This window comes from Coregonus clupeaformis, chromosome 19, assembly GCF_020615455.1.
Source record: "Coregonus clupeaformis isolate EN_2021a chromosome 19, ASM2061545v1, whole genome shotgun sequence".
Lineage (NCBI taxonomy): Eukaryota > Metazoa > Chordata > Actinopteri > Salmoniformes > Salmonidae > Coregonus > Coregonus clupeaformis.
This window is the reverse complement of record NC_059210.1, coordinates 54,570,111-55,017,610: the sequence shown is the minus strand read 5'-3', so window position 1 is coordinate 55,017,610 and position 447,500 is coordinate 54,570,111. Positions and strand designations below refer to the sequence as shown.

Genomic DNA, 447,500 nt, shown 5'->3' with positions numbered 1-447,500 from the left:
CAGTGTTTGTTGTTGGCAGTAACTTCTTTGTTGTTGTAATATCCCAAACCGACGCGGCAGTTTCACCATGAAGGATAAACAAATTCAAATGAAGCTACTTCGTTGCTATTCTGGTTGCACTGTTTGACGCAACTGTGTTAGCCGTAGTTGGCTGACTACGAGTAAGCAAGGGATAAGAACGTTGCCAGCCAGCATAGCAATCAAGTAAAAAAACGAATGACTGGTGCACGTCCATAGATATAGAACAACAATAATGAATATACTTGAAAATACAGAGGATCAACAACATTGCATTCACTCCTTATTACTATCATGTATGAAAAAGTGAAAATAAGGAAGCCTGTGTTAAAGAATCTACTCCAAATCATCCATTCTGTTTCCAACAAGGCTGTTCAAATCCAATACAGCAAAAATACAGAGTGGAACCCTTTGTATTCAAGCAATAAGACTTGAGAACACAGGGATTATCGTGTGAATAACTCCCGACTAAAGGCTGTTCTAAGGCCCGACGCAGAGCAGAGGGCCAGGGAAACAGCCCTTAGGAGGGTGTTATTCATGATAATCCCCAGGTTCGAGTGCCTTCTTGGTTTTATAAAACAGTTGCCAACATACTTTATTTTCATGAGTAAATTTGTTTTATTTCATCCTTCGACCAGACAATATAGTCCGGGCAAAAGCCAGTAGTTAGTTCTGAGATTCTCAAGTTGCTTGCTAACCAAACGGGGTGGTCGTCCCATAGAGATAGTGGGTTTTCCATTCTATTGGCATGGTTGCCAGCCAAACGGACAAGGTTGCTATTGAGGGTGGTTACTAGCTAGGCAACTAAAGCTAAAACACAATCACATCAAGCAGCTGAAATGACAACAAACTATGTGCATTCTAGTTTGTTTAACCTTTGTTTCTATTGCCATTTCTTTGGATATGTCCATGATCCTGATAATTGAATACGCCTGGCTCAGATCAGCTGTCAGTCTCATCCGGACGTTTATTCTCTATGGCACAGTGGAGATCACAACAAAAATGAACAGGTCAGAGAGGCAGACAGCAAGGTTTAGACCAGGGATGGGCAATTTCCGCGTGCTGAATTTCCAAAAACGAGGCCCCCGACACAGATTCTTTAATGGTTTTTAGGAACTCATTCTGGTACTCAACTTACTGTTGAGAGTTAGAATAGTAGAATACACAATTGAATGCAATTTCGAAATTTGGTTGTGCATCATTAGTTTGCACGTCCATAGATATAGGTCTATAGAACCCAGGTCTATAGTGACGCCTCTAGCACTGCGTAGCAGTGCCTTAGACCACTGCACCACTCAAGGAACCCAAAGCAAGGTCCATACAGAAATGGTTTGTCGAGATCGGTGTGGAAGAACTTGACTGGCCTGCACAGAGCCCTGACCTCAAACACCTTTGGGATGAATTGGAATGCCGACTGCGAGCCAAGCCTAATCGCCCAACATCAGTGCTCAACCTCATTAATGCTCTTGTGGCTGAATGGAAGCAAGTCCCTGCGGCAATGTTCGAACAACTAGTGGAAAACCTTCACAGAAGAGTGGAGGCTGTTATAGCAGCAAAGGAGGGACCAACTCCATATTAATGCCCATGATTTTGGAATGAGATGTTCGACGAGCAGCTGTCCACATACTTTTAGTCATGTAGTGTATATGCATCAGGAAATGTAATATTGTGAACTCGTACACATTGTAAATATGTAAATAGAATGCAGTATTTCCAAATCACCTGCCAGCAAGTACTGCTTCCTCCTGATTCGGCTTACACCGAGGCTCGAACCCAGGACCTCTGCTTTGCTAGCACACGTGACCGCCCTCCCGAAGCAGCTTGCCAGTCAGTACCACTAATCATTTTACTATGCGGTGGTGCAAGTGGGGATACTACAGGCTGAGGAGTAAGTTTCACACATCATCATGTGCTACACTTGCATGTAAACATCAGACTGGGAAGAGCTGACATTCGCACTCTCCCCCTATCTGCAAGCATAGCCAATGGCATTACACTTTACTGACATGCCAACTCAACTAACCAATATAAATACGTAAACATTGAAATACATATGGAAACATAAACAACCCTGTTACACATGTTAGTGAGGGCATTTTTATTGGGTACCATATGACAGCGACATAATCTACAGCACTTTCCAAGTATCTTTCCATTGTACCACCACTGAAGCTGAACTAAGCTGTGAGTGATATGATTAGTGACATCCATAAGCTTATCCAGATGATTGATTTTGTTGTCGCTATAATTGGCACTTATAGTAGTAGAGCCAGGTAATACACTTTTTTAGAGAGGGGAAAGGGTCACTGGCATAGCGCAGTTTCTCTGGACCCCTGGCAAAGTTGGAATTTGCCCCCCCCCTCTGAAAACAAATCAACGAATAGACTACCGAAAGCTGTCCACGTTTTTGAAATTGTGACGTTTACGCGGCTGCCTGTCGATAGGCTATCAGATTAGCCTATAGCTTTGCTTTAATGGATACATTTGTATAATTTTTTGGGTCGTCATTTTCTCATGTTAAGCCTAACGTTTATGTTTCACGAAGCTATAGGACTACGGTGTCGCAATAGTGCTATTTAGAATGCTGGCTGGTGGCAATAATTTATTTTCTTGTTCAGTAACTAAAGTGGGAAATTCAAACATTGCAGATCGTAAAATGAATTTTCGATGCAACAGCATACTAATCAGTAACCAATATATATTTTTTGAATATACAACTGTGATGTAGGCCTATAGTCTACCTTAACCATCCTCATGCTCTCTTGCAGCTTGGATAGAAAGTTTGTTCTGCGTAAAACCAGTCTATTAATGCCAAATAATACAATCCACCGTCAAAACAATAGCTTACTAGGGATTGTTTCATTATGCAGACAATGCAGTCTAGCCTACTAGCCTATCTAAGCTATGTATCTGTACACCACGCAGTGTTCACAGAAGGGGGTCGCTCTCATGAGCGCCACTGGGTCTCTGGCAATCATCAGCTTGGTTTTCTGGGAGAGGAGGAGGAGGAGAAGCAGGCCCGGGACTCTCACTAGCGGAACTGTCACTATTCACAAGGGGAGGAAGAAGAGGAGGAGCAAGGCCACTGTCATTGCAGGGCCCGGCAGTGAGGTCTCTGTCGGGACTGGGAGGCTGCTAGTGCTAGCTGCTGCATAAGTAGGCCTACTAGCTTCCACCTGCGATGGTGTTTTGTCAGTCAAGGACGAGGTGATAGCTTTGCTGGTGTGGTTATCTTCGGTAATTTGGCATGAGATTGATCAGATAAAGCTTTTTTGCAGTGTTTTTGTTCACCACTTAGTCTTGACTTTTGATTATCCATCTTGAACAAAACGCTCACTCTCCATCCGGGTCCGACCTGATTCAACTAACTTTTTGGAACTTGATAGCCAATTAGGTGAGGAGACCGAGGCAGGCTGCCGCCGGCGCCGCTGAGAAATTGGCTAATTAGATTCATGATAACCATATTGTCTCTGTCTCACCTACTACCATGTAGACTGGACAATACATACACTTCGCTTGCTACATGTGGAAATTATAAAGGAGGGTTATTGTCAAAATTATTTATAAAAATTTAAATTTAAATTTAGACACAGGTGTGAGATGAAGTGTGCATGGGCCCACAGAGCTCGTGGACCTCCCTGCCTTGCGGGGGCTGCGAGGTTTTCCGCTACAGCTTTGATGCAAATTATTTACTAGATCAACAATATTACAGCAGTAAACTGTCTTCATTAGGGTTTCTTTATTGAGTAGTGAGGCCATCCTCTTCAGCTTCCAACTGACTTTGATATTTCTCTTCATGTCAGGGGCTCAAGCACAACACAAGTTGATTGAGTGATATAACAGTGACAGCTTGAGTTGTAGCACTTTGACTTAGTTCCACTATAAATCGGCCTTGTGTCTTTTTTTTTGTTGGATTGTGAGGGGATAATGTTTTTATGAGGGAACACTCTGCACCCCTAACTTGACCCAGAGTTTAAACCTGCTGGATATACAGTAGGTTACTCAGGGTTTTGAGTTCTCTCCTAAAATAGAGACAGAGATAGAGAGCAAGTTTATCTATTATCTTGATATGTATCCAGCTGGAATCTGCCCTGTTTCCTGAAGCACAAACAATGTTTTTCAGTTGATCTAATTGAACTACCTCATCGTTTGGCAAAGCTATGTATTTCCCTCTTTTCTTTTAGCAGTAATTAGCAGTTAGCTTATGTGAGGAAATGTGTTTGTCGGATGTTTTGTTCTGTAATAGTGTGTTTACCTTTGCTTCAAGCATAGAGAGTTTGGTTAAAATTACAAAATTGTTTTCAGCAAGCAAGTTGCTTTTCAAGTACAAAAATATTTTCAAATATTGTAGTGAAATACATAATTCATATATTATTATTCATTTGAAACAAGGAGGACCTTTTCTGTCAGTTCTGTCAGGTGTTTAAACGTAGGTAAAGCAAGAGGAGGCCATCCTGACCTTGTTCCTATCAATGTAAAGCATGCTTGATGAACCCTAACACATCCACCCAAGATTCTAACACAAGACACTAGTAGTATGTAGCCTACGAGTGATGCTCGTAATGACTGTCTGCTCTGCTGCACACAGTTTCCACAAGACTCACATGACTGGCTGGTATGCTAGAAAGAGGCCTGATAGCTGGAATCAGTGAAGTCGACTGCTTGGGATCTTGGGGGCGAGTCTACTTTATGTCTGCGAATTAAGCTTTTAATGAATGTGTATAAAGAGTTGAAGAGCAATGAATTACCCAACAGCCCCTCCCTGTCCAGAACTATTAATCAACTGCATGTCTTGCCATCGTGTTGAAAGAAAGGTTTTCATTTCAACATGCAAATAAATAAATAATAAATTAGATACGTAGGGTTGCATTTAAAAAATATATACAGTTCTAGTCAAAAGTTTGGACACACCTTCTCATTCAAGGGTTTTTCTTTATTTTTACTATTTTTTACATTGTAGAATAATAGTGAAGACATCAAAACTATGAAATAACACATATGGAATCATGTAGTAACCAAAAAAGTGTTAAACAAATCAAAATATATTCGATATTTTAGATTCTTCAAAGTAGCCCTTTGCCTTGATGACAGCTTTGCACACTCTTGGCATTCTCTCAACCAGCTTCACCTGGAATGCTTTTCCAACAGTCTTGAATGAGTTCCCATATATGCTGAGCACTTGTTGGCTGCTTTTCCTTCACTCTGCCGTCCGACTCATCCCAAACCATCTCAATTTGGTTCCATTTGAAAGCTGTCAACCTAGCCCTGTTTTCTTCTGTTGTGATGCAGAGACAGACATCTACATGTACATCTAAGGGATAAACAGAGGCATCGGGGCTCTCATGCCAGTTGAGGAATTAGAGTGACTGTTAACTCCCTCAGCCAATGTAAACTGCAATAGAGATTGAAAGTAGACTCCTCTGAATTAAAGAAATGGGCTACTTTGTCAGGATAACCATCTCCGCCTGACATCCCTCACTATGTTATTGGCTTTGCTCTTTTTTCTCTGTGACTTTGATTGGAACAACCTCTCACACTGTGTTGCACCTCATGCCAAAGCATACAGTATATATAGTTTCCTCATCAAGGAAAAAACAATGTTGAGACCAATTTTTACTCGTTAATGATGTGTGAGATCAGCCTATCAGGGTGTTGATATTACTGACCAATGTGGGCAGAGCATTGTCAAAAACCACTATGTGTGGCCAGCCAACAACTGCTACAGATTATGACAAGGTTTGTACTGAGCTCTTGTGAACCTCCACATTTCGTTATTACTTTATAGCAAGCATTACGCGCCATGAAACAGAATCACAAGACATACATGTTCAGAAGAACAGAGCATCTATTGATCTATAATTTTTTCCCCCACCAGAAGACTATTGATTTAGAGGTGAAGGGGTACTTTCAAAAGTTCTTTTTTTTTGCCACGACTCATCCAGTAAGTAGTGATTTTTTTGCCACGACTCATCCAGTAAGTAATGATTTTTTTTGCCAATAATATGCCATTTAGCAGACGCTTTTATCCAAAGCGACTTACAGTCAGAGGAGGCCTCATCCAGTAAGTAGTGATTTTTTTGCCACGACTCATCCAGTAAGTAGTGATTTTTTTGCCACACTCATCCAGGAAGTAGTGATTTTTTTGCCACGACTCATCCAGTAAGTAGTGATTTTTTTGCCACGACTCATCCAGTAAGTAGTGATTTGTCACAAAAAAAGAAAATAAAGAAGATGACCACATAGAGAGGGGTTTGACCTGTTTTCTCTATGCTTACTTTTGCATAAAACATTACAGATTGACTTGGATCAACTCTTTATTCTTAATTGACATAATGTCAGGATCGTTCATGAACGAGAAGGACCAAGGTGCAGCGTGATATGCATTCATATTTATTTCACGAATAAACGCACAACCAAAACAACAAACGAAACGTGACGTCCAAGGTAGACAAATAACATACCTCACACGGAACAAGATCCCACAACTAACATGTGCCAAAAGGCTGCCTAAGTATGGTCCCCAATCAGAGACAACGAGCGGCAGCTGCCTCTGATTGGGAACCACACAGGCCAACATAGATCTAGACATACTAGAATCTAACATAGACAAACCCAACACAGAAAATACACACACTGACTCAACAAATACAAGTCCCTTGAGTCAGGGCGTGACACATAATGAGACTAATGACCAAGACTAATGGGTATACACTGTACTAGTTAAGAAAACGAATCCATCGGTCAAGGCACAGTGCTAGCCTTAACCTACTTTCCTGACCTAATCAATGTTCTTGACAGGGTTTAAAACCAAAATCATTGCCTTCCTCATAACCCTCAGTATAGCATCACCTTTTCATTATATTCACAGTTTGAGAAAGTTGCTCTGTTTCAATTGGGAAGACAATTCAGTCACTGGAGTAACTCCACAGAAAGCCAGACTGAGTAATTTTCACCTTTCTCATTCACAGAAAATATATGAGTATCTTTGGCCTTTATTCAGTCCAGACCCTCTTATCGTGTGCCTCCTTTTGTGTGAGGGACTGCGCTGGGTTTTGTTTGAACTCTGCAATTAAGATCATATTTTAACTTTCACAGTATTTCCGCCCTGCTCATTACTTGACAAATCAAAACTGTCAGGTTTGTAATAGATTCAGCTTAATTCAGAATAGAATAAACACTGTGCCAATAGAATATGGAATGTGATGAGATAAGAAATACTCTAATTTAGATTAGAATGAGCACCATGTCAACCAACAGCAAGGCTAGACAGTACACTTCATGGAAGAACACAATTGATTATTGACCAAAGGGAAAGAGGAAACAGATGGAAATCAGTGTTGTTCCTTTGTTACGAGGCCATGTGTGTCGTCCTCCAGCGAAGCCTGGACCGTGAGGCTTGGCAGCGGGACAAACCCAGCCTCAGTAACAGTCTCTCATGGGAAGAAGAAATATACACTGTTTTACGTAAGCCTTGGGTACATCTAGGTAAATGATGTCCTCAGCACAAGGATAAGATATTTGTATATTCCTGCAGAAGATCCTTGGGTGGATAAGTGTGAAAATGTGCTAATAGTTTACTTGTTACATGTTCTGTTATAGTGAGACAGATAAGCAACAATACGGTCAAAGTCTGCCAAAATCCATTCTGTAAATCTTTATAATTGTAGCGGGTGATTAGGATGGAGTCAGGCATAGGAGGTGTGAATCACAGAATATGGTTTATTCGTCCAATACAGCAGTTAGCAGCAATGCGTAAACCAAATACAGTGCGCCTTCAATGCGTACGGCGGGTGAATATCCCAGCGATAAAAGTACATAATGCTCAACCGAGCTAGCAACACCTCCACATGGAAACAATAACACACAAAGACATGGGGGAGCAGAGGGAATACTTATACAGAGATTGATGAGGGGATATGTACCAGGTGTGTGTGAAAATCAAGACAAAACAAATGGAATGATGAAAAGAGGAGCGGCAGTGGCTAGAAGGCCGGTGACGACGAACGCCGAAACCTGCCCGAACAAGGAGAGGAGGCAGCTTCGGAGGAAGTCGTGACAATAATGAAGTGTTATGTCAGTCAAGGGTGTGTGTCATTTCTCAGCAGTTTTCCCCACCAGTGCCCTCCTATAGGAAGGACTTGGACATGGGCTAAACTGATGTTAGCTTTGATGTTGAATTTCAGTTTTCATACTCCTTGCTCACTTTAATCTTGTAATTACACACGAAAACAAACCCTAATGATTTGGTTTATCGGGATGCATGTTTGTAATTTGAATGGGAAAATACCATGCTGGCTAAAGACCTAGTTAGCCAGTAACTAGCTAACACCACAGACACAGATAAAATGGGAAACGCAGATGAATGGGGGAAACCTTATAAGTATCTTTGCTAGCTAGACTAGCTAGATAGCTCTGTAAAAACACCTTCTGCGAACATGTGATGATGGTTACAAGGTGGTGTTTAAATTTGGTAAGAGAATGAGACATTACCATTGGTGACATTGCACCATCCCAATAAGCAAATTGTATTGTCCTGAATAGTATCTTCCTGAATTCACTTTTTTGACACATAGGAAGAAGCCAGTTATTTTCTGATCTAACTATATCGATGTACCAGTAACAGTCATTTTCCATTGGTCAAAACAACATAAAAGGTTAAGCCAATTGAACTGATAGCATCGACCATTTGTCCCAGTGGCATATTTTAGTGGTCATGTGCTAAAGCAAGGGGGAACAGTACTTCGACTTTATCTGTCTTGTTTAAAACATTTTAGTAAATATCTTACTGTGGTGACTAACTGTAAATGGATATAAATCACTCATTAATTGTAATTCAGATTTTTTGAATGGCCTCTATTTTACCTTGTTTTGGTCCCTAAAAGCTATGAAGCGCTTACTGAGAGCTGAGAGCTACTCAGATGCTCCATGACAGTGCCTCCACTGCTGGTGTTGGCATCAGGCTAAACCCCGCCATGCCAGTATCTATGGAGGCCAAGTGGGCCTCTTTTCCATCGTTCCCTGTGAATGGGCTGCCAGGTAGATGATACAGGAGAGACTAAAATGGAACCATGACGGCTTTGCTGCTCGTCCTCTCTAATGAATGATGAATTCTCCTCCCTCCATCCCCTGACTCAATAACGAATGCTTCCATAATTGTTCTTCTATTCCTCTGATGTGCGCTAATGATTCAACCTAATCAAAGTCGTAATTGTATACCCGCTATTTGAATTTGTTATATAAAAATCCCTTTTTGTTATATTATGTTGCCTCGCGGACACCACTGATATATTTCAGCAGTTATAAGGTTATTACGATAGTCTTGTCTGATCGACTCCAAAATGACTTTCTGCCGAGAGATCGTTCAGAGAGGCAGGGCCGGCTAAACCTGCCATGACAACAATGCAGAAACTGGCCCCATAGCCACTGATTGGGCTGTTCCTGTGAGCCAGCCGAAATCTGGGTGTCTGATACTCTGATACTATAAGCTATTGCAGCAGAGCCTTGAACACTGACAGCTCGCTATCTAACGAGGCCATCTGTAACAAAGAGACACACAGTATATTGTCCTTTGGCTGTCTAAGTACACTCATTATTGGCTGCATATACACTACTGTATGCTTACAGTCCATGATTAGTGGGGAACAGCTGCCAAGGTACACCCCTGTCTGTGGTCCAGATGGCTGAGGTTGAGATGCTTCCTCCTTATCAGGCTGTGTCAGACACTCCACCGAGGGAGGGCCCACAGAGAAACAACTGGGTTTGATGATGTCGCTCCTGAGGGACCCTGCAGCAGTGTGGTATCATAAAAATGTACACATTTTGCCATGGTGCGGAAAGAAAAATATGCAGTTTTAAAGATAATTTCCTACAATTGTAAACATTTTGCCATGGCTGCTTGGAATGAACAGATCAATGACAATCCTGACATGATTACTACAAGGTTTAGGTAGCTGGATAGCCTAACTTACCTAGCAATAACTAGAGGAAAACAGCTGATACACAACTACGTTTCGAAATTGCGTGTATTCTACAATTCAAACTCTCAACAGTAAATTGAGAGCCCTACTAAGTTCCTAAAAAAAACGGGGTCCCAAACAGTCGATTGTGTCTCTTGGCTTGCAGGTCGGCTATTCTGCCTGCGACAAAGTGGTGGGGTGATCTTAGAATCATCTTGCTTGCAGTTTCAAGGCTGCCTTTTCAATGTTTGGAGGATCATTGTGTTGACAGGCACTCCTCCTTGGCTTTTGGCAGCGCCTGAACTGTAATTGATCTCTAGATTGTAATTGATCTGTTCATTCCAAGCCATTCTGATCCTACCCAATGTTTAGAGAAGCAGATTCATGAAGTTGGTTAGGGTGTGACCGCTGACCAACTTGGCCAGTCATCTGTGTCAAAAGCTGTTCCAGTAACTACAATACCCATAAAACTGCATTGGTGCGATCCCTCCTTTGTTTCTGCAAATAAAACAACCCGGAAATAGCTGTGGTGTCTTTTTACTATTCCTTTACACACTGTTATGACCATGAATTGTTGGAAAACGTCATTTATACGACTAAAGTAGCACATTACTCTGCCATTGAATTTATTTGCAGATGCTGTTTTAACCTCAGACTCATGTCCCTGAGTTTGTTATGTCCTGAAACTGGCTTTGTGTGTAAATGGGCCGTTTCCATTTCGAGGCATTTGTGATACAAAAGGTAGAGAGGTCATCAGAAGGAAAAAAGGCAGTATGTGAACGGTGAAGTATAAACAGGTACAATCTCTCACTCCTAATGAACCCCACAGTGGGAGACTCAGTTTCATGGCTGCCTGGCCATTGTCTAACGTCTACCTGACCCCCTGTATGTGGGGTAATGGTTATAACACACAAATGCACTTGTCACACACATACCCACCACACTTAACACACACATACATTTACATTCTCTTTCTCTCTCACTTTCTTTACGACCTAATTATGGCAACAGTGGAGTAACCACTGAGTCTCAGTTCCCATAGTAACTATAATGTGCAAGCTTTAACGCTGTAAAAGTCCCCTCAATGACACACCCACCTCATTTAATGGAAAACGCCAGTTTGCACTATGCTGTGTGTGACACAGATCAGATTTTACACATGGTTCCTTGTGTGTCTTGGTCAGATGTAAGTAAATGTTTTTACAGTGAAGGAGTCTTCCAGAGGATCCATGCAGAGCTCAGAACCATGGAGCTTCTCTTTCCCACAGGAAAAACCAACCCACTATCACAGATTATGGTCCTCTGTAGCTCAGCTGGTAGAGCACGGCGCTTGTAACGCCAAGGTAGTGGGTTCGATCCCCGGGACCACCCATACACAAAACATTTTTGCACGCATGACTGTAAGTCGCTTTGGATAAAAGCGTCTGCTAAATGGCATATTATTATTATGTATTATTATTATCGTGAAATAGACACAAAATTATATATTTTTGTGTCCACCACACGATTTTGTATACAGTCCATTCCAATCACAGATGAAGGCAGTAGGTTACTTAAGACAGAAACGATAGGAGGGAGGTTGGTCGGGGAGGATAGGTGGGCGTATAACGCTAAGGTCTAGCAACCCAAACTTTAGGATTTTAGCTCATTAGCAGCTTTGCAACTACTTACTACTTTTTAACTACTTAGCTAACATGTTAGCTAACCATAACCTTAACCCATGTGCCTGTCACGAATTTCGCAAGTAATTTGTGTCTATTTCACAACAATCTGTGATACTGTTTTGAGAAAATACAGCTGACAAAAGCCAATAACAGTCAAACACCCAGTTCTCTGAGTGGGTGTGTTGAAGACTTTCACTCAGACTCTCCAACACTCAATTATTTATCAACATTTTAGGCAATCATTTTTTGTGTTTTGTGTTATGTTTCTTTCCATGATTCATTGAAACTTAACAAAGGGAAATGGGGCAGCATCACATTAATTCGGATACATGTCCTTCCTAGTCGTGGCACAGGACTCCCCAGAGAGGCCTCCCTGATGTACTGAGGGTCCCCATGAACACACACACTGTAATTACATAGTAGTTAAGGGCCACTCAGAGCATCTAAACAAGCTGCTCTCGACAGTGCAACATATCCAGCTAATGACACAAAGATGGAAGAAGTGAAGATTGTTTATTTGAGAGACGGCTCTTGGTAAGACCATCAAATGTGTTTATTTGTTTTTAATCACCCTATGTGTTTACAATACCCCAGTGCCATTCCCTAGAAGTAATGGATAAAATGTGCATCTATCCACTGTTTATTACGGCATGCCTTTGATAGCATTAACTTGTGACGTAAATCGAGCAACATTGTGTTTGTCATTTTTGTTTTACTAACAAAAAAACTTAAAAAGATGTATAAATTATTTTAAATTCTCCATTAACAGGTTTAAATGCGGAGAATAAAACACTAGAACCGATCCGGCTTGCCACAATCACACCAAAGCATTGTAGTGAATAGATTTGAAGCTGCAGGAGATGACACTGACACAGATAGTTATGAGGCATCACCTTTGAAGTGGGACAGTGTATTTGAACATCTTTTTTGGGGCATGTGAGTTTCATTAAGAAGTCATGAATGTCTATGTTTCATGATTGAGGCTATAGTGCGGTAGCCTTGGTTTTGGCTCATCCAGTCCTTAATTCACAGGAAAGTCAGGGGAAAATGGCAGTCTTGAAAGAAATAGCTATTTTCTCTCATTCTCCTCTCTGTGTTATGTGTCAATAACCCAAGAGCTTATAAATATACGAAAAACTACTATGGGCCACTGTAATAATGAGTAGAACAAATGGCTTCTCTGGGTCTCAGACTTAGGCAAGGGAGAGTGCTGTGGTTGCAGGGGAGGTGTCACCTTGGCCGAGAATTGTGCTCCGTGTAATCTGTTGTCACTCGAAGTGACCCAACATAGAATTATTGTTTTAGGCGTGGTGTGTTGAAGCAGCTCAATACCACCTTGGCTTCCTGCTGTTCCTCTGGTGTCTGCTGCTGCTGGAGGTGTTTAATAGTGGCTTACATCTTCCTGGGCTCTCAGAGGACAAGCCCATTGTTCTGAATGACAAAGAGCTATTACACTTCATTCATCTTATGATCTGTTTGGTTTGGCCTGTTCTAATGACTCAAGTACTCAATTTCACCTCTTAAAGGTGTAATAAGTGAGGTTTAAAGGGGTCATTCTCTGATGTGAGTTGTGCTGCCCCTCTTGTTTATTTTCCTCTGTCTCTCTCTCTCTCTCTCTCTCTCTCTCTCTCTCTCTCTCTCTCTCTCTCAATTCAATTCAAAGGGCTTTATTGGCATGGGAAACATGTTTACATATGTTTACATCTCTCTCTCTCACACACACTCTCTCTCTCTCTCTCTCTCTCTCTCTCTCTCTCTCTCTCTCTCTCTCTCTCGCTCTCGCTCTCGCTCTCTCTCAATTCAATTTCAATGTAAGGGGCTTTATTGGCATGGGAAACATATGTTTACGTTGCCAAAGCAAGTGAAATAGATAATGAACAAAAGATAAATAAACAAAATAGTTCCCAAAAATAAAGACATTTCAAATGTCATATTATGTCTATATACAGTGTTGTAACGATGTGCAAATAGTTAAAGTACAAAAGGGAAAATAAATAAACATAAATATCGGTTTTATTTACAATGGTTTTTGTTCTTCACTGGTTGCCCTTTTCTTGTGGCAACATGTCACAAATCTTGCTGCTCTCTCTCTCTCTCTCTCTCTCTCTCTCTCTCTCTCTCTCTCTCTCTCTCTCTCTCTCTCTCTCTCTCTCTATCCCCTACTCTCTCTCCAGATGGGTGGTTGGCAGTGGCACAGCCCACAGATTGGGGGTCAGAGCAGATGCATTGCGTGATGATGCATTCCAGGGCATTCCCACTGGGCACAGACATCAATTCAATGTCTATTCAACGTTGGTTCAACGTAATTTCATTGAAATAACGTGGAATCAACGTTGATTCAACCAGTGTGTGCCCAGTGGTTTGCTTCTGGCAGGGGAGGTAGAGAGGAACCAGAGAAGCAGCCAGCTGCAACAAATCTTTGTTTATTGAATCATCTCAGTAGCTTCTGGGTTCCAGTTGAAGGGTTTATCAGCAGTCTGCTACCTTCAGCTCCTTGAGTCCTTGACCCCCAGCTGCTTGTTAAGCCCCTTCCATCAAGGATATGAAATGGATACAATGTTGTACAGATAGGGTAGGGTGTAGTACAAATAGTATAGGATGTACAGTATCTGGACTTATCTGGTAATGTATTGTAAAATATATGTGACTTTTCTTTCGTCTGCCCAATTCTTATATATTTTATGTTATACAGCAAGACTTTACTGAATATTGACTTTCCATGAAAAATGATTTCTTGCTGAATGGCAACAGCATGTTCAATGAAGCCCAAAGGCCCTAAAAGACCCTCAATTTTCACTTACCTCATAGTTCATACTTTAATGTTTTTTAAAGTGACTTCCCGTAGAGTGAGCATCGACTAGCAGCATAGAGCGCCGTTGTTCACAAACAGCTAAATGTTAAAAACAGGGAAATGGTGCTAGCTAACCATGTAATCTAATATAAGCAAACCCCATTCAAGAAGCTATATGAGCCGACATGGAGAAGCCCCTGCTGAGTTTTTAGGGTAGTAAAAGCAAAGCCCGTTTCACCCTGCAATCAACAGTTAGAGCGAAGTTTTAACTCCTGAGTATACGCTCAGAGCCACTGGACCTCGACCCACTCCCCAAACAAGAAACATGTTGACATATGAACACTCAAAAGAACAATTCTATAACTCAGAAAGACAACCTACACTAAAGGAACAGAACTGTAGATATTGAAGACACACAATTGTAGATGTGTTACTGCTATACCTTACTACTTACTCTTTGTCTGACGTCATACCACATTCACCAATGCCATATTATGCAAATAAAAACATCAACACTTTAAAATAAACAGAATTAGACTAAACAGAATTAGACATAGTGTAAAAACAGAAGGGTACAGACAGTAGTATCTCCACAACTTATTGTAATCAGAGAACTGTTGTGATATCATTGACTTCTCTGACTGGCCAGTCAGATTCATTTGCGGGGATGTAGATGCTTTCCCGTCACCACGTCCCCTGTGCTCTGCTGAAGGGCTCTACTGGTGACCTCAGATTCACATGACAAGACTCCCTGCAGTGACAGTGACAAGTCAAGGTTGAAGTCTCTTTTATGGTTCCGCACTTCCCTGAGCCTCTATATATCTGCTTTTGACATGAGATGACAGCAATATATTCAAAACTGATATGAAATGTCAGAGGCAGAGCATGTCATTGAAAGGACATTAGGTTAAACAGCTATTGTATCATGAAATATAATATAGGCTACAGAACAAGCCTTCTATGTCGTTTTCCTTTGACATTCCTTTGCCAATATAAAATCAAAAGTTCTGGTTTATATACATTATCATATTTTAATATACAGTATAATGTGTTTTCTATATCCAACACGTCTTATGGAGGGATAGAACATTATTAGGCTATCCCACCCTCTGTTCTTTGCAATCACATGCACTTTCCGCAGATCATAAAAAATAGTTATCTCTGTTTCATATAAACAATGCTGGACTTTATGTACTCAAGAAAGATCTGGAACATGTCTTGCAGAATGGCACTTCTATTTTGCCAGACTAAAGTGTGAGTATAAGCAAAGCCATTTTTTTCTGGAGTTGAATAGGCTGATGAAAATAGCCTACCTGTAAAGGGTCACTCGCCTCTCATAAGTGAACACTCATTAAATCGGACAGTTGTTTGAGTGCACAGTGCTGTGGTTTACTTTTATGCATAGTACTGTCGTCCAGTATTTGCCCTTTTGAATAAACACACTACAGGCAGCAGCTGGCACATGTTGTCTAAAAAGAACATTTGACTTTCTGACAACTTTGGTTTACAAAGGTACACAACTTTAGTATGCCCTACATACAGTAAGTGATAGTTGTGTGACATTACACAGTATAATTCACCCCAGTACTTTATTCAAGTCAATCGTTTGTTTTAATGGATTTGATTGCAACCTCTTGCTCCACAAGCAAACCTCTGGATTAATGATGTGGTAGGACTGGTGAATGGATTGGGTTTATTCAAGGTCCCCAGCCATGTCTGTGGGCTGACAGAGCCTTGGAGGACACCTTGCACCTGACTCTCAGCCAGTCAGAGGGGAAGGCTACCGCAGCTACAACAATAAACACTGGGTGATTGGACGACGACTGACTTCAGAGGAATGGGCCACGCCTGATTGGCTCTGATTAAGCCAATTAAAGTGTATTTGATGTGAGGGGTTTAATGCATGGTGAACATGGTGACCTGCTTTAATGAGATACAGTGGTTTACAGGACCAAACTAAGAAGGTAAGGATGGAAGGAACAGCTGATGATGATGACAGTGAGGTCTGATTCTACCTCTTCAGTCACATGTAGGCCTAGTGTAGATTCTAACTATGATGAAAGAATGTATAGTATACACTAGCCTTGTTGAGGACCAGGCTTCCCTAATCGGAAGGAGGTGTGACAACAACGTGATTTGGAGGAATGGCTACGGGAGACTAAGTATACACACTCTTAGAGAAAAGGATTCCAGAAGGGTTCTTCAGCTGTCCCCATAGGAGTACCCCTTTTGGTTGGAACCCATAGGGTTCTACCTGGAACCAAAAAGGGTTCCTCAAAGGGTTCTCCTATGGGGACAGCCGAATAACCCTGTTAGGTTCTAGATAGCACCTTTTTTTCTAAGAGCGCACATATAGCATGTACACCTGTCATCATCAGTCCTACGTCACTCCTGTAAGCTTTTCACAGAGCACATACTGCAGATATATTCTATCATTGAGCAACCAGAATTTCTCCTCTGGTGTCTCATACCAGGCACACACATGCCTGGTGCCTCTGAGGAACAGTCCTCCTGGGCACTACATTTATCACACGGCATCAATCCACAATGAGCAACACCTCACAATGGCAATATCTCCCAGCCGCTGCCCATGCTGTTAAAAGTGATTCCACCATACTGCTCGCACAGCACGCCATTCATCTCCTCTGCTACACTAATATCCAAGATTGCCTGGCTGCACAGAATACCAATTTGGAGGAATGACCTCTAGTGAGACAGAGAGTATGGGGTATAGGAGCACTGGCCTCTGTAGATACCTGAACAGAAACCAAGAAACCAAGGTGCTAGAGTCCAGAAGGCAGGACTGATTGGTTTAAGCTCCAGTGGTCTACAGTATGCAGATAATCAGGGTCTGTCTCTGGTCCATGTGCGGACCACGCCTGTGATTAAGTCATTAACCCAGCATGGCCGACCTGGGCCACTTTCATGCTTGATAAATCACTACTGCTGCGAACAGGGACTAAATTAGCATCTTATTATGATAATGACCTGCCTTCTCTTTGTAATGTAATGGTCAAGATGGTCACAAGAGAAAAGCACAGGGTATGAAATGAACTGTATCAGATGAGATGTAGGAATTATTCTTATCATCATAAGAACATCTAGACTTCGGGACCACTCCCCATTCCCTACAGATGAGCTGTTTGGATCTTTGGCTTGTATTTATCTCACAGTATTGTTATAGGAGAGGCAGTACATTATACTCAACACACCTCCCAGCATTGGGAAATAACTGGAAGGAATTTCATTCTGAAGCACAGAAATCCCTTGCCATACCCTGGTTGGGAATACATTTCAGTCATAGTGATTTCCAACTCATACAGTTGTGGGAGACCTACCAGCAGAAAAGATGTAGTGGGATAATGGAGTGTTGTAAAGCAATATCTTCTGCATTAAAATGGACCCATACAGAGGCAGAACAAAGCCTGGCATGGTGAGCTTGCTTTACAGTAAGTCAGGAGCAGAAAAGCAGGGAGGGAGACTCCCGTTCTGCATGGAGGATTTCCACACAACCCCACTGTATATTGTAATTCACATCTTCTATGCCAGTGGCCATAAGTTATGGTCCTTCCACTTCAATAAGCTTAATTACAGTACTTAATACTATATTTAGTGGGGTTCTACATACATATTCCTTTCTGTCAGCATCTGAATCAACTGTTAGCTCCTGGAGTTAGGGTTGGTGGAGGCTCCATTAAGAGGTTTTTAGTGAGCTGTCATTAGACATTGTTTTTAAAGAAATTATTTCCAGTCAAATGGTTCCATCCATGTGTTGTTTAATGGTTATGCCTTTTAGATTTGTCTCGATAACACACTGTTAGTACGACAGAGGATATCTCTCCACAGGTTGTATGGATCTCACTTTTCCCACTTTGTCAGTCTGCTTTCATGTGGGAATTTCGAAGGAAAACTAACAAGGGATAATTCTATTTTGAAACTCATGGGTAGAGTTGGGCGTGCCAATAGCAACTGCATGGTAAACATATGGAAATTGCTGTTTCACATAGTGGATCTGATTCCCACTTTACCCCTAAGCAACCCCTGTGCTGCTCCCAGCCTGTGATGTGTGTGTTGTGTGTCAGATTGGGTACTGTACAGCTAAGCAGGGTTGGTCCTGGTCAGTCCCTGGATGGGAGACCAGATGCTGCTGGAAGGGGTGTTGGAGGGCCAGTAGGAGTCACTCTTTCCATCCCAATGCCCCAGGGCAGAGATTGGGGACATTGCCCTGTGTAGGGTGCCGTCTTTCGGAATGGACGTTAATCGGGTGTCCTGACTCTCTGTGGTCACTAAAGATCCCATGACACTTAACGTAAGAGTAGGAGTGTTAACCCCGGTGTCCTGGCTAAATTTCCAATCTGGCCCTCATACCATCATGGCTACCAAAGCTTCCAACGGGTAACGGTGCTTCGAGGGTGACTGTTGTCGATGTGTGCAGAGGGTCCCTGGTTCAAGCCCAGGTAGGAGCGAGGAGAAGGACGGAAGCAACACTGTTACATTGACAACAGTCACCCTCGAAGCACCGTTACCCGTCGCTCCACAAAAGCCGCGGCCCTTGCAGAGCAAGCGAAACAACTACTTCAAGGTCTCAGAGCGAGTGACGTCACCGATTGAAATGCCACTAGCGCGCACCGCTAACTAGCTAGCCATTTCACACCGGTTACACAAGTGTTGTATTACTGTAGTGTATCTAATATCTTAATGTCATAGGCCTAAAGGGAAGTCAATTGCATTTATTTTATGTATCAAAAGAAGTAAAGTAAAGTCCCCTGTAGCTCAGTTGGTAGAGCATGGCGCTTGCAACGCCTGGGTTGTGGGTTCGTTTCCCACGGGGGGCCAGTATGAAAATCTATGCACTCACTAACTGTAAGTCGCTCTGGATAAGAGCGTCTGCTAAGTGACGTAAATGTAAATGTAGTTGTAGCACATTAGTAACTTTTAAAACAACATTGGGGTTTAGGCATTTGGTTTATCTATAAGCTAGGCCTACTAATTTTGCTTGTGACAAACACTGCCTAGTCACCTATGTTATTTGACAGGAATAATCCATTGTTAATTAAGAATACTTAAATTCCCTAGGACTGAAGAGTCAGCTTTCATAAAGATACGATCTGTGAGTTATATTACATACATTCTACTCTATGGCAGAAACAAGGATTGTTAAAACAAATGGTTCAGTTTTGGAATATAGCGGTCCCTTCAAACATCAAATTCCTAAATAGACGTTCGTATCACGCCTGTAGGAGTCAGTAAACTAAGCTTCTCCACCTTTTTCCAGCGTGCTCCATTTCCTTATCCCACGGGAGAAATACAAGGTCAGTATCAGCAAGTAAACGGGAATAACGGAGTCAGAAGTAGGCACAGAAAGTCCCGATTTACGTCTTTGCTAAACAACCCGTCAGCCTGGGCACCTTATGGAGGGACAAAAGTCGAACAAATTATGAAATAGTAGGCTAATATCTCTCTGTAGAAGACCGAATGAATACTTTGTTCTTTGCTTGCAAGTTCCAAGGCATTGTTTTTTTCTGGAATTGCTCTGCGTTTATACAAGTCTGACAGTTTACAACGAAGTAATTTGTAAGGAGATTCTCGACAGGTAAGACCGCATATTAAAGTCTACATTGTATTGTAATAATTTACAGTACTGTTTTGAGACAATTAATGGGTATTTCGTTGTTGACTATGACAGTTCAATAACTTTACCAACTTTGCTGGTAGCTTTGTTTAGCAGAGCTGCTGATTTCACGAGACTGTCCTGAAGCTGTTAGGGCTTCATACAGAGCACGTATAATTTGTTACAATGCGACATACACAACGATTATGTTGTGTAGTCTACCATAAAATAACATCACTTTCACATGATGTTAGTTACATGGGATTAATGCGTGAACATGTAATAATAGTCACTATAGGCTACTAAACTATTACAAAATAAAATGTAGCCTCATAAGGTCTGAAGAAGCATAATAAGCACAACATTGTCACTCTAGTCTAAAGAGACATTTACTTTTCGGTAGAACGTTTTCACATGTGATTAGCCAACAAGTGAGCATATAATTTGCATAAAATGATGCCAGCAGAAATTGCTGCGTGCATCATTCCTAAAGGAATGTATAGGGGTTATGCCTCTCTCATGCAGAGACCTAAGCAATGTAAAGTATCAAGACATAAATTCAGAGCACTTTGAGGAGGAACAGCTGAGAGGTGGCTAGTGCTGATCTAGTATGTGGGAAGCATGCCTTGCCGAACAACTGTCTCCTAGCTTGAGTACCATAGTGACTGTCTGTCTGTGTTGCAAATGCGATGTCTGAAGCACAGATGAAGCCTGTTTATTGCTTTAATAATATTATCACATCTGTATCAATGGCTTTTCAGACCAAGACATGACAGAGTCAGAGCATTCCTTGTTTAGCCTATAGCCATTGTCATTCCTTTAAGGGGCAATCTACAGTTAAAACGATAACAAATCGGTTACCCCACCACTTTTTTTAGCTAAACAGTTTAGGGACTGGGCTGGAGAAATGTAACCACTCTCAAATTCATAGATGGAGCTATGGATGCAAGGACTGACCATCCATGAGATCAAAATAAGGTTAGCCATTGTGGCTGGGACCACAGATTGTCCCGGACTTGTGGCTGTCTGGATCCCTGCTGTTTTTTTTATTTAAAATGTTTTGTCTTCCCTGCGACCTGCCCTGTCTGAAACTGTGAGGATTAACAGCGTGACATATGTTGCTACCATGACAAAGACCAAAGCCGGCGGGAATACCGTTGAGGACAGTGGTGTGTTTCTATCACAAGTAAAGGATCTATCAAATGAACAAAAATAGTTCTACAAGCAGTTGTTACAACAACAAGAAAATAGCTTCAAGTGTTTTGTCCAACTACTGGTGGAGTCAACTAATAAAATAATGGACAACCTGACCAGAGAGGTCCAGGACTTGAAGAACAGTTTGCAGTTCTCCCAGGGTCAGCTCGATGAGCTTAAACAGGAGAATGGCAAGATGACAGCAATTTGTAAGTCGTTAAGAGAAGACATCAGATCTGTATGTGAATCCATGATAACAATGGCGGAGAAATCAGATTATCTCGAGGGACAATCAAGGTGGAACAACATGGTTGTGGATTGAATTGCAGAATAACCACATGAGACCTGGACAGAGTCTGAGGACAAAATTAGGAAAATGATCTCGGAGAAACTGAAGATGGACCACAGGAAGATTGAGGTGGAGCACGCCCACAGGACTGGAAAACCCACCACTGGCCCAGGTGACAGACCCAGGCCGATAGTGTTCAAGTTCATGAGGTTCAAGGACAAGGTAGCTGTTCTGGAAAGAGCCAAGAACTTGAGAGGAACATATACAGTGCATTCGGAAAGTATTCAGACCCTTTACCCTTTTTCCACATTTTGTTACGTTACAACCTTATTCTAAAATGGATTTTTTTTTAAATGTTCCTCCTCAATCTACACACAATACCCCCTAATGACAAACTGAAAACAGGTTTTTAGAAATTTTAGCAAATTTATTCAAAATAAAAAACAGAAATACCTTATTTACATAAGTATTCAGACCCTTTGCTATGAGACTTGAAATTGAGCTCAGGTGCATCCTGTTTCCATTGATCATCCTTGAGATGTTTCTACAACTTGATTGGAGTCCACCTGTGGTAAATTCATTGATTGGACATGCTTTGGAAAGGCACACACCTGTCTATATAAGGTCCCACAGTTGACAATGCATGTCAGAGCAAAAACCAACCATGAGGTCGAAGGAATTGTCCGTAGAGCTCCGAGACAGGATTGTGTTGAGGCACAGATCTGGGGAAGGGTAAGAAAAAATGTCTGCAGCATTGAAGGTCCCCAAGAACACAGTGGCCTCCATCATTCTTAAATGGAAGAAGTTTGGAACCACCAAGACTCTTCCTAGAGCTCGCTGCCCGGCCAAACTGAGCAATCGGGGGAGAAGGGCCTTGGTCAGGGAGGCGACCAAGAACCCGATGGTCACTGTGACAGAGCTCCAGAGTTCCTCTGTGGAGATGGGAGAACTTTCCAGAAGGACAACCATCTCTGCAGCACTCCACTAATCAGGCCTTTATGGTAGAGTGGCCAGACGGAAGCCACTCCTCAGTAAATGACACATGACAGCATGCTTGGAGTTTGCCAAAAGGCACCTAAAGGACCCTCAGACCATGAGGTTCAGGATTCTCTGGTCTGATGAAACCAAGATTGAACTCTTTGACCTGAATGCCAAGTGTCATGTCTGGAGGAAACCTGGCACCATCCCTACGGTGAAGCATGGTGGTGGCAGCATCATGCTGTGGGGATGTTTTTCAGTGGCAGGGACTGGAAGACTAGGCAGGATCTAGGGAAGGATGAATGGAGCAAAGTACAGAGAGATCCTTGATGAAAACGTGCTCCGGAGCGCTCAGGACCTCAGACTGGGGTGAAGGTTCACCTTCCAACAGGACAACGACCCTAAGCACACAGCCAAGACAACGCAGGAGTGGCTTCGGGACAAGTCTCTGAATGTCCTTGAGTGGCCCAGCCAGAGCCTGGACTTGAGTTGGTAGAGCATGGCGCTTGCAACGCCAGGGTTGTGGGTTCGATTCCCATGGGGGGCCAGTATGAATTTTTTTTATGCACTCTCTAACTGTAAGTCGCTCTGGATAAGAGCGTCTGCTAAATGACTAAAATGTAAATGTAATGTCTGTAATGTCTTTATCGTTATGTGTCGGACCCCAGTAAGACTCCTGAGTGGCGCAGTGGTCTAAGGCACTGCATCGCAGTGCTAACTGTGCCACTAGAGATCCTGTTTCGAATCCAGGCTCTGTCGCAGCCGGCCGCAACCGGGAGACTCATGGGCGGTGCACAATTGGCCCAGCGTCGTCCAGGGTAGGGGAGGGAATGGCTGGCAGGGATGTAGCTCAGTTGATAGAGCATGGTGTTTGCAACGCCAGGGTTGTGGGTTCGATTCCCATGGGGGGCCAGTATAAAAATATATATGTATTCACTAACTGTAAAAAAAAAATAGCTGTTGGCTTTGGCTAATGGGGATCCTAATAAATCAAATACAAAATCAGATTGCTCCTTTTAAAGGCATTTCTTGCATTATCCATTGTCCTGGATCTGATATGCAGATACTGCAAACTGACATGTTTCCTCGATAGCACTAGGTCTCCATTGTCAACAGCCACATTTCTGGCTTTAACCTTTATTTCCATAGACATTTGGCCCTGTTTTTTTTATTGAGCTCTTAAAGCTGAGCCATGAGTGAAACTGGGCGACTTTTGGGGTGCATCTCATTCCTTCAATGCATTCTCCAGATGTTATGTGCATTGCACTTTACATGCTTTGAAGCATATTCAACGGTTCACTTTTAGGCCCATTGTGGCTGACCACTCAATATACTGTACTCTGTCTGTCAAGCCTGTACAAACATTTTGTTCAGACATTTTCTAATTTATCAGTCTTTGTCAAGTGTTTTCCAAGTCCACCTAAAGAGACCAATGTCCCTTGATACCAAATTTTGCCGTAAATTCTGATTCTTCACCCTCTCCAGCGGGAAGTGTTGAAGTCACTCTTGAGGAAACACAAACCAAATAGAACCTTCTCATTCTCCAATACAGAAGTCAGAGTACGACTTTTCTAAAAGATAATGATTTACGGGGAACTGTTTTTGCTTTTCTCTCTCTTTTCACACGGCTGTCTGGTTCACATCCTTGCTCTGGCAGAGGGAATTCATTTAACTTTGTTAAGTCTTCTGCTTTGAATCCTTTGCAGTTGACCCCACGTTTTCTCAAACACTTCCTGCTCTAATGCTGGCCAAGGGTCAGTGACCTCTTAGACCTGTAACTGAGGAGAAATGTCAATTTCCTGTTTTATGTCCTTCTCAGTGGAGTGATGTGAATATGTAGACAACATGTGAAGATGGATGTGTTCTTTGCGACATACCTCATACATCAAATGGATATCTCCCATATATCCCTTACAAGGAAGGCCCAGGGATAATTTATACCAATGCCACACCCAAAGACAAATGACTGCACTCCAGAACCCTCATCTGCTTTTCATTGTTTTGAGCCGTTCATTGGGCTGGTTTGCTTAATGAAGCCAATATAAAACTGCCATCAAAGGGCACTGTGCACAGCAATCCCTCTCCATGACTATTTGGAATGAACAATCATACTCTGTGCAGCTCATAGAACTCCTTCTCAGATACACTGGTTAATTCGCTGCAACAGTTTTAGACAAACAACAGCAGCAGTCCCAATTATGTTTATTTTGTCTCTGTGTCCCATAGGCTACACTCTTGGTGACCAGCTAGAGCCCTTTTCCGCTGCCCCTTCATGAAAGTTCCCATTCTCTTGGACAGGCTGAACAGCACTGGGCAGATCCCATGCCACTGGGCCACAAAGGCTGAGCCTGTGTTGCTGCTATATCAGCATTTTTTTGTCCCTTTGACCTCTCTGGCTCTGGATCTCAGTGCCAGTCTGTACCCTCTGTGGCTACAGCTGAGGGCCAATCACAAACAGGAACGAGGCTTGGCCTCTGTCTATTTGAGACGTCCCTGGCTGGATCGGTCCAGGGGGTCAGACTCTGACTGTGCATCTACCCCTGGCTGGTTCACAAACAGAGCAGCTCAGATCACACCCATACTTTTCAGACATTTCAGGATTGCAGACAGTGAACTTCTCTCCATGTTTTTCTGTGCTGTAGTGCACATTTATGAAATGCGTCTCGGATGCGGTCTCCAGCTATACATACACTGCGAGCACATTCTATGCCTGTATTTTGACACGGCTATTTGAGCAACCTCACGCTGCTGTTTACTATTTTAGAGCCATGCATTTTGCATGCTTATTTTTAAGCAGTATTTCTGTTGAAATCTCAGCGTGAACCCAGGGAATGGAGGCATCCTGTTGTGTTGCACTTGCTATAAAATGGTAGTGAGCCTTTAGCTCGGTTTCCTTGCGGTTAATGGTATCTTGTTTACAGATTGTGTTGGGTTATAGTGTTTCAGAAGTGTTGTTCTGGTGTGACTGCCAAAACATCCCCTGCCATTAGCTCAGATTATTTCAGCTTCGGCAAGGCTTTTACAGGTGCTATCGAACAATGATAATATTGTGAATGGGAAGGCAAGCTATTTCCTGCTCAGACTGAGCCATGTTCATATCTTACTTATTCGGCTCAGAATTGCTCTGTTATTTAGTATTTTGGTAGATGATGGCAGATACAACATGTCCTATTACCTATAAAGGTTAGAGTTCCTCAGAACTCAGAAAGACTTGACTGGCTGTTACTCTACGATAAGTCATTCTCAGTGCAACCCTACGTCGCAGCAGTGGTAATGTCCGGCTTGTTGACTAATGGGGGAGGATTTCCTGACAGTGAATGTAGCCGGTGACAATTGCCTTTGTCTGGGTTGTTGGCAAGCCTTGTCTGGGCATGGCCTCTGGTTGTTTGAACTGCTATCTGAGATGAGAGCCACTGCTGCTGCATAAAAATGGACTTTTACAAGGCACCTATATAGCACTGGTGAGGTAGTAAATGATTAGACAACACCTTTAAGGTCCCTATCAGCTAAATGTGCTGAAAACTTTATCATGATCGAAATGGTAGCTTCTCTTGGGAGGAAGAAAAAATTACTTGGAAATGAAGGCATCATAAGTGCACTTATTGCCACAATCTGAGGGATAGGTTGGGCCATGTTGTTACAGTAACACTACAGGGATGTCTGGTCCTAGTGTTTTTGTAAAGGGAAATTCATATATATTAATCAATTCCAGCACCACCCTAATAACATCAACATATGTCAAAATGGCACGTTTCTATGATGTGTGGAAGAAAAAATGTGTGCATCATGTGATTTTAACCAATTATGAGTAGGCATTGCCTACTAATTGCCTACTAAGTGTCTACTAATTGGTTGATGATGTAATTGGAAACACTTATCTTCCTCTATCTTTTTTACTACAAAACATAGAAATGCATCATTTTCACATATGTTGATTTAGGGGTGGTGCTGGAGATATAATATATATATAATATGCCATTTAGCAGACGCTTTTATCCAAAGCGACTTACAGTCATGCGTGCATACATTCTTTTTTTTGTGTAACCCACTACCTTGGCGTTACAAGCGCCGTGCTCTACCAGCTGAGCTACAGAGGACCACAGAGATGATTAATATAAAGTTGAAAGATTTCGAAATGTCCTTTTAAACACTAAAACATTATGGATGACGTGGGAGACAGTAAAGTGGAGCCCCAAATAGAGTTTGGAATATGTGCAGGCTTCGGAGTTGTAGTACGTATCTGTGAACCTTTATTTAGCAGAGGCTTGATGGAGTATGCACAGTCAGGCATGATGGAGCAATTTCTTTGTGTAGCTTTAGGTAACTAGTCTATCTTTCAGGAGAGAATATATTATTTAAGAGTTTGATATTATTAATGTCTAACCCTTGCTATATTGGGTTGCAATTCAACTTTAAAGATCATACCCATACTTAACCTATCTCTCACTATCCGAAGAGTGTTATATGGAAATTATTTCTGTTTCAGGAGCTTGCCAGCTAGCTGAAGTCAGTTTTTGATTGGCCTGTGTTTGATGAATTGGCTCAATGTTTTATCTCTTCTAGAGGACTGATAGAGGCAGGTCCAGAGGTGGATGTATCCCTCATACATTTTAACTGGCTATAAAACAGTTTTATAATAATATATGTTTTGAGAAGTACCTCAGCATAATATGATATTTTATGGAGTGTTGATGACATCATGCTTGGGTGAAATTTAGCAATACAAAGTGGAGTCTTAAGGATTCTCATTGGTAGACGGAGCCCATATGTGAGACATTGAGAAGACAGGGTGTGTGTGTGATCATGGGACTGACTACTGGTGTTGACAGCAAGCTACAGAAGTAACATGAATGGACATTAGGCCTACTGCATGAGGTTCTCATCTACTGTATGCTCTGACCTCAAGATGATTTAGTCCCTACCTAATGTTCATAGGCTAGTCTTTAGCATCAATCACTTATCACAGACACTCACTGCTCATTGCCTGACCACTCCTACCATTGACCTCTGTGTCTCTGTGGGCTTCTTGGCTAGGCTACCACACTGTGGCAATTAAACAAGTCGGTAAACATGGACCTCCCTCTCGCTATTTCTCTCGACTTCCCCCGGGCCTCCTCACTGTAGACATATCATTCTGAACTCATCTCTTCTTTTCATCAATGTTTTGCAGAAGGAGGTCAGCTAGGCTATGTCTATCATTTACTGCTGTGTATGAAGTAATAAACTACTGATTAGATGCTCCTATACCTGTAATTACTACATCATGTATCACTTCCCAGCCCTGACAGGGAAATATTTGTCCTTTTCATTCTCTGACTTGGAAGAGTTTTGTGGATGTAGATTTTTATTTGATCCAATTGGCAGACAATCTTATCCAGAGCGAACTTAATGGAGCAATTAGTGTTAAGTGCCTTGCTCATGGGCAAATTGCCAGATTTGTTTCACCTAGTCAACTCAGGGATTTGAACCAGTGACCTTTCGGTTACTGGCCCAACATGCTTAACCTCTAGGCTTAGCCGCAGGGCTAGGCTACCGCAAGGGCTAGGCTACCTGCTGCACTATGTGACCCTATGACCCCTATTATGACTGTGTCACTGTGCATCATAGATCTCTCACCGGAGTGGATAGCTGCATCCCTGTTGTTGACTTGTGTGACTCCTCTGAGCACCTACCACAACACAACTCCACACTGCCACCTTCATTCGCGAAATCCTTATGGTTTTGACTTGAACCACCGTGGTTTTGGACTGGTCTGCTCGCTCTGACGTAAACTATATTTGACACCACTTAAATACAGTCATTAGTGCATCTGGAAGCAACAGCCAAGCCTCTTATTTCCCCTGCTGTCTGCCCCAACATCAGCTGAGTGACTAGTCATGGGTCATTTGCCTTTTAATCCCACTCATTGTATTGATTCCCCTGCATTGTATTACTGCAAGTTGAACACAAACTCAAATCATATTCGCTCCAGCCTTTTTACTGGTTCACTGAAATTCACAATATGAAGCAAATGGAAACACTGATTATGATGCTCTAAAGATGCAGTCATGTCAGTGCTTTTCCTGGTGTATTGAGTGTATGTCCGTCTGATTTGCCCCCTAGCTTCTCCGTAAATAGTTGTCCTTTTATGACCCTAAAATAGATGTTCTTAATGTCCTCCCCAGTGGTTTCACCAGAGAGTATCAATAACACTATCCACTCAAACATCTGATCTGGTATGTGAAGCCTCTCTTGTTCCCTTTTCCTGTTGCATTGTGTGTGTGTGTGTGTGTGTGTGTGTGTGTGTGTGTGTGTGTGTGTGTGTGTGTGTGCCTGCGTGTTTATGTTTGCCCGTGCACGTCTACTCCTTTTAGCATTATTCCCAGCTCTAATATATTTTGTTTGACACTGTGTTTATCTTAGAGAAAACAGAGTGACGATGCTGGCAGTCCGAGTCAGCAGATCCATTCAGGAGGTTATTCCTGACCTAGCACTTCCTCCCTGCTCTGTCATATGAGTGACCTCACACACAGGAAGTAGTGTTCACTGGGCTGCCGAGACACCCAGAACACTGATTGGATGTGTGTTGATTTAGCAGATGAACTCCCATTTAGCCATGTTCTCCTCAGATATTTCGTTTAAACTATTTATGTTTTCCTCATTAAACGGACACTTCATTTGCATGCAAATTAGCTGTTTGGTTTGTTTCATGTTGCTATAAAATTGTAAGAGTTGTTTTGGGAAAGGAATTTTGATTCTTTATCCTCTCCCTCACTAATAACATTATAAATATTAAGAAATGTGCCTTGAAAATAAAGGATTAGCCTAATTCCAGTTAGCCTAATTAAATGACAGGAAGGATATTGTATGACAGTGTGAACTATCTAACTGTGAGCTTGCTCCGTTAGCATCCCTCACAGCAGTTTCCCCATCACTGCACTCCAGCCGTGGGTTCTACTGTTTATCCAGATGGAAGAGTGCCCCCTACTGGCCCTCCAAAATCACACGCAGCAGCAGTCCTCATCTCTCATCCAAATACAAAGCTGGCTGGGCCCTGCTTGCAGTGGCAACCACCAGAGAGGGGCAGGCTGGTACTGTACTAAGGGTGCTGCTGTGCTGACCGACTGAAGCATTTAGCATTTCAGTCGCTCTTTGTAAAGGGAGGATAATAAAATGTTCTTCAAATACATTGCAATGGCCATTTTAATGTGGAACGTAACATTTATTTTGTGCTTACATAATGCAACTAAACAAAGTCAACAATTTCCTGCAAGCTAGCTACATTTAATGGATTTCTAACAGTTCACAGGAAGGAAGCGACCTTCAGCATTTCTCATACAAATCCATACAAATCCATACAAATCCTGGAATCTTATTTTTTTTGCTATTTTGAGAAGGAGGGATTCAGGGATTTGTCTTGATTTAAAACAATGGGCCAGGATGATGGCCTTTGAATGTCTAGATATTTCTGCACATTGTTGGCCGGAATGAGTTTCTCCACTGAATCCTGCAGACCATGATAAGTCCTTGCCACTTCGCAAACCAGAGCCATGTACTATTATCACTCAAACTAGCAGGCAAATTGTCAAGCTTCTTTGAAGTGTGAAAATGGTTGACTAAAATAACAACACTGTGTAAATACGCAGAGAAACATTACATTGATAAAGTCCTCGGACCATTGCAGCAATCCACACATTCTCAAATCAAATGAAATCAAATTTTATTTGCCACATGTGCCGAATACAACAGGTGTAGACATTACAGTGAAATGTTTACTTACAAGCCCTTAACCAACAATGCAGTTTTTAAGATTACAACAAAAAAGTGTAAAAAATAGATAAGTAAAAATTAAAAATAATATAGTACTGGGCCGTACGCACTACCCTTTGAAGTGCCTTTACGGTCGGAGGCCGAGCAGTTGCCATACCAGGCGGTGATGCAACCAGTCAAGATGCTCTCGATGGTGCAGCTGTGGAACCTTTTGAGGATCTGAGGACCCATGCCAAATCTTTTCAGTCTCCTGAGGGGGAATAGGCTTTGTCGTGCCCTCTTCACGACAGTCTTGGTGTGTTTGGACCATGATAGTTTGTTGGTGATGTGGACACCAAGGAACTTGAAGCTCTCAACCTGTTCCACTACAGCCCCGTCGATGAGAATGGGGGCGTGCTCAGTCCTCTTATTTTTCCTGTAGTCCACAATCATCTCCTTTGTCTTGATCACGTTGAGGGAGAGGTTGTTATCCTGGCACCACACGGCCAGGTCTCTGACCTCCTCCCTATAGGCTGTCTCATCGTTGTCGGTGATCAGGCCTACCACTGTTGTGTCGTTGGCAAACTTAATGATGGTGTTGGAGTCGTGCCTGGCCATGCAGTCATGGGTGAACAGGGATTACAAGAGGGGACTGAGCAAGCACTCCTGAGGGGCCCCCGTGTTGAGGATCAGCGTGGCAGATGTGTTGTTACCTACCCTTACCACCTGGGGGCGGCCCGTCAGGAAGTCCAGGATCCAGTTGCAGAGGGAGGTGTTTAGTCCCAGGGTCCTTAGCTTAGTGATGAGCTTTGAGGGCACTATGATGTTGAACGCTGAGCTGTAGTCAATGAATAGCATTCTCACGTAGGTGTTCCTCTTGTCCAGGTGGGAAAGGTCAGTATGGAGTGCAATATCTGTGGATCTGTTGGGACGGTATGCAAATTAGGGTGGGTCTAGGGTTTCTGGGATAATGGTGTTGATGTGAGCCATGACCAGACTTTCAAAGCACTTCATGGCTACAGACGTGAGTGCTACGGGTCGGTAGTCATTTAGGCAGGTTATCTTAGTGTTCTTGGGCACAGGGACTATGGTGGTCTGCTTGAAACATGTTGGTATTACAGACTCAGTCAGGGACATGTTGAAAATGTCAGTGAAGACACTTGCCAGTTGGTCAGCGCATGCTTGGAGTACATGTCCTGGTAATCCATCTGGCCCTGCGGCCTTGTGAATGTTGACCTGCTTAAAAGTCTTACTCACGTCAGCTACGGAGAGCGTGATCACATAGTAATCCAGAACAGCTGATGCTCTCATGCATGCTTCAGTGTTGCTTACCTCGAAGCGAGCATAGAAGTGATTTAGCTCGTCTGGTAGGCTTGTGTCACTGGGCAGCTCGCGGCTGTGCTTCCCTTTGTAGTCTGTAATAGTTTTCAAGCCCTGTCTCATCCGACGAGCGTCAGAGCCAGTGTGGTACGATTCCATCTTAGTCCTGTATTGACTCTTTGCCTGTTTGATGGTTCGTCGGAGGGCATAGAGGGATTTCTTATAAGCGTCTGGGTTAGAGTCCCGCTCCTTGAAAGCGGCAGCTCTACCCTTTAGTTCAGTGCGGATGTTGCCTGTAATCCATGGCTTCTGGTTGGGGTATGTACGTACGGTCACTGTGGGGACGACGTCATCGATTCACTTATTGATGAAGCCAGTGACTGATGTGGTGTACTCCTCAATGCTATCGGAAGAATCCCGGAACATATTCCAGTCTGTGCTAGCAAAACAGTCCTTTAGCTTAGCATCTGCGTCATCTGACCGCTTTCTTATTAACCGAGTCACTGGTGCTTCCTGCTTTAGTTTTTGCTTATAAGCAGGAATCAGGAGGATAGAGTTATGGTCAGATTTTCCAAATGGAGGGCGAGAGAGAGCTTTGTACGCGTCTCTGTGTGTGGAGTAAAGGTGGTCTAGAGTTTTTTTCCTTCTGGTTGCACATTTAACATGCTGGTAGAAATTAGGTCGAACAGATTTAAGTTTCCCTGCATTAACGTCCACGGCCACTAGGAGCGCTGCCTCTGGATGAGCGTTTTCCTGTTTACTTATGGCCGTATACAGCTCATTGAGTGCAATCTTAGTGCCAGCATCGGTTTGTGGTGGTAAATAGACAGCTACGAAAAATATAAATGAAAACTCTCTTGGTAAATAGTGTGGTCTACAGCTTATCAGGAGATACTCTACCTCAGGCGAGCAAAACCTCGAGACCTCCTTAGTATTAGATTTTATGCACCAGCTGTTGTTTCTAGAGTGACATGTTAGTGTTGATGATTGGTGTTTGTTTACGGTCATCAGGTCCTTGTGCTCTGTTCCAGGGACTGGCCTCTCCTCAGCTGAGATGACGCAGACAAGCTGACCCATTAACCCCTTCCCTACCTCTCTCTTTGTCCCCCTCTCAATGCACCACCCGGGGGCAGCAGCGGGGGTTTGTTTGGTGCTGCTAAATCGCATTCACATATTTTGAGGGGTCCCCACTGTAAATGGCGTTGACCCCACGCATGCTGCGTAGCCTGCTGTATGCTTGCTTAGCTCGTACGGAGAGTCGAGCAAGGCTTGAACTCTGGAGCTAAATGGGACACCAGGAAAGTGGCTGAATACACCCATTGTCTGGGCCACTTGGTAAAGTTTGTGTTTGAAGGTTTTGATCCCATTTAAGACCATTAGAAAACATTGGCCAATCCCTGAAATGGAAAGCAATGGAAAACACAGTCCAGAGAGGATGCTAGTGTTTTCTGCCCCAAACTGTGAGGATAATTCAGAATCCATGAGAGCTTTCGCAGAGGCGTTTCCATGAGTATTGTTCTCCTTTTAGAGACTGTGGTTAAGAATGATGGACCATGTGCAGACGTGACCACAGGACAGACATGGACACAGACACAGGGCATACTATATCCTATCCCCATTGCAGCTGTGGGACTGGGTCTGGGTCTAGGAGTGCTGGCTTTCCCAACAGACGTGGGAACTGCCACAGACCGGCTCAGACAACTCATTGGACACTATACAGGCACATGGCATGAGGCAGGACCAAGTCATTTTAGTATGTGGTACACAGTTTACAAACTAAAGTCCACTAAATAAGACATTAAACTTAGGAATGGCCAGTGTCACTGCATTTGAATGGTTAGCTACTGCTAGGCATACAGTAATTGGGCTGCTGGATAGCCAGACTAATTACATATTAGAGGTAGCTTTACTCTCATCATGGCTTTACGTCGGCCTTTTGAAAGATAATTACATAGAAATAGAATGAATGAATTAGTGGGTGCACAGTGTAATTTTTATATTTGTCATGCCTATACTGGCACACTTAAAAGTAAGGTCATTTTAAAGTGTCCTTCAGCGTCACTGAGACATCCATGCCAATTATTGGCAATGGCTCGTTTTCAATAACTCTCAGTTATTTGTAGGTGGATATTAATACCTGAGAAGCAATTCAAGTGGATAAGATGTTTAGCTTCAGAGTGTGAGAAGAATATGGAAGAAGAAAATTAGCAAAAAATAATTTAGCACGTTTCTGAACTGATGTTGACCCAAAATGAATCTTTCAAGTAATATGACTTCGAAGATTATGTATCATCATTTTGTTCTTTATCAGGTAATTTTCAAATGAGGAATGTCAAGTGATTTTGCAGTAAATGCTTGATATCAAATCAATAAGAATTGACTACTTTCTAAAAATGAACTGAAGATATGAATCATCTCATGATTGATTTACTGTTATTGCACTATGGAAGCTAATATAGGATCAAAAGGTAATGATTTTTCTATGAGGTCACATACTGTATGTATCACTATACGTATCTCGTATGTAGAAAGGGACAGTATGGTGTTATATGGGGGCTAAGCACCACACAACGGCCTTCTTGTACCAAGCCAGTTTCCAGTGCTGACTGAGGTTGTTCTTAAGATTGACTTTATGGCTTTGTGGCCCAGTCTGGCTTTTTGGTAGTGTCAGTATCTGGCTCTGAAGTCAAATCTGACTGAGGCCTGTGTTTAATACACTGTCCAAAGTGATAATTAATAATGTGGCTTGTGTCAAGAGGATTATTATATAGTAGCTATTCTGAAAGAGCAATTTAGAAATGAGGAAGTATAACAAGAGTTTCTTGCTTCTAATATTTGTCAATGTAAAGTATTTAATCGACTGTGCCCTAATGGCAACGTCTAACATGCTCACTTCTCCTTAACTTCAGAAATTGTGTGAATTGAATGATGTTTAAATGCACCTTGCCAAGGGGATAGGGCCCATGTGAATCACAGACACAGGTTGGGGACGTCTACTCGAACTTTGCATTTATTTCTCAATCAAATCAATTCAAATAAATCAACCAAAATGTATTTGTTACATGCTTCGTAAACAACAGGTGTTGACTAACAGTGAAATGCTTACTTATGGGCCCTTCCCAACAATGCAGAGAGAAACATTGAAAAATAATATAAAAAAATAATAAAACGAGGAATAAATACACAATGTCACACTACTTTGTCTTTGTTGTTCACATTGTGATTGACCCTGCAGCTAAACTGTCAACTCAAAAACCTTTCATTCATGAATGGAGCCTAACTAACTCCATATAAAGGCTCTCTTCTCCCTTCCTCTTTATATATACCCAGTGTAAAACATTTTGGAAGCTCTCTTATGCATGTCCCCAAAAAATCAGGAATCAATTATTTTTATTAGCCGAGATGGAAAAACCTCAGATTTAAAGGGGTTCTTCCGGATTATGGCAATGAGGCCCTGTATCTACTTCCCCACAGTCAGATGCTAGCAGAAACCCATAGACTTCCAGTCATTGCGCTAACACTAGTTAGCATTGGCTCGCAAAACTACCTCTAACTTCCTTCATACTGGACTCAGAGACATAACGATGGTATCCACTAGTTCATCTGACTCTGGGGAAGTAGATAAAGGGCCTCATTGCCAAAATCCCAAAGTATCCCTTTAAGCTATGCTTCTCAGTTGCCAGTGTGCAGGGAAAGCAGCTGGGACAGGGTACTGCGGCTGAGGGCAGAGATTATGTCAGTGTGTGTGTGCATGCGTGCATGTGTAGCTGGGAAAAGCTGTGTCAGTCAGGAGAGGGTCCCATCATTCACTCTCAGGACTGTGATGGGACTATCAGACTTTTAGCACACTGCTGCTTCTGTTACTGCTGCTGCAGGAGAGGACAGGAGCTCTCAGACCATGCAAGAGGAACACTGATGTGGGCAGTGTGGGCAGTTGACAAGAGTAGCTGGTGCATCATACACAGGCTGCTTCTAGTTGTGTGTAAATCTTAATCCATTTTTTGCTAGCACTTGACTTGACTAGCACTTGCAGATAGTGAACTATATTTTTTTGCATTGTGTTTTTGTGTTTACAGATCATGTTACGTATACAGTATGTGATTTATATTCCTTTATTTACAGTAGTATTGGCAGAAATATACCCCCTCAGGCAAAAGTGTGTTTATGAACCTGGTTAACTATTAAGTAAACGTTACTGCACCAAATGCAACTGTTTATTGACCTGATTCCTTGGAAAGTATCTGTTTAATTCAACCAGTTTATTTTTATGTATCGCTTTTCACTTGCAGGGAAACATATTTTTCCCATTAAGAGTTATTTTGGTAATTTTTGTTTTGTAATGTGATAGATGAGATCATAGACTTGTAAATAGTTCTGGTCAGAGAGGGAAACTTTGTTCCAGATTTACAAGCGTATGTTTGGAATCGGAACTGTAACAAAGCCTATCTGCACTTGTGTCCCATTTTTGTGATATTTGGCTCAACACTTCTAATGCTTAAGGTGTTTATAACTGATCTGAAATATTCTGCACTGTTAATGCACAGATGGCCTAATTACCCAGTGCCTGTTAAATAAGTTCAGACTGACTATGTGTGTCGGGTTAGAGAGCGGTCTATGTGGGCCCAAGCCCTAGTGGCAGTGAAGTGGCAGAATGTGACAGACCAGCCAGTGGAGTGCAGAGTGAGCTTCCACAGTGACAGACAGGTCTGTTTCCTTTTCACAGTGACTAGCCTGACTAGCCATACCCACTCACAGGCACAGGCAGGCCTCTCTGATTTAATGACCTGTAGTTTCTGCCCCTCGTGCGAAGTAACCTGTGCCTCTGATTAATATCAGCAATGCAGGGTCACACGCCAAATAAAAATGCCTCCAGTCAAGACGGGTGCACAGTATATCACTGTTTTAAGTATCAAAACACGTGGCTCTGCTTTTGACATTACTGTATTTCAGCATCTCAGAGTATTTGATGATCTGACATTGGGATGCCTGTGCTGCGTTTATCTTTTCCAAATGCTGTTTTCCTGTTGGAACGTGGAGCCCGTGGAGGCTGCTCCTCAGAGGGGTGAATGGCCGGCCACCCTGCATGACTGGCCCGTCTCCAGCATTCTCGGAGTATAATTACAGTGTTAACAACTTGAGGCATCGCTGGACCACACTGCACCACACACACACAAGCACTCCTACACGGCTGCCCGCCTGTCCGCCCGAACGCATGTGCACACACACAGATACACACACACGCACAGACACACACACACAGACACACACACACTGCAATAACATCTGCAAAATATGTTTACGTGACCAATAAAATTTTATTTTATTTGATTGAGGCCAAGGAGGAGAGGGGATTGAGGGGAAGGAGGGGAGGCGGAGTAGGGGAGGGGAGTACCAGGGTATCTGCCAGGGACACCAGGGCTCTTCTCTCTTTCTCCCAAGCTGCCATCCCAGAGTGAGGAATAAACAACCTAAGGGAGAATACACCACAGACCTGGCAACCAGCTCAGCAGAGTAACTCACTCTTATTACAGGCAGCAGCCATTCTGTCTCTCATTGGATTTACTGTATATAATCATCACTACCCTGTACATCGCTGTACTTCATCAGTCTCCCTTCCTGACTGTTTAATGTTAAACCCCTGATTGTTTAATGTAAAATATGAAGTATTCGTTTCCTTTTAATAGGCCAGCCCTGGTGTTCATTCTCAGTGTGTAGGCTGTTTAATAGGCCAGCCCTGGTGGTCATTCTCAGTGTTCATTCTCAGTGTGTAGGCTGTTTAATAGGCCAGCCCTAGTGGTCATTCTCAGTGTGTAGGCTGTTTAATAGGCCAGCCCTGGTGGTCATTCTCAGTGTGTAGGCTGTTTAATAGGCCAGCCCTGGTGGTCATTCTCAGTGTTCATTCTCAGTGTGTAGGCTGTTTAATAGGCCAGCCCTAGTGGTCATTCTCAGTGTGTAGGCTGTTTAATAGGCCAGCCCTGGTGGTCATTCTCAGTGTGTAGGCTGTTTAATAGGCCAGCCCTGGTGGTCATTCTCAGTGTGTAGGCTGTTTAATAGGCCAGCCCTGGTGGTCATTCTCAGTGTGTAGGCTGTTTAATAGGCCAGCCCTGGTGGTCATTCTCAGTGTGTAGGCTGTTTAATAGGCCAGCCCTGGTGGTCATTCTCAGTGTGTAGGCTGTTTAATAGGCCAGCCCTGGTGGTCATTCTCAGTGTGTAGGCTGTGAGAAAGTACAGCTGGAGTAATTATAACACATTTTGGCAAAGACTTTAGTACAACCTGCTAAGTGAAATCAGATGTATTGTAAAATACTTTGTCTCGTTATTAACACCCCCAAGCATGCAGTTTTTAAGCTCTGTCATCTGTTGAATAATTTCTGAAAAGGTAAAAAGGTCAGAGAATGAAAGAAAATGCCTTTGAGGTGATGTGTTCCTTTTCTTTGTTAGCACACCTGCTATTCTTTGAGTGTCCTTTAAGATCTCTTCTCCTTTGATAATCCTCGAGATCTGACATCAAAGATGGTATTATCGCTCAAAAAAGTGAGATTCTGTCTCTATCCCCTGTGCTCGTACATGGGTGTCTTAAAGGGACAGTTCGCTTTTTTGAAGTTAAGCTTATTTTCCATTTACCAAGGATGATGAAAATACTAGCCAGTAGATTCTGGACGTTGCCAAAGAACCAGCTAACCCATTTAAAAACAACTCTAGGGAGGTTGTGAATAAGCTAAAACTTCCAAAAATTTGAACTATCCCTTTAAGGCTTCACAGGAGAACAGTAATACAAAAGCAGTGGAGTGTGAAGTCTGTTTTCCCAGAATGCAGGAAACACTTGGATCAGGGGGAGATTTGAGGAAGAAAGAAAAATACCAATTGCCAGTTCATTGCCATCTTTAACTTATGTTTCACAAGCTTATTTATGGTTTGAGAGCCACAACAAAAACAAAAACGAATGACATGTTGACTTTACGTTAGTTTTTTTTATTGAAAAAAAAGAGGGAAAAAAGAAAAATGTCTCTATTAAAAATGCCACGTCCTCAGTTATCGTTTCTCTTTATTCCCTCCCTACCTCCCTCCCTCCCTTGCACCCTCCACTCGTCAATGGGAACTGAGTGGGACTGGGACTGGGGCTGGAAGCGGAGCACCCAGGCCCTGACTGTGGTCTGCCTGTAATTGAATGAGTGCAGCGTGAGAGAAAAGCCCCACAAGAAAGAGAGAGAGAGAGGCTGAGCAGCTGGCCTGATGTTAACTAGGAAAATGGAAGAAGATACCGCTCAGACTCAGACCTGCAGGGCCTAATGCAGCATGAGCTCATGGAATGGACTAGACTGGAAGCTCCTGCTCCACTCACTGTCAACCTGCATTCTTTCCACTTAGACACTGACGGACTCATTCTAACCTCTGGTCTAACAGATTTGGCATGCCCATTACCCAAAAAAGGATGACATCTCTGCTCGGTAGCTTATTAATCATGCCTAGAATAGCTTCTTGAGTGTTTAAATGCACCCATAAGACATTTTGTCCATTTGATCATGGGACAGCTATGGTATGTCCAAAGACCCAAAATAGACGGCGGTTCGCTGTACTAAGTACTATGACACAGTAATTCTAGTGTCTGTTCTGACTGTCATTTTCATTGACTCAATTCACTCCAAAAGGAATACTATGTTCATCACAAGTGCATTGCCTCTTGTACTGCTTTCCACTGTATCATTCCCATGTGTTGGTGGTTGAATAACATCGTCACAATTGCCATCTGCTTGTAGAGGTTTTTAAAGGTGAATACAGACACTCACACATCCACACACACAAACACATAAACAGATGTGCAGCAGACACAATCACACGCACAGGCAGAGGAGCAGTTGACCTCGTTTTCCAATTCAGAGTTGTGTGTGTATCAGGCTAAATATTGTTTACTGGGGTCTCCCAGTCCTTTCATGGCCCCTGAATTACATTCCCCACTCGGCTGCACTCTCTCATTCACAAAACACACAGCCTACCTTCACATTATTAGTAGACTCCATTCTAGCTTCTACAAAACATCTACCCACAAAGAACCCTTCACTGCTGTGTGCCTGTTCTTTACAGTAGCTGTGTTTGTATGTGGTTTGTACTGTAAAATGTCCCCATCCATCCTGTATTTCATCAGAAGAGTCAGCTTGAAGTTCAGACCCTGTTTTTTCTCTTTTGTTTGACAGGCTGTTCCATTACAACCAGTGGTCCCACTGCTTCTGTTCTGTTGGCCTCCACCACATCTAAGCCGGTAAGACATGAGATCACCTTTTAAATTACTTAATTTCTTCTGGTCTTGTGATGGACTGTTTCTGTGTACCCCATCAAACTTGATTCATTCTGAATAATTTGTTTGTTATATAATTTCAGTATTTAGGTCATTTTATTAACCAATAATGACGACATTAATAAAATCTACCTTACTTAGTTTCTACACTTGACTTTGTTTTTTAACGCCATCCATGAACTAAATACCACTTGGCTTCCCCAAAGTCAAGAAACCATAAAATCAGATTTATCGCTTATTAATCTGGTCAGGTTTAGGTATTCTCCTGTGTTTCATGATTCATTATGTCATTATGTGGTGGAAAATACCTACCTGATTTGATTCCCTACTGCTTTCGGACAATTTATGCACTCTGTATTAGGAGGGAAAACCCTTTCGGGTATTTTGGGTAGTTTACACATAAAGGCTGATAATGGGCCTACCAGGAAGTACACTCCTGGGGGTAAATTAGAGGCTACCCAGAGAGGGTGGCTCACTGCTAGGGTATGGGGCCTGCTTCCTGTCTGGCTGTCTCCAAGGCCCTGGGTCGGTGGCAACAGGAAAGACCCCCCCCACCACCCTAGTCGGCTCTTGAGTTTTCCCAGTTTCCCCAGCATCACAGGGCCAAGGCCTGACCTCCAGGCAACTGTGTTTACTGAGGAGTGGCTTGCGTCTGGCCACTCTACCATAAAGGCCTGATATGTGGAGTGCTGTTGTCCTTCTGGAAGGTTCTCTCATCTCCACAGAGGAACTCTGGAGCTCTGACAGAGTAACCATCAGGTTCTTGGTCACCTCCCTGACCAAGGCCCTTCTCCCTCGATTGCTCAGTTTGGCAGGGCAGCCAGCTTTAGGAAGAGTCTAGGTGGTTCCAAACTTCTTCCATTTAAGAATGATGGAGGCCACTGTGTTCTTGGGGACCTTCAATGCTGCAGAAATGTTTTGGTACCCTTCCCCAGATCTGTGCCTCGACAAAATCCTGCTCGGAGCTCTACGGACAATTCCTTCGACCTCATGGTTTGGTTTTTGCTCTGACATGCACTGTCAACTGTTGGACCTTATATAGACAGGTGTGTGCTTTTCCAAATCATGTCCAATCAATATAATTTACTACAGGTGGACTCCAATCAAGTTGTAGAAACATCTCAAGGATGATCAATGGAAACAGGATGCACCTGAGCTCAATTTCGAGTCTCATAGCAAAGGGTCTGAATACTTATGTAAATAAGGTATTTAATTATTTTATTTTTTATGAATGTGCAGACATTTCTAACACCTGTTTTCGCTTTGTCATTATGGGGTATTGTGTGTAGATTGATGAGGAAAGTGTTTTATTTAATCCATTTTAGAATAAGGCTGTAACGTAACAAAATGTGGAAAAAGTCAAGGGGTCTGAATACTTTCCGAAGGCACTGTACATCATTGGGTACACCAGGTGCCAGCACAGACTGTGAAACCAGGGTGCAGAGCAGAAAAATAACTAATTCTGGGTCTCGCTGACCAGGAGCGAAGTGCCTCGTCAGCAATAACCAACAATAAGTCCCTCCAGCTCCAGTAAACTTTGACCCAGAGAAGCCCAGTGATTTCGTTAACCGAGCTGTGAGCCTGTGAGCCCCCGCTTGGTATGCTGGTCAGGCTGGCTGGCCTGAGAGAGAGTGGCTGTGTACAGCAGTACTGCTCAGTGCCCAGTACAGCAGTGACCTCTGGCAGGTAGTTTCCATGATGCAGTGTTCCCTATTGGGCACTCAGTACCGTAGCAACATCTGCTACGTTCGTTAGCCCAGTGAAAAGGGGGTCGCCCAGGGAGACGACCGGGCCAGGCCATTTCTGGGGGGAAATTGCGGCGGGAAAAGCATATAAAAGCCCAACGTTATCACCATAAATCCCTATGAAGAGGTATAGCTGCGCTTACCAACTTGTGTGACTAGTGCGGGTGTTTCTGTGGTATGTGTGTGGGTGCATAATATGCATGTGATGTTTTGTGTCTCTTCGTGGTGTGGGAGCTGCTCCTCCCTCAGCACTGTGTGTTTCTATGCTAGCTAGGATTTTCTCTGAACACTACAGACGGACAGCACTGGCCAGGTTTCATGTGGAGTCAGTCAATAGCCATGAAGAAATAAACAAGATAGAACACCAAAGTTTAGGATTCCTTTGAGCTGAGATGGGAGATCTCGCTGGTGGCTAAGTCAGTAGCCTCACAAAGAAGGCATGGATTTCCAATGCTCTTTAAGCAAGCATTCTGGCAGTACTGTAGAAGCAGCTGGTGTCTAATGGATGCACAACACAGGAGGGTTTATGTTGTGGCAAACATAAAGTGGAACTTTAGATCGGAGTATCTAAGGAAATGGTCTTAGTCAAACTTTTTATTTTCTCACTGAGATGTGAAGTTTGCACACAGCCCACCCGGTTGTTGAATTGTTATTGTCATGCTAGATACCTATCTCTCAAGTCTTTATGCCTAATGCCGTCTCTGTCCTCACACAACCCTTTGCACTGCACATGCTACAGCATCTACACATTCTGCAGTACATCCTGTGGGCTGCATATTCTGTGGTAGATGCTGAGTGGGCTGCCAAGATTAATAGCACAGGTGCAGGTGAAGTAAGAGGAGATGAAGACAGAGTGAGTTGGGTGTCCTATTTTACTGCCCCTGTTATGTGTTTTTTGTTAAAACATCAAGGCCTCGCTTCACTGCACTGCTCTGCAGTACAAGGCCTGCCTGTGTGATGGGATGGCTGTGCTGGAACAGGACAGAACACGGTGCGAGGTCAACAGGTTCAGGAATGATGTTGGCTCTTGACCAACATGTAATGCTCAAATGGGTTACTGATGTGACATTATAAGACCGGGAGTTTGTGTGTGTTTTCTACTATGTTAAACTTACTGTGTCTAATCAATGTGCCTACTGTGTATAAAAAACATTATGATTCTGATTAAGGCCATTGTAGGCCGAAATGTTTATATTTTAACCTTGCTTAAATAAAACAAAGAATGTTTAACGGTGAGCGAGTGTTGCGCCTTTTCCTTTGCATACTGTACTGCAGGGTTCTTCAATTCCGGTCCTGGAGGGCCGAAACTCTTCTGTTTTTTATTTCTACCTGGTAGTTAATTGCACTCACCTGGTGTCCCAGGTCTGAATTAGCCCCTGATTAGAAGGAGAGGATGAAAAACAGAGGTGTTTCGACCCTCCAGGACCGGAATTGAAGAACCCTGGTGTAGTGGCTCATACATGTTAAGCCAACATTGTACGAGACTGTCCTCAAAATACCAATGCAATTGGTGGTATGCCCCTGAGTCTTTGTAGTTTTCCTGTTATTGGCTGGTGAACTTGCAGAAGGAGACACAAAGCCTAAATGCTTAAGAGAATGTTACGAAATAACCTTTGAAATATATTATTTGTAGGGTGTTGTGCTTTATTGTTTACATATTATGTTCACGAGGATTCCTGAGGACTTTCGGCGACGTTCCCATTAGGTCCCTTAAGGGTTCTGACATTCTGAGAACATTCTAAGAACGTTGCATCATGGTCCCAAGGGAATGTTGTCTGGAGGACCTCTGTATAGTTCCCTGTAAGTTCCCAGGATGTCACTGTCAGGACCTTTTTAGGACGTTCTCAGGACGTTAATTTTACTAGTCCTTAGGACGTCGTGTGATGATCCCAAGGGAACGTTCTCTCGGGAACCTTTGTTAGTGCCCTGTAAGTTCCTAGGACGTCACTGAGGACCATGTCAGGACCTTTTTAGGACGTTCTCATGACTTTCATTTCACTAGCTCTTAGGACGTTGTGTGATGGTCCCAAGGGAATGTTCTCTGGGGGACCTTTTTCTAGTTCCCAGTTTGTCCCGGGGATGTTTTTAGGACATTCTTGGGATGTTGTGTCATGGTCCCTTGAAGCTCCCTTGATTGTCCCAGGTGACCCAAACCATTTTAAGTAAAGTAATGAAGTGGTATTGGGGTTTTAAGGTAAGTGGTACGCTGTTCAGCTAAAATAGTGTACAAATCTTTAAACAATATTATTACATTTGACATGATCACTTAATATTGACTTTTCAATATGACCCCACCTTGGATTTGAACTCACAACCTCTGGATTTGAGCTAAAAAGTATTTAGAATGTATTAAGTCTCCCACACATTCATTACTTATAATACATCTCTGCACTTAACAAAAGAGTGCCATCTGCACCGATATTTTAATTATCATTTAATCTGACTATTCTCTCATTGATTTTATTTATACTGAACAAAAATATAAACGCAACATGTAAAGTGTTACACAAAGTCTACGGTTGTGACACCGTTTGGACGTACAGCGAAGTTCTCTAAAACTACGTTGGAGGCGGCTTATGGTAGAGAAATGAACATTAAATTCTCTGGCAACAGCTCTGGTGGACATTCCTGCAGTCAGCTTGCCAAATGCACGCTCCCTCAAAACTTGAGACATATGTGGCATTGTGTTGTGTGACAAAACTGCACATTTTAGAGTGGCCTTTTATTGTCCCAAGCACAGGGTGCACCTGTGTAATGATCATGCTGTTTAATCAGCTTCTTGATATGCCACACCTGTCAGGTGGATGGATTATCTTGGCAAAGGAGAAATGCTCACTAACATAGATGTAAACTAATTTCTGCACATAATGTGAGAGAAATAAGCTTTTTGTGCGTATCGAACATTTCTGGGAACTTTTATTTCAGCTCATGATACATGGGACCAACATGTTGCGTTTATATTTTTCTTCACTGTATAATAGTTTTTCTTCAGTGTATTTTTAACAGAGCTGAGATTTACTTTGAAGTGCAAAGTGTAGGAATAGGCCTATAGGTGAAATCAGACATGGTAACATGGCAGGAAAATCGGAATGCTGTGAACCAAGAGGTTATGAGCTCAAATCCCAGGTGACGACATGATAACTAGTAATTACTGTATGAGTAAACATACACAATGTAATGTGTGTTAAATATTTAAGTTGAAAACACTATTTTAAAAGCTCTGTTTGTGTGTGTTTCGGTGTCCCTTGCATTGCCAAAAGACTAAGAGCTGTGAATGGATCAGTGGTTTACCAATCAGGGCCCTGATGGAACAGATATTTGAGACCATCAGGTTACATCCCCGGGACAAACCGGGGACTAGACAAAAACCTCTAGGGGACCATAACACCACGTCCCAAGAACGTCCTAAAAACATCCTCGGGACAAATTGGGAACTAAATAAAACCTCCAGGGGACCATGACACAACATCCCAAGAACGTCCTAAAAACGACCATGACACAACGTCCTGCCGACTTTAGGCGACCATTTCTACTGACTCATTTATTGTTAGCAGGGAATGTGAAGAAGATGAATACACCAGCTTTTGGCGTTCTTTTATTAGACATGTTCATCCCTAGTTTGCAGGTTGACTTGTATTGTCATGAATCTTGCCCTGGAGGCAGAACTGAGTCATAATTGGCTATATCGTTTTTTTTTCTTCTTAATTTAAGGTTAGGGTTAGGCATTAGGGCTAGCAGTGTGGTTAAGGATAGGTTTAAAATCTGATGTTATTACTTTGTGGCTGTGCCAGCTAGTGACCACTCTGCATTGCTGCCTCCAGGGCAAGAGTCATGACAATACATGTCAAACTGCCCCTAGTTTGAGAACACTGCAACTTCAAACTAGGCCAATCACTAACATTTTTTATTCTATCCCTTTTAAATGCCCCATATAATCAGTTTGAAGCTCTTTCACTGGCATACTGCCAAAAGCTCCTGATAGGGAAAATCTAATATGAGTTTTAATTTCATATTATATATAATATAATATATGACATTTAGCAACTTAGTCATGCATGCATACATTTTACGTGTGGGTGGCCCTAGGAATCGAACCCACTACCCTGGCAGTGCAAGCACCAAGCTCTCACAACTGAGCCATACAGGACCATATCTTCATACACGACAGGTCCAATGGGCAAAGAGAACAGACACAGTCATAGTTTAGTTTAGTTGAATAATTCAACCATTAAAAAAAAAACAAGCACACACAAAACTTGAAAAAGCCATACATGGATAGGATAACACACAATAAAGTCTGGGACTTATTTCCATTGTGGTCCTCTTGAAAAAAGATGGCTAGGCATGATCGAACACGGTTGAACACAGTATGACAACTAGATAATAAAACAAAAAACAAAGAAGAAGAACATCTATCTCATCATTGCAGTTACATCGTAGGGTACATTCAAACGGGCACAGAAGACATCAAACAGTTTTAAACTTTATTTTTAAAGCTGCCCAGAGAGGACGTCGTTTTTATCGGCAGAGGCAACACATTCCACTCTGAGGCTCCTGTATACAAGAAAGTACCTTTCCCAGCATTACCCCTGAACCTGTATAAGCACACATTAGCAACACCTGATCTGGTGCTGTGATTGTGTGCATCCCTAACACGGGGAAAGTAATCAGTTAGATATCTGGGCGCAGAACCATAAATACTCCTGTAAACCAGACCCAGTCTAATCTGGGACACCCTAGCCTCAACAGGCAGTCAGTTGAGTTCCTGAAAGCAGCTCTTGCCTATGTGAGTATGTGGACTCACCTTCAATACTACCCTGATCAGCTTATTCTGAGCTACAGTTGAAGTCAGAAGTTTACATACACTTAGGTTGGAGACATTAAAACTCGTTTTTCAACCACTCCACAAATTTCTTGTTAACAAACTATAGTTTTGGCAAGTCGGTTAGGACATCTACTTTGTTCATGACACAAGTAATTTTCCAACAATTGTTTACAGACAGATTATTTCACTTATAATTCACTGTATGGCAATTCCAGTGGGTCAGAAGTTTACATATACTAAGTTGACTGTGCCTTTAAACAGCTTGGAAAATTCCAGAAAATGATGTCATGGCTTTAGAAGCTTCTGATAGGCTAATTGACATCATTTGAGTCAATTGGAGGTGTACCTGTGATGTATTTCAAGGCCTACCTTCAAACCCAGTGCCTCTTTGCTTGACATCATGAGAAAATCAAGAGAAATCAGCCAAGACCTCAGAAAAAAAATTGTAGACCTCCACAAGTCTGGTTCATCCTTGGGAGCAATTTCCAAACGCCTGAAGGTACCACGTTCATGTGTACAAACAATAGTACGCAAGTATCAACACCATGGGACCACGCAGCTGTCATACCGCTCAGGAAGGAGACGCATTCTGTCTCCTAGAGATTAATGTATTTTGGTGCGAAAAGTGCAAATCAATCCCAGAACAACAGAAAAGGACCTTGTGAAGATGCTGGAGGAAACAGGTACAAAGGTATCTATATCCACAATAAAACGAGTCCTATATCGACATAACCTGAAAGGCCGCTTAGCAAGGAAGAAGCCACTGCTCCAAAACCGCCATAAAAAAGCCAGACTACGGTTTGCAACTGCACATGAGGACAAAGATCTTACTTTTTTGAGAAATGTCCTCTGGTCTGATGAAACAAAAATAGAACTGTTTGGCCATAATGACCATCGTTATGTTTGGAGGAAAACGGGGGTTGCTTGCAAGCCGAAGAACACCATCCCAACCGTGAGGCACAGGGGTGGCAGCATCATGCTGTGGGGGTGCTTTGCTGCAGGAGGGACTGGTGCACTTCACAAAATAGATGGCATCACGAGGAAGGAAAATTATGTGGATATATTGGAGCAACATCTCAAGACATCAGCCAGGAAGTTAAAGCTTGGTCGCAAATGGGTCTTTCAAATGGACAATGACCCCAAGCATACTTCCAAAGTTGTGGCAAGATGGCTTAAGGACAACAAAGTCAAGGTATTGGAGTGGCCATCACAAAGCCCTGACCTCAATCCTATAGAACATGTGTGGGCAGAACTGAAAAAGCGTGTGCGAGCAAGGAGGCCTACAGACCTGACTCAGTTACATCAGCTCTGTCAGGAGGAATGGGCCAAAATTCACCCAACTTATTGTGGGAAGCTTGTGGAAGGCTTCCCGAAACGTTTGACCCAAGTTAAACAATTTAAAGGCAATGCTACCAAATACTAATTGAGTGTATGTAAACTTCTGACCCACTGGGAATGTGATGAAATAAATAAAAGCTTAAATAAATAATTCTCTCCACTATTATTCTGACATTTCACATTCTTAAAATAAAGTGGTGATCCTAAGCTCTGTGCTAAGTATGCTCTCCAACATAGTTTTACTTTTGTGAGACACCAGAAGTGTTGAGTCATCCGCATAACGGAAAAGACGGCAAGAACAAGCATCTTTCATGTCATTAATGTACAGTAAAAACAGTAGAGGCCCAAGCACGCTCCCCTGCGGAACGCCACACTCATTGGTTTTGCCTGAGACAGTGAACCATTAACCTCTACTACTTACCTGATAAATAGGACTTTACCCAGCCTGCTTAACCCTAGTGCCTCCAGTTGGGAGATTAGGAGACAGTGGTTAACTGTATCAAAGGCCTTCTGTAGGTCAAGCAGTACCATTCCACAGAGATTTCCCTCATCAGTCTCTTTCCTGATGAAGTCAGTCAAGTAAAGTAGACATGAATCAGTGGAGTATGTCTTTCTAAAACCCGACTGAAAATCATACATTAGACTTTGTTTGTTGACATATTCATAAATTTGCTCATATACAACTCTCTCCAGGATCTTTGATGTTATACTGAGGATAGATACAGGCCTATAATTCCCAGGGATAGACTTTATCCTCTTCTTATACAGAGGTATAACTTTAGTGTGTTTCATGTCCCTGGGAATGATGCCTTGTTCAAGAGAGAGATTAACGATATAAAGTCGAGCAGGTATTAATTTGTGCTACTTTGCTCGCAAATGTTGGTTTTATCAAGACGTATGATTATCTTGCCTCTCTTCTCTGTTCCTGAATGTGTTGCTATAGAGTTTCTGCTCCTGCTGAAAGAGAGAGGGGAATTACGGTTATTTTGCCTACTAGGGGGTTTCATGGAACTAGGGGACCTAGGGAGGAGAGAGAAATAAGAATGCAAGATTGGCCTTGTATAGTTCTGCTTAAGTTAGAAGCAGAGAAAACAGTGGACAATAGTGACCTTACAGTTTTTTCAGTGAGTGAAGATTAGTGGGACTTTTTCTCTCCTTTATTACATTTACAGAGCCCTAATAACAGTCATATGGTCTATGTTATAGTCAGTCACACATGCTCTGTTATGTTTAGTTAAACAGATTTTAATCACACGTGCTATGAATTTTTTTAATGCATATCTGATTTGAAATTATGTGTTATTTTCACACTCTTGCCTCACTGGAGCCTGTGTGAACCACACACCAACAGACTATTTCAATAATTACAACTCCACTCTCTCACTTTCTCCATGTGAATATATCGCCAGTCCCTGGGCCCGTATTATCTCTGCACTGGTTGTTGTGTTTGTTTAACATTTGGGTTGTGTTTGGTCTCCTGTGAGCAGTGGAATAGCAATAGAGGCACAGGAGTCAGTCAGGGATGAGTGAGTGAATCGGGTTAGCAGGCAGTGGGTGAGTTACTGTAGCAATAGAATCTCATAACAATGCCTCTGCCCTAACTTCCACTCCCCTCTCTGTATCCCCTAGCTCCCCTTTCTCCACTCACTCTATCTCTCGTTATCACCTTGGATGTGTACATTCCCTCATTAGTTCTGTAAATATGGGGGGATTTTCTTGTGTGCTGACGGTGCTGGCCCGTCTGAGGGAATATTCACACAGTTTGATTGTGCCAGGCCTGCTGCTGCTGGTAGTGGGGTTGATGTGGGCTACTACTTACTCACAGTTCACTTAAGAGTTCTGTCTCCCATCAGGCCTGCTGAGCCAAAGGACCACAGTCACACAGGCTACACTAGTAACCACACAAATTGTAGAGTAGGGGTGCTGATCTAGGATCAATTTAGCCTTTTAGATCTTAATTATATCAACAGAGGCCACCTGATCCTAGATTAGCACTCTGAGACGCTTTGTAAAGAAAGCAGACAAGTCTCAACATGTTGGACTAACTGAACTATCACTGGAAGATCAATGCAGGTCAATGTATGTCCAAAGAGCAGTGGGCATACATCACACTGAAATAAAGTGCTCTCCAGCTCAGGAAATCTGGATCAAAGGCCATGATGATGACGATGAGTGACTCTCATATTAGACATGGGAGGTAACAGGACCCTATAGGTTGGATGACAGCTAGAGACTATCTAAAGAACATTATTTAACAAGGAGGTATTTGGTTTGATGGACTAAAACAAGGTTTAGGTTGCTGGAACATTACTGGAGTTGTTTATGAATCACTCTTCTGATGATGCAATCACTCTTCTAACAAGGTAACCAACCCCTATTTTTCAAGCTGAACCCCTATTTTTCAAGCTGATAGTTGTGTGACAGTAGTCATGTTTGTACCAGTGAGTATATTTGAATATATTATCAAACATACAATCAACTAGTCTGTGACTCTTGTGGTAGTGAACATTTTGGAAAATCAAAGGAAGCTCAATCTCTGTTTCCTTGCAAGGATCGCCATCTGGTGAAAGTTGCATGAAACTACATATGATTCTATGTTGTATACTCTAGGGAAACTCATTCATCGCTTTTTGTGTTCCCATCAGTGGTGACTGGTGGGAGGAGCTATAGGAGGACGGGCTCATTGCAATGGCTGGAATAGGATAAATGGAACGGTATCAAACACATCAAACATATGGAAACCACATGTTTGACTCCATTCCGATAATTCCATTCCAGCCATTACAATGAGCCTATCTTCCTATAACTCCTCCCACCAGCCTCCACTGGTTCCCATTGTTTCATCCATTACTTCTACAACTCCTAATTGTAGACCAACTGAGTGAAGTCAATTCCATTGAAATGTTTTTATTACAATGTCAACAATACTACAGTGTTTGTTTGGGAGATGAGACTGCTTTAAAGATCCAATGCAGCCTTTTTATCTCAATATCAAATAATTTCTGGGTAGCAAGTAAGGACCTTACTGTGATTTCAATTCAAATAGTCATAAATAAACAAAAATAGCTTCTTACCGAAGAGCAATTTCTCAAGCAATAATTATTCTAGGACTGTCTGGGAGTGGTCTGAGTGGGGAGGGGAAAACTGAAAACAAGCTGTTATTGGCAGAGAGGTTTGGAACTCTTTTTCTTATTGGTTTATTAATTAATTTACAGGCCAAAGCTCCATCCCACCAAAACAGGCAGACATTTTTGGCGGTCTTTTCAAACAGATCTTACACTAAAAGGGCATTATCATAATTTTCACAATTTCACAGAATTTTTCCAACCTCATAGTGTGGAAATATGTATATAAAACACAATAAAATCTCATTTTTGAATGCACTGGGCCTTTAAATTGCTGTTAACCAGTAGTGGTGTTATCGAGGGCCAGTGGATAATTGGAAACCTGGGAGGTGAAGACAGCACATCACAGATGCAGTGTGCTGAAAGAAAGTGCTCCCCTGGGCTATTCATTTATATTATACTGAGAGCCACTGAACCTACCTCCCTGACTCAAAATCAATGTTCTGACAAAATTACATTGAGGACAAATTATCACTCAGTCAGTCGTACTGTACAGTTGTGGTCAAAAGTTTTGAGAATGACACAAATACTAATTTTCACAAAGTCTGCTGCCTCAGTTTTGATGATGGCAATTTCAATATACTCCAGAATGTCATGAAGAGTGATCAGATGAATTGCAATTAATTGCAAAGTCCCTCTTTGCCATGAAAATGAACTTAATCCCCCAAAATGATTTACACTGCATTTCAGCCCTGCCACAACAGGACCAGCTGCCATCATGTCAGTGATTCTCTCGTTAACACAGGTGAGAGTGTTGACAAGGACAAGGCTGGAGATTACTCTGTCATGCGATTGAGTTAGAATAACAGACTGGAAGCTTTAAAAGGAGGGTGGTGCTTGAAATCATTGTTCTTCCTCTGTTAACCATGGTTACCTGCAAGGAAACACGTGCCGTCATCATTGCTTTGCACAAAAAGGGCTTCACAGGCAAGGATATTGCTGCTAGTAAGATTGCACCTAAATCAACCATTTATCGGATCATCAAGAACTTCAAGGAGAGAGGTTCAATTGTTGTGAAGAAGGCGTCAGGGCGCCCAAGAAAGTCCAGCAAGCGCCAGAACCGTCTCCTAAAGTTGATTCAGCTGCAGGATCGGGGCACCACCAGTGCAGTGCTTGCTCAGGAATGGCAGCAGGCAGGTGTGAGTGCATCTGCACGCACAGTGAGGCGAAGACTTTTGGAGGATGGTATCAAGAAGGGCAGCAAAGAAGCCACTTCTCTCCAGGAAAAAAAATCAGGGACAGACTGATATTCTGCAAAAGGTACAGGGATTGGACTGCTGAGGACTGGGGTAAAGTCATTTTCTCTGATGAATCCCCTTTCTGATTGTTTGGGGCATCCGGGAAACACCTTGTCCGGAGAAGACAAGGTGACTACCATCAGTCCTGTGTCATGTCAACAGTAAAGCATCCTGAGACCATTAATGTGTGGGGTTGCTTCTCAGCCAAGGGAGTGGGCTAACTCACAATTTTGCCTAAGAACACAGCCATGAATAAAGAATGGTACCAACACATCCTCCGAGAGCAACTTCTCCCAACCATCCAAGAACAGTTTGGTGACGACCAATGCCTTTTCTAGCACGATGGAGCACCTTGCCATAAGGCAAAAGTGATAACTAAGTGGCTCGGGGAACAAAACATCGACATTTTGGGTGCATGGCCAGGAAACTCCCCAGACCTTAATCCCATTGAGAACTTGTGGTCAATCCTCAAGAGGCGGGTGGACAAACAAAACCCCACAAATTCTGACAAACTCCAAGCATTGATTATGCAAGAATGGGCTGCCATCAGTCAGGATGTGGCCCAGAAGTTAATTGACAGCATGCCAGGGCGGATTGCAGAGGTCTTGAAAAAGAAGGGTCAACACTGCAAATATTGACTCTTTGCATAAACTTAATGTAATTGTCAATAAAAGCCTTTGACACTTATGGAATGCTTGTAATTATACTTCAGTATACCATAGTAACATCTGACAAAAATATCTCATAACACTGAAGCAGCAAACTTTGTGAAGACCAATACTTGTGTCGTTCTCAAAACTTTTGACCACGACTGTACATGTGGTATGGGTGATATTCCCGACAATGCCACTAGATGGAAGTAGTGTAGTCTTGATGTGGCAGATTCACGGTTGTCACTGGTACCACAACCACAAAGTCATAATTATGGCTAAACCCTGCCTATTTCTACAATGTACATTCATAAATCTCATGTTAACCACACTGCTAACCTTATGCCTAACTCTAACCTTAAATTAAGACCAAGCAACAAAACAAATTCATGAATTTTTAAGATATAGCCAATATTGACTTTGTGGCTGTGGTAACTAGTGACAACCCAGATTCAGTGAAGATGTCATATTTGGATTGGGCAGTTTGCAGCGTTTGCAATATGTTCATGTTAAAAATGTGTAGCTGAAGGCTTTGGATGTCGTCAAAGTTTTACCATATCACTTCTGTGATCACATTTTAACAAGAAACCTATTAAAGTTAAATATGCAATTAGCATAAGGAAACTTCAGAACATGCTTCAACCCTGTGTATTTACAGTCAGAAGAAGCTCACTGTTCAAATGGAATAGCTTATGACTCCACAGCACTGACGGACTGTACTGTGCTAACTAAGAGTGACTCAGCCACTCTATTTCAGGGCTCCCAATCATCCATCTCATGTGATGTGTGAGGCTAAAAGATCTACTGGTGATTTCCATCATAGATCAGCAATACTTGCGTCAGTCAGTCAGTCAGGGCCAGGGGCAATCAAACCATGATGAGATCCGATCTGCCAGTGGCATTCCTTGAACCCCTGCTCTGCCCAAATCAGGAGCAGTGAGCCATCCACCATCCCTTAGCTCTCTCTCTCTGCTCCGTATCGATCCCAGTTTGGTCTGAGTTCATTCTGTCTTCCCTGCCCTGTCATTAATCTCCCTGGTTCGCCCCCTGCTGACCCCTTGTTTCAGTCCGGAGGGGCCAGCTGGGTAGGATGGTGTTAGCTGGAGTGAATGCAGGCAGGCGCAGGCAGCCGGCGAGGCTTGTGACCGACCCGACAGGCTTTCACATAACTAACAGTGTATATGCCGGGACGCGAGGGGGGTAACAGAATCCCAGCGTGATGTCCTGGGCTGCTAAGGGAGTAAATATAGCAGTACGGAGAGCAGCAACGTTACTGCAGGTCTGTGGGCAGAAACTGAGGCCCACGCTGCCCCTCTCTGCCTACCCCTCTCTCACTGCCCCTCACCCTTCTGGAAGAGCTCAGAAGGATAGAGAGGGCACTGCTGCAATCACAGTATGAATCACCCAGCTCGCCCCCCTATACATACAGTATATCGCAGTTGGCCAAATGGCAGGATATATCACGTTGCACTGGGCGTGGGAGATAAGACCTCTCTTTATTTCCCAGGCATCATGCGGCATGGTGCATCTGTTGGCTCGACTTTACTCTGCATATAATGCATTTATTAGATTTACTACCATGAATAGAAGTGCTGTGGTAGAATGGATTTTCCATATTTAGTGTGATTACAAAGAAAAAGTCGCTGCATGGTCAGTCTGCTTCTGCATTGGCCGTGCAGCATTTACGGTGATATGGCCTCTGCAGAAGTCAGGGCATTCATACTTCTTGCGCTTCGCAGAGCAACGCAGAGCTGTTGTCAAGGAAGTTGTCAAGGAAGTGAGTTTGTGTTTATGCAGGATGTACCGCCCCCACCTACCGTCAACCAATCATGTAAATGCGGAGCTATACGGAGCCCTTAGCATTGTTAGAACATTTGGGAGGCGCACGCCGATGTGTTACGGAGCTCGATTTTGGCCTCTGCATGCCTCCATATGCTTTGCAATTGCGTCACACCCTCCATACGAAGCCTCCGACCACATTTTCGGATCAAGCATAAATTGGCTTTTATTTGTCATACTTCAATCCCGGTACTTACTATTATTCCGACCGCTACTCCTCCTACAGCTTTTATGCGAAACATGCCATTTCAACTTTATAACGTGCAGAGAGGTCTAGCTTGAGCTGCTTAAATAATTTTTTTGATACTCATCACACTTAGAAATGCTAATTTTAACATGGAGGTCTACGGTGACCAAAATATGACATTTTTGGAACACTGCTGTTCGTACAACTTTTAAGAAACACACTCCAAACCAACTTTAAAATGTGCAGAACACTCCAAATCAGAAACCCTGTAAAAATAATTCTGATAAACTCCCATTAGGTTACAACATTATGGGAACAAAATCAACAGAGGCGCTAGATAAAAAGTGGTGTACGTAGTTTTGCGAAATCTCAACGGAGCTTCTAGAGTAGGCTTACATAACATTTTACATTTCAAAGCCTGCATATTTCAGCTCCTGTCATCCTAATTTTACTTTTTGCTACCCGCGGAAAAAACGTAAGAGAATCACTGCAACATAAAATCTCAAAAGGTTGATACGAGGAAGCGGCACTGCTGTCAACAGTGTCAAGTGCTTTGTTGTAGGATTTATTACGTTACAAAATCTGATTTTGGATATAAGCCTAATGTTGATGATTTGTTAGAGACATACAACACTGAGCAACTCAGAAACTGATGGGTCATATTTTTCTGGGGAAATTTATTTTATACCATAAGGAAGTGAAATTTTTTCACTAAATTGCATTTTCTCGCATTATGAGCCTGTGCCTGGGTGGACACCCTATAAAAAGAAATACCTTGCGGGATCATTGTGGAACGGATACACAAACATTGTTGGTTGAACCTGTTAAGACAGCGATGTTCACATTCCACTGATCCAATGTGACAGTCTAGAAGAAATGAACGGGGCATTAGGAAAAATGTCTGATAGCGGGTTTAGGAAACACTTTTTCTGTAGGCTGTTCTTAGAATGACATGACATCTTTGGAGCGTTGTTCATCACCACTGCCACTGTCTGGTTTCCCACTTTGTGACAGCGCCATTGTAAAAATGGTCCTACTGTATAAAATAATGGTAGCCTGTCAACAGTGAGTTAAAGCAATCAAATCCAATGATTTTTGACCGTCGGTAGGATGAGGTTACGCTAGTTTTTAGGCTAATCTACAGTACAGCCTACAATGTTTAAGATATTATCCTATTTAATTGTATACCCTATCAAAGACCTGCACGGTTGCATGATTTCATTAGTAATTGGCACCGAGAGCGGAGGCAATCGATGTATGCAACATTGGTCATTCTATGTTTTAGGGAATATCTTGCTGTTTACATACTTTTGTAATGATAGAATATACTAGGCCTACTTCCACATACAGTGCATTCGGAAAGTATTCAGACCCCTTGACTTCTTCCACATTTTGTTAGGTTACAGCCTTATTCTAAAATTGATTACATTGTTTTATTTCCTCATCAATCTACACACAATACCCCATAATGACAAAGCAATAAGAATTGTTTTCTAATTTATTACAAATAAAAAACAGAAATATCACATTTACATAAGTATTCAGACCCTTTATTCAGTACTTTGTTGAAGCACTTTTGGCAGCGATTACAGCCTTGAGTCTTCTTGGCTATGACCCTACAAGCTTGGCACACCTGTATTTGGGGAGATTCTCCCATTCTTCTTTGCAGATCCTCTCAAGCTCTGTCAGGTTGGATGGGGAGTGTTGCTGCACAGCTATTTTCAGGTCTCTCCAGAGATGTTAGATCGGGTTCAAGTCCGAGCTCTGGATGGGCCACTCAAGGACCGAAGCCACTCCTGCATTGTCTTGGCTGTGTGCTCAGGGTTGTTGTCCTGTTGGAAGGTGAACCTTCGCCCCAGTCTGAGCGCTCTGGAGCAGGTTTTCTTCAAAGATCTCTCTGTACTTTGCTCCGTTAATCTTTGCCTCGATCCTGACTAGTTGGAGCGCTGTCAGAGTAACCATCGGGTTCTTGGTCACCTCCCTGACCAAGGCCATTCTCCCTCGATTGCTCATTTTGGTGGGCGGCCAGCTCTAGGAAGAGTCTTGGTGGTTCCAAACTTCTTTCATTTAAGAATGATGGAGGCCACTGTGTTCTTGGGGACCTTCAATGCTGCAGAAATGTTTTGGCACCCTTCCCCAGATCTGTGCCTCGACACAATCCTGTCTCGGAGCTCTACGGACAATTCCTTCGACCTCATGGCTTGGTTTTTGAACTGATATGCACTGTCAACTGTGGGACCTTATATAGACAGGTGTATGCCTTTCCAAATCATGTCCAATCAATTGATTTTACCACAGGTGGACTCCAATCAAGTTGTAGATAATGGAAACAGGATGCACCTGATCTCAATTTCGAGTCTCATAGCAAAGGGTCTGAATACTTATGTAAATAAGGTATTTCTGTTTTTTATTTGTAATAAATTAGCAAAAAATTCTAACAACCCATTTTTGCTTTGTCATTATGGGGTATTGTGTGTAGATTGATGAGGAAAAATAATAATTGAATCCATTTTAGAATAAGGCTGTAACATAACAAAATGTGGAAAAAGGTCTGAATACTTTCCGAAGGCACTGTATTTGTAAAGGATATGTAGACTACATGTGGTAGGAGGGATTATCCCCGATCAATGGTGTACCTGTTATGATAAATGAAGTGTCTATTTTCTCCTATTGTTAATTATTGAACGTGGAATGGCTACTTTGCCTTCTCCCCTTGACAAGTGCCCCGAACACCCCCATTTACTGTTCCACTATATTTTACTGCAAAGTTTGTGTTTGTCGGAGCAGACACAACTTGGGGTGACACCAAATTAACAAAACGGTCTTTGGACATGTTTTTAGTGCTGCGCACCACTGTGCTGGAGCCCAATGTCATCTAGCTACATAATTTTCTAAGGTGTGATCTGTACTGTTAACTGTGTGTTACGGAAGAGTCGTCAAGCCTGCATGTGTAGTTATGGTGACCTGCATGGGTAGCTATGGTGACCTGCATGTGTAGTTATGGTGAGCTGCATGTGTAGTTATGGTGACCTGCATGTGTAGAGTGGTGACCTGCATGTGTAGTTATGGTCACCTACAAGTGTAGTTATGGTCACCTGCATGTGTAGTTATGGTCACCTGCATGTGTAGTTATGGTAACCTGCATGTGTAGTGATGGTCACCTGCATGTGTTGTTATGGTGACCTGCATGTGTAGTTATGGTGACCTGCATGTGTAGTTATGGTGACCTGCATGTGTAGTTATGGTCACCTGCATGTGTAGTTATGGTCACCTGCATGTGTAGTTATGGTGACCTGCATGTGTAGTTATGGTGACCTGCATGTGTAGTTATGGTTACCTGCATGTGTAGTTATGGTTACCTGCATGTGTAGTTATTCATACCTGCATGTACTCCTGAGTGGCGCAGTGGTCTAAGGCACTGCATCACAGTGCAAACAGTGCCACTAGAGATCCTGGTTCGAATCCAGGCTCTGTAGCAGCCGACCGTGACCGGGAGACTCATGGGCGGCGCACAATTGGCCCAGCGTCGTCCAGGGTAGGGGAGGGAATGGCCGGCAGGGATGTAGCTCAGTTGATAGAGCATGGTGTTTGCAATGCCAGGGTTGTGGGTTCGATTCCCATGGGGGGCCAGTATAAAAAAATATGTATTCACTAACTGTAAGTCGCTCTGGATAAGAGCGTCTGCTAAATGACTTAAAAAATAATAATAATAATAATAATTGTTATGGTGAACTGCATGTGTAGTTATGGTGACGCCAGGGGTGATAATAAGGCAGGTGCGTTCCTTTGAATTTCAAGACAAGGACGGTTAAACTTGTCTTTTTCATCTTTTAGGGTAGACATCCAAAACACACTTTTTTCTTACTTCAGTTGCTTCAATGCAGCATTTTGATAACTGCTAGGCTATAGTTTTAAACTGTTAGCATTTAAAGTTGCATTAATCAACATTGGAACATTAGTTTCAATGGTCACCAAATATTTACTTTTCATTTACTGGAAGATACAGCTGAAGTCGGAAGTTTACATACAGCCAAATACATTTAAACTCAGGTTTTTACAATTCCTGACATTTAATCCTAGTAAAAATTCCCTGTTTTAGGTCAGTTAGGATCACCATTTTATTTTAAGAATGTGAAATGTCAGAATAATAGTAGAGAGAATGATTTATTTCGGCTTTTATTTATTTAATCACATTCCCAGTGGGTCAGAAGTTTACATACACTCAATTAGTATTTGGTAGCATTGCCTTTAAATTGTTTAACTTGGGTCAAATGTTTCGGGTAGCCTTCCACAAGCTTCCCACAATAAGTTGGGTGAATTTCGGCCCAGTCCTCCTGACAGAGCTGGTGTAACTGAGTCAGGTTTGTAGGCCTCCTTGCTCGCACACGCTTTTTCAGTTCTGCCCACACATTTTCTATAGGATTGAGGTCAGGGCCACATAATTTTCCTTCCTCATGATGCCATCTATTTTGTGAAGTGCACCAGTCCCTCCTGCAGCAAAGCACCCCCACAGCATGATGCTGCCACCCCCGTGCTTCACGGTTGGGATGGTGTTCTTCGGCTTGCAAGCAGCCCCCTTTTTCCTCCAAACATAACGATGGTCATTATGGCCAAACAGTTCTATTTTTGTTTCACCAGACCAGAGGACATTTCTCCAAAAAGTAAGATCTTTGTCCCCATGTGCAGTTACAAACCGTAGTCTGGCTTTTTTATGGCAGTTTTGGAGAAGTGTCTTCTTCCTTGCTGAGCGGCCTTTCAGGTTATGTCGATATAGGACTTGTTTTACTGTGGATATAGATACTTTTGTACCTGTTTACTCCAGCATCTTCACAAGGTCATTTGCTGTTGTTCTGGGATTGATTTGCACTTTTCGCACCAAAGTACGTTCATCTCTAGGAGACAGCACTCCCGAGTGGCGCAACGGTCTAAGGCACTGCATCTCAGTGCTTGAGGTGTCACTACAGACCCCCTGGTTCGATTCCAGGCTGTATCACAACCGGCTGTGTTTGGGAATCTCATAAGGCGGCGCACAATTGGACCAGCGTTGTCCGGGTTTGGCCGGTGTAGACCGTCATTGTAAGTAAGAATTTGTTCTTAACTGACTTGCCTAGTTAAATAAAGGTAAAAAAATAATAATTTAAGAATGCGTCTCCTTCCTGAGCGGTATGACGGCTGCGTGGTCCCATGGTGTTTATACTTGCATACTATTGTTTGTACAGATGAACATGGTACCTTCGGGCGTTTGGAAATTGCTCCCAAGGATGAACCAGACTTGTGGAGGTCTACAAATTTTTTTCTGAGGTCATGGCTGATTTCTTTTGATTTTCCCATGATGTCAAGCAAAGAGGCGCTGAATTTGAAGGTAGGCCTTGAAATACATCCACAGGTACACCTCTAATTGACTCAAATGATGTCAATTAGCCTATCAGAAGCTTCTTCTGGAATTTAAAGGCACAGTCAACTTAGTGTATGTAAACTTCTGACCCACTGGAATTGTGATACAGTGAATTATAAGTGAAATAATCTGTCTGTAAACAATTGTTGGAAAAATTACTTGTGTCATTGTCACGATCGTCATAATGAACGGACCAAGGCGCAGCGTGATATGCGTACATCTTTTTAATAGTGTACTGGCAACACGATACAAAATACAAAACAACAAAACGAAACGTGAAGTCCTCGGTCATGAACACAAACCAACACGGAACAAGATCCCACAAAACACAAGTGCACAACAGGCTGCCTAAGTATGGTTCCCAATCAGAGACAACAAGCAACAGCTGATTCTCGTTGCGTCTGATTGAGAACCACCCTGGCCAACCTAGAAAACACATGAACTAGAAACTGAACATAGAACACAAAACATAGACCCTACACACCCTGGCTCAACATATAAGAGTCCCCAGAGCCAGGGCGTGACAGTCATGCACAAAGTAGATGTCCTAACTGACTTGCCAAAACTATAGTTTGTTAACAAGACATTTGTGGAGTGGTTGAAAAACAAGTTTTAATGACTCCAACCTAAGTGTATATAAACGTCCGACTTCAACTGTATATCAACTAACTATGTAAACTTCTTCCACTACCATTAACAATAATACTTTCAGCCAGCTGAGCAAGCACACAACATTTCTACTGAAACTTCCTTTTCTAGTTCATTTAGTTGTTGTTTTTTCCAGTATGGCTGTAGTAAAGTAATTAGTGTGGCTAAACAGACTGTATAAAACTGTCCTGAGGACCGACTCGACTGACCTGCCCTTGAAAGGGAGAGTACATCTCTCCATTCCTCTGAGTGGTGCTTGAACTGCAGCCACCTTGCATAAAATCTAATAAAATTGTATTTGTCACATGCTTCGTAAACAACAAGTGTAGACTAACAGTGAAATGCTTACTTACGGGCCCTTCCCAACAATGCAGAGAGGAAAAAAAGAGAAATAATAGAAAAATAATAACACAAGAAATAAGTACAAGAAATGAGTAACGATAACTTGGCTATATACACTCGCCCTGCAGTGGGTCAGCAAGCTATACTAGTCCAGCATCAGAACAAAGGCCATGACGGATTGATTGGTGTCTTTAAAGTCCAAACCACCATGATGATGCAAACGTCTATTATAGCCACGCACTGGTATGATTAACATGTGTTGAGAAGTGGTCATCGTACATCAGGACGTCATATAATAGCCCTCATGCTTTCTCGCGCCATTTTGTTGTGGTAGAGAAAGCTAGTTTGCCCTCTAAAGCTCAAAGACAAAAAGACAATGTTGCCTGATGTTGTTTTGGAAATGCAATAATGGATCCAGGAGTGCCCAGGTGTGACATGTCACTATAGTTTCCGCTGTCTCATTGTCAGACGCATTGAAGCGACTTTATGAGCCCTGCGTTCAGACTGGCTTGGTAAAAAGCAGATGTCTACCCTATGGTGTTCATGCTGCAACATTCTCAGCCTTTCAAAGACTCAAAGGATTGCAAATGAATCTTCAAAGTGCAACTCTGTGGGAACGGTAACCTTTGTAATCTGCTTTTCACTGATCAAGTAAACTGAAAATGATAGCTGTTTGCTTTGTAGATCAACGTGAGGGCTTTGTAGTCCCAAGTTTTTTTTTGTATGTACATTTTTGTTAAGATAGGCTTATTATATCATAGCTTGTGTATAAATCATCTGTGAACGCATGTTGTCAAAATATCTAAATATTTATGAATCGTTATTAATCGTAAATATGAGATTATTACCTTTGCATTCAACCTCAGAGACAGTTGCTGACATTTGTATATTAGCCTAACTATTACATAATTGTTGTATTTTGATATAATTACAGTAGCTAAATGTATTAAATCTCCTAATGGGAGACATTTTGCTAAATGTGTATTTGCCAATATGCTAAATGTGTATCGTTACAGCTGGGTGCAGCGGTGTTGAATACCAATGTCTCCCAATCTGTTTAGGCTGTCATGAAACACAAATCACACCCATTCCACATCAATTCCATCATCCCACTAAGAAAACGGTGTGTTATGTGCTCCCTGTGGAATGCAAGTAATTCAACCTTTCATCGGTTCATCAATAGGCTTAGGGTTATCTGCACTATAAAACTCAAGTTGCATTTTATGCCATTTCTTTGAAGTTCTTTGGAAGTTTCAAGGAACCTTTTAACTTGGGATCTTGTCACCAAAATCCAGTGCAGATGTTGGATAATACCTTGCTAATCTCCTTGTAAAAATTCAGTGGACCCGCGCTGGTGTTAAGTTCTACAGAGTGATGGTGTCATTCCAATCAAAATCAGGAATTCCTTGTTGTTTCCTTGGGGTCAGAGGGCATTCCTTTTGTAGATATGGGCTGGAATACTACACCAGCTTCCCAAGTGGTCATTAAATTCCATCAGGACCATTTGTTAACTCAAAATGACAGAATGACTAGGTTCCAGTTTAACAATATTTACTTCACCGTATTACCACAGTACATAGTCGCCATCACACTTAGGCTAGGTCCATCTCCAGTGAGACTACAGCGCAGGCGTACTAATAACAGAGTGATAGCACCGTAATAACAGAAATATAGGGATACGTAAAACATGAACTTAACACCTTTTACTTCAAAAAACGTACCAGGGTCGTTCCACCAATTCGGTGCCTTTTGAGAAGTGTAACGTGGTCAAAGAAAATGTTCGATTTAACCTAATTTTAACATTCTGTCATAAAGAGCACATGTTCAACTTCATTAAAAAAACCAGTTTTCCCATTCCAAGAGGTTAAATAAAAAAATTACTATAGTAAGTGCCTTTTAAGTGCCAAATAAAGTAACAGGGTTGACCGTAACAGGGTTGACGATTTCTTCTTAAATCAGCTATAAAATCCCATGTGACAAGGGGAATGGAGTGGCAATTGAAAGCAAGCTTCAGACCGGCTCAGTTTTCCACCACAAAACGCCAAAAAGAGTAGAACCAGCTCACCAGCTTTTACTCTATGATTTGACTATTAGATTTTCAATGTTTCTTTAGTTTTTAGTTTTTAAGGAATAGTTTCACCATATTAAAATGAGAGTTCAGTTCACGTGACTGGGTTGACCTTAAAATGAGGGACAGACGTGAATGAAACACTAATCACATGAAGTAAATAATAATCTTCAGAAATGACTTTGTCAAAGCAACAAAATAACTAATGCTTTACAATGATGGTGAAACTTGGGAAAATGTTGGGATTAAGTGGGTTAAAATCTTCCTAGAAGTGACACAGGGTTGATGGAGGGAAGTCAAAATGTCGAATTTTTGCACTTTAGCCAGCCTTTATTAATATAAAAAAATCTGATTTATTGAATTCTCCATGTGGTCTATATTAAATGGCACTTAATGTAATATAACAGGCTTTTAAAATTCAATATTGGTGCACAATTTCTACTTAAAATATCAAAAGGTATGCAAAATAAACTATTTTCGTGAACGACCCAACATGCTATGCCAAGCACTGAATTTCATTGCGATTGTTATTGGCAATTGTTAATGTTCGTCCAAAGAAATTGTGTAGGGTTTTTACATAAGAAAAGTCTTCAGAATCTTACCATACAATTGAACATGACTATATTCAACACAAGGTCAACGTAAACAATAGGAATCCAATGCATAATTGGCATTGAAATATAATAAATACACAAGAGCACAGCGTATTTAGCAAAGAATGCACAGTCTTTGGTGGCTGTGATAAAAATAAGAAACACCAACAATATGTACGAATATCAATACGAATAAGTATGTTGAATGTCACTATTTCTAAAACAAGCCATAGAAAGTTGGTTGCAATTTCAATTTAATCCTCCAGAAACGACAGAACAAATAATGCAACAAATATTGTGGTTAAATTCAAATATACTAATTGACAAAAAACCTTAATTTTTTGACAGAATGTTTAAAAAAGGTATAATCTTCGTAAATGATATCATCGGTAGGACTGGTGGAGTTATGTCGCACATGCAGCTAACAAAAACATATGGAAATGTCTGCTCTACCCAGAATTACAACCAAATAATTGCAGCCTTACCGCAAAAGTGGAAGAGGAAAGTTGAAGGGGGGAGAAAGTAAGGAACTTGTCTGTCGGCCTTGCATTAAAGAACATAATTGGTTAAGGAAAACTGTGATAAATAAAAAAGTATATCAGTTTCACTTAAGGACCAAAGGATTGACAGCCGTCCCATATAGATTGCAAAATAGTTGGGAAGAGATCTTTGACGTACCGATCCCATGGCATAGTGTTTATGAACTGACACGCAAAACGACACCGGATTCAAAAATTAGAATCTTTCAATTTAAATTATTATATAAAATTCTTGCTACCAATAGAATGTTATTTATATGGGGGATACAATCTTCCCAGCTCTGCAGATTTTGCTGTGAAGAGATAGAATCATTAGATCATTTGTTTTGGTTCTGTCCATTTGTAGCTTGTTTTTGGACACAGGTCCAGGAATGGCTAAAGGATTGCAATATTTACCTGGAACTAACCTTGCAGATAGCATTACTGGGTGATCTGAAAAGTCATAGTCAATCAATCAATAATATAATAATACTTTTAGCAAAAATGTTTATTTTTAATTCACAATCTGTAGAAGCAATGAGAATAGAAAGGTTCAGAACTTTTGTAAAACATCACAGTACGGTCGAAATATATATGGCAAATAGAAATCCTATATGGATGGTGTTAAGAGATAGATGGGAGGTATTGAATAGAGTTGAAGGATGGGACTAATAACAAATAACAACAAATAATAACAAAGATAGCTAATAATGTAAGCATACTGTGTCCATAATAAGTATATAGGTTGTATGTTGGGAGCTTTTGGGAAAGAGCACAGTTAGAAAGATATGGCATTTAGAAGCAAACCGGATGGACATCATGAAAATGATCGGAGAGGTTGAGAGTAGAAGAAGTTCAGGAGCAAAAAAATAAATAAATATATATATATATATATATATAGATATAGAATTATTGTAAAATTAACTCTGTCCATAAGGTGTAGATAGTAAGTATAGACCGGAAGTAGAGGCCTGGGCGTTGTTGTTCACTAATTTACTCCAAGTAGGGAAAGGATGGTGGGGTTGAAAAGTAATAAAGGGGAATATATATATATATAAAAATAAAAAAAACATGGGGGATTGGAAGTGATGCAGACAATTACATTGATAGAAGATACAATCTATCTGCAATATTAAGCTGATCCATCCCCCCCCAAAAAAATAAAATAAAAATAAATAAATAAAAAGTATGTTGAATGTGCTAAAAACCACTTCAAATGATTTTCGGAGCTGTTGAAGGTAATATAACTATTACATGTACCTGGAATATACCAAAGAAAACCCTCAATGTTCTTTAATATTAACATTTGAATAGGAACCCATTTAGTTTTGCCTTGCTCTACTCTGTCAATCAACTCAGTACTCAATACATCCATTCCCGAACTAATCTATACAGTTGAAGTCGTACATTTACATACACTTAGGTTGGAGTCATTAAAACTTGTTTTTCAACCACTCCACAAATTTCTTGTTAACAAACTATAGTTTTGGCAAGTCGGTTAGGACATCTACTTTGTGCATGACACAAGTAATTTTTCCAACAATTGTTTACAGACAGATTATTTCACTTATAATTCACTGTATCACAATTCCAGTGGGTCAGAAGTTTACATACACTAAATTGACTGTGCCTTTAAACAGCTTGGAAAATTCCAGAAAATGATGTCATGGCTTTAGAAGCTTCTGATAGGCTAATTGACATAATTTAAGTCAATTGGAGGTGTACCTGTGATGTATTTCAAGGCCTACCTTCAACCTCAGTGCCTCTTTGCTTGACATCATGGGAAAATCAAAAGAAATCAGCCAAGACCTCAGAAAAAAAATTGTAGACCTACACAAGTCTGGTTCATCCTTGGGAGCAATTTCCAAACGCTTGAAGGTACCACGTTCATCTGTACAAACAATAGTACGCAAGTACAAACACCATGGGACCACGCAGCCGTCATACCGCTCAGGAAGGAGACGCATTCTGTCTCCTAGAGATGAATGTACTTTGGTGTGAAAAGTACAAATCAATTCCAGAACAACAGCAAAGGACCTTGTGAAGACACTGGAGGAAACAGGTACAAAAGTATCTATATCCACAGTAAAACAAGTCCTATATCGACATAACCTGAAAGGCCGCTCAGCAAGGAAGAAGCCACTGCTCCAAAACCGCCATAAAAAAGACAGACTACGGTTTGCAACTGCACATGGGGACAAAGATTGTACTTTTTGAAATGTCCTCTGGTCTAATGAAACAAAAATAGAACTGTTCGGCCATAATGACCATTGTTATGTTTGGAGGAAAAAGGGGGCAGCTTGCAAGCCGAAGAACACCATCCCAACCGTGAAGCACGGGGGTGGCAGCATCATGCTGTGGGGGTGCTTTGCTGCAGGAGGGACTGGTGCACTTCACAAAATAGATGGCATCATGAGGAAGGAAAATTATGTAGATATTTTGAAGCAACATCTCAAGACATCAGTCAGGAAGTTAAAGCTTGGTCGCAAATGGGTCTTCCAAATGGACAATGACCCCAAGCATACTTCCAAAGTTGTGGCAAAATGGCTTAAGGACAACAAAGTCAAGGTATTGGAGTGGGCATCACAAAGCCCTGACCTCAATCCTATAGAAAATTTGTGGGCAGAACTGAAAAAGCGTGTGCAAGCAAGGAGGCCTACAAACCTGACTCAGTTACACCAGCTATGTCAGGAGGAATGGGCCAAAATTCACACGACGTATTGTGGGAAGCTTGTGGAAGGCTACCCGAAACGTTTGACCCAAGTTAAACAATTTAAAGGCAATGCTACCAAATACTAATTGAGTGTATGTAAACTTCTGACCCACTGGGAATGTGATGAAATAAATAAAAGCTGAAATACAGTGGGGAAGAAAAGTATTTAGTCAGCCACCAATTGTGCAAGTTCTCCCACTTAAAAAGATGAGAGAGGCCTGTAATTTCCATCATAGGTACACGTCAACTATGACAGACAAAATGAGAAAAAATTTCCGGAAAATCACATTGTAGGACTTTTAATGAATTTATTTGCAAATTATGGTGGAAAATAAGTATTTGGTCAATAACAAAAGTTTCTCAATACTTTGTTATATACCCTTTGTTGGCAATGACACAGGTCAAACGTTTTCTGTAAGTCTTCACAAGGTTTTCACACACTGTTGCTGGTATTTTGGCCCATTCCTCCATGCAGATCTCCTCTAGAGCAACGATGTTTTGGGGCTGTCGCTGGGCAACACAGACTTTCAACTCCCTCCAAAGATTTTCTATGGGGTTGAGATCTGGAGACTGGCTAGGCCACTCCAGGACCTTGAAATGCTTCTTACGAAGCCACTCCTTCGTTGCCCGGGCGGTGTGTTTGGGATCATTGTCATGCTGAAAGACCCAGCCACGTTTCATCTTCAATGCCCTTGCTGATGGAAGGAGGTTTTCACTCAAAATCTCACGATACATGGCCCCATTCATTCTTTCCTTTACACGGATCAGTCATCCTGGTCCCTTTGCAGAAAAACATCCCCAAAGCATGATGTTTCCACCCCCATGCTTCACAGTAGGTATGGTGTTCTTTGGATGCAACTCAGCATTCTTTGTCCTCCAAACACGACGAGTTGAGTTTTTACCAAAAAGTTATATTTTGGTTTCATCTGACCATATGACATTCTCCCAATCCTCTTCTGGATCATCCAAATGCACTCTAGCAAACTTCAGACGGGCCTGGACATGTACTGGCTTAAGCAGGGGGACACGTCTGTCACTGCAGGATTTGAGTCCCTGGCGGCGTAGTGTGTTACTGATGGTAGGCTTTGTTACTTTGGTCCCAGCTCTCTGCAGGTCATTCACTAGGTCCCCCCCATGTGGTTCTGGGATTTTTGCTCACCGTTCTTGTGATCATTTTGACCCCACGGGGTGAGATCTTGCATGGAGGCCCAGATCGAGGGAGATTATCAGTGGTCTTGTATGTCTTCCATTTCCTAATAATTGCTCCCACAGTTGATTTGTTCAAACCAAGCTGCTTACCTATTGCAGATTCAGTCTTCCCAGCCTGGTGCAGGTCTACAATTTTGTTTCTGGTGTCCTTTGACAGCTCTTTGGTCTTGGCCATAGTGGAGTTTGGAGTGTGACTGTTTGAGGTTGTGGACAGGTGTCTTTTATACTGATAACAAGTTCAAACAGGTGCCATTAATACAGGTAACGAGTGGAGGACAGAGGAGCCTCTTAAAGAAGAAGTTACAGGTCTGTGAGAGCCAGAAATCTTGCTTGTTTGTAGGTGACCAAATACTTATTTTCCACCATAATTTGCAAATCAATTCATAAAAAATCCTATAATGTGATTTTCTGGATTTTTTTTCCTCAATTTGTCTGTCATAGTTGACGTGTACCTATGATGAAAATTACAGGCCTCTCTCATCTTTTTAAGTGGGAGAACTTGCACAATTGGTGGCTGACTAAATAATGTTTTCCCCCACTGTAAATAATTCTCTCTACTATTATTCTGACATTTCACATTCTTAAAATAAAGTGGTGATCCTAACTGACCTAAGACAGGGAATTTTTACTAGGATTAAATGTCAGGAATTGTGAAAAACTGAGTTTAAATGTATTTGGCTAAGGTGTATGTAAACTTCCGACTTCAGCTGTACATCTCCAAAGTCCAGTCTTTCAGTCCCTCATCTCTTTCCTCTATCAATCAAGCTTCTAGATGGTCACTCACTCTATCAGTGGCTAACACAGTCTGTCCATTTTCAATTAGGCCTGTTCAACACATTGAGAACAGCCATTAGCCTATGGATCTTTGTGCTTACAGTTGCTCAGTGACCTTTAGTGACCTTGGGAAGGGCAGTTCTAGAATCAGGTCGGGCCCCACTCAGAGAGAGCTCATCAGGGTGTGTGTTCATTCAGCTGCTCTCCTGTTGTCTATCCCTGTTGAGAAGACTGACTAATAATAAACACGGGCTGTCTAGACAGGTACACATGGCTCACTGTGGGATCCATCATGGCTGCCACTGCTGTGCCACACGGGTGGCAGCGTCACTCTTTAGTTTTTCTTCAAACGTTTTTTTCTTTGGCATTTTTTATGATTATACAGATAACAGACAGAACAGGTAGAGGGCAGAACACACACGGATCCCCTACCAAATCAAATCAAATCCACCCCAACCCCCCCATGCTCTAGCAGAGCCCCACCCCAAAACCAGACTTAAAGCAGGCATGATATACAGTACAATGATTAAAATAAACAAAAAGTTAAAAAGAGTTAAAATAATGATACAAATTCTAATTTGGGTTCATGGAGTTGTGAAATTAGCTGGGTCCATGTCTTCTACAAAGAATAGGAAAGGTTGCCAGATATGATAAAATGTAATTGCAGATCCCCTAACGGAGTAGCGTATTTTCTCTATCTTGAGATGTTGCATAACTTCCTTTATCCAATGGTTAAAAGTAGGAGGAAACCGATCCTTCCACTTAAATAGTATAAGACGTCTAGCTAGAAGAGTAGTAAATGCCAGCATGTTGCCCATAGAGCTGTTTAGAGGGGCCTCCTGTGGTGCCACTCCCAATAATGCAATAAAGGCAGAAGGTTCTATAGGTCTCTCCAGTATCTTAGAAAAAGTTTCAAAAATGGATATCCAGAAATCTGTCCATTTTGGGCATGTCCAACACAAGTGTAATAAAGTTGTAGAAGCCTGCTTACATCAGTCACAAGTGGCATCTATTTCTGGTCTAATCTTGGATAATTATGCCTTTGACCAATGCAGCCGATGAACTATTTTAAGTTGAATTACAGCATTTCTTAGACATATAGATGAAGAATGTATTCTCTGAAGCATACTCTGCCAAGTTTCGTCTGAAAGTTGTTCACCTAAATCCTCTTCCCATTGGTTCTTAAGAGAGTTCAGTTCCAGATTGTGCGAGTTTAATAACGTATAGATTAAGCTTATGCCCCCTTTTGAGATAAGGGTTCACTTTAAAAATAGAATCTAGAAGGGAGGTAGGTGGGCGTGATGGGAAATGACTAGAGTTTGAAGATACAAAACTACGCAATTGCAGGTATCTAAAGAAATGGGATATAGGAATATTGAACTTTTGTACTAACTGTTAAAAAGATGCAAAATCCATATCAATGTACAAGTTATTCAGTGAGGAGATCCCTTTTCCAGACCGGATATGAAAAGCCCGGTCTAATAATGATGGAGAGAATGTATGGTTCTTTAATAATGGGGCAGAAGTTGAAAATTCACTGAGACCAAACAATCGCCTGAACTGTTTCCAGATTTTTTTTGAATGTTTCACAATAGGGTTTTTAGTGTATTTGGAAACTGTCATCCAATATAGAATGATTCTTATATTAGCTGCCCAGTAATAATATTGAAAGTTTGGAAGTGCTAGACCACCCTTGGGACGAGTTCTCTGCAATACGCTCTTATGTATCCGAGATAAAAGCAGATATCAGTTTATCTATGGAGATAAAAAATGATTTTGTCAGAAAGATAGGAATACATTGAAATAAGTATTAAAAAGTTGGTAATAGATTCATAAAATAAGTTTGCATGGCAGAAGGATTAATAGGCATCAATTCACATTTTTGTATATTAACCTTATACCCGGATATTTTACCAAATGTCTTTAGTAGAACCAGGATCTCTGGAAGACCAGTTAAAGGGTCAGGCATATATAATAGCATGTCATCCACATAGAGTGAAACGTTATGCTCTACCCCCCTCTTTGAATACCTTTGATAGTGGTATTATTACGTATTGCTATGGCTAAAGGCTCAATTGCAATGGCAAACAGCTGAGGGGATAGAGGACAACCCTGTCTTGTCCCACATATTTGTGCGCACTGCAGCCATAGGGGAGGAGTAAAGGACTTTGATCCAGGACATAAAATTGGGACCGAATCCAAATTGTTTGAGTATAAAATAGATAATCCCACTCCACCCGATCAAACGCCTTCTCAGCATCAAGTGATAACAATATCTCTGGAGTGTCAGATGAAGAGGGTTTATAAAGTATATTATAAAGACGTCTGATGTTTGGGAAAAAATTAAACTAGCTTGATATGTAGAGATAATGGAGGTAAGGACTGACTCAAAACGGCAGGCAATCATCTTAGAAAGTATCTTTACATCGCAATTCAGTAAAGAAATTGGCATATATGAACCACACTCAATAGTATTTTTTTCCTTTTTCAGAATAAGTGAAATACATGCTTGTCTCATTGTTGAGGGTAAAGAGTTTGAGGTGAATGATTCCTCAAATACGGAAAGCAAGAGAGGAGAGAGTTGATCGGATAATTTTTTAAAGAATTAGCTCGGAAATCCGTCGGGTACAGGGGATTTACCACACTGCATAGATTTAATTGCCAACACAATCTCTTCTACAGAGAACTGTTCTTCTAATTCAGCAGCTATCTCAGGTTCAACTGTAGGAATATCTAAATTCTCAAAGAAGGTGTTGAGTAAGTTAGCATTACCAGCAGATTCTGAAGTGTATAATTGTGAGTAAAAGTTATAAAAGCATGAAATGACCTTTAAATGATCAATTTGTTATCCAGGTATGTCTTTACTAATTAAAATGGCTGCTCCTCTAGTTGTAGAATGACACTGGAATGTTATGATTGACCGATGCACCCTAATTTTAAACGAGAGTGGTCGAAAGTGCAGAGATGTGTCTCCTGAAGGAAGGCGATATCTACTGGAAAGCGATATCTACTTTAAGGTGATTTAAATTAGAAAAATAATTTTACGTTTCACTGAGTGATTTAAAGATTTAACATTCCAGCTAGCAAAAGTGACCGAGCAACCAGCGGTCACTCTCGTGATATTAGGCCTAGCCATGTAAAGTCAGGTGGGAAAAGGATAGATGCCAGATTACAATAACAACTGATCCATTAATTTCCCCCAAAAAAATAGCAAATAAAAAACCCAAAAGTTGAAGAAGAATAAAAAACATAAACGAACAATACTCTGAAGTCTGGTATGAAAAAGAAAACCCACCCTGGTCACCTAATAGAACAAGGTAACCGCTAATCCCCACGCAGCGATATCCACACATAATGTGCTTGTTGTGGGGAACACTAAACCTAACGAGTAGAGAGCCCTGCTGAAATAGTGAAGGATTTAAAACAAGTGCATAATAAATAATTAATAAATACTTATTTAAAACCTAAAACTAGGCTGTTTTAAAAGAAACTATAAAACATTTTATAAATCACATCTTACAGCAATACCACTAATTAGCCCCGTGTAGCTCAGTTGGTAGAGCATGGCGCTTGCAACGCCAGGGTTGTGGGTTCGTTTCCCACGGGGGGCCAGTATGAAAAATGTATGCACTCACTAACTGTAAGTCGCTCTGGATAAGAGCGTCTGCTAAATGACTAAAATGTAAATGTTAGCAGCAATGTCTTTAAAGAAATAACGTAACCTAATAATAGAACTGTGCTTCATCTACCCTGGATACGGGTACCATCGATAAATAGAAATGAGCAGCTTCATGGTAATAAAAAAAAAGGAAAAAAAAAAAAGGAGAATTGACTCACCAGAACTAAGGCACTAACGTTACCTAATAATAACAATATCATCTGATACCACTGGCAACGCTATAAAGTATCTACAAAAGAGAGACTGAATCTGCAGTGGTAGACACATTCGTCCATTACCCTAATCACCAAATAGGTCCGATCTCGGTAGAATGTTGGTCCGTCCACGGAGCAGACTCTTGACATCGTTAAAAGCGGCACGGTCATGAGCAACGCTGGTGGCATAGTCTGGGAAAATAGTGATGGGTGCTTCGTTGCATCGAAGTGGGCCAAATTCTCTGGCACACCGAAGAACATCAATGCAATCCTGATAGTAGTGTAGTTTAGCCACAATGACGCAAGGTTTTCCGCCAGGCTTTCTTGCTTGAGAGCCCCGATGTGAGCAGTCTACAAGGACGTCTTTATCCAATTTGAGGGCTTCCTTCAATAACTTTGAGACCGATGAGATTAAGTAGAACTTGAGCCTGGGTCCTCAGCTACCCCCATTATCCTGATATTGGATATTCACATGGCTTGCGAAAGTATTCACCCCCCTTGGCATTTTTCCTATTTTGTTGCCTTACAACCTGGAATTAAAATGCATTTTTGGGGGGTTTGTATCATTTGATTTACACAACATACCTACCACTTTGAAGATGCAACATATTTTTTATTGTAAAACAAACAAGAAATAAAACAAAAAAACTGAAAACTTGAGCGTGCATAACTATTCACCCCACCAAAGTCAATACTTTGTAGAGCCACCTTTTTCAGCAATTACAGCTGCAAGTCTCTTGGGGGTATGTTTCTATAAGCTTGGCACATCTAGCCACTGGGATTTTTGCCCATTCTTCAAGGCAAAACTGCTCCAGCTCCTTCAAGTTGGATGGGTTCCGCTGGTGTACAGCAATCTTTAAGTCATACCACAGATTCTCAATTGGATTGAGGTCTGGGCTTTGTCTAGGACATTCCAAGACATTTAAATGTTTCCCCTTAAACCACTCAAGTGTTGCTTTAGCAGTATGCTTAGGGTCATTGTCCTGCTGGAAGGTGAACCTCCGTCCCAGTCACAAATCTCTGGAAGACTGAAACAGGTTTCCCTCAAGAATTTCCCTGTATTTAGCGCCATCCATCATTCCTTCAATTCTGACCAGTTTCCCAGTCCCTGCCGATGAAAAACCTCCCCACAGCATGATGCTGCCACCACCATGCTTCACTGTGGGGATTGTGTTCTCGGGGTGATGAGGTGTTGGGTTTGCGCCAGACATTTTCCTTGATGGCCAAAAAGCTCAATTTTAGTCTCGTCTGACCAGAGTACCTTCTTCCATATGTTTGGGGAGTCTCCCACATGCCTTTTGGCCAACAACAAACGTGTTTGTTTATTTTTTTCTTTAAGCAATGGCTTTTTTCTGGCCACTCTTCTGCAAAGCCCAGCTCTGTTGAGTGTACGGCTTAAAGTGGTCCTATGGACAGATACTCCAATCTCCGCTGTGGAGCTTTACAGCTCCTTCAGGGTTATCTTTGATCTCTTTGTTGCCTCTCTGATTAATGTCCTTCTTGCCTGGTCCGTGAGTTTTGGTGGGCGGCCCTCTCTTGGCAGATTTGTTGTGGTGCCATATTCGTTTCAATTTTTTTATAATGGATTTGATATTTTTTTATAACCCAACCCACAACTTTGTCCCTGACCTGTTTGGAGCACTCCTTGGTCTTCATGGTGCCGCTTGCTTGGTGGTGCCCCTTGCTTAGTGGTGTTGCAGACTCTGGGGCCTTTCAGAACAGGTGTATATATACGGAGATCATGTGACACTTAGATTGCACACAGGTGGACTTTATTTAACTAATTATGTGACTTCTGAAGGTAATTGGTTGCACCAGATCTTATTTAGGGGCTTCATAGCAAAGGGGGTGAATACATATGCACGCACCACTTTTCCATTATTAATGTTTTCGAAATTTTTGAAACAAGTACTTTTTTTCATTTCACTTCACCAATTTGGACAATTTTGTGTATGTCCATTACATGAAATCCAAATAAAAATCAATTTAAATTACAGGTTGTAATGCAACAAAATAGGAAAAACGCCAAGGGGGATGAATACTTTTGCAAGGCACTTTAAGCTTCTTAACAGTGGTTTGTAGCGTAGTCGTGTCGTCTGAGCATGTTGACAAGCCTTGTTCCATGTCGGAGACAGTTTTCTTAACTGTATCCAGTTCAGTACGAACCATTAATACAAATAAAGTCCTCACTGAGCGCCTCCTTGAGTTCCGACTTGAGTATAGATGAAATGTCCGCTCTGAGGGCAGAAAGAATTTCGGCCTTCAAATCCTCGAGGGGAGGATCCACTGCTCCCACTTGTTTAAGAACTCAAGCTCCTCGTCTTGGGCCTAGTGTTTTCTCTTTTGTCAGTGACTCCGCTAAACGTAAACTTGCAGGTTATGTGCCATTTAATCAAATCAAATCAAATCAAATTTTATTGGTCACATGCGCCGAATACAACAGGTGCAGACATTACAGTGAAATGCTTACTTACAGCCCTTAACCAACAGTGCATTTATTTTAAACAAAAAAGTAAGAATAAAACAACAACAAAAAAGTGTTGAGAAAAAAAGAGCAGAAGTAAAAATAAAGTGACAGTAGGGAGGCTATATATACAATAGAATAAAGTGACAGTAGGGAGGCTATATATACAGGGGGGTACCGTTGCATAGTCAATGTGCGGGGCACCGGCTAGTTGAGGTAGTTGAGGTAATATGTACATGTGGGTAGAGTTAAAGTGACTATGCATAAATACTTAACAGAGTAGCAGCAGCGTAAAAAGTATGGGGTGGGGGCAGTGCAAATAGTCCGGGTAGCCATGATTAGCTGTTCAGGAGTCTTATGGCTTGGGGGTAGAAGCTGTTGAGAAGTCTTTTGGACCTAGACTTGGCACTCCGGTACCGCTTGCCGTGCGGTAGCAGAGAGAACAGTCTATGACTAGGGTGACTGGAGTCTTTGACAATTTTGAGGGCCTTCCTCTGACACCGCCTGGTATAGAGGTCCTGGATGGCAGGGAGCTTTGCCCCTGTGATGTACTGGGCCGTACGCACTACCCTCTGTAGTGCCTTGCGGTCAGAGGCCAAGCAGTTGCCATACCAGGCGGTGATGCAACCAGTCAGGATGCTCTCGATGGTGCAGCTGTAGAATTTTTTGAGGATCTGAGGACCCATGCCAAATCTTTTTAGTCTCCTGAGGGGGAATAGGCTTTGTCGTGCCCTCTTCACGACTGTCTTGGTGTGTTTGGACCATGATAGTTCGTTGGTGATGTGGACACCAAGGAACTTGAAGCTCTCAACCTGTTCCACTACAGCCCCGTCGATGAGAATGGGGGCGTGCTCAGTCCTCTTTTTTTTTCCTGTAGTCCACAATCATCTCCTTTGTCTTGGTCACGTTGAGGGAGAGGTTGTTGTCCTGGCACCACACGGCCAGATCTCTGACCTCCTCCCTATAGGCTGTCTCATCGTTGTCGGTGATCAGGCCTACCACTGTTGTGTCGTCGGCAAACTTAATGATGGTGTTGGAGTCGTGCCTGGCCATGCAGTCATGGGTGAACAGAGAGTACAGGAGGGGGACTGAGCACGCACCCTGAGGGGCCCCCGTGTTGAGGATCAGTGTGGCAGATGTGTTGTTACCTACCCTTACCACCTGGGGGCGGCCCGTCAGGAAGTCCAGGATCCAGTTGCAGAGGGAGGTGTTTAGTCCCAGGATCCTTAGCTTAGTGATGAGCTTTGAGGGCACTATGGTGTTGAATGCTGAGCTGTAGTCAATGAATAGCATTCTCACGTAGGTGTTCCTCTTGTCCAGGTGGGAAAGGGCAGTGTGGAGTGCGATAGAGATTGCATCATCTGTGGATCTGTTGGGGCGGTATGCAAATTGGAGTGGGTCTAGGGTTTCTGGGATTATGCTGTTGATGTGAGCCATGACCAGTCTTTCAAAGCACTTCATGGCTACAGACGTCAGTGCCACGGGTCGGTAGTCATTTAGGCAGGTTATCTTAGAGTTCTTGGGCACGGGGACTATGGTGGTCTGCTTGAAACATGTTGGTATTACAGACTCAGTCAGGGACATGTTGAAAATGTCAGTGAAGACACTTGCCAGTTGGTCAGCACATGCTCGGAGTACACGTCCTGGTAATCCGTCTGGCCCTGCGGCCTTGTGAATGTTGACCTGCTTAAAAGTCTTACTCACATCGGCTACGGAGAGCGTGATCACATAGTCGTCCGGAACAGCTGGTGCTCTCATGCATGCTTCAGTGTTGCTTGCCTCGAAGCGAGCATAGAAGTGGTTTAGCTCGTCTGGTATTAGTATTAAAACAAAAATAAAAGTTGAACAAAGTAAAGCATGTCATTCAAAGGCTGTGTTTCCTGGTTCTTTTTGGGTCAAAGGGCAAAGAAAGTATTAAATAAGCTCGGAAAAATGTGACCTACTCCATAGCTTGCTCACTAGCGCCCCGCAGAGTTGCTCTTTTTATAGGTGTCTCTGGAAAAACTTCCTCCAACCAAACACACTCCTACCAGGCCATGCCTAGGTGGTCACTGACTCACTGCAGTCAAGATCTGTATCCCATTCTGTTAGCCATCGCCAACTTCAAAGTTTCAAAAGATTACAAGTTTATTCGCCACGTGCACAGGATACAACAGGTGTAAAACAGTATATTGAAATTCTTACCTTGAGAGCTCTTTCCAATAATGCAGTGATAATAATAATAATATACATAATAATAGAAAATAGAAGAAAAAATATAAGTAAGAGTAAAAAACACACAAGAACTACAGTAGGGCTGTCCATGACCCCCAAAAATATTGGTAGACCGAGAGTAGTCTTTTCTTTCGACCAATCGAAAAATGTTAATGTATATATTTCCATATATAGACACACCATATGAGTTTTAATAAAATCATCTATAAGTACTAAGCATGTCTGATGCTTTAAGTGCACTGTTTGATTAAATAATTAATACCCGCAAATGACTCGAGAGAGCCAGAGATCAAGTGGCTGAATCTCACCGGAGAAATCATCAGAGCGAGGGAAACAGCGCCCCTCTGTCTCAGTATTTGTAGCCCATGTATCTGATGCTGTCTGGACCAAAAGAGTATAACATGTTGCCGCTGTAGCATTTGATTGATTGATGCCAGCAAGCATTTGGCCTCCCTTGATAAAAACAAATATAAAAATTATTAGCCAATTAGCTGAGCTCAACTGTGGGTTGTCCTGGTGCAGCAAAACACACCTCAAGGGAGGTCATTTTGGATTTGGCTTCACACTAATCAAATCCCATCCTAAGCAAAACGTTATAATTCGGTCTGCTTGTGTTGATGTCCTGCAGTAGCTAGCTTGCTAAATCGTCCCTTTCCTAAGCGATGGATGGAGATGTGGATTTGGACTTGTGGTTTTAACTTAATTCTCTGTACAGGCCAATGATTATTACACCAATTCTGATTTAACCATGAATTCATATTCACCTGCCCACCCGACTAGAATCACTACTCTCGACGGGTCTGACCTAGAGTATGTGGACAACTACAAATACCTAGGTGTCTGGTTAGACTGTAAACTCTCCTTCCAGACTCACATTAAGCTCCCTCACGACGCCAGGACAGCGGAGTCACTCACCACCTTCCGGAGACATTTGAAACCCCACCTCTTTAAGGAATACCTGGGATAGGATAAAGTAAAAAAAAAAACATTGTAAAGTGGTTATCCCACTGGCTATAAGGTGAATGCACCTATTTGTAAGTCGCTCTGGATAAGAGCGTCTGCTAAATGACGTAAATGTAAATGTAAATGTAAGAATCTCCAATCCAAAGTTAAATCTAGAATCTGCTTCTTATTTCGCAACAAAGCCTCCTTCACTCATGCTGCCAAACATGCCCTCGTAAAACTGACTATTCTACCGATCCTTGACTTCGGCAATGTAATTTACAAAATAGCCTCCAACACTCTACTCAGCAAATTGGATGTAGTCTATCACAGTGCCATCCGTTTTGTCACCAAAGCCCCATATACTACCCACCACTGTGACCTGTGCACTCTTGTTGGCTGGTCCTCACTACATATTCGTCGCCAAACCCACTGGTTCCAGGCCATCTATAAATCACTGCTAGGCAAATCCCTGCCTTATCTTAGCTCATTGGTCACCATAGCAACACCCACCCGTAGTATGCGCTCCAGCAGGTGTATCTCACTGGTCATCCCCAAAGCCAACACCTCCTTTGGCCGCCATTCCTTCCAGTTCTCTGCTGCCAATGACTGGAACGAATTGCAAAAATCTCTGAAGCTGGAGACTCTTATCTCCCTCACTAACTTTAAGCATCAGTTGTCAGAGCACCTTACCGATCACTGCACCTGTACACAGCCCATCTGAAATTAGCCCACCCAACTACCTCATCCCCATATTGTTATTTATTTTGCTCATTTGCACCCCAGTATCTCCCAGTTGGCGTTCAACTAGTCTACAAGTTGGGTGAGTCAACTTGTTTCCTATATATTTTTTTAAAACTTGCATACGCACACACACACAGACAGACAGAAATCAGTACCATGGACAGCCACATGATATTTAGCAACATTGATTGGACTAAATAGTTTTTAGTATCTTTAAGTTTGCTTTCAGTGTATTAAACTAAGCATATATAGCCTTGTTGATTTGATGATGTTTAAATGTTTAAGTTGAAATGGTGCTGGAATAGCGGAGGCAGTGCTCCTGTTGTCTTTGTGCTGACTTGGGGTAACTCTGTGGTTCTAAATAAGTAGTTGTTTAGTAAACTGTAGAAAACATTAACTTGCTTGACCATGCTGCAGATCATATAACTGTTTGTTAAGTGCAATGTTTGCTTTGTGGACTTCACTGGACAGATGTTGCTCTCTGGTTTTGTGATGAAACAAACGTATGTGTAGTTGAATTTATTCCGCCACTGTGTGACTGTTGTCTTCTTGTTGTCATGGCCTTATTGTATATCACGGTGGCGTATGAACGAATGGGTTATAGGAGTGCCAATTTATCTTACCATTTCATATGCACATTTAATTTATAATAGTCTTTGTATCTCAAAATAATTGTCATATGGTTAATTTAAATTCTATCTAAATGAAAATGTTACAAATCTAAAAGTATCCTAACTTCTATTGCGAACTATGTGAAAATAGCCTACAGAAAGCCAACAAATAAAAACATTGCAGCCTGCAAGTAGAAAATATCCTGATTAAAATAAATATCCTAGAAATGTACATTTTAGTCATTTAGCAGACGCTCTTTTCCAGAGCAACTATTTCATCGTACTGGTCCCCCATGGGAATCGTACCCACATCCCTGGCGTTGCAAGTGCCATGCTCTACCAACTGCGCCACATTGGCTACGCATGGCCTGTCTGCAACGAACTTCCAACATTGTATCAACTATCAACTTGCGCTAGCAAACTTGTAACATTGTATAAAATATTCTGGGCCCTCAGAGTTTCTCGCGCCAGTGAGCTTGGGACAGACATAGCTGTAGGCTATTTGTGCAAGGGATAAGAAGTAATCAGGTATTTTATCATGTTTTCACTGGATCAGAGCATTACATTTTTCCCTTTCATGCCAAGTGGTTATCTAAAGGGAGTGAGCTGGAAATATTTTTCAAAGGACCAATTGTCATTTCAATGGATTCTAAAAAGACTTCATTTACTTGCTGTTTGAGGTGAAGAAAAAAATACTTTGAGAAGTTCCACAGCTCATTACTGGTGGTGAGTTAAGACAATCGGAAATACTATCAGATCCCCAAATGGGCACATTTATAGGCCTACATTTGAGTGCAGGCCAGGTAGACTAGTTCTATATGCATAATCAGGTACGCTTCCTTACTCTACATTGACAGAAGCACTCCAAACAAAAGACAATGAATAAATTGACAAAACTCGTAAATGAGAAACAAGTTGGTTTATTTCAATCCATTTACGAGTTTTGTCAATTTATTCATTGCCTTTTGTTTGGAGCACTTCTGTCAATGTTGAGTTTGTGAGCTCTGCAAACATCGTGTCCACTCCGACAATGAGAATGGTAAACGACTGTAATAATAATATATTGAATGCATTAACAGAAATTACAGTAACCAAACGAAATTATGGGAATTAACGGTAAATGTAGGCTACTACTCGTGATATATGTAATGGGGAATTGATAGACACTAACAATCAAAACAATTCACACAATTAAGTTATGAAACAATGAATGCGAACGAAATGGCAGGAGAGAGTGCATTCTGGAGAGAGACATGCCTTGTGCATCTTAGCCACACCCTTCTTCTTGGACCGTGGCATCCCCGTGGCCTGCTCAATGGATTAGTCCACTGAGAGAGGCGTGAATCAGACAGGTGTCTTGTGTGCCATGAAATAAATACATCTATTTGCCACTGCTCCACTAAAAAAACTTGGTCGACCAACAGCCTATCGACCAAACAATCGACCAGTGGACTAAATGGGGTCAGCCCTAAATGAGAGTTAAACTTACTTATTTGCATGGTCATTGATGTCATTGATGAGGTGTCTGTGGAAAAACTATAGTTTCTTTAAATTTTTGGCTGGCTTCTGGTGTGTCTTAGTCAGTGGAGGCTGCTGAGGGCAAGACTGATCATAATAATGGCTGATACCACTCCATTGACTCCATTCCTCCGTCCTCCCCTCAGCAGCCTCCACTGGTCTTAGTGTCTTAGCCAGTGAATTAATATGCATTAAGACTAAGCACTCAGGTGTGGAGAACAGCTGTCAGAGACTGCGGAGAGTAGCACTCAGAAAGTGGGCTCTGAGTGATGAGGGAAGCTAGCAGACACACATAGACTTCCAGTCATTGCACTGGTTAGCATTCGCTTGCGAAACTACCTCTTAACTTCCTTCATACTGGACACAGAGACATAAATGGCCTCATTGCCAAAATACCGAAGTTTCCCTTTAAGTCAGCCCTTATTCAGTGTGCACCGACTGTCATGATGCACCCGCCACACGTTTCGTCACACAGAGAATGCCACAGCCTTGCGAAGGTGGAGAAGCGACACCCGTCTTATCTACAGTACAATACTGTACTTTGACCCCTAGGTTATGATTGCTTCTCTTGGTGCGTATAGTGATGTATTGTAGTGGATGTCCATAGTCTTGCACACTTTCACTATTTCATTCACGATGATTCCAGGATTTGAAGGTTGTTTCTTTTAACGGTTCTCCATGAAGGCTTTATTCACGATCGCACTGTAGAGCTTAAAGGATTCATGCTTAGATAAGTGAAAGAGTGGATAATGGAAATGACGCCAGGGGAAAGTGTGAATCCTGCAATGAGAAAAGCATATAGCCGACATTACCTGCTGTGTCTTTTCCTGTCACAATACGCACGCACGCATACACACACACACACACACACACACACACACACACACACACACACACACACACACACACACACACACACACACACACACACACATCTGGAGGACGTATTGACACCCCAGCCTCAGGCTCATGCCATGTTTCTGGTCTTAGTGTTCCCCTGCGGAGAGCCATCAGTGAGCGCAGGCAGACATTTTGGTCACTAGGACACCTAAAGGACAAACAGTGGCCAGGTGCCAGTGAGTCTGCGAGGCGCCTGACTCATCTTCTCCCCCTCTGACAGACGCAGAGGGTGGCATGGCGCTCATACACACACACGTACACACACACACACACACACACACCACAGCCTCGCAGCCCCGCTCAGCTATGTGCTGCCCCCAGAGCGCCACCACTAAATATTATGGAGGGTTGCTTGGAAAAGGCCAGCATGTCCTTCCTCTGAATTACTGGGGAGCATTAAAATAGGAACTGTGATACACGGCATTAAAATCCAGACTCCCATAGGCGTGAAAATCGAAACCGCTCCCCCGGTCTGGATTTATCATTGCCCCATCGCTGAGATTCTACTGGCCCCGTAAGGAGATGTACAGCACCCAGAGGGCCCTGGCCTATCAGTCCCCCTGTCAATCCCCTGGGCGCTGCATGATCAAAGGCCCATCCTCTGCCTAATAAAGCCGTCAGGGAAAGAAAATCCAGAGATGTCTGTTCATCAACACTCCTGTCAGCAGATAAATAAATAAGAATCCAAAGGGAAGGAAGAAGGCCTAAAATTCAGTGTACACGGGGCGAGCCTCTATGGAATCTGCCAGGCCTGTTCCACATTATTACAGGGGCCAGTAAAGCTTAGTGAAAGATGGAGGAGAGGGAGGCCACTGGACAGGTTGTGTGTGATGTATGACTGGACATCATAAGAGGCCTGTGCATCCGAGGAGGAGTGGCTGAATCTTCAGCACCGATCTGTCTATCTGTCACACACTCCTCATGAAACGCTTGTTAAACGCCCCATTCCCCATTCCCACACCAGACTTACAATTTCCTATCCTCTGCCAGATTTGCTTTACTGGACCCCTCTCTTCCTCTCCTCCTTCTGGATATCTCAGATGAATCACAGGCTTTTTCTTTACCCGACGTGAGGAGCACCAGCAGACAGTCCCATGTATCTCCTAACAGGACTTCCTGTATGAATGCCTCTGTCTGCTCGCCCTTCCTCCTCCAGCCATATCTCATTTCAGCCCTTAAATAATGGCGGAGGATAGTTTCTCTTGGGAGACGCAAACAAATCGTCCATATCTCCCGTGTTTCATGTGCACGTTTGATTTATCAGCCAGAAGTTTCTCCCTCGGGAACTAATGGATGCTTCTGGGGCTGCATACCAAATGGCACTCTATTCCCTGCATAGTGCACTACTTTCGACCAAGGCACTATACTTTATGAAGCTGCTTAAGGAATCCACGCTAGTATGCTAGTGTTGGGGTTGGAGTCTGTAGGTCATTTACTATATCTCCTGAGACCCGGCAAAAAAATGTTTTAGGATGATAATTTTTTTTGCATCACATAATATTATTATTATTAGATATATTTTTTAATGTTTTATTGTATGTGCACTGAAGTGGCCATTAGGACTCGGTTGATATTAAATATGAAACATTTGACATTACAGTAAATGGGGACAGTAGGTAAAAAACATAGTTAGTGCATCCTGATGTCCACTACAGAGGACATTTATTAACAAGCTCTTATTTAATGTGAAATAATTATTACACTGCTCTGAAAACTCACCAAACTATTCCTGAGATACACTATATATACAAAAGTATGTGGACACCCATTCAAATGAGTGGATTTGTCTATTTCAGCCACACCCGTTGCTGACAGGTGTATAAAATCAAGCACACAGCAATGCAATCTCCATAGAGAAACATTGGCAGTAGAATGGCCTTACTCAAGAGCTCAGTGACTTTGAACATGGCACCGTCATAGGATGCCATCTTTCCAACAAGTGATTTCTGCCCTGCTAGAACTGCCCCGGTCAACTGTAAGTGCTGTTATTGTGAAGTGGAAACGTCTAGGTGCAACAACGGCTCAGCCACGAAGTGGTAGGCCACACAAGCTCACAGAACGGGACCGCCGAGTGCTGAAGCGCTTAGCCTGTAAAAATCGTCTGTCCTCGGTTGCAACACTCACTACCGAGTTCCAAACTGCCTATGGAAGCAACGTCAGCACAATAACTGTTCATTGGGAGCTTAATGAAATGGGTTTCCATGGCCTAAGATCACCATGCGTAATGCCAAGCATCAGCTGGAGTGGTGTAAAGCTCACCGCCATTGGACTCTGGAGCAGTGGAAACGCGTTCTCTGGAGTGATGAATCACGCTTCACCATCTGGCAGTCCGAAGGACAAATCTGGGTTTGGCGGATGCCAAGAGAACGCTACCTGCCCCAATGCATATTGCCAACTGTAAAGTTTGGTGGAGGAGGAATAATGGTCTGGGGCTGTTTTTAATGGTTTGGGCAAGGCCCCTTAGTTCTAGTGAAGGGAAGTCTTAACGCTACAGCATACAATGACATTCTAGACGATTCTGTGCTTCAAACTTTGTGGCAACAGTTTGGGGAAGGCTCTTTCCTGTTTCAGCATGACAATGCTCCGTGCACAAAGCGAGGTCCACACAGAAATGGTTTGTCAAGATCGGTGTGGAAGAATTTGACTGGCCTGAACAGAGCCCTGACCTCAACCCCATCGAACACCTTTGCGATGAATTGGAATGCCGACTACAAGCCAGGCCTAATCGCCCAACATCAGTGCTCAACCTTTCTAATGCTCTTGTGGCTGAATGGATGCAAATCCCTGCAGCAATGTTCCAACATCTAGTGGAAAGCCTTCCCAGAAGAGTGGAGGCTGTAATAGCAGCAAAGGGGGGACAAACTCCATATTAATGCCCATGATTTTGGAAGGAGATGTTCGACGAGCAGGTGTCCACATACTTTTGGTTATGTAGTGTATTTACCTATTAAAAACTATTTGAATATCAAACTCCCAAAAAGTATAAATACACATCAAAATTATCAAAATTGGATTTGTTTTTGAATTTTTTGTGGGTCTGTGTAATCTGAGGGAAATATGTGTTAATCTGAGGGAAATATGTGTCTCTAATATGGTCATACATTTGGCAGGAGGTTAGGAAGTGCAGCTCAGTTTCCACCTCATTTTGTGGGCAGTGTGCACATTGCCTCTCTCTCTCTCTCTCTCTCTCTCTACACACTGTAGCGCCTGGGTCTGATTCAGTTATTCTCTCTCTCTCTCTCTCTCTCTCTCTCTCTCTCTCTCTCTCTCTCTCTCTCTCTCTCTCTCTCTCTCTCTCTCTCTCTCTCTCTCTCTCTCTCTCTCTCTCTCTCTCTCTCTCTCTCTCTCTCTCTCTCTCTTTCTCTCTCTCTCTCTTTCTCTCTTTCTCTCTCTTTCTCTGTCCCTCCGTGTCTCAGTCCACCCTCCCCTCTCCCTCCCTTCACTTTCTCCTATGTCTGCTGACACAGTGCCCAGTGAGCAGATGCCATGCACCAGGAGCTGGCAGCAATCCCTATCCTGCCCAGGCCTAAGAAACAGTAACGCAGCCTGGCAGGCCCTGTGTTCCCTTCATCAGGTGGGAAGAGGGATCTGTGGGAGAGCAGGCTTCCTGCAGAGGGGAGCGTGGGCAGTGGGTTCAGGTCAACACATACACACACTAAAGGACAGATTCATGATAGGAAACACACATGCTGTGTGGCTCTTCCACCTATCAACACCAGCAGTGGAGACCTGAAGGTTGTTCAACACAGGGAGCTACAGTAGAACTAGTGTGTTGCTAGAAGCCATTTATGGAACATTGGCTGCTAGCCTTTTATCTTCACACCATGGTGGAGGAGATGTACTCTGAGGAATAAAACAATGTGTGCGAAATAGTGATCAATGCTAGCTCTCCTCTACCCTCCTCGTTCCTCTTCCCCTGTGGTAGCGCTGGATAAGAATTATTTTGATAGATCTTCATGTTTATACAGTATAATCCCATATGAAGATGTTCTGTATGTATAGCGTGTTGAGAATTAAAGACGGGATGTCGGATTTGTGAGCCTACATTATCTGTAAAGACAGACCATCTTTGCATACACCCACTTTCCCTTTGACGTTGTCTCTGGTGAGGCTGAGTTTGCACTGTGCAGTGCTGCAGTATAAGAGCGAGTGACAATGATTGCAAATTGTGTTTTCCAAGCACATATTTCATCTTCTGCTCCCAGTCCCTCATTATTTCCCTTTCTCTCACTTCATTCTGTAAAATCTCACCAAGCTGGTCTATTAACGTAATTTAAAACCAGGGGAGAGAGATGAAATAATTGATGTTTTAATCTCTCATAAATCCGGTGTGGCATAACTGTCAGCAGACACTGTAAAATTAGCATGAAGGATAGGAGCCCCAGCCAAACGGATGTGTAGCCTAGCACGGCTCAGTCAGCACAATCCGTTTTTCCTCTCCCCTTACTCTCCTTTGTCACCGTGATTTCAGGGTCTAATGGCCTGATGCACCAGAGGTCCACTTTGTCACCTGATCTCATGGTCTAATGGCCTGATGCACCACAGGTCCAAAGAACCGAAGCATTAGCTGCAAGGTTTTGAACTCTGTCCAGCCGATGATGTCATGCCTGGCCGATGATGCGGTAGATTATGCTGGGGTCGTGGGTGATGACAGTTCATCCTGTAGCTATGCCGCACTTGTTGCCCCCCGCTCCTCCACAGTAGACTCCGGTGTTTGTGTGGGATTTGGATGGGTATGGAGAAGCGCACAGCTGCACCCCTCCCCGGCTCATCCCAGGCAGATGCCACAGTATATCCGTAAACGTTTGGGGAGACAAGAATCTTGGCTAAATGGACTTTGCAGATGCCTCCGATTGCTTGAAGGATCAGGAAGGAAATTCGTCATCCAAATGTCCCGTGTAGCTCATTTGGTAGAGCATGGCGCTTGCAACGCCAGGGTTGTGGGTTTGATGCCCACGGGGGGCCAGTATGAAAAATGTATGTACTCATTAACTGTAAGTCGCTCTGGATAAGAGGGTCTGCTAAATGACTAAAATGTAAATGAATGGACAAGAGGCGGCCAGTGAAGTTTTGGGGCTTGTTGGGGCAAAGAAGACTAAGGCCTAAATCACAGACGCTGAGACGCGATAGTCCAGTGTTCCATTCTGACATAGCAATGCAGCTCTGAGACCACCAGCCTCGCCTCGGGAGACGCAAAGCCCGAATGTACAATTCCCAACCAACGCGTCTCCGGTACGTGTCCTATATTTATTTGAATGTGTTGACAGTTGGAGAAATTGCTTGAGCTGCGCTGAGAATTCGAAAAGTATGAAAGCCAAGAACATTGTTGTGCGTACGTGTACACGTTTTGGACTATGGTAGACGCTTAAGGCTGCCCATGTCCTGCCAGCCTGCCAAGCTCCTAAGCCTATGGCACAGCTTCAGCGGAGAATCCAATCCAGACCTCTAGACACGGGTGGACTTGATGAGTGCTGTTTATCTACTGACCGAGGTGCTAATCTCCTCACGAGTCTCCTGGGACACAAAACACGTCTCCTGTCCGTCAGTTTCAGGTCAGGCTGCGGCTTGGGCTGTTCTAAGCCAAAGATGGCTACAGGAGGTAGCTAGATAACATGGATGGATGGCCTAGCTAGCTGTTGTCATCTGCATGCAATCCAACCCATGTGAGATTACGGAGCTGTAATTAAAGTACATTTGTGAAGTCATTGGATTCATTGGACGGTGCTGGACTGTGTAAAACCCTGCATTATTACACTGCATTATTTATGCACCGTATTACTCGTGAGGTACGACCATATGGGATGTTAACTTGTGTTGCATAAATGTGCCGTTCAGAAAACAATAGCCAAGATTGGAAGTTTGAAATTGGACACCATCACCATCACTTTCACAAAGAGTATTTTTGTTTTTTTTACGTCGTCCTGACTCATAACGTTGTATTACACAGTATGGAGATATTCTACTGTAATTGTGTCTCCCCTTGGATTCTAGTTTGTTTATTTGACCTGAACATTGCGTGGGAGAGTAGGACCAGGCGAGGGCTCCAAAACAACAGCCTTAAAACACTGTATTTATTTAATATCGCAGCCCCTGTTGCCCACAGCTTGCATAGAATAACAATGTTGGTGAATGTCAGAGGTGACTTGCTGTATTGTGTCTTAATAATTATGAAAAATAGGTGTTGGCCAGAAAGGATGGGCATTGGCCCACAGTCAACCAGCACTGCTTCCCCGTATTACAGATGTCTTGCTGATGAACCCCTAACAATGTGCCCAGTGGGGGGAATCTGTGGTTTGGAGAATGCTGTTTTCTGTCTCTTCTCAACAAGAAAGTAATTATGGATTATCATACCCCAAGTTCCCTGAGGGTCTTCATATCTCCCCACTAATGAATCTGCTCCAGTTGAGTAGAGTTTCACAACATCAGAAAACCCATCTGTTCCTCACATGCCAGAGGTGCTGTTGTCTTCTACTGTTGTGAAACTTCAGCCCTGAAGATATGAGAACAGGGCTGAATTAAATCAACAGACTTTTGAAGGACAAGTGTCTGTAAAAATATGGTCTTTGTCACAAGGTGCCGAGAAAAGCTTTTAGAAAGTAAAACAATTTGTTGGCTCAGCCAACCATAAAAATCTCAGTTCCAGCAGTTTAATTCCTTGTCCTTGTGTGTTCTTCTGCTAAGCTTTCATTGGAGCCGAGTCACGGAATAGCCAGAAGGTTTTCATTCGTACATTTTTATTTTAATCTGGAGCCTCAACGTCCTGCTCTCCTTGTTTTCCCGACAGTCGCCACATACATTTTACAGCGAAGAACATCGTTACAGCCTTATAGATGGGTTGGTTGTTTACGTACGCAACTATGGGGCAAAACAGACAGGGTTGGCTTAGATTGTTGACAACATGTAAACTATATTTAATCTCCAAATGTTTATTGAAAACATAAATAATTTGCACAATGAGCACTTGTCTCTCAAATACATCGTTACAGTTGTTGTTACAGCTAGCTAGCAAATCTTTGCCATATTACATAGACATGACTAGGGCTGCATTGGGAGTTTACCTGTAAACTACCAGAATATTGGTATCTTTCATGGATTTTATGTAATCTATCACTAGTGTCCCTTTTGGGTACTTCAGATTATCACAGGTGTGTAATTATCTCTGGCCCTCTGTGTTATCATATTAAATGTAAAATATATGAACAAAATAAATAAGATGATTTTATAATAAAAATGGAATGACAAAGCTTGGTGTTTAAAATGAGGATTTCAGCATTAAATATCCTTTAAAAACAATTCTACACACTTTTATTTAAAAAAGTCCAGAACGACTTACAGTTAGTGCATTCATCTTAAGATAGCTAGGTGGGACAACCACATATCTCAGTCATAGTAAGTACGTTTTTTCTCAATAAAGTAGCTATCAGCAAAGTCATTGCTAGTAGGGGGGGAAAAGTCAAGTGCGAGGCCAAACATTTTTTTTTACTATGTCAATATGTATTTGTTGTCAATGTTTTGACGTCACACTCAAATCAAATGTTATTTGTCACATGCTTTGTAAACAGCAGGTGTAGAATAATAGTGAAATGCTTACTTACGGACCCTTCCCAACAATGCAGAGAAAAAAACACACACAAAGAAAACACAATGAGTAACGATAACTTGGCTATGTATACAGGGTACCAGTACCGAGTCGATGTGCAGGGGTATGAGGTCATTGAGGTAGATATGTACATATACAGTGCATTCGGAAAGTATTCAGACCCCTTGACTTTTTCCACATTTTGTTACGTTACAGCCTTATACTAAAATGGATTAAATAAACAAAAATCCTTATCAATCTACACACAATACCCCATAATGACAAAGCGAAAACAGGTTTTTAGAAATGTGTGCAAAAAACTGAAATACCTTATTTACATAAGTATTCAGACCCTTTGCTTTGACACTCGAAATTGAGCTCAGGTGCATCCTGTTCCCATTGATCATCCTTTGTCCATAGCGCTCCGAGACAGGATTGTGTCGAGGCACAGATCTGGGGAAAGGTACCAAAAAATGTGTGCAGCATTGAAGGTCCCCAAGAACACATTGGCCTCCATCATTCTTAAATGGAAGCAGTTTGGAACCACCAAGACTCTTTCTAGAACTGGCCTCCCGGCCAAACTGAGCAATCGGTGGAGAAGGGCCTAGGTCAGGGAGGTGACCAAGAATCCGCTGGTCACTCTGACAGAGCTCTAGAGTTCATCTGTGGAGATGGGAAAACCTTCCAGAAGGACAACCATATCTGCAGCACTCCACCAATCAGGCCTTTATGGTAGAGTGGCCAGACGGAAGCCACTCCTCAGTAAAAGGCACATGACAGCCCACTTGGAGTTTGCCAAAAGGCACCTAAAGGACTCAAGATTCTCTGGTCTGATGAAACCAAGATTTAACTCTTTGGCCTGAATGCCAAGCGTCACATCTGGAGGAAACCTGGCACCATCCGTACGGTGAAGCATGGTGGTTGCAGCCTCATGTTGTGGGGATGTTTTTCAGCGGCAGGGACTGGGAGACTAGTCAGGATCAAGGGAAAGATTAACAGAGCAAAGTACAGAGAGATCCTTGATGAAAACCTGCTCCAGAGCGCTCAGGACCTCAGACTGGGGGGAAAGTTAACCTTCCAACAGGACAATGACCCTAAGCACACAGCCAAGACAACGCAGGAGTGGCTTCCAGACAAGTCTCTGAATATCCTTGAGTGGCCCAGCCAGAGCCCGGACTTGAACCCGATCGAACATCTCTGGAGAGACCTGAAAATAGCTGTGCAGCGACTCTCCCCATCCAACCTGACAGACCTTGAAAGGATCTGCAGAGAAGAATGGAAGAATAAATTCAGGTGTGCCAAGCTTGTAGCATCATACCCAAGAAGACTCAAGGCTGTAATCGCTGCCAAAGGTGCTTCAACAAAGTAGTGAGTAAAGGGTCTGAATACTTATGTAAATGTGATATAAAGTTTATTATTTTTTATAAATTTGCAAACATTTCAAAAAAACTGAATTTGCTTTGTCATTACGGGGTTTTGTGTGTAGATTGATTAGGGGAAAACATTATTTAATACATTTTAGAATAAGGCTGTAATGTAACAAAATGTGGAACAGGTCAAGGGGTCTGAATACTTTCCGAATGCACTGTAGGTAGGGGTAAACTGATTAGGCAACAGGATAAATAATAAACAGTAGCAGCAGCGTATGTGATGAGTCAAAAGAGTCAGTGCAAAAAGGGTCAATTCAGATAGTCCGGGTATCTATTTGGTCTTATGGCTTGGGGGTAGAAGCTTTTCAGGGTCCTGTTTGCTCTAGACTTGGTGCATCAGTACCGTTTGCCGTGATCTAAGAGCCCATGCCAAATCTTTTTAGCCTCCTGAGGGGGAAGAGGCGTTGTCGTGCCTTCTTCACGACTGTGTTGGTGTGGACCATGTTAATTCCTTAGTGAAGTGGACACAGAGGAACTTGAAGCTCTCAACCCGCTCTACTACAGCCCCGTCAATTTGGATACTTGCGTGCTCGGCCCTCCATTTCCTGTAGTACACGATCAGCTCCTTTTTTTGCTAACATAGAGGCAGAGGTTGTTGTCCTGGCACCACACTGCCAGGCCACTGACCTCCTCCCTGTAGGCTGTCTCATTGTCGTCGGTGATCAGGCCTACCATCTTCATGTCGTCAGCAAACTTAATGATGGTGTTGGAGCCCTGAGGGGCCCACATGTTGAGGGTCAGTGTGGCGGATGTGTTGTAGCCTAATATTTTACAAACTGGTGACAGTTGTAAAAAAAAGTAAATAGTTGGAAGAGTTGCAGAGTTAATAGAAAATAATGCCATTGTTGATTTGATGCTTTTTTCATTAATTAGGCTATTTTCTCTTGAACCATATGGTCAATCTACTAGAAACTAATGGACAATTTGGACACAGATAGAATAAAGATTTTCTGTTCATTACCGAAATTAATGAAGATTCCGGTAACTTTAGTAAATTACCGGTAGCTTTGCAACCCTAGACTTGACATGAGCCAAAACACCTCAAAACAAGACATGGTATCAATAACAATAATAATAATAATAATAATAATAATAATAATAATAATAATAATAATAATAATATGCCATTTAGCAGACGCTTTTATCCAAAGCGACTTACAGTCATGTGCGCATACATGTTTACGTATGGGTGGTCCCAGGGATGGAACCCACTACCCTGGCGTTACAAGCGCCATGCTCTACCAATTGAGCTACAGAGGACCAAGATATAACGAGCTGAAATGAGCCACCTATGATTCCCCACATGGCAGCTTCTTGTCACTGTTGCTAGCTATCTGACTGTTTAGAATCATAACACCACACGGCCTTCTGCCTCATCGATGCGCGGGCTTCATTTTCGTGACATTGTCAGCCAACCCGTCTATGAGAAAGGGCTGTAGTTCATGTGGCTCGGTGTGTGCTCAGTTGGCCTATTCAGGAGACATTTGTGACATTTGCTTTACTTTGAGCCCCTGCGCTACAGTAGTAAAATAGCATAGAGGGGTGATTTACAAAGTCCATTCTGTTTACAGTTCATGGCAAGGCTTTGGAGAGATAAATAATGTCCTCTTTATCCTAGTACTTCTCCAGCTGATGCCATGGTGAGATGACAAGGTGGGGGATGAGACAGACCAAGGCTGGAGAGAAGCTCTCTGTACAACACTTGCACTCTGAGTTATAGGCTAGCTCACTGATATACTGCATGGACTGACCAGTGGAGGCTGCTGAGGGGAGAAGGGCTCATAATAATGGCCGGAACAGAGCAGATGAAATGGCATCAAAAACCTGGAAACCATGTGTTTTGATGTATTTTATACCATTCCACTGATTCTGCTCCAGTCATTACCACGAGCCTGTTGTCCCGAATTAGGGTGCCACCAACCTCCTGTGATGTACTGTACAACTCATAGTACAGCACATGAACCTACACATGAATGCACTGACCAGGGGCCTCATTTATAAACGTAGTGTAAATTTCACACTAAATATCTGTGTGCGGCATTTCTGAAAAATGTTGTACAAATATTGAGATTTATAAACTTGTCTCATGCCATACATACACATTTCCCATTATAAAGAAGTGTCATAAAACTGTGTGTGTGAACGAGCAATCTGGAAAATGCCCTCCGTTCCCTCTTTATGGTCTCAATAACACCCTTTATTTGCTGTATAGTTTGGAAATATTTGAATTAGGCAACTGCAGTATCTTAAAGAAAAAGCAATGGTACATTTCTGTGTAGGTGTGGGCAAAATGTTGTGATATTTTGCAGTGACTTTTTCAAACTAAACATGCATGCTGCCTATAGCGACTGTCTGTCAGCGCATTCTGTAAGATTGATTGTACATTTGAAACAATTTAAAAATAGTCTAAATGCTACAGCCCACACTTCTATGCAAAATATGAATTGTTGTTCAAAATTTTGTTCATCAATAGATTGTGTTTCTATGTCCTGCTTTGGTATAGCCTCTGATGATGTCACGCTCCTATCGCACAGCAATAGGCCTACTGTAGCCTGTACATACATTTCAATGTTTTACATAAGCTACAGTTCTATTTACTGTGTTGGCAGAATGTTTTCATCTTTTGCAGTAATTTATACTTATTTGGCAAAGGACTGTGACAGTTTCTGAAACAATGTCAAATTGTTGTGGACCTGTCAGCAGAACGATTGAATTCAACAATGTTTTGCATCGACTTTTCACCCAACCTATATATGCTGGACTGAAACACTGTCTAAGCTACTCAAAACACATTGAAATTACAGTAGGTTTTATACAGTGGTAGCATATATAGGCTACTTCAAAGTAAAATATCAACTGTCTTGATGTTCACCTATAAACCGTGCTGCGTATGGGATTGCATACAGCAAAACTTGAAATACATAACCTATCTATTTACTAGGCTACTATAGGCCCAATTAAATGAGAGATGCACATTGTATTTTTGTTATTCTTTTTAACTTGTATTTATTCAGGGGAGCCCAATTGAGACCAGGGTCTCATTCAAAATGGTTCCCTGAGAAAAAACAAGTCACATGATATTTCAATAAATCAATAAAACAGCAAAATATAAACTACACAGCAGATACAGACACAACTCAACACAAATAAACACAATCAACCCAAAACATTTGCAAACCTCCAGAATACAATTTGTTTTATGGCTACTTCAGGAATTATGAACCCATCACGGCCAGAAAAGGTGAGGAATTTATTCTGCAATGGTAAGGAAAATAAAATAAATAGGAAATATATTCCTAATTATATTTCAAATTATTTTAGACCCCCCCCGCCCCCAAAAAAAAGGCTCTACTCATTAACGGCAAATGGCTGCATCTTGTTATTATGTTTTTATGAATAAGCGTGTCATCATATCCCCCATATTCACAAAACACTTCCTTGCCTGCTTCCAATACAATACTTAAACCACTAGAAAATGTGCGTAGGTGTGGTCTAAAATTTGCGGGGAGGTGAGCACATTCTCATGTCAAGTTACATTTTTATAAATGCCAACTTTTGTGTGGAAACTGGCTCTCACACACATTTTGGGGTATATTTTGTACTTACGCACGGTTTATAAATGAGGCCCCAGATCTCTACACTCCCTTTTGAGCTGATATCTAAAATTGATATTCAAGACAGACAGAGGAAGCCAAATATATCTAGATGTGCCTACAACTATGTGTGAATACATAGGAACTATCCCTAATGACTTAGAAGTTATTTCTGAATATTGATCAGCACATTTATTGGAAATGTGAACAATGTAGTAGTGCACTGTCCTGTCTATGATTGCCATTGCTTCCCATGTAGAATGTAATAGCATGTTTGCGGCTGCTCATTGATTTCTGTTCCAGCTTCTAATGCTCCATTGTGCAGAGACCTCCAGACGTGTTTTACATAAATCAGCACAGCTACAGTGTCTGGCCTTCTGACAGATATGCGGTAGCGCTCTGTGATTTCACCACACATTACACTGTAATCAGAGCAGATCCAAACCCCCCACAGTCTTCGATTATATGTCCATTCTACTCTGATAAGTACCTGGACACAAGTCATGGAGTCTCGTTGGCATGGAGCTCCATTGACAAGGGAGTACGTTGGTACAGTAGAAGTTAAACTGATCATGGCTCATGGATGATGGGATCCATCCTTCCCATTGCCTCTTTCTCCCTCAGCCCTCACGGCATACTGTGATATGGGATCAGCCACGGCTCCTTCCTCATGGCATTCCTGGGCGGTGGTGTCATGCCCTGTGGTGTAACCCTGTCCTCCACTAGGCCTCTGAGTGAGGAGAGGCGGGGATGTGGTTAGAGTGGGAGGGGCTGGGGGGCTGGAGGGGCTCAGCACCAATGCAGCTGTTAGGGATTTGTGGACTGAAGTTACCCTGCTGTTCTCAGAGCAGGATTAAGCAGGGACAACAGCAGAGGAGCCCTGGCCGCAGAAAACTCATAGACCCTGGAGAGAGGACACCACTGGGCCCTGAGGATGAGAACAGCGAAATGTGCAAGGCCGTATTGGAAAGGACAGACGAGGAAGGACAGCTGTTGAACCCTACTTAAGGATGAGAGAAAGAGTCCAGCCCTGCAGGGCATGGACACATTTAGTTCTAACTGGAGGGCTTATTCTGAGCGTGATCAGTAGCGTCTCAGCACATCCCCTCATCTCATCCAGATGTACTTCGTTCCATATCCCTTTTTAATTTCGCTGTCCCTTGGCAGGCCGGGTGTGGGACTGGAATGGAGTTTGGGCCTGTGTGTGTGTGTGTGCGTGTGTGTGTATGTTCGTTCGTGTGTGTGTGTGTTTGTGTTTGACCCAGGCCTTAGTTAGAGGCCCAGCTGACTGCCCTGTGCCCTCCTGTGCCACAGTGACATCCCTCTGCCACCCTCACAGCAGGAGGGGCTCTGTGACAGGGGCAGCTGCCTGCCTCCCCTCTCTCCCCTTGGGCTAATGATACACCAATACAGCCTACAGCATGCCATCGGCCTATCAACACCTCCTTCCAGCTTTCTTATTAGAACAAGGCTACTCTCCCTCCAGTCTCCAGTGAGTCTCCACGGCTCTCCACTGCTAGCAAGATCACAGCCCTTCTACGGCAGACCACTGCTCCAGATCATTTCCCACTCTCGGCTCCGGCCCTATTGTGTGAATACTTGATTTGTCTCACTCTCTCATGAACAGAGGGAGCCACGCAGTGTGTTTTGGTCTGGCTGCTTCTCAAAGGTCACCTCAGACTTTTATCTCACGGCTGGCCTTGAAGCTTGGTGGAATGGGGCTGACACACACTGACACACATCACGCAGGCCTGGATTCAGTTAAGGCAGCAGCAGCTGCAGCTGGAGGAGGAAGTTCTGTTTCCCATAGTTCACCCAGTGTAATGGAGCATGTATCGTACGTCTCTCAAGATGCCCAGTCATCATCGGCTTGCTTGGAGAAACCTCACACACACACACAGACACACACACAGACAGACAGACAGACATAGGCCCACAGACGGTTAAAATAATAATGAGGGTGAGCGATCACAGCCAGGGCCAAATTACAGCGGGCCTGTTTATAGCACTACGGGCCATACTGATTGAGGTGGTTTATATAGTAACATCTCCTCAGCAGATCTCCTCAGAAGGCTGACCGGCTGACCATCCCATCCCCACGTCATCCATCTCCTCTGGTCACACACACAGGGGAGCGCATTATAATACCCCGGCCCAGTGTGGAAATGTTGCGCTAGCAGTTTCTTAAACATGTGCTGATGGCCATCATTTTCCTTGGCTTGTGTTTATAGCTGGAGGTCCAGTGGCTGTCCACACTCTCTGAGGAGGAAATGGGCTGCTCCAAATAATTGCGAGTAATTATATAAGTCTTATTAGGTACTGTCACTGAAGCCAACATTCATTTGGGTCACTAATGGGACAGACATAAATGTTTTGTTATGCAGACTCTCTTGCTCTCTAGGGCTGACCCCAATTAGTCGACTGGTCGATTGTTTGGTCGATAGGCTGTCGGTTGACTGACATTTTTAGTCGAGCAGTAGCAAATATATACAGTAAATATATATATATATACACAGTACCAGTCAAAGGTTTGGACATACCTACTCATTCAAGGGTTTTTCTTTATTTTTACTATTTTTTACATTGTAGAATAATAGTGAAGACATCACAACTATGAAATAACACATATGGAATCATGTAGTAACCAAAAAAGTGTTAAACAAATCAAAATATATTTTATATTTGAGATTCTTCAAATAGCCACCCTTTTCCTTGATGATAGCTTTGCACACTCTTGGCATTCTCTCAACCAGCTTCATTAGGTAGTCACCTGGAATGCATTTCAATTAACAGGTGAGCCTTCTTAAATGTGAATTTGTGGAATTTATTTCCTTCTTAATGCGTTTGAGACAATCAGTTGTGTTGTAACAAGGTAGGGGGGTATACAGAAGATAGCCCTATTTGGTAAAATACCAACTCCATATTATGAACAGCTCAAATAAGCAAAGAGAAACGACATTCCATTATTACTTTAATCAATCAATCAAATGTATTTATATAGCCCTTTTTACCTCAGCAGATGCCACAAAGTGCTATACAGAAACCCAGCCTAAAACCCCAAACAGCAAGCAAGACATGAAGGTCAATCCGGAAAATTTCAAGGACTTTGAAAGTTTCTTCAAGTGCAGTCGCAAAAACCATCAAGCGCTATGATGAAACTGACTCTCATGAGGACCGCCACAGGAAAGGAAGACCCAGAGTTACCTCTGCTGCAGAGGATAAGTTCATTAGAGTTACCAGCCTCAGAAATCGGCAATTAACTGCACCTCAGATTGCAACCAAAATAAATGCTTCACAGAGTACAAGTAACAGACACATCTCAACATCAACTGTTCAGAGGAGACTGCGTGAATCAGGCCTTCATGGTCGAATTGCTGCAAAGAAACCACTACTAGGACACCAATGAGAAGAAGATACTTGCTTGGGCCACAAAACACGAGCAATGGACATTAGACCAGTGGAAATCTGTCCTTTGGTCTGATGAGTCCAAATTTGAGATGTTTGGTTCCAACCGCCGTGTCTTTGTGAGACGCAGAGTAGGTGAACGGATGATCTCCGTATGTGTGGTTCCCACCGTGAAGCACGGAGGAGGAGGTGTGATGGTGTGGAGTTGCTTTGCTGGTGACACTGTCAGTGATTCATTTAGAATTCAAGGCACACTTAACCAGCATGGCTACCACAGCATACTGCAGTAATACGCCATCCCATCTGGTTTGCGCTTAGTGAGACTATCATTTGGTTCTCAACAGGACAATGACCCAAAACACACCTCCAGGCTGTGTAAGGGCTATTTGACCAAAAAGGAGAGCGATGGAGTGCTGCATCAGACCTGCACAATCACCCGTCCTCATCCCAATTGAGATGGTTTGGGATGAGTTGGACCGCAGAGTGAAGGAAAAGCAGCCAACAAGTGCTCAGCATATGTGGGAACTCCTTCAAGACTGTTGGAAAAGCATTCCTCATGAAGCTGGTTGAGAGAATGCCAAGAGTGTGCAAAGCTGTCATCAAGGTAAAGGGTGGCTACTTTGAAGAATCTAAAATATAAAATATATTTTGATTTGTTAAAAATTTTTGGTTACTACATGATTCCATATGTGTTATTTCATAGTGTTGATGTCTTCACTATTATTCTACAATGTAGAAAATAGTAAAAATAACGAAAACCCTTGAATGAGTAGGTGTGTCCAAACTTTTGACTGGTACTGTATATATATACATACACTACCATTCAAAAGTTTGGGGCCACTTAGAAATGTCCTTGTTTTCGAAAGAAAATCAATTTTTTTGTCCATTAAAAGAACATCAAATTGATCAGAAATACAGTGTAGACATTGTTAATGTTGTAAATGGCTATTGTAGCTGGAAACGGCAGATTTTTTATGGAATATCTACATAGGCGTTCAGAGGCCCATTATCAGCAACCATCAGTCCTGTGTTGAATGCACCAATTTGTAAGTCGCTCTGGATAAGAGCGTCTGCTAAATGATGTAAATGTAAATGTAAATATAAGTATCCCATATCCTGAAGATCTAAATTCTAAAGCCAGATGACTCAGGGACTTCCATTCGGATATCAACCCATATTGTCCCTGGAGGAATAGTTTGTTGGCACTGCCAAGGCTGTTTCCCTTCTACTGCTATTGTAGAACAGCCCTCCAAATGATAAAAGGAAACTGGAGATGCCATTGCTCATCATTACATGGAAATGAAAGGTATTGGCTGGGATATCGTAAGTCATCATATAGGGCGAAGCAACCCGGGCCACGTTGTGTATGATTGGGGCTGTAGATCAGCCTATAGACTAGATGCCTGCTGCACACACCTGTTCATGGAGTGCTATCATTAATTCTGCAGAGCAAGTGCTGGCTTTTGATAGTCTGTGTATTTTACCTTTCCTGCCAAGTGGCACTGCGGGAGAGAGAGAGAGAGAGAGAGAGTGAGAGAGAGAGAGAGAGAGAGAGAGAGAGAGAGAGAGAGAGAGAGAGAATAACTGAATCAGACCCAGGCGCTACAGTGTGTATACATCTTGTCATCCACTCCCAGCATATTGTCCTTACTTATTGCCCCCTCTCAGTATTCTGCTGCAGTGCTCAAGGTCACACGCAGAGCCTAGAGTTTTGTTGGAGCTGAGTGAAGCACTGACCACTCTGCTCTGTGGAAAACAGCTTACTACTTACTGTAGTCTCTCAAACTGTGGTGTTGATGCTCTTTACATTTTAACGGTCCCTCCTGGCCTGTGGAATAGCGCTATCCATGTGGCCATTTTTATATTCTGGGTTTTATTGTGTTTTACAGGCCTGGCCCTCTATAAATATGACATTATTATTCATGGACTGTGGTGAGAAAGAGAGAGAGAGAGTAGAGGGCTGACTGAGTTTGTGTTTTTGGCGGACTTCAGGGCTTTCCTTCTCTGAGACTCTGAGACTCTGACCTGTGACTGAGGAACAGAGGAACAGACACCCTCACTCTTCATCTTCACCCCCTGAGCAAAGGTAAGACACACACACACACACACACACACACACACACACACAAACACACACATACACACACATACACACACACACAGGGCTCCCATCTGTTTCAGGATCTGTTTAACACATTATCAATGGGAACAAGACACTGTAATTACACCAACCAGAGATGTAATACCAGTGCCCTAGCCGCGTCTCAGTCACCGTCGATGTGTTTGTTCAATTAACTTAGATTCAGTTGCACTGTAGTCAGCATTAGCTCCTCTAGCTCAACCCACTCTGCTCTGATATCACAGTGCACTGTTGCACCTTTGACAGCTCTACTGCTTTCTCTGCAGTGAGTACGGTTACATGCACACAATAATGCGATTATTGTGGATAGTCAGATTAATATAGTAGTTCGATTAAAACATTTACATGCTTTGCAAGAAGAACGATTTCCCTAATAATCCTGTTTACATGGACACATCTGATATTAGGCTACCCGATGACACTGATAAATGCAGAAAATTGCCAATCAAAATAAACGTTCTACCACAGCGACCATGTACATTTTGGGAAGCATATTTTATTCTGATTTCGCACATATAAGTTTGTATGTGAAAACTACTTCTAAGACGCATACATTCAGTTGTTCTGAAGTCAATTGACTCACGCTAAAGAGGGAGGCTTGGTCGGCTGGTGCTAGAACATGTGCAGATCATATACACCACTGGAATGCCGATTAAGGTTTTTACATGTCCTAATCATTTGAAAGATGGCTCAGAAATCCAGTTTTAATCGGCGTATGCTTACTTTGATTTTGACCTTACGCCATTTAAGATAAACAGAGTAAGGTGTTTACATGACTATTGCATAATCTGCCTACAACTATAAGCAGTTTAATATAGAATTATTACTGTGAATGTAAACATACTCAGTGTGTCTTATATAAGTAGCATGGTATAATCTTCTTCATTTTACAGCCAACACTCTCCAGTCAGTTGTGCTCTTATTCCCTGCGCCGTCCAAGGTGTAAGGTCCTCTCTGATAGCCACTCAGACCCCTTTCCAGTGGCTCCCCACTTCAAAGTCAAGTGTCTCTGAAAAGGAGGACTAAAATGTGCCTCTTGCCGGCGCTCGGCAGATAGGCTAACTTGCGTTTGGCTACAGATGTAGGATCTTAATTTGAGCCAGTTTGCTATAGCAGGAAAAGAATCCTGCAGGAACAGGAAATGTGAATTATTATGTGAATTATAATTAATAGACATTTTTGTAGGGGTTGATAAATTTTTTGTTAGGCCAAATCAAGTCTGACATTTTCTAAGTGGAAATTACAAACTTTAGAAGCCTTTTTAAACTCAAATACACTACAAGTTTGTGTTTCCTGCTATGCAGGAACATTCTCAGCAACAAAAGAGTGAACAAATGAAGATCCTACATCTGTAGATCAAAGCGTAGGGTAGCTGAACTGTCAGGCTTGACGGCGGCAGGGCTGCTGTGCCATTCATGTGAGTGATGCAGTGAGAAGCCTCAGGCCCTGAGGTGTCAGATCCAAAGCAGAGAAATCAGCAGGACGGGGGGTTTGGGGATGAAGGGTCAAGGATCTGGGCATCACTCTCTCTCCCTCACTGTCCCTGGTAATGTATACAAACATCCCCCTCTGGGCTTTGTGGTTTGCAGGAGATGTGTGTGTGTGTGTGTGTGTGTGTGTGTGTGTGTGTGTGTGTGTGTGTGTGTGTGTGTGTGTGTGTGTGTGTGTGTGTGTGTGTGTGTGTGTGTGTGAGGCAGAGAGTGATAGTGTGTGTGAGTGAGTGAGTGAGTGAGTGAGTGAGTGAGTGAGTGAGTGAGTGAGTGAGTGAATGACTGTGACTGTGCAATGCATGTATGTATGTATGTATTTACAGGTATGTGCACATACAAATAATGTGAGCAAATATGTGTGTGAGTGTGAAGAGAGTCCCCCCCACTCAATCAGAGAGCCTTCAGCTGGCGGATCATTTAGGGTATTGACAGATGAGGTCATTGAAACATCAGTAACCACCCCCCCAACCCCCTCCCCAGCCTCCCAGGCCTCGACCACAGGCATGTGGGCCAGCGAGAAGTGGACTGCTGGGAGGTCAGGAGTAACTGAGACCGGTGGAGGAGGAGGGAGGACAGGACGGAGAGGGCCTGCTCAGAGAGGATGTCCAAACCCTCACCCCCCTCAACTCAAATAAATCAAATAATTAAATCAAATTGTATTTGTCACATGCGCCGAATACAACAGCTATAGACTTTACCGAGCCAGACTACTCCCCCCTCCCTCCCTCCATCTTAGTCTACCTGACGCTACTCCTCCAATGGATCTATTTACATATTTATTTCCCAGGCCGAAGCAGCAGCAGTACGCACCGCTGGCCACCAGAGATACGGCACGCCTCTGTTTATTGGCTATTGATTGAGTGTGCTTTGGCAAAAGGGAGACAATTAGTTTTCCGGCCGCTCGCTGTGGTGGTACTGCTGCTAGAGACAAAAATATAAACGCAACATGTAAAGTGTTGGTCCAATGTTTCATGAGCTGAAATAAAAGATCCCAGAAATGTTCCATAAGCACAAAAAACGTATTTCTCTCAAATTTTGTGCACAAATTTGTTTACTTCCCTGTTAGAGAGCATTTTTCCTTTGCCAAGATAATCCATTCACCTGACAGGTGTGGCATATCAAGAAGCTGATTAAACAGCATGATCATTACACAGGTGCACCTTGTGCTGGGGACAATAAAAGGACACTCTAGATTGTGCAGTTTTGACACACAACACAATGCCACAGATGTCTCAAGTTTTGAGGGAGCGTGCAATTGGCATGCTGACTGCAGGAATAACCACCAGAACTGTTGCCAGAGAATTTAATGTCAATTTCTCTACCATAAGCCGCCTCCGAAATACGTCCATCCCGCCTCACAACCGCAGACCACGTGTATGGCGTCATGTGGGCAAGCGGTTTGCTCATGTCAACGTTGTGAATAGAGTGCCCCATGGTGGCGGTGGAGTTATGGTATGGGCAGGCATAAGCTATGGGCAATGAACACAATTGCATTTTATCTGTGAAAATTTGAATGCATAGAGATACCGTGACGAGATCCTGAGGCCTATTATCGTGGCATTCATCCGCCGCTATCACCTCATGTTTCAGCTTGATAATGCACAGCCCCATGTCGCAAGGATCTGTACACAATTCCTGGAAGCTGAAAATGTCCCAGTTCTTCCATGGCCTGCATACTCACCAGACATGTCACCCATTGAGCTTGTTTGGCATGCACTGGATCAACGTGTGAGACAGGGTGTTCCAGTTCCCGCCAATATCCAGCAACTTCGGTCAGCGATTGAAGAGGAGTGGGACAACATTCCACAGGCCACAATCAACAGCCTGATCAACTCTATGCGAAGGGGATGTGTCGCGCTGCATGAGGCAATTTATTTTATTTTTATTTATGATTTCTTTATTGGACCGTTGTTTAACTAGGCAAGTCAGTTAAGAACAAATTCATATTTATTTGCCTACTAAAAGGCAAAAGGCCTCCTGCGGGGACGGGGGCTGGGATTCAAAATAAAAATATAGGACAAAACACACATCACGACAAGAGACACCACAACACTACATAAAGAGAGACCTAAGACAACAACATAGCATGGCAGCAACACGTGACAACAAAACATGGCAGCAGCACTACATGGTAGCAGCACAAAACATGGTACAAACATTATTGGGCACAGACAACAGCACAAAGGCAAGAAGGTAGAGACAACAATACATCACGCGAAGCAGCCACAACTCTCAGTAAGAGTGTCCATGATTGAGTCTTTGAATGAAGAGATGGAGATAAAACTGTCCAGTTTGAGTGTTTTTTGCAGCTCGTTCCAGTTGCTAGCTGTAGCGAACTGAAAAGAGGAGCGACCCAGGGATGTGTGTGCTTTGGGGATCTTTAACAGAATGTGACTGGCAGACCGGGTGTTGTATGTGGAGGATGAGGGCTGCAGAAGGTATCTCAGATAGGGGGGAGTGAGGCCTAAGAGGGTTTTTATAAACAAACATCAACCAATGTGTCTTGCGACGAGTGTACAGAGATGACCAGTTTATAGAGGAGTATAGAGTGCAGTGATGTGTCCTATAAGGAGCATTGGTGGCAAATCTGATGGCCGAATGGTAAAGAACATCTAGCTGCTCGAGAGCACCCTTACCTGCCGATCTATAAATTACATCTCCGTAATCTAGCATGGGTAGGATGGTCATCTGAATCAGGGTTAGTTTGGCAGCTGGGAGAAAGAGGAGCGATTACGATAGAGGAAACTAAGTCTAGATTTAACCTTAGCCTGCAGCTTTGATATGTGCTGAGAGAAGGACAGTGTACCGTCTAGCCATACTTGTATGAGGTCACTACCTCAAGCTCTAAACCCTCAGAAGTAGTAATCAAACCGGTGGGGAGAGTGGCATTCTTCTTACCAAACCACATGACCTTTGTTTTGGAGGTGTTCAGAACAAGGTTAAGGGCAGAGAAAGCTTGTTGGACACTAAGAAAGCTTTGTTGTAGAGCATTTAACACAAACTCTGGGGAAGGGCCAGCAGAGTATAAGACTGTATCATCTGCATATAAATGGATGAGAGCACTTCCTACTGCCTGAGCTATGTTGTTGATGTAAATTGAGAAGACCGTGGGGCCTAGGATCGAGCCTTGGGGTACTCCCTTGGTGACAGGCAGTGGCTGAGACAGCAGATGTTCTGACTTTATACAATGCACTCTTTGAGAGAGGTAGTTAGCAAACCAGGCCAAAGACCCCTCAGAGACACCAATACTCCTTAGCCAGCCCACAAGAATGGAATGGTCTACCGTATCAAAAGCTTTGGCCAAGTCAATAAAAATAGCAGCACAACATTGCTTAGAATCAAGGACAATGGTGACATCATTTAGGACCTTTAAGGTTGCAGTGACACATCCATAACCTGTGCGGAAACCAGATTGCATACCAGAGAGAATACTATAGACATCAAGAAAGCCAGTCAGTTGATTATTGACACGTTTTTCCAACACTTTTGATAAACAGGGAAAAATAGAAATTGGCCTATAACTATAATTAGGATCAGCTTGATCTCCCCCTTTAAATAAAGGATGCACCGTGCCTGCCTTCCAAGCAATGGGAACTTCCCAAGAAAGGAGAGACAGGTAAAAAAAGGTTAGAGATAGGCTTGGCGATGATAGGGGCTGCAACCTTAAAGAAGAAAAAATCTAAACCATCTGACCCCGATGGTTTTTAGGGTCAAGTTTAAGGAGCTCCTTTAGCACCTCAGACTCAGTGACTGCCTGCAGGGAGAAAAATGTTTGCGGGGCGGGGGAAAAAGAGGGAGGAGCATCGGGGCTAGTCGCATTAGAAGGGGTGGGAGATGAGGAAATGTTGGACGGGCAATGAGGCATGGCTGAGTCAAATAGGAATCCTGACTTAATAAAGTGGTGATTAAAGAGCTCAGCCATGTGCTCCTTGTCAGTAACAACACATCATCAACATTAAGGGACATGGGCAGCTGTGAGGAGGAGGGTTTATTCTCCAGGTCTTTAACCGTTTTCCAGAACTTCTTGGGGTTAGACCCACAGAGAGCGAACTGCTCCTTAAAGTAACTAACTTGGGCCTTCCGGATAGCCTGAGTGCACTTATTTCTCCTTTGCCTGAATGAGAGCCAGTCATCCTGAGTATGCGTGTGCCAAGCCTTTCGCCAAATGGAAATCTTGAGGTAGAGTAACTCTGCCAGATCACGGTCGAACCAGGGGCTGAACCTGTTTTTAATTCTCATTTTCTTTATGGGGGCGTGTTTGTTAACAATACCACTGAAAATATCAAAACATAAAGTCCAAGCGTCTTCGACAGAGGGGATCAAGCTGATTCTATGCCAATTTACAGAGGCCAGGTCATGAAGGAAGGCTTACTCATTCAAGTTTTTTAGCAAGCGTCTATGACAAATCAGGACAGGTCATTTCACTGAGCAGCCATTATGAACACAGGCTATAAAACAGTGATCACTAAGGTCATTACAGAAAACACCAGACTGATACCTATCAGGATTATTTGTGAGGATAACATCAAGGAGAGTAGCCTTTTCTGGGTGTTTGGAGTCGTACCTTGTGGGATTGGTAATAATCTGAGAGAGATTTAGGGAGTCCCATTGCTTTAGGACTTGGTCAGGTGGTTTAAGCATGTCCCAGTTTAGGTCACCTAGCAGGACAAATTCAGACTTAGTGTAAGGGGCTAGGAGAGAGCTTAGGGCAGGTAGGGTACAGGCCGGTGCTGATGGTGGACGATAATACCCAGCAACAGTCAACAAAGAGCTATTTGAAAGTGTAATGCTTAAAACCAGCAAATCAAATTGTTTGGTAAAGATTGCCACTCCACCACCGTTGGAAGATCTGTCTTGCCGAAAAACATTATAACCAGAAAGGTTAACATCGGTGTTCAAAACACTCTTTCTTAACCATGTCTCAGTAATGACCAACACATCTGGATTGGAGCTGTGAACCCACACCTTCAATTGATCAATTTTAGGTAATAAGCTTCTAGTGTTAACGTGCAGAAAACCCAGGCTTTTACGAGAGCAGAAATCAGTGAAACAGATATCAGAGCACAAGTCAGAATTGGGGCTAGTAGATGGGCCAGGGTGTACATGCACATTTCCAGATATCATCAACAGTAATACAATCAGGGCACGGCAGAGGACAGGGAGAGCTCTGCAGTGTTGATTTTTTATGACATTTGAATGTGCATCAGCCAGATACTGACTGGTTTTCTGATCCACACCCCTACTTTTTTTTTTTTTAAAGGTATCTGTGACCAACAGATGCATATCCGTATTCCCAGTCATGTGAAATCCATAGATTAGGGCCTAATGAATTTTTTTTAATTAACTGATTTCCTTATATGAACTGTAACACAGTAAAATCTTTGAAATGTTGCGTGTTGCGTTTATATTTTAGTTCAGTGTAGATAGATAGCTAGCTAGCTATACACACTGTAGCGTGAGATGATTAATGATGCAGTACGAGATGGAGGGATGGCAACATGTAATCTTCCGACTTGGTTTATTTATATAGGGTCAAGACATGGACACAGGTTCTATTCTGTGGAGAGGTCGCAAGCATAAGGCGAGCTATGTCAGTGCGAAAGGACGAGAAATTCAATTTGGCCCTCTGATGACATCCATTTGAAATTAAATTGGTTCCTGCACATTGTTTTCATTTTCCAGGAGACAATGGTTCATCATGTATGCTTGGGTGTGAATGTGTCTCAGTCACACCACAATGCGAGGAGGAACCACCCTTCCATGAGAAAGCTAATGAATGACTATAATTAAGTATTTCCCAGCATCTGCATTTGCAACACACATCTCCAATACAATAAATGTATTATGATGTTATAAGAAATAGAATGTTCAAATCTCTTGTTGTAGACAGTCTAATTAACAAGCTTGGCGTTTGAGAGGAGGGTGATATCTTCTTTGAGCCTCTCTGATCTACTGGGAGATTGGTATTCCCTCCACACAGGCTGAACACTGCTTGTACTGGCTGGCAGGTTGACTTTCATTGTGTGGGAAGAGTAGCTACATATTTATCAGCAATGACTGTACAGTACATTCATTTTCTGGAAGAAAACCTATACACTGTATGAGCATCAGGCAGCTTTGTGCTATGAAATAGTTTATTATCAGTTAAATGAGATAAAAATAGTGTGAGATAAAAACGATTTTACCTGTAAAGATTTATTAGCTCTCTTGCAGAATTCAGAAGTAATGAATGCAGTATACCGTACAGTTGAAGTCATTTAAACTCGTTTTTCAACCACTCCACAAATTTCTTGTTAACAAACTATAGTTTTGGCAAGTCGGTTAGGACATCTACTTTGTGCATGACATAAGTAATTTTTCCAACAATTGTTTACAGACAGATTATTTCACTTATAATTCACTGTATCACAATTCCAGTGGGTCAGAAGTTTACATACACTAAGTTGACTGTGCCTTTAAACAGCTTGGAAAATTCAAGAAAATGATATCATGGCTTTAGAAGCTTCTGACAGGCTAATTGACATCATTTGAGTCAATTGGAGGTGTACCTGTGGATGTATTTCAAGGCCTACCTTCAAACTCAGTGCCTCTTTGCTTGACATCATGGGAAAATCAAAAGAAATCAGCCAAGACCTCAGAAAAAAAATTGTAGACCTACACAAGTCTGGTTCATCCTTGGGAGCAATTTCCAAACGCCTGTAGGTACCACGTTCATTTGTACAAACAATAGTATGCAAGTATAAACACCATGGGACCACGCAGCCGTCATACCGCTCAGGAAGAAGACACGTTCTGTCTCCTAGAGATGAAAGTACTTCTCCATCTTGAAAGAGATACCGTATACCGGGGTATTTGGAAATCGCCACGGGATTGTTTTTCAATACCGTCAATACCAACGTTTTTCAATACATTTTAATATTTGTAGCTACTTTTTAAGTAAATACCTGTAGTCAACTTGTGCTTTACGTTAACAGATAAAGCAGATTGCGTTCTTCATTTCACCTGTGACATTATTTTTAATTATGAAGCTTACCGTAGTTTGTAAATAGCACAACAGGAGAAAGCGGGAGCAGGTGAGTCCAGCTGTGTATTGACAGGGGTCGCATTTTATATAGAAAGTCAAGAGTGTTTTAGTGCCTCAATAGAGTGATCAGGGACGTGCAACTATAGTTTTCCCTCACAGAAAAGAAATTAGCGCAACACATTCGGCAGAAACTAGCTTCATTTTCGTCAGATGACAACAGAAGTGCAACGCTATTAGGCTGGTATTTTTTGCAAAAACAATGTATGGCCATCATATTTCTAATGTTTATCATAGAAATAATGTAGCCAGCTACATTTCCTAATGTTTCGCTTAAGTTAACCTGGCATTTTACTGGAGAAAGATAGGCTGGCTACACCGAGAAAAGTAGCCTACTGGAGAAAAGTTGCTATACATCAGTCAGAGCGCTGTCTACTGATAGAATGCCTGTTCGATAAAAGAATTCCTGTTCGTGAATTCTCTTTCAAGATGGAGAAGTGCAACTGAAGCACAAAATTATTCTAATGGGTAGGTAACAACACATCTGCCATGCTGATCCTCAACACGGGGGCCCCTCAGGGGTGCGTGCTCAGTCCCCTCGTGTACTCCCTGTTCACCCATGACTGCATGGCCAGGCACGACTCCAACACCATCATTAAGTTTGCCGACGACACAACAGTGGTAGGCCTGATCACCGACAACGATGAGACAGCCTATAGGGAGGAGGTCAGAGACCTGGCCATGTGGTGCCAGGATAACAACCTCTCCCTCAACGTGATCAAGACAAAGGAGATGATTGTGGACTACAGGGAAAAAAACTGAGCACGCCCCATTCTCATCGACGGGGCTGTAGTGGAACAGGTTGAGAGCTTCAAGTTCCTTGGTGTCCACATCACCAACAAACTATCATGGTCCAAATAAACCAAGACAGTCGTGAAGAGGGCACGACAAAGCCTATTCCCCCTCAGGAGACTGAAAAGATTTGGCATGGGTCCTCAGACCCTCAAAAAGCTGCACCATCGAGAGCATCCTGACTGGTTGCATCACCGCCTGGTATAGCAACTGCTCGGCCTCTGACCGCAAGGCACTACAGAGGGTAGTGCGTACGGCCCAGTACATCACTGGGGCCAAGCTTCCTGCCATCCAGGACCTCTATACCAGGCGGTGTCAGAGGAAGGACCTAAAAATGATCAAAGACTCCAGCCACCCTAGTCTTAAACTGTTCTCTCTGCTACCGCACGGCAAGCGGTACCGGAGCGCCAAGTCTAGGTCCAAAAGGCTTCTTAACAGCTTCTACCCCCAAGCCATAAGACTCCTGAACAGCTAATCATGGCTACCCGGACTATTTGCATTGTCCCCCCACCCCACCCCACCCCAACCCCCTCTTTTACGCTGCTGCTACTCTGTTTATTATTTATGCATAGTCACTTTAACTCTACCCACATGTACATATTACCTCAATTACCTCGACTAACCGGTGCCCCTGCACATTGACTCTGTACCGGTACCCCCTGTATATAACCTCCCTACTGTTATTTTATTTTACTGCTGCTCTTTAATTATTTGCTATTTTAAAAAAAATCTTGAAAAATGCATTGTTGGTTAAGGGCTTATAAGTAAGCATTTCACTGTAATGTCTACACCTGTTGTATTCGGCGCATGTGGCAAATACAATTTGATTTGATTTGATGTAATGCCGAGCAGAAATTACAATAAGAAGCATTTTCGATATGCATTTACAAAACCCAGCAAGATACATTCTTTTTTTATGCGTTTTATCTTTTTTTACTGAGTGAAAAGCACAGAATTCTGCATTAATGCGACCCCTAAGTTTAACTAGCTATTTATCTAAGTAAGTGGCTGAATTAATAAGGTGACGGGCGTCATATTGTGTTAGCTTTCTGCCGCGTTTGAGAAGTCAAAGCGATTGGATGAGTCATCTGTACAGCTGTCTCTGTTATTTATTTATTTTTTATGAAGGGGTTCCCACATATGATTAACACTTGTTGGCTGCTTTTCCTTCACTCTGCCGTCCGACTCATTACAAACCATCTCACTTGGGTTGAGGTCGGGGGATTGTGGAGGCCAGGTCATCTGATGCAGCACTCCATCACTCTCCTTCTTGGTAAAATAGCCCTTACACAGCCTGGAGGTGTGTTGGGTCATTGTCCTTTTGAAAAACAAATTATAGTCCCACTTAGCCCAAACCAGATGGGATGGCGTATCGATGCAGAATGCTGTGGTATCCATGCTGGTTTAGTGTGCCTTGAATTCTAAATAAATCACAGACAGTGGCACCAGCAAAGCACCCCACACCATAACACTTCCTCCTCCATGCTTTACAGTGGGAACTACACATGCAGAGATCATCCGTTCACCCACACCGCGTCTCACAAAGACACGGCGGATGGAACCAAAAATCTCCAATTTGGACTCCAGACCGAAGGACACATTTGCACCAGTCAAATGTCCATTACTCATGTTTCTTGGCCCAAGCAGGTCTCTTCTTCTTATTGGTGTCCTTTAGTAGTGGTTTCTTTGCAGCAATTCGACCATGAAGGCCTGATTCACACAGTCCCCTCTGAACAGTTGATGTTGAGATGTGACTGTGACTTGAACTCTGTGAAGCATTTATTTGGGCTGCAATTTCTGAGGTGCAGTTAACTCTAAAGAACTTATCATCTGCAGCAGAGGTAACTCTGGGTCTTCCTTTCCCGTGGCGGTCCTCATGAAAGCCAGTTTCATCATAGCGCTTGATTGTTTTTGCGACTGCACTTGAAGAAACTTTCAACGTTTTTGAAATGTTCAGTGTTGACTGACCTTCATGTCTTAAAGTAATGATGGACTGCCGTTTCTCTTTGCTTATTTGAGCTGTTCTTGCCATAATTTGGACTTGGTATTTTACCAAATAGGACTATCTTCTGTATACACCCCTACCTTGTCACAACACAACTGATTGACTCAAACACATTAACAAGGAAAGAAAGTCCACACATTCACTTTTAAGAAGGCATACCTGTTAATTGAAATGCATTCCAGGTGACTACCTCATGAAGCTGGTTGAGAGAATGCCAAGAGTGTGCAAAGCTGTCATCAAGGCAAAGGGTGGCTATTTGAAGACTCTCAAATATAAAATATATTTTGATTTGTTTAACACTTTTTTGGTTACTACATGATTCCATATGTGTTATTTCATAGTTTTGATGACTTCACTATTGTTCTACAATGTAAAAAATAGCAAAAATAAAGAAAAATCCTTGAATGAGTAGGTGTGTCCAAACTTTTGACTGGTAGTGTATACGTGTGTTCTACAGCGGGTAAATGATGTATTACAGCGGATTTCTGAGCTGCTCTCTTGTTTCATAAAGTCTTCTTTGGTGTTCCAGGCAGCATACGTTTTCTTCTGTTTGTTTTGCGCCTTCAGAATAGAAGCGGTCATTAGCAATAAGTGTTCTCCACAGGTATCCCTGTATAAGGTTTTGTCTGAGTTGAACCGGTCACCACACACACACACACACACACACACTCCACACCGGCTCTGAGTGATGTGTTGTTCCCTCGACCTGTCTCCTTCTCTGGAAAGCACCGGCCCAACCTGCTATGTTTAACCGGGAGACAGGAGGAATTTCCCCAAAAAAATCCTTGGCTCTCTTATAAGCGGTGCACCACTGTCCCCCTCTGTTCCCCCCTGTTCACTGGGAAGCATCCGGGGAATGTCCCCCCTGCCGTGTCGGACACATCCAGGTCCTTTTTCTGTAAATGCCATGAGGCTCAGATAAGGTTTGATCCTGCCTGCCCCCCAGTAGCACCACTGATGACAGGCACTGTATTGATCTGTGGTCGTCTCCAGCTGTAGCTCAAACAGCATGCTGTATCATCTGTCAAGGGTATTACCTCAGTGCCCTGTACTCTCTCTACTCAGATCACTAATCCCACTCAGTGTGTGTGTTTGTTTGTCAAATCAAATCAAATTTTATAGGTCGCATACACATATTTAGCAGATGTTATTGTGGGTGTTGCGAAATGCTTGTGTTCCTAGCTCCAACAGTGTAGTAATATCTAACAATTCACAACAATACACACAAATATAATAGGAAAATAATATAATTAAGAAATGTATAAATATTAGGACGAGCAATGTCGGAGTCCAGAGTATAAATATATATATACAATACCAGTCACAAATGTGGACACAACTACTTATTCAAGGGTTTTTCTTTATTTTTACTATTTTCTATATTGTAGAATAATAGTGAAGAAATAAAAACTATGAAAAACACATATGGAATCATGTAGTAACCAAAAAAGTGTTAAACAAATCTAAAATATTTTATATTTAAGATTCTTCAAAGTAGCCACCCTATGCCTTGATGACAGCTTTGCACACTCTTGGCATTCTCTCAACCAGCTTCACCTGAAATGTGTAAGGGTTGGTGTGAGGTGTGATCCAGGTGCGGTGCAGGATAGGCAGTAGGCAGAGATGGTGAAACATGGATCTTTACTTGTGGTCCCAAAACCAGGATTCAAAATAACGGACTTGTCACGATAAAATAAAGGAGGAGCAAATTGGTCACCAAAAACAGGCTGACAGCAAACATACGAAATACTAACTATGACTGAAAACAACAATGAAACAGCGAGAACACTTCTCAAGTACCTGTACATACGTCTCGCGATCAGACACTGATTAGTACTGTTTGGCATCGAGAAACTAGGAGAGACAACAGAGCAAGGGAACACAGGGAAGTGAGGGCATAAATACACAGGTGAACAGGTAGACACAGGTGACACCAATAGGATAATGATTAGTCCAGACTGTAAGTGAGGAGGTGCCTAAGGTTTTCGGAGGATGACAAATTTACATTTACATTTAAGTCATTTAGCAGACGCTCTTATCCAGAGCGACTTACAAATTGGTGCATTCAACTTAGAAACCTAGTGGGTCGCTCCGGAACTGCGACCCCCTCCTGTAACAGAAATGCTTTTCCAACAGTCTTGAAGGAGTTCCCACATATGCTGAGCACTTGTTGGCTGCTTTTCCATCACTCTGCAGTCCAACTCATTCCAAACCATCTCAATTGGGTTGAGGTCGTGTGATTAAGAACAGCTCAAATAAGCATAGAGAAATGACGTCCATCATTACTTTAAGACATGAAGGTCAGTCAATACGGAACATTTCAAAAACTTTGAAAGTTTCTTCAAGTGCAGTCGCAAAAACCATCAAGCGCTATGATGAAACTGGCTCTCATGAGGACCACCACAGGAATGGAAGACCCAGAGTTACCTCTGCTGCAGAGGATAAGTTCATTAGAGTTACCAGCCTCAGAAATTGCAGCCCAAATAAATGCTTCACAGAGTTCAAGTCACAGACACATCTCAACATCAACTGTTCAGAGGGGACTGTGTGAATCAGGCCTTCATGGTCGAATTGCTGCAAAGAAACCACTACTAAAGGACACCAATAAGAAGAAGAGACCTGCTTGGGCCAAGAAACACAATTAATGGACATTAGACCGGTGGAAATTTGTCCTTTGGTCTGGAGTCGAAATGTGAGATTTTTGGTTCCAACCGCCGTGTCTTTGTTTGACGCGGTATGGGTGAACGGATGATCTCCGCATGTGTAGTACCCACCGTAAAGCATGGAGGAGGAGGTGTTATGGTGTGGGGGTGCTTTGCTGGTGACACTGTCTGTGATTTATTTAGAATTCAAGGCACATTTAACCAGCATGGCTACCACAGCATTCTGCAGCGATAAGCAATCCCATCTGGTTTGGGCTTAGTGGGACTATCATTTGTATTTCAACAGGACAATAATCCAACACGCCTCCAGGCTGTGTAAGGGCTATTTGACCAAGAAGGAGAGTGATAGAGTGCTGCATCAGATGACCTGGCCTCCACAATCCTCCGACCTCAACCCAATTGAGATGGTTTGGGATGAGTCGGACCGCAGAGTGAAGGAAAAGCAGCCAACAAGTGCTCAGCATATGTGGGAACTCCTTCAAGACTGTTGGAAAATCATTCCAGGTGAAGCTGGTTGAGAGAATGCCAAGAGTGTGCAAAGCTGTCATCAAGGCAAAGGGTGGCTATTTGAAGAATATCAAATATCAAATATATTTTGATTTGTTTAACACTTTTTTGGTTACTACATGATTCCATATGTGTTATTTCATAATTTTGATGTCTTCACTATTATTCTACAATGTAGAAAATAGTAAAAATAAAGAAAAACCCTTGCATGAGTAGGTGTTCTAAAACGTTTGACCGGTAGTGTATATATGAATGTGATGGGATGTATAGACATATAGAATATTTAGTATATCAGTGTTTGTGTGTTTGTGTGTGTGAGACAATACCAAGGCTATAACACTGTCCTCTACTTGGCTGCCTTGATTGAGACAAACAGGCCCTCTTTTAGAGCGGTGGCTGGGTAAAGAATACATTCAAAGCCTGACTGTAGTGTCCTCTTCATCACAAACAAACGGTACTGGGGATAAATATCAGGCCTGTGGAACATAACTACATGAATAATGCAGTGCTTATGTCTAGACTGAGCGCATAATGACTCGAAAAGGACTTCAAAGGTGAACAGATCTCATCTGGAGAAGCGATGTTTGCGACTATAAGAATATTCCCAGTGCTTTAACTTGCAGGAGATTTGCTTTTGAGCGCAATCTTCACTCATTGTAGCCTAAATCTGATTTGATCTGAATGTCAGAAACAACATGTTGTGTAAAGTGAATAGAGATGTTGACTCTGTGTGATGTAGCCAAGGTCATGTACAGTATGTAGTCGTCTATGATACACTGTACTCCTTGTCATTATCGCATTACACTATTTCGGTATCTACTAGACGTCAAACACACCGATAGTCTCATGGAATGAAAGCGTACCCAAAAGCACTTCAGCCCAGCTTGTACAAAAAGGGCAATCAATCGCTCAATTTAGGGACTTGATAATCCGAAAAAGCTTTATTTAGCCCATGACCCTTCAACAGGTGACTCTCCCAGACAAAACTATAGGAGCACTCTGTATATAACTACGTTTGTATGTTGGCCACTATAAGCTGGTACGGCATGTGTTGCTCTACACCATGAAAGAAGATGTAGGATTAGTACTTATTTGTTTTTCTTGTGCTTTGTGATAAATGACACAAAAGACAAAATATTGTCATTCATTCATTCATATAGAGGATTTGTTGTGCAGTTTCCCTCACCTTCATCTCGTGTTCTATCTCGATTACTTTGGCCTTGGCTTTCTCTATGGCTTGCTCCCCTTCTTTTAGAAGAGCCTTTAGAGACAAAAACAGTTCATAATGTGGTTAAAGGACAATGAAACCTATGCATTCATAGGGTATTTAAAGCGTGTTATAACAGGAAGCGGGCTGATTAGCATCTTTTTGTATTAATGTATCTTGTGTAACTAAGTGTGTTTGTTTATGTTGACTAACTCAAGAACTAATAAGCGATGTGCTGCTCTATTCCAATACGTGATGTATAGGCTAAGGCCTAGTACTTATGTAATATTACCATTAATTCGTTTATTCATACAAATAGAAGATTTGTTTTGCAGTTTCCCTTACCTTGACCTCCAGCTCCAGCTTATGTCTCCTGGCCTTGGCCTTTTGCTCCTGGTCTATGGGCTTGCTGGCCCCATCTTCAGCCTTTTTCTTGTCCTCTTCTACCTTCTCGGCCTCCTTTTTGGCCTGTAGTCCTTCTTTATTGCCCTCCTCCACCAGATCCATCATCTGTTCAGCGTTCTGTGTGTGTGTGTGTGTGTGTATTACCTCTGTTGTCTGCTTTCTCTAATGATCCAATACTGTGCCCTAACTGCCTGCCCTACAGTTTTGGAATGTTGCATGCTATTTTAATTTCACAATAATAGTAGAGCAAACATAAAATAAACATTTTTACTCCTCAAAACGTCACACACGCACACACACACACACACACAAACATAGGGGTGTCTTCATTGAGGTGGAAAGTTCAGAATGTTGCAAATAGAAATGTAATGTATAGAGCTGACATGATTCCTTCTGTAACATGACAGTTCTGTTCTACTCCATACATCTCATTTGGAGATTACATGCTCAGCGTCATAGTGGATTGATAGTCTGTCTTGTAGAAATGCATTTTACTGTACAGTGATGGTACATGACTAGCTATGGCTTCACATTAATCTTCCATGACAGTATTCATCACATGGACCACTGCTGCTATCCTGAGCTTTCATGTTGTCATCTGTATAGATTTGATCCATCTGAACTCCCCCCAAAACAAAAATAGATGTGAAAAAAATAGACGTGAAAAATGGATAAACTATTAAAAACGTATTTTATCCATCTACCGCTCTATATTAGTTTATCCATTTTTCACATCTATTTTTTCCTTCTTTTCATAACCCCTTTGTCTTGATCATACCTTAACTTGAATCAGGTACTCTGATTTTATGTCGTACACCTGGAGCTACCCTGTCCTATTCTGAGTCGACATAGACTGGAGGAAATGTTCTGACAACGATCCTTTTTTTTCGTCATCCTGGGACCTCAACCCTGGATATGTAGACTATGTGCTGCCAGAGAGTTCAAAGTTCAGAAGTTGATAGGGTTAAGTGAACACAGACAAGGTCTTACACAGACAAGGTCAACAAATTAACTAATTTGCTGAAAGATGCTAATCAGAGAGGAGCAGTCCAAAGACTTGACATAATAATTTAACGGATTAGAACAAGGATTACAAATGTAATGAGAGAGAGATAGAGCGAGAGAGAGAGAGAGAGAGCGAGAGAGAGAGAGGGAGATAGAGAGAGAGCGCGAGAGAGAGAGAGAGAGCGAGAGAGAGAGAGTGAGAGAGAGAGAGAGCGAGAGAGAGAGAGAGAGAGAGAGAGAGAGAGCGAGAGAGAGAGAGAGCGAGAGAGAGAGAGCGAGAGAGAGAGAGAGCGAGAGAGAGAGAGAGAGAGAGAGAGAAAGCGAGAGAGAGAGAGCGAGAGAGAGAGAGAGAGAGGGAGAGAGAGAGAGAGATAGAGATGGAGAGAGAGAGAGAGAGGAGCTGGGTTTAATGTGCTGGGCCGGAGCGGAGGTGAGAGTGAGCAGCTCTATTAATACTACAATGTTCCTTAGACGTAAATCGTCGGTCAACCTGATCATACTCAGACAGTCTTACCTCTCCTTCTATGCATACAATAATAGGTTACATATTTGATATCTAGCATTTTTTTTTTTTGTCGCAATATCCTATTTACTGTATCTTATATTGTTTCTCTGGTTATCATGTCAATGTCATTCAACAAGTATGGTATGTTGACCTTACTTTAAACTAATATCCCTCAATAATAGGTTATATATTTGGGATCCAACATTATCCAATCTGCTGTCCCTTCCATTGTATCTCTGGTTGCTGTATTAAATGTGTTACATGAATGTCATTCTCCAAAGGAATGGTTGTCACTGATATGATATGGGATGTTGACATTCTTTCAAACAAAGAATTAGGGATATAAACTGAACAAAAATATAAAGTGTTTGTCCCATGTTTCATGAGCTGAAATAAAAGATCCCAGAAATGTTCCATATGCACAAAAAGCTTATTTATCTAAAATTATGTGCACAAATTTGTTTACATCCCTGTTAGTGGGTATTTCTCCTTTGCCAAGATAATCCATCCACCTAACAGGTGTGGCATATCAAGAAGCTGATTAAACAGCATGATCATTACACAGGTGCACCTTGTGCTGGGGACAATAAAAGGCCACTCTAAAATGTGCAGTTTTGTCACACAACACAATGCTACAGATGTCTTAAGTTTTGAGGGAGCGTGCAATTGGCATGCTGACCATAAGCCGCCTCCAACGTCGTTTTAGAGAATTTGGCAGTACGTCCAACCGGCCTCACAACCGCAGACCACATGTAACCACACCAGCCCAGGACCTCCACATCTGGCTTCTTTACATGCGGGATCGTCTGAGACCAGCCATCCGGACAGCAGATTAAACTGATGAGTATTTCTGTCTGTAATAAAGCCCTTTTGTTGAGAAAAACCCATCCTGATTGGCTGGGACTGGCTCCCCAATGGGTGGGCCTGGCTCCCAAGTGGGTGGATCTATGCCCTCCCTGACCTACCCATGGCTGCACCCCTGCCCAGTCATGTGAAATCCAAAGATTAGGGCCTAATGAATTTATTTCAATATACTGATTTCCTTATATGAACTGTAACTCAGTAAAATCGTTGAAATTGTTGCATGTTGCATTTATATTTTTGTTCAGTATATATATATATATAATGAGTGTACAAAACATTAAGAACACATGCTCTTTCCATGACCGGGTGAATCCAGGTGAAAGCTATGATCCCTTATTGATGTCACCAGTTAAATCCACTTCAATCAGTGTAGATGAAGGGGAGGAGATGGGTTAAAGAAGGATTTTCAAGCCTTGAGACAATTGAGACATGGATTGTGTGTGTACATTTCAGAGGGTGAATGGGCAAGACAAACATTTACGTGCCTTTGAACGGGGTATGGTAGTAGGTGCCAGGCGCACCGGTTTGTGTCAAGAACTGCAATGCTGCTGGGTTTTTCGCGCTCAACAGTTTCCCGTGTGTATCAAGAATAGTCCACCACCCAAAGGACATCCAGCCAACTTGACACAACTGTGGGAAGCATTGGCGTCAACATGGGCCACCATTCCTGTGGAACGCTATCGGGGGCTGGGGTCCCAGCAGGTCCCAATTTTCTCCCTACCCCTCCGCCTTGGCCTTTGGTGTTTACAGATCTGTAAGGTATAAGCAATATGATTGTAATGCAGCTCCACCACTAAACTGTTTATACCTATCCAGACATCGAACAGTACCTACTCTGGGGGGTGCTGTTCTGGTCTGTTGGTGTCCTGGGGAGGAAGTGGGGGGCTGTCTGTCTACCCCACCCCCAGTACAGTACCTACTCTGGGGGGTGCTGTTCTGGTCTGTTGGTGTCCTGGGGAGGGAGGGGGGACTGTCTGTCTACCCCACCCCCAGTACAGTACCTACTCTGGGGGGTGCTGTTCTGGTCTGTTGGTGTCCTGGGGGAGGGAGGGGGGGACTGTCTGTCTACCCCACCCCCAGTACAGTACATACTCTGGGGGGTGCTGTTCTGGTCTGTTGGTGTCCTGGGGAGGGAGGGGGGGGACTGTCTGTCTACCCCACCCCCAGTGCAGTACCTACTCTGGGGGGTGCTGTTGTGGTCTGTTGGTGTCCTGGGGAGGGAGGGGGGGCTGGGCTCCCTTTGTCTGCGGATCATCTACCAGCCTAAGAGGATTAAAGCATGTTATGACATTAAACTAGAAGCATGGTTATCAGGGGTGGCTGGCGACCAGGCTTTCCTCACTAAGCGGACTAGAGAAGGCACACTTACTGAATGCAGCTCTCGTGACAACAGTAGGAGGTGTTTACTGTTAGTTAGATGCAGCACTGCAACACTATCCAAGGTTCCTCTCCTGTTTGTTCCCCTGTGTTTACTAACACATTTACTTGTGTTCTTATTCACCTTCATGTTCGAGAGGGAATGAACAATTATTTCCCAGCAGGCAAAGAAGTATGTGTTCTCCATCATGCAATCAGCTGGCTTATGAATTGAAATTGAAAGCACAGCTGTTCAGAAGAAAGGCTTGGAGATGTTGTTAGAGCTTACTCCCCTACCGCTCGTCAGATCACATCATCCTCAATTCATTTCCGGTTTTCAAACAGAACAAAAGTCCTTTCCTGAGTTTCCACTCTTACCTATAAAAAAAGAGACGTGAATGTTTTCTTTGTTTCTTGTCAAGAGCTGATAAAACAAATGTAATGTTTTATAAGTAATGGTTTTACCCGTCTGTCACAACATTAGGCAGTGTGTACCGTGCACAACACCTCCCAGCCCCTACGGTGTCCTTCAGAATTGATCTGGTCCTACAGAAGAGTATTCATCAAAATGTAAAATGGCCACTCCTCCCTAAAACATCACAATGCAGCAATGGGGTTGCTGTAAATCAAAGACACAATGCCCTTGACATCTGCATTATACTCATAAACTGGTGTATTTTTATTTGGTAGGATGAAATCCCTGGCCTAGCGACTATAGTAAACGGCCCAGCCAGGTTTAAGACAGAGCAGAGGGGGGTATTACGATGGCAGGTGGGCCTGTCTGTCTGGTCACATTGAATGCTGATTTATATAGTCTACCTGCAGAATGGCTTTAAACCCGGTTTAGGGTGGTTTGCTGTCTGGAATATGCATGGGGAGTGTCTTTCTGTCTGTCTGTCTTCCTGTCTGTCTGTACAGCACTATAACAGGTCTACCGCATGCACGCGCACACACACCCAAACACACACAGCTCATTTTAGGGGCTACACTTAGAAAAAAGGGAACTCTCTACCTGGAACCAAACGGGTTCTACCTGGAACAAAAAAGGGTTCTTCAAAGGGTTCTCCTATGGGGACAGCCAAATAACCCTTTTAGGTTCTAGATAGCACCTTTTTTTCTAAGAATGTAAGGTAAAAGTTGAAGCTAGACACCAGGCTGTAACTTGTTAGTGTTAAAGAGCATGTAAAAGGCACGGTTGACTTCCAGTTAGAGATCTGTCGCCGTGTGGGTCCAGCTGCTTTTCAGAGGGTTGTCAGAACCACACTTTGTTCTCCCCTTTCAGGGCTATTGAAGTCTGTTGAAGTCTGTTGATTAAAATATATGTTTTATGGAATTCAGTTTGAACACAAGTCCTTGACTTCACATGGATGGAGGACAGGTGCTTTTTTCCTTGTTCAAAAGTCATTATTGGTACGTGCCAGAAATGAAAAGTTCAGACCCACTTGAGTCATTAGTAGGCCTGCATCGTGCCTGCTTTTCAGTCGAAAAACTCCTATCTACATTCCTCATGTAGTCCACAGAAACAACCCACAGATATTCAACAGGCTAAATACTCCAATGGAGAAACAAAAGGCAGTAGCTTTACAAGTAGATTCAATACAAAAAAGGCATTACAAAAATACTCCAAATTGATTACTGTCCCATTTAGCCTAAGACTGCTGCTAATAGGTTTCCATTACCACAGGTCTGTGCCTGCCTGGTTGCTAGTCGTTTGTTACAGTCCCATTAGACAGCATGCACAGAGGTCACATTATACAAATTAATGAGAGGGGAAGATGATTGTTATTTACAAAAATGGTTGGATCATTTGCATTGAATTGCAGTCTCAGGTTTTGACGTAGCAATATCTCATGTCAGTGGTTACCTATTAAAGGAGTCTCATTTCTACTCCTCTTTTTTATTGCGCATTCTCATTTCACATACAGTGCTCTGAGAGAGGGGGCCTGCGAGTACGTGTGTGTGTGTGTGTGCGTGCATGCGTGCAAACAAGAGCAGATGAAATTACGTTTCTCACTGTCAAACACATTACACAAATGTTCCTTGGGCCTTTGAGGCCCTGCTTTAGGCAAGCAAAGTCTGAAAATCTGAAAGTAGTCATGAGATATTGATATCAAACCTCCTTGATGGGAAAGTGTTTTGCATAGCCTAATGTAAGGTGAGATGGCGGGTGTCATGGAGACTGTGTCTCCACGATTCTGGTGTTAGTGCAGCTCTGCTGTCCTGGTCACATCAGGATAGAGTCATTACTTTGCCCTGTCTGACTTGTGTGTTTATTTGTTTTTTTGTTTGTTTGAGTCTTTCCTCCTGGGTCTCTGTGTGAGCCTGCTGTGTGAGCAAGAGAATAGCACCGTGGTGAGTACTGTCAAATCAAATCAAATCAAATTATATTGGTCGCATACACGTTTAGCAGATGTTATTGCGGGTGTAGCGAAATGCTTGTGTTCCTAGCTCGAACAGTGCATCTATATATGTATGTGTATATGTGTGTGTATGTATGTGTGTGTATATATATACATTACCAGTCAAAAGTTTGGACACACCTACTCATTCAAGGGTTTTTCTTTATTTTTACTATTCTTTACATTGTAGAATAATAGTGAAGACATCAAAACTATGAAATAACACATATGGAATCATGTAGTAACCAAAAAAGTGTTAAACAAATCAAAATATATTTTATATTTGAGATTCTTCAAATAGCCACCATTTGACTTGATGACAGTTTTGAACACTCTTGACATTCTCTCAACCAGCTTCATGAGGTAGTCACCTGGAATGCATTTCAATTAACAGGTGTGCCTTGTTAAAAGTACATTTGTGGAATTTCTTTCCTTCTTAATGCGTTTGAGCCAATCAGTTGTGTTGTGACAAGGTAGGGTGCGTATACAGAAGATAGCCCTATTTGGTAAAAGTCCATATTATGGCAAGAACAGCTCAAATAAGCAAAGAGAAACGACAGTCCATCAATACTTTAAGACATGAAGGTCAGTCAATACGGAACATTTCAAGAACTTTGAAAGTTTCTTCAAGTGCAGTCGCAAAAACCAACAAGCGCTATGATGAAACTGGCTCTCATGAGGACCGCCACAGGAATGGAAGACCCAGAGAAACCTCTGCTGCAGTGGTTAAGTTCATTAGAGTTACCAACCTCAGAAATTGCAGCCCAAATAAATGCTTCACAGAGTTCAAGTAACAGACACATCTCAACATCAACTGTTCAGAGGGGACTGTGTGAATCAGGATGATCTCCACATGTGTAATTCCTACTGTAAAGCATGGAGGAGGAGGTGTTATGGTGACACTGTCTCTGATTTATTTTAAAATTCAAGGCACACTTAACCAGCATGGCTACCACAGCATTCTGCAGTGATACGCCATCCCATCTGGTTTGGGCTTAGTGGGACTATCATTTGTTTTTCATCAGGACAATGACCCAACACACCTCCAGGCTGTGTAAGGGCTATTTTACCAAGAAGGAGAGTGATGGAGTGCTGCATCAGATGACCTGTCCTCCACAATCCCCCGACCTCAACCCAATTGAGATGGTTTGGGATGAGTCAGACGGATATGTGTTATTTAATAGTTTTGATGTCTTCACTATTATTCTACATCGTAAAAAATAGTAAAAATTAAGAAAAACCCTTGAATGAGTAGGTGTGTCCAGACTTTTGACTGGTATATATATATATATTCCATTATTAAAGTGACCAGTGTTCCATGTCTGTGTACATAGGGCAGCAGCCTCTAAGGTGCAGGGATGAGTAACCGGGTGGTAGCCAGCTAGTGACAGTACGCTAAGTTCAGGGCAGGGTACTGGGTGGAGGCCGGCTAGTGATGGCTATTTAACTGTCTGATGGCCTTGAGATAGAAGCTGTTTTTCAGTCCCTCGGTCCCAGCTTTAATGCACCTGTACTGACCTCACCTTCTGGATGATAGCGGGGTGTACAGGCCGTGGCTGAGGTCCTTGATGATCTTCTTGGCCTTCCTGTGACACCGGGTGCTGTAGATGTCCTGAAGGGCAGGCAGTGTGCTCCCGGTGATGCATTGGGCTGACCGCACCACCCTCTGGAGAGCCCTGCGGTTGCGGGCGGTGCAGTTGCCGTATCAGGCAGTGATACAGCCTGACAGGATGCTCTTAATGGTGCATCTGTAAAAGTTTGTGAGGGTCTTAGGGGCCAAGACAAATTTCTTCAGCTTCCGGAGGTTGAAGAGGCGCTGTTACACCTTCTTCACCACACTGTCTGTGTGGGTGGACCATTTCATATTGTCAGTGATGTGTACACAGAGGAACTTGAAGCCTTTCAACTTCTCCACTGCTGCCCCATCGATGTGGATGGGGGCGTGCTCCCTCTGCTGTCTCCTGAACACGATCAGCTCCTTCATTTTGTTGACGTTGAGGGAGAGGTTATTTTCCTGGCACCACTCCGCCAGGTCCCTCACCTCCTCCCTGTAGGCGGTCTCGTCATTGTTGGTAATCAGGCCTAACACTGTTGTGTCTTCTGCAAACTTGATGTTTAAGTTGGAGGCGTGCATGGCCACGCAGTCATGGGTGAACAGGGAGTACAGGAGGGGGCTGAGCACGCACCCTTGTGGGGCCCCTGTGTTGAGGATCAGCATATTGGAGGTGTTGTTGCCTACCTTAACCACCCAGTGGCGGCCCGTCAGGAAGTCCAGGACCCAGTTGCGCAGGGCGGGGTTCATGGTGGTGATGGTCCTCCTCCACAGCGCATTGATGTTCAACTCTCACAGACTCAGTATCAGCCAGGAGCTCTGCATGTTGCCCACAGCCAGCCCTCCCAGGCAGCCCTCCCAGCCCTCCCCAGCGATTGTCCTCAGTCTCTACACTAGTCTCACAGATTTGTCAGCCAGCCGCTGACTCAGTATAGCTAATGTTTTGGGTGAGCTGCTCCCATTCATCTCAGTTCATTAGAAAGCATTCAGAGCCGGGGATATTTCATTAGTTTATTGTTTCATCAATTTGGAGGTTTCATTAGTTAAAGTCCTGCTTCGCTCCTAATAAGATCTACTTAAATCGCCCACTCTGTGGGTCGACTCCTGTAATTACTCAGAAGTGAGCCAGAATGGTACATAGTAGCTACATTTACCTTATTTGCTCCCTTCAGTATGAAACTGTGTTCCGGACAGGTAATGGCTGCGTTCAAAATGGCACCATATTCCCTCAATAGTGCACTACTTTTACATTTACATTTACATTTACGTCATTTAGCAGACGCTCTTATCCAGAGCGACTTACAAATTGGTGCATTCACCTTATAGCCAGTGGGATAACCACTTTACAATATTTTATTTTTTGGGGGGGGGGTGGGGTGGGGTAAGGGGGGGGTTAGAAGGATTACTTTATCCTATCCCAGGTGTTCCTTAAAGAGGTGGGGTTTCAAATGTCTCCGGAAGGTGGTGAGTGACTCCGCTGTTCTGGCGTTGCGAGGGAGCTTGTTCCACCATTGGGGTGCCAGAGCAGCGAACAGTTTTGACTGGGCTGAGTGGGAACTGTGTTTTAGCAGAGGTAGGGGAGCCAGCAGGCCAGAGGTGGATGAACGCAATGCCCTCGTTTGGGTGTAGGGACTGATCAGAGCCTGAAGGTACGGAGGTGCCGTTCCCCTCACAGCTCCGTAGGCAAGCACCATGGTCTTGTAGCAGATGCGAGCTTCAACTGGAAGCCAGTGTAGTGTGCGGAGGAGCGGGGTGATGTGAGAGAACTTGGGAAGGTTGAACACCAGACGGGCTGCTGCATTCTGGATGAGTTTTAGGGGTTTAATGGCACAGGCAGGGAGCCCAGCCAACAGCGAGTTGCAGTAATCCAGACGGGAGATGACAAGTGCCTGGATTAGGACCTGTGCCGCTTCCTGTGTAAGGCAGGGTCGTACTCTCCGAATGTTGTAGAGCATGAACCTACAGGATCGGGTCACCACCTTGATGTTAGCAGAGAACGACAGGGTGTTGTCCAGGATCACGCCAAGGCTCTTCGCACTCTGGGAGGAGGACACAACGGAGTTGTCAACCGTGATGGCGAGTGTGTGAGAGCCCTGGTCAAAAGGAGTGCAATGTAGGGTGCCATTTGAGATGCAACCTGGATCTTTATGCAATTTCAACAGTGGAACATGCACTATAATACACTATAACATCATATAAAACAGTATCAGTGCCTGTCCTGGGAGATTGTACACAGGTGTCTCCCACACTGAGAGCTTGCCTCTGTTCTCTAATATCTACATGATATTAAGCCAGGCCTGAGTAATGGGAAAAAGGGCCTTGTTCATGGCTCTGTGCATTCAGCTCATTGTTTTTCATCCACACCCCATGCTGCAAACAGTCATGCCTCAAGATAGGGCTGTGATCAGGATAGCATATACTGTATTTCTCAAAGGAATAACTCCTCCGGAAAGATAAACTCAATCATCCAAAGCACTGCTTTTGAAGATAGATCTGACCTGGGATTAATTCCATTGAGCTTCAATCTTTTTTTCAATCTTTTGACCTTGATTTCAATAGCAGCAATAGCAGCTTGTTTTGTTCATAGAAAATGTTTTATATGACACACAAACACACACACACACACACACACATAAATACATTATCTCTTCTCTGCCTCTTCAAACTGGTTAAAGGGATACTGCGAGATTCTGCCAATTAAGCCGTTTTTCTACTTACAGTCAGATGAATTGATTGCCAGAATTTCGCAGTATCCCTTTAATAGAGTCAGGGCTTCAGAAAGTGAGGACCTCTATCTATATGATTGAAGTCCTATCATGTAAAATGGTGAAATTGACATTGTTGCGTAATTTATCTATGAATGCGTTCCTACTGTATAATCTAGAATGGTGAAATTGACTCATTCTATCTCCCATGTCAAATTTACTGTTTCAGTGCTGCATACTGTAGTTAAAAATTAACACCTTTTTTCGGTTCCTGATCCTCATGTTAATCTCTCCTCTCCTGTATCTCCAGCCTTGGGGTCCTCTTGAACTCTTCTCCTGCCTCCCTCCCTCCATCCCTCCCTCCCTCCCTCCTTCCCTCCCTCTCTCCCTCCCTAGAACTCACTGCGTAACTCCCTCCCGCTGTAAATGGGGAATAGAGTGAGGTGAATTGATGAGAGGCGTCTCTTGATTGATAATTTTGCAGGGTTGCTAGGTCTTCATTTCCCCTGTGCTGAATCAGTTCTTTCATCACACAGCTCTCTCTCTCTCTCTCTGTCACGGCACACAGACAACTGGAGCACTGCTGCAGCTCACATTCTATGGAGGAGTGTCAACTATGCACCTTTTAGCCTGCAGTGTGTGTGCGTGAGTTTGTGTGTGAGTGCGCACATGTGTGTGAACTAGTAATAAAATAATTTGTGTGAAGTGATTGGGATGTTTTTGTTAGGTTTTGCCCAGTTTTTGCCCTGTCCCCTGAACATTAAGCATTTATGATGCTTAGGGATGGCCATTGCCTGTGAATCCAGTCCAGATATTTTAAGGATATATTTTTTTTCTTTCAAGAACTTACAAAAAATTATTTGTGTGAAATAAATGGGATGTTATTGATATGTTTGCTCAGTCTTTGGGAAGGCCTGAACATGAAGCATTTATGATGCTCAGGGATAGCTATTGTCTTTGATTAAAATCAGTGCAGATATGACGAGGATTTGCTTTTTTACCTGGTATCCTGTATTTTTAAGTGTGTTATTACATGTTGAGTGTTATTCAGGGCAATTGATACACTTGAGATAGTGAACTGTACTTTTCCAACTACCCAGAGTTTGGTTACATAAATCCCTAAGTAAAACATTCAAAGAACCTTGCATCCTATTTGCATTCAAATTTTTTCACAGCTCTATGTTGGTAAATGTAACTTGAGCTCATCTCTAAAAGCAGCAATGATAAATAAGTACTATGCCCTTAGCCTGCTTTGTGGCGTTTGGGGAGCACGTGTGCCAGAAAACGGAGGAGGTTTGAACAAAGTAAAACCCTGGACTGACTGTGTACAGCCTACGAATGGCTAAACAACCTTTTCTTCTCTCCTCTCCCCATCCTCTCCTATTCTCACCTCTCCTCACCTCTCCTCTCCCCATCCTCTCCTATTCTCACCTCTCCTCTCTCCCCGCCTCTCCTCTCCCCGTCCTCTGAGTGAAAGTGAGGGCTGTATTCCAGCCAATGGGCTGAAACCAGGTTAAAGGACTGTTGAAGTGAAGGAGATATCAGATAGCTGAAAGCCATACTTTTCAGGATGAGATTTATTGAATCAGAGTGGAGTGAGAAGCACTTCACTTCACTCTCACTCTTTTGTGTTGCACTTTAGATGACTTCAGTCCATTTTGTACCTCACCTTACATGAACCAAGGCTTTTTCTCTGCATGTGCTGGGAGAAATAACGGCAGAGAGTTTCGTATTAAAGTTGCATGCTGATTGGACGCCTTAGGTCTTGTGTAACGTCCCTCTGTGCATTAACCTTGCTGAGTTATGTTCTTTAGAACATCAACAAAATGTCTCGATCTATGGTTGTGTTAGTCACATAAAGTACACGTTGTCAATAGAGTACTCTTGAATGAAGCAGATGGCCATATGAACAGATATGACACTGTGTTTGAGTTTTCAGATGGTAGCCACTAACTCTCCGTGCATGGATTTAAATTATGGCTTCATCTGAAATTGTACTCTATTCCCTATATAGTGCTACTTTTGTAGTGCACTTTATGGGGAATAGGGTGCTATTTTGGACGCACCCTAAATCTGTGTGTCAAGCCAGAGAGAGCAGGGAGACTCCTTATCAGCCAGTTTGAGTCGATACCCGCATCTTATCATCCATTTCAATGGGGACCCGCAGGTTAATTGTCTATTTGTTTTAATCATTGATTGAGTAAACCTTTGCAGAAAGTAAATTTGTTTTTCTTTGAATTTTTCATTTTAATTGATTGAAGGCGCTTTCGCAATTATCCTCCCCGAAAACCCTACCTGCTCCCTGTTGGCTTCATCTGTTCTTCGGTGCAGTCGCAGCAATCTGACTCAGTTAAAGATTTCACTTCCAACTTCCCCTACAGTGCATTAGTGAGATCTGCCGCCCCAGTGCTCTGGTGGTGGGTAGAGTACAGTAGCTGGGATGAAAGGCGGGCCGTCCTCTGTGAAGTAAAGAGGAGTCAACCGTGGTAATCTTTACCCATGGCTTTATACGTTTTTCGATCCCAGCAGCCTGGCACTTTGCTGGCTTAATTGAATCTTAATTGCCTTTAATTGTTTATTTTACATTGTGGCTCAAGTCCATCAGTGTTTCCCCTAGGATTTTTTTCAGCAGCAGTGGCAAAATTGCGTAGAGATTTTAGGTCTGTCCCCGACCCAAAAAAATCTTGGTCGACCGAGATAAGTTATTTCGACTAATTGACTAATTGATTGGTCAAAAATTTTAAATGTGTATTTTAAAATATAAAGACACACCCTATGTGTTTTAATAAAATCAACTATATGCACTGAGCTTGTCTGATGCTTTAAGCGCACTGTTTGATTAAATAATTAAGACACACAAATGACTCGAGGGAGCCAGAGATCAAGATAACCAGAAGAAAACATCCTGTTCCCGACCCTACCCTCCTTTCCGACCCTACCCACTATCCAACGCGGGAAAAAGCGCTCACTGAAGATTCAGTTAAGCACATTTGAGAGTGCCACTGCAGCAGCCGCGTCCCGCACCCACAGAAGCATTTATGGCAGAGGAGTGGGGAACTGTGTGCTACAGAGACAGAAATATTTGGCATAGCAGGAGAAGGCTGCCGGACTAGAGAATGCCATTTGATTTTGATTTGATGATTGTTCCCTTCCCATTCCCCTTTCCCCAAAACCTGATTATACACCACAGGCCTATACTTTTGTTTGACCACACAAACCAGGTAACATCTTTATAATGGCTTTATTGTGGTAGTTAACAATCTGAATTAGACCTACAGTAGCCTAGATTAAAACAGCTAAGACTATCACTGACTCCAAGCACGAATAGCCTATGTCCCTCAAATATGATATATTGCAAAATGGAAAAATCATATAGGCTATAAAATAAAGAGCAGATGGTTTAAAAAAGTTAACATTGTAACATAACAAATTGAACAATAAACAACAAAACTGTGCTTAATTAAAATAAATGACGAACAGCAGGAGTTACAGCCAGTAGGCCTAGTATTTAATCAACATAGTTGAACAGTATTACAGTAAATATATTATTAACATAGTTGAACATTAAACAGTAAATATATTATGTTTAATAACAAGTAAAATAAATGAATAAGAAAATAGCCTAAATAGAGAACAAGTTGTAGCCAATCACAACAGGAGGCTAGACTATTTCCATTGGCTTCAACAGCAGCTTATAAATTCGATGCTGAACATAAAATGCTTATAAACTCGATGCTGAACATAAAATTGCTTGTATAGGCCTTGGATACTTTAATGCACAATTCCCAAAATGTAGCAGCCTGCATAATAGCTTAAAAGTCTCTCTATCTGTCAACTGTATCGGACTGGCCTACCTACTCACATAGACCTGGACTGCCACTTAATAACCTACTTCCCCAATCTTTTCAAGTTATGAGACAGGGCATTAATATGGAGTTGGTCCCTCCTTTGCTGCTGTAACAGCCTCCACTCTTCTGGGAAGGCTTTCCACTAGATGTTGGAACATTGCTCAGGGGACTTGCTTCCATTCATCCAGAAGAGCATTAGTGAGGTCGGGCACAGATGTTGGGCGATTAGGACTGGCTCGCAGTCTGTGTTCCAATTCATCCCAAAGGTGTTCGATGGGGTTGAGGTCAGGGCTCTGTGCAGGCCAGTCAAGTTCTTCCACACCAATCTCGATAAACCATTTCTGTATGGACCTCCCTTTGTGCACGGGGGCATTGTCATGCTGAAACAGGAAAGAGCCTTCCCCAAACTGGAGGCACAGAATCGTCTAGAATGTCATTGTACTGTACTGTAGCATTGAGATTTCCCTTCACTGGAACTAAGGGGCCTAGCCCGAACCATGAAAAACAGCCCCAGACCATTATTCCTCCTCCGCCAAACTTTACAGTTGGCACTATGCATTCGGGCAGGTAGAGTTCTCCTGGCATCCGCCAAACCCAGATTTGTCTGTCGGACTACCAGATGGTGAAGCGTGATTCATCACTCCAGAGAACGCATTTCCACTGCTCCAGAGTCCAATGGCGGCAAGCTTTACACCACTCCAGCCGACGCTTGGCATTGCGCATGGTGAGCCTAAGCTTGTGTGCGGCTGCTCGGCCATGGAAATCCATTTCATGAAGCTCCTACCCACAGTTATTGTGCTGATATTGCTTCCAAAGGCATTTTGGAACGCGGTAGTGAGTGTTGCAACCGAGGACAGATGATTTTTATGCACTATGCGTTCAACACTCGGCGGTCCCGTTCTGTGAGCTTGGGTGGACTACCAGTTCACGGCTGAGCCATTGTTGCTCCTAAACATTTCCACTTCACAATAACAGCACGTACAGTTGACCGGGGCAGCTCTAGCAGGGAAGAAATTTGACTTGTTGGAAAGGTGGCATTTTTTATTTAACCAGGTAAATTGACTGATAATAAATTATCTTCTCATTTACAGCAACGACCTGTGGAATAGTTTACAGGGGAGAGGAAAAATGAGTCAATTGGAAGCTGGGGATGATTAGGTGGCCATGATGGTCAGACTGAGATTTTAGCCAGGATACCAGGGTTAACACTCCTACTCTTACAATAAGTGCCATGGGATCTTTAGTGACCACAAAGAGTCAGGTCACCCATTTAACATCCCATCTGAAAGACAGCACCCTACAATGTCCCCAGATGCAGGGTGGTATGCTGCTGGCATCCTATGACGGTGCCACGTTGAAAGTCACTGAGCTCTTCAGTAAGGCCATTCTACTGCCAATGTCTGTCTATGGAGATTGCATGGTGGTGTGCTCGATTTTATACACCTCATTTTTCTCCCACCAAGCTAGCGGTCCAGTGTAGAATTCTGTTCTATCTTGGAGATAATCCTTCATTTCATTTTTGCTATCCCCTTGATCCTCTTTCTCTCCTTACTCTCCACACATGACCATCTCCATCTCCTTGTCCATTTAAAAAAAAATTGTGCAGGTTTCTCCTCTTCATCCGTGGATGTAGAGCTGTCTCTGTGCCACCCTCAAACGGTCGGCCAGCTGGGACACGTTGATGTAGGCTTTGTCCCGTTTTGCATCATCAAGGAACGAAAGCAGCTTGAAGCGGTGGTCTACGGTTTTAGTAATTTAAGTTTACACTGAAAACGTTTTACCATCCCAATTATTATTATTTGTTCATATTTGTTGGAGTGGTGGCAAGGATTTAGCAGCGGTGGCTCACCGCTGCTAAATAACTATAAGGGAAATACTGAGAGTAATGAGGATGTAGATGAGGGAATGTTTTTGCAGAAGACAGACAAAATGACTGTTGGGACATCCGGGTCTATGATACAACACCTGTCATGACATTTCCTGCTGGGGCCACATATAGGAAAACGTATGCACTCACATTACTGTAAGATGCTTTGTATAAAAGCGTCTGCTAAAATATTATATTAATAACACATCATTGGGAATGGGAGAGGAGAGGTTTTGACTGGAGTAAAATGTAAGTGTTATGTAGTGAGGACAGCTAGGCCCCATTTGCTCAAGCTCCCCTCTGCTCCGTGTCCTCTTCAGAAGAGAAGTCAGAAAGGTCAAAGTAATGACTCTATCCTGATGTGACCAGGACAGGAGCAGAGCTGCACTAACACCAGAATCGTGGAGACACAGTCTCCATGACACCCGCCATCTCACCTTACATAAACTCATTTTGCCATCAAAGGCATTTGATATTAATATTTCCTCTCGTCCTTACTGATTTAACTTGTCTACTCTAATGCAGGGCCGTAGAGGCCCAAAGAACATTTGTGGAACACTTTGTATGAGTGACAAACTTAATTTCACCTGGCCTCGTTTGCCCCCACAATTCATCAGATGCTCTGAGGACACATGCATGCACACACGCACGGCACGTGCATACACATACCCACACACTGTGCTGGTTTTAGTCATTTAAGTTTACACTGAAAACGTTTTACCATCCCATATGGAGTGGCGGCAAGGATTTAGCAGCGGTGGCCTGTTTTGCCATCAAGGGCATTTAATATTAATATTTCCTCTCGTCCTTACTGATTTTACTTGTCTACTCTAATGCAGGGCCATAGAGTCCCAAGGAACATTTGTGGAACACTTTGTACGAGTGACAAACTTAACTTCACAATTCATCAGATGCTCTGAGGACACATGCATGCATGCACATACACACACACTGTGCTGTGTGTACCCATGTCCTCTAGCCTGTGTACTCATATATCATCAGTAAACAGAAACAGGGTTACTTTCCCCCTACTGCCGACTGCAGCCACTCAGACATTCTGAGAAGAGACATTTGAAACCCCACCTCTTTAAGGAATACCTGGGATAGGATAAAGTAATCATTATATCCCCCTTACCCCCCCAATAAAAAATTAAAAAAAACATTGTAAAGTGGTTATCCCACTGGCTATAAGGTGAATGCACCAATTTGTAAGTCGCTCTGGATAAGAGCGTCTGCTAAATGACGTAAATGTAAATGTAAGAGTACATTTTCAAAAGTGTCACATCTCTTCCCCCACACAGCACTGACTGTCTGACAGAAATATGCAGTGCATATGGCATATCCCTGCCTCCTCCCGGTGTAAACCACAACACAGCATGAGAGCCCAGCCAAGTGTTAAACAGGGGAGAGAATTGTAATTCCAAGCAGGTCTCAGAAAAAAGAGAAAAAGTGCACTGTGGGGCTAGGTAGTATTTTAAGCAGCGAGGAGAATGTGCGACTGGAGAGTTTAATTGATGAGTTCCGCTGGCGGAAATATAATTGTATGTTTCCCCCTATTCATACCCTTTGATATTGAATTACAATTATCTGTGCATTTGCAATGGGGCAGGAGCTCGGGCCATAAGCTCCAGAGTCATATTAGCTGGCCTCTGCTTGGTCTCCGAGCTAGCTTAAGTGATTTCACCAGATCCTGCATTTCCGTCTGACACGTGAATTTGATGCAGTTTTCAGGTTACTATGATTTTATGAATTTGTATCGAATGGGGGAATGTCTTTGCGGTTGGGGTAATTGAGCTTGAACAAAACCAATCATCTGTGTGTGTGTGTGTGGTGTGCATGAGACAGAGGGTGTCTGTGCATGCATGTGCGTCAATCGTAACCTCTCAAGCGCAATGAGGCACAATGAGTGTGCGCTTAATCATTCTTCATCAAGGGGACAGAGCATCAGCTAGCAAGCTGTTTACTGAAGTAACAGGTGTTGTGTTGAACGTTAGCAGGTGATTGGAGTCTGGACCGGGACCTGGACTGGGACTCTGTGTCACTGCTTCAACAGATCTCAGGTTGTTTTAACACCTTATATCGGCTCAACTTCGGTTGTTTTTCTACTTCATTGATTTATTCAGTCCTGTCTCTACTTCAGTATATTGAAAATACTGAGGATCTCAGTAACTCGGCAATAACTGTGATATGTGGTTGTTTTTTCCTACTAAACTTAGTTGAATGCACTGACAAGCGTGTCTGCTAAATGACAAAAATGTTTACTCTACTTGAAGTATTCTCTTAAATAAAGCACAGAGCATCAAGCAAGTCACTTCTATCCAGCAATTATTGCATGTCATAATTAACCGAATAAAGAGATATGGAGATGAGCATCATAATTACTACAAGAATGACTGAAAACCTGTTTTTACATTGACTGAGAAATTGAAGTTCTATACCCCCAATTAGACAATTCTGCTTGATATGGTGCCATCCTCTAATCATGAAAAAGGCTTAGCTAATTAACTTTAAAAAAGACATGCTGTCAGCACTCATCGTCATGACATGCATACTAATTAAGTTGGCTTCGAATGGGGACCAACATTCACAGCAACACCTTGGGGCCAAAACAAATAAGACTACAATTCCCATGAGGTTAAAGATGCCTGGTGGACTTCCTCTTCTGTAACTTTCAGGGGTTGATAGTCACCCACTGAGAGGAGAGTTGCAGGGTGTTTGAGCAGACAGATCTGCTGTGGCTGACTCTCCCAGACAGTAGAGAGACTGTGTGCGTGACACGCTGCGCCGCACGGAACAGTGTAGAGTGTACACAGAAAGCTGCAGTGAGCGTTCCAATTGTGACAGCAAGTCTTAAGGCGTCCACATGCTTCCCAGCCGAAACAGTTCGGAACAGTTTGTGCATATATTATGACGACATTTTGTGACGTTTTTGTTAGTTTTGGACTTCGGCAAGGGTTTCTTCGGCTGTTCGAGCACACAACATTTTTTCTCGAGGCAAGCCGAAGTGGTAGCCGAAGTCTACGCCCCCCTCGTCGGCGATTGGACGGATTCTTCAATGAAGTGCCTGTTATCATTCAACGAGAGGTGACTCGCCCTCATGCACATTTTTACACTTGAGAAATACTGCATCAGACATCCTAGTCAGATGCAAAATTGCACGACTAAGATCTCCTCGTCAAAAACGCCAAAATTAATGACAGATTTCTTGCGTTATCTTAGATTAATTCTGACTATTTTGAGGAAGTGTATAATGGCTAAGGCATCTCAAAATGAACAAACAGTACTATTGCTGGTTTTTTCTAGTTTTTCAAGCGAAGGTCTTTTAAGGGAGTATGCGAGCACACTGGTTCGTGCTCGGCTAGGCGCCAGCCGAACTGAAGCATGCTGACACCTTAACGGACACAGATAGAGAGACACAGAAAACACACATGTTAATGCATACGCTCGCACACACACATACAGGCTGGCACATACGGATGCACACACACGCACATACGCACACAAACACACACACACATACCCTCCATGGCACCGCAGCAGTATGGAGAAGGACCGTTAAAGGACAACACAACTCCTCGATTCATTCCCCTCGTCTCTTACAGTTCTGCTGTCACACATAGCACTTAGGTATGAACCAACAAGACAGCACTGGAAGGCTTTCATCTACAAAGACACAGGACACCAATGGAGAGAAAGGGAGGGGAAAGAGTAGAGAGGGAAGAGATTTTGAAAGAGATGTGGATGGATGGCGACAGAGAGAGGAGAGGGAGAGAAGTAGTCGAGTTAGGGGGCGGATAGTTGAGGGGAAGAGAGGGGAGCAGAGATTTTGAGAGAGAGACACAGTGAGAGGTCAGAGGGGATGGAGAGAGGGAGTTGAACGAGGGGGGAGGATAGTTTAGGGTTGAGAGCCAACAATAGGATGCCCGCAGCATACAGCAGCAGCAGTATTTGCCACTCGGAGCATACAGCCACAGCTCAGCGACCTTGATCAGAGCGTGGGACCAGGGCTGTAGCTAGCCGCACAGCCAGTTTATCATTAAATATTCATTAATTAACAGCAATACACTCACTCACTGGCTCACTGACCTGGTCATCACTTCCCATCGGCCAAAGGTGCTGTCATAAGGCTGATGCCTCAAAATGTCAAAATTAGGTCACACTACTATCACTGTTCTATGCTGAGAGTTCATGGCATTTTCCTCCAATGAATGATAATATCATTAAATGAAGAAAAGGGCAAAGGACCAAAATAAACTTGGAAAAAAGAGGTTATGATAAAGTCTCTCAGGCAGACATGCGTACTGTGTGGTGACCTACAAAGAGGCCAAAAAAGGTTGGGTTATAGTGTGTGTTCAAGTTCAATTCACTTAGTCATAGATCATTAACGAAGAGAGAGAGGGAATCTGGGAAGGAGGGAGGGAGAGACGAGCAGCTGTTCATTAAAATGCAGTTGGTGCCGGAACCCAACGTTCTATTGAAGGCAAAGCCTAGCTGCTTGCCCAGCGTTTGGCATTCATCCTTTTACATTGTAATTTACACACAATGGCAAAGTGTCCTATTAGCAGTGTGTTTCCTAAAGACTTCAGCCGGCCTGTGTATGTATTTTATCCTTAACACTAAAACCGCTGGGCCTCGAGGGACCCCCATTCAAGCTAATGAGCAGTCATTTTCACTGCAACATTCTAACGGTGTAATTAATACATTTCATATATGCAATCGCAAAAATAATCATTTGGTTGTGTTTATGAAGGCCTACGGTAACAGTAGTACACTTTTTATTTTATTTCAAATTGCACAATAGCATTTTCATTCGTTTGTTACTGTAGGCTATATGTAAAAAAATGTTTTACAAAAAAACACATTTCAAGTGGAGTGCCTTTGTTACAACTATAAAACAGTAAGTGTACAGTGAGGGAAAAAAGTATTTGATCCCCTGCTGATTTTGTACGTTTGCCCACTGACAAAGAAATGATCAGTCTATAATTTTAATGGTAGGTTTATTTGAACAGTGAGAGACAGAATAACAACAACAAAATCCAGAAAAACGCATTTCAAAAATGTTATAAATTTATTTGCATTTTAATGAGGGAAATAAGTATTTGACCCCCTCTCAAAATTTCTGGCTCCCAGGTATCTTTTATACAGGTAACGAGCTGAGATTAGGAGCACACTCTTAAAGGGAGTACTCCTAATCTCAGCTTGTTACCTGTATAAAAGTCACCTGTCCACAGAAGCAATCAATCAATCAGATTCCAAACTCTCCCTCATGGCCAAGACCAAAGAGCTCTCCAAGGATGTCAGGGACAAGATTGTAGACCTACACAAGGCTGGAATGGGCTACAAGACCATCGCCAAGCAGCTTGGTGAGAAGGTGACAACAGTTGGTGCGATTATTCGCAAATGGAAGAAACACAAAAGAACTGTCAGTCTCCCTCGGCCTGGGGCTCCATGCAAGATCTCACCTCGTGGAGTTGCACTGATAATGAGAACGGTGAGGAATCAGCCCAGATCTACACAGGAGGATCTTGTCAATGATCTCAAGAGAGATGGGACCATAGTCACCAAGAAAACAATTGGTAACACACTACGCCGTGAAGGACTGAAATCCTGCAACGCCCGCAAGGTCCCCCTGTTCAAGAAAGCACATATACAGGGCCGTCTGAAGTTTAACAATGAACATCTGAATGATTCAGAGGAGAACTGGGTGAAAGTGTTGTGGTCAGATGAGACCAAAATGGAGCTCTTTGGCATCAACTCAACTCGCCGTGTTTGGAGGAGGAGGAATGCTGCCTATGACCCCAAGAACACCATCCCCACCGTCAAACATGGAGGTGGGAAACATTATGCTTTGGGGGTGTTTTTCTGCTAAGGGGACAGGACAACTTCACAGCATCAAAGGGACGATGGACGGGGCCATGTACCGTCAAATCTTGGGTGAGAACCTCCTTCCCTCAGCCAGGGCATTGAAAATGGGTCATGGATTTGTATTCCAGCATGACAATGACCCAAAAAACACGGCCAAGGCAACAAAGGAGTGGCTCAAGAAGAAGCACATTAAGGTGCTGGAGTGGCCTAGCCAGTCTCCAGACCTTAATCCCATAGAAAATCTGTGGAGGGAGCTGAAGGTTCGAGTTGCCAAACGTCAGCCTCGAAACCTTAATGACTTGGAGAAGATCTGCAAAGAGGAGTGGAACAAAATCCCTCCTGAGATGTGTGCAAACCTGGTGGCCAACTACAAGAAACGTCTAACCTCTGTGATTGCCAACAGGGGTTTTGCCACCAAGTACTAAGTCATGTTTTGCAGAGGGGTCAAATACTTATTTCTCTCATTAAAATGCAAATCAATTTATAACATTTTTGACATGCGTTTTTCTGGATTTTTTTGTTGTTATTCTGTCTCTCGCTGTTCAAATAAACCTACCATTAAAATTATAGACTGATCATTTCTTTGTCAGTGGGCAAACGTACAAAATCAGCAGGGGATCAAATACTTTTTTCCCTCACTGTATGTGTTGGAACAGGGTAACAGCTTCTTTTTTATAGTGACACATTTCTTTCAAATACCACAACGACCAAGACACACAGTCAGCAAGACGCGCTGTCAAGTGATGAAAACATCAGTAGCCTAAACATCATTATAAGCGCAAAGTGTGCTTGATAAATAGTGAAAATCAACGCAAAAGCAATAATGGCATTATAATGAATATGTGTCGATATGACAGCAGTCAAAAATAGTCAATTATTTATACGTCGGATACCATGGCGAATTCGTCTGTTTCTTTGTCATCAAAATGGAGTTAACCCATGATCTCTCTGAAACGATCCTGTGACATTGTTTCTCCAAAGACCAGAAGCTCTCCATATACACTCATACAGGATTGAAATGAACGCTTCCAGCTCATCTACAGACAGATAACAGGCAGTGTCTCCTTGCTCGTGTGCACCTTAGTCCCTGAATGCTGTAGCATGTCCATGTCACATAAACAATGAAAGCTGGTGAGTGCATTGCTGGTGTTGTTTTTTGCTTGAGTTGTAGGGCCTGCTCTCTCAGTGATTACATTTTGTGCTGATAATCGGCTAGTAGCATTGTCACTGGCTTGTTCTATCTAAACGGTGCCTTCCCTTCCTCTCTCCTGTCTCACTGTTTCATTTGGTAGTGACGCGGGCACCTGCTCAGTGCGCCCCTTTCTGGCTTTTTTTGCGCTTAGGCCTCGGAGGTAAAGGTTATTCAGGCTGAGGCTCAGAATCAGAAGAATAATCATCAGAGATGTCATGATTAATTTCTTCCCCGCCATCGGAGTCGTTTTCATTCAGATCTTGTAGCAGCGCTAACTCAGCATGTGCATCCATTCGTCTTCTTCTACTTGCCATTGTAAATTACACACGCTCTGACTGTGTACTCCAAGTAGGCCAGAGTAGACTGATAAAACTGCTTGGATTCTTTGGGCTGATATAGGGTACATAACATTTTGAGATTATAATGACAATATACCAATATAATAGAATGACTCACTCTGATTTTCATTCGCAATTGGTGATTACATAATTTTGCATAATTCGCTTCCACTCGCTCATCAACTCACCCATTCTCCCCCTTTCTCCTCCATCATACTTTACTTCATTTATTTCATCTGTTGTTATATGTGTGAAATTAGTTCAAATCAAATGAAATGTTATTGGTCACATACACATATTTAGCAGATGTTATTGCGGGTGTAGCGAAATGCTTGTGTTTCTAGCTCCAACGGTTCAGTAATATCTAACAATTCACAACAATACACACAATACACACAAATATAAAAGTAAAAGAATAGAATTAAGAAATATATAAATATTAGGACGAGCAATGTTGGCGTGGCATAGACTAAAATACAGTAGAATAGTATAGAATACAGTATATACATATGAGATGAGTAAAGCAAAAATATGTCAACATTATTAAAGTGACTAGTGTTCCATTATTAAAGTGGCCAGTTATTCCAAGTCTATGTATATAGGGCAGCAGCCTCTAAGGTGCAGGGTTACGTAACCGGGTGGAAGCCACCTAGTGATGGCTATTTAACAGTCTGATGGCCTTGAGATAGAAGCTGTTTTTCAGTCTCTCGGTCCCAGCTTTGATGCACCTGTACTGACCTCGCCTTCTGGATGATAGCGGGGTGAACAGGCAGTGGCTCGGGTGGTTGTTGTCCTTGATAATCTTTTTGGCCTTCCTGTGACATCGGGTGCTGTAGGTGTCCTGGAGGGCTGGTAGTTTGCTCCTGGTGATGCGTTGAGCAGACCGCACCACCCTCTGGAGAGCCATGCGGTTGCGGGCGGAGCAGTTGCCGTATCAGGCGGTGATACAGCCCGACAGGATGCTCTCAATTGTGCATTTGTAAAAGTTTGTGAGGGTTTTAGGTGCCAAATTCCTTCAGCCACCTGAGGTTGAAGAGGCGCTGTTGCGCCTTTCTTAGCACACTGTCTGTGTGGGTGGACCATTTCAGATCGTCAATGATGTGTACGCCGACGAACTTGAAGCTTTCCTCCTTCTCCACTGCGGTCCTGTCGATGTGGATAGGGGTGTGCTCCCTCTGCTGTTTCCTGAAGTCCACGATCAGCTCATTTGTTTTGTTGACGTTGAGTGAGAGGTTATTTTCCTGGCACCACACTCCCAGGGCCCTCACCTCCTCCCTGTAGGCTGTCTCGTCATTGTTGGTAATCAGGCCTACTACTGTTGTGTCGTCTGCAAACTTGATGATTGAGTTGGAGGCATGCATGGCTACGCAGTCATGGGTGAACAGGGAGTACAGGAGGGGGCAGAGCACACACCCTTGTGGGGCCCCTGTGTTGAGGATCAGTGAAGTGGAGATGTTGTTTCCTACCTTCACCACCTGGGGCGGCCCGTCAGAAAGTCCAGGACCCAGTTGCACAGGGCGGGGTTCAGACCCAGGGCCCCGAGCTTAATGATGAGCTTGGAGGGTACTATGGTATTGAATGCTGAGCTATAGTCAATGAACAGCATTCTTACATAGGTATTCCTCTTGTCCACATGGGATAGGGCAGTGTGCAGTACGATGGTGATTGCATCGTCTGTGGATCTATTGGGGCGTAAACAAATTGAAGTGGGTCTAGGTTATCAGGTAAAGTAGAGGTGATATGATCCTTAATTAGCCTCTCAAAGCACTTCATGATGACAGAAGTGAGTGCTACGGGGCGATAGTCATTTAGTTCAGTTACCTTTGCTTTCTTGGGTACAGGAACAATGGTGGACATCTTGAAGCAAGTGGGGACAGCAGACTGGGATAGGGAGAGATTGAATATGTTCGTAAACACTCCAGCCAGCTGGTCTGCGCATGCTCTGAGGATGCGGCTAGGGATGCCGTCTGGGCCAGCAGCCTTGCGAGGGTTAACACGCTTAAATGTCTTACTCACGTCGGCCACGGAGAAGGAGAGCCCACAGTCCTTGGTAGCGGGCCGCGTCGGTGGCATTGTGTTATCCTCAAAGCGGGCGAAGAAGGTGTTTAGCTTGTCCGGAAGCAAGACGTCGGTGTCCGCTACGTGGCTGGTTTTCCCTTTGTAGTCCGTGATTGTCTGTAGACCCTGCCAAATACGTCTTGTGTCTGAGCCGTTGAATTGCGACTCCACTTTGTCTCTGTACTGGCGTTTTACCTGTTTGATTGCCTTACGGAGGGAATAACTACACCGTTTCGATATAGTTTAGGTTCAGTTTCGACGCAATTATCGTGGTGATTATCAACTGGGCACGGCACTGTCGGGAGAAGTAGTGGAGCAGGCCCTACTGTCAGGAGAAGGAGGGGCAAGGGGGGAAAACAATTAAAAAATGACATGCCCTCATAAAACTGGTTAAACTCCAGTTCTGTTAGTGATATTAAGATTCTAACAATGACAGTGTGTTATATAGATGTATTTAGGAAATGTCAAGGATGGAGGGGGGCATGATTTAATTTTTTAAAAATTGTTTTAAATTAATGAGCAGTCAAAAAAATCGGCTTCAGCGGTTCTCGTGTTAACAGTTTGGACATGTCGAATCCCACACCCATAGCCCGTGGATTATCATTTTGTTACTTCTACCGCTCACCTCGCTCCCCTATCTCGCACTGTGAAATTACAGGCTTAGTTAGACATATTGCCACTTTGTTCAGTGCAGTGTTCACCTCTCCCTTCAATCCACGATGAACTCACCCTCTTTCACTTTCCCTCCTTTTCCTCTCTCTCTATTCCATTGTTTTGGCTCAGTGAGCCGAGGACTGGGCTGGCTGTCTTCACTCAGAGCTCCTTGAGTGATAAGGGCATTTCATAACCACTCTCCAGTCCCAGCCGTCTACCATGTACTGCAGCACCCATCATCAATTTATGAAGCCTCTGCAGCGAACATGGTACAACCAACGCCTGTATGGTCTCTTCTCATTGCAGAGGGACCTTACACGGCACCATCCCTTTTGCTACACTTTTCTGACATACAGAAGCAGCATTACTGTCAAGCTCTGTTAAACGGCCACTCTGGACACTTCGGAGACATGTGTGGAGAGTGCTCTGGGAGCTGGGAACTGTCCTGTTCTCTTCTGTGTTTTCCCCATGCTGCCTGGGAGCTGGGGACTGTCCTGTTCTCTTCTCTAAGTGTTTTACCCATCCTGCAGGAAGTGGAGTAGTGGACTGGCTTGGTTCTCGGTGCTGTGTGAAGGGGGAGGCAGGGTGACTGAGTGAATGAGTGACAGACAGTCTTCAGCAGCTGGCTGGGAGGAACGGAGGGAAATCTCTACTCTAAACAGGGCCAGTTATCAGACCCCTCCACTGGCTGGCTGCTAAACTGGCTGCTTTGTGTAATGCTGGACAAGTCATCCTCTGCTATTGGGGACAGTTGGTGTAGGAGATAGTTACTGCTGTAACTCAACACTTTGATTTGAGCTGTACGTTGACTTGGAGAAGGGAATGTTTTTTTTTGTGTACTCAGGTTGGTGCATGGATGAAAGAGTTGATGCAAAACGCACCAGAGAACGGCAGGTTTTGGCCAGCACTACATTATGTCTGCTCAAGACATGCAGTCGTTTTGGATTCTAAGATGCTACTGCACTATTAACATTGTCATAGGCATACAGCCTGAGCAAAATGGGGCTATAATGTTCTGTCAGCTTCTGTTTACCGTACCGAAATGGATCGTGGTTGGGCTGGGCCCTCTCTCGCTCTCTCTCTTTCTCACTCTGAGTGGTTCAGGTTTCTGTGCCACCGACCCTCCTCCCTCCTTCTTACTCCCGAGCTCTGTCCATGTACTGTACTGTTCTGTACTGTAGGGAGAGTAAGGGTGGTGGTGGAGTAGTGGTTCAGCCTAGGCCAGCCTCATTAGCTGCTGAAAGCTCCTTCCTCAGTGCAGGCCGCTGCAGGGCTATTGTCTCCCACAGCAGCTGCTCACGACAAAGCCGATAAATCACTGCATTACTTGCGAATGCAGAGCTCCAGTTACAGTGGTGAAACAAACATTGTGATTTCACTGCATCTCTTCCTCCTTCACTCAGTCCTGTCATCTGTGTGTGTGTGTTTGTGTGTGTGTGTGTGTGTGTGTGTGTGTGTGTGTGTGGCTCTAGTTATTTAGACACTGGGCTTTCATTCTCAAGATGGTCGGCAGGACATCTCGCTCCTCACAACCTAGGCACAGTTGATGTTTGAATCTCTGGCCTTGTTTGTGATATTTATTTGAAATGGTAATGTATTCTTAGAGGGGCAGTGGGGCACTACTAGGCTGCATAGTCAATGTTATATATTTCTCTGTGTGAGGGAGGCCTATTTTAATCAGCTTCGTACACAGTAGTTTCCACATTGCTTCAATAGGCCATCAAGATTTCCCAATATACCCTGCAGGGTCCACAGAAAGGAATCAGATGACATCAATGATCAGAAGAAGAAGAATGACCAATGGTGTGTCATACATCCTATAATCCAGATGACTCAGGCTGGGTGCTCTTTTCATTAGACCGTTCCTTTATTAAAAGCACCACAAAAATAGAACATTAAGTAGAGAAATAAACAAAGTAATTTCCTGCGTTGCTGCTGCCTCGGCTGAATTATTTCTGAAGCACCTTGCTGTTCACTTTTAGTTTTGATGATTCCAGATATGGGAATGTCAAAATCCTTACAAATGACTAAGAGTGTGAAACCTCTTCCTCAGAAATACCTCTTACCACTGCAATGTCAGCACTCAGCACAGTTTAGAGATAATTCAATCAGGGTGTGTTCCATCCATGTGCTCCTCTCAAGGTGGCCTAGAAGATTTAGTCAAATCACAATGAAATATGACTCTGGGAAAAATGCGTCAGTAAGTGAAAATGGGAGGGAGAGAGGCGGGAGGCGAGTCACAATGTGTAACTGCGGTGTGACTGTGAAGGTTGTCAATGTTACCCGCAGACGTCTCCTCTAGGCGTGACCTAAGGGTTGCCTCCCTAGCTGTCAGGTTTGAGGCTGAGTGTACTCACCTTGTCATAATAATGCAGCCATCCAAGCCCTCCTGACCCTCCCCAGGGCCCCCGATAGACAGAGCTGCTCCTGGACACATCTTCAGCTCCATGGCTCATAGGGCTGTGACAATACCAGTATAAATAAATGTGACTCTGGATGACAACATAAAGAAGTTAAATCTGCTTCGTGTTTTGTTTCCTTGCCACGATACTAACGAGTATCGCGATGCTGGTATCGTCCCTTATTGCTCAGCACTGTGAATATTATAGCCGTCGTAAAGGCTGCTGCTCTCTCTCGCTCTGCCAGATAACCTGGTCGTGTTCATTAGGGCACGAAACCAGAGTGCTTTAAAACATTTTGCAACAGAAAATGTATTTGGACAAGTCCAGGTAGTCCCTCCCTGTTTCAGTGAGTTTTCTTCCGTTTGGTGCCTAATGAACACGACCTTGGGGAAGTCATGGTGTCATGGCAGTTCTCTGGTTACTGCAATCAGGCAGCCAGCTTGAGTCACTCACAAAATGATCAAGTATAATTGGATGCAGTTTTAAATCTGACTCGTTATGAATATTAATAAGGATGCAGATTCCAGGCTCATGTCAGAGAGGTGTTGAACTGGAACTGGAGATTTGGATGCAGTGTTCTTGGAGCAGGACTGTGATGAGAAAGATCATGAAGTTCCCTGTTGACTCCTCTCTGCCACCATTATCTATGGAAGTAGTAGTAAGTCAGGACCCAAACATAAAAAGCCCTCAACGCCATCTTGATTCATGAATGCACATATACGTTGGGGTATGTACAGTGCCTTAAGAAAGTATTCACATCCCTTGACTTTTTCCACATTTAGTTGTTTTACAGCCAGAATTGTTTTTCTTTATGGTCACTGGCCTACACACAATACCCCATAATGTCAAATTGGAATGATGTTATTCAAAATGTTTACAAATGAATGAAAAATGAAAAGCTGAAATGTCTCGAGTCAAAAAGTATTGAACCCCTATGTTATGGAAAGCCTAATTAAGTTTAGGAGTTGCATTTACATTTACATAATTTTGCAGACACTCTTATCCAAAGCGACTTTCAAATTGGTGCATTCAACTTATGATAGCCAATATTATCATTATTATTTGTATTTATTTGTAGGGGGTAGAATTATTACTTTTATACTATTCCAGGTATTCCTTAAAGAGGTAGGGTTTCAAGTGTCTCCGGAAGGTGGTCAGTGACTCCGCTGTCCTGGCGTCGTGGGGGAGCTTGTTCCACCATTGGGGTGCCAGAGCAGCGAATAGCTTTGACTGGGCTGAGCGGGAACTGTGCTTCCGTAGAGGTAGGGGCGCTAGCAGGCCAGAGGTGGATGAAAGTAGTGCCCTCGTTTGGGTGTAGGGTCTGATCAGAGCCTGGAGGTAAGGAGGTGCCGTTCCCCTCACAGCTCCGTAGGCAAGCACCATGGTCTTGTAGTAGATGCAAGCCTCAACTGGAAGCCAGTCGAGTGTGCGGAGGAGCGGGGTGACATGAGAGAACTTGGGAAGGTTGAACACCAGACGGGCTGCAGCGTTCTGGATAAATTGTAGGGGTTTAATGGCACAGGCAGGGAGCCCAGCCAACAGCGAGTTGCAGTAATCCAGACGGGAGATGACAAGTGCCTGGATTAGGACCTGTGCCGCTTTCTGTGTGAGATAGGGTCGTACTCTGCGAATGTTGTAGAGCATGAACCTGCAGGATCGGGTCACCGCTTTGATGTTAGTGGAGAACGACAGGGTGTTGTCCAGGGTCACGCCAAGGTTCTTTGCACTCTGGGAGGAGGACACAATGGAGTTGTCAACCGTCATGGCGAGATCATGGAGCGGGCAGTCTTTCCCCGGGAGGAAGAGCAGCTCCGTCTTGCCAAGGTTCAGCTTGAGGTGGTGATCCGACATCCACACTGATATGTCTGCCAGACATGCAGAGATGCGATTCGCCACCTGGTTATCAGAAGAAGAAAATGAATTGTGTGTCGTCTGCGTAGCAATGATAGGAGAGACCATGTGAGGATATGACAGAGCCAAGTGACTTGGTGTATAGAGAGAATAGGAGAGGGCCTAGAACTGAGCCCTGGGGGACACCAGTGGTGAGAGCACGTGGTGCGGAGACAGATTCTCGCCACGCCACCTGGTAGGAGCGACCTGTCAGGTAGGACGCAATCCAAGAGTGAGCAGCGCCGGAGATGCCCAACTCGGAGAGGGTGGAGAGGAGGATCTGATGGTTCACAGTATCAAAGGCAGCAGATAGTTCTAGAAGGATATGAGCAGAGGAGCGAGAGTTAGCTTTAGCAGTGCGGAGAGCCTCCGTAACACAGAGAAGAGTAGTCTCAGTTGCATGGACTCACTGTGTGCTTTAACATGATTTGTGAATGACTGCCTCATCTCTGTACCCCACACATACAATTATCTGTAAGATCCCTCAGTCGTGCAGTGAATTTCAAACACAGATCCAACCACAAAGACCAGGGAGGTTTTCCAATGCATTGCAAAGAAAGGCACCTAGTGGTAGATGGGTACAAAAAAAGCAGACATTGAATATTCCTTTGAACATGGTGAAGTTATTAATTGAAGTTATTACGTATCAATACACCCAGTCATTACAAAGATACAGGCGTCCTTCTTAACTCAGTTGCCGGAGAGGAAGGAAACCACTCAGGTATTTCACCATGAGGCCAATGGTGACTTTAAAAGAGAGTTTAATGGCTGCGATAGGAGATAACTGAGAATGGATCAACAACACGGTTGTTACTCTACAATACTAACCTAATTAACAGAGTGAAAAGAAGGAATAAAAAATATTCCAAAACATATGACCTGTTTGCAACAAGCCACTAAAGTAAAACTGCTAAAAAATTGGCAAAGCAATTTACATTTTTGTCCTGAATACAAAGTGTTATGTTTGGGGCAAATCCAATACAACACATTACTGAGTACCACTCTCCATAATTTCAAGCATAGTGGTGGCTGCATCATGTTATGGGTATGCTTGTAATCGTTAAGGACTGGGGAGTGTTTCAGGATAAAAAAGACACGGAATGGAGCTAAGCACAGGAAAAATCCTAGAGGAAAACCTGGTTCTGTCTGGTTTCCACCAGTCACTGGGAGATTAATTCACCTTTCAGCAGGACAAGAACCTAAAATCTACACTGGAGTTGCTTACGAAGAAGACAGTGCATGTTCGTCAGTGGCCAAGTTACAGTTTTGACTTAAATCTGCTTGAAGATCTATGGTAAGACCTGTAAATGGTTGTTTAGCAATGATCAATAACCAATTTGACAGAGCGTTAAGAATTTTGAAAAGAATAATGGGCAAATGTTGCACAATCCAGGTGTGGAAAGCTCTTAGAGACTTACCCAGAAAGCTGTAATTGCTGCCAAAGGTGATTCTAACATGTATTGAGCCAGGGGGTTGAATACTTATGTAAATATATTAGTGTTTTATTTTTCATTAATTCTTTACAAATGTTATAATTTTTCTTCCACTTTGACAATACAGAGTATTTTGTGTAGATCGTTGACAAAAAATGACAATTAAATCCATTTTAATCTCACTTTGTAGCACAACAAAATGTGGAAAAAGTCAATGTGAGAAGAGGAACTTGAGGCCTGCATTAAACATACAGTATCTCTGTAGGCAGGTTATGTCTTAGAACCTGTATCTGATTTCTAATGGTGTGTGTGGTTAAAGCCTGCGGTGTGAAACAGTATAGTATGTAGTGCTGAATGTTGGGAAGTGATTTAGGCTTTATTAGAGGGCCGTGTGCTGTGACTTGTCATCCAGCACTGCAGCAACAGCTGCAGAATATTTTTACCTGGACGACTCAAGGCATTGAACAGCCAGGCCCTCCAGATCTGCAGGAAAACCACACACTGCATAATGTGCATATCCAAGGTGTCTCCATCCAGAAAGCCATGTCATAAAATGGTAAAAGCGTGTGGGTCTGCTGTTCTCTCTCTCTCTCTCTCTCTCTCTCTCTCTCTCTCTCTCTCTCTCTCTCTCTTTATCTCTCTCACCTAGATTTATAATGGAGGAAGTGTGCCTGTCTGCATTAGAGTCACATTAGACAGCCCAAGTGCGTCTTGGAAATGTTTCAGACAGGGTTAATTTTTCAAGATGCAAGATGATGATTTTTACACATGGGGGGCAGATATTATAATCCTAGGCCATGGGCGCTCTGGGGGAAGCTATTTAATGGCCCTAAATCATTTTGAGCGATAACTTGTGCTCCTGAGAGTGATTTAAAATTGATGACAGAGTGGCAGACTGGGTTTGCATGCCTCTCCCCGCCTGCCACTTTCCTCTGAAGTTTTGGAGAGCTGTCGTACCCAGTCTCACTCAAAGCACTCCGCCAAGAGAATGATATGTTAATTTGTCCCTTATTATTTACCTATAGCTGTGTGTAACATATATATGCATAAATGGATGTATTTAAAACATTAATACGTAATGTACTTTCCCACCCTCCCATATATTGGGAAACGATAAAGATGTTTTATTGAAATCATCTACAAGCAATTGTATTTCAATATATCTCACTGCCAAACTCTTGCTTGCTTGGAGTACAAGAAGAAGAAGTCAATTTAGCATCAACAATGCTCAGAGGGCTGTGTGAAATTGGGAGCCCTCAGCACAGTACGTATTAGTGTAATAACAGAAGTAGCCTGAGCTAATTTAAACTTAAGCCCTCAAGAGAATTTCCTCCTTCTGCAGACTTTAATTAAGAAAATCTGTCAGGGCCAGGCGCAATATGTTCATATACACTGCCTATTAGCAGGACAGAGTTGTTTTTGTGAGGGAAATGAATAAATGTGGGTAATTGATTATTCCATCATCTGGTTAGTTTAATATCAGATGTTAACCGTGGACTCTGTTCAATATTCATATCACTGTCTAACAGGAGTGTAAAACATCAAACTCAGTCTTCTGTATCTGCGGTTTATTTACCTCCTAGAAATCCACAGGGAGGCTGCAGGAGTGAGAGTGCGAGAGAAAGTGTGAGGTGCGGTAAATATGTTGTGTTGACAGATTAGGGCAATGCTCTTTGGTATTCAGCAGGTTTGGATGGTGATGGCGTTCATCCCGAGGTTGTTCCACACCAAAGAGCTACGGCGGTAACGGCACACGGAGACATCTGCTGCTGGGATCTCTGTGGATCCGCAGAGGCAGCGAGGTGAAGAGGCTAGATTTTACCCATGAAGTGCCCCGTTGCATAAAACATGCATCCGTTCAAGATTTATTTTCTTTCACTTTACAATGTAATCAACTATTTTCTTTGGCCTGGTGTTTCACTTTGGTATGGAGTTGGAAACCACCAGGGAATTTCATTGTACAGGTACTTTCTGAATGGGGGTACTTTGTCAGATGAAGCACTTCATTGAGTGACTCTCTGGTTGTGCCTCATACAGTGTTTCCTGTGAGTGGGTTCTCCTCCGTGCACTGTCAGGTTTATTAGCAGCAGTTGTTGATTCATATCAGTAGTGGAGCATGTCCATGTCAGAGAGGGGGGCTGGCCTCTTCCTTGGACCAGCGCCATAATCCCCTATTACAGGGATCATCAACTGGCGGCCCGTGGCCGATTCTATTTGGCCCCCCAAATAAAACACTGTAAAATCACTAGGAATTCACCTCAAAATTATTTTAGTTTAGGAAGTATATTCCCAAATATTTCCACTCGTAAATAGAGAGACATACTGTATGTGATTGTGTACCAATGTAATCAAGGTTTGAAAGTATTATGTTTTTGTCAAATACAATATCTGTTTGTGCTTCTTGCGTCAATTTGCTGAGTACAAATGATCTAGTTGATGACCCCTACCCTACTGGATGGCTTCTCTAATGCTTATCAAAATAGAAGGTATCCGGGGAGCCGTGGTCCGCTGCTTGCTCCGCTCCCCTGTACTACCATTTGCTCTCCACACCATCTGGGGTGTCTAAGGCCTGGATTAGGGCTTGGCCGGTTCTGCTTACTGCTGATCTGGTCTCCTGGCTGCCCTGTGTTTGTCCGTCCATAGGTGCACAGCCAGGACATTGTGGCTGCCCAGGTTGACCCAGGGCCATATTGGGTTGGGCCAGCAGCCAGCAGCCAGTTCACAAACACACAACCACATACACACACATACACACACACAAACACAGTTCAAAGTACACAGGCTGCTGACATCTGGCCATATCGAGTGGAGGTGCTGCCCAGCTGGTGGGTCTGAGAACCTGGGCTCTACTAGGGGAACTTATCTGTGTGTTTTCAGCAGGCAGGCATCAGTGCCAGTGGGCTGGTTGGAGTGGACTGGAGGAAGGCTCTTTACCTTTAGATTCTTCATATAGATAGAGCTGTTTGAGCCTGTTGGGTCCTGCTCTATGATCAGTATGGCACTCATCCCTTGGGGTAGTACTGTATGTGAGCATACATGTGGTATTTTATTATAATTTGATATGCTAATAGTATGGAGGTCCGGTATATACAACATAAAACAGTAAATCAGAGCAGCCAACAACAGGCAGTATTAGAGGATTGAAGAATGGCATTATTTGTGGTACGGAGCAGGAGCACAATGGGAAATCTCCTCAGGCATCTAGCTGCTGTGTCTGTCCTCTCTGAACAGAACAAATAGACGGACGCATGTTCTCTCCATGTTCCCTCATCCCTCTCTCTCTCAACACAGCAGCACGTCGACACCCCTTCCTTTGTTTGCATTGTAGGTGACAGCCCCTGAAATATCGATGTGATTCACCTGACCTTTCGCCGCTGTGTCAGCAGGTTGGAATCCTGTAGCTACTACCCTGTTCTGCCTGGTATTATTGACTAACTCTCATGTATAGGACACTCCACATACTGTGCCACATGTGGTGTACCAGTTGTTTCCCACTGTAGCAGCTCCATATTAAACCCAGGTAACCTTTCTGCAAGCTGACCCCTTAATCATGAACCATGGACAGACAGAGAGCCTAACACTACAGATCTATGGGTCTATGGGATTTGCCATAGACTCCATAGCCCGAGCCTTAGTGGAAAACCACAGAGGGATCTTTAGGGCCCCTCTCGTCTTCTCTTCCACCAGGTTAATAAAGGATCTGACCCAGGCCAGAACCACTGGCTGAGCCTATCTACCTCTCTGTCTCTGTCTCTGTCTCTGTCTCTGTCTCTCTCTCTCTCTCTCTCTCTCTCTCTCTCTCTCTCTCTCTCTCTCTCTCTCTCTCTCTCTCTCTCTCTCTCTCTCTCTCTCTCTCTCTCTCTCTCTCTCTCTCTGCATGCTGGGAGTGTTTGGTGCGTGCTGGGAATTGTTTGAGTGAGTGCTAAGTGCGAAGTGTTGTGTAGAGTTAGATATCCTGGGTTTTCCTTTTCTTGGTGATATCCTTTTTTTCTTCTATGCATGATTAAGGTTATTATTTCTATTTTTTTGTTGCGGTAGAATTAAGTATATTGTTTTTCGTGTCGAAATTACCCTGATTTTGGTGGGGATGGCGGCCCGAATCGGGACGCCGTCCCTGTCACTCGGCACGGCTTTAGGTGTGTTACTGAAGCTACTGTCACGGTGGAAGAGGTTTTGGTCGCCGTAGGAGAGAAGGTAGGATATGAGAATGTTGCTTATGCGTCATGGATGAATAAAGCGGTGGTGGTATTTCTTAAAGAAGAGCGCCTTGTTGATCGTATGGTTGAGCATGGCATACTTCTTAAAGGAATGTTTATTCAAGTTACGTCGCTTTTTCTCCGTCAACAAGGGTAACGATTTCAAATGTACCGCCGTTCATTCCAAATGAGCTATTGGAGCGCGAGTTATTGCGCTTTGGGAAGTTTGCAAGTTCAATTAAGGTTGTCCCATTGGGTTGCAAACACCCGGCGTTGAAACAGGTAATGTCGTTTCGGCGACAGGTGTTTATGTTTTTGGACTCACCGGAACAGACTTTGGAGTTATCGTTTAAAGTCAAGTATGACAATAGATTGTATATGGCTTATGCTAGTACAGGTAGTCAACGGTGTTTTGAGTGTGGGGATGTTGGTCATAAGCGACATGCTTGCCCGAAAAGGGAGAAGGCAGAGGGAGGGGCGCAGGTGGTCCTCGTAACGCCTGGGCCCACTGATGTAGGGAGAGGTGGGCTGACAGTGGTAGAGCAGCCGCACGCATCTGTTGCTGAGGAACAAGTTGTCCGTGTTGAGGGCACAGAAGTGCAACTTGTACCAGAGGGAAATGTTATGCAGGGGGATTTTTTTGTTGTAGAAGGTAAGGATGGATCTGAAGGGCCATTTCCTCAGACTGGTGAGGAGGTGCCCAGTACGAGTGCTGTGGTACAGGAGGGGGGTACATGTGGAGCTAATCTCCCAGGTAGTGGAGGGAGATGCCCACTACAAGTAATGGGTTACAGGAGAGGGTTCATGTGGAGCTCATCTCCCAGGTAGTGGAGGAGATGCCCACTATGAGTGCTGGGGTACAGGGGGGGCTAGTCTCCCAGGTAGTGGAGGAGATGCCCACTATGAGTGCTGGGTTACAGGGGGCTAGTCTCCCAGGTAGTGGAGGAGATGCCCACTACGAGTAATGGGGTTCAGGTGGGGCTAGTCTCCCAGGTAGTGGGGGAGATGCCCACTACGAGTAATGGGGTTCAGGTGGGGCTAGTCTCCCAGGTAGTGGAGGAGATGCCCACTACGAGTAATGGGGTTCAGGTGGGGCTAGTCTCCCAGGTAGTGGAGGAGATGCCTGGTACGAGTGATGGGGTGCAAGTGGGGGAGTGTTGAAAGGGATGTGGTAGAGGGGAGTCAGTGGTCTGTGGCCTCAGTTGAGGAGGATCAGGAGAAGGACATGGATATGGATATCTCTCTTGATACGGTATCAGCTGGTGAGGACTCAATTTACGATCTAGAGGAGGTAAAAGGGTTTCTGGATCAGACTTTTGGGAAATCTGTCAAATTGGCAGATTATTTTGATGTTTATAAGTTTGTGAGGTCAGCTGTGATGTTACAGAAGACGGTGGGGTTAGACCAGTTGAGTGAGAAGAAGCGGTTTCGCTTGAGGAAATTTGTTACTGCTGTTGCAGCAGCAAAGGGTGGTGGGAAACGTGGTCAGGTTAAGAGAAAATTTAAATAATGATGATGATTATGCCTCATAGGGTGTTCTATTCTCTTTGTCTGGTTTCTCTGTGGTATCTTCTGCTTTTCCTTTTTCTTTTCTATATGGAGGTACTAAGGGTAGGTTCTCTCAACATTAATGGAGGAAGGGACAGGAATAAGAGGGCTTGGGTATTAGAAGTAATAAAACAGAAAAGGCTTAATGTAGTTTTCCTACAGGAGACACATAGTGATGAGGAAAATGCGGCTGACTGGGGTATGTGGTGGGAGGGGCAGCATATACTCAGTCATGGTACTAATTTCAGTGCTGGGGTGGCAATCTTGTTTTCTTCAGGCTTAGGGGTGACTGTGGTATCTACAACAGAGATTGTCAAGGGTCGGGTTTTATTGGTCAAGGTGGATGTTATGGGGTTTTTGTTTGTTTTTTTGAATGTTTATGCTCCTAATGAGGGTACAGAGCGTATTGTTGGTTTTGATAAAATAAAGGAAACCTTAAGACAGTGTGACCAAGAGGGGTGTATGGTTTTAGGGGGACTGGAACTGTACAGTGGATTTTACTGTTGATCGCACCGCTGAAGAACCTCACCTGCGGTCAGCAATTTGTCTGTCTGGTCTATTAACTGAGTTTGAGCTTTCTGATGTGTGGAGTAAGGAATGCAAAAGTTAGGCAGTACACATGGCTAAAAGTTAATGAAGGTCATGTCAGTGCAGCAAGGTTAGACAGGTTGTATGTATCTGAGCAATACTGTAGTAGGGTTGGAAGGTGTGACATTACTCCTGTGGGTTTCTCTGATCACCATATTGTCACTGTTGATATTCACTTGTCCTGTCCACGAAGGTCATCATCTTATTGGTATTTTAATGTTAAATTGTTACATGATGTCATGTTTTGTGAAAGGTTTTTGTTGTTTTGGGAAAAATGTAGGGTTACAAAAGGGAATTTTGAGTCCTTGAGACAATGGTGGGAGGTTGGGAAGGCCCAAATACGATTATTTTGTCAACAGTATACTGCTCTGTCTCGAATTGAAGTTAAAGAGACTATCAGGGCCCTTGAGCAGAACATAAAATCTATTGAATTGAAGTTGCTCACTCAGAATGACCCCGGACTAGTCATGAACTTACAGGACAAGAAACATGAATTGAGGTCGTTTCTGCATGAAAGAGTGAAGGGTGCCTTGATTAGGTCTCGTTTCGCTTCCCTCAAGGATATGGATGCTCCTAGTGCTTTTTTTTAAACCTAGGACAGTCGACATTGCAACGTAAACAGATGGTCTGCCTTCGTCTCCCTGATGGGAAGGTGACCACGGATGACAGTGAAATGCGTCAACATGCCGTGGATTTCTATTCTGCCCTCTATAAGGCGGAGGATTGTGACTCTCGGTGTACTGAACAGTTGTTACACGGTCTTCCTCAATTGGGACCTGAGCAAAGAGGCGCATTGGACTCTGACATTACACTGCAAGAGCTGTCCACAGCAGTTATGCAGCTCTCAACAGGCCGAGCCCCTGGCATTGATGGTTTACCATCTGAGTTTTACAAGCACTTTTGGGGGTCTATTGGGGAGGATTTTTATGAAGTGGTGTGTGAATCTTTTCATGAGGGCTCTCTTCCTGTATCTTGTCAACGTGCGGTACTTTCACTGTTGCCAAAAAAGGGGGATTTGGCTCTCATAAAAATTGGAGACCTGTTGCTTTGCTGTGTGCAGAATATAAAATTGTTTCTAAATGTCTCTCAAACAGGTTGAAAGAGTATCTGGGATTGTTGGTCCACAAGGGCCAGTCCTACTGTGTACCTGATCGCTCTATTGTTGACAACTTGTTTCTAATAAGAGATGTTTTGGACATTTGTAAACTGTCTGATGTAAATGTGGGTTTACTTTCTTTGGATCAGGAGAAGGCTTTTGATCGTGTGGACCACCAGTACTTGTTTAAAACAATGAAAGCCTTTGGGTTTGGGGATGTTTTTTTGTCTTGGATGAAGTTACTGTATGCTGGGGCCTCGTGTATGGTGAAGGTGGGGGTGGTTTGAGTTGTCCCATCCCTGTCCAAAGGGGCATCAGGCAGGGATGCCCAATTTCAGGGCAGTTATACAGTCTGGCGATTGAACCAATGCTTTGTTTTTTAAGAGCGAAGCTTACTGGTTTCTCTGTGCCAGGTGTAATGAAGGGTCCCACGATAGCACTGTCTGCGTATGCAGATGACGTGACAGTTTTTATTACAGGGGTGAGGATGTTAAGGTTCTCTCAGACGCTTTAAAGGTGTATGAGGGGGCCTCCTCAGCTAGAGTCAATTGGGGAAAGAGTGAAGCGCTGTGGGCAGGCCAGCTTCAGATGGGGTCCGCCTCCACGGTTACCAGGGGGCTTCAGTGGGGCAGAGATGGGATGAAGACTTTGGGGGGTTTTTCTAGGCTCCGATGTCTTTCAGAAAAAGAACTGGGAGGGTGTAGTGGAGAAAGTGTGTGCCAGACTGTCAAGATGGAAATGGGTGCTGCCCCAGCTGTCTTATAGGGGAAGGGTACTGGTAGCTAATAACCTAGCTGCCTCTACCCTGTGGCACAGACTAATGATTTTACAGCCACCAAAGGGTCTGATACAAGAGCTTCAGAGGACCCTTGTCAATTTCTTCTGGTCTGGACAACATTGGATTAAAGCTTCAGCCCTGTACCTGCCACTGCACGAGGGTGGGCAAGGCCTGGTGGACATTTCTTCCAGGATCATGGCTTTCCGGCTTCAAGCAGCCCAGAGACTGTTGTACAGTGACGGTTCTAGCTGGGTTGACACAGCCTACGCATTGATGAGGAGAGCGGGCTGTTTGGGCTTAGACAAGCACCTTTTCCTCTTAAAGCTGGAGGGGGGTGAGTTGCCTGGCCTGACTCCATTTTATGAGTCTGTTATGCAGGCTTGGAGAGTTCTGGTCAAGTCCCGTAAGGCCTGCACGCCACCAGGGATGTGGCTTTTTGAAGAGCCTCTTTTTCACAACACTGCCATCCAGTCCCGTGTTCTGGGTTCAGCTAGCCTACGTTCATGCCTGTTAGGCGTGGGGTGTACTAAGCTGGGTCATCTGATGTGGAACAGGAATAGGTCGTTGGAGGAGCTGGGAGAAAGAGCGGGGATCCGATCGTCTCGCCTACTGAGGAAGGTCGTCGCTGAGGTCTGTGATTCCTTGCCAGTACTTCATCTGCAGTATGTGACTGACACTTCCAATTCTGATCGGTGGAAGGAGGGTCTGGATTATGTGTTCCCTGCACTGATTGTTAGTGCTGCGGCGGGGGCATTCGAGGAGGACGTGGGGATGCTGCTTTCCTTCGATACCCCGGAGCTGGGGGGAGTTCAAGGAGGTGGGAAAGAAGGCCATGTACAGAATATGTGTAAAGGTGTCCCATGCCTCTTCCCTGGAAGGGGTAAAATCGACGAGGTGGGCGGGTGTGCTTGGTCCAGGTGCCTCCCAAAAGGCTGTTGGCGAACACTATACAAACTGCCTATTGATAAGAGGACAGCTGACCTCCAATGGAGGATAATACATGGAGCCATAGCCACCAACATGTATCTGGTACACCTGGATCCTACTGTTGGGGAGGAGTGTCCATTCTGTGCTGAACCTGAAACTCTGGCACATCTGTTTTTACAGTGTCCCAGGTTGGTCGGGATGATTGACCTGATCACTAATTGGTTCTCAGCTCTGGGAGAGGTTTTCTCTTCCCAACTGTACATATTTGGGCCAAAGTACAGGTTTAGTCAGAAAGCTGTAGTTGTGTTGCTTAATTTTGTGTTAGGGGCAGCAAAATTAGCCATATGGAAGACCCGAAAGAACAGTATTCGGGGACAGGGGTCTGTGGATGTGGTGGGAATGCTGGAGGGAATGTTGGCAGCAAGACTAAGAATTGAGTTTGCCTATTATAAACTGGTCAACAATATTGATCTGTTTATGAGTATATGGGGCATTCAGATGCTGTTGTGTTCAGTTACTGTGGAGGAGGAATTGGAGTTGTGTTTTTAATTGATGTGTAAATACGGTTTTGTATGAGTATTTGTGTGGTGGGCTCCCAGACCCAATAAAGATTATTTAAAACTCAAACTCTCTCTCTCTCTCTCTCTCTCTCTCTCTCTCTCTCTCTCTCTCTCTCTCTCTCTCTCTCTCTCTCCATCTCTCTGTCTCTCTCTCTCTGTCTTGCTCTCTCTCCATCTCTCTCTCTCCATCTCTCTCTCTCTGTCTCTCTCTCTCTGTCTCGCTCTCTCTCTCTGTCTCGCTCTCTCTCTCCATCTCTCTCTGTCTCTCTCTCTGTCTCTCTCTCCATCTTTCTCTCTGTCTCTTTCTCCGTCTTGCTCTCTCTCTCCATCTCTCTCTGTTACGAGAATTTTGTTATCTCAATGGTTGAAGTGAACTACTTTTTAAATCTTTGAATAATTCCCAAAAGGTTGTAAATCTCTTAGTTTAAATAAATTAAACAAAGACCCAATTCTGCTCATGGTCAGCATATTTATTCATGAGAGCGCTCTGCAACAAAATGGTCGTACAATATTTTTATACGCACACGTCAGAGGAAAAATCCCACCCTGCTGTAGGCGGGCTGTATTTTTCCACTGTACACATCATGTAAGTTCACACCTGGGTCTAGCTCATGTGATTTTCCTCTGCTCTCCTGACCATCAGGTCACACACACACACACACACACACACACACACACACACACACACACACACACACACACACACACACACACACACACACGTTCTTATCATAGTCTACTCCTTGCTCGGGCAGGCTGCATTCTTCAGTTATCGCGTCCTCACAATATCCTGAAAGCCTTTTCACTCCCCTCTCCCTGTGTGTTTTGGGAACCAGTCTCCTGTTGTTTGGTTTAAATCGTTTTGCACTTCTGCTTGCCTAATTACAAGACACAAATACTCTGTTGCTGGGATATAAACACATTTGATTAACTCTATAAGCTCTAGTCTACTAATTAGTCATACATTATTAATTTAACTGAGGGTATTAAATTTTAGTCATATCTTACTCACACATTTCTTTATCACTCTCTCTGTCTCTCTCTCTCCATCTTTCTCTCTCTGTCTCTCTCTCCGTCTCTCTCTCTCTCTCCATCTCTCACTCACTCTCTCGCTCCCTTTTCTAACCTCCCTATCTCTTTATTTCCCCCTCCATCTCTCTGTAGTGTCCTAGCCAGTGCCCAGGACGGTGTATGTATTTCTATCCTTGTCCCATGCCGTGTCCTGTAACCTGTTTCCCTGAAACACAGAGGAGATTTAAATATGTGTCAGATTGCCTGCACGGCGCCACAGGAAAACTGCTTCACAGAGGCTCCATCTGCGGGCAAGCCCAGACTGACTGCTGATATAATCACTTACCTCCAGAGCCCTAAATAGGCTTTGGTTGTGGCTGGATAGCCTCCACAGGTTCTTAGGAAACAGGGATGAAAGTATGTGCCCAGAGAGATGATTACGTTACGGATGGTTCCATGCGGTGAGGCCAGGGGGCCGTAAACCACATCCCCCTTTATCTGTCTCTCTTTTCCCTACCGGCCCAAAATAAAAGCCCCCCGGATCACTCGTCTTTTCTCCTAGTAGTCTAGAGCCAGTAACTTAACCCCCTGTCACTAACTATAGAAGTGGACGTTTTCTTTTCCGTTGCTAATTTCCGGTGTGTGTTTTATTAGATTTGTGGAAGCATGCAGACGAAAAGGCATCCATCATGGCAAGTGTAACTGATAATGACCTTTTAAAAAGAGACCCCTGTCTCTTAAAGCTAAAACAAATCCCAGATTGTAGCTTTAAAGCTTTGCATCTCACAGCAATTTTGCAGGTAACCTTCTGCAGTGTACTGGCTGTGTATAGGGACTTGTGTAGGTTTGCTTGGTTGATGGCTTCAATTATCCTTTGTCCCCAGTTTCTCCAAGACAATGGATTCAAGGCATTACAGAGAGGAGGCAGAGGGTAGGAAACCCATGACTTTCAACATTTATCACAGACAGTAGCTCTCAGGGATGCATTTGTCTAACTCAGCAGCCAAGCAGTGTGTGCGTTGTTCACCTGAAAATGTGATTTAATTCAAAGGCTTATTCTGCTTTGCTTTGCCTTGTTCCATTTTTCCTGCACAAAAGAGCTATTTAATATAATCATGTGTGGGCTTGCGAGAGTGTACGTGCATGCGTGTGCGTATGTGCACGTCGGTGCATGTGTGTTTCTCGTGAACCTTTGTGTTATCCACAGTAAGCAAAATAAAATCACAAATCTTCAGAATCTAAGAGTTGAATCTAGCTCATGTTGAGGACGAATGGATGGTTTCCACACACTATTCAAAGCTTACAGTGAACTTTAAATGATCTTACAGCCAATAAATCGATGACCGGGGTCTGACTTCAACACTCTGCTGATTTCCCACTGAACTGAATAAGATTCATATTGCTGACGTTCCATTCTTTCATATACCGTTATGGGCCTTTTAAATATTACATTAACTCGTCCACTGTCCAGAGGACTTAGCTGTTCTGCTCCTTTGATCAACATAATAATCATGAAACCCTGTCACTAACCATATCTCTTTTGTGTATCTTTGGATTCATGTGAGCTACAGTACAACTCCAGGCGTCATATACAGTTCTATAGTATTTAACATCGCAAACATGTTGCCTTATTGAACGCCAATTGTCTTATTTAGCTACAGTCTGATATCTTTTGTAGCATATGTTGTATTTCAGGAGAGAAAAGGGCTGTGTTTCTTCTCTAAATGCTAATGACTAGCCTGTGTTTGTTCTGTTAGTGGGGCCCTGCCTGTCCTGTCCTCTTATCTGCTGCAGCTCTGTCTGATGGACATGCCTGCAGGTCTACTGTTTAGACTGGGGGACTTCTCTAGGGGCTTCTCTAGGTGTGTGTGGACTGTGTGCTCTGTCATCTCTATAGCTTCCTTACTCTCCGGTTGACAAGAGAGCACAAACGTGTATTCTCCTGCAGTTATTGGCTCAGAATATGGGTGATGTCAGGCGGGAGTTTTCCACTGTATTACAATAAACAGACCTACACCAGTGTGTATCACGCTTGAGTGTGTTTGTGAAAACGCATGTGAAATTCACTTTAACACTGCTATCTTTTTTTAAACAACCACAAGCAAACTTCTCGCATGAGTAGCAACTTGTGACATTATTAGAAATGTCTGATGCTTAACAACACAACCATAAATGTACACTGATTTCCTGGGAGCTCACCACTGCTGTCACACCCTCTAGTTGGGTCTGCTGAGAAGAGGAGCATCATGAATCCCTAATTGGTTCCACTCTCCAGACACCTTTATCGACTTTATTGTTTTAAGTCACCGGGGAGGGACTTAAAATGTTCGCTATCGTCTCGTTGCCCAATTACGTGGATGTCAGACTTTGTTATAAAAGGCCAAGACAGAATCTTAAATATCAGATTGGATTGACGTCTGTCAATTCGATTGGGCCAGACAGAATAGAGCTCATTAGCATACTGACAAGGACGGACAGGACAGTAAGTCTTTGACCACATTTCTATGTATAATAACCTTTAGCCAGCCGGAATGATAGGCAGGGAGGTGCCAGACATGGGGGAGACTGACTCATGTCTGACAAATTAGGGATGACCCCCTCTTGTTTGTTCAGTTTGGCCCCCGGTGACATTTGAGTGTGTGGTCCATTTAGGTTGTTTTATCACCTGACATGTCCTCCATGTTATCCTCCAAGTTGTCCTCCATGTTGTCCTCCATGTTGTCTTCCATGTTGTCCTCCATGTACACAGCAACAGCCTTGGTCCCAGTGTGTATAGAGTGTATAGAGTAACTAGGGGGAATGAGAACTGAGATAGTGTTGGCGAACAGGCCCTTCGTAGTCCTATTCCACTCACACGCTCAGTCTTCCATGAGACTTTCACAGTGGTGATTATCTACTATCACGTCACATAGGACACACATACATAGGGCACACAAACAGTATGTGGTAGGCTATAGGGTAAAGACTATTTCTCTTTTGCTGGAACAGAAAAGACAGGTAATAATGATTGTTGAAGAGCTGACCTCTATTTTCATAGATCAGTTGGTATCCCCTTGCTGCCCGCTGTGAATCCTGGGGTTTAGGATATTGCTTTGGATTTTCCCCTTGCATTCAGTTAAACATATGCAGTGGGAAGCAAAGCAGTCATTTTCCAGCAAGGCTTTAGAATTGCCTCCCTGCTCCTGCTTGTAAGTCACTCTATTCCAGGGGTGGGCAAACTTTTTGGCTCGAGGGCCACATCGGGAATTTTGAAATTAAACGGAGTGCCACACAGATTTCTTTGGGACCGATTTGTTTGTCGAAATCAATTGGCATGCCAGAAAAAGGGATGTTTGAAAATATATAGGCCCATTCTAATTCTACATACATTCTATCTAGTTTTAGACATCCAAGAGTTGCCTGGAATGTTTTTTATCCCCCCAATTTCTTTACTCAAACCTCCCGCTTGCCGGATTGAATGGGCATATAGTTTGCCCAACCCTGCTCTAGTCTAAAACTCTAACTGTAAGAAACTCAAATCTGTAAGCAATGTATGACATTTTCTTTACTTTAACTCAAATGTAAAACAGGCTCCTAAAATACTGTAGGCAGTTGAGAGAGTTCATCAAGGGTCACTGAGTCAGTAAAGCTCAATGAGTTTGAGCCTGATATCGTGTTAAATGTCTAAACGGTCTGACCGTAGATGTGACAGACATTAATTTCAATTAGCACCTTCAAAATGGGCTCATGACAGCCTTTAAACTACACTGAACAAAAATATAAACAGAACATGTAAAGTGTTGGTCACATGTTTCATGAGCTGAAATAAGAAATCCCAGAAATGTTCCTTAGCACAAAAAGCACATTTCTCTCAAATTGTGTGCACAAATTTGTTCATGTCCCTGTTAGTGAGCATTTCTCCTTTGCCAAAATACTGTAATCCATCCACCTGACAGGTGTGGCATATCAAGAAGCTGATTAAACAGCATGATCATTACACAGGTGCACCTTGTGCTGGGGACAATAAAAGCCCACTCTAAAATGTGCAGTTTTGTCACACAACACAATGCAAAGGATGTCTCAAGTTTTGAGGGAGTGTGCAATTGGCATGCTGACTGCAGAAATGAGTTTAATGTTAATTTCTCTTCCATAAGCCGCCTCCAATGTTGTTTTAGAGAATCTGTCCAACCGGCCTCACAACTGTAGACCATGTGTAACCACGGCAGCCCAAGACCTCCACATCCGGCTTCTTCACCTGCGGGATCGTCTGAGACCAGCCACCCGGACAGCTGATGAAACTGTGGGTTTGCACAACCGAATAATTTCTACACAAACTGTCAGAAACCGTCTCAGGGAAGCTCATCTGCCTGCTTGTCGTCCTCACCAGGGTCTTGACCTGACTGCAGTTCGACGTCGTAACCGACTTCAGTGGGCAAATGCTCACCTTTGATGGCCACTAGCAAGCTGGAGAAGTGTGCTCTTCATGGAATGAATCAACTGTACCGGGCAGATGGCAGACAGCATGTATGGCATCCTGTGGGCGAGTGGTTTACAGATGTCAACGTTGTGAACAGAGTGCCCCATGGTGGCGGTGGGGTTATGGTATGGGCAGGTATAAGCTACGGACAACCAACACAATTGCATTTTATCGATGTCAATTTGAATGCACAGAGAGACCGTGACGAGATCCTGAGGCCCATTGTTGTGCCATTCATCCGCCGCCATTACCTCATGTTTCTGCATGATAATGCACAGCCCCATGTTGCAAGGATCTGTACACAATTCCTGGAAGCTGAAAACGTCCTAGTTCTTCTACGGCCTGCATACTCACCAGACATGTCACTCATTGAGCATGTTTGGGATGGTCTGGATCGACGTGTACGACAGCGTGTTCCAGTTCCCGCCAATGTCCAGCAACTTCGCACAGCCATTGAAGAGGAGTGGGACAACATTCCACAGGCCACAATCAACAGCCTGATCAGCTCTATGCGAAGGAGATGTGTCACGCTGCATGAGGCAAATGGTGGTCACACCAGATACTGACTGGTTTTCTGATCCACACCCCTACCTTTTTATTAAGGTATCTGTGACCAACAGATGCATGTCTGTATTCCCAGTCATGCGAAAACCATAGATTAGGGCCTCATTTATTTATTTCAATTAACTGATTTCCTTATATGAACTGTAACTCAGTAAATTGTTAAATGTTGCGTTGATATTTTTGCTCATTGTAAAACAAAATAAATATATTGTTTTGGATGTTTTTTTGGCTTATGATCACACATCTAATTTCTTCATGTGAAAATAGTTTTGTTTTGGATTCCGTTAAGAGCAGTTGCCCAAGTCTTAATCCTACAGATTTATCTTTAGGTTTAAGAAGAAACAATCCACCTAAGACAACTTTGCACTATTGGTCTAATTATTGAAGTGCTTCTTAAACATAGGAGGCTGCTGAGCGGCTCATAATAATAGCCGGAATGGAGCATATGGAATGGCATCAAACACATAGAAACCATGTGTTTGATGTATTTGATACCATTCCACCTATTCTGCTCCAGTCATTAACACGAGCCTGTCCTCCCCCAATTAAGGTGCCACCAACCTCCTGTGTAAATAAATAAGAACTAGCCCTCCACCCCCTACTGTTTCTGTTGTGCTGGCGGTGTAGCCATGTTGGATAGACTACATAAACTTTAGTCCAATAGAGCTCCACACAGATATGCCAGAACCAACACTCTCTATTTAATATTTACACTTCTACTTTTATTATCTTGTTATACTCTTTCATACCATGATAGAAAAGCAGCAGTGTCTTGGCTAGAAGAGCCCTGAAATGGAGGATTCTAAGATGAATTCCTACTGAACACGAAGCTTGCCTTCCAGTATGCCTTTTTAGCATGTATTGATGGAGCTGCCAGGTTTATTCAGCATCAGAGGGAAAGTTAGAATAAAGAATCCCTGTCCAACCCTGCTCTGCTGTACCGCATACATACACTGTATCTCGACTGTTCCTATGCTCACTCCTCTGGCTCTATGCTATAGATCTTGTCTCTCCTGAGTTTCTCTGAGTATCTGAGTAACCTCTGGTTGCCTAATAAAGGACTTCAGAGCCCCATGCCTCTCTGTTTTCTTCTGTTGAGTGGATGGCGATGAACTGAGCTGCGCTTGGCTCAGGTGGGAGTGAGAGGAGGAACGTGCCCTTGTGTCTGGTCGAGGCATCAGCAGCACACGCTAGCTAAGGGCCCCAATAGCGCTCTGATGAATGCATGTCCTCCTCTGAGGCGGCGGCTACCGAAATACAACATATTGAATTAATAGTTAAGGGCCTGACGGGCTGTGATCAGACGACCCATGGGAGCTGAGCCAATGCTTCTTCAGCTCTCCATGGCACCACTAGGGACAGGGTATTGTGGGTAAAATCTCCCCTGCTCTATCTGTGTGGGACTGCTTTCATAATTCTCATCCCACACCAGGCTGACGTGAAAAGTGACGCTGACATTAAGTCATTTTTTACAAGAAAGATGTGGTAGTACTGGGAGCAATTGGAAGTTTGCCAGTTCCATACCTTTTAATACCACTTAATTATAATTATAGACCTGTGCCATTTTAAGTATGGTATTGCTAATTGTAAATGGAAATAAGATGTGTATTTTTTTCCCCAGTTTGCTAATTACCGTAATGGTTTGTGATTTGGAGGAGCACTTCCATTGTTCCTGGCTAATTAAGACTTTAGTATAATGTGATTTTGTCTCGTGTTGTCTTCTAACCACTACAATTCCATCAAGCTACAGTATGTCAGACTTGTTTGAGCTGTGTATACTCTGTAGAAACACAAGATAAATTAATTAGTGTATCTCTGTGTATACAGGGCATTACTGGGTTTACTTTAAGACCATTCAGTTGAAATTCTGCTCCATCTGTCTCTGAGCTGCAGCCATCACAAGCACTTAATCTCACCTTGCTGACAGAGAGAGGGACCATTACCACAGCGCAGAGGTACGGATTAAAGATTATGCTGTTTTCACAAACCCAACCCTGTGAAAGGGCTATGTGAGTGGGTGGACAGATAATGGTATTGCTGTTGTTTGTACAGTAGTTCTCTGAAGGAAAAGATGTGGCATAGCAAAGGAAACTCAAACGCTGTATAAAAAGGTTGCACATCTTTCATCCCCATCTCATAAAATCAGCATGTACAATATGAATGAAATGGCCTCTCTATCAGTGGGGGTTTGATGTCTTATCTGGTAAAATGCATTTTCTTTTTGTTCACAGATCATGTACATTTAGGCATCTGAGATTGTATTTCAAACCAGAGGGTTAGATAAATGTAAGGACGGAGCTCTAGAATATTAGAGCTGTAATATGTTGTCAGCTCCATGTGTGAAACAACTGAGATAGTCTGTGTTTGACCCTGGGTTTCCATAGGAAAGTGTTTAGTATCTTTAAGCCACTCTCCCATTTCCATGCTTGAAATGGTGCGATAATTCCAAAGGCTGGGTCTCTGCCAATTTATCAGTGCTCCTTACATGGAAGTGAGCCGGCATTGAGCAACTGACGACTTTGTGACAAGGCTGCACATAGCCTCTGCAAGTCTGCATGCAGTAATCCTCCTAATCATGATAGCGCTCTGATGACAAATAGAAAATAGCCACTGTGAAAGTTAATTGGCCGTAAATATAGTAAGTGTCGCAATGAAATCACAGGATTGAAGGTTGCATCGTCAGCGCCAGAGAAGTCCACTATCTTTATGCAGGTAATCAGAGGAGCTGATATGTTCCACACTGACAGGAGAAGCCCTCAGTCACACGCAAATATTGGTTGCGTTCTCCTGCTCAGACGTTGCATGCATCAACCAATTGTTGCGAACCACGTCATCAACTGTGTCTTTGACTGACAGATTGCTATAACATAATGTGGTTAGCTGAAAAATACCTATCCACACATTGTAAGATCTGGCATGCATCAGCAACGCCTGGGCAGAGGAACGCACCCTGAAACATGCACCCCCCCTCCTTCACCCACACCACCCACACATTTCCCTGGACTCATGATTTTTTGTATTAATGAATGGCCTCCCAGACCCCCTGACGCACAGACAACACTGAGGAAATTGCTGAACTTGTATAGTCAAAGCTGTGTTATGATCAGCTTATTAAAGACATGGTCAGGGCAAGGGGGAGGAGCCCGGGTTGCCTGCAGCCGCCTGCAGCTGCCTCATTGGCTGCTCCCTCAGCAGCGGGGAGGGGCTGATGAGAGGCAGGGAGCGAGAGAGTGAGAGGGAGAGCAGAGAGCGGAGGAGGGGGGGACAAGGGCAGTGCTCTAGTTAAGGGGGATAGGATAGGGAATGCCTGTTAGATGCATCTTGCCGATAATAGCACATATCAGCCAATGCGCTGCGACTGACACTGACAGCACAGGCAGAGAGCGGGGAACTGAGCAGCTGAGCACAAAATTATACAATAGAGAAGACAGGAGGGGAGAGAGAGAGAGAATAACTGAATCAGAGTATCATCAGCACGTTGGAGAGCGCAAAGCACAGAGGACTGAGAGAGCGCAGGAAAGGAGGAGAAGAAGAGGAGAGAGGAATAAAGATACAGGATTGTGTTGAATGGGGGGGGGCAAAAGTTTCCAGCTCCCCAGGCAAAAATCAGTACTGAGGTCAGCAGCAGGGAGAAGGGAACGTGGTGGAAGAAGTGGAGCAGCTGAGAGCTGGAGAGAGAGACTCACAGGGGGTCTGCTCCCACAGGCACACACACGGCACAGCAGAGGAGAGCACAGGAGATCCAGGGGACACTATTGAAACTTACTGACTCAAGGACGTAGCCTGCTGTAACTCATCAGGGTAATAATTCTCCTCACTGGACTAGGACTTCTCTGCATGGCTAACTCAGAAGCATGAGAGTAGACACTGGACACCGGGCAGAAGACACATAGAGCTGGGAATAGTGCCTGTGTCTTTCCTTCCTTTTACTAACCTGAGCCAGTTTAGTTGCGCCATTGTTGGGGGGATAGAAAGATTCAGAGTTTCTGGGCTTGGAGAGAACCAGTACAGAGCAGAAAGGGAGAGCGTAGACTGCTGGAGGCTGAGAGTTGTGTCCTCTCATCTCTGAGACATGGTAGAGTGTGTTACGGTAGCGAGCCCCTCAGCAGCAGTGTTAGCCCAAGAGCATGGAGAAGTCCAGCAGTGAGGAGTCAGCCATTCACCGCAGCCCGTCCGTGGATAGCCGCGATTCCGACTTTGCACGCGCCTCCACGTCTGGCCGCCCGTTCGGCGGCCGCGGCTTCACCGCCGGCGCGTTCTACGGCTCCACGGGGCCGCGCGGTGCCACCGCACAGGGGCAGGCTGGGACAGCGGCCGACACCAGTGTCAACGTCGGAGGAGACAAGAGCAGCAATAACAAGTACACGGCGCCCAAAGGCAGCAAATACGTGGTCTTTTACCTGGATCTATCCTTTGTGTTCCTTTTAGAGTTCAAGAAGTACAACATGGCACGGGGCTGTCTCTGCTGTTTGAAGTACATGATGTTCCTCTTCAACCTCATCTTCTGGGTAAGCAAACATTATTTTATAATTTTATTATTCTCTTTCACATCTCTCCATCATGCTTTCTCTCTTTTTGGGGGTACTAATTATAGATCTGTTAGGATGTAGAAGCAGTGTGACGCTGACACATGGTTCTGGAAGTTACTCAGCAGATACAAATCTAAAAGTAGTAGTCATTAGGTTAACAGTGATATGAGTAAGGCAAGATGATAAAATGCCATATTTCATAATACTTGTAAACTAATATACTGATCATTTAAAGATTTCTGTTCAGGCGTATGTGAGAGAAAGATTTATGCTGGGGCTCATAAGATTTGCATATTACTATTCCTGGTTGTCATTGAGTCGTTGAAATGGTTGCTCCACCATGTCTCCCTGTGGGTGCTCTGCTGGGGTGCAAGGGCTGCCACTCATTCATATGGCTTTACAACATGGGTCCTCATGGGTGCTGCTGATTTACTGCAAACATTAGGAGATTTGAGCGTGTTAAGTTGTCTAGGCAAAGGACAGGGGGCATTGCTTACATATATGAGATGGATGCATGACATATCTGTGGATTGATTATGAATGATTTAGAATGACTGAGAATGTTTCCATTCATTTTGGTGAGGCACTGAAGAAGAGATGGAAAGGATTAATCTGCTTTGTGGTTTTTATTTACTCTGTATTTCACACATTGAATTTTTTTTTGTTTTGATATAAAGATTGGTCCCTGCTACCCAAAAATTTACAATATTTTTTATATATATTTTTACATCTTTACTAGCACTTCCACCCATCATCCAATTAACCAGTGGATTACGGGGGCTTAGTTGATGGGCCGGAGCCTTTTGTGTGGAGCCAATCATGCGTGAAGCATAATAACATGACAACACCACAGGGTCAACATCTCTAATCACGTCAGCACTAGCCTACTACGTGCACCCTGCAATCTGGGGCACATCTGAGGCTCAGGCTGCTGCACATTATATCTGAACCATGGCGAGACCAACTGTCCACAGCACAGAGCAGATTCCAATGTAACTCTAGGCAAGGTGTGTGTACAGTTCGTGTGGAATCTGGAGGGATCAGAGGCTAGGCTGAGGTCATTGTGTCAGTGCTGCCCTCACTTTCCCCGGGGTCTGTGTGGCTAAACCTGTTCTTAACCCCTATTGGTGACGGTAAAACCCCCCACGTTAAAAACCTGCTGCTCTAGCTCCACACTGGGAGGAGGAGTGGGAGGGAAGAGTGTGTAAAGAGGCTTTGCCTTTGGCTCTGAGCTGGTCCCCATAGACCTGCCTTACTACCACTGCATGTACCCTCCTGGGGTTGGGTAGAGTAAAGGTTACTAAAAGCTTCACTCCGTTGATCTACGTGCGTGGGTACAGTGGGATTTTTGGACTAGTGGACACCATTTGGTAACATGAGATCTTTGCCGTCCCCACTCGCATTCACAAGGGTGCGATAGCAATTTTTTTTTTTTTTCATTTTTTCATTTCGTGAAAGCAAGGAAGAGTTGCCTTCCTTTGCTAGTAGTAGCTAGCTGGCAGCCTGGCTAAAAGCATAACAAGCTAGCTAGCCTTTTTCGCTTCCCACATCTCCATGTGAAATAATCAGATTTATAATAAAAAATATGCCCTAGCAAATATTCTTATACTTCCCGGTGTAACCTAAAACATTATCCGAGTTTGATATGCTGCTTGTGTATTCATTCCCATGTCAGCTAAAATAAAAAATTAAACATCATGTTTTGGTCACGGAGAAAAAAGCACATGGCTAGCTAGTTGGCTACAGCAGGTTCTAGCATTTCACAATATCCTGTAATCACTAGTTATTACTTCTAAACAAAATACCTTTTTGGGTGGATTCTTGCTGTTCGGTTTACTGTTTGAACAGTCGCTGATATTATATTTGGTTAGCAATGAAAAATAGGCTACGTTGATAATTAGCCTATATAGCCTATAGATCAGATCAAGGAACCAAGGGACAACACTGCCAAATTGTGAACGACTCTTTTCGGAATGCATTGCTTGACTGCCATGAGGGTGATAAGCACAATATCATTTGCGAACTGCAGCCCCACAAACTAGTTCTCTAGTTCTAATTTGTTGAGCAGAGGCTGCAACACTCTGAATCTTGCGTCTGTGTAGAGCTTGTAGTAAGCTTAAGGAGGGCTGAGGGCACCTTATGATGTGAGGAGATTGTGTCCCTTCTCATTCGTGTGTGTGTGTGTGTGTGTGTTAATCAGTGGGGAATTCCTGGAGCAGCTGGGGGGCTTTCACTAGCGCTGTGGCTCCCGCTGTGCAGTAATTGAGCTCCTCACACTGGTAATGTTCACTTAATGATCACGCACCTTGCTAGGAGATTGATAGTCGTTTTGGCGCCTTGATTCCCTTTAATGACAGTTTAATCACTGCCCCAGGGGAGTCACTGTTTTCCTGGGTGGCCATCTATCTGTCTCTCTGTGCAGGCAGCAAGTGTCTCTTTCTTTCTGTCTGTCTGTCTGTCTGTCTGCTGCAGCCCCAGTATCAGACCCCATAGTGGTCTGGGTGTCTAGAGGCAGGGATGGAACTGATTGAAGCCTGTGGTGGGCCCCAGTTCAGGGACAGACAGAGGGGCATGAGGACTGGGGGAAAGAGTAAAAAGCAGCCCTGTATCCTGACGACACGCCTGGGACAGAGCTGCTCTCTCTGTGGCACTCGCAAGGTTACTCTGCCTGCCCAGGGCCTCAGCTCTGACACCCCAGATTGGAGTGGTGGTGCGGAAGTGGCCTCCCCTGAGCCGCACACCAGCTCCCATATACTCCCCCATCCTCCACTTCCTCCACAGGGCTTACAGTGGTAACTTTAAGCACAAGGTAAACAGCGGCAGGCACTCCAGACATAACATTTACATTTTAGTAATTTAGCAGACGCTCTTATCCAGAGCGACTTACAGTTAGTACATTCATCTGAAGATAGCTAGGTGGGACAACCACATATCTCAGTCATAGTAAGTACATTTTTCCTCAATAAAGTAGCTATCAGCAAAGTCAGTGCTAGTAGGAGGCATGTCCAATGCACTTATCTCCAGGCCTCTTCAGCAGTTGTTCGTGACCATCTGGCTTCTCTTACTTATGGGGATTAGTGTTCGTCTGGGCTGCAGGGAGGTGGGCGGGGCTAGGTCAGATTAGAGTATCAGAGTATCTGGTGGGAAGGGGGTGGGGTGGGGGGTCAGATTAGAGTATCAGAGTATCTGGTGGGAGGGGAGTGGGGGGGGGTCAGATTAGAGTATCAGAGTATCTGGTGGGGTGGGGGTGGGGGTGGGGGGTCAGATTAGAGTATCAGAGTATCAGGTGGGAGGGGAGTGGGGGGGGTCAGATTAGAGTATCAGTGTATCTTGTGGGTTAGTAGTCGGGATTGAAGTCTCCTTCGGGTGACGCACAGCACCACCAATAAAGCCAATGTTCACGCCAATCACATTGAGTCACAGTAGCTATGCCCAAAAGACAGCAACTACATGTTGGTTTGACACACTATGAGTCGGACAGCAAGATTGGGTTGGCTGTGATTTCCTACAGTATGTGTGTCAGCTAGCAGACTGGCACTGGTGTATTTGCAGCCCCCTGCTCTGTGTTCTCTCTCTGTGCTGTCTGACAGAATCTCAGGTCTGCTCTGCCCTCCTTCACTCCCTCCACTATTAATCGGTTACCAATCCCTAAAACCTCCCTGTTTCCTTCCTTTCTCTAACACTTCCTTTGTTAGGGAGAGCAGTGAGCCTGGAGCCCACATCCCACCACTCTGTCATTATTATACTATATCAAAAGCAAAGCCACATTTTGGTATTTATATTTAGAGAATAAATGTCCACTCAGCATCCTTATAAAGTGCCAAAGCAGTGGTGATATCAAAGCTAATCTTTTGTGAGGGGAGTAGAGAAACCAACTGTCTTTAGCATTCATCAATTCCTATGCTTGCTTATTTATATGCCATTTGGATGACATGTTGGTAGTCACACTATCAGTCGGACAGCAAGATTGGGTTGGCTGTGATTTCCTATGTGTGTCAACTAGCAGACTGGCGCTGGTGTATTTAAGTTGACATTTTTGTTTTAAATGTAGCTAGCCGCCACCCAAAGAATAGTTTCAAACCTAATCACAGTTTCAAGTTGTGTGTGTGTGCGTGGGCTTTCCTAGTTGAATGGTAACTCTATAAAGCATTGCCTTGGCAAACACTGTCCCATTCCTCCATGCCATGGGTTTCCATCCAAGGTACCGAAGCAATTTGCCTGCTATTTTCGGCCCTCACAGAGTGCTAAAAAGTTCACTAATCCCCAGCCCTTCGGCCGCAAGGGACTTCACATTGTAACAAACTTTACGACGTCCTCTCTCACCAGAAGTCTATCACAAGTGACCTTAATCCCTTACTGCTAGGGGGTTGTGCTGAAATAGAGGTGCACTGAATTGTTTGGAATTCTGAAACCAGCTTTCAATCATTCATAACACCTTCCTACGCGGAATTCCTATACTGCCATGCATACTGATTAATGAGGCTTGTGCTGTTTACGAATGGCCTAAGTAACACATTAAAGTATTGTGAAGCTAAATCGATCAGCACTTTAGGTTAATAAAGAAAATTAATATCCATCCATAACAGTACAAAAGCACATCATCCTGCCGTGTCCATTTTTACAAATATGGACATGGCATATCTGATTCTCCTGTATTGGACCATGCATTTCATTTCTTTACATTTACATAGAAGAAGTGTTGACGTAGTTGATATGCATTTAATTATTAGAAGTTTTGTAATTAGCATCCCCACAGGAGAAGGTAAAGCCTTGGCTCAATATTCCTACCCTAACCTGCACTTTGAATATCTCCATACTATACCGTCTCTCCCTGCCTGTGTCCAGTAGCTAAGTGTCTGGGGAGATCAGTCTAATTTACACATCTCCACCCACCCCGCTTCTTCGATCATCACCCTGCTGCGTTGTATACCTCTGCAGAGCTCATTAGCTTGTGTAGCAGATCAAATGGGATATGGGCACGTATGTTTCACTCCAGGGGGGCCCAGAGGTAGGGGATTGGGGAGGATTGGGGGCTTGGAGGCGGTAGATAGGGGGGCTGGTGGGGGGTGTAGTTAGTCAAAGAGTTAAGTATTTTCGTTTTTTGTGGTAAACATTTTAAATCTAAACAGGCATTATACTAGGGCAGTGTTTCCGAACTCCAGTCCTCAAGTACCCCCAACAGTACACATTTTTATTATAGCCTTGGACAAGCACACATGATTCAGCTTGTCAACTTATCATCAAGTACTAAATGAGTAGAATGGGGTATGTTTGTCCCGGGCTACAACTAAATTGTGTGCTGTTGAGGTTACCCGAGGACTGGAGAAACACTGTCTTAGGGCAGGAGGAAATGTTATTTGGTTGAATCAGGTTTAATGGAATAGAGGAAATAGGACCTTGGATGTGAGGATGGGGTGCTATTGTATTGACTAGTGTGTGCCAGGTGAGCAGCTAGAGATAGAGACCAGATGAAATAACAACTGCTGTGAGAGAGGTAGCTAAACTATCTCCGTAAAACCTTGGGCACCTGCCATTGTGTGACAGTTGCTTGGCATCCCTCTGACTTCCCCTGTTCTCGGAGGAAGGCCTCTTCCTTTTAAAATATAGCCAAGGAAAGATATAGAGAGTGAGATGACCATCATTAGTTCTGCATAGATAACCAGGACCTCATTAATAAACATGTCATGTCAAACCATGTGCCTCTGGCAATGAGGGATTATTTTCGAAGCAATAGTATCACTTGGTCACAGAAGTGGGTTCAGTACTGAGAATGCGCAGTTCGAAATATATTTTGATCTGTGGGAGACGTCTGTGGTGCTGGCAATATCGCTTTTTTACTTTTGAGAACTATGCGCACACATACAGTGGGGAGAACAAGTATTTGATACACTGCCGATTTTGCAGGTTTTCCTACTTACAAAGCATGTAGAGGTCTGTCATTTTTATCATAGGTACACTTCAACTGTGAGAGACGGAATCTAAAACAAAAATCCAGAAAATCACATTGTATGATTTTTAAGTAATTAATTTGCATTTTATTGCATGACATAAGTATTTGATACATCAGAAAAGCAGAACTTAATATTTTGCAATTACAGAGATCATACGTTTCCTGTAGGTCTTGACCAGGTTTGCACACACTTTTTGTTGTGCCAAAGTAGTCTACTCACAAAACTGAGATATGATGTTCTGGTGCTGTTTATCTATGTAAAAGCAACATTTAAAAGAACATAACAATATCCTTGAAGTAAATTTACCTTGTCAAGGGTTATAGCAGATTATTTGTCTACTGTATGAATAAAATCTCAGTCGGTTTGTTGAGTTACCTTGATACTGCATCAATAAAGTTAACTTTTATTTTCAGAGATAGTCAGGTTCTTCTTTCGTTCAGAGCTACTGCACAGTTTTTACACCGTTACAAAAATCCCCAACCTTTAATACCTAGAATAATGGGACTCTCAGTATGTTTTATGGTGCTACAATATTTACAGTGGCTTGCGAAAGTATTCACCCCCCTTGGCATTTTTCCTATTTTGTTGCCTTACAACCTGGAATTCAAATGGATTTTGGGGGGGGTTTGTATCATTTGATTTACACAACATGCCTACCACTTTGAAGATGCAAAATATTTTTTGTGTGAAACAAACAAGAAATAAAACAAAAAAACTGAAAACTTGAGCGTGCATAACTATTCACCCCCCCAAAGTCAATACTTTGTAGAGCCACCTTTTTCAGCAATTACAGCTGCAAGTCTCTTGGGGTATGTCTCTATAAGCTTGGCACATCTAGCCACTGGGATTTTTGCCCATTCTTCCAGGCAAAACTGCTCCAGCTCCTTCAAGTTGGATGGGTTCCGTGGGTGTACAGCAACCTTTAAGTCATACCACAGATTCTCAATTGGATTGAGGTCTGGGCTTTGACTATGCCATTCCAAGACATTTAAATGTTTCCCCTTAAACCATTCAAGTGTTGCTTTAGCAGTATGCTTAGGGTCATTGTCCTGCTGGAAGGTGAACCTCCGTCCCAGTCTCAAATCTCTGGAAGACTGAAACAGGTTTCCCACAAGAATTTCCCTGTATTTAGCGCCATCCATCATTCCTTCAATTCTGACCAGTTTCCCAGTCCCTGCTGATGAAAAACATCCTCACAGCATGATGCTGCCACCACCATGCTTCACTGTGGGGATGGTGTTCCCGGGGTGATGAGAGGTGTTGGGTTTGTGCCAGACATAGCGTTTTCCTTGATGGCCAAAAAGCTCAATTTTAGTCTTTTTTAGAACCCAACCCTGATCTGTCCTTCTCCACAACTTTGTCCCTGACCTGTTTGGAGAGCTCCTTGGTCTTCATGGTGCCGCTTGCTTGGTGGTGCCCCTTGCTTAGTGGTGGTGCAGACTATTTTTGGTGGTGTTGCAGAATTTTTTGAAACAAGTTATTTTTTCATTTCATTTCACCAATTTGGACTATTTTGTGTATGTCCATTACATGAAATCCAATTAAAAATCCATTTAAATTACAGGTTGTAATGCAACAAAATAAGACAAACGCCAAGGGGGATGAATACTTTTGCAAGGCACTGTTCTAAGGAGCTTCATGCAAATAGGTGTTGAGAATAAAGTGTTCACATGCTCATGCTCATTGTACTGTACACTGAAAAACTTTTCCTTGTAAATTTACAGCATCATACTGGCACCAGAGTTGCCAGCGTAATACTGTAATTTTGCTTTACATCAGAGATGCTGTAAATGTACAGGAATGCTATAATGTTAGCCAGCTAGCTATCTAGCTAGCGAGGTTAGCTAAGAAACAATGCAGTAATTCAACGTTGGCTAGCCATAAAGATAATTATTAGTCAAGGTACCTACGCAGCAGCTGCTGAAAATATTCTTCCACCTAACAGCCACTTCACGAAGATATTTACTAAAATAGTCTGAGTTTCATGTGTCTCACCTAACAGCATGAGGTTGGCATCTGAAACGGATCATTTGACTCTACAGTAGGCATAAGGTACAGTATGTTAGAGTAATTTTACAGGAGGCTTCCGCATAAGGTACAGTATGTTAGAGTAATTTTACAGGAGGCTTCCAATTACAGTTAACATTATTTTACCCATAATGCAGTGCAATCTACAGCATTAATGGTGTAAAACACATTTACAGTATTTTACTGTGCATTCTACAGTATTTTACGGCTGAAATTACAGAAAAGTCTTACAGTGTAGGAGGTGCTTGGAAACTTGTCTTTATCTCATGCCTCCACTAACTCCAGGCACTCCGATCGATGCTAATCTGCAGTGAATTAATGTAGAACGTTAGACTAGCTCGTCCGCCTCGCCCTACTCAGCATTTTTCTCTGTCACCCAAAGGCAAATTAAGGAAAGATCTATGCCCCTAGCCGCACCAGCTCAGCCTCAATTCTAAGGGAGAAGGCTGGGACTATTTCTTTCCACTTGGTCTACTGTGCGATAACTAGGTTTTGACTGGATTACCTCTCTGCTATTAAATTAATCATTTTGGGCGGCTGGCTTTGATGCACCTTGGCTGCAGACCCTAACACACTCAGTTTCCTGTGTTTGATGTAGCCATAGAGTTAGGAATTAGAATACTAGAACAGACAAGAAACTTCTTATGATGGTCCAAAGGTCAGCCATGTTGATCAGGGAGTTGGTCAACCATGGTTTGCCAATGCTGTGATAAGATATTGTGTAAAACAATACATTTGAATAATTATCTGCACTGTATGTGTGTTAGCTAGCTAGCTAGCCAGCCAGTTTTAGAGGAATGATTCCATTAATATTTCAAATTAACTGCCAATATGCCAACATTCTATTCAAACAATGCAGTGAAACTCACAGCTTTCCAAGAAAACAAAATCGGAGATATTTATGGTCTGTTTACATACACTGAGTATACCAAACATTAGGGACACCTTCCTAATATTGAGTTGCACCGCCCCCTCGAAAGCGTTCCACAGGGATTGCTGGCCCATGTTGACTCCAATGCTTCCCACAGTTGTGTCAAGTTGGCTGGATGTCCTTTGGGTGGTGGACCATTCTTGATACACACGGGAAACTGTTGAGCGTGAAAAACCCAGCAGCGTTGCAGTTCTTGACACAAACCGGTGCGCCTGGCACCTACTACCATACCCTGTTCAAAGGCACTTCAATCTGTTGTCTTGCCCATTCACCCTCTGAATGGCACACATACACAATCCATGTCTTAATCGTCTCAAAGCTTAAAAATCCTTTAATCTGTCTCCTCCCCTTCGTCTACACTGATTGAAGTGGATTTAACAGGTGACATCAATAAGGGATCATAGCTTTCACCTGGATTCACCTGGTCTGTCTATGTCATGGAAAGAGCAGGTGTTCTTAATGTTTTGTATACTCAGTGTATATTTTAGAGGCTATTTATACAGAACATTTGTATAAAACCCATATAAACTGTATTTATAATTATATGACAATATTTTAGGTTGACTATAATTCCATTACACAATTTCTGATACATCACATGCCATACTTTTATTGTCCTGTATAAGTAAAAGCAGGAAATACATCACCTATGCCTCTACTGCCATTCATTCCAATTAGACTGGTTTTGGATTTCTCCCTGACCAAGATGGCTGCCATTTTCACCCCATTATGGAACTTTGAGGGTTTATGACACACCCCTCTAGTAATATATTATAATCTTTATAGTTGTAGCTGCTATAGGGGATTTTGTGGCTCTCTTTAATGGTCATCATGTGAGGCTATTGTCAGTTAGATCATGGGAATCCCTGATGTTTTCCAATTGAATTTGTCAGGAAATGATATTAGCTGCCTGGTCCGTCTTACTGACTGGCCAGGTCCTCCAGAGGTTAGACATTCTGGGCTGATGATCCATAATTGACTGGATCTAAGGATTGTTCCAAGATGGCATAGCAGTGCGGTCGTGTTTTCTGTAGTGTCCTCATGTAAATAGCCTGTTTTTTTCATATATATTCCTCAATCTCACTTTCCATCCTTTAACTAAATATACTTTCCTGCAACCCGCCTCACCCAATGTGTAACGGATTCTATTATTTCTTCATACATTTTTATCCAGAACCTCTGGCTGAAACTAGCCAGCTCGCCAGCTAACTAGCTACTTGCTATTAGCCACCGTTAACGGTCTTCACCATTGTCCGTGGCCGTGGCCTGTACTACCTACCAGCCAGATCTAGCCTGGACAATTATCGGCCAGTCTGCACAGTCATTATCATCAGTCTGCCAGTGCATATCGGATTTTCTGCCAGAATCACTGAATCACTGGACCTTAACACCGGATCATCGCAACTAGCTAGCTGCAACCGAATGGCTGTTGTCGTTGTTGGCTAATAACCACTAATCACCACTGTCCTGAAGCTAACCCCAGTTAGCCTTGAGCTAGCCTCGAGCCAGGCCCATCTCCCGGCTATCTACCTCTCTGTCAACCGGACGGAACCTTCTAGTGTTGACACGGAGCCCGCCGATCCATCACGACTGGTCTGCCGACGTAATCGTCTGATGTGGTTTCAGTAGGCTTCCCGTTGCAACGACCACCAAGATCCATCTGCTAGCCCCGGCCCGCTAGCACACGCAATCAACAGCCGTGCCTCCAGCTCGCCTGTAGCGTAGCAGCCACTGAACTGCTCCCGGACTTACTTATTGCTGTTCACTGGACCTTATGATCACTCAGCTACACAGCTGATGCCTGCTGGACTGTTCCTTTATACGGTACCCCATCCTGTTGATCTGTTTAGCCTCAGCTCAATCTTTCGTCGCCATTACCAACTGTTGTCTTAGCTCTCTCGAATAACACCTGTGACTGCTTTATACCTATCTCCCATGTCAATATGCCTTGCCTATTGCTGTTTTGGTTAGTTCTAACTGTACTTTTTCAATGTAGAGCCCCCAGTCCTGCTCAACCTGTCTCAGATAGATCCTTTGTCCCACCCCCCACACACGCGGAGACCGGCTCAATCGGTGCCTCCAGTGATGCTATCTCTTTCATCTTTACCCAACGCTTAGGTTTACCTCCACTGTACTCATATCCTTCCATATCCTTGTCTGTACATAATGCCCTGAATCTATTCTACAATGCCCGGAAATCGGCCCCTTTTTTTCTCTGTACCCAACGCACTAGAAGACCAGTTCTTAAAGCCTTTAGCCGTATCCTTATTCTACTCCTCCTCTGTGCCTCTGGTGATGTAGAGGTTAACCCAGGCCCTGTAGCCCCCAGTATCACTCCTGCTCCCCAGGCGCTATCATTTGTTGACTTCTGTAATCGCAAAAGCCTTGGTTTCTAAGTTTGAGTTATTCACTATGTTAGCACACAGCCAACCCTGATGTTCTAGCAGTGTCTGAATCCTGGCTTAGGAAGGCGGAGTTGCAATCTACTGTAGAGATAGCCTGCAGAGCTCTATCATACTATCCAGGTCTGTGCCCAAACAGTTTGAGCTTCTACTTCTAAAAATCCACCTTTCCAGAAATAAGTCTCTCACTGTTGCCGCTTGCTACAGCCCCCAGCTGTGCCCTGAATACCATATGTGCCCCCCATCTATCCTCAGAGTCCGTATTGCTTGGTGACCTAAACTGGGATATGCTTAACACCCCGGCCGTCCTACAATCTTAACTAGATTTCCTCAATCTCACACAAATTATCAAGGAACCTACCAGGAACAACCCTTAATCTGTTAACATGTGCACCCTCATAGATATCATCCTGACTAATTTACCCTCTAAATACACCTCCGCTGTCTTCAACCAGGATCTCAGCGATCACTGCCTCATTGCCTGCGTCCGTAATGGGTCCGTGGTCAAACGACCACCGCTCATCACTGTCAAACGCTCCCTAAAACACTTCAGCGAGCAAGCCTTTCTAATTGACCTGGCCCGGGTATCCTGGATGGATATTGACCTCATTCTGTCAGTAGAGGATGCCTGGTTGTTCTTTAAAAGTGCTTTCCTCTCCATCTTAAATAAGCATGCCCCATTCAAAAAATTCAGAACTAAGAACAGATATAGCCCCTTGTTCACCCCAGACTTGACTGCCCTTGACCAGCACAAAAACATCCTGTGGTGTATGGCATTAGCATCGAACAGCCCCCGCGATATCCAACTTTTCAGGGAAGTCAGGAACCAATATACACAATCAGTTAGGAAAGCAAAGGCTAACTTTTTCAAACAGAAATGTGCATCCTGTAGCACTAACTCCAAAAAGTTTTGGGACACTGTAAAGTCCATGAAGAATAAGAGAACCTCCTCCCAGCTGCCCACTGCACTGAGGCTAGGAAACACTGTCACTACCGATAAATCTACGATAATCAAAAATTTCAACAAGCATTTTGCTACGGCTGGCCATGCTTTCCACCTGGCTACCCCTACCCCGGCCACCAGCTCTGCACCTCCACTGCAACTTGCCCATGCCCATGTCATGGGTGCACCTCAGTCACGCTCAAAGTCCTAAACGATATAATAACCGCGATCGATAAAAGACATTACTGTTCAGCCGTCTTCATCGACCTGGCCAAGGCTTTTGACTCTGTCAATCACTTGGTTTCTCAAATGACTGCCTCGCCTGGTTCACCAACTACTTCTCAGATAGAGTTCAATGTGTCAAATCGGAGGGCCTGTTGTCTGGACCTCTGGCAGTCTCTATTGGGGTGCCACAGGGTTCAATTCTCGGGCCGACTCTATTCTCTGTGTATATCAATGATGTCGCTCTTGCTGCTGGTGACTCTCAGGTCCACCTCTACGCAGACGACACCATTTTGTATACATCTGGCCCTTCATTGGACACTGTGTTAACAAACCTCCAAACAAGCTTCAATGCCATACAACACTCCTTCCGTGGCCTCCAACTGCTCTTAAACGCTAGTAAAACTAAATGCATACTCTTCAATCAAACGCTGCTCTCACCCACCCTCCCGACTAGAATCACTACACTCAGCGGGTCTGACTTAGAATATGTGGACAACTACAAATACCTAGGTGTCTGGTTAGACCATAAACTCTCCTTCCAGACTCACATTAAGCATCTCCAATCCAAAGTTAAATCTAGAATCGGCTTCCTATTTCGCAACAAAGCCTCCTTCACTCATGCTGCTAAACATGCCCTCGTAAAACTGACTATCCTACCGATCCTTGACTTCGGCGATGTCATTTACAAAAAAGCTTCCAACACTCTACTCAGCAAATTGGATGTAGTCTATCACAGTGCCATCCGTTTTGTCACCAAAGCCCCATATACTACCCACCATTGTGACCTGTACGCTCTCATTGGCTGGCCCTCACTACATATTCGTCGCCAAACCCACTGGCTCCAGGTCATCTATAAATCACTTATAGGCAAATCCCCGCCTTATCTTAGATCATTGGTCACCATAGCAACACCCACCGGTAGTATGCGTTCCAGCAGGTATATCTCACTGGTCATCCCCAAAGCCAACACTTCCTTTGGCCGCCATTCCTTCCAGTTCTTTGCTGCAAATGACTGGAACGAACTGCAAAAATCTCTGATGGTGGAGACACTTATCTCCCTCACTAACTTTAAGCATCAGTTGTCAGAGCAGCTTACCGATCACTGCACCTGTACACAGCCCATCTGTAATTAGCCCACCCAACTACCTCATCCCCATATTGTTATTTACATTGTTATTTATTTAGCTCATTTGCACCCTAGTATCTCTATTTGCACATCATCTTCTGCACATCTATCACTCCAGTGTTATTACTAAATTATAATTGTAATTATTTTGAACTATGGCCTATTTATTGCCTTACCTCCTTAACTTACTACATTTTCACACACTGTATATAGATTTTCTATTGTGTTATTGACTGTACGTTTTGTTTATTCCATATGTAACTCTGTGTTGTTTTTTCCGCACTGCTTTGATTTATCTTGGCCAGGTCGCAATTGTAAATGAGAACTTGTTCTCAACTGGCTTACCTGGTTAAATAAAGGTGAAATAAATAAAACAATTCCCCAAGGTCACTATCCTACAATTGATTCTATAGGGCTTGATTGCTTTCCCACCATAGCTCTCCATCCCTCATACCCAGATACCATCCTCCTCCTCATCCTCATCCTCATCCTTCTCCTCATCCTCATCCTTCTCTTCCTCCTCATCCTCATCCTCCTCCTCCTCATCCTCCTCCTCATCCTTCTCCTCATCCTTCTCCTCATCCTCATCCTTCTCTTCCTCCTCATCCTCCTCCTCCTCATCCTCCTTATCCTCATCCTCATCCTTTTCTTCCTCCTCATCCTCCTCATCCTTCTCCTCATCCTCATCATTCTCTTCCTCCTCCTCCTCATCCTCATCCTCCTCCTCATCCTCATCCTTCTCCTCCTCATCATCCTCCTCCTCATCCTCTTCCTCCTCCTCATCATCATCCTTCTCCTCATCCTTCTCCTCATCCTCATCCTTCTCTTCCTCCTCATCCTCATCATTCTCCTCATCCACATCCTCCTCCTTCTCCTTCTCCTCATCCTTCTCTTCCTCCTCATCCTCATCATCCTCTTCATCCTTCTCTTCCTCCTCATCCTCGTCCTTCTCTTCCTCCTCATCCTCCTCCTTCTCCTCATCCTCATCCTTCTCTTCCTCCTCATCCTCCTCCTCATCCTTCTCCTCATCCTCATCCTTCTCTTCCTCCTCATCCTCATCCTTCTCTTCCTCCTCATCCTCATCCTTCTCTTCCTCCTCATCCTCATCCTTCTCCTCATCCTTCTCTTCATCCTCATCCTTCTCTTCCTCCTCATCCTTCTCCTCATCCTTCTCTTCATCATCATCCTCATCCTCCTCCTTATCCTTCTCATCCTCATCCTTCTCCTCATCCTCATCCTTCTCTTCCTCCTCATCCTCATCCTCCTCCTTATCCTTCTCATCCTCATCCTCATCCTTCTCCTCATCCTCCTGTTTAATACATCTCTTCTCCTCTCTCCAAACCGAAGTTAGATAACCTAGACACTTCACAACCTCTTCACTTTGGCATCTCAGTCTCGAATAGTGATGCGTGCAAAATATGAGCTGCAAATTGCCTTTGCATACGTGCATTTCAAACGGTTGTCATCTTGCATTTGGGCTTGGGGATCCAGTGTGGTGCACAGTCTGAATGAGAATTGGCCCACAGCGACAGGGTGAACAACTTGGTCCCCTGTCAGGTTCCGATAGGACACAGAGCCCTAAACAAGGCCCCACTCAGGGAGGGAGGGACCAGGGACTCATCTACGTCAGGCATATTTATGCTTTAAACATAAGAACACTCATGGATTTATTAGTCTTTACTGCCCCAGCATCCTGCCAGGTAATAACTCTGCTGTGACTGGGTTGCACAGCATTATGGATGGGGTAAACGGAAACACAAACGCCCCGGCCCAATGATTGGACATGAATCACTGCCATGTTTATATCATTATTAGTTTAGTGGGCTGAGTTTATTTGGCACGTACTGACCCTGTGTTATATGCAGTAATGCGTGTTCTCAGTGGAAGTGGATGCATTTCTATCTATCACAAGATAAATCTCCCTGAAGATAGAGGGAAAACCGGCAACAAGGCAACATCGACTCTATCTATAGCAAGCTGACATTTACAGGGATTTTAACATAAAAAAAGCGAATTACCAATCTTCGCTCCTTTCATGAACTGAGCTTTACCATGTCCCTGTGACCTTCATCATGTCTTATCAAACGCCTCACTCTCGTATTCCTCCTCATTTATTTCACAACCGAATCGGACTATGTTCACAAATGCAAACATAGTCCGACATAAATTAAAATCTGCGTTTTCACGGGGGACTGAGTTTTATGTGTTTTGCCGTCTCTGATCTGAAGAGGTCTGACTGCCCGCAGCATATAAAGTGTTATATTGAAGCAGGAAGCGCATTTAACCAGCCTGTCTCCTTTTACTAGCAGCGTATATATCTAGAGCACTGAACATGCCCCCATTTAGAAAGCATTTTAGAACGGATCGTATAGTTTTACGGCGTATGCGGCATGCATAGAGCTCTAAGGCAAATTGATTGAATGGAGTCATTATTTCTGACCAGATGTCTCCATTACACTTATTAGGCTGATTAGGCAAACCAGGCATGAGTAATGGGTGATTTCTGTTTCTGTGGCAAAATACAAAAGAGTGGATGAAGGTGGATATAGATAGAGGCGAGGAGAACTGTGATTTGTACACTCTAATATGAGCTCATCACCACCATCCCTCTGCATGATGTCATTCAAGCATTGAATTGCGGGTGTAGTGAAATGCTTGTGTTCCTAGCTCCAATCTAACAATACACAACAATGCACAAAAATCAAAAAGTAAAAGAATGGAATTAAGAAATATATAAATATTAGGTCCTGGTTGGTAGTGGGTTTTGCTGTAGCTGGCATGGCCACATGGACCATCTTGAGCTCAGCTCCTTGGGAGATAGGGAACAGACGGTGCTGGACAGGGCTCCTACATCCTCCATCTGAACACACAGACCCATGGCAGACCCAAATTGGCTTCCTAGTCCTGGATCTGTGGATGCATGGGCTCTATTCATAGGGCTGGGGTAGTAGGGGCCCTTCTGCTACCCCAGGGCCCTGACAGCCCAGTCAGGTGAAGACAGTGATGTGTAGTGACAGGTCCCACGACGTGACTCACCCAGCCCTATCTCAGTGGTCCTGTTGGCGATCTCTCAGGCATACACATCACGTCATGTTTGTTTGTTTGTCACTCTCCCTCAGGAGGAGGGTTTGCTTATCATTCCAACTCAGTTTTAAGGGGAAAAAACTGAAAGAGTGGTTATAACTGCTCAAAAGCACAACCGTTTATATTTGTTATATTTTACAGTACAGTGTTGTGTTTCTCATTCTCTCTGGTGAATACTTGTTAATTAGCTAACAATTTGCAACACACTATAAATGACGTGTTCATCAAGTGACTGCACACGTTGATTAACAGAGCAGAAGAAAAATCCTGAAAATGTTTGTGAGTCATTTGCACTGATGAAATGTTCCCTCACCTTTGAGGTGTAATGAGGTTTATCGCTCTGTGCAAAAGGAGGGAACATTTAAGAAAGAGATGAACAGATAAAAACAGATAAACTATAAAGAGGGGGTTAGATTTTAAGTGGCTGTTTGAAAGCTGAATTAAGCTGACACAATCAGTGTGTGTTTAGTGCTTACTTGTATCCTTTCTCTAGTCTCTGATTAGCTGTGCTAAGCACATTGATTTCATGGTCACGTTATGCATTATGCATCTCTATATGGAAGGCTGCAATTGTATTAAGCTGTACTATGCTAAATTAAAAATGACCTCCGCTTTACCATGATAGGTGGATAAATGCATTCATTTGTTTGTTTGTTCACTTATCCATCCATCCATCCATCCATCCATCCATCCATTCATTCATTCATTCATTCATGGCCCATAATCACTAGAATGTAACATGTGGCTAATGTATACTATACATGTATTCCAAACATGATGACAGTGTTAGATGTGTGAACACCCAGTGTACAGTCAGTTCCCACACAAATCAATTGACATTGTTTATGGGCGGTGTGACGTTGGTGTGCTGACTTTGCACTGTGTTGACCCACCAGATGAGGTCATCCTGTTCTCAGCTGGACCTCAACCTGGTCCGGGGGTGGGCTGGTTAATTGTGTGCCGATGGCATTCTCCAGAAATAGGCCTATCCTGAGACAGCTGGATGCAGGAGGACATAACCGTCATTGCATTGGCCCTCACGTGTGAAGGATGATATATCAATTGCCAGTCCCTGTCACTCATGTCTGTGTTCATATGATATGAAAGCACACCTCATCTCACTATTGGAAGAACACAGTTCTATAGGAAATCTCACTCACAACCAGGGGTTGGAACCGGTTCAGGGAACAGAACCGAAAACGGTAAAAAAAGTTTTTCGAGGAACAGAACCAGAACAAAAGTGATCTATACCGTTATTTTAAAAGCATGGGAACACAAAAACCGCAACAAACCATCTATGCAAAGCCCTAACTTTGTCACTTAGAAATATATTCCAGTGTCTGCCTAAAAATCTTTGCCAGTGTGTGTGTAGGCTACCTGCCCCTCCCCCTCCCCCTCCCCCTCCCTCCGAAGCATAGTCTACTGTAGCTACTGACGTTACAAGCATGATTCAGAAATTAGGGAGAGAGATTCACTTTTTCAGTGCTAGTTAAGGATGCTATAGTTATCACGTTTCACATTAGATTCATTAGCTACATGTCAAATTCAGAGTGTAGCCATGGGCTCCCCCTTTGCCCCCAACTATGTGAACCTGTATGTGGGACAATTTGAGGAAGCACTCATTTACAAAACAGAGACACCCCCCTTACTTTCTAAAATCCTCCTATGGAAGAGATACATAGTCTGCATAGTGAATTTGAGATATTCACATCATGTCTTTGTGCTCTGGGAAGGAAGTCAGCAGGAACAAAATGAATTCCAAACTCTGCTAAACGAGAGGTCTGAATATCTCAAAATCACCATGCAGACTGATGAGAGAAAAATAAACTACCTGGACTTTATGGATCCTCAAAGAGAATGATGCATTACACACAGACCTATACACAAAGCCCACAGACGGCAATTCCCTGCTACGTGCGGATAGTGTGCATCCCCTTCCCCTCAAGAATGGTCTACCATATAGCCAGTTATGCAGGGTTAAACAAATCTGTGGCCACCAATCAGATTTTGACAGCAATGCTAAGAAAATGACAGATAAATTCAAAATGAGAGGCTTCAAGGACAAAACTCTTGATGCTGCAATGATGAAACTATTTCAAAAACCAAGAGGATTGCTAAAAACTAAACCAAAGAAGAAAAACAACGCAGCAGTCTTTTGCACTAAGTACTGTCATCAAGGCAAAGGTTGGCTATTTGAAGAATCTCAAATATAAAGTATATTTGGTTACTACATGAATCCATATGTGTTATTTCATAGTTTTGATGTCTTCACTATTATTCTACAATGTAGAAAATAGTAGAAATAAAGAAAAACCCTTGAATGAGTAGGTGTGTCTAAACCTTTGACTGGTAGTGTATGTGAAATTAAATTAAACAATAATGTATGTTGATGCTAATATTATGTACAATATCTAATTATGTTTCCATATGATAACAATAGCCCAATATATTCAATATTCTGTAAACTATTGTCTTTTAACAGTTTCACTCAATTCATTCTAATCAACCTAATAATTATGACACACCCATCACGATTGTCATTGGTTGCACAAATTGTACTGTTTGCCTACATAACCAGGTTCAAGCATTTATGACATTACCCTGAAGAAGGCACAGTGATGCCGAAACGTTGGTGTTTTGCCCAGTAAATTACTGGGAGTTTATATAAAGTGTGCGACTCTCTTTATAATTTTTTTAAACTACATGTCATAACAACAAGATGCCCAGTGCTTCATGCACAACGCTCTCCTCACCTGCAAAATGTCTGTAGCATCTCACACCCTACACTGTCCAATGCATGTACATAGCTTGCCCACTCCATAGCAAGCTACTCTATCCATTGGTGAAGTAATTTAATGTCGAGCTAAATGTAAAAAAAAAAAATTGATTTCAGAGGTTTAAAAAGGAACAGAAAGGAACGATATAATCCGTAAATTTTTTGGGGTTCGAACCAGTTCAGAACTTTATTTTGCTGGTCGGTGTCACGCTCGTCGGGAACAGAGGAGGACCAAGGCGCAGCGTGGAATGCGAACATTTTATTTATATAATGATCACACGAACCAAACAACAAAACGAAAACGTGACGTCCCTGGTTACATACACAAACCAACACGGAACAAGAAACCACACTGAATGAATGCCTAACGGCTACCTAAGTATGACTCCCAATCAGAGACAACGAGCTACAGCCGTCTCTGATTGGGAGCCACCCTGGCCAACATAGATATACAACAACTAGAACCAACACACATGAAAACTCACACCCTGGCTCAACATACTAGAGTCCCCAGAGCCAGGGCGTGACAGTCGGAACAGTGGAACGGAACGAAACAAATTATGGTTCTGTTCAGAACGAAAGGATTGGAAAATAATTTCGGTTCCAACCTCTGCTCACAATCCCACTCAATAAAAGTGCTTAATGGGAGAAGAAAACGCTATCCTGAGGCATGTTCTTTCGTGAGTGCTCACCAAATCTAGGTTGGAGATGAAGGGGGTACATTCTACCTTTAGCTGGGATTGAGTCTCAGTAACATCCTTTGAAAAAAATCTTGATTTTTCTTCTCTCCTCACTTATGGGGGCTGTTGACTACTGACAGATTAGACATGATCAAACTCTTCTGGTCAAACTCTTCTGAGGTCTTATTACAGATCAGAATATCTTCTGAGTTTTTACTAGCTAACACAGTGTTAAATCTTCATGAAAAGCAATCACATAGCATACATTCCTCCATCTCCCCCTGTCTATTTATCTGCTTTAGTTGCAGACAGAACATTGCCTCTTTAAGATTCTCCGCTAGAGGAAGTTGGCTGTTTCACAGATATTAAGCAATATAGGCGGATGCCTTTATAAGCCCTGAATTCCCCAGTGATCATCGGTTTCCATTTTCGTCTCGCCGACAAGAATAACTTAATTTCGAGGCACATTAAGTTGCACAAAAGCAACAAACAAAACAAAACATCGATATGTCTTCAAAACACATCTACACTCTGCATCAATACCCATTTATACTAGAGTGAGGCTGGTGTGGAAGACACTCCCATTATATCACAGTGCATTTGCAATTCACAGAGATGAGTCCATTGGATTTGTGTGGGCTTGCTGTGCAGCAGGGAGCACATAGCTGAGTATCTTCCCATGGTTTTCTGCTGTCAACATTTAGTTTCTGCATAATGCAGTCCACGATGAGTCCCAGTGTACAGGAGTACAGGAGGCAGGCAAGGTCAGCAGAGCATGGCCCATGTATACTCATTGACATGACCTGGAAGGCATATACATTTAAATGTATTTACTGCAAACCTCCAGACATGAAAATAAGCTCCCAGTTAATAGGTTTCCTTAGGAGTGTCAGTCACTGTGGGCTCTGGCTCTGGGCCCGGCAAACTGTGGGCATCTAAGCCCCCACTACTTGATAATAGTTATTCATAGACCCACTGATAATAAATGTCAGCCGGATCGGGATTCGGCTCTGTTGCGCTCCCTTTGTTTTTGTTTTTTTATTGGTTATTGTCTCGCTTCGCAAATGGAAACAAAAGGCGCCTCGCAAAGTGTAGCCTTGGGATAGGAGGAAGGTATGAAGAAAAGTAGGCTGCCATTAAACAGGAAGCTTTTCATGGATGGAGAGATACCCTTCTCACCTTCCCTCATTCCGTACGTCTTTCTTTCACTTTCTTTGGCGGTAATGTGACCTATTCTTCCCAGGCACAGGGGACATAAAGTGACGTAAAGTGGTCACAGCTCAGAGAGAAAGAGCAATGGCCCCTCTCTCTGTGTTCCCTCCAGTAATGAGGGGAAGAACAGACACACAGCAGAGTCAGTGGGCTCTAATGATTAGAGGTGACCACCATGACCGTACGTCTTGTGATGTACCATACGCCATAGCTTTTTAGTTAACTTTTTATTTGATTGGATTACACTCACTGTCTGTCCCCCTTTCTTTTACTCGTTTAATTGAATTACACTATCAAAGTGTGTTTGGATTGCTCAAAGTGCAAAAGATCAATTCAACTTGGTGACTACTCCTTTATATAACTGACATTTATATCTGTGGCTTAAGCCCTAAGGTAATGTTCCCAATTTATTTGTTGTCTTCCTTCTCTGATTAGTATAAGTACACAGAAGTAGACAGACGGTCGTTCTTGGGAGAATGCATGCTTGGGATAACCTCGCTTGTCAGCCTGATAAAGTTTGACCAACACCATGAAGCCTGCAACAAAAAATAAGGCTCCCTCGTCAAGTTGTCAAGGTCGTATTGTGTGTTAAATAACTCGGATGACAACATCACAGGTTGACGTTTATTATCATGCCCTGGAGGCAGAACTGAGCGATTTCAGTTAGATGGGCCAGCGGCAAAGTCAAAATTGACTATATCATAGCAATTCATGAAAACTAAAATTAGCTTTTTGGTCTTAATTTAAGGTTAGGGTTAGGCATTAGGATTAGCAGTGTGGATAAGGTTAGGGTTAGGTTTAAAATGTGATTTTATGACTTTGTGGCTGTGCCAGCTAGTGATCACTCTGTAGCGCTGCCTCCAGGGCAAAATTCATGACAATAAATACCAATCTGCGACAACATTGGCCACCCAAAATGCCAGTGCAAGCCTCATTAGACTCTCATGTTGGGAGTTATAAAGACACTTCTTCTTTAGTCTGTATCTGGATGTGTTTATAAACAGGACATTAGTGCACTAAGCATATACAGTGAGGGAAAAAAGTATTTGATCCCCTGCTGATTTTGTACGTTTGCCCACTGAAAAAGACATGATCAGTCTCCAGACCTTAATCCCATAGAAAATCTGTGGATGGAGCTGAAGGTTTGAGTTGCCAAACGTCAGCCTCGAAACCTTAATGACTTGGAGAAGATCTGCAAAGAGGAGTGGGACAAAATCCCTCCTGAGATGTGTGCAAACCTGGTGGCCAACTACAAGAAACGTCTGACCTCTGTGATTGCCAACAAGGGTTTTGCAACCAAGTACTAAGTCATGTTTTGCAGAGGGGTCAAATACTTATTTCCCTCATTAAAATGCAAATCAATTTATAACATTTTTGACATGCGTTTTTCTGGATGTTTTTGTTGTTATTCTGTCTCTCACTGTTCAAATAAACCTACCATTAAAATTATAGACTGATCATTTCTTTGTCTGTGGGCAAACGTACAAAATCAGCAGGGGATAAAATACTTTTTTCCCTCACTGTAATTTATATAAGTCCTCTATTGATCTAAATGTCCTCTGCACCTTCTCCCATGTCCAGGTAATGTAGAACATGGTGATTAGAGAGATCAGGCCATCTCAGAATGTGCAACACAATAGAGTGGCTGAGGTCTGGCATGTCCAACCACACAGGACCTGAGACAGCTTTTTCCATCTCATAAACACCATTCATTAGATATATATAGCCAATCATATAGGATGCACAGCAGTGGGGGTAACTCAAGTAGCTAAAGAGGAGGAACAAATGGCCGCTTCAGCAGCTGCAATAATACCTCCTCCTCTTCCTTTGATATTAATGGGTAGGATAGTGAAAGAGTTGAATTACGCTTCCATTACACTTCAATGTGAATGGAAATACTAGAAACCAGAATGCTTTTTGCATTGAATTACAATCATAGCCCCTATAGCGCCATGTAGCTCTAATCTATGGTCCGGGTGATGGGCATTTGTAGACACAGATACTGTAAGTAGCTGTTGCATGGATCAACCAGTGGTGGTCTCCTGTGGTTCACTGTTCCTGTTTGAATGGGACAGGCTTTTATCAGTTGGCGACCAGGCTGCGCTCATAAAGGCCAGTCGCGGTTGTTGGCACCTGTGTGACAGGCGTAGGGACCGCCGACTTTCACAACCATCACCATTATCCTCGCTGTTACAGGCCTTCCCAAAGAAAGGCCAGTTAGAAGACAAAGCACCAGGAGCGGAGGTGTCTGTTAACACTGCGGTAAGTATCACGCTGTCTGTTTATACTTTGGTAAACATCAGGCTTTGTTGGCGTTTGGGCCGCAGGTGGGCTGCAGGAGCTGTACATGCCATAGAAGATGAAGCACAACGCTTTTTCCTGCATTCAGTCTCTCCCCACCACTCTGAGGCAAGGGCTCTCCAAGCCTTTTACCATGTTGAGCGTTCTTAGGTGGACCTCTTGAGAGAATCTAGAGACATTGCTCAGTAAACACAACAACTCTGAAGGAAGGCTATTTGCATAGTAAGACGAGGGGAGGGGGGAGGAGGGGACACCTGTTGCAGCAGTGGTTGAAGGATGGCTGTGATGGATTTTGATTTATGGAGGTGGAGCACTGCTGTGTCTCAATGCGTACGCTGACTATGCTCCCCGGTGAGATTGGAGTGTTTTTATCCACTTTCTTTGGGCGCTTGCTTCCCCATTCTCTGGGCTCAGGCTGAGGAACTCAGGCTGAGGATAATGCTAAATATGGAGTGCCAAGCGGCAAAAGTAGAAGGACAGACCGAAAGTTCCCAGAACCGATTTCCTCCCAATTTTTGCGAAGTTTTAAATCTATGCATGATGGCACCACCATGCATATTTCATATCATGCTGTTGCATTTGTAGGTAGGGGGTGCAAGTGCAGCCAGTGCACACAGGGTTAAGAATGATCGTTTATAGACATTATAGACGGTAATAACCTTCACCGTAGCTTTTAAGGTTATCCTTGTGACACAGCCTATTTGTGGCGCAGAGTAGCCTTCCAACTCATATCTGACTGCGCTCGCTGCAGGTTGGAACCTAAGGATGGCTGAGTATTCATAGCAGAAGAGCAAGCTGATATTTACTGAGCCCCACGTACTGCAGCCTAGATCATGAGCCGAGAGCTCCCGTGTCTGCAGGTCTGCAGCGACAGGCTGCTCCCTAGCACATCGTGTAGTATCCACACATCTCCCTGCTGCATTTATGCTGCGTTTATTACTCTGTGGATTTGCAGGCCTATATCCCCCCACAGGACTGCCAATGTTTCTCAGTTGTTTGTGTTGTTTTTCGTTTTGCCTTCCTTTTTTTACATTTGCTGTATCTCGACTCCCCTCTCCAGTTCCCAGTGGACTGCCTGTGCACTGTTTCGTTGTCTACTCATCAGAGGGTGATAGTTCACACACCCTCTCCCTCAAAAGTGCCTGGATTTTGCATGTCTTTTCCTGGCCAAGTAGGCGTGAAAACTTCCAGCACCTCAACATAATGAGGGAAATGATGAACACAACACAGATCTTTGACTTATCCCTGAAGGGTGACTCAGCGTACATTGTCTTTATCTTTATCGGCGTGAGCAGGTGTTTGTACTTTTTACCCCTTTTTCTCCCCAATTGGTAGTTACAGTCTTGTCCCATCGCTGCAACTCCCGTACGGATTCGGGAGAGGCGAAGGTTGAGAGCCATGCATCCTCCGAAACACGACCCCGCCAAGCCGCACTGCTCGCTAATCCCGGAAACCAGACGCACCAATGTGTCGGAGGAAACACCGTACAGCTGGCGACCGAAATCAGCATGCATGCGCCCGGCCCGCTACAGGAGTCGCTAGAGCGCAATGGGACAAGGACATCCCAGCTGGCCAAACCCTCCCCTAACCCGGACGACGCTGGGCCAATTGTGCGGCGCCTCATGGGTCTCCCAGTCGCGGCCGGCTGCGACAGCCCGGAATCGAACCGGGATCTGTAGTGACGCCTCTAGTACTCTGTGCCTTAGACCGCTGCGCCACTCGGGAGGCCCCCGGGGAACGTCTCTTTAATACTAATTTCATATTGTATGCATTTAGTTAAGACTTCCCACAAGGCCTCTCCTGTTTCTTATTTTTTTCTTCTTTCTTTCCAGGAGCTCTGGGAATACTTGATTGATAAAAAGGAACAATTGAAACACACCAAAATCATCTATATGACAGTTTTCAAACCAAATATTTACCTTGACATGTTATACAACAGTAATGCATTCTTGAGTAAACGAGCTAATACAAATCACTTCATCATGGCTCCACTAATGGAAGAGTTGGGAGATAAATCCTGGGGTTTTGTTTACCTGGCAACTCATCTGAAACATTTTGGTTTACGTTCTAGCTTAATGGGATATGAGTTGTGATGGCAGTGGACTGTATGTGGACACATATCTGGAGACACATCAATTGGATGACGGGCCTCGTTCTGCAGATGCTTGGCCTGACCTGGTTCTGTTGCAGAGTGCAGTTTTTCAATCTGGATGTGAGGAGGAATTAGACTAGATGACCGCGGCTCTGCTCTGAACATTTCCCCCCACAGGGAAATAATCATTACAGCTCTGCTTCTCTCCATCTATTACCAACCTCGTCTATTCTGTTTATTTCTGTAGCCCGGCCAGGGAGAGTATTATTGGTGAAACAGTTTCTCTGACCTCGGTATGATGGAAGGGTATGGACCCAGATTGGATTAGCGCCCAGTCGAAATCTAGGCAGAAATTATAAATCGTATTTGTTATCCTTATTGTCATTACAACCTCTCTCGGACTTCCTTTCGTTTGCCAGCCAGAGCCTAAACAAATGGGAGTCAAATGATTACGGTAAAAAACAGGGAAAATAAGAATATCAATTCAGCTTGGGTGGTGAAAACCACAGTGCTTGCTGTGTGAGGGCCAAATGTGGAGTTGGGTTTGTTAGAAGTGAAAGATATGACAACTGTGAAATCACTAGCAGCCCTGTTGGAGGTTGAGTCAACCTTGCTCAGAGTCGACACACCCCTATGCACCTGCTGCTGTTGCTTTAGACATGAGTCGTCATGGCTAAAAAACAATCTGTTGATAGACTGCTGACATTTCTAACCCCACCATGTCACATACTCTTGCTTATTCACAGGATGACAATGTCACTATAACCAAGGGCTTTGTTAACCTTTGTGAGAGGAAATTAGCTTTGAGAAGTTCAGCGCCCATCTTAGCTCCCCATTTCTGTTTATTTAGACTGGATGCTGCAAACCTTCTACTCGAATCTCAGATTGTGTTCTACTTTGATTCCAATTGGAAATCACATCAAGGCTTTGAGATTTCGGTGCCGGAAAAAAAGAGCTTTGAGCTTTCAATCAAGTTTCGAAGATGCCAATGGCCATTTGGATACGACCATTGGAAATGTGTTGAGTCCCCTGACATGTTTGTCGCCTCATTTCCCCCTTTGGCTCTGAGTAAACAACATAGAAAATGTGAGCTGAAAGAGGTGTAATTGAATTGACCACCTCCTCTCCACACACCTCCATTGTGTTGCTGCAGGAGAAAGTGATTTCTCAGCGCTCCGGGGAGAAAAATACTACGATTGGAGGGTATTGATCTTTCCAGCAGCGTAGCTTCACAGTTTCCCAGGCAGGCAGGCAGGCATTTAGCTCCAGAAGGGATCCTGATCACCTCTCTCTACTCATAACCTCCCTCTGTTTATCACCACGGCATTGAACTGGGACTGCTAAGAGGCTGTATGTTATCATTGGCCACAATATGAATGACCTTTTATCCACTCTCGGTGGGAATAAAAACTACTCCAAAAAGATTTCCACTGCCCTCCCACAGACCTTCCCTGACATTGAGACAGACAGGGCTTCCCCATCCTCGCCATATGGGAGCACATCAGCCATTATTTCAACCTGTGGCGCTGCCAAGATGAGTGGCGTCTAGATGTTTACATACGACACATTCTAGATTATACCTCAATTGGCCGCCCGAGAGCTTTATTGTATCATAAACTCAAAAAATTAAAATGGATGAGATGCGGAGTATAGAAATGGGATCGGTTTGTTTGCAATGGAATCGGTCTTGTTTGTTGATGTTTATGACGTCATGTGTCGGCAAATATAAACGCCAGAGAAGTTATTTACAGTGCTAAACTTCAATTTATTTCCTCATGCCTTTGACATCTCGCATTCATAGATTTGTCTCTGGTGTATTATCACATAATTTTTAATTCAGTGTCAGTCAGGGACGTGATAGGGCAGCAATGCTTATTTATGACCTCAATTATATGAAGGATTTGGGACTTTGGCTCTAAGATAAAGGCAGCAGAAATCTGGGTTTGTTCTCAAGTCCAAACATCGGGAACACAACTGCCTATTTCCAGATTTTCCACACATTTCTAGAATTAGTAACACACAATGAATTCTGCCCTTAATATTTTAGAAGTGAGCAGCTTGCCATGCAGCCATTGCCTCTGGGAAATCCAAGCCTCCAGCGATGTGTCAGAGTCGAGTTCCTCTTATAGCCCAGAAAGAAGTGTGTGAGTGATTGTGTGTGTGAGGGTGTGGGTGCAAGTGTAGGTGAGTGTGTGTGTGTGTGTTTGTTTAGCAAGGATCCTCAATGGCCACTCATGCAGAACAGTTACACTGACTCCCCCTCCAGAGACTAGCGGCAGCCCACTTTACCATATGAGCCTCTCTGTCTATCTCGTCTATGACCTCCTCTCCTCTCTCTGCTAATCACACTGTAATTACCCACTGAATAGAGTGGAGATGAGGACTCCAGGGAGAGTAGTAGCCTTGACATGTAATTTGTTGAATGTATTTTCTGTAGGTGTATGGATGTGACTGTGTATAGTGTATGAGAATGTGTGTATTAAGTGTGTATTGACGTTGGAATGAGTGAGCGAGCGGGGTGGCTGAGTCAAGAGTGTAGATTTGCAGAGGTCGTCCTGCGGATGTTTGCAGGGTTTTTTGTTAATTAGCTCCAACAAATGAGCACGGCGAGCCGCCTGATGATCCATTAGCTACTGTGTGATCTCCACTCTGGTTTCTGTAGCATGGACACCTCATTGTAGTGTCTCAGATGTATGGGGTTTGTGTGATTAAATATTTTTTTCGTTATAGAGAAAGACCTGTCAACACGTGTGGTGCACTTCCTCACATATTGTACAACACACACACGCAGCGCTGCCCCCCTTCCTCCCTGGCTTTGACAGACAGGATGGATGCTGGTGTGTGGAGTTATGGATCCTATTGACTCTGCCCAGCACATACATACTGTAGGCAGCCAACCTTCACATCAAACACACAGCACAGGACCCTGCTCTCTGAGGGGCTGCCAGGAATCTCAATCACAGCCTTTGTCAGCACTGAACCACTGCATGATAAAGAGATTGAGTCGAAAATGAGATGCTACTACAGAAAACGGGCAAAGCTGCCAATTTAGACATCATTTTGCCTTGTTTTCAAAGTTAAGAAGTCACAGCAGTTAGTGTCTGGAGAGAGATAGCAAAACTTTTGGTGAGTGCCTCCAGTGCCTTAATATTCTTTCATATTGCAGCTGCACAAGGTGAATATGGTGATATGGGGGACTGAGGGCAGCAGTTTGTGTTGCAGTAGCCCCTTAGCAATGGATGGCAGGCGTGACTGTGAATAAAAGGTCTACCGCTGCTCTCCTCCCTCCCTCCCTCAAAGCTTACCCTGTTTTGTACATAACCTGGAGAAGGTACATTCCATATTTTCTTCATCCCTGTAATGTTTGGTTCCCACTGCGAGACGCACTGTAGCCAAAATATCTTAAACATTATGATAATTTCCTGCCAATGTAAGTGCGGAGCCCCCTAAGGCACCTTTATTTTGGGTTGGTTTTGCAAAGCTATCTGTTCTCCCTGGTGCATTGTACGGAAGCGGGAAGTCTTTAACAGGCAGGCAGGCAAGTTCAATCAGGAAGAGAATTGACAGTGCACAACGATGCCAAATGGACTGTGTCACGTGATAAATAGGTTGACTAAATACAGTGTCTTGCAAAAGTATTCATCCCCCTTGGCGTTTTTCCTATTTTGTTGCATTACAACCTGTAATTTAAATTGATTTTTATTTGGATTTCATGTAATGGACATACACAAAATAGTCAACATTGGTGAAGTGAAATGAAAAAAATAACTTGTTTCAAAAAATTCTAAAAAATAAATAACGGAAAAGTGGTGCTTGCATATGTATTCACCCCTTTGCTATGAAGCCCCTAAATAAGATCTGGTGCAACCAATTACCTACAGAAGTCACATAATTAGTTAAATAAAGTCCACCTGTGTGCAATCTGAGTGTCACATGATCTGTCACATGATCTCAGTATATATACACCTGTTCTGAAAGGCCCCAGAGTCTGCAACACCACTAAGCAAGGGGCACCACCAAGCAAGCGCACCATGAAGACCAAGGAGCTCTCCAAACAGGTCAGGGACAAAGTTGTGGAGAAGTACAGATCAGGGTTGGGTTATAAAAAAGTATCTGAAACTTTTAACATCCCACGGAGCACCATTAAATCCATTATTAAAAAATGGAAATAATATGGCACCACAACAAACCTGCCAAGAGAGGGCCGCCCACCAAAACTCACAGACAAGGCAAGGAGTGCATTAATCAGAGAGGCAACAAAGAGACCAAAGATATCCCTGAAGGAGCTGCAAATCTCCACAGCGGAGATTTTAGTATCTGTCCATAGGACCACTTTAAGCCAAACACTCCACAGAGCTGGGCTTTACGGAAGAGTGGCCAGAAGAAACGCAATTGCTTAAAGAAAAAAATAAGCAAACACATTTGGTGTTCGCCAAAAGGCATGTGGGAGACTCTCCAAACATATGGAAGAAGGTACTCTGGTCAGATGAGACTAAAATTGAGCTCAAGGAAAACACTATGTCTGGCGCAAATCCAACACCTCTCATCACCCCGAGAACACCATCCCCACAGTGAAGCATGGTGGTGGCAGCATCATGCTGTGGGGATGTTTTTCATCGGCAGGGCCTGGGAAACTGGTCAGAATTGAAGGAATGATGGATGGTGCTAAATACAGGGAAATTCTTGAGGGAAACCTGTTTCAGTCTTCCAGAGATTTGAGACTGGGACGGAGGTTCACCTTCCAGCAGGACAATGACCCTAAGCATACTGCTAAAGCAACACTTAAGTGGTTTAAGGGGAAACATTTAAATGTCTTGGAATGGCCTAGTCAAAGCCCATACCTCAATCCAATTGAGAATCTGTGTTATGCCTTAAAGATTGCTGTACACCAGCGGAACCCATCCACTTGAAGGAGCTGGAGCAGTTTTGCCTTGAAGAATGGGAAAAAATCCCAGTGGCTAGATGTGCCAAGCTTATAGAGGCATACCCCAAGAGACTTGCATCTGTAATTGCTGCAAAAGGTGGCTCTACAAAGTATTGACTTTGGGGGGGTGAATAGTTATGCACGCTCAAGGTTTTTGTTTTTTTGTCTTATTTCTTGTTTGTTTCACAATAAAAAATATTTTGCATCTTCAGTGGTAGGCATGTTGTGTAAATCAAATGATACAAACCCCCCAAAAATCCATTTTAATTCCAGGTTGTAAGGCAACAAAATAGGAAAAATGCCAAGGGGGGTGAATACTTTTGCAAGCCACTGTAGGTTAATGACTAAATAAGTTAATGACTAAATAGGTAGTGACTAAATAGGTTAATGACTAAATAGGTGAATCACTAAATAGGTTAATGACTAAATAGGTAGTGACTAAATAGGTTAATGACTAAATAGGTAGTGACTAAATAGGTTAATGACTAAATAGGTGAATCACTAAATAGGTTAATGACTAAATAGGTAGTGACTAAATAGGTTAATGACTAAATAGGTTATGACTAAATAAGTAATTACTAAATAGGTTAATGACTAAAAAGGTAATGACTAACTAAATAGGTTAATGACTAAATAGGTAATGACCAAATAGCTTAATGACTAAATAGGTAATCACTAAATAGTTTAATGACTAAATAGGTTACTGGCAAGGCATGGATCTAATAAGACTATAACATGTCGACTCTGAGCAAAATTTTTAACAGCGTGTTTTCCTACCAGTTTTTGAACAATAGTTTATTTTACCCTATCCAGAAAATGCAAGTTTGTCCTTATCTTCTGACGGTATTTGAGTTATTATTTTTATTTGGGATCTTTTGGATCAATCTTCCTAATAAGTCATGTCAGAACTTTCCAGCTTTGTTTATAGACAATCGAAGGAAGATACAGCCGTGTGAGAAACCACCACTTCCAGGGAACACGGCCCCAATTTGTCTGCAGTGGCACTTCCAAACAAAGTCTGCCTGTCATTTATCTTCTAAAGAATATTAATTACTTCTTACTCTTAGAAGCCACTGTGTGGATCTATGGCAAACACAGCTCCCTGCGGAAGTGGGATTGCATCTGAAATTGGATTCAGAGAAAGCCCTCAGAGAATACATTGTTTAGGTGGTGAATACAGAAGGTAGGGAGGGAGGGAATGTATGACTGGGTTTCTGTGGTTCTAACAAGGATAGAGATGTGTGGAATCAAAACATCCCATCTCCTTCGGGAGGCAGAGTCTGCAGATTCTCAATTAGCAAGGGCAAATTTTGCTGGCTTCTTCTTTCATTACACTTCATTTAGATGATGCCAGTGGGTTTTAATTCAGTAAATTATGCAAGAGGTCCCCAATGAAGACCGTGGTTCTGGTTAGTGTCCCTCATGCTGCACATAGAGAAAGGAGAGATTTCATTAATTATGATCGGGATCAACATGGCTGCCCTGAGCTCAGGCTCAGTGCTGGGAGAATCTTAATGAATGTCTATAAAGCATGGATCTGGCTTTCTATCTCTAGTCTAAAAGCCATTAACTTCACCATGAGCACTGGCCTGGCTAGATCTTACCATGCCCATGGAGCACCTTCACACCTTTATTGTACTCAGGTACTGATACTTTGCAGTAATTCAAGACTGCATGGTTAGTTGGCCAGAGAGTTTGGTGTTTAATACACTGTAATTGCAGAGTTGAGAGAGTGTTTGACAAATTGCCATTCTGTCATAATTGGAAAACATTCAGCACACAGAGAAGCATGGTGCTGAGTGTGCAATTGCAGAGGATTACCGCAGGTTACCTTAGCACCAAGTGAGCTGAGTATACCAGGTCTCAGACCTGCCTGACAGGAATGAAGAACAGACACTTTCTCTCCTCTTCCTCTTCTCTCAAATCAAATCATTATTGGCTCACATACACATATTTAGCAGATGTTATTGTGGGTGTAGCGAAATGCTTGTGTTCCTAGCTTCAACAGTGCAGTAGTACCTAACAATTCACAACAATACACACAAATCTAAAAGTAAAATAATTTAATTAAGAAATATATAAATATTAGGATGAGCCATGTCGGAGTGGCATTGAGTAGAATACAGTAGAATACAAAATATACATATGAAATTAGTAAAACAGTATGTAAACATTATTATAGTGACCAGTGTTCCATTATTAAAGTGACCAGTGATTCCATGTCTATGTACATAGGGCAGCAGCCTCTAAGGTGCAGGGTTGAGTAACCACATGGTAGCCGGCTAGTGACAGTGACTGAGTTCAGGGCAAGGTACTGGGTGGAGGCCGGCTAGTGATGGCTATTTAACAGTCTGATGGCCTTGAGATACAAGCTTTGATGCACCTGTACTGACCTCACCTTCTGGATAATAGCGGGGTGAACAGGCCGTGGCTCGGGTGGTTGATGTCCTTGATTATCTTTTTGACCTTCCTGTGACATCGGGTGCTGTAGGTGTCCTGGAGGGCAGGCAGTGTGCCCCCAGTGATGCGTTGGGCAGACCGCACCACCCTCTGGAGAGCCCTGCGGTTGCGGGCGGTGCAGTTGCGGTACCAGGCGGTGATACAGCCAGACAGGATGCTCTCAATAGTGCACCTGTAAAAGTTTGTGAGTGTCTTAGGGGCCAAGACAAATTTCTTCAGCCTCCTGAGGTTGAAGAGGCGCTGTTGGAGGCGTGCGTGGCCATGCAGTCATGGGTGAACAGGGAGTACAGATCCTGTGTTGAGGATCAGCGTAGTGGAGGTGTTGTTTCGTACCTTCACCACCTGGGGGCGGCCCGTCAGGAAGTGCAGGACCCAGTTGCACAGGGCGGGGTTCAGACCCAGGGCCACGAGCTTAATGATGAGCTTGGAGGGTACTATGGTGTTGAAGGCTGAGCTGTAGTCAATGAACAGCATTCTTACATATGTATTCCTCTTGTCAAGATGGGATAGGGCAGTGTGCAATGTGGTGGCGATTGCATCGTCTGTGGATCTATTGGGGCGTTATGCAAATTGAAGTGGGTCTAGGGTGTCAGCTAAGGTGAAGGTGATATGATCCTTAACTAGCCTCTCAAAGCACTTCATGATGACAGAAGTGAGTGCTACGGGGCGATAGTCATTTAGTTCAGTTACCGTTGCTTTCTTGGGTACAGGAACAATGGTGGACATCTTGAAGCAAGTGGGGACAGCAGACTGGGATAGGGAGAGATTGAATATGTCCGTAAACACACCAGCCAGCTGGTTTGCGCATGCTCTGAGGACGCTGCTAGGGATGCCGTCTGGGCCGGCAGCCTTACGAGGGTTAACACGCTTAAACGTCTTACCCACGTCAGCCACAGAGAACAAGATCCCACAGTCCTCAGTCTTCTCCCCTCCCATATTTATGACTTTCCCACAGTCAGGAACATGTCTCTCTAGACTCGAGTGTTTTAAAGAAGAGGAAGTAAAAAACAGCCAATCCCTCTCCTCTCCCTGCGTACTTAGGATTTTTAATTAAAATTACAACATGGATCAGCAGCCGTGCTGCAGAGTAATGAAGAGGAGAGAGGGTAAGACATGCTGGGGATGTAAACAGCCTAGACAGCTCTCATCAGGAACTCTAACTCTCTCAGTATACACACACACACACACACACTCTTTAAGTTCTAACCATTCTATATTCATTAACTTAGTTTGCGGTCAAGAATTGGAAATACCAATTACCAATGGTAATAGCAAGCATCCTAAATGTATTTGCTAATAGAATGGCTAATACATTCTCCCATTTGTCTCAATTGACCATTTACGTCACTGCCAACATTCCAAGTATCTCTTTTTATGACTGGTTGACTATTCATTACTCTCTTTAGACACATAACAGGCTAAAGATAAAATATTTAGTTTAGAGAACTACACACATTAAAACCCAGTCCCACAGTGGTGTGTCCTCAGAGACCGTAGATGGTAAAGCGAGATCTTTAAAGATAGGAAATTGCCTGACATCGTTCCAACGAAGTCATCCTCAGGCGACGATGTTTGTACAGTAACTGTTCTCTTTGTTTTTTAAACGAGGAACTTCCAATTGGGGGTGACAGTAATGGAACAATACTAGGGATGTAACGATTTACCGATATGTATCGGTCCCCGGTTTGTTTTGATCATGTCCGAGGGATTTCTAGGTCAGTGAGATGTGTTTCACACATAATTGGCCACGAAGTGGGCGGGACTGTGCCAAACGATACACCCTATGACGACTTCCAGTGTATTGAAGGGGGGTGCGAGATCTGAAAATAAATGTAGTCCTGCTTTGTGGCATGTTTCCAAAAACTCAGTCCTCGGGACCCCAAGGGGTGCACGTTTTGGTTTTTGCCCTAGCACTACACAGCTGATTCAGATAACCAACTCATCATCAAGCTTTGATTATTTGAATCAGCTGTGTAGTGCTAGGGCAAAAACCGAAATGTGCATCCCTTGGGGTCCCCAGGACCGAGTTTCAGAAATGCTGCTCTATGTTATACCGATAACGGGACCCCAAACCGATACAAATGTAGCATGCATCGGTCAGAAAATCGATTTAAACGTTACTAATTGCCGGTTCACTATATAATTTTTTCTCAAATTACTTTCTTTCTGCCTCTCATTATTTGTGACAACTGTGTCCTCTCCTTCAGTGTCAAACTAAGCATGTCATTATCTTGACAGTCATTGATCTGCAAGTCATTTTGCATGCCGAACAACCCCATGCAATATCAGTAGCCTAGTCAAACTGCACTGTGCTAGCCTCCTGTAGCTCAGTTGGTAGAGCATGGCGCTTGCAACGTCAGGGTTGTGGGTTTGATTCCCACGGGGGGCCAGTATGAAAAATGAATGCACTCACTAACTGTAAGTCGCTCTGGAGAGGTATGCCTATTCCTGATCTGTCGCATTCAAATGTTTGTGTCTCCCGAGTGGCGCAGTGGTCTAAGGAACTGCATCGCAGTGCTAGCTGTGCCACTAGAGATCCTGGTTCGAATCCAGGCTCTGTCGTAGCCGGCCGCGACCGGGAGACCCATGGGGCGGCACACAGTTGTCCAGGGTAGGGGAGGGAATGGCTGGCAGGGATGTAGCTCAGTTGGTAGAGCATGGCGTTTGCAACGCTAGGGTTGTGGGTTTGATTCCCACGGGAGGCCAGTATAAAAAAACAAACATTGTATGCACTCACTAAATGTAAGTTGCTCTGGATAAGAGCGTCTGCAAAAAAAACTTTGTGAAATGGCTTGCGCAATATTAGGCTTTATTAGTTAAGTGACAACAAATTTAATTTGCTAAGTTACCGGGAGACACAACTCGCCCGATGTCCACCAGATGCATATGTATTTTGTTTTGTTAGATGTCTAGCCCGGATTTTCCCGTACTTGACGTATATGTGCTTTGCTTTTCAAGTAGCTAAAAGCTGGCTAGTTGGAGTCTGTGTGTTTGTACCACCGCACCATAAAGCAAGGCATGAGTTGAAAATATTGAATGCATGCAGTACACAGAACGGACCACGGCCTAGTGCGGCATCCCCAACGCAGCGTTGCGCACTGCTCCATTGACAATGAATGACTTCCGCCGGAACGCAAAGAGTTTGACGAATTTGGTTGACATGAGGCTTCATCTGGCTATAGCTGATCGGGGCTGATCTGGGCTTACATTTTATTTTGATTGTTCAGGTTCAGTATAAATGGTCATTTTTAGATATACAGTGTAAAGTTGATAATTTCATAAAGAGGAAATAAAAAAATAAAAATACCCGCACTGCATGGTTGAAGCGGGAGAAGAGAAGCTCACTCAACTACCAAACGGTCTAAACCATTCGATTGAAATCCAAAGTTGTGCTATATATTCATTGGCTATGTCATAGCTAACTTTTAAAGATACATTACTAGCGCTAACACTTTTAATCTGCAACAAGACAAATTAATTAGTGGGTGATGGTGATTTCAGATCAAAAGACATTGATAGATGCCCAGTTTTCCTTATGGCTTAGCTCAGATGCCTACATACACCATTGACATACACTAAGTGTACAAAACATTAGGAACTCTTTCCATGACATAGACTGACCAAGTGAATCCAGGTGAAAGCTATGATCCCTTATGAATGTCACCTGTTAAAACCACTTCAGTCACTGTAGATGAAGGGGAGGAGACAGGTTAAAGAAGGATTTTTAAGCCTTGAGACAGTTGAGACATGGATTGTGTATATGTGTGCCATTCAGAGGGTGAATGGGGAAGACAAAAGATTGAAGTGCCTTTGAACGGGGTATGGTAGCAGGTGCCAGGCGCACCGGTTTGAGTGTGTCAAGAACTGCAACACTGGTGGGTTTTTCACGCTTAACAGTTTCAAGAATGGTCTACCACCCAAACGACATCCAGCCAACTTGACACAACTGTCGGAAGCATTCAAGTCAACATGTTCAAGCATCCCAGTGGAACGCTTTCAATACCTTGTAGAGTCCATGCCCCGATGAATTGAGGCTGTTCTGAGGGCAAAAGGGGATAAAAAGTAAAGAAATGGAGCTAAGCACAGGCAAAGTCCTAGAGCAAAAACGGGTTCAGTCTGCTTTCAAACAGACACTGGGAGACAAATCCACCTTTCAGCAGGACAATAACCTAAAACGCAAAGCCAAATATACACTGGAGTTACTTACCAAGACGACATCGAATGTTCCTGAGTGGCCTAGTTACAGTTTTGACCTACATTGGCTTGCGAAAGTATTCACCCCCCCATGGCATTTTTCCAATTTTGTTGCCTTACAACCTAGAATTAAAAATGAGTTTTTGGGGGGTTTGTATCATTTGATTTACACAACATGCCTACCACTTTGAAGATTTTTTATTGTGAAACAAACAAGAAATAAGACAAAAAAACAGAAAACTTGAGCGTGCATAACTATTCACCCCCCCCAAAGTCAATACTTTGTAGAGCCACCATTTGCAGCAATTACAGCTGCAAGTCTCTTGGGGTATGTCTCTATAAGCTTGGCACATCTAGCCACTGGGATTTTTGCCCATTCTTCAAGGCAAAACTGCTCCAGCTCCATCAAGTTGGATGGGTTCCGCTGGTGTTCAGCAATCTTTAAGTCATACCACAGATTCTCAATTGGATTGAGGTCTGGGCTTTGACTAGGCCATTCCAAGATATTTAAATCTTTCCACTTAAACCACTTGAGTGTTGCTTTAGCAGTATGCTTAGGGTCATTGTCCTGCTGGAAGGTGAACCTCCGTCCCAGTATCAAATCTCTGGAAGACTGAAACAGGTTTCCCTCAAGAATTTCCCTGTATTTAGCACCATCCATCATTCCTTCAATTCTGACCAGTTTACCAGTCCCTGCCGATGAAAAACATCGGATGATGTTTTCGGGGTGATGAGAGGTGTTTTCCTTGATGGCAAAAAGCTAAATTTTTGTCTCATCTGACCAGAGTACCTTCTTCCATATGTTTGGGGAGTCTCCCACATGCCTTTTGGCGAACACCAAACGTGTTTGCTTATTTTTTTCTTTAAGCAATGGCTTTTTTCTGGCCACTCTTCTGTAAAGCCCAGCTCTGTGGAGTGTACGGCTTAAAGTGGTCCTATGGACAGACACTCCAATCTCCGCTGTGGAGCTTTGCAGCTCCTTCAGGGTTATCTTTGGTCTCTTTGTTGCCGCTCTGATTAATGTCCTCCTTGCCTGGTCCGTGAGTTTTGGTGGGCGGCCCTCTCTTGGCAGGTTTGTTGTAGTGACATATTCTTTCAATTTTTTTATAATGGATTTAATAGTGCTCCGTGGGATGTTAAAAGTTTCTGATATTTCTTTATAACCCAACCCTGATCTGTACTTCTCCACAACTTTGTCCCTGTTCTGTTTGGAGAGCTCCTTGGTCTTCATGGTGCCACTTAGATTGCACACAGGTGGACTTTATTTAACTAATTATATGACTTCTGAAGGTAATTGGTTGCACCAGATCTTATTTAGGGGCTTCATAGCAAAGGAGGTGAATACATATGCACTCATCACTTTTCCATTATTAATTTTTTTAATTTTTTGAAACTTCACTTCACCAATTTTGAATATTTTGTGTATGTCCATTACATGAAATCCAAATAAAAATCCATTTAAATTACAGGTTGTAATGCAACAAAATAGGAAAAACACCAAGGGGGATGAATACTTTTGCAAGGCACTGTAAATCCTCTTGAAAATCTATGGCAAGACTTGAAAATGGCTGTCTAGCAATGATCAATGACCAACTTGACAGAGCTTGAAGAATTTGAGAAATATTGCACAATCCAGGTTTGCAAAGCACTTAAGAGACTTACTCAGAAAGACTCACAGCTGTAATCGCTTCCAAAGTTGATTCTAACATGTATTGACTCACGGTGTTGAATATATTAGTTTTTTATTTTCCATTAATAAAATAAAAATGTTTCTTCCACTTAGATATTAGAAAGTATTTTGTGTAGATGGTTGACAATAAATGACAATTAAATCATTTTTTATTCCACTTTGTAACACAACAAACTGTGGAAAAAGTCAAGGGGTGTGAATACTTTCTAAAGGCACTGTACAGGTAACAGTTGAGTAAATGATGGATACAAAGTACATTGAAAGCAGGTGCTTCCACACACGTGTGGCACCTGATTTAATTAAGCAATTAACATCCCATCATGATGATGGTCATGTATAAAAATGTTGGGCAGGCCATTTGTTTGGTTATACCATGGCTATGCACCCATAGGATGTCAATTCCCCCATCCACAGGGCACGAGTGGTCACTGAATGGTTGGAAGAGCATGAAAATAATGTAAACCAGATGCCATGGCCTTCTCAGTCACCAATTGAACACTTATGGGAGACTCTGGAGTGGTGCCTGAGACAGCGTTTTCCACCACCATCAACAAAACACCAAATTATGACATTTCTCTTAGAAGAAGGGTGTCACATCCCTTCAATAGAGTTCCAGGCACTTGTAGAATCTATGCCAAGGTGCATTGAAGCTGTTCGGCTCGTGGTTAAGACACGTTATGTTGTTGTTTCCTTTATTTTTGGCAGTTACCTCTACATAATTTTCACACACTGTCACGAGTGTCAGTGTAATGCGGTGGGTCGAAGTCAGGCGCAGGACACAGAACTCGAAGAAACGTACTTTACTGAGAAATGAGTAAAGAATACAATACAGAAATCTCTCCACACAGGGAGGAACTAACCCGCTCACAAACGACACACGAAACGAAAACAACCACGCACAAAACACATTGGGAGCCACTGGGTTAAATAGGGAAGGCATGATTCCAACAATGGGCAACAGGTGTGTGACAATAGACAACAGGTGCAACATAGAAACATAGAACATAGATCGGCAGCAGCTAGTATTCCGGTGACCACGAACGCCGAAGCCTGCCCGAGCAAGGAGGAGGGGCAGCCTCGGCAGAATCCGTGACACACACACACACACACAATTTAGAATGGAAAATGTATGTGTTTATGCAACAAATGTTAGTACATCGAATTGTATTGCATCGGACCGAATCACATCGATTCATTCCTCTAATCAAACCGAATCGCACCAGATCATTTCAAACTAAAACGTATCATTCCTGTATCATATCGGAGCCTATGTATCTAGATGCGTATCGAATCATCTTACATTTACATTTTAGTCATTTAGCAGACGCTCTTATAGTTAGTGAATACATATATATTTTTATACTGGCCCCCCGTGGGAAACAAACCCACAACCCTGGCGTTGCAAACGCCATGCTCTATCAACTGAGCTACATCTCTGCCGGCCATTCCCTCCCCTACCCTGGGCCAATTGTGCGCCGCCCATGAGTCTCCCGGTCACGGCAGGCTGCGACAGAGCCTGGATTCGAACCAGGATCTAGTGGCACAGTTAGCACTGCAATGCAGTGCCTTAGACCACTGCGCCACTCAGGAGACTACATCTTGAAAGGGAAAGATGCACATCCCTAAACAATACCATGGAATGGAGATTATGGAAGCTGATGTAATATTAAACAGCGGTATAGTGAGATCATTATGTATCTCCTCCAGATCTCCACCAGCCTCTCTGTCTAATGGCCCGGAGAGAGTTGGTGTTTCCTCTGGTGTTCTATAATGCAGCGCCTACTTCCATCCCCTCTCTCTCTCTCTCTCTCTCTCTCTCTCTCTGTCCAGCCAAGCGAGTTCTGAGTGAGATGGCGTAGTCGGTGGAGTTAGGTAGTGCCTCGAGCTTATCTGCCTGGTCGGGACGTCATACTGTAGATAGATCTCCAGGCTGTAGACTAGTATAAGTAACAGTACGTCAAGTCCATGTTTTCTTCTGTTAGATGGACACCTGGTGAGAGATGTTGTACATCTTTATTACACTTCAGCTGTCATGCTGCTACAGGTATCATGACACAGCTCTAGTCTCTTGCTCCCCAGCTTTAGGGGGGGTGTTCTGTTTATAGACTTGGACACCAGGACGAGACCATAACGTTAGCAATGACAAAGAATAATGTCAGCTTGGAAATATAGCTGGCCAAATTCTGCCTGGTCAACTGGAAGAGATAGGCCCCCGTCAGGGCCGTGTGTGTTACCTGGCGTGACAAATGAGGTGGAGCAGTCAGTCAATCACAAGGGCTCTTTGTTCGCCTAATAAATCACTCCACATCTCACTCCAGATCAGAAGTCAAAGCTGCCAGGCTTGTATTAGTATTTAGCATCACCTGGCCTCAAACATCTGACTCCAGATCAGATCAGATATCACAGCTAGGCTAATGTTAGGTAGGTTGTTACTGTCTGTACCAGTTACCGTCCCTTAAAGCTGGAAGCCATGCCTATATCTCTAATGTGTCAGGAGCGTGTGCTGTTTCACTGTAGTAAGTCACTTGCTGCTGGATTCCAAGTCACAGCTTTACCACTCCATTACAGTTCATCAACCAGGCAGCAGTGAAAATGTACCAGTCAATGTGCCACCGCTCCAGGGATTTGCATGTGCTTAGTGCGTCTCTTTCTCTGGGTAATCTCTGTCACCCCTTCCTCTGCGCAGCCCTCTCTCTTTATAGAGGCAACCGTTCTTTCTCATTTTAGGATTTTCTTCAGATTTCTGATTTCTAAATGAGTTTTCAGGGCTGCATCCTTTCCCCAAAGAGGAAGATCTGGGCTTGAATTAGAAATATTATATAAAGGCATTAGCGTTCTGATATTCAAAACATTCATTTTACTACATTTCTGCCTTGAGGACTCCACTCAGTGTCTCCCCTTCCTCCCTCCCTCCCTCCCTAGCTGTGGCTTGGTGAATTAAGGTTCATGTTTGGTTGTATATCCTCTCTGTGTTAGTGCCTGAGAAAAACCTTGTTTAATGTGTGCTAACGAGCATACTTCAGAGGGTTTCATATGCATCTAGGTACTGTTGTCTTCCGGTAATACACATGAAATAATTGTGTATGTACGTGTTAGGTGATTATGCTGAGTATGTACATGTGGTATTTCTTTGGTAATTTTCCAATGAATATGCATGAGACCATTCTCTGCGTTCATTTTGGTGTTTTCAAAACGAGGTTGACAAAAAAGCGCTCTTATGATTAATTGAAATTGCATTCTTGTGATCTCAACTAGGATTACTTTAGAGCACATGATGTGTTGTGAAACTCTTGGAAATGTATCCCTGTTCCACCATTACAGTTATGGTTTAGTCAATATTGCTATTTGTGGAATCATTTGTTTTTTTATAGATTTTTGATTGTATACAGTGAGGGAAAAAAGTATTTGATCCCCTGCTGATTTTGTATGTTTGCCCACTGACAAAGAAATGATCAGTCTATAATTTTAATGGTAGGTTTATTTGAACAGTGAGAGACAGAATAACAACAAAAATATCCAGAAAAACGCATGTCAAAAATGTTATAAATTGATTTGCATTTTAATGAGGGAAATAAGTATTTAACCCCTCTGCAAAACATGACTTAGTACTTGGTTGCAAAACCCTTGTTGGCAATCACAGAGGTCAGACGTTTCTTGTAGTTGGCCACCAGGTTTGCACACATCTCAGGAGGGATTTTGTCCCACTCCTCTTTGCAGATCTTCTCCAAGTCATTAAGATTCCGAGCCTGACGTTTGGTAACTCGAACCTTCAGCTCCCTCCACAGATTTTCTATGGGATTTAGGTCTGGAGACTGGCTAGGCCACTCCAGGACCTTAATGTGCTTCTTCTTGAGCCACTTCTTTGTTGCCTTGGTCGTGTGTTTTGGGTCATTGTCATGCTGGAAAACCCATCGACGACCCATTTTCAATGCCCTGGCTGAGGGAAGGAGGTTCTCACCCAAGATTTGACGGTACATGGCCCTGTCCATCGTCCCTTTGATGCGGTGAAGTTGTCCTGTCCCCTTAGCAGAAAAACACCCCCAAAGCATAATATTTCCACCTCCATGTTTGATGGTGGGGATGGTGTTCTTGGGGTCATAGGCAGCATTCCTCCTCCTCCAAACACGGCGAGTTAAGTTGATGCCAAAGAGCTTGATTTTGGTCTCATCTGACCACAACACTTTCACCCAGTTCTCCTCTGAATCATTCAGATGTTCATTGGCAAACTTCAGACGGGCCTGTATATGTGCTTTCTTGAGCAGGGGGACCTTGCGGGTGCTGCAGGATTTCAGTCCTTCACGGCGTAGTGTGTTACCAATTGTTTTCTTGGTGACTATGGTCCCAGCTGCCTTGAGATCATTGACAAGATCCTCCCGTGTAGTTCTGGGCTGATTCCTCACCGTTCTCATGATCATTGCAACTCCACGAGGTGAGATCTTGCATGGAGCCCCAGGCAGAGGGAGATTGACAGTTATTTTGTTTTTCTTCCATTTGCGAATAATCGCACCAACTGTTGTCATCTTCTCACCAAGCTTCTTGGCGATGGTCTTGTAGACCATTCCAGCCTTGTGTAGGTCTACAATCTTGTCCCTGACATCCTTGGAGAGGTGTTTGGTCTTGGCCATGGTGGAGAGTTTGGAATCTGATTGATTGATTGCTTCTGTGGACAGGTGTCTTTTATACAGGTAAGAGTGTGCTCCTAATCTCAGCTCGTTACCTGTATAAAAGACACCTGGGAGCCAGAACTCTTAATGATTGAGAGGGGGTCAAATACTTATTTCCCTCATTTAAAATGCAAATCAATTTATAACTTTTTTGACATGCGTTTTTCTGGATTTTTTTGTTGTTATTCTGTCTCTGTCACGGTTTAACTAAGCCAGAACCCAGAAGCAGACCAGGACAAGGTACGTTGAGACAAAGGGTGAGTGTTTATTAATAGATTCCGAGTGAGGCTGAATAATCCAGGGAACAGAGCGGGTGGCGTGGATGGGTTGTTGAGGGTGCAGTGGTTGGTCCGGTACTGGCTCGGCAGCCGCCGACCATCAGGCAGAGGTTGGGTGAAGGTTCCGGGTGAGAGACTACAGACAGAACAAAACGGAGGTCAGTACACAGCAAGTCAAAAAGGTGCAAAACAACAAAACTAACACTAATGGCTCAGAGACTGATACGCTGACAAACATACTGTTCATGGCTAACGATCCGGCAGGAACTGGATGTTAGGCCAGAGCCTAAGAAGGGTGATGATCAGGACCAGGTGTGCAGATTGCTGATGGGATGCAGGTGCGGAAATCAAGAGAGCTCCCCGGAGCGTTCCCGAACCCTCGGGAAACTGGAGATTACGAACAGAAAAACTAGTCACCAGACAGGACCCGACTCAGACTGCCGGGATCGTTACAGTACCCCCCCTCCGACGAACGCCACCGGGCGGACTCCCCGGAGCGCCAGGATGGAGGCGGTAGAAGTCACTGATGAGGTCCGCATCTAGGACCTGTCGCCGCGGAATCCAACTCCTCTCCTCAGGACCATACCCCTCCCAGTCCACGAGATACTGGAAACCCCGGCCCCGCCGTCTGGAATCCATGATGCGACGCACCGTGTAGGCAGGACCACCTCCGATCATCCGAGGAGGAGGAGGAGGAGGCGGAGGAGGCAACAGAGGACTGAGGAAGACAGGCTTGAGGCAGGAGACATGAAAGGTGGGATGGACTCTGAGCGTCCTCGGTAGTTTGAGTCGAACTGCCACTGGATTGATCACCTTCTCCACCACAAACGGACCAATGAACTTCGGTAACAACTTCCCTAGACTCAGTCCGTAACGGAAGATCCCGTGTGGCCAACAAACCCCTATCTCCGATGGTATAGGTGGGAGCGGGGATCCGGCGACGATTCGCCTGGAGCTGATACCGGTCCGAAACTCTAAGGAGTGCCTTTCTGGCCCGATGCCAGGTCCGGTGGCAACAGCGAATATGGGCCTGAACAGAAGGCACTGAGAGCTCCTTCTCCTGAGAAGGGAACAGGGGAGGTTGGTAGCCATACAGGCACTGGAAGGGAGACATCCCAGTGGCAGATGTAGGGAGAGTATTGTGGGCATACTCAACCCAAGGCAACTGAGAGACCCAGGAGGTGGGGTTGGAAGAGACCAGACAGCGTAGCGTGGATTCCATCTTCTGGTTGGCTCTCTCCGCCTGACCATTGGATTGGGGGTGAAAACCAGATGTGAGACTGACTGTAGCTCCAATGGCCAAACAGAAGGACTTCCAGACAGCAGAGGTAAACTGAGGACCACGGTCGGAAACGATATCACTGGGCAAACCGTGGACCCTGAAAACCTCCCTAACCAGGATCTCGGACGTCTCCGAGGCAGAGGGAAGCTTGGCAATAGGCACAAAGTGGGCGAACTTGCTGAATCTGTCCACGATAGTCAGAACGACCGTGTTCCCCTCAGAAGCGGGCAACCCAGTGACGAAGTCCAGGGCCAGATGCGACCATGGTCGCGGGGAATAGGAAGGGGGTGAAGTAGTCCAGAGCTGGGCCGATTGGTACTCTTATTCTGCGCACACACTGGACAGGCAGCAACAAAACCCCGAGTATCCTCGGCCATGGCAGGCCACCAAAAACGTCTGCGAAGAAACGCCATTGTCCGAGCCACGCCAGGGTGACAAGCCATCTTGCTGGCGTGGGACCATTTGAGGACAGCAGGACGAACCGACTCGGAACAAACAACCGACCGGGTGGACCGTTACGGGACCGGGCTGAGTCCGAAGGGCCGCCAGCACCTCCTCCTCAATCTTCCACATAACTGCTCCCACGACGCAGTTCCGGGGGAGAATTGTCTCGGTCTTGGACCCACTCTCCTCCGTCTTGGAGAACATCCGGGACAAGGCGTCCGCCTTGCCGTTCTTAGATCCAGGTCGGAACGTCAGGAAAAACTTGAATCGTCCGAAAAACAACGCCCACCTGGCCTGACGGGAGTTGAGACGTTTAGCCGATTGCACGTAAGCAAGATTCTTGTGGTCAGTCCAGACAATAAACGGTTGCTCCGCCCCTCCAACCAGTGGCGCCACTCCTCCAAGGCAAGTTTCACCGCGAGAAGCTCCCGGTTACCCACATCGTAATTCCTCTCCGCAGGCGAAAGGCGACGAGAGTAGTAGGCGCAGGGATGGAGTTTACTGTCCGTGGAGCATCGCTGCGACAGGATGGCGCCAACTCCCACATCAGACGCGTCCACTTCAACGACGAACTGACGGGCCGTGTCCGGTTGAGAGAGAATCGGTGCGTTGGTGAATCGCCTCTTCAAATCCAGAAACGCATACGATCCGCCTCCGGATTCCACTTGAAGGTCCTGATACTGGAAGTCAAGGCAGTTAATGGAGCGGCCACACGGCTGTAATCCCCGGATGAATCTGCGGTAGAAATTCGCAAACCCCAAAAATCTCTGGAGCTGCAATCTCGTACCGGGCTGGGCCCATTCCAGAACCGCTCTAACCTTCTCCTGGTCCATCCTAATCTCTCCCCTGGAGATGATGTACCCGAGAAAGGATGTCGTGTGGGCGTGAAACTCGCACTTCTCGGCCTTCACGAACAGGCGATTCTCCAACAATCGCTGCAGAACCTGCCGGACATGCTGGACGTGGTCGGAAGGTTCCTTCGAGAAGATCAGAATGTCATCCAGGTAAACAAACACAAAGAGACCGATCATATCTCTCAGGACGTCGTTCACCATACTCTGGAATACCGCTGGAGCATTGGTCAGTCCAAACGGCATCACCTGATACTCGAAGTGACCCATCGGTGTATTGAAACCCGTCAACCACTCGTCCCCCTCTCTGATCCGGACCAGGTGATACGCATTGCGTAGGTCTAGCTTGGTGAACACCGTAGCACCCTGTAAGGAGTCGAAGGCAGAACTCATCAAGGGCAGGGGATACTTGTTCTTGACCGTGATGTCATTCAACCCCCGATAATCAATACACGGTCGAAGAGAGCCATCCTTCTTACCCACAAAGAAGAATCCTGCCCCCAGGGGTGATGACGAGGGACGAACGAGACCAGCAGCTAGGGACTCCTTGATGTAGGTCTCCAACGCCTCACGTTCAGGTCGGGAGATACTGTATAACCTTCCCTTGGGGTAGACAGCTCCAGGGACCAGGTTGATGGCACAATCATATGGTCGGTGGGGAGGGAGTGACAGAGCCTTCTGCTTACTGAAAACTTCCCCAAATCGTGATATGTCTCGGGAACCAGGGACAAATCTAGGGGTTTAGCCTCAATCACCTGACTGGGAACCGAATGGGGGCAGGCAGTCTTGAGACAGTTAGCATGACAATCAAGGCTCCAACTCGTTACCTTGCCCGTCACCCAATCGAACGTGGGATTGTGTTCCTTCAGCCAGGGGTATCCAAGGACCAGAGGAACATGGGAAGACGGCAGAATGAAGAATGAAATCATCTCAGAATGATTCCCCGACAACCGCATCTTAACCGGTTCAGTCCTCATCGTGATACGTGCCAGACTACTGCCGTTCAGAGTGGTCGCTTCAATGGCTTCCGGCAATTGCTCCTTGGAAAGCCCCAGCTGTTCCACCAACTCGGCATCAAGAAAGCTTCCATCGGCACCTGAATCGATAAAAGCGTTAAGCGCTAAGCTCTGATTCCTGTTCACAAGGGTAGCCGGGAAACGGGGTCTGACAGAGGTACTGAGAGGTTGAAACTGGCTCGCTAAAAGTCCTCCCAACTTTAGCGAGCCGGGCAGTTTGACGACCGCCGGGAACAAGTGGAGATGTAATGTCCCGAGCTACCACAGTAGAGGCAGCAGTTGGTCTTACGTCTATGTTGACGCTCCTCCTTGGTTAACCCGTGCCGCCCCCACTTGCATGGGTTCAGAATCGGGAGAGAGGACCTCTCCACTAATCCATTGTGGTGGAGAATGATCGACGTGTTCTGGTCCACCACCCGACCCGACTGGGAACTGAGAAGCTGATCGATTGGACGGACCCCATTGCTTCTCCCTCCTTCGCTCTCGGACTCGATTATCCACCCGAATAGACAAGCTACCAAGCTGTCCAGGTCACTAGGCTCCGGATAGGAGATCAACTCATCCTTGAGCTGCTCCGACAGACCCTGGTAAAAGGCCGCTTGCAGAGACTCCTCGTTCCACCCACTCTCCACAGCCAACGTCTTGAACTCGATCACGAAGTCGGCCACGCTGCGAGTTCCTTGGCGAAGCGAAAACAGGCGCCTAGCTGCGTCCCTCCCTCGGACGGAATGGTCGAAGAGCTTCCTCATCTCGGCCGTGAACCCCTGGTATGAAGCCATGCAGGGATCCTGTCGTTCCCAAACGGCTGAAGCCCACTCCAGCGCTCGACCACGCAGCAACTCAATCACAAAGGCTATCCTAGCCTTGTCTGTGGCATAAGAGTAGGGCTGTAGATCGAACACTAGTCCACACTGCATAAGGAAGGAACGGCATCTTCCCAGCTCCCCCTCATATTTATCCGGCGTCGGAACCTTGGGCTCACGGATGGACACAGCTTCAGAAGCGGCAGGCGAGATGGGTGAAACCGGTAGTGGATCCTCCACCGGACACTTGCGTTGGTTCTGGACCTCCGTCAGACCGGTAGAAAGGTTCCGAACTGACAACGCGATCTCCTGTAGTACCGTGCTATGATGGCCCAACATCTTCTCCTGCTGGGTAATAGCATGGCGAACAGAGTCCAGGTCCGCTGGGTTCATTACTGGCCGGATCGTTCTGTCACGGTTTAACTAAGCCAGAACCCAGAAGCAGACCAGGACAAGGTACGTTGAGACAAAGGGTGAGTGTTTATTAATAGATTCCGAGTGAGGCTGAATAATCCAGGGAACAGAGCGGGTGGCGTGGATGGGTTGTTGAGGGTGCAGTGGTTGGTCCGGTACTGGCTCGGCAGCCGCCGACCATCAGGCAGAGGTTGGGTGAAGGTTCCGGGTGAGAGACTACAGACAGAACAAAACGGAGGTCAGTACACAGCAAGTCAAAAAGGTGCAAAACAACAAAACTAACACTAATGGCTCAGAGACTGATACGCTGACAAACATACTGTTCATGGCTAACGATCCGGCAGGAACTGGATGTTAGGCCAGAGCCTAAGAAGGGTGATGATCAGGACCAGGTGTGCAGATTGCTGATGGGATGCAGGTGCGGAAATCAAGAGAGCTCCCCGGAGCGTTCCCGAACCCTCGGGAAACTGGAGATTACGAACAGAAAAACTAGTCACCAGACAGGACCCGACTCAGACTGCCGGGATCGTTACAGTCTCTCACTGTTCAAATAAACCTACCATTAAAATTAAAGACTGATAATTTCTTTGTCAGTGGGCAAACGTACAAAATCAGCAGGGGATCAAATACTTTTTTTCCTCACTGTATCTGGTAATTCCTTTAAGTTCCTATGAATTAAATGTACAGTATATATATCCTTGCTTTCGAAAGAAATTTTTTTTTTCTGTCCATTAAAATAACATCAAATTGATCAGAAATACAGTGTAGACATTGTTAATGTTGTAAATGGCTATTGTAGTTGGAAACAGCTGATTCTTTATGGAATATCTACATAGGCGTACAGAGGCCCATCATCAGCAACCATCAGTCCTGTGTTCCAATGGCACGTTGTGTTTGCTAATCCAAGTTTATCATTTTAAAAGGCTAATTGATCATTAGAAAACCCTTTTGCAATTATGTTAGCACAGCTGAAACTGTTGTGCTGATTAAAGAAGCAATAAAACTGGCCTTCTTGAAACTAGTTGAGTATCTGGAGCATCAGCAATTGTGGGTTCGATTACAGGCTCAAAATGGCCAGAAACAAATAACTTTCTTCTGAAATTCGTCAGTCTATTCTTGTTCTGAGAAATGAAGGCTATTCCGTGCGAGAAATTGCCAAGAAACTGAAGATCTCGTACAACGCTGTGTACTACTCCCTTCACAGAACAGCGCAAACTGGCTCTAACCAGAATAGAAAGAGGAGTGGGAGGCCCCAGTGCACAACTGAGCAAGAGGACAAATACATTAGAGTGTCTAGTTTGAGAAACAGACGCCTCACAGGTCCTCAACTGGCAGCTTCATTAATTAGTACCCGCAAAACACCAGTCTCAACGTCAACAGTGATGAGGCGACTCCAGGATGCTGACCTTCTAGGCAGAGTTGCAAAGAAAAAGCCATATCTCAGACTGGCCAATAAAAAGAAAAGATGGGCAAAAGAACACAGACACTGGACAGAGGAAGATTGGAAAAAAAGTGTTATGGACAGACAAATCGAAGTTTGAGGTATTCGGATCACAAAGAAGAACATTTGTGAGACGCAGACCAAATGAAAAGATTCTGGAGGAGTGCTTGATGCCATCTGTCAAGCATGGTGGAGGCAATGTGATGGTCTGGGGGTGCTTTGGTGGTGGTAAAGTGGGAGATTTGTACAGAGTAAAAGGGATCTTGAAGAAGGAAGGCTATCACTCCATTTTGCAACGCCATGCCATACCCTGTGGACGGCGCTTGATTGGAGCCAGTTTCCTCCTACAACAGGACAATGACCCAAAGCACAGCTCCAAACTATGCAATAACTATTTAGGGAAGAAGCAGTCAGCTGGTATTCTGTCTATAATGGAGTGGCCAGCACAGTCACCGGATCTCAACCCTATTGAGCTGTTGTGGGAGCAGCTTGACCGTATGCTACGTAAGAAGTGCCCATCAAGCCAATCCAACTTGTGGGAGGTGCTTCAGGAAGCATGGGGTGAAATCTCTTCAGATTACCTCAACAAATTGACAACTAGAATGCCAAAGGTCTGCAAGGCTGTAATTGCTGCAAATGGAGGATTCTTTGATGAAAGCGAAGTTTGAAGGACACAATTATTATTTCTATTAAAAATCATTATTTCTAACCTTGTCAATGACTACATTTCCTATGCATTTTGCTATATTTCCTATTCAAACTCATTTCATGTACAGTGGGGCAAAAAAGTATTTAGTCAGCCACCAATTGTGCAAGTTCTCCCACTTAAAAAGATGAAAGAGGCCTGTAATTTTCATCATAGGTACACGTCAACTATGACAGACGAAATTAGAAAAAAAAATCCAGAAAATCACATTGTAGGATTTTTAATGAATTTATTTGCAAATTATGGTGGAAAATAAGTATTTGGTCAATAACAAAAGTTTCTCAATACTTTGTTATATACCCTTTGTTGGCAATGACACAGGTCAAACGTTTTCTGTAAGTCTTCACAAGGTTTTCACACACTGTTGCTGGTATTTTGGCCCATTCCTCCATGCAGATCTCCTCTAGAGCAGTGATGTTTTGGGGCTGTCGCTGGGCAACATGGACTTTCAACTCCCTCCAAAGATTTTCTATGGGGTTGAGATCTGGAGACTGGCTAGGCCACTCCAGGACCTTGAAATGCTTCTTACGAAGCCACTCCTTCATTGCCCGGGCGGTGTGTTTGGGATCATTGTCATGCTGAAAGACCCAGCCACGTTTCATCTTCAATGCCCTTGCTGATGGAAGGAGGTTTTCACTCAAAATCTCACGATACATGGCCCCATTCATTCTTTCCTTTACACGGATCAGTCGACCTGGTCCCTTTGCAGAAAAACAGCCCCAAAGCATGATGTTTCCACCCCCCATGCTTCACAGTAGGTATGGTGTTCTTTGTCCTCCAAACACGACGAGTTGAGTTTTTACCAAAAAGTTCTATTTTGGTTTCATCTGACCATATGACATTCTCCCAATCCTCTTCTGGATCATCCAAATGCACTCTAGCAAACTTCAGACGGGCCTGGACATGTACTGGCTTAAGCAGGGGGACACGTCTGGCACAGCAGGATTTGAGTCCCTGGCGGCGTAGTGTGTTACTGATGGTAGGCTTTGTTACTTTGGTCCCAGCTCTCTGCAGGTCATTCACTAGGTCCCCCCGTGTGGTTCTGGGATTTTTGCTCACCGTTCTTGAGATCATTTTGACCCCACGGGGTGAGATCTTGCGTGGAGCCCCAAATCGAGGGAGATTATCAGTGGTCTTGTATGTCTTCCATTTCCTAATAATTGCTCCCACAGTTGATTTCTTCAAACCAAGCTGCTTACCTATTGCAGATTCAGTCTTCCCAGCCTGGTGCAGGTCTACAATTCTGTTTCTGGTGTCCTTTGACAGCTCTTTGGTCTTGGCCATAGTGGAGTTTGGAGTGTGACTGTTTGAGGTTGTGGACAGGTGTCTTTTATACTGATAACAAGTTCAAACAGGTGCCATTAATACAGGTAACGAGTGGAGGACAGAGGAGCCTCTTAAAGAAGAAGTTACAGGTCTGTGAGAGCCAGAAATCTTGCTTGTTTGTAGGTGACCAAATACTTATTTTCCACCATAATTTGCAAATAAATTCATTAAAAATCCTACAATGTGATTTTCTGGATTTTTTTTTCTCATTTTGTCTGTCATAGTTGACGTGTACCTATGATGAAAATTACAGGCCTCTCTCATCTTTTTAAGTGGGAGAACTTGCACAATTGGTGGCTGACTAAATACTTTTTTTCCCCACTGTATGTTTTCATGGAAAACAAGGACATTTCTAAGTGACCCCAAACTTTTGAACGGTAGTGTAAATGCAATCCATCTTTATTATGTTGGAGAAAGTATTATGTGACAGTTATTGACGAGATCATACCTTATATGAGATTAGCTGTTACTAGATTGTAATTTTTGGGAGGGGGGGCAAACGTAAACGCACACACACACAATAGGATATTGAAGTCATGTGATGTGCTTGTTGCTAGCTGGTATTATCCCAGAGCACGTACAGTGGAGACAGAGGTGGCTGGACTGAGGCTTTCTCTCTGTCTGATCTACTCCCTCCCTGGGTTGTGACCGCTCGCCTCTCATAATGGCCTGCTCTGTACCAATGTCCAGTCCAAATGTAATGTGCTCAGCACACAAAGGAGACAGAGATGATCACATTTAAAAGCCAGGTGGCTCCGTTATAAATGGCTGTTCCCTTGTGATGGAACGGCCTAGAAGCTTAACCTTTCTTAGAGTATCAGAATGATAATGTGCCCAGCCAAATGAAGTGATTATTGTCTAGAGCCGTGAGTCAGGGACTGGGGGGAGATGAGATGGGCTGAGCTAACTGTGGATAATTGTGGAGTTATTTTTAATTAAGTTAATCAAGGAATCAATTAGTCCTGCTTAGCAAAAAAAAGGTCAACTCAGCCGTTATTCTTTCACATTTCGATACACAGTAAGCTTTGTGTCTCAATTAATGGTAGTATAGCAGGAATAGTGCGTTTCCATTTTAGTACTCTTTACTCTGAAAGAGGTCTTTTCATACTGTGTAACTCACTGACTTTAGAGTATTGCCATTCAGTTTTTGTCCTGAACTTTAAGTGATGAAATACGTGGCGTCCTCTAGAGTCCTTCACTCTAGAGGTCTGGTTAGATTTAGGAACAGTGATCTTTTCATCTTGCATGGCTGCCTCTAGAAATATATTAGTCATTCCATTTTTGTGTTAGGGAAAGAGAGAGGTTGAACTTCCCACCAGAATGGGACAACATTGCGTCTATTCAGTCTCCGCCTATTCTGAAATTGAGGTCAGCCCATGTGAATGGTATTGGGAACCCACATTGAAGATCCTTAGTTGCCCAGAAAACTGCCTGTATTGTAAGTGTTGAGATGGATGCAGTGGGATGATGAGCTGTCCTTCAGTGATATTTAGACATTTCTGAGCATCTGGACCTCAACACCCAATAGGCTTGTGTGCACGCCTCAAATATCATCATATATATATATATAAATACAGTATATATCAGGTGAGCTCTACTGGTGGCGCTAATTTGGCTCTAATGTCAAATGCACCAATGTTTAAATCTGTATGTAAAACAGTGAAAGGTCCTTTCAGGGAAAACTCCCAAAGCAGACATAGTACACTGTAATCTCCTCTCACTGGCTACGTCAAATGTCCCTGTTTCTCCAATCGTCCCATAGTAGAGATTAATGCTGCCAGCCCTCTTTCACTAAGCCCACTGTGAGCAGCCTGGCTCGACAGATGCAGAAGCATTAATGAAGACATTTACAAAGCTACTCCTCCTGTACTCCTCTGCCCAGGTGGAATATATAACCCATACACAGTAAAATAGGATCCAGGCCAACGTGTGTGTGTGTGCCTGTGTGGCCGTACGCATTCTTGTGTCTTTGCGCAGCCGTCTGTCCATGCATACATGCGTGAGGGGCTTGGGCGGTATACCGTATAGATCGTATACCGGGTATTTGGAAAAAGCCACGGGATGGTTTTTCAATACCGTCAAAACTATTTAAGTTTGTTTTTAAGTAAATGCATGCAGTCAACTTGTGCAATACGTTAGGAGATGAAGCAGATCACGTTCTTAATTTCACCTGTCACATTATTTTACATTATGAAGCTTACCGTAGTTCCCCAGAACAGTTGAGCCAGTCATGTGTTTGTTTGTAAATAGCACAACGGGAGAATGCAGGAGCTGGTGAGTCCATAGCGTTCTACTGTACAGTGCATTCGGAAAGTATTCAGACTCCTTGACTTTTCCACATTTTGTTACGTTACAGCCTTATTCTAAAATGTATTAAATTGTTTTTTCCCTCGTAAATCTTCAGACAATACCCCATAATGACAAAGCAAAAACAGGTTTTTAGAAATGTCTGCAAATGTATAAAAAATATAAATAAATATCACATTTACATAAGTATTCAGACCCTTTACTCAGTCCTTTGTTGAAGCACCTTTTGCAGCAATTACAGCCTCGAGTCCTCTTGGGTATGCTTGACCCACCTGTATTTGGGGAGTTTCTCGCATTCTTCTCTGCAGATCCTCATAAGCTCTGTCAGGTTCGATGGGAAGCATTGCTGCACAGCTATTTTCAAGTCTCTCCAGAGATGTTCTATCGGGTTCAAGTCCGGGCTCTGGCTGGGCCACTCAAGGACATTTGTGTGATATTAAAAAAGATTCAGCTAATGTCTTCTTTAATATAAATGACGTAGAATTGCATGAAATGCGTTTAAAAGGCAGATTTCTTTCAGACCCTGCAAAAAAATGTGTGTGTAAATCCTAAAACCGCCTCTGCTCAACTCTAGCCTATGCCACATGGCAAACGTTATTATCGCTTAATTATAAAGGGGCTTTTTCTTCAACAGTAAATTGACTATGCATCGAATTGCATCTTGGTGCACGGATTTGTTTACAGACAATTATGGTGTGATGGGAAGGGGGGGGGCCTATAAAAAACAACTAAGCCCCGAGGCCTATGATTTCTTAATCCAGCCATGTGTGTGTGTGTTGCATACGTGTATGCTATCACTTGCCTTACTTGAGTTTGATTCGAGGTCCAAAGCTGGCACCCGGTGTAAAATGAATGTTGGAGATGGATGCTATCTGTCCATCTCCAGCTGTTCCTGTGCTCTATTTGGACTCCATTGAACTCAATTGAACTCCATTAAAAGTTAAGTCCGCTTCCCTGAAGTGTTCTTAATGGTCCTCCTCCTCTATTTTGTAATTTTGATTTCCACTTACGATTATGTTCCAATAAAGTTAACCTTTTTGGCTCAAAAGGGCTTGAATTGAGTCTATTCTACGTGTAAGGAGGACCAGACTTAATGAAAATGTTCCTCTGTTTCATTACCGGGATTCCCATCAATCAAATAATTCCCCTGTGACACAAAATGGAGATAAGGAATTAGATAAAAATGAAGTGCAGTCAAATAAATATCCTCCCATACTTTTTCTACAGTCCATGAAATATGAATTTCCTATCAGAATACTGTAACAGAAGCGCTCTGTACTGTTATAGGCTTTGGTTATACTGTTATGAAAACCGTTTTAGTCTAGAATAGGAGTACTCATGGTGCCTACACTGTGCCGGCTACACAAGTTATTTTGCGCATCAATACATTTTCCATTGGAACAGTGTATCATTTAAGATACATGAGTGCACAAAATGATTGAACTTAAATCCTATATTTAGAGCATTTCGCCACTCATTCACCCAGTTGGTTACCCCTCACCAGTTAAACATACCTCCTACTAGTTCCTCACCAGTTAAACATCACCTCCTGCTAGTTCCTCACCAGTTAAACATCACCTCCTGCTAGTTCCTCACCAGTTAAACATCACCTCCTGCTAGTTCTTCACCAGTTAAACATCACCTCCTGCTAGTTCCTCACCAGTTAAACATCACCTCCTCCTAGTTAAATATATCTCCCAATCTGACTAGGTTTTATAAGGGCCAGCATAAAAGGCTAATCTCAGCCATGCTATGAGATGCCACGGGACCGATGGAACACTGTAAGTACCCAGAATGCCGCGTTGCCCTCAGGGACCCGGTGTTGTTCCATGTCTGCTACACCAGGCATGCCTAGAGCAATGGTGCCCGGGGATCACACTGTAGCTTTCTACTGCGGCCCCTGTGTCCACATACAGTACATAGCCCAGTACAGAGCCCATAGATATTGATATCACACTGGCACACAATGCTATTCAGAGTATGTCTAAATTATCTGAATCCCATGGGCATGATCCCTCTAAGGCACAGACCAGTGAAATGGTTCCATACCACCCGCTCACCATGCCCTGCTTAGATCTGCTCTTACTCCGCTGCGGTGGCTGTGGCCTCTCGCATTGGCATTTAATGGATCATCCTTATCCATTTATGTTAAATTGGTTCAATACAATTAAGGGGAAATATTGTTACCGTTTCTGTCTCAATAAAGTTTCATTATAATTGGTATGCCATGGTATTACGTCCTTCGTATTATTTCTGCTGGGCTGATAGCACTGCAGGAACAGTTCAGTGTGCGGTGCCCTCATTGCTGGCTCAGTGGCATCTCTAAATATAACCCCCTCATCAGCTGAGTGGCTGGCTGGACTTGCCATGACCTTACAGTGTTAAATGGGGTAGAGAGGCCCTGTGATTTTACACTGGGAGAGCCCTAGCTGCCATGGGTGAGCAAGACCCTCTGACTGCCTGGTGTGTGAATTGTGAAACAGCTGAGTGAGGCAAACAGGCTGATATGACACTGTTCACACCCCTACACCTGAGAGGTCTCAGTCACACAGACACAGCAGCTAGTACAAGACACTACCTGCTAAACCTGATATTATCCTACCCAAGAGAGCCTCTCTGTGTAGACAATGGCCATTTTCACTTGTTTTATAAAAATAAACATAAAAAAAACTTGTTTCATTTCATGCCTTTGCAAAAGTTTCAGAACTGTACTTCAGTTTTTGTTCTGTTTCTTTTCAGTCACCCACCCACACACACATATCTTGTTTAATTCAAACTCATGTTTTTGAATTAGTCAGGAAAATGACAGAATGCAAAGTGACATGTTGCCTGGTTTGATACAAATAGATGTGAGAGACACTGTAGGTGTAAGACATTGACAGTAGGTGTTTATGAGACCTTGAGAGCAGAAGGGACTGAAATACATGCAGAGGAATCGTCGGTATGAGAAAGGGATTGTTGGTATGTGAAGATGGAGAGCAGAAAATCCATAGGGGTCCAAGGTGGACAACCCCATAGCCAGAGGTCACATTGACCTGACATTTCCCATGAGTGCCTCCTGAAGGGAAATCTATGCCTGGGTGTGTGTCATTGCTGATGTCAGTTTCCTCCAAAATAGCCTTCTTCTATACCACACAGAAATAACTGTTTTTTTAGGGTACATGACTGACTCCACACTTCGCCCCGGGTCACTTTTTGGTGGTTCCAGGTAAAACCCTTTTTGGAACCAGGTAAAACCCTTTTGGGTTCCATGTAGAACCCTCTGTGGAAATAGTTCTACATGGAACCAAAAAAAGTTCTACTTGGAACCAAAAGGGTTCTACCTGGAACCAAAAAGGGTTCTTCAAAGGGTTCTCCCTTTTAGGTTCTAGATAGCACCTTTTTTTCTAAGAGTACATTGACAGTCCTTATCCGAGCTCGAAGGCAGCATTTACCGCCTACAATTAATTTTTTAGTTGAATGCTGCAGCTGAACAGATAACAAGTGATCCTGACAGTTGTCAACTCCCACGTCAATATTGTACCCTGCAGTGTTTACTCTTCCCTACAGCTGTTTGCATGTATTTCTCATTTCCTACAGAAGATTTAAACTTTCTTATGACAGTATGCTGGTGATGTGTGTTCTCTGGAGGAAGCCTGACTAGCGTCTCACTTTGACCTGGGCCACATGCGTGCTCCGGTGCTTTATCAAAAGGCCTGGCTGGAGCATTCTCCTCTGGTCACAAACTCCCCTCTATTCCCGGAACAGGTTATGGTTAGGAGTACGGAGGGGACTCATGACTTTCTGATTGCCACATGCTCGGTGGAAGATACCCAATTGAGGGTGGGAGAGAGTTTGAACGTTCTCACAGCTTGAAGATTAGATGATCTGCCTCTACTTCTGCAGAGTCAGGGCTAACCATATTACTAGAACAGGAAATTCTATTTCTATGGGGCTAATGGTGTGCACTAGTATCATCTGAACCCGGCTACCTCTACACGTAACAACACTGGTTCATTTCCAAACCCTTATTCCATTATCGCATCATTTTTATTTTTTCATGGAAGTTGACTACACAGCACCTTTACAAGTGTGTATGGCTCAGTTGGTAGAGCATGGCGCTTGCAACGTCAGGGTTGTGGGTTCGATTCCCGGGGCCACCCAAACAAAATGTATACGCACGCATGACTGTAAGTCGCTTTAGATAAAATCGTCTGCTAAATTGCATCACTCATTCATTGTGTTGAATATGAAGGAGCATGTACAGTACACTATCTCTACAAATTGGAGGCCTAGAGCATTAGTGTCAGATCTTGTCATTCTGTAATCATGTTTTAGGGACAGAGTAGAGATTTGTCTGCCTGTATCAAATCTACATCAAATCCCTGTGAGTCTGTAGATGTCAGTGTCTTACTACTGCTGCCCAGCAAGGGCACTCAGCAGCATATCCTCCACATCTGTGGAAGTAAACAAGTGATCAGCATTACATCTCAAAAGCCCCCTGAAGTGTATAATCAACCTTCCCCTTTCGAAATGAGAGTGAAATTAGACTTTGATGTCTTGATATTTAAAATCCTTTAAAAAAGTTAATTGGGTATGGAAATTAGAATTTGTCAAAAACACTCATACATATTTGATGACTTTGATGTTCAAGAAGTAGTCTGCTGCCCCATTTCGGGTTAGACTGTGTCCTATCTTTGAGCAATTTAACTGGCTTGATATACTGATTCCGCTATAAAGAAGATATACAACAGTCGCAACAACAGCCGGCTATATTAAGAATCATGACGACCCTTTAACAGCACCATTGATTGGAATTAGGGAATAGGAGGTCTGGGGATTACCATCATTTATTGTTGAAGACCCCATGACAAGCTATGTCACATTCTCCCTGTGTGCCTTATGTCTTGGCCAGGGACCAAGCTCCAAGCTAACCACCAGCGGTATGGAAGGGAAGTGGTGTAGTGGTGTAGTGGTCACAGAGAGAGACGACCTCCTGTTGGCATTCACTCCTCCTGCTGCTGGCTGTCTTTGAACCTGTGTCTGGTGACAGGTGGCCTAGCAGCCTGGGAGGGACTGGAGAGGAACTGAGCTGCTATCTCAACGCACCCCATAACCCCACCCCCCACCCTAAACTACCATAGAACTCTAGCAACCCCACCTAGCTAGGCCCAGAGGGAATAGGCATTACTGCCTTATTAAACCTTTGGGAGTCCGTGGAGGATTGACAGAACACACAAATAGCACGCATATAGGATTATGTTAAAGGTGTGAGAATAATTCATATTGTTTTGGGGGGATTGCCCCTTATTCCACTGTGTTTTGTTTAATTTAACCAGTGTTTTTTATCGCACACCTTCATGCTTATGGACTGAGTTTTGATTTATTCAGGGCCAGTCTTTCGGAGCAAGGCAGGGATCCATATTGTCCCCATTCATCCCAGTGTCTTTTCTCCTAATCTCTCGTGGACAGACGTGGTACCGTAGATCTGTCATGATACAATGGGATGCGTGAGATAACAAGCAGCATTAGTTCCGGTGCTTTGGACAAATCACCATTTTGCAGGTGTTAGCATCTTTCAAAGTTTGGAAGGGGAGGGGACAATTATCCCATAGACTGGCCCGTAACTTGCAAAGAGAGAGAGCGGGTGGAGATCTTCGTTCCGGTTCCGATCCTCGTTCTATCTCTTCTCTTAACGCATATGGACCCAGAATTTAATCGAGCATCTGACCAATTACGCAAGACTTTAGTTCTGGATGAACCCAGATTACTTTTCTCCCCATGCGCTGACGTCCTCACCTCGGAAACAATCGGATAAGCATTGTAATATTTCAATATTGTGGAGGGGGGGAAGGTTTCTACTTTCCTCCCCTGCCTTCAAACCCGGCTCTGTGAGTTGATGTTCTTGATGTGCCTAGGGAAACGTCTTGTGTGAATAGCTAGGACTACCTGTGTGTAAATGATAAGCATGCTTTATGGCTTATTCTCCTTGTCCCGGGCCAATTTTCTATTCATTTATGGCAGCGTTGGGAGCAGGGCGATGGGGGAGTTGATTAGGTAGTTTGGCTTTTTGGCCTTCAGCACTACCCAGCCTCCTCTGCAGTGGAGGTCATCATCTGTATGGCATTACCAGCCGATCAGGGGGGAACATAACTGTCAGAACAGGCTTAAATGATCCCTCACCGATCCCCTCCCTTCGCCCCTGGTCTGTTCCAATGGCTGCGTTATACCACACACATATAATATGACAGAATGGATATCCGCACATGAATGGATTAATGTGCGGATATGGTTTAGTAATATGAAACAGTATGAAAAATGTATGCACTCACTAACTGTAAGTCGCTCTGGATAAGAGCGTCTGCTAAATTACTTAAATGTAAATGTAATACACCCCCATGTATGCGTTCCAATGCGTTGGGATAGGGAGTGTTAGAGATTCAGGAGCTCGCTGACTAGAACATACTGGTTAAGGCTCGCACACATCGCACGAAATGTGGATTTTGCGTTGGTCTGCCTTTTTCGTACAGCTGGGTGTGATTTAGGGACCACTCGCTGTAAACGTCTGACTGCCGACATTTCCAAACAATTCTACATGTAAAATCGGTGTGCACTCAGTTCAGAAATTACATCCAGCACTCTGTCCAGAGGGGCTAAGTGCTCTCCTCCAGCACTCTGTCCAGAGGGGCTAAGTGCTCTCCTCCAGCAAACACTACTGGTGTGTCTGAGACCTTACAGCCCAGAAGCCTTCCCTTTCTGCTAATTAGCATGTCAACTGTAAAGTTGCCTACGATGAGCCATTAAGGTGGAGGGGGTGTGGGGGCAGGTTGGTGGTGGATCCTCCCTGCACCATTGCACCCAGCACCATAAAACCTGACCTTTTCACAGGTCAAAGGGGAGGGAGAGGCATGAAGGGTTCATAGCGTGGAAGGCACTACCCCTGCACTGGTGATGAGGGTGTCAATACAGTATGTCTGTGGTTAGTGTGTGGGGAGTGTGTGTGTGTGTGTGTGTGTGTGTGTGTGTGTGTGTGTGTGTGTGTGTGTGTGTGTGTGTGTGTGTGTGTGTGTGTGTGTGTGTGTGTGTGTGTGTGTGTGTGTGTGTGTGTGTGTGTGTGTGTGTGTGTGTGTGTGTGTGTGTGTGTGTGTGTGTGTGTGTGTGTGTGTGTGTGTGTGTGTGTGTGTGTGAGGAGCCATGAGGGAGGGCAGGATTTTATTATTCAGTGTCATCAGAATGAGGTGTGACTGAGGTCAGTGTGTTAGGGAGCCCTCCATGAGAACCGTAATATTCTCACACATACAGAGAAGCACACAATCCTACCCCCTCCATCACACACAGTCCTTCAGTGAATGGTGCAAGACAATACAGATTAGAGATGGGGAGAGAGATGGATGCTGTACAATCAACAGAGGATTCTAGAAGAGCTACCTACCACGACTGAGGAGATAGAATGTCATTTTAAAGAAACCTGCATAAGTTTGAAATTCTGAATGACGTTTCTTTTCATTTTTTTATCCGAGCTCCCTTAACACTCAGCCGCTCTCTTATAATTTCTATTGTAGCCGGAGGACAATGCATGCGTCCTCTGATTCTAATCAGTATACACTGGAGCTGTCAAGGCTAGTCTCATTGTGATTCTTATTCTGAGTCAAGTCTGTTTTATCCCACCCTGGTGGTGTGTTTGAATGGGCTTTTCATAATCATGAAGAATACAGGAGAGTTTAGCCTTTAGACAGGCACTGGGGTTGTGTTGCATGTGTATGCATCTTATTTCATGCTAAAGGTGAAATAACACACACGCATGAACGCATGCACACACACATACACACCACACTACACACACACATTTTCCCCCTGATGTGGAGACAGCTGCGGGCCAGAGTGAGCATCATCAACACTCACAGAGCACGGACGACCACATTAGAGTTTCATGAATACAGATGGGGCTGAGCGTATGGATAAATATATGGTGTTGTTTTCACTCGCTGTTCTCTCTACGCTCTAAGCTTATTTTCAAGTGTGTGCAGATGCCAGTGTGTACCTGTGCGTGAGTGTGTACACTGCACCGCATGTGTATACAGTGTATGTGTTTGTGGGTTTTTACACCACGTTCGGTAGTATTCCCAATGCTTGTTATTGCCAAAATCTGTTGATTCAGCAGGTGCGACTTGTTGGCTGGAATGAGCCAAGTGTGTAGGAAGTACTAAAACACACCAGGGTTAAACTCTGGTTCCATACAGAATATAAAACAGAGAGATTATAGTCGTGCCGCTCGGCGCAACTATAGTAGGGATTGATTGAAGCTCAATGTTAAATTCAAATCTCCCTACAGTCATATCTAAGCCAATATGACACCAATGTCGATGACAATTCGCAAATCAACTTGATTGGAGGTACATAACACATTCCCCGCCTCTCATCATGATCTGTCCGTCCATTACCGAGAAACCACTATACCGAATTTCTGACAGGGTCAAATACATACATACATACATACACATACATACATACAGTGGGGGAAAAAAGTATTTAGTCAGCCACCAATTGTGCAAGTTCTCCCACTTAAAAAGATGAGAGAGGCCTGTAATTTTCATCATAGGTACACGTCAACTATGACAGACAAAATGAGAAAAAAAATCCAGAAAATCACATTGTAGGATTTGTTATGAATTTATTTGCAAATTATGGTGGAAAATAAGTATTTGGTCACCTACAAACAAGCAAGACTTCTGGCTTTCACAGACCTGCAACTTCTTCTTTAAGAGGCTCCTCTGTCCTCCACTCATTACATGTATTAATGGCACCTGTTTGAACTTGTTATCAGTATAAAAGACACCTGTCCACAACCTCAAACAGTCACACTCCTAAATGACGTAAATGTAAATGTAATTGGTTGCACCAGATCTTATTTAGGGGGTTCATAGCAAAGGGGGTGAATACATATGCACGCACCCCTTTTCCGTTATTAATGTTTTAGATTTTTTTTTAAACAAGTTCTTTTTTTCAGTTGACTTCACCAATTTGGACTATTTTGTGTATGTCCATTACATGAAATCCAAATAAAAATCCATTTAAATTACAGGTTGTAATGCAACAAAATAGGAAAAACGCCAAGGGGGATGAATACTTTTGCAAGACACTGTAATCCATTTTAGAATAAGGCTGTAACGTAACAAAATGTGGAAAAAGTAAATGGGTCTGAATGCTTTCCGAGCCTGTCTCCATTTCTAATTTCTGTAACCATTAGCTTACCTGTGTAGTATTGACATAAGCTCAGAAACACTTGCAAACGTGGTCCTTTTTTGTCAATTGCTGTGCTGATCAATGGCCAGTTCATTACCTCTTTCAAATGAATATGTAGCTTAGTTATGTGTGTATTTGTATTAATTTTTTATACTGAACAAAAATATAAACGCAACATGTAATGTGTCGGTCCCATGTTTCATGAGCTGAAAGAAAAGATCCCAGACATTTTGCACAAGCACAAAAAGCGTATTTCTCTCAAATGTTGTACGCAAATTTGTTAACATCCCTGTTAGTGAGCATTTCTCCTTTGCCAATATAATCCATCCACCTGACAGCTGTGGCATATCAAGAAGCTGATTAAACAGCATGAGCATTACACAAGTGCACCTTGTGCTGGGGACAATAAAAGGCCACTCTAAAATGTGCAATTTTGTCAAACAACACAATGCCACAGATGTCTCAAGTTTTGAGGGGGCACGCAATTGGCATGCTGACTGCGGGAATGTCCTCCAGGCTGGGCCTGGCTCCCAAGTGAGTGGGCCCAGGCCCACCCATGGCTGTGCCCCTGCCCATTCATGTGAAATCCATAGATTAGGGCCTAATTTATTTATTTCAATTGACTGATTTCCTTATATGAACTGGAACTCAGTAAAATCTTTGAAATTGTTACATGTTGCGTTTTTATTTTTGTTTAGTATACATAACCAAAAGTATGTGGACACCTGATCATCGAACATCTCATTACAAAATCATGGGCATTAAAATGGAGTTGTCCCCCCCCCTTTGCTGCTATAACAGCTTCCACTCTTCTGGGAATGCTTTCCATTAGATGTTGGAACATTGCTACGGGGACTTGCTTCCATTCAGCCACAAGAGCATCTCTCTCTCTCTCTCTGCCTTAAGAGTGTGGTGAATTATTTACTACACAAAGAGAAGGAGGAAAATAGACCTTTAGCCGGTGGCTAAAGCATGTGAAGTGGCTATTGATTAGACGCCCACCCTGGTGAATTGCCTCTTTCTTACTAGGATGGAGGTACCTGATGATGATCCTCGTATTGTTTGTGCTTAAGTGGATGTGCGTACTTTGAGTCTTCCTTCCATCCAGGAGATGTGTAATGTTATGCACATTGCATAACACGAGTGTCTTTCCAACACATGGTCAGATTGCTTCTGGAATAAGCATGTTCAATTTTCGCAAATTAACCATGCATTTGTGAAACGACTCTACATCCAGCAAAAAAAAGTCAGGTACTTTGTGAAACGACTCTACATCGGAACAAAAAAAGTACAGGTAGCAGTGGCACACAAACCAAACCACAATACCTAGTCAACATCTTTTGACGTCTTGAAGCGCGTACAGTTGCTCAAGTAATGTGCAGTTTCGTGCAGCCCTCCAGTCTAAGCGAATGTCCATCTAATTTCTGAGAGCGATGGTAACCCAACCTCCCATCACCCTGCACCTTAGAGGCTGCTGCCCTATATACAGTGAGGGAAAAAAGTATTTGATCCCCTGCTGATTTTGTACGTTTGCCCACTGACAAAGACATGATCAGTCTATAATTTTAATGGTAGATTTATTTGAACAGTGAGAGACAGAATATCAACAACAAATTTTTTTTTTTTGAAATTGAGAGTCAAAAGGCCCTTTACTAAATGCCCTTAAACTAGCCAATCTTACACATACAGGGTTCAGAGAACTCAACCAAGCCGCTAGCAGAGCAGCGTATAGGGCACAACTGCCGCAGTCAGCAGAATTCGCTCTGAATCGGAACGCTTGATTAAGACTCTGATGGAGAAGCAAGACTGGATGGGGCATTAATGAACCAGGACTATATTGAGACATTTACATTAACATTCCAACAGAGGCATCATTTCAAAGCCATTGGCGATAGTCCCATTTACAGAGTACTTTGTTACACAGCTTTGCCTTCAACTGTGCTTTTTTAAATGTAATCTCTATAGAATGTGAAATCCCCCGAGACTCTCTGGTGCCCCGAATGAAACTTTAACCAGGCGCTACTGCTTTTTAATCTCATACTCTGCATCTGTCTCACTTTTTAAGCGTTTTTCATGTTTATTCTCAGCCCAGAGAGCACTGTGCTGTTCTCGAAATTGCCCTAGTGAATTATTTAGTGGGAAGTTTACTGTACCATACTCAACCTAGGACGGTGGAGCAGAGCGGAGTAGCAACTTAGGAACACACCAAGGAGATAGTGTACAGTACATAGGATGTGTTTTACTGGAAAGCAGAGAGAAAGGCTTCCTAAATGTCATCGGTCGTGTTTGTTTGTAGTGCCTGCTGGGTGTTGCAAAACAAGAGTAATGTAGATCGAGACAGGGTTATAAATGCTGTATATTTGTTTGTGCCAAAGTATAGTTTAGACAGACTCGAGTCGAGTGCAATCAATATTGAACACACACGCACGCGCGCACACACACACACACACACAGTATGATGATGCCCTGCAATTTCATCTGAGCTGCAGAAGAGATGCTTCTGTATTGAAGAGTTCAGCGTCAGAACAGATTTTTCTGAACAGAACTATATATACAGTAGTTTTCCTCCCTGACCTGGACTTTAAACCAGATAGCACTGTGAGATGCTGTGGGTCATTATATTCACTCTGTACTTCACTGGTACTTGTGTGATACAATTGTTTCTCCCCACTGGGCACAGACGTCAGTTCAATGTCTAGTTTTGATTTAAATGTTTTTGTTGTTGTGCAAATCCAATCAGTTTTCCATGTTGATTCAACGTCATTACATTGATTTCTTTGGTTGAAATGACTTGGAAACAACGTCGATTCAACCAGTATTTTCCCAGTGGGTCTCCTGTTCAAGACATCTACCTGGGATATTGTATGGCTCACTCTCATAGACTACGCTCCAGTATGAGAAAACTGTACAGGAATCCACTGACAATACTCAAGCTGTTATGTTGTACATGAAAAGAACAGAAAGGCCCACACTTCGTATGCTTCTTATACTACCTTTAATGGCAACGTTTCGATCCAAAAATGATCTTCGTCAGATCAAACAGAAGTGTAGACATACTATCATAAGCCCAGCACCTGCGTTTTTAAAGGATGTAGGCGTATGAACATCCCAAACTATAAAAACATCAAACATAGATTCATCTGTCTGTTGGTTTCTGCTGGGTAATGAGGGCAACAAGAGAGGATACTTCCCCTCTCCTCGATCATTCCAACTTGACACATAGTCAAATAAGATGTTCTGTATAATGGCAACTGTGATTTCATTAGTATTTGATGAGAGCAAAAGGAATACATATTTAAGCGTAAGGGATGTTTTTGTGAAAAATGTCATGCTAAATTGCTATTCTCATCACTCTGTTTTGCTTAACTCCCCCAAAAGAGTGTATTCATCATAGAAACTACATTTCCTTACATTTACAGTGCCTTGCAAAAGTATTCATCCCCCTTGGCGTTTTTCCTTTTTTTTGCATTACAACCTGTAATTTAAATGGATATTTATTTGGATTTCATGTAATGGACATACACAAAATAGTCCAAATTGGTGAAGTGAAATAAAAAAATACAAAAATTAAAATAACGGAAAAGTGGTGCGTGCATATGTATTCACCCCCTTTGCTATGAAGCCCCTAAATAAGATCTGGTGCAACCAATTACCTTCAGAAGTCACATCATTAGTTAAATAAAGTCCACCTGTGTGCAATCTAAGTGTCACATGATCTGTCACATGATCTCAGTATATATACACCTGTTCTGAAAGGCCTCAGAGTCTGCAACACCACTAAGTAAGGGGTACCACCAAGCAAGCGGCACCATGAAGACCAAGGAGCTCTCCAAACAGGTCAGGGACATATTTGTGGAGAAGTACAGATAAGGGTTGGGTTATAAAAAAATATCCAAAACTTTGAACATCCCACCGAGCACCATTAAATCCATTATTAAAAAATTGAAAGAATATGGCACCACAACAAATCTGCCAAGAGAGGGCCGCCCACCAAAACTCACGGACCAGGCAAGGAGGGCATTAATCAGAGAGGCAACAAAGAGACCAAAGATAACCCTGAAGGAGCTGCAAAGCTCCACAGCGGAGATTGGAGTATCTGTCCATAGGACCACTTTAAGCCGTACACTCCACAGAGCTGGGCTTTACGGAAGAGTGGCCAGAAAAAAAGCCATTGCTTAAAGAAAAAAATAAGCAAACACGTTTTGTGTTCGCCAAAAGGCATGTGGGACATTCCCAAACATATGGAAGAAGGTACTCTGGTCAGATGAGACTAAAATTGAGCTTTTTGGCCATCAAGGAAAACGCTATGTCTGGCGCAAAACCAACACCTCTCATCACCCCGAGAGACATTTACATTTAAGTCATTTAGCAGACGCTCTTATCCAGAGCGACTTACAAATTGGTGCATTCAACTTAGGATAGCCAGTGGGACAACCACCCTTTTTGTTATGGGGGGGGGGGGAGGGGGGGGGGGGGTAGAAGGATTACTGTTATACTATTCCAAGTATTCCTTAAAGAGGTAGGGTTTCAAGTGTCTCCGGAAGGTGGTCAGTGACTCCGCTGTCCTGGCGTTGTGGGGGAGCTTGTTCCACCATTGTGGTGCCAGAGCAGCAAATAGCTTTGACTGGGCTGAGCAGGAACTGTGCTTCCGTAGAGGTAGGGATGCTAGCAGGCCAGAGGTGGATGAACATAGTGCCCTCGTTTGGGTGTAGGGTCTGATCAGAGCCTGAAGGTAAGGAGGTGCCGTTCCCCTCACAGCTCCGTAGGCAAGCACCATGGTCTTGTAGTAGATGCGAGCTTCAACTGGAAGCCAGTGGAGTGTGCGGAGGAGCGGGGTGACGTGAGAGAACTTGGGAAGGTTGAACACCAGACGGGCTGCAGCGTTCTGGATGAGTTGTAGGGGTTTAATGGCACAGGCAGGGAGCCCAGCCAACAGCGAGTTGCAGTAATCCAGACGGGAGATGACAAGTGCCTGGATTAGGACCTGTGCCGCTTTCTGTGTAAGGTAGGGTCGTACTCTGCAAATGTTGTAGAGCATGAACCTGCAGGATCGGGTCACCGCTTTGATGTTAGCGGAGAACGACAGGGTGTTGTCCAGGGTCACGCCAAGGTTCTTTGCACTCTGGGAGGAGGACACAATGGAGTTGTCAACCGTGATGGTGAGATCATGGAGCGGGCAGTCCTTCCCCGGGAGGAAGAGCAGCTCCGTCTTGCCGAGGTTCAGCTTGAGGTGGTGATCCGACATCCACGCTGATATGTCTGCCAGACATGCAGAGATGCGATTCGCCACCTGGTTATCAGAAGAAGAAAATGAATTGTGCGTTGTCTGCGTAGCAATGATAGGAGAGACCATGTGAGGATATGACAGAGCCAAGTGACTTGGTGTATAGAGAGAATAGGAGAGGGCCTAGAACTGAGCCCTGGGGGACACCAGTGGTGAGAGCACGTGGTGCGGAGACAGATTCTCGCCACGCCACCTGGTAGGAGCGACCTGTCAGGTAGGACGCAATCCAAGAGTGAGCAGCGCCGGAGATGCCCAACTCGGAGAGGGTGGAGAGGAGGATCTGATGGTTCACAGTATCAAAGGCAGCAGATAGTTCTAGAAGGATAAGAGCAGAGGAGAGAGAGTTAGCTTTAGCAGTGCGGAGAGCCTCCGTGACACAGAGAAGAGCAGTCTCAGTTGAATGACCAGTCTTGAAACCTGACTGGTTTGGATCAAGAAGGTCATTCTGAGAGAGATAGCAGGAGAGTTGGCTAGAGACGGCACGCTCAAGAGTTTTGGAGAGAAAATAAAGAAGGGATACTGGTCTGTAGTTGTTGACATCGGAGGGATCGAGTGTAGGTTTTTTGAGGAGGGGTGCAACTCTCGCTCTCTTGAAGACGGAAGGGACATAGCCAGCGGTCAAGGATGAGTTGATGAGCGAGGTGAGGTAAGGGAGAAGGTCTCTTGTCTGGAAATTGTCTGGAGAAGAGAGGAGGGGATAGGGTCAAGCGGGCAGGTTGTTGGGCGGCTGGCCATCACAAGACGCAAGATTTAATCTGGAGAGAGAGGGGAGAAAGAAGTCAAAGCAAAGGGTAGGGCAGTGTGAGCAGGACCAGCAGTGTCATTTTACTTAATAAATGAGGATCGGATGTCGTCAACCTTCTTTTCAAAATGGTTGACGAAGTCATCCACAGAGAGGGAGGAGGGAGGGGGAGGAGGAGGAGGATTCAGTAGGGAGGAGAAGGTGGCAAAGAGCTTCCTAGGATTAGAGGCAGAGGCTTGAAATTTAGAGTGGTAGAAAGTGGTTTTAGCAGCAGAAACACCATCCCCACAGTGAAGCATGGTGGTGGCAGCATCATGCTGTGGGGATATTTTTCATCGGCAGGGACTGGGAAACTGGTCAGAATTGAAGGAATGATGGATGGTGCTAAATACAGGGAAATTCTTGAGGGAAACCTGTTTCAGTCTTCCAGAGATTTGAGACTGGGACGGAGGTTCACCTTCCAGCAGGACAATGACCCTAAGCATACTGCTAAAGCAACACTCGAGTGGTTTAAGGGGAAACATTAAATGTCTTGGAATGCCCTAGTCAAAGCCCAGACCTCAATCCAATTGAGAATCTGTGGTATGACTTAAAGATTGCTGTACACCAGCGGAACCCATCCAACTTGATGGAGCTGGAGCAGTTTTGCCTTGCAGAATGGGCAAAAATCCCAGTGGCTAGATGTGCGAAGCTTATAGAGACATTTACATTTTAGTCATTTAGCAGACGCTCTTATCCAGAGCAACTTACAGTTAGTGAGTGCATACATAATTTTTTCATACTGGCCCCCCGTGGGAATCAAACCCACGCCATGCTCTACCAACTGAGCTACATCCCTGCCGGCCATTCCCTCCCCTACCCAATTGTGCGCCGCCCCATGGGTCTCCCGGTCGCGTCCGGCTACGACAGAGCCTGGATTCGAACCAGGCTCGCTAGCACTGCGATGCAGAGCCTTAGACCACTGCGCCACTCGGGAGTACAGACATACCCGAAGAGACTTGCATCTGTAATTGCTGCAAAAGGTGGCTCTACAAAGTATTGAGTTTGGGGGGGTTGAATAGTTATGCACGCTCAAGTTTTCTGTTTTTTTGTCTTATTTCTTGTTTGTTTCACAATAAAAAATATTTTGCATCTTCAATGTGGTAGGCATGTTGTATAAATGAAATGATACAAACCCCAAAAAAATCCATTTTAATTCCAGGTTGTAAGGCAACAAAATAGGAAAAATGCCAAGGGGGGTGAATACTTTCGCAAGCCACTGTATTCATAACTTTTAATCTAAAAAGATGGCAGCTTTTGCCAAGCTGTATGAGTCAAGACTAGACTTGTGCACAGTTAAATAACTTGACATCCAGGCTGAAAATGTTGGTTCTGGAAAGATGACTGGTAAATGTGATCCTTTTGATTCACGATGAAGGACTTTCATGAAAAATACATTTTTTCCATTTATTTTAGACTAACGTTATTTAGAGTCATGATGCAGTATGGAAAGGAAATTATATAATTTCTCATGTCATTTTTAAGTTTAATTTGTTCAGTCATTTCAGATATTTGCCTATTTGCACATACAATATGTCACTGTCAAAAGTCAATTTCCCTGAACTATGCCCATATGCCTATAGTATGGCCATATGCCACAAGAATCTCCAAGCAGCATTGTAGGCCTATATCAGGGGTAGGCAACAGGCTGCCCGTGTCAAAAAATTTCCTGAGAGTGATTTTTTAAAACCAGGAATTCAGGCAAAAAAATATGTATATATTGGAAATCTGTTCCAAAGTATTCCCACAAAAATAAAAAAAAGAGACGTGATTGTGTCTCAGTGTAATCAAGGTATGAAATGATTGTTATTATCAAATACAACCTCTTTTTGGGCTTAGTTGTGGTCAATTGGCAGTGTACATATTATAATTATGCCCCCCCCCCAACACCTTTTATGTAAGGTGCTAGACATTGTCTGTCTTCATTATGGTATCCAGGGTTATTTCAGTGTATAATCAATGAGAGCTAACTGCCCTTTTAAAGATGGGCAATCATGCTTGCTGCTAAAACTATGTTTTCTCCAATAAAGTGAAGAATAGCGTGGCACTCAAGGAATGATAAAGGGATAATGTAGCACTAATACTCAGAACCAGAACAGTCGGGAGGCTTTGTTACCAGTCTTTCCTGTGATTGCACTGACTGTAATGTTAGAGGTATACTTTAACAAAACGCACTTTCACTGAAACATTACACTCCTGAAGAGAGTTTTGTGTCCAGAATAGATGGCTTCTAAGCTGGCCAGGCCAGTCATCAGCTTCAGCCCCTGTGTTGCAAAATTATGTTGTCAAGACAATAAACAGGCTGAGGTGATCGAGTAGTTTGGGGGGTCAGTTTCACACACACACACGTTTTGTTCATCTATCTTCGTGGGAACCTAAAATTGATTTCCATTAAAAATCCTATTTTCCCTAACCCCTAACCCTAAACGTTACCCTAACCCATAACCCTCACTCCTAACCCTTATTGCTAAACCTAACCACTAACCCCTTACCCTAACCTAATTGTAACCCAAACCCTAAACCTAACCCCCAAGCTTAAAGGGATGCTTCGGGATTTTGGACATGAGGCCCTTTGTCTACTTCTCCAGAGTCAGATGAACTCGTGGGGACCATTTTTATGTTTCTGTGTCCAGTATGAAGGAAGTTAGATGTAGTTTCATGCGCCAATGCTAACTAGCATGCTAGCAGATACCCATAGACTTCCAGTCATTGCGCTAACGCTAGTTAGCAATTGCGCTAGTGCTAGTTAGCAACTTCCTTCAAACTGCACGCAGAGACATACAAATGTATCCATGGGTTCATCTGACTCTGGGGAAGTAGATAAAGGGCGTCATTGCCAAAATCCCAAAGTATCCCTTTAAAATAGCCTTTGTCCTCATGTGGATGTGGGAAATGTCCCCACTAGCGAGAATTATTCTTGTTTTACTATTCTTGTGGGGACTTTTGGGGATTTTAGGTCCCCACAAGGATAGAAGAACCAACCCACACACACACCAAACCACTTCAGAGATCAACCCCTGATCAACCTCCATTGTAATACTAAGAGCCCAAGAAAAGAGCTGAAGCAGTTTTATTTAACAAAAGCCATCAAAGCCATCATTCTGGGTGGTTTGAGGACTGTGTTCCCTGTGACCTCTGAGAGGGAGTGTGAAAAGGTCAACTCCACCCACCCACACTCAGTCTCAGCCCCTCTCCGAGTCACGTCCCTCCTGCTGGGCCTGCTTGCACCGCTGGGGGGGAAGATTGAAGTAGCATCCCGCGTAGGGTGGCTCTCCATGTCACTGAGCAGGTTACCCAGCCAGTGTGATGGAGAAGGGCTGCTCTCTCTCTTCTTCTCCTCTTCTTTTCTCTCTTCTCTCTCTCTCGCTCTCTCTCTCCCCCCTCTCCCTTGCTCTCCTCCTTCACCCTCCTCCCCTCTCCATCCTCTCTACTGGTGAATTTGTCTCCGCAGTTTCAATTACCCTGACCTTGAGCATTGAGAAGGACCCACACAGCAGGGCTCCCATTTATCCAGTCAAATAGAGCCCTCTCTCATGTCCTCCAGTCTTCTCCCAAAAGCTAATATGGTTCCACAGCCCTGCTTCGCTCCTCTCTCACCACAGCCACAACACTGACAGCCAGCTAGTCACCAATTACATTTTGACTTTTGACTTTGGCCCATCTCAATCTAGTCATAAAGGGCTAAAGGAATAGGTACAGTAGTCTAGTCACAAATCTAAAACAAGCTTGGTCTTCATTCAGCCTTTATCTCCTTAGTACCCTCGTAGTAACCAGTTTAACCTTGAAACTCAATGTCCTCTTTCTAACATAAAGAGATGTCTCCCCAACTTTCTAAGTTCTATTCGATGTTGAGAGCTTTAGACTTGTATTGACTTGTACCTTTTCTTTTGATGTATTCCAGGGATTGTGTACTACAGCCCTTTAACCAAAAAATATAATGTTCCTACCCATTATGAAATCTGGAGGTCCTTCACTTCTACGGTTCGATGAACTGCATCTCTCCCCTACCCCTACTCTCTCCCACCTCAGGCAGCCATGTCACATACAGTGCATTCGGAAAGTATTCAGACCCCTTGACTTTTTCCACATTTTGTTACGTTACAGTCTTATTCTAAAATTGATTAAATATATATTTTTCCTAATCAATCTACACACAATACCCCATAATGACAAAGAGAAAACAGGTTTTTAGAAATGTTTGCAAATGTATTAAAAGTAAAAAACAGAAATATCTTATTTACATAAGTATTCAGACCCTTTGCTATGAGACTCGAAATTGAGCTCAGGTGCATCCTGTTTCCATTGATCATCCTTGAGATGTTTCTACAACTTTATTGAAGTCCACCTGTGGGAAATTCAATTGATTGGACATGATTTGGAAAGGCACAAACCTGTCTATATAAGGTCCCACAGTTGACATTGCATGTCAGAGCAAAAACCAAGCCATGAGGTCGAAGGAAATGTCTGTAGACCTCAGAGACAGGATTGTGTCGAGGCACAGATCTGGGGAAGGGTACCAAAAAATGTATCAGCATTGATGGTCCACAAGAACACAGTGGTCTCCATCATTCTTAAATGGAAGAAGTTTGGAACCACCAAGAATCTTCCTAGAGTTGGCCGCCTGGCCAAACTGAGCAATCGGGGGAGAAGGGCCTTGGTCAGGGACCAAGAACCCGATGGTCACTCTGACAGCGCTCCAGAGTTCCTCTGTGGAGATGGGAGAACCTTCCAGAAGGACAACAATCTCTACAGCACTCCACCAATCAGGCCTTTATGGTAGAGTGGCCAGATGGAAGCCACTCTTCAGTAAAAGGATGGGGAGTAAAAACCTGTTTTCGCTTTGTCATTATGGGGTATTGTGTGTAGATTGATGAGGAAAACATTTTTATTTAATTTAAGTCTGTAGTGTAACAAAATGTGGAAAAAGTCAAGGGGTCGGAATATTTTCAGAATGCACTGTATGTGTATATAACTAGTCAGAAGTTTAGTATTTGGTCCCACATTCATAGCACGCAATGATAACATCAAGCTTGTGACTCTACACATTTGTTGGATGCATTTGCTGTTTGTTTTGGTTGCGTTTCAGATTATTTTGTGCCCTATATAAATGAATGGTAAATAATATATTGTGTCATTTTGGAGTCACCTTTATTGTAAATAAGAATATAATATATTTCTAAACACTTCTACATTAATGTGGATGCTACCATGATTATGGGGAGTCCTGAATGAATCGTGAGTAATGATGACTGATAAAGTTACAGACGCACAAATATCATACCCTCAAGACATGCTAACCGCTCACCATTACAATAACAGGGGAGGTTAGCATTTTTTTTTTGCGGGGGGGGGTATGATATTTATGCCTCTGTAACTTTCTCACAATTTGTTACTGTCCCAATGCTTTTGGAGCTCACTGTATGTACAGTATGCCAAAGCTATACATATTTCAATGTAATGATGCACTAAAAACTTTTAACACATCCCCATCAGCCAGTAAAAGCTTGCTACCGCTGGCTGAGAAATAGTAGAAAGCAGCGTACTGCCCCCACACACTACCAGCATTGGCTTAATGAGAGAGACTGTGTCACTGCAAGGGCGCGCACGGGGAGCCAGGGGGATTGTAGGAGCTAAGACAGAATGTCAGAGCCCAACGCACCCCTCTCTCTCTCTGCCCCGTTCGACACAGAGGTAATTACTGCAGGATTTGCCATGCAGCAAAGAGAGGCAGCCGGTGCCAAAATACCCAATTTACACATTACTTTAATCTAAACATTAAACTATGTTTTTGTCTTATATGGCGCCCTATTCCCCGATAGTTAGCCTCAACTCCAGGCTTTTCCCTCTCCCACCAGCTTAATGAGAAACAAGACTTGGAAGTATGGTAACGCAGGACTACTAACACATATCTTTAGGGAATCGGGAACCATTTGGGATGAAGACCTAACTATCTCACATGTGGAAGGACATTTGGTCCATCATTAATGGCGCTGGAGCTGATGGCTGCCGTTTGACGGGCTCCTAACCACCCTCCCCTTTTGTTACATAATGTTTCTACCATCGTTTCCTATAACCGAAAAGAGCTTCTGGACATCAGAACAGTGATTACTCACCTAGAACTGGATGAGGATTTTTCTTTAATGAGTCGGACACGAAGGATATACTGCTCTTCCCGGACCAGCCCAAATCCCCGTCATTCATATGAAGAGGAGAGGCCGCTACAGGGGTCGGCGAGCCGGATGCCTGACAAGACTGCATCAGCAAATGGATAATCTGCCTTTGCCCTCCGTTCTACTGGCGAACGTGCAATCACTGAAGAATAAACTGTATGAGCTCCGTTCCAGACTATCCTACCAACGGGACAATAAAAACTGTAATATCCTATGTTTCACTGAGTCGTGGCTGAACAAGGACATGGATAATATACAGTTAGTTGGATTTTTCCGTGCAGCGGCAAGACAGAACAGCAGCCTCTGGTAAGATCGGGGGGTGTATCTCTTTGTCAACGACAGCGATCTCTAATATTAAGGAAGTCTCAAGGTTTTGCTCGCCTGAGTTAGAGTACCTCATGATAAGCTGTAGACCACACTATTTACCAAGAGAGTTTTCATCTATATTCTTCGTAGCTGTCTATTTACCACCACAAACCGACGCTGGCACTAATACCACACTCAACATTTTTACATTACATTTTAGTCATTTAGCAGACGCTCTTATCCAGAGCGACTTACAGGAGCAATTTAGGGTTAAGTGCCTTGCTTAAGGGCACTTCGACAGATTTTTCACCTAGTCGGCTCGGGGATTAGAACCAGCGACCTTTCGGTTACTGGCACAACGCTCTTACCCACTAAGCTACCTGCCGCCCCGAGCTGTATAAGGCCATAAGCAAACAAGAAAATGCTCATCCAGAGGCGGAGCTCCTAATGGCCGGGGACTTTAATGCAGGAAAACAACTGACATTTCTACCAGTATGTCACGTGCAACTAGAGAAAAAAAAACTCTAGATCACCTTTACTCCACTCACAGCACAGGAGGTTGGTGGCACCTTAATTGGGGAGAACGGGCTCGTGGTAAAGACTGGAGCGGAATCAGTGGAATGGTATCAAATACATCAAACACATGGTTTCCAGGTGATTGATGCGATACCATTTGCTCTGTTCCGGACATTATTATGAGCCGTTCTCCCCTCAGCAGCCTTCACTGACACACAGAGACATGTACAAATCTCTCGCTCGCCCTCCATTTGGCAAATCTGACCATAACTCTATCCTCCTGATTCCTGCTTACAAGCAAAAACTAAAACAGGAAGTACCAGTACGCTCAATATGGAAGTGAAGCGAATGCTAAGCTACAGGACTGTTTCGCTAGCACAGACTTGAATATGTTCCGGGATTAATCCGATGGCATTGAGGAGTATACCAAATCAGTCACCAGCTTCATTAATAAGTGCATCGACGACATCGTACCCACAGTGACCGTATGTACATATCCCAACCAGAAGCCATGGATTACAGGCAACATCCGCACTGAGCTACATCCGCCCTGAGCTAAAGGCTAGAGTTGCTGCTTTCAAGGAGTGGAATACTAATTCGAACGCTTATAAGAAATCCCGCTACGCTCTCCGACAAACCATCAACAGGCAAAGCATCAATACAGGACTAAGATCGAATCCTACTACACCGGCTCTGATGCTCGTCGAATGTGGCAGGGTTTGCAAACTATCATCGATTACATAGGGAAACCCAGCCGCAAGCTGCCCAGTGACGCAAGCCTACCAGACAAGCTAAATGCCTTCTATGCTCGCTTCGAGGCAAGCAACACTGAACCATGCATGAGAGAACCAGCTGTTCCGGACAACTGTGTGATCACGCTCTCCGTAGCCGATGTGAGTAAGACCTTTAAACAGGTTAACATTCACAAGGCCGCAGGGCCAGACGGATTACCAGGACACGTACTCCAAACATGCGCTGACCAGCTGGCAAGTGTCTTCACTGACATTTTCAACCTCTCCCTGACCCAGTCTATAATGCCTACATATTTCAAGCAGACCAACATAGTCCCTGTTCCCAATAATGCCAAGGTACCCTGCCTAAATGGCTACTGTCCTGTAGCCATTTATGAAAGGCTGGTCATGGCTCACATCAACACCATCCTCCCAGAAACCCTGGACCCACTCCAATTTGCATATTGTCCCAACAGATTCACAGATGACGCAATCTCTATTGCACTCCACGCTGCCCTTTCCCACCTGGACAAAAGGAACACCTATGTGAGAATGCTATTCATTGACTACAGCTCAGCATTTAACACCATAGTGCCCTCCAAGCTCATCACTAAGCTAAGGACCCTGGGACTGAACACATCCCTCTGCAACTGGATCCTGGACTTCCTGACAGGCCACCCGCAGGTGGTGAGGGTAGGCAACAACACATCGCTGGCCATGCTGACCCTCAACAGGGTGCCCATCAGGGTGCGTGCTTAGTCCCCTCTTGTACTCACTGTTCACCCATGACTGCGTGGCCACGCATGACTCCAACACCATCATTAAGTTTGCAGACGACATGACGGTGGTAGGCCTGATCACCGATGACGATGAGACAGCTTATAGGGAGGAGGTCAGAGACCTGGCAGTGTGGTGCCAGGACAACAACTTCTCCCGCAACGTGAGCAAGACAAAGGAGCTGATCGTGGACTACAGGTAAAGGCGGGCCGAGCACACCCCCATTCACATTGACGGGGCTGTAGTGGAGCGGGTCGAGAGCTTCAAGTTCCTTGGTGTCCACATCACTAATGACCTTTCATGGTCCAAACACACCAACACAGTCGTGAAGAGGACACGACAACGCTTATTCCCCCTCAGGAGGCTGACAAGATTTGACATGCAGATCCTCAAAAAGACAACTGCTCAGCATCCGACCTTAAGGCGCTACAGATGGTAGTGCCTACGGCCCAGTACATCACTGGGGTCAAGCTTCCTGCCATCCAAGTCATAGACTGTTCTCTCTGCTATCGCACTGCAAGCAGTACCAGAACACCAAGTCTGGGACCAAAAGGCTCCTTAACAGCTTCTACCCCCAAGCCATACGACTGCTGAACAGTTAATCAAATGGCTACCCGGACTATTTGCATTAACACCCTTATTTTATTATTATTTATTATAATTTTTTGCACCGACTCTCTTGCACAGGCTCGACGTACACTCACTGAACTCTAACCACAAACTCACATATACAGTGAGGGGAAAAAGTATTTGATCCCTTGCTGATTTTGTACGTCTGCCCACTGACAAAGAAATGATCAGTCTATAATATTAATGGTAGGTTTATTTGAACAGTGAGAGACAGAATAACAACAAAAAAATCCAGAAAAACGCATGTCAAAAATGTTATAAATTGATTTGCATTTTAATGAGGGAAATAAGTATTTGACCCCCTCTCAATCAGAAAGATTTCTGGCTCCCAGGTGTCTTTTATACAGGTAACGAGCTGAGATTAGGAGCACACTCTTAAAGGGAGTGATCCTAATCTCAGTTTGTTACCTGAATAAAAGACACCTGTCCACAGAAGCAATCAATCAATCATATTCCAAACTCTTCACCATGGCCAAGACCAAAGAGCTCTCCAAGGATGTCAGGGACAAGATTGTAGACCTACACAAGGCTGGAATGGGCTACAAGACCAGGTCCCCCTGCTCAAGAAAGCACATATACAGGCCCGTCTGAAGTTTGCCAATGAACATCTGAATGATTCAGAGGAGAACTGGGTGAAAGTGTTGTGGTCAGATGAGACCAAAATGGAGCTCTTTGGCATCAACTCAACTCGCCGTGTTTGGAGGAGGAGGAATGCTGCCTATGACCCCAAGAACACCATCCCCACCGTCAAACATGGAGGTGGAAACATTATGCTTTGGGGGTGTTTTTCTGCTAAGGGGACAGGACAACTTCACCGCATCAAAGGGACGATGGACGGGGCGATGTACCATCAAATCTTGGGTGAGAACCTCCTTCCCTCAGCCAGGGCATTGAAAATGGGTAGTGGATGGGTATTCCAGCATGACAATGACCCAAAACACACAGCCAAGGCAACAAAGGAGTGGCTCAAGAAGAAGCACATTAAGGTCCTGGAGTGGTCTAGCCAGTCTCCAGACCTTAATCCCATAGAAAATCTGTGGAGGGAGCTGAAGGTTTGAGTTGCCAAACATCAGGCTCGAAACCTTAATGACTTGGAGAAGATCTGCAAAGAGGAGTGGGACAAAATCCCTCCTGAGATGTGTGCAAACCTGGTGGCCAACTACAAGAAACGTCTGACCTTTGTGATTGCCAACAAGGGTTTTGCCACCAAGTACTAAGTAATGTTTTGCAGAGGGGTCAAATACTTATTTCTCTCATTAAAATGCAAATCAATTTATAACATTTTTGACATGCGTTTTTATGGATTTTTTTGTTGTTATTCTGTCTCTCACTGTTCAAATAAACCTACCATTAAAATTATAGACTGATCATGTCTTTGTCAGTGGGCAAACATACAAAATCAGCAGGGGATCAAATACTTTTTTCCCTCACTGTACTACACTGACACACCACACACACACACACACACACACACACGTTTCTTACTTTTTTTAAACTCTGCATTGTTGGGCTCGTAAGTAAGCATTTCACAGTAAGGTGACCGACCTGTTGTATTCGGTGCATGTGACAAATACACACAGATGTGAAAACAAACCTAGTTTCTCCAATTAAAACCGGATAAGCATCTCAGTAATAGTCTATAATTTTAATGGTAGGTTTATTTGAACAGTGAGAGACAGAATAACAACAACAAAATCCAGAAAAACGCATGTCAAAAATGTTATAAATTGATTTGCATTTTAATGAGGGAATTAAGTATTTGACCCCCTCTCAATCAGAAAGATTTCTGGCTCCCAGGTGTCTTTTATACAGGTAACGAGCTGAGATTAGGAGCACACTCTTAAAGGGAGTGCTCCTAATCTCAGTTTGTTACCTGTATAAAAGACACCTGTCCACAGAAGCAATCAATCAATCAGATTCCAAACTCTCCACCATGGCCAAGACCAAAGAGCTCTCCAAGGATGTCAGGGACAAGATTGTAGACCTACCATTAGCTGGAATGGGCTACAAGACCATCGCCAAGCAGCTTGGTGAGAAGGTGACAACAGTTGGTGCGATTATTCGCAAATGGAAGAAACACAAAATAACTGTCAATCTCCCTCGGCCTGGGGCTCCATGCAAGATCTCACCTCGTGGAGTTGCAATGATCATGAGAACGGTGAGGAATCAGCCCAGAACTACACGGGAGGATCTTGTCAATGATCTCAAGGCAGCTGGGACCATAGTCACCAAGAAAACAATTGGTAACACAACACTACACAGTGAAGGACTGAAATCCTGCAGCGCCCGCAAGGTCCCCCACTCAAGAAAGCACATATACAGGCCCGTCTGAAGTTTGCCAATGAACATCTGAATGATTCAGAGGAGAACTGGGTGAAAGTGTTGTGGTCAGATGAGACCAAAATCGAGCTATTTGGCATCAACTCAACTCGCCGTGTTTGGAGGAGGAGGAATGCTGCCTATGACCCCAAGAACACCATCCCCACTGTCAAACATGGAGGTGGGGGTGTTTTTCTGCTAAGGGGACAGCACAATTTCACCGCATCAAAGGGACGATGGACGGCGCCATGTACTGTCAAATCTTGGGTGAGAACCTCCTTCCCTCAGCCAGGGCATTGAAAATGGGTAGTGGATGGGAATTCCAGCATGACAATGACCCAAAACACACAGCCAAGGCAACAAAGGAGTGGCTCAAGAAGAAGCACATTAAGGTCCTGGAGTGGTCTAGCCAGTCTCCAGACCTTAATCCCATAGAAAATCTGTGGAGGGAGCTGAAGGTTCGAGTTGCCAAACATCAGGCTCGAAACCTTAATGACTTGGAGAATCTCAGTAATAGGCAGTAGTAGGCAGTCTTGAGGTCAGTCACGACCATCGAAGGTCAAACAACCAATTGGCAGGCCTCGCTCTCTACTCTGGGCTTCCCTACATAACATCTGTTCACGTTTGACATTAGGGCTGGTAGTAGTGGTGTAGTGAGACAAAGATTACATAGACTGAGATCAGACAGATTGAGTGGGGGCTGGATGGCTTCACAGTCACTTACAGCAGACACACTTGGACAGAAAAATTATGTTTTCTTGCTTTACTCCTATAGGTACACTCAATATGGCCGCCTTTCCAGCCATCACAGACCCATTGACATGAATGGGAAATTCCGTTATAGTTATTCTATTTCTATGGCGGTGGCCTCATGAGCTGGGAAATCTATCTGCATATCCACTCAGCATAAAGACATACGCAACCTTTCACAGCATTTCCAGTTGACATTTTCATTTTCTATGTTTAATCGGGGACTCCTGGCTCACTCCTCCCAGTGAGTGGTTGGTTATGTATTATTAAGGTGATTACATTGACATTTTAGTCATTTAGCAGATGCTCTTATCCAGAGCGACAATTATAGCATTCTTGAGGCCCCGTACTGAGCTGAGGCTCCCTTGATCTGATGCCATTCAAACAAACAACTCCTGGGTCGGTCTCTCTTTTTGTTAGCCACACAGCAGTTAGTTGTTTGTTTTACTGCTATTTTTCTGAGGGAAGGAACAAATGCTCCCTGTGTCCCTTTGAATAGGATGCCCATCGGGTGGCCAATCTAATCTGCAGCTCCGGAGGGATCGAACGCTGTACTTCGCTTTGAGGCTTCATGGACTCATCTCTCGCTCCATCCCTTACCCTTCACAGGAGCTCTCCTCCCTTTTGTTTGTTATGATAGAGGGTCTAATTTTAGTCAGGCAGTCAGGATCGCGCCCCTAGCAACAGATTCTCTATGGTAGAATCTCAATACTTTCAACTCAGCAACCTTTTGTTGCTAAGTGACTGAGGTACGTATTACAGGAGTGTTTTCGTGAGTGTTTTCCATCCATTTCAGGTCTTAAACAGTTATGCAGACCCCCTGAAGCCCCCATGTATATATGAAGCGGTATCATCTCCCGTCGACTCTAGCCTACACAAACACAGGCCACACAGCCCGCACAACGGAAATGTCAAAGGTTAATGGGGGGGTTGATTGGGGTTTGACGACCCCAAACGACAGGTTTATATATCCAGGGTTCCAGACCCCGTAGGACTCATTAGGATCGAGACGTCTCTCGACGCCACCATCAGCAGCAGACAGAAGTTTATCCCTCTGGCCTTGCCCCCGTGGGCCAGCCCCCTTTCACACAGCCCTCCCATAACCATCACACAGCCCTCACATAACCATCACAGAACCCTCACAGACCCCACTCTCATACACACTCATATACACCACCAGTGTGGAAGATGCTTACTTTAAGTCAGACACTTGTTTCTTTCTTACTGTATGTTCTGTAAAGTAAAGTCACACTTTCGTGGGGCTCTTAGATGAGGGTGTCGATGATGTTGAGAGAGGCTGACAGAGCCATTAGTCATCTCTGGATGTAAGCCGGCTTGTTCTTTAAGTGCTCAGTGCTTAGAGGTATTAAAGGCACTACAGTGGCTCCAGTTTCCCAGTCCCTGCCGATGAAAAACATCCCCACAGCATGATGCTGCCACCACCATGCTTCACTGTGGGGATGGTGTTCTCGGGGTGATGAGAGGTGTTGGGTTTGCGCCAGACATAGCGTTTTCCTTGATGGCCAAAAAGCTCAATTTTAGTCTCATCTGACCATAGTACCTTCTTCCATATGTTTGGGGAGTCTCCCACATGCCTTTTGGCGAACACCAAACATGTTTGCTTATTTTTTTCTTTAAGCAATGGCTTTTTTCTGGCCACTCTTCCGTAAAGCCCAGCTCTGTGGAGTGTACGGCTTAAAGTGGTCCTATGGACAGATACTCCAATCTCCGCTGTGGAGCTTTGCAGCTCCTTCAGGGTTATCTTTGGTCTCTTTGTTGTCGCTCTGATTAATGCCCTCCTTGCCTGGTCCGTGAGTTTTGGTGGGCGGCCCTCTCTTGGCAGGTTTGTTGTGGTGCCATATTCTTTAAATTTTTTAATAATGGATTTAATGGTGCTCCGTGGGATGTTCAAAGTTTTGGGTATTTTTTTATAACCCAACCCTGATCTGTACTTCTCCACAAATATGTCCCTGACCCTTGGTCTTCGTGGTGCCGCTTGCTTGGTGGTGCACCTTGCTGAGTGGTGTTGCAGACTCTGAGGCCTTTCAGAACAGGTGTAAATATACTGAGATCATGTGACAGATCATGTGACACTTAGATTGCACACAGGTGGACTTTATTTAACTAATTATGTGACTTCTGAAGGTAATTGGTTGCACCAGATCTTATTTAGGGGCTTCATAGCAAAGGGGGTGAATACATATGCACACACCACTTTTCCGTTATGTATTTTTTAGAATTGTTTGAAACAAGTTATTTTTTTCATTCCACTTCACCAATTTGGACAATTTTGTGTTTGTCCATTACATGAAATGCAAATAAATATCCATTTAAATTACAGGTTGTAATGCAACAAAATAGGAAAAACGCCAAGGGGGTTTAATAATTTTGCAAGGCACTGTATTTGTCAGTCCAATTAAACAACTCATTTAGCTTGGGGGTACGTGTGATTCATTATTTATCGCGTCCAGGTTTGCCTGTGTTCCTGAGTTGGGGCTGCAGGTTTGCAGGTTGGTTAGTGTACACTACTCCATATATTGCTGACAGGCGTTAATGTGTTCAGAAGCACTGGTGCGAACACAAGGAGGGAGGGAAAGGTAGGAGGGATGGAGGGAGGAGTGGCGGTGCTATGATTTACCACGGCATCTAACCATATTTCACCTCATTGTGATTTCTTATTCACAACATGATTGCATTGGATATTTCATTCCATTAGGCAGAGGGAAAATGTCACCACTTACCTCGCCGCTTATATTTCACTGGGGCCGGTCCGGCATGGCGGGCTGCAGCACATCATTGTCTGCCAACATCACAGTATCAGGCTGTGTCTCAACATTTACATTTTTTACATTTTAGTCATTTAGCAGACGCTCTTATCCAGAGCAACTTACAGTTAGTGAGTGCATACATTTTTTCATACTGGCCCCCCGTGGGAATCGAACCCACAACCCTGCCATCTCAAATGGCACTTTAGTGTAAGTAGTGCACTATATAGGGAACAGGATGCACCCAGTGTCTGCCCTGTCTTCTCTTATCACTAGAGCCAAGGCAACTCTCTGCCAATCAGGTTCCTCCATAAACACTGTGGTGCATTAATGGAGGGCATGCTAGATGTGAGACATTCAATGAGGCCCTGCAGAGTGAGTCAGTCTCTGTAGGGGGTAGTGTCCTGGGGAGGAATTCCAGCCCTGAGGAACTGCTCCACCTAGAGGGCTGTTGTATCCTCTACAGCCCTCAAAATCCAATTTAGACCTGGGACACCAGGTGGGTGCAATTCACTATCAGGTAGAACAGAAAACCAGCAGGCTTCGGACCTCATAGGGTAAGAGTTGAATACCCCTGCCCTGTACCTAGACTGCATTCAGAGTGTGTGTGTGTGTGGTGGTGGTGGTGGTGGTGGTGGTGGGGGGGGGGGTTGGGGTCGTGTGCGTGTAATTCTGTGTTTGTTCTATGCCAGTAAGCTGCTCAGACCTGCGGAACGTATTTCTGCTCCTAATCACCGGTAGAGCTCTTTTTGGCTTAACAGAATCAGTTAATGTGCTGTAATGGGTGTAAACGCTCTTGTTTTGTTGTTCTCTCCTCCCCTGGCGCGAAAGAGGGTGGTCAGCCTACTGATACAGCCTTTTCGAGGATATCTATATGCTCACTTAGCTTGGATTTATACTTTGTGAAGACTATGAAAATACATAATGAATATATATTTTTTCATTATGTGTGAATATGGATGCCCGTTTCAGTACTGCAAAGAAACTATAAGCCTCTTGTTTTCTACCAACTCCAATTAATTCAGAACAGACATGTCTTTGTGATGATTCTATTTTCTACCTCTCTTACCTGGTATCTCTTGCCTTGCAGTTGTGTGGCTGTGGGCTGCTGGGCGTGGGCATCTGGCTGTCTGTGTCCCAGGGCAGCTTTGCCACCTTCTCACCCTCCTTCCCGTCGCTCTCCGCTGCCAACCTGGTCATCGCCATTGGCGCCATCGTCATGGTGACCGGCTTCCTGGGCTGCCTGGGAGCCATCAAGGAGAACAAGTGCCTGCTTCTGAGTGTGAGTTATGATCTGGCCTGCCCACACATGCAGACATATACAAACACACTTTCTTCTCTCCATCTATCTATTTTTCTCTCTACCCCAGTCCCACACACACACACACACACCAGCCTTCAATAGAGCAGCCAGGCTAACGAGCTCAACGGGGGAGATGAATCCTCAGTAAAAACCTTGGGGGCTCACAGAGAAAATTAGACCCGAGTGCCAGCCATGGCGGGAGTCTCCCATTCCTCCATTGCCATGGTCACAGCCTGATTGAAATAATTGTCAGTGTGAGGCCCTTTGTGTCACATGCTTGAATTATGTAGCACTCATAATGACACATTCATTGTATTGGTAAAAAGAAAACTGAGAGTGCTGAATTATTTAATACAAAGAATACTCTAGACTCATGTTGTTCCCGGAGAAGTGTTAACTCAAGAGATTTATCTCAAGTTTGATTTAATTAGCAAAGTTTGAAAAGTTGTCAGAATTTCAAACACCTCTAATCCTTTGGAGCAGCTAGCTAACACATCAGTTAAAAGCATATTGAATAGTCTGCATCAGCACAACACTAGGTCTACACTACCTGCTTTAACAATTTTGTATAGCATGAAGCGAGAGAGAGAGATGGAAAGAGAGAAAGACAGAAATAGAGAGACAGAAAGAAAGAGAAATAGAGAGACGGAAAGATAGAAAGAGAGAGGGAGAGCCTGGATCTCAGCCAGAACACCACAGTGATAAGTAATGAACTCTGGTGTAAAAGCTTCATAGCACATCACTGTTAAAGCTGCAATATGTAACCAAATTCACATAGAAATGTAAGTTATAGATCTGTCATTCTCATTGAAAGCAAGTCTAAGAAGCAGGAGATCTGTTCTATGTGCGCTATTTCTTTGCTTCCCGGTCTTACATTGTAGTTATTTTGCAGGCACTATTATCCAGAGCGACTTAAAGTAGGGAGTGCATACATTTTCATACTGGTCCCCCGTGGGAATCGAACCCACAACCCTGGCGTTGCAAGTGACAAACTCTACCAACTGAGCCACACGGGTCTTCAGTTTAGTTTTTGCATCTTTTACTTTCGGTTTTGTACACCAGTTTCAAACAGCTGAAAATACAATATTTTGGGGTATGGAACATATATTTCACTGCGATTTAGATGGTACAATGATTCTCTACACTATACTTGCTTGTTTTGTCACATAAACTAAAATTAGGCGACCTAATATGGCAGAGCAATTTCTGCATAGTGCATCTTTAAGTCATATCAAATCCAAATGTATTTGTCACATGCACCGAATAAAACAGGTGTAGACCTTACTGTGAAATGCTTACTTACAAGCCCTTAACCAACAATGCAGTTCAAGAAATAGAGTTAAGAAAATATTTACTAAATAAACTAAAGTAAAAAATGTAATTAAAAGTGACACAATAAAATAACAATAACGAGGCTATATACAGGGGGTACCGGTACTGAGTCAATATTAGTCGAGGTAATTTGTAGATGTAGGTAGGGGTAAAGTGACTATGCATAGATAATAAACAGTGAGTAGCAGCAGTGTAAAAACAAAGGGGGGGGTCAATGTAAATAGTCCGGGTGGCCATTTGATTAATTGTTCAGCAGTGTTATGGCTTGGGGATAGAATCTGTTAAGGAGCCTTTTGGACCTAGACTTGGCGCTCCGGTACCACTTGCCGTGATGAGCTTTGTGGGCACTATGGTGTTGAACGCTTGGAGGTAGCCCTCTTTGGGCCAGCCAGATCTTAGGTACCGGCCTGACATATTATCTGTGAAGTTGTTCTGTGAACAAACTCTCTTTGGATTGGAAATATTTGAAATATATAAAGGTCAGAGAACCTTTTCCATCAGGAAGCTTGCGCCTAGGCTAGACAAGTTGAATGAGCCCATCGCAAAATTCAAGGCAAGATCGAAATGTGTGACACACTCGGCCGACATTGCAGACATGAAAGTGAGTGTGTGCGCGCACGGACGCATACACACACAAACACACCGTAATCAGAGCACTAACTTTTTGTCTAAACAAGCTGTTCCTGAAACTTTCCACACCCGGAGGATATATGACAAACAAACTTTGTGGGACCTGCCAACAAAATACAAAATATTCAATGAAACAGTCTAACACTGAACTGGCCACCTAAAGATTCAATAAACAACTCTGTGCGGTTTTCACTGTGATCCCTTTTTCATATAGAACGTGACACAAATAATAAACGCAAAGCAAACAGTGCAAAATTAATAGAACTCTCCGCAAATTGAGTTTCTGAATCTGCCGGTTGCTGCGCTCACATGCTGTGAAGAAGGGATAGAGTAAATATTTAGTTGAAGGAGTGAGGAGGTGCTGAGCTGCGTCCGTGGAAGATTAATCAGTGGAGCAATTAAACCTCCTCCTCCTCGCATGTTCACTGTCCCTCAGGCACTCACTTTCTCTCCATCTCTCTCCCTCCCTCTCTCGCTGTCTTTCTCTCCCTCTGTATCTCTCTCTCTTTCTCTCCATCTCCCTCTCATTCTCTCGCCCCCCCACCCTCTCTCTCCATCTCCCTTTCTTTTGCAGTTCTTCATTGTCTTGCTGATAATCCTGCTGGCAGAGCTGATACTACTCATCCTGTTCTTTGTGTATTCAGATAAGGTAAGGATACTTTAATGTCCCCCATGTTAACCGTGTTTGACTATGATACATTATATGATCCTGTAGAAAACCCTTACAGTTGTCCAAGAGTACTTCTCAGAGACCATGAAAAAGAGCGCCATCAGAGTCCTGGTAAGAGGACTGATATTGACCAGCAGGAGACAGGGATTCAATCCACACTTTATTGCCACACACCAAACAGACACACACAGGACTTTACAGAGGAGGGAGCTAGTGGTAGGGATAGTGTTGTAGTGTATAGTGGTTTTCTGTAATGGAACAGAAGAAACAGGGAATATATTACACAAGAGTACTCTGATTCAGAGGGGTTGGGTTAAATGCGGAAGACACATTTCAGTTGAATGCATTCAGTTGTACAACTGACTAGGTATCCCCCTTTTCCTTTCCTTTTCCCTAGCAGTGAAGGCTAATAGCAATGTAGCATGTAGCACAGGCTAACAGTAATAGCACCGCTATGCAGCAGTAATGTACACAACGTAATGGCAAGGGATTAGCATGTAATTGCACTGGGCTAATAAGCAGGACGTAGCACAGAATAAACACACAATGAACATGGGACTAGCCTAACCTAGCACACAATTTAAACAGTAGAAGTTAGCACATTAGGCTAGTATGCCAAGGGCTGTGATAAACATAGGCAATAGCTGTATGCGAGCACGCTAGGCTACAGGCTAGTATGCTTCAGGCTAGAAAGGGTATATACAGGTAGCAGCTATGAATAGCATTAGAGGCTAGCAAGGCTAACAGTTAGCGGTAGCATGCTAGGATGCTAACATGTAAACAACGGCCATGTTGGTAGAGGCCAGGAAGTGACTCTGGGCATAATGACATCACTGGTCGGACTAATGAGTGAGTGTGAACAATGGGGAGAGATTTTACCTCATGGCCTGAATAGCTAAGACACACATAAACTATGCCATGAGGGGCAGATAAACAGGAGTAAGTAAAATGACTAGTACCCAGGAATTAATTATTAGCATATACACTGAAAGAGGTACAGTTGAAGTCGGAGGTTTACATACACTTAGGTTGGAGTCATTAAAACTCGTTTTTCAACCACTCCACAAATTTCTTGTTAACAAACTATAGTTTTGGCAAGTCGGTTAGGACATCTACTTTGTGCATGACACAAGTCATTTTTCCAACAATTGTTTACAGACTTCACTTATAATTCACTGTATCACAATTCCAGTGGGTCAGACGTTTGCATACACTAAGTTGACTGTGCCTTTAAACAGCTCGGAAAATTCCAGAGAATGATTTGAGTCAATTGGAGGTGTACCTGTGGATGTATTTCAAGGCCTACCTTCAAACTCAGTGCCGTCATACCGCTCAGGAAGGAGGCGCATTCTGTCTCCTAGAGATTAACTTACTTTGGTACGAAAAGTGCAAATCAATCCCAGAACCACAGCAAAGGACCTTGTGAAGATGCTGGAGGAAACAGGTACAAAAGTATCTAAAACCACAGTAAAACGAGTCCTATATCAACATAACCTGAAAGGCCGCTCAGCAAGGAAGAAGCCAATGCTCCAAAACCGCCATAAAAAAGCCTGACTACGGTTTGCAACTGCACATGGGGACAAAGATCGTACTTTTTGGAGAAATGTCCTCTGGTCTGATGAAACAAAAATAGAACTGTTTGGCCATAATGACCATCGTTATGTTTGGAGAAAAAAGGGAGTGCTTGTAAGCCGAAGAACACCATCCCAACCGTGAAGCACGGGGGTGGCAGCATCATGCTGTGGGGTGCTTTGCTGCAGGAGGGACTGGTGCACTTCACAAAATAGATGGCATCATGAGGAAGGAAAATTATGTGGATAAATTGAAGCAACATCTCAAGACATCTTTCAGGAAGTTAAAGCTTGGTCGCAAATGGGTCTTCCAAATGGACAATGACCCCAAGCATACTTCCAAAGTTGTGGCAAAATGGCTTAAGGACAACAAAGTCAAGGTGTTGGAGTGGCCATCACAAAGCCCTGACCTCAATCCTATAGAACATTTGTGGGCAGAACTGAAAAGGCGTGTGCGAGCAAGGAGGCCTACAAACCTGACTCAGTTACACCAGCTCTGTCAGGAGAAATGGGCCAAAATTCACCCAACTTATTGTGGGAAGCTTGTGGAAGGCTACCCAAAACGTTTGACCCAAGTTAAACAATTTAAAGGCAATGCTACCAAGTACTAATTGAGTGTATGTAAACTTCTGACCCACTGGAAATGTGATGAAAGAAATAAAAGCTGAAATAAATCATTCTCTCTACTATTATTCTGACATTTCACATTCTTAAAATAAAGTGGTGATCCTAACTGACCTAAGACAGGGAATTTTTACTAGGATTAAATGTCAGGAATTGTGAAAAACTGAGTTTAAATGTATTTGGTCTAAGGCAGGGGTGTCAAACGTATGGCCCGCGGGCCGGATCAGGCCCGCAAACGGGTTTAATCCGGCCCGCGAGATGATTTTGAAAAAAAGAAAGAAAAAAAAACTTTATTTTTTATTTTTTAAATTCAATAAAATAAACTGCTGTTCCAATTGCGTCCACTGGATGGCGCAATAGCAATTGTGTTAAGCAAGCAAACTGTTTATACCGGGGCAGAGCAAGTAGGTCAAGCACGTGCAGCCAATGAGCTAGGGGGGGCGGCAGGTAGCTTAGTGGTTAAGAGCGTAGTGCCAGTAACCGAAAGGTCGCTGGTTCTAATCCCCGAGCCGACTAGGTGAAAAATCTGTCGATGTGCCCTTGAGCAAGGCCCTTAACCCTAATTGCTCCTGTAAGTCGCTCTGGATAAGAGCGTCTGCTAAATGACTAAAATGTAAATGTAAGCTACTTTGTTTTGCCCGCGATATTTATTACGGCTTCTACTTTTAACATTATGTGCTTTGGCACCCTCATTGCCCCAATATGTCTCTGTCAAAAAAGAGAAAAGTGGACACAGAGTGCAGAGTGTTCCAAGAAAAATGGTCATCCTATTTAATCACGGAATTGAATGGGAAAGCTGTATGTTTGGTGTGTTCAGAGCATGTTGCAGTGCTGAAAGAATATAACTTTCGTCGCCACTATGTGAGTCTTCATGCCGACAAATATGACAACTTTCAAGGACAGCGGAGATGAGAGAAGGTGAATGAACTGTTGGCGGGTCTGAAGAAACAGCAGTCTGTGTTTACTCACAGCCGAGACATCAGTGACGCTGCAGTGAAAGCTAGCTACCTCATTGCTAATGAAATCGCAGTGGCTTCAAAACCATTTAGTGAGGGTGAATTTGTAAAAACATGCATGATGAAGGCAGCGGAGATTGTGTGCCCTGAAAAGCGGCAGGCTTTTGCAAATATCAGCCTGACAAGAAACACAGTTGTAGACAGGATTTCCGATCTTTCAGTGGATTTGGACAGCCAGTTGAAGCAAAAAGTAAAGTCATTTATTGCGTTTTCGGTTGCAATTGATGAAAGCACGGACATTACAGATGTTGCACAACTGGCCATTTTTTCATTCGCGGAGTTGATGACACATTGACCGTCACCGAGGAGTTCGTGGAGTTGGTGCCGATGACAGATACAACGACAGCAGCTGATATTTTTACCGCACTCGTCGGCGCGCTGGACAGGGTCGGAGTGGACTGGTCCCGCGCTGTCAGCCTGGCTACAGATGGTGCGCCCTCAATGATCGGGAAAAAAGCAGGCGTTGTGACAAAGTTCAGGGAGAAAGTGCAATCTGCAAATGGAGGACGTGATTTTTTGACTTTTCACTGTATTTTGCACCAGGAGGCTTTGTGTTGCAAGTCATTAAAGATGGATAACGTCATGAAGGTGGTCATCCAAACTGTTAATTTCATCCGATCCAGAAGCCTGAATCACCGTCAGTTTGACAGCCTTCTCAGAGAGAAAGACCACATCTATGGCCTGCCATACCACACTGAGGTAAGATGGTTAAGCTGAGGTGCTGTACTGAGGCGTTTCTTTGATTTACGATAAGAAATTGAACAGTTCATGGAAGAAAAGGGCAAACCAGTGTTAGAATTTCATTCCGCAGAATGGATGCCGGACCTTGCATTTATGGTGGATGTTACAGAGCACCTGAATAACTTGAACAAACAGCTGCAAAGGCGCAACAAAGTTGTCACGCAGTATTATGACAGCATATGTTCTTTCAAGTTGAAGCTGTCATTGTGGGAGACGCAACTTGCCGGTGGTGATGCAGCTCACTTCCCCTGTCTGAAAAATGTGTGCGCGACCCAACATGTGGCAGACATGAAGCGGTTCAAAGATAAAATAACGGGACTGTTACGGGAGTTTGAGCAACGCTTTCAGATTTACAGTGCCCTCCACAATTATTGGCACCCCTGTTTAAGATGTGGTCGAGGACTTCCAAAAATTCTCATTTTTTTTAATGTTCATTGACTCTGTGGTTCTTGCACTTGTTTGGGGAACAGGATTTCATTATTTTTATCTACATTTCTGCCTGAGAAATGAAACCCTGATATAGTTCTGTGATCTGTGAAACAGTTCTGTTAATCACTGAGGCATTGTGTGTTTGTGTGTTCTTTGTCCTCAGAACTTTCAAATAACTTGAGGTGTTTTATGATTAATAGTGATGTTGTGCTTTTGGACACTGTCCTCAGGCTCCAGCTTTATGTTTATATGTTTTTATGTTGATGTGCTATTGTTTTTAATTGATTTTATTTTATTTGTATATTTAACCTATTCTTGACTCTGTGGTTCTTGCACTTGTTTGGGGAACAGGATTTCATAATTTTTATCTACATTTCTGCCTGAGAAATGACACCCTGATATAGTTCTGTGATCTGTGAAACAGTTCTGTTAATCACTGAGGCATTGTGTGTTTGTGTGTTCTTTTTCTTTAGAATTTTCAAATAAACTTGACGTGTATTATGATTAATAGTGATGTTGTGCTTGTACTATTTTGGACACACTGTCCTCAGGCTCCAGCTTTATGTTGTATGTTGATCGTATTAAAACAAAGAAAACAATCTGAAGTTGTTGTTTTTAAGTTATATATACCATGATTTTTCCGGTCCGGCCCACTTGGGAATAGATTTTCCTCCATGTGGCCCCTGAGCTAAAATGAGTCTAAGGTGTATGTAAACTTCCAACTTCAACTGTATGTATAGGCATGTACTAACTTAGCAATAAGAACCTATGACATGTATAGATTAAATATACTGAACAAAAATATAAACGCAACATGTAAAGTGTTGGTCCCATGTTTCATGAGCTGAAATAGAAGATCCCAGACATTTTCATTTACATTTTACATTTACGTCATTTAGCAGACGCTCTTATCCAGAGCGACTTACAAATTGGTGCATTCACCTTATGATAGCCAGTGGGACAACCACTTTACAATTATTTTTTTTATTTTTTTTGGGAATTTCTTTCAAATGTTTAAAATATATATTATTATTTTTTTAGAGTGTTTTTAATTTTCATTTGTTTTCTATATATATATATTTTTCTTTTTTTCTTTTCTTTTAAAAAAATGTGTTTAAAAAAAAATATATATTATTATTATTACTTTTTTTTGGGGGGGTAGAAGGATTACTTTTATACTATCCCAGGTATTCCTTAAAGAGGTAGGGTTTCAAGTGTCTCCGGAAGGTGGTCAGTGACTCCGCTGTCCTGGCGTCGTGAGGGAGCTTGTTCCACCATTGGGGTGCCAGAGCAGCGAACAGTTTTGACTGGGCTGAGCGGGAACTGTGCTTCCGCAGAGGTAGGGGGACCAGTTATGACGGATTGTGTTCTCTAATGCTTCACTGGTTTCCTTCTCGCTCCCACTGGCTGTCCTCTTCTTACTCTCTGTGATCACAGCCAGTCAGACTCTGCACTAGAACCTCCCAGGAATCAATTGAAAGGAAAATGCATCTGTGGAATTGATTCAAAGCAAACCAAATATTGCTGCTACACAGTTGATTGAATATGCAGATAGTACAGTTCACATATTGATTAATGAGGTAACTTCCCTGCTGATTTCGACTGGCCCTACTTCAGACAAAGTACTTTTCGTATTTCTGCACATGTGTGAGTGCATTTTCCATACGAACAAAAATCTTATTTCTCTCAAATGTTGTGGTCAAAGTAGTTTACATCCCTGTTAGTGAGAATGTATCCTTTGTCAAGATAATCCATCCACCTAACAGGTGTGGCATATCAAGAAGCTGATTAAATGATCAAATGATCATTGCACATCTGCACCTTGTGCTGGGGACAATAAAAGGCCAATCTAAAATGTGCAGTTTTGTCACACAACACAATACCACAGATGTCTCAAGTTTTGAGGGAGTGTGCAATTGGCATGCTTAATGCAGGAATGTCCACCATAGCTGTTGCCAGAGTATTGCATGTTCCTTTCTCTACCATAAGCCACTTCCAACGTCGTTTTAGAGAATTTGGCAGTATGTCCAACCGGCCTCCCAACCGCAGACCACGTGTAACCACGCCAGCCCAGGACCTCCACATCTGGCTTCTTCACCTGCGGGATCGTCTGAGACCAGCCACCCGGACAGCTCATCTGAGTGCCTGTCGTCCTGCAGTTCAGCGTCAAAACCGACTTCAGTGGGGAATTGATAAGCTTCGATGGCCACTGGCACACTGGAGAAGTGTGCTCTTCACAGATGAATCACGGTTTCAACTGTACTGGGCAGATGGCAGACAGCGTGTATGGCGTGGTGTGGGCAAGCAGTTTGCTGATGTCAACGTTGTGAACAGAGTGCCCCATGGTGGTGGTGGGGTTATGGTATGGGCAGGCATAAGCTACAGACAACAAACACAATTGCATTTTATTGATGGCAATTTGAATGCACAGAGATACCGTGACAAGACCCTGAGGCCCATTGCTGTGCCATTCATCCGCCACCATCACCTCATGTTTCAGCATGATAATGCTCTTCCCCATGTCGCAAGGATCTGTACACAATTCCTGGAAGCTGAAAATATCCTGCATACTCACCAGACATGTCAGCCATTGAGCATGTTTGGGATGCTCTGGATGGACTTGTATGACAGCGTGTTCAGCCGTTGAAAAGGAAATGGGACAACATTCCACAGGCCACAATCAACAACCCTATGCGAAGGAGATGTGTCGTGCTACATGAGGCAAATGGTGGTCATTCCAGATACTGACTGATTTTCTGATCCATGCCCCTACTTTTTTTTTTTAAGGTATCTGTGTCCAACAGATGCATATCTGTATTCCCAGTCATGTGAAATCCATAGATTAGGGTCTAATGAATTTATTTAAATTGACTGATTTCCTTATATGAACTGTAACTTGTAATGAATACTCGGACAGAGTGGTAAGATCCAATCGCAGAATAGCGATGCTTTATTAGAGTACAGACAAGGGAATAGCTTAATCGTGGTCGGGCGGGCTGTGGTCAAAACCGGGCCAGGCAGAGACAGGCAGAGGTACCAAGGGAGCGGGCTTAGTCGTAGTCGAGGTCACAGGCACAGGATCAGAGAACGGTAATCACTGGGGTAGACAAGTAGAGGATTAAGCAATTCGGGGAGTCAAACAACAAGGCACAGGTCGGATACACGGGTAATCAAAAACAACAAACTCTCTCTCTCTCTCGGAACAAAACGCTTAGCAAGTCACAATGGAACAATACCTCGCACCGACTGAACTTCTGAGCACACCTTAAATCCTACACTAATTACTGACAGGTGTGCTCAGAACTCAGGTGAACCAGATCGAGTCTGATGACTCCCCCTCTCTGTAGATCGGGGAAGTGTCAGACTCTGTCTAGACCCAGCCAACCCCCGATCCCTTACATAACTCAGTAAAACATGTTGCGTTTATATTTTTGTTCAGTATATATCAACTGAACCCTAACCAGTTACTAGTACACTTACATGATCAAAGACGCACTAACACCGGTCAGGGACTCCAGAAGAAGGATTGTCCATGTGGAAAGGGTCCAGATGTGAGTTGAGGTGGAGGACAGGAGTTTATTAAGGTTGTCTCAACCTGCCCTCCTGGAGACAACTAAAGAGTTCAGGGCCAGACTGGGGTCTCCAATCCCAGGATATGCCACTGATTGGCTGACCGGGTTCGCTGGCAACCTGGTCCATAACACATAGGTGTGAAGTGGTCCTCTGTAGCTCAATTGGTAGAGCATGGCGCTTGTAATGCCAGGGTAGTGGGTTCGTACCCCGGAACCACCCATACGTAAAAATGTATGCACACATGACTGTAAGTCGCTTTGGATAAAAGCGTCTGCTAAATGGCATAGTATTATTATTATTTATATTAGAAGCTCAGGCTCAGGTTGGGGGTTGGTATCCTACCCCAGCTGTAAGAAGTCACAAAGTTTGTCTCTACATCCCAGGACCAGAGATAGGGTTTGAGAGATGTTTCTGAGAAGTACTCATGGGCAACTGTAAGGTTTTTCTACAGATCCCATGTTACACAGATTAATGTCAATGTGCTGAATGACATCAAAATTGGGATTCCATGCCAGCGTAGCCTGAAAATATTTTTTATATCTCAGATTGTTCTGGCAATTCTCACAGAGAAACTTCATTGGGAGGAATGCTTGATGCTTGACATGCTTTTTACATTTGTATGACAAACAATTTTTTGGAAAATTATGAAAGTGGCCATTTTAGGCCCTTTTTAGACCTACAGTATACATGCCTCCTGAAAGACCCTATGATCTGTGAATGGTAAATGACACAGACAACATATTGCTGTCATTATACTCCTTATAGTGTGCTGCTCTAAAATATGAAGTATGTCTTGATTCTGAAATAAAAAAAAATCTGATTTTAATATTATATATTAATATTAATATCTCAAAATAGCCTTTTTGATTTTGCTTAAGACATATTGTTTGGAACAATATACTGTACAAGTACATCAAATTTCCAGAGTGGGTTCTCTGCTAATTCTGAAGGTAAGGTGATCACGTTCTCCGTAGCCAATGTGAGCAAGACCTTTAAACAGGTCAACATTCACAAGGCCGCGGGGCCAGACGGATTACCAGGACGTGTACTCAGAGCATGCGCGGACCAACTGGCAAGTGCCTTCACTGACATTTTCAACCTCTCCCTGACCGAGTCTGTAATAGCTACATGTTGCAAGCAGACCACCATAGTCCCTGTGCCCAAGAAAGCGAAGGTAACCTGTCTAAATGACTACCGCCCCGTAGCACTCACGTCGGTAGCCATGAAGTGCTTTGAAAGGCTGGTCATGGCTCACATCAACACCATCATCCCGGAAACCCTAGACCCACTCCAATTCGCATACTGCCCCAACAGATCCACAGATGACGCAATCTCAATCGCACTCCATACTGCCCTTTCCCACCTGGAAAAAAGGACACCAATGTGAGAATGCTGTTCATTGACTACAGCTCAGCGTTCAACACCCTAGTGCCCACAAAGCTCATCACTAAGCTAAGGACCCTGGGACTAAACACCTCCCTCTGCAACTGGATCCTGGACTTCCTGACGGGCCGCCCCCAGGTGGTAAGGGTAGGCAACAACACATCTGCCACACTGATCCTCAACACTGGGGCCCCTCCTGTTCACCCACCATTGCGTGGCCAAGCACGACTCCAACACCCTCATTAAGATTGCTGACGACACAACAGTGGTAGGTCTGATCACCGACAACGATGTGACAGCCTATAGGAAGGAGGTCAGAGACCTGGCAGTGTGGTTCCAGGACAACAACCTCTCCCTCAACGTGAGCAAGACAAAGGAGCTGATCGTGGACTACAGGAAAAGGAGGGCCGAACACGCCCCCATTCACATCGATGGGGCTGTAGTGGAGCGGGTCGAGAGTTTCAAGGACCTTGGTGTCCATATCACCAATAAACTATCATGGTCCAAACACACCAAGAAAGTTGTGAAGGGGGCACGACATTGCCTTTTCCCCCTCAGGAGACTGAAAAGATTTGGCAAGGGTCCCCAGATCCTCAAAAAGCTGCACCATCGAGAGTATCCTGACCGGTTGCATCACCGCCTGGTATGGCAACTGCTCGGCATCCGACCGTAAGGCACTACAGAGGGTAGTGCGTATAGCCCAGGATCTATATACTAGGCGGTGTCAGAGGAAGGCCCAAAAAAGGTGTCAAAGACTCCAGTCACCCAAGTCATAGACTGTTCTCTCTGCTACCGCACGGCAAGCGGTACTGGAGCGCCAAGTCTAGGTCCAAAAGGCTCCTGAACAGATTCTACCCCCAAGCCATAAGACTGCGGAACAATTAATCAAATGGCCACCCGGACTATTTACATTGACACTGCTGCTACTCGCTGTTTATTATCTATGCATAGTCACTTTACCCCTACCTACATCTACAAATTACCTCAACTAACCTGTACCCCCGCACATTGACTCGGTACCGGTTCCCCCTATATATAGCCTCGTTATTGTTATTTTATTGTGTTACTTTTTATTGTATTTTTTATTTTATTTAGTAAATATTTTCTTAACTCTATTTCTTGAACTGCATTGTTGGTTAAGGGCTTGTAAGTAAGCATTTCACGTTGATGTCTAAACCTGTTGTATTCGGCGCATGTGACAAATACAATTTTATTTTATTTTATTTTATGAGCACCACCAACACAGTGAATGGGAAAATGGATTCAAAGGGAACTCCCTCTTCTGGTGATTTGCTGAATGTGCAGTTCTAAAGGAAGGCTGTGATTGGTTAATGACCTGTAATGTCAATTAATATGTATAAAATGGGTCATATCATTAAAAGTACCAGAGAGCCCAATCTGGAAATTTGACGTGTTTGAAGAGTATATTGTTTCAAACAAATCAAACATTGTACTTTTGAGATAGTCATATTCATCTTTTTAATGTTGAATAAATGAATGTGAAAAATAGTTTCAGAATCTAGGCATACTCCATTTTTGAGAGCACCCTGTATTGACACCAATATGTTGTCTGTATCATGTACGGTTCACAGATCAGGGTCTTACAGCAGGCATGTATAGGTCTAAAAAGGACCTAAAATGGTCACTTTCATCATGATTTTCAAAAAACTGGTTTGTGATTCAAATTTTATAAGCATGTCAAACTTCCTTCCTCCCAATGAAGTTACAATGTGAGAATTGCCAGAACAATCTGCATCTACTTACCAGTAATTAGGCCTGACATGAAAACCGACATGAAACATGCAGACATAAGGCATATTTGCACACACACACACATCCCAAGACACAAATGGTGTCACGTACAAAAGCACGGCCCAGTTGTTCCATGCTGAGTATCCTCAGTCTCCCCTTTCAAAGACACTTGTCTCACAGCGAGAGGTTAAGCGTCTTCACCCCTCAGAGGTGACCCCCAGGGTTAAAACGATCACAGGTCAGCCCACACAATGCAGTCTTACCCCTGGCCAGTTGGCTCAGTGTAATTGCTACTGAGCTCTGTTTTAGCCCTACTCTCTTATTTCCCCCAACTAAAGTTTTAGATCAGCATTTCCCATGACCCCTAGGGCCAGGGATGGGGCTATGTGCTGCTATGTATGGCCAGGGTGTCACGCCCTGGCTCTGGGGACACTGTTATGTTGAGCCAGGGTGTGTAATTCTATGTTTGTATTTCTATGTTGGCCTGAGTGACTCCCAATCAGAGGCAACGAGTGTCAACTGGTTGTCTCTGATTGGGAGCCATATTTAACTGTCTGTCTTTCACTTTGTGTTTGTGGTTTCTTGTTCCGTGTTGGTTCGTGTTGTAACCAGGGACGTCACGTTTTGTTGGTTTTGTTCGTGTGTTCATTCATTTAATAAAATGTTCGCATTCAACGCTGCGCCTTGGTCCTCCTCCGTAGACGATCGTGACAGAAGAAACCACCAAGATGTGACCAAGCAGCGTGTCCAGGAGCCATCACCAGGGAGATCCCTAACAGAGCTCCTTCGCCTCCTCGACTGGGTCAAGCCGAGTGAGGAAGAGAAGGGCTTGACATTGTGGCAGAAGGGCGAAAGGCTGGCGAGGGACATGGAGACCTGGTCCACGGGTAGGGGAGACGCCCAGAATTTTTTTAGGGGGGGGCTAACGCCGTGGACGACGGGCCAGCAGGAGACCGCGGCAGAGCGGCCCAGCGGATTGGCAGAGGAGGCCGCCAGGTTACGGGGGCCACTGGTCGAAGAGGGGGTGGAAGATGTAGAGGCACGGCGTGTGGAGAGGTACTGGCGTGTGTTGCCAGTCCGGTCCGGCCTGTTCCTGATCCCCACGTAGGGCCAGTGGTGTGTGTTCCCAGTACGGTCCGGCCTGTTCCTGCCACTCGCACCAAGTCTACGGTGCGCGTCGCCAGCCCAGTCCGGCCCATTCCTGCTCCCCGCACCAAGTCTGTGGTGCGTATCGTCAGCCCTGTCCGGCCCGCTCCTGCTCCCCACACCAAGCCAGTGGTGTGCGTCGTCAGTCCAGCACGGCCCGTGCCTGTTCCCCACACCAAGCCAGTGGTGTGCGTCGTCGGTCCGGCACGGCCCGTGCCTGTTCCACTGGTGCCTGGTCCGGCACCGTTCAGATGCGTTACGCCGGAGCTAGAGCAATCCGCTCCATCAGTGTGCAGTCCAGCTCCGGCCAGCGGGGCCAGACCGGACCAGGGGTACTTTGGGGGGTTGGAGAGGGAGTGGGGATCAGGCCCGAGCCGGATCCGCCGCCAAGGCGGAGTGCCCACCCGGTCCCTCCCCTGTGGTATTTAGTTGGCGCGGTCGGAGTCCGCGCCTTTAGGGTGGGGTACTGTCACGCCCTGGCTCTGGGGACACTGTTATGTTGAGCCAGGGTGTGTAATTCTATGTTTGTATTTCTATGTTGGCCTGAGTGACTCCCAATCAGAGGCAACGAGTGTCAGCTGGTTGTCTCTGATTGGGAGCCATATTTAACTGTCTGTCTTTCACTTTGTGTTTGTGGTTTCTTGTTCCGTGTTGGTTCGTGTTGTAACCAGGGACGTCACGTTTTCGTTTTGTTGGTTTTGTTCGTGTGTTCATTCATTTAATAAAATGTTCGCATTCAACGCTGCGCCTTGGTCCTCCTCCGTAGACGATCGTGACACAGGGTCTGAGAATCTGAGAACACAGGATAGCATGTAAAGCTCATGAGATTATTGACAGCCATGGGTGAAGTCTTAAAATCAACCTATAAATGTCCCCAGATAGATGAAGCACCCAAGCCTGAGGAAAATATTTAAAATCAAAGTTTATTGGTCGCGTACACAGATTTGCAGGTGTTATAGCAAATGCAGTTAAATGCTTATGTTACTAACTCGAACAGTGCAGTAGAATGTCACAGAAATACAATACAAATACACACACCATTTTTTTCCTAAACAATAAATCAAGAAATGACAGAAAGAAAATGGTATGTACAGTAGTAGTTATATTGGGATGAGCTATGTCGAGAATACAGTATATACTGTACATACACAGTGAGTAAACAACAGTATATAAGCAGAATAAACATATATTTTGTGTAGGTCAAATGGACCAGCAATGAAATGGTGAAATTATCCAATTTTTTCCAAGGGCATTGTATGAGTTCGATTTTTCCCCGTTCTTTATATATTCAAAGTCGTTTCCCTCCGGGACATAAGTTAATTATGTTTGTTCTGAGGTTATTGCTCAAATTCAGCTTCTCCAACAGATAAAGGAATTACTTAGCAGTTAGCACCCAATCCATTCAGATATTTGAATCTCTCCCTGTCTCCCAGGCAGGCAGGCACACACCATCAGGAGTCAATATGTATTTTCTGCAGATATCACCAGCTTAATATTGTAAACCCAAATGAGAGCCTTTCCAAAGGATCTTATAGGAGAGTACTTGTCAGCAGTACAGCAGTCTCAGATAACCTGTGAAGGTGTGGGGTGATCATCAGTCAGAGAAGCCTGGGCTCGTATGCACAAAGACTCAGAGTAGAAGTGCTGATCTAGGATCAGTTTTTCCTTTTAGATTATATCTTATTATTTTTTATTTTTTTTACCCTTATTTTACCAGGTATAAATACACAGGGGGACTTGGTGAGTGCTGATTATAGGATCAGGTCCCCTCTGTCCATGTAATCTTGTTAATTAAGATCTAAAGATGAAGATAGGTGTCCTGCTAAGCATTCAAGATGGCATGGTAGTGTGGTCGTGTATTCTGTTGTGTCCTCGTGTAAATAGCCTGTTTTTTTTATTTTTCGTATATATTTCTCTATCTCACTTTCCATCCTTTAACTAAATATACTTTCCTGCAACCCGCCTCACCCAATGTGGAACGGATTCTATTATTTCTTTATTTTTATCAAGAACCTACGGCTGAAACTAGCCAGCTAGCCAGCTAACTAGCTACTTGCTATTAGACACTGTTACCGGTCTTCACCACTGTCCGTGGCCTGCACTACGTACCAGCCAGCTCTAGCCTGGACAAATATCGGCCAGTCTGCACAGCGTGCTATCGACCCAGAGCATATCGGATTTTCTGCCGGAATCACTGAAACACTGGACCTTAATACCGGACCATCGCAACTAGCTAGCTGCAACCGAATGGCTGTTGTTGGCTAATCACCACTGTCCCGACGTACCAGTTAGCCTTGCGCGAGCTTCGAGCCAGGCCCATCTCCCGGCTATCTACCTCTCTGTCAACCGGACGGGACCTCCTAGTGTCGACACGGAGCCCTGCCGATCCATCACGACTGCTCTGACGATGTAATCGTCTCCCGGACTTAGTGCTGTTCACTGCTCCCGGACTTAGGGCTGTTCACTGGACCTTATGATCACTCAGCTACACAGCTAATGCCTGCTGGACTGTTCCTTTACACGGTACCCCATCCTGTTTAACTGTTTAGCCTCAGCCCAAACTTTTGTCGCCATTACCAGTTGTTGTCTTAGCCCTCTCGAATAACACCTGTGATTGCGTTATGCCTCTCTCCCATGTCAATATGCCTAGCCTATTGCTGTTTGGGTTAGTTCTTATTATACAATTTCACTCTACAGCCCCAAGCTCAACCAGCCTCAGACAGCTCCTTTGTCCCACCCCCCATACACGCGGAGACCGGCTCAATCGGTACCTCCAGTGATGCTATCTCTTTCATAGTTACCCAATGCTTAGGTGTACCTCCACTGTACTCATATCTTTCCATATCCTTGTCTGTACATAATGCCCTGAATCTATTCTACAACGCCCGGAAATCTGCTCCTTTTATTCTCTGTACCCAACGCACTAGAAGACCAGTTCTTAAAACCTTTAGCCGTATCCTTATTCTATTCCTCCTTTGTTCCTCTGGTGATGTAGAGGTTAACCCAGGCCCTGTAGCTCCCAGTATCACTCCTACCCCCCCAGGCGCTATCATTTGTTGACTTCTGTAATCGCAAAAGCCTTGGTTTCTTGCTATTGCTTATTGATGAAGCCAGTGACTGATGTGGTGTACTCCTCAATTCCATCGGACGAATCCCTGAACATATTCCAGTCTGTGCTAGCAAAACAGTCCTGTAGCTTAGCATCTGCGTCATCTGACCACTTCCTTATTAACCGAGTCACTGGTGCTTTCTGCTTTAGTTTTTGCTTATAAGCTGGAATCAGGAGGATAGAATTATGGTCAGATTTGCCAAATGGAGGGCGAGGGAGAGCTTTGTACGCATCTCTGTGTGTTGAGTAAAGGTGGTCTAGAGTTTTTTTCCTCTGGTTGCACATTTAACATGCTGGTAGAAATTAGGAAGAACGGATTTAAGTTTCCCTGCATTAAAGTCCCCGGCCACTAGAAGCGCTGCCTCTGGATGAGCGTTTTCCTGTTTACTTATGGCCGTATACAGCTCATTTAGTGCAGTCTTAGTGCCAGCATCGATTTGTGGTGGTAAATAGACAGCTACAAAAAATATAGATGAAAACTCTCTTGGTAAATAGTGTGGTCTACAGCTTATTTTTACATTTTAGTCATTTAGCAGACGCTCTTTTCCAGAGCGACTTACAGTTAGTGAGTGCATACATTTTCATACTGGCCCCCCGTGGGAAACGAACTCACAACCCTGTATGTTATCCATGTCGTCGTTCAGCCACGACTCTGTGAAACATAAGATATTACAGTTTTTTATGTCCCGTTGGTAGGATATCCGTGATTGTAGGTCATCCATTTGGTTTTCCAATGATTGTACGTTGGCTAATAGGACTGATGGAAGAGGCAGATTACTCGCTCGCCGTCGGATCCTTACAAGGCACCCCGACCTACGTTCACGATATATCAGTCTCTTTCTCATGCGAATGACGCGGATTTGGGCCTTGTCGGGTGTCTGTAGAATATCCTTTGCGTGCCGACTCGTTGAATAAAAAATCTTCATCCAATATGAGGTGAGTAATCGCTGTCCTGATATCCAGAAGCTCTTTTTGGTCATAAGAGTCGGTGGCAGAAACATTATGTACAGAATACATTTCAAAACGCAAGAAAAAACACACATTTAAGCACAATTGGTTAGGGGGCCGTAAAACGGCAGCCATCTCCTCTGGCGCCATTAGATGACCAGTCAAAAGCTCCAGTGGTTTATGAGTCCTCTGTCTCCTGTGTGTATCTCCACTTGCACATTAAGGTTAGATGAAGTGACGATAACGCTGATGGCCTGAAATGTATCTCCCTTTATTGGTCTTGAAATGTCATTAAAATGTGAAGCTGTTACTGCAGATTGCGTGTTATTGAATGTGGCATTTCTTGCTTCCTTGGTTCAGGAACTCTGTTTCAGATCAGGAATGGTTCAGCACAGGATTATTCAGACTGTGTATTCAGATTACATGAGGCTATTGGATCTGAGAATGATGAGGAGAGAGTATGGAGAGTATGATATCTTTCTTTCTTTGTTTCTTTTTTTTCTCTCTCTCTCTCTCTCGCTATATGGTATGTCGTGTGAGGCTCGCCCCCATCCTCGAGCTCTGCGATCAGAAGAATGGCTAATTTACCAAGGCTATTTGATCTGGAAATCACAAGGCATTTATTAACTGAAAGTCTAAACGATATGCAGACACTTAGGCCGTCTACCAATTGAGACTCAAAAATTGATATTTTACTGTTTCAAACGAGTGATATTATTAAATCATGAGTGAGTATGCTCTGATGTTTGTGATAGTGCATGATGGGGAGGTGCTAACTACTCTCAGACCATCGTTGAATATGTCAGTTCACTGGAGTATGGGAGTATCTTCCTAGCCTGGAATCTAGCTGATATGCTTCATTTCACCATTGAAACATAGCATATCAGTTTTTAATTCCAGGCTAGTATCTTCCCCTTTTCCCATGGTGGCTCTGCAGTGGGAGTCTTGCCTCCAGGTATGGCAGATACTCAGGTACGTCTCTTTCCACTGCAGTGCAAAATAAGCAAACACAGGCTTCATCTCTGATGAAACTACTCCAGTATACTACTACTGGCCCTGCAGTGACCCACTATCTGACTACAGCAGATGGCAAGGCCAGAGACAAAATGACTCCCATCTGTCTTCAGCGCCGTGGCTTCATTCTAGGTCAGCTACTCTATGCTAACGCTAATGACTCCAGCCACACCAGCCATGGACTGTTCTCTCTGCTTACGCACGGCAAGCGGCACCAGTGTACAAAGTCTGGAACCAAGAGGACCCTGAACAACTTCTACCCCCAAGCCATAAGACTGTTAAACAAGACTGCTGGGGGGGCGCTAGAGAGCGTGCTATGGAGTAGACGTGCATTGCTAGAGCTCCGCTCAATTTTGAAACAAATTAATATTTATCTTAACCTCTCACAACCTATAACTTCAAACAAATATGACAAAGGGAAAAGGCAACAAAAAAGGGGGCGCTAAACAAGATAATTGGAATGAGATAGACAACGAACCAATTTCAACGTCGCCGACCCACGAGGAGCTAGCTGAAGAGGCTAGCTTCCAAGAGTTCCCCACAGATCCTACTCAAAGTGACATACTGGCTGCCATAAACGCACTAAGCAAGAAGGTGGACACAAGGTTGGCTGATATCTCAAAGAGTATTGGGCCTTTGGCCGAAACTGTGAAGGCAACTAAGGGAAGGGTGCACGAGGTTGAGCAGACGACAATCGATCACGAGGCCAGGCTACAGGACATAGAGAAACAGTGCGCAACGTTCAAAAATGACAACAAAACCCTGAAGGCCCGACTGGAAATGCTCGAGTCGCATTCAAGACGCCAGAACATCCGAATATGTGGGATCCAGGAGGACACGGAGAAAGGGAAACCCACTGAATTTGTCTCGGAGCTGATACCGGCATTGCTGGGGAGTGAACACTTCAAAACGGCCATCCTGATCGACCGCGCACACAGAGCACAGGCAACGAAGCCGGCCAAAGGCGGGCCACCAAGGCCATTCATTGTAAGGCTGCACTATCCCCACACCAGGGATCTCATCCTCAAGCTGGCTAGTCAAAAGTTCCCCCTTAACTACAACGGAGCCAGGGTGTCTTTCTACCCAGATCTTACCTTGGAGGTGAGGAACCAACGGAAAGAGTATGATGAGGTACGCAACAAATGCAGGGCGGCCAACATCCGATATGGATTCCTCTTCCCAGCCCGGTTTAAGGTGACAGTCGAGGGATCAACACGTACGTTTGACAACGCAAAAGAGGCAGATCTGTTCTTGACAAGCAAGCTCCCCGGCTGAGGATACAGAACGGCTGTGCCAGCAGGCTAAATGGCCAAATACAGGCCAGGAATGTGTGTGAATTGAATTTCCGGCCTATGTCTTTTCGATCAGAAGATCAGAAATTGGGACTTATAGGATAGGTGAGATGTTGTGGCTAATATAGCATTGTTTGGCATGTCATGTTTTAGCGCCACTCACCCCCTAACATGAGAGTTAAGTTAAGTGTTATTTAATATTAGTTTATATGCGGAGCATCTATAGACGACGCAGTTAGTTCAAGCTTTATGTCTAGACACCCTAACGTTTGTGTGTTAGCCAAGGAGTGCTTCGTTTGGGGAAGTCACTCAGTAAAGGGACGGGGAGGGGGGTTGGGGTCTGTGTTTTATGTTCACGTTTATTAGTACAGGTGGCATGACAAGCTCCCGCACGGCGGGACGTTTTTCTTCTGGGTTTTGTATGACAGCAGCAATTTGCTTTAAAATAAGAAATGCCACATAGTGACCGAGCACAGAGTAGACCAGGTGGAATAAAGATAGTCAGCTGGAACTGTAATGGATTAGGGCATGTCGTGAAACGAGCTAAGGTTTTTTTCTCATCTTAAATCACTGGGTGCTGACATAGTGCTTCTTCAAGAAACTCATATTAAACGCCCCGCGCAGGCCAAGCTACGAGTCGGCTGGATCGGTCAGATATACCAGTCTAACTTTGATGCAAAAGCGAGAGGGGTAGCAATCCTGATAAGGAAAAACATTCCTTTTGTTTACTCAACCTCGATTTCAGATCCTAATGGTCGGTATATTATTGTGGCTGGTACACTGAATTCAAAACCAATAACCTTGGTCAATTTATATGGACCCAACTTCGATGATCCATTATTTTTTCAAAGGGTATTTAAGGCCATACCAAATATCTCGGATACAAGTGTTATTGTTGGAGGTGACTTTAACTGTACGTTAGACCCTCTTTTAGATAAACAGCTATCAAGGTCACTTCAACAATCAAATGCCAGTGTCTGTCTAAATACATTGATGACAAACCTTAACATTGTCGATATTTGGAGACTGACGCACCCAACAGACAGGGATTATTCTTTCTTCTCATCAGTTCATAAATCATATTCCAGAATTGACTATTTTTTGTTGGACTCCAAACTAATCTCAGCAGCTGAGTCGGTTACCTATCACCCCATTCTAATTACGGACCACTCTCCTCTGTCCATGGTGCTGAAACTCGACAATATGTCGACAGGTCGGCGACCGTGGCGCTTAGACGCATACCTGTTGAAAGATGAGGCTTTTTGTCAGTATTTGGAGGAGCAGATTGCCTTTTTCCTCAGTACTAACGACACGGGGGATGTTGACGACTCCACCCTTTGGGAATCTCTAAAGGCTGTGATTAGAGGTTACATTATTTCTTATACAGTGGGGGAAAAAAGTATTTAGTCAGCCACCAATTGTGCAAGTTCTCCCACTTAAAAAGATGAGAGAGGCCTGTAATTTTCATCATAGGTACACGTCAACTATGACAGACAAAATGAGGGAAAAAAATCCAGAAAATCACATTGTAGGATTTTTAATGAATTTATTTGCAAATTATGGTGGAAAATAAGTATTTGGTCAATAACAAAAGTTTCTCAATACTTTGTTATATACCCTTTGTTGGCAATGACACAGGTCAAACGTTTTCTGTAAGTCTTCACAAGGTTTTCACACACTGTTGCTGGTATTTTGGCCCATTCCTCCATGCAGATCTCCTCTAGAGCAGTGATGTTTTGGGGCTGTCGCTGGGCAACACGGACTTTCAACTCCCTCCAAAGATTTTCTATGGGGTTGAGATCTGGAGACTGGCTAGGCCACTCCAGGACCTTGAAATGCTTCTTACGAAGCCACTCCTTCGTTGCCCGGGCGGTGTGTTTGGGATCATTGTCATGCTGAAAGACCCAGCCACGTTTCATCTTCAATGCCCTTGCTGATGGAAGGAGGTTTTCACTCAAAATCTCACAATACATGGCCCCATTCATGCTTTCCTTTACACGGATCAGTCGTCCTGGTCCCTTTGCAGAAAAACAGCCCCAAAGCATGATGTTTCCACCCCCATGCTTCACAGTAGGTATGGTGTTCTTTGGATGCAACTCAGCATTCTTTGTCCTCCAAACACGACGAGTTGAGTTTTTACCAAAAAGTTCTATTTTGGTTTCATCTGACCATATGACATTCTCCCAATCCTCTTCCGGATCATCCAAAGGCACTCTAGCAAACTTCAGACGGGCCTGGACATGTACTGGCTTAAGCAGGGGGACTGCAGGATTTGAGTCCCTGGCGGCGTAGTGTGTTACTAATGGTAGGCTTTGTTACTTTGGTCCCAGCTCTCTGCAGGTCATTCACTAGGTCCCCCATGTGGTTCTGGGATTTTTGCTCACCGTTCTTGTGATCATTTTGACCCCACGGGGTGAGCTCTTGCGTGGAGCCCCAGATCGAGGGAGATTATCAGTGGTCTTGTATGTCTTCCATTTCCTAATAATTGCTCCCACAGTTGATTTCTTCAAACCAAGCTGCTTACCTATTGCAGATTCAGTCTTCCCAGCCTGGTGCAGGTCTACAATTTTGTTTCTGGTGTCCTTTGACAGCTCTTTGGTCTTGGCCATAGTGGAGTTTGGAGTGTGACTGTTTGAGGTTGTGGACAGGTGTCTTTTATACGGATAACAAGTTCAAACAGGTGACATTAATACAGGTAACGAGTGGAGGACAGAGGAGCCTCTTAAAGAAGAAGTTACAGGTCTGTGAGAGCCAGAAATCTTGCTTGTTTGTAGGTGACCAAATACTTATTTTCCACCATAATTTGCAAATAAATTCATTAAAAATCCTACAATGTGATTTTCTGGATTTTTTTTCCTCAATTTGTCTGTCATAGTTGACGTGTATCTATGATGAAAATTACAGGCCTCTCTCATCTTTTTAAGTGGGAGAACTTGCACAATTGGTGGCTGACTAAATACTTTTTTTCCCCACTGTACATCAGAGAGGAAGAAACGTGCCAATACTAGGCTGAGAGAAATTGAAAGAGAGTTAGGGGAACAGGAGAACGTTTTTAGGACAAATTCCTCGTATACAGTCCTTGAGAAGATCACAAAGTTAAAGTATGAATACAATACCATCCTTTCGAAACGGGTGGGCTCTTTACTTGCTAGAACGCAACAAAGTTATTTTGAACTGGGGGACAAACCACATAAATTATTAGCAAGACAGCTAAGGCATGTACAAGCATCTAGAGCTATTCACAAAATAAAAGACAAGAAGGGTAAAATAGTAACAGATCCGCAGGACATTAATAAATGCTTTGCACAGTTTTACTCAGAGCTATACCAATCAAAATGCGATGCTACTGATCCACAAACTATGGAACGCTTTCTCGCTGATTGTGAACTTCCTAAACTAGACAGGGGGCAGCTGCCGCACTCGATGCAGGGATAACCTTAGATGAAATTAACACAGCGATAGCACAATTTCCAAACAGCAAGGCCCCCTGGGCCCGATGGATATGTAATAGAATTCTATAAGAAGTACTGCGCTAGTCTATCTCCACTTATGCTGCGAATGTTTCAACAATCCAAAGAAAATACCAAACTCCCACAAACACTGTATGAGGCTACAATAGCCCTGATCTTGAAAAAAGATAGAGATTCCATGGAGATGTCGTCAGTATCGCCCCGTGTCGTTACTCCCCCATAGAAAACAAGGTGTTGACAAAGATATTGGCAAACCGATTGAAAAAAATATATTTCCGACATCATACACCCTGACCAGACAGGTTTTATCCCGGGCCGACATATATACTACAATTTGAGACGCCTTTTCAACGTAATGTATCATGATCATAAAGTTGAGGCAGTGGTAATAGCTCTTGATGCAGAGAAGGCGTTTGATCAGATTGAGTGGAAGTATATGATGTCGGTTCTGGAGCATTTCGGATTTGGAAAGGAATTTATTAATTGGATAAGAATTATTTATGCACACCCAATGGCGTCCGTGGTGACCAATCAGGAAATGTCGCAGTCATTCCGCCTGTTCAAGGGGTGCCGACAGGGGTGCCCTATTTCGCCTGCTCTCTTCGCTATAGCCATGGAACCCCTTGCTACGCGCATTCGGGCATGTGCCGATATAGCCTCTGTTAAAATAAAAGACACACAGCACAAAAATTTCCCTATATGCAGACGATGTTCTTTTGTTTTTGTCCAAGCCTAAAACGTCTATTCCACCATTACTTAACTTGATAAACACATTCGGCTCCTTCTCTGGCTACAAGATAAACTGGCAAAAAAGTGAGATGATGCCAATATCACGGCCTGTGGATATGCAATTTCTGCAATCTACCCCGTTTAGAACAGTGAGGGACAAGTTCACAAGCCTTGGCATTGTAGTGACAAGAGACCTTGACCAGCTATTGAAAGTGAATTGGGACATGAAAATATATCAGCTTAAACAAAATATAGATTTCTGGAAAACTCTGCCTATTTCCTTGGTTGGTCGTATAAACGCTATTAAAATGGTTGTCCTACCCAGGTTTCTTTACCTCTTCCAATGTCTACCCAATTTCATACCACAAAGCTATTTTAAGAAACTGGATTCAATAGTAACTCCATTTTTATGGGATAACAAGGCAGCCAGAATTGCAAAGAAGCATTTATGCAAGTACAAGATAGAGGGGGGCTTTGGCCTTCCTCACTTCAAACTGTATTATTGGGCTGCTAATCTGAACATTGTGTCTTTCTGGAGGGAAAGTTTACCTGAGATGAGACGGAAGGATATGCCTTCATGGCTTTTGATTGAGCAGGCCTCCTGTCAACGTTCCTCACTCCCTGCACTTGTTAATAGCCCATCATATGTGAAAAAAGCCACTTATGACTCCAATCCAGTCATTTGTCATACTCTTAGGATCTGGAAACAGATTAGGGATTTTCTTAACATACCCACTGTGTACATAGACAGCCCGATTAGCCGGAATCATGCTTTCCACCCTGCAATGGATGATGTGGTGTTTTCACAGTGGAGGGAGAAGGGGCTCACAACAATTGGTAATCTATACATAGATGGTCAGTTAGCTTCATTTCAACAACTACAGGCAAAGTTCAACATGCCAACAACACATTTTTTCAGATACCTCCAAATCAGGAATTTCTTAAGGACACACATCCCACAGTATGGCATGAAGCCAAATAGTCCTACATTAGATAGCTTGATCCTTGTCAAACCCCATTCAAAAGGGTCGGTCTCCAGACTGTATGATGTGCTACAGGCCCACATAGAGGTATCCACAGACACCATTAAAAGGGCTTGGGAACAAGAACTTGGTTCAGAAATCTCAAATGAGGACTGGATAGAAGCTCTCAGGAATATAAACCGCAGTTCAGTGAATGCCAGACACAACCTTGTACAGTTTAAGGTGATACACAGGTTACACTACTCAAAAGTAAAACTGCATAAAATATTCCCGGACAACTCACCACTGTGTGAGAGGTGCAAGCAGGAGGAGGGGACGTTGTCCCACTTATTCTGGACATGCCCTAAATTACAGGCTTACTGGGCTCTCATTTTTGATTACTTATCTAAGGCCTTTGATAGAGTTCTAGCCCCAGACCCATTGATCGCTCTGTTTGGTACAGTTGATGGGAATAACCAGGAGGGGAAAGCTGTCTCTCTTTGTACTCTATTAGCCAAAAGGCTCATATTGCAATTTTGGAAATTGGAGACTGTACCTACCTTTGAAATGTGGTTACGGGATTTAGGGAATGTAATCCATATGGAAAAGATTCGATACAACACCTCCAATAGAAGTCCATTGTTTTACAAAATATGGCAGCCGATACTGGATAAATGGTCTAGTCCCGCTTCATAACTGGGCTGACGATCTGCTGCTACTCTGTGCTGTACTCCACTCAATATTTATTTTTGGCTGAACTACACTGCTTGTAATGACTATATGCTGTCTTCTTATACACGTACCACCTAATAGGATTTTGTTTTATTTTGTGTATGTGTGAGTTAACTTTTGTTTTGTCCTCTAAACTGGCCATCCCATCCAACAGTACAATGAATGTCATTGTTTGTATTGCTGTCTCTTTTACTTTATTTTTATTGGAAAATAATAAACATATTATAAAAAAAAAAAAACAAGACTGCTAAATAGCTAATCATATGGCTACCCGGACTACCTGCATTGACCCTTTTTTGCACCAACTCTCTTGCACTTTACCCACACACTCACACATACTTACACTGACACCCAAACACACACACACACAAACACACACATAACATGCGCACACATGCATACTGACGCCACACACACACACACACACACACTCACTCACTCACACACACACACACACACACACACACACACACACACACACACACACACACACACACACACACACACACACACACACACACACACACTCTTTCACACTCACTACATACACTGCTGCTACTATCTATCCTGTTGCCTCGTCACTTTACCCCTATCTATATGTACATAGCTACCTCAATTACCAGTACCCCTGCACATCGACAGTTCTGGTACTCCCTGTATATAGCCACGTTATTTTTACTCGTTATTGTTATGCATGATTCATTCCTCATGTCACTATTTCTATTGTTTATTTTATTTGTATCTTTATCTTTAACTCTGCATTGTTGGAAAATGACCTGTAAGTAAGTATTTCATTTCGCTGTCTACACCTGTTGTTTACGAAGCATGGGACAAATAACATTTTATTTGATTTGGGGAAAGGGAGGATGGAGAATCAGGGAGGACGGGGTGATGGTTGAGCTTAGTGGGGTTCAGACGTGGTTGGAGGTTTGGCTGCTCCTGCTTGCCCCTGCTAGAAGACCACAACAGCATTTTAATGTGTATGGGGTTGTGAGCCCCTCTGGCATTTCACAGTGCTGAACAAATGGGGAGAGTTACAGTAGTACTGTACTATAAATCCCCTCCCATGCATTATTTATCCACCATCCACCCTCAATTACACTCTCTTGCCCTGTCTGTCGGTCCACAGCCAGGACCCCCTGCAGTCAGCGCTGACCTTAACCAGAGGGAGATTAGAGTAGCTCTATTAATGAGCTTGTGTTGTTGGGATCTTTTGGCTTCTTGGCTTTGCCCTGTTGTTTTTGTTGTTGTTTCTCTCTATTAGAGGGACAGTGAACAAGCTGTTAGTGTTCAAGTCACTGGAGATCTGTGTATGTGGACTGATGAGGGAGGGGCATAGATAGGGCGGGGCTCTGGGACCAGTTCCAAACCATTTGACAGACATGGGATGGGACCCAGCCTGGCTGAGTGTCTTACTGTATGTGAGGACTGGCGAGGGACACTGGGTGGGGCACTGGGACAAGTTCCAAACATACAGTAGGACCCAATCTGGCTAAGTGTCTCATGTACAGTATGTGCGTGAGCACTGGCAAGGGACACTGGGTGTGGCGCTCTGTCCCATTCAAAACCATGTGACTGATACCATTTGGGACCCAGCCTGGCTGAGTGTTGTTGTGCCAGCTCTTAGCATGGGCACCTGTGCGTGTCTGTCTGTATCCTAGAGTGTCCCAGGTGGTGTGGCTGGGTCTCAGTAGCAGACCTCGGTTCAAATACTATTTGAAATCATTTCGAATACTTTAGTTGGGCTTGATTGAGCTTGCCTGTCTCAATGGAACCAATAGAATATAAGTGCAAAACCTGAACATCTGGCAATTAATGGAAGGCTAGAGCAAACACTAACAGTATTTGAAAGATAGTGAATAGTATCTGATCCCAGGTGTGCTCAGTAGCAGCCCTGGCCAGGTAGCGGAGTGTTCAGTGATCTGTGGTTAGAACATATCCAACAGGAGCAGGTCAGGAGGAACAGGTATAGGGGATTACGCTAGGATTTGGCTGTGGGGATTTGAAAGTGTGGAGGTCTAAGAAATCCTTTCTCTTTGATCAACAATATAGTTCTCCCTCAGTGAGCATTAAGGCACCACAAGGTAAGCTGTAAGATGTGTGGTAAGTCACACAGCCTTTAGCGGTTTCCTTACCTCTTTTTACCTGAATGTAACCCTTATTTGTCCAGGTAAGCTACCTATGTCATGTAATTCTCATTTTCATTTCCACTAAATATCTGACCTTGTAACATCAACACAATAAACAGTGGTAGCGGAGGTGATGTGTGTGTTGGAGCTATCTTTTCTACAAAGTAGTCAACTCTGGGGCTGTAATTCCCTGCACCACAAATAAGAAAAGCGTAGCATGTAAACATGTCACTTCATGCGTGTAAACATGTCACTTCTAAAAGTGAACAAAACAATGGGCAATGTACTCCAAAAAATGTTTTACATTTTCAAACGGGATATTCTACTTAAAAAAGCTTTGATACTAAAAAGCTATTCTCTTTGCATTCACCTGGCCATAGTGACCCAAGCCCCAGAGAGAGAAAGCCATTGTCTTCCATGACAGAGGAAAATCATGGTCCGTGTCCGAATACCTGTACTTGCGGTCTAAGTAGTAGGCTGCTTGGGTATGCGAAAATATACATTTTTATGGTATTTGATATTTAGAAACATTTGTATGCTTTAAATGCCAGGATGTCATACTCATTTAGGCTTTTCATCTGGTAGAATTCGCTGCACACTATTGAGGAAGAGAAGCGTCTTAAGAGGACGGGCTATACCAAAATGAACGAATGGTGGGAAACTACGCAATTGTGCTTTAGATTACGCATTCTCAGTATGTCTAGTTCGTTGATATTTGTTGCTTACTGCATACATTTTTACTAAATAGTACATTCTAAATAGTATGTAGTCAAATCAAATCAAATAACATTTTATTTGTCACATGCGGCGAATACAACAGGTGTAGACTTTACCGTGAAATGCTTACTTATGAACCCTTTCACAACAATGTAGAGTTAAAAAGTAAGAAAAATAGTATGATAAGTACACAGTATATCGTTTTAGTAAGTAGTAGGCAAGAGAGATTTCGGACATGGCCATGGTCTTCCGTGACAAAGGAGCCAGAGGAGCCAGGCATCCCCCAGGTCTGTAGGTCATTAGTAAGCAGGGGGCGGCAGTGTTCCTCCCTCTCACACTGGTTGTCTGCTCTGAAACACTTTACAGTGATCCCAGAGCCACTGGTCCTCAGGGGCCAGACATCATAGGCCCAGGGCCCCATTCTGACAACACAGGAAAGTGGCTCTACTGTCCAAAGAGATTAGTATCTTCTAATGGACCTTTATTCACCATCTCTCATGGTGCGTTATCCTTGAGAAGGCAGTGGGAATGATGATATGTAGCTATGCCCGTTTGAAATGAACAGCACCAAAACGGGATTCCAACTGCTTTTGAAATACTAAGTGCCACACAGAGTAATGGAAGTCATAGGGGCTTTTTTGACAGCGCTGTTTGTTTCTTTGTTTATTTTGCCAAAATGGCATCTCCCTGCTGGGCCCAGCAGCTCCCTGCAGCCAGGGCAGGACACATTGACACCAAACAACACAACCCACCTATGTGTTACAGTGTGTCTGTCTGCCTCCGACACCGGAGAGACACGGTGACCGGAGGGAAGCTGGCTCCTTATCTATTCACTTACAGTAGTGTAATGGCCTTTCCCTCTCACTCCCTCTCGCTGTCCATCCCATCCACTTGTCCCTGGCTCCAGCCTGCAGCCCCCTGGCTGGCCTGGCCATGATGGATGGCCTCTCTCTCTCCCATTCTATTCTGCTGATGCAGGTGGATCTGCAGCCCAGAGGAATCCAGTACAGTGTGCTCCATAATGAGAGAGATTTTACGCTCTGTCAATGTCTCCTTGAGGTATTCTGTTGATGCATTTTGATGGGTGCTGAGGAAAGTTAATCTCATCATGAGTGATGCGTGATAGTTTTCTCTAGGAACGGCATAGTTTTGCTATCAGAGAACAACTTCACCGTCAGTATAGACTTGAGTCAAGTGTTTTATCAGAACTCACACAAATATGTGTTTGTATCCATTTCTGCTGTGAAGAGAGAAAAATGGGTCAAAATAGTGAGAGATCAAGCCCGTCGTTTGTTTTGCAGTCATTAGTATGCCTCATTAACTGTGGTAAAAACTAGATCATTATGTTGCATTTCAAGCCAGGTTCGAAGAAGGGGCTTTTGGGCTCAATGATGACTGGTCCCCTGTTCTCTCCGGTGATTGTGTGGCTGTGGGAGCAGTAATGAGCAAGAGAGAGGAGAGGGGTAGGGAGGAGGGAGAGAGTAGAGAGACATGGGGCTGAGAGAGGGAGAGATGGATGATAGTACTCTCCATCTCTTTTCCCTGCACAAAGACAGATATGATGATGCCTCCCGGCTGACGAGGTACATTACGCACACACTGCTCCACTTTGGCAGAGAGAGGGAGAAAAAATGATGATTCGAAATTATAGTCATCTTATTTCAAAGATTTGGGAGAATTTAAGTGCGTTATGCATGATTAATGAATACTTTTTATCTTTGTGAAATTATAATTACTATGAAGAAGCAAATTCCTCTTTTATGATTAATTCAGCAAATAGTTTATTTACACTTATTACATAGTAGAAAAATTGTAATTTTTTCGCACTGATTATGAATCAGTATGCACCACTCAAGATAATTAAAATGAGTTCAAATGTTTTGCTGTGGCTCGCTAACTGTGACAGTGAATAGTAGGGGACGTCTTCTGGTCTTTCAAAGGGGAATCTTATTTTTGAATGTCTTCAGCAAGAAGTGATTGTCATCATTAGTGTTGTTATTCTCCAGCTGCTCAGTTCCTGTCCAAACAGAATTGTACTTTGATGCCCGGTCCTCTCACTTTATGCCATACAACGAGCCAGTCTTTAATAACAATGTGGTTGTCTCACCCAGCTATCTTAAGATGAATGCACTAACTGTAAGTCGCTCTGTGCCATTCACTTCAATGGGGGGGAAATCTTGTACTACTTGCCTTCCCCAGCCCCTTTCCTTCCTTCTCGTGAAATAATCGGCGGCTGTTCCACAGCAGCCTTGTATGCCTAGAGGGCTGGGAAACTGCCGTTGGAATACTGTAGGCGGTGAGCGGATATGGGAGTCATTATATTCGGAATTTCCACTGTGTCTGACTGAGGAGTGTGTGCCGATTATTTCACGAGAAGGAAGGAAAGAGGCTGGGGAAGGCAATTTGTATCATATTTACATTTTAAAACGTAAGTACTGTGTCTGTAGAAGTACAAGATTTCCCCCCCATTGAAGTGAATGGCACAGAGCGACTGACAGTTAGTGCATTGTATGCATTGATTGTATGCATTGGTCTCATTAACACGTGTGATGAAATATGTATCTCCACCAGTCGTATTGTTAAGATCCAGTCGAGAGGCCAATGCTATAGCTATGCCAAAAGGCATATTTAAATGTAAGCCCAGTGGAGGGATTCGAGTGATGTCAATCAAATTCAAATAGATATACGGTATAATCCAATGTTTCTCCTGGATTTCTAGCTCACCTGAAGCCATCTATCTAACCCAGGTTTGTGTTATCTGTCCTCAGGTCAGCGAGAATGCCAAGCAAGTATTGTTGTAACCAAGGTTTATGTGTTGTCTGTGCTCTGTCCTCAGGTCAGTGAGAATGCCAAGCAGGACCTGAAGGATGGCTTGTCTCTGTACAACACAGACAACAACGTAGGCCTTAGGAACGCATGGAACATAATCCAAGCAGAGGTTTGTAGTATGTGAACACACTCTGGGATCATCATGACTTTCATGTGGACTCAAGTTCACCTCAGGATAGTGCATAAATGTATTTATTGTATAGTGAAGCCTTCGTCTGAAACAATTTTTGCGGGATTTACCATGGATGTTTAAAAATGTATTATTAACGGAACATCCGGTATGGAAAGTCCATAATGTTTCTTCAAATATGCTATGGGCTTCTTGAATCTACAGTTGAAGTCGGAAGTTTACATACACTTAGGTTGGAGTCATTCAAACTTGTTTTTCAACCACTCCACAAATTATAGTTTTGGCAAGTCGGTTAGGACATCTCCTTTGTGCATGACACAAGTAATTTTTCCAACAATTGTTTACAGACAGATTATTTCACTTATAATTCACTGTATCACAATTCCAGTGGGTCAGAAGTTTACATACACTAAGTTGACTGTGCCATTAAACAGCTTGGAAAATTCCAGAAAATGATGTCATGGCTTTAGAATCTTCTGATAGGCTAATTGACATCATTTGAGTCAATTGGAGGTGTACCTGTGGATGTATTTCAAGGCCTACCTTCAAACTCAGTGCCTCTTTGCTTGACATCATGGGAAAATCAAAAAAAATTGTAGACCTCCACAAGTCTGGTTCATCCTTGGGAGCAATTTCCAAACGCCTGAAGGTACCACATTCATCTGTACAAACAATAGTACGCAAGTATAAAAACCATGGGACGACGCAGCCGTCATATCGCTCAGGAAGGAGACGCGTTCTGTCTCCTAGAGATGAACGTACTTTGGTGCGAAAAGTGCAAATCAATCCCAGAACAACAGCAAAGGACCTTGTGAAGATGTTGGAGGAAACAGGTACAAAATTATCTACAGTGAGGGAAAAAAGTATTTGATCCCCTGCTGATTTTGTACGTTTGCCCACTGACAAAGACATGATCAGTCTATAATTTTAACGGTAGGTTTATTTGAACAGTGAGAGACAGAATAACAACAACAAAAATCCAGAAAAACGCATGTCAAAAATGTTATAAATTTATTAGCATTTTAATGAGGGAAATAAGTATTTGACCCCTCTGAAAAACATGACTTAGTACTTGGTGGCAAAACCCTTGTTGGCAATCACATTTTACATTTAAGTCATTTAGCAGACGCTCTTATCCAGAGCAACTTACAGTTAGTGAGTGCATACATTATTATGATTTTTTTTATACTGGCCCCCCGTGGGAATCGAACCCACAACCCTGGCGTTGCAAACGCCATGCTCTACCAACTGAGCTACATCCCTGCCGGCCATTCCCTCCCCTACCCTGGACGACGCTGGGCAAATTGTGCGCCACCCGATGGGTCTCCCGGTCGTGGCTGGCTACGACAGAGCCTGGATACGAACCAGGATCTCTAGTGGCACAGCTAGCACTGCAATGCAGTGCCTTAGACCACTGCGCCACTCGGGAGACACACAGAGGTCAGACGTTTCTTATAGTTGGCCACCAGGTTTGCACACATCTCAGGAGGGATTTTGTCCCCTCTTTGCAGATCTCCATTAAGGTTTCGAGCCTGATGTTTGGCAACTCGAACCTTCAGCTCCCTCCACATATTTTCTATGGGATTAAGGTCTGGAGACTGGCTAGGCCACTCCAGGACCTTAATGTGCTTCTTCTTGAGCCACTCCTTTGTTGCCTTGGCCGTGTGTTTTGGGTCATTGTCATGCTGGAATACCCATCCATGACCCATTTTCAATGCCCTGGCTGAGGGAAGGAGGTTCTCACCCAAGATTTGACGGTACATGGCCCCGTCCATCGTCCCTTTGATGCGGTGAAGTTGTCCTGTCCCCTTAGCAGAAAAACACATTTTCGTCATTTAGCAGACGCTCTTATCCAGAGCGACTTACAAATTGGTGCATTCACCTTATGATAGCCAGTGGGACACCGTTCCCCTCACAGCTCCGTAGGCAAGCACCATGGTCTTGTAGCAGATGCAGGCTTCAACTGGAAGCCAGTGGAGTGTGCGGAGGAGCGGGGTGACGTGAGAGAACTTGGGAAGGTTGAACACCAGACGGGCTGCAGCGTTCTGGATGAGTTGTAGGGGTTTAATGGCACAGGCAGGGAGCCCAGCCAACAGTGAGTTGCAGTAATCCAGACAGGAGATGACAAGTGCCTGGATTAGGACCTGTGCCGCTTCCTGTGTAAGGTAGGGTCGTACTCTGCGAATGATGTAGAGCATGAACCTACAGGATCGGGTCACCGCTTTGATGTTAGCGGAGAACGACAGGGTGTTGTCCAGGGTCACGCCAAGGTTCTTTGCACTCTGGGAGGAGGACACAACCGTGATGGCGAGATCATGGAGCAGGCAGTCCTCCAGCTCCGTCTTGCCGAGGTTCAGCTTGAGGTGGTGATCCGTCATCCACACTGATATGTCTGCCAGACATGCAGAGATGCGATTCGCCACCTGGTTATCAGAAGGGGGAAAGGAGAAGATTAATTGTGTGTCGTCTGCGTAGCAATGATAGGAGAGACCATGTGAGGATATGACAGAGCCAAGTGACTTGGTGTATAGAGAGAATAGGAGAGGGCCTAGAACTGAGCCCTGGGGGACACCCAGGGCTCAGTTCTAGGCCCTCTCATATTCTCTCTATACACCAAGTCACAACACCCCAAAGCATAATGTTTCCACCTCCATGTTTGACGGTGGGGATGGTGTTCTTGGGGTCTCAACACGGCGAGTTGAGTTGATGCCAAAGAGCTCGATTTTGGCCTCATCTGACCACAACGCTTTCACCCAGTTCTCCTCTGAATCATTCAGATGTTCATTGGCAAACTTCAGACGGGCCTGTATATGTGCTTTCTTGAGCAGGGGGACCTTGCGGGCGCTGCAGGATTTCAGTCCTTCACGGCGTAGTGTGTTACCAATTGTTTCTTGGTGACTATGGTCCCAGCTGCCTTGAGATCATTGACAAGATCCTCCCGTGTAGTTCTGGGCTGATTCCTCACCGTTCTCATGATCATTGCAACTCCACGAGGTGAGATCTTGCATGGAGCCCCAGGCCGAGGGAGATTGACAGTTATTTTGTGTTTCTTCCATTTACGAATAATCGCACCAACTGTTGTCACCTTCTCACCAAGCTGCTTGGCGATGGTCTTGTAGCCCATTCCAGCCTTGTGTAGGTCTACAATCTTGTTCCTGACATCCTTGGAGAGCTCTTTGGTCTTGGCCATGGTGGAGAGTTTGGAATCTGATTGATTGATTGCTTCTGTGGACAGGTGTCTTTTATACAGGTAACAAACTGAGATTAGGAGCACTCCCTTTAAGAGTGTGCTCCTAATCTCAGCTCGTTACCTGTATAAAAGACACCTGGGACCCAGACATCTTTCTGATTGAGAGGGGGTCAAATACTTATTTCCCTCATTAAAATGCAAATCAATTTATAACATTTTTGACATGCGTTTTTCTGGATCTTTTTGTTGTTATTCTGTCTCTCACTGTTCAAATAAACCTACCATTAAAATTATATACTGATAATTTCTTTGTACTTTTTTCCCTCACTGTATATCCACAGTAAAACGAGTCCTATATCGACACAACCTGAAAGGCTGCTCAGCAAGGAAGAAGCCAATGCTCCAAAACCGCCATAAAAAAGCCAAACTACGGTTTGCAACTGCACATGGGGAAATGTCCTCTGGTCTGATTAAACAAAAATAGAACTGTTTGGCCATAATGACCATCGTTATGTTTGGAGGAAAAAGGGGCGGCTTGCAAGCCGAGGAACACCATCCCAACCGTGAAGCACGGGGGTGGCAGCATCATGCTGTGGGGGTGCTTTGCTGCAGGATGGACTGGTGCACTTCACAAAATAGATGGCATCATGAGGAAGGAAAATTATGTGGATATATTGAAGCAACAAGACATCAGTCAGGAAGTTAAAGCTTGGTCAATGACCCCAAGCATACTTCCAAAGTTGTGGCAAAATGGCTTAAGGACAACAAAGTCAAGGTATTGGAGTGGCCATACTGACCTAAGACAGGGAATTTGTACTAGGATGAAATGTCAGGAATTGTGAAAAACTGAGTTTAAATGTATTTGTCGAAGGTGTATGTAAACTTCCGACTTCAACTGTACATAGGGACAGCATCGTACAGGGAGTGTAAATCTTTACAGTAGACTACTTACTGTGGTATTTATCAGAGTTGGTTTGAGGACTCTGGACTCACAAACAGGTAGCACTAACGACTCCTTTTCCCTCTCCTCCCTGTGTGTGTGTGTGTGTGTGTGTGTGTGTCTTGCAGTGGAAGTGCTGTGGGGTGGTAGGGTACACAGATTGGCACGAGGCCCTCAAGGAGAAAATGGTGCCTGACCGCTGCTGCCAGGAGCACTACCAAGAATGTGGACGCAACTCCACCAACATGTTTTGGACACGGGTGAGTGGGCACACTGGGCGCTGGGTGGGCACTGCGGGCAATGGGCAGTCACCGTCACAATATTTAATACTTGTTTTAAAAGGCTTCTTAAGTTTGTAATTTTCACTTTGAAATTTCAGACTTGATTTTCCCTTGTCCATTAATTGTAATCCAGAAAATTATTCATGTCTTGTTGCTGCAGGATTATTTCCCTGCTGTAGCAAACTGGCTCAAATTAAGATCCTACGGGGCGGCAGGTATCTTAGTGGTTAAGAGCGTTGTGCCAGTAACCGAAAGGTCGCTGGTTCTAATCCCCGAGCCGACCAGGTGAAAAATCTGCCCTTGAGCAGGGCACTTAATCCTAATTGCTCTTGTAAGTCACTCTGGATAAGAGTGTCTGCTAAGTGACTTAAATGTACATCTGTAGGTCATATGCAACAATCCAATGTCAGTGTGACAAGCCTGGGAAAACAAAGAGTACTTTTCTGCTCAGAAAAAAAGGTGCAATAATAGATTATTATATTACTATACAGTAGTTACTTTGCAAGTGTGTTGAGATAAGGATGATGTTGTTTTGAATATCATTAAGATTTTAAGTGGCCTGCATTTTTGGTCACCATGTAAACTTTTGCTTTTACAATACAAAGTCAGGGACTTCTTGTTCCCTCCATATCCCCAGATAGTACATTTAAAATCTTATTGTTGTGGTTTGTTCACCACTCAAGTGTAGAAGATGTATTCGTTACAATCCAAATTAAATAGACCAAATTAGAATAGAGAAGACAGACTGCCAGCCCTATGGGATGTGTAGTTCTAATATCTACCATGTAATCCTGCCCAGCGGGGGTGGCCAGATAAAGTCATGCATGTTTCAGCATAGACAGGACACATTGTAACAGCTGAAACTATAACAAACTCCCCCAGCCAGATGGAGATAGTAGTAGTGACCTGCGAATGAACTTGCGATAACATCTAACAGTATGAATGAACCAGAGATGATAGCTACAGTGATTTAACTGCATCTGTGTTCTTTTCCCAGTACTCTTGTTTGTTTGAAATATTTAATGTCTTCCCACATTCAGAATTGATCGTGTTAAAGTGCTTTTCAATTGCCATTTTCAACAGACCATTATTCATCTCTATCAAGTCACTAACTATTCCTCTATATCTTCTCCATCACCCGCATCCTTCCCCCTTTCTATCTCTCTCTCTCTGTCAAGTGCTAGTCTCTGTTCACACTTCTATTGTTGTCCCTCTGTCCCCTAGGGCTGCTATGAGAAGGTGGAGGAGTGGCTCGATGACAATAAGCATCTCATGGGAACCATTGGCATGTGCATCTTGGTAGTGCAGGTAAGCAGCAATCACTCCATGGAGCCTGTGTGTGTGTGGGTGTGTGCGTGCGTCCGGGCGTGTGTGTTACTCCCCTCTCCCTCTCCCTCTCCCTGTGAGAGACAGGCCAGTAATAAGGTCCATGCTCAGTGGGCGTAGTAGCACCCACACATTCTGCCATACTGAAATATTGAAGATTGTGTCTGGTGCACCCTGGTCCTGTCTGAGGGAATCAAATGCTGGGAATGCTGGAGCTGGAGCCAGAGCCAGACACCAGGAAGTGATATGAGACCTGATGAAGAGATCTCAGCCTGCTGCTGCATCTCTATGTTCCTCCTGTCTGTCCTTCTAGTCTTACTCTCTGTCTACCCTAAAGCACCTGTCTGTCTCTCTGTCCTTGTGGTCTGTCTCTCTGACTAACCTAAAGTTTCTGTCTGTCTCTCTGACTAACCTAAAGTACCTGTCTGTCTCTCTGACTAACCTAAAGTACCTGTCTGTCTCTCTGGCTAACATAAAGTACCTGTCTGTCTCTCTGACTAATCTTAAGTACCTGTCTGTCTCTGTCTACCCTAAAGTACCTGTCTGTCTCTCTGTCCTTGTGGTCTGCTCTCTGACTAACCTAAAGTACCTGTCTGTCTCTCTGACTAACCCAAAGTACCTGTCTGTCTCTCTGACTAACCTAAAGTACCTATCTGTCTCTCTAACTAACCTAAAGTACCTGACTCAGAAGTCTGACACACTTTCCTTTTTGTCTGACTATCTTCTGTTATTGTCTGATTCTCAGTGTGCCCTACCTGTCTGTTTCCTGGTCTACCCTTCCTGTCTTCCCTACCTGTTTAACTCCAGCATTCTGTCTCTCTGCTATTTCCTACCCTCTCTGTCTCAGAAGCAGCAGAGCCAGCAGAGCCCAATCTCTTCAATGTAGAGTAGTGTTGTCACCATGATTTTAGACTGTACCACAGGGATGGTCTGCACTCTGTCTGCACACACACACAAATTCCAAACACACCTAATATTTGCATAGGGTGTTTGGGAGGGAGGGAGATAAATAGAGCAGGAGAGAGAAGGAGATGGAGAATGAGAGAGAAGGAGATGGAGAATGAGAGAGAAGGAGAGGGAGAAGGAGAGAGAAGGAAAGGGAGAAGGAGAAGGAAGGGGAGGGAGAAGGAGAAGGAGATAGAAGGAGAGGGAGAAGGAGAGAGAATGAGAGGGAGAAGGAGAGAGAAGGAGAGGGAGAAGGAGAGAGAAGGAGAGGGAGAAGGAGAGAGAAGGAGAGGGAGAAGGAGAGAGAAGGAGAGGGGAGAAGGAGAGGGAAGGAGAGGGGAGAATGAGAGAGAAGGAGCGGGAGAGGGAGAGAGAAGGAGAGGGAGAGGGAGAGAGAAGGAGAGGGAGAGGGAGAGAGAAGGAGAGAGAGGGAGAAGGAGAGGGAAGGAGAGAGAGGGAGAAGCAGAGAGAAGGAGAGGGAGAAGGAGGGAGAAGGAGAGAGAAGGAGAGGGAGAAGGAGAGAGAAGGAGAGAGAAGGAGAGGGAGAAGGAGAGGGAGAATGAGAGAGAAGGAGAGGGAAAAGGAGAGAGACAATGGGGATGTGGATCTCCTCTAATGCGTACAGTATATACAGTGCCTTGCAAAAGTTTTCATCCCCCTTTGCGTTTTTCCTATTTTGTTGCATTACAACCTGTAATTTAAAAATGATATTTATTTGGATTTCATGTAATGGACATACACAAAATAGTCAAAATTGGTGAAGTGAAATGAAAAAAAAGAACTTGTTAAAAAAAAATCAAAAAAATTAATAACGGAAAAGTGGTGCATATGTATTCACTCCCTTTGCTATGAAGCCCCTAAATAAGATCTGGCGCAACCAATTACCTTCAGAAGTCACATTATTAGTTAAGTAAAGTCCACCTGTGTGCAATCTAAGTGTCACATGATCTGTCACATGACCTCAGTATATATACACCTGTTCTGAAAGGCCCCAGAGTCTGCAACACCACTAAGCAAGGGGCACCACCAAGCAAGCGGCACCATGAAGACCAAGGAGCTCTCCAAACAGGTCAGGGACAAAGTTGTGGAGAAGTACAGATCAGGGTTGGGTTATAAAAAGATATCAGAAACTTTGAACATCCCACGGAGCACCATTAAATCCATTATTTAAAAAATTGAAAGAATATGGCACCACAACAAACCTGCCAAGAGAGGACCGCCCACCAAAACACACGGACCAGGCAAGGAGGGAATTAATCAGAGAGGCAACAAAGACACCAAAGATAACCCTGAAGGAGCTGCAAAGCTCCACAGCGGAGATTGGAGTATCTGTCCATAGGACCACTTTTAAGCCGTACACTCCATAGAGCTGGGCTTTACGGAAGAGTGGCCAGAAAAAAAGCAATTGCTTAAAGAAAAAAATAAGCAAACACGTTTGGTGTTTGCCAAAAGGCATGTGGAAGACTCCCCAAACATATGGAAGAAGGTACTCTGGTCAGATGATACTAAAATTGAGCTTTTTGGCCATAAAGGAAAACGCTATGTCTGGCACAAACCCAACACATTTACATTTTAATCGTTTAGCAGACGCTCTTATCCAGAGCGACTTACAGTTAGTGTGTGCATACATTTTCATACTGCCCCCCCGTGGGAAATGAACCCACAGCCCTGGTGTTGCAAGTGCCATGCTCTACCAACTGAGCTACCTCTCAACACCTCTCATCACCCCGAGAACACCATCCCCACAGTGAAGCATGGTGGTGGCAGCATCATGCTGTGGGGATGTTTTTCATCGGCAGGGAATAGTTATGCACGCTCAAGTTTTCAGTTTTTTTGCATCTTCAAAGTGGTAGGCATGTTGTGTAACTGAAATGATACAACCCCCCCAAAAATCCATTTTAATTCCAGGTTGTAAGGCAACAAAATAGGAAAAATGCCAAGGGGGGTGAATACTTTCGCAAGCCACTGTAGTAGGCTGAGCCTGCAGCAGCAGAAGGACAATACATCCTTCCCCTTCCCTCTGCAGGGCTTTGACCTTTGACCTGACCCCACCACCTAGATAACATCCCCCAGCCCATTAGTGAGACTGTACAGTACATCTGTGGCCTGTGTGGTCCAGCGCTTAGTGCCGGCACACGTGTATTCCAGAGCCGGCGTGGGTTAGAATCCGGCCCACTGCCCTTTGACTCAAACCCCTCCTATGTTTTCTGTCCTGTCTCTACTGTCCAATCAGTTCAATAACAAAATATGGGAGGAAATACTTCTACTATATATATATATAGTATAATATAAATACTTGTACTACATCTACCTAGAACCATAGATAGAGGACACTTTGCTCTGTACAGTAAGCTGGAGAAAGCTGGGGAGAGTCTAGTCTGCATGAGTTTAGTTCAAAGCCCTAAAGGTGCATCCCTAATGCAGACAGACTGGGTCATTTTTTAAAATTATATATATTTATTTTCTTTATTAGGATCCCCATTAGCTGACGCCAATGGCGACAGCTAGTCTTACTGGGGTCTGACACATAACGAAAGACATTACAGACAAAATACTTTACAATTTACATACATTTAAAAACATGAATATGTAGTGTGTAAGTGCATCTATACACATACAGTACATGTCAGTGCATACACACAACAAGGGTGTGGGTCTGTGTGTGACAGTGTATGGGTTGGGGTGTGATCTGTAATGTGTGCTTGGCCTTGCTCCGGAGCCTGGTATAATAAATGTGATCACACAGTGTTTGTTGTTTTCACCACACTGTGTTAGATATTAGGTGAGACTGGCAGGAGCTTAAGAAGGTATCCCTAACCATCCCTACGGACCCAGGTTTGACTGGAACTGAAGGGAAAGTCAGCAGCAGCTTTACAAAGGCTAATGCTAATCACAGTAGTAGGTTGCCTAATGTAGCCAGCTAGCTAACTTCTGGCTGCATTAAGTGCAGTCTGCTTCTGTAACAGACCTGGTTTCAGTCTCAAAACTGTAAACCCCACCCATATGGCACTCCGGGCAGGCTAAAATAAACGCTGAAAGTTTTTAAATAGTATTTGAACCCAGGTCTGTTCTGTAGTAAAGAGTACCACTCACTACCGTCCATACTGCTTCAGATAATGAATTTAGGATCAGTCTTCCGACTTTGTTTGATGTGAAAGTAGTCCTGCGTATCACAGGTTATTTCTTAATGGAAAACTTCAAAGAGAAGACACTTTTTTCCCGGTGCATCATAATTTGCCTCATTGACATAATGCGCTCACTTATCTCACGTTATTCCATCAGTGAGATACAGAGGAAGCTTGTTGTGTTTGATGTTTCAAGACTGCCTGAGAGAGAGAGGAGGTAGTAAAACTCTCAGCCTGGGTTGTGGGTTGTTTTCAAACTCTCAAACTCCACACATGCCCAGAAGCACTAACAACAAATGTAACGCAACACTAGTGTAGTAGAGTACAGATGTAGGATCTTAATTTGATCACCGGATAACTTTCTGCAACTTGTAGTGTATTTGAGGTTTAAAAAGGTTTCTGAAGTTTGTAATTTCCACTTTGAAATTTCAGGCTTGATTTTACCTTACGAAAAATTTATCAACCCCTACAGAAATCTGACACGGGTTCAAATACTATTTCAAATATCACATACATTCGAAGTAAGCATTTTAATGTATTTGGAAATATACTTGGTATACTGACTCAAATACACTCGCATGCATTTACCCAGGTATTTGAAAATAGTAGTTTAAATAATTATTTGAAAATCCTCTTAAATACAATTTGGTCAACATTGTTTTTGTTTTTGTTCTACAAATAACCATTCAAATACTCAAATGTTTTTGACTGTGTATTTGAAAATACTTAAATACACAGACAATATATTTTTTATACAAGATACTTCAGGTCTGACAAAAATGTCCATTAATTATAATCCACATAATAATTCACATTTCCTGTTGCTGCAGAATTATTTTCCTGCTGTAGCAAACTGGCTTAAATTAAGATCCTACATCTGTACACACATCACTCAGAGCTGGCTGCACTGTACCATTCACTGTGTCAATAACATTAATAAAACTGTGTTCTCCCTCTCCTCTGCAGCTCCTCGGCATGGCGTTCTCCATGACACTGTTCCAACAAATCCATAGAACGGGGAAGAAGTACGACGCTTAGCGGTTGACAGACGGCACACAGGGAAAGGAGCCCCATACACTGCCTGATGGGAAAGACTCTGGATGACTCCCCTATCCCCACCATACCCCATGCATCACTAAGCCTCCCCCTCCCCATTCTTCCCAGAAACCCTGTACAATCTGCAGCTGTGTCACCCTCCTCCTCTGCTCTGTCCACTCCACCATTCATTTGCCAAAGAAAAATGGGACTGGAAGATAAAAGGACAAATCTACTTTTGGCAAGGAACCCTTAGGTTATCTCTCTCCTCTTTAGAAGTACATTTCTATCTTTGGAGCGCTTGTACTAACAGTTTTGTGGGAAGTACGGATTTTCTGAAACGACAAACGCTTTATTAATGCTCACATCCCCCCTGCAAGGCAAAGAAAGAGAAGACAAGAAAAGCTATATTGTAGTTCCCTCCTGGTTTTCGTGGATTTTGTTGTGTTGATTATTTATGTTAACTTACCCTTGTAAATGATGAAAGGCTCCAACATAGCATGCTAGTTTTCTACTCCCTGGAACCATTTGTCATTGAAAATGTCAGACAACAATGTTTTTTTTCTTCCAATACAACATTACTTTTTTTCTAAATGTGTCCTCATATGGAATGGAGTGTTTGATATGCTAAGTCTTATCTATTGTCAGAGGTGTAAAATGGATGAGACGTGATTAGAGGCTGTGGATGGTCAGAGGTCAGGGGTTAGGATGGGTCATAGGTCAAGGTTATAATGCCAGGAGTCCTGAGTGCGCGGTGCTCTGGATTCAGAGAGGTTCTCAGAACGTCAGGAATTTTCTGTGATAAGAAGAATTATACTTCTTGAAATCAAGAGTAATTTCAACCAAATCACCTAGAAAACCATCTCATCACGCAACACACAAAGAAACATACCAGTGTTGTTGTCTTTTCAACTTCCACCCATCCTACATTTACATTGGAAAGTTTAGTTTAGTTTAGTTCATTTAGCAGACACTTATCCAGAGTGACTTACAACTAGTGCATTCATCTTAAGATAGTCTATAACCACCAGTACTTCCATTCTGACATAAAAAGAAATGGTACAAAATGAATGTGTTTAATATGGGCCCGTCAGGACTGGCATGTAGAGATATCCGATGCAGCTCTATCACTCTCTCTTTCTCTGAGGGCTGAGACTAGTGAGTGCAGCGTTAGATCAGACTGATGGAGCTGCTACTATGGTGGAGGCAGTGTGAGATTTGAGAGGAGAGAGAGAACAGAACTGCTGGATGGATGGCTGCCTTCAAATGTCTACAACAGCATTGATCGTCTGAACGGAGGAGTAGAAGGAAGAGTTTCTCCGCAGTGTTTCTCCTCTGGCACACCTGAACTATTTTTGTATTCCCTCTCTCTCTCTCTCGCTCTCGCTCTCGCTCTCGCTCTTTCGCTTTCTCTTTCCCTCTCTCTCAATTCAATTCAATTTGCTTTATTGGCATGACGTAACAGTGTACATATTGCCAAAGCTTACTTTGGATAAGTCGCTCTGGATAAGAGCGTCTGCTAAATGACGTAAATGTAAATGTAAATGTACAATATTAACATAATTAAAATAATAATAATCAATAATGTCAACGGGACAACAGTAACAACAATAACCAAGGGTCAAAATAACCATTGAACTCTTTTTACATGGCAGGGGGGTGAGAAAAGCTCTTCGCAGTACACATTTCCACTGACATTCCTGCTAGACTAAGTGATGATGTATCTATCTATACCTCTAGTCTGGATGCTAATGCTGTTGTAGTTTTCAAAGCACATCCCCTGCTTCAGTCTGTCACAGAGGGGGTGGAAGGTGAGGGAGGGAATCAGATCAAAAGCAGCGGCAGTGGTTTAGATATGGCAACTACAGGGCAGGTCAAGTCGTTTTACTAGCGCTACAACATAGGCCTATGTATGGTTCAACAGCAGGAGTCCTGTTTAGTACAACAACAAGGGTAGTTCTGTTCAGGCTACTTGGATAACTACACTCTAAACTACTTTAGAGGGCTTTACCAACAGGGTCATGTTCATTAGGCACCATCAAAACAAAACGGACCGAAACAGTGTGGGACTACCTGGAAACGCACATTTTTGTTGCAAAACATTTTTCAATGCTTGCCTTAATGAACACAACCCAGTTTTCCTTTAACATGTCATCATGCAGAAGAAGAGGGAACTTTAAGAAGCATTCACTGCCAACCGTCAGCTTGTAGTAATCGATTAACTGACTCATTGTTAACATGAAGGAGAGGAGGTTGGCTGAACTGGCTGGATGTTTACTGTACTTTGGAAAATTTGGTAAGAAGTTAGATAATCGGGACCAGAAGTGGCTCAGTTAAAAAATTTAATCTTACAAATGCAGGAGGGTTAGGGGCTAGGATTCTGCTTGGGATAAGAAGTGTAAGAACTCTGATACTGCATTGCTACTACATGGGGATGTCGTATGGAGGATAAATGGGAGGTAGAGGTAATTTAACCAAACACAGCTAGCTCAGAGACACTGCTGCCTAGCTTTCTCACTCTCCGTCTGCAGTAAGGATCATCTGCAGGATCATCTAAGGTCATTAATTAAGGCTGATTGGGATATCTTTATTTGAACATATTGGGATGTACATAATCTACATAGTGGTATATTGCAGCAGATGCTGGTTTGTGTGGAGCTGCGTCACAGACTCAGATGGTTGTTGCTCACCTTTCCGTCTCTGATTCACCGGATGCCCCCATCATCCTCCATGTTTTACAACCACCGGGAAAACATGACAGCTGCTGATGTAAAGCACAGGCTTCACATCCCCTCAGCCTGGGAGCATCCACAAACAGTCGTCACAATTTAGCGCTCCAGCAAATTCTGCGAGGTACATGCCAGGATTGACATTTGTAGCGACGTGACAGTTGTTTTTGGTCACTTAAGAACATGTTTGCTGTAGAGTGTAGCCCTACATGTGTATCCCTTGTACCTCCCTTGTACATCCTTGCACCCTCTCCCTTGAGTAAGATTGGGTGGTGGTGAGGGGAGCTTTATTTGCCACTATGCTTGCTCCCAGAAGTAATACTGCATCTAACATCATAGACTCAACTGATCATATCTGTGATCATTATTGTATTGTAAAAGTCTGACATTGACACATTGTGTGAAGTGATTTGGGGTGGAATGGTTTTATGTTGAATGAAATGCAGAATAGCCTCTTCAGCATGAAGATAGATATGTATTTTAAAATCCTGAAGACAAACTGGCTTCACACAGTTTATATGTCAGACTTGGTTCAAGAATCATCTCAAAATCCCAAACTGTTTTTCCGTTGTCATTCATGTAACGTGTAACTGTCACTGCCCTCTTTGAAATGTCAGTGTTCAACTATTCAGAAATGTTTCTGTTCTTCTGAAGGAATTCATTCATGTCTTTGCTTCTCTCGCATTCTCCCATCGTCAATTGGTTTCTCAGTGTTTTAACAATTGTTGTTTGTTCATGTTCGTAGGGGTGCAGTAGAAGAAGGCCTTACTTTAACACAAATAGTTTTTGTCTCTTGTTTTTATACAGTATGCTGTTTTACTATGTTCTACTTGGCTTTGTCAGTCATCAGCTCACTGTCAGTCATCAGGAGAACATGACTTCATTTGTATTTTATCCTCGGGATTATAGACGGGAGAGTTGAAGAAAAAAAATTATTTAACGTTACTTTCCTGTTCAAGGCGAAACTTAACCGCCTTCCTGTCTTAACTTTTCCGCAGGCATTTATTCAAGTCCCGTTTTGAGGGAGGAACATGCAGTCAGAGCAGGAGGTAAAAGACATACTGCACACTGTTTTGTTTCTCTATACGAAGACCTTGTAAATTAGGAGTGCTATTCTATTATCTGTGGTATGTCTTTTTAACCATGCCTGTACCGCTTTTGTAAATGTCTGCCCTGTGGAATGTGTAAAATCTCAGATGACATTACTGAGCAACATAATTCCTTTTACTGCATTACGCTTATCCTAGTCCTGGGTGTAAATGATCTAATTTCACAACTGATAAACTGTTGCAGTTGCACCTCTGCAATAGGAAGGAACTCATGAACCTAATGCCCATTGGCATCATCTGATATTGATTGAAATTCTAAATGATAGCAGGAGGTTACCAACTAACACCTCTCTGACTGTATATTTTTGGAAGTCATTTTCTCAGCTGTATGGGCGTTAACTCATTTCCTACCCATTAATTGTTATTTTATTCATATTTTATTCCTTTGATCGTTTATTTTCATTTGTACTTTTTAATTCAGGAGCAGTGTAAATTAAATTAAATGTTAATATGTTTTTGGGGGTTAGTACTGTATTCATATTTTTACAGTATTGCAGCTGGTAGTGAGAGATACATTTCATCCATGGATTTGGAATGAGCATTAAGTATTTACTCTCTTCACATTGAAACACTGCCACAGACTAGAGACGGAAAGGGAAGAATGGTTATTGTTTTTTTTTTTGGCTATGAGGGAATTTGAAAGGAAGCAGCTCATTTCTATATCTACCACCTTTGACATATTTTTATAACCTCATCCCTAATCCCCCACCACTAAAGCTGACTATCTGAGCTGTTCTGAAATGTATGCTCTTGAATAGTGTGTTTGAAGTATTGGCGTGGCAAACGGCAGTATTATCTGCTACCTGTCAGCTTTGTCCTGTGGAGTTTTTCTGCTACATGTAAAATCACTCTGAATATATATATATATATATTAGGTGGTGCACTACATTTCATTCTTTAAATCCTACTATTTTTTAAATAAAGGAAAGTGTGTTGCAATATCCCATGATACCCTGTACACTCATTTGGTTTTTATGTTTGAAGACTGATGCTGTTGATGTGTTGCTTTTTTCTTGGCACTGTTAACTATACAGTATTTACAATATTGTTTGAATCTGAAAAACAACATTTTGGTATATTGTAAGATTTTCTAACTGCAGTGAACCAATGAGTGAGCTGTTGCCAGCTGTCAGAGGTTAGGCTACACCAAGGGAAACCCCGAACACCATCTTCCCCCCCAAAATGGTCTCTTTTAAATATAACGAAACCTAAGGACCGGTACGGCAGACAGTGTGATGAACTAATCATAATAAAAACTCAAATGACAGTTGTCGTCAGAGCCATACATAGAGATCTCTCTCTCTCTCTCTCTCTCTCTCTCTCTCTCTCTCTCTCTCTCTCTCTCTCTCTCTCTCTCTCTCTCTCTCTCTCTCTCTCTCTCTCTCTCTCTCTCTCTCTCTCTCTCTCTCTCTCTCTCTCTCTCTCTCTCTCTCTCTCTCTCTCTCTCTCTCTCTCTCTCTCTCTATATATATATACAGTGGGGAGAACAAGTATTTGATACACTGCCGATTTTGCAGGTTTTCCTACTTACAAAGCATGTAGAGGTCTGTAATTTTTATCATAGGTACACTTCAACTGTGAGAGACAATCCAGAAAATCACATTGTATGATTTTTAAGTAATTCATTTGCATTTTATTGCATGACATAAGTATTTGATACATCAGAAAAGCAGAACTTAATATTTGGTACAGAAACCTTTGTTTGCAATTACAGAGATCATACGTTTCCTGTAGGTCTTGACCAGGTTTGCACACACTGCAGCAGGGATTTTGGCCCACTCCTCCATACAGACCTTCTCCAGATCCTTCAGGTTTTCGGGGGCTGTCGCTGGGCAATACGGACTTTCAGCTCCCTCCAAAGATTTTCTATTGGGTTCAGGTCTGGAGACTGGCTAGGCCACTCCAGGACCTTGAGATGCTTCTTACGGAGCCACTCCTTAGTTGCCCTGGCTGTATGTTTCGGGTCGTTGTCATGCTGGAAGATCCAGCCACGACCCATCTTCAATGCTCTTACTGAGGGAAGGAGGTTGTTGGCCAAGATCTCGCGATACATGGCCCCATCCATCCTCCCCTCAATACGGTGCAGTCGTCCTGTCCCCTTTGCAGAAAAGCATCCCCAAAGAATGATGTTTCCACCTCCATGCTTCACGGTTGGGATGGTGTTCTTGGGGTTGTACTCATCCTTCTTCTTCCTCCAAACACGGCGAGTTTGGCCGGCCGGGATGTCTTTGTCCCATCACACTAGCGACACCTGTGGCGGGACTAGCTTCCGGGTTAAGCGGGCAGTGCGGCTTGGCAGGGCCATGTTTCGGAGGACGCATGGCTCTCGATCTTCGCCTCTCCCGAGTCCGTACGGGAGTTGCAGCGATGGGACAAGACTGTAACTACCAAAAGGGGTAAAAATAACAAAAATAATAATAATATGCTAGCGGCCACAACTAAATTCAAACGTGAGTTGGTTTCGGGGTGTGGTTTGATGTGGGAAGAGTTAGCCAAATTACCACGTCTCACGAAACTCTGTTTTTGACTTTATGACCAAAAATATCCTATTTACACTTTGTAGTCAATTTCGACAGTAGAATAAATGTTTCTGTTACATCGATGCCACGTAGGCTGTTTTCTAAACGAGAAGTTGGTTTTTAGAGGCAGTTGCTCTTTAAGGCTGACAATGAGCCGCTATTGTTGGTGATGGTTTGGGACTTTTTAATAATATGTTCAACCCTAACGACGTGACTTGTGACATACATCTTCTCTTATACTCTAATAAAGCCTAGATTCAATCAGATCTAGCGTTACGAGGCGATAACAGACAACCGCACAGCGGATGTTTTAGCTGTGATGGAACTGCGTTGGAGCTGTCAAATCGGTGAGCAACTGCTCTTGCGATCATTGTCACGAAGCCACACCACCCCACTCACGTTAAAAGTTCAGACTGAGAAAGTGTAGGGCAGGCTATATAGAAATTATATGCTCAAAATGAAAAAGCATTCAACAAAAAAATGAGGATTTCTATCATCCTAATGGAGGTGTAGATTACGTCTCAAATTCCAGTGTTCAGACTTGTAAACAAGGCTGCATAGGATTTCTCCTAATGCGACTCCGTGCAGCCAATGGCAATGTCCACTTTCGGTATAATGCCAGGAGCCACTTGTGGATTTGACAGCTCTAGCGCAGTTCCACCTCCAACACCCCCAAAATAACTGATATGCGGTAGTCGGCTAAAGCGGATCTGATTGAATGGAACCCATTAATTGCCTTCTTTGGCTTTTGCAATTCCTCCAGATGTCCTTGAATACCTGAGGTGCTCTGAAGTATTCAATAGGGCAGTGGGTGGAGAGGCCATTGGTCCAGCAGCCTGAGAGTGGACTGCTTGATGACCTCACTACTTTTTCCTGTCCATAGTCTCAGGCTGGGTCACCTGTCAACCGGCCAGGCTGAGCCTGAGAGCATCCAGGACAGGATCTATCCACCAGTGCAGAGGGCATTACACACTGGGGGTCAGGGGGACCACAACATCCCAACAGCAAGTTTTAACTTTGGTCTACAGCGAGCGAAAGAGCAGGACATGAGAGGATGCTTTTTAGGTCAAATGCACATTTCCACATTGTTGAAGCCCACTTTCATTGGATATGCCCAACATCAGAACATTTGATAAATAGCCTACAGTAATGTAGTAAAACTGTGACCAGGATTCAATCAAAGGGTGCTCACTACCAACAATGCATCTTTTAAAGGTAATTTTCCTGACTTTCGCAGAGATCGCATGAATTTTACAGTAAACGCTGCAGATGTCGACTCAACTGGAAATTGCTTTTGATTGAATTCCGGCCACAGTCAATATACAATGTCCATTAATCAGCACCTAGGGCCTAGACAACCTATATATACCCACAGATAAATATGGATTGGTTTGACAAGATGTTCCTCGTGTTGTAGACTACTCTCAGTAGGCTTCATTGTGGTCCTTTACTGAGAGAGACAGGCATTCTCAGTTACAGACAGGTTGACAATACACCAAAGCTCCCGGGCCAACGGGCTATTCAGCTGCACTGAGGCTGGATATATTTTTTGTGTAACCTGATTCCTAGGCCTGCAGGACAGTTCTGGTGCTTACCAGCCATGGCAGGGCAGCACCACAGCTGCTAACCCCCCTTTTTAGGCAGAAGCCACTGCAAACTTTACGCAGCAGCTGATTTGCAGCAGCTGATTCGCATGGTGAGCAAATAACTCTGGGGTTGGGTTGGGCTTTTCTGTGTTTGTTTTTTGAGATGTTTTTTTCATTATTAACCTTTATTTAACCGGCAAGAGCCATTGAGGTAAGAAAACTTATTTCTCAAGGGAGCACTGGAAGTTCTCTGGAGATATTTCTGTGGTCCTCTGTAGCTCAGCTGGTAGAGCACGGCGCTTGTAACGCCAAGGTAGTGGGTTTGATCCCCGGGACCACCCATACACAAAAATGTATGCACGCATGACTGTAAGTTGCTTTGGATAAAAGCGTCTGCTAAATGGCTTATTATATTTTTTAAAAATTGGACTGTAGAAAAGCCTAAAAATGGATAGGAAACTGAATCTTAACCAAGCAGAGACTTTTTCCTTCGTCAACCCTTGGATAAGGTACTTCCTGTTATTTTTCAGCTTCTTATTCTGGGTAAGTGGAGCTGCTCGGCTTAAGACCTCTAACAACATAACAAACAAAAGCCCCAAGCACCAGCGTTCTGGCTGTGGGTGAGTGTAATGTAGGCAGTGTACAAACCACTGAGCAACTAAATGCCCCCCTGTAAAAACAGGGAAATACACTCTCAAGCTAAAAGCTCGTGAATTAAACATGGTGAGATGTCATTCAGATGCAAACAGCAGGCAGATGCTCCCTTTGGATGATTCACAACTGTAATATTTAGACATTCACATCAACAATATATAAAAATGACACTTGTCTCATTTCAATGGTTGTTCATGATTTTTGCAACCTTAATTAATACTAAAAACTTGCCAAAAGTCTCAGGGGTGGTGTTAAAATCTATACAAATATGTTCAGTGTGCTGAGAAATTTTGATTATCCAAAATGTGCAGTACAATAGTTTCATGAAATCTTTGACATGCCCAAAATGACAAGTTTGTTGTACTGTAGGTGCTAAACCTATACAGATGTAGGATCTTAATTTGAGCCAGTTTGCTACAGCAGGAAACTAGTCCTGCAGCAACAGGAAATATGAATTATTATGTGAATTATAATTAATGGACATTTCTGTAGGGGTTGATACATTTTTCGTAAGGCATAATCAAGTCTGAAATTTCAATGTGGAAATTACAAATTTCATAAGCGTTTTTAAACCTCAAATACACTACAAGTTCTCCTGCAACAGGTTGATCAAATTAAGATCCTACATCTGTAGGCTAGTTGACCTGTTTTGTATTTGTTCAATGTAGAACATTAAAGAGCATATTTTCTGATGAGCACATTGTGATGTCATCTATAAGGACGATTAATCTCTCATACCAGGCACTGGGGCTGAATGGCTGTCGTAAAGCCCACATGACCATGGCTATGTTGTCATTCTGAATGTGTGGCCATGCGGCGGATAGACTTTGAGCTTGATGCTGGTGCATGGTGGTGAAGCCATAGAGATAACACTAGGTTTTTTCTCTATGGGTGAAGCGGACATCTAGAATAAGATAAAGGATAGGACAGAGATTATGTTATAGACGAGACACGGAAGCACATGGGATGGGAGTCAAATTGAAGTTCCATTGGCTCTTTGTGCAGGAGCAACTCCCACCTGGAATATAATGCAACCTGTGATATCACAGCTCTATCAATCCTTCTTTATCCATCTCTAGACAAACAGAGAGGACAGAGATGTGTGTTATTGAACCGTCCAGGCCAGGGGACCAGAGGCAGCCAAACATCACTGGGCTAGTTGTGTGTGTGTACCTGAGACAGGCTCCAGACTGCAGTACTGCAGCCTAATCCTTCAGCCCTTTGTTCCTGTCTTGTCCCCCTGGCCTGGCTCAGCTCAGTCAGGGGCTAAGGCCGCCACAACACAATCCACCCAGGATACAAGACCGACTCTCCCCTTTCAAAGCCTGGAAACATATCTGGAATACTTTCACCAGAGAGTTTCCCTTATTCCCAGCACAGACCAATACAATAGCCATGTTTCAGTCAGCCAGCCAACCTAAGAGCAGCAATTACAGTATTAGAAGACCTTGAAAACACTGGAGCTCCAATCAAGCTGTGTTGCTGCGTTACAGATGTATTGTCTGGAGGTGGTGTAGGGAAAAGAACACTGTTGCTAGGTCTCGCTCTCCAACCAAGAAGGTCATGACAGCAACTCTTTTCAGACTATGATGCCATAAAGGAAAAACAACACAACAAACCATTTCAAATCAAATCAAATCAAATTGTATTTGTCACATACACGTGTTTAGCAGATGTTATTGCAGGTGTAGCGAAATGCTTGTGCTTCTAGCTCCGACAGTGCAGTAATATCTAACAAGTAATATCTAACAATTTCACAACCTATACCCAATACACACAAATCTTAGTAAGGAATGGAATTCAGAATATATACATATATGGACAAGCAATGACAGAGCGGCATGGACTACGATACAGTAGAATATTATAGAATACAGTATATAAACTCAGCAAAAAAAGAAACGTCCTCTCACTGTCAACTGCGTTTATTTTCAGCAAACTTCACACATGTAAATATTTGTATGAAGATAACAAGATTCAACAACTGAGACATAAACTGAACAAGTTCCACAGACATGTGACTAACAGAAATTGAATAATGTGTCCCTGAACAAAGGGGGGGTCAAAAGTAAGAGTGGCCACCAGCTACATTAAGTACAGCAGTGCATCTCCTCCTCATGGACTGCACCAGATTTGCCAGTTCTTGCTGTGGGATGTTACCCCACTCTTCCACCAAGTCACCTGCAAGTTCACAGACATTTCTGGGGGGAATGGCCCTAGCCCTCACCCTCCGATCCAACAGGTCCCAGACGTGCTCAACGGGATTGAGATCCGGGCTCTTCGCTGGCCATGGCAGAACACAGACATTCCTGTCTTAGAGGAAGTCATGCACAGAACGAGCAGTATGGCTGGTGGCATTGTCATGCTGGAGGGTCATGTCAGGATGAGCCTGCAGGAAGGGTACCACATGAGGGAGGAGGATGTCTTCCCTGTAACGCACAGCGTTGAGATTGCCTGCAATGACAACAAGCCCAGTACGATGATGCTGTGACACACCGCCCCAGACCATGACGGACCCTCCACCTCCAAATCGATCCCGCTCCACAGTACAGGCCTCGGTGTAACGCTCATTCCTTCGACGATAAACGTGAATCCGACCATCACCCCTGGTGAGACAAAACCTTGACTCGTCAGTGAAGAGCACTTTTTGGCAGTCCTGTCTGGTTCAGCGATGGTGGGCTTGTGCCCATAGGCGACGTTGTTGCTGGTGATGTCTGGTGATGCCCTGCCTTACAACAGGCCTACAAGCCCTCAGTCCAGCCTCTCTCAGCCTATTGCGGACAGTCTGAGCACTGATGGAGGGATTGTGCGTTCCTGGTGTAACTCGGGCAGTTGTTGTCGCCATCCTGTACCTGTCCCGCAGGTGTGATGTTCGGATGTACCAATCCTGTGCAGGTGTTGTTACACGTGGTCTGCCACTGCGAGGACAATCAGCTGTCCGTCCTGTCTCCCTGTAGCGCTGTCTTAGGCGTCTCACAGTACAGACATTGCCCTGGCCACATCTGCAGTCCTCATGCCTTCTTGCAGCATGCCTAAGGCACGTTCACACAGATGAACAGGGACCCTGGGCATCTTTCTTTTGGTGTTTTTCAGAGTCAGTAGAAAGGCCTCTTTAGTGTCCTAAGTTTTCATAACTGTGACCTTAATTGCCTACCGTCTGTAAGCTGTTAGTGTCTTAACGACCGTTCCACAGGTGCATGTTCATTCATTGTTTCATTGAAGATCTGTGAAGTTATTTTGATTTTTACGAATTATCTTTGAAAGACAGGGTCCTGAAAAAGGGAAGTTTCTTTTTTTGCTGAGTTTACATATGAGAGGAGTAATGCAAGATATGTAAACATTATTAAAGTGACTAGTGTTCTATTTCTTAAAGTGGCCAGTGATTTCAATAGGCAGCAGCAGCCTCTAATGTGCTAGTGATGGCTATTTAACAGTCTGATGGCCTTGATATACAAGCTGTTTTTCAGTCTCTTGGTCCCAGCTTTGATGCACCTGTACTGACCTCGCCTTCTGGATGATAGCGAGGCCTTCCTGTGACATCAGGTGCTGTAGGTGTCCTGGAGGGCGGGTAGTTTGCCCCTGGTAATGTGTACGGCAGACCACACCACCCTCTGGAGAGACCTGCGGTTGCGGGCGGTGCAGTTGCCGTACCAGGCGGTGATACAGCCCGACAGGAGCTCTCAATTGTGCGTCTGTAAATGTTTGTGAGGGTTTTAGGTGCCAAGCCACATTTCTTCAGCCTCCTGAGGTTGAAGAGGCGCTGTTGCGCTTTCTTCACCACACTGCCTGCGTGGGAGGACCATTTCAGTTTGTCAGTGATGTGTACGCCAAGGAACTTGAAGCTTTCCATCTTCTCCACTGCGGTCCCGTCGATGTGGATAGGGGGGTGCACCCTCTGCTGTTTCCTGAAGTCCATGATCATCTCCTTTGTTTTGTTGACTTTGAGTGAGAGGTAATTTTTCTGGCACCACACTCCCAGAGCCCTCACCTCCTCCCTGTAGGCTGTCTCGTCATTGTTGGTAATCAAGCCTACTACTGTTGTGTCGTCTGCAAACTTGATGATTGAGTTGGAGGCGAGAGTGGCCACGCATTCATGGGTGAACAGGGAGTACAGGAGGGGGCTGAGCACCTACCCTTGAGGGGCCCCAGTGTTGAGGATCAGCGAAGTGGAGATGTTGTTTCCTACCTTCACCACCTGGGGGCGGCCCGTCAGGAAGTCCAGGACCCAGTTGCACAGGGCGGGGTTCAGACCCAGGGCCTCGAGCTTAATGATGAGCTTGGAGAGTACTATGGTGTTGAATGCTGAGCTACAGTCAATGAGCAGCATTCTTACATAGGTATTCCTCTTGTCCAGATGGGATAGGGCAGTGTGCAGTGCGATGGCGATTTTATCGTCTGTGGATCAATTGGGCCGGTAAGCAAATTGAAGTGGGTCTAGGGTGACAGGTAAGTTAGAGTCTCTCAAAGCACTTCAATCATTTAGTTCAGTTACCTTTGCTTTCTTGGGTACAGGAACAATGGTGGCCATCTTGAAGCATGTGGGGACAGCAGACTGGGATAGGGAGAGATTGAATATGTCCGTAAATACACCAGCCAGCTGGTCTGCGCATGCTCTGAGGACGTGGCTAGGGATGCCGTCTGGGCCGGCAGCCTTGTGGGGGTTAACATGCTTAAATGTCTTACTCACGTCGGCCACGGAGAAGGAGAGCCCACAGTCCTTGGTAGTGGGCCGCGTCGGTGGCACTGTGTTATCCTCAAAGCCGGCGAAGAAGGTGTTTAAATTGTCCGGAAGCAAGACGTCGGTGTCGGCGAAGCGACTGGTTTTCCTTTTGTAGTCCGTGATTATCTGTAGACCCTGACACATACGTCTCGTGTCTGAGCCGTTGAATTGCGACTCCACTTTGTCTCTATACTGACGTTTTGCCTGTTTAATTGCCTTGCGGAGTGAGTAGTTACACTGTTTGTATTCTGCCATATTCCCAGTCACCTTGCCATGGTTAAATGAGGTGGTTTGCGCTTTCAGTTTTGTGCGAATGCTGCCATCTATCCCCGGTTTCTGGTTTGGGTAGGTTTTAATAGTCACAGTGGGCACAACATCTCCTATACACTTCCTGATAGACTCAGTCACCGTTTCAGTGTATTCGTCAAAATTATTTTGGCAAGCTACCCGGAACATATCCCAGTCCGCATGATCAAAACAATCTTGAAGCGTGGATTCCGATTGGTCAGACCAGCGTTGAATAGTCTTTAGCACGGGTACTTCCTGTTTGAGTTTCTGCCTATAGGAAGGGAGAAGCAAAATGGAGTCGTGGTCAGATTTGCCGAAAGGATGGTGGGGGAGGGCCTTATAACCATCCCGGAAGTTTGAATAGCAATGGTCAAGGATTTTAGCAGTGCGAGTACAACAGTCGATATGTTGATAGAACTTCGGCAGCCTAGTCCTCAAATTTGCTTTGTTAAAATCCCCGGGCTACAATAAATGCAGCCTCAGGATATGTGGTTTCCAGTTTGCATAAAGTCCAGTGAGGTTCTTGGAGGGGGGATATACACGGCCGTGACTATAACCAAAGAAAATTCTCTTGGGAGATAATACGTTCGGCATTTGATTGTGAGGTATTCTAGGCCTGGTGAACAAAAGGACTTGAGTTCCTGTATGCTACTACAATTACACCATGAGGCGTTAATCATGAAACACACACCTCCGCCCTTCTTCTTCCCGGAGAGATATTTATTTCTGTCTGTGCGATGAACTGAGAACCCATCTGGCTGGACCGATTTCTACAGAATATCCCAAGAGAGCCATGTTTCCGTGAAACAAAGTATATTACAGGCCTTGATGTCTCTCTAGAAAGAAATCCTTGCCCTGAGCTCGTCATCCTTGTTATCCAAAGACTGAACATTAGCGAGTAATATACTTGGAAGTCAGCAGGCCACTCCGAGTGCCTCTCCTCCTCCGCCGGCGATATTTTGGGTCAGCCGCTGGAATCAGTTCAATTGCCCAATCTCCCTGGGGAGAGCAAACAAAGGATCTGCTTTGGGAAAGTTGTATTCCTGGTCGTAATGAGTTACCGCCGCTCTGATATCCAATAGTTTTCCCCGGTTGTATGTAATGATACAAAACATATTCTAAGCTAATAATGTAAAAAAATAATACATAAAAAAACAAAATACCGCAAAGTTTCCTAAGAGCTAGTCGCGAGGCCGCCATCTTCGTCGGCGGCAGTAGGCGCCCTCATGTGTCCTTGGTGTGCATAACCCACATAGTTTCTCTTCAGAAACACACTATACCAAATCGACCATGAACATTATTATCGGGTCGCGTGCTGCGCTCCGAATTGATGATTACTTGGGTGCTGCCAGCTGTGGCATGTGGGCTGGATTAAAATAAACCCAACCCAATTATCCTATTTACACTTTGTAGTCAATTTCGATACTAGAATAAATCTTTCTGACTCATATTGATGACACATAGGCCATTTTCAAAATGAGAAGTAGCTTTTTAGGGGCAATCGCTCTTTAAAACTGTAACATTTTCTCTCAGCCTCATGAAAAATGTTTTGAAATGCAGGAAGTTAGCTGTTTTCCTTTTTAAAAATCTGTTTTACCCAAAAAATTATTATTGGGGTACCTCTGGAGGGAGTATCATGGAGTCAGAGCACTGTCAATATGGCTCAGATTGAAGAGGAAAAGACGGTGCATTCAATCTGGTTTTCCCGTTGGCTGGAATAATTTTGTGGGCTGCTCCATCGAGTTTAACGAGATGAAAACGGCGCTGACGCTGGCCCGGCACCCCTGGCAGGGGTGTCTGCACTTATGTCAAAAAATTATAATAACTGAATGACCCAGTGGATGCTGACAGAATACAGTCGGGCGACAGACTCGGGATCAACGTTCAACGATACAAGTGTCAGTCTTTGTCCATGGTATGGTCACACTCAATTATTATACATGTATAAAATATGTATAAAGTTGATTGGGCATAAGGTAGGTGAAGTCTTCATCTTCTGTCTCTCCTTAATATAAATAGATATGCATGTACAGTACAACAGTACAACTCAGTCTTAATCTTTTGTGTCTTCTTAATATTTGCCTTGAAATACAGTTGAAGTCGGAAGTTTACATACACTTAGGTTGGAGTCATTAAAATTCGTTTTTCAACCTCTCCACAAATGTCTTGTTAACAAATTATACTTTTGGCAAGTCAGTTAGGACATCTACTTTCACTTATAATTCACTGTATGGCTTTAGAAGCTTCTGATAGGCTAATTGACATCATTTGAGTCAATTGGAGGTGTACCTGTGGATGTATTTCAAGGCCTACCTTCAAACTCAGTGCCTCTTTGCTTGACATCATGGGAAAATCAAAAGAAATCAGCCAAGACCTCAGAAAAAGATTGTAGACCTCCACAAGTCTGGTTCATCCTTGGGAGCAATTTCCAAACGACTGAAGGTACCACGTTCATCTGTACAAACAATAGTACACAAGTATAAACACCATGGGACCATGCAGCTGTCATACTGCTCAGGAAGGAGACGCGTTCTGTCTCCTAGAGATGAACGTACTTTGGTGCGAAAAGTGCAAATCAATCCCAGAACAACAGCAAAGGACCTTGTGAAGATGCTGGAGGAAACAGGTACAAAAGTATCTATATCCACATTAAAACAAGTCCTATATCGACATAACCTGAAAGGCCGTTCAGCAAGGAAGAAGCCACTGCTCCAAAACCGGCATAAAAAAGCCAGACTACGGTTTGCAACTGCACATGAGGACAAAGATCGTACTTTTTGGAGAAATGTCCTCTGGTCTGTTGAAACAAAAATAGAACTGTTTGGCCATAATGACCATCGTTATGTTTGGAGGAAAAAGGGGGTCGCTTGCAAGCCGAAGAACACCATCTCAACCGTGAAGCACGGGGGTGGCAGCATCATGCTGTGGGGGTGCTTTGCTGCAGGAGGGACTGGTGCACTTCACAAAATAGATGGCATCATGAGGAATGAAAATTATGTGGATATATTGAAGCAACATCTCAAGACATCAGTCAGGAAGTTAAAGCTTGGTCGCAAATGGGTCTTCCAAATGGACAATGACCCCAAGCATACTTCAAAAGTTGCGGTAAAATGGCTTAAGGACAACAAAGTCAAGGTATTGGAGTGGCCATCACAAAGCCCTGACCTCAATCCTATAGAAAATGTGTGGGCAGAACTGAAAAAGCATGTGCGAGCAAGGAGGCCTACAAACCTGTCTCAGTTACACAAGCTCTGTCAGGAGGAATGGGCCAAGATTCACCCACTTATTGTGGGAAGCTTGTGGAAGGCTACCCGAAATGTTTGACCCAAGTTAAACAATTTAAAGGTAATGCTACCAAATACTAATTGAGTGTATGTAAACTTCTGACCCACTGGGAATGTGATGAAAGAAATAAAAGCTGAAATAAATCATTCTCTCTACTATTATTCTGACATTTCACATTCTTAAAATAAAGTGGTGATCCTAACTGACCTAAGACAGGGAATTTTTACTAGGATTAAATGTCAGGAATTGTGAAAAACTGAGTTTAAATGTATTTGGCTAAGGTGTATGTAAACTTCCGACTTCAACTATATATACACAGGGTACCAGTACTGAGTCGATGTGCAGGGTACGAGGTAATTGAGGTAGATATGAACATTTAACTAAGAATAAAGTGACTAGGCAACAAGATAGATAATGAACAGTAGCAGTAGTGTACAGTTCATTCGTAAAGTATTCAGACCCCTTGACTTTACAGCCTTATTCTAAAATTGATTAAATAAATAAAAAATCTAACCAATCTACACACAAAACCATAAATAAAAAATCTCATCAATCTACACACAAAACTCCATAATAACAAAGTGAAAACAGGTTTTTCGAAATTTCTGCACATTTAATAGAAGTTAAAAACAGAAATACCTTATTTACATACAGTGAGGGAAAAAAGTATTTGATCCCCTGCTGATTTTGTACGTTTGCCCACTGACAAAGAAATGATCAGTCTATAATTTTAATGGTAGGTTTATTTGAACAGTGAGAGACAGAATAACAACAACAAAATCCAGAAAAACGCATGTCAAAAATGTTATAAATTGATTAGCAATCTCCCTCTGCCTGGGGCTCCATGCAAGATCTCACCTCGTGGAGTTGCAATGATCAAGAGAATGGTGAGGAATCAGCCCAGAACTACACGGGAGGATCTTGTCAATGATCTCAAGGCAGCTGGGACCATAGTCACCAAGAAAACAATTGGTAACACACTACGCCGTGAAGGACTGAAATCCTGCAGCGCCCGCAAGGTCCCCCTGCTCAAGAAAGCACATATACAGGGCCGTCTGAAGTTTGCCAATGAACATCTGAATGATTCAGAGGAGAACTGGGTGAAAGTGTTGTGGTCAGAGAAGATCTGCAAAGAGGAGTGGAACAAAATCCCTCCTGAGATGTGTGCAAACCTGGTGGCCAACTACAAGAAACGTCTGACCTCTGTGATTGCCAACAAGGGTTTTGCCACCAAGTACTAAGTCATGTTTTGCAGAGGGGTCAAATACTTATTTCCCTCATTAAAATGCAAACCAATTTATAACATTTTTGACATGCGTTTTTCTGGATTTTTGTTGTTGTTATTTTGTCTCTCACTGTTCAAATAAACATACCATTAATATTATAGACTGATCATGTCTTTGTCAGTGGGCAAACGTACAAAATCAGCAGGGGATCAAATACTTTTTTCCCTCACTGTAAGTGGAGATGGGAGAACCTTCCAGAAGGACAACCATCTCTGCAGCACTCTACCAATCAGGCCTTTATGGTAGAGTGACCAAACAGAAGCCACTCCTCAGTAAAAGGCACATGACAGCTCAAGATTGGCCTGAATGCCAAGCGTCACGTCTGGAGGAAACATGACACCATCCCTATGGCAGCATCATACTGTGGGGATGTTTTTCAGTGGCAGTGACCTAGAGACTAGTCAGGATCGAGGCAAAGATGAACAGTGCAAAGTACAGAGAGATCCTTGATGAAAACCTGCTCCAGAGCGGTCAGGACCTCAGACTGGGGTGAAGGTTCACCTTCCAACAGGACAACAACCCTAAGCACACGCCGAGGCAACGCAGGAGTGGCTTTGGGACAAGTCTCTGAATGTCCTTGAGTGGCCAAGCCAGAGCCCGGACTTGAACATCTAACATCTCTGGAGAGACCTGAAAATAGCTGTGCAGCGACGATCCCCATCCAACCTGACAGAGCTTGAGAGGATACCCAAGAAGACTAGAGGCTGTAATCGCTGCCAAAGGTGCTTCAACAAAGTACGGAGCAAAGGATCTGAATACTTATGTAAATGTGATATTTCCGTTTTTTATATTTAATTTGCAGAAGGAAAAAAACGGTATTTGCTTTGTCATTATGGGGTATTGTGTGTAGATTGATGAGGAAAGAAAACAATTGAATCAATTTTAGAATAAGGCTGTAACGTAACAAAATGTGGAAAAAGTCAAGGGGTACGAATACTTTCCGAATGCACTGTATGTGGTGTGTCAAAAAAGGTAGTGCAAAAAGGGTCAATGCAGATAGTCTGGGTAACTTTTTGGTTAACTATTTAACTAACTATTTAGCAGTCTTATAGCTTGGGGTTAGAAGCTGTGCACCGTCCTGTTGGTTCCAGACTTGGTGCTGTCACGATCGTCATAATGATTGGACCAAGGCGCAGCGTGATACGCGTACATCTCTTTAATAGTGTACTAGCAACACGATACAAAATACAAAACAACAAAACAAAATGTGAAGTCCTCGGTCATGAACACAAACCAACACGGAACAAGATCCCACGAATAACAAGTGCACACAAGGCTGCCTAAGTATGGTTCCCAATCAGAGACAACAAGCAACAGCTGATTCTCGTTGCCTCTGATTGAGAACCACCCCGGCCAACACAGAAACACATAACCTAGAACATACCATAGAAACACGAAACATAGACTCTACACAACGAAACTAACACCCTGGCTCAACATACAAGAGTCCAGGGCGTGACAGTACCCCCCCCCCCCCAAAGGCGCGGACTGCGACCGCGCCAACATAAACCCAACAGGGGAGGGGCCGGGTGGGCATTCCTCCTCGGAGGCGGATCCGGCTCCGGGCGTGACCACCACCCTCTAACAACCCCCCCGTAGCGCCCCTGGTCTGGTCTGGCCCCGCTGGCTGGAGCTGGACTGGACATCGGTGGAGCGGATTGCTTAGGCTCCGGTGTGGAGCAGCTGACCGGTACCTGACCAGGCACCGGTGAAACGGGCACGGGCTGTGCCGACTGACGACGCGCACCACAGGCTTGGTGCGGGGAGCAGGAATGGGCCGGACCGGGCTGACGACGCCGCACCACTGACTTGGTGCGGGGAGCAGGAACGGGCCGGACCGGGCTGGCGACGCGCACCACAGGCTTGGTGCGGGGAGCAGGAACAGGCCGGACCGGACTGACGACGCGCACCATTGGCTTGGTGCGGGGAGCAGGAATGGGCCGGACCGGGCTGACGAAGCGCACCATTGGCTTGGTGCGGGGAGCAGGAACGGGCCGTGCCGGGCTGGCGACGCGCACCATAGGCTTGGTGCGGGGAGCAGGAACCGGCCGGGCCAGGCTGGCGACGCGCACCCTTTGCTTGGTGCGAGGGGCAGGAACAGGCCGGGCCGGGCTGGCGACGCGCACCATTGGCTTGGTGCGAGGGGCAGGAACGGGCCGTGCCGGGCTGGCGACGCGCACCATAGGCTTGGTGTGGGGAGCAGGAACAGGCCGGGCCGGGCTGGCGACGCGCACCATTTGCTTGGTGCGAGGGGCAGGAACAGGCCGGACCGGGCTGGCGACGCGCACCATAGGCTTGGTGCGAGGGGCAGGAACAGGCCGGACCGGGCTGTGGAGACGGACTGGAGGTCTGGAGCGAAGAGCTGACACAACCCGTCCTGGCTGAATGCCTATTTTTACACACTCTGTGTGAGGCATCAGCACAGGACGTACAGGGCTGTGTACTCGCACTGGCACTACAGCACGTGACACTGGCGCAGGATATCCGGGACCAAGGAGGGGTACTGGAGGCCACAAGCGTTGAGCCGGCACACTCCGTCCTGGCTGCATGCCCACCTTAGCACGACACGCGCGTGGTGCTCGCACAGGACGTACCGGACTGTGCCGGACCACTCGCGGCACAGTACGCAGCTCCGCATACCTCGGAACCTGCCCAGTCTCACGCTGCCTAGCCTGAGTACGGGGAGTTGGCTCTGCTCTACCTCTATGCTCCGCCAACCTCCCTTCCAGCCCCCCAAACCCGGTGGCCTCCTCTCCTAATCCCCAAACTCGCCCTGTAGCTGCCTAGAGCAGGGTTTCCCAACCTTGGTCACGACTCCGAGAAATTGGATATTACAGTTCTTCAGATCCACCGTTGATAGGATAGTCTCGAACGGAGCTCATCCAGTTATTGTACGTTTGCCAATAGAATGGAGGGTAGAGGCGGTTATTTACTCGCTGATGTAGTTTCATAAGGGTGCCCACATGTCGGCCTCTCTTACGCCGTATCTTCCTTTTCCGAGTCTCGGGGTTTAGGGCCTGGTCTGGGGTGAACTGTATTTCCTGCACCGCTGACTCGTTGAAATAGAAATCTTCATCCAAATCGATGTTAGTGATCGCTGTTCTGATGTCCAGAAGCTCTTTTCGGAGTTCGGGGGCTAAAATTATATAAACCTCTCACTAAAAGCTTCAGTCATACAAAAGTTATACTTAAACCCAAACTGGTTCTCCAGTAGATTAGAATGGTTCACCCTTTTTCTTTTTTATTGCCTTTTTCCCTTTATCCAGATTACAACCTCTCACTTTCGGTTACTTGAAAATGAAACCATGTTCAAAATATCACCCTTTCTAAAAACAAGCCATACAAAGCAGTTTGCAATTCCAGTTTCATCCCCCAGAAAAGACAGAACAAATATTATAACAAATATTCTGGTTAAACTGAAATATACTAATTGATTTTTTTTTTTTAAACATTCTTTATGGATTTAGCAATTATCTTTGTTACTGATATTATGAATAGGAATGGTGGAGTTTGTCACATGGGCAGTTAACAAAAATATATGGAAATGTTTGCTCTATCCTAAATTACAACCAACTGATTGCAGCATTACTGCAAAAATGGAGGAGGCAAGTGGAAGGGGGAGATGGTTGGCAACTTGTTTATCTGCCCTTTATTAAAGACCAAAATTGGCTAAACAATAAATCAGAAATAAAAAAATCTAAGTTTCATTTGTGGACCAAAATGTTGACAGCAGCGCCATAGAGATTGCAAAATAGTTGCTGCGAAAAGACAGAATCATTAGATCACTTATTCTGGTATTGCCCCATGTACTGTATCTGGTTTCTGGTCACATATTCAGGAATGGCAGAAAAATCACATTAAAACTAATCCTACAAATAGCACAGTTGGGAGATTTGGAAAGCCATAGTCAATCAATCAACACTATAATAATACTCTTTGGGCTCTATTCAAGCATATTGCGTAAATTCAGCATTATAGTGTGATTGAAATTTTAAGGCAATGTTCCCGAGTGGCGCAGTGGTCTAAGGCACTGGTCTAAGGCACTGCATCGCAGTGCTAGCTGTGCCACTAGAGATCCTGGTTCGAATCCAGGCTCTGTCGTAGCCGGCCGCGACCTGGAGACCCATGGGGCGGCGCACAATTGGCCCAGGGTAGGGGAGGGAATGGCCGGCAGGGATGTAGCTCAGTTGGTAGAGCATGGCATTTGCAACACCAGGGTGGTGGGTTCGATTCCCACGGGGGGCCAGTATGAAAAAAATAAAAATGTAAGTCGCTCTGGATAAGAGCGTCTGCTAAATGACTAAAATGTAAATGTAAAAATTTTTCCCGCCTTAGTGGAGACTGCATTCATGGTAAACGCTGCAGATGTCGTCTCAATAGGAAATTACATTAACATTTCTAGTGCGCTATCTGTAACGTTTCAATGATACAGATTGAATAGAATCCTTAGTAGAAATATTCATTTTAACTTACAATCTGTAGATACTATGCGATTAAAAAGGTTCAGGATGTATGAAACAGCACAGCAGAGTTAAAAAATATATGGCACATGGAAATCATAAAAGGGGGGTTTACAGAGATGGGTGGGATGGGTTGAGAGTAGCTGAGGGGGGGAATAAAAGCTTATGATCTACTGTATAATACATAGTTATGACTGAAGACACTATATATAAAACACAATGTATAATGTATGTTTAAGTACTATCTATCCAGATGTAATGTCTATCAAATAAATATATATTTTCTATGTAACTACTCTGTAAAAAATGTAAGATGTAAAAAGTTATTTCTGATCTCTGAAGAGGGGGGTTTTTGATTTGATTTATTAGGATCCCCTTTAACCGATGCCAATGGCGACAGCTAGTCTTACTGGGTTCCAACACATAACGAAAAATACATTACAGACTTTACAATTTACATACATTTAAAAACATGAAGTGTGCGTGTGTGCATCTATCACATACATGTCAGTACATACACACAACAAGTAGGTCACATGGGGGAGAGGTGTTGTGAGGTGCTGCCTTATTTTATTTTTTAAAAACCAGGTTTGCTGTTCACTTGCGCTATATAAGATGGAAGGGTGGTGGATAGGCCAATAAAAATACTTCTAAAACTATTCCCTTTAAAAAATAAAAGTGTTAGTATTAATATTGTAAAGAGATTATATGCATATCAATGTCTTGTTCTCTTTCAGGGCTTATCCTTGCTGATTGTTGCTATAGGGGTATATGCAAAGGTTAGAAAATCAACAGGTATGACCCATTTTATTCAGCATATTCCAAACCATGAATCTGCATCTGAAAATATGAATCAATACCTGACTTTCTACAATCAAGATGTAATTCCATGGTTTTCTTTTCTTGCTTTCCAATATCATTGTGAAACTGTGAAATGAATCACCAGTGGTGGTGCCCAGAAAGATGCCCCAGCTCCTAGTAGGTTGTGTTAGTGGGACACGCCACATGGTTTTCTGTGTTCATTTCTTGAAGACACGGTCAGAGACACGTTCCTGATCGACCCTGCGGTCATCCTGATTGTGATGGGCGTGGTGATGCTCTTCATCACCCTCTGCGGCTGCATTGGATCCCTGCGAGAGAACATTCACCTTCTGAAGACCTTTAAGACCAAACATTTCCTATTCTTATTTCTTCATTTCAACCCACCTTGATACTATACAGTAGGAAGAAGTGCTCTAAAATGATGATCAGCACAAATACTTTTTGGCCCTCAATTGGCAAAGGTAAGGACTAGGAACATCATTAATGAGCAACTTCTCTCTGTACCTTCAGACCAAACACTTTCTCTGTGATACTCTTTATTGTCCATACCCACTATCAGCATGTGTCTGCTCTCTTCTTCTCCAGTTCTCCTTCAGTCTGACTCACTCAGCTGGCCATAGCTGTCCTAGGCTTCTTGTACTCAGACCAGGGACTGCTTCTACACTGCCTGGGGTCTGGTACTGTACCTACTGCCTTTCTTGTTCCTACTCTCTGCCTGTGCTAGACAGCAGGGGAGGTAGGGGGAGATTCTCCAGTGGAACCGCGAGCTCATTACCACTCTAAAAGCATATGGTATTACACCAGTCATAGCACATTAGGACCCAATGCTCCCAGTCTATGGGCCCCTAAGTGAAGCCTTCTCAACATCCCCCCATATTCAAACAATCTGATGGATATTACCATAGTGCTTTACAAACGTATTTAAATCCCTTACGCATCTGAAACGCCCCTCTACTATGTAACCCCAGACAGGAGACGCTCTGGAGAAGTTTGTGAAATAAGTCATTGTGTACATTCTAGTCATTTAGCAGACACTCTTATCCAGAGCGACTTACAGTTAGTGAGTGCATAAATGTTTCATACTGGCCCCCCGTGGGAATCGAACCCACAACCCTGGCGTTGCAAGCGCCATGCTCTACCAACTGAGCTACAGGAGGCCTACAGGGATGACCTGGATCTGCAGAACCCAACACAAAGCAACCTACCTAAAGGGGTTCGGATCTCTTGGTATAATGGCTATGGTGTTGGGTTGATGATCACTGGACAAGGGTTCGAGTCCAGGGCAGGGCTACTCTCCAAATGTTCTGCATTGGTATCAGAAGTGGGATGGTGTTGGGGTAAGGTCACTAAACACACACAAGTCATCATGTATAATTGCTGACATTAACCACTCAATACTGGAGAGAATTAAAACATAATATTACATGGAGATCTACAGACAAAAGCATAGACATCCATTTCTCACTCTGGATGGAATTACACTGACCTTTTGCAACACGTTCAGAAACCCATTAATTAGACACAATAAGAGGTAGTGCAGCAACCTACTGTAACTGCATGGCAATTATAACAGATTAAATTAATCACTCTTAAAGTAGATGGTTTTGTCACGCGTGCTGTAGGTGGGTGTAGTGGTGGAATCAAACGCAGGACACCGAAGTATAGTCCAACAGACTTTAGTAACTCTCCAACAAGGAAATTACGAGAACACTTGCCCGTAGGCGAAATAACGCACGAAGGCGAACAAAACAAATGCGCACTACACAGGTGCGTAAACACTCCACGCAGTGGAGGGAAGCTCAACCGAGCGAAATAGCGAACATCAGCCCTACACACGACAGTCAAAAATCAATAACACACAACACCTGACAAACACAACGAGAACTAAATAGGACACTAATGACACTAAATGAAAACAGGTGTGACAACAATCAGACAAAAGCAAACGAACATGAAACATACAACGGTGGCAGCTAGTATTCCGGAGACAACGAACGCCGAAGCCTGCCCGAACAAGGAGAGAGGCAGCCTCGGCCGAAACCGTGACAGTACCCCCCTTGACGCGCGGCTCCAGACGTGCGCCGACTCGGCCTCGGGGACGACCCGGAGGACGCGGAGCAGGGTGCGTCGGGTGCCCACGATGGAATTCCGTCAGGAGAGACGGGTCCAAAATGTCTCTCCTCGGCACCCAGCACCGCTCCTCCGGACCGTACCCTCCCACTCCACTAGATACTGGAGACCCCCATCCGACGTCTCGAATCCAAGATGGACCTCACGGAGTACGCCGGTGCCCCCTCGATGTCCAATGGGGGCGGAGGAGTCTCCCTGATCTCACTTTCTTGGAGTGGGCCAGCTACCACCGGCCTGAGAAGGGACACATGGAACGAGGGGTTAATACTTTTATATTCAACAGGTAGCTGTAATTTATAACACACCTCGTTCAACCTTCCCAGGACTTTAAATGGCCCTACAAACCGCCGACCCAGTCTCCGACAGGGCAGGCGGAGGGGCAGGTTCCTGGTAGAGAGCCAGACTCGATCACCAGGTGCGTACACCGGTCCCTCACTGCGGTGGAGATCGGCGCTCGCCTTATGACGTCGGAGGGCCCGCTGCAGGTGGACGTGTGCAGCGTTCCATGTCTCCTCCGAGCGCCTCGCCCACTCATCCACCGCAGGAGCCTCGATCTGGCTCTGCTGCCAGGGTGCCAGAACCGGCTGGTAACCTAACACACATTGGAAAGGGGTTAGGTTAGTGGAGGAATGGCGTAGGGAATTCTGGGCCATTTCGGCCCAGGGAACGTACCTTGCCCACTCCTCCGGCCGGTCCTGGCAGTATGTTCTAAGAAACCTGCCCACATCCTGGTTTACACGTTCCACCTGCCCATTACTCTCCGGGTGGTAACCCGAGGTGAGGCTCACCGAGACCCCCAACCGCTCCATAAAGGCCCTCCAGACTCTGGAGGTAAATTGGGGACCTCGATCAGACACAATATCCTCGGGTACCCCGTAGTGCCGGAACACATGGGTGAATAGGGCTTCGGCAGTTTGCAGGGCGGTAGGAAGGCCCGGCATGGGGAGCAAACGACAGGCTTTATCCTATCCTATCCTATCCTATCCCAGGTATTCCTTAAAGAGGTGGGGTTTCAAATGTCTCCAGAAGGTGGTGAGTGACTCCGCTGTCCTGGCGTCGTGAGGGAGCTTGTTCCACCATTGGGGTGCCAGAGCAGCGAACAGTTTTGACTGGGCTGAGCGGGAACTATGCTTCCGCAGAGGAAGGGGAGCCAGCAGGCCAGAGGTGGATGAACGCAATGCCCTCGTTTGGGTGTAGGGACTGATCAAAGCCCGAAGGTACAGAGGTGCCGTTCCCCTCACTGCTCCATAGGCAAGCACCATGGTCTTGTAGCGGATGCTACTAAAGATGTACTAAAGGCTGTCTTCCATTCATCGCCCTCCCTGATGCGCACCAAGTTGTACGCGCTCCTGAGATCTAATTTAGTGAAGAAACGCGCCCCATGCAAGGACTCAGTCATGGTCGCAATCAGCGGGAGTGGATAACTGTACTTCACCGTGATCTGATTGAGACCACGGTAATCGATGCATGGGCGCAAACCACCATCCTTCTTCTTCACAAAAAAGAAACTCGAGGATGCAGGGGAAGTGGAAGGCCGTATGTATCCTTGTCTCAGAGATTTGTCTATGTAAGTCTCCATAGCTTTCTTCTCCTCCTGAGACAGAGGATACACATGGCTCCGTGGGAGCGCAGCTCCTGCCTGGAGGTCTATCGCACAATCTCCCTGCCTATGGGGCGGCAACTGCGTTGCCCTCGACTTACTAAACGCAATAGCCAAATCCCCATACTTAGGGGGAACGTGCAATGCGGGCACCTGGTTTGGACTCTCCACCGAGGTAGCCCCTACGGAAACGCCTAAACATCTACCCACACACTGGGCAGACCACTCCATCAGAGCCCTCTCCTGCCACGAAATAGATGGGTTATGGGTACTCAACCAGGGCATGCCCAGCACCACCGGATACGCAGGAGAGTCAATCAGAAATAGCTGAATCATCTCCTGATGACCCCCCTGCGCACACATCCTAAGTGGTGCAGTGACCTCCCTGATCAAGCCCGCACCCAACGGACGGCTATCTAGGGCATGAACGGGGAAAGGGACATCAACAGGAAGAAGGGGAATCCCTAAAGCTAAACAACATTTCTTATCAATAAAATTCCCAGCCGCGCCTGAATCTACCAGCGCCTTATGCTGGGAATGAGGTGCTACCTGTGGAAAACTCACAGGCAAACAGAAATGTGCAATAGAGAGCTCTGGGTGAGTGGGGCGCCTACTCACCTGGAAGGAATCCCCAGTGCGGGACCTGTCGTCCTCTCCCCTAGGAGGCCATCCCCAGCACCTAGCCGCGGTGTGTCCTCCCCGACCACAGTTGGTGCAGGGGATGGACCCCCTAGTAAGCCGACCCCTCCTCTCTCTAGCGCCAGCACACCCAAGCTCCATGGGACACGGCTCGGAGGCGCTGGAGGGTGAAATGGACGGACCCCCCTCGGAACGTCCGCGGGTAGCTAGTAGGTTATCCAGCCTGATGGACATGTCGACCAACTGGTCGAACGAGAGGCTGGTGTCCCTACAAGCCAGCTCCCGACGGACGTCCTCTCGTAGACTACACCTGTAGTGATCGACGAGAGCCCGATCATTCCACCCTGCATCTGCCGCTAGAGTACGGAATTCGAGGGCGAACTCTTGCGCACTCCTCCTCCCCTGCCGGAGGAAGACCAGACGCTCCCCCGCCGCTTTCCCCTCCGGGGGATGGTCAAACACCGCCCTGAAGCGGGCGGGAGAACTCGTCGTACGTGATGGTGTCCGCGTCGATCTTCCTCCACTCCGCGTTGGCCCATTCCAATGCCTTCCCGGAAAGGCAGGAGATCAGGGCGGACACGCTCTCATGTCCCGAGGGCGCCGGGTGCACGGTGGCCAGGTACAGCTCCACCTGGAGAAGGAATCCCTGACACCCGGCCGCGGTTCCATCGTAGGACCTCGGGAGCGAGAGTCGGACTCCTCGGGGTTCCGGTGCTGGAATGGGCGGACTGGCCGATGGTGCTGGCAGGGAGGGTGGCGGTGGAGGCGTTCCCCAGCCTCGAATGGTGGTGATCACCTCCTGCAGTGCGGTCCCCATCTGCAGGATCTGGTCCCGTTGTTCCCGAACCTGGTCCTCCAGCGTCGTCTGGGCTGCTGCGGCTCCTGCTGATTCCATTTTAAGGTGTGTTATTCTGTCACGCGTGCTGTAGGTGGGTGTAGTGATGGAATCAAACGCAGGACACCGAAGTATAGTCCAACAGACTTTAGTAACTCTCCAACAAGGAAATTACGAGAACACTTGCCCGTAGGCGAAATAACGCACGAAGGCGAACAAAACAAATGCGCACTACACAGGTGCGTAAACACTCCACGCAGTGGAGGGAAGCTCAACCGAGCGAAATAGCGAACATCAGCCCTACACACGACAGACAAAAATCAATAACACACAACACCTGACAAACACAACGAGAACTAAATAGGACACTAATGACACTAAATGAAAACAGGTGTGACAACAATCAGACAAAAGCAAACGAACATGAAACATACAACGGTGGCAGCTAGTATTCCGGAGACAACGAACGCCGAAGCCTGCCCGAACAAGGGAGAGAGGCAGCCTCGGCCGAAACCGTGACAGGTTTATTATAATTAGATCATGTTATAATGTAATTATATTTGAGTCAACAGTGCATCATGATTGCTTATGTATAATGTCTTAGTGTTACTTTGTCGTTGTACAGGTTGTGGTCAACACCATGTGTGGCTTTGAGGTCCAGACTCAAACTATCTGGAGGCCACCAAATGAATCTATTCAGTGGGCTGTGCAGACAGGGCGGTTCTGTGGATCGAGTCCCATCTGTTGTTGGTGAGGTCCTAGCTCTGGGTCTCTCCCTGCCTCAGGTAACCATACACAAGGGCTACACTCTAGAAAAAAAGGTGCTATCTGAAACCTAAAACCTGTCAGCTGGATGGATTATCTTGGCAAAGGAGAAATGCTCACTAACAGGGATGTAAACAAATTTGTGCACAAACTTTGAGAGAAATACGTTTTTTGTGCATATGGACAATTTCTGGGATCGTTTATTTCAGCTCATGAAACACGTGACCAACACTTTACATGTTGCGTTTATATTTTTGTTCAGTGTAGTTTAAATATCAACAGTACTGCCACAGCAGCATAACATTTGGTTAACACTTGATTTAGCCTACATTACATTTTAGTCATTTAGCGAGTGGATACATTTTTTTGTTTTTTTTTCATACTGGCCCCTCGTGGGAATCGAACCCACAACCGCCACGCTCTACCAACTGAGCTACACGGGACTACCATCAATATTCAGTCTGGTTGGCTGATACGCGCAGCATAGAGAGGCAGAAAGACAGGTAAATCACAATCAGTAAATTAAATAGAGCTATCTAACTAGCAGATTTACATCAATCATCAACGATCAGCTGATATCCCACCCTCTTTTCCTGATGTCAATCATGTCTTTAGGAGGCACTGTAACTAGCTTGCTTACAAGTTGTGATGATGAGTGAGTGTTGTTGCAGAAATAAATAAGCAGCCTATGCTTTAAAAAAAAAAAAAAATGTTGCTCAAGGCATCTGGTATTTTATAAACTTTGAGATATTATGAAAGTAAAAAAACATTTTGAGCACCTGCCCCCTGAAAGGTCTGTGCACAGCCCTGAGAACAACATTACTTAATTGAAAACATATCCTTTTCACCAAAGGTTGAAGTAACAGAAAACATAATTGGCTACTGAAAATGTTGATGATATTGGACCATGTTGATTATACAGATGACCCAGAATGCTTTATTTCTAGCAGGTCCATGTACCTGAAGAATAAAGGCAATACTCTTCAGCCAAACATCCAGTCAATTTGGGGAGGGTACCTCTGCAGTAGCCTCTGGTACAGACCCAATGAAGTCCAGCTTTAGGCCCTCTGTGCCCAGGCTACCCAGGCTACCCAGGCTAGGCATGCAGGACATGGGCTCTCTGGATCAGCCAGTCAGTGAGGGGAGAATTGGGCCCGACTGCCTCTCGCTCCACCAACAGACATCTGCAGGAGGACACCACAACACAAGACAAAAGAGAGTTCTGGTTTAAAATGTTCTAGATTGAGTTCCTTAAGTAGAACATCTACTTGGAGAACAAAGGCTCTCAGCAATGGTAATAAATAGATAGAGTAAACAGTGTCCTCAACACAGTATAGCGTAGAATCCTGTATCATCGGCATATTCAACAGCGTTTAAGAAATATATTACCTTCAACAGTGTTATCTTGTGATCAAGCCTTCAATGTTTTGTGATTATTGGTGTCGTAAAAATGTTAGCTAACGGGTTAGCAATTAGCAAGTTTGACATTTCATTGGAAATGCTACTGTTATCAGCTTTTGATAAGCGGTTTAGCAAAAAAATACGTCCCGTATTATCGGTATACGGCCCCCAGTTATTGGCCACCTTACTATTTTGTTCAATTACAAGATATATCTGTTTAATTTTGTTGAAAAAAGAGACACCAACCACGTACCCGAAGTGTTTACTAGATAGTTGACTAGTTGGCTAGTCTTCCGGTAAAAAATAATGATTTGCCTGTCAACTTTTCATTGCGTAGCCCGGTGCGCCCTCCTGTGGACTCTTAAAAAATGGTTCTTCACCAACATATTCAGTGTTGTAACCAAATAAAATATGAGTATTAATAATTTACATCAAATACACTTTAATTTCAGTTATGTGCATTAACATAAACAATGAAAACACTGTTGGAGTTTGTGTTGCAGAGGTGCATTTGGAAAGTAAAGGAAGAAATACACAAGATGGGTTCAATAAATATATATATTATATTTTAGACATTTATTTTTTTGAACAAATAAATAATTTCATATGAACACAAACAAAACAAACAATTAAATCTCGACCTCCATCCCTATATTGTCACAAAAATCACAATAAAAATCCAGCTCCACCGCTACCTCTTGATCCCACTGCACACACCTGCAGTGGAACCAGTGCTGGCAGAAGTCACAGCACACCCATGGCACCTCGGATCTACACTCCTGAGAGGAGCTTGCAGGCGGATCACGCTCCCCGCAGCGAGCACAGCAGGTGGTGTCTTCTTTTATAAAAAATAAAATAATAATACAAATGGATTAATATGGTTTTGCAAAATGTAGAAGTTCTTTGTCGTGTATGAAGATTATGACTAGTCTTGAGGGACAAAGAAAAACTGTTTATCTTAGTTTGAATGTAGCAGTTGGAGGGTGACGCCCCAGGGGAGACCGGTGATTGGACGAAAAAGGGAGCAACCCATTTATTGCCATTGTTTATAAGTAGGACCTAGACGAAGGGGGAGTCAGAAAGCATTCAGATTAATTTGGGAAGGTGCTTCTCCAGACACCGCGGGTCTGTAACTTATGCTGTAAACGTGTGATATTAATAAAAGCCTCTAATCACGGTGCAGCCTAAGCGGACTCTTTGATTGACAGCAATAAGCCACCAACAGCAGACGCGACACGATATCTTCAACAACAATAGTAATTGATACAACTGAGAGAGCGAGAAAAACAGATTATGAAGTACCTGAGAGTGGTGCCATGGGTGGTGTGACAGATGTGACCGGTGTAGCTTTTCTCTTCCTTTTCTGTGCTACAGTTTGAGAAAAAGTAGTGTTAGACAGAGCATGTTGCATGAAAACCCTTTTCAACTTTTTTACATCAATACCTCTGGAGGAAGCTGCAGAGGTTTTGGAGGAGGTGGAGATGACTTGAGGGCTGGTGCTATGTACTGTAGATATATCAAGATATATGTATTTTTTTTACATTGCTGTTTTATAAAACAGATAACAAACAGTAATTTTTTCGTAATTTAACATGTGTTTACCTGTGGAGGTGATGGTATTCAAATTGCAGGGGGCAAGGACACCAGACGAGGCTGCCATGGTTGTGTGACCAGGGGAGACGGAGGAGGCAGTTGGTCCAGAGGAGGCCGTGTTGGTGGTGACAGACATGGGGGGTGGTGTGCATTGGGGTGGTGGTGGACAAAACCGCCGACGATGGCTTGGAGGAGCTGGTGTTTGTAATGGTGGGGTTGAGGGGCCGACGATGGTGTGGCCGGGAGAGTAGGCATGTGGTTCCAGCAGGGGGTCCAGCAGAGGCGATGGCGTCAATGGTCTCATCCATGGCAGCCCTCTCCTGTGCCCTCTGTGTTCTGAGGGCTGCCCGACGCTCTTTCTCCTCTGCCTCGGCCCTCTCCTTCTCACCCCTCTCCTGTCACTGGCGCGTGTATTCCTCCCCGGTGAGGCATGTGGCGACCACAGGGAGTCTTCTGTATCGGTCCAGCCGATACTTCAGGACAGTAAGGATGTGCCCCAGGTCCTTCGCTATCAGCCCCCCCTCTATTAGGGGGTGCTCTTCTAGAGCTAGGGATGGGACTGGAGCAGCGGCTGGGACTGGAGCAGGGGCTGAGGGTCCTCCTGTGGTCGCTGGGGAGGAGGTGCTGATGGATGGCACAGTGCTGCTGGTTCCAGTAGAGGCGGTGTTGGGACCCGGTAGGGTATGAGACGGCATTAAACGGGACCCTTCAATGGCTGAAGGGTCAAAAGGGAAGAGGCCAGACTTCTTAAACCCTTCCACCACATAGCGCATGTCCTTGCATCGCTGGTACGGGTAGCGGAATACTCTGGCAAATTCTGATTTGTTTACCATGTAGGAGTGGTCAAAATGGCTAAGGTCTCCAGCTACCTTGGAGAACTCAGCCTTTAAAGGGCAGAAGTATGCCACGTCCAGCGGCTGCAGGACATGGGTGCAGTGTGGTGGAAGACAAAGAAGTATAACCCCTTCCATTAGTGCCGCCGCGAGCACTTCCGGGTCCATGTGGCTCTTGTGCCCATCGAAGAGGAGAAGGAGAGGGCGCTCTTTCACTGCATGCTTAATGAAGTGCTGAAACCACTTCCTGAACAGGTCCCCGTCAATGTAGCCACTGCTTGACCGTCCATACAAGGCTTGGGGGGGGGCCTCCCAGTGTGTAGTGGCCACCGGGGAAACACTTGGGGTAGATGATAAACGGGGGGACGTCCTCCCCAGTTGCGTTGAAGCAGGCCAGCACTGTGATGTGCTCCTTGGTCCCCGGAGCCTGCTGGTACACGTGTTTTGCGCCCCGGGGAGCCAGCACTTTGTGCCTGCTCTGGTCGCTACGAAACCCAGACTCATCGCAGTTATATATTTGTCTGGGTTTCTCCCTCAACCCACTCTCCTCCAAGTGCTTCTCATAAGAAGTGAAGAAGGTGTCCATCGTCGGACGTGTGGCACACTCAGCTCTCTCCCTATCCAGGGTGTCCGGCCTCCTCATGCTTAGGTTCTTGTGCCTCCTCCTGAACATTTCCCACCACCTCTTCCCCAGTGGTGGGATTGTTTCCCCTGGGTGCCGAAACCTACAATAGAATAGAATATATAATTGTCCATCCAGGATGAAAATGTTTGTTTTGGCATCACCATACACATCCACATTTACATCACACACATTGAGAACAGTCAGTCCACCAATCTACATACATAAACACATAGAACACCAAATACCTGCGTATTTTGTTGGCGTATTTCATCAGCCTCTGTCTGGTGAAGGGGAACCCATGGCTGGCGCAGTAGATACAGTACTGCACCAGAGACTTTTCATCCTCTGGTGCAAGCAATGTGGGTGGTCCACTGCGACAACCATGGGTCACCCGGCCGCTCAGCCTGTCCGCCAGGGTCTGCCGAGGTACACCACGCACCTTGGTAGATAAGAAAATAAAACTGTTACTAGCAGATAAAATTCACATACACATGGTAATCTCCTAAAAACAAAAGATGCCTAACCTTGGCAGCCTGGCGGATAGCCATCCCTGCCCCGCAGTCCTCCATGGCATGGAACATGTCCACCTCACTCCACTGCTTCCTCTTGACTTTCTCCATGCTGCAGTGGTAAATACATGTAGCTAAATAACTTGGCATACAATACACATTTTAGAACGATAACTCAATCTGAATATGTATAAACATTTACATTTCAAAGCTAAGGCATTGAAAGGTGATGAAAGTTTTCACAATAACTGAAAGTGTACCCACGTTTTTTGTTTGATGTTATCTGTAATGAAAATTAGTGTCCCAATTAGTGTAATATTGATGCATACATTGTACCATTTGACTAAATACTGCCTCTATGTAGCTGTTGTAAGATGAAACATAGCCAACAGTGATAGGTGTCAAAAAGTTCATGGTTCAAAGTTCCAAATACATTTTTGCAGATTGTGCAAAACGCCTCCGTCAGAGGACTCCAATTTTGATACGGTAAAGCTTGACAACATGCAGCTGTTTTCGTGATATGTATTATCTAACAATTACAATTTATTTCCTTTTTGCTTACTTAGCAGTTCTATCAACATTTAGCAACTAAGATAGCAACATTAGAAAATCCGTTAGCTATATTTCAGAGGTAAAAAGTTGGATATGAAATTAGGTGTGGTCTGTCGCGCAGTCTAATTTTACAATATGCAGCGTGTTCCACAAAATGTGTACATATAACTTTTTTGAAAACTCTCAAAACTTAACTTAACTTACATAAATTGCACTGAAAATCGGTGGTCAGCTAGCTAAAAGGGTGTCGTTAGTCACAAAACGTACCGTTATTTTTCAATCCATTTAAATGTTGAGCTCGAGGTGATTCAGTCCTCCAACCGCTAGAGAGTGTCCGAGGTCAGGGGGTGTCCGATGTTTGGGGAAAATTTGCTACAAAGAATTGTGTCTGTATGGCTCCTAGACATTCTGCATTTTACAGACTGCAGGAGCATCAATAAGGACAAGCTTAGCCATGAGAAGATACTGATGAAATGTAGCAGTCAAGATTACACTCTAGAGACCTTCTTTCTTCAGCTCCCCTTGTGGTTTACAAACACGCCTCATGTTAAGGAGGGAGCAGGCAGAGCAGAAAAAAATATGAATCTTACTGGACAGAGAGAGGACCATTTTCTTAGTCGTGTTTATGTGTTTATGGGAAAACTGAAAAAACTATATTATACAGAGAAACCAATCATGTGTATTTAGCCATTCACTTTTTTCTCATCAATGGAAATTGAGAAAGTAACATGCACTGAATCTACGCCAATGTCGAATCACAGTGACACAGTAATGGAAGTCACCGTAGGGCTAATAACGTTGTGATTCAGGGCTAAAAGCCTTTCAATTGGACTTGGCCGCTCAATGTTCCTCGCTCATTTCTGGTGATGCGTCTCTCCTGACTTCATGGCCGCGTGAATCAGCAGCAGACTGAAGACATCTCTCTGATAAATGGGAACAAACAAGGCAATTACAGTACACAGAACAAACTGTATCCACTCCTCTGGGTCATTGTATTCACTACGGCACACCATTTCAAAACCTTGTGCAACAAGTTCGGGTAACACCTGTCTGTTTCGACACATTTGCTTCTATTTTGTGCCAAGTGAATACGACCTTGGCGTTGTACCTATATATAGGGATTGTTTTCCTATGGACAACACCTATGGACCGACCATTGATTGCCAACACAGGGTTAAATTATTTATTACTCATTGCAATGTGCTTTACATTCCCATCCCTATAGGCCAGTGGTCACCAACCGGTCGATCGCGATTGACTGGTCGATCTTCCAGGCATTCCTAGTACATCAAACATTTCTATAGAAAGGCCGACGATAAAGGCTTGCGCTCCTATTTGTATATTATTCGTTTTGCGCAGTTGGAGGTAGCACTTGATTCAGATGCCGTGCACACCAGGTAGGCAAAGTGTTCCCATTTTGAACCTTTTCATTTGTCTAAAAAGACAAAATCTGCCTGCCCAGCGGACCCGGAGATCTGCGGCTAAATGGAGTTCGCTTACTGCGCTGGCCAATCGGACCGTTCCTACAGTTTCCACAACCAGCAAAGTTTGATACTAGCCTACGTGAGATGTCATAACTTTTAAAAGCATGACCAGAGAGAGACTGTCAAAGAATACAGCCAAGAGCTGCTGTTATGAGTGAGTTCATGTCTAAGTTTTTATTCAGCACGTCACTGTTTTTATTCAACACCTTTACAAAACATAAAATGCGCTACTCCCCAATTCCACTTGCGCTGCAATGAATGAGTAGCCAAGTGTATCGATAGCCCTGAGTTGTTATTATTATTAGCAGCTCGTGTCTATTTTAATATCGAGGAATGTTTCACTTTCTCAGGTCATAGGAACAACATGAACTGCGGTGCGACTCGAGTTTTGCCATCAGGAGGAAGAATGTCTCTCTCTGGTCAGTCTCACCGGAGGAAAGGAAGGAGAGAGCAGGGACTATTAGAGGCGGACCCTCTGCTGCTCACTCCCTCCCTCTGCTGAGACGAATGCCGTGTTCAAAACAAATGGGAGTGGCCTTTTGTCCCCAGCACAAGGTGCACCTGTGTAATGATCATGCTGTTTAGCGTCTTGATATGCTACACCTGTCAGCTGGATGGATTATCTTGGCAAAGGAGAAATGCTCACTAACAGGGATGTAAACAAATTTGTGCACTAACTTTGAGAGAAATATGTTTTTTGTGCATATGGACAATTTATTTTATTTCAGCTCATGAAACATGTGACCAACACTTTACATGTTGCGTTTATATTTTTGTTCAGTGTAGTTTAAATATCAACAGTACTGCCACAACAGCATAACATTTGGTTAACACTTGATTTAGCCTACATTACATTTTACATTTTAGTCATTTAGCAGACGGTCTTATCCAGAGCGACTTACAGTTAGTGAGTGGATACATTTTTTATTTTATTTTTCAAACAAATGGGAACTCGTAACTCTGATTTTCGATTCAGTGCATTCAAGACAACTGGAAACTCAGAAAAAAAACGAGATCCGAATGGGAGAAATCGTTCCAACTCGGAAATCTTTCTAGAGCTCAGACTTTCCGACCTGAAGATCACTGACGTCATGATTTGACCTCTTTCCCGAGTTCCCAGTTGTCTTGAAAGCACCATGACCATCCGATGCAGGTACCATCAGTCCAGTAAAATAGAAAAGGAAATTATTTCAATTTATGCTCAGCTGTGCCTTGCAAGTGCTACACCAACTGATCTATTTTGTTATCAAAGCTCGAGTTTTGAAATAGATGGTCTGAGAAGAACTATTGGCAGGCCAGGCATATAGCCAATATACTGTGATAATGTAGGCTATTAGGCCTACTGCACAAGCCTTCCTTCAAAAAGGTTTTATTAGGTTAATGTTACATTTAAGTCATGTTTAAAAAAAATTCTGAGCTGTAGATCTCAGCTTGCTTTTTGAATGCGAAAGTGATCTTGACTCAGAAAAGGTTGGTGACCACTGCTATTGGCCTAATAGAAACACACAGAGCTATAGCCTGAATGCCTCAGTGAGTGTATGTCAATGGTGCATTTCCAATGAGAATTTACATTTTTCATTTAAGTCTTTTAGCAGATGCTCTTATCCAGAGCGACTTACAGTTAGTGAGTGCATTATTAAAAAAAAAAAAAAAAATCATACCCCCCGTGGGAATCGAACCCACAACCCTGGCGTTGCAAACCATGCTCTACCAACTGAGCTACATCCCTGGTGTTTTACCCAAAAGCCTCAGACAAAAGCCTCAGACCTGGGACTCACTGGGCCATGGTCTCAGTGGACCTGCTCTGACTTGGGGCCAAGGCAAGCTGGCTGGGGCTTTTCATGCGTCATTTACATAATGGCTAACTGTGAACATGGGTTTATACTAGTGCTGAGTGATTAGTGCTTTTTGAGGTTGGTTCGGTTACAAAAAAATAATCACGATTTTCAATAATTTTTTAAAACATGAAATGCACCTTGCATTATGTGGGTTGAATGCTGTAACACAGAATAAAATAATTAATAAAAGTCACATGATGGTAGTGACTGCCCATGACTGCTTATCACTTATTAACCATTAGTTCAGAAAGAAAACGCCACGTGGAAATATGTTTAACCATGTATTAAGCAATGAATAATGCAAGTCTTGGCGATATAGGCTCAGTGGCTTCAGGGTAGCTCACTGCCCAAACAAAGCGTCAATATAAAATCGCCTACAGGCAGTGAGCGCGGTAAACTATACCAATCCCCCAAAACAGCAGAACCTTACGTCAGACGACTTTGTGTAGCTACGGCAGCGCGCCATTCAGATATTATCAAGTAGACCAGCTAAAGTAAACCTACCATCACAAGAATGAATACTATATGAGAATGTAAACCATGTGTGGCATAAACTGAGCGACGTATGACTTCTATCCCTCGTGACGTTTCACTGGGTAACCTCACTTGAGGCAAGGTGAGCTTCATGTTGGCACGTGTGAACTATCTGCCCATCTTGCCAACGTAGCAGTGTGAATCCAGCCGCCCTAGAGAGGCACCGCCAGGTGCTCTCACTGAACTATAGGAGTAGCCATGAAATATCTACTAACAAGCAATATGCACCCAGCCAACCACTTGTAGCTAATATGCACTGAACTTTATTACAATAACCACCAAAGCAATGCTATTGACTGGGCTGAACGCCGACATAGCGAACTATATAAGGCATGGAACTCGCAGATAAACTCATCACTTTTGGGCATTCCAAAATCTCCTTGGCGTTTAATCTAATATAGCGTTCATAGGAAGCAGAGGACCACGCCCCATGATCTTCAGTGTGGATGCAGGGACAGAAAGAAAAGTCGTTGAAGCGGCGCTGATGCAAAATGAATGGCTGCGTATAGCTCAGGAGATAGCCCACAGCGTTGGCAGAGGAGACTGAGCCATGATGAAAACCAGCATCTCGTCATTGGTTTGCTGCATCAGTGATAAATAATGGGTCGCCCGGCGTGGCCAGTAGTCGCCATCGCAGGTAGCGTAAAATGAGAGGACAGAAAGCAGTTTTAGTTTGAGCAATGACAACTGGAGGAGCTTTACCCTTCCTATCAGTTTAAGAATGCTTTACCAACACAGTGACCATGTGAGTGTCCATAATTAAATCAGAAATCATGAGATTATGCAATGATTAAATAGAAATGAATACGAAGTGTATTCCCCAACTGTAAAAACCTGCAGAAAGCCAAAAAAACAGACTGCCTCTAATAAAATATAATTGTATGAGCCGAAACACCCTTCCTTTAACATGAACCTATTTTTTTCAATCGAGTGAGGGTGATAAGTTATATTTTGTCATTGCCTGAAGATTGCTCTTTTTGAAGCCCGTTGAGGCAGAGAGAGCTGTCATCTTGGTGTATGAGGATATTCTACCGATGCAACATAGCTACTGGAACACGGGCTGACAGAATCAGAATCATGATCATACAGCAATACTGCAGGAACTCATGTATGTTTCACACTCTCAGAATCAATAAAATTTTAACATCATAGCAGCAGAGGATCAGGGTTCTCCAGTGTTTGTCCACGCGGGGCCGTTTGCCAACATCGCCCATGGCAACTCCTCGGTGCTGGCAGACAAACTTGCACTGAAGCTGGTCGGAGAGGAAGGTTTTCTAGGTAAGTGTCCTCAGTGCACACTCTTAGAAGAAGAAAAGGAGCCTCAAGGAACCTTTTGGTGCTCAAAATGATTGCTACTGTTGGGGAACCCTTTCAGTTCATTTGTAAAGGTTCAAACAGGCACCTTTTGTGAGGGCAGGGGTTAAATGTTTAACTTTTTTTTATAATATATTATTACGGTCATTGACATGATGATTATTATTATAGTAAATGTATTATATTAGTGTTTCAGTAAGCCATGAGAGAAGAATAAATGGCCTGATAATGAGAGAAATAGACCCCATAGATTACTAGAAAAAGCCTGCATTTAAGAGTGTCTGAAATAAGCTTTCTAACAGACATTTCCATAACAGGCAATTAACTCTTGATCACCATGAGGGTGTTTAGCAAGCCCACCGCATGCTAGGTAATGCTAGTATCAACAGCCCATCCAACACGGCTGAAACTAAGGTCCAAGGTGATAACTTGAAATCTGAGGAAGAAAGGGATATGCAGTAGTATCAATACAAAATGAGGCTGTACTTCTGGAATATATGCTTAGTGATGGAAAGAACCAGTAATGTTTAGCCGACGACAGACTACCGCCATTCAAGTAGCACAAGATATCACGCTGCTCGACTGCTGAACAGTGCCTGTAGCGGCCCACAGCATTTGGGCCAGAACAATTGTGGTAGTTATGAGATACGCTCACTAAAATGACTGTAGCAGACTGAGCTGCATCAAGGTATAAGATGCCTGCATACGCACTATGTACAAGCATGCATGATAACGCACGTAAACTTGCTTACTACTATCCTAAAATGATGTGCCATCGTGCTGCCATGCTCCAAGCAGATGCTGTGGAAGGGATAGCTAGAGTAGGCCTCTGTCACTATGACGTCACGGTGTGCTCTTGGCAATAGCAATAATAGCAACCATGCCATAACAACTATGTGCAGATGATACAGAACATAACAGCCAATGCATGAATTAGCACAACATTCACCTCGGCAAGGTGATGGATACAGAGCCTAACCATGCACGTGCTCCCGCGATGCAAATATTGGCAGCCATGCCATGCATACTGTGTGTAGAAAATGAAGCAAGAATATCACTAACAGCTGAATATGAGAGCATTCACCACACGAGAGTTGCAGCCTAAAACACATAGAACTAGTATGGAAGACATGAAGATAACAAAATGCAAGAAAAATAAGAATAAGAATTAATAACAGTGATAATGTGATGACTAGAACTAAGTGATTGCAACAATAGCATACAATACCATATGATAGAATAAGAACAGTCACTAGAATAATACTACTAGAACGCGAAGATGGACAGACAGGTAAGACCACCTATGTAAAATGCATGACATATGATTAGGGCCTCCTGTAGCTCAGTTGGTATAGCATGGCGCTTGCAACGCTAGGGTTGTGGGTTCGATTCCCACGGGGGGCCAGTATGAAAAATGTATGCACTCACTAACTGTAAGTCGCTCTGGATAAGAGCGTCTGCTAAATGATTAAAATGTAAAATGTAATTAGAACATAAACTCAGAGCCTAAAACTACTGCTGCAGTTAAGAATGAAATACCTACGTTGACTGAAATGATACCGTAAAATGTATGCTAAGAGTGACCCATGCAACAGTATGCACGACTGAGCTAGCAGATACACTATCTGGACTCCTGCTCGTCGAACATCTCATTCCAAAATCATGGGCATTAATATGGAGTTGGTCCCCCCTTTGCTGCTATAACAGCCTCCACTCTTCTGGGAAGGCTTTCATTTTACATTTACATTTTAGTCATTTAGCAGACGGTCTTATCCAGAGTGACTTACAGTTAGTGAGTGCATATATTTTTCATACTTTCCACTAGATGTTGGAACATTGCTGAAGGGACTTGCTTCCATTCAGCCACAAGAGCATTAGTGAGGTCGGGCACTGATGTTGGGTGATTAGGCCTGGCTCGCAGTCGGCGTTCCAATTTATCCCAAAGGTGTTCGATGGGGTTGAGGTCAGGGCTCTGTGTAGGCCAGTCAAGTTCTTCCACACCGATCTCAACAAACCATTTCTGTATGGACCTCGCTTTGTGCACGGGAGCATTGTCATACTGAAAAAGGAAAGGACCTTCTCCAAACTGTTGCCACAAAGTTGGAAGCACAGAATCGTCTAGAATGTAATTGTATGCTGTAGCGTTAAAATTTCCCTTCACTGGAACTAAGGGGCCTAGCCCGAACCCTGAAAAACAGCCCCAGACCATTATTCCTCCACCAAACTTTACAGTTGGCACAACGCATTCAGGCAGGTAGCGTTTTCCTATCATCCACCAAACCCAGATTCGTCTGTCGGACTGCCAGATGGTGAAGCATGATTCATCCCTCCAGAGAACGTGTTTCCACTACTCCAGAGTCCAGTGGCGGCGAGCTTTACACCAGTCCAGCCGACACTTGGCATTGCGCATGGTGATCTTAGGCTTGTGTGCAGCTGCTCGGCCATGGAAACCCATTTCATGAAGCTCCCGACGAACAGTTGTTGTGCTGACCTTGCTTCCAGAGGCAGAACTCGGTAGTGAGTGTTGCAACTGAGGACAGACTATTTTTACGCGCTTCAGCACTCGGCGGTCCCAGTCTGTGAGCTTGCGTTGCCTACCACTTTGCGTCTGAGCTGTTGTTGCTCCTAGATGTTTCCACTTCACAAGAACAGCACTTACAGTTGACCGGGGCAGCGCTAACAGGGAAAACATTTGATGAACTGACTTGTTGGAAAGGTGGCAACCCATGCAGTGGCGATTTTAGCAATGTAAATCTTGGTGGGGCAATTTTTTATATTTTTTATATGTATGCCAGCAAAGCCACTACACAACACTAAACAATACATTAACTGCACTATAACGGTGACAAACAGTACCCACAAACTGTTAGGGCCTACATAAAGCTGTCCCAACAGTAGAGTCCCAACATCTTACCACTGCTACACCTGGCGATCAGCGGAGCCTTGTCTGGCAGTGAAACAGTTCATTCAGCCTCATTTACTGCCTAAACAAAAAAAAATACATAGCTGATATTCGATTAAGCCATTAATGAGTGAGCTAGGACGGACGTAGTGTGTAGATTGATGAGGACATTTTTTTATTTAATCAATTTTAGAATAAGGCTTTAATGTAACAAAATGGGGAAAAAGTCAAGGGGTCTGAATACTTCCCGAATGCACTGTAACTATTTGTTCAGCACAGCGACAGAATTCAGAACATGGGCTGTTCTTACAGTATTCTCCCTGTACACCAAGTCAGAACCGTAGGATAAATAAAGGGGGCATATAAGCAGACAATGAAAGCTCTTACAATATTCAATGATGACATTTCTCTAAAACAGGCTATAGGCTACATGTGCACCACCAAGTCAGAACAGTAGGCTAAATTATGAGGGGAAAAGGGACCAAATTATTAGGGTGAGGCACATGGGCTACTAACAGCTTACTACACAACATACACTTAATATTACTTTCTTAGCTACAGTATACATATCTCCCTGGCATATAACATCATTTATGCAGCAGCATACAATACATTTTTGGACTCACCTTGTTGTGCTGTGCTCACTTGAAGAGGAAGATGGCGCGGCGGTCCTTCATGGGCAATTTTTGTCATCAAACTTTGTCATCAAAGTCTGACATTTTCTGGATGTATGGTGCTTTCAAGACAACTGGGAACTCTGAAAAAAACAATGTCGACTCATAACGTCAGTGATTTTCAGGTCGGAGCTCTAGAAAGAGGCCCGAGTTCCCGACTTGCAATTCCGAGTTGGATGACCGTTCAAAACATATTTTCCCAGTCGGAGCTCATTTTCTTTCCTGAGTACCCAGTTGCCTTGAACTCACTGAAGTCTGATATTTTCCAGTTCAGAGTTTCCAGTTGTTTTGAACGCTGCAGTAGTAATGCTGGATTGACAGCATGGCCAATATTGAATGTTTATCCTTTTAAGCTTGGAAAAGAGACCCGTAAACCCAGACTTGGACCACACACCCCACTCCACTGAATAGCAGGCTAGTGATTGCTTTGCAATACTTGCAGTTAGCCACTAATTCCTTCCAAACCACTCACTGTTGAATTTGCGATTTCCAACTTGTTGTGTAATGTTTATATCCAATGGCCGATGAGCACTGATACGTTTTATCTATTATTTCTCTTCATATGACAAGGATTTGCCAGTAGATTGTCGACTTGATTCGTCATGATGACTGCTAGCTTGCTAGCTAAGATTTTGACATGACCAGTCCAATCAAAGCTACGGTAGATATGTGATTTGACGTCAATTTATCTGTGGCCAATGATCTTGAGCCTTCTTGGATGGGCACTTCTAATGCAACTATGGCAACGGGACCATTACCAACCCTTACGCTCCGTATTTTCCGCTGGCTGCCCCACCACCACAGAAAGCACTGAGCTAGGCTGAAACACCTGCATTTTGGAGCTGCCTTACTCAGGAAAGCAAAAAAGAGACCATGTTTGTATGATTATTATTATTTATTTTTGTATATTGTTTGCAAACTGATATGTGACACGTATTAATGCCAAAATAACATGCAAAAGTGGCAACAACATACATTTGAAGTCGGAAGTTTACATACACTTAGGTTGGAGTCATTAAAACTTGTTTTTCAACCACTCCACAAATTTCTTTTTAACAAACTATAGTTTTGGCAAGTCGGTTAGGACATCTACTTTGTGCATGACACAAGTAATTTTTCCAACAATTGTTTACAGACAGATTATTTCACTGTATCACAATTCCAGTGGGTCAGAAGTTTACATACACAAAGTTGACTGTGCCTTTAAACAGCTTGGAAAATTCCAGAAAATGATGTCATGGCTTTAGAAGCTTCTGATAGGCTAATTCATATCATTTGAGTCAATTGGAGGTGTACCTGTGGATGTATTTCAAGGCCTACCTTCAAACTCAGTGCCTCTTTGCTTGACATCATGGGAAAATCTAAAGAAAATCAGCCAAGACCTCAGAAAAAACAATTGTAGACCTCCACAAGTCTGGTTCATTCTTGGGAGCAATTTCCAAATGCCTGAAGGTACCACGTTCATCTGTACAAACAATAGTACGCAAGTATAAACACCATGGGACCACGCAGCCATCATACTGCTCAGGAAGGAGACGCGTTCTGTCTCCTAGAGATGAACATACTTTGGTGCGAAAAGTGCAAATCAATCCCAGAACAACAGCAAAGGACCTTATGAAGATGCTGGAGGAAACAGGTACAAAAGTATCTATATCCACAGTAAAACAAGTCCTATATTGACATAATCTGAAAGGCCGCTCAGCAAGGAAGAAGCCACTGCTCCAAAACCACCATAAAAAAGCCAGACTACGGTTTGCAACTGCACATGGAGACAAAGATCGTACTTTTTGGAGAAATGTCCTCTGATCTGATGAAACAAAAATAGAACTGTTTGGCCATAATGACCATCGTTATGTTTGGAGGAAAAAGGGGGTTGCTTGCAAGCCGAAGAACACCATCCCAACCGTGAAGCACGGGGGTGGCAGCATCATGCTGTGGGGGTGCTTTGCTGCAGGAGGGACTGGTGCACTTCACAAAATAGATGGCATCATGAGGAAGGAAAATTATGTGGATATATTGAAGCAACATCTCAAGACATCAGTCAGGAAGTTAAAGCTTGGTCGCAAATGGGTCTTCCAAATGGACAATGACCCCAAGCTTACTTCCAAAATGGCTTAAGGACAACAAAGTCAAGGTATTGGAGTGGCCATCACAAAGCCCTGACCTCAATCCTATAGAAAATGTGTGGGCAGAACTGAAAAAGCGTGTGCGAGCAAGGAGGCCTACATCCCTGACTCAGTTACACCAGCTCTGTCAGGAGGAATGGGCCAAAATTCACCCAACTTATTGTGGGAAGCTTGTGGAAGGCTACCCGAAACGTTTGACGCAAGTTAAACAATTTAAAGGCAATGTTACCAAATACTAATTGAGTGTATGTAAACTTCTGACCCACTGGGAATGTGATGAAAGAAATAAAAGCTGAAATAAATCATTCTCTCTACTATTATTCTGACATTTCACATTCTAAAAATAAAGTGGTGATCCTAACTGACCTAAGACAGGGAATTTTTGTTAGGATTAAATGTCAGGAATTGTAAAAAACTGAGTTTAAATGTGTATGTAAACTTCCGACTTCAACTGTATATATATTATTTTTGCTAAACAGGTGGGGCTCAAAACAGATGATCCTATGACGGTGCCATGTTGAAAGTCACTGAGCTCTTCATTACTGGCCATTTTACTGCCAATGTTTGTCTATGGAGACTAGATAATTTTGTTGTTGTTGTGCACTCTCCTCAAACAATAGCATGGTCTTCTTTCACTGTAATAGCTACTGTAAATTGGACAGTGCAGTTAGATGAACAAGAATTTAAGCTTTCTGCCCATATAAGACATGTCTATGTTCTGGAATGTTTGCTGTTACTTACAACAGTCATGCTAATCACATTAGCGCACGTTAGCTCAACCGTCCCGTATACGGGACACCGATCCCATAGAGGTTAACGTCCACATAGACTAAAATACAGTCGAATCACCGTGATAAGCTCCATCTCTTGCTCATGATCGGAAAACATTTCTAATCACTCACTGTATATCGGTGCATATCCTGTATGCTAGCATAGCATAGGCTACTTCCTTCTTGTATGGATGAGGGATGAGTCTCCATGATGGGATGTGTTGACAGAGCCCCCCGACACTGCCCGAAAGCTGTTCTTGGGAACAAACAAGTAGGCTATATGATAGGCTACTCCTGAGGTTAATTCTACTTAGCTAGCTAGTTTGTAGCCGGCTATTAACTGACAACAGTAGAGAAACAACATGGCTGATCCTCGCAATCAATGACATCCCTGCAGCAGCCAAACATTGCAACATGAGCATATTCAACGACGCGGGGGAGGTTCAAACACAGCTAGCGATCGTTCCCAAAGAAAATATTATACCAGAAAACAGCAGCATAGTGAGAAAAGCTAGTTACAGCATCAATGCAGAAATAGATGCCAGCGCATAGTAGCAGCAAGCGGCTGCAGGATGAGTGAGCAGACCCGGTCACCTTAAATACACCGCCAAATAAGGTAGGCCTGATTGATACTAGCCTCTAGTTGATGCCATCTCAGCTGATGCATCAGCCTGAGGCGGGGCACTAGGGTTTCCTTTCTGAACTGGCTCCACTTAATTTATTCACATTTACTTTAATAAATATTTCAGTTGTTGTGTATATTACATTTGTTTTTTTGATGACTTTATCATTTCATTCCAAGTCATCATCTCATCTCTATAGAGCTGCTGCCTATGCTGTCTGACAAAATCACTATTTTAGTGTCACTGTGTTTAAATGGTGTGGTGTGGAATCAGGCGCAGAAGCAGATGTACAGTCCAACAAGACTTTACTAGTGAGCAAAAGAATCCAAAAACGGCCTGAGGCCAAACAGACGCACACAGGCGTCAAACACGAGCGCACAAACACAGGGCGCAAAAACTCTCCTCAACCGAGGAGGAAGCAAATCGTAACTGGCGTACCGAAACACGGGTAACGCACAAACACCTGACACGAAACAATTACACACAACACTATACTAACAACAAGGAAACTAAATAGGGTGCTTAATGAGACATAACGCAAGACAGGTGTGGCTAACAGACAAAACTAATCAAACAGGAAACATAGAACATACAACGGTGGCAGCTAGAATTCCGGAGACGACGAACGCCGAAACCTGCCCGAACAAGGGAGAGAGGCAGCCTCGGCCGAAACCGTGACAGTACCCCCCCCCTTGACGCGCGGCTCCAGACGTGCGCCGACTCCGGCCTTGGGGACGACCCGGAGGACGTGGAGCAGGGCGCGTCGGATACCCCCGATGGAATTCCGTCAGGAGCGACGGGTCCAAAATGTCTCTCCTCGGCACCCAGCACCGCTCCTCCGGACCGTACCCCTCCCACTCCACTAGATACTGGAGACCCCCATCCGACGTCTCGAATCCAAGATGGACCTCACGGAGTACGCCGGTGCCCCTCGATGTCCAATGGGGGCGGGGGGAGTCTCCCCTATCTCATTTTCTTGGAGCGGGCCCGCTACCACCCGGCCTGAGAAGGGACACATGGAACGAGGGGTTAATACACTTATACTCCACAGGTAGCTGTAATCTATAACATACCTCGTTCAACCTTCTCAGGACTTTAAATGGCCCTACAAACCGCCGACCCAGTTTCCGACAGGGCAGGCGGAGGGGCAGGTTTCTGGTAGAGAGCCAGACTCGATCACCAGGTGCGTACACCGGTGCCTCACTGCGGTGGAGATCAGCGCTCGCCTTCTGACGTCGGAGGGCCCGCTGCAGGTGGACGTGTGCAGCGTTCCAAGTCTCCTCCGAGCGCCGCGCCCACTCATCCACCGCAGGAGCCTCGATCTGGCTCTGCTGCCAGGGTGCCAGAACCGGCTGGTAACCTAACACACATTGAAATGGAGTTAGGTTAGTGGAGGAATGGCGTAGGGAATTCTGGGCCATCTCGGCCCAGGGAACGTACCTTGACCACTCCTCCGGCCGGTCCTGGCAGTATGTTCTGAGAAACCTACCCACATCCTGGTTTACGCGTTCCACCTGCCCATTACTCTCCGGGTGGTACCCCGAGGTGAGGCTCACCGAGACCCCCAACCGCTCCATAAACGCTCTCCAGACTCTGGAGGTGAACTGGGGACCCCGATCAGCCACAATGTCTTTGGGTACCCCGTAGTGCCGGAACACATGGGTGAACAGTGCCTCGGCAGTTTGTAGGGCAGTAGGAAGACCCGGCATGGGGAGCAAACGACAGGCCTTAGAGAACCGGTCCACAACGACCAGGATAGTAGTATTCCCTTGGGAGAGGGGAAGGTCTGTTATAAAGTCCACAGAGAGGTGGGACCATGGTCGTTGTGGAACGGGCAGGGGTAGCAACTTACCCCTAGGCAGATGTCTAGGCGCCTTACACTGGGCGCACACCGAGCAGGAGGAAACATAAACCCTCACATCCCTTGCCAACGTGGGCCACCAGTACTTGGCACTAAGACAGTGCACTGTCCGGCCGATACCGGATGTCCAGAGGAGGGTGACGTGTGAGCCCAATAGATCAATCGATCCCCGAATCTCGAGCGGAACGTACTTCCGACCCTCCGGGCACTGTGGTGGACTAGGGTCGGTGCGTAACGCCCGCTCGAGTTCAGTATCGACCTCCCACACTACCGGTGCCACCAGACACGACTCAGGCAGTATGGGAGTGGGCTCCACGGACCTCTCCTCCGTGTCATACCGCCGAGACAGCGCATCTGCCTTGCCATTCTGTGACCCAGGGATGTACGTGATCTTAAAAGTAAACCTGGTCAAGAACATACTCCATCTTGCCTGGCGAGGGTTCAGCCTCCTCGCCGCCCGGATGTACTCCAGGTTACGGTGGTCCGTCAAAATGAGGAAAGGGTGTTGAGCCCCCTCAAGCCAGTGCCTCCACACCTTTAGAGCCTGTACCACGGCTAACAGCTCCCTGTCCCCTACGTCATAGTTCCGCTCCGCCGGACTGAGGCTTCTTTGAATAAAAAGCACAGGGGCGGAGTTTAGGTGGCGCGCCAGACCGTTGTGAAAGCACGGCTCCTAAACCGGCCTCTGACGCGTCCACCTCTACCTGGAACGGCAAAGAGGGATCCGGATGCGCCAGCACCGGGGCCGAGGTAAACAGGTCCTTCAGCCTCCCAAACGCCCTGTCCGCCTCGGCCGACCACTGCAGACGCACCGGACCCCCTTCAACAGAGACGTGATGGGAGCTGCCACCTGTCCAAAACCCCGGATAAACCTCCTGTAGTAATTTGCAAACCCCAAAAACTGCTGCACCTCCTTCACAGTGGTTGGTGTTTGCCAATTACGCACGGCCGACACCCGGTCTACCTCCATCTTCACCCCTGACGCAGACAACTGATAACCCAAAAAGGAGACCGACTCCTGGAAAAACAGACACTTCTCTGCCTTCACATACAGGTCGTGCTCCACCAGCCTCCGCAACACTCTACGCACCAGGGCCACATGCTCGACACGGGTAGGCGAGTACACGAGAATGTCATCAATGTACACAACCACCCCCTGCCCCTGCATGTCCCTGAAGATCTCATCCACGAATGATTGGAAAACTGACGGAGCGTTCATCAACCCGTATGGCATGACCAAATACTCGTAATGGCCCGAGGTGGTACTAAAGGCTGTTTTCCATTCATCACCCTCCCTGATGCGCACCAAGTTGTACGCGCTCCTGAGATCTAATTTCGTGAAGAAACGCGCCCCATGCAACGACTCAGTCATGGTCGCAATCAGCGGGAGTGGATAACTGTACTTCACCGTAATCTGATTGAGACCACGGTAATCGATGCACGGGCGCAAACCACCATCCTTTTTCTTCACAAAAAAGAAACTCGAGGACGCAGGGGAAGTGGAAGGCCGTATGTATCCTTGTCTCAGAGATTCGTCTATGTAAATCTCCATAGCTTTCTTCTCCTCCTGAGACAGAGGATACACATGGCTCCGTGGGAGCGCAGCTCCTGCCTGAGGTCTATCGCACAATCTCCCTGCCTATGGGGTGGCAACCGCGTCGCCCTCGCCTTACTAAACGCAATAGCCAAATCCCCATACTCAGGGGGAACGTGCAATGCGGGCACCTGGTTTGGACTCTCCACCGAGGTAGCCCCTACGGAAACGCCCAAACATCTACCCACACACTGAGCAGACCACTCCATCAGAGCCCTCTCCTGCCACGAAATAGCTGGGTTATGGGTACTCAACCAGGGCATGCCCAGCACCACCGGATACGCAGGAGAGTCAATCAGGAACAGCTGAATCATCTCCTGATGATCCCCCTGCGCACACATCCTAAGTGGCGCCGTGACCTCCCTGATTAAGCCCGTACCCAACGGACGACTATCTAGGGCATGAACGGGGAAAGGAACATCAACAGGAATAAGGGGAATCCCTAACGCTAAACAAAACTTTTTATCAATAAAATTCCCAGCCGCGCCTGAATCTACCAGCGCCTTATGCTGGGAATGAGGTGCTACCTGGGGAAAACGCACAGGCATCCAAAAATGGGCAACAGTGAGCTCTGGGTGAGTGGGGCGCCTACTCACCTGGAGGGAATCCCCAGTGCGGGACCTGTCGTCATCCCCCCTAGGAGGCCATCCCCAGCACCTAGCCGCGGTGTGTCCTCCCCGACCACAGTTGGTGCAGTGGATGGACCCCCTAACCAACCGACTCCTCCTCTCTCTAGCGCCAGCGCCCCCGAGCTCCATAGGACACGGCTCGGAGGCGCTGGAGGGTGAAATGGACGGACCCCCCTCAGGACGTCCGCGGGTGGCCAATAGGTTATCCAGCCTGATGGACATGTCGACCAGCTGGTCGAAAGAGAGACTGGTGTCCCTACAAGCCAGCTCCCGACGGACGTCCTCTCGTAGGCTACATCGGTATAGATCGACGAGGGCCCGCTCATTCCACCCTGCATCTGCCGCCAGAGTACGGAATTCAAGAGCGAATTCTTGGGCACTCCTCCTCCCCTGCCGGAGGAAGACCAGACGCTCCCCCGCCGCTTTCCCCTCCGGGGGATGGTCAAACACCGCCTTGAAGCGGCGGGAGAACTCGTTGTAGGTGATCGTCTCGGCGTCGATCTTCCTCCACTCCGCGTTGGCCCATTCCAACGCCTTCCCGGACAGGCAGGAGATCAGGGCGGACACGCTCTCATGCCCCGAGGGTGCCGGGTTTACGGTGGCCAGGTACAGCTCCACCTGGAGGAGGAATCCCTGACACCCAGCCGCGGTTCCGTCGTAGGCCCTCGGGAGAGAGAGTCGGATTCCTCGGGGTTCTGGCGCTGGAATGGGCGGGCTGGCCGATGGTGCTGGCAGTGAGGGAGGTGGTGGAGGCGCTCCCCAGCCTCGGAGCGTGGTGATCACCTCCTGCAGGGCGGTTCCCATCTGCTGTATCTGGTCCTGTTGTTCCCGAACCTGGACCTCCAGTCTCGTCGGGGCTGCTTCGGCTCCTGCTGATTCCATGTCGGGTGTGTAATTCTGTCACGGTGTTTAAATGGTGTGGTGTGGAATCAGGCGCAGAAGCAGATGTACAGTCCAACAAGACTTTACTAGTGAGCAAAATAATCCAAAAACGGCCTGAGGCCAAACAGACGCACACAGGCGTCAAACACGAGCGCACAAACACAGGGCGCAAAAACTCTCCTCAACCGAGGAGGAAGCAAATCGTAACTGGCGTACCGAAACACGGGTAACGCACAAACACCTGACACGAAACAATTACACACAACACTATACTAACAACAAGGAAACTAAATAGGGTGCTTAATGAGACATAACGCAAGACAGGTGTGGCTAACAGACAAAACTAATCAAACAGGAAACATAGAACATACAACGGTGGCAGCTAGAATTCCGGAGACGACGAACGCCGAAACCTGCCCGAACAAGGGAGAGAGGCAGCCTCGGCCGAAACCGTGACATTTTAGTAGTTTTTCAAAGTAAATAAGGCATACTTTTGTGGGAAATTATTATCTTATATTTTAGATGTGCTGTTAGCTTAATAAGAAAGCATTAATGATTAAACATAATAGGTTTGTACTGTACTGATATAGACTGTTTAACATAACAAGCTGTGATTAATGTGAGGAACTGTTAGGGGGTAGGATGAGATAAGACTTGTGTCTCACATACACACACACTGCCTCTTTGTTAAACCGCTCAAGGACATGTGTTCTGCTACAAAAATGTCTGAGGTTGCTGACTCGAGACAAGTTGTGGAGATAACAACTAATGCCTGGCAACAGCGAAGCGCCAAGGGGCTGGGACCAGCCTGTGCGCCAACGATAGGCTGAGTAAGTCTAAACCATGCTCAGTCTCTACTCTGATAGGCCTGCTTGGAGCAGGAACTATCTCTGTCAGTATTAAAATAATAATTTTGGGTTGGGACAGTTAGTTATCTGACTGCCCTGCGTGGTGTTTCAGTGGACCCGTATATACGAACATCATATTTACCATTGAAGTGTTTTGCATTAATTAAAATACTAGTCTATTTTAGAAGACGTGTATTGACCTCTTTTTGTTCCTATACCAGATTTGAATTGACGCAACTTAACAATTGGTGACCACCGACGTGATCTGGTAGAGGGACTTTGCTGGGTATTGTCCGGCCCATTGGACATCTCTGTCATTGGACGGTGTGTTTCACAAAGAGTCCGGACTACTAAAAACAGGTAAGCAGACACCTATTGTTATATAACTAAAGTTCTGCACATTGGCTTTATCCAAATTAATTTTGTGAAACACCTGTCTGATGTAAGTGAACTAAATTATGAATTATTATACAAATTATTATGAGTAGATAAGCACCATATTGTGACATGCAAACCTGTGGTGAATGTGATGTTAAACCTTGGTACCATAGGGTATTGTTCCACCGACACGTACCAGAGGGCTAGGTACGGCTAGGATCGGGGAAAATACTGAAATCCCCAGGCTAGGACCACCAGGGGTGGGAACTGTGGGATATAGGGAATCATTGGTCTAAAAGTGTTGCGCTACTGACACGTACCAGAGGGCTAGGTACGGCTAGGATCAGAGGGACACTTAAAATTGTAGATAGAGTATTGTTCCACCGGCACGTACCAGAGGGCTAGGTACGGCTAGGATCGGGGAAAATACTGAAATCCCCAGGCTAGGATCACCGGGAGTGAGAACTGAGGATATAGGGAATTATTGGCTTAATAGTGTTACGCTATTGATACGTATCAGAAGGCTAGATACGGCTAGGATCATATGGATAATTACATTTTAGTCGACTCCAGGCTAGGATCACCAGTGGTGAGAACTGGAGGCGTAGGGAATTATTGGTTAAAGGTGTTACGCTACTGACACGTATCAGAGGGCTAGATACGGCTAGGATCAGAGGGACACTTACAATTTTAGATAGTGTTGCACTACTGACACGTACCAGAGGGCTAGGATCAGAGGGACACTTTAGAGTATAGGGTGTTGTATGCATGAGAGTGCGAATGATCCCAGTGTAATAAAAGAGTGAATGCAGGTTATTAAAATTAATAAACCTGTATACCTTGATAGAAAACTAATTAGGAGTTAAAGAAGTCTGTGGTTGCTTAAACCGTATAACCCGTTAATAACAATTGGGAATATAAAGGTAGAATAATGAATAACTAGTATGACTAAACTGAAACGTTTGAACTGATATAACTGAACTGTAACGTTTGATGTTTGACATAGCATAATACTGGTTTTAAATAATTAAGTTGAAGCAATTTGGGTTATGGAAGTAATGTATAAATAGTGGAGAGCCAATAGGGGGTTCCATTGAACTATTATGTTTTGTTGGGCATTTCGGTGGCATGGGGTGGGGTCTGTGTGTATGAGTGAATTCGGCGGCTGGTATGGGTGGTGACCGGATACTACTGAGTATTTGGTTTGTTGATGTTGAATGGAAGATTTGTAGCGTGGTTGGGGTTAAATAGAAAGACTCACTTATTCAATAGGGAATGGGTGAAGGGAGAGAGAGTTTTTGTGTTGCTGAATGAGGTGAGAGCTAGTGCGGTTTTCATTTGGTGACGTCACTTGCTCTATGAACTGGAAGTATTTACTTTGAAAGCATCGCGGAATGTGTGGGGTGACTGGCAATGTATGTAGAGGGTCCCTGGTTCGAACACAGGTAGGGACAGTGGGTAAAGCTTTCACATTGGGGCTATAGACCTAGATTACTACGTGGATTGAGAAATGTGAAAGGTTGAATTAGATAGCTTAAGTAGAAGTATTCTAGAAAGGTCTATGAAAATATGTTACAAGGTCCCCGCGCTTTCCCCGTTGTGTAGGAAGGAGCAAGGGGAGGGGTGAGAGATAGTTCAAATGATGGGAATATCATTAAATGTATGCTTATCAACGATAGCAAGTATTTGTTTTATTAATTAGGGCCTAAATCAGAGAGAACAGTTAAAGAAATTGAATAGCGAACTGAAATGGCGATAGAGCTGTGAAAATTGAGTTGAGGACAAAGGAGAATAATTTATGGCTCTGGTTAGCGGGAAAAAAATATAGAGACAGTCCAGCGAGTTAGATTGAGCTGTAAGATTTCAAGTAGAGGTCTAAATACTTGACTGGAAGGCAGTGCTTTGATAAATTCTAATTGTTATTACTTTATTCGATAGGTTGCTTAACACCAGTGGTGTATGCAAATAGTTGGTGAATTCTAGAACGATAATTTATTTTCGTTACGGGGACCAGGGGATGCAAGTAGCTTTAGCTATTATGCTGAGTGTCACGATCGTCGTAAGAAGCGGACCAAGGCGCAGCGTGATAGGCGTACATCTTTTAATGATTACTTGTACACACAACGAACCAAAACAATAAACGATACATGAAGTCCTAGGTTAAATACACAAACCTTCCGGAACAAGATCCCACAAAACAAAAGTGCCAACAGGCTGCCTAAGTATGGTTCCCAATCAGAGACAACAAGCAACAGCTGCCTCTGATTGGGAACCACCCTGGCCAACATAGAAATACGTGAACTAGAACACCCATAGACAACTAAACATAACAAGTCCACACCCTGGCTCAACATTTAAGAGTCCCCAGAGCCAGGGCGTGACACTGAGGGAATAGCACCAACCTATAGTGGGTTCTAGATTTGTTAAATAAACAAACTTATATTTTAAACTAAAGTAATGCAATAGGCTACAATTATAACATTATCAGAAAAAGGCACAATTTAATGTGAAATAGTTATTACAATTATTATTAATAGTTATTACAGTTATCATTGATCCAGTAATGATAGAAGGATAGTAGAGGAAAGGCAAGGGATTAAATCTCATTTAGGGAAAGAGGAAGAGTATGAAGATATATTAGGGAGAAAATACCATTAACTGAGGGATATAAAACGTTTAGCTGAAAAAGACAACAGGAATAATTTACCTTACACCCTAATATAGACATTAGACCACAACAGAAGTAGAGATGGCAGGATCACCAGTAGCAATCATGAAGAGAAGGTTCCCAGAAAATAGTGAAGATATTGGTAATATCTCTAACAAATTAGAAAAAGGACCAGAAAGATAGTAACTAAATGGCCAAAGGAGGGAACATTTGATGTAACCGTGATTGTATTGGCTAAAAAAATGAAATATGACATTTACAGGGGGACAGGAACAATAGAAGGGGAGACAGATTTTCCTAGGGGGTTGATCAAATAATTGATAATGGATCATTTGAGATGAGATCACATGTAGCAGATTTAGGGTAATCAATTAAATAATCATTGTATACTCTAGGAATTTTGAGTGGTTTTATGGATTAGTTATGAGGAATTAGATTGATACAAACAATTATTGATGGGTTAGGACTGGGGATATCTGTATCATGTTTTGTGTGTACTACCATCTTTAGATTACTGATGGTAATTGAAGGTTAACAAAATGTATAACCAGGAGAAAGAGATTAGCTTATCTCATTGGAATGTTGCCCAGGGCTAGGGGGAGCTGTAGTGAAGTTAGGCAGTGAGCTACCAAATCAAGTGGGGCCTGGCTATTTGTGGTTGTTGTTTTTCAAATTGGGTTTTTCAAATAAAAAACAACACACCTAGTATGATGGTTATAAAGGGTTGTTATGTTAAAATTAGGCAGTATTTAAAAATAAGGGATGGCAATTGGATGATAAATTACCAATATTACCTAAGTGATTGTTTAGGTAGGTGGTAATATTGACACATGAGCAAAACATGTGTCAAAGGGGGGATGGTAGGATTAAATAATAAATATATACGAAGGAGAGGACAAAATACTTTTTTTTTTAAACAGTCTTTTAGATACAGTCTAGAAAGAGAATGCAGTCAGAAATAAAAATTGAGAGCTGAACATGTGTGAAGATAGTTTATTAACACACCCGTATGTCAGAGGTTTTGTGCCCCACAGGTGAACTAAAGGAGAAGGTGACCCACTCTATCTAACCAGGTGACTGGTGAGCATCCAGTCCCTAAAGAAGAAAAACTGGAAGCAGGCCTGTTGGGAAGGGCCCTATCAGGTTATATTGGTCACTGCCTTTGCCATTAGAATAGCAGAAAGAGCAACCTGGGTCCACGTTACCCACTGCAAAAAGGTAAGAACACATGCAAGCACCACTGAACACATGCAGAGTTAGAGAGAAGAACTGGACCAATAGGGTCTGGGGATCACCTCTGTTAACGAAGATCTCCTACCCCGACCTATCATCACTGTAGTGTGTTCTCAGGGTGTGTGTATGGGGGTAGTACCAAGCAGAAAGACTGAGGACAGGAGAGGGTTAGCGGTTTTTGGGAATATGGATAACTTGAGTTGCATCATAGTCTCGGTAATGGTCTTGATATGTCAAGATCCACCACCAATTACGCTATGCCCTTACCATTGTTAAGAAGTAAAAGAGAAGAGAAGCGACCCGACATACTGACCGTCAAGGACGAGTGGCCTACAAAATGGGAGTCAGAGAAGGGCAGACTGTCAGATTCAAAAAAATTATTAGGGTTAGGGACGTAGCCAACGGGTGGGGTACATGTCAATAAGCAGCTTGGGATTATAAAATCCTATTATATTCGTGTTCGGCCCCCACGGCGGATTGTTCCTAGACTCAAGTGTTTAAATACACTTGGGGATGGGGATATGAGACCGAGGGGGACTGAACATCCAGAAGGGGGGTAAAGAGAAATAAAGACATCACCAATTATCAATTGGAGATAGTAGTAATGTGACAGACTTAAGTTCGGAAGCACAGGAGACAATTCTAAACCTTACAGCCCCTGTAACCGATGTGTGGTGGGCGTGTGCCAGTAAGGGCAGTGTAAGGCAGAGAATTCCAAAGGGGTGGCTAGATACGTGTGCCCTGGTTCTACTGGTTCAGCTAGTTAGAATTAGTCACCAGGAACCAAGGATTAAACAGATGTAGGAGGAGTTTTAACAAGAAGGAGAATAGCCCTATTTAGATGGATGCGATTGGGATACCAAGGGGGGTATCGGATGGATACCGAGCTATGAAACAATTAGGGGAAGGGTTTACTACCACATTCTTTTGGTGGGTGACAATAAACAAAATTGTGAATTGGATTAATTATATCTATTACGACCAACAATTATTTATTGGCTGGACTAGGGATGCAACAGAAGGGATCTTTTGAACAATTATCCGCCATCTCACTCTTATGACTTAGTAAAAAGAGGTTGGCTCTAGATCAGGCAGAAAGGGGTGGTGTCTATAGAATGGTAAGCCATTGTTGTACGTTTATCCCTAACAATACCAGTCCTGACGGGAGTATCTCTAAAGCCCTAGTTGGTTTAGATAAACTATCAGCTGAAATGAAGAGCATGGCTGGAATGGAGGGAAACGGACTGTTCTCCTCGTTGGGGGAGTGGTTTGGTAAGTTCGCTTCATTGGTGGTTACTGGATTTCTGACCCTAGTAGTTGTGTTTCTAATATTAATGTGCTGTGCTGCCTGTGTAATTCCTTGTTTGAGAAAGTCTGTTACAGATGTCGTGCATACGGCTGGTATGATGCCCCTCCTAGGGGCTCAAGAAGGGGATGCAGACACTGAGATGGGGTTGACAAAGGATGACCCTTGGTTTGCTATTGGTGAGGTGGTGGAGTGACACCCTAGTGGGTGTCTAAAGGGGACCAACATTTACTTCCCTGTTTATGTTTTATGCTTTATTAATCAAGTTAACCATTGTGAATGTTTGTCTTTCCTTATGTGAAGGTTTAAAGTTCCTGGGTGACTGGTAGCCAACCTAGTACAAGTTGGGTGTAGATGGAAGGACTGAAGGCCTTTTTATTATCATTATTGCCTATTAATAAAAGTGTGATTATTTTTGTTTGTATTGTATTTTAATGAGTGACACCCTAGTGGGTGTCAAAAGGGGGAATCCTAAATTTCCCTGAAATTTCTTATTTTGGGTTCACACCCAGTGGGTGTGAAAAGGGGGATTGTGGGAAATTATTATCTTATATTTTAGATGTGCTGTTAGCTTAATAAGAAAGCATTAATGACTAAACATAATAGGTTTGTACTGTACTGCTATAGACTGTTTAACATAACAAGCTGTGATTAATGTGAGGAACTGTTAGGGGGTAGGATGAGATAAGACTTGTGTCTCACATACACACACACTGCCTCTTTGTTAAACCGCTCAAGGACATGTGTTCTGCTACAAAGATGTCTGAGGTTGCTGACTCGAGACAAGTTGTGGAGATAACAACTAATACCTGGCAACAGTGAAGCGCCAAGGGACTGGGACCAGCCTGTGCGCCAACGATAGGCTGAGTAAGTCTAAACCACGCTCAGTCTCTACTCTGATAGGCCTGCTTGGAGCAGGAACTATCTCTGTCAGAGTATTAAAATAATAATTTTGGGTTGGGACAGTTAGTTCTCTGACTGCCTTGCGTGGTGTTTCAGTGGACCCGTATATACGAACATCATATTTACCATTGAAGTTGCCATGGTCATACTCTAGCAGGGCCTGACACATGGGCAGCCCCACGCTGCCAGTCAGCTGGTGATGGTAGTTCTCCTCTGGAGCTCTGGACACACAGCAGGAGAGAAGATAAAAAGACAATGGAGCCAACATACAGTTCAGTGAGAACATCATTTTTTTTGTCTAGTGATCCCTGCAGAAATTTAACCAACAACCGTGGTGTTACTAGCATCATGTTCTTACTCACTGAGCCACACAGGAATCATAGAATGATTAAGACAAGGTCTGAGATTTATTCTGTACTGTCAGATACAGTTAATGGCTAGAGCTTTAGGGTTTCATCATTCCACATCCAGACTAAAGGTAAATTGGAGTTATAAAACTCTGTAGGATTAACATTTGACAATGGATACCGTAGGGCACTACAGCATGTGATTGCAACAGAGAGAATGTGAAACTGTGTAAAATGACAATACAGCACACCAGACATCAGAGTTGGTTTCATACAATCTCTAGACTAGATCATGCATGCATCACTGTTCACAAACACGGAAACATAAAAGGAAGTCTCAAAGAAATAGAATAGACGAAGTGTATATTGAGACATACTATTTCTATGGTTAGCCTATTCCATGTGTCAGGGTCTAAGGAATGCATTAAGCGATGGAAATTCATTTACCAAAAGATCATACATCTGAAAAGAGCCCGGTTGGCCAATTCAAAATAGCAGCATAATGGAATCGAGTTCCCCTCACCTCACTTTGGGAATTGATTTGTCCCTCTTAAAACAGCTGCGTTGGCCCAAAGGTGCTTTGGCTGCCTCCACACTACGTGTTCATGTTACAAAACGTAACATTACGAAACATGACATCTGCCTAGGATTGGATTTAATGGTGCTCTTTTTTCAGATGGGGTTGTGCGCTGAGGAACATGCATTGTATAGAGCCTGTGGTCTGGGTTGTCAGAACAAATTACAGCCACATACGTTACCACTACCAGCCACACACAGACAGAGAGGCAGAGAGAGACAGAGAGAGACAGAGAGAGACAGAGAGAGAGAGAGAGAGAGAGAGAGAGAGCGGGAGAGAGAGAGAGAGAGAGAGAGAGAGAGAGAGAGAGAGAGAGAGAGAGAGAGAGAGTGCCTGTCAGGGGGATAGAGAAAGGAGGAAAGAGCCTGTCAGGGGGAGGGAAACCTCTCTGCATTGACACATCGTCCCTGCCCCACCTTTCCACTCTGAGGCTTCTCCCGCTCTCCAAGTGCTCCCCCACTCGTTTCTTGTTTTTCCCTCTTATGTTATGTACAGTGAGGGAAAAAAGTATTTGATCCCCTGCTGATTTTGTACATTTGCCCACTGACAAAGAAATTATCAGTCTATAATTTTAATGGTAGGTTTATTTGAACAGTGAGAGACAGAATAACAACAACAAAATCCAGAAAAACGCATGTCAAAAATGTTATAAATTGATTTGCATTTTAATGAGGGAAATAAGTATTTGACCCCCTCTCAATCAGAAAGATTTCTGCCTCCCAGGTGTCTTTTATACAGGTAACGAGCTGAGATTAGGAGCACACTCTTAAAGGGAGTGCTCCTAATCTCAGCTTGTTACCTGTATAAAAGACACCTGTCCACAGAAGCAATCAATCAAATTCCAAACTCTCCACCATGGCCAAGACCAAAGAGCTCTCCAAGGATGTCAGGGACAAGATTGTAGAACTACACAAGGCTGGAATGGGCTACAAAACCATCGCCAAGCAGCTTGGTGAGAAGGTGACAACAGTTGGTGTGATTATTCGCAAATGGAAGAAACACAAAAGAACTGTCAATCTCCCTCGGCCTGGTGCTCCATGCAAGATCTCACCTCGTGGAGTTGCAATGATCATGAGAACGGTGAGGAATCAGCCCAGAACTACACGGGAGGATCTTGTCAATGATCTCAAGGCAGCTGGGACTATAGTCACCAAGAAAACAATTGGTAACACAATACACTGTGAAGGACTGAAATCCTGCAGCGCCCGCAAGGTCCCCCTGCTCAAGAAAGCCATATACATGCACGTCTGAAGTTTGCCAATGAACATCTGAATGATTCAGAGGAGAACTGGGTGAAAGTGTTGTGGTCAGATGAGACCAATATGGAGCTCTTTGGCATCAACTCAACTCGCCGTGTTTGGAGGAGGAGGAATGCTGCCTATGACCCCAAGAACACCATCCCCACCGTCAAACATGGAGGTGGAAACATTATGCTTTGGGGGTGTTTTTCTGCTAAGGGGACAGGACAACTTCACCGCATCAAAGAGACGATGGACGGGGCCATGTACCGTCAAATCTTGGGTGAGAACCTCCTTCCCTCAGCCAGGGCATTGAAAATGGGTCGTGGATGGGTATTCCAGCATGACAATGACCCAAAACACACGGCCAAGGCAACAAAGGAGTGGCTCAAGAAGAGGCACATTAAGGTCCTGGAGTGGCCTAGCCAGTCTCCAGACCTTAATCCCATAGAAAATCTGTGGAGGGAGCTGAAGGTTCGAGTTGCCAAACGTCAGCCTCGAAACCTTAATGACTTGGAGAAGATCTGCAAAGAGGAGTGGGACAAAATCCCTCCTGAGATGTGTGCAAACCTGGTGGCCAACTACAAGAAACGTCTGACCTCTGTGATTGCCAACAAGGGTTTTGCCACCAAGTACTAAGTCATGTTTTGCAGAGGGGTCAAAACGTATTTCCCTCATTAAAATGCAAATCAATTTATAACATTTTTTACATGCGTTTTTCTGGATTTTGTTGTTATTATTCTGTCTCTCACTGTTCAAATAAACCTACCATTAAAATTATAGACTGATCATTTCTTTGTCAGTGGGCAAACGTACAAAATCAGCAGGGGATCAAATACTTTTTTCCCTCACTGTAAGTGGGCTGTGTGGGAGTTGCCTAAGGAGCCTGTGGTAGCGGCGGTGTGGTGCTCTCCCGGAGACCCTCCAGTAGGTGCTGGGACTGGGCCGCTCCCCCGGACTCCATGGTTCCCAGCGACGACATGAAGAAGTGGAGGTCGTTGAACAGTAGCACATGGCTGAGTGTGTAATAGTAAGAGTACAGTAGAAAGATTGTCTAACCCTCCATCTCCAGTCTATAGAGTAGAGAGCAGGCGTCCAGCATGGCCCCTGAAGCCCTACCGCGCCGAGACGCCCAAGGGGAAACAGTCACTTCTGTTCAGCACAGACTGCAGCCGTATGGTTGACTATCTAATCCAGAGGAGGCTGCTTAGGGGAGGACAGATCATAATAATGGCTGGAGTGGAGTAAATGGAATGGTATCAAACCCATGGAAACCATGTGTTTGGTGTGTTGGATACCAATAAATGTATTCCATTCCAGCCATTATTATGAGCCGACCTCCCCTCAGCAGCCTCCTCAGATCTAATCAAATGCCTCTCCAACATATTTGCTTTACTTTCTAGCCATTACCAATGTAGCTATACAATAATAAGGCCGACTTGACTGCAGTATGTCATATTATAAAATGTCAGCATATAGCCCAGAGACACCATTTAACTTTAGTTTTCATCTTTTCATAATTTTGGGATTAGCTCTTTGCCCAGAGGAATAGCACACGGGTATCATGTAAACAAAAACAGATTGAACTTCCATTTTCCTTGACACAGATTGACCCCCAGTATGTAGCACTCAGAAGCACAATACCATATTCCTTTGACTCTGCTCCCATAAGTGCTCCTACAGGATGAGTCTTGGAAGGCCTCTGGGACACTGTCTATGAGGCCAAATGAGTCTTGATGAACTTGTTGGGAGCACTAACCTGGCTGATCGAATTTGTTCAGAGCCGCATCATACTCTCCCTGCGGGGAAAAATACAAACAAATCTAAATTGAAAAACAAGCATGAGTCTTAAAGATGAAATCCACAGTAGTGGGAAACAGCGCCCCGGTCAGCCCCACGACCGTTATTGTTTTGCTGACAAGCAGAGGTGGGGAGCGTCGCACATCAAGGGATAAAAATTGCAGTACGTATGCTGCTGTTCTATGGCCCGTGCAATGATGTCCGAGGGAAAAAAACAGTGTTTGTTGTTTGCAGTAACTTCTTTGTTGTTGTAATATCGCAAACGGACATGGCAGTTTCACCATTAAGGATTCCAACTTTAAAGTCCATTATACAGATAATGCACTCTAATACAATACAAACTAATTTCCTACTGTAATCAACTTTACACTTCAGAGAACACACAGGAGGGTATATCAATGTAAATTGTATCTCAACAGTTCTACTGTCTGACAACAGTGTGCTTGACTGGAGTAGCTCATTACAAGATGTACCTTTTTGATGAAGTATCGGGCCAAATGCCAGTAGTTATGACAGGCTAACATGTCACATCCCTGCAAATGAAAACATTAAATTAATTACCTATTTACACAGATAGTTTAAGCCTAGCTTGGTCCCAGATCTGTATGCATTGGTGTGACAATAACCATAGGAGTTGGCAAGACAGCACAAACAGATCTGGGAGCAAGCCATACTGAGGTGTTGAATGACAACAACATGCAGCAGAGGGACTCATAATGACCCACCACCCAGTCTTTCTCTGTACTCTCCATGAACTTGAGGCCCTTATCCATCTCAGCCTTCATCTCGTGGACACAGCAGGCGTCCTCCGGGGTCAGAGCCAGGCCCTGGGGGGCAGAGGTTAGAGGAGGGGGACAGTTTCTGGACCCTGTCAATGCTAGCAGTAGATTGAACTACCTCTCATGGGCTGCGTTTAGACAGGCAGCTCAAATCTAAACTTTTTTTCACTGATTGGTCTTTTGACCAATCAGATCAGCTCTGAAAAACATTTGCATAGACAATCAACTCTACCTGACTGGACTGACCAATTAGTGGAAAAATATCAGAATTGGGATACCTGTCTAAATGCAGCGATGGTAGCACATTGGTCAGTCCAGTCAAGTAAAGTTGATTGTCTATGCAAATAAAACTTATGCACAGTAATAATGTATTCTAAAAATAAAACGTAACACCCTTGCCTTTCTTGCACTAAACACTCACACTTGTCTTTTCTTACTAGCTCTGACTTTGCTGATAGCTACTTTATTGAGGAAAAATGTGTTTACTATGACTATGATGTTGTTGCCCCACCTAGCTATCTTCAGATGAACGCACTAACTGTAAGTCGCTCTGGATAAGAGCGTCTGCTTAATGACTCAAATGTAAAAAATTATGTCTTCGGAATGTGGTTTGATTGTCCAACCTTGATGGCAATTTAACCAGCAGAGGTCATCGTTTAATGATGACAGAATTAACGATTTACAGCTGCAAATCATTTCCATGGCAAATTGACACAGTCGAACGTCTTACCTCTTTAGCCATTTTCTCAGCCTGGTCATAGAAATTTGTCTCCAGAAGTCCAAAGGAATATAATCATTTTAGGTAGCTGCAGGCAAAAGTACAGAGAATCTCAATACAATAGATATTGTACAAGTATAAAAGCAGTCATACAGCAATGCCAGACACGAGACTAGCTAGCTAGTTCATTATTTTAGTGAAATAATAAAGCATGCATTGATTTTGTGGGATCGCAGAGCACAGTTGACAAGGAAAACAATTAAGAATTAATGATAATGCCTTGTTATAAATAGCCATCAATTTGTTTGAGAAAAATCGATGGAATCATTAGATTTGAATCGACTGTTGTGACTCGTTTCATGGTCTGACTGCCAGTGGTGATTGTTGATCACAGTAAGCACTAATATACTGAGGCAATTACTGTCTGGCTGAGAATGTATAGGCAGGCCCCAGCCCTTGACGGAATGCTACTGCAATAGTATGAGCCTTGGAGTTCCCTCATGAGTTCACATACTAGGAAAAATACAGTATTACCAAGAAGGCTATATCTGATCAATAAAAAAGTATATCAGTTTCACTTAAGGACCAAAGGATTGACAGCCGTCCCATATAGATTGCAAAATAGTTGGGAAGAGATATTTGACGTACCGATCCCATGGCATAGTGTTTATGAACTGACACGCAAAACGACACCGGATTCAAAAATTAGAATCTTTCAATTTAAATTATTATATAAAATTCTTGCTACCAATAGAATGTTATTTATTTGGGGGATACAATCTTCCCAGCTCTGCAGATTTTGCTGTGAAGAGACAGAATCATTAGATCATTTATTTTGGTTCTGTCCATTTGTAGCTTGTTTTTGGACACAGGTCCAGGAATGGCTAAAGGATTGCAATATTTACCTGGAACTAACCTTGCAGATAGCATTACTGGGTGATCTGAAAAGTCATAGTCAATCAATCAATAATATAATAATACTTTTAGCAAAAATGTTTATTTTTAATTCACAATCTGTAGAAGCAATGAGAATAGAAAGGTTCTTTTGTAAAACTTTTGTAAAACATCACAGTACGGTTAAAATATATATGGCAAATAGAAATCCTATATGGATGGTGTTAAGAGAAGATGGGAGGTATTGAATAGAGTTGAAGGATGGGACTAATAACAAATAACAACAAATAATAACAAAGATAGCTAATAATGTAAGCATACTGTGTCCATAATAAGTATATAGGTTGTATGTTGGGAGCTTTTGGGAAAGAGCACAGTTAGAAAGATATGGCATATAGAAGCAAACCGGATAGACATCATGAAAATGATCGGAGAGGTTGAGAGTAGAAGAAGTTCAGGAGCAAAAAAAAAAAAAAAAAAAAAATATATATATATATATATATATATATATATATATATATATATAATAGAATTATTGTAAAATTAACTCTGTCCATAAGGTGTAGATAGTAAGTATAGACCGGAAGTAGAGGCCTGGGCATTGTTGTTCACTAATTTACTCCAAGTAGGGAAAGGATGGTGGGGTTGAAAAGTAATAAAGGGGAGTATATATATATAAAAAAAACCAAAAACATGGGGGATTGGAAGTGATGCAGACAATTACATTGATAGAAGATACAATCTATCTGCAATATTAAGCTGATCCATTCCCCCCGAAAAAAAGAAAAATAAAAAAAGAAGGCTATATCTGACTGAAACCTTGAGTTTCAAGTTGTCAGAGAAATGGTAACTCGCATTAACCTATCGCAATTCCCCGACAAGCGTAATCAGATAAGGGTACCCTTGGGACAGTTAAACAATAGCATCTCCTCAGAGTACAAAAAAGCCCCAATTACTGTGTAATCACTACCTGTGGAGGGGCATGTGGGGCTTCCAGTGAAGCAGCACAGTTCCCTACCTATAGATGGGGATGTGGGGCTTCCAGTTGGGCAGCACCCGGGCCACAGAGTCCCTCATCTGGGTCTGGGCCCCCAGGTAGAAGAAGCCATCATGGGAAAACTTGAGGACGAGCAGGTCAGTAGGATCCACCAGGATCTCCTCACACATGTCACATGCCTTAGGGAAACTCCTACAGAGGACAGCCAGTAGTTATTCTCTATTGTCTCAAGTCACCTTAAAACCACAAAAACACAATGAAAGCAAATCAACAAAAGAGCAAATTAGATGTTACCTTGAACACTAACTTTTAGTAGTCATTCACTAACTGTAAATGACTACTAAAATGTAATATTATTTCTACTGTCACGACTTCCGCCAAGGCTGCCCCGCCTCCTGGTTCGGGCAGGCTTCGGCGTTCGTCGTCACCGGAGCTACTGCCGATCTCATTCTCATCACTCCACTTGTCATGTCTTGTCAATCACACACACCTGGTGCTCATTCCCCTAATTAGTATGTGTATGTGTTCCCTCTGTTCCCCTTGTCTTTGTGAGTGATTGTTTGTTTTGAGAGCGTGTAGCTCGGTTGAGCTACTATTCACTGTGTTTATGCCAAGGTAGATGTTTTCCCTTGTATAGTTTCGTTTGACGTTTGGGGCGTTTGATTTATGTAAACGGAATAAACTCTGGACTTCGGTATTTTACCTCCTGCGCCTGACTCCTTCATTCACACCTCATCACAGAATCACTCACCCGATCTGATATGGAGTCAGCAGGAGAAGACCGCATGCCTGGAGTTGTGGCAAGGGTCCAGGAGTATTCCTCGATGTTGGCCAGCATGGGGGAAGCAACGGATCGTTTTTTTCAGGTGGTACAACGCCTGTAGAGGAGAGGATCCGATCTATCGAGACCAGCTGGTCAACCGGATCCAGCCACCTACACCCCAGACCCTGGAGGGATCCAGATATCCCGGCCACCGGCGTTTGATGGGACGGCAGCGCGATGTAAGGGATTCCTACTCCAACGAACACCCAAACGTGTTCAGAGCCCTTTGCGGCGCAGTGTACTTTATCTATCTCCTTTCCCGATCACTTGGTAGGTTCCCAGTGTAAGGCACTACTCGATTCAGGCGAAGCTGGGAATTTTATGGACAGGGCATTTGCACGCCGTCAAGGCATTTCATTGGTTCCCCTAACCATTCCACTCCCCATTAGAGCACTTGATAGTCGACCATTAGGGTCCGGGTTGGTTAAGGAAGTTACGGTACCAGTCACCATGATTACGCAAGTTGAGCAGATCACCTTTATGATTATTGAGTCTCCTGCTTACCCTGTTGTCTTGGGTATCCTGTGGTTAGCCCTTCACAACCCCAATTTCTCATGGCCGCAGAGGGTTCTTACGGGGTGGTTGGGTAGGTGTCTAGGTGTTTCCGTTGGTGCGACCACGGTGGAAAGTCCAGACGGTACCCCCACCGTGCGCATTCCCCCTGAATACCATGATCTGGCGCTCGCGTTTTCCAAGACGCAAGCGACTAAATTACCACCTCATCGGGAGGGGGATTGCGCGATAAACCTTCGGGTAGACGCTGTACCTCCCAGGAGTCATGTGTATCCCCTGTCGCAGGCTGAAACGGAGGCTATGGAAACATACGTCACCGAGTCCCTGCGCCAGTGGTATATACGTCCCTCCACTTCACCTGCCTCCTCGAGTTTCTTCTTTGTGAAGAAGAAAGATGGCAGTTTACGCCCGTGCATTGATTATCGACCACTGAATAATGTGACGGTACGATTTAGTTATCCTCTTCCCCTCATTCCTTCAGTGATTGAGTCAATGCATGGGGCCCGCTTTTTCACCAAATTAGACCTCAGGAGTGCCTACAACCTGGTGCGTATTCGGGAAGGGGATGAGTTGAAAACAGCATTCAGCACAACCTCGGGGCATTATGAATACCTGGTGATGCCCTACGGTTTGATGAATGCTCCATCCGTTTTCCAGTCCTTTGTGAACGAGACATGCTTGGTCGCGGTGTGGTTGTCTACATTGATGACATCCCGGTGTATTCCGCTCTGCGCGCCGAGCATGTGTCCCTGGTTCGCAAGGTACTGGTCCGACTGCTGGAAAATGATCTCTATGCCAAGGCAGAGAAGTGTGAGTTTTTCCAGCAGTCAATCTCCTTCCTCGGATATCGCATTACCACCACAGGTGTGGAGATGGAGGGAGACCGCATTGCAGCCTTGCGTAATTGGCCGACTCCAACCACGGTAAAGGAGGTGCAGCGCTTCTTTGGCTTTGCCAACCACTATCAAAGGTTTATTCGGGGCTTTGGCAAGGTCGCAGCTCCCATTACCTCCTTGTTGAAGGGTGGGCTGTCCCGGCTCCGCTGGTCTGCTGAGGCTGATTTGGCCTTCAGTAGATTGCGGGGTCTGTTCACCTCAGCCCCGGTACTGGCTCACCCCGATCCATCACTACCATTCGTAGTGGAGGTGGATGTGTCCGAGGTAGGGATAGGAGCTGTCTTATCCCAACGCTCGGGCACGCCACCCAAGCTCCTGTGCCTTATTTTCTAAGAAGCTCAGCTCGGCGGAGCAGAACTACGGCGTTGGTGATCGGGAGCTGCTGGCTGTTGTCCGAGCTTTGACGGTGTGGAGACATTGGCTCGAGGGGGCGAAACACCCTTTCCTCGTCTGGACAGACCACCGTAACCTGGAGTACTTTCGGGCAGCGAGGAGGCTGAATCCTCGCCAGGCCAGGTGGGCCCTCTTCTTCACCCGGTTTGATTTCATACTCTCATACATTCCGGGTACGAAGAACATGAAGGCAGATGCACTGTCTCGGCTGTATGACACAGAGGAGAGGCCAAGAGACAACACCCCCATACTCCCGGCCTCATGCATTGTTGTGCCAGTAGTATGGGCGATGGACGCAGGAATAGCGCAGGCATTACGCACAGATCCATCTCCAACGCAGTGTCCAGCTGGGCTGCAGTACGTGCCTGCGCTTATCCGTGATCGTCTGATCTACTGGGCACACACGTCATCCTCCTCTGGTCATCCAGGTATCGGTCGTACAATGCGCTGCCTGACCGAGAAGTACTGGTGGCCTACCTTGGTTAAGGACGTGAGGGTGTATGTTTCCTCATGCTCAGTGTGCGCCCAGAGTAAGGCACCTCCCAGCGGGTAAGCTTGTCAATCACACACACCTGGTGCTCATTCCCCTAATTACTATGTGTATAAGTGTTCCCTCTGTTCCCCTTGTCTTTGTGAGTGATTGTTTGTTGTGAGAGCGTGTAGCTCGGTTGAGCTACTATTCACTGTGTTTATGCCAAGGTGGATGCTTTCCCTTGTATAGTTTCGTTTGACGCTTGGAGCGTTTGATTTATGTAAACGGAATAAACTCTGGAGTTCGGTATTTTACCTCCTGCGCCTGACTCCTTCATTCACACCTCGTCACATCTCTATTGCTTAATGTGTTTCTAGACTTTTTAAGGAGGTAACCATTTGTTTTTAGAAGCCTGTGCCGAAGTCATAAGGCTGAGTCCCCTAGTAAAAACAAACAGAGGCAGTGGGGGTGTGAATGGTCTGTTTTGCTGGGTGACCTCAATCCAAGGATTTCCTTTGACCCAATTCCAGTGCTGTTACTCAAGACAAGATAAACAGATGTTTTTTGTTTTATCTTGTGGAATCTGTTCTGCTGTCCAAGATTTGGACCTCAATCGCACTCCTCTTACTTGAACATACTCGTTGAACATCTCATTCCAAAATCATGGGCATTAATATGGAGTTGGTACCCCCTTTGCTGCTATAACAGCCTCCACTCGTCTGGGTAGGCTTACTACTAGATGTTGGAACATTGCTGCGGGGACTTGCTTCCATTCAGCCACAAGCGCATTAGTGAGGTCGGACACTGATGTTGGGCGATTAGGCCTGGCTCGCAGTCGGCGTTCCAATTCATCCCAAAGGTGTTCGATGGGGTTGAGGTCAGGGCTCTGTGTAGGCCAGTCAAGTTCTTCCACAACGATCTCGACAAACTATTTCTGTATGGACCTCGCTTTGTGCTCGGGGGAATTGTCATGCTGAAACAGGAAAGGGCCTTCCCCAAACTGTTGCCACAAAGTTGGAAGCACAGAATTGTCTAGAATGTCATTGTATGCTGTAGCGTTAAGATTTCCCTTCACTGGAACTAAGGGGCCTAGTCCGAACCATGAAAAACAGCCCCAGACCATTATTCCTCCTCCACCAAACTTTACAGTTGGCACTATGTATTCGGGCAGGTAGCGTTTTCCTGGCATCCGCCAAACCCAGATTCGTCTGTCGGACTACCAGATGGTGAATCGTATTCATCACTCCAGAGTCCAACGGCGGGGAACTTTACACCACTCCGATGCTTGGCAGTGCGTATGGTGATCTTAGGCTTGTGTGCAGCTGCTCGGCCATGGAAACCCATTTCATGAAGCTCCTGACGAACAGTTCTTATACTGACGTTGCTTCTACAGGCAGTTTGGAACTCAGTAGTGAGTGTTGCAACCGAGGACAGACGATTTTAACGCACTTCAGCATTTGGCGGTCCCGTTCTGTGAGCTTGTGTGGCCTAACACTTCGCGGCTGAGTCGTTGTTGCTCCTAGATGTTTCCACTTCACAATAACAGCACTTACAGTTGACCGGGGCAGCTCTAGCAGGGCAGACATTTTACGAACTGACTTGTTGGAAAGGTGGCATCCTATGACGATGGCATGTTGAAAGTCACTGAGCTCTTCAGTAAGGCCATTCTACTGACAATGTTTGTCTATGGAGATTGCATGGCTGTGTGCTTGATTTTATACACCTGTCAGCAAAGGGTGTGGCTGAAATAGCCGAATCCACTAATTTGAAGGGGTGTCTACATACTTTTGTATATATAGTGTACCATTCTCTATGTTTTAACCTTTTGGCAGATTGTAAAACTATTAGGGATTCACATTTTTGTCATTTAGCAGACATTCTTATCCAGAAGCAATTAGGGTTAAGCACCTTGCTCAAGGGTACATCAGCTCTGGGATTCAAACCAGCAACCTTTTGGTTACTGGCACAATGCTCTTAACCGCTAGGCTACCTGCCTTCCCCATTCTCCTTACTACTGCCCCAGTGTTCATTTATTTTTGCTCATCTTGAATAATGCCTTTTGTAGATTTAATAAAGTATTCTACTATGTGTCTTTTCCTACCATTCAGTGTAAAATATGTATACATTTTAATGCATAACATTACTTTATTGGTTTGTAATATGTGTTGTTGTGGGTCTTCTATTTCCCCTTGGGGATCAATAAAGTAAATCAGATCACTTTCTGATGTCCAGTAGTTCCCTGGTTCTCACCCCTTGGAGAAGTGGTCCATGGTCCTGACGTGCAGCCTCTCCCTGGAGGTGATGTCCAGCTGGCTCTGGGCCAGCTCTACAGTCCTCTTGACCACGCTGGCCAGGTGATCGTTCAGACGCACCAAACTCCCCTTCCCCACCAGATCCAGCCCTGTGCTGATCAAATGACCCATCACTGCAAGGCAGGGCACAGGGCCACAGAAGTCTGTGGTCAAGCCCTAGCCACTACTTCTATTCACTTATCACAAGGTAGTGGGGACATGAGTGAATGATTTAGTACTAAAGTACTGAACGTAGATTATGGAGTGTCATAGCTTTTTAAAACTGTATCTTTATATGCTGAATCTCATTCTGTGCAAGCCTACTGAGGGTTTAACACCCACACAGTGCTATCTTTTATAAAGAGAATGGATTTGCCAGAAGTCTCACCATGTTCTCACATAGCAAAGTCAGCTGACCTGACTGCAGCGATGCATCCCTCGATTCCTCCAAGGGTCTCATCGTTGCGCCAGGTTACATACTGGGTGACAAGAAAACCATTCACAAACCAAAAAAGAAAGCGAGAATGTGTGCATGTCATAAAAAGGAACACATGTTCTCTATCCAGTAATGAGTTGGTTAATCAAATCAAATGTTATTTGTCACGCCGAATACAACAGGTTGTCACGTTCGTTGAGTGACGGGTCAGACCAAGGCGCAGCATGATATGCGTACATGTTTATTTAACACGAAATAAACACAACGACAAAACAACAACCGAAACGAAACGTGAAGTCCAAGGTAGAACACACAACATACCTTACAAGGAACAAGATCCCACAACTAGACAGTGCCAATAGGCTGCCTAAGTATGGTCCCCAATCAGAGACAACGAGCGACAGCTGCCTCTGATTGGGAACCACACCGGCCAACATAGATCTATACATGCTAGATCCCACACATAGAAAAAGCACAACAAGGAATATACACACCCTGACTCAACATATAAGCGTCCCCTGAGTCAGGGCGTGACAGTACCCCCAAAGGTGCGGACTCCGACCGGTCTGGACTGTAGCCGCTGACCGGAGCTGGACTGGGCACCGGTGGAGCGGACTGCTCTGGCTCCGGAGTGGAGCCGCTGACCGGAGCTGGACTGGACCCCGGTGGAGCGGACTGCTCTGTCTTCGGAGTGGCGCAGCTGACCGGAGCTGGATCAGGCACCGGTGGAGCGGACTGCTCTGGCTCCGGAGTGGAGCAGCTGACCGGTGCCGGACCAGGCACCGGTGGAACGGGCACGGGCCGTGCCGGACTAGGAACACGCACCACTGGCTTGGTGCGAGGGACAGGAACGGGCCGGGCCGGACTGGCGACGCGTACCACTGGCTTGGTGCGAGGAGCAGGAACAGGCCGGGCTGGGCTGGCGACGCGCACCACTGGCTTGGTGCGAGGAGCAGGAACAGGCCGGGCCGGGCTGGCGACGCGTACCACTGGCTTGGTGCGAGGAGCAGGAACAGGCCGGGCTGGGCTGGCGACGCGCACCACTGGCTTGGTGCGAGGAGCAGGAACAGGCCGGGCCGGGCTGGCGACGCGCACCACTGGCTTGGTGCGAGGAGCAGGAACAGGCCGGGCCGGGCTGGCGACGCGCACCACTGGCTTGGTGCGAGTAGCAGGAACAGGCCGGGCCGGGCTGGCGACGCGCACCACTGGCTTGGTGCGAGGAGCAGGAACAGGCCGGTTCGGACTGGCGACGCGCACCACTGGCTTGGTGCGAGGAGCAGGAACAGGCCAGGCCGGACTGGCGACGCGGACCACAGGCTTGGTGCGAGGGACAGGAACGGGCCGGGCCGTACTGGGAACACACACCACTGGCTTGGTGCGGGGAGCAGGAACGGGCCGGACCGGACTGGCGACACGCACCACTTGCTTGGTGCGAGGAGCAGGACTGGGTTCCTTTATTAACCCCCGCTCCTTCTGCTGCCTAACCAGCTCCTCTCGCCGTGCCTCTACTCTTTCCTTCTACCTTTTAGCCTCCTGTAGCGCCTCCCTCTGACCGAATAACTCCTGCTCCCTCTGAACCAATAGCCCCCGTAACATGGTGGCCTCCTCTCCTAACCTGCAGATCCGCCCTTTAACGGCCTCCTGCTGCCTCGTCGTCCACACCGTGTGCCCCCCCCAAACATTTTCTTGGGGTTGCCTCTCGGGTCTCCGTCGTCGGCACTGTTGGCGCCGTTTCTCCTCTCCTACCTGGGCATCCTCCTTCATCGCCCTCCGATAACGGACTGCCTCCTCCTCTGTAATTCTCCCCCAACCGAGGAGGACATCTACTAACGTAACCTCCTGTTGAGTCCCAGGCGTTTGCTCCTTCTCGGCACACTGCTTGGTCCTTGTTTGGTGGGATCTTCTGTCACGTTCGTTGAATGACGGGTCAGACCAAGGCGCAGCGTGATATGCGTACATGTTTATTTAACACGAAATAAACACAACGACAAAACAACAACCGAAACGAAACGTGAAGTCCAAGGTAGAACACACAACCTACCTTACAAGGAACAAGATCCCACAACTAGACAGTGCCAATAGGCTGCCTAAGTATGGTCCCCAATCAGAGACAACGAGCGACAGCTGCCTCTGATTGGGAACCACACCGGCCAACATAGATCTATACATGCTAGATCCCACACATAGAAAAAGCACAACAAGGAATATACACACCCTGACTCAACATATAAGCGTCCCCTGAGTCAGGGCGTGACACAGGTGTATACCTTACCGTGAAATGCTTACTTACATGCCCTTAACCAACAATGCAGTTCAAGAAATAGAGTTAAGAAAATATTTACTAAATAAACTAAAGTACAAAAATTATATAAAATCAAAAAGTAACACAAGAAAATTACGTAACAATAACATGCTATATACAGGGGGTACCGGTACCGAGTCAATGTCAATGTGGGGGGGTACAGGTTAGTCGAGGTAATTTGTAAAGTGACTATGCATAGATAATAAACAGTGAGTAGCAGCAGTGTAAAAACAAAGGGGGGGTCAATGTAAATAGTCCGGGTGGCCATTTGATTAATTGTTCAGCAGTCTTATGGCTGTTAAGGAGCCTTTTGGTCCTAGACTTGGCGCTCCGGTACCGCTTGCCGTGCGGTAGCAGAGAGAACAGTCTATGACTTGGGTGACTGCAGTCTTTGACAATTTTTTGGGCCTTCCTCTGACACCGCCTAGTATGTAGGTCCTGGATGTCAGGAAGCTTGGCCCCAGTGATGTACTGGGCCGTACGCACTACCCTCTGTAGCGCCTTACTGTCAGATGCCGAGCAGTTGCCATACCAGGCGGTGATGCAACCAGTCAGGATGCTCTCGATAGTGCAGCTGTAGAACATTTTGAGTATCTGGGGACCCATGCTAAATCTTTTCAGTCTCCTGAGGGGGAAAAGGTGTTGTCGTTCCCTCTTCACAACTGTCTTGGTGTGTTTGGACCATGATAGTTTGTTGGTGATGTGGACACCAAGGAACTTGAAACTCTAGACCCGCTCCACTTCAGCCCCGTCGATGTTAATGGGGGCCTGTTCGGCCCTCCTTTTCCTATAGTCCATGATCAGCTCCTTTGTCTTGCTCACATTGAGGGAGAGGTTGTTGTCCTGGCACCACACTGCCAGGTCTCTGACCTCCTCCCTATAGGCTGTCTCATCATTGTCAGTGATCAGGCCTACCACTGTTGTGTCGTCAGCAAACTTGATGATGGTGTTGGAGTCGTGCTTGGCAACGCAGTTGTGGGTGAACAGGGAGTACAGGAGGGGACTAAGCATGCACCCCTGAGGGGCCCCAGTGTTGAGGATCTGCATGGCAGATGTGTTGTTGCCTACCCTTACCACCTGGGGGCAGCCCGCCAGGAAGTCCAGGATCCAGTTGCAGAGGGAGGTGTTTAGCCCCAGGGTCCTTAGCTTAGTGATGAGCTTTGTGGGCACTATGGTGTTGAACGCTGAGCTGTAGTCAATGAACAGCATTCTCACATAGGTGTTCCTTTTGTCCAGGTGGGAAAGGGCAGTGTGGAGGGCGATAGAGATTGCATCATCTGTGGATCTGTTGGGGGGCGGTATGCGAATTGGAGTGGGTCTAGGGTTTCCGGCATGATGGTGTTGATGTGAGCCATGACCAGCCTTTCAAAGCACTTCATGGCTACCGACGTGAGGGCTATGGGGCGGTAATCATTTAGACAGGTTACCTTCGCTTTCTTGGGCACAGAGACTATGGTGGTCTGTTTGAAACATGTAGGTATTACAGACTCGGTCAGGGAGAGGTTGGAAATGTCAGTAAAGACACTTCCAGTTGGTCCTCGCATGCTTTGAGTACATGTCCTGGTAATCCGTCTGGCCCCGTGGCTTTGTGAATGTTGACCTGTTTAAAGGTCTTGCTCACATCAGCTACGGAGAGCGTGATCACACAGTCATCCGGAACAGCTGGTGCTGTCATGCATGCTTCAGTGTTGCTTGCCTCGAAGCGAGCATAAAATGCATTTACCTCGTCTGGTAGGCTCACGTCAATGGGCAGCTTGTGGCTGGTTTTCCCTTTGTAGTCCGTAATATTTTTCAAGCCCTGCCACATTCGACGAGCGTCAGACCCGGTGTAGTAGGATTCAATCTTAGTCCTGTATTGACGCTTTGCCTGTTTGATGGTTCGTCTGAGGGCATAGCGGGATTTCTTATAAGCGTCTGGATTAGTTTCCCGCTCCATGAAAGCGGCAGCTCTAGCCTTTAGCTCGGTGTGGATGTTGCCTGTAATCCATGGCTTCTGGTTGGGAAATGTACATACAGTGAGGAAAAAAAGTATTTGATCCCCTGCTGATTTTGTACGTTTGCCCAATGACAAAGACATGATCAGTCTATAATTTTAATGGTAGGCATATTTGAACAGTGAGAGACAGAATAACAACAAAAAAATCCAGAAAAAAGCATGTCAGAAATGTTATAAATTGATTTGCATTTTAATGAGGGAAATAACTATTTGACCCCTCTGCAAAACATGACTTAGTACTTGGTGGCAAAACCCTTGTTGGCAATCACAGAGGTCAGACGTTTCTTTTAGTTGGCCACCAGGTTTGCACACATCTTAGGAGGGATTTTGTCCCCCTCCTCTTTGCAGATCTTCTCCAAGTCGTTAAGGTTTCGAGGCTGACGTTTGGCAACTCGAACCTTCAGCCCCCTCCACAGATTTTCTATGGGATTAAGGTCTGGAGAGTGGCTAGGCCACTCCAGGACCTTAATGTGCTTCTTCTTGAGCCACTCCTTTGTTGCCTTGGCCGTGTGTTTTGGGTCATTGTCATGCTGGAATACCCATCCACGACCCATTTTCAATGCCCTGGCTGAGGGAAGGAGGTTCTCACCCAAGATTTGACGGTACATGGCCCCGTCCATCGTCCCTTTGATGCGGTGAAGTTGTCCTGTCCCCTTAGCAGAAAAACACCCCCAAAGCATAATGTTTCCACCTCCATGCTTGACGGTGAGGATGGTGTTCTTGGGGTCATAGGCAGCATTCCTCCTCCTCCAAACACGGCGAGTTGAGTTGATGTCGATTTTGGTCTCATCTGACCACAACAATTTCACCCAGTTCTCCTCTGAATCATTCAGATGTTCATTGGCAAACTTCAGATGGGCATGTATATGTGCTTTCTTGAGCAGGGGAACCTTGCGGGCGCTGCAGGATTTCAGTCCTTCACGGCGTAGTGTGTTACCAAATGTTTTCTTGGTGACTCTGGTCCCAGCTGCCTTGAGATCATTGACAAGATCCTCCCGTGTAGTTCTGGGCTGATTCCTCACCGTTCTCATGATCATTGCAACTCCACGAGGTGAGATCTTGCATGGAGCCCCAGGCCGAGGGAGATTGACAGTTATTTTGTGTTTCTTCCATTTGCGAATAATCGCACCAACTGTTGTCACCTTCTCACCAAGCTGCTTGGCGATGGTCTTGTAGCCCATTCCAGCCTTGTGTAGGTCTATAATCTTGTCCCTGACATCCTTGAAGAGCTCTTTGGTCTTGGCCTTGGTGGAGAGTTTGGAATCTGATTGATTGATTGCTTCTGTGGACAGGTGTCTTTTATACAGGTAACAAGCTGAGATTAGGAGCACTCCCTTTAAGAGTGTGCTCCTAATCTCAGCTCGTTACCTGTATAAAAGACACCTGGGAGCCAGCAATCTTTCTGATTGAGAGGGGGTCAAATACTTATTTCCCTCATTAAAATGCAAATCAATTTATAACATTTTTGACATGCGTTTTTCTGGATTTTGTTGTTATTCTGTCTCTCACTGTTCAAATAAACCTACCATTAAAATTATAGACTGATCATTTCTTTGTCAGTGGGCAAACGTACAAAATCAGCAGGGGATCAAATACTTTTTTCCCTCACTGTACGGTCACTGTGGGGACGACGTCGTTGATGCACTTATTGATGAAGCCGGTGACTGAGGTGGTATACTCCTCAATGCCATTGGATGAATCCTGGAACATATTCCAGTCTGTGCTAGCAAAACAGTCCTGTAGCGTAGCATCCGCGTCATCTGACCACTTCCGAATTGAGCGAGTCACTGGTACTTCCTGCTTTAGTTTTTGCTTGTAAGCAGAAATCAGGAAGATATAATTATGGTCAGATTTGCCAAATGGAAGGCGAGGGAGAGCTTTGTATGCGTCTCTGTGTGTGGAGTAAAGGTGGTCTAGAGTTATTTTCCCTCTGGTTGCACATGTGACATGCTGGTAGAAATTACATAAAATATTAATATTAGACATCTCGCACCAGCAGTTAATGAGATGGGTGAGGAGGTTGAGGATATTACTCTTTAATTATTATTTAAATGTGGTGTGCTTTCTGGCGCCACATGACTGCTTTAGCTTCACCCAAGTTGGTGCATCATTTTGGTATGGAGTCCATGAACTGCAGTGGCTGAGCTCTAACTTCATCTGAGTCCTACTATGGAGAAGCTGCAAGGACAACGAGACACCTTGATGACACCATGCTGCCTGCCCCCGGGCTTGCCCCAGAGATCATCTTTGCTTGCTCTCCGCCTTTGACATCCTCCCTCCGATGACCACTCAAGCCATGAACTTTCCTGACCCTCTCATGACTTTCCATCTGATGAATGATGCTGTTGTTTTTTAAATTGCTTGTTTTTTTGTGGTGCTTTAAAGAGCTTTGAGATTCTTTATGTAATGAATAGCGCTATAAAAGTTGAATAAATTATTACTATTATTATAATGTCAGCAATTATACATAATGACCATTCTGTGTGTGTGTGCGCTTGTGTGTACAAAGCTAATAAAAGGACTGCCTGTGTGAGTATGGCATCATACATTATGCAGGCCTCATTGCTAGATGTGGACAATGGAAGACCCTCTGCCCTCCAAGCCTATGGAAATAGAAAGCTGTTATGACAATAACCTACGGAAGTCCAGAGAGGACATATGAATAAAAAAACTTCCCTCGTTATGTCGAGATCACAACTTATTTTTCTCATGATTACGACATAACAAAAGTTGTCTTGTTGAGATCACAAGATAATTTTCTCGTGATCACGACATAACAAAAGTTGTTTTGTCGAGATCACGAGATAATCTATACATAGGAGTGGAGATATTGATCATAGATTGACTGAGGCTGAGGCGGCAGAGCCCACAGTAGATCAGCGCATACGTTTTTATTGATCGCTACACTTATGGATGGTACATTTCATGCTAACATCATGCTTTCATTTATGTTTGGAGCACATTATCATTTTATAAGTTAGAATGTTAGCACGCTAAATGTCCCTTACCACGCAGCGTGGGAGACAGAGCTACCTGTTAGGCATTGTTCAGTGCTTAAATGCCCCATGAGAGCATTGCGACCACTGGGCTCCTTGATGAGGTGGTTATCATGCATCTGAACAAATGAATGGATGACGCGTGATACTTTTTATTAACTTGTGATCGTGACAAAACAACCTTTGTTATGTGATCACGAGAAAATTATCTTGTGATCTCGACAAAACAACTTTTGTTATGTCATGATCATGAGATAAATAAGTTGTGATCTCAACATAACGAGGGAATTATTTTTTTATTCATATGTCTGGACTTCTGTACTAACCTTGTTCCTTGAGAAGAAACTATAAACTGTTGGCCTCAGGAGACTTTTGTTGTGAAGTGGGATTCTAGTGTGTACTGCCGACAGACACCTTCACTGCACTGAGGCTACTGCAATAGAAAATAGTGTATTATCGCGATAACATAGCCTACAAACATTACAGTAGCAAATGCAGCTTGTTGTCATGCTTTTATGTTTGTGTGCACAATGATATCGATAAAGACAGGACAATAGTGTAAAATGTAGCTATCCACTGAAAAGCAGCTGTAAACCTCTATCCGGAATTTGGCATGGCCAAACAATCACCTTTAACTTTCCTTTTATTATGGACTATTGAATTTAAACAAATACTATGCAATGCAATTCATAACATGCAGCATTGGTCATTGGTCATCTTATCTGACAGTCCCTGAAACTAGATCATTTCTGCTCAGCTGTCTTGCGTGTCTAAAAACGTTTCCGTCTCGTCTGCAGACATCATATGGCCTCGCTAGAATACTGGATACACAAATACCGGAGTGGCGTTTTCAACCAGCAAGTGGATCAAATGTATCAGTGTGTGAAGAAACTAAATGCCAGGTTTTGCCCTTGTAACAGTAAAAGTGAAAACTTCCTTTAATTAATTTGTTGCCATACTGTCATGTTGGGAAGATTCTGAGACAGTTGCACTTATTTAATATGCCATAAAATAAGCACTCCTGGTTTGAATTGGGCAACTAATCAAGCTGAGCTTTTCATCAGGTGTGCTAGTTCTGGAATATACCAAATAAGTGGAATTGACAGGGGGTACCTGCTATGCAGGACTGTCATTAAGGTTAATATTCACATTTCTATTATAAAATCATAGTTGTAGTAGGTTTATACAAAAGCCTACCCATAAAAGGAGACATACTTTTCTAAATGAACAACTGCATTGTTTTATTGCCGTTTCAGCATACATCCAACACCCTATGCATTATGACTAAATGAAGCAGCATTTATGTATCTGTTGTGTGTCAACATACAGTTTTAAAAATTAGGATTCATTTTTCTTACATATGATACATTTTTGCACACATGTTAATAAATATCAATAAAATCTGTCAAACTTATTACACACCATCTAATCCAGCCTTGAAATTATGTAACTTTTTTGTATTCACAGCTCCATTTAATTCTTACACAAATTGTCACTGTATGTACCCATCTATACAGCAAAAAAACAAAACTGTGAGCAACCAAAGATTTACAGTTTGGCAGAAAGGCTAGTAAGGTCAAATGCCTCCTGTGACTGACAGAATAGAAGCGGTTTACTTAGAGCAATAGAGCAACTTCGTGTCTCCACTTCTACTCATAACTGCTGTTTGACAACCTGTAGTTGTATGAAAGGATTTTACCAAAAAACACAAAATAGAAATGTACCTCCGGTAGGATACATAAAAGTTTAAACCCTAAAAAGAAAACGGTAAAAAATTAAAACTTAAGTGTAAAAGGCATCTTGCTCCAAAGCAGGTCATGTCTCAGCCCCAGGGATAGTGAAGCCAGAGGCTGTGTTTGAGTTCTGTGGTTTATCCATTTGATATTGCAAAATATCCAATGACGCAAGTGTCTTGTGACACCAGTTAGTGATGTGTCAGTTCACTTAAGGTTATTATGATGATAACACGATGCATTGATACTGTGTAAGCTCAATAAGACACTGCCCCTAATGTCATTATCTTTTCACTGTTTAACATACACTGAGGACATTTCATGGTATATGCCAATTAGTATTGAATAAGGGTTACTGATTATAAAATGAAATATCAGTGTGATTTATGGTGAATGGCATGGTATGGAGAAGTCGCATGATCACTCAGAACTAGTCCCCGTGTGGCGCAGTGGTCTAAGACTGTGCCACTAGAGATCCTGGTTCGAATCCAGGCTCTGTCGTAGGGCGGCAAACAATTGGCCCAGCATCGTCCAGGGTAGGGGAGGGAATGGCCGGCAGGGATGTAGCTCAGTTGGTAGAGCATGGCGTTTGCAATGGTTGTGGGTTCAATTCCCACGGGGGGCCAGTATGAAAAATAAAAAAATTATGTAGGTCGCTCTGGATAAGAGCGTCTGCTAAATGACTTAAATGTAAATGTAACTAGGACACCAACAGATGTGTCAAGTGGGTTGCTTGCTAAAGTGTACATGTGTCAATTAATCTATGCTACAGGTTAACTATTCACACCAGCACAACTTTCAGAGTCAAAGACAATGTAACGCAGGATATTTTTCTCTATGAGCCTGCAGCAGCCTCCACTCCTGACACACAATGGCTTCTTGGTGATGGAGTTTTCAGTTGGTGTCCTTGCAGTCAATGTCATAAAGAGAGCACAAGTGCAATCCGTCGAGCCTCCAGTTCGGGCACTCTCCTCCGTGAACACGGAAAATACCAAAAACAGTTCATTCAGGTTCTCTGTCAAAACCAAGCTAATAAATACAAAACAAACAAGTGACCAGATTCTATTGATCCTTAGTGTTGACTCTTAGGGTGAATCTCTGTGCAAAAAAATGATGGACCTTTTAGAGTGCCATCCTTATTGGCTCCTCAGAACGTGGAAGCCAGTGTGTAATTGGAGTGAAAGGCAGCAAAAGCAGAGGATGTCCTTCCCCCAGTCAGCAGTCACAATAGCAGAGGATGTCCCTCCCCCAGTCAGCAGTCACAATAGCAGAGGATGTCACGAGGTTAGGTTGAGACTGATAGGATGAGAGTGAGACCACTCCTCCCCTTGCCACAGAAACCCTGTAACACTGTAACAGGCAATAGGTCAAGGGCCTACCCTCATCTAAAACCACAGCTTCGCTAATGTGTCGTGTTCTACACATGTAGTACATAGAAACAGGTATCATACATTGAATTCCTTTACATCAGCAGGACCTAACCTCTTCCTTCCCTTTGCGTGTCTGAGATTAAAAGAAATAATTAAAAGAAAAACAGTTCCCCATTCTGGAGAACCACTGAGGTTCTGAGAAAGTCCAGGCTGTAGTTGCTCCTCCCACCGTGAGGTGAGATATCACTGTAGGTAATGATGCCTGGCTGGTGGCAGGGTAGATATGTAAACATTATAGACTGCTCCAACAGAGGAGCCGTAATGGGACAACTCCATTCTGCACACATTCTCTGCTGGGTTAACTGGGACCAAGCATGGGACCGTGGGTTGGGCCTTCATTGAGCCCTGACACAGGGGAGGGGTAGAGTATTATCTGAGTTAGGGTGGATGGTGAGTCTAGTCTCTCCTCCTCAGGCCCAGTTGAGGTTGAAGCCCTTGGAGAGCATGACAGACTCCAGGTCCTTGTCCTCCTCCTTCTCACTGAGCCTCTGCTCCTCCAGGAGGGCTACCAGGGAGTCTCTCTGCTCCACCACCTCCAGCATCTCATTCAGGATGTGCTTCTCCTGCGCCAGCTCCACCTCCGTCTTCAGGTGGTCTGAGGAGGAGAGGGGGATGAAAAAGAGAGAAAGAGGGACAGATAAGTGGAGAACTCATACAGTGGGGAAAAAAAGTATTTAGTCAGCCACCAATTGTGCAAGTTCTCCCACTTAAAAAGATGAGAGAGGCCTGTAATTTTCATCATAGGTACACGTCAACTATGACAGACAAATTGAGAATATTTTTTCCAGAAAATCACATTGTAGGATTTTTTATGAATTTATTTGCAAATTATGGTGGAAAATAAGTATTTGGTCACCTACAAACAAGCAAGGTTTCTGGCTCTCACAGACCTGTAACTTCTTCTTTAAGAGGCTCCTCTGTCCTCCACTCATTACCTGTATTAATGGCACCTGTTTGAACTTGTTATCAGTATAAAAGACACCTGTCCACAACCTCAAACAGTCACACTCCAAACTCCACTATGGCCAAGACCAAAGAGCTGTCAAAGGACACCAGAAACAAAATTGTAGACCTGCACCAGGCTGGGAAGACTGAATCTGCAATAGGTAAGCAGCTTGGTTTGAAGAAATCAACTGTGGGAGCAATTATTAGGAAATGGAAGACATACAAGACCACTGATAATCTCCCTCGATCTGGGGCTCCACGCAAGATCTCACCCCGTGGGGTCAAAATGATCACAAGAACGGTGAGCAAAAATCCCAGAACCACACGGGGGGACCTAGTGAATGACCTGCAGAGAGCTGGGACCAAAGTAACAAAGCCTACCATCAGTAACACACTACGCCGCCAGGGACTCAAATCCTGCAGTGCCAGACGTGTCCCCCTGCTTATGCCAGTACATGTCCAGGCCCGTCTGAAGTTTGCTGGAGTGCATTTGGATGATCCAGAAGAGGATTGGGAGAATGTCATATAGTCAGATGAAACCAAAATATAACTTTTTGGTAAAAACTCAACTCGTCGTGTTTGGAGGACAAAGAATGCTGAGTTGCATCCAAAGAACACCATACCTACTGTGAAGCATGGGGGTGGAAACATCATGCTTTGGGGCTGTTTTTCTGCAAAGGGACCAGGACGACTGATCCGTGTAAAAGAAAGAATGAATGGGGCCATGTATCGTGAGATTTTGAGTGAAAACCTCCTTCCATCAGCAAGGGCATTGAAGATTAAACGTGGCTGGGTCTTTCAGCATGACAATGATCCTAAACACACCGCCCGGGCAACGAAGGAGTGGCTTCGTAAGAAGCATTTTAAGGTCCTGGAGTGGTCTAGCCAGTCTCCAGATCTCAACCCCATAGAAAATCTTTGGAGGGAGTTGAAAGTCTGTGTTGCCCAGCGACAGCCCCAAAACATCACTGCTCTAGAGGAGATCTGCATGGAGGAATGGGCCAAAATACCAGCAACAGTGTGTGAAAACCTTGTGAAGACTTACAGAAAACGTTTGACCTGTGTCATTGCCAACAAAGGGTATATAACAAAGTATTGAGAAACTTTTGTTATTGACCAAATACTTATTTTCCACCATATTTTGAAAATAAATTCATTAAAAATCCTACAATGTGATTTTCTGGAAAAAATATTCTCATTTTGTCTGTCATAGTTGACGTGTACCTATGATGAAAATTACAGGCCTCTCTCATCTTTTTAAGTGGGAGAACTTGCACAATTGGTGGCTGACTAAATACTTTTTTCCCCCACTGTATGTGGAGAGGAAAGTTAAAAGTGTCTCACTCTGAGGTAATCAGAATTTGATGAAACCATGAATGTTGTTTCCCATGGTCCTGCACCTTTCATATTTGTTAAAGCTGCACACGAATTGCCCTTCGGGACAATAAAGATTTATTGAGTTGAACATTTGCAGTCCTCACCTTCAATTGCCATTCGTTCCCTCAGGTCCTGCTGCAGTCGACTCTGGCGATCCTCCAGCTCCAGTTCTCGTGCACTGGGGGACAGAAAGACAGACTTACGGCCCAACTATGACACCTGTGGACCTGACTTATGTCTCATGTCTAAATGATGTCTCCAATCTATGTCTAAATGATGTCTGTCTACCTTCAGTTACAGCACCTTGTATAGATACAGAGTTCACCTTCAGTAGGCCTATAACAAAGGATAATAATGGTTAACTCACAATATCATCAGCTCAGATTCGTATCGCACCAGGGCGTTTTTCTCCTGGACCAGTTTAAACCACTCCTGCATGAGCTTGGTGTCGTCCTTTTTCCCCATCCCTGGAAGAAGAAGCAACACAGAAAGGGGAGTGAGGGAAACGGCAGGGCAGAGGAGGCTTTAGGTGGGTCTGATGCAGACACAGGCAATGCAATGACAGCCAAGCCAAGACGTCTTTGTTGTGGGAATGGATGGCAAAGTGGGGATGGACCGGACTGTTGACCAGGGGTCGGGATGGTCTTGCCGTATGGCTCACAGAAGATGAAATGGAGGAGATTTCAACTTTGGAAAATGCACAGGAAAAACAGGTGTTTCAAAGTTGAGAGTTTGTGTGTCACTCAATCTGGACTTCTGAGACAGACGCCCTTGCTACTGTACTGTAATATAATAATAATCAATAATAATACACTGAACAAAAATATAAACACAACAGGTAAAGTGTTGGTCCCATGTTTCATGGTTGGTCCCATGTTTCATGAGCTGAAATAAAAGATCCCAGAAAAGTTCCATACGCACAAAAAGCTTTTTCTCTCAAATGTTTGGCACAAATGTATTTACATCCCTGTTAGTAAGCATTTCTCATTTGCCAGGATAATCCATCCACCTGACAGGTGTGGCATATCAAGAAGCTGTTTAAACAGCATGATCATTACACTGGTGCACCTTGTGCTGGGGACAATAAAAAGCCACTCTAAAATTTGCAATTATGTCACACAACACAATGCCACAGATGTCTCAAGTTTTGAGGGAGCATGGAATTGGCATGCTGACTGCAGAAATGTCCACCAGAGCTGTTGTCAGAGAATGTAATGTTTATTTCTCTACCATAAGCCGCCTTTTAGAGAATTTGGCACTACGTCCAAATGGCCTCACAACCGCAGACCACGTGTAACCACGCAAACCCAGGACCTCCACATTCAGCATCTTCACATGCGGGAATCGTCTATGACCAGCCACCCGGACAGCTGATGAAACTTTGGGTTTGCACAACTGAAGAAACCGTCACAGGGAAGCTCATCTGCGTGCTAGTCGTCCTCACCAGGGTTTTGACCTGACTGCAGTTTGGCGTTGTAACCGACTTCAGTGGGCAAATGCTCACCTTCGATTGCCACTGGCACGCTGGAGAAGGGTGCTCTTCACAGATGAATCATGGTTTCAACTGTACCGGGCAGATGGCAGAAAGCGTGTATGGGGTCATGTGGGCGAGTGGTTTGCTGATGTCAACGTTGTGAACAGAGTGCCCCATGGTGGCGATGGGGCTATGGTATTGGTAGGCATAAGCTACGGACAACAAACACAATTGCATTTTATTGATGGCAATTAGAATGCACAGAGATACCGTGACGAGATCCTGAGGCCCATTGTCATGCCATTCATCCGCCACCATCACCTCATGTTTCAGCATGATAATGCATGGCCCCATGTCGCAAGGATCTGTACACAATTCCTGGAAGCTGAACATTTCCCAGTTCTTCCATGGCCTGCATACTCACCAGACATGTCACCCATTGAGCATGTTTGGGATGCTCTGGATTGGCGTGTACGACAGCGTGTTCCAGTTCCCGGCAATATCCAGCAACTTCACACAGCCATTGAAGAGGAGTGGGGCAACATTCCACAGGCCATAATCAACAGCCTGATCAACTCTATGCGAAGGAGATGTGTCGCGCTGCATGAGGCAAATGGTGGTCACACCAGATACTGACTGGTTTTCTGATCCACGCCTCTACCTATTTTTTAAGGTATCTGTGACCAACAGATGCATATCTGTATTCCCAGTTGTGAAATCCATAGATTAAGGCCTAATGAATTAATTTTAATTTACTGATTTCCTTATATGAACTGTAACTCAGTAAAATCTTAGAAATTGTTGATGTTGCCTTTATATTTTTGTTCAGTATATATGACATTTAGCAGACACTTTTATCCAAAGCGACTTACAGTCATGCCTGCATACATTAACATACGGGTGGTCCCGGGAAACTAAAACACTATCCTGGTGTTGGAAGCTTATGTTCTACCTTATGTTCTACCAACTGAGCTACAGAGGACCACTGTATGTTCAGAGCAGTGGTCGTCTCATACCCGTGTTTGTGCCCTCCTTACAGAGAGGCCCATGGGTAGGGGTACAGGGCAGAAACCTGTGGTCTATTCCACCCCATTGTACCCAGGACGTTGTACTCAAGGAACCTATGGACGTTCAACACAGAGATAAAACACCAGAAGAGTTTTTATCTCTATGGAAGTTCTACATCCCTACATGCAACAATGAACCACCAGTAGAAATAAAGGATCCTGTCAGATCCTATTTATACAGAGTGGTTTCATAAGACCCGTGTTATGAATTATTTAATTCTCCCATCAGCTTCTACTACTGGGTCAAATGGTGGCGGCGATCTGTCATTTAGACCAATAGTGAATCTATCATTATCCCCTATTAGATTTGCCTGAGGGAGAAGCCTCTACTGGTATTTGCTATACATTACTGCAGTCAAGGGCCAATGCAGCCAAGGGCCAGGGGACAAATTACTTTCACCCTTGTGCCACTGTAAAGGTGGCCAGTCCATGCTATGCTATGCTATGCTATAGAAAGTCTGCTAGCATTTTTTATCTGTCGCACGCAGGTGGGAGCCAAGCGGTTTCAATGAGACACTGGGGGGCAAACCAATGATGCAGCATGACGTACTTAGCTGGAGTGGTGGAGTCTCTTGCAAAACGAAAAGGAAAAACACAATACACACATAAATCGAATGGCTGTGCTCTCGGGTGCTGCTACCGGCTTTCGCTGATTAACAGACAAGGACAGAGAGAGGCAAAGCGGAGTTCCTCAGACGGAGGAACTCAGACAGGACAAAGAGGAGATGGAAACAGGTGGATTTGCTAACTTATCCAACAATGTGCTTGCTTTTCTCTCTCCCTCTCTCTTTCTCTTTCTCTCTTTGCGCCTCGTCCACCACCCTTAGCCCAGGTTCCAAGATCACAGGAGAGAAGAGCCACAGTTAGCAACATAACACACACACCAGCCTGAAAACCAGATCGCACAGAACACACACAGGCATGTTTTGTTTACCACATTGATCAGAAGGCTTCTCAAGCAGTTTCACACAGACAGGTGTTAGAGACAGTAGACCAGACGATCCAGAAATGTTGAATTTCTTGTTCTAAATACTCTATGTATAGAATATGCAAAGCTGAGACGTGTCACACGTTGTAGGTCTATCGCTCTCTTTACCACAACCTTGTCACACACAGTCTTAGTTCTAACACACTATAGTCAAGGGACAGAGGCTGTCTGGCAGCTTTCACACACTATAGAGAGACTAGACCACTCAGTCGTGCAGATGTCCATTAGTTTTACAGCAAACAGAGGACATGCTGTTGATTAAACACACAATGAAGCAGAGTAGTTTCCCCTTTAGCTTTAGCTGCAGCTACTTGGAATGATGGAAAAATGTGTGCACAATAGTTGTTTACTTACTTGGGTTGTTAACCAGGGTTGAGGGGTTTCTAATATGTTTCTGCTTGAGACTGTTAATCTCAAAGGCAAATTAATCTGGGAGGGGGTCTATAGAAGCGTCAATGTTACATGGTTGATTCAAGACAGGCAGTAAATAAACCATTTAAAAATACTATTGGTGGCAATGTGCACTAGGTCTCTGAGTATCCTCAACTCAACTAACCAAAAGTACATCAGTAGCATAGACATGTCCTGTCCTTATTTTCTCATCTACACCTTTCCAGCAAGTTTACAAATGTCTACATAAATGTGTGTAATGTTGAATGTGATACGACTATGGTAGATAGAGAACGGTGACATCCTGGGGAAATCTACTGAGCCTGGACACACAGAGGGAGAGGAGTTTCAGGAGACCAGGGGGAGGAGCCCTGCTCCATGGATCCCCACGATCGGTTGCTGTGGTAACCTGCAGCAGCCAGTAGCAGGCGAGGCAATAGGTTACGTTACCTTCAGAGGAACAGCAGGGACAGAAGGAGATAGGTCTTCGGCGAGGGGTCCCGACAAAAGGCTCAACTACTTCCACAACATAGGGAAAGAGTGCCAAGGAGTGGGGTGGAGGAAGAGGAGGAAGAGGGAGAAGTGATAGACAGAGAAAACAAGTGTAGAGGACATAAAGCGTGAGAGGAAGTGAAGGAGGGAGGGGGAGATGGGGGGAAGATGAGGAAGAAAGAACAGTGAGGAGAAAAATCTAAAAGAGTGAGAACACTAGGGGGGAGGAGGGGAGAGGACTGAAAGCACCTGTAGAGAGGAGGTGAGAGAGATCAGTTGTGTGGTGAGAGAAGGAGAAAAAAGGAGAGTGAAAACACAAAGGGCTGGAAAGAACGGGGGAAATAATCCTCTTCTTTCATCTGTTGGACTCAGAATATTACTCCTCAAACTCAGCAAAACTGTTTTGTGTCAATAGAGTTCTATGGGGTGATACAGGAGCCTTCACAATACCAATGTTGTGTAATGTGTCGACAATGCTCTGCAAATTAAATTCATCCAAATAAAAACAGCTTTTTATTCATCATCACTTGAGGTTTACAGAAATAGTAGATAACCCTTTCCCGCTTAGATGATTTCATTATTCCATCTTAGAAAATATTTCAGCTCTCCCAGGTAAACATTACAACTTCTATTTGTTGATGTTGTTGTGGCTACTTTTGAAGTGCAAATTAGCATTTCGTACAAATGCGTGTGAACCTCCACGAGAAAGTTGTCACGGATAATTAGGTCATACTGTCTACTGGATATAGTAAGTAAGTAGAGACAAAACACTGTACTAGGCACACTCTGTAAAGTGGAGAGTAGATAAAGTCATTGAGTTTCTCAACAAAGAAGAGCCTTCTATCAGAGAGAGTATGGGACAAACGATTAGTAGGGGAGGATCTTGATAGGACAAGTGAAAAAGAGGGACGGCGTCATACCCTGTCACACACCGATACAACAGGAAACGCACACAATGTACTCAACAGTCTGAGACTTGGGTGGGTGAAAGAGCTAGGAGAGAATGGAATGCTGGGAAAATTAACCACAAGGGACTATCACAGTAGAATCATAACTCTCGACTCAAACAAGATAGGCTGTCATTCATACACTCACTGCTGTGAGATTTTAAAGTGCATTGGTTCCGCCTCATACCTCATCATAAAACCGCAGTTATTGATAATAATATGTATATAAAGTACCAAATAATTGAGAATCATTGTGAAACTAGTGTGCCTATTGGAGGTGATTATGGTTGTAAATGGAGTGATAGACAAGATGTGTCGCTGCAGTCAACCCTGCTGGCCAAAAGCGAGAGCATGACAGCAGTTTCCTTCGCTAGCTTTTAGCACCCCCTGCAGGGCTACTGCACACACAGCACAGCCATGCTGCCTCCCTCAATAGCCTGTGTTTCGGAGCATGATTTGGCCAGTGCCAGCCAGATGGAGGCCAGTCCACATCACTTCACCACACAGGGCAACACTGTACCAGGCCCAAGTTGCAGAATGCTGACCATGCATACCTTGTCCTCCACACAGCCCAGAAGCTTGAGAACACCAGACATACACTGCATTCAGTTTGGAAGATCAAACCAAGTGTCAATGGTGTTTCTCATTCTTCAATTCCAGAAATACTTACCTTCAATGGATGCCTCATCTAACTTGCTGTGATTTACTCAAGAAACAAAACGTTTATAATGGTTGCATGCAATTGTACCGAGGGTCTTTAAACCACATAGTGAAGAACGATAGTCAAGGGGGACGTGAATGTGATCATACTATTTGGGGACAATGACCAGATAGGGTGGAGTGTTGTAACACTGGGAAAATCTATCTCCTGTCTAATGGGTGACAACGACATCATCATCACAGAGAGAAGGACAGTCTAACAGTCAGGCGGTCAAGACACCACATCCACGCTGGATCACTAATACAGAGACTCTTTTGGACAATCACAGGCTGCATCCAAAATGGAACCCTACTACCTATGTAGTGCATTATTTTTGACCAGAGCTCTATGGCCCTGTATGGGACATTAGTTTAGACCAGGGCCCGCACCCTATTCCCTATATAGTGCACTAATGTTGACCAGTGCCCTATGTGCCCTGGTCAACAGTAGTGCACAATATAGGGTCCTGGCACTAAATAGGGAATAGGGTGCCATTTGGGATACACTCACAATGTGAATAGGACGGCTACGAGGGGTCAGGACCAAACAAACACTGCTTTTCAGCACAGACACGTATTTTACAGGGAGTTATGCAACGGGGCAGGTATGGGCGTGTCAGAGGAGCAGCAGCACCAGAGCTGAGACTACAGGGATACAGCAGCACCAGAGCTGGGACTACAGGGATACAGCAGCACCAGAGCTGGGACTACAGGGATACAGCAGCACCAGAGCTGGGACTACAGGGATAAAGCAGCACCAGAGCTGGGACTACAGGGATAAAGCAGCACCAGAGCTGGGACTACAGGGATAAAGCAGCACCAGAGCTGGGACTACAGGGTTAAAGCAGCACCAGAGCTGGGACTACAGGGATAAAGCAGCACCAGAGCTGGGACTACAGGGATAAAGCAGCACCAGAGCTGGGACTACAGGGATAAAGCAGCACCAGAGCTGGGACTACAGGGATACAGCAGCACCAGAGCTGGGACTACAGGGATACAGCAGCACCAGAGCTGGGATTACAGGGATACAGCAGCACCAGAGCTGGGACTACAGGGATACAGCAGCACCAGAGCTGGGACTACAGGGATACAGCAGCACCAGAGCTGGGACTACAGGGATACAGCAGCACCAGAGCTGGGACTACAGGGATACAGCAGCACCAGAGCTGGGACTACAGGGATAAAGCAGCACCAGAGCTGGGACTACAGGGATAAAGCAGCACCAGAGCTGGGACTACAGTGATATAGCAGCACCAGAGCTGGGACTACAGGGATACAGCAGCACCAGAGCTGGGACTACAGGGATAAAGCAGCACCAGAGCTGGGACTACAGGGATACAGCAGCACCAGAGCTGGGACTACAGGGATAAAGCAGCACCAGAGCTGGGACTACAGGGATAAAGCAGCACCAGAGCTGGGACTACAGGGATACAGCAGCACCAGAGCTGGGACTACAGGGATACAGCATCACCAGACCTGGGACTACAGGGATAAAGCAGCACCAGAGCTGGGACTACAGGGATACAGCAGCACCAGAGCTGGGACTACAGGGATACAGCAGCACCAGAGCTGGGACTACAGGGGATACAGCAGCACCAGAGCTGGGACTACAGGGATACAGCAGCACCAGAGCTGGGACTACAGGGATAAAGCAGCACCAGAGCTGGGACTACAGGGATAAAGCAGCACCAGAGCTGGGACTACAGTGATATAGCAGCACCAGAGCTGGGACTACAGGGATACAGCAGCACCAGAGCTGGGACTACAGGGATAAAGCAGCACCAGAGCTGGGACTACAGGGATACAGCAGCACCAGAGCTGGGACTACAGGGATAAAGCAGCACCAGAGCTGGGACTACAGGGATAAAGCAGCACCAGAGCTGGGACTACAGGGATAAAGCAGCACCAGAGCTGGGACTACAGGGATACAGCAGCACCAGAGCTGGGACTACAGGGATAAAGCAGCACCAGAGCTGGGACTACAGGGATAAAGCAGCACCAGAGCTGGGACTACAGGGATACAGCAGCACCAGAGCTGGGACTACAGGGATACAGCAGCACCAGAGCTGGGACTACAGGGATACAGCAGCACCAGAGCTGGGACTACAGGGATAAAGCAGCACCAGAGCTGGGACTACAGGGATACAGCATCACCAGAGCTGGGACTACAGGGATACAGCAGCACCAGAGCTGGGACTACAGGGATAAAGCAGCACCAGAGCTGGGACTACAGGGATACAGCAGCACCAGAGATGGGACTACAGGGATACAGCAGCACCAGAGCTGGGACTACAGGGATACAGCAGCACCAGAGCTGGGACTACAGGGATATAGCATCGGCTAGTTAAGGGCCAGTTTAGTTATTTTCCAGTTGGGTAAGTGGGTGGGTGTGTGTGTAGTTCTACTTTAACATTATCATAAATAGGTGTGTTATGTGTAAGCAGGGGTTCTCAAACTCTTTCCACTCGGGGCCCTTCCAGCATTGGGGAACATACCGTGCACGTGCCACGTCTATTTCCTGCAATTCTACACATTCTGCCATGGGGTGCAAAGAAAATTGTTCCGTTTTAAAGCACATTTTCTTGCAATTCTATACAATTCTATGTCTAATGTGTATTCGTGATATTTGAGTGACAAAAAAATTACAATAATATGTATGGGCTAAAAAACCTAAATAAAAAAATGTTAGCTGACATGGGCTAGTTGATCTGGACATTTCTGACAAGTTATAAATAGCTCTCTAAAGTATGCAATGACTAACATGACAAGAGGAACTGATGATGCACTACCCAATTTCGAAATTGGATCCGAGGGTGAGTACTGCAGCAGCAGGGGATGTAGCTCAGGGGAAACAAGCTCCAGACCAGTAGTAAAGAAGGGAAAGACAGATAGGTGGGTTAGCTGTTAGTTAGTTGGAAGCGACAGATTTGAAATACATACCGCCCAGATGCAAGTCCAGGATTTCACTGTAATTAGACTCTCCCCAAAAGTCTACAACAGGGATATATTAGAGATATGAGTTATTGTACACACACAGCCCCCACTGGGCAACACCAATCTGCAACAAGAGGGTCATGCATATGCCTGCACACATATCACATCCACACACACCACAACCACACACCCCACAACCACACACAGTTCCAACATGCACCCAAGTACTCACCACAATGCATATGCAGTCAAGTACACATATTGGCTTGTACTACATGGACTTTTCCGTAATGATAGGGTGGCTACATAGATTTCCTGTATGGCTGTGTACTGCCTCTGTGTATGACACATGAACTGTGTGTGTGTGTGTGTGTGTGTGTGTGTGTGTGTGTGTGAAGCAACACCAGGTCTGGAGTGTCACAGTACCTGTGACTCACTCATCTGATACACTGATGCTTTAGATTTCTTATATGCACAGTAGTATTCCCACTTTTGATTGGTAACCATACCAATACATAAATGCAATATAGCATATGTATGCCCTTCGGGCAAAATTCGACTGTCTTGGCGAACAGAAACTCTTCCATATGAGGCTGTGGACAACCACATCCAATGTGAGCACACACAAATCTATGTCGAAACACAGACATTCTCCAAATGGCATGCAGCTCAGACGATGACCGACAGAGTACAGTACGGGTGTTGTATTAACTACAGTGAGTCTAATACCTGATCTTCTTTTGTGTTGTTTTGATAAAGTACAATAATTAATAACTTCACCATGCCCAAAGGGATATTCAATGTCTGGTTGTTGTTGTTTTTTACCCATCTACCTATAGGTGCCCTTCCTTGTGAGGCGTTGGAAAACCTCCCTGGTCTTTGTGGTTGAATCTGTTTTTGAAATTCACTGCTCGACTGAACAACCTTACAGATAATTATATGTGTGGGGTACAGAAATGAGGTAGTCATTTAAAAAATCATGTTAAACACTATTATTGCACACAGAATGAGTCCATGCAACTTATTTCTTGACTTAAGCAAATGTTTACTCCTGAACTTATTTAGGCTTGCAATAACAAAGGGGTTGAATACTTATTTACTCAAGACATTTCAGCTTTTCATTTTGTATTAATTGGTTTAAAACATATATAAAAACATAATTCCACTTTGAAATTATGGGGTATTGTGTGTAGGCCAGTGACACAAAATCTAAATTTTATCCATTTTAAATTCAGGCTGTAACACAAAAAAAAATGGAAAAAGTCAAGGATGATGAATACTTTCTGAAGGCACTGTATGTTATAAGCAAGCATTCACCAGTTTGTGTAGTTCATATAGCAAGCATCATGTAGGTTACCAATAATATATTATTTTTAGACTTAATCACTCAAAAAGTTACCATTTATTTTCATGCCAAGAGTAAATTACAAAATTGTATATATTTATGCTATACTTTGCATGCCTTGAAACAATATGAATGTTGTGTTAGCATTGTATTGTGTAATGTTCTACAGTAACCAATAATCACTTCATCACTGAGTGAAAGTTCTGATGTCTGTGATAGTCCCTTATCTTGCACAGTTGTAACGTATCGTTTCAGAGTAAGGGATACCGCCAATATCCAGACACTTCATATCTAGATACAGTGGGGGAAAAAAGTATTAAGTCAGCCACCAATTGTGCAAGTTCTCCCACTTCAAAAGATGAGAGAGGCCTGTAATTTTCATCATAGTTACACGTCAACTATGACAGACAAAATGAGAAAACAAAATCCAGAAAATCACATTGTAGGATTTTTAATGAATTTATTTGCAAATTATGGTGGAAAATAAGTATTTGGTCAATAACAAAAGTTTCTCAATACTTTGTTATATACCCTTTGTTGGCAATGACACAGGTCAAATGTTTTCTGTAAGTCTTCACAAGGTTTTCACACACTGTTGCTGGTATTTTGGCCCATTCCTCCATGCAGATCTCCTCTAGAGCAGTGATGTTTTGGGGCTGTCGCTGGGCAACACAGACTTTCAACTCCCTCCAAAGATTTTCTATGTGGTTGAGATCTGGAGACTGGCTAGGCCACTCCAGGACCTTGAAATGCTTCTTACGAAGCCACTCCTTCGTTGCCCGGGCGGTGTGTTTGGGATCATTGTCATGCTGAAAGACCCAGCCACGTTTCATCTTCAATGCCCTTGCTGATGGAAGGAGGTTTTCACTCAAAATCTCACGATACATGGCCCCATTCATTGTTTCCTTTACACGGATCAGTCGTCCTGGTTCCTTTGCAGAAAAACAGCCCCAAAGCATGATGTTTCCACCCCCATGCTTCACAGTAGGTATGGTGTTCTTTGGATGCAACTCAGCATTCTTTTTCCTCCAAACGCGACGAGTTGAGTTTTTACCAAAGAGTTCTATTTTGGTTTCATCTGACCATATGACATTCTCCCAATCCTCTTCTGGATCATCCAAATGCACTCTAGCAAACTTCAGACGGGCCTGGACATGTACTGGCTTAAGCAGGTGGACACGTCTGGCACTGCAGGATTTGAGTCCCTGGCGGCGTAGTGTGTTACTGATGGTAGGCTTTGTTACTTTGGTCCCAGCTCTCTGCAGGTCATTCACTAGGTCCCCCCGTGAGGTTCTGGGATTTTGCTCACCGTTCTTGTGATCATTTTGACCCCACGGGGTGAGATCTTGCGTGGAGCCCCAGATCGAGGGAGATTATCAGTGGTCTTGTATGTCTTCCATTTCCTAATAATTGCTCCCACAGTTGATTTCTTCAAACCAAGCTGCTTACCTATTGCAGATTCAGTCTTCCCAGCCTGGTGCAGGTCTACAATTTAGTTTCTGGTGTCCTTTGACAGCTCTTTGGTCTTGGCCATAGTGGAGTTTGGAGTGTGACTGTTTGAGGTTGTGGACAGGTGTCTTTTATACTGATAACAAGTTCAAACAGGTGCCATTAATACAGGTAACGAGTGGAGGACAGAGGAGCCTCTTAAAGAAGAAGTTACAGGTCTGTGAGAGCCAGAAATCTTGCTTGTTTGTAGGTGACCAAATACTTATTTTCCACCATAATTTGCAAATAAATTCATTAAAAATCCTACAATGTGATTTTCTGGAAAAAATATTCTCAATTTGTCTGTCATAGTTGACGTGTACCTATGATGAAAATTACAGGCCTCTCTCATCTTTTTAAGTGGGAGAACTTGCACAATTGGTGGCTGACTAAATACTTTTTTTCCCCACTGTACAAGATGGACCAAGAGTAGGATTTCTACAAATGTAAGAATATACTTTCATTCATTGCTAAACCTGGGTGACTGGTTTTGTGAAATGTTTGTGAAAAGTATAGTTTGGATACTCTCAAGCAAGAAAGATAAGCAGAATTGCTGCTATCACAACTACTTTAACGAGATAAAAGGGAGGTCAATGCATGAGGAAAATAGGTACATAGTTAAGAACCCATCAGTAACAGTATTTGAGAGTGTTTGAGTTGATTCAGAGTGCAAGCTGTCAAAACTGAATCTGTATTTACATATCCAGAATGTAATTAGTATACAATTAGGGTATATTAGCGTATAACTTATAGAAATGTATTACCACAAAACAGAGATTAACATATAAACTGTTGAAGAGGATCATCTCCACCCAACTAGGACACTTGTACATCAACAAACTGAATGAAAAGCTCCAAACTCATTACCCAATCCCAACTTTTAAAAAGTAGGCCGTTGGTACGGATACTGAGTTTTCACCCACGCCCCCACGGAAAGGATCCGGATCACTTTCTGCGCATGTGTTTATTTTACGCACACATTCGTTTTTCTAACATAGCTGCTGCTCACACTCCCCCCAGTGGTTTAAAGTACTTAAATAAAAATACTTTAAGGTACTACTTAAGTAGTTTTTGGGGGTATCTGTACTTTAATATTTTTATTTACTTCACTACATTCCTAAAGAAAATAATGTACTTTTTACTCCATACATTTTCTCTGACACCCAAAAGTACTCGTTACATTTTGAATGCTTAGCAGGAAAGGAAAATGATCCAGTCACACACTTATCAAGAGAACATCCCTGGTCATCCCTACTGCCTCTGATCTGGCGGACTCAGTAAACACACATGCTTTGTTTGTAAATGATGTCTGAGTGTTGGAGTGTGCCCCCGCTATCCATTAATAAAAAATAAAAAACGCTGTCTGGTTTGCTTAATATAAGGAATTTGAAATTATTTACACTTTTACTTTTACTTTTGATACTTAAGTATATTTTAGTAATTACATTTACTTTTGATACTTAAGTGTGTTTAATACCAAATACTTTCAGACTTACCAAAGTAATATTTTACTGGTTTAATTTCACTTTTTTTTACTTTTACTTTACCCACCACTGACTCCCCCTCCCTTCATGTTTCGCTCTTTACTCACCCACTTCTGAACCATGATGACATAGCCTATGTCTAGGCCTCATATTTCTGAACAGCTGAATAAATACCCTGCTGCGATTTGAACGAACATTCCAAAACATACAGTGCCTTCGGAAAGTATTCAGACCCCTTGACTTTTTCCACATTTTGTTACGTTACAGCCTTATTCTAAAATTGATTAAATAAATACAAATCCTCATCAATCTACACACAATACCCCATTATGCCAAAGTGAAAACAGGTTTTTAGAAATTTTTGCAAATGTAAAAATTTTAAAAACAGAAGTACCTTATTTACATAAGTATTCAGACTCTTTGCTTTGATACTCGAAATTGAACTCAGGTGCATCCTGTTTCTATTGATCATCCTTGAGATGTTTCTACAACTTGATTGGACATGATTTGGAAAGGCACACACCTGTCTATATAAGTTCCCACAGTTGGCAGCGCATGTCAGAGCAAAAACCAAGCCATGAGATCGAAGGAATTGTCCGTAGAGCTCAGAGACAGGATTGTGTCGAGGTACAGATCTGGGGAAGGGTACCAAAACATTTCTGCAGCATTGAAGGTCCCCAAGAACACAGTGGCCTCCATCATTCTTAAATGGAAGAAGTTTGGAACCACCAAGACTCTTCCTAGAGCTGGCCGCCCGGCCAAACTGAGCAATCGAGGGTGAAGGGACTTGGTCAGGGAGGTGACCAAGAACCTGATGGTCACTCTGACAGAGCTCTAGAGTTCCTCTGAGGAGATGGGAGAACATTCCAGAAGGACAACCATCTCTGCAGCACTCCACCAATCAGGCCTTTATGGTAGTGGCCAGACGGAAGCCACTCCTCAGTAAAAGGCACATGACAGCCTGCTTGGAGTTTGCCAAAAGGCACCTAAAGACTCTCAGACCATGAGAAACAAGATTATCTGGTCTGATGAAACCAAGATTGAACTCTTTGGCCTGAATGCCAAGTGTCGCGTCTGGAGGAAACCTGGCACCATCCCTATGGTGAAGCATGGTGGTGGCAGCATCATGTTGTGGGGATGTTTTTCAGCGGCAGGGACTGGGAGACTAGTCGGGATTGAGGCAAATATGAATGGAGCAATGTACAGAGTGATCCTTGATGAAAACCTGCTCCAGACCGCTCAGGACCTCAGACTGGGGTGAAGGTTAATCTTCCAACAGGACAACAACCCTAGGCACACAGCCAAGACAACGCAGGAGTGGCTTCGGGACAAGTCTCTGAATGTCCATGAGTGGCCCAGCCAGAGCCCGGACTTGAACCCGATCGAACATCTCTGGAGAGACCTGAAAATAGCTGTGCAGCAACGCTCCCAATCCAACCTGACAGAGCTTGAGGGGATCTGCAGAGATTGTAGCGTCATACCCAAGAAGACTCGATGCTGTAATCCCTGCCAAAGGTGCCTCAACAAAGTACTGAGTACAGGGTCTGAATACTTATGTAAATGTGATATATATTTTTTTTATTTTTATAAATTAGCAAACATTTCTAAAAAACTGTTTTTGCTTTGTCATTATGGGGTATTGTGTGTAGATTGATGTGGGGGGAAAAACAATGTCATCCATTTTAGAATAAGGCTGTAACATAACAAAATTTGGAAAAAGTCAAGGGGTCTGAATACTTTCCGAAGGCACTGTATATTATGAATGCTACAACCTTCTCCCTATGTCTGTTGTAATGGATTTTGCAGTTGCACAAGCAGGTCGCAGTCTCTACACTTTGGAGCAAAAACAATCAGCGTTTTGTGTGATGATGTATGCTAATCTTTATAGTTGCTGCCATATCATAGTTCCTGAAAAAATAACACTACTTGACTACCTGTCTGCCTGCACATCTTAGCCAATGTTTGCAATGATGATGAAAAAATAAGATTCAATTGCTAATTATAGTGTCTGTGTATTGCTGCGCTCCACCTCTGGGCAGCCGAATGTTCTAGGCAGCCGAGTGTGTATCCGGACCGGTAAAAAGAGTCGGACAATGGGCAAGTTCGTTTTGTATCGACCTGTGCCATAGTTATGCCATATTTGCTGATATCGTGGCAAGAGTAAATAGCTGCATGTAACTCAGCAACTAAGAAGAACATGATATCATGAGACTGCCTGTTTGTGTCGTGCGTATCTTTGCAATACTGACAAAGTTTGTACATGTCAATAATGTATTTTGTTTAAAACATGTAAATAGCTGCATGTAGCCTACTCCCCTCCTGAAAAAAGAACATGAAATCACGCTTATGCTTACTAAGACATGGAATGCAATAGTTGGGACAGTTTTGTGTACAACATGAAGTTTGTAGGAAATCGCGCTTATGCTTAACAGCCTACTGAGGGAATGTGAGTTCAAACTGTTTTGTGCACAACATGAAGTTTGTAGGCTACACCAGTGACCAGACAAAGGTGATGAAGGAGGGGGGGAGCGGCAGCGGAGCACTCAGTACAGCAGCTACGTAGGCAGCGGAGTGGGCACTCGGCTACAAAATAAAAAAATCCTGCACATGTACAGAAATATCAGTATTTTTGCCTTGGCAAATTGAGATGCAGAAACTCCATATCCATTCCATAAAAAGTATGACCACACCCCATAGGTGGGCCATGGGGGGATGTAACCCAATCAGAAAAATAAGAAGTGAGTGACAGATAGGTACCTGCTTCCCCTCTCAGGGCTTTCTCCACGGCCACGCCCCTCTCCTCCAGCTGTCTCTGCTTCTCCTCCACCTGTTCCAGCTGTCTCTGGATGATCTGACGGAGCAAGGACATGCCAGAGAACAATTTAGAACACACACACTAACGCCTCGATCACACCGACAGGGTTATTGCATTTTGGTACACCAGAAGTACATTCATTTCCAATGGAACACTGCGTTTGCCTTGCAGCATTGCGCTGCAGAGACAGTTGCAGTGCGTTCTGTGTGGTCCATATGTTGGATTTATCGAACGTATGCGTCAAACTGTATGCGTAGACGGCTTGACAGAAATGGTAGCAGAAGGTGAATGTTGAACTTTTGTTGCACACATATTGAGATGATGCTGCGTACTATTTTGCGCAATGACTATCGGTGTGATCAAGGCGTAAAGCTTACTACAAGCTTTACGCAAAACGCAAGATTCAGAGTGTTGCAATGTCGTTCACAAAAGGGGCGGCTCCTTGTAATACACTCCGGCATTCAACATACTTTTTTACTACATGAAAATTGAGACACGCCTTATCATTCCTTCCACAGCCGTGGGGGCTGTGTGTTGTCGCTTGGTCACTTGATCTGATCTATATGCTATATAGGCTATTCATCAAAGTAGCCTATTTTGCATCGATAACCAAATATAATGAAAGCAACTTTTCAAACAGTAAACCAAACAAAAAGAATCCACAAAAAACTTTTTTTTGTTTAGAAGTAATAACTAGTGATTACAGGCTATTGTGAAATGGTAGAACCTGCTGTAGCCAACTAGCTAGCCATGTGCTTTTTTCTCCGCTTACCAAACTGGGATAATGTTTTAGGTTACACAGGCAGGTATAAGAATATTTGCCAAGGCATATTTTGTTATTACAAATCTGATTATTTCACATGGAGATGTGGGAAGCTTAAAAGGTTAGCTAGCTTGCAATGTTTTTAGCCAGGCAAAAGCCAGCTAGCCAGGCTGCCAGATAGAGTGCCTTCAGAATGCATTCAGACCCCTTGACTTTTTCCACATTTTGTTACGTTACAGCCTTATTCTAAAATGGATTAATCAAATAAAAATCCTCAATCCACACACAATACACCATAATGAAAAAGTGAAAACAGGTAAAGACTTTTTGGCAAATGTATTTAAAATAAAAAACAGAAATACCTTATTTACATAAGTATTCAGACCCTTTACTTTGACTCGAAATTGAGCTACAATGTAGAAAATTTTAAAAATAAAGAAAAACCCTGGAATGAGTAGGTGTGTCCAAACTTTTGACTGGTACTGTATGTAAATGTGATATTGTTTTTAATATAAATTTGCACACACATAAAAAAACCTGTTTTTGCTTTGTCTGTCCCCTGTAGCTCAGTTGGTAGAGCATGGCGCTTGCAACGCCAGGATTGTGGGTTCGTTTCCCACAGGGGCCAGTATGAAAATGTATGCACTCACTAACTGTAAGTCGCTCTGGATAAGAGCGTCTGCTAAATGACTAAAATGTTAATGTAAAATGTCATTATGGGCTATTGTGTGTAGATTGATGAGGGGAAAAAAACAATTTAATCCATTTTAGAATTAGACTGCAACGCAACAAATGTTGAAAAAGTCAAGGGGTCTGAATACTTTCTGAATGCACTGTAGCTACTACTAGCAAAGGAAGGCAACTCTTCCTTGCTTTCACAAAATAAAAACACAAAAATAAAGAACTTTGCTATCGCCCCCTTGTGAATGGGAGTGGGACCTTGCGAGGATATTATGTTACCAAAAGGTGTCCGCTACTCCAAAAATCCCACTCCACCCACGTGCATACACGAACGTAGGTCAACAGAGTGAAGCTTGTACTAACCTTAACCCTAACCCTCTGTATGATCCGAGGAAGGAACGACAGGCCAGAACCCACACATATGAACCCACACATATGAACACGCACATACATACACACACACACTTGGAGAGTGTCTCATAGTACACATATTCAACATATTTGAATGAATTGACAGTTCCCTGGACTAAAAACTTTTTGTATGAGAAGAGTTTAAAGTTAATGTCTGAAACCCTCTTAATAATTAATTTCTCAAAGTTGGATTGGTTTTGTTCTTCGGTAAAAAGGCACACTTTTTGTCTTATCAAGTATTTATAAGCGGTAACACAGAGGGTGCATAGCTAATTAGTATTCTCTTGATCTCTGCATGAAGTTCTGTTTTGATGATTGGGCTTGCCAAAATCATTCAAAATTCACAGCAGTCTTGGTTCACCAGTTGGACCCTCCTGTGAACTCACACACAAGATACTTACTACACCAACTAAGTTTTCTTCCAGAAACAACATTTCCTATTGACTACTTACCTGGGCTCTGTGCAGCCTCTTCAACTCTTCCTGTTTGGCCTGTCGTCTGGCAGCTTTCTGTACCCTCCGTGTCAGCTTGGCATTGAGCTCCTCCTCTGTGTAGGTTTTCTGTAACAACATTACACCATGTTAGAGGCCTTTAGAGAGGTGCTCCCTCAGGCTCTGTGGGAACCAAGCCCTTCACGGACAGGACAGTGGAACCTCTCTATTCACAGAATGTTCAGAACACATTCACAGAACGTTTTCTAGGGAGAGACCAGCGAGATGTGACTGATATAGTATAATGTAATCTACAATCTATGACATTGCAGAAAAACACCAGAGGAGCCTTCTCCTATGGGAGAGAACGATAGCTCTCCTCCTCCACAGTGGGAGTAAATAACAAACTGGTGTTTCTTTTTGAGAGGTGGCTATCAGTTATACCAAAGACTACTATTGAGAGTACGAGAAGAGCTCACCAATTCTAGAAATGGCATAGCTCGGATAAGGCCCACAGGGTGAGACTTTTACTACAGGGATCTAATAGACAGAGCTGCTAACACAATCTGCTCTAACACAACCTGATGTTCAAAACACACAATTAAAACTGAACAGACATAAATCCACCAAAAACAATAAATGTCTGAGATACCTTAGATTTCCTTGTATAATATTTCAAACTCGTACTATTTCCCCAGTCTATAAATTCTCTGAAATGTATGGAAATGTATGGATATTTTATGAGTTGGTCCATTTACATTTAACAAGGTTTTTGTCATCTTTCAGTTATAATTTTTCTGCAATAAAAAGCTGGAGCGATATAGGAAAAGCGATAGTAGTATAGAGAAGGAGTACACCGTAACAAGGAGAGGTAGCTGGAATCCAAGTGGATCCGATAGCAGCACTGGAGAACAGTGGGTTAACATCAGACCAGTACAGACAAAAGGTAAGCTGATTGACACCCGACCGGAGCAGAAAAATGAACAGCATTGGAAAGTTGGAAAGTTGTCATTCATTGTGACCAGAAAAGTGAGTGCAGTAGTTTGGACCTCCAGCAGGTCGGTCAGGGTAGCCGCTGTGGCAAAATGGACAGAGAGGGTTAGGGTAGTAGTGCAACGATTGGCGCATGCGCAGGGGTGATATGACGTGGGACAATGGACATGTATGTACACACTACCTTGGTGGCGTACGCTCTCTTGAACGCCAATGCGTGAGGGACATAAACAGACTTGGGGAAGACAAAACAAAACAAACAGAAAAAACAAAACAAACAAACAAATGAAATTATTAAATGGATTAATGTTAAATCAAAATCGGCAACAAAAACTACATATTTCAACACAATCCCTAACACAATGAAACAGACAATGTTAAAGGGCCCCCACCTACACAAAGACGAGGGTGCTCTTCCCATACACAAAAATGTATGCGCGCATGACTGTAAATCGCTTTGGATAAAGCGTCTGCTAAATGGCATATTATTATTATTATTATTATTTATGAGTTGTGAATCCACATTACGACCATGAATTATTCATCAAACATTTAAATTAAATTATTTGTTTTTAAATAGATACCCAAGGCACCCAGCGACAAAGTGACCAAAACATTGACCCAAAACATTGACGCACAACGGTTGATTAAATGAATATTAAGGGATTGCCCAAAAATAGATGAATCTGAACAGCTAATAGCAGACCAGTCTGTGCCAAAAACAGGTGACAATAAGATACAGTAGACTACCTACTATTCCAGTGAGAAGAAAAGGTACTATTTCACCTCACAGAACTGTCACTACTCAACGTCACATCTCTAAAGAACTACAAACACTAAACAAACCACAGAACTAAATGAGTCCTGGTATTACTCATTGAGCGTCACAGGGCCTATTAGCATCTAGCAAAGAGATCCACTCTTTATGAACAGGAAGTGCCCTTTTAAGTGTTTGAGCTAAAAATACGTTTTATGCTGCACCATCAGACCTATACCGTCTGGGACTAGGCACCTGGGTCCAAAATATGTCAAGGAAACTCTGAGCATGTTTGTCATGCCCATTGATGCTTCGACACATGTTCAGACTGTTGTGATCATAACCATGGGCTAGACAATAACAACGACAACCGGAAAATACCACTTTCTTTCTTCCGAGTTGCTTTGGAAAGTGTTTAAAAGTTTAGGATGATGAATGCGTGCCTCTGGCCCTGAGATCCATCTATTCTACTGTATAAACCTCCACAAATACAGCAGCAGCGGACTAAACACTTTAGAATTTCAACCATTTCAGCGTAATAAATGCAAATTACACTGCATATTTTGACTATTCACTAATATGATAAGTAAAACTAATTAAATTCAACTCCCACCCTAGAAGATGCCCGAGTCCAGTTATAATGTGAATATAACAATACTTTGCTTGCAGACAGAATAAAATGCCAATTCAATACGTAGAAAATGGAAAAGCTCCAGACCTTTTTTGATTACTTTTATAATTCTGTTTTGGGTTGAGTTACTTCCTGTTAAAATAAGAATTTAGGTGCTTGAGTATAATACAGTCCTCAAAAAGTTATTGTAATTGACATTCGACATTTGAATTTTGATGCTTGTTTGAAATTCAAAAGCATTCATCCCACTGTTGCACCTGGTGTAGTACCTCCATGATGTCTTCATGATTCGATCAAGGTCTCGACCTCGTTCTCATTCCCTTCTCTTTCTTTTTCCCTTTCCCTCACTTTTTTCTCCTTCTCCGCTTTCTTCTCTATTATTTCCTTCTGAATGCCTGACACTAGGTCAAAGATGTCTGTATGCCGCTTGGGTTAAGGGTTTAAATCAACATATGAAATCACAAACAATTACCACAGTGGGGGTGAGGTTTTTCGAGAGTGAACTGATGATAGATGAAAATAAAACTGTGACAAACATGACTCACGTCTGCCTTAGACTTCTGGGACGACCTCTCCAGCACATCATCACATGACAGATCCGAGTCCTCAGAGAAGCTCAGGTTTCTGCGCGACTTCAAATCTGGAACGGAGAAACAAACAATCTACCTGTTATTTCTGTCTGGACTTGAAGTGACCATAACTGAAATAACTAGACTAGAACATATAACCAAAGACTGACTGAAAGGCTCCTGAACAGCTGCTACCTCAAAGCCATAAGACTGCTGAACAGTTAATTAAACGGCTAACCAGACTTTCTACTTTTCACCCCCTACCTACATGTACATAGTACTTCAATCAATCACCTAACCAAACCCCAGTACACTGACTTGGTACCGGTACTCCTTGTATATAGCCTGTATATAGCCTCGTTATTGTTATTTTATTGTGTTATTTTATTGTTGCTATTTTCTTTTTATCTATTTGTTAATTTTCTTACTTTTGAACTGCATTGTTGGGAAAGGGCTCGTAAGTAAGCATTTCAAGGTAAAGTCTACACTTGTTGTATTTGGCGCATGTGACAAATAACATTTTTATTTGATATCTAGACTAAATGCCTTGACCAAGCTCTAAGCAAGTCAGTGCGGTATGGTCCATGGTAAACTACAGGCTCCATGAAATCCTTTGTGTCTGTCTCACCTGACGACCTCCCGAGAGGCGACGATCTCTTCCTCCCAGAGTCGTTGGTGGTAGAGCTGGATGGCGTGCTGGGACACGACTTGTCGTCCTTATTCTTCTTCTTGTCTTTCTTGTACCCTGAGAACACTGCCTTCCACAGGGACTTGTGTTTGGGAGGCGACGGCGTCTTGTCTGTACCGTGCTTGTCGGAGAGCCGGCTCTCGTTCTTGGCTTTCTTCTCCTTCTTGTTCTTGCGTGGAGAGAAGAGGGAGCTGCGCTTCTTGCTCTTGCCTCCCGAGGCGGAGCCTTCAGAGGAGACAGTTGAGCCGTCCAGACTCTTGTTAATCTGACTGCTGAATAAAAGCTCTGGCAAAGTCTCCACCTTCTTTGACTCCAGAGCTTTCACCGCAGACGTCTTTGGAGAGCCGGACGACTTCTTAGTACTTTTTCCGGAAGTCTCTGATGAGGCCACGTTCCACACCACTTTAGCCGTGGCGGCAGCGCCCTTCGCCGAGTCCGTCTCTTTCATCTTGTTGAGCTGCTTGGCCATGGCATCTTTTAGAGCTTGGCTCTTGATTGACTTCTCTCTGGCTCTCATCCGCTCCTCTGCTATTTCCTTGGCCTCAGGGGAGAACTGCTGGGCCTTTTTTGAGGCCTGCTGGTTCCCGGTGAAATTGGCTGTTCCATTCTCCATGGCCAGGGCCAGGTGAAGAGGAGGTTTCTCCCTCTCCCTGTTGGGCCTGCTTGTGGGTGGGGTGTAGAACCTGTCCATGGTCGTGTCTGGTGTCCGCTCATCGTATGTGTCCTCCACGTCGTCCGCAAACGGGATCTCTGCCACGCATTCCACGAATGACTTCCTCCCCTCCTCCCGACATGGTTTGCTGCTCTTCTCCCGTCTCATGATCACCACTGGAGCAGTGACCGGAGCTGTGACCGGTGAGGTGACCAGTGTAGTCCTGGGGGCAGGCTTGGGCACTGGCATAGATACATGGCTGAGTTGGGTCCTCGGTGCAGGCACAGGGCTCTTGGTCTTGGTGGGTGCTGCCTTGGCTGGCTCCTTGGCTGGCTCAGGTGTAGTGGGGCCATCGATCCCATTGTTCCAGGAGACATGGTGCTTCTGCTGCTGCCTTAGGGTGGCTGGCTCCTCGTTGGGCGGGGGCGGCGGGGGGCTGGAGGGCGGGGTGAGCATGGTGGAGTTGGAGGTGTTGTAGCTGTCGCTGGCCGCCTGGCTGGTCTGGCTGGTGGTCGTGCTGCCATTGAGGCCCAGGCCAGAGCTGCTGCTGAGGTCCCTTTGATCCGTGCCGTTGCTCTTGGCCTCCACGGGGGAGATGACCTGGCCCTCCACCGTAATGTTCAGCCTGCGGATTACCGAGCGGCCGGTGAAGGGGAGAGGGGAAAGCTCCTCCGACAGGTCCTCTGGGGTGTAGGACTTGGGCGAGGAGGAGTCTGGGGTGGGAACCCTACCCACAGTAACATGACTTTTCTCTGGGGATTTGCTGCTGCTACGTTCCAGTTGGGTGAGACCCAGGCTCTTCCTGATCTCGGCACTCTTCAGCCAGAACTCCTCGATGATGTCCGTCTTCTTGACTGTGGTTTCCTGCTCTGAGAAGTCTAGGGATTTTTGTGGCTCAGGGGTAGCCCTGTCAGAGGAGGCTGGTTTGGCCAGCGGCGTGGAGGTGACTGCAGGGACAGGCTGAGTTCTGACGGGGGAGTCAGAGGTGAGGGATGAGGAGGACTCTCGGCAGGGCAGTGGCTGGGCACAGATGGGAGATAGTGGGTTCCCTGTCGGGGGACAGGAGCAGGGCGGAGAGTTGACGGGGGATTTGGTGGTGACGGTTTCGAGCAGTGGGACAGGCTGGGAGCAGATAGGGGAATGGACGGGGGGAACGAACGGGGGAGCGGATGGGGGACGTAGTGGGGGCAGGGTATTGAGGGCTCTTGGCGTTGGGAGTCTGAGCTGTCCTCTGTGGTGTTGTGACGTCCTCCAGTGCAAAGGGTTCTGGGAAAAAGTGCATGCCGGGGGATTTGACCAGGCAGGGAGGAGAGGTGTGAGACATCTGGAAGACAAGCAGAGGAAGAGGAGCATTTAAACTCTGAGAAACTCATAGAATGCCAAGACCACAGAACTAGTAGATGAGAGGAAAACATTTAGGTAACACTTTACTTTACATTAAGTTGCCCCTATTATTATGTAATTAACACAGTAATAACATAGGAGTTATAGGTTTTACTATGCATTTACATGGTATTACCAGAGTTGATAAATATGCTCGGACCTGGTAACAACAATTGTAACAAGGAACACCCTGTCATTAACTACTGGTCATTTTCAATTCGTTTTTTGTATGTTATAACCTGGCTCAAAGGCTATACCGAATCAAGTGTAATGTTAGTACAATGTAGTTACATAGGATATACTTTACATTAAGTTGCCCCTATTACTAACAACGTAGGAGTTACATAGGCTTTACTATATAATTACATGGTAATCGGGTTGTTTTGTGGAATCAGTTATTACACAATTGGAACAAGGAATGTGTAATTACACATTCACTTGCTGAAGGTTATGCCACATGAGTAACTTGATGTTATTACTCATTTTCTTGTTCCACTATGTAACTAATGTTTTGTAATTACATGTTTGAAAGTCACCTGTGAATTACAACGTTAACACCTCAAACCAAAATCGGACCTTGTTACATGTTACTACATGGTGCCACTACCATTGAATCCAATGTAGTTACATAGGATATACTTGTAATTATCATGTACCTATGCAGGCGCAGGCAACTTAATGTAAAGTGAAACCCAGTAGAGTATAATCTTTATAATTACTATGTAGTTACAATGTAACAACCTTTGCAGACAATAGGCTAACGAGGAGAAATTAGGAGACAGGACAACATTAGGTATAACCCTTTTAGGTACATTGTACTTACAATGTAACAATCTTTAACAACCAACTCTGTAATTACAATGTTGTTACAAGGGATTTACATGTATTTACAATGTACTTACCCAAGAGCAAGCAACAATGTAAAGTGAAGTGACATTTTTTATTACTTTGTAGTTACAATGTAACAACCTTTGCAGACAATAGGCTAACCGGGAGAAATAAGGAAACAGGAGAAATGTTTCAGTTTGACTTTTCTTGAATGGATTTGACAAAGATTCATATTCAAACCATTCAAATTAAATTCCCCATTTCAGACTCAAAGCAATAACTATTTTAGTTAGTAAAACGTACTAACACCGGGTGGTGGTAAAGCTAGCTAGCTAGCTTCCCCCATCATTCACTAATGTTGCTAGCTAGCTAACTAGCTAAGCACTGGCACAATGTCAACACATTTTCTAACTTGGTCAATAAACATTACAAAATCGTCATAAATCTTACGAAACATTTAGTTAACAATGTTATTTCACTATTTTTAGACTTACATTGCACTTTTGCACATTAAAAACCTATACAAACACAAAATAATGAAGAGAAAGAAATAGCATGCGTCTTCCATTTTGGCTACAGAGGAGAGTGTGAGCAAAGATTTGTATAACTAACCCAAGATAGACCAGAGCCTGTTGTTTCCAATGGGAGCAAATGAATCATAGTGGGCAGAACAAGCACGAGCTAGTGAGATCCTATTGGCGCATTCTAGCATTTATTTGCATATTTCCATTAGGGAATGTCTACTCTGTGAAGTGCACATGTGCAATAACTCAATTCGCCCTTGCACCCCTTCTAAACAACTCAATTTTTTTGTAACTTTGGCAAAGGTTAAAGTCTACAAAACGCAGCCCACTCAGTTTGTTACAGATTTTAGTTTTGAAAACAGAAAACTGTATGGAGATCAAATGTTTCATCAATGAGAAAATGTGCAGAATGTCGACCAAAATCCATCTTTCTCCATCTTCTCCCACTGCCAGCCACTGGGCTTCCTCTCATCCCCATATTTGCTAGTGAGTGGAAAAGCCAACAGGATGCTTCACATTTATACATCCAGTGAAAAATCTGGCTCATTGTTCTATCTGTGGTGTGAGAGGTGAGAGGTAAGTGTGATGTCACTTCCTGGTGGACTCTCACTTATACCAGAGATCTGTATATAATGACGAGACGCTCATGTCTCCGCCCTAACAATGGGAGTCGCTGTCCCAAAGGTGGGAAGGCAGGTGACAAGCTTAGGTCAAAGACAGTACAGTATGAAGATAGGCACATCCCTGATCACACTTGTAGGCGATGTCATGGTGACGTTGTCTAGCTAAGCTCAGAAACACGTAATGCCCAGAAACATGTCATCGGGTCTAACGGTCCTTCGATATAATGTTATTTTTGACAAAAATGAAAATGGGCCAGTTTGTCACTTTCACGAGGTTGGAGAAATAACATGTTCTTGACACAAACCGGTGCGCCTGGAACCTACTAGCATACCCTGTTCAAAAGCACTTAAGTATTTTGTCTTGCCAATTCACCCTCTGAATGGCACACATTCATAATCCATGTCTCAATTGTCTCAAGGCTTAAAAATCCTTCTTTAACCTGTTTCCTCCCCTTCATCTATACTGATTGAAGTGGATTTAACAAGTGACATCAATAAGCGATCATAGCTTTCACGTGGATTCACCTGGTCAGTCTATGTCATGGAAAGAGCAGGTGTTCTTAATGTTTTGTACACTCAGTGTATATCCCTTGTAACAATATTGCAAATACAGGGTTGGTTGTTAAAGATTGTTGCATTGTAAGTACATTGTAACTAAAAGGTTTATACCTAATTTGTCATGTCTCCTAATTTCTCCTGTTTAGCCTAGTGTCTGCAAAGGTTGTTACATTGTAACTACATAGTAATTATAAAGATTATACTCTACTGGGTTTCACTTTACATTAAGTTGCCTGCGCCTGCATAGGTACATGATAATTACAAGTATATCCTATGTAACTACATTGTATACATTAGATTCCGATAATAAAAAAAATGACAGTAGTGGCACCATGTAGTAACATGTAACAAGGTCCGATTTTGGTTTGAGGTGTTAACGTTGTAATTCACAGGTGACTTTCAAACATGTAATTACAAAACATTAGTTACATAGTGGAACAAGAAAATGAGTAATAACATCAAGTTACTCATGTGGCATAACCTTCAGCAAGTGAATGTGTAATTACACATTCCTTGTTCCAATTGTGTAATAACTGATTCCACAAAACAACCCGATTACCATGTAATTATATAGTAAAGCCTATGTAACTCCTACGTTGTTAGTAATAGGGGCAACTTAATGTAAAGTGTTACCAACATTTCTTACCTGTGAATCAGGCTGTGGAGTCGGTGGTTTGACTGGCAAGAGCACAACTTCCCCAACTAACTTCACCAGACTGACACTAGATTGTTCAATGCTGGAGGCGAACCCCTGACTCTCCGACTTCTTGTCCTCTTCAGGAAGTGCTTCACTGATCTCTGACTGGTGTAGATGAGCCTCAGCCTCCGCGTCGGAGGGAATGTCTTCTGTAATAACATAGACAATAAGTACATCTTAGAACCCGATAATGTACCTCACCATATTTGGTAGTGAGTGGGAACGCCAACCGGATGCTTCACATTTATACATCCAGTGAAATATCTGGTTCATTGTTCCATCTGTGGTGTGAGAGGTGAGAGGTAAGTGTGATGTCACTTCCTGGTGGACTCTCACTTATACCAGAGATCTGTATATAATGACGAGATGCTCATGTCTCCGCCCTAACAATGTACTAACAAGTACATCTTAGAACCCGATAATGTACCTCACCAGTCTAACCCTTGCTGTCATCATAGCTCATAAAGTACAGTTGTTCATACACATTCTGTGAAACCTCACTCTAGTATTAAATGAATAAGTAGAAAACTAAATAGCAGATTTGTTGAAAAAGTTGGTTCCATACCCTGGTCCATCTCTGTGCCTGGCTCAAAATCATGGCTGCCAACTTCTGCTTCCGGGTCATCATCCTCACAGGTCTCTGAGGGCACAGGAGAGTGAGGAAACAGTTAAACAGGGTACCAACTGAGCTTTTAGTCTGGTTCAACTAGGGCTGTGGCGGTCATGACATTTTGTCAGCCGGTGATGGTCAAGCAAATAACTGGCTGTCTCACGGTAATTTACCGTTAATTAACATAAACACATTTAGCATAGCCTACAAGCCACTGATGCAGACCTTTGGAATATCTACATTTTAAAAAGTATAATAAATCCATGTAATATAGCCTACACCATCACAATAAATCCATTATTTATTCTAGACAGGTCTAAAGAAACATGATATGAAGAAAATGTAGTCTATTTCAGAAGAACAGAATAGCATACTCTGCGTTGTCCTTATGTTAGGCCCTGATCTGGCTATACCATATGGCTGTGGGCTACACTAGTTCATTTAGCAGACAAGATTTGCTTAGAATTCAGTGGCATTATTTTATATTATTTTATAGTATGAAGAATACAATTGAACAAAGCTGAATAAAATAGAAAGGATATTTTCTACAAACAATTTGAGGCAGTGCGCACATGCGGCTATTCTGTGTTGAGCAGTTAAACAGGTACTCCTATATGCTTAATTTAGAGATATTTATGTAACTTTAGTTGTGATACAAATGTTGGGCTATAAGTTTAGATTTTTAATACATTCTAAGGCTGCATGATGAGACTCTAATGATGATTTGAAAAAAGTTGCATGAAAGGCATGAGCTCTGCTTTGTTTTTTGCGCAGGCTATACACACTTCATCAGTCTCTCATTCACAATTTGACAAGCACTTGATATTGCCTCGAATTTCCCGGCTGCAATTTTTATTTTAAACCCCCCCCCCAAAAAAAATCCATGCCTTTTGCGGACAGCGGCCGCTGTGCCCTTGGGCTGAATATAATAATTATAATTCCCTTCTCCCCGCTGCGTGCCAAAGCACCTCTCACTCACATGGCTCTCAGTCACGTGATCAGGTCTTTCTCACAGGCTACAAGTAAAGACAGACACATCGGGGGACGCAACTGCAAATGTCCTTATCCAATTCCGAGGCACATATTGAAGATATTGGAAGAACTGTCCACATTTACTTTTCGTCAGACAACAAGATGATTACGCCTAACACACAGCAAAAGCACTAGCCTATATCAATCTACTATCACCCGTATTACAAAAGTTGACCTATTCTATTCTATGTGAGAAAGAAATATTCCAAACATAGTCCGGGACAGTTGTGGGATGCGATAGATCCCAAATTAATACAACCACTAGCATCAAAAAATGCTTTAAGCAATGAGTCTGACGCAACAGATGAGAACGTTTAGCTTAAAATGTTGATAAACTATTAGGCTGTCACATTCTGTCACGCAGCAATGCACACACAGCAGTAATATAATATAAGCTGTAATTGCAAATGTTCCATTAGCAGGAAAACACCATTCTCAAAAGTGACCACAAATGTGATTATGCATGTAATGCTTTTATTATAAAGGTGCATTTGTATGGTGAAAATTATCTTCCCCAAACTTGAAACTCACGCGCTGCGTATGTATGCCAGTTAGGCTATACACCCGTTATAAAGCGAATTAATGTGCTTCATTTTAAGAAGTTATTTGACCACTTTAGTTCTGATACAAACCTTAACAAAACATATTGGCCTATGGGCTAGGCTACATGAGGTGTGCGACTATGATTTCATAAAGTCTAAAAAAAAAAGCATGCGCTGTTTGCCTTAAGCTGGGCATCATTGACAAGTGATAGGCTAATATTGTCACCCATCACACTATTCTTGATTTAATCTTGTCTTTTGAGTAGGCACGGCCAAGGTAGTGGGTTGGGGACCACCATACAAAAAATGTATGCAAACATGACTGTAAGTCGCTTTGGATAAAAGCGTCTGCTAAATGGCAAATTTTTATTTTTTATTTTTTATATACTAAAGAATATATGTGTGAAATTTGTTTTGATTTAGAATGGACCATTATCATGCACCTGTCTCGAAACAGGGGCAGCAGGGAAAAAACATGTAATCTAAGCACTTAAATAGCGAATGGAGGACGCTTTTCCTGTGGTTCATTTTCATGCCAGCCAGGTGGGCTATACTCCTGTTTTAAAGAGAAGCAACGTGCTTAATATTAGGAAAGTTGACAAATAAATATAGTAGGCCTAGATAATAGAGAGCTGATGGGATCCTCCTCTTTTTAATAGAGGCCATCACTCTTTTTTCTCAAGCAATTGCATAGCTTACAGAAATGTTGCGCAACATGAGCTCTCATGAAGTGTTTGATTAGATTTTCGATTACCTTTGCATTAATGTCAGAGTGATTAGAGGGACAATAGAGTGCTGAGTACCAGGCAGTTAGCAAGTTTGGTAGGCTACTAATGACCATCAGCAGCATCAGAGCTTGGAGAAACCTAATTACCGTGACTAAACGGTCACATGGAATTTGACTGCCATCATGACTCGTGACCACCTGTGTGGCGGTAATACAATCACCGTAACAGCCCTAGGTTCAACCAAAGAGAGCTGTCTAAGACTCGCTCAAAGCTGTCTAATCTGAACCCTCTCATTTTCTGACCTCAGGGCAAAGGCAAGAAATGAAAGGTTAAACAAACACTTAAGAAAAAGGCCTTTGGGTGAATTTGAAGCGTGGAGACAGAAATGAGAAAAGCACATGAAAGGGGATCTATAATAACTCCTAATACAGACTAGGCTTAGGAAAAGTCCATTTCTGGGACAACTATAAAAAGAGATTTGTGGTAAGATGTTCATAGACACGTCATTATAACACTCACATATATTTGCACAAAACAGCCTTTGCAGATAAACAATAAACAAAAAGAAGAGCATATATCATGACATGATTCGTGGTTAGAGACATGCACTGATCCATTTCTGCAAATGCAAATGGAGGACACTTGCATCAAGCAATTGCAAATCCACAAGGTGTTAATTGCATCCATGTTGAAGTGGGAAAGCAAAAGTATCCCTCCTGTCAAAAGGGTCCTTGTGAGATCCATACACTTTATGTTACTAGTTTGTATGTTTTTTGTGTGTTTGTCAAGAACGAAACTGCCCCAAAACCTTGAAATGGGAGTCAGCCCACCTCAGAAACATGCCACTGTTAATATCAAAGGAAAACAAGGATTCAAGAGAACTGACAGCGCTCTAACTGACAACTCCACCCACACAAGTCATTACCCATCTAGTGACATCATTGTGCACGCCAGGCAGACTACCATAGGCTTGCAACAGCCCTGGTGAGTGTGGTGTGTAGCCTACAAGAGAAGCACAGCTTTTACAGAGCTTTATCCTGGCTGGCCTGGCACCCTGCGGTGATGCCCCAGAATGATCAGACCCCTTATATCTGACAGGCTTTTAAACTACCACTACCCCCCCCCACCCCATAACTCGTCTCCTTCTACTCCGATACTTTACTTTATAGTTTGATCAGACGTACAGGGAAGCAAGGTTGGGTGGTGAGTAAACTGGTAAAGTGTTGGTATAGTTCCAGCATGCATGCTTGTGAGTGTGTGTCTGTGTGTGCTGCCATGCTATAAGGAAGGTAGAGCAGAATAGAGCTGTAAGCCAAAGGTATAGGGATCATCATATATAATGATCACATATATCGCTCTGCACTACCTCCGGACACCGACTCCAACCAGACTCGCACAGCCTCATGACGGGCGGATGTGTTGGCGGGGGCTACATTTAAAACAAACATGGTTGGGACAGGAAATTAACAGAACAGACACATGGGAAAGAAACAACGGAACAGAACAAAGCCAAACCAAATGAACAGAGAGAATAAACAAAAGGGATAAATAAAGGAAGGAATCTGGGGTGTGATTGGTGAACTTTGACCTGACCAAGTGACACCTGTGTCTCTGTCCACCGGTCACAACCCCAGACCCCTTCGCGACAACACTGAGACACAACATAAATCAGAGACACAAAAGAAAGCAGGACAATCAAAACCACATATGATTATAGACAAGAGGTTGGTTAGTGTGGGAGGGAGGGTTGGCAGTAGCCAGTCTGATGAGAGACACTGGTCCCCTCCCCCAACCGGGAGACCCACAGCCAGGGAGCCAAGGGGTCGGCCTGGGAAGTGTACCCAGGGATCAGCTCCTCTGGGCTGGGTTACCTGTGGAGGAGGGCTGGGTGAGCGTGGTGGAGGGCTGGGAGGCCGAGGCAGGAGGCCCCTCCGACAGCACGGAGACTCCTCTGATATTCTTAATGCCCAGCACTTGCTGGATCTGCAGGTATCTGGCTGTATGGAGGTGTAGAGGGTGGACCGTATATGGTTGGTGTGTGATGGTGGTGTGTGTGGTTTGTATGAGAGAGTCATTGAGGAATGGGGGTAGGAACACAAATGTAAACAGACAGGACAGAACGGAGAAAGAGAGGGAGACGAGAGAGAAGGCAGAGAGGTGATTTTAGACCAGTAGGAGACAGTAAGGTTGAAATATGATTTACCACAGGAAGGAGATGGAGGCTGCATGCACTAGTGTCCTAGAACAACAGTAACAGCTTTACAGTAAAATATTATACATCTGAAAGACAAAGTCTCTACCATAGCAAAACTGTTGACTGACTAAAAGGGACACTGTACATTTTCTTAGTATAAGTGGATTAGTACAAAAACAAAGTTGCAAGAAAAAAAGTGAATAAGAAGAATGTTAAGGGATAGAATAAAACAAGTGGTAATATTTCAGCTTGAGAATGTAAAACTGAGAATAAAAAATAACCGTCCTTCTCAATCAAAATTCCACAATTCAAACATAACCAAAACAGATAACACAAACACACAAAGATGCCAACACAACACTTCAGGAGAAAGCCTGGTAAAAAGAAACAAACCCAACACAAGAGTTAATTAATGAGAAGGTTCCTTCACTCGTCGATAAGTGTGCAAACCCCATCTGCAGGCAGTGGTGCTACCTTTAAATGTACCTGTATCCTCTTCATCTTTGAGGTTCTCCAGCCATACGCCTGACTGGAGCTCCCTGTCCCACGGGCAGTACTCCCCCTCTGCCAGTAGGGGGAGACATGGCCCATATCATATCCCACACACACAGACACGAGACACACACACAGACACACGAGAGACACACACACAGACACAGACACACGAGAGACACACACACAGACACAGACACACGAGAGACACACACACACACACACACACACACACACACACACACACACACACACACACACACACGGAGGAAGAAAGGAGGAGAGGGAGAGGGAGGAGGTCGGAGAAGATGAGGAAAACAATGACTTTACAGTGACAGGTGAAAGAGGTACACTTTTCTCTAAAAAGCAGAATTAGTCTGTTCTGAGATAAATAGAGGACCGATAGTCACAGAGTTGAGATGAAGACAGAATGTTCACATACAAATGAGGAGGAGAGATGAGGAAGACATCATAGGGATGACATCATAGGGATGACACCTCTCTGGCACCAGTTTACTGTAGAACCCACTGAGTGACAGGTCTGCTACATTCCAAATCACACATCTCATTAAAAAAAAATACATTTTCTCATGACAGAATATCAGCACTCCAACAGAACATCTGAAAACTGAACCTGTAGATAAACTACACACAGTAGACACACTTTGTCAAATTTAAACTGTTTCATTTTGTAAAGAAAAATAGTTTTACCATCACTCGATTCCTCCTCATCGTCCTCTTCTTCATCATCTTCCTCCTCCTCCTCTTCCGCCACCTTTAGGTCTCTAACAATGTGAGCCTGAGCCCCGTCCTCTCCCTCGGCCCCTGGGTCGCTGTCGGTCTTCAGCTTAGCATGAAGCTCCACAGCCTCTTTCCAGGGTACCCCTCCCAGGTCTGAGGGGCTGGGGGGCTCCTGCTCCTCCTCCATGTCAGACTCAGAGCTGCTGTAGGAGTGCAACAGAGGATATACACACACCAACACTTACTGGCACTGTATGTATCTAATACTAGACAAGCACTGACCATAACCATCACATAGGAGCATGCAATATTAAATGATAATTTAAGCATCTGCCACGGTTTGTGTACATTACAATACACAGTGCTAAGTTGGTGATATTCAACAGTTGCTGCCACTAGCCACCCCTCGCAGAGTTGACTGTCCCTCTGTCTTACCTGGAGCCCAGGTCTGCGTGTTTGTCCTTGTCCAGCACGCTGCTCAGGTTGTGTTCGGCCAGCATCTCCTCGGGCACCTCCTCCAGATCCTCCTCCCGCTGCAGAGATAGACGGTAGTTCTCCAGCTCGATGCGCTCCGGCGTGCCCCGCAGACGCTTAGGCAGGCTGGGCTCCTGCAGCCCGTTGACCTCTGGGACTGGGGTGGACCGTGGAGGGGCGAGGGCGGAGGGGTGTGGGGGAGAGAATACAGACAGGCTTTCTAAGAATCAGATGGGTAGCATGATTGAGGAGAGGAGCTGGAGGGATACAGCAGTGCAAGAGCCATGCAAGGCTGTAGACACTATGCAGGCTCGCGTATCATTCAAACTGGGGCTATGCTCCTTTGCAACTTCTCTCAAGGTTTGCACTATACCATCGGACCAGTATACTGTACCTACTGTATAACATTCTAGCAACCAGATCTTTTCCATAGTCACGTTTCCATGACTATAGTTGAGCACCAACTGATGTGTGTCATGTTTGAGACATTTTTATGTTTGTATACACATTTCTTTAGATTCTAGGACAAACAGACAAAAACACACAGTCATTCTAAGAATTTATTGCATTAATTGTTTTTCCTACAGTGGCTCACAAATATAATATATATTATTTATACTATAATATATAGAATGATATAATCTAAAATTCTATATGCAACAGGGTAAAGGTTGGTACTACTTTGCCTTTTTCCCATCCTTTCTAGCAAGTCGTAAAACTGACAGACACTGACAGTCTAGTACAGGATTGGGCAACTAGCATCCCGAATCTCTCCGCCCCATGGCAAAATGTGTAGAGTTGTATGAAATGAGTTATAAAATGTCAAAATCGTCTCTCCGCACCATGACAAAATGTGTAGAGTTGTATGAAATGAGTTATAAAATGTCAAAATCTTCTCTCCGCCCCATGGCAAAATGTGTAGAGTTGTATGAAATGAGTTATAAAATGTCAAAATCTTCTCTCCGCCCCATGGCAAAATGTGTAGAGTTGTATGAAATTAGTTATAAAATGTCAAAATCTCCTCTCCGCCCCATGGCAAAATGTGTAGAGTTGCAGGATGGATATGGATGTGAGTACGCAGACCAGTGAGCCAATGCGGCCCTTCATGATTTTATGTGGCCCCCTACCCCCATCAAAGTTGCCCATTCCTGGTCTAGTAGAATCAGTCTAAATTTGAGGTGAGATTACACACTGGCATAGGGCACTGCAACTGTTATTTAAAATGATAAATATAGCTTAAAATAAGGTGAGAGATAAACTTACCAACAGAAAATGTGTTGTAAGCAATGGCCGCATGCAACCCTCACCAAAGCATGGTGTGGTGAGGCAGCGAGTGAGATACTTCATTTGTTTTTATGTGATGGCGCTAGTGGTGACAGTTTATGTCAGATTAGTGAAACTGAAGAATGCAGAACTCTAGTATCACAGAGGGAGCATTTAGAAGACAATAGAGTCTGCATCACAGTCTCATGAGACAATAGATTCATGAGCCAATGAATCCGATTCGACCAACCTGATGATAGGGATTCCCACAGGTTAGTATGTGTTATGAAATGATCAATGTTAGCCATTAATACAAAAGTATGTGGACACCCCTTAAATTAGTGGATTCGGCTATTTCAGCCACACCCGTTGCTGACAGGTGTATAAAATCGAGCACACAGCCATGCAATCTCCAAAGACAAACATTAGCAGTAGAATGGCCTTACTGAAGAGCTCAGTGACTTTCAACGTGGCACCGTCGTAGGATGACACCTTTCCAACAAGTCAGTTGGTCAAATTTCTGTCCTGCTAGAGCTGCCCCGGTCAACTGTAAGTGTTGTTATTGTGAAGTACACATTTCTAGGAGCAATAACGTCTCAGCTGTGAAGTGGTAGGCCACAGAATCACGCTTCACCATCTGGCAGTCCGACGGATGCCAGGAGAACGCTACCTGCCTGAATGCATAGTGCCAACTGTAACGTTTGGTGGAGGAGGAATAATGGTCGGGCGGCTGTTTTTCATGGTTCGGGCTAGGCCCCTTAGTTCCAGTTAAGGGAAATCAACGCTACAGCATACAATTACATTCTAGACGATTCTGTGCTTCCAACTTTGTGGCAACAGTTTGGGGAATGGTTTGTTGAGATCGGTGTGGAAGAACTTGACTGGGCTGCACAGAGCCCTGACCTCAACTCCATCGAACACCTTTGGGATGAATTGGAACGCCGACTGTGAGCCAGGCCTAATCACCCAACATCAGTGCCTGACCTCAGTAATGCTCGTGGTTGAATGGAAGCAATTCCCCGCAGCAATGTTCCAACATCTAGTGGAACGCCTTCCCAGAAGAGTGGAGGCTGTTATAGCAACAAAGGGGGGGACCAAATCCATATTAATGTCCATGATTTTGTAATGAGATGTTCGACGAGCAGGGGTCCACATACTTTTGTAGTGTATATGTCATGTCTGCGGCCTGCTTCTATCTTATCTTATTACCAAGTATAAATGTTCTAGTAGTTGCGGGATGATACCTTATACTTACCTTAAATATAATACTGGCCTAGTAGGCCTTCAGATTACTTAATAAAATAATCTAAGCTACAAACTTCACACTTTAGATAATTAGCTGTACATTAGATACATCAACCTACACGTTTCATCTGTAGCATCTATGAGACTACAGTACATGCAAGAGAAATGCAGCATTTAGCAAAAGCAGTGGAGGTGTTAGAATGCAAAGAGAGGGGTGGGAAGGTAGAGGGATGCAGGAGGACAGACAGGACAGCCACTGACGGTACGGTCTGAGAGAGGAGAGGGAGGGTGGACCTAACAAGGGACCAATCACAAGCACTGTTTCAAGCACTAGCTCTCAGCTTCAGGCTGCTCTGACAGGAGGGTGAAAAGGTAAAGCTTACAAAGAACCAATCACAAGCACTTATACAGGCACGTTTCTAGTGAGCAGGTCAAATAGGACAAGGTAAAGCTAAGAAAGTCACAGACCACTACAGGTTACAATCACAATAGAGTTTGGCCTTCGATTAAAGCACAGGCAGGCAAAAGAGCATACTCAATGTATTTGTTGAGTAATATAACATGTTTAATATTTTAATTAAATTAATATAAATATTACATTTAATGTACAACTATTAAATCAATTCAACAGGTTACTGTTAAATGACTTAACTCGTTAAATTAATAATAACACAGTGAGAAAAGGTAAGTAACTACAGTTGAATGAAGTCTTAAAAACCCACAGAAGCAAACAGCGAAGGCTCATCATTTTGCCTGAATGTTATTTTAATTTCCCAGCCGTGAGAAATCAAAGAAGATGCACCATTCGTTTAAAATTTAGCTGCCAGTGGGGCTACTTTACTGGCAAAAACTGGATGCGAAGGGGAGGGAATGCTGCATCTTCAAGAAATAAACAACACACCACACGCACAGAATCACAAGATTCACATCCATAGGACAGCTAGCTATACGAAAGAGGAATAGAGGATGCTAGCTTACATTCACTCAGAGTCATTCATTTATGAAGTATGGAGGGGGGAGGGGGATATGTTCTATGAGTACTGTAGTACATCATGCTGCAGGTCATGCTAGGAGATTGAGCAGGGCGTTGAGGGTGAAACAGCAGAAGAGGTAGATACAGTAGGTATACAGGAAGGGCGAGTCGAGGGGGTTTAGCTCCACTTGGTGGCAGGTCCAGGACAGGGTGCGGCGGAGGGTGCGCAGGGGCCCCTCCCCCACCCATCGAGCCCGGGCCAGCGGGGCCAGGCGGGGCAGTGGCACCACAGCTAGAGGAGAGGAGAGTGGGCTAGTGGGGGTACCTGAGGTCCGGCGCTCGGTGGGAGACGGCGATGCCATCTCCCCCCTCCCGGGGGAGTCCACGGTGACCACGGCGGGCAAGGACGCCTGGTTTTCCTGAAGACGCAACAGAGGTGGAGGGGAGGATGGGGTCAATACACATCCTACATCTGCTGATTGTCCGACATGACAGATCCAGTGTGTGTACAGTGGGGAGAACAAGTATTTGATACACTGCCGATTTTGCAGGTTTTCCTACTTACAAAGCATGTAGAGGTCTGTCACATTGTATGATTTTTAAGTAATTAATTTGCATTTTATTGCATGACATAAGTATTTGATCACCTACCAACCAGTAAGAATTCCGGCTCTCACAGACCTGTTAGTTTTTCTTTAAGAAGCCCTCCTGTTCTCCACTCATTACCTGTATTAACTGCACCTGTTTGAACTCAAGTTACCCACTGAAATAGAAGTATAAAAGACACCTGTCCACACACTCAATCAAACAGACTCCAACCTCTCCACAATGGCCAAGACCAGAGAGCTGTGTAAGGACATCAGGGATACAATTGTAGACCTGCACAAGGCTGGGATGGGTTACAGGACAATAGGCAAGCAGCTTGGTGAGAAGGCAACAACTGTTGGCACAATTATTAGAAAATGGAAGAAGTTCAAGATGACGGTCAATCACCCTCGGTCTGGGGCTCCATGCAAGATCTCACCTCGTGGGGCATCAATGATCATGAGGAAGGTGAGGGATGAGCCCAGAACTACACGGCAGGACCTGGTCAATGACCTGAAGAGAGCAAGGTCCCCCTGCTCAAGGCAGCGCATGTCCAGGCCCATCTGAAGTTTGCCAATGACCATCTGGATGATCCAGAGAGGAATGGGAGAAGGTCATGTGGTCTGATGAGACAAAAATAGAGCTTTTTGGTCTAAACTCCACTCGCTGTGTTTGGAGGAAGAAGAAGGATGAGTATAACCCCAAGAACACCATCTCAACCGTGAAGCATGGAGGTGGAAACATCATTCTTTGGGGATGCTTTCTGCAAAGGGGACAGGACGACTGCACCGTATTGAGGGGAGGATGGATGGGGCCATGTATCGCGAGATCTTGGCCAACAACCTCATTCCCTCAGTAAGAGCATTGAAGATGGGCCGTGGCTGGGTCTTCCAACATGACAACGACCCGAAACACACAGCCAGGGCAACTAAGGAGTGGCTCCGTAAGAAGCATCTCAAGGTCCTGGAGTGGCCTAGCCAGTCTCCAGACCTGAACCCAATAGAAATCTTTGGAGGGAGCTGAAAGTCCGTATTGCCCAGCGACAGCCCCCGAAACCTGAAGGATCTGGAGAAGGTCTGTATGGAGGAGAGGGCCAAAATCCCTGCTGCAGTGTGTGCAAACCTGGTCAAGACCTACAGGAAACGTATGATCTCTGTAATTGCAAACAAAGGTTTCTGTACCAAATATTAAGTTCTGCTTTTCTGATGTATCAAATACTTATGTCATGCAATAAAATGCAAATTAATTACTTAAAAAATCATACAATGTGATTTTCTGGATTTTAGTTTTAGATTCCGTATCTCACAGTTGAAGTGTACCTATGATAAAAATTACAGACCTCTACATGCTTTGTAAGTAGGAAAACCTGCAAAATCGGCAGTGTATCAAATACTTGTTCTCCCCACTGTATGTGTGTGTGTGTGTGTGTGTGTGTGTGTGTGTGTGTGTGTGTGTGTGTGTGTGTGTGTGTGTGTGTGTGTGTAGAGAGAGAGGATGGGTCAGTAGTACCCTTGCATTGAGCAGAGCAGGGGTCGGTGCCGGCCTCTTCCTCTGAGCCTGACCAGACAAGCGGTAACAGTAGTGGGGCTTGCAGTAAAACTTCCCTATAGGAGAGGAGACAAAAACAGAGAAATATCAAATCAGTGCAAAACAAAACACTTTTCCAGATCAGCCTGCATTCACCTCATCTGGCTGTTGCATACTCTTCAGTATGGTGAAAGCCTCTGTGTGTATGAGAGTATGCTGCTCATAGGTAGACACTATTATTGTCCTCCCTCCCTCCCTCCCTAGGTTCCCAGTGGGCATTCTGGAGTCTGCTCTACCAGTGGGATGACTGGGATCACTAACTAAACAGGGAGAAACAGTCACTCTGTCATTGCTAACAATCTGCTACTTGTTCCACGAGCACAACAGACACCTTATGACACCCATAGAGAAAAAGTAATGAAATCACAAGACTGGAGCAGGCTCTAAGAGGGCAATGCAGGACAATCTGATAACTCCTACTGTAACCACAAGGACAAGGCTTGGTATAATTGACCATGCTAACAGTATATGTACACTACCAGTCAAAAGTTTGGACACACCTACTCATTCAAGGGTTTTTCTTTATTTTTATATTGCTTACATTGGAGAATAATAGTGAAGACATCAAAACTATGAAATAACACATATGGAATCATGTAGTAACCAAAAAAGTATTAAACAATAGCCCCCCTTTGCCTTGATGACAGCTTTGCACCCTCTTGGCATTCTCTCAACCAGCTTCATGAGGTAATGCATTTCAATTAACAGGTGTGCCTTCTTAAAAGTTCATTTGTGAAATATCTTTCCTTCTTAATGCGTTTGAGCCAAGAAGTTGCGTTGTGACAAGGTAAGGGGGGTATACAGAAGATAACCCTATTTGGTAAAAGACCAAGTCCATATTATGGCAAGAACAGCTCAAATAAGCAAAGAGAAACGACAGCCAATCATTACTTTATGACATGAAGGTCAGTCAATACGGAACATTTCAAAAACTTTGAAAGTTTCTTCAAGTGCAGTCGCAAAAACCATCAAGCGCTATCATGAAACTGGCTCTCATTAGGACTGCCACAGGAATGACCCAGAGTTACCAGTTCATTAGAGTTACCAGCCTCAGAAATTACAGCCCAAATAAATGCTTCACAGAGTTCAAGTCACAGACACATCTCAACATCAACTATTCAGAGGGTACTGTGTGAATCAGGCCTTCATGGTCGAATTGCTGCAAAGAAGCCACTACTAAAGGACACCAATAAGAAGAAGAGACCCGCTTGGGCCAAGAAACATGAGCAACGGACATTAGACCGGTGGAAATGTGTCCTTTGGTCTGGAGTCCAAATTTGAGATTTTTGGTTCCAACCGCCGTGGCTTTGTGAGATGCGCTGTGGATGAACGGATGATCTCTGCATGTGTAGTTCCCACCGTAAAGCATGGAGGAGGAGGTGTTATGGTGTGTGGGTGCTTTGCTGGTGACACTGTCTGTGATTTATTTAGAATTCAAGGCACACTTAACCAGCATGGCTACCACAGCATTCTGCAGCGATACGCCATCCCATCTGGTTTGCGCTTAGTGGGACTATCATTTGTTTTTCAACAGGACAATGACCCAACACACCTCCAGGCTGTGTAAGGGCTATTTTACCAAGAAGGAGAGTGATGGAGTGCTGCATCAGATGACCTGGCCTCCACAATCCCCCCGACCTCAACCCAATTGAGATGGTTTGGGATGAGTCGACGGCAGAGTGAAGGAAAAGCAGCCAACAAGTGCTCAGCATATGTGGGAACTCCTTCAAGACAGTTGGAAAAGCATTCCAGGTTAAGCTGGTTGAGAGAATGCCAAGAGTGTGCAAAGCTGTCATCCAGGCAAAGGGTGGCTATTTGAAGAATCTCAAATATAAAATATATTTTGATTTGTTGAACACTTTTTTGGTTACTACATGATTCCATATGTGTTATTTCATAGTTTTGATGTCTTCATTATTCTACAACGTAGAAAATAGTAAAAATAAAGAAAAACCCTTGAATGAGTAGGTGTGTCCAAACTTTTGACTGGTACTGTATGTCTGCCTATGAGTAGGCCAACATGTCAGTCAGCATTTTCTACAGTATCATGATCATGTAACAAGCTCATTTGAGCGACTCTCAAATGATCTGATTGCATGTCAGTAATGTCTGTGCCCTGTTTGAATTTTGTCAAGACAAAACAAAGTGACTGTCATTCAGTGAGGTGTTTTTGTTAACATATCAACAGTGTATGCGAGGTAGGTCTGTTCACATGTAACAAACAGATCTGGGACCAGCTTACATTTGTATTGACTGAAAAGAACACTACAATATGATCATGGCGAGTGGTCTAAAGAAGCTTATTGGGCGTACGTACCATCCTCCACATCGAAGGCATAGGATGACAGTCTAAGCGTCGTTCCGCAGTAGTCACACTTGAAGCAGCTGCGGTGGAAGAACTTGCCCTCGGCACTCAGCCGCTCCATCACGTACACACGCTTCCGGCAGAAGAAGCACACGTCGCTGCCCCCGATGTTCTGGGGAAACTCTTTCCTCAGCGAACCCTGTAGAGGAAGAGAGGAGACTAAATCAGGGGCACGGGAGAGGTGCAGAGTGATGGAGAGAGAGGGTAGCTATTTTCCTGAAGCCCCAGCTTCACAACTTAGTAGGAAAATCTAACTGATAGAGAATTATGGGATATGGGATCAACTGTTCCATTGATATCAAACCATTCACAACCTAGTAGGCCATAAAATGGGAAACTAAAATAGAAGAACTTCGCATTTTCAGAAACACCGGAGATTATAGCACATTTTGGATACCACAACAAACGCGAGGTCAAATGTTCGACACACACAGAACAATGGTCACAGAGTTAGTTCCTAAGAAACACACAATTATAATACTTCTCTAGAACTAGCAGGAAGTCCTAGTTACACTCATTATCACCAAACACCACAGCTGCATTCGCAAGCTGGAGTCACTTCACTCTTGGGTCTACAACATGCCCAGTGCCCTACGACACCATTGGCTCTTACCAATTCCACCAATTTCCTCTTGTCAAGTGAGGGCTTAGGTTCCTCCTGAGGTTGAAGCTGATTGGCTATCTGATCAGCCAATAAGCTTACTCCCCCTGTGTACATCTTTAAATATCTCTATGGACGGCAGAGAGAGGAAGAAAGGACAGTAGGATGAGAGAGACAAAGAGACATGGAGGAAAAATAAAGACATGAAAAGAATGCAAAGGAATATGAGAGAACGGAACGACAGAGTAGTAGTATGAGGAAGAGGGGTAAACTATGATAGGAGGTCAGGTAGTACACTATGTAAGGCACTAAAGAGCACTGGAAAATAATAATAAACTGATATCATGAGAGGGAAATGAAGCCATGTTTGGTTGATCAAGCATGTAGATGTGTTGGCCCACCAACCCAATGAACTGCTTTGAATTAGTGTTTTCAACAGAAGAGAAATATGTACAAACCAACTGCTTAGAACTCTTGAACCCTCATTTACACTAATCAAGCCATGAGCCACACCACCACATGCAGTGTCCGACAGAAAGGGTACTGGGAGTTGAAGCATTACAACACCAGTGATGTCTACACACTATTACTTTAATGAGGAGCAAACAGCTGTTGACTGGCCCTGTGATGCTGAGCAATAAACTGTGGCTATATGAACCTACACCCATACACAGATGCGCACAGACACACGCACAAATGTGAGTGAGCATGCGCACAAATCCAGATTTATGGTGTTAATTTTCCCTGCGCAACCCTTTGGCTAATAAAACAAGAAACATAATTGCTCACCATGGACACAGGATGTTAGGATCAACTATGTACATTCAAAAGATCAGTGATTCATTGTATTATCTCAAACACACTTTAACTGTAACCCTAAAATGGCCGGGAATAGATCTACAAAAATCCCTAAATAACATTTATCCTGCAGAGAGACAGAATTTAGGTCAGAGTTAGCACAGTGTAAGTCATAGAAAAGTATGACATTTAAATATTTAAAAGTATGGATGAGATTTACTGTAAATATACCATGCTGTATTATAATATATCATCTCTGAGCCATGATTACACCAACACAGTTGGAACAGAAAATGATTTGTTGTCAACATGAAGATCAAATTAGGCTGTCCTGAGGCAAAAACACCTGGCCGGGTCTCCCTAAGCACAGTGACCACAAAACTGCAATAATGCAGGCCACACCTAAGGGACTGCTAATATAAATCTATTGGAACATAAATCATTCATATAGCTATGACTACAGTACATTCTCTTCCACTTTTCACTGTGTCATCATCACACTTTTCACCACAGCTAGCTGAGCAATATCTTGGACTAAAACGGCACATGCGTTTACACCCATAGAGATTAACCATTCCTGTATGCATTATCCACATGCTTGTTAGGACACACATTGGATATCAGTTCAATCCCATATCAGAGGCCAGGCAGTGAGTTATTTGGCCCATCTCCCAGAGGCACTGAGTAAGGTAGTGTGTTAGAGTCAGCCACACTGCAGATCTCCTCAGGAGGGAGAGGCTACCTGTCGGAGAGTTTCAGGGGAGGAGAGGGGGCTCTCTGGGCTATGGCTGCGTGACAGATGCCACTGTTCTATAAAGAAACGTGAGGGCTTTTTCTTAGGCTCCAGGGGAAAGAGAGAAAAGAGAGGACAGTTAAGGCAGGAGGACATGGCATGAGAACAGAGAGAGTAGGTAGAGAAGCTGGTATGGAAATCCCTTGGCTGGGTCATTTTCTAATTCTACAGAACACAAGAATGACAGATACTGAGTAAACAGTAGGACGAATCACAGTGGTGTTTTATCTATTGTTTTATTACTCGATCTGACATTAATGACATCTTGTAAAGTAACTAAGGAGATCAGAGATCAGGTCAGTTGTTGTGGTAAAGTCCTGGACTTTGAACCCAGGCCAGGGCTATCGAGTGGTGTGTATCACCTGGACTTTGAACCCAGGCCAAGGCTATCGAGTGGTGTGTATCACCTGGACTTTGAACCCAGGCCAAGGCTATCGAGTGGTGTGTATCACCTGTGGCTTTGAACCCAGGCCAAGGCTAGGGACACCTGGACTTGAACCCAGGCCAAGGTATGGTGTATCACCTGGACTTTGAACCCAGGCCAAGGCTATCGAGTGGTGTGTATCACCTGGACTTTGAACCCAGGCCAAGGCTATCGAGTGGTGTGTATCACCTGGACTTTGAACCCAGGCCAAGGCTATCGAGTGGTGTGTATCACCTGTGGCTTTGTCGGCTTGCTTTGAAACTGTGAGGCTAGCTGCTCAGCCCTCTCCTGTATACTAAGGACATGTAACGGCATTTGGTCATCAGAGCGCAGATGCTCTAGCTCCTGCAGAAGAAGGCATTATTAGATTACAAAGAACAGAATAGGACGGGTAAGGCAGAATTTAGCCATGCACTTTTGTTTTTGTGCTGTTTTCACAAAACATCCCATGCTCCACACAAGATCCAGATTTTATTTAACCTTTATTTAACCAGGAAAGACCATTGAGGTTAGAAAACTATTTTGCGAGAGCAACCTGATTGATTGTGATAGATGATTTAGCTTTGTGTGCTAGGCTATTTGTGCGTGCTTTAGTGGTTTAAGGGATTTTTATGTGACAGGTTCATCTGACCTATGCATACTAACAAGGGTGCCCTGACTGCTGCGCCTTGACATAACTAATCCACTATTAGCAGAGGTAACTACTCATTTATGATGTACTTGTAAATGCTGCATTGTTCCAAAGCCAATCTCCATTTGCCATGCAGTAGAAACACAGGGGCAAATTCAGCTTAGGTCAATTTATGAGGTTACTGGTTAGCAGGGTGGTTACTGGTAGGTTTCTGGTTCGAATCCCTGAGCTGACTAGGTGAAAAATCTGTTGATGTCCCCTTGAGCAAGGCACTTAACCCTAATTGCTACTGTAAGACGCTCTGGATAAGAGCGTCTGCTAAATGACTAAAATGTAAAATGTAGCAGTCTGAGGAGAAATTTTATAATGCAGCTGTCATTGACGGCAGTAGGTATATCTTATATAATTTAAATAGAGCCAATCTATCAAAATCAATCTAGTGAGGTTTCCAGGAAGCAGAGATGAGGTAATGTGTTAGTGTAGTTGTCGCCAGAGAGGAGGGGCTACCTGTCTGATAGTTTCAGGGGAGGAGAGGGGGCTCTCTGGGTTCTGGCTGCGAGACAGATGCCACTGTTCTATAAAGAAATGTGAGGGCTTTTTCTTAGGCTCCAGGGGAAAGAGAGAGGACATCAAAATAGGACAGTTCATAAAAGGCAACAAATCAAATCAAATTGTATTTGTCACATGCGCCGAATACAACAGGTGTAGACCATACAGTTAAGGTAGTGAATGTAGTGTGTTAGAGGACAGGACTGAGAATGATGAGAATGAGGAATTAGCACTTAGCTAGAGTACAGTAGTAAACCAACACCAAAGACATTCAAACTATGAAAAAATGAAATAAATCCACTAGGCCTATCACTTACAGATAATGAATTGACTGATTATATACGGCTCTGTTTTTTCACACAACATGCCATACCTTTTGTTTCTCAGGTTTACACTTAAACTTAGCGACTAATCTCGCAGACCTCTCCTGAATGCTAGGGATGTGAATAGGCTCTGGCTCCTCAAGCTGCACGGGTTTCCATTTCTGCAGATTAAACCAAGGTAAGCATTGTGTGTGTTTACAGTCTGTTTGTCCCAAAACATGATAATACTGGTTTGATGCAGTTAGCTGGTATGGCTGGCCTGAGAATTTATGACAGGCTATGGAATAACATAGCTCTATTGACAACCCACTCTTTCAGGGGGAGTTGGGATATGTAAAAAACACATTTCCAATTCACACATGCGTATTAACACACACTTGTACATGTGTGAAATAGGACAAATATAAGCACCCACCAAATTATTATTATAATTTACAAATTGCACACATATCATACAGTGGGGAAAAAAAGTATTTAGTCAGCCACCAATTGTGCAAGTTCTCCCACTTAAAAAGATGAGAGAGGCCTGTAATTTTCATCATAGGTACACGTCATTATTGACAGACAAAATGAGAAAAAAAATTCCAGAAAATCACATTGTAGGTTTTTTAATGAATTTATTTGCAAATTATGGTGGAAAATAAGTATTTGGTCAATAACAAAAGTTTCTCAATACTTTGTTATATACCCTTTGTTGGCAATGACACAGGTCAAACGTTTTCTGTAAGTCCTCACAAGGTTTTCACACACTGTTGCTGGTATTTTGGCCCATTCCTCCATGCAGATCCCCTCTAGAGCAGTGATGTTTTGGGGCTGTCGCTGGGCAACACGGACTTTCAACTCCCCTCCAAAGATTTTCTATGGGGTTGAGATCTGGAGACTGGCTAGGCCACTCCAGGACCTTGAAATGCTTCTTACGAAGCCACTCCTTCGTTGCCCGGGCGGTGTGTTTGGGATCATTGTCATGCTGAAAGACCCAGCCATGTTTCATCTTCAATGCCCTTGCTGATGGAAGGAGGTTTTCACTCAAAATCTCACGATACATGGCCCCATTCATTCTTTCCTTTACACGGATCAGTCGTCCTGGTCCCTTTGCAGAAAAACAGCCCCAAAGCATGATGTTTCCACCCCCATGCTTCACAGTAGGTATGGTGTTCTTTGGATGCAACTAAGCATTCTTTGTCCTCCAAACACGACGAGTTGAGTTTTTACCAAAAAGTTATATTTTGTTTTCATCTGACCATATGACATTCTCCCAATCCTCTTCTGGATCATCCAAATGCACTCTAGCAAACTTCAGATGGGCCTGGACATGTACTGGCTTAATCAGGGGGACACGTCTTGTACTGCAGGATTTGAGTCCCTGGCGGCGTAGTGTGCTACTGATGGTAGGCTTTGTTACTTTGGTCCCAGCTCTCTGCAGGTCATTCACTAGGTCCCCCCGTATGGTTCTGGGATTTTTGCTCACCGTTCTTGTGATCATTTTGACCCCACGGGGTGAGATCTTGCATGGAGCCCCAGATCGAGGGAGATTATCAGTGGTCTTGTATGTCTTCCATTTCCTAATAATTGCTCCCACAGTTGATTTCTTCAAACCAAGCTGCTTACCTATTGCAGATTCAGTCTTTCCAGCCTGGTGCAGGTCTACAATTTTGTTTCTGGTGTCCTTTGACAGCTCTTTGGTCTTGGCCATAGTGGAGTTTGGAGTGTGACTGTTTGAGGTTGTGGACAGGTGTCTTTTATACTGATAACAAGTTCAAACAGGTGCCATTAATACAGGTAACAAGTGGAGGACAGAGGAGCCTCTTAAAGAAGAAGTTACAGGTCTGTGAGAGCCAGAAATCTTGCTTGTTTGTAGGTGACCAAATACTTATTTTCCACCATAATTTGCAAATAAATTCATTAAAAATCCTACAATGTGATTTTCTGGATTTTTTTCCCTCAATTTGTCTGTCATAGTTGACGTGTACCTATGATGAAAATTGCAGGCCTCTCTCATCTTTTTAAGTGGGAGAACTTGCACAATTGGTGGCTGACTAAATACTTTTTTTCCCCACTGTATAATACTGTATATGAGTCAGCATGCAAGCACTGCTATGGTGATAGAGAACAAACAATGGTGCCCAAACTAAACATATGAAACCAGCCTTGAAATGACATACTTTAAGTCATCATCTGCTTACACTTTGTTGATTGTTCCAATCATTATATTCTGACCACAACAATCCCTTCCATTCCACACAATCCGTAGAGACACCCAGTCACACACACTCTGCCTGTGTTGTTAGTTCCCATAGGGTTAGCACGGATCACAGGCCCATTCAACCATGGTTACCCTGTGTGTCAGAGGGGTCTGGTCCTGTGTGGTGTCTTCCTCCTCCATACCTCCTCTATCACAATGCTGAAGGACGCACACACACACACACAGACACTTCAATACTGACCAATGACAGCTAGGACCATGTTTCTCCTCTCTGGGCCTTCATAAACAAACCACAGCATTACATATACAGCATCAGATCTTTCACTGCAGAAAGTATGGCAACAAGGCCCCCACCTACACACTGGTCAGCCACAACACAAGCAAACCCTCTCAAAGTTAACAAAAAGCAACCCACTCACAGGAAGAATGGAAACTAAGACTAGATATAGTTTATTTTATTTAGGTTGGAAGTCCTCTACAACGTTAATATGGGGAGGGGAAGAAGAGTCACTACATTTAGCTTTCTACTTTGACGGCACAATTGGAGAACTTGTACGTAAGGTAAGACAAGTGTCAAGACCTGAGAGGATAGATGTTAGCTAAAGGATCAACAAGGAAGAGGACAGGAGAGTGTGTCTGGTCTGGTCTGGCACAGACTGGTCACCTGTGAGTGAAGAGAGAGTGAGGAGGTGGTAGAAGAGGAGGAGAGCAGAATGGGTTTCTTAGGGCAGCTCCGTGTGCCCAAGGTTGACTCTGTACTGCTTCTTGGCTTGAGAGTGGAGAGGAGGACAGGCCATCACTTGCTGGTGTCACCGACGTGCACACTTCCACCATTCAACACGTGCACACACATACACACACACACACCATTCAAGGTATCATATTACCTCATCCAAATTCACTTTTGATTACCTCATCCATACACATTTACATATTAATCAATTTAACTAATGATTCACATCCAATAGGCTAAAACAATCATCTTCTACAGTGTCACCCTCACCCACACACTCATTCTTGTAACTACCGCTGGCATTCTACCACACTACACACTCAAGCCAACACTGTTGCATCACACACACACACACACACACACACCACCCACTGGATGTATGTGGAAAATTAAGGCAAATAAACCAAATTTCTTCACATTTCCCAACTCTAGTTAGTTTACAGTTAGCAAGCATGAGATAAAAAAAAAAAATAATGTTTTCTTCAACGGCCACAAAAACCTTTTGGGTCGCTCTTGTTGGTGAATGAGAAAAAAATGTGAGGAATTTCATGATACTGCGGTGAGCGAGAGTATACTTATGTGTAGGGTTGCAAAATAACGGAAACTTTCAATAAATTCCCTGGTTTTCCAGAAATCCTGGTTGGAGGAGTCCGGATTTCCTGCTTATTCACTCCTGATTCCGGGAAATCCTCCAACTGGGATTTCTGAAAAACCAGGGAATTTATTGAAAGTTCCAGACATTTTGAAACCCTATTTTGTGAGTCTGAAGAGCTACTAAAACATTCACACTAATCAGTGAAAAAAAAGTGTGTGAGATGGAAAAGTGGTACTGTCCCGGAGTCGGAGTCGTCGGGTGAGGTTGTGTCTCTCTCTGGCGGGAGGTAAGCTTGGCTTATATGGTGTCGAGTAAAGTTTAAACCATGTATTTAGATTGTAGTTAGGTATTGTAGGTAGTTTATCTAGGTAGTTATCGTAGGTTATTGTAGGTAATTATTGTAGGTAAGTATTGTATTCACCTGAGCCTGGTGAAGCACGAGGCTAGCTAACCCACTACCTGGACTAGCTAGCGGGTAGCTACTGGTAACTATTAGCAACTGTGGATAGTTGTTTCCAATGTTATTTCACACTTAAGAGTACCTGTAATTATGCCAGCTAGCTGCCTACCATTCAGCTGTTTTTCTAACCTCATTATCTGAAGCGTTAACGTTAGGTAGTTAGTAGCTACTGTACTCGAAATGTAGCTAGCTTGTTGCTACCTGGATAGCTAACTAAACAATAGCTGGAACGACCTAGCGAACAGACACGAACTGGCTGAATCGATTCAGTGGCTAGCTTTGCACTTAACTGGCTAACAGTAGCTACTAAGGGTAAGTTATAACCTACATTTGTGTTTTGTTTTTACATACTGGTAACCAGAGTCGTTCAAGGGAATTCGGGACATGGGTGACTAGTTAACGTTAGCTTGGCTCTCTCTGTGTTCGTGCCGTGGGAGGAGGGGTTTTTCGTTGGCAGAGAGCAATGGCTAGCTAGTATGCTAACTATTCTAGCTAACTAACTGGCTGAATAAGTTGGCGGACTCACTCAAACTGTCAAAACTAACCCAAAACTTTACACAACGTTAGACACGGACACGAATGATCTGCTTGGCGTGTTAACACACTGGTGGTTTGTTGTAACCGAGTATTGGTGCTAAACCGTGTTATTGGAGGCTGGCATGCTAGTTGGCTATGGCGTCATAGGATTTGGTGCCCTGGACGGTTTTCACGGAAGAATACTGTACCAAGTTAGCTAGCAGAATAAACTAAGTTAGTCTATTCCTAGAAAACATTGAACCGCTGTAATTTACAACAATTATAATTTCTAAAGTGGAAGTTGGGAGTTATATTTGAGTGTTTCAGTGAAACGTAAGTGAGGGAGGCCCCGCTCTCTCGCTTTTCCAGATGTTTAGTTCATTTCATTCCGATCTCCTTTGCATCATTGTAGGAATTTTCTGTAGCCTGTCAACTTATGTGTCTGTCTATCCCTGTTCTCTCCTCTCCGCACAGGCTATACAAACGCCTCACAACGCGTGGCTGCTGCCACTCTAACCTGGTGGTCCCTGCACGCACGACCCACATGGAGTTCCAGGTCTCCGGCAGCCTCTGGAACTGCCGTTCTGCAGCCAACAAGGCAGAGTTAATCTCAGCCTATGCTACCCTCCAGTCCCTCGACTTCTTGGCGCTGACGGAAACATGGATTACCACAGAAAACACTGCTACTCCTACTGCTCTCTCCTCGTCTGACCATGTGTTCTCGCATACCCCGAGAGCATCTGGTCAGCGGGGTGGTGGCACAGGAATCCTCATCTCTCCCAAGTGGACATTCTCTCTTTCTCCCCTGACCCATCTGTCTATCTCCTCATTTGAATTCCATGCTGTCACAGTCACTAGCCCATTCAAGCTTAACATCCTTATCATTTATCACCCTCCAGGTTCCCTTGGAGAGTTCATTAATGAGCTTGACGCCTTGATAAGTTCTTTTCCTGAGGATCGCTCACCCCTCACAGTTCTGGGTGACTTTAACCTCCCTACGTCTACCTTTGACTCATTTCTCTCTGCCTCCTTCTTTCCACTCCTCTCCTCTTTTGACCTCACCCTCTCACCGTCCCCCCCTACTCACAAGGCAGGCAATACGCTTGACCTCATCTTTACTAGATGCTGTTCTTCTACTAATCTCACTGCAACTCCCCGCCAAGTCTCCGACCACTACTTTGTATCCTTTTCTCTCTCGCTCTCCTCCAACACTACTCACTCTGCCCCTACTCAGATGGTAATGCGCCGTCGCAACCTTCGCTCTCTCTCTCCCGCTACTCTCTCCTCTTCCATCCTATCATCTCTTCCCTCTGCTCAATCCTTCTCCCTCCAATCTCCTGATTCTGCCTCCTCAACCCTCCTCTCCTCCCTTTCTGCATCCTTTGACTCTCTATGTCCCCTATCCTCCCGGCCGGCTCGGTCCTCCCCTCCTGCTCCATGGCTTGACGACTCATTGCGACCTCACAGAACAGGGCTCCGGGCAGCCGAGCGGAAATGGAGGAAAACTAGTCTCCCTGCGGACCTGGCATCTGTTCACTCCCTCCGCTCTATATTTTCTTCCCCTGTTTCTGCTGCTAAAGCCACTTTTTACCACTCTAAATTCCAAGCATCTGCCCCTAACCCTAGGAAGCTCTTTGCCACCTTCTCCTCCCTGCTAAATCCCCCCCTTCTCCCTCTCTGTGGATGACTTCGTCAACCATTTTGAAAAGAAGGTTGACGACATCCGATCCTCGTTTGTTAAGTCAAATGACACCGCTGGTCCTGCTCACACTGCCCTACCCTATGCTTTGACTTCTTTCTCTCCTCTCTCCAGATGAAATCTTACGACTTGTGACAGCCGGCCGCCCAACAACCTGCCCGCTTGACCCTATCCCCTCCTCTCTTCTCCAGACCATTACCGGAGACCTTCTCCCTTACCTCACCCGCTCATCAACTCATCCTTGACCGCTGGCTATGTCCCTTCCGTCTTCAAGAGAGCGAGAGTTGCACCCCTTCTCAAAAAACCTACACTCGATCCCTCCGATGTCAACAACTACAGACCAGTATCCCTTCTTTCTTTTCTCTCCAAAACTCTTGAGCGTGCCGTCTTTAGCCAACTCTCCTGCTATCTCTCTCAGAATGACCTTCTTGATCCAAACCAGTCAGGTTTCAAGACTGGTCATTCAACTGAGACTGCTCTTCTCTGTGTCACGGAGGCTCTCCGCACTGCTAAAGCTAACTCTCTCTCCTCTGCTCTCGTCCTTCTAGACCTATCTGCTGCCTTTGATACTGTGAACCATCAGATCCTCCTCTCCACCCTCTCCGAGTTGGGCATCTCCGGCGCGGCTCACTCTTTGATTGCGTCCTACCTGACAGGTCGCTCCTACCAGGTGGCGTGGCGAGAATCTGTCTCCGCACCACGTGCTCTCACCACTGGTGTCCCCCAGGGCTCAGTTCTAGGCCCTCTCCTATTCTCGCTATACACCAAGTGGCCTCTCCTATCATTGCTACGCAGACGACACACAATTAATCTTCTCCTTTCCCCCTTCTGATAACCAGGTGGCGAATCGCATCTCTGCATGTCTGGCAGACATATCAGTGTGGATGACGGATCACCACCTCAAGCTGAACCTCGGCAAGATGGAGCTGCTCTTCCTCCCGGGGAAGGACTGCCCGTTCCATGATCTCGCCATCACGGTTGACAACTCTGTTGTGTCCTCCTCCCAGAGTGCAAAGAGCCTTGGCGTGACCCTGGACAACACCCTGTCGTTCTCCGCTAACATCAAGGCGGTGACCCGATCCTGTAGGTTCATGCTATACAACATTTGCAGAGTACGACCCTGCCTTACACAGGAAGCGGCACAGGTCCTAATCCAGGCACTTGTCATCTCCCGTCTGGATTACTGCAACTCGCTGTTGGCTGGGCTCCTTGCCTGTGCCATTAAACCCCTACAACTCATCCAGAACGACGCAGCCCGTCTGGTGTTCAACCTTCCCAAGTTCTCTCACGTCAACCCGCTCCTCCACACACTCCACTGGCTTCCAGTTGAAGTTCGCATCTGCTACAAGACCATGGTGCTTGCCTACGGAGCTGTGAGGGGAACGGCACCTCCGTACCTTCAGGCTCTGATCAGTCCCTACACCCAAACGAGGGCATTGCGTTCATCCACCTCTGGCCTACTGGCCCCCCTACCTCTGCGGAAGCACAGTTCTCGCTCAGCCCAGTCAAAACTGTTCGCTGCTCTGGCACCCCAATGGTGGAACAAGCTCCCTCACGACGCCAGGACAGCGGAGTCACTCACCACCTTCCGGAGACACTTGAAACCCCACCTCTTTAAGGAATACCTGGGATAGGATAAAGGAATCCTTCTTCCCCCCCTTACCCCACCCCAAAGATAAAAAATAAATATATATATATATTGTAAAGTGGTTGTCCCACTGGCTATCATAAGGTGAATGCACCAATTTGTAAGTCGCTCTGGATAAGAGCGTCTGCTAAATGACGAAAAAGTAAATGAAAATGTAATGTAAATGTACTGGAGAATTCTCACTGTCCACTCAGTCTAGATCAGGACTCTCCAACCCTGTTCCTGGAGAGCTACCTACCCTCCTGTAGGTTTTCGCTCCAACCCGTTATAACTAACCTGATTCAGTTCATCAACCAGCTAATTATTAGAATGTGGTGTGGTAGATTAGGGTTGGACTGAAAACCTTCAGGATGGTAGCTCTCCAGGAACAGGGCTGGAATTAAAACCTACAGGAGGGTAGCTCTCCAGGAACAGGGCTGGAGAGCCCTGGTCCAGATGCTAATGTCTTAACGGCATTAGCTAATATTTCCACTGAACATTAATTTTTTTCACGGCAGACTATTTCCAACCAATTAGCTCAACTGCGGATTAGCTTTCAGGGGTCAATCAAGCACAGCTCTGAACTAGCCATTTCACTTAGTGGCTCAAACTGTTAAGACTTTGCATCTTTGATTTAAAAAGAACTAAACAAAAAAACTAAGAAAGAAGCTTTGATGATTAGCGCACTTAAGCGAACTAAGCTAAGCTAAAACTTTGATGATTAGCACAATGAAGCTAACAGAGCTAAGCTGAAGCGATAGCCTGTTTGTTTATCAAAGTAGGGGATATTAGCTAGCTAGTAGCTAGCTCTGATAGCATGGTTAACTGGTTAGCTGGAGAGGGGAGACAGCCTAGTAGGCAGGGACTACTACAGCGTCAGACCGGCCAGTCGTACCTGCTCCCCTCTGTTGGGTAGGGTCTGACACTTGAACTTCTCCTTATAGCCGAAGCTGAGCTGCTCCTGCTGTTGGGTTTGTTTCTGAGACAACATTGCAGGGGTGGAAGAGGGAGAGGGATAGTGATAGGGAAAAGGAGAGGGGTACGCCACACGAGACAAGAGAGAACATGACATCACGTCACTCACTGTCTGGGATGAACAGCACCCACACACAGCTGCTTATTCTGGCAACACACACACGACATCCCGACAACTATCTGATCCTTAGGTCTTGGAGGAGAGCGAGAGACCTTTAAATTGGAACTACTGGTTTCGTCACTCCACAGAAAATAAGACATGCTATGTCTAGGATCAATAAGAGTTAATCAGCTACAATCTGGACACAAAGCAGCTTTATACTGTATACTACTGTAAAACACAGCAGAGAGACGGTTGGTTAGGGACATCCAGGGGTTAGACTAGGGTCTAGGGGAGGGAGGTGAGATGTCCACTCTTTACCTGTCTCCATGCAGGGACCAGAGCTAGGCGGACAGGCTCCCTGGGGGGGTCCAGGGGTGCAGGGGGAGGGGGCAGCGCCACGAGGAGATCCAGATTGGGCAGAGAATCCCCCTTTGACCACTGGAAGATGAGTGACAGTCAAAGTGGCCAAAAAGAGACCAGGACACAGTGAGCGCAACCAACCATGAGTCAAGGTCATGATCCATGATGGGAGGAGAGGAAGAAGAGAGAAAAATAGAGGGAAGTGAATCATGAGAACACAGAGTCATGCTGGTTGGAAAACAAACTGGGAGCAAAAACCCAAAGGAAATTGTGTGTGTCATAAGAATAGCATGCTGTGTAATGTAATGTGACTACAAATGTAGGATGTTAATTTGATCACTGTTTTGTTGCTGAGAATTTTCCTGCAAAGCAGGAAATGCAAACTTGTAGTGTATTTAAGTTTTAAAAAGGCTTCTAAAGTTTGTAATTTCCACTTTTAAATTTCAGACTTGACATGCTGTAATTAAAAATGTATCAACCCCTGCAAACATGTCCATTAATTATAATCCACATAATAATTTCAATTTCCTGTTGCTCCAGGATTATTTTCCTGCTGTAGCAAATTAAAATCCTACATCTGTACAATATGACATGCGTTATTATTGTACCAACTGGAACTATTTTAGGCTTTTAATTGACTATAGACTTAAGAAAAAGAATATGGACACTGTAGCAAAGACATTATCAGCATTTCATGCAGAGAGCAGAAGGGTCAAAGAAGGGATGAAAAAGAGAAGCCTCCTGGTTGGAAAGACGCAGGCACGCACGCAGACACACTCCACTTTCAGCCTTTCTGGTGCGACACACAGTCCCAATTCAACACAGCAGCAGCAGAATCAAATTGAATATTACCACCAGTGGGACTCAACATAAGTAGGGCTTAGCTCCTATAAACCAACCTGTACTGTACATCCTCTTTGACGGGCATTTGTAGCTGGTTATTATACCATTAGGATAGATGACGACTCAACATTGATTAACCAATCATATTTCAGATTGTACAAATCTGTGACCAAGAGAAAAAAACGGTGACCAAGAGAGAAACGCTTCTAGTGTTCTGCACAAAGCCTGTTTACTCAGCACAGCACTTGACCTGAGGCAGGCTATTCACTTCTAAGGTTTCATCAATTCAATTTACATGAACCGAGTCTTTTGTGTATCAAAGATGGTATCAGATGTAACAACTGCAAAACACACAGCCCGAGCAGGAATTTTGGAATGGCACCACTTGGGAACGCTGCCTGTGAGTTGTCTTTCTATGTCAACAATAGTGGCTTGTGTTCCACTAGCCCACATAGACCTCCCACTGCTCCAGGCCTGCAGTACTGGCTCTCAGGGTGACTGTCCCAGGATCAGGTCGTGGGCTGGGTCTGTAAACCCATTTCACCCCCTAGTCCTGGAGGAGCCAGCCAGTCACCACTATTAGACCACCTACTGTACCACAGAACAGTACGCCGTCAGGCCCGGGCCACATCAATATTAGCATTTCGGGCCCGTATTCACAAAGCATCTCAGAGTAGGAGTGCTGACCTAGGATCAGGTCCTCTGTAGCTCAGTTGGTAGAGCATGGCTCTTGCAACACCAGGATAGTGGGTTGGATTCCTGGGACCATCTATACTTAAAAAAATCTATCCACACGTGACTGTATGTTGCTTTGGATAAAAGCATCTGCTAAATGGAGTTCAACACATTAATACAGTAGTACAGTGTTGCTATACATTCAGCATCACGAGACTAGGAGTCCTGTTAGACACCATGAGATGAAATAGATCTACATCTAACGTCTGCATATTTACTCTGTCTAGACAAACAAAACACTGTGTGCAAACAAAGCTGTCGTCATGTCATTATCATCCTGGAAAGCTAAATCCCAACCAACAGTTCTCATGTTTAAAACGTTTACTCCATCTCTAGTCTCTTCCCACATCCGGGCAAGCAAGACTACTCCTTCTCCCATTGTTAACACCACCTAGACATAATGAGTTTCTCCATACCTGTCGTTTGAGGTCCTTGGACTCTGCAGGAGCATTCTCCTCAAACTTGGCGAGGAGCTGGGTGGCCATGGACTTGACTTTGTTGTGGTTCCCTACAGCCGCTGTCTCTTCCTTCATATTCCTCTCCGTTAGAGCAGTACTGTTGGACGGCCTGTCATCACGGTTACCCCTCGAAACCTCCTCCTGTTACAAACACATGGACAGTACGACACCAGAGACCGTTTCTATCCGTCTGCAACGCACAGTTCAACGTCTGAATTATATTTTTAACCATTGAAAGTTTTACTCACGTCTTCAGAATGGCCAGCCTGGCTAGTCTTCCTCCTCTTCCCCAAACCATCCACATCCTTCTCCTTTTTGTCCTGTTGATCACATAATCACATGTTGTCACTGTTTTTTTCGGGCAGACAGCTATTGACTCATACAGTAGCATTATAACATGACGTTAAACACAGTTGTAACACAGTAAAACACAGTGCGAAAGGGAATGGGACTGCTGAGCTGACAATTATGTATTGGAGGTCCTGACCTTGGGGTTGCGTTTGCGGGATATGGCGATGCTCTGGCCCAGCTTGCTAAGGAAGGAGATGGGAGACTTGGTGCTGTTGATTAACGCAGCCTTCTCCTCAGGGCTCATGTTTTGGTTATCTGGAAATAGAAAATATAGAAAATGTAAGGCGTTAAACCAGGGTTGTATCCATTAAGGTTTTGCAATGAAAAATTACAAGCATTTCCCATTGGACGAGTTCAGGTAGTCCCTCCCTGTTTCTGGTCTGTTTGGTGCATAATGTATATGACCAATTACTCAGTGTGTATAACATTTCAATCAATCTTCACCACTACCCCCCCGAATAAAAATTATATTTATGAAACCAACCAAAGGTGAGCAGTACTCACCTCCGGCCCCAGGGGGGACTGTGTCCTTGAACATCTCGTAGAACTGGCTGAGGTACATGACCATGGAGAGCTTGTCGGGCTCTGACACCTGGGACATCTCCTTGCCCGTCATGCAGGGCGAGATGCCAAACTCCCGCTCGGCCACGTCGAAGCCCAACTGGTTGTTCTTCTGTTGGTCTTGTTCGTCCAGGGAGTCAAAGTCACTTTGGGGCAGAGAGGGACAGAATGGCTGGGAGTCAAAATGACAGTCAAAACAACCAGTAGCACTGTGAATGTTAACATCACAAACATGACAAGCACACTAAGCAGGTTCTAATGCAGTGGATGCAAAGGTTGACGTTAGCACACCAACCCCTTTCCTTGAATGGTTAGTGTTGCAGCATTAGCACCATACTGTTAGCAGTGCGGGAAGTCAGTGAACTAATTAGTGCTGTCTGTGCCCTGCACTTAGTGCATATTTCCCATCAATGCAGCCTTTTCACACACCCCTGACCCAATCATCTGGACTATGAAAGGCAGCAGGGCAGAACAGAACTATTTGGTAAAGGTCAGTCAGGGTTATAATGCTAATCGCTGTGTAGCCAGCAGAGGGTAACGACCCAATCTCTCCCTTCGTTAGGCAATGTGTCTGTCTCTGCTGTGTGTGTGTGTAAGGACCTGACAAAGATCAAAACCGTGTGCATATTGACTAGCCTGATGAATATTTACTAGCCTAATTAATATTTACTAGCCTAATTTTGTGATGGAGCAATCATGTGTGCAGGTCCTACTTTATTCCTATGCTTTTAATAATAATAATACTTTTTTTTAAAGGGACTTATATAGCACTTTTCAAGAACCCAAAGTCGCTTATGACAGTAAACCTCACCTGTAAGCATTTCTACAGGAGAAATACAGATATATACTGAACAAAAATCTAAACGCAACATGCAACAATTTCAGAGATTTTACTGAGTTACAGTTCATATAAGGAAATCAGTCAATTGAAATAAATAAATTAGGCCCTAATCTATGGATTGCACATGACTGAGCAGGGGTGCAGCCATTGGTAGGCCTTGGAGGGCATAGGCCCACCAACTTGGCAGCCAGGCCCACTCACTGGGGAGCCAGCCCCAGCCAATCAGAATGAGTTTTTCCCCACAAAAGCGCTTTATTACAGACAGAAATACTCTTCAGCACCCCCCCCTTTCATTGTCCCCAGCACAAGGTGCACCTGTGTAATGATCATGCTGTTTAATCAGCTTCTTGATATGCCACACCTGTCAGGTGGATGGATTATCTTGGCAAAGGAGAAAAATAATATTTATTTCAGCTCATGAAACACGGGACCAACACTTTACATACATGTTGCATTTATATTTTTGTTCTGTTCATATATACACTACCGTTCAAAAGTTTGGGGTCACTTAGAAATGTCCTTGTTTTTGAAAGAAAAGCAATTTTTTGGTCCATTAAAATAACATCAAATTGATCAGAAATAAAGTGTAGACATTGTTAATGTTGTAAATGCTATCGTAGCTGGAAACGGCTGATTTTTAATGGAATATCTACATAGGCGTACAGAGGCCCATTATCAGCAACCATCAGTCCTGTTTTCCAATGGCACGTTGTGTTTGCTAATCCAAGTTTATCATTTTAAAAGGCTAATTGATCATTAGAAAACACTTTTGCAATTATGTTAGCACAGCTGAAAACTGTTGTGCTGATTAAAGAAGTAATAAAACTGGCTTTCTTGAGACTAGTTGAGAATCTGGAGCATCAGCAATTGTGGGTTCAATTACAGGCTCAAAATGGCCAGAAACAAATAACTTTCTTCTGAAACTCTGCAGTCTATTCTTGTTCTGAGAAATGAAGGCTATTCCATGCGAGAAATTGTGAAGAAACTGAAGATCTCGTACAACGCTGTGTACTACTCCCTTCACAGAACAGCGCAAACAGGCTCTAACCAGAATAGAAAGAGGAGTGGGTGCACAACTGAGCAAGAGGCCAAATACATTAGAGTGTCTAGTTTGAGAAACAGACGCCTCACAGGTCCTCAACTGGCAGCTTCATTAAATAGTACCCGCAAAACACCAGTCTCAACGTCAACAGTGAAGAGGCGATTCCGGGATGCTGACCTTCTAGGCAGAGTTGCAAAGAAAAAGCCATATCTCAGACTGCCCATCTTTTCTTTTTAATGGCCAGTCTGAGATATGGCTTTTTCTTTGCAACTCTGCCTAGAAGTTCAGCATCCCGGAGTCGCCTCTTCACTGTTGACGTTGAGACTGGTGTTTATATACACACACACATGCATATATATACACATATATACATACATATATACACACACATATATACACTGTATATATGACTCACATGAGGTCAGGTCTGTAACGGTGGATGAGGGCACACAGGGCCATGCCACTCTTCCAGGACATGGTGAGGTCGATCACACTGACTTTCCTGTAGCCCTCCGTCTGTCTCTGACACCAGTTCAGCAGCTTGCTGGAGCGAGCGATGGACTCTGGGAAAGGAAAAGCACAGTCAGTGAGTAGTGGATTATTACATTTTTTGGACCAGGGCTGAGGGTGTTTTAGACCAAACAGTCAGAAGTTTTGCTCTTTGGAGTGTTCATACAGTCATTGAACACTGGTCAGTTCAATAATGTTTACATACTGTTTTACCCACTTTATATGTACAGCTGTGGAAAAAATTAAGAGACCACTGCAAATTTTTCTTAAATCAGCATATCTACATGTATGACAGCCATTCCATTCCAATGTCTGTTGAATTCCAACACAGGCACACCTCATTCTACTTAATTAGGTACTGATTAGGTGATCACATGAACCAAATCTTATTTAACGAGGAAAAGTATAAAAACCACTGCTGTGATCATCACTATCCTGTTGCAATAGGACCAGCTGGATGGCAAAAACAGTGCTAATAGTACCTCAAAAGTAATATTAATCAAAAAATAACTATTGACCATGCCAAAAGAGTTGAAAAGGAAAGGTTTGAGTGAGGAAAAGAAGGGTTCAATTCTGGCTTTACTGGCAGAGGGATACAGTGAGCGTCAGGTTGCTTCCATTCTTAAAATGTCAAAGACATTCATAAGAACAAGGTCAAGCAGCAAACATTGGAGACAACAAAGCTACAGACCGGCAGAGGGCGAAAACGACTTTCTACTGACCGGGATGACCGCCAACTCATTCGAATGTCACTCAACAACCGTAGGATGACATCAAGTGACCTAAAAGAAAAGAATGGCAAACGGCAGCTGGGGTGAAGTGCACGGCGAGGACAGTTCGAAACAGGCTCCTAGGGGCATGGCTGAAGTCGTGCAAAGCTAGAAAAAAGCCCTTCATCAATGAGAAGCAAAGAAGAGCCAGGCTGAGGTTTGCAAAAGACCATAAGGATTGAACCGTAGAGGACTGGAGTAAGGTCATCTTTGATGAGTCCAATTTTCAGCTTTGCCCAACACCTGGTCATCTAATGGTTAGACGGAGACCTGGAGAGGCCTACAAGCCACAGTGTCTCGCACCCACTGTGAAATTTGGTGGAGGATCAGTGATGATCTGGGGGTGCTTCAGCAAGGCTGGAATCGGGCAGATTTGTCTTTGTGAAGGACGCATTAATCAAGCCATGTACAAGGTTGTCCTGGAAGAAAACTTGCTTCCTTTTGCTCTGACATTGTTCCCCAACTATGAGGATTGGTTTTTCCAGCAGGACAATGTGCCATGCCAAACAGCCAGGTCAATCAAGGTGTGGATGGAGGACCACCAGATCAAGACCCTGTCATGGCCAGCCCAATCTACAGACCTGAACCCCATTGAAAACTTCTGGAATGTGATCAACAGGAAGATGGATGGTCACAAGCCATCAAACAAAGTCGAGCTGCTTGAATGTCTGCGCCAGGAGTGGCATAATGTCACCCAACATCAATGTGAAAGACTGGTGGAGAGCATGCCAAGACGCATTAAAAGCTGTGATTGAAAAATCAGGGTTATTCTGAACTCTTCCTAAATTAAAACATTACTATTGTGTTGTTTAAAAATGAACATGAACTTATTTTCTTTGCTTTATTCGAGGTGTGACAACACTGCATCTTAGTTATTTTGACCAGTTATCATTTTCTGCAAATAAATGCTCTAAATGACGTTATGAATTTTGCTCCTAATCTCAGCTTGTTACCTGTATAAAAGACACCTGTCCACAGAAGCAATCAATCAATCCGATTCCAAACTCTCCACCATGGCCAAGACCAAAGAGCTCTCCAAGGATGTCAGGGATAATATTGTAGACCTACACAAGGCTGGAATGGGCTACAAGACCATCGCCAAGCAGCTTGGTGAGAAGGTGACAACAGTTGGTGTGATTATTCGCAAATGGAAGAAACACAGAAGAACTGTCTCCCTCGGCCTGGGGCTCCATGCAAGATCTCACCTCGTGGAGTTGCAATGATCAAGAGAACGGTGAGGAATCAGCCCAGAACTACACGGGAGGATCTCAAGGCAGCTGGGACCATAGTCACCAAGAAAACAATTGGTAACACACTACGCCGTGAAGGACTGAAATCCTGCAGTGCCCGCAAGGTCCCCCTGCTCAAGAAAGCACATATACAGGCCCGTCTGAAGTTTGCCAATGAACATCTGAATGATTCAGAGGATAACTGGGTGAAAGTGTTGTGGTCAGATGAGACCAAAATCGAGCTCTTTGGCATCAACTCAACTCGCCGTGTTTGGAGGAGGAGGAATGCTGCCTATGACCCCAAGAACACCATCCCCACCATCAAACATGGAGGTGGAAACATTATGCTTTGGGGGTGTTTTTCTGCTAAGGGGACAGGACAACTTCACCGCATTAAAGGGACGATGGACGGGGCCATGTACCGTCAAATCTTGGGTGAGAACCTCCTTCCCTCAGCCAGGGCATTGAAAATGGGTCGTGGATGGGTATTCCAG

The 447,500-nt window shown here is 44.1% G+C and overlaps 2 protein-coding genes and 1 pseudogene across 6 annotated transcripts in view; 1 reads left to right on the top strand and 2 right to left on the bottom strand.

The window, feature by feature from the left end:
* The first annotated feature begins 19,719 nt into the window (after positions 1 to 19,719).
* LOC121532285 (tetraspanin-9) lies at positions 19,720 to 300,102 on the top strand. Of its 3 annotated transcripts, XM_041838138.2 has the most exons (10): positions 19,720 to 20,022; positions 39,742 to 39,806; positions 100,315 to 100,408; positions 168,698 to 168,777; positions 254,691 to 254,882; positions 257,440 to 257,514; positions 287,709 to 287,810; positions 292,090 to 292,221; positions 293,467 to 293,550; positions 298,605 to 300,102. In XM_041838138.2, the coding sequence occupies exons 4-10, from the start codon at positions 168,715 to 168,717 to the stop codon at positions 298,674 to 298,676; spliced, it is 720 nt and encodes a 239-aa protein (XP_041694072.1). In that variant the 5' UTR covers positions 19,720 to 20,022; positions 39,742 to 39,806; positions 100,315 to 100,408; positions 168,698 to 168,714; the 3' UTR covers positions 298,677 to 300,102. The 3 variants fall into 3 exon arrangements, with proteins under 3 accessions (XP_041694072.1, XP_041694073.1, XP_041694071.1); XM_041838139.2 differs by lacking the exons at positions 19,720 to 20,022; positions 39,742 to 39,806; positions 100,315 to 100,408 and adding an exon at positions 167,535 to 168,070; XM_041838137.2 differs by lacking the exons at positions 19,720 to 20,022; positions 39,742 to 39,806; positions 100,315 to 100,408 and having other exon boundaries at positions 167,535 to 168,777.
* Positions 300,103 to 361,219: 61,117 nt separating this feature from the next.
* LOC121531230 lies at positions 361,220 to 379,613 on the bottom strand (annotated as a pseudogene).
* Positions 379,614 to 381,009: 1,396 nt separating this feature from the next.
* The window catches only part of LOC121532284 (protein-methionine sulfoxide oxidase mical3a-like), a 176,077-nt gene continuing 109,586 nt past the window's right edge, over positions 381,010 to 447,500 (bottom strand). Inside the window, exons 13-34 of one of the 3 annotated variants that reach the window (XM_041838136.2) lie at positions 444,913 to 445,060; positions 442,558 to 442,760; positions 442,190 to 442,308; positions 441,951 to 442,022; positions 441,661 to 441,843; positions 426,229 to 426,415; positions 423,834 to 423,928; positions 422,065 to 422,158; positions 418,220 to 418,415; positions 417,755 to 417,987; positions 412,011 to 412,085; positions 411,395 to 411,594; positions 408,029 to 408,156; positions 406,121 to 407,985; positions 405,469 to 405,563; positions 403,720 to 403,770; positions 402,564 to 402,671; positions 400,199 to 400,292; positions 393,131 to 393,181; positions 384,501 to 384,600; positions 384,238 to 384,311; positions 381,010 to 382,406 (exon numbers count right to left, since the gene is read on the bottom strand). In XM_041838136.2, coding sequence (XP_041694070.2) covers positions 382,222 to 382,406; positions 384,238 to 384,311; positions 384,501 to 384,600; positions 393,131 to 393,181; positions 400,199 to 400,292; positions 402,564 to 402,671; positions 403,720 to 403,770; positions 405,469 to 405,563; positions 406,121 to 407,985; positions 408,029 to 408,156; positions 411,395 to 411,594; positions 412,011 to 412,085; positions 417,755 to 417,987; positions 418,220 to 418,415; positions 422,065 to 422,158; positions 423,834 to 423,928; positions 426,229 to 426,415; positions 441,661 to 441,843; positions 441,951 to 442,022; positions 442,190 to 442,308; positions 442,558 to 442,760; positions 444,913 to 445,060 — 4,556 coding nt within the window. In that variant the 3' untranslated portion in view covers positions 381,010 to 382,221. Of the gene's footprint in view, positions 382,407 to 384,237; positions 384,312 to 384,500; positions 384,601 to 393,130; positions 393,182 to 400,198; positions 400,293 to 402,563; positions 402,672 to 403,719; positions 403,771 to 405,468; positions 405,564 to 406,120; positions 408,157 to 411,394; positions 411,595 to 412,010; positions 412,086 to 415,723; positions 415,787 to 416,228; positions 416,355 to 417,025; positions 417,116 to 417,754; positions 417,988 to 418,219; positions 418,416 to 422,064; positions 422,159 to 423,833; positions 423,929 to 426,228; positions 426,416 to 438,968; positions 439,208 to 439,624; positions 439,745 to 441,660; positions 441,844 to 441,950; positions 442,023 to 442,189; positions 442,309 to 442,557; positions 442,761 to 444,912; positions 445,061 to 447,500 lie in introns of those variants that run through there. The other 2 variants (XM_045205017.1, XM_045205019.1) reach the window with 2 other exon arrangements.

What these genes read in the sequence shown, in the direction of transcription:
- LOC121532285 (XM_041838137.2), top strand. Translation starts at nt 168,397, where the DNA reads ATGGAGAAGTCCAGCAGTGAGGAGTCAGCCATTCACCGCAGCCCGTCC. An exon ending in TCTTCAACCTCATCTTCTGG is followed by an intron (nt 168,778 to 254,690) that starts GTAAGCAAACAT and finishes CTTGCCTTGCAG; the next exon opens with TTGTGTGGCTGTGGGCTGCT. An exon ending in GGAACATAATCCAAGCAGAG is followed by an intron (nt 287,811 to 292,089) that starts GTTTGTAGTATG and finishes TGTGTCTTGCAG; the next exon opens with TGGAAGTGCTGTGGGGTGGT.